Consider the following 452,745-nt stretch of genomic DNA (forward strand, 5'->3'; position numbering starts at 1 on the left):
GGTCTTTTTGCATCACTGCTGGCTGATTGTTTCATAGGTCTGAACAGAGACCTTTCCCTCTTAAAAGGTAGTCCTAAGGACCCAGTTACACTGCTTGAACTCTCTGAACAGTCTGTGTGATTTTTAACTGATTTTTTTCCCCCAAGTTTAATACATACATCTGTGTTTATGTATAAACACTGAAAAAAATTAAACTGAAATAGTCTTTTAATACAGCTGAAATGTAAGGTAAACACAGAAGATAGAGATATGGGGCCAAAGTAGCAGCACAGAAGGTTACCTTATTAGTGGTGGTTTGTAGCTGCCCTGAGAGTTGGGTGTAGATTACCAATCTGTATCTTAATCTCCCTTCTTTACAGAGAGAAAGAGTAGCCTGTCTCACGTCTATATTTGGTGCAGAGTGCATACTCCACTGTGCTAACACACCACATCAGGAAGGAATTTCAAATGCTCCCAAGGAATTTAGCAACCAAAGTCCTGTTGGCTTTCCTTACATGCATGGGCAAGGGAACATAGTAATCCTGTGTAATAAACTGTTCTCTTTCTGCTGCTGCTGCTGGAGCCTGAACCACGGACTAATGAACCCTCTAATGTCTCTTCACCCTCCTGACAGAGCTGAATACCCTCCATCTCTGGAGCCACCATCTCTGTTGACAACCTTTCAGCTGGGCTGACTCGTGCTTGTGCCACCTGTGAGCTGCTGAAACGGCTTCACTTTTGCATTCACCAGGGTAGAGCTCCACAGCATTTGTTTTGGACAACACCCAGTGAGACAGAAATGTTGAGCTTCTCCAGGGGTGCTGATGGGGTAAGTCTGTTCTCCAGCTGATGCTGTGGAAACTGGAGAGCCTCCCTGCCATTTCTGCAGTAAGCTTAAGAGGATGTACTGATGTCTTCACCTGGGACGTGAGAGAAAATAAGACATGATCCCTTTGCAATTCACACTTGTGAATTGTTTTCTGTTTAGTTTGATTTTTTTCCACCCCATTCAAAAGTTTAAATTTTCACTGCCTGTATTTTGCCATTATATTTACACTCAAACAGTCATAAGGTCACTTCTTTATGTCTTTTCTCTAGCTGTCGCTTTAAGGAAAGGTGTAAATCCAACTTGTATTTTTTATTGTCTGTGACAGCAAAATCAAACTTGCTAAAAAATATGATAGCAAGTAACTAACGTGTTTCAATCTGGAGAAATCTGTTCAGATAGCTTGACTTTGAGATACAGCTGTTAATCACTCAGAGCTGTCAATGGCTTCAGAATTATTGCTGGGGTCTGTGTTCTCCTCTCTCTTCCTTTCCTCCTTCTATCCTCTTCCTCCAATTTATTGTTGTATGAAGGTTATCTGCAAGTAAAGAATCTGAAGAATTTATTTTTTTGCATGGAGTTAGGTTTAACAAGGAGAGGAACTTCTGTCTGAAAGCACTAATGTGTTAATCCATTCTCAGAACAAGAAATTTGTTTTTCTGTCGGGGTTCTTAAGTGGAGAATCTAACACTTCCGTTTTTGATGCTGCCCATCTTGAATCATGTGCTAAGATAATAAGATATGAAGAAAGCAGATTAAATGAGCATATTAATGCCAAGATTAGTTGTTGTTTATTATTATTTATTATTATTCATTTCTGTATTTCTGAAAACAGGGTGGTTATACCCTTTTCTAGAATTCAAGTGTAATGAATAAAAGTGTAAGCAGTCCCTATGTGCTGTATACCTCTTTATCTTGTATATAAGACTAGTAAAGAACTGGAAGACAGTTTTTTAAATAACAGATGCTAGAAAGAATGGTGTTTGTTTATATAACACTAGAATCTGGAGTTCTAAATTTAAAGGTTATATGAGCTTTCTTAAAATTAATGTGGAGGCTGAAGTGACATTTAACCCTAGTTAAATTTGCTGGATCTGTTCTATCATTCAATAAATAATAGAGATTTAGGTACTATTTATTATTTACATGTTCTAAGTACAAATAGCATTGTACCTTTGTTGAAATCTTCTAAGATCCATAAAGAGAGATACAAGGAAAAGAAAGCTTCAGGATGAAAGAGCCAAACATGATAAATTGATGACTAGTGGACTGAAATGTTTCAGCTGTCATTGCTCCCCATGTCTGTTTACTGGATGGGTTTTTTTAAATGTTGTTGTCCTTGGAAGCAAACAGAGATTTTTGCTCTTACCGTTGCACAGTGTTAAGCTGTTTGCTGGTTTTTTGATCTCTGATACACTGCTAGTTTTACTGTTAGCAGTGTTGCTTTATTTTCTTTCACACAGATGTTCAGTCTGACAGGGAGAACTTTCCTTTTAGTATTTTCTCTGCTTTGTGTGATGGTGCTTTTTGGGTAGCTTTTTCTTTCTGATTTCTTAGTATGATATGAAGTGTCTTTAGGACAGGTGATGAAGGAGAAAGAGTAAAAAGGTTTTTGTTAGGATGATTCACAGAAAGAGTGGAATATACAAGAATATAGTTCTTGACTATATTTTGATGTTTTAAAATAAAATTAATCTCGAACTATTGTTTCAGGAACCGAGCTACAACATGGACTATAGTGTATTCTTGAAACTTTTTGCTGGAGAGCAGCAGGTTGCCTTTTACCCCTTGGGCATTTTTTCACAGCTGTTTCCTAGCCCTTTACTGGGACTTCAGTGTTTTTTCTTTCCCTGACGGCAAGGACAGGACAAGCTCCTTTTGGGGCCAGTAGGGTCCTGGGATGCTTTAGAGCCACCTTTTCCTAAGTCCCTGTGCTCTCAGCTGACAGGGAAATGCCTTCTGCCTGTGCTGCAGCTCTTACCTACCTGAATCCATGCCATTTACTCTGGCTGGCCTTTTCCCTCCCTCTTGCCCTGCTCACAGCTCCTGTCCTGGCTCCAGAACTTGCAGCAGTGACCCCTCACTGTGTGGGTGCCTGCTGCTCCTGGGTGTCTGGCTTTGAGTCTGACAGACTTCCCCATCTCGGGGCTCTGCTGGAGCTGGGCAGTAGCTTGTGCTGGTCCTTGCCATGGATGCAGGAAGCTGGTTTGTGCCCAGCCACTGTTTGTCCCGTCCCTCTGGCCCTCAGTACAAGAGGAATGTCATGGCAAGGGCCATGATTCCCTTCTGTGTTTTGTCAACCTTCTCTCCAGGGCAGCTCTCTGCAAGAAAACCTCTTTCCATCTCAGTTCTCAGAAAGAGATGATATCCCAAGTTACGGCTCCCGAGGGCCATCCATGACCTCTGGGAGGAGGCACCTCTGTTTCCTGCCTTTGTCTCCAGACTGCTGCCAGGATGGTTTTTATCATTCTTGGTTTGGGGTTTTAGGAATACTGGGCAAGAATTTCAACCAGTTTGTCACCCTAGAAACTTATTCAACCAGTGTAGGGTAAAAAGGAGCCTCTTGCAGGAGGAAAACCTACCTTTTGTTCAATCTCACCCTTGATGTGACCTCCATGGCTGTTTTATGAGCTTGGGAGACTTTCAAGACTTCTTGCTTTCATGCCCTCATTCCTGATGACACCTGAAAATGGTCCCTACTCAAAAGGTAAGACCATAGGAAGCAGTAAAAAGCAACAAGCATGGTCTTGGAGAGGACTGATGTCTTTGTTCCTGATTCAGGTGGGGCTGTGGAAGCAGTGTTTATTGGAAGCACCTTTTTGAAGCCTCATGAAGCCCAGAAGTCTGAGGGATGCTTCCTTCCCTTCTTTGCTGGGTACACCTGTTCTCCCAGGTGTGAGACAGGGAAGAAAGAGGAGACCCACTACATTTACAAACCAGTCAAAGAGGACCCTGTGTCTTTGAGGCTGCAGGGAGTGAACTTTGTCTCTCCCAGAGACATTTCCATAGTGCTCAAAAACTCTCAACAGAAAAAACTTATCTCCAAGAAACTCAGACCCTTTTTCTATATATCATTATCAAAACTGTGATCAGCACACTTTGTTTGCTACACATGATAAAAACCTGTGGGGTTGGACACCCTATGTGTTGAAAATGAAGTGGATTTTATCATATTTACCTCTCACATCCTTTTTACATACAGTCTTTCAGATAATACATGACATTAATTACACTAGAGAGACTTGATATTTTTTTCTGTTTTCCTGAGATTGTTTCCTTTGTTCCTTTGTTCAGTTTTGTTGTTTCCTATGGACAGCTGGTGAATGTTCCTTTCTTCTTGTCATTCTTACTCTCTTCTTTCACACAGCAGTAGCAAAGCGAAAATATTTCTCTCTCCTGACACAAATAGCCTGCCTTTTTCTGGCTGCTACCGGGATTTTTGTTTGTTTCAGACACAGGAACAGACAGATAAGTAAACAAGACAGAGAAAGGCATGCTTGTTAAATTTTGTTCCCTTGGACACAGCTGAAACTGCTCAGCATGCAATGCCAAAATCCTCATTTTTTTCTCCCAGGGTTATCTTCTAAGGTATGTCTTTGTCATAAGCAGAGGTGGTTGAATAAACATCCTTACACAAATTCACAAAGTTTTTGGGTGATAATCAGTTACAGATAGCTATCACATCTTGGTTCTTTGATAACTTTTTTCTGTCACTACACTGATGTTTCCCTGTCTCTATCTTCTATGCTTAGCATAGAAGATAAATAAATACAATATCCATGCATTTGTTATAAGATGTTCTTTTCTCATTTGTTGCCAAATTTGCTTATAGTCAACTTCTTGAGTGTGGCATTTTTCCCTTATTTCCAGCTGTCAGCACTATGAAAAATGATACCTCATTTAACTTGAGTGAAAAACAGCTCTTATGTCTGGCTACCCCAGGGAGATGATGGATTGGCCCAACTTGTGCCATGAAAAAATAATCTTAGAATGCTCTTCTGAGAGAACAAAAACTCGAGGACATAATACCAAAATTGGTTTGTAACTCCTTTTGTAAGAGGAAAAAGAGGTTTGGCTGTTTTTCCCTAATTAGTTTTTCCAACAGCCAAGTGCTGTTTGTCCTCCAAGTGAAGTCTTGCCTGCAGGGTAAAAATCCAAAGTTGCTTGTCATCTGGAAGGTTTTTTTTTGAAAGCCGGAGTATTTAGCAGGTTTTGTAGAATGGATCTACCTTCCATTCAAACCAACATAGGGCTCTCTTATGTTTCAGTTTTGAAGTTTTCTTTAGGACTCCTGTCTCCCAGGTTTTGTGTTGGGATTAAATATCCAATTTTTGTTCTGCTGTACTTATTACAGGAATTCATACAAGTCCCAAGGAAATCTGTCTAATATTTCAGTGCCAGGGTCCCTGGGCCTCTTACAGATGTTACAAAGGTGTTTCCTGAAACTGTGTGATATTTGTTCCTTGGTTGGCAGCTTGAGGGTTCATGGCTGTGTTTTGGCACAAGGGATGGATTTTGCTTTGCCAAGCCCATTTTGTTCAGCACAAACCACAATAAAGTAACTTCTTCATATCCTGTTTGAAACTCATGGTTTGAAGGTGGTGCTCGGATTAAGATTACAGTCTGCCAGTAATTGGAGGGGGGAGGAATGAGCAAACAAAAAGAAAAATCCCACCTTGACACATAAATTTAAATTCCCTGTAAGTACCTTAACTTTCTTCTAATCCTAACAATTTTAGAATTTGCTTCCAGGTCTTGGTTCTATTGCAGGTATGCATGTTCTTGTATGTAATTAGAAATCTCGTTTATATAAAAACGTATTTATATGTTACATATTTTTAAGCAAACCAAACAAGCAATGCTTAAGGGAGACTTATGCATGTAGTTTCTTGGGTGGAATTGTTTTTCCAGAGTGACCTGCAAGCCTAAACACCGGTGTCACTTTCTCAGCTGTTCTGTGGAAGGAAACCCAGCAGCTGCTGTCCCAGAGTGTGGGCTACTTGTGGCATGCTCTGGACTAATGGAAATAAAATTAATATGTCAAACCAATATTGCAATCTAAACGTGTCTAACAATTCCCCACACTGAATAAAAAACTTAAGCAGTTTTTAAGCAGCTATTAGAGAGGTCTTCTTTACTCTCATTTAGAACAAAATGAAGACTCTAGAAACAATTTAAGATCAAATTGAAAAGCAGGTAAATTCTCTTAATCTTAGGAATAAAATATTCCTTAAGAATTCAAGGTACTTGGTTTCTTTCTCTGATTGTTATGGGCACTACACCTAATTATTTTTGGATTGAAAATTCCCTGTTTTGATTTAGCATTTAACTTATATACACATTCTCATCCTGTTTAAAGACTGATTCAGAGGAAGAATCATGTTGAACATATATATTCAGTAACTAGTATGTGAGAAAGTATTTTACTGGTATAATGTGAAAATGCAGATTTGATGTTTACATGTTTGAAACCTCATAGCACTGGGTTTGTCAGTATAGAATCAACGGTAATACTTTTTCTAGCTGTTTTAATTTGTGAACTTTTTTTGTTTCGGTTAGCTGGTGTCAGGTGATGCCCATGGAAGAAGCCCTTCACACTTCAGATGGTGACAAAAAAGAACAGGCAGCTTAATGCTACCAAACTAGGGGTGTGTCACATCTCTCTCAAGAATGATAAACTCAATGGAGTCGTCTATTTTTAACCTCCTGTTCTTTCCTTTTGGCAGACTAATCAGTGTTAGCTGAGCCGTTTCGCTGAATGAACCCAAGCCACTCTGGAGCTTGCTGAAATGAGCCGCGGGCCCTGGGGGAGCGTGTCCTGTGTGCTTTGATGTGTGCAGCCCCACGGTGAAACACCATGGCAGAGGGGGCCAGCTCGGAGCAGAAGCCTTCTACAACAACAGTCAGCTCAGTTGCTGTGCAGGCTGGGGATGCCAGTATTGTTATAGCTGTGCTCAAGGTAAGGCAGCAACTGCTGGCGTGTCTGCTCCTGTCTTTGTGCTGCTCTGTGACTAACACTCCTTCTAAACGCTCTGGGCAAATGAGTGGTTAGCATAAAATCATATGGCAAGGCCACTTGATTAGTCAATATCTAATAGACTTTCTTGCTTCTGTTCACAATTACTCCTGGTGGGTTTTGGGTTGTTGGTGGTTTTTTTTCAAAAAGGATAAGTAGATTGGTCAAAATATGTAGGATCTTAGAGGGAAGGAATTCCTCTTACTCTGCCTAAAAAGAGTTAAATAAAGAGTGGCATAAAAATGTGTTTAAAGCATGATGATTGTAGTTAAGCCTCCTTGAGTTATTTTAACCTGTACTCAGCAATAACTTTACAAAATAGGTGGCTCTACCAACTCCACAGAGGAGATATTTTCTGGGGAAAAAAAGTCTAAATTTAATACTGAGTAGTTATTTTTGAAAGCTGTGAATCCACAGTCCCACGTGTTTCAGTAAAGCCCTTGTGTGCATACTGTGGTGCTTATAAGCACCGAAAGGCCTGTTTTGTGAGCTGGAACTCACACCTTCAGTTGGCATAAAATTCGGCATTGGAAGTAAATCTGGATGCTAGTAATGAATCCCAGCTGGAATTTATTGGCAGTTTGATTCTTCATTCTCCAGGCATCCTGGAAAACATGCTAGCCTCAGCCATTAGAGTGTGTTTGTAATGCAGAGTAGGTGACAACTCAACTCATTATCACCTTAATTCAGGTGATTATTCAGGATGGCTTACCTCAGTTGTGGGAAGGTTTTTTTCGAGGTCAGTTTTCACCCTTCCTGTGAGGTGGTGTGCTGCTTCAGGGGGGTAATTTCATTGCAAGGACACTCAAGCTGAGGGTGAAGTAATTTATTTTTCCTCTCTGTGCTGTGGCACCATGCTAGCTCCCCGTGCTTCGACAGCTTCGGTCCTTCTCAGCATCCTTTGCTTCCTGTTCCAAATGTTAAGTGTCCCTACTGCTGCTCCTGCAATGTCTGGTTCCATATATTCAGTATAGAGGTACAGTGGACCTATGTGGTAGAAATAAGAGCTGAGGCCATGGTTTTTGCATCTGCTGTAATGTATTTGTTACTTCTGCCTGCCCCATTCGCCCACCAAATTCACTGAATTATCTATGTCATCTTCAGCTGAAAAGGGAGATGAGTCAGAGAAAAATTTTTGGCTCATTGTAATAATTTTACTCTTCATGGGCAAAATCGATATTGGAGCACCTTCTAGACTACACTAGTGGGATTTTGTTACCTGTTTCAAATGAAGTTTATACTGTATTCTCTGTGACTTCATTGTGTGTGTGTGGTCCCTGTGAGAAAATATGTGTGGGCTGAGAATGTGTGTGAGTAAAGAAATGAAGGAAACCTTGTGTTTTCTGAAGGCTGTAATTGTTTGCTTATTACAGTGTGGAAAATGGGTGAAGCTTCAGCTAGCAGAATCAACACCAAATATATTAGAAATTGGCAGCAATCAAGATGAGACTAAAAAACTACTTCAAGATCATGAATTCCTCCTATCCAAGCTGAAGGTAAGATGTCATAAGACCACAAAAAAATCCCTCAAGTCATTACAGTTCAGGCACAACAGCTGGTGTAGCTGCCTGTGCCTCCTATTGCTCTGTGGTGTTTAGGTTAAACTTCACATGGAGAAAATTATGTTCAGCCTTTGACAGTGTATCAGATCTTTGATGGTCCTTGTGGGTTCCTTCCAATTCAGGATATTCTATAATTCTCTGGAAATTCTTACACACTCTGAGTTCTTACACACTGATGACAGGAAGAAGCTGATTATTTTTCTCCTAATTTTCAAAAAGAAATATTAAAGAGTGAAAAAAAAAGACCAATGTAATTCCCATCTTTATAAGAAAAACAAAATTTCAAATAACATTTTATTATGAAGTCAAATCTGATCAGAAAATTTATTATGCATAAATTGTTAAAGAATGCTTGTCATCCAAATTAAAAACAGATACTCATTATATCATGTTTTATGCCTGTGGTCCTTGCAAAATTTGGCATTGATTAATGAATATTCTATAAAAGAATTAAGTTCAGAATGACTACTTTTTCTTCAAAAATATGAGCTGTGATAATAAGGGACTGCAATGTTGTTATAATTCATCCTGGCTGTGCATTTTTCAGCCATGACCATTTGTGACTTACAGTGAGCTGTTAACACTTGTCAGTAATTACAGTCTTAAATCACTAATCCACTCGTAAAAAGTTTTTCCAAGATTGATTCTCAGTTTTTGAAATATTGTTTAGAGTGATTCTTCTCCACTTAACATTTAATAATTAATTATGCCTTAGCTATGTGAAGGTTGGTAAGAGGCAGTTTGAGTTGTTTCCCCATTTCTTTTTTACTGTTGTAAGAAAAAATAAAAAGGGAAATAAATCCTGACAGTTACCCATACTTGATATGCATATGCTTAACTTTGCTGATTAGACTAACCCAATTCAAAATTAAACTTTTGTGCAGGTCAGGTAAAAATTCTTGAATGAGTAATGATTCAATCATGAAACTAGTTCTGCTTAAGGCAAGAGTTAGATGATTCATACTGAATACATCTTGGGAATCAGTAGGGATGAACCTATGGACTTTTAGAAGATAATTTATGGAATAGTTGTCCATTCTGGCATTATCCTATGTTCTTCTGTAAACTTGTTCTAGACTTTAATCACTCCCTTTGCTTTTTAACTTCATTATTCTCATCCCAGTATATTTATTGCAAGTTATAATCAAAATATTCAGGCCAAATTCTTTTGTCAGTTTAATATGTTGAAGATTCACAGGTGTAAGTAAGGACAAAATCTGGCACAATGATCAGTTTACAGTACTTCTGGTGCTTCAGGAAAAGGAATGTAATCTAGCTCAGTATTTCAGGGAACAGATTTTGACTGAGCAATGCTAACAGGGTTAAAAAACCCCAAACAAACAGTTTGACACTTAGTAAGGCAGATGGTACTTGAAACAGTAATTGGAATAGACTTGTGGAAAGAGAAAACAGTAATTTCTAGAACACTTTAAAAGTTTTTTTAATGTTCAGAATTATAGTGAAAAAATTGATGTGTTCCAAAATATTTTGCTTTGATAGAATATATTCTAGCATATTCATTACTGATTTACATTTGTTCCATTACATTTAGGAATTGAGGACACCCAACTACTTAAACAAAAAGCAGAATACAACTTTTGAAAAGGGCCCCACTTCAAGTGTTTACAGATTAGGAAACAGATGTGTTGTTATTAATAGAGTTGAAAAATAAATGTTGAACAAGAAAAATTAAAACTGAGACCAAAAAGAGAACATGTATACAATGTTTAGATCCAGCTAAAATTCCCCTCAGTAAACTCACCTAATATGTTCTGATTCTAAGCTAATATATTCTGTTTCTGTTTTGCTAAATCAGACCATATCAGCAGCACCAGTTTTGTTGAAACCACGAACTTCTGTGATTCCATCCAAGTCTCTTTCTCAATATCTGCCTCATCCTTCTTTAGGTAACTTTGAGCAGGTTTATATGTGCTGGAAATATGTATATGTACATTTGGATATCTCATTCTTCACAATTTAAAAAGAAAAATGAGAAGAATCAAACCTGAGACAAAACTTGCAGAAGGTAAAATTATCTAGATTGCACTTGACATGGACATTTCTCTGCCATTCTCCTGTTGTTTCCAACAGTAACACCACCTGGAGATAACATGATTTCTTAGAGCTTGGCTCTCTCAATATTAAAACCCACCGGATCATCTGAAAAAAAAAAAAAAAAGAACAAGACCGTGTATGTGTCCATAACAATGTTAAAATTCCCAATAAGGCATTTTTGGTTTGCATCCAAAGTTCTGGTTTTTATCATGAGAGAGACTGTGGCAGAACAGCCACAAAACTGAAGTGAATCTAGACCACAAACTTAAGTTTAAAACCATAATTGTTATCAATTTGGCTCATGAACCTGAGGATTGCTCCTAATTATTTTATTTACTTTAATTCAGAGAGCATAAATTGTAAAATAGAAATTTATATGCCAATAGCCAAGAGAAATAAATTAGAAAATTACAATCTTCAAAAAGCACTAATGTAATACACTCATTTTTTGCATTTGCTATCTTTTAAATAAGTCAGTTATTTCAAGCAAAAATATTTTCAAAGTGCTTATTTGTCAGTAATTTTGTTATGGAAGAAATTATTTGTTAATATTTTCTGAATTATTGGCAGTTAGTTGCTGAGGTGCCCAACAGTGTAATTAGCAGCAAAGTTCAACTGCACTTTTATCAAACTAGAGCTGATTCTTGCAAGTGGTTTGAACAAAAAAAAAAAAATGGAAAAGGTAAAATGTAATAAATACCTTTCTTTCAGTGTTAGTTCAGCTCACTCATCAATTTCAATATGTATATCAACAAAATTCCCACCAAAATAGTATTTGTCTCAAAGCAGCTTTATGACTATTTTCTGGGCTTCAAATTAACAACTGTGTTGTATAATGTCAGCGCTGCCTTTTAGCACTAACTAAAGGTTAATTTTAGCAGCATCTCAGTGCTAAGAGAATGGGAGGGTAGTTTACACCTCTGGAAATTCCAAGTTATGTAGTCAGTGTTCAGCAGCTCAGGAAAGGCAAAGGATAATTTGCTCCTCTCATTCCTTGCTCTTTTAACAGAAGGAAAAGTACCCAAATCATGGACTGGGAACAAATGAATACAGAAGCTATGCTATCCAACACAACATATAAAACACTCTGCTGGTTTTGCCACAATCTCAGAGGCAAGTGTGCTCTGAGGAGGAGTGGGGGAGAGGAGTGGCTGCACAGCAGCTGCCTCAGCAGGCAGGGAGAATTCCTGCTGCAGCCTGGGATTGCATCCAGCCAGGATCCCTTCAGTGCATCTGAACCTGAGCACTGCTCCCTCCAACCTACCAGTGCTCTGCTCTTGGTATGGTAGAATTAGACATATCACAGATATTTAATAGAAACTGGTCTGGTTTTTTTAGAGCAATGCTCTTCTGACATGGTTTTACTGACAGCAACAGAAGTTGCATGTTTGCACCTTTTTGACTGCATGCTGGGCATTCCTGGTATTGTCAAGCTTCATTCCAGATTCTCAGAGTCCAAAGAGAACTCTTCTATTTTTTTCTTTTTGTGTTCACAGGCAATGAAACATGTGGTTCCAAAAGTGTTTGAAATAATTTAAGTCTTTACTGGAAAGCTCTGTTAATTTTACTCGATAAAAATCTCATTAAAATTCAGGTTTCCTTGAAATATTTTGTTTTCCATAAGTTATTTTTTTTGATGGAAATATGCATTTTTCCTCATACTGAGTTGGCTTCTAGATCAAGAGACACAAGTTGGAAAAAAGGAAATACCAACCGGATATTAGCAAAAAAAGTTTGACCGTGAAAATAAATTCATTCTAGAACAGATTGTGCAGAAAAGTTCTGGAATTTCCATTGTTAGGGATATTTAAGACTTCATGGGTTAAGTCCTTGAGAAACTAGAGAAAGGGGTTAGACAGATGATCTGAAGAGTCCTGTCCAAATTATTCCTCGACTCTGTGTTGATAAAAGGTTTATATTTCAAAGAGAAAAAGTAGAAAACCACTAATATCAGTCTACCTCACTTAAAAATAAACTATTCACATATGTAGTATATAGAAACTAACATAGTTGAGGATAATTTTATTAAAAAGTTCACAGTAACTAGTGGCTTTGACAGTTGTGGAAAACATCATTTTAAACTCATGGCAATGAAACCTTAATATCACACTGACTATCTTAGGTATTTGAACTATTTCTCAAAAAAAAAAGAAGAGTAGTTTCCTGTAAAATATTTCTCTCTTTTTTTTTATTAGTCCATCTTCTCAAAATGTAACTTTTTCTGTTGCTGAGGAAACAGACAACATGACAACTCTTGTGATGCTATATTAGGTTTTCTGTAGCATTACAGGAGCTCTTATTTGAAGGCAATAAAATACACACCCATTTTAAATGAGTGAACCATATTCAATCCATGATAAAGGAAAAATTAAGTTTGCATTTGAAAGCTCCCATTAATCAGTTCTAAATACTAAAAGACATGAACAGTTTCATAATTCTTTTATTTTCTTGTTACTTTATGCATACTAGTTTTGTATTTCATTAAATGCAGCAGTTTGCTTTTCTTTAAGCTTCTAATTTTCTTTGGTTGGATTTGAAGTCATCTCATAGTAACTGAATTTTAAAAGATGCAGGAAGCATCACTGATAACTTTTGATAACTATTCCAGTTTTTTCTGTGTCTTAGGGATTAGCTGTGCCTCACAGCTAATCAATTACTAGAAAACAGAGCCTACTTGTCAGGGATAAATGGCAATTAACAACCTGTTCAGAAAAAAGGCTTCTAAAAGAAGAAAATCTACTTTTGGTTCCTATACCATTTGTGAGCATTCATCTTGCATAGTTAGGAAAGATTTAACATTTGAAATGTATTTTAAATATGTTGAAGTTGATGTAATATTAGGATAAAAGCACACCTAGTTTTATTTCAAAATATAGAATAGTCAGCTCTTTAAAAAGCTAGTCTTTGCCAAGAAATTCCACGTGGAACTACCTCAGATGTCATCTGGTTTTCTACAGTGTATTCAGAACAGCTGTGAATGTGGTCTGATCATTTTGGTAAAATTAACTTTCTAGTGACAAGTAGTTTGGGTGTAAAGTCCTAAGAGTATTTTACCTCTTTTATTTTCATGTCAGCATTGTCATGACTATCATGCTTCTCAATAATTGATATTAAGATGTTGAGTTAGTAAAGTGACTACCAATATCTCATATACTCATTTAATTCCTGCCACATTTGTTACAGAGCCAGTCTAGAATGTTAATTATATCTCATGTTGGATAATTAATGAATGCCACTACTTTTACAGAGTTGTTCTGCATGTAACAATTTTATGCCTCATCAGGAAAAAAATATCATAAAGGCTTCTCTTAGAGTGCTTCATTTTATCAACTTTTTATCCAGTAGTTTATAAATGGCCGTTTAAATTGCCTAATAAAAATTTCTTTTCACATTACATATTCATGTGGTAGCACCTCTAATAACAGAAAAAAAGTGACACTTTATTAATTCATGCTCATGATAAAACCCAAGATGGGGGTTGGGAAGAGCACAGAACAAATGTTAATTTTTCTGACACACTAAAGATTTGTAACATAAGCTGGAAATGGGCCAGCAGTTCTTGTGGTGAGATTAATAAAAGGAATTAAACAAGGAAGAATTATTTTGACAATAGGGCATTATTATTTGGTGGCTAGCTTGAGCAATGCAGCAAGCTGAACTTGAAACCTTACATAACTTAGGTGTGGTTTTTTGGAGAATATGTGCTTATGTTTAAACCACTCTTGTCTGGATTACATTGTAATGATCAGAAATTTATGAGCAAATTACCTCACAAACTTCTAAAACTTCTAATGTCCTGTAATGGAATATGATGACATATGAAAGAGGAATCAAAATATCTGCACTGCGACCACTTCCAGGAAGACAGATCTTTGTTTATGGAGATGCAAAAACACTGGAATGTAAACATTAGAGATAACATGATAAATTCTCTTAACTCTGGTTTGTATGTGAATTTTATAAAACTATTGCCTCTCAAGAGCAGATGAAATTCAGAATCTTGCTATAAAACATGCATAAATAGCTACACTCCTCTCACTAGGAACTGGAAATAAAGCAGGAGGAGGAGGTTTGTGGCTCCTGTACAGACCCACTGTAAAAATCTCCCACCAGTATCAACACAGTGTTTTGCATTTTGTGTACAGATTTCTTACGTTTGGTTTGGTTTGTTATATTTCCTTCTCAGGCTTTGGAAGACAAGGTATGGGACCTGCTGCATGAAGCAGACAAGGTTGCAGAGGAGAACAAAGAAAAGAGTCAGGTTTATGATGCCATGGCAGAGACCCTTGGGGATGCATGGGATGCCCTCATTGTTATGTTAGAGAAGAGACAGGCACTTCTGGAACTTACTTCAGTGTTCTTTGAAAACGCTCTGGAGGTTTGTATTTAAATCAAATACCTGTTAATTTGAAGCCACCCTCATCTTACAGGTACTCTGACCACTGTAACTTTAATGTGTTTGATGTTGTTCTTTGTATTCCTAAGGGTTGAGGCAAACAAGAAAATTAAAATCTTGGGATTTTAAGGAAGGCATCCTTCCTTTCCGCCTTTCAGATAGTACAGGATGAAGCTGAACAAAAAAAATGTAGACTTGAAGAAACATTTTAGTCACAATTTCTCCCAAATTTGTACTTGACAGAAAATACCAGTGAAAAGTGGAACTGGACCAAACCCTAAAATATATATTTCAGTGGCTATGGAAATCTTTCATTCCTTATGATTAAAATTATTTGGCCTTGAAAGAACTTATTCTCAGTGCTTCACTGGTGCACACTGATGATTGATCACTAAAGGTTTTACACCAGCAAACATTAGTCTAATTTGACAGACCTTCACCTGAGACGCTGATGTACAGATGGAAACAAAAGAACAACTGTGTGATGGCTGTTTACCCATTTCTCTCTTATCCTAATTCACTGATACACACAGGGAGCTAAAGGAGAGAGGGATTCCACACCCTGCAGGTTTGTGCCCACTCTGTGTAGCCTCATGATCAACTGTCCCCATATCCTGGAACTGAAAGAGTTTAATAATTCTCCCTGATAATTTCGTTTCTATAGTATGCCAGTGCTACCTATAAGTAGCAGAAGCAATTGTGGGATTGCTAACTGTCCTAAGAAGTCCAAGATCAACAATCTACTCATTATTGTGTCCTGATAAAGTGTATTATACAAAGAAATTAGATTTGGCATAAGGTTTTGTAGAAAAGATGATTCACAAAGTGACAAAATGTAATTACAGATTGTATCCACTAAAATCCTTCTATCAGTACCTTATAGAAAAAAACAACTCAGAAGGTGCATAGAGGCCACAAAACATCTGGATCTGGCAGTCACTAAAAATACCCTTCTCCAAGAATTTAGAAATTCTCATGAACTTTCCCAATAACACAGAGATTATGATGTAGTTATACAAAATAAAATTATAGTCTGCTTCTCCCTATCTTTTGTTTCTTAATACAGTTTGCTGTTAAAATTGACCAAGTTGAAGATTTCCTGAAAAATGCTCAAGAGTTTGACAATATTGATTCTTTGAGAGAACTTCTTCTGCAACAAGAGCATCATACAAAAGGTAAAAACAGTACTCCACTCCTGATAGCATGTGATTGTGCACTGACTTCTTGAGGGAGTAATTTTATTCTTTCTGTGCATATTTAAAAAAAAAAATCTCATAACAAATACACAAATGTTCTATTTGGAAAAATATAATTGTGAGATAGATTTTAAGAGGCTTGCTGAAAGATGTGAAACTCCTGGTTTCAAGCTAGCCCTTCTATCTCCCCTTTGACAACTTTTTTGCATGCACCTTTGCCCATAAAGTTTCTTCCACATCAATTTTTTTCTTTATTCAAGCTTCTGTGTGAAGCGCTTTCTACCATATTGTGGCACATTTAATTCAAAAAGAGAAAAAAATTTGGAACTAATCTCATTGTGTGACTACTTCAGACACCTTTGCAATTCCATATGGTTCTGCATTTTTTATAAGTCTTAAGACTCCATCTTTGTAATTTTAATCAAATTTTGCTATGATTCCTAACACTTTGCAGAATATCAATTACACTTTAATATTCACTAGTGGAGCACTAGCTAAAATTTTTTTAGCTACCTTGAACACCAGGTATTCTTCCTGGGAGGCTGAATAGAGAATCAAACTTAGATAACTCTAATATGGGTTTTGGGTCTTCAAAATTGATCTTCATGGGAACAAAGTGCTCACTGCATACCAGTTTAAACTTGAAGTACCTGGCAGCAATTTACTGTTGAAAAGGTGGTCTATAACTGTAAGGATCAGATTAAATTATTTGCCAGAGAAAGACTGCTTTGATGGCAATAAGCCTTCCCTCAGATGGAGGAAAGTGACTTCAATTTATTGACTTCTTATTCTACCTCAACCACATAAAATTTTGAAAGCTGATATTGAGCTAATTGATAAAAAACAGTACTTCCTGCAAGAAGGATGCTGTCTACCCACTCCAAAGAAAGGTGGCTGAAAATACAACCCTGACCCAGTATTGACTCTACCAGCATGTGATAAGTAGTTCACCATAAATGCTTATCAATCTGGAACTTTAAAAGAAAAAAAAAAAAGACACAAATGCACTTCAAAATAGAATAAAAAGGTGAAAACCTATGAATTATATTTGTTTACCCATTTCTATGTGTGTTCAGTTTTGGATGGACTGAAATGAAACATTTCTAATTCAAACACTTTTCTGGAAGGCAAGAAGTAAAATGGACAGGCTTGTTGCAGTGAGCTCATGGAAACTAATTTCTCCTGTCAGCCCTTGGTGACTGAAGAACTAGAGGCCTCCCATTCTGCTTCTTCCCTAAGTGCTCTATGTGAAAAAAAGGGATTTAGGGTGCTTTGCCTGGAATTACCACTACAAGTACTCAGCTGGGAAGATCAAAGTTTCAGGAGGGTTGCTTCTTGTTTTTTTATAGGAAGCTCCTGGCAAATATTCCTTTCTTTATACTTTTTTTCATGTCTACCTTGCATTGGCTTGTCTCCCTTTCTTCCTCATTCCGTGCTTTAAAAATTTCCCTTTTAATTTGAAAGATTTAGAAATATTGATCATTGTCTATTCAATACATTTTGAACTATATGACTTTAAGGAGGTGGAACAAAGACATGTCACTTATAGATCACTGGAGTAGTCCACTGAATTTTAACCCTGAATGTGCCTAGGTAAAGACTACAGAAAGAAGGTAAGACTTCCTGATACCCTTGACTTATTTATAACAGCCCCCAGGCATGAGAACTCTTTTTTTCCCAATGCCTGTGAAGGAGGTAAAGACCTAAACTTAGCTTGCATCACTGGTGAAAAACTGCAGAGGGTACTGACCCACACGGGAAATAGGATATAAAATTCCACTTCAGCTTACCCACCAGTTGGGAAACCATCAAAAAGAACTTAGTTTTGAGAAAGTAATGACACTTCTGGCTTTTCTTTTGACATCTCTCAGTACACCCTTACATGTGTGTATATGTGTGTATATGTTTGTGTATACTATACTGTTGTACCTTTGTAGGCTTACATAAGAGCTGTCCAAATTGAAATATCTTAGTGTATATATATCTTCTAAAGTAAGCACTCATGTTCATGCAATGCATGAAGATATGCTGTGCTCATGTATTCAAATAGATAGTTTGAGAGATGCTTGAGTAACATTTGAAATATGGTACTAGAATCACAAAGCACTCTGGGGTTTTTTCCCTGATGAAATTCTGTTCTTACAGAGCTTTTGGAGAAGTCACTTGCTCTTTTAAACAAAAGCCAAGACCTAACTCAATTCATAGAAGAATTCAAATGTGAGGGGCCAAATGCAAATCCAGAGTTGATTCAAGGAGCCCACAGCAGCTGCTTGAAGATTGACAATCTCCTCGAGATGCTGCAGGACAGGAGAAGGCAACTGGACAAATTCCTTAGACATCAGCGCCAAGGGCTGGAGCAGGTTCTGCAAATCTGTTTGTGGCACCAACAAGAGAACCAGGTAAGGCATATCATATCATATCAATGGAAATCACAGTATAAAAAACAACCTAGCAACTGTTTTACAGTACAAACAGCAAAGGAGCTTAAATATATTTATTAGGCCAATATTTCTGGGCCACTTTTGTTTGAGGAAATCCCAACTTTTGAATGTTTGACTGATGTTAATGGGAGTTAAGGGGATACAGAGAAAGCAGAGTACTGAAGACATGCTCTGCTTTTTAGAATCTCAGAGTAGCTTTTTGCTCTTTGTGTTGCTTCTGTTTTGCTAGGCACTGCTGTGTAGTCTGGAGGATACACAATCTGTGTGTTGTTTATTCCTTATTACCAGGTTATGAAACACTGAAAATGAAACGTCTCCCTTTGATCTCTAACTGGAATGTGATGATCTGATAGTCATGATTGTAACATGTTTCTTTTTCAGAATTTTCAATGTGTGAAAGTATATTGATTTCACATAGCTTCCTTTATGGAAGTGTCAGCATCATAATTTCTGATATCTCTTCCATTAATGAAAATCAAAGGGAGATTGGTCTATTTTATGCATAATTAATTATATTAGGAAGAAGAAAGCAATTAATCCAGTCATTAATTATTGTAAATCAAAGATAAAATCTGATTCTTGAAAAATAGGAGTGATTTTAAATTTCAACCAATCAAGGAAAACCACTGTCATTTTCAAACAGCTGTGTTAACCGTGTCTCCTTTCCCATCCCTTCAGCAAAATCACTGAAAATTAAATTCTGTGGGTTTCTTGCTTATAAAGCAAGTTAAGAATTCTCATCCATGCCTTCAGAGCTAAGGTAGCACAATGAAATCACTCAGAGGTATTAGCTGTAGTGGAAGCCAACTGATTAAACTCGCTGTAATGGAAATGAATATTGCCAAGTGGTAAAGGGGTGAACACTTTGTATAACAGAGTTAAAAAATTACTTCTTCCTCTGCCTAACACTACAGAAATATTGGTTTGTTTTGCTAAATAGATAAATGATAAAAACTCCCCTAATTTACAAGGAAATTTTTATTTCCCTTTTAGCACAGTTTTTATTGTCCACTCCATTTATTTGTATTTTGATGAACCCATAGTAAATGTTCTGTGAAAATGTGCTTCCAGGGAAAATGTTTCAGTCAGTAAGTACACATCTGGAGGATATGCTCAAGAAATGAAGGCTTAGTATTAAAATAATTTCCTTGCTTCCCTAGTTCTGTTGGACTCATAATGTGAACATTTTTGATGTATAACTGAAAATATTTCCAACACAATTTAAAGGATTTATAATTTCTTATATTTGCTTAAATGTACGAAAAATTGCATGATTATACATGAGCAGGTAAAATAACAACAACAACAAAAAAAGTCTCTAGTAGGCTATTAAAATCTGTAGTACCTAGAGTACAGAAATTCTGCCTATGATCTAAGTATAGTGGTGATTTTCCAGATGGAAAGATTGGAGGAAGTCCTCTTGATACCAATAACTAATTCACGATGTGATTTTAAAATGTGGAGCTTCACTCAGGAATTCTTGCCATGTGTTGCTTAGAAAGAAAGTGAGAAGTGCCTACTATGAATCAAGCAGATATAAATGCAAGTAATTCTGTGGAGTTTAGATATAATTATATACTGCATATGTGTGCTGCATATACTTGCTGAAGAAGTCAGTAAGATGTAATAAATCTCTAAATCTACATAAGATTATTCCACACAATAGTATCCCATTATCTTTACTGGGTTTTTCAAGCCAGGGATGGAGAGGTTCTATTAGGTGAGAAGTACTCAGATTTGTAGTATTTTATTGTATGCAAATATTTCAGTTACTGTGTGTCAAGGGAGAATGTACAATATCTTTATGGTATCAAAAACATGCATTTATTCTGTGCATGACTGTAACTTGATTCTTTTTCTACTGTGTTAATTTGCAATCTGGTCATACTTGATGAATACATTTTTGTCTGTTTTGTCATATAGGTACACACTATGTGCTTGCTTTGGCATTAATCCTTCTGTATTTGTCATAAAACAAATGCAAACGTTTAAATAAAAACATGAACATTAGGAGTGATAAATCAAAGGAATGGAAATGTGAGCTTTTTTTTTAAATTAAACTGCCTTGTACATATTTTTGAAAATGGACAATAACTTCTTAAACTTCTCACTGAGTTCTTCTTATTATTTAATTAGGTAACATCTTGGTATAAGAAAAACATCAGAGATTACTTTCAGAAGCAAAACTTAGGTTCATCACTATTGGAAAATGAAGAGTTACTTCAGGAACTCGAAGAAATGGAAGTCAAAGTGAAAGTAAGAAATACCATAATTGGTTGGTGAAGCAACTTTAAAAATGAGCAGCAATACATGAACCTGGACATTGAACAAGCATGTATAGGAGACATTTTCTATACATACATGAGATATATATCTCTATATGTCTAAATTATTTTAGTAATTTTACTGCTTTTAATGCAAGGCCTCCATGTTTCTCAGATTTTTTTCATTTAAAATTTTAAAAGCTACCCATAAGTTAAAAGAAGAATAACCCTTGATGTTGTTTAGTTGATTTTTCAATTTAGTGAACAAGTTCCACACTGGTAATTTACATGTAAAATCTGTGGTAAAAAATAAAGAAAAGGAATTTTATTAGAATATTAACAAATTTTAATGCTTATAAAGAACAAAACCCCAGCCATTTCTACCATAATTTATTGTCAGTGAACTGAGTACGTGATTGGAAGAGGTATTTGCCCATTTATTTCTTGTGATTAAAAGCAATTGAAAATGCTGCTTTCATAGTTAATATCCGTTTTCCAGAGAATAAATATGTTACCACCACTCATAAAAGCAAGATGAGATTAAAAAAAGTATTGCTATAAGAAGAAAAGATCTTAGTATGAAATAAATTGCCTATATTTAGAACCTTTTTTAGGTAACTAAATTGTGCTGTCATCACAGCAATGGTCAGGACCATTCCTTTGGATATAATTTTCATGCAATTGAATTTGGATAACCCAGATGACCAGGGAGACCTTTTTCATCCAGAAACTATTCCAATAGAAGTAAATGCCTTTAAAAAGGTTATTGTGTTGATAGTAAGAGGCGTCTGATTTTTCTCAGATCAGTTTCCTTGTAAGCTTTGTAGTTCAATGTCACATTTGCCTGTTTGCATAATTAACAGTTAACTGCTTCAAGGCTGTTATGTAAACACAATACAATAATATTTCTAATGCTTCTCCAAGCAGCATGTCAGAAAATACTTTTTTTATTTTGGTTAAAGAAAGATAAGCATGTGAAGATAAATTCTTCTGAGCAGACTTTTGGCACAAGAAAAAGAGATAAATCAGTAAATGAGTATACGCTGTAGAATGTTTTCAGAGAGAGAGACACCCACAACAATAGGTATTCTAAAGCTTTGCTGAATTTTAACCAAATAATCATTTATCTTCCCCACATTTCATTTTCACAGGCTATTCTTGTAATTTGCTGTCTGAATTAGAAATTAGGGTGTAAGTGCAGAAAGGAAAACAATATGCATTTTCATTTTGTATAATAATCCTTTTCATGGTTGAGTATCTAGAAACTAATAATAATAACACTTACTGCAATTTCACCTAATACTTCTTCTTCTCCCATACATTATGAAATAGATCATTCATATCATTTTAATTAATTGCCTTTTTTAATGAGGTCATTTAAAAGTGTTTAGCATTAAATATTTGTTACACATCTGTGTGAATTATGATTCAGAGCATCTTATCTTTAGCCTTCTGCGTTTCTTGCTACCAGCATGTTCTACCAGAGGGAAATGAAATTCTTGAAGGGGATATTACTGAGCATGTTGGTTTTGCTTATGATGTGCAGAAGAGTGGCAAGGTTGAAACAACATACTGAAAATATAATTGAGAAAGCTGTGAGTTATGGGCATTAGTTTTTGCAGCAGTGAACTGCAGATGTTAAAAGCAGAATAAAGGAGGACCCTCTTCTAAAGTAATGTAAATAAATATTTTCAAGCAACATTTCATAAGTGTGTTGTAACTCAGAGCAAAATGTTTGTGTGTGTGCAGAGCAAGAGTAATTGTTCTTGCAGGGAATAAGAAAGTGGAAATTTCCAATGTCTGAACTGTTTCACATAATGTTGTTTACTTACATGTATTGTTGCATTAGGTTGAACAAGAGAAATGGTTTCTAAAATGGTTTAGAGGCCAGCCTAAGAGAAATTTACAGGCTTAGCATCTGATTTATGGGATTGGGCTGAGAGGAGAAAGGAGAATGATTCATTATTATTATTATTATTATTATGTTCTCAAGCTGGTATCTTATGTTGAACTTCACCTTGCTAAGAGGTAAAACCTCTTAAAACATTCTCACTAGTTTGTAAAATTATCATGACCAAAACCAAGAAATCATAACTGGGGAAAAAAGCCTTCAATCCGCACAGACTTTAAAAGAACCCTCCTGCCCCCCACTCCTGGAAGGACTTTCCCAGCTCCCCCCAGCCCTGTCCACCAAGATTTGAGAGAAAAGGCAAATTTGGGAGCTCCTGTTTCAGTGAGGGTGTGCTGGCACTCATTACCTGCCTGCTCTTACATTTCTACGTGCCTTGGAGGTGCTTGACATGGTAAAGAAGAACTGCTAGCACCACTTTGTGGCCAAATAGTTTTTAACATATCTCAGCGATTTTCTGGAGGGAGACAGACTTTGAATCACTGCTTCCACTTTGTGCTTGTGGATTTTATCAGCTCACTGTTAAATATACTGCTACAGCCATTCAGTGAGCTTCCCAAAAGACACACCATAGGTAATTGTCATGGCAGCTCACAACCCCTTGTGGTTTTATTAGTGTCCACTACTTCTCCTGCAATTTGAGGGAATAATATGGTTATATTGGTAGTTATACTGCAGTGTAGTTCCTGAAGGTGAAAGCCTTTCAAATATTCACAAAGACTAAATGATCAATGTGCTGATGTATGCAATGAATCAATGACAGGCAGATTTGGGAGTCAGAAAAAGTTCAGTTGTGGACATTTTTGCATATGAGAGAATAAGCTAATTTATCACACATTCTAAAAAAATTACATACTTTTATGTTTCATTGACTTATGGTTTAAATGCTGCTTTATCTAATATATAGGTCATGATCTGAAGTCAAATATATGTGCTTCAAAGTTTTCTAAGCTTAAGCCTATAATATTCCAGTGAAAAAACTTTTATACAGCTTCCCATGTTTTAATTCAAAGCCCAAAAGTGTTTTTATATAGACAAGAAAAGTCAATTTATCCCACAATAATTATTTAATAACAAGGTAGATTTTTAGGTATTTTTGCATTTTTCCCCCAGACTTGTGCTGAATATTTTAGAAACCAGAAGATCTTGAAGAGTTTTAATTAAAGCTACAATATTTTTAATTCATCAGTTTTAACACTCTTGAAAAATGCCTGTTTAATCAAGGAACATAGAAAAGACTCATTTTCCTTGCCAAATGGAATAGTGAAAGTGAGCTTTTAAAAGATGTACTAGTGTGAGGAAAAGAATAGTGGCAAGAGTTAAGGAGGCACATTCAACACGTCTTTAATAAGTCAGAGCAATTCACAAGCATCTCCTGATAAATTGAAAAGTCAATGTAATAGTAGGCTGTGTGTTTCTTTCAAGGAAAATGAGTAAGAAATATGTTAGTGCTGACTGGCAGAATGTTATGAATTTAGGATGTTGAAGTCTGAAGAACAGAAGAAGCTAACTAAGATTTTTCCACAGAGTTTTTATGTTGATGGAAAGCCTAGGCTTCTTATGTGTGTGTAGAAATATTTCCTTATAAATAGAAAGCTGAAAATGAAGTTGTTGCTAGCTGTTTTATAGAAAATTGAACCAAGTTTGAGAAATGTTTAAACAGGATAGCAAATTAGTCTAGCCAAATGTAATACCCTCAGAGAGTGTGTAAGGTTGTAATGTTTGTGGAATGTTTTAAAATATAAATTACAATAATAAATTAGGGTTTTGAGCTTGTGTGAAAATTTAGAGAAGGTCCTTGCCTCAATATAAACAAGGCAGAGTTTAATATCTGCTTTTAGATCACCTAAAAGCTGCTGTTGGGATCTAGTACTAAACAAATTTATGAATTTTGTTACAATTAAATACTCTTACAGGGAATAATTTCTTGTAAGTTGAGTCATTTTCTTATAATCAGACTTGCCTGCTGCAATTATAATTTAAATATATAATACACTGGAACAATTTAGAGCTTTTGTCTTTCCGTATTTGCTTCTAAGCTATTTATGAACAGTTTTCTTTCCACCTGTTAATATATGTGCATGTTTCATTTTTGCATAAATACTATTTTTTAATTATGATACAAGTAAAAAATAATAGCAAAACGAAGATTCACATATTCAGCTGCATTTTCTTTGCCATTTTTTTGTGGTGAATTTTTATTAATTCCAGTTAAAAGCCCTCAACTTCAGGGTTGTTTTCTAATTATCATAAATATCTATATGTTTAAATGGAAGTAAAAATACTGTTAAAATCTGACCATGCAATTCATACCAGTAATTCCAGCTGCAAGTATTGGAAGATGACAATGTTCTGGTGCTGATATAATTGGAAATCAAGTCACTTAAGCTGTGTGTATGGGGACACCTCATTACTAATGTTTTCCCCCCCAAGATAAATTTGTCAGGTAAAAAGTAACAAACACAGCACAGCAGATTGTGATTTATTATCTCTAAAATCCTCACTCTTGGTTAATATTGCTTAGGATAGAGAGAGAGAGGATTTTATGAGAGGGGAATTGTGCATTAAATAATAGCCTGCAGGGTTTCACTTAATTAAAAGTACAGGCTGAAGATTATCACATCCAGATGTCAGTAATGGTCATTATTGTAATTTGAAAAAGAAATTAAAAAATAGATTTTACTATAGCTGTTTATCAGTAATAGGAAAAAATAAGTGTTTTTATTGTGCTCAGGATTCATATATTGATTTCAGTAGGAAGCTGAGAGTACCTAATTCAAGTCCTCAAGATATTTGGGGGATTTTTTTTTTTTGAATGTTTTCTTGAGAAAGTGAGTGATTTCTTTGCAGGATATTCTAAACCAGCAGAATTTTAAGAAGCATAGAAGGAAATACAGTGGGCAGGACTTGGCCTTCAGGTGCTTGTCTGGGGAAGAGATGAACTTGAAAAATCTCCGAGGAGGTTTTTCCTCCAGGTTCCCTTGTGGAAGGAAACAAGAGTCAAAATGAGTGAGAAAATTTGCATCTTTGTAGACATACAATGGAGGTATATTGAAGCACAACCAGAACACAAAAAATAAAATAAAGATAGGTCTGTTGAAATATGTGGAATTAGTGTTCTTACTAAAGCCCTTAAAATCTGATTGAAACATTTTAAGGATATGGAATTTTTTTATGCTTTTAAAAAAATGGGTAATACTATGAGAAAAGTTAAAAGCAAAAGTAGATTTAATATGAAAAAAGCTAAATAAAGCATTAATGTAGACCTGTAGATTTTTACTGTTGCTTAGGTTTTCCATGGCAGAAAAGTGAGTGTTCACCACAGTAGAGAAATGACATCCCAAGAGTTGATGTATGTTTGGGTCACTACAGTCGAAGCACAAGTCAGTTCAGTATGGACAGTTGAAAAAAGAAAGAGGAGCTAAATAGGCAATCAGTTCTAATTAAATAAATGTGCTTGCAAGTGATACAATGTAGACCAAAATCCTATATGCAAACTTGTACTTATTCAACAGAATCCATTTTAAAGCATCTTAGTTTTAAAGTGCCTGGCTCAATTGTCAGAAATGTTTGACTCTATGGCTTGAAATTCTTAAGTGTGATCTTCCTTCCTTTCCTTCTGTCACTGCCAATAAAAAGGTTCATGATCACATAAGGCAGAGATATTTTGGAGTGGACTCATGATTTTGTGTAGGAAATTAGGGAAACAGCACAATGGAGAATACCAAGGATGATGGCACAACCTGCTGCAAGGGAGGGTCATGTGATTGAAGTGATTACCAGACATCTCTCAGCAGAAATTCTCTCACTGCCAGCAGCTATTCTTTAGGCAATATTTTAATTTGTTCTTGATTAAATAGGTGGGCTGAAGGGCTGTTTGCCATGTCAGTGTGGTCTTACCAGGAGGTTTCTTTGCCACTGCTTATAAGTGGCATTTATCTTATCCCTAAAACCATGAATTGCTGGGACACCCCTCCTAGTAGCAATACTGCTTTAAATCATGATAGTTTTCATGTCTATAACAATACATGTTTTCCAATGCTTATATTATTACCATGCAGATTATTACTTTTCTAGATGCAATTGACTAAAGTGGAATTTTTCCCACTAGGAATGGAATTACACTGTGGAACAATTGGAAGGTGAAGCATTTAGGATCTTGCTTTCAGAGGACTACACAGAAAAAGAACATCTAAAACTTTCAAATCAGAAAATCTGTCTGTTGCAAGAAGAAGTGTGCTTCCATATGGAAGAAAGGAAAGCCCTGCTGCAAGAGGCCAATGACTTTTTTCATGCTGCCAGCAAGGTTGGTAAGAAGCCAAGTCTGTAATAATAACCTGACAATAAAAGTACTGGTGTGCTCTTGGAGGCTGGTGGATATGAGATTATGCCAACATTAGACTAAACAATTTGAAGTAGAAAATTAGAAATCCAATTACCCTTTTTATATGACTTTTTCCCTCAAACTTCTATCCAAAATGGCAAATCCATTCAAAAACATATTCTCTTTTCTCTTTTCTTTAAGTGTATTGATTGCTTGGTTTCAAAATAAAGTATTTGAGAAATATTTATTTGTCAAATTTGGGCTTTAACCTTTTTTTCTGTTAACACCAGAAACAATGTCTATACTTGCAGTGGTCTCCACAGGGGCTAATTATAATCAGTATTATTAATAAAGCAACCTTTTTTCCAAAATCTTTGTTAGAAGACTATTTAGAAAAGTTTCTATTTGAGGGTGTCCAAAGACCAAAGAGTCGTCTTGTACTTTTTTTTGAAGTGTATTTTTTTCATATCATTTATAGAAGTTTTAAAAAGAGATAATTTCCAAGGGTAGTTCTAACAACAGAAATATTGATAAGATATGCTTCTCTTTTTTCTTCAGGTACTTGATGGTCTTGAAAGTATTGAGAATTACCATAAAATCTCTATTTCAGAAGGCTTACATTTACCTATATTGACACTGAAGTACAAGGAATTGCAGGAAGCAATTAAAGGTTGTACAGCAACTACCATGCAAAAGGGACGAACTTTAGTTAATAAAGCAGATTCTCACAGGTATTAACATAAGTTTCTGATGAAACTAGAGTAATGAAGAAACTTATTTTGAACATGTCAGTTTTACAAAAATTCTTAAGATGAATATAAATTTAAGTAGAAAACACCTTGATGTGTGGGGAGAGGGGCTTAATATCAAAACTTCAGTTCTTAATTGTATGAGGTAACTTCTCTACAATCTCAAGTGGACTGCCTCAAGAATTCAGGTTCTGCATTGCTTCCCTGATATTATGGTTTAAGTTATAAGGCAAACCACTGTTTTGTAAATTGGTGGGATTTTTTTCTCCCATAAAAACAACACCCTTAAGGAAAGGTTGACTTAGAATGTATATGACATTCTTTTTCAGCTACTGTAAAAATACTGAAATATTTTAGAGTCCAAAGAAAACTTTTTTTTTAAAAGTAGAACTGGTATGCCATATATTTTCTCTTTTACGCTCTTCCATTTGTCATTTTAGTTTTTAGATAATATAGCCAGAATAAAAAGCAAAATGAGCAAAAAATGAGAAATACATGAAAGTTCTACTTTTCCATTTTAGCTCTTGGGTGGCAGGAATTCAGAAAATGATGGAATATGTTCAAAAAAAAGTAGATCAATTAATCAGCCAGTGTCCAGATTATGAAGAACTTACTTTGAAGAAACAACAATGGACTGCCTCACTTGAAGATCATCTGGATAAGGTAAATCATAGATTCATAGAATGGTTTGGGTTGAAAGGGACCTTAAAGAACATCCCATTCCAATCCCTCTGCCATGGGCAAGGACACCTTCCATTAGATATTGTGGCACAAAGCCCCATCCAGCCTGGCCTCGGGTGCTTCTAGGGACAGGGCAGCCTGTGCCAGTGTCTTACCGCCCTCACAGTGGAGGATTCCTCCTTGTGTCTAATCTAGACCTACCTTGTTCCACTTTGAAGCCATTATCCCTTGTTCTGTCACTCCAGGTCACTGTCGAGTTTTCTTAGAGGCCCCTTTATGTACTGCAAGAGACTCCTATAAAGTCTTCCCAAAGTCTTCTGCTCTCCAGGTGAACAACCCCAGCTCTCAGCCTGCCACCGTAGGAGAGGTGCTCCAGCACACTGATCATCTTTGTGATGATTGTTACCATCATCATAGCACATCTTCTTAATGCATTCATGAACAGTGCATTGTATTTCCATAATTTAGCTACAGTGAATATTGAAGTTGAATCAAATAATAGCAAGTTCTTTAGAGAGAGCATAGTTGTAGTCAGGATGCTGAATGCTCTTATCAACACAAAGGAACAGAAAGCTGTTGTGAAAAATTGAGCCATTTCCACAAGAGCATTTACCAGTGATGGTCAATTAAGCATGGATTTGCTTGGATAATTAACTATTACAATTTGTTCTTTTGGAAAATGAGTGAGCAATCAGTCCTGTGACCTGTAAGCAGGTTTCTTATACTGCTTCTGTCTTCTGTTTTGTGTGGCTGAAGGTGAAAATAAAAGTGGGGCAAAATTGAGGGTTAATAAGTACAGTGACTGAACCATAGCAAATTTTCAGTAAATCTGAAGGAAACTAGATTCTATTCACTATAGATATTCCTTTTGTTAATTAAGGTATTGATGCATCAAGGACATGACAGCCTTCTTTAAACAGTTGGATGTCATCTAGTACTACAGACCTTTTAAATGACTTGTCAGAGATGGAATAGACAAATGGCTCCTAAATAAGTTTCCATCTGTAAATTCAGATAAAAAAATAGTCTTTTAGCAAGGTTCATATGAAGGAAACCAGGAGTGTAGACCAGAAAAGTAAATCAAAGTTAATGACTGAATAATTAAGTCTGCAATCTGATATTTTTTATTTGCATGGTGTTTATAATGAACCATTCTCAATCAAGTGTGAATTCAATTTGCTGCAAATTGGCCCTTTTCCATTTTTACACATATTCGGTTTGTGTACAGAAATGATGTCACTATCGTGTTGTGAATCTTTACCTAAAAGTTAAATTATGAAGGCAATTTTTACTTAAAATATAGATCTCAGTTTGAACATAAGGTTTCAATCTACCGTTTGTTCTAATCACTTTGTTCCCAGCCTTACATTAGAGAACATTGTGTCATAACACAATTATTCATTGCAGTGAAAGGGGCTTATTGATATATTGCTACCAAGCAGTGCACTTTTCATCCCAGCTCTCTAAATCAAAGTGTCCCAAAGAATCAGGTGCTAAATCAGGTGCCTCAGCCTCATATAATAAAGTTTGAACCTCAATTAGCAGTTCTTAAGAAAAATGTTAGATGCAAATTCACGTCTAATAATAACTATGTCTGTTGTTTCTGGCATCATCTGCCTGTGCTCTTCATAATCTGTTTTGTTATCATAGTGCATGCATAATATCTTAGTGACAGTGGAAGGGAATTCTGTATGTGTATCTGCACAAAAATAGGTCTCCTGCCTTGTCAGAGAAACTTTAAATGTTCTTTCAGAAAAAAAAAGCCTGGAACAGAATCAAAATATTTCTGCCAGGGCTATAATAGCAAGATTATAATGCAGTTGTGCCATATTGAAATCACAGGCCTCAGATATTTATGGTAAAGGAAAGCACAAGAAGGGGTTTTGATCAGGCCTGTTGAAGAAATAGTAGAGTTTTCCTCATCTGTATTTTAATTCCTGTCTTTCTCTGACTACACATGATATTGAAGCACAAGTTTTTACCTTTTCTTCATTTCTTGTCTCCATCTCACCATTTGGAGTTGAGGGGGGTGTGTTAGCAGCTGTGTGGTATTTGCCAGTTGGGTTTGTTTCTGGGCGTGATGTCATGGTTTAATTTACACACAAACAGACAAGCGTTACCTCTTTTTTTTCTATAAAAAGTGATATTTTATACTGGTGTTATGATGTCTACTTATGTAAATTAACCATGTGAATAATACTTTCAAATAAAGGTGTCACAATCAATTAAGAAACTCGCCCCACTGCTCGCAGTTGGTATGGAGATTGGCTCGTATTTGTGTGAGTCAGAAAGAGTTTTGAACAAACACCTTGAACTGGCTAAACAAACAAAGGTAAAAAAAAACTTCTAATAATGTTAAGTGCTTTTAGAAACAAATGCTTCCTGTATGTGATTCTAAATGACGTGAGAGGCTGAGAGTTTGTTGTAAAGAAAATAGGTCTATGGTTTGTTTTAGAACTAGTTAATGAACAAAACCACAGATAACATTACAGTCCTTAAATCATTGTTTTTCTTCGCTGTCTTTATCTCACTGTGTTGTTTGTTACTGCCTCAGGATCCTCATACCAACTTTAGATAGGAGGACTCTTCAAATGTGGATTGCTACTCCTAAGTGAGGCACCAGGTTTAAAAACTGTCCAGACAGCCAGAGTCAGAGAAAAACCTTCTTGTGGTTTATTGTGCCAAATACAAGGGATGAGCTGGTAAAAAAGAAAGAAGTAGCTCCCATTTAGAGAGACTGTGAGGGGGGCAGTGAAGAGATGCCCTGGTGGTGTTGGGAGTGCAGCTTTAAGTCACATCCAGGGCTTTTCCCAGCCTCACAGCAGCCCTGCAGTGTCTGAAAGTGGGTTAGAACCACTTGAATACCTTCCATAGCCCTGGCATAGGCCCATATTTCAGCAGAAGCTGAACAGCATGCCAGTGTGTATTTTAAGAGTATCCTATGTATTTTCAATGTTTAAAATTCCATTACCCCTGCAGAGTTCTTTTTTGTTTCAGGCAACAGTTTATGAGGTCCAAGGGATGGATCTGTACAGTACCCATGGAAATAAAATTAACTTTAAAACAATTCTGGAGAGCACGTAGTTACAATATTAAAATCTCAGTAGATAAGCAAGAACATCTTTTTGTTCCCCAAGACTTTATAATAGTTTTAAGTGTCTTTTCTGCAAAATTTTTACGATTGGGTACTACTTTTGTTTGTTGCAGTGTCTACTTTGCCCTGACAGATATATATGTTCTTATAATTATACACCCCCTCTATTCTTTCTGGGGACTGTGATATGTTAGCTTTCAAAATAGCTCTTGTAATAACTACACCTATCATTTTTAGGAAAGAAATTGATATTTCTCTCATTTAATCTCCTTTGTGGACTCTTCTTCAAACAAGTAATTAAATTATGTATAAGAAAACAATCTTAATGAAAATTAACAATGTGATGTCGATATTCACAAGTCCTTTCCAATCATTACACATACCTCTTTTTCTCTGCTTCTACCTTCAAAGGAAACTTCTTGTGAACTGAAAGCAGCAGAGGGAATCATCAAAAATATGGAAGAGTTGGAACCTGAGCAGGTGGCAGTTTTTTCTAACAGAGCTGACTTTCTGAATAAAGAACTGAAAAAGATTGAAAAAAATATTAGTTCAAAGCTAGAAATACTAGAAACTTATGTGGCCTTTTTGCAGTCAGCTGTAGAGGTATGGATTACTTATTTATTCTCTGACTAGACTATAAAAATTTTACAATTAAAAATTTGCTTCAATTGTAGGAAGGATTGTAATTGATTAGAATTTTCTCCTCTGCACATGTGCACTCTCATTATATGCATGCTCAAAATGCTTCCATATAGGTATTCTGAATATTAAATTTACTGATTTGCTTAATAAAACTTTAAAAAATGTCCTGTGATGTCTTCATAGAGATCTTTGTTGCTGTCTTACACTACTTCCACTGACATGCTAATTCATATGATTTGATTTAAAAATGAAATTAAAACCAAATTTAACTGAAATAATCATCAATTCCATACCAACATAGTTTTGGTAGCTGTGTTAATGGTGTCCAGGGCAGTTAATTTTCATTTTGATTTGAATTCCATTTTAAGATTCTATAATATGGTAGCTGTTCTTTAATATTTAGAAAAAAATTGAGGATGGAATGGAATCTATCAGATAAGATTAGCCATAGGATATATTTATTGCAAGATAAACTACAAATAAAATTGTATTACATTACTTCTGATTGTTGTTAACTTCAGTTACTTTATATTAAGCAGATCAGTGAAAATCAGTGCATTGATATACTGGTGCATAAAATCCATGTAATGATATGTGACAGAAATTGAACTAATTGCTGCCACCTGTCTGTTTTCCATCTAGTGCTTGGCAAGTTATTTAAAGCTATTTTATTTTTTGGTGTTTGTAAATATTATAGGGACTCATAGATTTTAAAATTAAGAAAATATTCAGAGGGTGCTATTCAAATCTATCATATCTCTGTAACTCTGATTATAGAACCTCAAGTTTTGATTTGTTTTATGATCTCTACTTAATGTCTTTCTATAGGTGAATGATGATATTAATAATCTGAAGGAATTCTATAATTCAAAACCACTACCAACAAACAGAGAGACTGAAAATAAAATTGCAATAGAGTCAGCTAATACTCAGTGGCAAAAGACTATAAAGAAGACTTTTTCTACCCAAGACATGGGTTGCTATTTTCTTAATTTAGTAAATGTGGTGAGTATAATCTGATAAACCATATTGATTATTTTATACTTGCCTGTGATGAGGACCAATCGTAGTTCTATGCCTGATGGATTGTGTATTTAGTTTTAAAGGAGCTAATGCTGATATACTTCAAATATACCAGCATATGCTGATATATTCTTTTCCAAACAAGAAAGTATTTGAGTCCTTATGGTAATATAAAAAGTTTTGTGGTTAGCAATGACAGAGCCCTTAATGACCCAGTCCATGCAGACAAATGTACTACATGCTCAGATTTGTTTTTTCCTGTTGGAAAGCAGCATTGCACAAGTACAATATTAAGTTTATTTTACTTCCACTAAGAAGCAGGGAGTCTTTACTGACTGAGTGTATGAATTCTTCTAAAGAAATGGATGTTAAAGCTACTTCCTTGCAGATGATCTTTCGCAGTGTCTTTACTTTCTGTCCAACAGCTGCACTACCCGGGCATCCCTCTTTAATTTTCCAACAACACTTCATGAGGTGATCGTTTGAGATGTGCAATCATTCCCTAAGCTACACCTCCTAAAGTAATCCAAACTAATGAGGGCAGCCTGAATACCCAGCTCTTCTTTCTGCTTTTATAGGACAGAGAGCTGGGAACTGGGGAGCAGTTACACATTCAGCTGGGAAGGGGGAGGTGGGGTTGGTAACCTACAGCAGGATGCAAGGTGAATTGGAAAAACCAGCTGAGGGAGGGAAAGGGCTCAGGTGTTAGTGTGGCTCAGGGTGTGTGTCCCTGCTGGGTGCACCCAAAGGTAAGACAGAGTTATGGCAAAGTCACTTAAAATCTTGACACATCTTCAGACATTATCTCACTTGGATATATCTTGTCACCATATTTTCTATTACTCTGTTCCCATGATGTTCCCAGATTGTAGCTTTTAAATATCTGGAAGATGTGGATCACACTAGTAATTTACAAAAACAACTTCTCTTAGGAAAAAAAGAATATATATAACTAAACGGGAAAACCAGACATGGCATTACCCAGTTTTCTGGTATTTCTCATAGAGATTCTACTGAAAAGAGGAAAAAAAAATCAAATATTCAAATACTAAACACTTTAGCTCTCCTGTGCTTCAGTGCTGCTTTGTATATCAACATAAAGGGGTGGTGAGTGGTCTTTTCTTCACCTATGTTTTCCAATTGCTATTTATTCCCCAAAAGGCCATTTTGGTTAGTTTTGCTTAGTCAGAAATAATTTTATTTTGTCTGAGTGTGAAACAGACATCAGATGGCAATAATTCAGTCACTACCTGTCTGTTCTATGTTTAAACTCCAGCTTTATATATGTCCTCAGTTTACAAATTCTGTTGACCTGTGCCTATTTCTAGACAATATTAAGGGAAAAGCGTATTTAAAGGTAATAAATTTTTTTTTAAGCTACACTAGAATAGTTGAGGTTTTACTAAACTTTGTTTAAAATTATGCGGTTTTGATTGTATGTTTTAAAAACGTGTGGAAAAATAATGTGTCTGTTTATTTGCCAGGTAAATGAACGTTTAATATTAGAAGTAGAAAAATCAATAAAAGTAACAGAAGATATCATCATTAATCTGAATAAAGAAAGGAAAGAGCTGACTGATCTTTGGGCAATCTGGAATTTTAAAATCACTCAAGTAAAACCCATCAAGCAACAGTGCCAGATATTTAAAGAACAACTAAAAATAGTAAGTACAATAGCTAGGAAGAAAGCAACCACGGCAAATATTTCTAGATTGTTATTAGTGTGTCTGTGATTCTCTCAACAGCTATTACAGGTACTAGTTAATAAAGAGTGATGACCAGTGAGATACAATTCTCTGTTCTGCCAGCCTTCAGGAACCATGAAATGTTTTTGATCATTTTCCATTACTCAAATACATACAAGTCCAAATCTCCACTTTGAATTCTAAGTTTTAATGACGTTTAATCAAAGCAGTGATTTTTAAATTCTTTTTAAAAGCACCATTATTTTGAGACTGAACTGTTGCTAAACCAAACTGTGTCCTAATAGTTACTAAACTGAAGTCCAACCAGGTTTATACAGAAAGAGGGTTGAATTCTTCTTGGCATGGGGAGAGTGTGCAGTGCTCCTTAAAAGAAGCCCTAGCTAGGCTAGTAGCAGAACCAGAAACACCAGCTAGGCTTGTAGCTGCTGTATCTCTGGTGCAACTCAGCAGCACATCTGTAATCACAGAAACAGTGTGGCTGTGGCTCCTGCAGTCTTGTCTGAGTCGCTTTTTTCATGCTGTCTTAGAGATATCCTATCACCCTTGTCACTCAGCCAGAGAGGCTTTACTGGCAGCACTTGGGTGCCTGCTTTGGTGGAGGTTTTTGTTACAAATTTAGGTTTGACTTTACATTTGGGGTTTTGTTAATTTATTGCAGTTAGAAATGCTGAACTTTCGGATTCTCTTTTAGACTACCCGTGGATTAGAGATTCTTCAAGAGGCCCTCCAGCTTGCAGTGCCAGTTGACCTTGGAAGTGACCTTTTAATTGTTTTGGAGCTACAGAAAAAGCTGAACCAAATGAAGCCACACTATGAGGTGAGAAACCAAGCTAGTGGAGTGAGGGGTGTGCCAAAAGCTCTTTTTGGTCCCATAAAGATTCACATCCTCATTGACACAGACACTCTGTCTGGGGTTGAAGTGTTTTATGTTTTACATCAGTTTTCCAGGAGGAAGTGTTTGTGTGTGTTTATAAGGTGGGGGCAAACACATTTTGCCTTCAGTGCCCAGAGGATGTCTTGTGCAGTGTTAGCTGTGTATTCAAGTGACACACAAGCACTGGGGTGGTGCAAGTACAAGGAGAGCATCAGCTCCATGCTTTTCAATTTAAAGCAGGTCAGAGGCTGACCAGCTCATCGTAGTGACCTTTCTACTTCTGTGAATACTCTCTCTGAGTTTGAGCAATTCACTCTGCCATTGCCTTTTAATTATGTTTGACTTGTTTTCATGCAAGGCTTGGGTGATAGCTGAGATTTGTGCCTACCAAAAAGTACAGAATGTAGTGTTTTAAAGTGCAGGGCACTGATTTCTTACCATTGTTAGGCAGTTATTTCATCAAATGTAAGGGAAAAATTGCGATTATGTTTGTGTAAATTGAGTAACTTCTCTGATTTTTGTTAGCAATTGAATGCTGAGCTTGAGTACCTGATAAAACTATTGGAATTGCCAAGCCTGAAAGGATTTCCTGTGAAAGAGAATTCTGAGAGAATAAGTGAGCTTATTCATTTCCATCAAACAGTAAAGGATGCAATAATAGAATATGATGAGATTTTCAGCAAGACAGTCAAATTCCATCACATTAAAAAAGAAGTGAGTATAACGTTTTAAAATATACATTCTTCCCATTGTAGTTAAACTCTCTTTGGTTTTGGTTCCTGTTGCTTTTCTTTCTTTTTCCCATAAGATTAATCAGCTTGATGATCAGAATTAAAATCTTGAATCTAAAACTGCCTAAGTAGGTAGAATTTAAAACTCAGATCTAAACCCAATTTTAATTATTTAAACCCAAGGGTAAGGAAAAAATTTAGGTTATTTTAAACAGATGCTGATTTTCATTTCTGTATATTTCAGCTGGAATGTCTATCAAAATCAGGAGAACTGGATATTCCTGAAATATGTGGGGACCCTGAAAATGTGCACGAGGCTAAAGCCTACCTTGTGAATTCCCAGGAGAAACATGCCCATATTAGACAGCTATATACTCTACTTATTACCCAGGGAGTGGATATCTTGTCTGCAGTGCAGCAACCTGTGAGTATAAGTAGAAAGACTTATGAAATCAAGGATAAATACGAAAGATTATTGGACTCATCTGGCTGAATTTTAGATGTACAAATATATATTACTACTCAGAAAAATACAGAGAGAGCTTTAAGGTAATTAATTTTAAAATATGTTTTGTGAAGTTCAAGGCCCTGATGGCAATTTCTTGAATCTCTACATTGCAATTCTTTGTAAAGGTTACTTTGCAGATTTATTCTCCTATAAAGGATAACAGAACAAAATTAAAAATGCGGTGACGATGTTATCAGTGGATTCAAGACTGATTGGCATGACAGGATGGATATAATTTTAGAAAGGAATTGTTGTTTATTCAGGGAAAAATTTTCATTGCTCTGTATTCATTCACTTACTAAGAAAGCAAGACTTTCCTTATGACTTGGCTAGATTATTCCTATTGGCAGTCTGCTCTTCAGACACCATCAATTGATGGATGGCAGAAAGGAGCTATTCTCCAGCTGGCAAAGGACTGGAGAAGGCCACTCCCTCTTTGCTCAGAGAAGACACCATGTTCAGCTTGTGACTTTGACCCAAAACTACTCCCCAAACTACCAATGAGGGAAACTTATATATCCTTGCTCTCCTTCCAGTGGAGATTTAATAGTTTACTCTAGCCCATTGTGGCTGACTTGGCACATTCTGCCTCAATGATTTACATTTTGGATTGGTTAAGTCAATGCATTTCCTGAGACTGATAAATTTCTTTGTCTCTTTCCTCATTAGAATTGCTTGAATGTTTCTGTAAAGAATCTGAAGCAAGAACTTGCCAGATTTGAATGTGATAGCATAAACTGGAGCTCCAGAGCTGAAAAGTATGAGGAAGAACTGTCACAGTATTTCCAACACTGCACCACTCAAGAAGATATAAATGAGGTAAATGGGGTGAATCCCAACACATTGAATGACTGTTGAAAGAGCTGTTGTGTTCTATAATATACATTACTGTTTACCATTCCCCTAAATGCCTCATATTTGTGCAGAAAAACAGACTTTCATTTTAGCAGCAACCTTGGATTTACACAGCAGCAACAGTAATCCATGGTTCATGGCTCTGCTGTTCAGAATTCCATCAAGCTGTTGGGCTGGCAATAAAATGCTTTCACTGTACCAAGAGGACTGGAAATAGAGCAGCTATATTTTATTTGGCTTTCAGCTCTGTTAGCTTCATCTGAAACATGAGTCTTCATATTTTTTTCTTATGAAGCTAAAGTTTCAAACAAAAGTAGGATTTGTACATATTGTGGTTGTCAGGGCATTGGAAAGAACATTCAGTATTTCAGTGAAAAGTTCAAAATAATCTAGTACTAACATTTTTTCAGAAACAAAAGATATAATACTTGAAAAACTGCTAGGAGGAAAGGAAATGTTCATTGGCACAAGGGATTAGAATTTAGCATTATGGAATATAGGTTAGGAATGATTACTCAGGTAATATGATTATCAATGTAACAGCTTGGTAGGCCAAATACAAATGAATTCACAGATTAGCAAGCTACATTGATTAGATGTCTCCACAAAAATTAATTTAGCAATAACTTTTCAAAGAGCTGACTTTCCCAGGGTGATTCATTAAAACAAGAGGCTTATGGGCTCTATACTTGATGTTCTGTAGATTGTACTTCTCTGCATCTGTGAAGTACAGAAGGTGGATTCTGAGCTGGAAGGATTTCACATTGATGTTCCCTGTAGCATGAAGCATATGTAATAAAAATATAGGACACTGAAAGTTATATATTCATATTTTTATCTTTTGCTAAGAAAATCCACACCTAAGTAAAGACAGACTGTATTTTCTGAAAATTACCAAAGAAGAGATGACTGAGATTTTTCTCTATTTTTAATGAGAAAATTATAGTTGGGGTTTTCTTTTCTTTTAAAAAGTATTTGGTTACTCACCATATACCCTATATGGCAAAATGTATCTTTTGTCTTCTGATGGTTATTGCATACTCTCTGTAAAATAACTGCGTAGCAATTACTGTGTTCACTATAGGGGCTTTTTAGTTTATTTTTCTCTTTCAGTTGGGAAAGCTATGGTGATTGGTTAAATTAAAACCTGTCATCCCCAAATCTAATTCAGTCTTGTACATAAACTAACTGAAAAACACTAATTTGGCATGTGGATGCATTTTTCTTAAGGTTCCTTTTGTATTATAAGTTAGCATAGAAGATTAAGGTATTCCCTAAACAAATATTTGGCTAATGTACCTGTTATATTTAAAATGGCATTAATATACTACTTTTTTTTTTTTTTTTTTTTTTTTTTTTTTTTTTTTTTTTTTGTTAAGTATTTTTAAGTAATTCTGTTTAGGCATCAATAAATCAGACACCAGACTACTTCAAGAATATTATTTATGAGTATTAACTTCAGTATTTTAAATTCTGTCATTTTTATCATCTGGAATTGAATATTGCTAGTATGTAACAGACCTGTCTAAGTGAACAATTTATTTACTATCTACTGTGTCTAAGCAAATAAATATTTCATGTGCCAGCAGCAAGCAGCAGCTGTTCCTGGCCGTCACATAGTAAACAGCCAACCAGATAATTTAGAAATGATTTACCAGTTTACAGAGCAAACTTTAAAGCTGACTGAAAATATTTGGGATTCCACTGTAAATACTTACATTAATTTATGTTTGATGTGATTAATTTAAGTGTGTAAATACACCATGTGAATTAAGGCTTAGGACTCAGTGGTGTTTGAAAAGACCCTTAGAGGACATAGCAAGTTCCCTGTGTTTGTACCATACTGGTGCTTCTACAAGAAACAAGGAAACACTGAAATTTATAGACAAGAATACATTGCATGAGTTTTGAAACAGTCTTGGAGAGAAAAGTAAAATACATAACTTTTCTGTGCCTTCTCTAATTTAAAGAGAACTTGAAAAGGCAAAAATAAGTATTTATGTCCTCAACATCTTTGAGAAATATAGGGAAAGCTCATCTTTGGGATCTGTATTTGGAAGCTGGGGCCTCTTGTTTCACGAGGCAGTTCGGGGAGCAGCCCTCACCTCCACTGTGTTACACTGCAGCATTTGTGAGCTCAGCCTTGGCTACACTGATATAGGAATGCTGCACTGGATCTGTTCCGGGGTTATAAGTGACACAGTTAATCACACATGATGGCTTTTGTGATGAAAAAGCCTTTTCTTTAAATGATCACTTTAAAAATAACATTTATGCATGTCCGTGTAAAACTTGCAACAAAGGAGAAACACATGCTGAGGCAGGTTCACAGCTCTTCCCAGTCATCTCATCACCATGTCATTATTCATACAATTATGGAAAGATATGACTGGAAATATGGATTTTAACCATAAATGGTAATGAGCTATCTTTATTCACAGGTCAATAGGAACTGGTATGTAGCCACATTTATCACCTTGTAATTTATTCTAATTGTTGCCCCAGGAATAAAGTTTTCATTAATGACTTGAACAGCATCTTTTTTCCCCCCACTTTTTGACTGTTTCTTAATCTTTGTGACTTTGAAAATCTGTTTTCAGCAACGTGCTTTTATGGGGTGTTTTGATTATTGATGCTATGAAAAGTTTTATATATGAATAGAAAGGGGAAGGTGAGGAATTAACAACATTGAAGTTCCTTCTAGAGTGGCTCACACAGTAACCAAAGCATTTACTAGAATTGTACTGTTAACAAAAGAAAATGCTTAAAGCATTTTATAACTTGATTTTTAAATTTATTTTGTGGTCCTGTGATAAATTTAAGCAATTGTTACTTAAACTCCTCTCCTCCACTATCATTCTCCACCCATGACAGGGCAACTATAGTTAGGAACAGCTGCCTGATTAAAGACTATAACACAATAGACAAGGTACAAAGTTCCATTAAAGCAGTGGGCTGAAGTCACTGAAACATATTTGGATGCATAGTCCTTTCAGTATTTCTCATTTAATCTTGCAAAACTTAAATATATTTAGATTTCCAAAAAATTGGAAGTCACACACTGTCCTTGGTACAATTGCTGATGATAAAAGGAGTCGTGCAAATGCAGTGTGATGTACAAGTCAGAGCTGAATCTGGTTTTTCCACTGAGGCTAAAAGAGAAGAGTGACAGCAGCTGCAGACCTTTGACACACAAGCCATCATATCTGAAACAAGGAGATCTAATTTCACATACTGCTATGAGGAGAGCCTCTGGTCTTATAAATTATCACTACTAGTCTGTATGTGCACAAGCCAATGAAATAAAATAAACTCTTGTTCATCTTTTCTTTCCCACAAACTTGAAGCAGCAAGTAAGACTCTTGTGTTCTGAATTAAAAAAATACTCTTCTGCAGAAATGATTATATTAACAGAGGGCTTTTAGATAGACTTTATTATTCTGTGTACTTGGGTGGGATAAAGAACTTAAACTAATTGGAGATCACAGGGCCAATGATAGCATTCCCTTCCTTTCCATTACATTGAGTGAACACCATCTGTTTATACACTGCTGAAATAGTGTGGCAACATCCCACTAGATGAAATGAAAATGAAAAATATATCCCTCGATGGATTAACATTAGTATATTATAATAATAATAGTGATTGATTGTTAGTTATTCCAATAACAGTAGCTGCAAACTAAGCCTTCATTACTCCCTGGATTCTTTGGCAGGAAGGAGGAGGGGTCAGGGTGAAGTCTGTAGGATTTTTTAATATTAAAAAAGCCTCAAATACATGTTTAGATATCCAATTGTGGATCTGACCCGAACTTGTTAACACTAATTAAGTACGTTCTTTTCATTTGTGTGTCTGGAGTAACAGATCCTAAAGCATTAGAACCTCTGCATTGCTTTATGTCAGTGTCTTTAAATAAATATATTTTTGCACAATTTATTCATAATTATTGTTATTAAACCTTATCCTAAAAGCAAAATATTATCTAGCTAAAGGATCTGAAATTCTTAAAATCAATATTTTGGTCATTTTTATATTCTTCCATTTCAGTTTTAGGAATTAATTACAAATAATTTGAAAATGTGATCATGGAATGGCAAGGTAATTAAAACAGGACTGATTCTAAGCAGGTTTTATGCTTGTCTGATTCTTGTATCTCTTGCTTAAAGAAATTAAAAAGTAACAGTAAGATCTGAAAGGAGTTTTTCAAGTTGTAAAAAGTTGAATAACTTTCAGAGAAAAAATATAAGGGAAAACTATGTTTAAAAATTTCATAGGCCTTTAAAAAAAGGAGTTTTAGAACAAATTTAATATAACTAGATTTAATAGTAGGTAGCTGGTATGGGTTCATCTGAAAAGTCTTGAAAGGCATGAATTCTTCACAATTGGACCTACTAGTTTATTTTAATTTATATTACTGTAAGAATAATTTTCCCTGATGGTTGTTGCACCAAGTCAGTGCTGAGTGGTAAGAAAGCATTCTCACACAGTACACCTGGCAGTAACTGGGCGAGGCTTTCTGTACCTTTTTAGTGCTGCCACACTCGGAGCACAGCTATTGGAAAGCCAGGTGGTCACACAGGCTGCACCTTGATCCTGCAGAGAGCTGCATTCCTCTTTGTATGCTGTGGGTAATTGGACTAAGGGGTTTGGACTTGCACAGTGTGCAAAATTAAGCCCATGTGTAACTTCTTTTCAGAAGCAGGACTTTTGAAAAAGGGATGAGGAATGGGACATTTACATGGCTGTCATTTCTACTAAATGGACCAAAGTGTGTGAAGGGCATCTACCTCTAATTAAAAGCAGTAGAAGCTCCTGGATAGGATTTTTTCGTAGATTGTCTAAGCAATAATCTCATCCTTGTTCCAACACTTACATTGCCCCAGTTATTCTGGAAACGGTATTTTTCATTCAGAATGCAAAAAATGTTGATTTAGCAAGATTATGAGTTTCCATTACCGTAAAGAAATTCTGAGGAACTTAGGATGCTTTATGAGATGGCATAGTATTACTAATTTCTGTATTAAATTTTCAGTGCTTAAATTGTCCATTATACAGCTCTTGAAAAACCAAGACTGATGTGTGCTGTTTTATTTTTTTTTACTAACAAATGTGTTTACACTGTTGCAGCTCAGAGAATCATTTAAGGATCTCAAAAAGAAATTCAACAATTTGAAGTTTAACTATATGAAGAAAACTGAAAAAGCTCGAAATATGAAAGTACTTAAAATACAGATTCAGCAAGTTGATACATATGCAGAGAAGCTACAGGTAATAGAAAATGTAGGCTCAGTAAAGGCTTCACCAGTTGAATTACTTGGCCTATGCCAAACACATCACAGGAGATTGGCACATCACAAAAGTTATTGTGCACTTCTCTCTTACTTTTCTCATTTTAACCTCTCTGTCTGTCATTGACTGAGACATTTTTCACTGTTCCTGTTATTCTGCCACTTACTTCAGTGAAATGATATTAACTCAATTCCTGACTTCACTCCTTGAATCCGCCATAATTTTTATGTTTAATCTTTTTTTCTTCTTGACTCTATTGTGTGACCTAGTCTGTCTACTCCTCAAAGAAACCCAAAATAATCTCTCTTGTCTTTCTGAGTTCATCATATAATATGAGCTTTTTTCTTCAGAGCCTTTGGCTGTATTCATTGCCTGGAGTTGATCATGATCATTTGCACCTTAGAACCCTGTTAGCCTCACCCATTTTTTGCATTCACCAGAAACTCTTCCTTCAATGGCCTTTTTAGTTGCAAGTCATGCATGACCATGTTTTATTACTACATATATTTGTTTGGTTTTAAGCTGAAAAAAGTTATTACCTTAAAATTATACCTTTAATAAATATAATTTATATCAATTTTAATCAGGTTTGCAGACTCCCTCCAGTTTCCTTTGATTTTTTTAAAGAATGGCTTGTAATTTTTAAAACAGGACAAGAAATATGTTTGTATGGTTTTCCTCTGCTTTTTTATATTAAATTTCTGAAAATAGAAACATTTTGTTGTGGTATTTAACATTAACATGTAAAAGATATAATCTGTCTTTTAAACAGATTCTTAAAAAGAAGATGGATAACTTAGAGAAGAAAGTCATTGACCCTTTTGCAAACGAACCTAATGCTAAAGTTCAAATTCTCTTGGGCTCAATCAGTGACTTACAGAAACAGCTGAATGATTTTAACATGGTTGTGGAAGATTACAAACAAAATCTGGATCTCATGGAGCATCTGCAACAGATGATGAAAGAGGTACTAGTAAACCTGACATCCCCTCTGTGGCTGTAAGAGTGATCCAGGACAGGCACAGATAAGAGTGCTTTAACTGCCTCAAGGTTAATCTGTACTTACCAAAAGTAATAAATTGGTAAAAAAGTGGGGTTTTTTTGTTTTTTTTTAATTGCTTCTTTCTAAATTTGTGGTGAAAGGGGGAAATAAATATGCAGTGTAACCATATTCATGCCCCCTCCATATGACCATATGACTTTCACAGTCATTCAGCATGTCTATGATCATACTTATGGGCTCATTTTTGCTAAGTAAGCTTTGAAAAAACACAGAACGTGCCACAAAGTCCTCTTTGGTAGTCGTCAAATTATGAGAGGCAGGTTGTCACAGTACCCACTGTGGTTTGCATAATGATGGAACTGAAATGTAAAAATGCTCAGTTCCCTAAGAGAAGAATACATTTTTTTTAGTAGACTAAATTTTTAAATATATCTATAATTTTTTTCCTGAAGTCGTTCTTGTTGGACACTTCCATAACTTTATTTTAATGTGTCTGAGGACTGTCTCATGCATTGTCTTTTTTAAAAAAAGAGTTTGTGAAGTATTGTAACAGTATTTTCCCTCTTGCTGTATTGTGCTGGTGCTCTTTGCTCTTGCCATGGGGCAAGCTCACTCTGGTTATCATTGTTTATTTTTAGAAATAACATTGTTCTTATCTCCAAAGGGATAAGTGTGTCACAAATTCCCTTAATAATGAATCACAATACTAAAGTTTTGTTTAAGAGATGTTTTCCATGTCCAGTGACCTGATCAATGTGTTCTTGCATATACCATTAGCAAAGCAATTTGTTAATATTTGTTGAACATTTACATTTTCAAACTCGCCACTTGCTTAACAGAAATAAATTATTTCCTAAAGCTATTTTTTTTAAACTCGGTGTAAAGAATCACCTTTTCTCAAAACTTTTCCTTCAGCAAACAGGCCCAGTCTTAAATGTTGATTTCAACAGTGGCTAGAAATGGTGATTTTTAGCCACTTCCTGTAAAGATGCAGTACTTATGGCTGTGAGTGAGCACCAGATTGTGTCCTGCTCTGAGTATTGTTAACCCAGGATGTTTGGTATGGGTACGTTCTAAAGCCCATTCTCGTCAGTAGAAAGATTCCTGGTGACTTCAGTGGTTGCTGAGACTAAAAACCCTGTCGGCTAGTATGTTAAATTTAAAGAACCCTTCTGCCCTTACACAGCTTTAACAGAGGCCATAACATGAAGATTTTGAAATTAGTCAATTGATACACAAGGGGGGAAGAAGTCAGAAATAAAACATGCTTTTGCAGAACCATTAAGTTATAATCTCACCATGCTTGTAAGATGAGCACGAGCCTAGTGTTTAATGAAAATGTAACAGCCATTAATGCTTGAAGCACCATTAGTAAGGAAGAAATGTTTTTCAGGTTAAATTTAAGTCAGGTTTAACGCCTACTGTATGCCACTGATCATGGAAAGTCTAAGAATAATCCAGTCTATTCTGCAACAGCTTGAACTGCAGATAATAATTCATTATAATGCAGATTTTTTTATCCCTCAGTGTCAATTTTGGTTTGAAGATGTGAGTGCAACAGTGATTAGAGTTGGCAACTACTCTGCAGAATGCAAAACAAGAGAAGCAATAGAGACTCTCTACAAGCAATTCAATAAGTTTATTGAACCTTCAGTGCCTCAACAAGAAGAAAAAATTCAGCAGATTATGGACCTTGCTAGACAGTTATATGGTGAGGAGATACCTGGTAATGTACTGTGGGGACAAAATGCAGTAACTTGGGATAGAAGTAAGCAGACTCCTGGATTTGTTCATGTAGGAAGAAAATCCAGTGAATTTTAATAAATAAATGTTGCTTTAAAGTATTGATTGGAAGAGGTGAAGGAGTTCAGAACAAATATTTACAAAAAGTAAAAATATGAAAGTACTCAGTAGTCTGGTATTTACTTAGTTTTCTGTATACAGCCTGAGTTCACCTTGAAATCAAAATGTCCTTCCAATATTCATGAGCTTGAAGTTAAGATTTCATGGCTTAAGCTCTCATAACAGGCAAGCCTTTGAAGCCACAGGATATTATAATGATATACATCAGTGCTGAATTAATTTTTTACATTATAACTGTGAATAACTGATAGGATTTGATTGCCAAATTTTTATTAGCAAATAATGTAGACTGCTATCTAGATACTGTATTTGCAGCTATATTGATTTGGAACATTGTTGACAAAAAAAAATGCAAGTCAAAACAATTTGTATTTTTCTGCTTTTTTTCCCCCTGCTTGTAATTTTTATATATCTTTTAAAATTATTTTGTCCAAAGACAAGGTGACAATCCAAACATGCAGGGATTTTTTGTAGCCTATCAATTCAAGTAGTAAAGCTTAAAAAATTTCAACAGTCAAACTGGGCTTTTAAATTCCTCTTCACTTAGTGGAAAGAATATTTAGAGAGCACAGATACTTTCTTTTGTCTTCTCTCTCCTTTTTTATTTTTATTAAGCCTTCTCAGTATTTCAAACATGCCTATCTGCAGGAAAGGAGTTGACAGAATGGATTTTTGACAACAGCTGATTAGGAACACCAGGAGAAAGAAGTTGCTTGCTGTCTTTTAAGCCATTACATGGGAAATATCTTCTCCATCCTGCCTTTGTTTTGTATTTCTTATAGCAGGGATCTAAGTGCCTCCTAGCTGTATAATGTGACAACGAGTCTAGGGGACACTTTATGAGGTCAGCATCTTTTAAAGCAGTATTACTAACCAGAGAGAAGACCTACAAAAACTATGAGGACTCATCTCAAGTAAGCTAGTATGAGCTGGGAAAGCACATGACTGTGAATGACAGAATTCCTACAGCAAACCAAAGCACAGGAAAATGTGTTTATTGTAGTACCTTGGGGTACAAAATTACACAGGTTGCTGCGTGTCTGTTTGAGGCATTCTGTTCTACTTTCATTTTGCCTTTGTAGGTATTGAAGAAGGAAAGAAGTATGTTGAAAAAACTGTATTAAAGTATGAAGAAATCATGAATTCTGTTGATGGGTTGTGTAGATCTCTGAGAGAACTTAAGGAGATAAAGGTATTTTTTAAACTCGAGAATATATTGCACCTGCATCGACTTATTGTGTTTAGTGCTTACGGTAGCATGAATTACTTCTTAATTGTTCCCTTTTCTGTTACTTTAGGTAATGATTGTAATGAATCAATGAAGTGCTACTTGTTTGAGCACTAAATATTTCTTCTAAGCTTCTTTTTCTTTGCTTCTTTCTTAACTGTTACTTCTTTCAAGAAACATATAGGAGAAAATGTCAATTTTTTTTTTACTAACTAGACAAATATTTTTCCATACTTCTTCCTTTGATATTGTAATATAGATAACTGCCAGAGCTACGAAATGCCAACCAACCTCACTTGGCTCCCTCTTGGAAAAGACATCCTGAAAAACAAGTTGTGTTAAAGCCAAAGTAATTTGAGTTAGAAAAGCCTTGCTTTTACATAAATATTTAAGAGAACAGCATTTTTAGTGTCATGTTCTGATAAACTGCTGTATGTGTAATTAAATGTAACACATGAACTGAGGAGGAATTATGGAAGACAGGTGATAGTGGCAGATAATTAAGACTGTCTACTCCACCCCCCTTTATTCTCAAAGTAACATCTGAAAAATCTCCTCCATGCAGCAGCAGCTGATGAGTTAATTCTTCTATGAAGGTGGAAAAATTAAGGTGCCTAAATATCCTGCTTTTGTTGGTACTGAATGTTATGCTTTTCTTTGATGGAATTATACTATAAAATTGACAAACATACAAACTGTCCATTAATACAATTTAAAGCAGTAAGAGATGCCAAAAGTATAAATGAATTCCAAAGGTCATTAGGTGAATGGAAAGAAGGCTTTATCTTGCACTGTGACCATCTAGAAACCTCGACATAAATGCCCATTCTCCTCCCCATTCGTGTATTTCATAAACATTATTGTGTGCAGAACATTAGTCCCAGGTTCTGCTAGAAGAGGACTTGAACCTTTCATCTTTTCTAGAGCAACATTGGATTATCTTTGCAAGACAAGTGGAATTTCAAACTAATTTTACTACCTTATTTTGACTAATTTCCATAAAATCATTGAATTTTTCTTAAGATATAATTCTGCAACTATTTGGAATGGAAAGGGTTTTTTTTTTACTTTATGTGGTATTCTGAGATTTAAAAACTAAAATTCTTGTTGAACATTTCCAGAATATATCAATAGTCAATGTATCTTATGAAGAATAAATAACTCAGCAAACTATACACAGACATGTGCCATCTGTATGGAATGCCATGACTATAAATTGAGTTTCACTTCCTGTTATTTTTAAAGCATGACAAATTAAGGGGAAATGTATTGTATAATCTTTCCTAATTTTACATGGCTGCTGATTTTCTGAAGTGCAAAATTAAAGACTACTTTTTCTTCCTAAAAGAAAAAAAATGGACTGAAAAGATCACATGGAATTTGTTACTTTTTTAGTGCTAGAATGGTAAATTAATAATGCAGCACTTTCTTATAAGAAACTTATTTAAGACTATAACTTTGGCTGGGCAGCTAAAGATATGGAAGACACAAAACTGTAACTATAAAGCTTTGGCTTTCTTTATCTTGTGTCACTATTATGTTCTTTGAAATCTGTAGAATTCTTCCCTGACAGTTTTGAAAGATTTATCAAGTCTCCCCATGTTATGCTATGTTTTATGCTTAGACACATACTTTCCACCTTTTAAAAAAATTTGATTATAGGGACTTACAAATGTTTCTTTCCTCCCTAGATCTGTTTTCCTGCAATCCTGATCTTTTTTCTGAATTTGTTGTTAATTCTCTTTTTTCTTATAAGAGTGATATTTAATCCTTTATTCTCCCTTACTCAGCCTGTGTATAAATTGGTTAATATTCCTCAGATTCTTGATTAGCCCCTGGAATTCTTCAGTCTTACATACTGAAGAATTATAGTCTTCCACAGTTTCCCCTACTCAGAAAAGATCCTGTCAGCTTCAAAAAATGTCATTGCTTGTCCTAGAATGAATTAATTGGGGTTTGCAGCATTTTTTTTTTTTTGCCATAAAAAATTTACACCTGTGCTGATGCAGATTTTCACTTTGGTATTTTCTCTGTTGTACAGAGCACAAGTTTCTGTGTAGCTAACAATTCCTATCTGCTACTGTGTACAAACTTATTTTATTTTCTCTTCACATGGCAGAAAGTGGATTTTTCTGAAGAGTTGATTACTGTTGAAAAAGAAGAAAGAAATGGTCAAGAGGCATGTGAGAGTGTTAAAGAAGTGGAGCAAAAGCAGCAGGTTAGTTCATTTAATGGAGTTTTTTAATAGCTAGAACTCATAAAAGGCTCTGGGCATTGCTAGAAAGGTCTGTTTTTCAGTCTTACAGCCTCCATTGGGATGGGTGTTATCAGTGTAGTCTTGGTCAATTGTTTGTTTAGTTATTTTCAGTTATCCCTTTCCCTTCTATCCAATCCACATATTCTTCCCTATGACTTTTTAGCATTTTTACATGTATATGTTCACATGCCTGTATATCTATTTTTTTTTTCTAAAAACTATTCCTTTCCTAACCTTTTACCAATTTTCCTTTGGTCCTATTGCTACAGTATTCTTAATGTGACTCAATTCCCTTTGTGACCATTCCTTCTTCTTGAAAAAACTTCTTGAACACTCTCTTTTAAAAATAAAACTTAAGGGAATATAGGAAGCAATAGGGGAGACTACTGATAGTATTCCCAGAGCCCTAGAGTTCCTATGATGCCTAGATACAAGTTAGGAAAATATTTGATTTATAAGTAATATTCAATGCGATAAGCATAGCTCAGAATTTGAACTAAATAATGGTGGAAATGACGACTATTTGTTGAATCATTAAGGTCTTAATCAAGAAAAAATTGGGATTTTAAAACATTTTATTTTCAGATGGCACCAGGTGAATTGCTTACAAATTCAGAAAGCGTTGCTGAGAAGAGAAGAAATACTCTGTCTCCTACAGACACTAAACAAGTATGTATTGTTCATATCAATTTACATTTAATCAGATTGATGGGCATCATTGGGTACTCTCAAGGGAATTCTACTTAATTTGCTGCGTATCAAAAGTGAGGACTGTTGTTATATCGGTAAACTTTGATTATATTCTCATTTTGCAGTATTACCCAGAACCTGACAAAATAAGCACATCGATTCAGTTAAAAAACAGTGAGAATAACAGGAAACAGAGAAACAATGATGGAACACAACTGAAGCTGTCTGTAGTTCAGTAGGACATCATGTCAAATATAATTTGCCGTAATATTGGTACAACACTATAGAAGAAATAACAAAACTCATCATCAAATAATCGTCTTTATCCTCATCTCAGAACACTTAAATTCCACTTCAGTTGCCAAGGTTCTCTGCATCAGAGATCATAAATAATCCATTGTAGGGATTGCATCCAAGCTGAGGACAATTCACAAAAGAGAAGACAAGACTGAGTATGCATTTTGAAGGATAAAAATCCAAACAAACATCTTTTATTCATGGACATACAATAAAAGAATATAAAAGTTTCCAAATAATCAATGAATAAATGAAATCTTAGAAATACAAAGTAAACCTATGTTTTATAAGATTAATTACTTTAGCTTAAAGAATATTTTGAAGGCTTGGGATCCTGGATGTAAATGTAAATAATTTGCTATGTAAAATAGTCTGATGAATTGGAGTGGGTGGTAATATATTTAAGTCCTTAGAAAGGTAAGATCCTTTGGTAACAGATTTAGAGACCTAAAAATTCCATTTTGCAAGCTGCTAACATAGACAAATGCTGCAAGATATTAAACAGCGATGTTTTGTAAAAATTCAACTAATATAATTGTCTTCAGTTCAATACAAAATGTCCTGCAATCTGCTGATGACCCAAAATTAAGCCTAATTAATTTTCTTACCTCCATTCCAAGTCATTGGGAGTTTCAGCATTGACGGGGAGCCCAGATTTTTCTCAAAATGTTGTGACTGTTCCAAGGAGAGTCCCTCAGGAGAATCACCTCAGCAGATGTCCATAGCTGTATTTTGCTAAGCCACAACTTTGTCAGTCCTCATCAGGCTGAGTCTCAGCTGCCAAGGAGAGAAGTCAAGGGTATGCAGAGCAGCAAATATCATATGAGGATTGTGGCAACTATGATGCCTCTACCCTTTTCATCACTCCATACTTCATGTAAAGAAGTACCAGGTTCATCTCAGTAGAGCTTCGTATATGGGCCAGCAGTCTCTAATTTCGTCTCTACTTCTGCAAGCTGCTTTCCCAGTACTAATTTTCTTCAAATATAGCTCTCTTAAAAGTGTGCTAGACCACCTTGTGGCACATTGACCCTCCTGCTTTTTTGCTGCCATGCTGCCAAAGTCTATTTGGCAGCTTTCTCACTCGCAGCTCACCTGTCATTCTTTCCCACAGCATTTTCCCCAGGGTCTTCTTCCATCTCTTCAGGGGTCAGAGTTCATCAGGTGATGCTTGTGAGAAACACTTTTATAGTAAAACTTCATCTTACAACTGAACTGAATTGTTTAGTAAACTCCCAACCTTCTTCCAGTCATTTTTTTCATAGATCTGGCATGAATCACATTATTTTGAAATAACAAATGTAATAACTTGGAAAAGCCTCTATATTAAAATTAACATGTCTAAAGGACGAGGGTACATATGAGGTTCTATTCTGTTTTTTTTTAAATTTTTGCACTAATTCTTAGATTGATTTTAGAGAAGTAAAGCAAACAGAAAACCAAAACAAATATACCACCACACTCTTGTACTGAATACCTCCAAAGAGACCTGCTTTGGAAAGCAATGAAATTCAGTGTTTCACCAAATTTATTTGAGTGGGAAGTTTATAGGTGATAGGAACACAGCTTAGTAGATTACATATTTGTGTATAGAACTCAGCAATGACAGAGTAACTTAAGAAAACATTATGCATGCCTTTGCACAAATGAAATCAATCTGAATGTGTGATTACATTCATATATTGTAAAAATCAAGAGGCAGAGAAATAATTAGCAAAGCAGGTAATGTCTTTGGTGCTTTGTGATTAAAATTAATGAACTTATGCCTCACCCAATTCTCTTTGAAACATGATGAGAGAGATTTGTTTTTTCCTGGATCCAAGTTAACATAAAAATAATTTTTGCATTGCTTCTCTTTTAATATCTGGGAGGATTCTGTAACTGGCAAAAATAAAAAAATTAAGGAAATATAAAATGCTTGGAAAATGTTATAGAGGTGTTGGCTTAATTATTTAATTCTTGAGCATGATTGACAACTCTCTTTCTCAAAGAAACAAGTCCATTAACTTGGCTGTTAATTTATTTTTATTGATATGTAACTGTGTCCCATTTAGATGTAATTAGGCCACCTACTCCTCCTCCTCCACCTTCCTCTTGAAAATGCTTATATAAACAGAAGCTACAGGAAATCCACAGGTTGCCCTTTGTTTATAGTAAGGTGCTTTTTGTTTCATTGTTACTGCTGTAAAAAATGCTTACACATAATTATAATAATATTTTCTAGAATCTATTTGAGTTTGAAATTCCAGTGAGCTGCTGCAACATTTTCTGACAGACTGTCTTTCGTCCCATTTCTTTCTGCCCTTCAGAATACTTCAAGCTTAATTAGAAGAAATATTGTTGCTAGATTTTGCCTGACAAGGGGATGTATTAAATGATAACTCATTCTTTGTTTTTCTCTTTCTTCTTTCCTTTCTCTTCTTTCCCCTCCTAGTTCGAGGAGAGGAATATATTGGCTGATATTTCAGTTATCTGTCCAGCTGGTGAGGATCTTGTTTCACAGGATACAGAGCAGTCATCTTCAGCCAAAGAGGATAGTTTACAGAGTGAATTCCTGGCAGAAGAAACACCCTCCGGAGATGAATATGAGTGTATATCACCTGATGATATGTCTTTGCCACCGCTTTCTGAGACACCAGAATCCAACCTCTTGCATTCTGAAACAGAGCTAGAAGAGCAGTGCTGTTGTAGTTCTCATAGTCTGCATGTCAGTTCCTATAGCTTGCAAATGCAGAAAACCACTAGAACAGTAAAACTGATGGAAACATCTGACCTCTTAACAAATTCTGCTTCTGCTGATGCTACAAATAATAGAATGGAAAGCCCATCAGATCACTTTGGAAAGTTTTGTGTCTCTTTAACAGATTCTGGTCCAAAAGTCAGAGCACTATCTCCTTTGACTTGTAGCTCACAAGGAATATCTGAAACTAGCACTGCTTCCTGCCCTATAAAAGCCAAACCAGTACATAGCATGACGAGTGAAATGTGCAAAACAAATTTACAGCACCTTGAGCTTCATAAAAGCATGGCAGAAGTGCAAGAAAAGTTGCATGCCTTGAATAACTGTACTAAACCCCAGGACAGGCTGCATGGTTTGCCTGATGCATTCTCAGGTTTCGTGTTTCAATCAGACGCCACCAGAAGCTGTCAGAGGCAGATGGTTACCCGAGAAGAGATTAAAAGTTCTTCAGAAAAGAACAGCATGGCCAGCCTAACTGGACAGGCGCCTAACTTCTCCCAGCTTCTGTCTAACAAAACCGTCCTGGAAGGGTCTCCAGTAACTTTGGAAGTAGAAGTAACGGGATTCCCTGAGCCTACACTGACATGGTGGGTAGCTTGCAATGAGAAGTAGTAAATATACCTAGTAGGGAGCCACCACAAACCTCTTATAACCAAATCGATTAATCTGTAGGCTAGAATAAATGGCTTGTATCCTTTCTACTCCACACTTCTGCATGATTTCCACCTTTCAGAATTGTTTTCAGCAATTAACTAACTGGAAATAATCTGTGCCAAATTTCATGAATGAGAGTATCAAACTAGTGCAAACATATCCAATGTTTTTAAGCAAAAGCATCATATAGTTTTCATATTCTGGAATATGGCATTCAACTTGGTCAATGCCTTGTTAAAATCATTGCACGCTTCAGATTTACCATAAAAAAAAATTCACCTGCATTTTCCCAGGCTCTGGGCACTATGTATGGACAGACACATAGATGTGCATGCACACTGAAATATTTATATAGTCACTATATAGATGAGGACATTCACATTTATATATATGTGAAATTCAGGTTTCAAAAGTGAGGCTACAGGTTAAAAAAATCCACCCAAATATCTACACTAAGGGAATCAATTTTTTATCATATATTGGTGTGCATGGTCTATCTCTTTCTTAATTGCCATGTGTCTATTTGGATTACTTTATACTGGATTGAGGAGAAATACAGATGATGTAATATAAACATCTCAACCCTAAAAATTCCCTGCCAAAGGGATCAGAGACTAAAAGAGGGGCAGGATTTCAAGATTTTTTTTCATAGTTCTATATGTTGTGGCATGTATCCCTCCAATTTTACCTCATTTGTCTTTTCTCCACTTATTCCATTAGTCTTTCAAAATGGAGGCCTTTCTTTTAATGTATTAAAATTAAATATGCCTCTTACTGGAAAAAGATGATGTTAATATTATTATTACACATTAAAAAGAATTAAACTGAAGTTTTTCTTAAACTGAAATTTTTTCAGTGGCACTGAGAAAAATACTGGACACTGCAACCTTGGTGCTATACTCTGTTGGTATCAATAAAGTTACCTTGTTTTAAATACCAGTATTGTACAGATTAAGGAGTATTATTGGTGAAACAAAATATTCATTTTATTGTAAGAAAACATTAATTTAGCTCAAAAATATATACACTATTGATAGATGGTCTTTCAAAAAGATAGCATTCAACTGGAATAATTTTGCAAATTAGAAATTCATGAAAACAGAAAAAAAAAGTTTTTTAATTAAAAATTCACCAATAACATGTATTTTGTACTGGAGTATATATCTCTTTGGATATACACATGGAAAAATATTTTCATGTTTGTGTTAGGTTAAATGTAGCCTGTGCTGAAACATCATGGGGCAAGGAGAGACAGAATTTTTCTCTAATTTCCATTTTTAAATCAGGAGTCAACACCAACACAGGGTGCCAGATCCTCAAGTGTTAGAATATGACACCAGCTCGCTGAAGTAGCTCCTGATGCATTGTTCTATCCTGCCTGATGGTGGGAGCTAAGTCAGTGTTCAGTGGGCTGGGATGGAGGAAGGCTCTTGGCTATCTTTTATACTGAAAATACAAGTTTAGAAAGTTTGTTTGTTGTTCCTTTAGAACCCATTCAAATCTGGATGTGGACTCACTCAAGTCCTTATTAGCAAAAATGTCTCAGCCCAAACCTGAGGGCCCAGGCCCCCATGTTACCTCTCTAATCCTGCAGTGAGAGAGCTGTGGCTTGTCTGTTGAAAACCATTTTCAGAACCACATTTGCTACTGTTAAGAATGTATTATCCAGTAATTTGCATCATTTAACTGTTTGTGCATATTGACAGAGTAAGTTTAAAGCTGAGAAATGAGAGCACAGCACTTCTCTATCTCTTGCTGTTACTGTGGTGTTACAGAGATTGTCTGAATTTGCAAAGTTCTGTGTGGCATGCAGTGATAAAACTCTGACTTGAAAACTGACTCTCTGCTTCAGGTACAAGAAGGGCCAGAAACTGACTGCAGATGAGCACTTAAAGCTTTTACAAAAGGAGACAAAGCATACTTTGTTCATTCAGAAGGTGTGTGATAAAGATGCTGGCCTCTATGTTGTTCGGGCTAAAAATTTGAACGGCACTATCTCCTCAAGTGCCATACTTCGTGTGCAAGGTAACAGGCCACCTATTGCGAGAATAGACTGGATAATGCTGTGTGTCATCTATATTAGTGTATCACTAATGTACTGGCTATTCACAAAATAAGTACAATATTGACTGCACCAGACTTAATTATCACATGTTGAATTTATTTTCTTACACTATATTTTCACAATATGTATCAAATCACTTTTTATGGGAAAATGGATATATTGCTTGTTTCTTTATTGCTAGTATCATGTGTTTATTCTACTTTCTCATAGTAATGTTGAGACAAACATTTACTAAGATTTTTCTACAATCTGAGGCTGAATTTTGCTTTCTAAAAATGTAGACATTCCAAAGCATTGAAAACAATTTTAATAGTTGTAGGTTTTAGGTGTCAATATCGAACCGGGTAGAGTGCTCAGATCGCTGTATATTTTGGGATATGTCTTCTTTTGGGATGGGGTATGGAAGGCATTGGAATATTTTTTAAACACAGAATGTATTTTATCCAGCCATATGTTTGCTCGTATTCATACAAAAAATTACTTTTAAGACAAAGCTTCTTAGTAAAGGTATCACACCATTCATGATTGAACTAACATAGATCAGATTTAAGTATGTCTCTAGCCCAGCACATAGTCTCCACAAAGGAAAGCTGCAGTAGTTCTGATATAGTTGTGATTGTGCTACAGAACTGACCCAGAACCATCAGGATTTGTGTAAGTGGAATCTAGCACACAATAGAACAAATGTTTACAAAATGAAACATTCCAGCATTCCACTGTGCTCAAATAGATGTCTGTGATACTTTCTCTGCCTTCTTACAAAGTTAAAGAAACAAATATTTCTAATAATCCTCTAAATTGTTGGAATAAAACAAAAAGTTAATAATTTATGAAGTGAGCATTTGTGCACGTTGAAAATTTTTACCAGACTGATTTCAAACAGAATCAACCAAATTGGGGAAATTTCCAAAAGTGTATTCAAATTTAAAATAAAAGTCAGTCAAACAGAATTTCTTTTAACTTCAAAACAGTAAATACAAGTCAATACTTTGTTCACCTACAGTTTGTATTTCCTTCTTGACAAGGACAACCACAAATGTATCTTTTTATTAAAGTTCTAATTTGTTTAACTATTACATAACAATGCTATAACTGTGCCAGTGGAAGATTCAATTTATAAATCCTCAAATATACCTTCATTCTTTAGTCTCAGTATTTGTTGTATTTATACAGTAAAAAGAGCTGACAAACATCTATATGATTTTTCCTGCTTCTTTTGATTATCAGCTTTATGTTACAATTGCATTGCTGTGGAAAAATTTTAAAGAGGAAATATTTACCTCCTCTTGCATAATTTGCTGGAATGAAGTAAACCTTTTACTGTGTAGCATGCTATGAAAAGAAAATATGTTGTAATTGCAGAGGGTCAGGTATTTTGGCCCAGTGACTGCAACTTTTAAAAAATTCCTGTAACTTTGAAAAAGGAGAAGTTCTCATGATATAACCTCACAGCTGTGAGAGGGAGCAGGAGGAGGAAGTGGTGAACAGATGGGGGAACACAGTAAGTTGTAATTAACTTGATATTATCCTTAATGAACCACTTTCTAAGTTCAGTCATCTCCCAAAAATGTAGATTCATAAGAATTTTCTCAGGTATCAATTTCACCTGTTTTCCTGCAGTGTATTTTCCGTTTCACAATAAAGATAATTTAGATCTTAATAAATCACTGTAGATGTATATAATAGCTTTGTTTGTTTGTTTGTTAAAATTTCCCTGTGAGAATTTGAACATTTCTGTGAATTTGAGGTAAACAAAAGTTGATTTTGTGACTGTGGTTTTGCATCTACTTTCAATCAGGGACACACAGTTTCTAATGGGTGTATGGATATCAGCCACAATTTTAATTGCTGCAAGAAACAAGATTTCAGAAAGAGCGATTAGAGATACTGGATTCACAGCAGGACTCTGAAAATCTCATGGTTTTAATGTTTTGCTTTGTAAACAAAGACATAATCAACATTGCTTACTGCTGTGCTGGCAGTCTGGATTTAAATACCCTTTATTTAAGGACTCAAATGAGTCCTTAAAAAAATTGGTGGAAAATTCCAGCTGTGTTCTGTTTAGATAATCTAAAAAAAAAAAAAAAAAAGGAAAAAAATGAGTGACGGTGATGCAGTCTTATGATGCACTAGTATTTCTTTGAAGGAAAAAAACATTCTGTTGCAGCAATAATATTAACATAATGCTTCCCACTCTCATGGGATTTTTTAATAGTTTGCACTATGCATGCTTTACTTTCTCCTTCTTTTAACCATATTGTAGAGCAGGGAATACATCTGGGTGTTTTGTATTGTTCTAGTTCTTTCTTGGTTTACAACGTTGATTTCCCCTCATTGCAGTCACAGTTTTGAGCCTATAGTTAGTTCAAGATCCCAAAAGGTTTATGTCTTCCCAATGGCTCCCTCATAGAGAAGATTTGAGCCTCAGTCCCACCATCCTTACAAGAAAGACATTAGGCACATAACTCACCTACACTCCCTTCCTCCTTCCCTGTATGCAGAAACCCTGTAAGAAATTGGTGAAAGATATTGCCTGACTACAAGATGTGGAGTCGTGTGAGGGGTTGTTTACACAAGGTACCTAAATTTGGAGGGGGAAAGGAATTAATTATTTTAATTTTTCAAGAGAAGCAGCCTGTCTGAGGTCACAGGTTTGAGTAGGCAGAGGGAGGATGAGACATTACCCAGACTGGATCAGATGTGGCTGGAGCTGCAGTGGAGAAGGTGAGTTCCTCTCAAGTGATTGGTAAGGTATGCTTACTTCTGCACCCATCTCTGGAGACTTTTCTAGGGTAAAGGAGTAATTTTTGTGTGTGTATCTGTGGTCCAGAGGAACTGTCTTGAAAAATTACAGCCAAGACTTTAAAGAGGTTACACACGGAATTCAAGGAGTCTGGAGCTCTATATTATGGGTATTTCAGAACAATTGGGTCATGAGACCCACGTAATAATCCTAATAAAGGAATCCTTCTGTTATGTTAGGAGCTCGACTGAGACAAAATCTCAAAACAATAAAGTGCAGTGTTGATTTAGTGTAATGCTGAACAAATCCAAAGTCTCTAAGCAGTGTGGTGGGAATCTGCCTAGCCTAAATTCATAAAGACAGGGGAAGTTCATAAAATTGCTAATACCACATTTCAAGACACCAGAGACTGGAAATTACATGCCTAGAGTAAATAGATTAACTTTGAAGAAATTTAATTTAAAAACTGGCTGTTAAAACTAAATTGGCTTGACCTGCACACCTGTGTGAGAGAAACTTTAGGCAGGGGTGAAGCTGTGTAATAGATGAAGGTGAACTTTTCTCCTGCAGTTTTTGCATTGCTCCAGGTTGATGATTTTTCTGTGCTTGTTCACCAAGTTTTCACCGTAACTGGTTCCTACAAATAACTCATGGAATATTTAATAGTTAAGAAAATTATCTTCTGAAGCTGTACGAGTGGTATTTCAGTACCAATGGCTACCTGAGTATTTTTTCCCACAGTGGAGGAATGGATCTGTTCTTTCTAACCTTTGTGGATATGGACATCACAGGATGTCCAGCCACGAAATAATTTGCAATTAGCAAGTTGTCTTTTGAGTTTTTATGATATCATGGCAAAACCATTGGTGAAATATAACCATCCATTCTATTTTGAAGGTTGCTGTCAGATGATAAAATCTTCTTTTACAGCAGACTTTGTTGAGGTCAAGCCTGTGCCTGAAAGAGTTGTAGGAAGTGTGGAAGTGTCACTTCGTGATTTTATTTGCACATACTTTTCCCTTTGCTCTCTAGAAACTGAACATTACAGTTTTTATGTTCTGCTGCCTTACTGATATAAAGTCAAGATGTTGTCTGATCATTATCACTGTCACTATTCCACTCAGATTTTTTTATTTTTTCATGGTAAAAGCCTTTCTGGTATGGGATTATGAGATACAATACGACTTCACAAGATAATCCAAACTGCTCAAGTAATGGAATCCAGCCAAAATTATCCCAAGGAGTGGCTGAAGCCCACTTAATGTTTTCCAAAGGAATACAAGCTAATCATGTTCTGTTTGTGACCTATTGCTAACTGCCTGCAAAGAGTAGGCAGGGGTGTAAACTTGATTCTCTTGTGTGAAGTGAAGCTGGAGATCTCAAATTTCTGGGCTTCAGGTGCATGCAATGCAATGGGGTGGCAGCTTGCACATGCTAACCTTCAACAGCCAAGAACTGAGATGTTTGGGCTGCTCTTGCTGGCTGACACGGAGGTCACAGAAGGTTAGCACAAATATGGGAGAGTAAAACTCACATTCTTCTGCTTTGCATTGGCACCTCAGCCCTACAGAACATAGGAAGAATAGAAAAGCAGCTAAACTTGAAAGCTTATTGCAACTAAGAGCACACCTGAGGATGAATTTTTAATACAGTGGCCAAAATGTCTGCCTCGTGATGCCAGCAGGCCTACACTTGGCAAAAATAGCCTTTGGCTCAATAAATTAGGGTTTAGAAGCTGATGGGCACCTGTGTGAGATAAGCTGATTTTTGCTTCCTAACAGCATAAAGAAAAAATTTTCATCCTTAAACAGTGGAGTAATGGTGGCATGGAAGTTCCAAACTTTGTCATTTAACTCACATTTCAGTAACTTTCTATTTCAGAGAAGGCCAGTGATAACTTTTGTTAAATATTTTGGAAATGTGGCATAATTTACACTAAAGAGTAAAAAAGGACATATTCTTTATGTGATAGTTCAAAAAAAGTTCATTTTTATTGTAGGATGTCTTTGTATGTTTTTCTTGTGTTAGTATCTTCTACTTTATATTTCCTGTGGCAAGAATACTTAATCTGAATTCTGAGCTTGTCTTCTCTTTTTACTGTAACTTTGTAGGTGGAATATAAGTGGGACCTCAGGTGGTAGTACAGTGATTCAATAAATCCAGCTTTACAGCTCATTAAATTACAAGTCACAGAAAACAATGCTTTTATTCACTACAAACTGATGCTGATGATCAAAATTTCTTCAATTTTGGTGGGTTAATTTGTATTGATCAGTCCTTGCAGTGGTTCAGGTGTCATCTGTCCTTCCACAGTTGGCATGAGGCTAGCACAAAATCAATCTCATGTGCTTTGGGCATTGCAATAGAAAAGCAATTACTTGCCTGTCCTGCATCTGAACCAAATTTGTGCTGGATGATGTGGAGTACATGATTTCAGTATTAATGATCGCCAATATAATGATGTGGTCGAAGTTGTAGAGAGGTCTCATTCTGCCTCTCGTATTTGTTGCAAATATAAATTTTTAAAATCTTTTCCATAATTTTTTTAAACTAAAATAATGGGGGGAGGGGAGAGGAAGTGAAGAAAGTGTGATGTACAAAAATGCACTAAATGATAAAATTTGCTCTCATGACTTTGTCACTTTCAATTTGTGTGGAATAATTAATCTTCTGCCTTCACTGAAACAATAATTCACACAGACTTGCCTAATATCTTACCAAACAACATGATTCTTTAGCACTTCCATGGAACTAATACCACTATGCTGATGCATGAAATTCTTGGGTGCTTATTATCTATGTTTTTTAACAAATGTTATATTAGATAGATAAACGAAATATGCCAACTGTCTTGCAAACAAGTTATCCTGAGTTCCAGGTATCTGTAAAGGCTCTCTATGTCTTTCAGTGTGATGAACTTTATGAGAACAGATTATTTTCTTCAGTTGCTTTAGTTGTGTCTTTTAAAGCACAGTGAATACTGATCTAATTAATTTTTTTTAGCACAAGGAAAGCAGCCAAACTTCATACAAAAGTTTGGACACAGAACACTGCAAGAAGGAGAAGATTTAATCCTGCATTGCACTATACATGGGAAGCCCAAACCACATGTCTACTGGACAAAGGATGATATCCAAGTGGTATCTGGAGATATCAGTGTATGTTCTAATGTTCTTGAAATTTTTCTTGGGAGAACGGTAATTTTTATTGCTTTATGCTACTAATTTTCCCTTATTTACATTCTCTCATTTTACAGATTGAGAAATTAGGAGATACCTATTACCTTTTAAAAAGAAATGTAGTCCTTGCTGATACTGGGAGATATATCTGTGTGGCCAGCAATGAAGTTGGAAAGGCACACTGTTCTGCTTTCGTGACAGTGATAGGTGATTTGTCCTGCCAGCTGCATGCTTTCTGGCACCCTCTTGCCTTATTACATGAGCAACGTGTTTCCACTAATGTACATATTTTGTTTCAGGGAAAAATAACCCCCCCAAAACATCCAGTCTAACTCAGCCTAAACCAGAATGTGAAGATGGGTATTTTTCAGAAGAGGTGAATGTCACCACAACAGAGCTAGTACAAGCCCAGGACACACCATGTGTGAGAGAGGGAAGGCCAGTGGATAAATGTACTCCAGTAAGGTAACTTACATCTTACTCCATGCTACAACTTGTGCTACTGCAACTGTAAGGACCTAAATTTACAAAACTCACATTAAACACTCTTCCTAATCTATGAGTTCTAGGGCAATGTATGTTATGTGCATAATATGTAACTCCCTTTTTCACTTAATTCTTCATCAGAAAATATAATTTTTAGATCAAAGAACTTGTAATACGTTAGAAAATTGAGCCTATGCAAGGTATTTTTGTTTAGTGAAATATTTTTTGATATCTAGGCATCTTAATCTAGATATTAATATAAGATTGAAGATTTTAAAACACAAAGTATTCCAGAAGTTCAAATTGATGGAGCTACATGAAGTTTCATGAACAGAATATATAAGCAAGGTTTTCTACTAGGCAAGTCTTATTCTGAAGAATAAGTAGCAATCGTAATAATGTCATTGTTCATTAAGCAATTAAAGATAACAATACTTCCCACTGTGCAATTTCATATTAAATAAATGAGCTACATGAAGTCACTAATGCCTGTGACTTTTAGCACAGGATGAATTTAGCCTCTGATAAAAAAGAAAAAGCATTTTTGCCTTTAAATTTCTGAGGATTCTCTATCTAGATGTAGTGTAGCTTGTAAACATTAAGGAAAGTTTTTGCATGTGTTGATTCAAAAGCTTTGTCCTTTTCCTTGTGAGCTGCCTGTGTACTTTGCCTCATGGCCAGCTGAGGAAGCATTGATCCCATATATTTTGTTCAGGGCTTTTTTCCGTATTGCTGTGATATGGCAGGTATTCCTAAGTAAAAAATGACATGGAAGATCATCATAATTTTACTTAAGTCAAATAGAGATTTAAGTATGATTAAAACATGTAGACCACACGGAAAATTTAGATTTATCCTAATTTTTTCTATTATCTTCTTTTGTTTATAGCTAAACTGTCTTCTGGGCAGTAAGATGAGATTTAGAATATTTTATGTTTTCTCTATAATCACTGTTTATTTGATCTCCAATCTTTTATTTTCACAAGACCACAAAAAACTGTCTATGCCACCATTAAAAATATGGGCAATATTAATTGAACTTTTTAAAACAGGTTTAAAGAGAAACTCTGGTTTCAAGGAGTGCATCTTGAACTTGAGAGGCTGCAAGAGATGAACTTCAATTTGAGACATGGTCCTCTTCTTCTGCCTGATACAGTGGAACAGAAGATGGACTGAAATGCAAGATACCTGATTCCTGAGCATGTTTGTGTTGTTTGCTGTGTCCATTAGTAGATCTTGACCATGGGTGAGGAGCAGATGAATCTTGGGTGCTATCCAATAAATATCTAGATTCCAATTTGTATTTTGTTTCTTGGCAAATAAATCATTATTAAAATTCACCCGTGCACAGCATTTATTAGACAGTGATTTCTAGTTTATTTTGAGTTTGCTCTAGATTGTTGGACAAACCTAAGAGAAGGTGATGATGGAGAAAATAAACATTCTCCTTCAAAATTGCAGATCTCCTTGGTGATTCACTAGTACCCATGCTTGTATTCTTCTACAAATTCCATCAGTGGTATTAATTCCCTTAATAGGTTTTCCTACTAGCAACTATAGAGAATTAGGATTTAAAACAAAATTATCTTATAACTACAGAATTCTTCAGTTTATTAAATAGAGTGTTGTTATATTTCTAACAATTTTGAGACATTTTTCGGTGGATAGCCACCAAAAGTAGTGGTTACTAATATTAGCAAACCTTGTCTAATGACTGCATAGTAGCAGGAATGTCTTCAGGGAAGAGAAAGTCTCTCTGAGTCAGCAAAATGAAGTCTTCCACTGCAATGCTTTTGCTTTCAGGGCTAGATTTGTGTGACAATACAGACCATTTCCAGTTGGTGCCTGCCATTGCAGTTCAAAGGAGTGGACTATGAAGTGGTACTAGTGCTAGCCACAAAGCACATTTTTAGATTAGCCAAGGACTCTTCAATAGTAGAATTCCTTAGGAACCACAGTGTCTATTCAGGGTTTTTTAATACCCTGAACTAGAATTGAATCTTCTGGATTGTAGGCCAGCCATTAGCATGATGAATATTTGTCTCCATGTCTTGAATTCATAGTTTAAGTGTGTTTTTCAATTTATTGCAAAGCTTCTTGTAGAGAAAGACAAGACTTTTGTAGTATCATCCATTTGCAGCATTGAAAAAGGTAGCTCAGGAAAAGCTGCATTTTGGATGGCTGTTTGGTTGCCACAACAGTAAACAAAACAGTCACCCTTGCAAATAACAGTTCTGGAGCTTGATCTGTCTGATTTAGATTTTCAAAGTCCTACCCTTGAAAATTTTGTGACGATTCACACTTCTCAGACTTCTGCTTCAGTGCACTCTCAATGGCTTGGCCAACACCACAGATACACTCAGATTCCACGTGTACTGTGCAATTCCCTGTCATCCAACATTGTCATTCTGTATATGCACATTGATTAGACCTACTCTGGTTTTGCATGCCACTGAAATGCACTCACACTTCTCAGAGGGACCAGATAGGGATTTAAGCAGTGCAGCATTTTTGTGTTTCGTCCAAGTAGATGTCATCTGTGCAAAATTGGCACTGAAATAACATATTTAGAAATTGCTTAAATTGTAATATTAAAACACTTGTCGTTTTTCTCCATCAAGATGCAGGCTGGATAGCAGAAACTTAAATTTATCTCCAAGTTAAAGTACATGCAGAGAGAGGAAATGAGCTGGGAAAAAAATATCATGTACATGTCTTCACCTGATCACATAAATCACTTGCTTGACGTTATGGAAAAGTCAGTGGCATCCTGCCTACAGAAGAGTCACAAGGCTATGTATATGTGCACATAAATATAGTAGCTGCAGACTGAGGTGCTTGCTCTGCATATTTACCCTGTATCTCTCACAGATTTTTCCAAAATGGAATGAAGACAACTGCCAAACATCTTATGGATTCCATGAAATTACCTTTCCCAACTAAGCCCCTCATTTGCAGGTGTTATTTAGATTCAGAGATGTCACAGAAAATACTGTGCTTCTAGCTGTACTCACAGAGGACTGAAAATGTACATATCAGATGTCCATCCCCTTCTTCCCCCCAAATTATAAACCCTCTAAAATTAATGTTCTTTTCTCAGCTGGAACCTTTTAGTGTGGCATATATGATTTCCTATTTAGAAATTCATTCTATGAAAATGGAAGTGTAGAATTCAGTGCTTGCTGGTCTTGGATGCTCATCAAATTTCAAGTATTGGGTTCATTTTGCTTTCCTTCAATTGTTGGACAATGAGAAAAAATTTAATATTTGAGGGTTTTTTCCCTCTTGATTCACAAAACATAACTAAGGAAAAATAAGTGTCAATGTTTCTTTAAATAATACATGGGGCAAACCAGAAATCTGCATATCTGCTCTTGCTTACCGTTTTCTTACAAAATAGCATAAAATAGTGCTCATAAATAAATAAAAATCTATCAACCTTCTTTTGCCAATAAGTAATGCAGCTATTGCTCCAAGTGTTCCCAGAGAATGAATCCATTATGAAAAAAGGTAAGTGTGTTTATTTCTTTTTATTTTACATCATTCATAGTTGTCCATAGATTTATTAAAAGGTTTCCAAACGTGATGAAAAAAAAGAAATATTTATATAGAATGTTAAGGACTGTCTCAATGTTAGATAAAACTTGTCCCCGGTACAATAATGTTAATTACTGTTTTATGGAAGGAAATGGAATACTTAATAAGTATATTCTTTACTCAGGGGGCAGGTTTTGTTAGTAGGGCCTGCTCTCTAAAGTGAAGTGCTGAGAAGGTAAATATTTTTCTTTCTTCCTTGTTGCACATACATAACTATTTGAGGATGATACATAAAGAAATAATATACAAGATGTCAAAAGTGACATCTGTAAATCTCCTTCTACTTTGAAAGCAACCGTGTCTTCTTCAGTAACAATTTTTTGCAAGCAGGTTTTAGTTTGTATTGAAAAAGGTTGATGTATCTTGCATATTCAATTACAGTGGCTCAAATAAGAGTCATAAGCACCTGAAAAGGCAGCAGCCTTTCAAAAGCCAGCTGCAGCAGAAAAATGTGGATATTCTTGTGCATATAATTCAATTAATAGCCTGTATGTATGGTTCTAAAGTTTTTGTTATAAAGTGCTGTTTGTAGTATTAGTAGGGAAAGAGAAGTTGATAAGGGTGGTGGAAATGTTTTGATTTGATTTGAAGTCAGGTTGTTAGTGGTTTAACAGTTTAGAATTGTTTAGTTATTTCTAAGTTTAAAGAAAGTGGGTGGGAGAAGAGAAAGCTTTTCTAAGGTACGCTTGGAAAACTGGAAATTCAACAAGAATATATTATATAAATATACTTTGGGTTCTGTTTTGTTGGCTCTATAAGGACATAGAAGAGCATTTTGCCAGTGAAAAGTTTTATGTGAAGTTTTATTTCATGACTCTCTTGGTTCGCATAGTTGATCGGAGGAGAAAATAAAACAAAAATAGTAAATGAAAGGAGATATGATAACTATTGTATAGGAATGAACAGAAGTAAGATGTTAGGGAGACAGCAAAAATGGAAGGAGAGAAGAAAATGGGAATGGTACTACTTCTTTTTACACAGTTTGCAAATTGGCATTTGCAGATAGACTAAGGGACCAGGAAAGAAAGCAGAATTTATGTGATATTGACTGTGCAGCTACTACAGAGTACACTGGTAGTACAACACTAGTAGTGTTTGACAAATAATGAACAAAAGTAAAGAATTGTGAACTTTTAAAAAAAGTATTAGGAAATTCCTCTCAAAAAAGCACAGTGAAAACCTGCTTAGATGGCACTTTGAAATTTTAAGCATTCAAGGAAAAAATGAACTTTGTCTTTAAGCTCTGACTAGCTTCTTCAGGTTTTAAGGCGTCTTCATGTAGGCCTATAAAAGCAGCTCCACCGATCAAGTCATTAGGATTATTACAATTAATCAAAGTGAATCACACAGAGAGATTGCAGGTGTCCACACCACAATGTTCCATTGTGTTAAATATCACCTGCTACTCTTTAAATGTGTTGTACAATGTACTACATGTATGAAACATTGGCAATACAGAGTTTATACTTCAGTAGCAGACTGCAGCAGATGTTGAAATTTTCATAACTATCCCCAATTTAAATGTCTTTCTGACAAAAAGTCTTTTTGATTTTTTTTGATGCTGGAGCAAAGAAATAATGTCATTTTTGCCAGCAGTGTCTTAGTTATGCAATAAGACTGAAGTCATCCTTCGGATTTTTCTTGTGAGTACACTATGTGACACTAAACATGTAGAAATCATGTGATATCAATGTGACAGAAATCATGTAGGATAAATAATTCATACTTCCTTGAGGACATACAATAATTATTCCACTGTTCTGAAATTTCATTTCTGTACTTAAAGTAAAAAATTGAGAAGGTACAAACTTTTTTTTGGAATGGAAACAGATGATTAAAAACAAATGTAAAAGTTAAAAAAAAGAAAGAAACTATTTTTTTAAATGCAATATATTTGTATTTGAATGTGGGAATTTTTTTCCCTTGTAACTATTATCAAGTCATTGTCGACTTGATGGAAATAGAAACATGAAATTCTGACCATCTCAAAACTTAGAGTGACTTAGGTTTTCTATTTCTGTCATTTAAAAATTATCATATGTTCATAAACTTTTTAATTTTTATTTGATTTAGACATCATCATTAAGCTGGCTACATTTTTTAAGTTTGCAAATACTAGCCTGTGTTTTTCTTCAACTTTGATTTTTCAGTTAAGTTTTTTATTTAAGCGTTTAACTACAGAGAAAAACAACTATCTGCTAATTTAGCAGGTCTCTGTTTGGAAATGGAAATTTTATACCCTTTACACAAGTTTCTTGGGACATTTTATGTCTTTTAACACAAGCTAGCTTGAGCTCCCCCTCATTGCATAGAGCTGCAATAGCGTTTCAGCCACTGTGAGAGTTGAGGCAGCACCAGGGTAGAGACTGTTCCTCCAGTCTGTGGTGCTGTTGATACTGCTGCATGCCAAGAGCAGCCATGAAGTTGCCACCTTATGGGATGGATAAATTCAGGAGCAGATCAAATTTCTGAAGTTATTTTATGAGATGGCAGCAATATGTCATTTCTTACTTCTTTCAGATCTGCAAACTATAACATTAGGACTCCCTTGCAGGAATCATAGCAGTGAAACTCACTCACTCTCTCTCTCCTGGGCATTTTCTGCCTTGCTTGCTGGAGGTTTCCTTCAGGTTGATTTCAAACACAAGTGCAGGTGATAGCACAAAACTCCAATCAGTGTTTACTTATCTGGGTGTTCTCAGGGAGATCCTTTTAGACGTGAAATTGGTAACCACAGACTGGAGTCCTCCTTTGGCCAAACCAGCTAAGCACATGCTTGATTCTAAGCAAGCAATTTTAGGTAGTCCTATGTGCCAGTTATGTGCTTAAAGAGTCTGCTAGATAGGCAGGAATAGAAACAGGGAGATGATGTGGTGTGATAAAACAGCTCCCAGTTCCAGCCATAAACAAGACTAGTCTTCTAACTCAGATGTCTGTTTCAGGCACAACTAGCTGTGTAGTGACAAAGCTGGGCTAGCAGAAGGTCACAACCCAACACACTGTTCCATGGTCTGAGGTCTGCACAAGGCCCACACAGGTCTAGAAAAAAGCTGTTAGACTTAAAATCTTTCTTAAAAATAGCAATATTTGTCTGTGTCAATTTACTTTCACAAAATTTTTGTTTCTGCACCTTGGATGCTACTGTTTGTTCTGCTTAACTGCTTGGAACATCCAACAGAAAAATTGTGAAGGAAACAAAAACGACCCTAGAGCACCAAACCTATATATTACCAAACACAATTTTAGAATTCAAAGTTACAGGAAAAAAATAGTTTAAACAGTGTATTCCAATAGTGTGCAGCCACTTGTCTGAGCTCAGCTTACTTATTTAGTCTAGTGATTGACATATGCATTTGGTGTGGCTTCTTGGATATTTTATAATGAAAGAAAATAAGACTGAATCTCACTGCTATGATGACTTCTGACTTGTCCATATGCCCTGCAAAAATGCTTTTTATTGTTTTCTTTGTCTTGTGATTATGATTTAGGAAATTTGCAATGTAAACTGCACTTGGTAAACTAAACCGAATGGTAAATCAAAAGCTTTGGAAGGGCTGAGGTTTCCTCAGTGAATCCCTTTTGTGCCTCCAGAATTAGCATTGTCAGTCAAAACCAACAGGTGGTGTATGGTTACAGGGAGTGAATCCCCTCTCACAAGACACTTTCTTTCAGGAAGCCAATCAGGACTGGCACTGACATGATGAGGCAGACCTGTCAGCAGAGCTGGGGTATATAAAGCCAAACAACTATGTTAGCACTTCTGAGCAGTCGTGCATTCCCCGCCTCGCCTCGGGTGTAGGGATTGCAAAAAAACAAAACTACACTGTCAAGACTGTGTAGTTTTGTTTTTATGATTAGAGGCTCTTCAATTCTCATGCTGGGATTGTCTAAAAAAATCTTACTCTGGATAAGGACGTCGTTCAAGAAGATTTCGTTGGGCTTAGCCCACTCTTGCGGGCACTTTGAGAGATCAGGTTAGTAGCATGTTTCTGTGGTGTAATAAGTGTTTTACCAGTCATTAATAATTCTGATACAATTTATTATTTATAAGTTTTCTCACCGGGGGTTATAGATTTCAGGGTATGGACATGAAACACTTAAATTCTCTGTCAAGGTTATAGCCTTAATTTCTGGAATGAGCTTTGATAACTCTCAGCAAAAAAAAAGATTTTTCCAGTGTATTTTATTGCTAAAGACTACATAAATTAAGATTTTAAAAGTGCATGGAAACATGTGCTTAACTTAAAAACTCCTTTTTGTTGGGAGTGTTCAAGGTTATGCTGCTGAGAGATAAACTGAGAAGCTCCAAGAATAGCTCTGATAAAATGCACATGGTATCAGCTAAGCGCTGATGACTTTTTAAGGGAAACAACTGCTCAGGTATCAGTTACACGGCAGCTCTGGAACACTTGTCTGCTGTCATTCATGGCTGCAAAGGTTATTTCTGGAACATGACATTTTAGATGCATACTTTCAATTCTAATTATACAAGAAGCCTTATAAGATCAGATCTTCATCACCAGAACTTGCTTGGACAATGAAATATAGAAACTTTGCTGGAACTCAGTTATTTCTGATGTCTTCTGGAAACTACGTGTATATATGAGCTTTCATAATGTTTAATTGTATTGTAAAATTATTTCCATTTATTTTAGCTGAGCTTCAAAACATAGTCATAACTGAACCTGAAAATCTCAATACAATATCCAGTTCTGCCCTTATGCTCTTATTGCATGCATGCATCACGCCCTGATTTCTATGAAGGAACCCATGTAATGAGGAATTTTCACCCCTGTGAGAGGCAGAATAAATTTGACTCATAGTCAAAAGAAACTTCACTTTCTCATCTTCAGTTTAAGCTTGGGACTGTCACAAAATCAGGCACAAAAGTCAAAGTAAATGGAAGTAAATATGTGAGTAAGATAGGCTTGTAATATTTGGGGCTAACCCCTGCTTGTTGAGACCAGATATGCTCTCAGGGGAATTTTTAACGAGAAAAATGTAACTTTAATGGATGTATGATAATATTAAGGTAATAGATACCTTTTTAAAAACTGCACAATTCAACATTGGTAAATAAATAGGTCCTGCAAATATAAAATCTCAACACACAAGCTTTTCTAGTGGCAGTGTGTTATTTCAAAGTAGGATCTTGTGGCATAGCAAGAGAAAGCAAACTTTCTTTCAGATTTCACATGGCTTTGCAGTTGTTCAAGCCATCAGTGTCAGTGGCTACTTTATATCCTAGCTCACATTTCGAAGGTGGCTGTCTTTCCATATTCAAAATTCCACTGAGATACCCTCTAAGAAAGAGAATTTTATCTGCATCTTTAATGCCAATATGCTTCTGTAAAGTGAAATTATTCACTACTTACAGAGTGCTTTTAAAATAGTCTCTTGGCATTTTTTGCATTATTGCATTATGAATGCCATATCTATTATTATTATTGTTATTATTATTTTTGTTACTAATTTATTAATAATATATTATTGGCATTATTAACCTAAATTCTTTGCAGATGTTCACATTTCTTTCAACTGCTTCTCGGTGACCTAGTTGTCTTGTCATTGCAGAATGCAAATATTTTGCACCAGCAAAATATTTTTTAAAATTATACACGGAAATTTTTTTTCCTGCCAGATAAAAAAGTTAATAGACAAAGAGAAGCAGTGTGAATGACCTGTGGAAGGTCACACAGTGAGACAAATTTTGTCTCCTGCTGCATACCTGCAATGCCAAAGCACAGCCCCACTAAATAAAATGGTTTCCATCCAATTCAGCCAAGAATGCTCCAAGAGTAATTTGGTATACAACTTTGTCAAAACCCACAGTCTTTTCATTTCACCAGGTAGTTCTGATTTAAAGCTGAGAAGAGTAAATTGTTCAGAGAATAATTACAAATATTCTTACAAATATTCTTCAAATATTCTTGCAAGAAGGGTGTGGATATAATAACATTTTCACCATTGATATCTAATTATGGGGTTTTTTTGCTTGCAGAGTGCCTGTAAAGATGACGACGAAAGCACCAACATTTACACAGCCGTTACAAAGTGTTGTGGCACTGGAGGGTAGTGCCGCAACCTTTGAGGCTCATATTAGTGGTAAGGCTTTGATTCATCCTTCCAAGATTTGTTATTGTTCATCACGAATTTCTTTTCTAATGTTTATGCTAAGAAAAATGGTAACGCTTTTCATAGATCATAATCTGAGGGCTGAAATATGGATATATATCCATATCACACACTGCTGAACAGCACCCTTAAATGTATATGCATAAAAATACATACTGTACTAATAAGGGAACTTCATGTGGCTGCAGAAAGAATAATCTTATTTGGACGATGACTGGGTAAAATCAGAAGTCAGGGTGCAAAAAGCAGGGTTTAAGCTAGTTCTTCCAAGACCTTTTGTTAAACTTTACCTAAGCTTTACTTCTGCTTTCTTTGCCCTTAAGTTTTCTTAATTCCAGAGTTCTAGGAGGGGGATTAAAAGCACAAAATCTAGACCCAACTGGTCACTGAAGAGGGTAGAAAGCCCTAGTATGCTAAATAATAGATGTGTCTGGTGGTACAAGGCTGGATTAATATAATTTACATGACGTTAGCATAAGGCTGGATTAATACAATTTAAGCTGCCTATGCAATTTAAAGATGCCACACAATTTAAAGGATGCTTGATTTCTCCAATCTACATGCTACTCAAACACCCTGTCTTGTGCAGAACGCCATGCAAACCCCCAAGATAACATTACCAGAGACCCAACACCCTGTTCTAAGAGTGTCTCTGACCTCGGCCGGGACTAAGGAGAAGTGACATGTGTTCCTGCTGGGGGAATTATATTGTCTTACAGGCATTAGCAATGTGATGATCCACATACCATAAAGCACTAGTCAGATGCTCTGTGACAGGTGCAAACACATGATCTGTGCAACTATAAAGATCTCTGACATCTATGGTCCATGTATTTCATCCCTTGGTCCCTTTTGCATAACACTGACTCACACAAGGTGTTTGAACATGTCCTGCAGTCTCCATCTGTGACATTTTTTCGTGCCACGTTCTATTATTGGGCTCATATTCTTCAGTTAATTGCCCTGATTGTCTCTTCTTGCTTCTACACTGTAAATTTTCTGTGAAAAGTTTTTCTGCTTTTACAATACTTATTATGAATACTTTAAAATTTCATCAGAAAAAGTTAGGATGCTAGTATTATTATTTGATGTGTGATTTTGGCTAATATTATTTGTGTGATAGTATGGAATACTTGGGAGGGGAACTTGATTTCTTACTAAGTGAAGATGCAGCAATATTTCTAATAGCATATGCCATATTTGCATGTTAGTCTCAAATAGCTTGTGAGTCAACCTCTTATTAGGTTTTTTTCATGTTGTGAGATTCTGGTATATCTTTCCTGTGCTAAAAATATCCTCCAGGTTTGAAAGATCTGACAGTGGCTTGGCATTTAGTTTTTCTACAGCATAAATAACAGAGAAGGATTTATGCTATAACTAATTGCATAAATAAAGGACTACAGAGCTTTATCCTGCTGAAATATCTACCCTTTCTATGTCATTAATTATTGAGCATTTAAAAATCGGAATTTTTCTCTATCTCTAATAACACTGGTCTATTATATACAAGTCAAGTATTAATACAGAGCTACAGTTCAAATGTGAAGAGCTCAGTTAATCTAAGGGTATCAAGAAGAGCTTAGCAACCATCTGAGATGCAATTTTGCTGTGTGTAAACTAGAACAAATGAATCGTGCTGCTGTATTAGACTGTGAATTAAGTGTCCCATTACAAAGGGTTGATATCAGACGAATATACCCAGCGTGTAAGAGAAAGCACAGAACACACAAACCCTGTTATTAAAAGCAGCAAATGCCAGAGCAGCCAGGACACTGTCACAGGGGGAGTCCTTCTGGGTCACCAGTGACTGAGGAGTCATGAGACAAGAAAGTCAGAAGTGTTGCTGGCATTAGAACTGTGCCAAGCTCATGTCTCCACAGTACTGATCAAGTTTGAATTTTTTCATAAGGAATTAACCTGTGCACAGCTTACCTTTTTTTGAACTGATATTTTCAGGTATTACCCAGTGCAAGACAGCCTTTATATAATGCTTATTTTTGAAAGCAGCACACAGATCATACCAAGTTTGCAGTCCCTCTCACATCATTGTCAGGAGAATCTTACTTAATTCAATTACTTAGGTGGTGAATTTGAGGCACTTCAGGTCAATTTTCTTCTTTTTGAATTTGAGGCACTTCAGGACAATTTTCTTGTTTTTGACATTAAAGCTCCAAAAACCTCAAGGAGAGTTTTAAAATGAAAAAATAATTAACAGTTGAATCATAGTATATTTGGGACATGTAAAAGTAAGCCCCTACTCCATATAGAACAGGCGCATATATCTATAATCTGAGTTAGATCTTACCTAGCTCTGTGATCTGGGACTAGCAGAGTGCTACTAAATTTGTGGAGATGAGTTTTTAATATAAACTTGGGCTCAGATTTCTAAAATGGTTTTTAACTTTGGATCTCTTGTACATAGCAGTTTGAGGCATCAAAATAGATTCCATTTTAAAAGTGCAAGCGTTTTTCAACCTACCACAGCAACTCCCATTTTTGCTAATCATCATATAATACCATCGCAAGAAAACAGAACTTTTGACAGTGCTTCAAGAAATTTACTACTGAGGACACGTTTTGGGGGGTTACCTAGCTTAAAACATTTTTAAACTCATTTTCACAAATACTGAAGACACACAGCTCTGAATGAAATCACTGGGGTCTGCTGTATATAAGTTTATGATGGTAAGGCCCAAGTTGCCCTACATCAATAGCACAAAATTGAGTTGCACTGTCCCATCAGGACTGTTCGGTAACTTCCATCTATGAAATTAACAACGCTTAAATGTTCTTTTACCCTTTTGATTTTGAATCCTCCCTAAAACTATCCACATTCTCTTTCTGTGTGTGGGTTTCTGTTTTGTATTTCTCAAAGTATCAGTGCTTTACTGTGAGTAAGATTTTAAACCTTCCTAACCAAGTGTGATGGGACTGCAGTCAACCACTGAAAGCTTCAATCTACATGTCAACTTCTCTTTCTTTTTAGTCTCACACAGTCATTTCCCTGGCACATTAAATTCCCTAATAATTTATTCATTTTGAAGGAAGGATACTCTAGAAAGGAAGCAGAATTCTGTGCACCTGGGGTTTTCCAAACTACAGAATTAGAACTGGGAAAATAAATTCATCTGTAAAGGCAGTCTCAGATCTCATTCCTGAACCCCCAAGCAGTGCAACTGGTGACTTGAGTGAAGATACACATGAAGTGATTTTGTGAGGATTTTAATTTTGAAAAAATTATGTTCTAGGACTAGAAAAAAGACTTTGAGCTGGAACCATCTCCTTAAAATACCTGTTCTTCTTATGTGGTTCATATAAGAATTTTACTTGTTCATTGAATGGATTTAAGTTGCTCAATAAATTTGGCTGAGTAGAACACTGAGAAGAAAGTTTCCACAGGGAATCTAACATCACCATTTAAAACCATGTCAGCTGTCAGTAAAATTGAAATTTTTCTGACCCAAAGACTTGCTCATGACCCTGACAAAAAAGAATAATATATTTGAACAACAGTTGATTACAGATGGCTGCTGTTGATCAAACTCAAAGAATTCCAGAAAAAGAAATGAAAACCCCCAAAACTGTTAGCATTTGATTTTAATATCTACAGCAGTCACTTTTACTGTCACTTCATTTTCTAAAGCCATAGTAGTGTTAGAATATATGCTTCATTTAGCTGGATTATCTTTAGGTTATCTCCGGATTATTGGACTGGATAAATATCCTAACAATAAGCAATCCTACTTAGATACTAGCAAATACATTTTAAAAATACCTCACATGAATTACTTCATCATCCTCATTATTTTCATGAACTTCTATTTCTTAATAAAATTGCTGAACACTAGAGTCATCTCATTATTCAAATTATTTACTAAACACAGGAGCCAGTGCAGCTGCCCTAATGCTCTGTGCATTTTAGAGACCTTTCTGAAAACAAATTCCTTTGTCACTGTGCCACTGGGCATATATCTGTGCCTATGGCATTATGCTCCACCATAACTGTGTGTACATGAGCGTGCATTCTGGTAATTTTTTATGTCTGGCGTTTCATAATGTCTTAATCTCCATTTGTCTTCCTTTTCCTGCAGGTTTCCCAGTTCCTGAGGTGAACTGGTATCGGGATGGCCAGGTTCTCTCTGCTGCAACTCTGCCCGGTGTGCAGATCTCGTTTAGTGATGGCCGCGCTAGACTGGTGATCCCCACCGTGACAGAAGCCAGCAGCGGGAGATACACTGTGCAAGCCACCAATGGATCTGGGCAAGCGACTAGTACTGCTGAGCTGCTTGTCACAGGTACACAGCAGCCAAGAGAGGCTCCTCTGCCTGCTAGCAGTGTGAGGGAGTGATGGAAGAGTGACACATGATGAAATAGTTCAGATTTCAAGAACATGAAAAACAGAAAAATAGCAAACCACATTGCTTTTCCTAAAGCATTCTAGAATTCAGCATGTGTTCTCACCAGTATGTCTAACAGTGTCCTTTAAATTTTAACTGTATAATCTTGATCTCACAAACTATTATTCATGATTGCAAGCTCCTAGCTCAGCCCTTATATATGTAGCTCCTTATGGTCTGTCATGCTGGCTACATTGAAATTGCCCATAAAAGAAAGGGTGAAGTTCTGCAGGATGGAGCCATTAATGATATCTAATGGTATCCATGATATTTAACAGAATAAGTCACATATAGGGCCATACCAAAATACTATGCTTAATGCCTATGGTTACAAACAATGTATCTGTAATTCTAGAAATATTTTCAATCATAGGAGTAATCAGAAATAATATTATGAATGTTTCAGAAGGTACTATCATCTGTCAGCAGCATGTGAAGAAGAAATAGATCCCATGTCCTTCTAGTAATGAAAGTATCTAGGACCTGCCCTTCTTTTTAACGGATACTATTGTTTTTTTCTATTTACTTCTTCAATAAAAATGCAGCTGGAACAGCACCACCAAACTTCTCACAACGACTACAGAGCATGACTGCAAGACAGGGAAGTCAAGTTCGACTTGACGTGAGAGTGACTGGAATCCCTACACCTGTGGTGAAGTTCTATCGGGATGGAGTAGAAATTAAAAGTTCCCCCGATTTTAAAATTTTACAAGAAGGAGACCTTTACAGCTTAATAATTGCAGAAGCATATCCTGAAGACTCCGGCACCTATTCCGTAAATGCCACAAATAGTGTGGGACGTGCTACTTCAACAGCTGAATTGCTAATTCAAGGTAACAGAGCTGAAGTTGGAGGCCATGAAAATCAGAGCATTAATGGTAGTGGTGCAATATGCACCACTTCATTGCAGTTATAGCAACAAGTTAATTTATAACTTCTTTCTCAAGAGTTATTAACTTGTTGTGAAAAAAACCAAAGACGTGTCTCTGATGAAATTTGCCAAAGATTTTTGTCTGCAATTTGATGGGTCTTCTTTAAATGGAGGATACAGTTGATGGAAAAAGTGTGGGATACCTTGAGTTGTTCTCATTTTGGTCTGTAAATCTCTCAAAGTTTTATTTGTAAACTGGCTTTGATAGACTAGATATATTACAGTGCGTAACTGTACATAGTGTTGTGAAGGAGGCTGGTAGGGGGTGAAGACAGTTCTTAGAGAATTGCAGCAGGGAATCATGCTACCCAGAGCAGTCGTGCTTGGGTTTCACCTCAGTCAGGCTTAGAAATTCTGTAATAATCATTTTAGATCCAGGTCTGATATGAAGAATCTACAATGAATGTATTTTGTTTTGCTTTGAGGTTTTTTTCTAATGACTAGGTAATGCAGTTATATTGTTTCAACTGTTTTCACAATTATCTGTCTGTAGATATTGAAGGCAAAACAGATGGTTGCTTAATTACTTTTCTGTTGAATATATATATAAAATTTTACATAATTTGAGTTGACCATTCATTCATTTCTCTGTGTATTGATTGTTGCCATATGCAATTCTTCTTCTTTATTTCAAAAGGCGAGGAAGAAGCCGTTCCTGCTAAAAAGACAAAGACAATTGTTTCGACTGCTCAGATTTCACAAACAAGACAAGCCAGAATTGAAAAGGTATAATTTTCAAAAACAAAGCAGGTGTGGCTAAAATGTGGAGGTTTACTTCTACAGCACCTCACCCTTGTTTTCTTTTCCTTGATTTTCATTGCAGAAGACTGAAGCCCACTTTGATGCCAGATCACTTACAAGTGTTGAAATGATTATAGAAGGTGCAACTACCCAACAGCTCCCACACAAGGCACCTCCACGAATGCCTCCCAGACCTACATCAAAATCACCAACCCCGACAACTGCTGCAAAAGCACAAATGGCACGGCAGCAATCACCATCTCCCGTTAGACAATCACCATCACCTGTAAGACATGTCAGAGCACCAACACCTTCACCAGTAAGGTAAAATCACTGTTCTTTCAGGCAATGTTGCTTTTGTAATCACTTTTGCATATAGAAGTAATGCTGTAGAATGAAAGCATAGTGTAAAATGCATCGATTCATTAGTGATTGGGTTTATTCTGATGGTGACCTGTAATGTGCTATAGAAAGTGTGGGTTGCCTGTGTAGACTTCTATGCCCCTGCTGTATAAAATCCCATTTGATTGCTCTACATAGAGCCAAAGTAGCACTCACAGCTCCATTTCATGACAAAATAAAAAAAAAAAGTAGAGCAGATGGCCCTTGATTATTTGACATGAACAGAGAAAAGAGCAATGACACTGATGAGAGGCAAACAGAATGAAAGGATATGTAAAAAAAAAAAAACCTGAGCTCATGTTCCATGTATGTGCTGGTAATAATTCCAGAAATAATATTTTGAAGGTAGGCAAGCTAAATGCGGTTAGGGAAAAATGAAGTTTATCCCTGCCGTATAGAGATTCTAGAGAGGGAAAGTGAGTGATTTGAAAAGCAAGGCTGGTGATCTGGGAGGCCCCATGAGGTCTGTGCTGAGGGGCAGGTAAGGCAAAGAGTGTTTTGAAAGTCCTGCAGTTTCAGTGTCCTGAAGCACCAGCATCACTCCAAGCTAAATGCTCAGGAGAGCCCATTTAAGTTGCCAGAACTGGGTGTGCTGGTGAATTCTCCCCCCCGATAATAAATTGCAAGGACAGGAGTAAATGGATCGATAGCTACTAGCATTAACTAACTAAATATATGAAAAAAAATTCAATAGCGACATCTAGAGCACATATAGAACTGGAAATTTGTTCTCCTTTGCTAGTCAGATCCCTTTTAGACATACAATGCATTAGAAACAACTAAATCTAAAAATTAATATGATGCTGCTGCCCCCTACTGCTGCTGTTTGTTAATGTTCTCTGGGAAATACAGCACAAAAAATTCCACTCAAAGAAATTCTAAGTTAGAAACCCCATTTAAGAATTTTAGAAAATGCTTTAAAACTATCTGCTAGGACTAGGACTGAATTTTTGGAATATCAAAATTTAGAAACTAGCACTTTCCAAGTGGATATGAATTATTGTGTCAGAGATCTGTAAATATAAGTGTGGGGAAAAAATGTTAGGCACTGATAATAAATTTGCCTGGATTATGGATACATGTAGGGGTGACACATGAAAATAAGATGTCATACAGGAGTAAATCCAGTTGTTTTGCTAGGTGGTTGCCACGTGATATTTTTATAAAGATTGGTTACAATTACCATTTTGTCTCCCTACAGACTGGGCCATGAATGTGTTATGTAGTATTTACATCCTGTGAGCCTTTTGCATTATTCCTGTTAAAAAAATTAGGATAGAGCAAATGCAAAATTATGATGTATTTTTATATTTCAAATATATTTGGTTGACTGAAATTTCTTTTGCCACTTGTTCTTATTTGTTTTTGAAAACTAAGCTACTACAAAGACACGTTCAAGTTACGAGAATGACAACAGTTAGGCATAATGCTAGAAAAACAAGTTAGTGCAATTTACAAGTAGAACCTCTCAAAAACCTCAAAGTCAAACTACACATTACTGGAGATCCCCTATATGGGGAGTGAGTTCAAGTTCAGGCTGCAGTTTATACAGTTATCACTCCGTGGCAGTAAATTAATGATATTGATACTCTATTTTTTTAATAGGTCAGTTTCTCCTGCTGGGAGAATCTCCACATCACCTATTAGACCAGTGAAATCTCCATCTCCAATCCGTAAACCACACGTAGTGACAACAGCTGGGGCTGATGTCCTTCCTCCTTGGAAGCAGGAAGGATATGCTGCAACCATGGAAGCCCAGATGAAGGAAACAAGAGTATCCACAAGCACTACCCAAGTGACTGAAGAAAGATGGGAGGGGACATACGGGGTCCAAGAACAAGTTACTGTGACTGGTGCTGCTGCTGGCGAGGTAGCCGCTGGTGCTAGAGAGGTAAAGCCTGTTTTTTGGAAAAAACACTGAGTTTGCTTTGTGTAGGGTCTCACCACTGATGGATAGATCTGCTAAATGGAATCTGAGATGCTATGTGTAAAACCATGTGTGCATCTGCTATTGAGAGAGTTGTGCTGCAGATACGGAAATGCTTCTTTGCAACATTCTGTCTTTGTACTTGTTTTGTGCTTCTTCTGCTTGTATGCAAAATATGAAAAAAATGTCTTTTGATGTGACTAATATAGGTGAGAAAGGACAGTGAAAAAACAGCAGCCATTGCTACAGTTGTTGCTGCTGTGGATCAAGCCATGGTGAGAGAACCAGCTCCAGGTGTTTCAGAGCAAACTGCTAAAAGGACAGCAATGACTGCAGTCCACGTTCAGCCTGTTCATGAGCAGGTAGAAATAGAGCACAGACATTCTATGATTTCCCTTTATCCCTTCATCCAACACGCAAACAAGGCATGGTTCACTGTGAGGAATTAACAAGATATTACCCAGTGCCCAGCAAAAGCATGCATACTCAACTAGAACACCTGGACTGTAAAGGAATGCTCAGGTTCACTTACACCACTGCGTTCCATCGTAACAGGAATGAACTAATTGCTCTTTTTAAGTTTAAGGATGCTTTTGCTGAACGTGATCCTCTATTCTTTCTTCTCCTTTATTCTCTAACATTCTTCTTACAATGATGAAATTTTTTCTCTAATATCTTTTATAATTTCCCCACTAGGAATAATATAATTCTCCCTTAGTATTTTTCCTTTACTTGAATTCCTCTCTTATTTTTCCTTCTCCTCTTATTTTGATGATCAATTTTTAAAAATTAATTCTGAGGCTTTGGTTTTTTTTTGTTTGTTGCTACAAAAATCAGATGAAAAAGGAGGCAATGGTAGTAGTTACCAGTGATAAAGCCACCAAACAAACAGTGATATCGAGAACTAGAGAAGGAATTGTAACTTCACAAGAACAAAGACACATCTCTCCTGAAAAGGTGAATACAGATTGTACCTGAGATTGTTATGCCCTACCTTGTTCAAAAATCTGGTATCTCTTACAAAAGACAAGCCTATGAAGAAGACAAATGTGATACTGTTATTATTTGTCCCTTTTATAGATGTTCAGTCTTCCAGTTTACAGTGCTGTCATTTTCTTGTCTCTTCTCTGTGTTTACTGTCTTTCTCTTCTTACTGTCTTTCTCTTCTTATTTCACTTCCATTAGTTATACCTAAGAATGTGATAGACAAAGTTGCAAAACAGTAACCTAGACAAACCTCTCTTTTTTTCATATATTAAACAGCAATTTACTAGATAGTATTCTTGATCACTTAAAGAATTGACTTGTAGAAATTAGCTCTTAAATTTTGTTGGGGGCCGGGGCGGGGGGGAAGGTTGTTCTGATATTGTCTCTAAGCTTGCCATTTGTAGCCTGCTTTGTCTGTTGGCAGCACAAGGGGTCAGAAAAAAGGAGGAAAAACTCATTCTGCATTGAAATCACTTTTGAAAATACCAATGAGTGATTTGAATTCAGATTATTTTAACATGTGTTTTATCAGAAAAATGTGATTTAATATAAGATGAGCTTTTATAGCCAATGTTACATTTGCATTATAGTAGAGATGCTTGAGGAAGAAAGTGTAACCACTCTTTAAAGCACTGACAAACAGAAATCTACTTGGGCATTAATCTGAACTTGGCATTTGAAGTCTTGCCAAATTAAAGTTTCATAAAACTTATTTTTAATATTTTAAGCTTTCTCTAAGTGTTTATAATGCAGGACAGTTTTTCTCTGAGCCAATTTTTTTAGTACTGCTTCCAGTAGCACACCAAGCATTTTTGCAATGTTTTATTATTTTTATGTTAAATGTTTTATACAAAGTCCGTTCATGTTGTTATTGTTGTTCCCAGAGTAAATGATTTCAAAACACAGAATGTGACATCTTTGCTCACTTTAATTTCCATGCTCTTTTCCATGCTCTTTTCCAAATACATTGAAAATCACATGTATTTTAAAATAAGAAGTTCTTTATTTGTAAATATCCAGGTGAGAAAAGAACCAGAGAAAGCTCCAGTACCAACAGTAATAATTGCCACAGACAAAGCCAAAGAACAGGAAAGAATAACAAGAGCTAGAGAAGAAATATCTACCAGACATGAGCAAGTGCACATTTCTCATGAACAGGTAAATAAATGTTGCAATCTTTAGTTCATAGAGATATTCTGGTTTATACCATCTGTCAAATAACTTTACTGTCCTTCTTTATGGAGAGATGATTAATAAACAAAAACTTTGTGAAACAAGGTATTCCAGACAAAATCTCTGCAGGTCCAGTTCTACTGACCTCCACAGGAGTGCAGCTGCCCTTCTTACAGATCCTTCAAGCATTAGGGCTTTTATTGCCACAGTACACAGAATTTCATCTGATGCTTAATGATGAATTTATCTCTGAAGGTAGATTTCTGAATATCAATTTTAAAGGTTCTTTTTCATATGTAGTGTGGAGCTTGATTTAATGAACTTCATATTTGTGTGAGGATTGAATACATCTGTTAGACCATATTGTGGGACCACTCAGCTGATGGGGTTAGCAATAATACTAATTTCTATGCAAACAGTTCCTACAAAACATAATGATGTATTACAAACTAGAAAGTACAAAGCTTTTCTCTCATTCAAATAAAAATTAATGAAATATATTAATGACTTTGCATGAACTTCTCTCAGCATATAAGACAGTCTATAACTTGGGTACAAAGGTATTACTCCAGTTCTGAAGTCATGTTTCTTTCTTCTTGATATACATTTAGAAACATTATCCTGCTTTCCAAAAAAGTTGTGTAATCTTAAAAACAGGTATAATCAATTACTATTATTTTTCTTTACCATAAAAAATAGATAAGAAGGGAAGATATGAAACCTTCTGTACCTAAGGTAGTAATTACTACTGATAAACCTAAAGCACCGGTCATAATATCGAAAAGTAAAGAAAGAGTTGCCACCAAACAAGAACAAGTGAGCATAACACGTGAAAAGGTGAATAGCACTGTTATAACCATATTTGGGTTTTATCCTTTTTTCTTTCCTCAAAAAAGACTAACTATACATTTCCAGCTCATTTTTTCTAAGATTATTCCACTTACAAACTTTTAGACCTATTGCTAATTAGACTAAATTATTTCATCTTGATCTTCCTCTCTTGTTTTCATTAATGGGATGCTCATAATTATCTTCTGTCTGATGTTTGGAATGGACTGACTGACTCCTGAAAGGCATTTTAACTTTTTTTTTTTTTTAATCATTACTTTTATTTAAATAGATGCAAGGGTATAACAATACTTATCACTATATATGTAACACAGAGATGTGTGCAGTGCAGAAAGATCTAACCCTTCATTCTCCTTCCCTGTTCCCATTTCAAAATGTTTTCTCATTGTTCAAATATCTTTCAAGACTGAATGTAACTGAAACTTTTATTTCTGCTATAAAAACTAGATTAAAAAGGAAGCTGAGAAAACTACTGTAGTTCCAAAAATAGTTGCCACCACTGAAACCAAAGCACCAGTCACAATGTCCAGAACTGGAGAAGAAATTACAGCCAATGCACTGTTACAATTCAGTTTATCTGTAAACCATACATTTTAAGACCTACTTTGGTACAACAGAATGCTCTCAGGTTAATTCCTGAAAATATACCCATTCAGTGGGATGACTGTCAAATAACAGAGTCAATATGATTAAGTTTCTAGTGCTGAAGAGGTTTATATCCCACCCTGCTAGGAAATGTCACGCTTTAGGCTAAGGTCTGATTTCTCCCTGACAGTCTCCTCTCTATCAGTGGCTTTTAAGTAACCTTTACTTGTTCAAATTTCTGACTCTGCAATCTTTTTTTCTACTTGACAATTCCTTGTAACCTTCATGGTTGTCAGATGAAACAACTTATCTTTATTGAGGTTTGAATTGTCCTTTGCACAATACAAACTTCAACATCCATTCACATCTGTCCAGTTTGTTACTTATGACCATCAGACACTTGTTGGCACTACTTTGTTCCAGTAGGATTCCCACAGTAAGAAAGATCTACAATACAGGAACTCTTACATGTGGAAAAATAACATAGTAGACAACAGCTGTTATTTAAAATCTATCTACCTACAGCGTAGTACATTCATAAAATACTTTTATAAAATACAAGTAAATGAGCGAAGCATATATAACTCACTCAGAGGAGTCAGACTGCTAGGTGAGTTCAGTCCCTTGTTATATGATGCAAATTTAGGGCCAAATTCAAGCCAGTATAAAAAAAATATTTTTAAAACAACAGTAATACTGAATAAGAGGTCCCTGTTACCTAAACACTAATAAGAAAACAAAATCTCTGTAAATGATCACATTTTGGTCTCACCTAAGTAATTTTAGTTTAAGCTGGTAATGGTTTTAAAATCAGTATGAAATTATCTGTTAGGGGTTCTTTTCCCTTTTACAAGGCATATATATCATACACTCTTTTGCTACATCCAGATCAGTTATGAGAATAATAATAAACAGTAGTAGTCACTGTTATCGACTCTTGGCTGACTGGGCAGAAGTTTGGACCCTAATAACACAGAATTTGATAGTATTTATGAGTTATTAGGAACAAATAGAAAGCATTATTTCCAAATTGTCAGACATGTCAGTCTCCTTTCTTTTGTAAAATCCTTTAAAATAGATCAGCACTTATATCTGAATTAACAGATATACCTTATGAAAAATTTTTTATGGGTCTGTTTCTTAATAAATACATTCCCATCAGATGCTAGATGCATTTTTTACATCTACAAGAGTTATATGGAGCTGAAGAGCATACTTTATGTGCACATTTACATTCCTGCACACTCTTAGACAAGTGAACACAAATGGCTGTAAAGTACTAAAATTGAGCTTGCAGACAAATATTGATATGTATAAAACACAGAAGCACAGATATATTCTGAAAGTGCAGAGATAGCACTTAGAGAATGTATTTGCGTTTGAATTTACTGATTCTTAAGTGTATTTACAGGTGCATACTTTCAATCTTTTCATCATGACTTTTGCATAATCATATAACCTCTCTTTGAAATACACTGAAAATTATAACTGTCATATATACAAATTTTCAATATAATGACGTGTATAAATTCTGCTGATGTTATTTGTAGACTCAAGCTGGAAAAAAGGCTGAAGCTGTAGCTACAGTCGTTGCAGCAGTTGATCAGGCCCGTGTTCGATCACCCTGGCAACCAGAACAAGTAGATGAAACTTATGTAAAGGAGAAAACTTTGGAATATGGTTATAAAGAGCACACTGTAACAGACCGTGGTCCTGAGGCCCCAGCAGAACGTCATGTTGTCACTAAAGAAGTCAAAACAGTCTACGTTCCTCCTGAGAAACATATCTCAGCTCCTGAAAAGCAGGAAGTTCATATATCAAAAGAGGTCAGATTCTTTTTTTTACATTACGTTATTTTCCAGAAACTATGTCCCAGTGAAATCTGTTTCAGTTTAAAGAACAGCATCACTTTCAACAACTTTTTTCCTTACTTTTGTAGATAAAAAGAACAACAGAACTTGAGAAAACAATTCATGTTGAACCTCCGCGACCTCGCACAGCAAGTCCTCACTTCACGGTCTCCAGAGTTGCTGTTCCTAAACCAGATCATACGTATGAGGTAAGCTGAGGATGTATCCAAGAGGAGCAGCATGCTCATTTTCAATAGCCAGTAGGTCACCCATTCAATTTGGCTTTTTCTCCCACACTCCAGTGTGGTGCTTCCCCAAGAAGAAGAGTTGTATGCTCCTTGCAGTTATTTTTGTTGGCTTGTTTGACTAATAAAGAACACTGCTGTAAACAGACAAATGAATTGCTAAAATACAATTGGTTGTTATTATTTCTTATTTAAATAATCTTATAAAATGTTTGAGGACGCAGCTTCAGTGCTTAATAACATATAGCAAAATTGTAGATATTTGTAATGCAAGTTTTATTTTTTAAAGAGCAGAAGTATCCCTCTTTAATCTTATTATGTGCATCAGTTCACTCACACACTGCTTTTTTCTTCCTTGCTAATTAATACATGCTAAGCTAATTTTCTAAATAGAAAAAATCCAGACTGACTGCATAATATGATACCATTATTCTTCCATTCTTCTGTTGGACTCCTTCACATAATATTAAAATTTTCCAGTTAATTAATTTTCTCATTCAAGCATACTTTTTCTCTTCACCTGGAATTTAAAAAATATTTTCTCCTAAACATATTTAAACACTGTTGTACATATTTTTAAAATATTTATGTATTTAAAAAGTTATTCCACCTATAATAAGATTTTGAAATATCTTCAGTTATTCTAATCATTGGAAGTTATATGATGAGTAGTATTCTTTATTGCAGTATTAGACTGAACTAATGGAAATCTAAGGCTTCAAGTGAAGAAATGGAGAGAACCTTTCTTGTGCTGTGCTTAAAAGCTTCTTGGACATTTAAAGATCAAATTCTAAAGTGAAAAAGAAAATATTTATACATTAGATCGAAAATGATACAAGGATATTATATCTGGTATTTACTACTGTAATCTAAAACTACTACTCTGTTTTTTACATATAGCTTTTGCAGTGTCAAAACCAAGTAACTGAGGAAGAAACTGCTGCATGTGCAATCTGCTCAAGAAATGCACTCTCTCCTTTGAAAACAAAGCAATGACAAAGCTGTAACTCTTCTTCTGTTCCCTAGGTTTCAATAGCTGGATCTGCCATGGCTACTCTGGAGAAAGAGTTATCAGCTACTTCTGCCGCACAAAAGATCACCAAACCCGTGAAACCACCTCAGCTAAAGCCTCATGAAGTCAGGATAAAAGCAGAGCCAGCTGCCCCTCCACAGTTTCCCTTTGCAGAGGCGGCTGAGACATATAAGAGTCGCTATGATGTTGAGACTAAAAAGGAGACGAGCATTAAAAGTGAAGCGGTGAGGACAGAACACTTGATGTTGCATAAAGAAGGTGAAGCAAAGGTATGTTTCTAAACAACCTTCTTTCATCTTAAAAATATGGAATAGCCTCACTTTTTTGCTGTCTTCTTATGACAATTTTCCACTTCCAAAGCATTCTGTTGCCTTTTATTTTTAATTTGTTTTACACAAATTCTTGTAAGGACCTAATATTTACTTATGACCTGCAAAGAGTTCACATTACCTAATTTGTTTTCTTATTTAAATTATTCTATGTCCTTGACTTTGTTTATTATTGTCCTCTAAACAACCTAGGTGACAGAAACTGCCAGAGTTCCTGTGCCTGCAGAAATCCCTGCTACTCCACCCACCTTAGTCTCAGTAAGTAATTTGTATGCAGTGTAGGGGAGTTACACTAGGTTTTCACCCATCCTGTTTTCTAATTTTTATCAGTGAATACTTAACCATTAAAAATTGGCTTTATTTAATATTTTTAACTTTATATTAGGTTTACTCAGCCATATAATTTATCTCTGATACAAAGTCTTCTTGGTGTCTTTTATGGTAGTGATTCTTCACATTTATGTCACATAGTAGGTTGATCTATCTGCATAAATGTGAACCTACCTTTTCATTTTCTTGAAAACAGCAATGTTCAGAGACCCTAAAAGCCAATTTCATATACTTCCCTTTGGAAAATGCCTTTTTTTTCTACACACCTACATTGCTTCACAGAACACTGTTTTGAACTAGACACTAAATTTTCAATTAAAATGGGTTTTAGATATTTAAGTATCTGTTTAGCATTGAAAATGTTTACTGACTGTGATACTAATTTTTTGTCATGCAGGGCCTCAAAAATAAGACTGTGACTGAAGGTGAGTCTGTCACTCTGGAGTGCCAAATATCTGGTCACCCTCAGCCTACAGTGACGTGGTACAGGGAAGACTACAAAATTGAGAGCTCAATGGACTTCCAGATCACTTTCAAAGCAGGACTTGCTCGCCTTGTGATTCGTGAAGCCTTTGCAGAGGACAGTGGAAGATTTACCTGCACTGCTACCAATAAGGCTGGGAGTGTCAGCACTTCTTGCCACTTACATGTGAAAGGTAAGTATATTTATAGAATCATGGAATTGTTAAAGTTGGAAAAGACCTTTAAGAGCATTGATTTCAACCATTAACCCAAAACTGCCAAGTCCACTGCTAAACTGTGTCACTAGGTACCATATCTACACATATTTTAAATACCTCCAGGGTGGAGAAGATATTTAAAAGGTGGAGAAGATATTTAAAAGTCAGTCCCAGATGACTCATGGGCAACCTGTTCCAATGCTTGATAACCCTTGACAGCCTTTTTAACAAAAAAAATTTCCTAATATTCAAACTAAACCTCCCTTGGTGTAACTCAAGGACAGTCCCTCTTTTCACTGTAGGAAGCTAATAATTTTGTTAACTGTTTATTACTGGTAATGTATCTTGGACATTTCAATCACATGGCTTCAGCTGTGTTCCAGGTATTTATTAGGTAAAAGGGCTGTAAGAATGAAGAAAAGGCCAATAATGGGCCGATATTAGGAGACTCTTAACTTGATTCCCAGTGGAATGAACTAGCTCTCTGAACCGACTAACTACTTAGTCTTATTGTAGTCTTATTACTTATGTCAACTAAACTCATTGCTTAAGGCCTATTAAGGTATTTTAAAGTTCACTATATCAAATTTGCCTTCTAGTTACTGAAGAAACTGAGACTCGAGAAACCATTTCTGAGAAGGCTGTTACAGAAGAGAAACGGTGAGGTTATTTTTCTAAACAGACTCCTCCTATTGCAGTCATTACATTCTTGCATTCTGTTTTATAAGAGCTTCAGACGTCAACTCACTTATCTGCACTGAAATCTAATTTCAGCTATGTGGAGACAAAGGACATTGTAATGGAAGATGTCTCTGCTGCAGCAGAGGAAGTATCGGGAGAACCCGTACCTCCTTTCTTCATAAGAAAACCCATGGTGCATAAATTAATTGAAGGTGGGAGCATTATTTTTGAATGCCAAGTAGGGGGCAACCCAAAGCCACATGTGTACTGGAAAAAAGGCGGAGTTCCTCTAACGACTGGCTACAGGTACTTTGAATGCAATGCCCAAAATCCATCTTAACGAAATTTTTATGCATATTTAATTGGCAATGTCAGAATTTGATTCTCTCACTTATGCTGAGCCAAATAACACCCTGATTTCTGTGAAAGAAATTATTTTTTATGTAAAAATTATAGACTCATGTCTTAATCTGTGACTTTAAAAATTTGTTAAATTTTAAATGTAAAAATTCAAAAGTCTATAGACTTTATATACACTTATAAAGAAATCAGGAAGAAGTTTTGTATTTATTTTACTCTGTGCAATATTTGCATTCTTTCTATGTAAGTCTTGTCTATAGAAAGCAACATATTTTCTAGCTGAGAAAAAATATTAATTTTGTAGCATTCTTGAAATGATCATGTTATGATGACCCATATAAGGACAAACTGTGTGAACACAGAATATACCATTATAATGTGTCTGACAATTAGACCTCTGATATTTCAGTACTGGTCTTCGGGTCCTATTTATTTGGTGACAACAAAAAGAAAGCTAACCAGTACTCTAGTTTCAGCATGGTTATTTTTTACATGCTGCTCTGTATGCTCATTCATTCAGTGAGAATTGCCCGCAAATTTTCTCTCTTTGTACCTTGTATAAGTTAGGAGTTCATCTCACTGTATCTAAAAGCAAATAATCTAAAAAGTTTGTCCAGAATTATAGAGATTTTTTACTTTTATCTTTTCTATAGATACAAAGTGAGTTACAAAAAAGAAACAGGGGAATGCAAACTTGAAATTTCCATGACTTTTGCCGACGATGCCGGAGAATACACTATTGTTGTTCGTAATAATCTTGGAGAAGCTTCTGCAACGGTCTCCTTACTAGAAGAAGGTACATTTTAGATTAAGGAAATGGGAACAATATTTCTTAAAATTAACTTCAAAATGGGAAAAAATATTTTAAATTGTGCTGCAAATTCTTTGCAGATAGTTTATTCAGTTCAAGAAACATAAAGGGAGATCTGGTGACTCTGTTTCTGTAAGACATCATATCTGTCACCAGGCCCCTGTAGGACTTTATTCTTTGCTGGAATGTGTAGCTATAGGAACCTTCATCTGTTGACATGCCATGTTCATGAAAAGATAAGACATTCAGACAGGGATGTAGGAAAAGAAAGTTAATTAATTAATATGTTATAGGAAAAGAAGCTAGTTTAATTTTTTTATTTGTCCTGTAAAAATGTACAAAAATTTTCAGGAGACAGAGTCATGGTGAAGAAATTGTAAAATAATCTTTGGAGATGCTTCCACTTTGAAAACTAGGACACCTAAATAGTACAGGAAGATTTCTACCTGTTTATAAAGCTCATCTTAATACATCAGTCTTTGCATTTTGTTGCTGATTGTATTTATTGGCTCAACAGATAGAAAATCTGCTTGAATCACCAAAAGCAGTAGAATAAGTTTGTACTTGTTTTCTCCATTCAATCCAGTGAAAACAAAAAATTTATAAAAATTAATCTGTTCTGAATTCTTAGCTGATTACGAAGCCTACATAAAATCGCAACAAGAAATGATGTACCAAACTCAAGCAACTGCATACGTACAGGAACCTAAAGTGGCTGAGGTAGCCCCTCCCATTTCCTATGGTGACTTTGAAAAAGAGTATGAGAAAGAACAAGCTCTAATTAGGAAGAAAATGGCAAAAGATACAGTGATGGTCAGAACTTTTGTAGAAGATGAGGTATGTCTATCCCTCCATAATAATTCTGGGTACCGACATTTTACCATACAAATAATTTACTTGCAAAGTCATTATTTTACACAGAAAACTAATGGTCTTGCTTTTCTGTATAGGAATTCCATATTTCTTCTTTCGAAGAAAGACTTATCAAGGAAATTGAACTCAGAATTATTAAGACTACCTTACATGAACTTCTCGAAGAAGATGGAGAGGAGATGATGGTTGATATTTCTGAATCTGAAGCTGTAGAAGCAGGATTCGATTTAAGATTAAAGAATTACAGAGCCTTTGAAGGGACAGGAGTTACCTTCCATTGCAAGACATCTGGATATCCATTGCCAAAGGTACTCCAAATCTGTATAATTCTTTTGTTTTTTGTAAGTCATTTGATGCTCTACTTGAAAAAAATCCCTTAATATCTCATTGTCAGACATTCTTCATTCTGCGTAGGAAACAGCAACTCTCAAAAGAAATCCAGTCTTCTGGTTTGAAATCAAGCTGAATTTTCCTTTTGTCCCTTAAGAGAATAGCGTTAGGTTGGTTAGCCAGTTCAAAGGTAGGCTGGATTTACCAGTTAAGTTGGTTTTGATTCTGAGTATCTCTGAAGTGGCCCAGACCTGTAGGGAGCACAGTACCAGTCCAGTCTAGGTTACTTTGCTCTCCATCAAAATGGGGTTTATATCTGTTTCTAGCTCCAAAACTCATGTTTCAGGTTGCTAAGTAAACATCTTACACTAGTCTCCCCTATTTAAAATAAAAATGTTAATGTTTAACACATGTATGTGGGCTGTGATTTTTTTCAGCTGAAAAATAGCAAGTTGTAGTGTCTTTGATGTATAAATCATTACTGGATCTTTGTCTTTAGGAAAGTTCACAAAGCAGTCTACTGTTTCTTTCCATGCAGGTGGCATGGTACAAGGATGGCAAACGTATAAGGCATGGAGAGCGCTACCACATGGAACTTCTGCAAGATGGCAGCGCCACTCTGCGTTTGCCTGTTGTTTTACCTGAAGATGAAGGAATTTATACTGTCTTTGCCAGTAATATGAAAGGAAATGCCATTTGCTCAGCAAAACTCTATGTTGAGCCAGTTGCACCTACAGCAACTCCAGGTTATATGCCAGGACCTGAAGTTATGAGAAGATACAGGTAGGTACACAGTAATATAATTTTACGAGGCTTCAATCTGCTATGATAGTCCAAAAGCTCATTACATAGCAGTTAAAAAAGCTTAAGCTATTGCAGTTTGTGTACCTCTAGAAAAGTTCTAAATGCTGTTTTCATTATTCATATGGAAAAGTATATATTTTTGTCTGGTTTTCCCTTTTAATGAGCAATGCAGTTCCCAGAGTACAATCATTAACATGCATCTCCAGCCACAGTATCAGATTTACAAGCTCAATAACCATATTTATTTGTTAAAGTACTCGTGTTTTTGAAAAAATATCTTCTGCACTTGGAGTTTTACTGTAGTGTGCAAGTATTTTTTCCTGCCCTTGAAATAGCTGTATTTCTATGACAGAAAAAATTAAGCATTTCCATGTCCTGTGTTCAGTCTCCATACAAATACACATCCATGCACAAAAATACGCAGGATTGCACTAGCCTATTTTTATCTGTGCACTATCCAAAACCCAAAAATTTCCTTGGCCATAGAATATCCTAACACTACTCAGGTCTACAAGCTCCTGTAAAAAACCTAAAGAAAATTGACTACAAATAAAATTTTTTTTCCCAATTTCTCACATAGATAAATTGGCCAGGCTTTAAAATAAATTATGAGAAAGGCAAAGATTGAAATTTGTTTGTCATGTCAGTCCTCTGCTATATGACATTTGCATACATATCTGTTTTATCTTTTCCTTCCAGGTCTATCTCTCCACGGTCTCCAAGCCGGTCTCCTGCCCGCAGTTCCCCTTCCCGTTCTCCTGCCCGGAGATTAGAAGAAACTGATGAAGGGCAACTAGAGAGACTATATAAGCCAGTTTTTGTGCTGAAACCAACATCATTTAAATGTTCACAGGGGCAGACAGCAAGATTTGACTTAAAAGTTGTTGGCAGACCTATGCCAGAGACATACTGGTTCCATAATGGTACATCAGCCTCATTTTCATCAAGAAATAATATTTTAAAAAGTCTTTTATATCTCATTGAGAACTGTTTTGATTGCAACTGTTTTCTTTTCCTATGTACCTGCAGGTCAACAAGTGATTAATGACTACACTCATAAAATAGTGATTAAAGAAGATGGCACCCAGTCATTGATCATTGTTCCTGCAATGCCTGAAGACTCTGGAGAATGGGCTGTCATTGCTCAGAACAGGGCAGGCAAAGCTTCAGTCTCAATGACACTGACTGTAGAAGGTATCTTCTGTGCATATTATTTTTAGCAGTTTGATGAGTGTTTCGTACTTAAAACCATGGCTGTGTCATTTCCTTTATGATAACTGACATTTACTCTTTCAGCCAAGGAAGACCTAGTCAGACCACACTTTGTGGAAAGATTGAGAAATGTCAGTGTGAAGGAAGGCTCTAGACTGGAGATGGCAGTGAAAGCTACTGGTAACCCTAATCCTGACATTGTATGGCTCAAGAACAGTGACATCATTGTGCCTCATAAATACCCCAAAATAAAGTAAGGATTTTTATTATATTTAAATCTAGTTACATTAAAATTTTATATTATTATTTTATTTTATTTAAAATACTTTATAGAAGTTAAGTAGTAAATAACCACCATCCTGCAAAATGCTCCCTACAGTTTCACAGAAGGGATTCACTAGGGGCTTTTGCATCGCAGCAAGGATTACAGATATGAAATACCTTGTCGAATTAGTTCTATTTTTTCCAGGCTGTGTTTTCATACAGTTTCTATTCTGCAAAGCCATCACAGAGATTTAGTGAACTTTTTTCTGTCTCTGATTTTAAAGACTTGTGGCAAAATTGTCACAGAATTTAAGACTAGTTTTTATTGTTCTTCTCTGTTTGATTCTTAGGCACTGCACTCCCAGACAAGAATAAACATAAATAAAATGTCTAGGAACTCCAGAGTTTTGCCTTTGGAGCTTTGAACTAATTTGGAAGAAAGGCAAAAATGAATGACAAAGAAGGGAAAAATGTTAATTTTTTTTCTTCCATATTTCAGGATTGAGGGAACCAAAGGGGCAGCTGCCCTTAAAATTGAATCTACTGCCAGGCAAGATGCTGCATGGTATACTGCTACTGCTATCAATAAAGCTGGGCGGGACACTACCCGCTGCAAAGTAAATGTTGAAGTTGAACACACAGAACCTGAACCAGAAAGAAAATTAATAATTCCAAAAGGAACTTACAAAGCCAAGGAAATTGCAGCACCAGAGTTAGAACCTCTCCATCTGCGTTATGGTCAAGAGCAATGGGAGGAAGGAGATCTCTATGACAAAGAAAAGCAACAGAAACCATTTTTTAAGAAAAAGCTCACATCTTTAAGGCTCAAACAATTTGGACCAGCACACTTTGAATGCAGGCTTACACCCATTGGTGACCCAACCATGGTGGTGGAGTGGTTGCACGATGGCAAACCCTTGGAAGCAGCTAACAGACTCCGCATGATCAATGAGTTTGGGTACTGTAGCCTGGACTATGGGGTAGCCTATTCCAGAGACAGTGGAGTGATTACTTGCAGAGCCACTAACAAATATGGAACAGATCATACATCTGCTACTCTGATCGTGAAGGATGAGAAAAGTCTTGTGGAAGAATCCCAGCTGCCAGAAGGCAGAAGGGGACTCCAGCGAATTGAAGAGTTAGAAAGAATGGCCCACGAGGGTGCTCTACCTGCTGTTGCACTGGACCAAAAGGAAAAGCAAAAACCAGAAATCGTTTTGGTTCCTGAACCTGCAAGAGTCCTTGAAGGTGAAACAGCACGATTCCGCTGCCGTGTGACTGGCTATCCTATGCCCAAGGTCAACTGGTACCTCAATGGACAGCTCATCCGTAAAAGCAAAAGGTTCAGACTTCGTTATGATGGAATCTACTACCTGGATATTGTGGACTGCAAATCATATGACACAGGAGAGGTGAGAGTCACTGCAGAGAATCCAGAAGGCTTTATTGAACATAAGGTGAAACTTGAGATCCAGCAGAGGGAAGACTTCAGGTCTATTCTTCGTCGTGCTCCTGAACCCAAACATGAACCTGCAGTTACAGAACCTGGGAAACTTCTCTTTGAGGTACAGAAGGTAGACAAACCTTCAGAAGCCACAACCAAAGAAGTGGTGAAGCTGAAAAGGGCTGAAAGAATCACTCATGAAAAGCTTTCAGAGGAATCTGAAGAGCTGCGTAGCAAATTCAAGCGCAGGACAGAAGAGGGCTACTATGAAGCCATTACAGCTGTGGAACTTAAATCTCGCAAAAAAGATGAATCATATGAAGAAATGTTAAAAAAGACAAAAGAAGAACTTCTTCACTGGACCAAAGAGATCCCAGAGGAAGAGAAGAAAGCACCTCCTCCTGAAGGCAAAATCACCATTCCAACATTCAAGCCAGAGAAGGTGGAGCTTAGCCCAAGCATGGAGGCTCCCAAGATACTTGAACGAATTCAAAGCCAGACTGTAGCCCAAGGAACAGATGTACACTTCCGTGTGAGAGTGGTGGGAAAACCCGATCCTGAATGCCAATGGTTCAAAAATGGTGTTCAGATTGAAAGGACTGATCGTGTGTACTGGTACTGGCCTGAAGATAACGTTTGTGAATTAGTTATCAGAGATGTGACTTCTGATGATTCTGCCAGCATCATGGTGAAAGCAGTCAATATAGCTGGTGAAACTTCTAGCCATGCTTTCCTATTAGTACAAGGTAATTTCAATTCTTTCACTCATCCTACTGCTCATCACAGTGTGTTAAGTCTGTTTGGTCAGTGCACTGTTGATTGTTTTATATTGTTTTGCAGCCAAGCAGCTAATCAGCTTCACCCAGAAATTACAAGATGTTGTTGCTAAAGCAAGAGACTCCATGGCAACATTTGAGTGTGAAACATCAGAGCCCTTTGTCAAAGTGAAATGGTTTAAGGATGGAATTGAGATTCATTCTGGAGACAAGTACAGGATGCACTCAGACAGAAAGGCTCACTTCCTTTCTGTATTAACAATTGATATGTCTGATGCTGATGACTACAGCTGTGCACTGGTTGAAGATGAATCTGTAAAAACCACTGCCAAGCTTACTGTTGAAGGTAAGAAGCATACACCTCAGTCCCATGCTATACTGTTAAAGAAAAATCAGCTTCAGAAAGAAATAAAATTATTTAAACAGGCATCTAACACCGTAAGAAATTTCGGGCTGCTTTCATACTTTTGGAATCCAGTATGGAAATTTAGAGATGTATTTATGTAAAATGGTTACACTCTACATACATATACTTATTTATTTATTTATTCCCTTAGGCTCATTTAATAACGTTTTTTTTTCTTCAGGACTCTCTAATCAAGCTGATTCACAAATGTAATTATTTGCCTTTAGGTGCTGCAGTTGAGTTTGTTAAAGAACTTGAGGATGTTGAAGTGCCAGAATCCTTCTCAGGTGAACTTGAATGTGAAGTTTTCCCAGAAGACGTGGAGGGGAAATGGTATCATGGTGATGTTGAGCTCACTTCTAGTCTTAAATATGTGATTGCGTCCCGCCGTGGTCGCCAGATCCTCACTATTAAAGACGTTAATAAAGATGATCAAGGAGAGTACAGTTATGTTGTTGACGGAAAAAGGACTCAATGCAAACTGAAGATGAAGCGTAAGCATTTTTTTATATTGTCTATATATCATAGATTTTCTATATTATAGCATGTATTATAGCTATGTCATTGTATCCCATAATGCTTTAATGTTCAATATTCTGCATCTTATAAGTATTACTTAACTTCTTTTAATTCCACAGCTCGTCCCATGGCAATTCTTCAAGGACTTACTGATCAAAAAGTCTGTGAGGGAGATATCGTGCAACTTGAAGTCAAAGTCTCCCTAGAAAATGCAGAAGGTGTCTGGATGAAAGATGGCCAAGAAATTCAATCAAGTGACCGTATTCACATTGTGCTGGATAAACAATCACATATGTTGCTCATAGAAGATGCCACAAAAGAAGACAGTGGAACTTACTCTTTCAGCGTTCCTGATCTTGAGCTGTCAACCACTGGACAGATCACAGTGTACAGTAAGTCACTATGATGATTTTGAAGGTGTGTTTGATTTTTGCCTCCTTTAGGATTAAGGCAGTTTTTCTCATGATGAATATTTTTGTGACTTGGCAGGTGTGGAAATAGTGGTGCCTCTAAAAGATGTTCATGTAGTTGAAGGGACAAAAGCCATCCTCGAATGCAAAGTTTCAGCACCTGATGTGTCCTCCTCAAAATGGTACCTAAATGACAATCAAATAAAGACTGATGAACGTGTGCAAGCTGTATGTAAAGGCACTAAACAGAGGCTAGTGCTGACCAGAACTCATGCATCAGATGCAGGACGCTATAAACTAATGGTTGGTAAAGTGGAAACAAGCTGCAATGTCACAGTTGAAGGTTGGTGTCTTTTATGATGCACAGTTCTTTGTGAAATACTTTCTTTGAAAATAAAACTAGTGCAAGCAACTAATAAATTCATAATTTATTCTTTTTATAGAAATTGAGATCATTAGAGGTCTTCATGACATCACCTGCACTGAAACACAGAATGTGTCCTTTGAGGTCGAGCTCTCCCATTCAGGGATTGATGTAATTTGGCATTTCAAAGGCCAACCCATAAAGGCTGGTCCTAAATATAAAATTGAAGCACATGGCAAAATATATAAATTGACAGTGGTGAAGATGATGAAAGATGATGAAGGAGAATATGTCTTTTATGCTGGAGACAAGAAAACATCTGGGAAGCTTGTAGTAGCAGGTTAGTAGGGTTAAAGTCCAAGGTTTTTATTTCACTGTGATTTAGAATGTACCCAATGGACTCGTGCCGTTCCAGTGGGAGTTTGTCTTTAATTTATCCTCTTTTTTATGTTTTCCTTGCCTTTCCTCTCATCTTTTGTGATTAGTATAATTTAAATTTTCAAATCTTTTAAGTGTTAATATATTTTGCTAGGTCAGAACCACAGTATGAAACTGTATTACTGTTTTTGATGTAATTAATGTGAAAAGGAGGGGGTTTTGTCCTCTGTGTTCTCAGTATACCTGTGCCAATGATAAGAGAGAGCAACTAGGAGCAAAATAAGAAACATATTTTTGTAATGTTCAGGTCATATTCTGTTCCTGATTTTTCACAGAGCTCAGAATGACTATAGGCATGCTGCAAATTAGGGCAAAGAATTCCAGCATCTACTTTTTGTTTCTGTATGAAGGGAAGCTGAGCAGCAGCACAACACAAGAACGTGCTTTTTCTTCCCAACAGGCGGTGCCATTTCAAAGCCTCTCAGTGACCTGACTGTGGCCGAGTCCCAGCCAGCTGTTTTTGAATGTGAGGTGGCAAATCCTGAATCAGAGGGCCAGTGGCTACAAAATGGTAGACCATTAACCACAACAGACCAGTACCGTGCTGAATCTGATGGTGTAAAGAGAAGGCTTGTTATCCCTGCCACAAAAATGGAGGATATGGGTGAATACAGCTATGAAATAGCAAGCTCAAAGACATCTGCCAAACTGAAGGTCGAAGGTCAGCATTTTTTATAACTAACTGATGTCTTTGAGACTTATTCCAGCATCATTCACTGTATCTTGGATCAACCTTTAAGACACATGCAAAATGAAATAAATCAAATTAAAAAACCCCAAACAAACAAAACCCTGAGCCTATCCAACAACAAGAACAACAAGAAAAACTAAACAAACAAATGCCCAACCAACCAACCAGACAAATAAAACCCCCAAAACCCCAGAAACCAAACATTTCTCATGGATGCTACGAGTAAAGCTTCTTTGCTGCGTTCCCAGTACACAACTTTGCTGGAAACTGTATAAATTACTATATGCATAAATTGAAGCACCACCATTCAGTTTTATTAAAATTATTATATTTACTACAGGCTTTAATTTTGTTCTGTATTGTCAAGGCTTTTTTTCTATTTTCTTCCTTTTTTTCCCCTAGCTGTTAAGATAAAGAAAACACTAAAGAACTTGACTGTGACAGAATCACAGGAGGCAGTTTTCAGTGTAGAACTGACCCATCCTGATGTGAAAGGTGCTCTATGGATTAAAAACGGTGTTGAACTTGAATCAAGTGACAAATACGAAATTACAGTGAAAGGAACTGTTCACACATTGAGGATCAAACACTGTGTTGTCACCGATGAATCTGTTTACAGCTTTAAACTTGGAAAAATAGGAGCAAATGCCAGGCTTCACGTGGAAAGTAAGTCATTCTGGTTTGAATATTTGCTGTAATGTGTGTTTTGAAATTCAAACCATACACAGTGCTGAATATTGCTAATTTTTTTCCTCAAGCTGTCAAGATCATCAAAAAGCCAAAGGATGTGACTGCTTTGGAAAATGCTGTTGTCTCATTTGAACTGAGTGTTTCCCATGATACTGTACCAGTCCGGTGGTTCCATAAAAATATTGAGCTTAAACAAAGTGATAAATACAAGATGATCTCTCAAAGGAAAGTTCACAAGCTTATGCTGCATAACATATCTCCTGATGATGCTGGGGAATACACAGCTCTTGTTGGACAAATTGAGTGCAAAGCAAAACTGTTTGTGGAAAGTAAGTATTGCTAGTTTGTAAGGAAGTAGTTATAGGAATTGTTACACCAACACTGAGCCACTTGACGTGACACTTCATAGCCTGTTACCCCTGTTTTTTTGCAGTCCTCCAAACATACTAACTTTTAGAAAACTGTCTCCTGTCTTTTTTCCCCTCCTTTTAGGCATACACATCACAAAGACCATGAAAAATATTGAGATCCCTGAGACCAAAACTGCCTCTTTTGAATGTGAAGTTTCTCATTTCAATGTGCCTGCTGTCTGGCTAAAAAATGGTGTGGAGATTGAAATGAGTGAAAAGTTCAAAATAGTTGTCCAGGGGAAACTCCATCAGCTCAATATCATGAACACAAGCAGTGAAGATTCTGCAGAATACACATTTGTCTGTGGAAATGACAGAGTCAGCGCAACCCTGACTGTAAAACGTATGTAAAAATTAAATTAACCAGAATAATTTACAGTTACCAGTAACAAGTTTGAGTTAACACATGGACTTAATGAAATTCTGACATGACTATCAGACTGTAGAGGTGTTTTTTAACAACACTTAATAGCCTCAATACCATTCTTTAAAGAGATTTAGAAGTGGTGAACTAGAATGTCAGATCCTGTGTTCTTCTGTTTAGGCCAACACACCTAAATGCTAGGTCACTGTAGGAGACTGAATTTGGATTCCCACATCATTCAGTAGTTGTGAGACATTTAATTGTAATACTGATTCTGAACACAAAACGTAGATTTTAATATTTCCACAATTGTCTTAAAGAAGTTGAAGCATCTCTAACCTGGTTAACATACATTTAAAATAAAGTAAAACAGACTGGAAGAAAGCAAACCATGTCCATTCCTTTCCTTTTAGCCATCCTAATTACATCCATGCTGAAAGACATCAATGCGGAAGAGAAAGACACAATAACATTTGAAGTTACTGTTAATTATGAAGGCATCTCATATAAATGGCTGAAGAATGGTGTAGAAATAAAATCAACTGATAAATGCCAGATACGAACCAAGAAGCTTACACACTCCCTCTCCATAAGGAATGTGCATTTTGGTGATGCAGCAGAATATACTTTTGTTGCTGGAAAAGCAGCTTCATCAGCCACTTTATATGTGGAAGGTATTTGCTCTCTTGATTTGTATATTTAGTGATTTCTAGTGACTTAAGGAACATCACAGCACTCATTCTACTTTTTTCTGCCCTAGCTCGTCACATTGAGTTTAGGAAGCATATTAAAGACATCAAAGTGGTGGAGAAGAAGAGGGCTATTTTTGAATGTGAAGTTTCAGAACCTGATATTCAGGTCCAGTGGATGAAGGATGGGCAAGAACTCCAGATTGGTGATAGGTAAATTATTGCTTCTACACCATATTAACTTTAGGTATTTTCCCCCAGGAAATATCTAGCTCACTTTCTTTTCTGATGTGCTCAGGATGAAAATTCAGAGAGAGAAATATGTCCATCGTCTCATCATTGCTTCCACAAAGATGTCTGATGCTGGTCAGTACACTGTAGTAGCAGGTGGAAACACATCCAGTGCCAATTTGATAGTGGAAGGTCGTGACATTCGTATCAGAACTACCCAAAAAGATATTCAGGTAAGGCCTATATGGATTAATAAATATTTCATAGCTTTGTCACTCAAAGAATAATGCAAGGGAAGAGCAACAATATCTAACCAGCAAGAGCCATAGCACAAAAATCTGTAAGCATAAGGTCAGAACCTTCATCTAGGAAACTGGAAAGTGAGACCAGAGGAAAAATCAATATTACTTCTATTATTTATTCTACTTTTTCAAAGGTCATTGAGAGACAAAGAGCTGAAATTGAATTTGAAGTCAATGAAGAGGACGTTGAACCACAGTGGTACAAGGATGGTATTGAGATCAACTTCCAATATGAGGAAAGATACAAGTATGTGGTGGAAAGGAGAGTTCATCGAATGAGCATCTTTGAAACCACTTACTCCGACGCTGGGGAATATACTTTTGTTGCAGGACGGAACAGGAGTTCTGTTATTCTTTATGTGAATGGTATGTGGCCCCACAACCAATGTTTTGACTGCATTTATTACACAGTAGTTTTCTGATTTTTATGTGGCTTCTCTGGAATTCTAACTCTTGAAAGAAAAAAAAATTCAAAGAGATAATTTGGAGCACTACCAAATTCTTCATGTACATAGATGTTTATTGCCCTACTGAAGCACCTGGCTAGTGGATGAAAATACCATAGCAATTCTTTTCCCATGGTATTTACATAGACCATAAAATTCTTGAGTCTAAATAAAACTACTTTGTTCATATGGACAGATATGCCTTTCCAGAGTGATCAACGAAACAATTTTTGGACACATTTTGCCAGAAACACTTACACCAACACAGCTAATAATATTAAGGCACTTGCTGCTAAATCATTCCCCCATATCAAGAAAAAGGGCAGATTTTCATGGACACAAAAGATTAGGAATAATAAGGGGGTTTGTTTTGTTTGTTTGATTCTTTGAAAATAGTTTTCAATCACTAATAATATCAATAATGAGATTTCTCTCTCTTTCCTTCTTTTTCCTATCCCTCTTTGCCACCTTGCTTACCCCTAATTTTCAGCTCCAGAGCCACCCCAGATTGTTCGGGAGCTAGAGCCAACCACTGTGGAGTCTGGCAAACCTGCCCGCTTTTGTGCTATTGTATCAGGCAAACCCCAGCCCAAAATTTCCTGGTACAAAGATGATCAACAGCTTTCTCCAGGTTTCAAGTGCAAATTTCTTCATGATGCACAAGAATATACTCTATTGCTGATTGAAACTTTCCCTGAAGATGAAGCAGTGTACACCTGCGAAGCAAAAAATGACTACGGAGTAGCCACAACTTCAGCTTCACTTTCAGTTGAAAGTGAGTTTCTCATGCTCATAAATTTCATTTCTGGAACGAAATTTTCATTCTTCATCTTTAAAAATCACTTTCTTCTCTTTTTCTTTAGTTCCAGAAGTTGTCTCTCCCGAGCTAGAAATGCCAGTGTATCCACCTGCTGTTGTAATACCACTACGTGATACTGTTACATCTGAGGGACATTCTGCTTGTTTTCAGTGCAGAGTTACTGGAACAGGTGGGTTTCATGAAATCCTGTACATCTTTCCATCTCTCAAAATTTTTCATCTTGATCTCGGAAGAAAATTCAGCAATACATGTGGTTGCATAAGTCTTCCCCCAGAAGTACAGATATTTCATACACACACGGAGCCAACTGTTACTGACAAGTTTCAGTTAAGCACGTCAAGGGTTGCATCAAGCATGGAAGTTTTAAAAGTCATAAACTTTAAAGTCATAAACATATTAAGTGTTTCTAAAAAGAAGATCTGTTTCTTATAATTTATGTTTGGAAGCTTCTCAGCATTTGAAATGCCAACTGATATTGGAAGACTCTGTCAGTGAGCAAAAATGTAGAGTTTAATGGGAGAAAATCAGTATTTCTAATACTGAAAATTGTGTCAAATGAACATGACAAAATTTCTGAAGACACACACTGCCAGGTCCTTAATGACACTGACTGAAACTGCGACTCAATCTTTCTCCTATTTCTAAGTATCACTCTGCAAACACTAAACGATGGTTACTTTCTTTATCCTAGCATAAAAAGTGTTTGCTAATTGTCCTTTTAAGTGTAGATTTTACATAAATAAGTTTTCTTTTAATTTAGATACATAGAATGCCACTGTGCAATTAAAATATCCTTTTCTTTAACACACAGTCAAATAAAGCTACTTTTCTCCACTTAGCAAATGGCCTTGAGTATGACTACTGATAAAATATTCACATAGTAAACTGCAGAGGAAGGATCTAGTTCACAACCCAAAGAATTTAAAATAAATTCAAGATAAACGAAACTCCAAATTTAAAAATAATCCTGAGTGACAGCTCAATAAAAATTAACAGAAATTGGTTATACAGATATATATGCAAACATATATCATTTGCATTACCATCCCTTGAATGAAAACTCCAGTTTTGGTTGTTTTGGGTTTTCTTTAAAGGCTTTTCAGCAAATCTGATTCTGTTTTAGAAGTGCTGCTAAAACTCAGAAAATACATGATGAAAATACTGGCCCACCCTTTGTGCAATGCATGCTAGTGTAACTTTTTTTAATAGAACTGTAGTTATGTGAACATGAAAGCTGCATTTACAGCAGAGAATAAAAGGATTCTTTCATCTAGGTCACCCATTGTAGAGTCATTTAGGTGGGAAAAGACCTCAAAGATCATCAGGTCCGAGTGTTAACCCAGAACTGCCAAGTCCAGAAATAAAACATGTCCCTAATTGCCACATATAAATGGCTTTTAAATACCTCTGGCAAATGGGACTCTACCACTTCACCGGGCAGCCTATTCCAATGCTTGACAACCCTTGTAATGAGGAAATTTTTCCTACTGAAAATTTCCTTTACTGAATACTCTATCCAAATGGATTTTCATACCCCTCACTTGTGTTCTAAAAACAATTTATATTAGTTTAGGTAACACATGGTTGTAAGTACAGTTGTGTAATGGTACACATTGTGCAACTGGCTATTGAAAACACTTCTGATAACAGGAATAGCACACTATTTTAATAAACATATGATTCATGATGAAGTATAGTGACAGGTGGAGAGAAAAAGCTAAAGTCTGCTTCAATTCTCTCCTAAGTCCACAAGAATCTATACAAATAATACAACACTTTATATAGGAATATATAAACCTTTCTTGAAAACTATGACAAGTAATATTTGCAACAAAAAGAGGGAAGGTGCTGTGCTTAGCAGAAGAACATTCTGTTTTAATTTCTTAACCTGACTAGCTCAAGCTAGATATTTTATAGCTTGTTTAATCATGCAACTGTCACAAAATCACTGTTTAAAAAATATACTTTCTCTGATTTTAGCAGTGCCAAAATATTTTTAAATTTTTACACTGGAAGAGTTAAGCAAGAATGATTTTTCACTCAATAATATATCAGCACCAGAATCCGTTTTCCCAAACAAATATTTCTAGTCCACAGATCAAAACCAAAAGCAACAAGTAGGTCACTTTCCACTTATCATACTTTACCAGAATAATACAAAGCACATTTAAATTTATATGTTTGAGTTTAATATTTTTGAAAGATATAAATATAAAAATAGTGTTTACTTGCTAGTATAATATCATAACTTACACCTTTTTTTTCTCTTTTGCCTGAGCAGATCTGAAAGTATCTTGGTACAGCAAAGAGAAGGAGATCAAGCCATCACGGTTTTTTAGAATGACTCAGTTTGAAGACACTTACCAGCTGGAGATTGCTGAAGCTTACCCAGAGGATGAAGGAATCTATACCTTTGTGGCGAGTAATTCTGTAGGCCAAGTGACCAGCACTGCTACCTTGAAGTTAGAAGGTACACTGCGCCATTAAAGAAATTGTCTTGTTCAGGTCACTTTCCAATAATCACCATAATATACACTGATATTTATATGTGAGTTATTGTCTGTCGTGTTGTCTTTTAACTCAATTAATTGCTGTCACTTACAATGTCCACAGTAAACATTTATGTCTCCAAAATACACGTCGTAAACAGAAAAATATATTTCAATATTTTTTCATGTTCCATGTCCTCTTTTCATTTACTCCAGTCTTAGAATCTGTCATGCACCAAAGATGGTAAAAACTTTTCTAATGGAAGTTTTTTGCTTACACATTCTTTGATTTGCCTTGTGAAGACAATCTAGTAGAAAGTTTTTGTATAAAATAATTTCCTTTGAAAGTTTTGAGAAACATCTCAAATAGAGGTATGTAACAGGTACTCGAGCAACTGAAAAGAAATACTTTACATTCACATGAATTGATGAAACATTGATCAAAGTTTTAGAGCAGAAATACTGTTTGGAGACTTTGCTGTTCTGTATTGTCCTTGATATTATTTAACCATAAATATTTTGTTTTCTTTTTGCAATAGATTTTATAAATGATGAATGAAAATAATTCATGCTGTTAAGTTGCAAGTTAGAAAAAAAATCTTGAATGAGAGAGAATATTCATTGTAGCGTAGGGTAAGAAATTAAAAGTTGGCATGCTTCTTTTCAGGATTTAAAAAGGTTGAAGAAGTTACATCAGAGTTCCCTTGGCATGTTTCTTCATCTGTTTCACTTAAGGAGGAATCTGTTGGCCAAAAGCCCACCTTTATCCAGCCTATTTCAAGCTGCAGGGTATGCAGCGGGGAATCAGTCAGATTTCAAGCTAGAGTCTCTGGCAGGCCCAAACCAAAAATCCAATGGTTTCATAATCAACAACTCATGTTGCCAAAAAAAGACTTAGTTTTCCACTTTGATGAGTCTACAGGCACAGCTATACTGATAATAGTAGATGCTTTCTTAGAGCATGCTGGCCAATACTCTTGCAAGGCAAGAAATAGTGCTGGAGAAACAACTTGTACAGCTACACTTACAGTGACTGCAGAAGGTAAAGCCCCATTTTTACTTCAAAGGGATTCAATTTGTTGCATACCACACTTTTATGCTGTTACTAATTTTTTCCTTGTTTCACATCTTTTCTTTCCCACCTAACTTTAATAGTACCTTCAGTAACCCAGCCACTCTCATTTCTTGTCTTTAAGCTGTAACATTTGGAAATTTTCAAGTTGGTATCTCAATATAGGTCAAAGAATAGAAACGCTTTAATGAAAGCATTCAGGATTTTAAAACAAGCAATTTAGTGATCCTTATAGCTGTGACTGAGGTATTTTGAACTATTCTGTAGGGGGAATAAAAAAAGATAAAAAAGAAAATACCTCCTTTAAAAGTGCCATAAGTTTCCAATACTAAAATGGACCACTTTAGTGAAAGAAGATGCAATCACCGAGTATCAACTGCATGACTAGCTTAGGCATCACTTGTCATTCATACATGTGAATGGATAACTTCTGTGTCAACAGAGTAGTACGTCTGGCATGCTGTGTCTTCAAATGAAGATCATTCATTTTCATCCTCCATGCTGTTTGATTGTGTTCAGAGTATGGCCCAGTAAAGTTCTTTAGATACTAATATTGTTGTTTTTGTTACTTGATTACACAGTGCAAGCCCTAGATAGGCAAAGTTCTGGGAAAGATGTAAAAGAGTCTATCCGGTCACAGGCTATATCAGAACTTCATGTTTCTCCTCTCACAAAGAAGAACTTTGAAACTTATCAAAAAGAATTTAAATCAGTACAACAACCATCACAGGAATTGCATGTACAGGTTTTTGAAAGTGTATCAGAAAGTCTGACCATGAAGGCTACATCAATTGAAGAAATTAAAGCCGTGCACACATCAGTCCTTTCTCAATCATCTCAGAGCACCAAAATCTCTATGATGACCTCTCAGGAAAAGAAAGATGTCCCTCCAAAGATTCTCTTGCAACTCAGAGACCTAACTGTGAAATGTGGTGACACTGCTCAGTTCGTATGTGCCTTAGAAAATGAATTCTATGAGTTTCTTTGGGCCCATGAAGGTGAAAAGATAGAATTATCTGAAAATTTGAAGATATCACAAAATGGAAATGTTCTTCTGCTCACAATCCTAAATGCCCAGCTGACAGACCAAGGACTGTACAGTTGTACTGTGTATAATGACTGTGGAGGGACAACAACTTCTGCAATACTAACAGTCAAAGGTGGTTATCTGACTTTTAACATTATCACTTACTTTTTGCAGCTTCATTATAACTGCCTCATATTAGCAGACATATAGCTCACTCATATTACCTTTATTTAATTGAGAAAGCTCTAGTAATAATGCTCTGGGGTTTTTCCTCCGCATTTACAGCTCTATTCACAAGTGACATGTCCAGCACTGGGAAGCTGGTACTGTAACTTTTTGCCTTTTCCCATGAAATCGGATGTCTCAGGCTTTTTATTCCTCATATCCTTTGTGACATGCAGTGAGATGTAAAGCAAAACAGTCTTGTAGGAATTTTTATATTAATTCCTGAAACAGGAGTTCAAGGAAGAAAAGAATGTCAGATGCAATTTTGAATTAGATACCAGGTAATTTCAAACTCCAGCATGTTTCCAACAAATTCAAGACTCCAGTTCCAAAGTTAGCAATATAAGTCAATGTACTTAAAAGGATTAATGGGTGCAAGTATTGTATTACTGTAAAAATGAACTGTCTTCTACCTTTCACTCTTCCTAATATCTAAGTATTTACTTTTTGATTGAACTTTCTACCTCTTCCTGACATCCATGTATTAAAATGTCAGTAGTGTTACCACTACTGAAGACCCAAAAATGTATTATCACCACAGGTGATAGTATTTCTGATGAGTTCAAAGGAATCAAGACCAGAAAACTAAGATGCATAATGAGAAAGGCATTGATCCTGTTGATTTGACTCTTAATTATTGACATTTCTTTCTTCACCATAGAGTTGTCAAAAGCACTTTACATAATCTTCTGCTGCTACTATCCAAATTAGGACTCCAAATTAGAAGCAAAGATGTGGTTTTTTTAGTGATTGGGGATCGAGACTTGGTCCCATGAAAGACCCACAGGCTTAACTGGTACCTAGAATTAGTCTAACAGGAATAGAGCTCTTAAATGTGCAATTACTCATGTTTAATAGCATTGTTTTAGCACTAATATATGGCATATTCTATCAATACTAATTACTGGGGTGTTCCCCCTTAAGTATAAGGATTTTTTTATTCCTGCAAAACATCTGACCTAATCCTTTTCCTAACTTTATTCTTACCCAGCAAAAGAAGCACAAGCCAAAGCAGTAACAAAAATTACTCTTGAATCAGATACTAAAAGCTTTAAAGCAGCCAAAGATTGTCAGTTTAAAGCATCTGAAGTTAAGCAAGAATCTTCAAAGAAAACCTCAAGCTTGTTTATATCTACATCCCAAAGACCACATGAAACTGAGAAGCAAAGAAACAGAGTGTACTATCCTGATGTTGTGCCATGTGAAGACGTCACAGAAACTGACGCCAAAGCACCAGAGTTTCTTGAAACTCTGCCTTCAGAAATCACTGTAAAAGGAGGAGATGATGTGTTTCTCTTTTGCATAATGAAAGGTGTGCCTACACCTTGCGTAGTCTGGCTGTGCAATCAGCTAATAGTTGAGGAGTCTGCACTGTGTTCCATAAAACACGATGGGCCACTGTGCAGTTTAAGATTGTTGAAAGTTGGTCAGGACCACGAGGGTATATACAAGTGCAGAATAGTTAACCCTGCAGGACAAGCCGAGTGCAGCACCCATCTGAAAGTGACAGGTTGGCAACTGCATGTTCCTTCCAAGTATCAATTCCTCGCGCATAGCATCATAATTGCATTCCACTATATTCATTCTCTAGGAGATGATAAAGAACAAGAAGTATCTCATTAGTCTGTGGATTGTTGAATGTTTTCTTCAGGGATTTACAGCATGATAAAGGCATGTTGTTTTAGAAACTTTCCCCCGTCCTGCAAAAAGAAAGCAAATCTTATAGAAAAATGTACATTGTAAACAAGTTTGAAAACATTTGATTACTCTATTCTCAAAATTTATCAAGTGTTTGAATTGTTTGGCATGCATTTATGTGTGTGTATGTACATGTGGATTTATGTCAATATGCGAAACAGATTGGACATTTTTACTATATGAAGTGTTGATTGGCACATTTAACGGCTATAGCTCAAAAATCTTTGTCTTTTTTATTCTAGCTCCTGAAAAAATTGTTCACGAGAAGCTGGAGGAAGAGGTTGAAATGGAAGTAAAAGGTACAATCACCAATGAGAATAATTAGTACCAGTAATTAGCAATGTTGTGAAAAGGTTTTTATCAGCTTCCATGTAGTGTCTGATGGGGAAAGACACACTTTACAGCATATTGGAACATGTTGCATGTTTGTTTTGATATGCAAAGGGTTACCTGTGTTATAAGGTTATTTAAGTTTTAAAATATGTTTAAAACTTCAAATCTATAATTGTGCAGCCATATTTTTAACTTTTACTTCAAGCTTTGCAGCTGTTCACAGAGCTCTTATATGTTCAATTTCCTTTTGAATGCATGGGATAGTTTACTTCAGAAGGAAGTTATACAAATCTTAATTGTATCACTTTCAAACAAATTAGCAGCCTAACATTAATGAGTTCAATGGACACTATTGGATGGGTAGATGAAATATACTAGAGAGCATTTGTTGTTTAGGTTATGTGAAAGCTACACATTCCCATTGTTTCCTTGCACCTTTTTTTTACATACATTAATTCATCATTATACATCTCTTACCCTGGCTTGCAGATAGCATACGTGGTTCATGTTGCTTGCTTTTTCCCCCCGTGCATAACACTGTGAAGTTAGTGGCTGTATTAGTTCGAATAAACGCCTTCTCATTTCATGTTACTTACTTTTTTAAAAAATATATATTTCAAACTATTTTTTTCAATTGTTTGAACATATCTACAAACAGAGGGCTCAGAAAGGGCGTTTATTCTACTGTCTGCAAGTCAGGTAAGATTTTCTTCTTTGCCACCCAAAGACACACAGCTTTTCCAGGCAACAAAAACATACACGCAGAAGAACATGTTATTTTGAAATTCTTTTTTTGCTTGTTCAAGAAGAAATTTCCACAGTCTGAAGAAAGAACAGACAACGAACGATTTTCGTGTCAATCTTTAAAACAGAGCAAGGCGTTGCGTTTATTCGAACAAATATGGTGAGTGAATTACTTTTTTTTCCTGGGTGTGTGATGAAATCTGTTGCATGCCCATTTTTTATTTCAATATATTGCTACTTTTTACAACCAGGTGGTAGGCAGAGCGTGACATGTTGTAACCCAGTCTCCTTCTCTTGCAGAGCGGTGCAGCGGGGTGGACTTCGAGGGACGCGGCACAGCGGCGGTGCTGGCTTGCCCCCAGAACCGTAAACCCATCTTCACACAGGGACTGAAGTGTCGGTCGGTCCTGGAGGGGGACCCCGCATTGTTCCGCTGCAAGCTGGTGGCGTGCCCAGCACCGCACATGGCCTGGTTCCACAACAACCGGCCCGTCGTGCAGGACTGCCGCAAGGTGATCCGCACCGAGAGCACGGAGCACTCGCACTGCGCCAGCCTGGAGCTGCGGGATGTGCGGGAACACGACGCCGGCAGCTACCGCGTGTTTGCCATCAACAGCGAGGGCTCGGCCGAGTCCACTGCCTCACTGCTGGTGGCGAGGAGAGGGGAGCGGCGGGGCTGGGGGCTCGCCGGGGAGGCGGAGTGGATGCGGCAGAGCTGGGAGTGCCTGCTGCAGCAGCGAAGGGAGGACCGGCTGCGGGTGGTGCTCCGCTGCACTGGCTCGCCCTTTGACAAGGCTGAGCCCGGGGACCTCTCAGCAGCGCGGGGCATGGTGAGAACCATCCGCTTCCAGAGCCTGCCGCTGGCAGGGCCGCGCCGCCCGGGGCTGGAGCGCGGTAGGGAGCACAGGGGCACGGTGGTTAACGCTGAGGAGCTGCTGGATGAGGAGATCCGCTGGAAGCTGCAGAAGCTGCGGGAAGCAAAGAGGGCAGCGCTAAAAAAGAAGCAGGAATCCCTCATGTCCGCACCCCAGGAGGGCCCTCCTGGGAAGCCCAGCCCACTTAAGGTGGCTTCCAAAATGGTTGTATCGAAGCCGCTCACAGTGCAGGTAGTGAAGCAATACTCCAGGCCGAAGGCCATGGGGGAGAGATGGCAGGTGCAAGGTGGGCTCCTGGAGCCCTGCCCACCCCTCTTTGTACAGGAAATCAAGCCCCAGGAAATTGTTGAGGGACAAAGATGCGTTTTCTCCTGCCTCTTCCACGGCCGCCCACAGCCCACCGTCACTTGGTACAACAACGACAAGCCCGTGGGGCGCATCCAGGGCACTGCTGTTCACACCACGGGGTGCTGCTCCACGCTGACCTTCCCATCTGTGCTCCCACAGCACGGTGGCACTGTCACCTGTGTCATCTTCAACCCGCTGGGCACAGTCAGCACCTCAGCTGGACTCCATGTGAGGCAGCGAATGCCAGCCTATAAGTACAAAAAGAAGGAAAAGGAGGAGATGAAAGTGGAGGAGAAGAAAGAGGAGGAGAAGGTGAAGAAGGAAGAAAGGGGGAAGGAGAAGAAGGAAGAGGAGAAAGTGAAGGAGGAAGAGGAATTTGGTCTGGCCTTTAAAGTAGAGAAAGGACTGCCAAGTGCAGTTCCAGACTCAGACTTGCTGTCATTGCCTGTGGAAATCAAAATCACTGCTCCCACTCCAACACCAGAGCAAGACATGGAGATGAGGGAGACTCCACGACTCTCTCCAGAGCAGGCTGCTTCCACCATAAAGCACAAATTTAAGTTTTCATTTGATGTGGGAAATGAACCACCCCAAATTGTGACAGAAGTCCCAGCACATATTCATTGCTGTGAAGGAGAGAAAGTGGTGTTGGAGTGTGCTGTGTCTGGGCAGCCCCCACCGGCTGTGAGCTGGTCCTTGAATGGCCAGAGCCTCTCTGCCAGTGAGAGGTTGAGGTTTGAAGAAGGCAAGAATGGCACATACCGCTTGCACCTTCTAGAGGTCTCTGTCACAGATGCTGGGCGATATTGTTGTGTGGCCACAAACGTTGCTGGAACAGCACAGACTGCCTCTGAGCTGACAGTGCAGCCCAGGGCAGCCAAGCTGTATAGCAAGGGTGGAGGCACTGAGGGACTGCCTGCCATGGACCATGTTCTGCACCTCCAAGGCCTCAGCATACGTGGGAAGGATGAAGAGGAACAAATTGCATGCCCCAAGGAGGAGGAAGCCCACATACCCTGGTCCATGAGGTTGTCTCAACCTCCTGGAGAGCAATTGGAAGATTGTGAGGAAACACCTCACATCAGGGAAAGTGAGATGGAGGAAACAATGGTGCTGGATATCACAGAAGTTTATGCAAGGCAAGAAATGGGCAGTACAGAAGAAAGGGTGAGTTATACAGATAGTATTTCTGAGATGAGGCAGCACAAGGAAAAAATTGTCTTGGAGGAACACGGTTTTGGAATTCATAACACTGAATTGCATGCTACCATATCCAGGGAAGGATGTGAACTGGTGGCCAAGGACTCAGGTCACTTTTCTGAGGAGCTGGAGCCTGAAGGAGGCAAGGTGCTACCACATACAGATACTCTGTCCTGGGACATTTTGAAGTCACCATTTATGGAAGTGCAAGAGCAAACATATGCCCCTGAGCAGTCTGCTCTGGCAGGGGAGTGTAAGGATTTGTCATTTATGAAAGTGCAAGGGCAAACATATGCCCCTGAACAGTCTGCTCTGGAAGAGGAGTGTAAGGATTTGTCATTTGTGGAAGGGCAAGGGCAAATACCTGCCTCTGAGCAGTCTGCTCTGGCAGGAGAGTGTAAGGATTTGTCATTTATGGAAGTGCAAGGGCAAATATCTGCCTCTGAGCAGTCTGCTCTGGCAGGAGAGTGTAAGGATTTGTCATTTATGGAAGTGCAAGTGCAAATACCTCCCTCTGAGCAGTCTGCTCTGGCAGGAGAGTGTAAGGATTTGTCATTTATGGAAGTGCAAGGGCAAATACCTGCCTCTGAGCAGTCTGCTCTGACAAGAGAAGGTAAGGATTTACCATTTATGGAAGTGCAAGAACAAACATATGCCTTTGAGCAGTCTACTCTGGTGAGGGAGTGTAAGGATTCGTTTATGGAAGTGCAAGGGCAAGCACATGCCCCTGAGCAGTCTGCTTTGGCAAGGGAGTATAAGGTTTCAGAATTTTTCATTCCTGTATCACCTGTGGTGCAAGATGGAAGTGATGTCTGCACTGAGTGTGATGCCCCTGCTTGGGAGACAGTGACTCCTGATGTGCCTCTTGCAGAAGAGCCAAGTGTGCCCCACCTGCCGGATCACATTGCAAGTACCCCCACAAAGGGGGAGGTTGGCTTTTATGAATTCTATGCAGGAGATCAGCAGGAGGAACAGGACAAGGAGGAAGAGAGATCAGTTGATATTGAACAGGGCATTAAAGCTGATGATAATCTTTGTAAAGAAGTGATTGATGATGGTGATGTCACACACTGGAAAACACAAAGTGACAGGCAAATGCTGCAAGAAATGGAGTCTGATGCACGTAGCCCTTCGTTGGATCTAATCCCCACTCCTCCTGACACAGAAGACTCAGGTCAGGGTTTTACTGAGGAAGCTGAAGTTCATACAGAAGAAGTGTGTTTCAGAGAGCAGCTGTTGCCATCTGAGCCTGACACCGAGATCACATTTGATCTGAAGAAATTTGCAGAGCCTTTCGCAGCTGCAGAGACTGTGTACACAGAACAGGCACAAACCCCCACAGCACTGGAAAGTGGGGAGGTCATCACTGGGATCATCTCCCCTGTGCACCAACGTGATGTGCTTGAGGAAGAGATGTCTCTGAGTGAGGAGCTGCGTCAGAGCTACAGGATGCAGCAGGAGGAGGTTGATGCCCACGAAGAGGAGCAGCCAAGAGAAATCACAACAGCTGATTTGCAGACTCCAGATGGAGACCTTGGCAGCATCATGATATCTGCTGGAGAGGGACATTCTGCTGAAGAAGTTCAGGAGTCAAAGATGAGTGTCTGTGGAAAGGACTCACTTCAGGAAAAAAATAATGAATTTCTAGTGGAGCCTGCACCAGATTTCCAAAGAGGAGTTCAGGAAACACATGTGTGGGAGAGTGGGGAACGACTGGAGACCACAGACTCCCAGAGTGACAGCTTCATTATGGACTTGAAAAAAGCTGCACATGAAAGGAAACCCCAGGCTGGGAATCAGGCTGAGGAAGATCGTGGTTCTGGGACAGAAAAGGTCTTTGAGCCAGGAATGAGCAGCTTCACTTGTGAGATGGAAAGCTCAGATTCCCCCGAGGAGATGCGCAAAGACATCCAACAGGAACCAAACACAACCAAGGGCTTCTCTTTTGGGAAATTCATACTTGGATTAGTAATGGATGATCCTGTGGCACAGAAGGAGCAAAGGAAGGAGTCTTGGGACAAGAAGAGGACTCCCACTGAGGAAGCCTCTGAGAATAGCCTGGATGGAGAAGAAACGTGGGAGGATACTTCTGCAGGTCCAGAGCCCAGTGCTGTTCAAATCTCAGAGCTGGAGCCTGATTTGTCCCTGGCCAATTATTTAAGATCCACTGGGATATATGAAACTCCAACTCTCAAAGGCACAGTTCAGAAGGAGCAGCAAGAAACTATAACTTCACTGGAGGTGGAGGAGGTTACCTTCAGCATGGTTTATGATTATTACAACAACCATCAGGAACTTGCCCGGCCCTTCTCTCCTGAGTCAGAAATGTCTATAGAGCTGGAGAGTGGGAGCAGAGAGGAGTCACCTGATTCAGACCGCTTCTACACACCTCCCTCTTCTGTGGAAATCTTTGAAACTGCTTCATCAGCATCCTACCACACGCCCCTCAGCACACCAGAGCGCTACTCCACACCGTCTGAGGGCTCGGAGTACAGCACACCACCGGAGCGCTACTCCACACCGTCCGAGGGCTCAGTGTACAGCATGGCCCTTGACCACTACTCCACACCTTTCGAGAGTTCAAAATGCAACACCCCCTCAGAGCAATATTTCACACCATTTGAGGGACCCTACTCTGCATCAGGGGACAGCACGCCACCAGAAAGGTACCGGACACCCACTGGGGAGTATATGGATGCCCTGACCATGCTCCCTCTCTGTGAGAGGAGGCATCAACCTCCTGACCAGCCCCAGGCAAACGGGTTTATGACCCCCTGTGAAGCCCTGGAGCCATCAGGCAGGGACATGCCACCAGCATTCCTCAAGGCATTGAGCAGTAGGAGGTTGTATGAGGGCAGCACACTGATGTTTATGGCTGAGGTGGTGGGTGTGCCCAAGCCAGGAGTGAAGTGGTATCATAATAAGTCTCTGCTGGAGCTGGGTGAGAGAGTGCAAATAGAGAAGGATGGGGACAAATATATTCTGGAAATCACTAATGTCCAGAAAGCCGATGAAGGACAGTATCTGTGCCATGCAGTGAACATTGTTGGAGAAGCTAAAAGTATTGCAGAGGTGGAAGTTTTGCCTGAAGATGGACGGTCATTGGCACTGCCACCCCCTGTCACCCACCAGCATGTTATACACTTCGACATGGAGCAAAACACATCTTCGAGGTCCCCTTCACCCCAGGAAATCCTCCTGGAAGTGGAGCTGGATGAAAATGAAGTGAAAGAGTTTGAGAAGCAGGTCAAAATCATAACCAGTCCTGAGTTTAGCCCAGACAAGAAGAGCATGGTGGTTTCCCTAGATGTACTTCCACTTGCCTTGCTAGAACAAGCTGCAGGCTTGGCAGCAGGGGAGAATGAGGATATAAAAATTGATTTCCAAGTTACTGAAATGCCTCCACGCTTTGCTGTGCCTATTACAGATATCAAGGTGACAGAAGGCGTGGATGCAGTTTTTGAGTGTGTTGTAACGGGTACTCCTGTCCCAGTAGTTCAGTGGTTCAGAGGTGACATGTGTGTGACACCTGGCACAGGGAAGTACGTTGTGAGTCAGAAGGAGGGACTTCACAGTCTGAAGGTCCAAACTGTAGGACCTTCTGATAGTGGCTTGTATCGCTGTCAGGCAATGAATAGGCTGGGAGAAGCAACGTGCAAAGGCTCCCTTGTGGTGGTGGCTCGGCAGGAAGCAAATGCAGTGAGCAGTGAGACAGTCACAGGCTGTGAAGCACACAGGTCCCAGAAGTGTGACTTGCTTTTGAGTAAGACTGTGAGCCCAGGTGATCAGTCGGAAATAGAGCTGGAATTTGAGTTTGAGCCACACAAAGATGACTCAGAAAAAGCGATCCAAGTGCTCGCAGTGACTCAACAAGAGCAGGGAGTGGAAGGGGAGAAGTGTGTCAACATTAGTTTTGATGTGTTCGCAGAGCCATCTGAAGAGGAACGGGTTGAGTTTCGGGCAGAGGACTCAGAGAGCTGCAGCTTTGAGTTCCAGGTCACAGAAGCTCCTCCCAGATTTGTGAGGCTCATTTCTGATTACAGTACATTTGTTGGTGCCTCAGTGTGCTTCCAGTGTCTTGTGACTGGTTCCCCCCGTCCAAGTGTCTGCTGGTACAAGGATGGGGTGTTGTTGGAAGGGGACAGGTACTGTGCACAGGAAGAGCAGAACGGTTTGCAGAGTCTTACCATTGAAAACCTGGTACAAAGTGACAGTGGGCAGTACAAATGTATAGCTACTAACAGGGCAGGAACTGCTGAGACTTGTGCTGTGTTAACATTATACTAAGATTTCCATAATTTATTTCAGAGTCCATCTTGAAATACTAAGTGTTTTTATGATGTTGTTCACTGCAGGTAAAAATGCAGCACTCATTTTAGGGGCATTGTTTTCATCTCTTTAAGGATGAAAACCACTCTGTGGGCATATTTGTGTTTCACTTAGATTTGCCTTCTTTGGGGAATTTAAGTGAAATTTAATCCGTGCATAGATTTTGTGCACACTTTCTGCACTGAGGGATATTTCAGGCTCCTTCTACGCTCCTTGCTCATACTTGTAAAGATATTTTAATTGATACTCATCTGCGTAGGACTAATTTTTTGTTGTTGTTTAATGTACAAATACCCGTGTGTTTGCAACAGTGCAATCACTATTGTTTTATGTAGGCTAGAAATCACTGAAAATGTAGACACTACCTTTTTCTTGTAGCCTAGAGGTATGGAACACTAACTTATGCTTGCTGTTTAGTTTCCGTATAGTTCTGTTAAATAACTCCTTAAATTGGTATTCTCCCTTCTCACAATGTTGTGTCAGAACATGATTCAAATCCTGTTTATGGTTTCTATTACTGCAAAATTCTTACATCTATGGGCCCCTTTCTATTGACTCATGGAATTTTTTAAGTCAATGAAATTATGCTGCTGCAAAGAAAAGCAGGGCAATGGGAAGAAAAATGAAAATTTTGCATTAGTAGAGACTGGACAGGATTTTCTTCTCTATTACCAAGTAATAATCATGGAAGCATATTTTGTACTGTATTTTTAGGAGTTAAAGGGAAAGGAGAAAGGGAGCATAATAATAACAAATCAATTCTGTTCTGTAAATTCATTGAAATAATTTTGGTTGTCCCTGTATTCCAGTGCCATTCATAAAATATGCATAGTAGGAAAAAAGTAAGATATTTTTATGCATTATTCTTGTTTCACATTAGAACCACACCTCTACATATTCCTTTTTTCTTTCTCTCTTTTTTTATTATTAATAGCAGTTAAGTGTGCTATATATCGAGATGACCAGAAATAAGGGGAATATATTCAGTTGTTGTGTGTGGCATTTTCTCAGCAAAGGAGATTTTTACATTAATGTTCTCAATGTGAATATATATTTTTATATTTAAAGTAATACTAATATTTAGGAGGAACAAGCAGTAGCTGACATAATTAAATGATAATTAAATCTAGCTTACATAAACAATGATAAATTGATTAAGAGAATCTGTTAAATGGAGGAAAGTTATTAATAAATATTTCTCAGAAACTAAATGACTCTCTAATGCATATACCAGCTTTCCAGTCACCTGTATGTCAAGGTGAGATCTTGAGTTCAAGATCCCTAATGAAAAATTAGTTTTACTTTGTTTACCTGTTAATGAGATTCTTCCAGTTATTTACAAATTGCTGTCAGTTGCCTTGCAAACAGCTTTAAGCAGAGTGGTGGTTTTAAACACAAAAACTATTGCTATAGCATGTTCGGTTATGTTCATACAATTTCTTATTTCCGAATTTGATGTGTCCTCACAGTGAGACCACCATGCCTCCAAAAATCTGTTATCTTCCAAGACTTTCCCATCACTTCTGATATAAATTTAAAGTCAGGAGTCGCCAAGTTCTAATGACCCAGTACCCAGGCAAAATGACTGAAGTGTTTAGGCTAATGCAAATGTGTCATTTCAGTGCCTTCTCAGTCATAACTTCTTGATAAATACTTAAGATTTGTATGTTAAAAGGCAGAGTTAATTGTGCTTTCTGATAGGTAATGGTGGTAGGAAAGAGAAGCATTACTGTCTGACCCCATGTTGTGCTGGGAAAGAATTACTCCATGATGTGTCCTTAATCCATTCCTTGTGTACCTGTGCAGCACTAACTGATTCCTTAGACAGCAGAGGTCCTTAGGGAGGTTGGCATGAATTGTCTGATGTTCTGTGTCACCTGTGACGTGAGGGGTCTTTTAGTTCCAAAGTCAGAGAGGTCAGAGGCCCTTTGATTAGGTCCTGTGCAGTTGTGAAGTGTGTTTATTTTGCATGTAAATCTGAATATTTTTAGCAGAAAGAGGCCTGTAACTTGGTTTTGGAGCCATAAGCCACACAGGTCCTAGTTCATATTCACATCTGAAATATGGCCAAGCATCTTTACCCATGTAGTGGTGTTTGTGGTTTATGTAAATTTATAAGTCTTGGTTTAAGTTTTGTACATTAGCCAGGAGCATCTGATTCACCTGAGCTAAAATTATTAAATCTGGAGTAATCCTAGGTTTGAATGAAGTTAGTCTGGGACAACTGGTATAGCTTGACTATCTCTTTTCAGAATTTTATGTTTTCATAGGAATCAAAAAGCTCACAATTTTATTTTCAGATTTAATGTTGTCTTCATTTCTACAAAACAAGTATCTTAAAAAAAGAATTAAATGTTTATTTGTCATCAATGTGTATTGAATGTTAACATGTATGGTTAATTTGTGAAATAAATATGAAATTATTTAAGTCCATTGCTTCTTGTACTTTATTCCTTTTACAAACATATCTAAAATATGAAAAAAGTATCTATATAGTTCTTCTCTCATAAATATCCAGGAACACCCAAAAGTGCGTTAATTTTTGCCACACTCTTGTGTAAAAAGCATTCTCCCGTGCTAACATGGGTTTCACTCTGCAATTTTGATTTTTTTTTATTTTATTGGCCCAATTCTGCCACCTATTCTCAAAATGCACAAATTATTACTGTTTTAACAAGGTTGGTAAGTAATGCTGAAGGACTGCTGTAATCTTTTTTTTTAGTTAAGCATTTCTTCTCTGCAGTTAATCATTGCATGCACTGTGCTATGTCATTTATATTACGGCATTTGTGGCAATACTAATAATTACTAAAACCACTGAGAAAGAATTGGGTGACAGAGTCTGTTCTTTTTTTGTATTTGTTGTTGGAGTGAAGCAAAAATTCTTATCTCTCAGTAAGTTTTGAAATTGAAGACACTGTAATTGAGAAGCTTATCAAGGTTCACCATTACAGTGCCCAGAGACATTAATCCACTCACACTTTTATTCCTTTTTAAAACTCTTTTATCTTTCCAGCATCAAATAGTCTGGGTCTTGACTGAGCAAACGACTCAGTGAGGACAACAGTATTTGATTTCCAAAAGTTTTCTTTGCATCATGCTTTTCATTAATTGTTCCATTCCTGGAAATTCCATATTTCACAGAGATGTTCTTGACCTCTGCTTCCTCTCATTTTTAAACTACTATTGGAGCTAAAGTTGTCCAATGCATATATCTATAATTTCACAAAGGTGAGAAAAGGAAAAAATCTTAAAAGTCTGTTCTCTTTTTCTCTGATGTTGTGGAAGTTTTAATATGCCACATCTTGAACACGGAGGAGTTCAAAAGCAGAGATTTAAATCAATTATATTAAATCAAGGGTTTAAATTTGTGATGCTTGTAATAATGATGCTGTAAACTTAAGGGTCTAATGACAAAACCAGGACAAAGCTGGTAAGGTAGAGGTAATCTTTTGGTGTGCTAGACAAAAGATAGAGTTTAAAGAGATGAACTATGCATCAGAAGAAAGGCTAGTGTGCTGAAAAGATTGTGGGTTTGTTGGTTGGTTTTAGGGGAGATTCAATACTAATTGTGGCATTCTGCTTTTTTTGTTAGTGTTTTGAATTACATCAGGGTCTTAGCGCTATTCTGCTGTACTTGTTTGCATAGGTTTACATACAAATATGTATGACACATACCACCTTAATTATATCTGTGAAATGCATCAATGTTGCCTGATACTTTCACAGTGCACGCTGGAGAGATATGCCTAACCCATACTGTGATGTCAGGTTTAAAGACACACCCATCCTGATCAAAATAGGAAATTCTTAACCAACCTGACAACACAGCATGTCTTACTCATTTTGGCAGGTGTGGCAGCAAGGGGACAACAGAAACCTCCTGTTCATTGCTGGCTGCTGTATAGTATTGAGAAAGCCTCCAGCTATAGAAAAATAGTTGCCCTAACACAGTGTATTGCTATCTACACGTGTTCTCATAAATATTCTAGTAAAACTAAACAATTTTTTTCCATACAGACATCACTAGGTCTCTTATTGCCTCTTCTGAGGAAGGAAGAAATGAAGGCTACAGCAGCGGCCTTCAGTTGCCTGATAGAGAGAAAACACTTGAATTTGAGCCTGGAAAACCAGTTTATTTCAGTAAAGCAAAGATGAAAATTGAGGAAGAGGGCAAAGCCCCTGTTTTCCTGAAACAGGTCTCAGATGTTGAAGTCTGGCAGGGAGATGTAGCTAGGCTCTCTGTTACGGTTACTGGCAGCCCCACACCCAAAATCCAGTGGTTTTTCAACAGTACGAAGCTAAGCCCATGCATGGACTGTAAGTTAGCATTTGCTGGCAGTGACCACAGCCTCATCCTCCCGTGTGCAGGTGCGCAGCATGAGGGTGAGTATACGTGCGTGGCCAGCAGCGCGCACGGTGAGACCAGCTGCAGCGCCCGGCTCCGTGTGCGCCGCAGGGAGCCGGGATTCCCCCGCTTTGCCAGGGAGCCGGACAGCGTGCGGTGTGCTCCGGGCTCCACGGCAGTCTTTGAGTACTCAGTGGTGGGGAAGCCGTGCCCCGACGTGCTGTGGTCCAAGGGGGGCGAGCAGCTCTTCTCTGATGCGCGTCGCTCCATGGCTCACCATCCCGACGGCTCGGGCTCTCTGACACTGTGGCACTGCGTGGAGGAGGACACTGGGCTCTACACGTGCAGGGCTGTGAGTGCCCTGGGTGAAGCTGCGTGCTCTGCTGAGCTCCTTGTGCTGCCCGAGGAGCGTGCTGTGTGCAGGCAGAGCCCAGCCTTGCAGCACTCTGCAGTGGCAGAGGACCAAAGCCCCCTTTTCTACGAGGAGGCTGGTGAGTTTCCTGCAGTGGAAGAAGCACTCAGTCTTGAGCCCATGAAGGAACCTTCAACCCTCCTTCAGCTCCAGATGAGCCAGGCAGTGTACATGCTGCCCAGGGAAGACGTCTTGCCTGGCCTGCCACCAACCTGTCTGGCATCACAGAGTGTTGAAGAGATGCTCACCCAGGTGGCCACAATACATGAGAGCAGTGGGATTCTGGCAGAGCCTCTGGAAACCCTCCCTGCTGGCCCCCAGGGTGTGGTGCCTGCAACAGTGATGGAGACACAGCTGTCTGGCTGTCTTGGCACTGCAGTTGCACAGATACTCATGCCTAAAGAGAAAATCATCCCCAAGGCAGCAGAGCAACTGGCTGCTCTGAAGACAGAGGCTTCCCAAACCCTTCTACAGGTGTCAAGTACCACTGAGAGCCATGCCATGGATGGTGACCAAATCCAGATCTTTGAGGGCTTTCAGGTAGCACGAGGTGAGCTGAAGGCTGAACCCAGATTTCTCTCTGAGTTGGCCTTCACTGGGGACCAAGCTGTCCCCCTGGAGAGCATTTCTCTCCTGGAAACAACAAAGGAAGATTTTGCTACAAGAATACATGAGGGAGAGGCTGTGAGATTTCCTTTGCTGCTGGAAGGAAACCAGTCCATGGAGGAAGAACATGCTGATCAGTGGCAGAGGGCAGAGAGGCAATCCCATGAAATCATGTACTCTCAGGAGCTCCAGCCAAGCCAAGTCCTCAATGGAGACAGTGAGTTCACTGCTCTGGTTCCCAAGAGCTGCAGCTTAGATACAAAGTCTCAAATCAGAAATGCACTGAAAGCCGCAGTGGTAAGTGAGAAAAACCTCTTGTTTTCAGAATGGCTGGCTGAGAAGGAAGATGTCAAAGTACAGGCAATAAACATCACCAAGGAGAGTACACATACCTTGTGCACATATATTGTGACCACAGGAGAATGCAGTCCCATAGAAATCCAAGTCTCCTTGGAAAAAGTCAACATTCAAACAGCTGACCAGACCACAGTCTTGAAGGAAGTTTTCTATTCCTTTCTTTGTGAAGATAAGTATCCCCTGACTGGTGAAAAATCCAAAGCATTCCCATTCTCTGCTAGTCCACTTCTCTCAGGAAAATCCCGTGATGAAATGTTGGAGTCGGAGCCCCAGCAGGCTGAGAGGACTATGGAGGCAGAAAAAGCACTGGAACACCCTTTGTCCACACAAGTAATCAACACTGTGAACAAGAACGGTCAAACCAAGGACGTGGGTGCAGCTGTAGCCACTGCTGATGTAGTGTCTGCAGACGTTCTTACTGAGACACCCACAGAAATACTGAAAAGAAAAGAGAAAAGGGAAGAAAAGTGTGAGGAAGAGGGCAGAGAGGGTCTGGAAACTAGAGCTGGAAAGCAAGAGGATGAGGTAGGCAAAGAAAGTTATCCCATCATACACAGCAAACTGGTTGACACTGTTGTGGAGGAAGAGGAGAGTGTCAGGCTGGTGTCTGTCATAACAAATGTCAGAGAGGTGAACTGGTACTTTGAGGGTAAACTGGTCTCTTCAGGCAACAAATTCAAGTGTTTGCAAGATCAGGACACGTACACACTAGTAATAAGCAAAGTGTGCTGGGAGATTCACCAAGGAGAGTACACCTGTGAGGCACTGAATCAAGCTGGAAAAAGAGCAACAGCAGCAAAACTCACAGTTGTTAAACGAGGTTGGATTATGGGGATAAAATAATCTTTTTAATGCACTGCTCTACTAATGAACCTCCCCTACTATGTGTATCTTGACAATATTAACACCATCATGCCACTAATCAGAGGGCCCCCTTTCTTTCTGGATTGGTGGTCTCCTTTTAGCACATTGCAAGGCCTCTCACTTCCATTACCCCAATCTTTGGTCAGAAACTTTGTTGTGTTATTGCACTAGCATGGTCAGGACAAAGCTGTACCTCAATACCAGCCATTTCTCCTATTCTTGCCTGAGAAGTGGACCTGCTCTTCCCATTTTTCTCACTGCTGCACCCTCTCTCACTCCTTAGAGTCATTGCACAAATTCACCACCATTTCTCCTTCACACCATAATTTCTCACAACTCCAGGATAGGTTACTATATATTTATATCCTATTGCTATTGTGCATTGCTATTTCACTTTGTTTTTCCAGTATCACCACTGTTTCCCGATGTCAATATGCACTGCAAGACTGTCTGTCCACTGAGTCTAGTACTGCTTTCATTTCTTACAGATATTTTTTCTTTTACAGTCACTTTATGTGAATTGCAAGTGTGTCACCTTTTTGGGTTTTTTTTTCAGTGAGTCAAACACTTAATTTCAGAATGTCAGCAGGCAGGGTTTTGAGTTACTCTCTGCTTCTAATTTCAGTTGCACCGATCCTGAGGAGAAGGCTTGAACCCTTGGAAGTGGCTGTAAATCACGTGGCCAAGTTTACCTGTGAGGTAGAGATGGCTCCCAATGTCAAGTTCCAGTGGTACAAAGCCGGACGAGAGATATATGATGGGGACAAATACTCCATTCGCACCTCCAACTACCTCTCCACACTGGAGATCCCAAGGCCTCAAGTTGTTGACTGTGGGGAATATAGCTGTAAGGCTTCCAACCAGCATGGCAGTGTAAGCTCTACAGCTGTTTTAACAGTAACTGGTAAGTACAGGCTTTCAAACACTTCTCCTTTTCCATAAAATATCTTGGTAAATTGTAACGCTTTCACAGCTACACTTGCACATGTTTATGGCGGGGCTCTTGGTTGCCATTACAATGCATAATCCAATACTAATTTTGGCAGGCACAAGCATAGAAAAGGAATAACTTTTGAGAATGCTGCTTTTAGGTGCTTTCTGTATGAAGAGAAGGGAATCAGTGTGAAAAAGTTTCAGAGGGAAAGAAAGAAGGGGGAAAGAGAGAAGGAAGAAACAGCATGGGAGTTCTTTGTGAATACATTCTTGAAGGTTTATTTAACTTCCAAATCACAAGAAACAATTTAAATCTGATTTCTTGGTGTAATAGTCATTATGTGATTATCCTAGCACCCTAAATTTATCCTGCAACTGTACGTGCGACGCAGGTTATGCTGATCTGCGTACCTGAACATCTTTGTGCCGTGGCCAAAGGGGAACTCTGTGACTGGGGAAATAGATCTTCTTAAACAAAAGAGGGTTTAACAGGTTCCAATTTGCAAACTTTTTGTCTATTGAGAGCTATACACTGGGGTTTTTTCTTAAAAGGAAAAAACAAAAAAAACCACCATCTTTTGGGTGTTTCTTGTATGATGACTTTTTTTACTCTGACTTTTCTCTTTCTGGGAGGAGTCCTTATGTGGTCTTTGCTAAGTGCTAGGTGCTAGAGACTAGAAAAAGGTGCATGAACAGTGAAATGCATGCAAAGTTGCCCATCTTGACAGAATGGTGCGCAAACGTCTCAGTCTTGGGGGAGGAATTTCTGGCTTTTTGTTTATTTTCCTTTAGTTTGTACATTGCTCCAGAGATTCAAAATGCTTTCAAGCTCTGGAGCAATAAGTAGACTGAAGAAGTACAAAACCAAAAACCAAAATTTATCATCTTTAACACCTCTTATCTCCTTCACTGCTATTTTCTTTTGCTTAAGAGTGTCCAGTGACAAACTGGCCTCTCTTGCTCTCTGTCCCTGGCAAATGTGGCTCTGTTCCTCAGCTCTTGATAACGTTGAACCCCTTTGTTTTGCAGAGGCATTTCCACCAACGTTTCTTACCAGACCTGAACCTATCACTACTTTTGTTGGCAAAAGTGCCAAGTTCCTGTGTACTGTCTCGGGCACTCCTGTCATCGACATCACCTGGCAGAAAGATGGAACAACTATTTCACCTTCAGACCACCATAAAATCTCCAAAGTGGAAAATAAACATGTTTTAGAGATTTCCCTTCTTACCGCTAGTGACAGGGGGGTTTACACTTGCAAAGCTTCCAACAAGTTTGGGGCTGATATTTGCCAGACTGAAATGGTCATTATAGACAAGCCCCACTTCATTAAAGATTTGCAGTCAGTACAGTCAGCAGTTAATAAAAAAATACGCCTTGAATGCCAGGTAGATGAAGACAGGAAAGTAACTGTAGGATGGACAAAGGATGGAAACAAAATCCCTCCAGGCAAAGATTATAAGATTTACTTTGAAGACAAAATAGCCTCGCTTGAGATTCCTCTGGCTAAGCTCAAGGACTCAGGCCACTATGTGTGTACTGCTTCAAATGAGGCAGGAAGCAGCTCCTCTTCTGCCAGCGTCACAATCAGAGGTAAGATAGCTCTATGTCCCCTTTACCTTTTGTCTTCTTGGGTTCCCCATTTCTTCTTTCACAGGCAAATGACTTCTTTGGGCTGAAATTACACTGTGAATTCTTCTCAGACCTGCCACCTGGTCCATTCCCCATAAAGTCTTTTCCCCTGCTGCCTTACAGTGCACCGTGTGTTACTTCAATATTTCTTTCACCAGAGAAAATCAAGAATTGCTCCTGCCTGCAGGGGAGAGATGGATGAAGAGGGAAACAAAACCACAGAAGCTGCAGCTCAGCAAAGATTATGCTGATCTCTTGTGGAGTTGTATTTTGTTCTTGCTCTGGGAAGCAATCTTTCAAAGCTTTGTATTTCAGCTTTCTTTCCTTTTTTACCATCTCCTCCTTTCTCTTCCCTTTTCTTCCCATTTTCAGAACCACCATCCTTTGTGAAGAAAGTCGATCCATCTTATTTACTGACTCCAGGTGACTCTGCACGCCTTCAATGCAAAATCAAAGGGTCTCCTGAAATCCAGGTTACTTGGTTCAAGAACAATAAGGAAATTCATGAAAGTAACACGCACAGGATGTCCTTTGTCAATTCTGTGGCTGTGTTAGATATTTTGGAAACGAAAGTTGATGACACTGGGACCTACTCATGTGAAGCTGTCAATGAGGTTGGAAGTGACAGTTGTACCAGCGAAGTGGTTGTCAAAGGTCTGTCCTTCTTACTGCTGCCAGTCACATTCTTCAGAAAAACTTTTCTTCTTATTTTTTTTTAATTATTTTTTCTGGCATGGTTGACTAATTCTTTCTTACTGCTTTTATAGAGCCTCCATCTTTCATCCGAACACTTGAACCTGCAGAGCTAGTGAAGGGAACAAACCCCATTCTTCAGTGTGAGGTTGCTGGCACTGGACCCTTTGAGATTAGCTGGTATAAAGACAAGAAACAGATTCGCAGTAGTAAAAAATACAGGTTGACCTCTCAGAAGGCTGTTATTTCTTTGGAGGTGTCCTCATTTAATAGTGCAGATGTCGGCGAATACGAGTGTGTGATAGCTAATGAAGTCGGGAAGTGCATGTGCAGTGCCACATACATCTTGAAAGGTCAGTGGGAGAGAGAAAACTCCTCTTACTGAAGGGATTGGAAAAAACCTCTTATTTCATAAAATGTCTTTTCTTTGGATTTGTGGGAGGCTGGGGAGATTGGGGAGAAAGAGTATCTTCTTCTCTTAAAATTCTGTGTTTGTCTTGAGTCTTATCTGGCATCAAACTATGACTTTGAAGAACATTGAAATTAATGGGCCATTAGCTCCCAGCTGGAGAAAGTAGTTCTCCAACTTGCCTTCTTTTTTGCTGAGGTGTGGCATGTACTGCACACACTGTCTTACAAAACTGTCTTTAAGTAGCAGATTTTATGTGATGATATAATAGTAGATGAGTATTTTTTTTCTTGTCTCTCTTCTTTGAACTAGAACCACCGTCTTTTGTTAAGAAAATTGAAAATGTGACAGCTCTGGCTGGAGATAGCGTTACCTTACAGGCCGTGGTGAAAGGGTCAGAGCCTATTTCTGTGATATGGATGAAAGGCAAAGACATTATTAAAGACGATAACAATGTGAGAGTGACATTTGATCACGGTCTAGCAACACTGCAAATTACAGGAGTCCAGCTGAGCTCTGGTGGCAAATACACCTGTGTGGCTGAGAATGATGCAGGAAGTCAGTCCTGCTTTGGTGAACTAGCAGTGAAAGGTCAGTGGAGAAGTGCTGTGATCCCTGCAGTCTCATACCTGAGAGGAGAAGAAATTTCTTTTTGTCCTTAACACCAGTTGTTTAATTCTGTTGTAGAACCTGCCAAAATAATTGAAAAAGCCGAAATTATCCAGGTTACAGCTGGGGAACCAGCTATTTTGGAGTACACTGTCACAGGCACTCCAGAGCTGAAAACCAAATGGTTCAAGGATGGAAAGCCACTACCTGCCAGCAAAAAATATAGGATCAGCTTCAAAAATAACATTGCCCAGCTCAAGTTTTATGCCACTGAAATGCAGGACAGTGGTGAATACACCTTTGAGATATCCAATGATGTGGGCATCAGCTCTTGTACTACCAGCTTCACTGTGCTAGGTTGGTACTGCCTCTTTGCAAAGAGCCCTGTTGCTGTGCTCTGTGCCCAACAGAGCCAGAAGCAGAAGAGCACTCCTGTTTTGCTCATGTGTTCCTTTCTGTCACTTTTTTCACTCTCAACAGATCGCACTCTCCCTCCCTTCTTTACTAAACCACTGAAGAATATTGACAGCGTCATTAATGCCTCCTGCCACCTAGACTGCAAAATTTCAGGCTCTCTTCCAATGACTGTCTCATGGTTTAAGCAGGATATTGAGATCACTCCAAGTGCCAAGTACACAGTACATTTTGCAGAAGGCTCAGCATCTTTGGAAATAAAACACCTAGCTGCAAGTGACGCTGGGGTCTACATTTGCAGAGCCACAAACTCTGCTGGTAGCAAAGAGACCAGTAGCACTTTGTTTATAAAAGGTTTGGCAATTTGCTTCGCTTTTCTTGGAATTTTGCTTACCTTGTGATAAGCTCTCTCTTACTCTTAACAATTTTTTCCTTTCAATGCAATCCAGAGCCACCCAGCTTCACTGTAGAACCAGAGTCTCAAGATGTATTGCCTGCATCAACTGTACATTTCAAAGGAATGTTTAAAGGCACAACACCACTGACAGTGAAATGGTTTAAAGGTGATACTGAGCTGGTGACAGGAGGAGCCTGCTACATAATGACAGAAGCATTAGCAAGTTACTTGGAGCTTTATGCAGTCAAACCAACTGACTCTGGAAAATACACTTGCAAAGTCTCCAATGTAGCTGGTTCAGTAACATGCAGTGCAAACTTATTTGTGAAAGGTTTGCGTTCTTACTCTTATTTAAAATTCTAGCTGCTGGATTAACACAGCAGCACTCTTTCCCATGTTCTTTGTCCTGAACACTCTTCTTAAATCCACAGAACCTGCTGCCTTCAAGGAGAAGCTAGAGCCAACTCATCTGGTAAAGAAAGGTGGATATGCTAAGCTGACCTGTGAAGTCACTGGTACTCCTGAGATTAAAATCACATGGTTCAAGGATGATAGAGAGCTAAAGGAGAGTGACAAATACAGGATATCTTTTACAAAATCTTTGGCAATACTCCATGTTTCAGAGGTTGATACTGAAGACAGCGGGGAATACATTTGCGAAGCCAAAAATGACGCTGGAAAAGATATCTGCAGTAGTGTTGTCACAGTCAAAGGTGTGTGTGATATCCAGTGACACAGTTTGTATCTTTTAACTTAGTATGGTGGTACCAGCTTCAAAAGTATGATTAATGCAAATTGCACTTTCTTTTTCGTACTGTAGAGTCACCTTATTTTAGCAAGGAGTTTCAATCCATGGAAGTCTTGAAGGATTCTGATGTGGTTTTGGAGTGTGAGGTGCTTGGCACGCCTCCTTTTGAAGTGTTTTGGGTGAAAGATGATAAACCCGTGCGGAGCAGTAAGAAGCATAGAATAAGCATTGAGAAATCCTTGATTAGCCTCCACGTTTTCAGGTTTGATGCTTCTGATGTTGGCGAGTATCAGTGTAGAGTAACAAACGATGTTGGGAGCTGCCTCTGCCGTTCAGAGGTCACGCTGAAAGGTTAGTGCAAGGTGCACAACACCACTAGCATGCTCTTATCCCAGTGTGGTTTCCATGCCACACTGTTACACCCCAGACTTGTACTTACATAATCACTTTCTTCCTGCCAGAGCCTCCTCAGTTTTTGAAGAAGATAGAAAACATTAGCTCCCTTCGAGGGGGAACAGTTGTGTTTCAAGCTGCTATTAAAGGTTCCTTGCCCATCACTGTGTCCTGGTTGAAAGACAATGATGAAGTGATTGAAGACAACAATATCAAAATGACCTTTGTGAACAATGTTGCCACTCTTATGGTGAGGTCTATTGAGCTGAAACATGATGGAAAATATTTCTGTCAGGCTAAAAACGAGGCAGGAATTCAGAGGTGTTCTGCTCTGCTGACTGTCAAAGGTTGGTCTTATCCTGATGGCTTGCAATGATCTGAGGTGGTTCCCTTGTGATTTTTACAGATGCACCTAACACTCTATCTCCTTGTTTACAACAGAACCTGCTACAGTTGTGGATAAGGCTGTGTCAATAGATGTGACTGAGGGAGACCCAGCAACCTTGCAGTGTAAATTTTCAGGAACGAAACCTATTACAGCTAAATGGTTCAAAGATGGCAAGGAACTGACACTGGGCCCAAAATATAAGATCAGTGTCACAGATACCGTCTCAGTCTTAAAGGTGCTTTATGCAGACAAGAAAGATAGTGGAGAATACATCTTTGAGGTTCAAAATGACGTTGGGAGCAGTAGCTGTTCTGCCAGCATTAATGTCCTAGGTGTGTATGGATTCTCTCTTATTATTGCTTTTGGATACAAAATCCTTTCTCCTGAGCTGACATCTTTTACAATCATGGTTGGATTTCATATTTTGTCTTTTTACTCTGTCTTGGCTAGATCTCATTATACCACCTAAATTCACCAAAAAACTCAAGAAAATGGACAGCATTAAGGGGTCTTTTGTCCACCTGGAGTGCATAGTGTCTGGTTCACATCCTATAAGTATCCAGTGGTACAAGGATGGCCAAGAAATAACAGCAAGTGAAAAGCACAAATACTCTTTCCATGATAATACTGCATTTCTGGAAATAAATAATCTGGAAGGCACAGACAGTGGCTCTTACACTTGTGAAGCAACAAATAAAGCAGGAAGCAACCAGTGCAGCGGGTTCCTAACAGTCAAAGGTTCGAGTTCCTACTTTGTCTTGTGTTAGGTCTCTCATTCATTATTTTAGATTTCTCTGTCTCAGAGTAATCCCCTTTCTTCCTTTTTGCATGTTACAGAACCGCCATATTTTGTGGAAAAACCCCAGTCTCAAGAGGTTGTGCCCAATGCTAGGGTTCAGTTCAAAGCGCTGGTGAAAGGGTCTACTCCTCTGCAGATAAAGTGGTTTAAAGACAGCCAGGAGCTCCTGTCTGGAGCCAGTCGATCTGTCTGGAAGGATGACACTTCTAGTGTTCTGGAGCTCTTCTCAGCTAGGACATCTGATTCTGGGAACTACACTTGTCAGATAAGCAATGATGTGGGCACTGCAACCTGCAAAGCAACTCTGTTTGTAAAAGGTGTGCAACCCAATCTTATATTTTTGGATTTTTTGTTCTGATTTTTCTGTGAAATTTTGATGGGAGTGGGAGGAAGCCTTTTAGCCTTTTTTTTTTCTTTTAATTATGGGGTTTTTAATTCCTACCTTGAATATTATAAAACCTCAACTTCTCTGTCCATCTTCTAGAGCCCCCCAGATTTATTCAGATGCCAACATCCATAGTAGCATTGCGTGAAGGACAGTCCACCACTTTTGAGTGCCAGGTAGTAGGCACGCCAGAGATCCACATTACATGGTACCTGGATGGGAATGAAGTGACTGACCAAGCGAAATATGCCACCTCCTTCATAGATGGTTTAGCCACTTTGAGAGTCACTCAAGCCAGAGTGGCAGATAGTGGGATTTATGTTTGTGAAGCCCACAATGATGCAGGTAGTGAGAGCTGCAGCGTCGAGCTGAAAGTAAAAGGTTGGTTTTGAACATCTTGTCATTTCTGCCACATATCTGGGGTGAGGAAGTAGGAGACACTTCTTCTCCCCTCAAAACTATTTAAGTTTACTATCTACTTTCCCCTCATTCTTTATAGAGCCTCCAACCTTTGTTCGGGAGTTGCGTCCCACCGAGGTAGTGAAGGGTTCAGAGGCCACACTAGAGTGTGAGGTGACTGGTACCCCTCCATTTGAGGTGAAGTGGCTGAAGAACAATAAGGAGATGTTCAGCAGCAAGAAATACGCCATCTCCACCAAAGAATCAGTATTTACTCTTACTGTGACTAACTGTGACGTCTCAGATGTTGGTGAATATCAGTGTATTATATCAAATGAAGGTGGGAGCTGTTCTTGCAGTACAAGACTCCGCTTAAAAGGTCAGTCCTCTAGGAAGCACACCTCAAACATTATATGCCCTAGCTAAAGTGTAGCAACTGGGATTACTTTATATGATCTCTCTTTCTCCTCTTCCCTTTCCACGACTTCTCTTCTGAACAACAAACAAAACTCTCAACACAGAACCACCATCCTTTGTCAAGAAGCTGGAGAACGTCACTAGCATTTTGAAAGGTGATGCATTCTTTCAGTGCGTCGTAGCAGGTGCTCAACCCCTATCTGTGTCATGGATAAAAGATGAGAAAATACTAGAAAATGATGAGCACCACCACATTACCTTTGAGAACAGCGTGGCAACACTGAAGCTTGCTAATGTTGACCTCAGCCACAGAGGGAGATACACCTGTCAGGCAAAGAATGAATCTGGCGTGGAGAAGTGCTTTGCTTTGCTTTTTGTACAAGGTGTGTACAAGGTGTAACCTTGATGAAAAGTCATGATGGAAAGTCTGTTCCCTATCTATGTAGCTAACTGCTGTAATTTTTATACTCTTTATACCTCAGAGCCTGCACAGATCGTAGAAAAGGCTAAATCACTTAAAGTCACGGAAAAAGACCCCGTGACTTTGGAGTGTACTGTGGCTGGGACACCAGAGCTCCGAATAAGATGGTACAAAGATGGCAAGCAGCTCCTGCCCAGTAGATACTACACAATGAGCTTTGAAAACAATGTGGCCAGTTTCAGGATTGAACCTGTATCAAAGGAGGATAGTGGTACATACAGTTTTAAGGTTGAAAATGACTTCGGAAGTAGCACCTGTGAAGCTGTTCTGACTGTGCTAGGTTTGTATTACCAATCCATCAGGGAGGGAATGAAAAATAATCTCTGTGAAAGATAAGCAAGAAGTTAACGAGTGTTTTTGCTATTTTTTGTGTTGGGCAGATCAATCAATTCCTCCTGTATTTATCAAAAAGCTAACCCAAAAGGATACCATTCTCGGATCTTCTATCCAAATGGAGTGCAAAGTCTCTGGGTCACTCCCCATTGTTGCAAAATGGTTTAAGGATGGAAAAGAGATAACTGACAGTGCAAAATATAGAAGCCTGTGCCATGAGAACACTATGTCACTCGAGATTGCTAACCTAGAGCTGGCAGACAGTGCAAATTACACATGCAGTGTCTCTAATGTTGCTGGAAATGATTCTTGCAGTGCTGTCCTGACTGTGAAAGGTTTGAAACTCTTTTACTACTTCTTACCTATGATAAATGCTGGGAAAAACACCTTAAATCTTATACTAACATAACACTCTTATACATCTTAATACTTACTGAAAACTTGGTCTCCATGCTTGCCTCACTGATTTTCTTCATTCTTAGACATTTCTGATGTAACTGTGTCTTTTTCTTAAAAACTGCAGAGCCACCAAGCTTCTTAGTAAAACCTGGAAGCCAGCAAGCCATACCAGATTCCACAGTGGAGTTTAAAGCCACACTGAAAGGAACACCACCCTTTACAGTAAAGTGGTTCAAAGAAGACTTAGAGCTTGTATCTGGTCCAACTTGTTTCATTGGGATTGAAGGTTCAACTGGGTTCTTAACCCTCTATTCAGTGGATTCTTCTAGGAGTGGGCACTACACCTGCCACGTTTCAAATGATGTTGGCAGTGACTCTTGCACTACAACACTGATGGTAACAGGTGTGCACTCTTTCTTGTTGTGTTGTTATCTTTTTGTCTCCTTCTTCTCTTTCCTTTTTGCCAAGCCCACCGTGGTGATCTCTGATATGCTGCCAAGTGGATTCCCTACCCTGTGTTTGTAACCCACAGCTGTTTGACTCTTTTTCCACCTATTTTCTCTCCAGTATTAATTCAGACATTCCTGACCCCACTTTTTTTGGTTTTTTAGAACCCCCCAAGTTTGCTAAGAAGCTAGAGGCAGCAAAAGTAGTCAAGCAGGGTGACTCAGCCCGGCTTGAGTGCAAAGTAAGTGGATCTCCAGAGATGAAAGTAGTGTGGTTCAGAAATGACCATGAAATTGTTGCCAGTGAAAAATTCCGGACATCATTCATTGACTCTGTGGCCGTGCTTGAAATGAATCATCTCAGTACTGATGAGAGCGGTGACTACATCTGTGAAGCTCACAACCCTGCCGGCAAGGCCAGCTGTAGCACCAAAGTCACAGTGAAAGGTTAGCTGTCCTCTTGTTCTCTGACTGCATCCTATTTTCCCCCTGTTGGTTGTATCCCTTAGAAATACACAGGAATATAAGGTTAATTTATTTCAGGACTGGCCTCTTCTTCATGTCATGTTTGTTTCTTGATGCCCCCTCATCTTCTCTGTCAGTGTCTAAACAAGAGAGGTGATCTTAATGCAGATGGGGCCTAAGCTAGTTTTTCCCCAGTTCTATATTTTTTAATATCCAAGACAGTTCATAGTGAGAATTGCTATATCAAGCAGCTGAAATACAAAGAGAAAGAAAAAACACAAACTGACTAGTGTAATTTTTACACCTTATATGGGAGATAACTATCAGCTAAATGAGACCTGTATGCTCTCTGCCAAAGGTCACCCCTCTGTTTACCTTTTCTAAAGGGGAGCTAAGGGCTTTTAATTCTCACCTTTGTGCAAGCTCATTTCATATCATGCCCAGAAAATGAGGGAAGTCTTGCCCATCCCGTAGATATTCTCAGCAGTCCTGTTTTCCAGAAGCTGTAGACTCTTTGTCAATCAAAGAGCTTCAGACTACCTTCTAAATATTCCTTTCTTCCCTTGTTAGAACCTCCTGTCTTTAGCAGAAAGCCTTCTCCAGTAGACATTGTCAAAGGATCTGAGGTTAGCCTGGAATGTGAGATTTCAGGAACACCTCCATTTGACGTTGCCTGGTACAAAGACAGGAGACAAATCCGCAGTAGTAAGAAGTACAAGGTTACAGCCAAAAACTACCACACAAGCGTTCGCATTCTTAATGTCGAAGCTGCAGATGTCGGTGAATATCAGTGCAAAGCACAGAACGACGTAGGAAGTGACACTTGTATTTGCACTGTGAAGCTGAAAGGTAATGTACTGGTACCTGCAGTGCTCCCAGGGGTGCTGCATTGCTCTTCTTTGCTGAAACACTGTATTTACTATAATTGCATATTTCTTCTTCAGAACCACCAAAATTCTTGACTAAAATAAACAGCATGACTGTTGTAGTTGGTGAACCAGTAGAGTTACAAGCAAGAGTGGAGGGCTCCCAGCCAATTTCTGTGCAGTGGCTTAAAGACAAAGAGGAAGTTATCAGAGAAAGTGAGATCACGAAGATAACATTTATGGAAAATATTGCAACTTTGCAATTTGTACGCACAGAGACAAGTAGTGCTGGAAAGTACACCTGTCAGATCAGAAATGATGCTGGAAGTCGCGAGTGTATGGCTACCTTAACTATTCTAGGTGGGTAAAAAGCACAAATTCATGGAAGTTTCTTTTTAAAGTTAGAAACTTGGCTATTTAGTATCAGCTGTATACTTTGCTTATGCCTCTGAGTTCAAAACAAACAAAATAGAGAATCCTTCTCCCTCCATCAAGCAGAAGTCGGGTTCCATATTTCCAGTTGTCCAGCAATAAGGTTGAGAGGAACTGCTCTGTATTTCTGCCATGTTTCCTGCTCATGCCTGCTCAGAGAGGGAGATTAAATTATTCTATATTTTAAATGAATATATACTTTTAAATTACTTAAAGTATTTTAAAATATTTTTACTTAATTTTGGAAAGCATCTGAAATTTGCAGTTTAGGGTAACAGAAAGGATGGGAAAAACAGCTGTAAAAAACTCCACACCCCAACAAATTGAAATTTCCTTAATATCAAACGTGTAAACCGCATCTCATTGTGCTATAATACTTACAGCTAATACTAATCAAACCCTGTTTTAACCATACATGTTACCCATCTCTTCTTCCAGAGCCTGCAGTCATTGTAGAGAAAGCAGAGCCAATGAAAGTTACTATAGGAGATGCCTGTACTTTGGAATGCAAAGTAGCAGGCACACCACAGCTTTCCACTGGGTGGTTCAAGGATGGCAAAGAACTGACCAGCAGCCAAAAATACAGAATCACTTTCATCAATAATGTATCTACACTTAAAATTATGGATGCAGAAAAGGAAGATGGTGGATTGTATACTTTTGCTGTGCAAAACGACGTGGGGAAAAGCAGTTGTACAGCATCGGTTGATGTCTTAGGTTGGTTGGGTAGCTTGTCTTCTATCTTTTGCAAAAGCTTTTGTTTGGCCATATTCTCTGTCTTTTCTTCCATTCCTTTACACATTTTCTCTCTAACCATGGATTTATTATGTTTTCTTATGCAGACCGAATAATTCCTCCTTCTTTCACAAGAAAACTAAAAGAAACCCCTTGTGTTCTGGGTTCCTCAGCACTGCTGGAATGTAAAGTGTCAGGCTCACCTCCTATTTCTGTTGCCTGGTTCCAAAATGGACTTAAGCTAGTCAGTGGAGAAAAACATCAAATCTCCTTTTCAGATAACCTATGTATTTTAGAAGTTAATTCACTGAGCCATTCAGATACAGGCACTTACACCTGCAAAGCTACCAACACGGCTGGCTCAGATGAATGCAGCGCTTTATTGACTGTACAAGGTGGGTATATGATGGTCAGGAAGCTCTCTGAGCTATTCTTTTCTCTTTCTCTCTTGAAATTATCTGCAGTCTTTTGTAAATATTCTTGGGGAAAATTATTGACAGAAAAATAAAGATTTTGCTCTTTTCTTTGTTTGGTGTGTAGAAATACCAGAGCTATGCTGCAGCAATTTCATATCTGTCTTTTTCTTTTGTTTATTTAGAGCCACCTTCTTTTGAGAGGACCCCAGAGCCTCTGGAAGTCCTGCCAGGCACAAGCATCACTTTCACATGTGTTGTCAGAGGAACCCCGCCTTTTAAGGTTAACTGGTTTAGAGGGTCCAATGAGCTTGTGCCAGGGGACAAATGCAATATCTACTTGGAGGAGTCCGTTGTGGAGCTTGAGTTATTTGATGTAACTCCTCCCCAAAGCGGAGAGTACACTTGTCTAGTGACTAATGATGCTGGCAGGGTAAATTGTACAACACACCTTACAGTAAAAGGTTTGTAAAGATGATGTCTCTTCATTTACCTTAAATTAGTGTTTCTTTTTCTCCATTTGGCACGTTGTGCTCAACATTTGTGACTTACCTTTCATTAGAGCCAGCTGTCTTTGTGAAGAAACTGAGTGATCAGTATGTGGAGCCTGGCAAGCCCATCATCCTAGAGGGCACTTACACAGGCAGCCTGCCCATCTCTGTGACATGGAAGAAGAATGGCCACACCATCGCACAGTCTCAGAAGTGTAGCATCACCACCACAGAGAAATCCTGCATCCTGGAAATACTTGACAGCACTAAAGAAGATGCAGGAGAATACACTTGCCATGTTGAAAATGAGGCAGGAAGAGATGTTTGTGAGGCTGTAGTCTCTACCCTAGGTGTGTGCTCCCTTTGCTTCATTACCTTGCCTTTTTTGAAGTGTATGCTTTCCAAAACCTGGCACACAATAAGCCTGTCTGATTGCTTCTCTTTTTTTAGAACCTCCCTACTTTGTTACACACTTGGAACCTCTTGAGGTGTCAGTTGGGTCTTACACAACATTGCAATGCCACGTTGCTGGAACACCTGAAATTACTGTGTCTTGGTACAAAGGTGATACAAAACTCAGGTCTACTCCTGAGTATAAAGTGTTCTTTAAAGACAATGTTGCTACACTTATTTTCAACAAAGTGGCTAGCAACGACAGTGGAGAATATATCTGCAAGGCAGAAAACAGCGTAGGAACTGCATCTACAAAGGCTCTCTTAACAGTCCAAGGTGATGATTTTATATTAGCTTGCTAAAATGCTTTTTCTCTTGCAAAACTGTACCAAATAAAAAAAAAAGTTGCTTCCTGGAGTGTATTTATCCTTTACTTGCTTTCTTCCAGAACGCAAACAACCACCTTCCTTTGCAAGAAAATTAAAGGACCTCGAGCACCCTGCTGGTTTACCCCTTAAGCTGATGTGCCGGCTCAATGGCTCAGAGCCCATTACTGTCACTTGGCACAAAGATGGTGTGCTGCTAAAGGATGACCACAATGTGCACACATCCTTTGTAGATAACGTTGCAGTGCTGCAACTGGTGCGAACTGAGATGAATCATACTGGGCAATACACCTGCACAGCCACCAATTCTGTGGGCACTGCCTCCTCAAGTGCTCGGCTCACAGTGGCAGGTGTGTTGGCTTATAAAACTTTTACTTGGATCATAGGTTCCTCCCTCTTATTTTATGCATGTAATGGTATCTGTGTGTTGAATTACCTTTTCTCTGAGGTATGAGTATTACATGGTTTTCTTGTGTTTCTAGAACCCAAGCAAGCACCTGTCTTCGACATCAAACCAGAATCTATTGATGTGCCTTTTGGAGAAACTGCTGATTTTGAATGTCACGTTACGGGAGCCCAGCCAATACACATAACGTGGTCCAAGGATGGTCGGGAGATCCGAACCGGAGGAAATTTCAATATTACATTCACAGCCAACACAGCTCACCTTCGAGTGCTCAGAGTGGGTAAAGGAGACTCTGGCCAATATACTTGCCAAGCCAGTAATGAAGCTGGGAAAGACTTCTGCTCAGCCCAACTCAGTGTCAAAGGTATTAAGTCACCTTTGTTTGTACATTTTCTTTTTCTTGGGTAAAGAGATCTCTTTGTCTTTGATCTTCTACCATTTCTACTTTAGAAATATATAGAAAGTAGCTTTCCAGACTGCAGACATTAATCATGTAATGACATTCTCCCATCATATTGTGTAACTGCAGAAGTCTTGTGTGCCTGCAAAATCTTCAAGCAGAAAGGTGTGGACCTGTTTGTAAGGAGAGTTGCACTCACATTACTTTTTACTTTAACAGTTAAACTATAGTCACTGTGGTAGTCACTCATAGCCATTGCTATATGGAAAATGATAGTAAATACAGCTCTACCTTGCATTTGTTGGCCTGCATAGGTGACTCTTTTGAATTTGCTAAAGATTTCAGTTGCAGTTCTGAATTTTTTATTTAATCTAGACTATAAATCACTTAATTTCTTCATGCAGAAATATACTTTAAAGATGTGTAAGCAAGTGAAACGATCCCTACCGTGTTTCTGTTGCTCCCAGGGAGGAAGGGCTTGTCAAATCTTTCCTGTCGCTGTGGGAACCCTGTTACTTGTTACCACTCAAAGGTAGCAGCAAAATTTCGATTGGGTGGAGAAACCATTCTTTGTGTATCTTTTACAGCTTCAACTGTCTGATGCAGCAGGGTCTAATGCTGGCAGAACATAGTTTTAGTTGTCTTTGCCTTCTTTTCTTCATCTTCTGTATCTCCTTGAAAGGAAACTCTGGTTGTGGATGCACACAACTTCTGTAACAATTTTATTTTTGTGCTGTGGTACTCTTGGGCCTCCCAGAATTCTTGCTCAGCACTGTAGATTTCACATGGCAAACAGGTATGTTGTCATTCTCTACATACTTATTCTGTTCTGTAGAACCTCCCAAGTTCATCAAGAAGCCTGAAGCTTTGCGGTTCGTGAAGCAGAGGGACACAGTTCAGCTTGAATGTAAAATCAGTGGCACACCGGAGATCAGAATTGTATGGTACAAAAATGATCAGGCACTCCAGGCAAGCGACAGGCTGCACATGTCCTTTGTAGACTCCGTGGCAACGCTGACCATCTTGGATGCCAGCGCTGAAGATGCTGGGGATTACATCTGTGAAGCCCACAACTCTGCTGGCACAGCCAGCTGCAGCACTTCAGTCACAGTGAAAGGTCAGCACATGGCTCCACACTCACCAGAATCCCTGGCTGCATATCCCACTGCTGCTGCAGCACTTGCTGGCTGCTGGGCCAGTATCTCTCCAGCTGCTCTTGCATTTATATGCTGCTGTGTTTAAGCAACAGAGATCAGGCAGGAAATAGTGGTGGGTGTTCAGCACTGTGCAGTCATTCCCTCGTTTCCTCATTTAAGTCAGTTGCAAGCTGAACAAGGCAAACTTGTCAGATCACAGCAGAAGCATGGACTACGTGGAACACCATGGTGAGGGAGCTGGGAATACTTTTCAGCCATTCCTCTGTCTCCTTTTTATTCACATGATACTGATGGGAATGAAATTTAAGACGGAAGAGGAGGCTGTGTAGCTGAGCTTCACTGACTGTAGCTTTCCTGACTAGAAAGAGCAGGGGAGAAAGATGGAATGTAAGATGGAATGTGACCCTAAAAGCAGGGAGAGCTTTTGGGGAAGGACACTGAGCACTGATTCCAGACAGGTGCAGAAGTATCACATTTTCTGCCCTTTGGATTCTGAGTGCTGGGATTTTTTAGATGTGAGGCCACATATTTAAATATGTGTTTACAATGTAAGCGTAGGCTCCCTTCCTGAATATGTTGCTTCCTGCTACTATCCAGAAACCCACCCAGAGAAGGAAGCTCACACATTATGATGTGATTCTTTTTTTATAGAGCCGCCTGTTTTTAGCAAGGTGCCAAGCCCTGTGGACACTCTTAAAGGCTCAGATGTTATCCTTCAGTGCGAGATAGCAGGGACCCCACCCTTTGAGGTGGCTTGGTTCAAGGACCGAAGGCAGGTCAGGAGCAGCAAGAAGTTCAAGGTGACAGCAAAGCACTCCGTTGCCAGTCTTCATATTCTCAATTTGGAATCTCAAGACACTGGAGAATATCAATGCAAAGCTATGAATGAGGTGGGAAGTGACACTTGCACCTGTCCAGTGAAATTCAAAGGTTTGTATGCTAGAGGATCAACATCACTGCCCTCTTTTCTTGATCTCCTGGCTGTCGCTCTTACAAGCAAGCATGTATGATTAACTGTCCTCTGCCTCCTTGTTTTTGCTATCAGAACCTCCACGGTTTGCCAAGAAGCTGAGTGACACTGCAATCTTCATCGGGGAGCCAACAGCCCTGCAGGCAGTAGTGGAAGGATCCCCACCAATTTCAGTTGTCTGGCTCAAGGATAAGGGTGAAGTTATTAGGGAGAGTGAAAATGTTCAAATGTGGTTTATGGACAACATTGCAACTCTTGAGATTGCCAGTGCAGACGGAACTGATGTTGGAAAGTACATCTGTCAGATCAAAAATGATGCTGGCATGCGGGAGTGCTCTGCCTTTTTACAGGTCCTAGGTGGGTATAGCCTACTCCACTATAGGTACTGTGTCTTAGCTTGCACAGCTGTCTCTACCAACCTTTGCCTTCTGCTTACACCCTGTGCTCACAAGGTTGTGGGTAGATTTCCCTGTGACACACAGACCCCTCCCTTCCTATTTCAGAACCAGCAGTCATCTTAGAGAAGACTGAGCCAATCACAGTAATGGCTGGCAATCCTTTTACGTTGGAGTGCAAAGTAGGAGGAACACCTGAGCTTATCACCAAGTGGTACAAAGATGGCAGAGAACTAAAGAGTGACCGCAAATACCAAATTACCTTTTTCAACAATATATCCACTTTGAAAGTCTTCTCTGCAGACAGGGGAGACAGGGGCTTGTATACTTTTGAGGTGCACAATGAAGTGGGGGACAGCAGCTGCACTTCTTCAGTTGATGTTTCAGGTCAGCTCTATGTCTTTATTGTTCACTCTTGTTTTTAAAGAAGGCTTTTATTTTTTTCCCCTTTTCTTTCCCTCAAAGAAACCTCAACACTTGTCTTCCTGTTCTTCTGCCCTGTCCTACTTAGATCGCCTTGTTCCTCCTTCATTCTCAAGAAAACTAAAGGAGACAAATGGGGTGCTGGGATCCTCTGTGCTGCTGGAGTGCAAAGTGTCTGGCACAGCTCCCATATCTGTGTCTTGGTTTCAAGATGGGAATGAGATTGTTAGTGGAGAAAAATATGAAATCTCATTCTTGGATAATGTTTGTGCTTTGAAGTTGAATGCCCTGGATGTCACAGATACAGGGTCATATACATGTGTGGCAGCCAACGTGGCTGGATCTGATGAATGCAGTGCCTTCTTGACTGTACAAGGTCAGTGGAAGGATACTGCCATGCCTTCAACAAAATTCTTCTTCCCTCTTCTCTTTTATTTCTCTGGCTTCCCATAGTTTCTTTTTCATGGTTTGTTTGGTTTGGGGTTTTTTCCCATAGTTTCTTTTATTTTTTCTTTTTGACTCAAACCTGCTCATTTTCCTCCCCAGAGAGACCCTCCTATTAACATCTTTCTCCCTCTTTCACTTCTTTGCATGATCCTTAGAACCACCTTCTTTTGTGAAGACACCTGATCCCCAGGAAGTTTTGCCTGGATCAAATGTGACATTCACCAGCTACATCAAGGGCAGTACTCCCTTCAAAGTGACCTGGTTCCGAGGCATCAGGGAGCTGGTGCCAGACAGCAACTGCTCCATCTCTCTCAATGAGTCTGTGGCACAGCTGCAGCTGTACAACGTGGAGCCAGGCCACAGCGGGGACTATGCCTGTGTGGTCACAAATGATGCTGGCAGTGCCTCATGTACAACACAGCTCTTTGTGAAAGGTGTGTTTGGGTGTGTGCATGAATGCACAGTTATCTTCATTCACTCCCTGCCTGCAGCTCTTCCACATCTGTCCCTCTTACTATTGATTTATACCTCCCCACAGAGCCTGCAGTCTTTGTGAAGAAATTAAGTGATTTCAGTGTGGAGCAGGGGAAGTCCATTGTGCTAGAAAGCAGCTACGTTGGCACCCCTCCCATCTCTGTCACCTGGAAAAGAAATGGCATGCCCATTTCTCAGTCTCAACGCTGCACTGTTACAACTACTGAAAAATCTGGCATTCTTGAAATCTTCAACAGCACAAAGAATGATGAAGGCGAATATACCTGTGAGGTGGCAAATGAGGCGGGTGGGGATGTTTGCCACAGCCTTGTATCTATCTTAGGTATTCATCACCCCTGGTCCCCCTAATGCACCCCAGTGAAGCTCTGCCTCTGCTCACAACGTTCTCTCCTTCCCTAGAACCACCTTATTTTGTCACGCACCTGGACCGTGTGGAGGTGAAGGTTGGCGAGCCCTTGACCTTAAAATGCCAGATTGGCGGTTCACCAGAAATCAAGGTGTCCTGGTACAAAGATGACACCAAGCTCAGATCAACACAGGCTTACAAAATGCACTTCAAGAACAATGTGGCCACACTGGCATTCTCTGCTGTAGAGGATAGCAACATTGGAGAATATATCTGCAAAGCAGAAAATAGCATCGGCTTTGCCACTTCCACAGCTTTGCTTGTTGTTAAAGGTGATGGGCCAAGAGCCACTCTTTTGTGGGGTATTTTATTGGAACTCTTTGTTGTCTACAGAAAGGGGGTTTTATTAATTTCAAAGATAATTAATTCTAGATTGTCTTCCTACTGATAGTGGTGATTATTATTGTTTTGCAGAGCGTCAACTTCCCCCTACGTTCACCAGAAAACTTAAAGATATTCAGGAGGTGGTTGGTGCCCCAGTGACATTTGACTGCCGCATAACTGGCTCAGAGCCTATCCAGGTGTCTTGGTACAAGGATGGGGTTCTCTTAAGCAACACTGATAATATGCAATCAGCCTTCTTAAATAATGTTGCGACTTTACAGATCTTAGAAACTAGTATGGATTACTGTGGCCAATATACTTGCTCAGCACAAAATGCTCTGGGGACTGCCTCTTCCAGTGCCAAACTTCTCCTTACAGGTTTGTAGATCACACTGTAATGAAAATTTTTTGTATGTCTTTGCTCTTTTACTTCTTCACCCTTTTCCCCACTCATTGTATGGTGGCCAGGGACAATGGGCATGGCGTGGTGAGGCAGGCTTGGTGGTGAGCTCTGCCATGCTTTCCTCTTTGCAGAACACCTACAACCTCCCTTCTTTGACATCAAGCCAGTATCTATCGATGTGGCATTAGGGGAAAGTGCAACCTTTAAGTGCCACGTGACTGGTTCTGCTCCCATGAGGATTACTTGGACCAGAGACAACAGAGAGATTCGTCCAGGTGGCAACTACAAAATGACACTGGTGGAAAACACAGCCAGCTTGACAGTCCTAAAAGTTGGTAAAGGGGATGCTGGACTCTACACATGTACTGCCAGCAATAGTGTTGGAAAGGATGCGTGTGCAGCTCAGCTGGCTGTCCAAGGTATTGCTGTGGGCTCTATGTTTATGAGCTTTTCTTTGCAAGGCAGACCCTTGGGAAACACAGTCCTGAATGCAGACATGTGTGCGACTAACAATCTTTACAAGAGGTTACTCTGAGATGTCTTATTTCACTTAAATGTTATTGTAATACTTAAATACTTACATTTCTTCTGCTTTGGCATAGGACATGATTTTTCTTCTCTTATCTTCCATTGAAACATTAACTCTCCCTTATTAATTTGTTGTGCCTTAATGAATGGTTCTGTTGGACAGCCACGTGTCTTTCTAAAGTCTTTCTCCAGCACTGACAGTCACTAGGTTGCCCAGGGGAGTGAAAGAAAACTGATAGAAATTCAGTTCACTTATGAGGCCTAAAAGTACTTTTACTGCATGTGTAGCTCCTGCAAATAGCTTTGCTCTTTCACAGATTGAAAACATTGAAAACTGCCCTTCTAAACAACAAAGCTGGGGAATCTGAAATCAGATTTGGTGACAAATATTCATTCCACCCAACACTTCACCTCTCCTTATAGTGTGTGGATCTAAAACTAAAATCTAAATTTATGAATGGCTCAGACTGTCTTGGTGCAAGTGACACATGTATATTAGTGCAATTTCCTCAATGTAGGTGGAAACATATTTATAGCTGTTCCGGATATTTCAATCTCACTGATTTTATAAAAGAAGAAATGTAACATACGCTGCTTAGATTATGCCTGAGTTAAAAGATCCCTGTTGCTTTTGCACTTTCTTTCCTCTTTTTTCTTTTTTTTTTTCTCTTTTTCTGTATGATTTTGGAGTGCAAAGAGGAGGGGGAGATATTTAAAGAGTAAATATTTTTACTCTCTAAGAAAAATAACACAGGAAACTGAGCTACTAGTAGCAAGGTTTTGAATTAATTATTAGTCAAATCTTTGATATATATCAAGTTTATTCCAGCTATAAGCATTTTTCTTGGTGGGGATGGAAAGAATATTAGACTGAATTACCTGGATTCAGTAATAAGTAGGTCTGCCGTATTTATAGTTTGCATTTTGTAGCTTACAAAATGCATTGAAAAAATGTAGCAAGAAATCAGACCTCTTTAAAAGATCTGAAGCTTCTTTCCTCCACAATAATTCTGTTTATTATTAATTATATAATTGCAAATAGCTTTATTTGAACAGAGTTACCATTTGCAAAATGATCCCAGCTGACCCTATTTATTTTTTTACTCTTCAAATCTTCATTCTTTGAAAACCTGAGGAGTTTTTTCAGTATTATTATTTTTTGATCCTGAGTTTGCTGACACTTTTTAGTGTCAGTATTCTTTATAATTTGTACAGTTTTCCCAGGGATGTCAAATTAGCGATATTGATTGTTTTCAAGCAATTCTGTAGAACTTGAAAGGGTGATCTCTTTGGGTGCATTGATTTTCATGCGTTTAATTTGAGCATATGATGTCTCACTTCTATGGCATGCAGCCTTTTGTTTGTAGAATTAAGATCTTTCTTTTAATTGACCTTGAAAACCTCACAGTTTTTCATTAACTTTCTCACTCTAGCATCTAATGTTCCCAATCTGTAGTTTTAATAATTGCTTTATGTTCTAGAACTGCTTTACATTCTAAATATATAACCTTACTAATGTGTATACCCTCATTTTTTGAAAGGAGTGGAATCAGAGTGTGACTACTCAGCAACTGTTAGTGTGCAGATAGATGGTCAACTCTTTCTCAAAGTGAAATCTGAGAGTAAATTGCTAAGGATCCAAGAGTCCTGATGTTAACAAATCATCATTTCTATTTTTAGAAACTCAGGAAGTTTTGTTTCTAACAACACAGGATGTTCTGCAACTGTCCCACAGGTTCATATAATCCACAATTAATTAGATATTCTTCCTACACTTTACAGACAGTCACACAAAGAGGGACTTCATCCTGTTTTACAGAGAGATTTGTTTGTTGTGCCCACATTACCACCTCTTGGTTTTACTGCTTATATCTTTGATCTGTGAGCATTCAGTCCTGTGATTCTAATCATCTAGATGGTATTTTTGATGAAAAGTATCAAACTTCCTCTCCTTTCTTCTCCTTATGGAACAAAATGTAGCCATCTGTTTTACTTTTCAATTGCAGGACATTTAACACCAATGTCTGTAATACCAGTCATCTCCTAATTCTCTTCAGCATGATTATTTCTAAGCTCTTTTGTTTGCTACTTAAGCTCCTTAACTTTTATTCTTGATGAGCAGCTTTATGTTCAGTTTGCATTAAATGTGTGAGGGGTTATAATGCAGATACATATATTGACTATATTAATTATTAATCACAGGATATAAAGCAATTGCTATAATACTAAACATAAATGCTTTTAATAATGTTTTTCTGCCAAACAGTTGGATTCTTGCATTTGCATCACACATTTTGTTTACTCATGTATAACAAGAGCATATTTTGTAAAGAAAACCACACATATCAACTAATCTGTAGTGAATACATACAAGGAGAGGTACAGTGGGTCAGTGGAATAAGGAGAAACTCATCGAAATGCACATAGAAAACTTATTTGCTTCTTAATCTGGATTTTGGACCAACTTGAGATAATAAAAAAAAATTCATAGCAATTGCAAAATCAGAATTTTTGCCTAAGTCCCTAAAGTTTACAGTTTCAGTTACATATTTCCCTGCTTATTCAAACATTTAGTGCAGTTTAAAGCATCATCTTCCCTTTTTGGCTTTCCAGAACCACCAAGGTTTATTAAGAAACTAGACTCCTCAAAACTTGTGAAACAGTTCGATTCCACAACGTATGAATGCAAAATAGGTGGATCTCCAGAAATCAAAGTCACCTGGTACAAGGGTGAAACTGAAATCCATCCCAGTGAAAAATACAGAATGTCCTTTGTGGATTCAGTGGCAGTCATTGAAATGCACAACCTCAGTGTTGAAGACAGTGGTGACTACACTTGTGAAGCTCAGAATCCAGCGGGTAGTGCAAGCACCAGTACTACACTGAGAGTAAAAGGTCAGAATCTCAGCTCTTTCCTTCCCTTCCTAACTGTAAGGGTCTTCCTTTAGGAAAAGCTCTTAAATATCACTTTCTTTTGTCAGAAATGCCAAAACCTGTCTTACTAGATGGCAAATCTCTTGTCTGTTTTTGATCTCTGTGGCAGATCTTTCTTATCTATTGTTTGTCTTTGCTGTTTAGTATCAGATGAGTTACTTGAATCTTCTGTTCTCTTTAATCTCTTTTGCTTAAATTGCACAAAGGATAACTCTTTTTTCTTTTTTCCAGCACCCCCCATTTTTACCAAGAAGCCTCATCCAGTCGAGACCTTGAAAGGGTCTGATATTCATCTGGAGTGTGAGCTTCAGGGCACTCCTCCATTCCAGATTTCATGGTACAAAGACAAACGAGAAATTCGGAGCAGCAAGAAGTATAAGGTCATGTCTGAGAACTACATAGCTAGTCTTCACATTCTCAGTGTGGATACTGCAGATGTTGGTGAATATCACTGTAAGGCTGTAAATGATGTGGGAAGTGACTCCTGTATTGGCTCTGTAACACTAAGAGGTTTGTACAAAGAGTGGCATCTTCTTGATATTTCGTTGTTCCTGCAATTCTTCTTTTTGTGCTCCTGGCGGGGTTCTTTACTCTTAAATATCTTCTCTTAAATAGCACCACCAACCTTTGTGAAGAAGCTGAGCGATCTCACTGTCGTAGTCGGGGAGTCGATTGAACTGCAGGCTGCAGTACAAGGATCACAGCCCATTTCTGTTCTGTGGTTAAAAGACAAAGGGGAAATCATCAGAGAAAGCGATAATCTTTGGATCTCCTACTCAGAAAACATTGCAACTATGCAGATTGGAAATGCAGAACCAGCCAATGCTGGGAAATACATTTGTCAGATAAAAAATGATGCTGGAGTTCAGGAATGCTTTGCCATGCTGAAAGTGCTAGGTTGGTAGAATGAAATAAAAACCACAACATGTTTTACGATGCTTAAAAATTTAAATTTAAATCATAATAATAGCTACTTCATTGTTCTAAATTTTTTCTGACTTGCATTTCATTGCAGAACCTGCAGTCATTGTAGAGAAGCCAGGCCCAGTCAAAGTTACAGCTGGAGACTCTTGTACTCTGGAATGCACAGTAGATGGCACACCAGAGCTTACTGCTAGGTGGTTTAAGGATGGTAATGAACTGTCCACTGACCATAAATATAAAATTAGTTTCTTCAACAAAGTATCTGGGCTTAAGATCCTCAATGCAACGCTAGAAGACAGTGGAGAATATACTTTTGAGGTGAAAAACAGTGTTGGTAAAAGCAGCTGCACAGCTTCAGTGCACGTTTCAGGTTAGTTGACTACTCTTTCTGAGTCACCTCTGATCCTTTAGTTCCTTTGCAAAGCTTTCAGATAGCAAAGTGCTGGTTGTGAATGACATCCTAAGAAAGTTGTATAATCTTAGGAGTAGTTGGCATGCCCCTTTGACAGGCATTAAGAATAGATGCCTACCTAAACTCTGAGGGGCAGGAATTATTGAAAGGACCTAGTTTCTTTAGTTTTAATCTACTTGTTGTCTTGGACAGCTGGTGCAATACTTTGGCTTATGAAAAAGAATGGCAAAAATAAAAGATGTTCCTCAAAGATTGTGAATGAAAGTTCCAGCATAACCTTAACCATTGACTGTTTTTCAAATACTTAGATGTGTTTTGTATATCGCCAAAGCAGATACAGCAAAAGAAAGGTCACTAATTTTATTATGCATGGAGAACACCCTGCGTTTTAAGAACCCTGTATGGTAATTTTCATTTTTATTTTTATTTTGAAAAAAATGCAGATCGTATTATACCTCCTTCTTTCACAAGAAAACTGAAAGAAACATATGGTCAGCTGGGTTCTTCTGCTGTACTGGAGTGCAAAGTTTATGGGTCACCACCCATTCAGGTTTCCTGGTTTCATGATGGACAAGAGATTACCAGTGGAGAGAAGTATCAGGCTACTCTTACAGACAATACCTGTTCTCTGAAAGTGAATGGACTTCAGGAGTCTGATATGGGAACTTATTTGTGCACAGCCACTAACGTAGCTGGGTCTGATGAATGCAGCGCATTTTTGAGTGTTAGAGGTCAGTATCAGAAGAAGCCAGAATCAGAGGGTCCAAATTTATTTTCAGAAATATTTCTTTTTTCCTTTGTTGAATATTTCTGATGACTGTGATCTTCAAAAGAAGTTCAAATGTACTTCTTCTCTGTCTGTTTTATTTGTATGCTTAGAACCACCATCTTTTGTGAAGAAACCCGAACCACTGGATGTTTTATCTGGGGCAAACGTAACCTTTACTAGTATTGTAAAAGGTTCCCCTCCACTGGAAGTTAAATGGTTCAGAGGCAGTATTGAGCTAGTACCTGGACCCAGATGCAATATGACCTTGCAAGATTCCCTTGCAGAACTGGAGCTGTTTGATGTAAATCCACTTGAGAGTGGAGACTACACCTGCCAGGTCTCCAATGAGGCAGGGAAAATTTCTTGCACAGCACATCTTTTTGTCAAAGGTTTGTCCACACTACTGCTTCTTATGCTTCTTAAAGATGATCTCTTGGCTTTATTTAATTTTTTTCTTCTTGTTGTTCATTATAGAACCAGCCAAATTTGTGAAGAAGGTGAACGATTTAAGTGTAGAGAAAGGGAAAAATTTAATATTGGAATGCACATATACGGGTACTCCACCAATTTCAGTGACATGGAAGAAAAATGGAGTGAAAATAATGCACTCTGAAAAGTGTAGCATCACCACTACAGACACATCTGCCATACTGGAAATCCCTAGCAGCAAACTAGAAGATCAGGGGCAATATTCTTGTCATATTGAAAATGATTCTGGGAAAGATACTTGTCATGGTACAATCACAATACTAGGTGCGTCAAGCCAGCATCACTTCAACAAGTATTGTTTGAAATACTAATGGTCATCATGCAATACCTTTTTATGCTAATGGCATGTCTTTGTCCTTCAGAACCACCTTACTTCATTACCCCCTTGGAGCCAGTGCAGGTGACTGTTGGGGATTCTGCATCCTTACAGTGCCAGGTTGCTGGAACACCAGAAATGATGGTGTCATGGTACAAAGGTGATACGAAGCTAAGAGGAACTGCTACTGTGAAAATGCACTTTAGGAACCAAATTGCTACTCTGGTTTTCAGCCAAGTAGACAGTAGTGACAGTGGGGAGTACATCTGCAAAGTAGAAAACTCTGTTGGGGAGGCTTCTTCATCATCTTTGCTTACAGTTCAAGGTGAATATTTCAGTTTTAAATATAGGCCTATTTTTCTTAAGTATGATTTGCTATTGTGAAAAACAACAACTGCCTCTTCTTCATAAAACACTTTACTGTTTCTTGATGTGTAAGATACCCTATGGCACTGTCTTCTCCTAACAAAAGCCGACCAGTAAAGCTAATTGAAATACAACACTTACTGACCACAGCTCTTCTGCAGTGTTACAAGCCTCTGTATCTTCCGTCTCTGTTCAGGATATTGCTTTGATTGTTTCCAATATTAGCAGTCCTTAAGCTCATTGGGTCTAAGAGAAAAAAATGAGACCTCTCTTCCTCCAACCATATGCACAGGGCTCTTTACAACAAGTTCAAAATAAATTATATGCTAAATAATATTTTAATTGGAAGTTATGAGCAAACATCCACCGTACTCTACAGCATATTATTCACTGATTATTGGTGAAGACAGCAAGAGGTGCATGTCTTCTGAAAGACTTCACTGTACAATACTTGTTCTGTTACAGAGCGTAAACTTCCTCCTTCTTTTACACGAAAACTAAGAGATGTTCACGAAACTGTTGGCTTACCAGTCGTGTTTGATTGTGGCATCGCTGGCTCAGAACCCATCGAAGTGTCTTGGTTCAAGGACGGCGTGCGTGTGAAAGAGGACTACAATGTTCACACGTCCTTTGTAGATAATGTAGCAACTCTCCAGATTTTGAAGACAGATAGGAGCCTTATTGGGCAATACACCTGCACAGCTGTCAATGCTATTGGGACTGCTTCTTCTAGTGGCAGGCTTGTCCTTACAGGTTGGTGGGCTGTGAAATATTTGATGGAAATGTCTTAAAACTGAGTTTTGCTTTATATATGGATTTAACATTGTACAAGAAATTCTTATTTCACACAGTTTTGAAGTAAATTGAGATTTTAAAGTGATGGTTTTTTATTTCTTTCACTCTTCAGAAGGGAAGACTCCTCCATTCTTTGACATCCCACTTGCACCTGTGGATGGCATTATTGGAGAAAGTGCTGATTTTGAGTGTCATGTTTCTGGAACACAGCCTATTAGAGTCACTTGGGCAAAAGATGGCCAAGAAATTAGAACAGGAAAGAACTATCAGATCAGTTATGTAGACAACACAGCCCATTTGACCATCTTGAGAGTTGACAGGGGAGATTCTGGAACATATACATGCTATGCTAGCAATGAAGTTGGAAAGGACTCTTGCACAGCTCAACTGGCTGTTAAAGGTACTGAATAGATAATACATTGTGTTTACATTTTTCTTCCTTCAGTTATAAAGGAAGGTGGACTTATTACTGCAAGATAACTTTGAGAAAACTTTTGAGATGCAGCCTAGGAGTACCTATCTGGAGATACCTGTGAATCTTTTAAGGGAATTAGGAAGGGTCACTGACAGCAATGAGAGGAGAAACAAAGCATTTTCTTTGGCTTACTTTCTCAATAGGCTCTGGCCTGTTTCTTTCTTAAGAACTTCACAAAACTCTTGGGGTTATTTAAATGGTGTATGACTTAAAACAATGGAAGAGAATTTTTTTTTCAAACAGGATAATACAGTAACAGTGACTGTAAGAGCAAGACAACTGCTGTTTACCTTAGCATAATTTCACTTTAAAAATATATCCAGTTTAAATGAGAGTAAATATCAATTCCCCAATGTTCAGATTTTTCTTGAAACATTGTTTTTAAGATTTTTTCATCTCAAGATAGATTCATAGAATTTATGTTCTTTTTTTACAGAAAGAAAAACTCCTCCTACTTTTACTAAGAAACTGTCCGAAGCAGTAGAAGAAACAGAAGGCAATGAACTAAAACTTGAGGGTCGTGTTTCTGGCTCTCAGCCTTTGACTGTTGCGTGGTACAAAAACAATCAGGAAGTTCATTCAAGTGCTCACTGTGAAATATCTTTCAAAAACAATGTCTTGCTTTTGCATATAAAGGCCGTAGAGCAATCAGATGCTGGTTTATATACCTGCAAAGTGTCCAATGAAGCAGGAAGTGTGTTGAGTACATCTTCAGTTGTTATCAGAGGTTGGTTGAAGTCTTTTTTTTCTTTGCTTCCCACTTTTCTCTGTTTTATTTAGCTGCAAATATATAGCTTCTCTATAATGAGCTGGTTTTTAAAACTTGAACAGCAGTGATTAATCCAGAGATGGACATAAACCACAAAGTCAGGAAATTCTTTTATTTTTGTGATTTTTTTTTCAAGGAGAAGCTTCTTTTTCACTATTTGTCATGAGCGACTTAAGGTGAACATTGAAATCTTTGTGAAATTTCTGTTGAATTTTTAATTATTCTCTTTCAGTGGAGTAACAGGGGGTTTGTGCAATGAAATCTAAGCTTAGGCAGTGTTGACACTGCATTATGGTAGCATGGCACTTCATTATAATAGTCTTGCATGAAATTGCAGGTTTATTTCTTTGATTACTTTCATATCGTTTTACAACCTAATGGTGCTTTAGTTCTCATATTATTTTTTGCATGTAAAGATTCTTGCTGAGGGGATAAAGATATTTTTTGCATGTTTATATAATAATGCTCTCTTGATATTTATTCTGTTTTATAATATTATGATTGACATTCTCAGACTTCTGTTTATCATCCTCCATTCCTTGCCATTGCCTCCTTAGGAGTCACATGTATCTCTCTCTCTCTCTTAAATTCTTGATCATGCTTTCCTGAGTATTCACTCAAGCATTTTCATATTCCAGAACCTAAAAAGCCTCCAGTTTTTGACCAGCCTCTTCAGCCAGCAGCAGCAGAGGAAGGTGATACCCTGCAGCTTAGCTGTCATGTCCAGGGATCGCAGCCAATCCGGATCCAGTGGCTGAAGGGAGGAAGAGAAATAAGAGCTTCAGACAAATGCAACTTCAGCTTTGCTAATGGAGTAGCTCTTCTAGAACTGGTTGCAGTTACCAAATCAGATTCAGGAGAATATGTATGCAAAGCTTCAAATGCAGCTGGCACTGATACTTGCAAATCTAAAGTGACAGTCAAAGGTACAGTAACATGAAGAGAATAAGGCATATGACGAAAATGTCAACCAAAACTCTATCCCACTCTTTTTTTTGTGGAACAAAATAAGTTAATAATCAAATAACAAGCAATTATTTACTTTTAGGTTTTTGTAAAACTGTAGAATCTGGTAAAACAGATTCTACAGATTATTTAGCAATAAATTATGTATCAATAGTGACATAAATGCTGAAAAATCAGTGACAAATCAATAGTACATTCCTTCCAAAGAGATTAAGAATTTATTTTCTAAATCTAAACACCAAATTGAGCATGTGGCCTTAGAGGCTAATTATTTTGAGACTATTACAGCTCTAGGACATTTTGACCTTTTAGCTGAAAGTAAATAGTGTCTAAACATGAGTCCTTCTGTGTAGTTCTTGCTTGATTTACCATAGTATAAAGAACACAAGAGCCCAGCAGAATGCATGAATTGTCTTTTCCACTACATGGTTAGCCACTAGGCTGAGGGACTAAGTCAAAGAAAAACAAGAGAATTTAACAGACCACTGATAAAAAACTGCAAGTAACTCTTAGGGCATAATATCCAGAAATAGCCTGAAAAGATAAAACATCACCAAAAAAAATTATCCATTTTAGAAAATGAGGATTTTTATTTGCATATCTGTCTATGAATTTGCATCCATGGACAGTATAAATGCCCTGATGATTGAAGTAAATGAACAGCACAGTATGGCCCATTGCGGACAGTTTCATCTGGAAAGTAAACTGCAAGTTGGTTAAAACAATATTTAAGTATTTTGCGTTTTTACCTTTTGCATAGTATTTTGTTCCATCTCAGAAATTAATTTATTTTTTACAATTCCTTCAGAAGCATCATCACCTATGAACATAAACAATTACATGAAACCATCTGTTATAACTCTCTGACTCTGTTTTTTTAGAAAAACCGTCAGCTGCTCCAGCAGCTAAGAAAGCAGAAGTGGAAGGCAAACTTTATTTTGTGTCAGAGCCTCAGAGTATCAAAGTCATGGAAAGTAAGAACTCTTTTCAAAACAGTAAAATGTCTTCTATTTGCCTACACCTTTTGTTTGAGATTATGTCCCTCTGTCATAAACAATTGGAAAGATTTAGCTTCCTCATTTGCATCTTTCTGCAGAGACCGTTGCAACATTCATTGCAAAAGTTGGAGGAGATCCAATTCCAAATGTTAAATGGATGAAGGGAAAATGGAGGCAACTCAACCAGGGAGGCCGCATTATAATCCAGCAGAGAGGAGATGAAGCCAAACTAGAAATAAAGGACACAATAAAAACTGATTCTGGCATGTACAAATGTGTAGCTTTTAACCAACATGGTGAAATTGAGAGGAGTGTAAACCTGCAAGTCGAAGAAAGAAAGAAAGAAGTTGTTGAAGGGGATCTCAGGGCAAAACTAAAAAGGTATATTGAAAGTTTTTATGGATTAATTTGCTATCAAAAAAGAAGAAACCTTTTTAATTATACATCTCAGAAGCAGATATAATTTTAAAATATTCATTAAATATGAATAATGGTTCTAAAACTTAAAGCACCTGACTAGACTAAGATAAAGGATTCTACTGCACAGGACAGCTCTGAGGTGATTCAGTATTTCACTAAACAGCTTTCTGGGAATGAAATGCTGTATAGCTAACTTCTGTTATTGATTTGCATAGCACTCCAACAAAAAGAAAAGAAGAGGAAGAGCAACCTATTGATATCTTGGAACTTCTCAAAAATGTAGATCCCAAAGAATATGAGAAATATGCTCGCATGTATGGAATCACAGATTTCCGTGGCCTTCTGCAAGCCTTTGAGTTACTAAAACAAACCCAAGCAGAAGAAAGCCATAGATTGGTAAGACACAGTGACTGCAGCATGGGCTCTCTTAGGAGTAATATGTTTCCCTTGAACAGATGTAGTGTCCACACTCTGAAGCTCTGAAGTTATAATGTGTGGCAGGAATTCCTGGTTCCTCTTTAGATCTTTTACTGGTAGTTGGCAATTTTTTGCATGCTCAAATGCAAGAAGAATAAATTGGCCTTCTGGCTAAGTAGGTTCTGTCTTCATAACTTGACTGCAATTGTTAGAATGGGAACATACACTGATTACAGTACAGTTACATAAAATTTGATGTAGGAGTGAATTCTGTGTTGGATAAGCATGACATCTTGACATTTAGTATCCTTTAATTTTTGAGTATATTCTGCATTTTTATAGGAAATTGAGCTCACAGAGAAAGCTCAAAGGGAAGATCAGGAGTTTGATGAGCTTGTAGCTTTTATTCAGCAACGACTGACACAAACAGAGGTAAAACATTTTTGGACTGATTTATGAAATAGTCAAACCTATAACAGGGAACTTGAAATTAACTTAAACTAATATTTTCCAGCCCATTACACTGATCAGAGACATTGAAAATCAGACGGTTTTAACAGATGAGGATGCTATCTTTGAATGTGAGATAAAGATTAACTATCCAGAAATTAAACTGTCATGGTACAAGGGAACCCAGAAACTGGACTCCAATGACAAATATGAAATTAGAATTGAAGGTGATCGCCACATACTGAGAATTAGAAATTGCCAGCCTGACGATCAAGGAAATTTCAGAATAGTGTGTGGACCCCACATTGCCAGTGCCAAGCTAACTGTGATTGGTAAGTGTATTTATGAAGTACATATTTGAATTATTTTACACTTTATTTATTCCACTCTCTGATCTCTGTTAAAATATATGTTTTAACGTGCTAATAGAACCTGCAGTTGAGCGGCATCTTCATGACACTACTTTCAAAGAAGGAAAAACCTGCATACTGACTTGTCAGTTCTCTATTCCAAATGCCAAGTCTCAGTGGTATAGAAATGGGAGACCCATTAAGATAGGAGGGAGATATTCAACACAAGTCTCTGACAAAGTGCACAAACTCATCATCAAGGATGTTAGAACGGAAGACGAGGGACAGTATACCTGCAAGCTTGACAGTCTAGAAACAACAGCAGATCTGGCCATTGAAGGTTTGTAAAGATACAGAATCTCTTTCTTACAATCGTGACAGTTTCTGGAGGTTTCATTAGCAGAAAAAAATGAAAGTAAGAAGGATTTCTGAAAGACAGATTCCAAAACTTGGAAACGGACTAAATAAGAAATTTTACTGTCCTTTCTCTTTGTACAACATGTGACATAGCCCACAAGCAACCTGAGTTGTACTAGTTTCTATTTTCTTTGGAACTCTTATATTTTCCTTGGACTTCTTCTTAATTATTCTCTATCTTTAATTTCCTTAATGACTTCTCTTACAAAATGCATCTGCACTGCAATCTTGTTAAAGTTGAACTCTTACGTCTTCTAATCTTCATTCTTATGCATAAAACTTCATAGAACATGGAATCTCTTTTTCTTACTCTACTTTTTCAGGATCTATTGCTATTATCTCATTACAATTTAGCTGTTTTGATGACAACAGTGAGAAGGATTCAGATACAGCAAATGCCATGGTGGTGCATAACAACTGATGTATTTTTTCTTTCTAAAAACAGCGGAACCAATTCAGTTCACCAAGAGCATACAGAACATCGTTGTGAGTGAACACCAGTCTGCAACCTTTGAGTGTGAGGTGTCATTTGATGATGCAGTTGTGACGTGGTATAAAGGCCCCACTGAACTGAGAGAGAGTCCCAAGTACAGCTTCAGAAGTGAGGGTCGCTGTCATTACATGACTATTCACAATGTTAATGCAGAAGATGAAGGTAAAAATGCATGAAACATTTGTGCCATTTTTTATGGGTTTTTTTTTTTGTCTGGTTTTAAATGATGAAGCATAAAAATATGAACATTCTTGGCTGCTGCAGGTGTGTATTCTGTAATTGCTCGGCTTGAACCAAGAGGAGAGGCAAGAAGCACTGCAGAGCTCTATCTCGTAACCAAAGGTTAGTAAATCTTCTAAATAAATTTGTGACCATAACCACGTGCAGATGTGTTTGTTTGAAACATGATTCTGGAAAAATCAATAGTCCTAAAAGAAATCTAATATTCCTTTGCAGAAATCAAACTGGAGTTGAAGCCACCAGGTAAAGTCCCCAAGCAAGACTGGCACAAGATCTTGTCTCTACTCTGTCATAAAATTGATGCATTGCTCTGCTTTTTTATTATTTTCAAATATTTTTTTCCTGGTTAGAGTAAGTATAGCCTATATCCTGAAAAAGTATTGCTCATCCACAGACATGTGGAACTATTATTCTCGTAAGTAGTGGCAATGACTACTGACATAAATCCACAATCAGTGACACTAATAGGGACTCTATATTCTCCCCTTTCTCTAAAATGCACAAGTTTATTTTTGTTTTGATTGCTAAGGAATAGAACAATGAAGATGTACCAAGTAATAGATAGGCTCTTTTCTGTGCAACTTAAAAAAAACAACCAAGGAGGCAAAATGGGTAAAAACCATCTCCTTATGATATGTAGGGATCTCCTTTTTTGAGTGTTCTTAAGAGCCTACTCCAAATGTTGCAAGAATTATTTAGAAATAAAACATAACATTGTATGGGCTGGCTGAACTGAAAGGCTAATACAATTATCTATTAATACAGTTATCTATTGGTTGGCTAGCTTATACTTGAGGAGCAAGCTACAATCCTTTTATGCTACAAAAAGAAAGATAAAAGCACCATCAACTGCTATTCTTGAGGAGACCACACCGAATTTTTTTTACTTGGTAGTATTTAGTAAGTCAATTAAACATTTTGATTTTCTAGATGTTCCTGATGCCAAGGTTGCAGTTCCACCTCAAAAACCAGCTGAAGGTAGGGTAACAAACCATACTTGTTCTGTATCTGCACTGAACCAGAAGGCCAGTGGGAACCTCAGAGAAAAACCTTAGCTCAGCAATAAGATCTAGTTAATTGTCACTGTGAACAAGACTTGACTTGGATCGACTTCTTGTGTAGAAGATGAAAAGTCTACATAGGTAGTGGAAGAAGTTAATTGAATGATCTTTAAAGAGTCCTTTCCATCCTGTTTTCCTCTCAGTCTGTTGTTCATTGGATCTTCCTTTTATTTCCATTTTCCTCTCTGATAGTTTTTTTTCTAATTTTCATCTCTTCTTTTTGCCACAAAAAAATATCTTTTGAACAAGCTATCTAAATTACTGCCTTTAAAAACATTCTTTTAAAGACATATATTTGATTTCATGTTTATGGTAAATGGTGTCTCCCTAGGCTCTGGTTTTGGACTACAGACTGCAAACAGTATTTATACTTCTGTTATGTCCAGTAGCTTACTATAAACGTCAGCAGTTTAAACATCTTGGGTTTATTTCCAGGATAATTTGGTAAATGCTTGCAGTGGCAGCAGGAAAGATTTAATATTTAAATGAATTACCATCAGTAAAGATAGGAGAGTGATGGCAGCAATGAAAATAAAGCTGAGGACATTCCAGGTTGAAATAAAGGTATACTGGAGAGTCCCACTCTAATTATATTTATTCAACTCCTGTAAACTCTCAGAGTAAGCACCATGTTTTCTTTTATTCTGCAGCTGCAATAAAATCCTATAATCGATTTTCTTAAACCAGGATTTTTCTTCATTTAATAAGAAATATCAAACTTAAATTTTGTTCTAAATATTTCATTTTTCCTACAAGCTGCCCCTATTCCCATTCTTCTGCCTCTTGTTCCACCTCCAGAGGAGAAAAAGCCAGGTAAAAGTCCTTACAGTATTTGACTACTATGTTCATGTTTCTTTATGACAGTTGATTTTGGATTTTTATTTGTTTGGCTTTTTAGGGGTTCTTAAGGTTTTTTAATTTTAATTTTTTTAATCTATTATTTTTAAGCAGAGAAAAAGGTTCCATTAAAGAAAGTCCCCCAAAAGGTGGTTAAAAAAGCTCCTGAAGAAGTCCCACCACCTAAAGGTAACTTTTTTCCTTTGTATGAAAACTTTTTTTTAAAAGAGTAAAATTACCTTTTGGAAACAAAGTGTTTTGTTTTAAAATAACTTGAATCTATCACAATGGTTTGATTTCTGGATTTATGTTTAAAACACACATTTAAAATCCAAGCTGACTGTGACTGCTTAAAAAATAGTCCCTTCTTTAAACCATCAGTGAGGGTGAAATAATTTCACTATATGTGAACATTCAATGTGCCTTGCAAATTTCATACTATGATATGAATAATCAATTTATTTATTTTAAGTTCCTGAGGTGCTCCCAGAGAAGCCCAAAGAGATCAAAATAACATCAATGGCAAGGAGAGAAGAGATACATGAGGAAAAGAAAATACAAGAAACGCCCAAAGAAATTTATGAAGAATGGGAAGAAGATTATGGTGAAGACCATGATTATTATGTCAAGGAAGAGGGCTATGATGAAGGGGAAGAGGAATGGGAAGAAGCTTATGAGAAAAGAGAAGTGACTTATGAAGAAAAAAGAATAATTCATGAAGAAGGTATTTGAATTAGCATGTCATTTTATTTCTTCTCTTTTCTGATAACACAATAATCACAAGGTATGGATGCAGATAGGAATGTATACATTAGAAATTCATTGCCAATGAACTTTGCAGGTCTTTAGAACCTAATATAGTTAGTAGTTAGGATATGTGTAATTTTTAGGGTTTTGGATATTTCTATCATTTTCATGTGCTCTAGATGAACTTGATTTACTTAAATGTTTCACACATTTACTGATTGATGTTAATGGCTGTATTTTGCAATTTCTTGCATGGTATAACTGTCTTGGGGATTAGTAACTTGTATGCCTCTAGGAACAAAATTTGGCTCTAATGAGAAAATATGAAACTTGGAAATAAGCAAAACATTTTACTTCAACAATTGAATCTCCAAAACTCTCTCTGTATCTTTAAAATTCATAAAATTATAATGGCATAACTAATACCTTTCTGTCTACAGAGCCTTTAGACAACATAATTTTTATCATTAAATGATGTTATTTTTTTTTAAGTGACTGAAGTTCCTAAGAAACCCGTGCCTGAGCGAAAACCACCAGCCATTATAGCTGAAAAGAAGGAAAAGAAGGAAGTAACTGTTCAAAAAGGTATGACTTTCTCACAAAACTAACAGGAACATGCAGATTAAAATCTGTCATGCATCTCCTTCAAGCTGAATGGTGCTGGTTCACATTTCCTTGGACAGAAGAAAATTCTCTTTATGTTGGACAGTGAGATGAGCAAGGGTCATGGCAACCCTTTCTCTTCTCCCACCTCATATTTGTGAGCTCTCTGCTCAAAGGTGGCTGAATCAGAACAAGAATTGATGGTAAAATCAAACTGAGCTTCAGTTATCCTTCCTTTTCCCTGTATATTAGCCTTGAGCACAAGTGTAACATTTAAGATATTAAATGCTGCCCTTCTGGAAAGTCTTTTCTACTTAGATCACTGCATATCTCTAGGGGCAGGGTGGGCCTTATTGCCACCACTGTTCACCACCAGTAAAAAATGCACTGAACAGAGCACAGCATGCACAAGGTTTATAACATCCTAAACAAAAAAATGGCCAGTTCTATCTGATTTGTATCCAGAAAACAATTTGTGAGATTACTTAAACAATAAATCTATCTGAATTACTTCCAGTTGTCAAGAAACCTGTCGATGAAAAAGTGGAGGTAACCACTCAGAGAGTTGCAGAAGTCAAAAAGGCTGAGGGTAAATACTGTTTAGTTATCTTAATGTCGTCTTTCCATGACTGTTGTGGCTTTCGTTACCTAGCTGATCTGCATATGCTTTCTCTTTACTTAATATGGTCTGATCAATTTTTCAGTGTTTGAAACATTTAATAAAAGCTTCTGCTGTATTCTTTAAAAAGAAGATTGAAAGCTTTTTAGGGGAAAATGCTAAATGCAAATATTAACTACCAATGCTTTAAGAAAGGAAGTGTACATAAAATTTCACAGGGTGAAGTGGTGTGTTTCACTCTAAGCTGAAGATGTGAAATCCCCATCTTGCTTAGATTTCTATTTTGACCCATCTACCAAGATGCCTTGGCTAATCTTTCATTATAAAATAAAGATGCACCCTTATTCTCATAGTAACTATTTCCTTTTGTGTAGCATTTCCCATTCTGCAGCAGGATTCTGTCAGGTGTAATTCAATAAGTATCAGGAAATTACCTGTGTGCTAAATGCCCTGAGTGCCTGTAGAACACAGCAATAAAAAGAAGCAAACACATTCCTTATGCTACTTTGCATGATTCCAAGAAGCCTGACTTACCTGCTGAGTTAGACTGTTTATCTTGTTGGTTGTATTATCAAGATCACCAATAGATAGGTGTATACTTATTTTGATCTCTTTGCTAAATGTTTGACTGAGTAACAAAATTCTAATGCCAACAGTAACCAAGAAAGTTCTGCCACCAAAACCTGCACCCATGGTCGTTGAGGAAAAAGTTATGAAAAAGGAAGGTACAGATGAGCATCTTTGAATTGCAGTTTACCCTTTTTTTCAGCACACAATGTATTTCTGTGCTTCTTTGGAATATGCGGGCCTCTTTGTATGTGTCTGGATCCATAGCAGTAGTGATGCTGTGACTACTCTCAGTGTTTAATTAGTATGTCTACCATGCTTTTGTTTTTTAGAAAGTCTGCTTTTAACATATTTGTGGAGAGCCTTTTGGTTCTTGTTTAAAGAGCCTATGGTCACACTGCAGTGTGACTTAGCTTCCTCTTCATCTATTCTGCTTGCTGGCCTATCCTTACATAATAAGCATAATTGTGTCCCCATGCCCAAAAATATCTTTGAAGAACAACCTTTAAAATTCTTCTGATGTACTATTTCCAAAAGCTTGTGCATGCATTTTGTTTCAAGTGTTTGGGTTAAAGGTGTCCGTGTCTTTAGTCTTTAACAAATACTAAATATTACACTTGTGTGCTTGTTCTGTGTTCAGTATTTTAGAATATGAATACTGACTGTCTAAATATGTCTAAGACTTTAATGTACAATACAGATAAAGATTTGATAAAAACTCACATGCTGACTACCACTAATGTGGATCTGGCATATGAAATACTAAAACAAAATCCTATCTTTAAAGTACCAACAGTAGAAACATGGACTGTTTCAGAAGAAAAGATGTCAGTTTCTGTCCACAGAGAAGAAGAGTATTCATATGATGTTACAGGTATGTACAAAACCAAAAGTCTGTGTACCCAAATCAAAACAATCTATCAATCCTGCTATACTTTCTTTTGATCTATTTTTATGTATGGCAAATTACATATTTAGACATATTGTACATTTGTCTTTCAGTATGCCTTGCTTTTTTTTGTCCATTGTTTATGCAGCTTTAGATTTATTTAGCTTCATAGATGGAAATATTTCAACTATTTTATCTTAATGTTGTTTAAATACTTTTCTTTGAAGAGCCAACAGAGCATGAAAAAACAGTTGAAGAAAGATTCTTTGAAGCTGTTTACCCAATTGAAGGTAGTTAGATTAAAGATGGGAGTCTAATAAATGTTTGTTTGCTTGTTTGTTTGTTTGTTTGTTTTAATTTGAATCAAAATTCATTGTGAGATTTGCACATACTTTCATTTTCTGGATTAATTTTTTTACATATTAACATATGTTTTAATATGATTGTGTACTATACACACATAATGGCTTCTTAAAGTTTTTCAGATTTACTATGGACATTGATATTTCCTATCTCAGCTATTAATATCTTTAAAATTCCTATTGTAGCACAAAGGGAGGTTGAGGAGGAGGAAGAAGTAATTTCTACAGAACTGGAGATCTCTCATGTTGAAGGTGAATAAAATCTTTCCATCAACATCTGTTCCATTTTTCTGAACATTCACGTTATCTCTCTGTAACACTGTTTACCAAAGGATAGCATAACAGAACTGAGATCTTTCAATTTCTCTATGGCTCTGCTCTCAAAGCTTCAAGCCTTACTGCATTTCTATCTTATCTTCTTCATGACTGCTTTAAAAAATTCCTTTAATAGCTTTTTGTGAGATGGGTTTGTTGTATCTCTTTGATAAAACAGAATAGTTTTTGACATTCAGTGCTTGCTTATACACCATGTTAAGAGTAGCTACTGTGGTTTATCAATTATTTTAACTGTCTCCTAAATGATCACCACCTATCTTTTAAAGTGCCTGAGATACCAAAGAGGCGTGTTCCAGAAGAAAGAAAGCCTATTCCTGTCCCTAAAACAGAAGCTCCATCAGCTAAAGGTATTTCTGCTGCTCTAGTAAAAAAGAAAGAAGCAAAGCTCAAACAAATTTTCTTTCTTTGTATTATTTTTCATGTTTTCTTGAATATATTTAGGAATTTGCTGTCTACGTGTCTGTTTTTTGCACTATCTCCGTATGCATTATTTGATTTTGCATTGTGTCTGTTGCACCACTTCAGTTTTTCAATTGTGCTATAATCTAGCTTACAGCTTGGATTTGTCTCAGCTTGGGCCCTTCTCTTTCTTCAGTTGTGTGGTTTTTGCAGGCAAGTGTAGAGTGTTTTTACTTCAAGAGGGTAAAATGAAAGGTGTTAGTGCAGTGATTTTAACATAGGAGTTTTATACTGTATCGTGTCTTTCCTGTATTGTCCGCATTTGTCCAAAAGGCTGTACAATTTATTGTGTTGGTTGCAGTGCTCAGCTCCTTGTGTTCATTGTATAAAACAATCTCAGATTACTCAAATCTAGTTTAGTGTTCCAAAAACTAAAGATCTCTTACTTTAACAATGTTTTCCAAAGTGCCTGAAGTCCCTAAGAAACCTGTTCCAGAAAAGAAAGTTGCTGTTGCTAAAAAGGAAGTGGCTCCCCCAGCAAAAGGTAAAACATCTTTTGAATGTGGGCTTTAACCAGTTCTGTGCTATTGTCCTCTTTTTCTAACTTCTCCTATGTTCTCAACACATATGATAAATGTAATCTTTGTGTTACGTGTGAATGTCTGTTCTCATCTAAGGCATTCAAAAGCCTTAGAAAGATTACTTAGATGAATTTTAGTACCTTTAGAATTTTTGAAGGGCCTAGAAAAACTGTGCCTGAAGAAAAAGTATGTGTTCCTTTTCCCAAAGGAGAACATCTGCATGCCAATGATACACTTACTGATGGAAAGCACAGTACTTGTTGAGTTTTTATTTTCTTGTTAGTCTGTATGTGAACATGTATGTGTTAGAATTTATATTCTATGTATAATTCTCTGTACATCCATGAGATTTTTTTAAATCTGGTAATATATTCGAGCAGCTCATTCTTCAGTTAAGAAATCAGTCTTAAAGCCTTTGATAGTCTTTCAGCAACTGATTTGATTTTGTTTTTTATCAAACGTATGTTGCTCTTGTGATTTATCTTTCTATGTTAAGTGTATGAATGTGTTATGTGGTGTGCCTTGTTATTCTTACAAATGGATTAATGAAATCTATAATACTCCAATAAATCTTTGACATTTAGAATTCAGTTATCTTATATTTTATGGTTTTTTAAGTGCCAGAGGTTCCTAAGAAAGCTCCCCCAGAGAAAAAGGTTGCTGTTCCAAAAAGAGAGGAAGCTCCAACACCTAAAGGTACACTTAAGAAAACAATGTTCTTTTCTTATTATCTTAAGCATCTTCTTTATGTCAAATTTTGGGTTTGATTGCTAAGTTAATCTGGTTTTACTGGTACTTATCTACGTTAACGTGTATCTTTTGTGTCAGTTTTGTCTATAGATGTGCTGTAGACTTATTCTTAAAATACTTGTTAATTTAGCTAATTATATTATAATTAATATCTTTGAAGTACCACAAGTACCTAAAAAAACAGCTCCAGAAGAAAAAATGCCATATATTCCTAAAGTAGAAACTCCCCCTGCAAAAGGTACAATATACTTTAATGTCATTTATTGTAATCTTTAGAACATTGCTTTTATCTCAATATGGTCAACTGTCATGTTTGTAAGCAAAACATGTCCATGTGTAATCGTTCTCAACAACACACTTCTCTTACATGATGCATGTGCCAGTTTTTACTTCAAATGTTCTAAAACAAATACTTTTTTAAAGTGCCTGCAGTTCCTAAGAAACCTGTCCCGAAAGAAAAAGTATCTCCTGCTGTGCCTAAAAAAATAGAGGCTCCTCCAGCTAAAGGTATGCTTTCCAGTAGAAAACAAGAATATCCTATTTCTCAGCTTCTGTCTTTACATTCTGTGCTGTTATTAGTTGTTGATTGGTGCTTTTCCTGTGAGTTCTGTTCTGATTTAGACAATGAATCATTACAATATGTTCTATCTCTTATGCAATACTTAAACAATATTCTTTCTAAATATTGAATCTCTGTTATATGTTATGTGCTCAGTACTCTTCTTTGGAAAGCTTTATTTAGCATTTCAAAACTATGTTTTCACAATAGAATTGGTAAAGCATACATTTAATATCATTATCTTTCAAAGTGCCTGAAGTGCATAAGAAAGCCACTTTTGAAGAAAGAGTACTTATTACAGAAGAAAGAATATCTGTTGCCATTCCAGAGGAAATCCCATCACCTGAAGGTACACTATAAATAGACAATAGTGAGAGATTTGTGCTGTGTCTGCAAGTCTGTTGTTCTATCAACATTTTTGGTGTATTTTGATCTTAATATTAGTTGTCTTGTATGACTTTTGTGTTGATCTTCAGGCAGTTAAAAGCCTCCTAAAGTGCCATTTACAATTTCAGACTTGAATGTCAGGATCCCAGAACATTGACAGGGATGGAAACTCTACTACTGAATACAATGATCTTCAGATCAGGGCTTCATAAATTTACAGTAGCAAATATAGATATATTGTTGATTTTAGAGTCCACAAATTAGGGCTGTAACCATCCATTTGTCTTACTCACTACAAAGCTCTCTGTAGCCCTGAAGATAAAATACTGCTTCCCTCTGCAGTGTTAGCTTCTCACCAGCTTTCAGTTCACATTCTCACTTTCAGGGAAGATTGAGATCAGTTGTTTTAAGTTAGTATAATTCCACATAATATCTGCTTCGAGATAACTGAAATCGGTATTTTGTCTGTTTTTATATTCCATTAATAACTACCCAGTCAACATAATTTGGATTTTCCTTTAAAAACCATAAATGGATTTTTAGAAGAAAATTTGGGACATCTATCTAAAATATGAATTTGCAAATACACATTCATATGGATACATGCAGTGTTAATTTCTGTTTGTCTCCTGCAAATAACCTTTTCTCAAGAACTAGTCGAGGTTTTACCTGGCATAGTCACCTTTTTAGATGAGTACATGCCAGGATTCCTTTCAGTTCTTGACCTATCAATCTCATTTTTTTCCTTTCCTCACTTTCTTACATTTGGATCAAGGAGAAATTTCTTTGACTTGAGAAATCAAGGATCTAATTCTTTGACTCTTTTTCCCCACTTGAGCTGTTCTGATGGGGAAATCTGGGGAGCTGAAGCATTCTAATGAACTGACAGTGTTTGACCAGTGAATGGTATTCAATACAACACACAAGAGGGAACCTGGGACATGGACAAACCCCAAAATTTAGAACAAATCATACATATATATATATATATATGTGCACAGCACTTTCTGGATTGTATGCATATCTGTCATTGTCATATAGAACTTCTAAGAATTGGTCTTCATCTTCTCTATCCATCAGTCTTTCCCTCTATCCATCCACCAAATTACTAAAACTAATAATTTTCCTTAAAGAACCAACAGTTGAAGAATGGTCTGAAGAAGAAAGAGAGGAAGTATCCTTTTCCATTCACAGAGAAGAGATTTCTGAAGGTACGACAGCAATTCAGAAACACTAGGGAAAAGCAAAAAAGTAATTTTTGGTCTATACCAAATAGACAGTTCGGATTAAATCTGCTTTATTCATAAGGAAAAAATTATTACTATATAAATACGTTTTGTAACTTATATATTTTAATTTTAATGTCTATGACTTCTATTGCTTGCTTTTGAAAAGTGGAGTAGCTAATCCTCTTTCAACACGGTGAAAATAATAAGTTATCTCTTTGATAGTGAGCTCTATCAGGACTTCTTTCTGTTTACAAAAATCCTCTGTTGGAAGTTCCACTTCCACCAGGTTGCTTGGATAAAGTAAATGTTCTTCCGAATATCACAATGTATTCGAGTTTCTCAGATAATTTTATTGTAAAATAACTATATTGTTTCCACCTGTGAGTTTATTGGTGGTCACATAATACTGTGAAGAAACACTGACTGGCTCAGTTTCTATGACTAGTAGCACCACAGATTTTTCCAGGCACATCTTCAGTCAAGGAATTTTCTCAGTATTTTGGGAAAGATTTCCCAAAAAAATTTCAACATTAGTGAGTTAGTGGACAGAGGAATGAGCATTTTCAAATTTCACACAAGTACTGTATGAGGGCTCAGTCTCTCTGTTCCATTTAAGTTGCTTGGAGTGTTTCCATTGGCCTCAGAGGAAGCAGGATGGCTTGAATGTAGATTTTGTCATCCCAGAGGAGTCTATAAATGAAGCACACTTGTTTATTTTTGTCTTGCATATATTTTATTGCTTACCAGGGCCATAAAGACAGTAATAAATGTCAAATACTTAAACTTAAGTATTTTTATATTTTACTCTTTTTAAAAGTGACTGAAGAAGAGTCTTACTACATAGAGGAGACGGTAACTGTTCCAAAAAGAGAGGAAGCCCCACCCACAAAAGGTATAAGTTCATTTCACTACAACATATGAGTTGTTTCATCATTCTTAACGTTATTCTGCCACTACATGTTTATGTCCATTTTTGGCATTTTTGTATGTGTTTGTGCTATAGTGATACTACTCTCTGTAAAACTATGTATTGTAATCTTTTAAAGTGCCTGAGAAGCACAGGAGAGTTGTCCCTGAGCCAAAAGTCCCAGCTGCTCCTAAGGAAGCTCCAGGAATTAAAGGTATAAGCCAGTTCCTCAACTGGTTGATGTGTCTTCAAAGGGATTATGTTTGTCTTACTGTGTGCTTGTACATGTTGGCATAGGTGGTGTCTTCTCACATGATGAATGCTGTCTCAAATTCCACCTTGTACTTTGAAAATTATTGTTTAACTTGGTAAAACACACTGTGTAGTAGGCAATTGCAAATATTACACTTTAATATTCTTTCTCATCTTCCTTCTCATCTTGCTCATTTTCCTAAAGTTCCTGAAGTTCATAAGAAAGCTGTTCCTAAAGAGAAAGTACCTGTTCCTGTGCCTAAAAAAATTGTGGCTCCACCAGCAAAAGGTATAATAGTGGTTTGTTCCTGTTGCAGAAAAAAAAAAAGCTTTTTTGCTGCATTCTATCTTTAACATCTATGCCTTGGTTGGGAAATGTATTGTTGATACAACATATATCTCCAGTATCAAATTTCTTCAACACTAAACATGTGTTCATGTCTGTTTGTATACAATGACACGTGTGACCTGTGCTGTCTTCATGAGATTTATGTTATTCTATGTTATTTATATGTTATTTCATCTTCTATCTTATACCTGTTGATGAAATCAAACGAATTTTCTAAAGTTACACAATCTTTTTTAAGAACCTGCAGAAGCATTGGTGCCCACTTTTGAGGCAGAATTTGAAGAACCTCCAACAACCAAAGGTAAACAGATTATTACCATGGAGATTTTTTAGTTTGGTCTTGCAGCATTTGTGTTTAGGCATTTTACTTAAATACACTTTTGTTTGTTACTATCTGTAACCTTTGTAGGGATCTCCACTTTCTTTTGACTCTACTCATTTTGGTGCTATGGATGTAAAGGATGATCTTCAGCAGTCTCTTATTTTTGTTGCTGTTGAAGTTCACTTAGCACTTTTTTTTTAACAATCAGAATAAGTAAAAGAAACATATGCTTGCATTTCAAATATTGTAATTGAATATTTTTGTACATTATTTTTAAGTGACTGAAGTGCACAGGAAAATTATCACAGAAGAAAAAGTTGCTGTTGCTAAAAAAGAAGTAGCTCCACCAAAGAAAGGTATATAAATTTTCAGAATTAGACAAGAGAAGTCTTGTTTCAAAACAGTGGTTTGTATTTATGTCTAGTTATCTAACACAGACTCTAATGTTCAGTGTTTGCTGTCTTTTTTTCTTATTTTTTTACTTGAAGAAGTGTCAAGTCTCTGATTTGTATTTTGTCATCTGCTTATGTTAATATACTGTGATTAATTTAGTATTTATTACAATAAACTTTTTTTTTTTAAAACTGCTAGCAGTGCCCAAGAAGCCTGTGCCAGAAGACAAAGTACCTGTTCCAATTTCACAGAAAGTGGCAGCTCCACCAGCTAAAGGTATACAAGTTCTGTTGGAAGTAGAGATGGCTTTTAAATATCAGTCATCCATATGTGCATCATACTCACAGTCTGCCTAGTTCATCAAATCTGTCTCTCCTGATTTGGTTATAAATGAAAAAGACCTTCATCTTTTCCTCTTCAAAATACTGTGACAGAGAATAGTCATGTACCCTCATTATTTGCATTTTTTAGCCACTATTTAATTTCATTGATCACTCTGGAGGCCTAAATGCTTGCAAAGCTGAGTGACAACATTTATTTAATGAAAAAAAAATTGAAAATTTGAAAAATAATCTATCAATGTTTGTAATACTGTCAATATTCAGTGAAGTGTTTCAAACTTACAAATATGTTCTGTGTTTCTGTGCTTTTCTTGTGTTTGATTTTGTTATGTACCCTGTGTGTGGTGTTCTGTGGTTTGAGTTTCTGAAGAGTTTAAAGACAAAGTATTTACCTCTTACTTTCATCTTCCTTCCATCTTACTTCATTATATGTGAATATTCTGTTCCATTTTCATTTGTTTTGGTCTATATATCTATTACTCTAATACTAGAGCTATTATTTTAATATACATTATTTGTATGTCTCATGTGATTGTTGTGTTTATTATATTTTCTTTAAATTAGTGTGTTATTTGCTCCCAATTGTTTGTCTATTATTCTTTCATGTGAATTTCAGAATGTGTGTGATTTCTTTTAGAAGCTAGTATTCTTATAATTACTATCTTTAAAGTGCCAGAAGCACAGAGGAAAACTACCAGAGAAGAAAGAATATCCATGGCTGTTCAAAAGAGAAAAGTGTCTCCACCACCAGAAGGTAGTCCTGCCCATGGGTTAATCTATGAACAGATTGTGCTCATGTAAGACTACCAGAGCTTTGGGCCTATTGGTCTGGCACATCTCCTGAGGTTCAAATTTAGAATTATGAATTATTTAAGTTGGACAAAACACTTAAGGTCATTGAATCCAACCATTAACCTTACACTACCAAGTCCATCACTTTGATCCACTGTAGTCCCAGAGGAACTTTTACAAAGTCTTTGAGAAATACTAGACACATTTTTCCCAATTACTCTGGGTGTGGGTGGTGTCAGGAAATAATAGTTATTTTTCTAAGAAACTCCAAATGGGATATTTATTTTTGTATATGATATTACACTAGAAAAGAATATTAATGTTAGACTCTGTCTTTGAAGTACCAACAGAAGAAGAACATTGGGCTATGTCAGAGGAAGTATCCGTTTCTCTCCATACAGAAAAGGAGATTTCATACACAGGTATGAAGACTAAAAAGAATCTGTGTCCGAAGTTACATCTTGTCGGCTAGTAAAAAAAACAGAGAATAAAAGAAAATTTTATGTCCTTTGCTATTGCCAGTTTATCAGGAAAGTGAAGCTTGCAGAATAACTCAGGACAGTATTTCATTCTCACAAAATGTTTAATTCTTTCCTCTTGGCTTACTGCTGTTCTCATAGTGAAAGCCAAATAATTTAATCAGGTCCTCCTTTTTAAATCTTGCCACTTGTCTGATCTTTGAGGAGAAACAGTAGACAGTTTTTGCTTTCATTTAAATTAACATGCTTTACTATTCTGAAAAACAGACAGACCTTACCTGTTCTGTAAAAGCAACTCCTCACCTAAATTTAAAGGTGAAAGAAAAAGTCTCACCTCTACTGTTACCTACGTGGCTGATACACTTAACACAATCCAATGTAATGGATCTGCCTGTTCAACAGTTCACAGCTTTTAAAGAAAATTTATCGCTTTTTCACTTTTGCAGACTATCAATTGATTTGTGAAAATGACCCACTTACTACTTTTAGACTTGATACAGTTGATAAACGACATTATCATACTCATATCATGAAAGATTAATACAGACAAATCAGTGTGAAGTGAAATTATCTATTTAGTCTCCAATGATGAGGGGACAAGCGTACTATGAGTATGCTCATAGCAACCTGAGCTTTCTGAAAGGCACCATGCACAATGCAGTTTTTTTTCAAATTCACCAAAGTACCAGTTTTAGTTTAAGATTTCAAATGCAGATGTACCTGGCATTTATAATTAAATATCAAGGAGGACTCTGCCAGAAAATACTTAGAGAGGTAATGAGTCTTCACATTGCCCAAAAATCACACCAAGCATCAAGACTTGTGGCAATCACTCATGTATGCTCACTGTAGCTTGTCATGAATAAATCTGTCACTGACAGAATGGATTCCATCTCTTAAGGTCTGAAAAAAATCTCAAACCTGTTAAGAAAATGCCACAGTTATTCTCTTGGCAAGTCTGCCAGATCCTAAGATGCCTAGATAATTTTCTGTGCAGTTTCCAGTTATATTGGTCAAAATTTTTCCAAGACACTTGCCTCAGAAGACAAGACCCACACACTTCTGTAAAAGAGAATATGCTGCTTAAATATAGCATTTTTTCCTGAAAAAATATTGAAAACTGAACATATCCACATCTTAATCTTTTGGAAATGCTCCTGCTTTTACAAGGAATGACTCCTTGCCATGTCAGAACAAACAAGTCACTTCATAAAGTAATTGACGGAAAAGGAAAAACACCTACCTCGCTGAGCAAGTCATTCTTTTGCTTTTAGTTAGACCAGAGCTCTTATCTATCATTAGTCACTCTCAAAGTTTTTCTCCACATATTCCTTCACTTTCATCTGGAGTTTCCTATCAAATCTTTTGTTGTCAGTGAATGAGGACTCCTGATCTCTTCCTGAGGTAGTGCAAAGTGCCACTGCTGTGGAGAGGAGCTGCTGCAGAGAACAGTGTTTATTGATTTTGTAATTGGATGGCTTTGGATTTTGAGTTCTGACCATCAGCAAACTTAACTTCACTGTTGGCAGCAGTGGATGAAGGAATCACATCAGCTGCTTATTTTGGTATCTTGAAAAGTTTGTTGTTTCTTGATTGAAAAGAAGCCTAATGACTTCTCTAGCTACATGTCCTGTGACAATAAGCACGCTTGTCTTTTACATGTCAGCCATGTGTTTGTAAGATATCTTTTTCTGTTTCTTGCCAAGAATACTTTTGCTTTTAAACAATTTACATCTAAAAATTCTTAAATGTAATTGTACTGTATCTTTTAAGTGCCTGATGTACCAGAGAGGGCTATCATTGAAGAAAGAGTACCAATTTATCCTCCTAAAAAAATGGCAAGACCACCAGCCAAAGGTACACTGGATATAGTAGTGAAATATGGTGTAAATGTTTTTTGTGTCTTGTATGTTCCATGTGTAGTGAGTACTGATTTGTTTTCTATGGAATGTTCTTCCTTTGGGTAATTCTTAGTTGCCAACGCCTTGTGATCCTTGTTATTAGCAAGATCTATGTGCTTAATTTTAAGGTTTTTTTAATTGGTATCTTTTTAAGTGCCCGAAGTACGCAAGACAGTTGTCCGAAAAGAAAAAGCGTACGTTGAAGTTCCTCAGTATGAAGAGGAAGAAGAGATTCCCAGGTATGAGGAAGAAGAGACCACCAGATATGAGAAGGAGGTAATCCATTACAAGGAGGAAGTTCGCCATTATGAAGAAGTTAGTCACTATGAGGAGGAAGTTCCTCAGTACGAAGAGGAAGAAGTTCCTCAATATGAAGAGGAAGAAGTTCCTCAATATGAAGAGGAAGAAGTTCCTCAGTATGAAGAGGAAGAAGTCATCCATTATAAAGAAGAAGCTGCTTATTATGAAGAGGAAGTTGCTGAATACGAGGAGGAAGAGCCACAGGTTCCTCAGTATGAAGAGAAGGCTCCTCTACCAGCTAGAGGTATACTTTAACTTTAGGGTTTGTGTGAGAAAAGTAGTAAATTTTCATTCTATGAAAATACCAAACTTTTGTTTTAAAGTGTTTCGGTGTACTTTACAGTGTGTGTTTTTGTAGATGTTTATTGATGATTATATAGTGCAGAAAACATGTGATGGCTGTATATCTATTCTTTACTACTATCTCCATAAATTCAAATGTTCCATGTCATACATGTTCATTCCTCTTTCAAAGGCATTCTGTATAACCCACTATAAAAATTTAACAGAACTTAATTTCATCCTCATCTGGGGTCCAATTTTGCTTTCAGACTGTGCTTGAAATACTTTAAAATGCTTATGTAAAGTCTGAAGTCATAGACAAAAAAATACATTTATCTAGAAAATAGCTTGGATACTTGAAAATGAGTGATTTAGGAACACAATTCACAATGAATTCTTTTCCGAAATCTTAGAAAGCCCTACAGTTGATGTTTATTTCTGTCTTGAAGGGAATAATATACTTTTGTGAAAAAGAAAAATTATCCATATTTAAATAATCTTAGTTGCAAGTTTTTTCCTTAGGACTAATTTTTATGGTATGGGTATACATTTTCGACATTGTTAGTACAGGATGAACATAATATTCATTACTTAGGAGAACTTGGTCATGCCAAGATCTTGGTAATAAAGCCTTTCTGCATCATAATATAAAGATACAGATCATGCACATCCAATTTTCCAAAATTACATAATCATCTAAGATTGTCATTTCCAGTCCTGATCCAAACCATTCTGTACTGCCATTTTCCCCTTAAAGAAGTTCAGAATTTCTTTTGACTACTTAATGTGTCAAAATTATATCTAACCTTGTTTGCAGTACAAATTTCATTATAAACATGAGAAAAGATGAGGCTGTACACTGCAAAAGCCAGGTTAATCCTGAACAGAAAGATTAGTGTTGGCTGAAATTTCCATTGAATTTCTCATAGTAGCTAAGTGTAATTCATATGTGCTCCAAACTTTCTTCAGTATGCTCGGAGCCAGTGGAATTATTCTCCTGTCATTGTAAAATTTATATGGACATTTCTGGGGTTTGGAGTACAAACAAAAGTTTAGATATGTTTTAGTTGAAACCTTTGCCTCACTGCAGTTAAAGGAAAAGTCTGTTGATTTCAGAAGAGTAAAGAGATTTTTTTTAAAAGCATTTCATTTACCATCAAATTGTGGTATAAACTGTTGGGTACTTATAATGGATAGATCTGTGCTTGAAGTAAGTCAGTTGATAAACTAGGTATGCTTGGGTTTTTTGCATGTAGAAACCTCTTGGAAATTTTTCAGGAAGAAAATGCAGTCAGCAATTTATATTTAATATATATAAAAGAATATGATCAGATGCAACCTATTACATGCCTGACAAGTACTGGGAACATGTATTTAATAGCTGGTTCAAAAAAGTCAGACTCTGACTTAATCTTCTGATCAGCAGAAAAGCCCTTGAAGTTGAAAACATTTTTATTGATGGGACCCATGGCTGAGCAGGGAGAATGGACATGACATAGCAGCTAATATGATGTGTTTGTTTTTGTGGGGGTTTTTTTGTCTTAGTGATAAAACCCTTTTAAATCATAACTGTTTGTTTGGAGTATGTGATGTTTGTTTGCACTTTATATTCCTGTTGTTATGGAATGAAATACCTAAAACATTAATGGTATCTTTCAAGTTCCTGAGGTTCCCAAGAAGCCTATTCCAGAGGAAAAGATATCTGTTCTGAAGAAAAAAGAACCTCCTCCAGCAAAAGGTATATATCATCTGTTTAAGTTAGAAGACATCCTCTGAATATGTAATTCACATTATTTTGAAGATGCCTTAATTGCTTATTACTTTTTTCTATTCTTTTTGGAGAGGGGTCTTCATATGAAATATTTGTGTTGCTGTCTTTTTTGTTTAATTTCTTTTTTGAGTAGCTTATGGTTTCTTTCTTTAACCAAAATCATGTTTTTGAAGTGCCCGAGGTGCCAAAGAAACCTGTACCTGAAAAGAAAGTCCTAGTGCCGAAGAAGGAAGTTCCCCCAGCTAAAGGTATATGCACTTGTAATTATCTGTGATGAGAAACATCTTCTAGCATTCGTTTATCTTCTCACTTGTGTTAAAAACTAGGATAAAAAAATAATTGTTGCTTTTAAGGACTGTGATTCTTTTTCTTTGTGTTTAATTGTTTTAGTGTGACTCGTCTGTATGTTTTAACACGTTGTTTTACATTTTCATGCCAAGCTCAATATTTAATAATATCTTGCTAAGTTCCAGAAGTGCCAAAGAAACCTGTGCCAGAAGAGAAGGTTCCTGTTCCTGTACCAAAAAAGAAGGATGTTCCACCAGCCAAAGGTATATGATTTGATATAGCCCTTGACTGAATGATTTATAAATAAACAAAAGCAAAAGTCAGTCTTTTTTTTATCACCTATGTGATGTAGAGTGAAGAAAGTTTTTTATTCTTGACAGTTCTTCTTTCTCATCCAATTTATTTTATAATATCAATGTTCTTTACCTTGTGGCTCAAAAATGAAATTCTTAAGCTACAATAATATTTTTTCAAGTGCCTGAAGTACCAAAGAAACTTGTGCCCGAAGAGAAGGTACATGTCCCAGTGCCTAAAAGAGTAGAAGAGCCTCCACCAGCCAAAGGTACACCATTTTTTGGTTCAACTGTGTGATTCTATGTTTGTTTCTTCATCTTTATACTTTCTACTGCCAGTAACAATCCCATTCTTCAGCCTAATGTGTTTGAACCACTCCCTGAGCTGTTTGATCAGGACGCTGTTGTGTCTATGTCTGTCAGTCATGGGGTCTGTACTTACTCTTTGAAAATGTCTTTGTGTTTTGTATTGTCTCTGTCTTTTGGATCTTATATATCTAAATCATTTTAAAGGACTTGCTGTTTCAAAAACAGATGATAAAAAATTTATCTAAACAGCCAGACTTCCCCCTTAGCATTACTACACCAGTTTGTCGTTCTGTAGTCTCTGTATATTTGTAAGTTTACATCTGTGCATAAATCTGTGGAAAAAATCAATGTTAACTTTCACACCTTACTACATTTTTACCATATTTGTGAAGTTATCTTAATATCAGATAAACAGTTATCTTTTTACTAGGTTTTGTATTACATTGAAAATTAATTCCCTAAAAAAAATGTCTTTAAAGTGCCTGAAGTGCCCAAGAAGGTTCCAGAAAAGGCAGTACCTGTCCCTGTACATAAAAAGCCAGAACCTCCACCAGCCAAAGGTATTGCTTCTTATAGCTGAACACGTGGATAATGCTTGTTCTTGTTTCTGTGTGTTTGTTGTTAGAATTTAACTGAAGTGTTGTAGCAGTGTGTGACAAATGTACTTGCTAATTCACAGTCTTTAGCTTCTGTGTAAGTTGTGTCTAAGCTTTCTACAATTAAAAACTATCTTTGAAGTGCCAGAAATACCAAGACGTCCCAGTGAAGGGGTACCTATTTTTGCTCCTGAAGAAGAGGAGGAAAAGGTTCCAGAGATGCCAGCAAGAGGTACTGCATTCCTTCTTGAAGATTATGAGAGCTTTGTTCAATTCATTAATAGATCTTCATCTCCAGTGATTGTTTTAAGCTTGATGTAATTAACCTTCTGGGAGGAGGTTTTTTTTTTTTCCTGGTCTTTGTGACTTTGTTCTGTCGTTTTAGTAGTTGTGATGTTCTAAAAGCAATTACCAATTTCTTATCAAAACAATATCTTTAAAGTGCCAGAAGTGCCCAAGAGAGCTGTCCCAGAAGAAAAAGTACCTGTTGCAGTTCCTAAAGTAAAGAAAATTCCACCAGCTAAAGGTATATCACATCGTGGTATATGCAGATAATTCCTCTCCCTCTTATTTTCACATTTCAGTGGAAACCTAATTTTAACATTCAATTTATACTCGTGTGAATTCAGGTCCTTGGTTATAGCACCCTGCTGCCTCCCTGTAGTAAGCAGTGCTAGGGCTCACACAGGGCTTTTCTATCTTGTTATTGACTGCAGCCAGCTGAGATTCAGGGCTTGAATCATGTGCTTGTTTCCACTTTAAGAGATTACTGGGAATTAAATAATTCCTTGTGATATTATCATCAGAAATAATTTTTAAAGTAATTTAAGTTTTCTTTAAACAAAATAGCTAAAATTAAATTTTATGGCCCTTTACCTGGAAATTCTTCAGTTTAGGGAGATAATTCTCATATGTGCCTTGAGAATAAGCTATATTCTCAAGGGTTTTAACTAAACTTATACAAAAATAACATCAACTTACTGATCATACTAATAACTAGATCCTATACCCTAAATGTGAATTCAAAATGGAGACAGACTATTGCAAAGGCCACTATTGGATGCCAAGCAGATTCTACCTCAGCAGCTGAGCATTTTAGGAAAAAAAAAAAGGAAAAAAAGAAAACAAAATAAGAAAAGCAGACACTGAAAAGTTTTTATGTAAAAAACCTTAATGCTAATAATCATATTTAAACTCTGGTTTGTAGCATATCTTGCTAATATTTTCTATTTGCAATGACACTGTGGAATTAAAAATTGGGCAAAATTGCTAATCCTCATATAATCCTTGTAACCCAGCTACACATTGCCATTTTCAGGGACTAAAAAATACCCAGTAGTTTCCCCTATTTTTATTTATAACGTTTCCTTAAAGTTGGTGTCTTTGTGGTTTATGTTATGGATTTTTCTTTGAGATGTTGTGAAAGTAAAACTCTTAAAATAATATCTTCAAAGTGCCTGAGGTTGCAAAGAAAGTTGTGTCTGAAGAAAAGGTTCCCATTTTTGTTCCTGAGGAAAAAGAGGAATTTACTCCAGAGGAAATTGTACCAGAAAAAGGTACATGATCTTTTCTTGCAAGTCACTCATGACATCTTTTGTGTTCATTAAAATCCGTCTCTATTTCTTGTTCAAAGTTTTATGTAACTCTTATATGTGTTTTGGGGGGAGTTTGTGGTCTTGTTCTATGTTTTTGTCTTGTTTCCATGTTCACGCTTTTACTGCTCCAAAAGCAATTTTAACACGTGTTTGCAAAATAATATCTTTAAAGAGCCAGAGATTCCTAAGAAACCTGTCCCAAAGGAAAAAACACCTATACCTCCACCTGAGAAATTAGAGCTTCCTCCAGCAAAAGGTGCATAAGTAAACAATGTGTTGTTACTCTCGTTCAGTGTCTCTGTTTAGTTATTCTCGTTCAGTGTCTCTGTTTAGTTTGTTTGTTATTTACATTAGCTTTGTGTCCCTGCTGCATTTCTGTATTGATATCTCAGAGTGCCTGTCAAACTCCTAGGAAAACAAGCTCTAAAATTATTTGAGCTGCTCAAGAAGTCTGTCCATGGGTGTAAAGTGTCTTTTGTTTAAATTTCTGTTTCATCTTTTAAAAATATATTCTGCAGATCAGTTCTTATTATGTCTCTTTGTACATCTTTTGTGTTCTCTTCCTTATACTACTGGTGGATGACATTCTTAAAATAAAATGTCTTTAAAGTGCCTGAGATGCCTAAGAAACCCATTCCTGAAGTGAAAGAACCTGTTCCTAAAAAGGTGCCAGCTCCATCAGCCAAAGGTACTGCAGATTGTAAATGCTGTTATGGTTAACTGATAATATTCTTGATCCAAGTTGAGTTTAGCAAGGGATACTTTAGTATTTCTGTCCTCTATTGTATTTGTCACTATACTATTTGTTTTGTTTGTAAGTTTCTGCTCTGTTGTTTGTAAACTTCTGGCTTTGTGTCCATTTAAAAATTGTGCAAAAGTACACTGAAGTTAGGTCTTATCTTTAAAGTACCCAAGGTGCCTAAGAAGGTTGCTCCTGAAGAGAAGGTGCTGGTTGCTCCTGCTGAAAAAGTGGAGGTTCCAGCTGCAAAAGGTATATGTCCTCCTTATAATTAATATTTATGCTAGGAATACCCTTCACCTTCTTTCTAACTTTTGTCTCTGTTGTACAAGAGTTTTGTCTGAATTTGTGTTAAAACTCTTCATTTCCAATGTTTGCATTGTTGAATCGTAAAACTCTGTTTCTTGTGCTTTTCTATTTACACTGCTCTAAGGTGATTTGGTGTTTTTTAATTACTAAACAAAATCTGTATCTTTAAAGTCACGGAGGTGCGTAAAAGAGCTGTGGCAGAAGAGAAAGTGCAAGCTGTTGTGCCCAAACCCAAAGAGCCAACACCAACCAAAGGTACAGATATATTTCTTCTTATTTCTAAAATCTTCTATAATATATATATTTTTTGAGAAGCATAGTTTTATGTATAATGTAACTTATGCTTGAGGTTATCATTCACATTCTCTGTTATTTGTCAATTATCCTGGCTAACTGTAAAAAAAAAAATTAAATCATTGTCAGGTAGTAACAATAATACTGTTTCTAAAGTGCCCGAAGTATCCAAGAAACTTGTACGGAAAGAAAAGGTCCCTGCTCCTGCACCTGTGGTGGAGAAGTATGAGTATGCCTATGAAGAATATGAGAAGTATGAGACATATGAAAGCATTGAAGAGTTTGAGAAGATTCAGGAAGCTGAAGAAATTGAGGCGTACGAAGAACCTGAAGAACCTGAGGGATATAAGAAATTTCTGGAACAGGAATATGAAGCAGAGGCTGAGGAAAAAGATGTCTATGAAAAGTATGAGTTTAAGGAGAAGGAAGAGATCTATGAGAAATATGAGGAGGTATATGAGGAGGCTTATGAGACCAAACCAGCTATAGGTAAATCAAGTGACGATTTCCTTGTTCTTATAGTGTGTTGAGTTTTCAGTTACTGCTTAAGCCTCCTTTGGGTTTTTATTTATATTTTGCCTTGTTTGTAGTCCTGTGTGTGTCTGTTGCTGGTAATGATAAATCAGTTCAGAGGTTGTCTCTGTCCTAGTCCTTCCTAAGGAATTCCCTTCAGTGTAAAACGGAGTCAGAGAGTTCCCTCTCTGACTGCCCAGGAGTGAAATAAGGGAGATATAACACAAGCAGAGAAAATGTTCATCTTCTGATGTAATTCAGCTTCAACTTGAATTACTTTTTATGCATTAATATTTAATTCTTTTGTCCAGTTTAGCTTGTTTGAGTTACAAAGGACTCATGTAGAGCGTTCCTTCCCATCATTTACATTTATGATCATAGGATCCCTCACACCAAACAGAAAGTGCATCTACAATGCACCAAAAAGATGTACATTGATATTTCTTATTTCATTACTCAAGAATTCTGAGATGACTGCTCACTTTTTTCTGCATAAATTATGAGATGGTTCCTCTACAAATGAGTGATTACTCTGCTTGCTGTCTTTATATCTGTTTCTTCCTAAGTAACTTATAATCCATAATGACATATTTTTTAAAGTGCCTGAGTTGCCCAAAAGACCTCTGCCAGAAGAAAAAGTACCTGCTCTTAAAAGAGAAGCTCCACCAGCTAAAGGTACATCATCCATCAGATAAATTTGAAAACACAGACTTCTGCATGAATCTCTGAATCCCCAAACCCAGTACTTTACCTATTCTGATTTGGCTGCTAGACTCTTAGCTTTCTTTTATAATACTATGAAAGACAGATTACTAAAAACCAAATTATTTCTTTAAGAAAACAAAAATCAAGCTAATTACTTCCTGGAGAAAAAGGGAATGAAGTTAGTATCTTAATTTAATTTATGCCATCACAACCTAAGTGGTATTTTAAAGCTAATCGTGGAAACTCTAGTTTCCTGCAGAATCCTAAAATACTAGAACTTTCTTTAACCTAATGATGTGCTGGAGTGTGTGCTATCTTAATAGGTATTCTCTGTATCAGCCTTTATGGAACAGAAGTGTCACAAATAGCAATTGACAGCGAGGGCTAGAGGAGTTACTGCACTAATCCAGAGTCCTGTAATTTTCTGTTCAGAGCACTAAATTTTCCAGAAATTCATTTTGTGCTAACTTTTGTAGTTATTTCTTATATGAATTGTCAGAATTAAATCAGTGGGAAAAAGTTGATTAGTTTGCTTGTTTGTTTTTACAGAAAAGCTTGGAGTTAGTTGATAGGAAATAGAAACCTTACTGTATTCCCAGTTACTATTAATTAGAGCTGATAGTACATGAAACCTAATTGTTAAGGCTTATCCCTATCCAAAATTTATCCAGCAGCAGCAGTGATTTTCTTTCACTGAATATTGAAACTCTAGCTGTGTTAGTCCTAGCAAAATAGTCCAGATAGGTGGCCTCTTTTTTATTACATGTATTTATGTATTTGAGAAATATTTTTGTGTTTTGCTAAGTTTTCTGACTCTTTGCATTGTTTTCTTTTTATTTAACTTCTATTCTTACGTAATACTCATACTGCAAACTTTCTTAAAAAAACTACCAATGTCTTTAAAGTGCCAGCAGTGCCGAAGAAACCTGTTCCAAAAGAAAAAGTACCACCTGCAATTCCTAAAAAGGAAGCGCCTCCACCAGCTAAAGGTATACTTCCTCTTCATTGTCCTTGTGAAACATAAACTCTGATTTCACTCTTTTGTCCTCATTATTTGTTGAGAAACGTGTGTGTATGTTTTATGTCCCCACAGGGGTTTTTTTTTCATCTGTTTTTCATTGCGTCTTTTTTGCCTGTTGGTTTCAAGTCATTTGTTGAAAACGTGTTAGAGTCACTTTAACAAATGTGTGTTCTGTCATTAACTTGCACATGAAAATAGTTCAGAAAGAAATAATATCTTTATTTCTACTGGAAAGGAATCTTCCAAGAATGTATTTTTTAATATGTTATCTTCTGTCTAATCTTCAAAATTAACATAAATGTTCTTTCAGGAAGGATTTAATTTTTTGATGTTTCAAGAATCTTCCTTGTTAGACTTGCTCTTCTTCTTTCTAACTTCTTTCAAGTAGCTTTGAAGGCCCTAAAAGTAAATTATATCTTAAAGGGCCAGATGATCTCAAAAGACCTGTCCCTGAAGAAAAGAAACCTACACGTACACCTGAAATAGAAGTTCCACCATTGAAAGGTAAAGGAGACTTTGATATGAGATTTTATGGAAAGGAAATCTTTGTGCCATTTTTCCCAGCTAACATCATTAAAAATTGTCATGTTCTTTACACCACTGCAAGTGTACCCAGTCTCTAAGTGGAGATTGAAATCTCATTGTTAAATCCCAAACTCTGGGGCAAACATTTCAGATATGTGCTAGACAGTAAATCACTGAATTATGAATGAAAACATGTTGAGAAGATATTGCTGCTTACACCACCAGTATCTAAAGCTCCAGTGCTTTTCTATTTATAATATAGTCGTGAATTTAGTTTAAACTGGGGTTTTGATACCAATACACAGGTTGTGATATTGGTGAAGAAGTAATAGGGCAAGAGCCAGTAATTTAAAGCTGTTCAAGCTGTTACACCAGAAGGAAGAGCATGGCAATGCAGTAAGGAAAGAAAATGGCTCTTTGTTGAGAGCTGAAACCATAAATTTCTTCATCGTTCCAAGAAGGCAGTTCTAGAACTTATCATATTTAATTAATTTAATTTTCAAGACCTCAAAACAACTTAGTTTTCTGGGTTTATTTCTGTTTGGGATAGTAAAAATTGAAAATTACTTTGAAGTTACTAAAAGAAAGCTAATATCTTTGAAGTTCCTGAGTTTCCTAAGAGAGCTGTCCTTGAAGAGAAAGTACCCACCATTATCCCTAGAGAAGAGGAGCCTCCTTTTTATGAAGGTACATCAATGACACATCTACCAAATAGTAAATTGCAGAGAATATATCAAGTCATGCTCTATATTGTTCCCTAAAATAGGAGATATTTTTAATTCTATTTAAAAGAAACCTATATCCATATATTTTAGACCATCTATGTCCACAAATTTAGATATAATTCATTATTATTAAAACTTTAAATTTAAAATGTTACATGAAATGTAAAAATGGAGCTTAGCATTTTAAAAATGCTATATTTTTTCCTCTAATAATGTGAAAAAGTTAATAAATAAGAGAGAAACTAAGTTTCTGATTCAGGAAGCACTTGAGTCACGCTGGAGCAAAGAAATGAACTTAAGTAGACTGGTTTAAGAGCCATCCTGAGCAACACCTAATTTTTGAGTTGCAATGGAGGTAGTTAACTCCAAATGAAGACATTCGAAATTCAGTTAAAAATTCTAATACACAGAACTCACAAACTAGAAAATAAAATTAAATATTTCTGTAAACATATGTTTTACTAATTGGGAATGGTAACTTCTAGCAGTAGGAAGTCAATAATCAGGCTGAAAAATGTTTAAATAACTTATGTTCAAACAGCTCTTTGTCCATATGCATTTCTGCATGTTTATATTTTGTCTTTCTACTTCTGTCTTGTAACTAATATTAAAATATGTAAAATAAACTAATATCTTTAAAGAACCTGAAGTTTATGAAGAAGTTCCAACGGAAGAAAAGATGCCTTTTATTACTCCTAGTGAACCAGAAGCTCCAGCAGCTAAAGGTAAACCAACTCTTCAAGCAATCTGTAAAGCAACACATTCCTACAAATTATTAATCTTCATCGTTCCATCTGTGTGCTAATCTTTTATTTTAGGTTTTCCTTCTAAGGTTTCATTATATGCTATGTGTCTGTCATTGCTTCTTTGCTACTTACACTTTGTGTATTATAATGTCCTTTAAAAAATGTAATATCTTTGAAGTATCTGCAGTGACAAAGAAAACTGTTCCACTTAAGAAAATACCTGTGGCTGTACCTGCAGAAGAAGCTCCTCCAGCTAAAGGTACATTACCTCCAAATTAACTCTCTAACCTCTTATGAAAGTGAGATACCAGCTTGCTTGTTTTCCTTAAACAACACAACTAGATGCTATAGACACTTTACAGTTATTTTTGCTTATTTATTTATTTGTTTGTTTGTTTTCTACAAGCAGTTGTTTAAACAGATTGATACATTCTGCATCAAGAATTTAAAATTTAGGAAGACTAAATTAGACACAGAAATTTAGTAGGCAGGCGATTCAGGGATTAGACAGGGATTAGTCATATTTTTTTCACTTCATGTCTCATGTTCTATTTCTCAAAATACTTTCCCTGATAACATATTGGAAAAATGTCTAAAAGGTTGTGAGAGAAGGTTATTTGCAAAAGGACTCTTTGCAGTCATATCAAGAGCTTAAAAAAAGGTCAGGATTAAGATATGACTTTAAATCAGGACAAAATAGAAAGCCACAAATTTTTTAATAGAAACATCATTTTGTAACACAATTCCAGAATTAGAGCTCTATACATGTTGGAAGCCTAATAATCAGTTAATTGGACTGGATTTTTGCCTTCCTTTTGTGGGTAATTTTTAAATTTCAGAAAATAAAACCTTTTTTAGTTCTGAAAGTCCTTGAACACACACGTACACATGTACACAAAAACATCCCACAAACGAACAAACAAAGACCCAAATATAAAAAAACCCTACTATCTTTTCAGACAAGAGCATATTCAGAACCATAAATACTAGGAGTTAAAAAAAATCAGATTCCAGAAGGTGAAGTTGTTGAATTTTATTCACATCTCAATACGATATATTTTTCCTATTGTTCTAGTCAATTTATTTTTTTACAAAACTGTATTACTTATTTCATAATGCAAATTTCTAAAATAAACCAATATTTTTAAGTTTCTGAAGTGCGAAAGAAAGCTGTCCACAAAGAAAAAATACTTCCTGCTGTACCTAAAGAAGAACCTTCACACTTGACAGGTATAAGAAATCTTAAGCATGATTTGAAGGATAAAAATATGTTTTCATATATAAATTATTTTGAGATTCTGTTTATCATGAACTAGAGTTTACTTAACAGCTTTGATTACTTGTAACAGTAAAAATTAATTTTAAAAATATCACCTGTAGTTGTTCTTAAAATTAAGTGCTACTTGAGATAAGTCCAAAGGGGAAAAAAATAAAGAAAAAGTGACAGAACTTGGATAGACAAGGCCTATCTCTGCACTCAAGGTAGTAGATCAGTTTAGGACACGTCACACATCTTTTTTCTGACAAACTGCAGAGATCAGGTCAGGGTAGAATATAAGGGGATTTTTCATCCCTTATTTGAAAGCATCCTAATTTCCACACAGATATAAAAAAGACCTATATCTTGTCAGAGAAGCTTGACTATTTAATTATATTTGTTATTTATCTAACATGGTCTTTTTTTCTGAAGATATCCTAAGTTAATTTAAGTGTTTGAACTAATATCTTTCAAGTACACGAAGTTTATGAGGAGATTCACATAGAAGAAGAAATTTCTACTGTTCATAGGAAAGAGGAGGCTCCAGCATCTAGAGGTATATGACTTCTTCATCACCTCTTCCTACAATTTGCTAAGTCTTAAACTCCGGGAAGATTAAATTATTCATTCTTGTGTTTTAGTCCTTGTTCAGCATAATTAATATTTGCATTAATTCTTTCGGTACCTTACTTCTATGAAAAACTTTAGATTTTTCATTACCTGTCTTTCTCTCACTAAATTGAACTAATATCTTTAAAGTGCCTGCAGCCATTAGGAAAGCTGTTCCAGAAGAAAAAGTACCTATTGCTATGCCTAAAAAACCAGAACCTACTCCTGTGCCTAAAAGACCAGAATCCCCACCGTCTAAAGGTACTTTGAGGGCCTGGTAGAACTGAGGTCTTTTGCTGATAAACATCTTTACTTTTTTACTGTTTCTTACATAGATTCTGATTTAATAGTCCATGGTCGACATGTCAGCTTTGTGGTGTTTATGTTGTATATGTCTTATTTTCTGTTTTCTGTTTCTCAAGTTGTGTTTAAGTCATAAAATCAAAATCAGTAAATAGCTTTCAGTGTCTGAATTGCCTTAAAAAAAGTATTCCTGAAGAAAAACTCTGCCTAAAAAGCCAGAAGCTTTCAAAGGTATAGGTCATCATGTTCCTTTATTCTTTTTCTACAAGTTTCTTCTGTCCTTTGTACTGTTGCTGTCAAAGCATTAAAAATTAGTTAAGTTTCCCTATTTATTCTATCCAAGAGTAACCCAGAAATTGTATCAGAAGCTAGTAAAAAGGACTAGAAATAATAAAACTCTAGCCATGTTAACATGCAGTGAGATTTACAGAACATTTTCACTTCATACAGTGAGTACAGCCTCGGAAATTTGATCATACTCTAGCAAGAAGTACATCCTATCCCTCTGTTTCACCTTGTTCATGTTAAACTTGGGGTCAATTGATTTCATTTTGAATGGAAATAGAATTTGCACAGAAACCAGCTGTTAAAATTCATTCAGGTATTTTAAAAGGCAGTCTGAACTAGCAGTTTGAGTGGCATTAAAAACTGCCAAGCCAATGGCAGCACAGCTTATCCCACCCCAGTCCTTATCACATAGTACTGCCAAGCATCAGTGAAGAACTGTTATGTGTGACATTTAAAAGGCATTTCATTGAAGTTCAACTTTTGCCATGACTTCTTTAGCTTCTTTTCATCTTTATGGGGAGCATAGTAAATCTAAAACTGCATGACAAAATATCCCAAGCAAAGTCACTTCCAACTTATTTTTTGCCAGAAGGGTAGAACCATGAAGACTTCTCAGAAGTTGTAGCTGTTATCAAAGCATCCTTATCCATCCACTTCTTTTGTGACATCCTTAAATATCTGTTTTGTCTTATGTCTCTGTATTGATTGTTTAATTTTTGTCATTTTTAACAGTTCACTAATATCTTTAAAGTGTACCAGGTACCTAAGAAATCAATAAATATTGTTATACCTAAAAATGCAAGACTAACACTACGTAAAGCTTATATGTCAATAATAGTCTTTTGGAGGAGGAGGAGATTTTTCTTTTGAGCATAAGAGTTTATAGCAAAACTCATTATCAAAATCCTATTAGTATGCAATATTGTACAACACTTTTTTGCATGACATATCTCTTTTTACATTTCTTTCTGATATGCTTCTTGTGATACTTTCTTCTTTACAATGTACATATTTTAAATGATTTCATTTTAAAAAATGAATGCTGTTTTCTTTAAAGTGCCAGAGGTGCCCAAGAAAATTCCAGAAGAGAAAGTGCCCACTGCTGTCCCTAAAAAACCAGAACCACCACCAGCCAAAGGTATGTTGCACTACCAAAAACTAAAATTGGGAAGAGGAAATGAAGCTCTATCTTGATTATGCAGATGAGTTACCTGATTGCTTGTTTGTGTTTTCCTGTTACTTTTACTTTCTGTGCCCATATAATTCTATATATGTTACTATGTTTAAAATTCTTCTCTTTTGAATCATAGCTGTAATCTGTACCAGTGTGTTAGAAAGGTTGATGTGGCTGAGCAGAAGTGAGATTGACACTTGATAATAGCAGAAATCTTAGGAGAAGAGGAGAAAAGAGGGTCTCTGTGATGTGAAATAGTCCTGACTGACAATGAAAAACTAGCCCCAAAGGAGAGCATAGAATGAGTGACAGAGATGTCTAATACAGAAGAAAAACTTGTGTGCATAGACAAAAAATTGATACCAAGAAGTCATCGCATCGTGTGACAAGGAATAAAAAAAGGACAATGTCCGTCAAAGAGAGATTTGGGAGATGTTTGAATAAAATGGGAAAATAATCTGATGTAGAAGAAGAAATTCCAGAAGGTGTTTCTGAGGTGTTTTCCTGAGACTTTACAGGGAAATAAAATAACTTCAAGACAATAAATAACTCAAATCAGAGGATTTATTAAGAACCTTGGCAATTTCTACTGAAAAGTTTTGAACATAACTGTAAAACTCTGTATAATAACTGAAAATAATCTCTTTCCTAAAGGGCCTGAAGGACCCAAGGAAGTAGATGTTGAACAAAAAAAATCAAAATTGCTATGCCTAAAACCTCATAAGTTATACCAGCTTAAGATACTTGACATTATGACAAAAGTGCAGAATAAAAAAAAATTCTTTTCTTGCTGTAACAATATAGAATACCATATTCAAGATTTCTGTTAGCATTTTCTTCTCTTGTCAAAGGTTTTTCGAGTGAGCAAATGTTTTGAGTGAAAAAATAGATCTTTCTGGTTGTTGTTTTCAGTCAGAGTGATCTGCTCTTATGCTTTAGTGTTGTTTATTAAATTCTAACAGTATAAAGTTATTGATATTTTTGGAGTGTCTTAGGTATCAAAGGAACTGGTCCCAGAAGAGGTTTCAGTTAAAGTATCAAAGAAATGAGAATGTCCAGAGACTAAAATAATTGTATGTAAGGAGAGAAAACCCCTTAATTTTCTAGGGTACCATTTTAATATCACGGTAATTTACTTTTACTCTTAATGTCTTATATTTTTGTTGTTTCATTTGTAGTTTTTGCATTTGCATCTGCCTCAGTAATGCAGCAGAGAGAATTTTCTCTAGGGAAAGGAGACATTACATATTCATATCCAAAACCACTCATTTCATAAATCACCCTCAGATTTACTTTTTCTTAATGTCTGAGCACTGCAGACATACATAAATAAAATTAACTGCATTTTTTTTAAGTGCCTGAGGTGCCCAAGAAAATGATTTCAGAAGAAAAAATACACATTGAAGCTCCTAAAAAACCAGAACCTCCACCACCCAAAGGTATATGTTCAATAATAATAAGACTGCACACAAATTTTAATCTGTTTGTCTAAATATTATCTTTCTTACATTTGTGTTAGCAGCTTTTTTTGTATACTTTATATAATATTTCTATAAGTGTTACAGACTGTGTGATCTTCTTCCTTTTTGAATAGCTCCCAGTAAGAGTGTCTACTAACAGTGTGTGTAAAGCAATATGGTGGGGGGAGAAAAACAACCAAATGGTTTATAAGGGTGGGCTTTTTTCTGAAGCTGTTAGGTATTTTTTATTATTATTATTTTGGATCTATTATTGTCTTTTAAATTCCTATTCTTCAAATTCCTGGAATTAAAACAAACAAATATCTTTAAAGAACCTGAGGTGCCGAAGAAAGTTGTTCCAGAAAAGAAAATACCCGTGCAAAAAATACCTGAACCTGTGGTTGTCCCAGAACCAGAGGCTGCACCTGAAGAACCAGAACTCCCACCAAAGGAAGGTAAATCTCAACACTAATAAAATAACAAAAGCAATGTTTTTCCTCTTTTCTCTAGTACTGTAATTATCCAAGCCTTCTGTTTCCTGAAATTCTAAATTATGCTTGTTCTATTTATCTACATATATGTGTGAAACAGACACACATGGTTATTTTTGAAAAAATAGTGGCAAATCTTGGATGTCTGAATTACCTGTATGTTATTCTTTCTATTATTTTACTTCCATTCTTCATATTATTTTTGCATATTCTTACTATTCTACCTGTTTGGGTTCATGAAAACCATCACAGCTAATAGCTTAAAATTTATAATAGAAGGAAGAAAAGTACCCATTCTAGTAGCTAAGAGCAGAAGTTATCAATTTAATTGAAAAGCCAGAAGCTCCACCAAGAAAAACTAGATGCCAGCACTGCTGTTTCTTGAAAGAATCTTCAGCTTATTGCCTCCAATGGAATTAATATCTTTTGTCTTGTCCATTCTGTTGACAATTATAGTGGCTTTTACTTATATCTTAAGTTGTATTATTAGTGCATGTGTGTATTTCCATATGGGTGCATGAGTTTTGTGAGGTGGAGTGTGTGTGTGTTTCTTGAGAGAAAAGCCAAAATGTTCTATACTCATCATTGAAAAGAGCAGCATAAATGACCAATACCCGTTATGTTTTAATATTTTCATTACAACTGTCTTTTTATGTTTTATGGTTGGCTTAATTTTGGTATGATTGTCAGTGCAGTTGTAAAATTTAGAACTAATATCTTTTATGTACATAAAGCAACCAAGACAACTTTGCCAGAAAAGAAAGTACCTGTTCCAGTTTCTCGAGAACCAAAGTCCATTGCAGGACACGCAAAACCAAAGCCTCAAGAAGTGGAACCACAAGAACCAGAAGTGGCTGGAGTGGCCCTAAAACTAAAGCCTGTAAAGGCAGCTCAAAAACTAGAGCATGTTGAAGAGCCTGAGACTGTTTTGACTCGCCAGAGATCAGAATCTATTGTTTTGACACACCAAAAATCAGTATCTATTGGGACACAAACAGGGCACATAAAAACAGAGCCTGAGAAACCAGAGTTCGTTCTGGTACCTGAGGAACCCAAGCTTGATGTGGCATCCCAAAAGCTGAAACATGATGTGAGGCTCCCAAAACAGAAGCCTGTTGTGGAGTCCCAAAAGCTAGCACATGTAGTGCTTGAGAAACAAGAGGTTTTTGTGGTAGCTGAGGAACCCAAGCCTGATGTAGAACCCCAAAAACTAAAACATGGCGTGATGCCCCCAAAACAGAAGCCTCTTGTGGAATCCCAAAAACTAGCACATGTAGTGGTTGAGAAGCAAGAATTTGTTGTGGTACCTGAGGAACCCAAGCCTGATGTAGAACCCCAAAAACTAAAATATGGTGTGATGCCCCCAAAACAGAAGCCTCTTGTGGAATCCCAAAAACTTGAACACGTTGTGGTGGTTGAGAAGCAAGAATTTGTTGTGGTACCTGAGGAACCCAAGCCTGATGTAGAACCCCAAAAACTAAAATATGGTGTGATGCCCCCAAAACAGAAGCCTCTTGTGGAATCCCAAAAACTTGAACACGTTGTGGTGGTTGAGAAGCAAGAATTTGTTGTGGTACCTGAGGAACCCAAGCCTGATGTAGAACCCCAAAAACTAAAATATGGTGTGATGCCCCCAAAACAGAAGCCTCTTGTGGAATCCCAAAAACTAGCACATGTAGTGGTTGAGAAGCAAGAATTTGTTGTGGTACCTGAGGAACCCAAGCCTGATGTAGAACCCCAAAAACTAAAATATGGTGTGATGCCCCCAGAACAAAAGCCAGCTCTGAAATCCCAGAAACCAGAACCATTTATGGCCCCTAAGGAATATGAGCTTATAGTAGTGTCTGAGGAGTCAGAGACAGTTGAATTAACTCAAAAATCAAAGCGTGTTGTAGTACCTCCCAAAACAAAACATTTTGTGCAGTCCCAAAAAACAGAGTTTGTAGCAGCTGAAGAAACAGAGTTTGCTACAGAGTTCCAGAAGTCAACGCCTACTGCAGTGTCCAGAAAATCAAAGCCTTTTGTGCCAGAACCTGTTATGGTGTCTGCAGAATCAGAAACCATTTCAGCACCCCAAAACCTAGAGCCTTCCACACCACATCGAAAACCAAAGCCTGAAGTGGCATCCAAAGAACCAGAGCAGGCTTTGGCAGCAGAGGAACCACCACCAGCCAAGCTGGCCGAAAAGGAAGAGCATGTTGCTGCTAAAAAGAGAGCAGCTGCACAGCCTAAAGGTATCTCTTGTGCATAGGATCTCTTTTCCTTCCCTTGAGTATGTTGTTTCACTGCTCATTTTAAAGCTTAATACACATAACTAATAGATACTAATATCTTCAAAGAACAAGTAATGACCAAAAAGCTGTCCCAAACAAGAAAATTTCTCTAGCTGTTCCCGAAAAACCAAAACCTACATCAGTCAAAGCTATGTGTTATCATGAATACATGACAATCACTCTGAATCTTCTTTTAAGTATTAATTTAACCTCTTCTTTCTGTCTGTCGTTTTTGATCTGTTTTAAATGATGCTTGCTAAACAAATCACACTGAGTATGAGTGTGTGCATAATTGTTACTTCAAAATGTGTCTGTTGTCCTCTGTGTTTCAGTCTCTGTATTTAATACTGAGTTTTATTGTAACTGTAAAATGAAATTTACTAATATCTTTGAAGTGCCTGAGATGGCTGAGAGGACTGCTCCAGAGAAGAAAGTGCCCCCTGCTCTGTCTAAAAAAACAGAAGCTTCACTTCCTAAAGGTACATGTCACCACTATTAACATCATAAGAAAGGGTGTTGTTTGCTTTTTAGGGTTATTTTAAATGAATCTCAGTTTAAATTGAACTTTCACTGTATACTCTGATATCAAAAATGTGGGAGAGATGTGCCAAATATGAATGGCTGTGCAGGGATGTGAAATGTTTCCTCAACTGAAACCATCTAAACGTTTGTTATACTGGATTCATGTCATATCAAGCAGATATGATAAACTCCTGTCTACCAAAAAAAAGCCAAAATCATATAGATGCAAGAGAAGGAGCTCATAAGTTGTTCACATTATTAGTAGGAATGGCTTCATACATGGTTTAGTGGGACTGGGCAGTGTTATATTTACAGTTAGATTTGATGATCCTAAATTTTTTTTCCAACCTAGTTGATTCTATGAGGAAAGACAAAATAGACAGAAACTAATGGTTTCAGCAGAGAGTAGCAGTTTTAGTACATAGAGCAAAATAATCACAATTATCTCTCTATATCTGTATAACAGAGCAGAATATTTTCTTTAAACTGTTAATTATAATTTGTCTATATATTGGTCATACATAACTATTTTCAACTATGGGATTTGCAAAGTTGTTTCTTTGTATGAATAGCATTGAAGAGCTGTAAAGTTAGTGCAAGCATGTAATAGAGTGAACCTTTAAATTATAATTTACAATTGAAGTACAAAAAAATTACTAAAGACCCACTAAACCAAAAACACTATACGTTGATGCAGTGATGCATAATTTCCTTTCCTTTAGAGCTACCAAGCTCTGGCCAGAGAAAATCTTCCCTCTGCCATCAGATTCTCTCCATCTCAAATACAATGACATTCCTCAAGTACCACCTCAAAGTGATGATATAATTATTCAAGTAATTGAAATTAATGTATGAGGAAATATTTATAAACAACATCTAGTGATTAGAAGGAATGCCAGGAGAGGACAGAGGGAAAATATGAGAAGTTAAAGAAGAGAGGAAACGTGCAAAGACAGAAAAAGAACAATGAAGCCAACTTGAAGGACAAAAATAGTAATAGTAAAGTGGCAAATAAAATTATGACAGTGACTGCCTAAACCAGCATAAACAGAGCAAAGTAGTCATGATTTATGAAACATGGCCAGTACACAAATACACTAGGATTGCACAAATAAATCTCTGATCATCTGTTACTAAGAAGCCAGATATATTTTCTACGTGTCTACCCTGACCAAGAAACAAAGACCACACACAGAGTTCCCATCTCCTGTGTGATGTGTTGGACACCCTGGTCATTCCACAGGTTGGAAGCAAAGCAGAGCTGATGACTGAATGAAACCACAGCACTTTCTCAAAAAAGATTGCTTGCATTTTCTACGGGTTGTCTTATTGTCACATAGCCATGTGCAGTGCCCACAAAACTAAAATACACTAATATCTTTGAAGTTCCCAAGGTGCCCAAGAAAGGTGCTCTGGAAGAGCCTACACCTGTAACTGTGCCCAAAAAGCCAGAACCCGCAGCAGTTCGAGGTACCTGTCACTGTGCATCAGTCCAAATGAGACTGTCCTTACTGTCGTACATGTTATTTCTGATGTCTGTTGTTGTTCTGTTCATTGGTGATTCCCTGAAATTCATCCAGTGTAGAAATTCTACCATTAGAATGGGAAAGAGCTTTCTAATTAAGATTTTTAATGTAAACTTCTGTCATTATAATTTTTCCAAGGATCTCAAGTACTATAATTTTTTTAATCAGAAATGTTTTTGTTTAACCAGTATGAACTGGCAAGCCTGTCCTATTGTGCAGTGGTAACTACCAGGCACAGTCATGATACTGCAATACTAAAAACAGGAAAAAAACACTACCAAAAAACTGATCACTTTAGTGAAAATAAACAGGAAAGACAGGTTTAATGGACTGTGAAGGAACTGAAGTTACTAGGGGAAAAGAAGTCCCAAAGTAAAAAGAGGAACGTACCTAGACAGGACAATAGTATTTTAAGACTTAGACATAAAGACTTACAGCCCAAATAACAAATAATCCAAAAATTTAATTAATACAATATTTAATCAAATGTGCAGTCAATCAGGACATACCTGTCTTCTGAACATAACTTCATAGGGACACAAGAAATTTGGTTCCTCAAATCTGCAATTGCATTGCACTGCACATAGTTACTGCATACAAGAGCACTGATCTGTAGTTGTGCATCACAGTTCTGCATCACACTTGCAGACTTGTTGTTGTGCACACTTACCATCACCAAATGCAATGTGTAATTAACAGGATTATGGAAGCACTGTAACCTAACTCAAAAGCCGCTCATATACGCTGCAAAAGAGTTGAAAAAATAGAAGAGAAATACAAGAGAGTGGTAATAATAATAAAGTAATAATGATGGGATTTCTGCTCCCTGCCCTGTTTGTGCCCGAGCTGCTGAATGCAAAGCTCCAGCAGATTCATGAGGAATGGTAACAGATAAGACCTGGGCTGAGCTTGCTCCCAGACAAAAGACTGATCCCAGCAGGGCTGAGAATGAAAGGCTCTCCTCTAAGGCAGGAAAGGCTGCTCAGTACCCAAATTCCCACCTCACCCTCAAGCCCATGCACAGCCAGCAGTTCTCTCTCAGAGCCTACCTGGCATCTGCTCTGTGCCTGTACCCTGGGGTCTGTGTGTGTGAGCCTGTGAGAGAGAGACGTTGATGCTGTGAGACCACTTTGGTTACGTTCATGAGTGCATCTCCAGTCTGCATTTCACTGTGCATCCTCGTGCTGTATGTACAAAACTGACTGCCACTAATATCTTTGAAGCACCCGAGGTGCCCCGGAAGGCTACTCGTGAGGAAAAAATACCCGTGCCCACTGCCAAAGCACCAGAGGTTCCAGCACCCAGAGGTACCTGTCTTCATGGATAACTTAACAAAGCACACCCTGAATCTTCTTCTCCTTCTTCTTGTCCTACCCTCTCCCGGCCTCTGTTGCCTGGCTGAGACTGCCAAGGCTGTGTGTGCTGGGACAAGGGTGCTGTGTGGTGTGTGAGCTTCGAGCTGCCTGCTGTGATGTCCTGTGTCTGTGTCACCCTGCTTGTTGTTCCTGCCTGCCACGTCTCCTCAACCATGTAAAATGAAATGCACTAATATCTTTGAAGTGCCTGAGATGCCTGAGGCTGAGGTCGTGGAAGAGGAAGAAGAGGTGGAAGCAGCAGAAGAGGTGGCAGCAGTAGCTGAGCCTGGAGAGCCAGACGTCTCTCCAGCTGAAGGTATAGGGTGGTGTTCTGAAGGAGCCTGCCATGCTCTCCACATTGCTGCAGTGCTCAGTGTTCTTTGCCCCCCTGCACTCTGTGGGGAGGAGTGAGAGCACCTTTTTGTCATTTTGTAACTCTGTGTCCCTGCACACTGCCCACAAGAGAGGGTGGGGTTTTCCCCCATCAATAATCCCATTCTTGGGCTCTTTGTAATGAGCCCACGTTGAGCAGGAGTGATTGGCTGAAGAGGACACCCTGGTAGTCTGTCAAGGGTTTACTTTCCTCCTTTCTTGCTTTGTCTTCTGCCTGTTTGCTGGCCTTAAGCTCAGTCAAGTAAACGGATCTAATTTCTTTAAAGTGCCTGAGGTGATTGAGGCGGAAGAGGTAGAAGAGGTGCCTGAGGTCGTTCCCCCAAAGCCTGTGGCTGTGCCCAAGAAACCTGTGGCTGTGCCCAAGAAACCAGAGCCTCCACAAGCTAAAGGTACATCTTCTGGAGAGAGGTGTTTTTATTTTACTGTAATGATTAATATTTTCATTTGTTATGCCTTCTTTTGTGTAAGATTTATTTGTTCTTGTATTGATTAATATTTTCATTTGTTATCCCTTCTTTTGTATAAGATTTGTTGTTTGTCCTTGACTCTTAACTTCTGCTGTCCCTATCTTTACACTTGACTAACCAACCAGTCACTAGAGGGACGTTACAGTGCTTAGAAATATCTAAACTCTTTCATTGAGTGTTATGATCTTTCCTACTAATTTAACTGTGAAATTAAGATGAAATAATATCTTTAAAGTGCTCAAGGTGCCCAAGAAAGCTGCCCCACAAGAAAAGACGCCCGTTGCAGCACCCAAACAACCAGAACTACCACCAGCCAAAGGTACAGGCCACTATAAGTATCATCATTTAAAAAAAAAAAAAAATGCTCTTCTGGAATTCAGTTTAACTAATTTTTTGATTGTGACCTATTGGAGAGAGGTGCCTAAGAAATACAAAGTGCAATGTGGAGTGTCAAAAACATGGCAGAAAAACTAGATTTCATTCCTTGAAAAATATCTCTAGCTTACTGAACTTTTAGTAAAGTTTAAGAATTAACATTTACTGACTGTTTAGTTTAAACAGAATAGCATGTTTTTCTGAAGAGCCTGAAAATAAGTCTTTTAAGTTTAAAGAACAAAAAATTGCATCCCTGAAATTTTTAATATATGAGAGCAGCAGAATAAGTTCTCTTAAACCTCTTTAAAAGTAATGTAATGCCAATGTACATGAGGAATTTTTGCTAGCAAAGGACTGGATATATCTAGTGATTATTAACACATTAATAGATCAAATAAGAGAAGAGAGAAGTAAAGTATATATATTTCTACAGTAGAATTTAAATGGAAGGAACTGTGGAACATAGAAATTTAAGAGGAGGTGTAAAGAATGGAAATAATTGATAGGGGAAAAAAAGGATGATGATGATAAATGAAATGCTATTTCTTAAAAAAAAAAAAAAGATAAAATAACAAAGTAGTCATGATTTATGAAACATGGCCAGTACACAAATACACTAGGATTGCACAAATAAATCTCTGATCATCTGTTACTAAGAAGCCAGATATATATTTTCTACATGTCCACCCTGACCAAGAAACAAAGACCACACACAGAGTTCCCATCTCCTGTGTGATGTGTTGGACACCCTGGTCATTCCACAGGTTGGAAGCAAAGCAGAGCTGATGACTGAATGAAACCACAGCACTTTCTCAAAAAAGATTGCTTGCATTTTCTACGGGTTGTCTTATTGTCACATAGCCATGTGCAGTGCCCACAAAACTAAAATACACTAATATCTTTGAAGTTCCCAAGGTGCCCAAGAAAGGTGCTCTGGAAGAGCCTACACCTGTAACTGTGCCCAAAAAGCCAGAACCCGCAGCAGTTCGAGGTACCTGTCACTGTGCATCAGTCCAAATGAGACTGTCCTTACTGTCGTACATGTTATTTCTGATGTCTGTTGTTGTTCTGTTCATTGGTGACTTCCTGAAACATCCACATTCTGTGCTGTGTATCAGTTAGGAATTTGAAAATGTTGTATTTTGTATAAACAACTCAAAATATATTTTGATTTTACTATATTGGTATCTTATTCTGAATAAGTAGATACCAGAACGCTGTATTTTAGCAATTAATCATGAGTTTTTCATATGGCTGCCCAAATTTATTATTTAAATAGACAAGTGTCTGCACAGCTTTTCTGGCAGACTCAGGTAGTGTATATAATAGACATAAATCTTTTGAAATGAAAATTCAGTTTTTCCTCAGCATTGCAAAAGTGCAGTAAGAAGTGGCAGCATAGAAAGTTTTAAAGAAACTGCTTACACTTTTAGGGTTTATAATAAAAAGGAATCATTATAAAATCCATTGCATTGTACAGGCTGTGGAAGCTGCAACAATGAAATGAAAATTGAAGCAAGACAGGTACTTAGGATAAGAAAATAAGTCAAAAAAAAGGAGAAAAGCAGAAGAATGGATGTACAGAAGGACGAAAATAGGGAAAAATGAGAAAATATCTCCTGTGTTCCTCATCCTGTCACTACCCAAACTGCTGAACACAAAGCTCCAGCAGATTCATGAGGAATGGTAACAGATAAGACCAGGGCTGAGCTTGCTCCCAGACAAAAGACTGATCCCAGCAGGGCTGAGAATGAAAGGCTCTCCTCTAAGGCAGGAAAGGCTGCTCAGTACCCAAATTCCCACCTCACCTTCAAGCCCATGCACAGCCAGCAGTTCTCTTTCAGAGCCTACCTGGCATCTGCTCTGTGCCTGTACCCTGGGGTCTGTGTGTGTGAGCCTGTGAGAGAGAGAGGTTGATGCTGTGAGACCACTTTGGTTACGTTCATGAGTGCATCTCCAGTCTGCATTTCACTGTGCATCCTCGTGCTGTATGTACAAAACTGACTGCCACTAATATCTTTGAAGCACCCGAGGTGCCCCGGAAGGCTACTCGTGAGGAAAAAATACCCGTGCCCACTGCCAAAGCACCAGAGGTTCCAGCACCCAGAGGTACCTGTCTTCATGGATAACTTAACAAAGCACACCCTGAATCTTCTTCTCCTTCTTCTTGTCCTATCCTCTCCCGGCCTCTGTTGCCTGGCTGAGACTGCCAAGGCTGTGTGTGCTGGGACAAGGGTGCTGTGTGGTGTGTGAGCTTCGAGCTGCCTGCTGTGATGTCCTGTGTCTGTGTCACCCTGCTTGTTGTTCCTGCCTGCCACGTCTCCTCAACCATGTAAAATGAAATGCACTAATATCTTTGAAGTGCCTGAGATGCCTGAGGCTGAGGTCGTGGAAGAGGAAGAAGAGGTGGAAGCAGCAGAAGAGGTGGCAGCAGTAGCTGAGCCTGGAGAGCCAGACGTCTCTCCAGCTGAAGGTATAGGGTGGTGTTCTGAAGGAGCCTGCCATGCTCTCCACATTGCTGCAGTGCTCAGTGTTCTTTGCCCCTCTGCACTCTGTGGGGAGGAGTGAGAGCACCTTTTTGTCATTTTGAATCTCTATGTGCATGACCTTAAGCTCAGTCAAGTAAAGGCATCTAATATCTTTAAAGTGCCTGAGGTGGAAGAGGCAGAAGAGGAGGTGCCAATGGTCATTCCTCAAAAGCCTGTGGCTGTGCCCAAGAAACCTGTGGCTGTACCCAAGAAACCTGTGGCTGTACCCAAGAAACCTGTGGCTGTACCCAAGAAACCAGAGCCTGTTGCTGCGCCAAAAGGACCAGAACCCATGCCTGTCCTTAGAAAACATAAAGTTCCTTCAGTTAAAGGTAGATACATCAGTGACTGAGCATCTCCCTATCTCTATACTCTGAATAACTTTCCCCTTATTTAACTGACATATGCATTGCCAAATGAATAATTTGCTGCTTAAATTTATTCTTCTTCATGTCTTATATTCCCTCCTCTTTTAGTCATTGCACTTTTCACTATTATGTGTATATATGTTTCTTATTATTCACAAAAATGAAAATTTACTAATATCTTTAAAGAAACTGAAGTGCAAGAGAGAACCATCCCAGAAGAGAAAGTGCCTCTTCCAACACCTAAAAAGTTACAATTAGAAAAGCCAGAGCTTCCTCCAACCAAAGGTACATATTGCCAGGAGGCATCTCCTTAGAAGAAATCTTTTCTGTGTTCTCTCTTTTCTTTGTTCATAACTGAGTCTATAAAATTTGTCAGTTGGCTCTAGCCTACCTTGAGAAAGACTGGAGCACAGTCTTTCATGGTTATGGCCACTGTGCTGTGATTCTGTGTGTGCTAGATGTCCTTGTCTTTTTATGTTTTATATGTACATGTATATACACAAAAATAAAAGAATCTTAATATTTTTTTTAAGTGTCTGAGGTACCCAAGAAACCTGTCTCAGAGGAGAAAGTACCTGTTGCTATTCCTAAAATGCCTGAATCACTACCAAGTGAAGGTTTGTGCCACCATAGATTTTACTCTAAGAACAATCCTTTATCCTGTTCTTCTGAGTATAAGCTTTAAAGTAGACATTTTCCTTTTACTCCCATTGTGATGTCTGTAAGTTGTTCACTTCATATTTTAGATTATTCTAGTCAATATTTCTTGTATCTGTTAGTATATCTCACTATTTGGAAGTAAAATATATGTTTCTGCACAGGATATGTCTATTTTTAAGATAATATTAAATTCCCACTAAATTGGAGTCTCTCAAAAGTTAGTATTTGTGTTGCTGTTATAATCTTAAATTAATTGAGAGCATTGACATTTTTATTCTTTCCTGTTTCAATGACTCATCCACAAATTTAATGTTTAGTTTTTATTGTATATATATAAAATTCTGTCCTTCACACAATCCTCACCCACGCTTAGAAAGAAATCAGTTTTCAAAATCTTGCATTACTGGAAAGGTAACAGATACTGAGTGACTACTTATCCTAATATGTATTTGTCTGTGTCTGTTGAAGTAGATTTGCTTTTAGTTATATCTGTATAATTGTTCACATGAAACAGTCTTATAATTGAAAACTTACACCGGTTGTCAATATTCTTTAAAGAATATGAAATCATAAAGGAGATTGAGACTGAAGAAGCAGAAGAAATTGCAGTTGTAGAAGTTGAAGAAGCTTTACCTGTTGAAGGTATACAAAGTTCTTCCCTAGAGGCTGTCACACATCTTTCATTATCATCATGTGCAGATTTTTCTTCCTCTCTCATTTTTCACACATGTGCCTGTGTGTTGTAGGTCACCTCTACATTGTAGATTCTATGATTCTTCCATTGTTGTTTTCTGGAAATTACTTCTGATCATTTAATTCTAAGTACAACCTGAAGATTATTTAAAATACTTTCATTTTGTTTCTTGTCCACAAGTGTCTTCCCATCATTTGGTTTTCTACCTTTGTTCTTGTGTTATTAACATGCTTTTTTAAGTCATCTTGGATGTTTGTATTGTGTGCATGCTTTGAAACAGTAACCTAAGGCTCTTTCATGCTCCCATTTAATTCAATTACATTTTTTCACTGCTTCACTGGAAATGGAAAATGGTGGTCTTTAGGTTTGTACATTACTCTTTACATAACTACCATAGTAGGAAATTTATTCTAAATCTACCTAATGTTATTTAAAGTGCCACAACCTGAAAAGAAGATCCCTGAAAAGCGAAAACCACCACCACCACCACCTGCTCCAACAGAAGATATTAAACTGGCAAAAGATCTACTTAAAGGTATAATCATCTCAAGGCATAAATAATGGTGGAAACTCAATCTTTTAAAATTATACTGATGAACCTTGAAAAGCATGCTTTTAGACTATAATTTTGTGTCTTTTTTTATTTCTTTTCTAATATACTATACTTTAATGGTGCGCCTCACTAATGCTCAATCCATCATGAATTTTTTATCAGAATTTATATGGATTCTTTTCAGTAGTTCCTGGAAAAAAACATTAAAACCATTTTAATCAAGTTAACACATTCTTCTATCCTTAACATAATTCTCTCTTTAACATATTCTTACCAATGAAAAGAATCCCCAGCAATAATTTGCTGGTGTTATATGAACACGGGTTTCAGATCAATTGTGCTTCCTACAGACCATCTGACTTTTTCAAAACAGTTAATCAGCAAGGATCTTAGCTTTGCAGCTTTTGTCCTTCTTTTCCATCAGTACTATTAATGAGGTGTTTGGATTTTTTAGAAAACTCCTTTCTTTTTGGAGTCTAATATGTGTTGTAAAATTCAATTAATTTTCTTTAAAGCTCCTGAGGCAAGGAAGAAAGCTGTGGCTGCAAAACCTGTTGAGCCTCCGAAATTGGAACCCCCACCTGCAAAAGGTACCTAGCTAATATAAGAATCTAGCTTAAAATAAACCTCTCATGAGCCCAAAGTTGTAGTTCTCAGTATCTTCTTGCTTTATTTGCTCAAATATACCAAAACACTTGTTGTCTATGTTTGATTATGCTCTGCATGCGTCCCCATCTTGGGCGTATATGTTTGTGTTATATTTATGTCCACTTTAATCACCCATCATGTGATGCAAGAGATAGAAACATAGAAGAGTGAAAGAGTTTTTATGAGTTTTATCACTTGTGTAGGTGCTCACTTTGGTTTTCTGCTTGGCTAGAAATAAAAAATAAAATACTCTTTACATGTATGCACCATTGTTCCAACATACTTAGTTTATTTTTTTTCTGAAATGTAACTTATTTTTGTGAGAAGACAATTTCTAGAGATGGGAATGAATAATATATTGAGCAAGCCATTTCACATGTATGCCTTCATATTATTCAAATGTACTGGAGTTTAAGATAAACTAAGAAGCAAAGCAGCAGTGGACATTATTTCTTAATGCTTTTCCAAGTTTAGAGATTAAAGTGGATCCTTATGAATATCACAGACAGGCAGCTCATCTGAATAGATATGTAACATAAGCCTAGTGAAGGAAAGTGAAAGGAAATAAAAATGTTACAATGATGATGATGATTCTTGAATACATAGCCTTTATAGTTTTCTCAAACCATACTTCTGTTGATTTGTATGAAAGCTTTTTCTTTATACATTAACTTAGATGACAGCTGTATGCAAATTACACAGAAAATATATTAAAACTATTGGCTTCAATAGCAACAGTTTTACCTTTGATTTTAATATTCAGTAGTGGACTAGTATTTGATTTGTGTGTTTGGACATGCTAGTTGTTGGTTAACTCCTACTGCTGTTATGAACCTGTAATAAAATCTGGAATAATATTCTTTTAAGTGCCTGGACTTGTAAAGAAACCTCGCAAAGTAATTCCTGAGCCTACTCCTCCACCAAAAGAAGAAGTTGTTTTGAAAAGAGGTACAGTAACTTGGCTCTGTTGTTAAAAACCCAGCATTTTAACAGCATATTCCCTTAAGTGAAATTGTTTCATGTGTGTGGTATGGAACAGTGCATGATCAAATAGTATCTGATTTCTATTTCTTGGGAAAAGCAGATGTCGTTGCAGAGAGGAGGGGGCTGTAGCCTGAAGGTCTCTCAGATGCAAAGGATCTGTAATGAAAACAGAGCAGAACAATGAAAATCTAGTTCCCTATCTTTCTGTGTTCCATTTTCCTTCTCTCTTTATACTAGAGTTGAGAGTCCTCCACTGCCCACGGCGTAAATGTTATTAAAGTTACACGTGTAGTCTCTGTATTCTCTTTTATGGCTTTCCCAGCAGTACTGCACAGATCACAGAACCCTGCGGTTTGCACGTCAGTCCCATTTCCTGCAGAGTCTGGGGCACTCTGAATCATTTCGTGCTCAACTGTTGCTTAGAAAAATGAAGCACTAATTCCAATTCTCTTTGAAATACCACAGAGAGATGATTCATACCTGTGTACCTTGTACCTTCAAATTTCAGACAACATAATAAAATACAATATTCCATTTTTCAGATTACAATGTCTCCATCTCCAAGATGGAGAACTGAGAAGACAAAACCAAGTAAAATCAATAGAATGGAAAACAGACATTATATAAACTTGAGCTCTCCAAATACTTGGGGATTTAGTATTGTTCTCTCACTGAAGTCAGTGGGAGTTTAATCATCTTTAACTACAGTTAATAATTCATGATTACATATAGCAAGTCATCATTTAAATAAGAGAACAAACCCATAAGATATAACAAGAAATTTTATTCTGACGTAGTTAACATTAAAACCTTTTCTCTCAGATAGGCTGCTCTTAATAAAAATGTATTTTTTCTTTAGATGACTTGAATTTTAAATGACTTTCAGAATAGTATCTTGAATAGTTACACAAATCTTCCATTTCTACTGAGCTATATATTTTATTTTCCTGTTTATGTATGGTTGGTGTTTTTAATCTTTGTCTTGTTCACTGTCTTATTCTTTTGCTTGCCTGTCCTTTAAAAACCGAGATTTCTTTTCTTTTGAAGTTCTTAAAAAGAAACCTGAAGAGGAAGAACCTAAACCAGAAAAAGAGCCTAAACCAGAAGTTAAACCTGTACCTACACCAGTAGAAAAAATTAAGAAACCTGAAGGTACTAGATTGCTATCAAATCTATTAATGAAATTATATATTTTCTTAAGTTGAGGAATGAAATCAATATCTTAAAAGATAGTTTGCATTGGCCTAATTGTGTGATTTAACTCTTAGCTGGAAGTACAGCCAAGTTTGACATTCACATTTGGGTCTGAATTCTGCATTTTAGTATTGTTTCTCAATCTTCATTGTGTATAGAAAAGTGCATTATAAATATTTTATATAATACTGATAAAAATATAACTACAGCAAAACAGTTAATCTAAGCATTCTTATAGATAACATTTTGCAAATATGTGTCCTTTTACCCATTTATAGTTTCTAATTTATTCAAATCTTACTCTAAGAAATATATATTCCTAAACCTTATGAACCTCTGAAACTGTTCACATGTAAAAACAATGAAAGCTGTTAATACACTTGAGGGTATTCTATATAGGGATTTAAGTTGTTTTAATATATCTTACAAAATAAAAATATTATTTTAAAGTCCCAGAAGTTCCTACGAAGAAAACTGAGATACCAACCATAAAAAAAGAGGAGAAACCTGTGCCTGAACCACCAAAAGGTACAAACGTGTGGTGCTCTTTTTCCTTTTTGCAGTAACTAAACAATATTCAGTGCTGAATATCATGCTATATTAACATAATGTATTACTGTCCTCCAGTCTGTCATGACTACTGTGTCCTCATTAACCATTTTGCAATCTTCTGTATTTCTTATTGTTTTTATTCTTCAATGCTTGAAAAAGTCATCTTTTATCCATTGTTTGCAATCTTGCTTTACAAGAGTTAAACTCAAGGTAATTTCTTGCTTTTTTGGCCAAATAAAATAGAGACTGATAAGCTCTGTCTTCATTTATCTCTCTCTGTGTTGTTCCTCCTAACTTCTAATGCTCAATGTGATTGCAAAAAATGTGAACTAACCTACTTGTAATTTCTGTGTTTGAAATGGCAGAAACTAAGCAAGCATCTGTCCCAGTTCCTGGGCCTGAGCCTAAACCTGCAGTAGGTAAGAATTCTTCAGAATTCTAGTGAAGCTTTTCTTGTGTGTCTAGTGTTTTCTGTTCTGGGATTTCTTGCTAAAAGGACATTCACAGAATCATAGAACACCGGGTTGGAAGGTGACTTCAAGGGTGATCTGGTCCAACCTTTCTTGGCAAAAGTGCAGTCTAGACAAGATGACTGAGCACCCTGTGCAGCTGAATATTAAAAGTGTCCACACAAAGGCCTTTAGGATTAACAAGACTAGAACTTTCCTACCATCTACAAAACATTTTAAAGATGATACTTAAAGTAAGACCTATTTAAACTTTTTTTTCCCCATGCAGCTCTAAAGCCTCCAAAACCAGCTGAAGAGCCAGCACCCACTGTTACTGCTCCAGTGACAGCTCCAGTTGTTGGGAAGAAAGCAGGTATTTATGTGTATTCTATGCTATTTAGAAGGTTTTTCTCTGACATACCTAAATACCTTCAGTATAAAAAATGGGAAGAGCTGTACAATAACTCATTCACTACAGGAAGATTTGAGGTCCTATTCAAGGATCTTGTTATTCTAGGTACTGTCACGTAATTTAAAACAAAAACATCTCGGTACTCTGGAGACCAATCTGTGCTCTTTTGTCTGGATGGTAATATGTGTGTCTTTATTTGTTGTCCTACTATGAAATTTGTGTATTCTGTTGTTTTCTTGATGTTCCTCATGTCCTGATATATGTTTTGTGAATTGTATCTTGTATTTCTTGTGCAGACACAGAGAAGTTACATGTTTCTAAGCAATTGTTGTGTTGTTTGGTTTCCTGCTTCTGATTTGTCATTGAAGCCCTAAGGAAAACTGACAATTATGTTGAAGAATTGAGTATTGCTGCTTTCATCTGCTATGCTTAGAACTCGGGAACAAAGCCTCCTGTGGAAAAAAAAAAAAGCTGTGATGGTTCCATTTCCTCTGAAACACTCTGAGCCCATGCTCCACCAGCAGAGTTGATGTCCATTCTGCTCACCCACCATTCATGTGGCAGCAGAGCTCAGATCTTGGGCATTTGAGAAATCATTAATGCCTCTTGGTCATTGATCTGGTGACGTAGCCTGCAGTGGCACAATTAATCTATTTTATGTCAGTGACCAGATAGCTGTCATTTTCTGCTGCTTTTAACCTACACTGGGTTTAAATTGGTGGGCTGACGAGACAGTGAGATACTAACACTGGTTCACTTACGTTTTCTGTTAATGTTTGCTGTTTGTACCTTTCTTTTGTGGTTGTGTTGTAAGTTTATGTTGTGTAGAGAGAAAGTGTTCTATGTTTATTTTATTTCAGGTATATCTGTAAAATTTGTCTTAAAATGTATTGTTCCTGAATCTTATTCTTATGGATTTTTACTCTCTAAATTACCTATGAAACCTTTGTAGCTGCAGAAAAGCCTGATGCACCATCTGTAATAAAGCATAGAGATAAAATGCCCTCAGTGGAAGAAGAAAAGCCTGAGACAATTGTGTTAAAGAAGATTTTGGTTGAAAAAAGCTTGCATGTAAAAGAGAAAGTAAGTCCTAAGGAGACAGTTCCAGCCATAGAGCCACTTGAGTATAAAATCTCACTGGAAAAGGCTGGTGGAATACTGAGTTCAGAGACAGACAAGCCGGAGAAAGTGTCTCTTAAATATTTTGTCCTGGCTTCTGAAGAAGAGGAACCAGAAATGGCACCTGTAGTTTCAGGAAAGACTACCCTTACAGGTGGGAAATTAGAAGCTGAAATGGATCGCATTACTTACACAAAGGAGGAGCTACCACTACCTGATGAAGAAATGAAATTGATTTCTATAACATCTGAACATGTGGAAAAAGATTCTGAAGAAGAAAAGGAGGATGAAATTAAATTGCTTGTTCATAGGGAAGATGCTACAGAGAAGGTCTCTGAAAAGTTTAGTGTTCTACATGAAGGAAAGATGCCCGACCATAAAAAAGAAGAAGAAATTGAATCAACTTGTGAACCTAAACCCAGAAAGCCATATCATCCCAGGGACCAGAAAGGACTTCTAGGAAAAGAAAAAAAATCCAAAAAAAGTTTACAACCTGAAAAAATTCACATTAAGGATAAAACTTCATTTGTACAGGATATCATAGAGGCAGACATAGCTGAAACTCCTCAGCTTAGAAATGAAAATGAGAGAGGAGGTTTTGCTCCAGAGAAGTCTGAAGTTCCACTTGGAGAATCTGTGAAGGGACATGACATAAAAAGTAAAATTCAGAGGATGAAGCAATCTCGTAGCACAGTACCTGAAATTCCTATAGATAAGATTCTTAACAAAGAAGCAAAGAGAATGGAAGAAATTCAAGATGATGAGAAAGACAAGAATCTGGATTTTACATCAGCAAAAGTACATTCCATAGACCTGTCTGAGGAGGCTCAGCCAGGATTGAGAAAAGATGTTGACCTAGAACATCCTATTGAAGGCGAGGAGGTTCCCAAAGAAAAGCCTCACACAATTTTTAAACCATCTGTTCTAAAGTCAGAAGGAGTAGAAATGAAAGCAAGAGAAAAATACCCTACAGAGAAAGTTCATTATGAGGAGGGTTTAGGACAATTGTTGACTGAGAAAGCACTCCTAAGTGATGAAAAAACAGGCAAGAAGATTATACCAGAGAAGGAAGAAAAAACTATCTTTAGCACCCACTTTAAAAAGGGCAAAATTCGACAGTCAGATGCCCCTGAAATTCTCCCTGTGGAAAAAGAACTTGATACAGTGATTACAGGAGGAATGGCAAGTGAGGTTTCCAGGGGAGAACATGAAAAGGGAGTCATATGTAAGTCAGTAAAAAAAGTTGCTATTCAGCCACCACAAAGTCAAGATGAACAACAAATTCAAGACGTTCATACCATTCAGGATGAACATAAAGATACTCTAGCTTACAAAAGCAGAAAAGATAAAATTGAAGAAAAGCAAGCTGCAGAAGGTATATCAGATGAAAAAAGATCACCTGAACATGATATTGGAAAAAGCACGTCAGGTATCATGAAAAAGGAGAAGGGAAAGCTCACAGATAAATTATTGTCAAGCAAAGGGATCCTTGCAAATGGAGAAGATACTTACTCCTCAAGCACAGGTAAGGTAATGACTTCCAAGAAAGCAGAAGGAGAGAAAGAATATCAGAAATCAGAACGTGCTCATCTGACTGAGCAGACCACTAGACTTTCAAGTGAAAATAAGAATTTGGATGCAGCTGGAGAACCATGTGAAATTCTGGATGTCCCAGCAAAGTCTCATGCAAAGAGAGGTGAGGAAGACTGATGCCACATTCTTCCATGAAGTGCTTGTACCATTTGCTTCAGGAGAGCACCACCTGCCATTGTGTTTTAGTAACACCATTTGCAACTCCATCAAGTCTGTCAGCTGGCTTTATTGGCATTCAGCCACTCTTCACGTGTTTGTCTTACCTGTCTGTACATATAGCTGTGTGATCACTGTTCATTGTCTTAGTCTTACACTTTTCAAAGACTTCATAAACCCTTCTGTGTGCCATTGTCTTCTCAGGAAAACTCACATTTTTTTCCTAGCATTTGTTTTTCCATCCATTACAATCAAATCTGTCCTGCATTTCATTCATGTCATTCTCCCATTAAAAGTATTTTTTATATTTCCTTTCACTAAAAGGTAACAAGAAGCCTCATAATATGGGTAATATTTTCAAAAGTCTGTGATGATTCATCACAGATTAGGTTACTGACAGAACATCTCTCACTTGTAAAAGTACCACATTTTTCTGAAACATATATTTAATTTACACAGCTTATAATTTTGTGGCATTCATTAGTAAAAGTGTGCAAGTTTAAAAAAAAACCCTCATATAATTTTAATAGGCACTTAAGCTATTTTGACAGACAGGTGGATATTGATCAAGGGCCTAATCTTAAATCCAGGGTCAAGGAATGACAAAATTTTGCAAATTAATGGGCGGGACAATGCATTAAGGAAATAGGAGCTTTTAAGCTGCCTGTTAGACTCTACTGCTGAATATGTGATTCCCACACTTCGGGGATATTGAACTTACTATTGAGATATAGACAGTATAATTTCTATAGAAATAGAGATATGTTTATATCCTTTCCTTCCCTTTTACATGTAGATAACTAAAAGAAAAAAAATTGATATGTAAAATAAATGCTTGTCTTAGTTTTAGTAAGTGTGTTTATTTAACTACATTCCTAATAATCTTGCTGTTCTACTTCAGAGGCCAAGCCACCAAAAGAAGAATCTCCAAAGGGTATCAGTCCAGTCAAAGGTAGGATATTACAAGCAGTACCTTGTCGTGGTTTAACTCCAGTTGGCAGTCAGGCCCCACACAGCAACTCACTCCCTCCCCTATGGTGGGAGGGAGGAAAGAATGAGAAGGGTAAAAGTGAGAACACTCATGGGTTGAGGAAAAGCAGAGCACACAAACAAAGCAAGGAATAAGGAATAAGGAATTCATTCACCACTTCCCAAGAGCAGGGATGTTTTCACCCATAAGCAGAACAGCAGGGTTCCATCCCTTGAAGGGCAAATGTCATAACTCTGAATGGCCCCCCTCTTCTTCTTTCCCCTGTTTTATATACTGAGCATAACACCATATGGTGTAGGATATCACTTTGGTCGGTTGGGATCAGATTTCCTGGCTGTATCTCTTCCCCATTTCTTGTGCACTCCCAGGCTTCTCAGTGGTGGGGCTGTATGAGAAGCAGAAAAGGCCTTGGCTCTGCAAGCACCTCTCAGCAATCACAAAAACATCTCTGTTATAAAGACTGCTTTCAACACAAATCCAAAACATAGCCCCATACTAGCTACTTAGAAGACTGTTAAATCTTGCCCCAACCAAAATTAACACAGCTTACAGTCAAAAGCAACTAATCAGGATTAGTTTATTAATTTCTGAATCTGAATTACAGCCAAGAAGACACCTTCACCAGCAGATGCAGAAAGAAGGAAACTCAGGCCAGGCAGTGGTGGTGAAAAACCTCCTGAAGAGCCTCCATTTACTTACCAACTCAAGGCTGTACCACTGAAGTTTGTCAAGGAGATGAAAGATATAGTGCTAAAAGAAGCTGAGTCTGTTGGGTCTTCTGCAATCTTTGAAGTCCTTATTTCACCATCCACTGCAATTACCAGCTGGATGAAAGATGGAAGTAACATCCGAGAGAGCCCAAAACACAAGTTTATTGCTGATGGCAAAGACAGGAAGCTGCATATTATTGATGTCCAGCTGTCTGATGCTGGTGAATATACTTGTGTATTACGACTGGGGAACAAAGAGAAGACTTCTACAGCCAAACTTATTGTTGAAGGTATTCCCTATTTCAAATTTATCAATAGGCTAGCTACTCCTCAAACTAGAACTGTTGCTTTGTAATTTTACAGTAGTTGGTGGATGCATCCTTCTGTTTCTCTCAATCACTACACATATTATATGAGGTATTTCTGCATCACGTGTTCTATATATAAAGGAGACAAATCAAAATAATTTGTTTCCCACAGAACTCCCAGTGCGGTTTGTGAAAACCCTTGAAGAAGAAGTGACTGTCATTAAAACCCAGCCACTGTACTTAACATGTGAGCTTAACAAAGAAAGAAATGTGGTCTGGAGAAAGGATGGTAAAATCATCAAAGCCAAGCCTGGAAAATTTGCTCTAGGTGTTATTGGTTTGTCACATTCCCTCACAGTCACTGATTCAGATGATGCTGATGCTGGCACTTACACTGTTACTGTGGAAGACTCTGAACTATCATGCTCATCTTGTGTTAAGGTAGTAGGTAAGCAACCAAAATCATGTTCTTTTTTCTCTCTAGGATATTTGGGCCACTTTAAAATTATGAAAATCTTTTCTCATTGTCTTACAGTATAAGTGGACTGAGAAAATTTTTACAGCTATTAAAAGCTTGTTGCGATACTAAATCTCTTAGTTATTCTTTTTCTTTTTTATGACATATATATTTGTAATAAAAGTCTGCTAAGCTGTTTTCTTGTGTAACTTTTTTGTCATGCAGAAGTTATAAGGGACTGGTTAGTAAAACCCATAAGAGACCAGCATGTTAAACCAAAAGGAACCGCCACTTTCAGCTGTGACATTGTCAAGGATACACCAAATATTAAATGGTTTAGAGGAGATGAGGAAATCCCTGCTGAACCCACTGACAAGACAGAAATCTTGAAAGAAGGAAATAAAATTTTCCTGAAAATCAAGAATGCTGGTCCTGCTGATGTTGGAGAATATGCAGTGGAAGTTGAAGGTCGCAGATATCCAGCTAAACTGACCCTTGGTGGTAAGGAAGCTGTTACTTGGATTATATTTAATCTCCTTGTAAGCCAATGTTGAAAAACATCTAAATAAACAAACGAAAAAGGTAACCTGAATTATTAAAAACCTCTACCAAAATTGATCTAAACATATATGTGTTCATTTGTGCATTGTAGAACGTGAAGTTCAGCTTCTGAAGCCATTAGAGGATGTTACAGTTTATGAGAAGGAAACAGCAAACTTTGATACAGAAATATCTGAAGAGGATATTCCTGGTGAATGGAAGCTGAAAGGAGAAATCCTGAGACCTTCACCTGTAAGCATCCTTGAATTTTACATTATTTATTTAAATTAAATAATGTGAACAGGTTCCTTGAATTTTATGTTAAGACATGTCATTGCTACTCAGTCCAGAATATACGATTAAAAATACTGTTTCTCTAAGCAAGGATTATATTTTTACAAAAGCTAAGTTTTGAAGGCCTTCATTTTCTTAAGGTATTACAGGACATAATTCAAGCAATAGTAGAAACAGCCTATATACGTTGTTGTAGGAATGATTCTGTGATTCTAAAGGAGTGTGGAATGCTGAAGAAATGTACTCCATATTTTAATTATTGAGTAAATATGTTAACTTTCCTTGAAAAGCAATTTCATTTTTCCTAACCCTTTATCACATATACAATGTTTATGAAAATCTCTTTATTAAAACACCTAGCAGCAAGGCATTTGCATTACACAGGTATTTGTATTTAACCAAGTCTGTTATCTCTCCAGACATGTGAAATCAAAGCTGAAGGAGGAAAACGCTTCCTAACCTTACACAAAGTCAAGTTAGATCAAGCTGGTGAAGTCCTTTACCAGGCCCTTAACGCTGTCACCACAGCCATCCTGACAGTAAAAGGTATGATGCCCCACAGAGTGTGACACCAGCTTGGGCAGAGTTCACATGGAGCACATTGCAAATGATGTGTTATCTTTTGCTTCCAGAAATCGAATTGGACTTTGCTGTGCCCCTAAAAGATGTCACTGTTCCTGAGAAGCGCCAAGCAAGGTTTGAGTGTGTCCTTACTAGAGAGGCCAATGTTATATGGTCTAAGGGCACTGATATACTCAAGATTGGAGAAAAGTTTGACATCATTGCAGATGGAAAGAAGCACATTCTTGTTATCAATGATTCACAGTTTGATGATGAGGGAGAATATACTGCTGAAGTTGATGGCAAGAAGAGCACAGCAAGACTGTTTGTGGAAGGCAAGCATTTTCTCCTGAACAAAAGAATTTTTTAAAAGGATAAAGAATATATCTTTCAGGACTACATTAACCTTTCTTTTCTGATTGTATCTATGTGTCTACATTACAGGTGTGAGGCTGAAGTTCATATCACCTCTACAGGATCAAACAGTGAAGGAGGGGGAAACCGCTCACTTTCAATTTGAGCTTTCTCATGAAGACATGCTCGTGAAATGGTTCAAAAATGACAAGAGACTTCACACAAGCAGAACAGTTTTAATTACTTCAGAAGGCAAAGTTCATAAACTAGAAATGAGAGAAGTAACACTTGATGATATCTCAGAAATAAAGGCTGTAGTCAAGGACATGAGCACACAAGCGAACCTGAAAGTCTTAGGTATATAATTTCAAACCTGCTATAGAATAAACATTAACCATTTTTATAAGTAGAAAGTGACAAAATACTGACATTTTAGTATATTTATGTAACTAATTTGTCTTATCACTATGGCTTTTGTAGAGGCTGATCCATATTTCACTGTGAAATTACAAGACTACAGTGCTGTAGAGAAAGATGATATTACTCTGGAGTGTGAACTTAGCAAAGATGTGCCAGTGAAATGGTACAAGGATGGTGAAGAACTAATAGCTTCCAACAGAATTTCCATAAAAACAGATGGCTTGCGCCGTATCCTGAAGATCAAGAAGGCTGCAGAGAGTGATAAAGGTGTTTATGAGTGTGACTGTGGAACTGACAAGACAAGTGCCAATATCAGCGTCGAGTGTAAGTAATCGTGTCTTCACTAAGGGGAAGTACCAAAACCTTTGTAAACCAATGTAGACAGGCAGACACTCTCTAGAGAGCAACATCAAAAATGTACCTGTGGAAAGCATGCTGTTATGATGAATGGCTGAAATATCTAGATTTAATGATATTGAAAGTGACAATATATTTGATGATATATGGATAGCTGTTACAGAGGCTGTGATGATCAGTTACTCTCTCTGTGCAGTTACCATCAGGAAAAAAGTCAGTTTCGTTCACTGTAATAGATACCTGGGTTAATTATTAGGAAAAATATTCTTAGTAAAAATAACTGAATTTTCAGAAATATTATAGAAGGAGGTTGTAGACTGCCAACTTGCTGCTTTTTAGGAATAGGTTCGATAAACACTTACTGATCATAGCATTTGAATGTCCAAAAGAAGAAAAGGGAGAGACTTAAGATGCTTTCCAGTATTATATTTCTATGGTATGCAATTTGTGAGTAAAGAGATGTTTTGATTTATTTTTTTTTAGCTCGCTTAATTAAAGTGGAGCGCCCACTGTATGGAGTGGAAGTATTTGTTGGTGAAACAGCACGCTTTGAAATTGAAATTTCTGAGCCTGATGTCCATCCTGTATGGAAGCTAAAGGGAGAAACCCTAACACCTTCACCTGTAAGGATTCTTCTTTATTTTTAGACTATAAATTCCAGTAGGAAAACATGATTAATAATAGTGTTTTCTTAGAATATTAATATTTGGAGTTGGGTGTGTGTTTCTTTATTACCAGGACTGTGAAATCATTGAAGATGGGAAAAAGCATATTCTTGTCCTTCATAACTGCAAACTTGATATGACTGGAGAAGTGTCTTTCCAAGCTGCCAATGCTAAGAGTGCTGCTAATCTGAAAGTGAAAGGTACAGTCTGCACTTGGCCAACAGTTCCATGTGTATTTCAGGGCCTGAGAACAAAACTAGTGTCAGAAAGCATGGTATGAACTGATCTGAAAGAGCTCTTCTTTGATTTCAGAACTGCCTCTTATCTTCATCACTCCGCTAAGTGATGTGAAGGTCTTTGAGAAGGATGAAGCTAAATTTGAATGTGAGGTGTCCAGAGAACCCAAGACTTTCCGCTGGTTGAAAGGAACAGAAGAGATCACTCCTGATGAAAAATTTGAAATTATTTCAGACGGAACAAAGCATTCTCTGATTATTAAATCTGTTGCCTTTGAGGATGAAGTAAAATACACATTTGAAGCTGAGGATAAAAGAACAAGTGCCAAGCTAATTATTGAAGGTTTGTTCAGCTTCATCTTTCTCAGAAAGTTTTGCATCATATACTTGCATAGTGTATATTGATAACATTATGTCATGTTACATTGCTGTAGGTATCCGCCTGAAATTCATCACTCCTCTCAAGGATGTAACAAAGAAGGAGCGAGAAACTGCAGAGTTCACTGTGGAGCTCTCCCATGAAAATATCACTGTGGTCTGGTTCAAGAATGACCAACGATTGCATACCAGCAAAGTGGTTTCAATGACAGACGATGGCAAATTCCATACACTCAAAATCAAAGATCTTACTATTGATGATACTTCTCAGATAAAAGTGGAAGCTATGGGCAAATCCTCTGAAGCTAAACTCACTGTTCTTGGTAAGAATACCCAAAAAAATTTACCTGATACATATTGTTGGAAGAGTTTTATTAATATAAAATAGCAATCAGAAAGTCTTGGGGTTGGCCTAAATCTAAATTATGATTTTGAAAATCTAACATTTTGAGTTTCTTCTTTGGGTCTCCTTTTGCCTATTCATGAAGGGTGATTACAATAATTTTAAAATTTCATGCAAAGTCGCAAAGTTAGTAAGTAAATACTTAAAACAGTGCTCTGAAACTTCTAGAGCATCAAAAAAAGTTGTCAAAAATATTAGTAATGCCCTGAATTGTTTCTAAGGTGTTTATTGGTTTCTTTTTTGTAACAGAACTGTGAAAAAGGACTATATTTAATCCTTCTTGCAGGATATAAATAGGAAATATGTTTTATGGTAGAAACTAGTTGTTCTAGACTTAAACTTCAGACTGAAATGCGTCTTAACTTTTGCTTGCAGAGGGAGACCCTTATTTCACTGGGAAGCTGCAGGATTACACTGCTGTGGAGAAAGATGAAGTAATCTTGCAATGTGAAATCAGCAAAGCAGATGCCCCGGTGAAATGGATGAAGGATGGCAATCCAATTACTGCATCAAAGAATGTTGTTATTAAGGCTGATGGTAAAAAGAGAATCCTTATTCTCAAGAAAGCTTTGAAGAAAGACATTGGACAGTACACTTGTGACTGTGGTACTGATCAAACTTCTGCTAAACTTGATATTGAAGGTATGATTCTTTTAATGAGCTGCTCTGTAGAGATCTTTTGGGATCTGCTAGAGACTGAGGGAATCAATCACATTTTTCTTCTCCAGACCGGGATATCGAGATTATACGACCACTGTACAGTGTGGAGGTGATTGAGACAGAGACTGCCCGTTTTGATATTGAAATCTCTGAGGAAGGTGTCCATGGCAATTGGAAGCTAAAAGGAGAGCCCCTGACTGAATCAGCTGTAAGCAAATATTTCGTGATAGTTTTATATGTGTGTCTCAACACTTTGTGGGCAGGTGGGGCATGAGGGAGAGGGTCACTGCAGAAACTAAATTTGATCTCTTTCTGCTTTCAGGAAGAGTCACTATATTAAAATAGTGAGGTTTTTAATTACTAATATTTTAAATGTAGTACAAATGTAATCCAAGATAGTTAAATAATAAATGATTTTTAATGTAAAATGGTACATTCTGCATTGCTAACAATATGTAACAGTCATCCAAAGTGCAAAGACCTTGTGGAATTCACTTAAATGTAACAGCATTTAAAAATGCAAACTTTGGATGGCATGCTTTTTCCTATGGGTTTTGAGTTATATTTAGTTTAAATAGATGTAGATCACATTTCCAAACTCTTTTTCATTTCTGTGACAGCTAAAATTGGTGTAAAATGGTATAGAAGTTAATCAAATATTCTAAGCTCCTTGCTGGAAGGATCTGGAAAATAAACAATACAATCACAATTGGCAATAATTTGGCTTCTGTGTAATGGCATAAATGTGAATGATACACGAAAATCAGAAGTTACATGAAAATCACTGTCTGGATAAAAGAAGGAAAGGTCTTCTCAAGGAAAGCTCACAGCACAGGCTTAGCAATTTCTGGTTCTCTTAGGGGAGCTAGGCTTCTGGCTGGTCTACATATATATTAATATATTGGCTATTCAGTCAGCACAGAAATGCGTTGCCTCTTGCCCCTACTTTCCAAGAGGAAGCTGACTGCCCTAAGGAGAGAGTTTGAAAGGAAGGGCCTATGAATGAGTTTTTATAAGGTATATTTCACATGGGCCTAAGAGTTCTGAATGGAGTAGAAGAAAACAGTTGCATGGTATGAGAAGCAGGGGCTCTTTCAGTGAGTATTACAAAAAACAATACTGAAAAAATTATTTCAATTCTGTTTTTGCAGGAATGTGAAATCAAGGAGGAAGGAAAAAAGCACTTCCTCACACTGTACAATGTACGCTTAGATCAAGCCGGTGGAGTAGATTTCCAAGCAGCAAATGCCAAGTCTGGTGCTCACCTTCGAGTGAAACGTAAGTGTCTTTTAAACTAAAATTAATTGATTAATTAAGTGAAAACATGGTACTCACTGCCTCTTTGGAATGGGTGGCAAATCTCTATACTGTATTGAACCCACAGCAATCCTTTCCAGAATAGCAATTCAGGGATTAGTTATTTTGTTAAGGAATGTCCTATATATTTTTTAAACTTATATATCATTTATTCATATAGGAGAAGTAAAATTAAGGAGATGGCTTTGAAGGCTGTTTCATGGTCTGGCATCATATATGCTGTTATGAAATCAAATATTGCAGGCAAAGGCTCTGCTGCATCCAAGTGTCACGTGAGCTGGAGAGGATAGGATAACAGTGATATCTGGGGATAGGGTTAAGAGCTTGATGGACAGGGACAGACTACATGGTTGAAGACCACTTGTTTCCCACTCCAATCCCAGCCCTCGCTATTTTGGAAACACATGCCTTATCTAGCAACAGGCATGCAAGGCTTGGCAAGGAGACAGATGCAGAGCAACTTTCCTGCTGACCTTGTTCAATTTAAAGAAACACGCTCTGCAAATAGGAAATTGTAGGTGACCAGCCCTCCCCTAAGAACCCAGGGTGGCCTCTTCTATTTAGGGAATTTAAAGAGCAGCATTGAGATGTCTGGCTCTCTTGAGGGAAGCCACCATGGAGATTAGTACATAAGGGCAGCAGCTCTCTCTTGGGTAGAAGTGACTAATCGAAAAATTATGTCTTCTCCTTACCAAGCTCGAGTAATTGGCTTGCTGAGACCACTCAAGGATGTAACAGTGACAGCTGGGGAATCAGCAACCTTCGATTGTGAACTTTCTTATGAGGGAATCCCAGTAGAATGGTTCCTGAAAGGAAAGAAACTGGAGCCCAGTGATCAGGTAAAGAAACTAAAATTTATTTCTTCTCAAGTTTCCTCCTCCTTCTTCTCTTTCAAGTCTCTTCCCCTTCTTTATTTCTTATTTATTCTCTGCCAGTTGAAGTACTTGGGCACAGCAATATTGTAGTACTGCTGTGTCAAATGCTAAATCATCTCTAAATCAGATACAATAATTTTCCCCAGAAATTCCAATATTCTGGGATACTACAATTATTTATCATACAAAGGAAAACTAAGGTTCCAAAATATCAATCATTACAACAGTGATTTTGTACCTGATTCTGTTGGAGATTGAGCCATAAGGATACTGAATAATTTTTGCTCAGATTAGCTGTGGTTACAGGGAGAGGATTTTGAAAGGTGCTATCAGGAAAAGCTTTTTTTTCTTCTGAATGCTGAGTTGCAGTCCAATTCAACATATAAGGGGATTAAGAGGATTCAAATTCCATTTCAGGCATTTGTTCTGGCTCTCCAGATAACTCTGGGCAGATTTGCTTGTCAAGCACTTCTCACTAGCTATTTTTAACCCTTCATCAAGTGCTGGCTCTTAATTCTGAGATCTGAGCAGCCTGGAATGCAGTCAGTTTAATGTTTAAAGTTAGTGGTAGGGGGAAATAAATAAAGAAACATAAATTAATACATTAAGACTAGGAAATGGGTATTACTGGTTGTAAGCCTTCATTTTGCATACTAGGCCTAAAAAAGTAATGCAAATTCAAAAAAAAGTTGGAAACCTAAGACAAAGTAAACTTTCAAGGCTTTGCATGACCTAGTGAAGTTTCCGAACCTGTAATAATGCTGCTAATAATACTTTAGAACAGATTGCTATTTCTTTTAAATACAATTTTAAACCTTTTTTTCAGGTTTTGGTAGATCTTTCTGAGCTTTAAGAAAAAACCCTAAAAAAAAACTATTTAATAAAATAAGTAGAATGTAGAAATAGGAAAATCAAAACAGATCATGATGATAACGGACCCTATTACAGTAATTAAGGACATATAAACAAAGTTGGAACTCAACAGATGAGTCATGAAATAAACCAAGATAATTATTTTTGAGTTTCAGCATAAAAATGTGAAAAGCTATTGATCAGTGCAGTGGATTGATAGTTGACTGCCTGGCAAGGAAAATGTCATATGTTCGGTATTCTGTATAATGGAATATTATTTTGGGCTATTCTGTCCAAGCTGTCATTTTAATTACATGAAAAAAAAATCAGATTTATTAGTTTACATATACAGTCAAAATTGTCATTTGAACAGTTGAAGCTTTATCAAGATGAAATTGAGAGTAAACCATATATTTACTCAATGAATCACTTTCTACCCCTTTGAAATAGCCTCTTGAAACACATTTACAGCTGTCTTTAAGAATCAATCTAATTGTACAAGTGTTTCATTTTAGCTGTTGCTAATTCAAACAATTTTATTACCTCTGTGGCTGGCATTTAGCTGAACATTTATAACCTTTATTCATTGAAGTGGATTTTTTTGTTTACTGTGTTTGCAAAGTGGTATCTGAAATAGGTCACCACAGAAATTAGTCTTTTAGGCAGATTTTTTTACCAAATTTTTATAATAGAAAGTCAAATTGGCATTTCCAGAGAAGTGTATGTGGGGGGTGTCAAACCTCTATAGCTGCAAACGTTTTTCTTTACATGTAGCCAGCAGTAATGCCAACTTTTCCCATAAATCTACTTATTTTTTGTATTTATTGATACCTGTTCAAAATAGACTTCATCTCAAGTCAGCCCCAAAATGCTCAAAGCTTTGAGGATTGAGCTATATCTAGTATATAAGAAAAGAGTTGTCAAAATTTCATGTGAAAGTGGACAACTAAACTCCACAAATCATAAATAGCATGATATTTCATGAAATATATCTTAAATATTTGTTGTAGATGTTCACAAAGGGTTTTTTTTTTTTTGTATTTTGTAAGGTTGTGACCCGTGCTGAAGGGAGAGTTCACACACTAATTCTTAGAGACGTCAAGTTAACAGATGCAGGAGAGGTATCACTGACAGCAAAAGATTTCAGAACTCAAGCAAATCTTTTCGTGAAAGGTAAGTCAGTCATTTTAATTAAACCATAATCAGCATTAATGGCCCATTCATTATTCATCCTGGAAGAGGAAGCTAATACACAGTATTTATCAAGTGGCTGGGATCATATATACAATATTCAGTTGGTAGATAAGTTCCCTGATTAAAAAAGCCTCCTACTTAAAATCTTTGCACTTCTCAGATGAGCAGAACAAGGGGAAAACACTGGAAATGGGTCAAATCTGGGAGATGAACCAGTTCTTTAAGACTTCCAGGGCTTTGCTGCAAACTTGAACATTCAATTGGCCTCAAGAGGCTCTAAGAACACCAGCCTTTGTGGCTCCCAGTGGCTTTTTCTGTTCTTTTGAATAACCTGTGAATAACCTGTGAGAGCACAACTGGACCATCACTCAAGGGACAATATAACATTGTCTGTATACCCTCTTGTACTGCTTGCTGTGCTATCATTAAGAAGTAAAAGAACTGCACACACTGATCCAGTAATTCAAGAAAAAATTGAAAAGAAAACCCTAAGAATTCTCTAAGATCACAGTATAACTTTAGAGTCACTGAGATTACATGGGCATTTTTCAGCTAAAGAAATTGATTTGCAAGGCTTTGTGATGATTTTTTTATTAAAAACCCCATGGACAAGGATACAATTGTCTAAATTTACAGTAGGCTGAAAATGAGGAAATTACCTGAATTAACAAAAAATATCTCTGTATTAAAAATAAAAAATATTTTAAGAAGCCTTCAGTAGGGACATCTAAGTGCCTTTTTGATTATTCAGCCAAGGAAGATTAATAAACATCATGGGACAGTTCTGTACAAGCAGAAGACTGGCTATATTTTAGATCTTTTCTATCAAAAATGTATCTGTTTCTTTTAGAACCCCCAGTTGAATTTACTAAACCACTTGAAGACCAGACTGTTGAAGAGGAAGCCACTGCAGTACTGGAATGTGAAGTTTCCAAGGAAAATGCAAAAGTTAAATGGTTCAAAAATGGAGAAGAAATTCACAAATCGAAGAAGTATGATATCATTTCTGATGGCAGGGTCAGAAAACTCATCATCCGTGGCTGCACACTGGACGATGCAAAAACATATACCTGTGATGCTAAGGATTTTAAGACATCATGTTTTCTCAATGTGGAGCGTGAGTAATTCACAGTTTTCTACAAAATGTCTAGGTGCTGTAAAGGCAATGTACTGTTGCCTGTGACTGGCAGTATATCAATGTTGGTAATTTTTTACTTCTCTAGCGTAGACTTGCCTCTACTAAAAATTTTCTATTCTCTTACAGCTATTCGTCTCGACTTCCTGAAACCCCTGACTGACCTTGAGGTTAAAGAAAAAGAATCTGCTCGGTTTGAATGTGAAATTTCTCGTCCAAATGTCAAGGTCTGTAGTGATACTTTTTAATCTCAGTAACTCCTTCAGCTAGAGGGGAAAATTTTGTTATATTGCTATAAAAGAACACACTGAAATCTATAATGATCATGTCAATAACCATGTTGATTTGTTCTGAAACAGGTGAAGTGGTTCAAGGATGGCATGGAAATTAGAAAAGGCAAAAAGTATGACATAATTTCTAAAGGTGCAGAACACATTCTTGTCATCAGTAAATGTGTCTTTGATGATGAAGCTGAATATTCCTGTGAAGCAAAAACAGCTCGGACTTCTGGCCTACTTACAGTGATAGGTAAACACAGCGTTTTAGAATCTGTAAACAACAAAAAATGTGAGAGTGGGGTTTTTTTATGGCAGGCTTTAATCATCTTTCCAAATTACTTTTGCAGAGGAAGAGGCTGTTTTCACAAAAAATCTTCCTGATCTTGAAGTAAATGAAAGTGACACTGTAAAATTGATCTGTGAAGTTTCAAAGCCTAATGCTGAAGTTACTTGGCTTAAAGGAGATGAAGAGGTGCCTGATGGTGGTAGATTTGAACACATTTCTGATGGTAGAAAGAGAATTCTTGTTATACATAATGCTCATCCTGATGATGCTGCCAAATACACTTGCAAGCTCCCAAGCTCTAGTACTACAGGAAAACTTACTGTACATGGTAAGAGTGCTACTTTGGTGGGCTTATAGCCTGGTAAAAAAAAAATTAAAACATTAAAAAATCAGAAATAATACACAATTTGGTTTATTCCATTTGCAAGTAAAAAATAATATATATATCTACAAAAATGTTTCCTTTCAGAACTTGCAGCAGAATTTCTTACCAGACCACAAAACCTTGAGGTGCTTGAAGGAGAAAAAGCTGAATTTGTCTGTTCGGTATCCAAAGAAGCCATTACAGTACAGTGGCTGAGGGGTGACACAGTCCTGGAGCCTGGTGATAAGTACGACATCATTTCAGATGGCAAAAAGAGAGCACTTGTGGTTAAAGACTCTGTTCTAGGAGATACAGGAATGTATTCTGTCACGGTTGGTGAAGCTAAAGCTACAGCACACTTAGGAGTGATTGGTAAGCTTTGTTTTATCAATGTGTAGGTTCTTGTTTTGTTGCATTCTGTGTACTACATGATGTCCTATTTCTTCTGTTTTCTCAATTTCAGAAAAACTCAAGATTATAACTCCTCTTAAGGACCAAGAAGTTAATGAGTGTCAAGAAATTATCTTCAACTGTGAAGTCAATAAAGAAGGTGCCAAAGAGAAGTGGTACAAAAATGACGAGGCAATATTTGATAGTGCAAAGTACATTATTGTTCAGAAGGGTGTAGTCTACACTCTCAGAATCAGAGATGCAGAGCTGAAAGATCAAGCTACCTATACCATCTCACTGACAAACCAGAGAGGTGAACACGTTAAAAGCTCTGCCACCTTAAAAGTATTAGGTAAATAACCTGTACTACTTTAAAATTGTTTCATCATTTATATTTAATTTCCTATGAGCATGTGAAAATGTTTGCTTTTTTGTCACAACAGAGGAGGATCTCAGAATTGTTGAGCCCCTTGAAGACATTGAGACCACGGAAAAGAAAACGGTCACATTCTGGTGCAAAGTCAATCGCCTTAATGCAACTCTCAAGTGGACAAAGAATGGAGAAGAGATCACATTTGACAGGCGCATTTTGTACAAAATCGATAAATTCAAGCACTCATTGATCATTAAAGACTGTGGATTTGTAGATGAAGGTGAATACACTGTTACTGCTGGACAAGACAAATCAGTTGCAGAGCTGCTCATCACAGAAGCACCAGCAGACTTCACTGAACATCTTCAGGACCAGACTGTCACTGAATTTGATGATGCTGTCTTTACATGCCAGCTTTCCAAAGAGAAAGTCAGCGTAAAATGGTACAGAAATGGAAGAGAAATCAAAGAAGGCAAAAAGTATGTACATTTTATTGTACGTCCGAATGTGCTAAACATGCTTGTTTTGCTTTGTTGCTTTGTCTGGAAACTAAAAATACTGCTGATTTTTCTCCCCTATAAAGATACCAGTTTGAAAAGGATGGAAATCTGCACAGATTAATCATAAAAGACTGCAGACTAGATGATGAGTGTGAATATTCCTGTGGAGTGGATGACAGGAGATCTAGGGCAAGACTTTTTGTTGAAGGTATGTGTAAAAATGGATGGGATTTATTTCTACATTATTTAATAATAGTACAAACAATAATCAATTAACACCAAATAAATTAACATTTATTGCAGAAATCCCTGTTGAGATTATTCGACCACCACAAGATATTTATGAAGCTCCTGGTGCAGATGTCATCTTCATGGCTGAATTGAACAAAGATGGTGTGGAGGTCAAGTGGTTGAGAAATAACATGATTATCATCCAAGGTGACAAACATCAGATGATGAGTGAAGGAAAGGTCCACAGGCTGCAGGTGTGTGACATAAAGCCCCGTGACCAAGGGGAATACAGATTTATCGCCAAAGATAAGGAAGCTAGAGCTAAACTTGAATTAGCTGGTAAGTTCCTTGCTTTGTGCTTCTTTTATAAAATCTTAGATTAGTGAATTTAGTTTAACTAAATTGATTTTTGCTCTTTCAAAGAGTTGAACTAAAATGAATACACATCAGTCTGAGAAAAGTGTTAAACCATTTGAAGTTTGTTTAACACGTCTGTTAAACTATATGAATATGAATTTAAACAACAAATACTTTTTGTTGTACCGTGCTGATCCAGCTGTTGAGGAAAACACATCACTTTTCAATGTGTATATACCAAAGAGCAAGATATAAGCTCAAAAGAGCTTTAAGCTTTTAATTAAGTCACTAAAAAAAAAAAAGAAAATTATTTGGCCTACTTATTTAAGTCATATTAGACATATAATTCCTATTTTGTCTATTTTACAGAATAATTAAATTAGTTTTTGAAAAGCAACTCTTTCTTTCCTCATTTTATAGGAGGACACAGTACATACCAACCAGCCTGTATTTCTTTTTCTGGAGTTGTCCAACAAGTATATGAAGGATTTCTTTAGTGTTTACACAGCAGCTCCTTTTTACTTTTCTGTGTTTTGTTTCAGTCTTTGCTGACTGCATATCAACTTATTTATCTATATATATACAAGTACTGACTTAGTACTGACTTTTCACATTTTTCTTTCATAGCTGCACCTAAAATCAAGACTGGTGATCAAAACCTTGTGGTTGATGTTGGGAAACCTTTAACAATGACTGTCCCATATGATGCCTACCCAAAAGCAGAAGCTGAATGGTTGAAAGCAGGGGAAAGTCTGCCCACAACAACTGTTGATACAACACCTGACTGCACTACCTTCAAAATTTATGAAGCAAAGAAATCAGACAAGGGAAGGTACAAGGTTGTGCTTCGAAACAAACATGGCCAGGCAGAAGCATTCATCAACGTAGAGGTCATTGGTAAGTACTCGTATTATTAAAACCTTTTTTACCATTATTTCACTGAGTAAAAACCCTTTATTGAGGGGGGACCCCTCTGCTTCCCCTCATGGGAAAGCTGTAGACAATATTGAGGTCTCCCCTCAGATTCATCTTCTGTAGCCAGAGGGGAGAAAATAGATGCAATGCCCTGAAGTATTGTCATATCTTTAACAGATGTTCCAGGTCCAGTTAGAAACTTGGAAGTCACTGAAACTTATGATGGTGAAGTTGGTCTCGCATGGCAAGAACCAGAAAGTGATGGTGGAAGTAAAATCTTAGGGTATGTCGTTGAGAGACGTGACATCAAGCGTAAGACCTGGATTGTGGCCACAGACCATGCTGAAAATTGTGAATACACTGTTACTGGACTTCAGAAAGGAGGAGTTGAGTACCTCTTCCGTGTTAGTGCACGCAATAGAGTGGGCACTGGTGAGCCAGTGGAAACAGACACACCTGTGGAAGCTAAGAGCAAATTTGGTGAGCAGAAGTTACAAAAAACTCAGTGTTTGATGGCTATGTAAAAAAGGCAGGAAAAACCTACATACCTTCTCTTTCCTTTTTCCTCCTAAAATAAAATGCAGATGTTCCTGGTCCTCCTCAAAATGTAGAAGTTACAGATGTGAACAGGTTTGGAGCCACACTTACCTGGGAACCACCTGAGGATGATGGAGGATCCCCAATTACTGGCTACGTTATTGAGCTGCGTAACAGAGCTACCATCAGATGGGAGCCAACTATGACCACAGGAGCTGATGAACTGTCAGCTGTCCTGACTGATGTTGTGGAAAATGAAGAATATTTCTTCAGAGTAAGAGCTCAAAACATGGTTGGAGTTGGCAAACCAAGTCCTGCTACACGTGCAGTAAAAATCATGGACCCAATTGGTGAGTATGCAAAGTATGTATAATTGTGATTGCATTATGAGACAGGAGCATTTTGGATGCTATACATGCAGGAAAGTTCCATTGATGAATATGTGTGCTGCAAATACTGTATGCAGTTAGATTTTTCTGCTTCTATCCTTCAAACATAGCAGGAGTACCTTGCTACCACTTGGTTTAGTGAGAACTGCAAGTATTTTTTCTCTGAAGTTAGGATGCAGCCCTCAATTTAAAAAATCAGTTTAGAAAAAGCTATGCAAAGTCTTTAAAAAACATACTGTAAGATAGAAACCAGTAATTCACAGAACCATGCTCCTTTATCAGTTGTACAAATCAATTTGTCTCAATTTTTTTTCAGAGAGACCAAGTCCTCCCATTAACCTTGAGCATTCAGATCAAACTAAGTCATCAGTTCAGCTCACATGGGAACCCCCTCTCGAAGATGGAGGAAGTCCAATCTTAGGCTACATTATTGAAAGGCGAGAGGAAGGAACAGACAAGTGGATTCGTTGTAACCCAAAACTAGTACCTGCTCTAACTTTTAAGGTACAGTGTTCTCTTCATCAATAGGTAAAATTGTGTAGATCATCTTTAATATGAGGTAGTAAATGATTGTTTGTGCATTTTAGGTGACTGGATTGAAACAAGGATCCAGTTATTACTACAGAGTGTCAGCAGAAAATGCAGCTGGTGTGTCTGACCCAGCAGAGGCTATTGGGCCATTAACTGCCGATGATACTTTTGGTAAGCCACATGCTATTTTCTAAAAACAATTAATCACATAAGGCACACAATTGAAGTGCATCTGGTGGGTAATATTTTTCACCAGAAAACTGGCACACCTTAGACATTTCTCCTCCATTATGAATTTTGCGGATAATTTATCTGTACTATGAGATAGAGGCCTGTTAGGTTGCCTGAGGAGCAAGGCATGACCTTTTGTCTCCTGACCTACCTTTGTGGAAAGTGAGAGGTAACAGAAGGAAAGAAAGGCAGAGAAGATCCCTAAAAGAGATAAATTAAAGAATGCAAAGTTTTTACATTAAAGGGTAAATTAGATAATTAAATTTCATACTTGGTAATACTAATCTCCCTTACCATCTCACATATTTTTGAAAAACAAAATATTTAGCCAGAAGAGGTAGGGAGTCATAAGACAAAGCTAGGTCTAGACAGGCTGAGATAGTCAGAACCAGTTTTTCAACAGAGGTATCATTAGCCATGTTCATAACATCTCAAAAATAATTTATTGAATTCACTTTCCATTTTTTCCAGTTGCACCTACAATGGACCTAAGTGCATTTAAGGATGGGCTGGAAGTTATTGTCCCAGAGCCAATCAAGATCCGTGTTCCCATCACTGGGTACCCTGTGCCAACTGCCACATGGTCTTTTGGGGACCAAGTCTTAGAAGAGGGTGATCGTGTGAAAATGAAGACCACTGCCTCCTTTGCAGAACTTGTAATTACTCCGAGTGAGCGCCCAGACAAGGGAATTTATTACTTAACATTAGAAAATCCTGTGTCATCTGTTTCAGGAGAAATCAATGTTAATGTCATTGGTAAGTGAACATGTATATATTTTAGCAATAACATTCCATATTTGTCTTGCTAAAATCTAATTAGGTTAATAATGTGTAATATCACAATATCCAGCCAAGTATATTAAAATATAACTAAAAACTAGAAATCCCTCCTCAAAAAAATCTCTTTTCTTGGTTTCAGTATGTAACTTTGCTGTTTAAAGAGGAATGACTTAATACTAAGTCTTCTGATAGATACATTACATAGAGATCATCTATCAAACGCCATTTAGAAAATAATGCAATTTCTGTGACTTCTAGCTTGTCCAAGTGCACCAAAAGAACTCAATGTTTTAGAAGTACTCAGGAGTACAGTGCAGCTCGCTTGGGAACCTCCAGAAGATGATGGTGGGAGTCCAGTTACAGGCTATATAATTGAAAAACGTGAAGTAAGCCGGAAAACGTGGAGCAAAGTAAGTTCATTCTTTCTCATTTAAATTCCTATTGCTATATTATTTTCACATGTGCTGCTGAGTTTTGTGCCTTATTTTTGTAATCACTCTTTGGAAAAACACATTGGAACCTTTCTTCTCTTTAGGTCATGGATCATATTGTTGACCAAGAGTTCACTGTGCCTGACCTCGTTCAAGGGAAAGAATATTTATTTAGAGTTTTTGCATGCAATAAATGTGGCCCTGGAGAACCTGCATATATTGATGAACCTGTAAATATGTCAATACCAGCAAGTAAGCATATTTGAAATTTTGCTGATTTTCTTCAAAATAAGATATAAAAATAATATATCTTCCTTAGACTGGTTTCTAAGCCCCCATATGTTTTTAATTTTCAATAGCGGTGCCTGACCCACCAGAAAATGTTAAATGGAGAAATCCAACATCAAAAGGAATCTTCCTAACATGGGAGCCTCCCAAATATGATGGTGGTGCACGCATTAAGGGTTATCTGGTAGAAAAATCCCAACGTGGCACAGACAAGTGGGAGGCATGTGGAGAGCCTGTTATTGAAACAAAGTAAGTAAATCAACACAGTAGATATACCCTCTTAACTAATTGTGCCATCCTCACCGCTCTAAATATTTGATTTTTTTTTTTTTTTTGGCAGAATGGAAGTAACAAAGCTCAAGGAAGGAGAGTGGTATGCTTATCGGGTTAAGGCTTTGAACAGAATGGGAGCGAGCAGGCCAAGTAAGCCAACAGATGATATTCAGGCCATTGATGCAAAAGGTAACACTTCACTTGCTAAATTGCCATAGCTGCTTTATTTTCACCAGTCTCTGAAATACTATTTCTCTAACAACGTTTTCATTCTCTCCTAAATCAGAGGCTCCAGAAATTTTCTTAGATGTGAAGCTTCTTGCTGGACTTACTGTGAAAGCTGGAACTAAAATTGAGCTGCCAGCTAAAGTAACTGGAAAGCCTGAGCCCCGGATTACTTGGACCAAGGCTGACAAAATTTTGAGACCTGACAACAGAATCACCATTGAAAGCCAGCCTGATCATTCTACAGTGACTATTACAGACAGCAAGAGAAGTGACAGTGGAACCTACATTATAGAAGCTGTAAATTCCAGTGGACGTGCTACTGCTGTAGTTGAAGTTAATGTTCTTGGTATGCATGTACTTTATGTTATTTATATAAATCATTAGTAATGTACCAAGGTATGCAAGCTGAAGATTAACATTCACATCTTGTTCTCAACAGATAAACCTGGTCCACCAGCTGCATTTGATGTATCAGAAATCACAAACGAATCCTGCCTTCTAACCTGGAATCCTCCACGAGATGATGGGGGTTCTAAAATTACCAACTACGTCCTTGAGAAAAGAGCTACAGACAGTGAAATATGGGACAAGTTGTCATCAACTATCAAAGATACAAAATTCAGAGCTACCAATTTAACTCCTCATAAAGAATATGTGTTTCGAGTCAGTGCTGAAAACATGTATGGTATTGGGGAGCCAGCACAGTGTAGCCCCATCATTGCCAAGTATTCATTTGGTTAGTTAATGAAATTTAATGATAAAATATTACAGTATTTTAACAGGAAGGGGGCAAAATAAACCCTTTCTGATGGATTTTGTTTTTGTTTAATCTGTAATTTATACAGATCCACCAGGCCCTCCAACAGGTCTCAAGCCTACAGAGGTCACTAAAGATTCAGTCACTTTAACATGGAATGAACCAGATGAAGATGGTGGCAGCCCCATAACTGGCTACTGGGTTGAAAGATATGATCCTGAGCAGGATAAATGGATAAAATGCAACAAAATGCCAGTGAAAGATACAACATTCAAGTAAGACTGTAGACAGTTTGGGGTGAAATAGGTCACAGAGACATAAAAATGGAACAGTAGCTTTTAAAATAAGTTTTATATTGGTCTTATATTTTCCTACGTTCCATAAGTTTTGATTCAACTACCCCTGGTGGCTTACTTTTTAAATTAGTTTTAACGAGGGGTATCTTTACAGAATAATTACTAATCTTTTTTTTTCTTTCAAATGTTATGCTTAATAATTTCTGTGCTTATTCATAAGATATTCTAAAATGGCAGACATGGTCATCTCAAGTATTAATTTACCAAAATCCTTAGTTTTTTTTCTCCTGATACTCTTATTAACTAAAACCCATGGAACATGCAAAAATACAAGATGTTTCTCAAAACATTCATTTCTGTCGTGGTGCACCATTTTAGTGTTGACAATGTGTTGACATCATTAGTAGTAATTTGGGTATTTTCAGATTTACTGAGTAATCTGTAGTATGAAGAGTGGAGAGAATAGTGTTTTAGAAATCATTAATGCATAGGTTTGGTTTAATCAAATTTAATTTTTATTTCCAGAGTTAAAGGTCTTACAAATAAGAAGAAATATAAGTTCCGTGTCTTGGCAGAGAATCTTGCAGGACCTGGAAAACCAAGCAGGGAAACAGAGCCAATCTTAGTGAAAGATCCAATCGGTACAATAAACACTTTTTTTAATGGTTTAATTTATCAACAACAATAAAAATTGTTTTCAGTTACATAATTAATATTGGACTCTTGTCTAGATCCACCATGGCCTCCTGGAAAGCCAACTGTGAAAGATATTGGCAAGACATTCCTTACCCTGAACTGGACAAAGCCAGAACATGATGGAGGGGCAAAAATTGAATCTTACGTCATTGAGCTGTTAAAGACTGGAACAGATGAATGGGTGAGAGTGGCTGAAGGAGTTCCCACAACTGAACACTTCCTCAAAGATCTTATGGAGAAACAAGAATATTCATTCCGTGTAAGAGCTGTGAACAAGGCTGGTGAGAGTGAGCCCAGTGAACCCAGTGACCCAGTGCTGTGCAAGGAGAGGCTCTGTGAGTACTGTTTCACAATGTGCTGCTACTGCAAATACACTGTCTCTGACTTTTAAAAAGCCCCATGTCTGCCTGACTCTGTAGGTACTAAATGAACTCTTGGGAGGCTTATGAAATACTAAAATCTTCCCTGCTTCAGTTCAGGAAATGCAGTTCTAACAGTTTTGATGTATTCCCTGTCTTCCAAGATCTTTCATGGGACTTGCAACATCCTGGCTTACCTTTTTTTTTTCCTATTTTGCAGATCCTCCTTCACCACCTCGATGGCTTGAAGTTATTAATATTACTAAAAATACAGCAGATCTTAAATGGACAGTACCAGAAAAAGATGGAGGTTCCCCAATTACCAATTACATTGTTGAGAAAAGAGATGTAAGGCGGAAAGGTTGGCAGACAGTTGATACAACAGTGAAAGATACCAAGTACACAGTGAGCCCATTGACTGAAGGCTCACTGTATGTGTTCCGTGTGGCTGCTGAAAATGCCATTGGACAGAGTGACTACTGTGAAATTGAAGATTCAGTGCTTGCTAAAGATACTTTCAGTAAGTTTTGATTTGCTTACTGAGTGATTAGTAGTTCACAGGTCATGAATTCACAGTCTCCTAATGTGTGCCTTTTTTTTTTTTTTTTTTTTAACCTTAGCAACCCCTGGGCCTCCATATGCCCTTACAATAGTTGAAGTGAAAAAAGGCCATGTTGATTTGAAATGGGAACCACCTAAGAATGATGGTGGCAGACCAATTCAAAGGTAAGGTCATTTTAAGTTTGTATAGTCTCCTGTAGATAAATGTCTTTTAGATGAAGATTAAGATGTTTCTCTCAAAATATTTAAATTTAAAATTGGCACATTTTATATGAAAAATATGTGGACGGATGCAAGAGAAGCCATGTGGTCAAAGCAATGAAGGGCTTGATTTTAAAATGTAGAAATGATGCAAATAAAATACCTAATGTTCATGAACAGTGAATGTGTGTCAACATCCTCACAACAGCATATCATAATAAGGAACTGCATAAAAAATATAAAATAATACGACCAAAGTCCACATATTCTCCAGTTCCTGCAAAATAGTCGCCACTTAAAATCATCTAGCAAGTAATATGGTTGTATTTTCCTTCTGCCTTAGTTTGTCATTCAAGCTGTGAACACTCAGCTAAAATGAAGACTTACCTCTTTTCTGTTCATCTTCTTCTTTATAACACGTTTCAAAGAGACTGTTTTCTCCTTCCCAATCACAGAAAGCACATCTTAAACCAACAGACAACTACAGAGATCTGCAAGTTACTCAGTTTGCATTACTTTGCCATTGCCTGTCCTAAGCAGAATTTTCACAGCCAAGTAATAGTATTTACAAATATTCTCAATGGACTGATCACTGAAATCCAAACTAGCAAAGATGCAAGTATAGCTTGGAGGTTATTTTGCCTCTGCAGCTCTCTACAACCTGAGAACACAGTTCAATTCAGTTCAGTTCTAAAAAGTTCAAGAATTGGCTTTCAGACCTTAGCCTGTCAGTGATGTCAGCCCTATTAGGCACTGAAACCTACTAGGACTAAGTGACTAATGTGTGAAGAAAAGTTCATTGAAGCTATTATCCATGATTCTCTTTACTTTTCCACTGTCTAAACTATTCTACTCTCTTTTCATCTGTTTTCTTGAACAAGAAGTCTGAAGTGCTCCTAAATCAAGTGCCTCATAACATTTTCCCTAATCTCTTCAGATATGTTATTGAAAAGAAAGAAAAGCTAGCTACTCGCTGGGTGAAAGCTGGGAAGACAGCTGGTCCAGACTGCAATTTCAGAGTGACAGATGTCATTGAAGGTACAGATGTACAGTTCCAGGTTCGTGCAGAAAATGAAGCTGGATGTGGTCATCCCAGTGAACCAACTGACCTCGTCCATATTGAAGATCCAACAAGTAAGTAGGATAATACAGTGTATGAATTTTAGAAGTAGTGTAGTGTTCTGGGAGGAAAATAACACAATACTTTTCCATTTCTGCAGGCCCTCCTTCACCTCCTCAGGATCTACATGTCACAGATGCAGGCCGAAAGCACATTTGCATTGCATGGAAACCTCCTGCAAAGAATGGTGGAAGTCCTATTATTGGGTACAATGTTGAGATGTGTGAAGCAGGAACAGAAAAATGGATGCGAATCAATTCTCGTCCAATTAAAGATCTAAAATGTAAAGTGGACGAGGGTGTTGTTCCAGACAAAGAGTACGTGCTGAGAGTCAGAGCTGTCAATGCTGTTGGAGCTAGTGAGCCATCAGACATCTCAGAAAAAGTTGTTGCCAAGGACCCAGACTGTAAGAATCGATTCTTTTGTTTGTTTGTTTGATTGTTTGTTTTAGATCTGCATAACTTAAAAAAAGTGGTATTTGGCAACTTTCTAATAACTTTATGCTTACTTTTGCAGGTAACCCAACCATTGATCTGCAAACTCGTGACATCGTTGTTGTTAAAGGACAGAAACTAAGCATCCCTATACCATTCAGAGCTGTTCCATCCCCAACTATAACATGGCACAAAGATGGCAAAGAGTTGAAAGCTGGTGACAGAACAACAATGAAGAGTGACTACACCTCTGCATTGCTCGAAGTGATAGACAGTGTTCATGCTGATGCTGGTGTTTATACTATCACACTGGAGAACAAGTTGGCATCAACAACTGGTTCAGTCAATGTCAAAGTCATAGGTAACTATGTTCTTTCATTCTGAGAAATATACTTATCTTCACTTGGGCCCTGCAACTGACAGAAGAAAGAACTAGAACTATTTGCCTTTTTCTGCCAGGCAGGCAAATCACTTCAACTCAGATATATGTAGATTGCCATGTAGGCACGATGTTATGAAGTCCCATGAAAAAACACTTTACCTCAAGTTGTTCTAACTATTCAGTGACTGCTCAAAGCCCAATTATTTTGAATAGTTGGCATATAAATATTAAAATATTTTAAGAATTCTGACTGTTTTTCACCTTTGGGAACATAATTTCATGTAGATGCTGTGTAGTCCACATTTGTGGTCTTTGCTTTCTGCAAAGCAAAGAAATGAAATATAATTTCATATTTATAAGAATACATTTTCACATCTATTTAGTTAACTAATTTTTTCATTCTTATTTAAAACAGGTCCACCTGGACAGTGTAAGGACATTAAGGCAAGCGAAGTAACTAAGAATTCTTGCAAAGTATCCTGGGAGCCTCCAGACTTTGATGGTGGTACTCCTATTTTGCACTATGTTCTGGAACGCAGGGAAGCAGGTCGTAAAACATACATCCCAGTCATGTCTGGTGAAAATAAGCTTTCATGGCAAGTCAAAGATCTTATTCCAAACTGTGAATATTACTTCCGTGTTAAAGCTGTCAATAAGATTGGAGGAGGTGATTATATTGAACTAAGAAACCCGATCATTGCAGAAGACCCAAAACGTAAGTTTGTCTTTTTACTAAATAATCTAAAAAATTGAATTTTAAATAAAATCTTCATACTCTCTTTTCTCATATGACCCCTCTTTTTATCTACTCTTTCGTAGAGCCCCCAGATCCACCTGTCGACCTTGAAATCCATAATCCAACATCAAAATCTGTAACCCTTACATGGAAACCACCCCTGTTTGATGGTGGAAGCAAGATTATGGGCTATATAATAGAAAAGCTTGCTAAAGGCAAAGAGAGGTGGGAGAGATGCAATGACTATCTGGTACCCTTGCTGACTTACACAGTGAAAGGCCTTGAGGAAGGAAAGGAGTATCAGTTCCGTGTTCGTGCTGAGAATGCTGCTGGCATCAGTGAGCCTTCTCGGATTACTCCTTTTGTGAAAGCTGTGGATCCTATTGGTATGAATTGCTCATTAGATATTTGTATTAATTGCCATATATCCTCAAACATATTGAAAGATCCTACATTCCATTTCTCATTCATTGTTATTACAGAGGCTCCAAAAGTCTTCCTTGCTGCAAACCTACAGTCTGGCCTTGAGGTGAAGAGAGGTGATGAGATCATACTTGAGGCACATATTTCAGGGTCACCCTATCCCTCTATCACTTGGCTGAGGAATGATGAAGTTGTCAGACCAGAGGATATCAAAAAGAGAGTAACTGCACCTAGAAGGAAGAAGGGTGAAGCTGAAGAAGAGAAACCTTTCCAGCTTTCACTGCCAGAACGTATGAGTGTTGACAACCACAAGGAAGGAGAGTCCATACTATCAGTTCGTGACTCCATTAGAGCTGACCATGGCACATTTACTATTAAAGTGGAAAATGATCATGGAGTTGCAAAAGCCTCATGTGAAGTCAATGTGTTGGGTATGTAAAGAATGTCCTCAAAACACCTAGTTGTTCAGAGTATTAGGTAAAATGTGCAGAAGTTGAGTACTCATCACTTTTCTTGGTTTACTAACAGATACACCTGGGCCACCAGTCAACTTTGTATTTGAAGATTTGAGGAAAAATTCTGTCATTTGCAAGTGGGAGCCTCCCCTTGATGATGGTGGAAGCGAAATCCTAAACTACGTACTGGAAAAGAAAGACAATACAAAAGCTGAAATGGGTTGGGTCACTGTCAGTTCAACACTCAGACATTGCAAATTCCATGTAACAAAATTGATTGAAGGAAAAGAATATCTATTCCGTGTATTTGCTGAAAATAGAGTTGGAGCAGGACCACCATGTGTTTCAAAACCAATGACAGCTAAAGATCCTTTCTGTAAGTTTTAATTTTGAAAAACAACCTTTTCAGAAAACAAAGCATGAAACTATAACAGGTTGTTAGAATACTCAGCTTTATCTATGTGGATGTTTCTCAGAAGAAACCTGAGCTTTGTGATAATTATGTCACATTTTAAACCACTCCAATACAAGGAACTATCAAAAATATTCTAATTTCAATAGTGAACACATAAGAGCAGCGATCACTGTCATAAAACTTTACCCTTAAAACACTTAACATCTGAATAGTGACATTCTTTGTTCTTCACAGGCTAATATTCTTACCAAAAGAGAGAACCATTGCAAATTTGCTTACTCATCGCTGTTAGGAATCAAAAGTTCTGAGAGAACAGAAAAACTATTAATTAAATTTAGCGATTTTTTGTATCTTAGTTCTCTCTTAGCTTTGAGTGAGCTCTGAAGAGACAGCAATGATGGCAAATGATGACACTTTTTTTTTTTCAGCTCCACCAGACGCACCTAATAAGCCTGATGTGGAAGATGTAACCAGCAACAGTATGCTGGTTAAGTGGAATGAACCAAAGGATAATGGCAGCCCTATCATAGGATACTGGATTGAAAAACGTGAAATCAATAGTACTCATTGGGCCCGGGTCAACAGGAACCTTGTGAATTCTCTGGAAATAAAAGCAGAAGGACTGTTGGAAGGTTTAACTTACATCTTTAGAGTGTGTGCTGAAAATGCAGCTGGCCCTGGTAAATTTAGTCCACCATCAGATCCAAAAACTGCACAGGACCCAATAAGTAAGTGGCTTAGCAGACAGTTGACAAGACAGGATTCATAGCCTTTATCTTTGATTTACACATATTTGCTTACTTATTTATTTATAGTGCCACCTGGTCCACCAATTCCAAGAATTGCTGACACATGTGCAACTTCCATCGAGCTAGAATGGCAACCTCCTGTGTATAATGGTGGTGGAGAAATCACTGGTTACCATGTGTACAAACAACTGATGGGAGTAAATGAGTGGTCACGCTGTACAGCAAAGCCCATTAAGGTCCTGCATTTTACTGTTGGAGAGGTCAGGGAAGGTGCAGACTACAAACTCCGTGTTACTGCACTCAATGCAGCTGGTGAAGGCCCACCTGGGGAAACTGAACCTGCAACAGTTGCAGAACCTAAAGGTATTGCAGTTATAGTATTTTTGAGAACTGTCCAGCTGCTTAGAAGGTGGGTTTGAATCCCTCCCTTCAACTAATGAACTGTTTCTCTTTCTTCCACAGAGCCTCCCACTGTTGAGCTGGATGTTTCTGTGAAGGCAGGCATTCAGGTCATGGCTGGGCAGACTATTAAAATTCCTGCTACTGTGACAGGGCGTCCTGCTCCCACCATTGTATGGGCTGTAGAGGAGGGTGAATTAGACAAAGAACGAGTTGTTATTGAAAATGTTGGCACAAAGTCTGAGTTAACCATTAAGAATGCATTGAGGAAAGACCATGGAAGATACGTAATTACTGCTACCAATAGCAGTGGTTCAAAATCTGCAGGAACCAGAGTAGAAGTATTTGGTAAGAAAAATTATTTTCTCAAATTAAATAAGTTTTTCTTTTGGTCAGTATGGACTTTACCTTATTTGTTTGGTTTTGTTTTTCAGATGTTCCCGGACCAGTCCTTGACCTAAAGCCAGTGGTCACAAACAGAAAGATGTGCTTGCTTAACTGGTCTGATCCTGAAGATGATGGTGGCAGTGATATCATAGGCTTCATTGTTGAAAGGAAGGATGCCAAAATGCATACATGGAGACTGGCTGTGGACACAGATAGATCTAAATGTGATATTACAGGTCTAATTGAAGGACAGGAATATAAATTCCGTGTTAGTGCCAAGAACAAATTTGGTACTGGTCCACCTGTTGAAATAGGACCCATTCTTGCAGTTGATCCATTAGGTAAGATGACTCATTTTACAGGGTTTTTAAAAAGAAAAAAAAATAATATCAGATTAATTAGACAATATTTTTCTCTTCTATACAGAAAGTGTGTTTATTTTTCAACTACATGGATAGGCATCTGTCTTAGCTTCATTACTTCAGTCAGATTTCTGAATCAGTACTCTGAATCTAATGTAGTTCTCTACTTAGCAATATACTGGTGCCTACTGAGATACTACTTATTACCTTTTTATCCACCTACATGAGAAACTTTATACAAGCCATAATCATACTCAGATTCTTTACATGCAAAAATCATGGTTTTAAAAGGCCAGAGCTACTGCATTCTTATGATTTAAAATTCTCTGATGTTTTAATTTTTTCTTATTGTAATTTATCTGTGTTAATAGGTCCTCCAACAGCACCTGAGAGGTTCATGTACACAGAGAGGACAAAGTCATCCATTACACTTGATTGGAAGCCTCCACGTAGTGATGGTGGTAGTCCCATCTTAGGATATATTGTAGAGAAGAGGAGACATGATTCAAAAGATTATGAAAGAGTTAATGCAAGGCTCTGTCCAAAAACTTCTCTTCTCGTTGAAAAACTCGATGAACTTCATATGTATGAATTTCGTGTGAAAGCTGTCAATGAGATTGGAGAAAGTGAGCCATCACTGCCCCTCAATGTAGTTATACAAGATGATGAAGGTATTTCAGCTTTAAAAATATCCATACAAATATATTTAGAACACTTCAAGGCACTTTCTCTGTTTCATCTCCATTTCACTCTGCTGCTTTCCTTCTTTTCAGTGCCTCCAACTGTTACACTGCGTTTGGCTGTGAGAGGAGATACTATCAAAGTCAAGGCAGGAGAACCAGTTAGCATTCCTGCTGATGTAACAGGCCTGCCAATGCCGAAGATTGAATGGGACAAGAATGAAGTTTTAATTGACCAAACATCCAGTGCACTTAAGATAAGCAAGGAAGAAGTATCTAGAACTGAGGCAAAAACTGAACTTAGCCTGCCTGCAGCAGTGAGGGACGATAAAGGCACTTACACTGTGAGAGCTACCAATCGTCTTGGCACTGCATTTCGCAACGTGCACGTCGAAGTGTATGGTAAGGATGCAACATTTTAATAAAATGACAGCTAATAAAATGCCTTTGCATTTTTTTAATGTAGTTCCATGCTCTGTTGCTTTCATACAGATCGTCCTTCTCCACCAAGAAATCTTGCTGTCTCTGATATTAAAGCAGAATCATGCTATTTGACATGGGATGCACCTCTTGATAATGGTGGTAGTGAAATTACCCATTACATTATTGAAAAACGTGATGCTAGTAAGAAGAAATCTGAGTGGGAAGAAGTCTCCAAAGGCGTTGTTGAGAGAAGATTTGGGGTAAGTTTTAAAATATCTTTATTACATATTTTAGTATGCATAAAAAATAACAATATTATGTATTTAATGGAAACTGCTACTTGCATTGGTGCCTGTGCTCATGCTCCATTTAGTCTCCAGAATTATTGAATGAATGTTTCCCATCCATATATCTGTGTTATTCCTCATGTGACAAAACAAAAGAAATTGTTCACTTTTGCTACTTAACCTCAGCCGAGCTAGGGAGAAGACCCCTTCCTTTTCATTTTCCAGAATTATTCATTTTTTTACCAACTGCTAGAACAAACATAATGACATTTTTATTTATATTCAGTCCTACGCACATAAAATAAGAATATCCTTAGGACATTGTATAGAACTATGGATTACATAAATGTAGGTATGTCAGTCAAAATGGAATTTAAAATGAAAACTCCTGCTTAACTCCAAACAAGTTGATTCTGAAAGTAGGCAAGTATTGATTTTAATCCTCTTTTTCAGGTATGGAATCTTGCAACAAATGAAAAATACCAATTTAGGGTTCGGGCTGTAAACAAATACGGAATAAGTGATGAATGCCTCTCAGAAAAAGTTGTTATTAAGGATCCCTATGGTCTTCCTGGACCTCCTGGGAAGCCAAAAATTTTGGATCGCACCAGATCATCTATGCTGGTGACTTGGGAGCCTCCTTTGGACAATGGTGGCAGCCCAATAACTGGCTATTGGTTGGAGAAGAGAGAGGTGGGAGGTGTCTACTGGGCACGTGTCAACAGGGCTCCAGTAACAAAACCATCAGTAAAAGGTCTAGAGCACAATGTGCTTCGTTTGGCTGAAGGTGTTGAATACCAGTTTAGAGTCATGGCTGAAAACCTTGCTGGAATTGGCCCTCCCAGTGAACCATCAGATCCAGCTTTGGCAGCAGATCCCATATGTAAGTATATAATTTGTATGCCTGTGTTAGAGGACTGTATCACAGAACAAAATATGTGTTACTATTACTTCTTTTTAATTTATTAATGAAAATTATTAACAATGAAGTATTAATTTACTAATGTTAATCAGTCTTTGTTTGCATTAAGCCTAAGAGAATATATTGACACAAAGTTTCCTGATTTTAAAATTCTAAAAATAAGCTTTAATTTTAATTTTTTACCTCTTTGTGTACTTAACACTGTGATAACACCAATATAGGCATTGCCAAATAAACTTTAGTTGAGAATCATATTTTTATATTATTGTTTAACTTTACTATTAAACAGTTCAATCTTTATGCCTTGTACCTTAAGTATACCTTGCTAATATTGTGCATATTCTAGCATTTACTCTATATACAGGTAAAAAAAATGAAAATATTTGCATTCTTCTAGAAACTATCTAGAGAAATATAGGAAGGCACTAACACTCAGGTAATTTTTACTTCCTCTTGTTTTACCAGTTGTGCCTGGTCCACCATCTTGCCCAGAGGTCAAAGACAAAACCAAATCATCTGTAGCACTTGCATGGAAGCCTCCTCAAAAGGATGGAGGCAGTCCTATAAAAGGATATATTGTTGAAATGCAAGATGAAGGTAGTACTGACTGGAAGAAGGTGAATGAAGGAGACAAACTCTTCCCTACTTGTGAATGTGTTATTCCCAACTTGAAAGAACTCAGAAAATACCGATTTAGGGTGAAAGCTGTAAATGCTGCTGGAGAATCAGAACCAAGTCCTGCAACATCAGAGATACCTGTCCAAGATATTCTAGGTAAGAGTTCTGATAACTGATTTAGGTATTTGTATCTAAATGCCACTTACTGCTATGAATGTTCAAAAAGTATGCCAAGCAAGTTGAAGTCAAAACAGAATAAACAATTAGACGAGAAAGCAGCAAAACACTAACATATTTTTGAGAGTGTCATGATGTCCATTGCCAGGGAATTCTCCATTGGGAAACTGATAAGCATCTGCAGACATACTAATGAAATGCTGTTTATTTTATGAAGAATTTACAGTTTTTCTATTTGTATATTTCCCATTTTTTGGACGCCCAACCTTTCTCACATGAACATGCATTCCACATGTTTATGGGGGATTTCAGCTCAATGATGATGGAATTTTACTTTCAGTAGCTCTTAAAATTTATATATTTAAATATTTTGCAGAGGAACCAGAAATCTTCCTTGATCTTGGAGCACAGGATTTGCTCTCTTGTCGTGCTGGCACAACAATTAAAATCCCAGCTGTCATCAAAGGTCGTCCTGTTCCAAAAACATTTTGGGAGTATGAAGGAAAAGCAAAAACAGCAGCAAAGGTTAGTAAAAGTAATTGTTTTTTTTTTCCTACACCTGTTTCTAGACATTTAAGTGTATTCTCTTTTACATTTATATTATTTCTCTTCATTTATAGGAGGGAGGTCATAATGTACCTGAAGAAGCTCAGGTAAAGCAAGCAATTTTTTAACCTTAGTGTTGTTGCATTTTTGAAACATAAATATTCAAAGTTGATCTATAACTTCTCTTTCCTCCTGTAATACACAGGTGGAAGCAACTGAGACACGTTCGGAGATTATCATCCCCGAGTGCAACAGAAGTCACTCTGGACGATACAGTATTACAGCAAAGAACAAAGCAGGACAAAAGACAGTGCATGTCAGAGTCAATGTGCTTGGTATGGCTTGCATATATTGAAGTATCCAAATATTAGGGTTTAGTCTTATTTTTCTACATACTTATGTAAAATTCTGTCTGTTGTGCTTTTATCTTAACAGATGTCCCTGGTCCACCAAAAGACCTAAAAGTAAGTGATATCACAAGAGGAAGCTGTAAACTTTCATGGAAGATGCCAGATGATGATGGTGGAGATAGAATCAGAGGCTATGTTATAGAGAAGAGAAATATTGATGGGAAGGCCTGGACTAAAGTCAATCCAAACTGTGGCAGTACTTCCTTTGTGGTGCCTGATCTCATAAATGGCCAAGAGTATTTCTTCCGAGTACGTGCAGAAAACCGTTTTGGAGTTGGTCCTCCTGCTGAAACCATCCAGCGGACCACAGCCAGGGATCCAATCCGTAAGTAAAATTAAAGTCAAACAAATCTTTTGAAACCACATGGTAATGTATAGTGGATTTATTCACTGTTTTGTTTTTGTTGTGAAGATCCTCCTGATCCACCTATTAAACTGAGGATTGGCCTTGTAACCAAGAACACCGTGAGCCTGACATGGAAACCACCAAAGAATGATGGTGGAGCTCCTGTTACACATTATAATGTCGAATGTCTTCGCTGGGATCGTACTGGAGAAGTGAAAGAGTCTTGGAAGCAGTGCAACAGACGTGATGTGGAAGAAACAAAGTTTACTGTTGAGGATCTTGTAGAAGGTGGAGAATACGAATTCAGAGTCAAAGCTGTAAATATAGCAGGTCCTAGCAGACCTTCAGCCACTGTTGGCCCACTTGTTGTCAAAGACCAGACATGTAAGTACTGATACTAGTAAATACAAATTCCATTTTAAAATTATGAAGTATTTTTGTATGCTATGTTTTCAACATTTTCTTGTAGGTCCACCATCTATCGAGCTCAAAGAATTTATGGAAGTTGAAGAAGGAACAGATGTTAAAATTGTGGCCAAGATAAAGGGTGTACCCTTCCCCACATTAACATGGCTAAAAGCTCCTCCAAAGAAACCAGATGACAAATCACCAGTGGTGTACGATCAACATGTGAACAAGATCGTTGATGAAAATACTTGCACTTTATTGATCCAACAGTCTCGCAGAAATGATACAGGCTTATATACTATAACAGCTGAAAATAACCTGGGAACTGCTTCAAAGGAGATGCGGCTCAATGTTCTGGGTACAAATCAAAAACTCTTACAATTACATTAATTGACAGCATTTGTTTGATACTTGATTAATTCTTCTTCCTTAAAATGTGTCTTTTAGGTCGTCCTGGACCTCCAGTAGGACCTATTAAATTTGAATCCATTTTGGCCGATAAAATGACAATTTCATGGCTTCCTCCATTGGATGATGGTGGTTCTAAGATTACAAACTATGTTATAGAGAAAAAAGAAGCAAATAGGAAGACATGGGTGACTGTTACTAATGAGCCTAAGGAATGCATATTCACTGTTCCCAAGCTGATGGAAGGCCATGAATATGTGTTCCGCATTATGGCACAAAACAAATATGGCATTGGAGAACCTTTGGATAGTGAGCCAGAAACAGCACGAAACCTTTTCAGTAAGTAGAAATAAGCTTTCGAGTTATGTCAGGTTTTTCCATATGCTGGTATGTGTACAGCATCTGTTAAATGCCACTACTGTTTTCTCTCTTCACTAAGTTTTCTAGAATGGCTTGAAGAGTTTTCGCAGTAATACTTGGTTCTTAAAAGCATGTGTAGTGTTTAAAGTGTTTCACTTCTGTATATTAAAATATAATCTCAATATTTTTAAGGCTTAAATAAACAAGTAAGTGTTATTCTATTCTATTGTATTTGAGACATTATTAACCTCAGAGACCAGAAAGAATCAATTTCCTACCTTCAGTTTTGAAAGATAAATTAGACAGAATAGCTCAGACATAGGGGGAATGTTATGCTGGCAAGAGAAAATTGTTCTTAAAACAGCAAGTGTTAGGCTGGGCACTAAAATGAGGTAGTGATCCCAGAAAGGCTAGAAAAAAAATTTTTTTGGACAATTTTTATTTGGAGGAAAGGTATTTCATTGTTCACAGAATTATATGTACCTGAATAAGGGTGAGGAACTGAATGAGGAAAGCAATCTTGTGCATATGGCTAACTACCTAGAGCAATGATGACCATGTGAGTGCTTAGCTTTTCTGCACTCCAGCTATTTCCACGTATCTTTAGCATATTTTTTTACAAACTATGTGTGATTTTTTTTCCCTCAGCTGTCCCTGGGCCTCCTGACAAGCCAACAGTTAGCAGTATAACACGTGACTCAATGACAGTAAACTGGGAAGAACCAGAACATGATGGTGGCTCTCCTATTACTGGTTACTGGTTGGAGCGCAAAGAGACCACTGGGAAGAGATGGACCAGGGTGAACCGAGATCCTATCAAGCCCATGGCACTGGGGGTTTCATACAAAGTTACAGGCCTTATTGAGGGCTCTGAATATCAGTTCCGTGTTTCAGCTATCAATGCGGCTGGCGTTGGCCCACCAAGCATGCCATCTGATCCAGCGCTTGCTAGAGATCCTATTGGTAAATATTTTAAATTATTTTTTTCTAAATTTGAAAATATTAAAATAAGAACATATAATACATTGTTTTGCTGTATAATGATATTTTTCAGCGCCACCTGGCCCTCCTATACCAAAAGTTACTGATTGGACAAAGTCTTCTGTAGACTTGGAGTGGACTCCACCAGTAAAGGATGGTGGTTCTAGAGTCACTGGCTACATTGTGGAGTTTAAAGAGGAAGGAAAGGAAGAATGGGAACGGGTAGGAAAATCATTACAGAATCTGCACTTCTTCTCTCTGTGTCTAATATGAGTTGCTCCAGAAAAAAAAATCTTTAAAATTTTTTGCTATTCAAGTTGTTTTCTAAAAGTTTGCACCATAATTATCTTCATATGTTTAAAATATAAGACCTCAGTATGAAGTTAACTTTGCAATTACCAGATATAGAATTTTATAATTTTAATTTAAAGATGTTGGAAAATATGTAGGTAATATGTGATTAAAAAACCCAAAAAACCACAGAAAACCAAGTTAGAACTGTCAGAAAGGTAACCCTCACTGATATCAGACAATGCCAAAGCTTTTACAACTACTATGTTTCTACATTTTCCTCATTTTTTTTCAATAGTGCATTACTGAAAATTTAACTGGTGCACACCTTGGCTATTTTTTATATCTCCATAAATATATGGGTTCATGTTAATTAAAACCTCCATTTCTTATACTGTTTCCAGGTAAAGAGACTTTATATTGGGTTTTGAAAAGAAAAGAACTGAATTCCCTTTTTTTTGTTGCTCTCACTTATGAGAGTTATGTGTCCAAAAATACATGTAATGCTTCTGAGATCAGACTATGGTAATTGCTAAATTGCTGAATTCTAGCAACCTTCTATGTTAGAAAAAAGACGAATCTTCAGCTTGTAGGTCCATGACATATATTTCTTTTAAAATTTCTGATTAATTCTGTGTGGGCTAGATCCATATATGCTTAATACTTTTGTGTGTTTGTAAATCTGAAATAATATCTAATGTAAGATTTGTTTCAAACTCTGCAAAGAAGTTGATGTTTGCTGATGTTGCAATGTTCTTTTCCAGGTAAAAGATAGAGAAATTAGAGGAACCAAGTTCGTTGTGACAGGATTAAAAGAAGGTTGTTTTTACAAATTTAGAGTTAGAGCAGTAAATGCTGCTGGCATCGGAGAGCCTGGAGAAGTTACAGACATTATTGAAATGAAGGACAGAATTGGTATTTATTATATTGATTTACATTTTTAGTACCTCTAACTTGAAGTAAGAAAAAGAAATAATTGACTTTTTTTTTCTCTTCCCTCAGTGGCTCCTGATATTAATTTGGATGCAAGTGTCAGGGACAGAATTGTTGTTCATGCTGGAGGAGTAATTCGGATCATAGCATATGTCTCAGGGAAACCACCTCCAACAGTGACTTGGAGCAGGGATGAGCAGGCTTTGCCAGAAGAAGCCAAAATTGAAGAAACAGCTATTAGTTCTTCTTTAGTCATCAGGAATTGCAAAAGGAGTCACCAGGGTTTATATACTCTTCTTGCTAAAAATGAAGGTGGTGAGAGGAAGAAGACAATTATTGTTGATGTGCTAGGTAAATAGAAGCTTCAGTGTTTGTGAACAAGTAAAATTTCATAAGATTCAATATGTTTGCTTCAATACTCTATTTATTTCTTTGCTTTCAGATGTGCCAGGCCCAGTTGGAATGCCACTCCTTACAGAGAATCTAACCAATGACTCTTGTAAATTGTCATGGTTTACTCCAGAAGATGATGGTGGTTCTCCTATTACCAACTATATAATTGAAAAACGTGAATCTGACCACAGAGCTTGGACTCCAGTGACCTACACAGTTACAAGACAGAATGCTACTATTCAGGGACTCATTCAAGGGAAAGCCTACTTTTTCCGAATTGCAGCAGAGAATATAATTGGCATGGGTCCTTTCACAGAAACAACAAAAGAGATTCTCATTAGAGATCCAATAAGTAAGAATATTTTTGGTTTGGATAACTGTCATATGAGAATAATACACAGGAAGATTCTGAATATGCAGAGAAATGAATCTACCTTATTTTTACTTTATTCACAGCTGTTCCTGACCGTCCAGAAGACCTGGAAGTAAAAGCAGTTACCAAGAACTCTGTTACGCTAACTTGGAACCCTCCAAAATATAATGGAGGCTCAGATATCACCATGTACGTTCTAGAGAGCCGTCTCATTGGAAAAGACAAATTCCACAAAGTTACAAAGGAGAAAATGCTTGATAGGAAATTCACTGTAGAAGGCTTGAAAGAGGGTGACACCTATGAGTTTCGTGTGAGTGCTTGCAATATTGTGGGGCAAGGCAAGCCATCATTTTGCACTAAACCAATCACATGCAAGGATGAAATTGGTATGTTTCTTTTTCACATTTCTTTTGAAAATAGTAATTACATTTACTGATACCTTACTTTTTCATATTAATATTGCTGACATTTGTGGGCATTGTGTATTTTAATATCGTCTTTCAGCTCCTCCCACACTTGACCTTGACTTTAGAGACAAGCTTATTGTCCGAGTTGGTGAAGCTTTCAGCTTGACTGGACGTTACTCAGGCAAACCTGCACCAAAGGTTACTTGGCTGAAGGATGATACTGTGGTGAAAGAAGATGACAGAATAAAGATCAAGACAACCCCTACAACTCTTTGTTTGGGGATACTAAAATCTGTCCGTGAAGACACAGGCAAATATTGTGTTACTGTAGAGAACAGCACAGGATCAAGAAAAGGATTTTGTCAAGTTAATGTCGTTGGTAGGTTTTACTGAACAGCAATATTGTCTGTGATTTTTAGTAGTGATTAGAATTCACTGAGTTTTATAAAATTTAAGTATTGAAACGTGTTCTTTATTACAATAATTTATTGCATTCTCAGTTATACTAATAGGCTATTTATTAATTTGAGCACATATTTAACTCTGAATTAGTTTATACAGCATGAATAATTGAGAGTCTCTACGTACATTTAGAGAATGCCAGCACTATAGAAAATGCTAATCACCAAATACATTATAAGCATTAAGGAAAAAATTCCAGTATGTCAAACATGTATTACTGAGGAATAACCCTGAAGTCTTGATTCCTGATTATAACTGTGATGTCAAGTTTCTAATTTTATACTATATTTACTGTATTGACACTGTATAATCTATGTTGTTTTCTGAAGTTCATTAAAAACATGGATATTCTTTATTTTTTCTTAAACAGATCGCCCATCACCTCCAGTAGGCCCAGTTATATTTGATGAAGTCTTTAAGGATCATATGGTAGTTTCCTGGAAACCTCCATTAGATGATGGAGGCAGTGAAATTACAAATTACATAATTGAGAAGAAAGATACACACAAAGACATGTGGATGCCAGTTACCTCTGCCACAGTGAAGACAACATGCAAAATTCCCAAGCTGCTTGAAGGAAGAGAATATCAAATTCGAATATATGCTGAAAATCTTTATGGCATAAGCGATCCTCTCATCTCTGATGAGATGAAAGCCAAGGACCGTTTCCGTAAGTTTTTAGTTTTCAATTTTATTTGGATACTCCAATCTTTATTCTGTTTGTGATGCTCATACACTCTTTTTTTTCTTCTCACCCCAGGCGTTCCTGATGCACCTGAGCAACCAATCATTAAGGATGTAACCAAAGACTCTGCAGTAGTGGTTTGGAACAAACCATATGATGGAGGCAAGCCAATAACAAACTACATTGTAGAAAAGAAGGAGACAATGGCTACAAGATGGGTCAAAGCTACGAAAGACCCAATTTTCCCTGGTACAAAGTTCAAAGTACCTGATCTCCTTGAAGGCTGTCAGTATGAATTCCGTGTTTCAGCAGAAAATGAAATTGGTGTTGGTGATCCTAGCCCACCATCAAAGCCAATTTTCGCTAGAGATCCAATTGGTAAAGTATCACATTTCACTGAATTTTCAATGCACTCAGTTTCAGTTAGAAAATTATTCTAATACTTTCTTTTCTTTCTCCCATTTCTTTGGTTTTTTTTGCTTTTTTAACAGCAAAACCAAGCCCACCTGTTAATCCAGAAGCAGTAGATAAAACTAAAAATTCAGTTGATTTATCTTGGCAACCACCACGCCATGATGGAAATGGCAAGATAATTGGCTATCTTATAGAATATCAGAAAGTTGGAGATGAAGATTGGAAACAGGCTAATCTTACAGCAGATTCTTGTCCTGAAACAAACTACAAAGTCACTGGTCTTACTGAGGGATTAACCTATAAATTCAGGGTCAAGGCAGTCAATGCAGCAGGCGAATCCGATCCAGCTCATGTTCCAGATCCGGTAGAAGTAAAGGACAGGCTTGGTGAGTTTAATAAAATCAGATGAGTTTACCTAAGAATAGACTTCTTTTTCCTCATTTTATAAAAACTTATATTTTTGTTTCCAGAACCTCCTGAGTTAATACTTGATGCTAATATGGCCCGAGAACAGCATGTAAAAGCTGGAGATACTCTGAGACTTAGTGCTGTTATTAAAGGTGTTCCATTCCCAAAAGTCACTTGGAAGAAAGAAGATCATGAGGTCTCACCCAAAGCTGATATTGAAGTTACAGGAGTTGGCAGTAAACTTGAAATCCGTAACACTGTCCATGAAGATGGTGGAATGTACTCCCTGACAGTTGAAAATCCAGCTGGTTCAAAGACTGTTTCAGTAAAAGTTGTGGTCTTAGGTAATCTTTCTGTGTTCCTTCTATACAACATCCTTTTACTCTAAATTGGAGATTAAGGAATAAAGGAATTTCTGGAAGATATCTGTAAACCAAGTTATAAAGCAAGTTATATTTGTATTTTTATGCAAATATAAAAAATAGAAAAAGGACTAAAAATTACATAAAATATAGTTTATCTTGAAATTTGCAAAGTTTTTTAAGAAATGCTTCAGTTACCAAATAAATAATCAATTATATTTTTCTCAATGTTAGATAAGCCTGGTCCACCCAGAAATCTGAAAGTCAGTGATGTTAGAAGCGACTCTTGCTATCTCACTTGGATGGAACCAGAAGATGATGGCGGCTCTGTGATTACCAACTATGTGGTGGAGAGGAAAGATGTAGCTTCTGCACAGTGGGTAGCCGTCTCATCATCCTCCAAGAAACGCAGTCATATGGCTAAATATCTGATGGAAGGCACTCAATATCTCTTCCGAGTTGCAGCTGAGAATCAGTATGGTAGAGGTCCATATGTGGAAACACTGAAGCCTATCAAAGCTATAGATCCACTGCGTAAGTGTTTTTTAGTTTATATGATTTGTTTTCTTCATATGGGATTTGGTAATTTTGAGGTTGTCCTGTTCGTATGAACATGATACACTGGTACCATAGATTTTTCATCCTAGTAATCATTTTGGTTTTGTATTTAAAAAGATCCTCCAGGGCCACCAAAGAATCTGCATCATGTAGATGTTGACAAGACTGAAGTTTCCCTCGTTTGGAATCGACCAGATCGTGATGGTGGTGCTGAGATAACTGGGTATTTGGTGGAATATCAAGAAGATGGTGCAGATGAATGGACAAAGTTCCAGACAGTCCCTATGCTAGACTGTGTTGTTACAGGCTTACAGAAAGGAAAAATATACAAATTCCGTGTGAGAGCTCAAAACATTGTTGGTCTTGGCCTTCCAGATACAACTATACCAATAGAGTGTCAAGAAAAACTAGGTAATTTTTGGTTTTTCATGTTTTTTCACTATTTTTTTCTCTTTTTCAATAAGCACTTGCCCTGAAAAATAATATCCATTTTTGTCTAATTTCAGTACCCCCATCTGTGGATTTAGATGTGAAGTTAATTGAAGGTCTCGTTGTTAAAGCTGGCACCACAGTGCGCCTTCCAGCAATTATGAGAGGTGTGCCAGTTCCCACAGCAAAATGGGTTACTGATGACACTGAAATTAAACCAGATGGCAAATACAAGATTGAGACTGACAATTACTCAACTGTGCTTACTATCAAAGACTGTGTAAGAAAAGATACGGGAGAATATCTACTCACAGTATCCAATGCAGCTGGCAGCAAAACTGTGGCACTGCATCTTACAGTTTTGGATGTTCCAGGCCCACCAACTGGTCCTATTAATATTCTTGAAGTAACACCAGAATATATGGTTATTTCTTGGCGCCCTCCTAAAGATGATGGTGGGAGTCCTATAATAAATTATATTGTTGAGAAGCGTCAATCAAAGAAAGAAACTTGGGGAGTGGTTAGCTCTGGAACAAGTCACACAAAAATTAAGGTTCCACGACTGCAGAAAGGCTGTGAATATATTTTCCGTGTTCGTGCAGAAAATAAGATAGGCATTGGTGCTCCCCTGGATTCAGAGCCAACAGTTGCTAAATACATGTTTGATCCACCATCCCCACCTGGTAAACCAACTGTTTATGATATTACAGAAAATGCTGCAACAGTGTCTTGGACCCTACCAAAATCTGATGGTGGAACTCCAATAACTGGTTATATACTTGAACGTCGGGAAGCATCTGGTAAATGGGTGCGTGTCAATAAGACACCTATACTTGATATGAAATACAGGGTCACCGGTCTTTTTGAAGGCAACACATATGAATTCAGAGTTTTTGCAGAAAACATGGTGGGCTTAAGTAAACCATCTCCAAGCTCTGATCCAATAAAAGCATCGCGTCCTATCACTCCTCCTGGACCACCTATAAATCCAAAGTTAAAAGACAAAACCAAAGAATCAGCTGATCTCGTGTGGACTAAGCCCCTCAAGGATGGTGGCAGTCCAATTTTGGGATACATTGTGGAATGTCAGAAAACTGGAACTACACAGTGGAATAGGATTAATAAGGATGAACTTATTAGACAGTGTGCTTTCAGAGTACCTGGATTAATAGAAGGAAATGAATATAAGTTCCGAATAAAAGCTGTCAACATTGTGGGAGAGGGAGAACCAAGAGAACTACCAGAAACTGTACTTGCAAAAGATATTCTTTCTCCTCCAGAAATAAGCCTAGATGTGACCTGTCGAGACTTAATTACTGTCCGAGTAGGTCAAACAATACGTATTACTGGTAAGGTGAAAGGCAGACCAGATCCTGAAATAACCTGGACTAAAGATGGCAAAGTACTAGTCCAAGAAAAGCGTGTTGAAATACTTCATGATCTACCTAATGTTGAACTGCAAGTGAAAGAAGCCAAAAGATCTGATCATGGCAAATATATAATAGCAGCTAAGAATAGCTGTGGACAGGCTCAAGCTTTTGCTGTTGTTAATGTACTTGACAGACCTGGACCATGTCAGAACCTGAAAATAAGCTATGTCACAAAAGACTCTTGTATGATCTCTTGGGAGAGTCCAGTGGATAATGGTGGCTCTGAAATTACAAATTACATAGTAGAATACCGTCAACCAAATCAGAGAGGATGGTCAATTGTCTCCTCTGATATTACTAAACGATTAGTAAAGGCAAATCTTGTCGAGAACCGTGAATACTTCTTCAGAGTTTGTGCAGAGAACAAAATAGGTCCAGGTCCTTGCATTGAGACCAAGACTCCTATCCTTGCTATCAATCCCATTGACAAGCCTGGAGAGCCAGAAAATCTTCACATTGCAGAGAAAGGAAAGACATTTGTATATCTGAAATGGAGAAGGCCAGATTATGATGGTGGAAGTCCCAATTTAAGTTACCATGTTGAGAGAAAACTGAAAGATTCAGATGAATGGGAAAGAGTTCACAAAGGCAGCATTAAGGAAACGCACTACATGGTAGATAAATGTGTGGAAAATAAAATTTACCAATTCCGAGTTCAAACTAAGAATGAGGCCGGTGAAAGTAACTGGGTAAAAACAGCTGAAGTTGTTGTGAAGGAAGATCTCCAGAAACCAGTTCTGGATTTGAAGTTAAGTGGGGTTCTAACTGTGAAAGCAGGTGACACAATTAGAATTGAGGCTGGAGTCAGAGGAAAACCACAGCCTGAAGTTGTATGGACAAAAGACAAAGATGCCACGGATCTCACCAGATCTCCAAGAGTCAGTATTGAAAACACTTCTGACACATCTAAGTTTGTCCTCACAAAATCAAGGCGTACTGATGGTGGGAAATATGTGATTACAGCAACTAATGCAGCTGGCAGCTTTGTAGCATATGCTACTGTTATTGTCTTGGACAAACCAGGTCCAGTACGAAACTTGAAAGTCACTGACATTTCAAGTGATAGATGTACTGTTACTTGGGATCCTCCAGAAGATGATGGTGGTTGTGAAATACAGAACTACATCCTGGAAAAATGTGAAAGCAAGCGTATGGTTTGGTCTACATACTCTTCCTCTGTCCTAACAAACTATGCCAAAGTGACACGCCTCATTGAAGGTAATGAATATATATTCAGAGTGCGTGCAGAGAATAAAATGGGCACTGGTCCACCAACAGAAACACATCCAATTATTGCAAAAACTAAATATGATAGACCTGGACGCCCTGACCCTCCAGATGTCACAAGAGTCAGCAAAGAAGAGATGACAGTAGTTTGGAATCCACCAGAATATGATGGTGGCAAATCAATTACAGGCTACATTTTAGAGAAGAAAGAGAAACGGTCACTAAGATGGGTTCCTGTTACTAAAACTCCAATCCCAGAGAGACGCAAGAAGGTTACTAATCTCTTCCCTGGTCATGAATACCAGTTCCGCGTCAGTGCTGAAAATGAAGTTGGACTTGGAGAACCAAGCTTGCCATCAAGACCTGTAATAGCCAAAGACCCAATAGGTAAAATACAATTGAATTTTTCTGTATTATTTTAATATTAACAGATTGCTAAACTGTACGATTGTGTTCTAATCTTTAATTTTTACTGTCTTGCAGAACCACCTGGTCCACCCACAAACTTGAGAGTGGTTGATAGCACAAAGACTTCCTTAACCCTTGGCTGGGGAAAACCAGTGTACGATGGTGGTGCTCCAATTATTGGATATGTTGTGGAAATGAGACCAAAAGTTGAGGGTGCTGATCCTGAAGCAGGATGGAAACGGTGTAATGTTGCTGCTCAAGTTATTCATACAGAATTCACAGCTACCAGCCTGGATGAGAAGCAGTTATATGAGTTCAGGGTTTCTGCCCAAAACCAGGTTGGCCTTGGCCGACCAGCAGAATTGAAAGAAGCTGTGTCTCCCAAAGAAATTCTTGGTGAGTTTTCCCATCCTTTTTTGGAGTGTTTACAACAACACTTTATTTGCTTTAGGCTTACTTTATTTCATGTGCAAAACTTTGCATTTTATTTCTTTGTCTTTCAGAACCTCCTGAGATTGAGCTGGATGCAAGCATGAGAAAGTTAGTCACAGTCAGAGCAGGGTGCCCTATTAGACTTTTTGCCATTGTGAGGGGTCGCCCAGCACCAAAAGTCACCTGGAGGAGAATGGGTATTGATAATGTCATTAGAAAAGGACAAGTTGATCTGGTTGACACTATGGCCTTCTGTGTCATTCCTGATTCAACACGTGATGACTCAGGCAAATATTCATTGACACTCGTTAATGCAGCTGGAGAAAAGGCTGTATTTGTGAACGTCAGAGTTCTGGGTAAGCAATGAGAGAAATACCTTAAGACAATTTTATAACTATTTTGGATGTTGCTTACAGGAATACTTATGACCCCCGGGTGCAACAGTTTTTGAGCATAACTCTATCACCTAACACTAACTCCCTCCATGTAGAAAGCTTTTGATCCCCTTTAATTTTAACTTATTAAAGAAGAAAATCCTCACATATGTTGAAATTTCTTCATAGATACTCCTGGACCTGTGTCAGACTTCAAGGTTTCAGATGTCACCAAGATGTCCTGCCATCTTTCATGGGCACCTCCAGAGAATGATGGGGGTAGCCCAGTGACTCATTACATCCTGCAGAAACGGGAGGCTGACAGGAAGACCTGGGCAACAGTCACAGCAGAACTAAAGAAAACTAGTTTCCAGATAGCAAACCTTGTGCCTGGAAATGAATATTACTTCAGAGTAACAGCAGTGAATGAATATGGGTCAGGTGTTCCAAGTGACATACCAAAACCTGTTCTAGCAACAGATCCTCTAAGTGAGTATGCCTTTATGTATGTTTTATGTTTGCCTCCACGGATATTTTCTGTTTGTTTTTCTCTTATTTTAGTCAGATTTTTGCATTTTTTGAGTTAGTGCTTCTAAACTGAACAATATTGCTAACTACTCAAGTATAAACATCAGTATTTCTGTGTCAGTTTTTTTTAATAATATGATCAATGAATATAATACCTTTGAAATCATTACACATTTTATATATATTGCCCTTGTTGAATATGTATGGATCACACCCAATATTCAAGAGTAAAAAAATCTTGGAAATTCAATATTTAATGTGTTTCTTTTTTCCCCCGAAAGGTGAACCTGATCCACCAAGAAAACTTGAAGTTACTGAAATTACAAAGAATAGTGCTACCTTAGGCTGGCTGCCACCACTGCGTGATGGAGGCTCTAAAATTGATGGATACATTGTTAGCTACAAAGAACATGATCAACCAGCAGATCGCTGGACAGAATATTCAGTCGTTAAAGATCTCTCCATTGTTGTAGCTGGTCTGAAAGAAGGAAAGAAGTACAACTTTAGAGTGGCAGCTAGAAATGCTGTAGGAGTAAGTTTGCCAATAGAAGCTACAGGAGAATATGAAATTAAAGAACAACTCAGTAAGTAACAATTTAAATACTACCTAATGTACTGCTTTAATAATTAAATGAGCGAGATATACAGGTTTTTGAGTCACAGAAAGACATTTGCTTTATGGAGTTACCTGGAGGATTATGGTTAACTGTACTGAATATTTTGACAGGTCAGAATAAAAAGAGAGTTGACCACTAATTCAGAATTATTAAATAATTTTTCAGGTATGGTTTTAGTTGGAACCAGAAGACAAGAATTAGGGAGAAATAATAAACACCTTCAGTGAAGTTTAAGTGAAAGAGAGAAAGTGTCAGACTGGTAGTTTGAGAGCTAAATGGGAAAGCTGGACCTGTTTTAATATAAGAGAAAATAAGTGGTTTATATTGTAAGATTGATTGAGAATATAAAACAAAATTCAGGGAGGACAGGTTGGCCTATTTAAAGTGGCAGGGTTCCTGAGGCACAGGAAAATGTCGGGTAAGGGCAAGATGAGTAGAATCTTCTTAATTTGGGACATGGGAAGAAAAAGAGAGAAAAGAGAGAGAGGAACAGGAAAATGTGCCGGTGGAAGGAAGTACATCAAACATGCTGCCAGGTTTCTTTTGGGAAAAAAAAAATGATTCTGTGCAAAAGAAGAAGTCGGAGAAAAATAATTCAAGTAGACAGAAAGATTGACTGTGCAAGCAGGTTTATCTCAGTAAGAACGAGATAGTTTCAGTTTTCTTCTCCTTGATGTTTCTTGTAGAAGGTCAGCAATAAGTGAGCAACAGGTTTCAGATGAAAAGGAATTATATTTCATCCATTAATAGTGCACAAATCTCTATATAAATATGTATGAAGGCAATCCAAATTCATAAATATTCTCTTATAAACTGTACAATAATGTAAAAGTAAAAGTGGAATGGATATTGCTACCTGCAGAAACTGAATTTGTCCATAAGTGGAACCTAAATTCGAGATTTTCTAGTCATTCATACAGGTGGTTCCACTTAAAAGAGAAGCAGAGAATTCTCACATAAAAAAATAAGAAAAAGTAAATTGATATGTCACAGAAGTTGAATTTATTTTCCTCTGTGTGATTTTCTTTTACAGTCCCACCTAAGATTCTGATGCCTGATCACGTTCACATTAAAGCTGGAAAGAAGTTGAGAATTGAAGCTCATGTATATGGGAAGCCTCAGCCAGTCTGTAAATGGCTGAAAGGAGATCAAGATGTGGTTACATCCAGTCGCCTTGCTGTGCATAAAGCAGAAAAGTCTTCTGTTCTTATCATTAAGGATGTGACTAGAAAAGATACTGATTTTTACACTCTTACTGCAGAAAACAGCTCTGGTACTGATAGTCAGAAAATCAAAGTGACAGTCATGGGTATGCTCCATTTGGTTGTTTTTCAGTCCAGCTTTAGACAAAGCTTGTTTTACTATATTCCAGTGATTGCCATTTTATTTCATCCCTTTTTTCTTAATATACTTTTTTCACGCAGATAAACCAGGTCCGCCACAGCCTCCATTTGATATTTCTGAAATAGACGCTGATGCCTGCACTCTTTCATGGCACATACCTCTTGAAGACGGTGGCAGCAACATTACAAACTACGTAGTTGAGAAATGTGATGTAAGCCGTGGAGACTGGGTAACAGCTTTATCTTCTGTCACAAAGACAAGCTGCAGAATTGGAAAACTGATTCCTGGGGAAGAGTATATGTTCCGTGTTCGTGCTGAAAATCGTTTTGGGATTTCTGAGCCACTTGCTTCTGACAAGATGATCGCAAGATACCCATTTGGTATGCCAGTTTTTGATAGCAGCATTCCTCTATTTAAGCTTTCTAGTAAGAAAACATACAACTGATGTCTATCTTTGTATTCCTTTCTAGATGTTCCCAGTGAACCAAAGAACGCACGTGTTACCAAGGTCAATAAGGACTGCATTTTTGTTGCTTGGGATAAACCAGATAGCGATGGAGGCAGTCCAATCACTGGTTATCTCATTGAGCGCAAAGAAAGGAACAGCTTACTGTGGGTGAAAGCTAATGACACAGCTGTGCGCTCCACAGAATACCCTTGTGTGGGCCTCATCGAAGGTCTTGAGTATACTTTCAGAATTTATGCATTGAACAGAGCTGGAGCAAGTAAACCCAGTAAACCAACCGAGTTTGTCACAGCAAGAGCACCAGTTGGTAAGCCGTTCATACCAATACTTTGCAACAGACTATTTTTTTTATTATAATTTTCAATATATCTGCAACTTACTATGATCTTTAGTTTGCCCTTCTGTTTATACTTTCGTGTTTTTATGACAACACTCTGATCGCACTGTCTAGGTATGCAGTAAATAAGATCCATTAATATTAAAGCCATTTTTAAATGTTTTTTGGAAAAATATACTATAATATGTTTTTATTTGCCATAGACCCCCCTGGAAAACCTGAAGTTATTGATGTCACTAAGAGTACTGCATCACTGGTATGGACAAGACCAAAGCATGATGGTGGTAGCAAACTTATTGGCTACTTTGTGGAAGCTTGCAAATTACCTGGTGATAAGTGGGAGCGGTGCAATACAACTCCATATCAAATACCTCAAGAAGAGTACACTGTGACTGGTTTGGAAGAAAATGCTCAGTACCAATTTAGAGCAATTGCCAAGACAGCAGTTAATATTAGCCGACCTTCAGAACCTTCTGATCCAGTGACCATTCATCCAGAAAATGGTAAGGAATATGAAAGCATTTGATACCGCTGCAAGGAGTCTGCATGTTGGGAACTAACACTCATGTGAAGAATGTGACATTTATCTCCTACTAAACTGATTAACTCTTGGACTCTTTCCTTTCAGTTCCTCCCAGAATAGAGTTGGATCTGTCCATGCAATCACAGCTTACCGTAAAAGCTGGAACTAATGTGCGTTTGGAGGCAAATGTGTATGGCAAGCCAATGCCAGCAATCACCTGGAAGAAAGAAGGAGAAGTTTTAAAGCCATCTGAAGGTGTTAAGATCACCACAAAGAGAAATCTTGCTACAGTTGAGTTGTTCAGTGTTAACAGGAAGCAAACAGGAGACTACACTATTACTGCTGAAAATGCAAGTGGATCAAAGTCAGCAACCATTAGGCTTAAAGTACTTGGTAAGCTAAAGACTGTGTAATAATAAATACATTTATAATTAAATGATATAGCAAGAGATAGAACTATAACCATGTGGTGTTAATTGTTTTAGATAAGCCTGGCCCACCAGCCTCTGTCAAAATCAAGCATATGTATGCAGATCGTGCAATGCTTTCTTGGGAGCCTCCTCTGGAAGATGGAGGTTCAGAAATTACTAACTACATTGTGGACAAGCGTGAAACAAGCAGACCTAACTGGGCCCAAGTCAGTGCCAATGTACCCATTACAAGCTGCACGGTGGAGAGACTAATAGAAGGACATGAGTATCAATTCCGGATTTGTGCTGAGAACAAGTATGGTGTTGGAGACCCCATCTTAACTGAACCAGCAGTTGCTAAGAACCCATATGGTAAGTGCTTTGTGGGATAATTTCATTAGTCACTGTGTTTTTGTCTATACTTACAAATGTAATGTAATTTTCAAATATATCTCCACAGATGTACCCGGACCTTGTGATCCACCAGTAATTAGCAATGTAACAAAAGACTTTATGACTGTTAGCTGGAAGCCACCAGCTAGTGATGGTGGATCCCCAATAACTGGTTATATACTTGAGAAGCGTGAAACAAAGGCCCTTAACTGGACAAAAGTAAACAGAAAACCTGTCATTGAAAGAACTGTTAAAGCTACTGGACTCCAAGAAGGAACAGAATATGAGTTCCGCGTGATAGCATTGAATAAGGCTGGACCTGGCAAGCCTAGCGCACCATCTAAAGCAGTGTATGCTCGTGATCCTCAATGTAAGCTAAATGTCTCAGATATTTTCCATTATTATTTCCAAATATTATCATGCAGCATTTGGTATGCTAACTTTATGTTGTTTTAATTCCCAGATCCTCCTGGCCCACCTGCTTTCCCGAAAGTGGTTGATACTACTCGTAATTCGATAAGCCTGTCATGGAGCAAACCAGCATATGATGGAGGAAGCCCTATAATTGGTTATCTAGTGGAATCAAAACGAGCTGACACAGACAACTGGGTCAGATGCAATCTACCCAAGAATTTACAGGCTACACAATTTGTGGTAACAGGGCTGATGGAAGATACAGAGTACCAGTTCCGTGTTTATGCGGTCAATAAGATTGGATACAGCGATCCAAGTGATGTTCCTGATAAACACACTGCCAAAGATATTTTAAGTATGTTCACTGAAACCAAATTTTCTTGTTGACTTTTGCTTCAATTTATGGGATGAGTTTCAAGACACACTTTGTCACAGGAACACACTTTGTCACAGGACACAGGCACAGATTCATTTGGAACATGTTTTTACTCAAAAAATGTGCTCTAACAGTGGCTAATTTGGAAGAAAACAGGACAGTTAGGAACCGAATTGAATTTGGTGTCTGCTTTTTATTTTATTTGTATGCTTTATAGTATTCTGCCTCCTACTGGATCTTCAAGATTTTTTTTCTTTTTCTAATCCTAAAATTAGAATTTTCAGATCAGATCTCTCATCTTTCTTAAAACTTTCAGTTGCCTTCATATCTTCTAAATAATTTGAAGCTAAAATTACAGTTCTGAGCAGCTATATGATACTCTGATTGTATGACACTTACTCCTTAAGAGACATGCTGGCTTTTGTATGCATTTTGCTGTACGTACAAAAGCATTGCTTCACAAAACTATCTTAGTTCAAGAAAAGCACTGGAGTCCAGGATGCTCTGAAACTCCCTTGAATTCTAGAGAAACTAAGAACCTTTCTAACAGAAATGGTGTAAAGGTGGGATGGGGGGGGGGAGGAGATTAAATTGGTTCAAGAAAAGGTGTATTTGCAAATTATCTTTAAACAGGAGTCAGGACACTTACTAACATCATCATAAGCATGAGAAGTTGGTTAGTCTAGTGAAATGACTAGTAAAAAAGAAGTTTTTGTCACAGTAACTTTTATGATCGTCTTAAAGATGATGCTTTAATTACATGGGGTTTTTTCTTAAATACACAGTTCCACCTGAAGGAGAACTTGATGCAGAACTAAGGAAAGTCCTTGTGTTGCGTGCTGGGGTCACAATGAGACTTTACGTGCCAGTAAGAGGACGTCCACCTCCTAAGATTTCATGGTCTAAAGTGGGTGCCAACCTAAGAGATAGACAAGGATTAGACATCAAGTCAACTGATTTTGATACCTTCCTGCGTTGTGAAAATGTCAATAAATATGATGCTGGAAAATACGTCCTCAGTCTGGAAAACAGCTGTGGCCAAAAGTCGTACACCATTGTGGTAAAAGTACTTGGTAAGTCTTAGTGCTTTCCCCATTATAATATATTTGTTAACTTCTTAACTGTTTTTTTAAATGTTGTTACTAAATCAAATATGGTGTTGTTGTGTTTATCCAGATACTCCAGGCCCACCCATTAACCTGATTGTAAAGGACGCATCTAAAGATTCTGCCTTCATTACATGGGAACCTCCTCTAGTAGATGGGGGCAGTCCAATCACAAATTATGTTGTTGAAAAACGTGATGCAGAAAGAAAATCATGGTCCACAGTAACAACAGAATGTCCAAAGACAAGCTACAGGATAACTAACCTAGAAGAAGGCAAATCTTACTTCTTCAGAGTTTTTGCTGAAAATGAATATGGTATTGGTGATCCTTGTGAAACTCGTGATGCTGTCAAAGCTTCTGGTAGGAAAAATGAATTATTTTCACCTATTTTTTTGGTTCAAATAATCTGTATTTTTAGCTTGAATAAAAACTTACTATGCTTTTCGTCCTTCTAGAAACACCTGGGCCGGTTGTGGATCTAAAAGCTTCAGCTGTAACAAAATCCTCATGCAATTTGGTGTGGAAGAAACCTATCAGTGATGGTGGGAGCCGTATTTCTGCATATGTTGTTGAGCTCCTGACTGGTGAAGATAAATGGCAAGAAGTCATGCGGGGAAAGAACCTCCATTTTTCAATGAGAGACTTAAAAGAAGGACAAGAATACACTTTTAGAGTGAGGGCCCAAAATGATGCTGGATATGGAACTCCATCAGAGATCACAATTGTAGCAAGAGATGATGTTGGTGAGAAGCAAGATCATTAATTCAATGCTTTACTTACCCAAATTATATTTTATGCATACTATCATTACCATGTATACATAGAAATAAGACACCTTTAAAACAGCATCTTAGTTTTACCAGAGAGTTTATGCATAGTGGAATAACTGGTTTCCTTCATTTTTTACAGCGGCACCTGAGCTTGACTTAAGAGATCTACCTGATTTGTGCTATACAGCTAAAGAGGGTAGCAACTTCCGTCTTAAAATCCCTATGAAAGGCAAGCCTGTCCCAACCGTAACTTGGAAGAAAGATGAAGACCAGGCAATTACTGAGAGTGGAAGAGTTGCATTTGAATCTACAGCAGTTAACACCACCCTTGTAGTACATGACTGCCAGAAAGCTGATGCAGGAAAATACACAATAACTCTGAAGAATGTTGCTGGCAGCAAGGAAGGCACTATTTTTGTGAAAGTTGTTGGCAAACCTGGCATACCAACAGGTCCAGTGAAATTTGAAGAAGTCACAGCTGATGCCATAACCTTAAAATGGGGCCCTCCGAAAGATGATGGTGGTTCAGAAATCACTAACTATGTTCTAGAGAAGAGAGATAATGTAAACAATAAGTGGGTGACTTGTGCCTCTGCAGTCCAGAAAACCACATTTAGAGTTACGAGACTTCATGAAGGAAATGAATATACATTCAGGATCAGGGCTGAAAATAAATATGGAGTAGGGGAAGGCCTTAAATCAGAACCTGTCATTGCAAAACATCCATTTGGTAAGTATCCATTGTAATTTTTGAAATCTAAAAAATTTATTTTAGAGACGATAATAATTTTTAACATTACTGCATTTTTAAAATATTGTTTAGATGTCCCAGATGCTCCACCGCCTCCCAATATTGTTGCTGTTCGGCATGAGTCTGTAGCTTTAACTTGGACTGATCCCAGAAGAACTGGAGGTTCACCAATCACAGGTACCTCCCCCAGAACCTCCCTAGTATTTCAGTTCTTAATAGTTCTTTCACTCTGTCAAAAGGTAAAATAAAAGTAGCAGGTGTTTATGCACTAAATTCAGTGATTGATTGATTGACTTATGAATTGACTGATTTCACTGGTTTATTTCCTATTGTAAAAAAAGAAATAACTCAAATGTTGGGAAAATACTAACTGATAAACAATCTTTGCTCAGAGCCAAAATATGTAAAGAAATAAACCCATATTCACCTGTATGTGACATTACAACATTAGCATTTTGCATTTACAAACACCTCCTCATTGCAATTACATAAATCCATCATGTATGTCCACATCCATTTCTTAACCTGGTGGTCAGTGCTCCTCTTGCATAATGCGTATTGCCCGTGCAATATGGGCAGTATGCTGTTTCACAATGCTGTGAGAAATTAAGATTTCTAGAACCATCCCCCATATTTTCATCTCATCATCTATCTTCTAGGTTATCACATCGAAGTTAAAGAAAGAAATAGTCTTTTGTGGAAGAGAGCAAATACAACGCCAATAAGAATGAAAGATTTCAGAGTGACAGGGTTAACTGAAGGTCTGGAATATGAATTCAGAGTGATGGCAATCAATATGGCTGGAGTAGGTAAACCAAGTCTTCCATCTGAACCAGTTGTGGCACTTGATCCTATTGGTAAGTCATCAAGAGAATAAAGAGGAAACATCTGATATTTGAATAAGCTTTTGTTTGACTGCTATTTATTATTTTTTTCTTCTAGATCCTCCTGGGAAACCTGAAGTTATCAATGTAACCAGGAACTCAGTAACACTCATTTGGACAGAACCAAAATATGATGGCGGACATAAATTAACTGGCTATATTGTTGAAAAGCGTGATTTACCCAAAAAGACTTGGATGAAAGCTAATCACGTGAATGTTCCAGACTGTGCGTTTACTGTAACTGACCTTACTGAAGGCTGCAAATATGAATTCAGAATTAGAGCAAAGAACACTGCTGGAGCTATCAGTCCTCCATCTGAATCCACAGGAACCATAATATGCAAGGACGAGTATGGTATGTAGATGGCATTGAAAAGGTAGAATTTCACTTGAATAATTATTATCAAATCTCTTTTGGTTCTTATCCCTGTGTTCTTGTTGTAACAATCAGTATTTTTTGTCTTTGTTTTCACAGAGGCACCAAGCATTGTTCTGGATCCTACTTTGAAGGAAGGTTTAACAGTAAAAGCAGGGGAAACCATCACACTGTCTGCTATTAGTATCCGTGGCAAACCACCTCCAACTTCAGCATGGTCAAAAGCTGGAAAAGATTTTAGACCTTCAGAGCTTGTTCACATTGAAACCAAACCAACTTCTTCTACTCTAAGTGTGAAATACGCTGCCAGAAAAGATTCTGGAGAATACACAATCACTGCAACCAATCCTTTTGGCACTAAGCAGGAGACTGTACATGTGAAAGTTTTAGATATTCCAGGACCTCCAGGGCCTATTGAGATCAGCAATGTTTCAGCAGAAAAAGCAACTCTTACATGGACACCTCCTGCAGAAGATGGTGGATCACCAGTAAAATCATATGTTCTTGAAAAGAGAGAAACTAGTCGACTTCTCTGGACATTGGTTGCTGAAAACATTGAGACCTGTAGGCATGTTGTCAGCAAGCTCATTCAAGGAAATGAATATGTTTTCCGTGTCTCAGCAGTAAATCAGTATGGCAAGGGGGAACCAGTACAATCAGAACCAGTTAAAATGGTGGATAGATTTGGTATGTAGAACAAGCTATGAGATTCTAGTGTGGTTTTATTAATTTCTAAAGACTTGATTTTTTGTTTAACTGTACTTTTTTCTTCCTGAACAGGTCCTCCCGGCCCTCCTGGAAAACCAGAAGTAACAAATGTGACTAAAAATACTGTCACAGTTACCTGGAAAAGGCCAGTCGATGATGGCGGAAGTGAAATCACAGGTTACCATGTGGAGCGAAGAGAAAAGAAGGGTTTAAGATGGGTGAGAGCAACAAAGAAACCAGTTTCAGATCTTAGATGCAAAGTAACTGGTCTTCTGGAAGGAAACGAATATGAATTCCGTGTCAGTGCAGAAAATAGAGCTGGAGTTGGACCACCAAGTGATACTTCAAACTCAGTCCTTTGCAAAGATGTTGCATGTCAGTATCATGCTTTTTCTTTTTGGGGATGGGTGGGATGGGTAGGAAGCACATTCAGAGGGCATAAAAATGACTTGTGCTGTAATGTAATGTTTTATTTTTTTTTTGCTTTTCAGACCCACCAGGTCCACCTGCAAATCCAAGAGTGACTGATACCACAAAGACAAGTGCATCTTTAGCCTGGGGCAAGCCTCACTATGATGGTGGTCTTGAAATCACTGGCTATATAGTAGAGCATCAAAAAGAAGGAGAAGATGAATGGGTGAAAGACACAATAGGGACTGCTTTAAGAATCACTCAGTTTGTTGTATCTCATCTGCAGACCGGGGCCAAGTACAATTTCAGAATCTCTGCCATGAATGCTGCAGGTGTCGGTGAACCAGCAATAATTCCAAGTGTGGAAATCGTTGACCGAGAAGAGATTCCTGACTTTGAACTGGATGCTGAGCTAAGAAGAACACTTGTTGTTAGGGCTGGATTAACTATTCGGATTTTTGTACCAATTAAAGGACGTCCAACTCCAGAAGTTACATGGACAAAAGATGATGTTTCACTCAAAGGACGTGCCAGTATTGAAAATACCGATTCTTTTACACTCTTGATTGTCACAGAGTGCACCAGATATGATGCAGGAAAATATGTAATGACTCTTGAAAATGCTGCTGGTAAGAAGACTGGCTTTGTAAATGTAAAAGTCCTGGATACTCCAGGTCCACCAATAAACCTTAAACCTAGAGAAATAACCAAAGACAGCATCACCCTCCAATGGGATATGCCTCTGGTAGATGGAGGTTCACGTATAACAAACTATATTGTTGAGAAACGGGAATCAACTCGAAAGGCATATTCAACAGTCACAACCAACTGCCAGAAGTGTTCCTTCAAGATTCCTAATTTGGCTGAGGGATGTGAATACTATTTCAGAGTACTGGCTGAAAATGAGTATGGTATTGGTGAACCAGCTGAAACTACAGAACCAGTAAAAGCTTCTGAGGCCCCAGCCCCACCTGAGAGCCTTAACATTATGGATGTAACACGGAACTCAGTTAGCCTAGCTTGGCCAAAACCAGAACACGATGGTGGCAGCAAGATCACTGGGTATGTAATCGAAGCACAGAGAAAAGGAACCAACCAGTGGGCACACATCACCACTGTAAAAACTCTGGACTGTGTAGTAAAGAATCTAACTGAAAATGAAGAATATACTTTCCAGGTTATGGCAGTTAACAGTGCGGGAAGAAGCGCCCCAAGGGAAAGCAGACCAGTTATTATCAAGGAGCAAACAATGCTACCAGAGTTTGACCTTCGTGCTATTTACCAGAAAACAGTCATTGCCAAAGCTGGTGACAACATCAAGATTGAAATCCCTGTTCTTGGTCGTCCAAGGCCTACTGTGACTTGGAAGAAAGAAGACCAGATACTTAAGCAAACACAAAGGGTAAATTATGAAAATACAGCAACTGCAACCATACTGACCATCAATGAATGTGTTCGAAGTGATAGTGGTCAATATCCACTGTCAGCTAAAAATATTGTTGGAGAAGTTAGTGAAGTCATCACAGTTCAGGTTCATGACATACCTGGACCACCTACTGGACCAATCAAATTTGAAGAAATTTCATGTGATTTCCTAACATTCTCATGGGAGCCTCCTTTGAATGATGGCGGTGTACCAATAAGTAACTACGTTGTAGAAATGCGTCAGACTGACAGTACCACATGGACTGAGTTGGCAACTACCGTGATACGTACTACCTTTAAAGCCACTCGTCTTACTACAGGAGTTGAATATCAGTTCCGCGTTAAAGCTCAAAACAGATATGGAGTTGGTCCAGCCATTACTTCAGAGTCTGTAGTTGCCAACTACCCATTTAAGGTACCTGGGCCTCCTGGCACTCCTCAGGTGATTGCAGTCACCAAAGAAACCATGACCATTAGCTGGAATGAGCCAGTTACTGATGGTGGAAGCCCAATATTGGGATATCACATTGAAAGGAAAGAGCGGAACAGCATTGTTTGGCAGACTGTAAGTAAGATGTTGGTGTCAGGAAATATCTTTAAATCAACTGGACTTACCGATGGCATTGCATATGAATTCCGTGTTATAGCAGAAAATCTGGCTGGGAAGAGTAAGCCAAGCAAGCCGTCTGAGCCTGTGTTTGCCCTGGACCCAATAGATCCACCCGGTAAGCCAATACCTCTGAACATTACAAGACATGCAGTTACACTCAAGTGGACTAAACCAGAATATAATGGAGGTTTTAAGATAACTGGCTACACCGTTGAAAAAAGAGACCTTCCTAATGGCCGTTGGCTGAAGGCTAATTTCAGCAATATACTAGAGACTGAGTTCACTGTAAGTGGTTTGACTGAAGATGCTGCCTATGAATTCCGTGTCATTGCTAGGAATGCTGGCGGAGCAGTTAGTCAGCCCTCAGAGCCATCAGATGCAATCACTTGTAGAGATGACATTGAAGCACCAAGGATAAAGGTGGATGCTAAATACAAGGACACCATAGTGCTGAAAGCAGGTGAAGTTTTCAGACTTGAGGCTGATGTTTCAGGTCGCCCTCCACCAACTATGACATGGACAAAGGGAGAAAAAGAACTTGAAGATACAGCAAAATTAGAAATAAAAATAGCAGATTTCTCTACCATTCTCACCAACAAAGATTCCTCAAGAAGAGATGGTGGTGCTTATACGCTTACTGCAACAAACCCTGGTGGCTTTGCCAAGCATATCTTCAATGTTAAAGTTCTTGATAGACCTGGTCCCCCAGAAGGGCCTTTGGCTGTGTCTGAAGTCACTGCAGAAAAATGTGTGCTGTCATGGCTACCCCCACTAGATGATGGAGGAGCAAAGATTGACCATTATGTGGTTGAAAAACGTGAAACAAGTAGATTGGCATGGACATCTGTAGGTGCAGAAGTTCCAGTGACTAAACTGAAGGTTACTAAACTGTTGAAGGGCAATGAGTACGTGTTCCGAGTTATGGCTGTTAACAAATACGGAGTTGGTGAGCCTCTGGAATCAGAGCCCGTTCTTGCAGTAAATCCATATGTTCCACCTGATCCACCTAAAACACCTGAAGTTACAGCAATTACAAAGGATTCTATGGTTGTCTGTTGGGGCCATCCCAATTCTGATGGTGGGAGCCCAATAACTAACTATATTGTGGAACGTCGAGACAAGACTGGTCTACGCTGGGTGAAATGTAACAAAAGGGTTGTTACTGACTTACGTTATAAAGTGTCTGGACTGACAGAAGGCCATGAATATGAATACAGAGTCATGGCGGAAAACGCTGCTGGTGTCAGTGAGCCGAGCCCAACAAGTCCATTCTATAAAGCCTGTGATACTGTATTTAAACCTGGTCCCCCAGGTAATCCTCGTGTTTTGGATAGCAGCAAGTCCTCTATTACAATAGCATGGAACAAACCAATATATGATGGTGGTTCAGAAATCACAGGTTACATGGTTGAGATTGCACTACCTGAAGAAGATGAGTGGAAGATAGTAACTCCACCAGCTGGTCTAAAGGCCACTTCTTTTACTATCACTGACTTGAAAGAAAATCAAGAGTATAAAATACGGATATATGCTATGAACTCTGAAGGTCTTGGGGAACCTGCTCTTGTTCCTGGCACTCCAAAAGCTGAAGAAAGAATGCTACCTCCAGAGATTGAACTTGATGCAGAACTACGTAAAGTTGTAACTATTAGAGCTTGCTGTACTCTGAGACTCTTTGTCCCAATTAAAGGAAGACCAGCACCTGAAGTAAAATGGACAAGAGAACATGGGGAATCATTGGATAGGGCAAGCATTGAATCAACAAGCTCTTATACTTTACTTATTGTTGAAAATGTAAATAGATTTGATAGTGGCAAATACATATTGACAATTGAAAACAGCTCAGGTAGTAAGACAGCATTTGTGAATGTCAGAGTTCTTGATACTCCAGGGGCACCTCAAGATTTGAAAATAAAGGAAGTTACAAAATCTTCAGTTACACTAACATGGGAGCCTCCTCTCATAGATGGTGGCTCTAAAATTAAAAATTACATCGTAGAAAAGCGTGAATCAACAAGAAAAGCTTATTCAACTGTTAATGCCAATTGCCACAAGACCAGCTGGAAAGTTGATTCACTGCAAGAAGGCTGCAACTACTACTTCAGAGTCCTAGCTGAAAATGAGTATGGAATAGGCCTTCCAGTTGAAACTTCAGAATCCATAAAAGTATCAGAAAGACCACTTCCACCAGGGAAAATAACTTTGTTGGATGTGACAAGAAATAGCGTAACCTTATCTTGGGAAAAGCCTGAACATGATGGTGGTAGCAGAATTCTGGGCTATATTGTAGAAATGCAAAGCAAAGGCAGTGAAAAGTGGTCAACCTGTGCTACAGTAAAAGTTACTGAAGCCACCATCACAGGATTGATCCAAGGTGAAGAATACACCTTCCGTGTTTCAGCTCAGAATGAGAAAGGTATCAGTGATCCTCGCCAGCTGGGTATACCAGTTGTTGCAAAAGATCTCGTGATCCCACCAGCTTTCAAACTGCTGTTTACCACCTTCAGTGTTCTAGCAGGAGAGGACTTAAAGGTTGATGTTCCTTTTGTTGGTAGACCCAAACCGGCAGTGTCTTGGCATAAAGACAATGTGGCATTGAAGCAGACTACAAGAGTAAATGCAGAAAGCGCAGAAAACAACACAGTGTTAACAATAAAAGAAGCATGCAAAGAAGATGTGGGAACATATTTAGTTAAACTTACAAACTCTGCTGGTGAAGCAACTGAGACACTAAATATTGTTGTCCTTGACAAACCAGGACCTCCAACTGGACCAGTAAAAGTAGATGAAGTAACAGCAGATAGTATTACCATATCCTGGGAACCACCCAAGTATGATGGTGGTAGCTCTATCAATAATTACATTGTAGAAAAAAGAGATACTTCCACCACCACTTGGCACATGGTGTCAGCTACTGTTGCAAGAACAACTATAAAAGCATGTCGCTTAAAGACTGGCTGTGAATATCAGTTCAGAATCGCAGCTGAGAACAGATACGGGAAGAGTACGTATCTCACCTCAGAGTCAATAATAGCCCAATATCCATTTAAAGTTCCTGGTCCACCTGGAACTCCTTTTGTAACAAATATCTCAAAAGACAGCATGGTGGTACAATGGCATGAACCAGTCAATGATGGCGGTAGCAGGATCATTGGTTATCACTTGGAGCGCAAAGAAAGAAACAGCATTCTGTGGGCTAAACTGAATAAAACACCTCTTCCAGATACCAAATTTAAGACAACTGGCCTTGAAGAAGGTCTTGAATATGAATTCAGAGTCTATGCAGAAAACATTGTGGGAATTGGAAAGGCAAGTAGAGCATCTGAATGCTATACTGCACGTGACCCATGTGACCCTCCAGGTCGTCCAGAACCTATAATTGTCACAAGAAGCTCAGTAACACTCCAGTGGAAGAAACCTATGTATGATGGTGGAAGTAAAATTACAGGCTATGTTGTTGAAAAGAAGGAATTACCTGATGGCCGTTGGATGAAAGCAAGCTTTACAAATGTCATTGATACTCAGTTTGAAGTAACTGGTCTAGTCGAAAACCAGAGATATGAGTTTCGTGTTATAGCACGAAATGCTGCAGGTGTTTTCAGTGAGCCATCTGAGAGTTCAGGGGCAATTACAGCAAGAGATGAAGTAGAACCACCTCAAATCAGTATGGATCCAAAATTCAGAGACACTATTGTAGTGCATGCTGGTGAGTCATTCAAGCTTGATGCTGATGTTCATGGAAAACCAATACCTTCCATTCAGTGGTTAAAAGGTGATCGTGAGCTGACAAGCACCGCTCATATGGAAATAAAAACTACTGATTTTGCAACAAGCCTCAGTGTGAAGGAAGCTACAAGAGTTGACAGTGGGCAATATGTACTACTGGCAAAGAATGTTGCAGGTGAAAAGAAGGTTCCTGTTAATGTCAAAGTTCTTGATAGACCTGGACCTCCAGAAGGACCTGTTGAGATTACAGGTGTTACAGCTGAAAAATGCATACTGTCATGGAAACCTCCACTACAGGATGGTGGTAGCGATATTTCACACTATGTCGTAGAAAAAAGGGAAACCAGTCGCTTGGTGTGGACTGTTGTTGACTCAAATGTGCAAACTCTGAATTGCAAAGTTACAAAACTTCTAGAAGGAAATGAGTATGTTTTCCGCATCATGGCAGTAAATAAATACGGCGTTGGTGAACCTCTTGAGTCAGACCCAGTAGTTGCAAAGAACCCATTTGTTGTGCCACTTCCTCCAAAGGCTCCAGAAGTCACAGCAGTTACCAAGGATTCTATGATAGTTGTATGGGAAAGACCAGCCTCGGATGGAGGCAGTGAAATCCTGGGCTACGTCCTTGAAAAAAGAGATAAGGAAGGTATTCGCTGGACAAGATGTAACAAACGCCTGATAAGTGAACTGCGATACAGAGTGACTGGTCTTATAGAAAACCATGATTATGAATACAGAGTTTCAGCTGAAAACGCTGCTGGTCTTAGTGAACCAAGTCCACCTTCTACTTACTACAAAGCGTGTGATCCTATTTACAAGCCAGGTCCACCCAATAATCCTAAAGTTACAGATGTTACAAGATCTTCAGTTTTTCTTTCATGGGGTAAACCTATATATGATGGTGGCTCTGAAATTCAGGGATACATTGTGGAAAAATGTGATGTAAGTGATGGTGAATGGGCAATTTGTACCCCTCCAACTGGAATTAAGAATACACACATGGAAGTAGAAAAATTAGTAGAAAAACATGAATACAAATTCCGCATATGTGCAGTTAATAAAGCAGGAGTTGGAGAGCATGCAGATGTTCCTGGTTCTGTTATTGTAGAAGAGAAGATGGAGCCACCAGACCTTGACCTAGACATGGAATTAAGGAAGATTGTAAATGTGAGAGCAGGAGGTTCCTTAAGACTGTTTGTTCCCATCAGAGGTCGTCCAACACCTGAAGTAAAATGGGGTAAAGTGGATGGTGACATCAGAGAAGCAGCTATTATTGATACCACTAGTAGCTTTACTTCCCTTGTTCTAGATAACGTTAACAGATTTGATAGCGGAAAGTATACTCTGACCTTGGAAAACAGCAGTGGAACAAAGTCTGCCTTTGTCAGTGTAAGAGTACTGGATACCCCAAGTGCACCTGTTAATTTACAAATCAGAGAGATCACTAAAGACTCTGTTTCACTTTCATGGGAGCCTCCTCTCTTGGATGGTGGAGCAAAAATAAAGAATTACATTATTGAAAAGCGTGAAGCAACAAGAAAGGCATATGCAGCTGTTGTAACAAACTGCCACAAGACTTCATGGAAAGTAGATCAACTTCAGGAGGGCTGCTATTACTTCTTCAGAATCTCTGCTGAGAATGAATATGGAATTGGCCTACCTGCAGAAACCAGTGACCCAATTAAAGTTGCTGAAGTTCCACAGCCTCCTGGGAAAATAACAGTGGATGATGTCACAAGAAACAGTGTCTCACTAAGCTGGACAAAACCTGAACATGATGGTGGTAGCAAAATCATACAATATATTGTTGAAATGCAAGCAAAGGGTAGTGAGAAGTGGTCGGAGTGTGCTCGTGTTAAAACACTTGAGGCAGTTGTTACTAATTTAACTCAAGGGGAAGAATATCTTTTTAGAGTAATGGCTGTAAATGAAAAGGGCAAGAGTGATCCTAGAGCACTTGCAGTTCCAATAGTCGCCAAAGACCTGGTGATTGAACCTGATGTAAGACCTGCTTTCCACAGTTACAGTGTTCAGGTGGGACAGGACCTGAAAGTAGAAATACCAATTGCAGGTCGACCTAAACCAACTGTTACCTGGGTTAAAGATGGCCAGCCATTAAGGCAGACAACAAGAGTCAATGTTAGCGATTCAACTGATCTCACTATATTGAGTATTAAGGAAACTAGCAAAGAAGACAGTGGCACTTATGAAATCACTGTGGCTAATGTTGTTGGGCAAAAGTCTGCCTCTGTTGAAATTATTACTCTAGACAAACCTGACCCGCCAGTCGGACCTGTGAAGTTTGATGAAATAAGTGCAGAAAGTATTACCCTGTCATGGAATCCCCCAGTGTACACAGGTGGCTGCCAAATCACCAACTATGTTGTTCACAAGAGAGATACAACGACAACTGTATGGGAAACAGTTTCGGCTACTGTTGCAAGAACTACACTGAAGGTGACTAAACTGAAAACTGGTTCGGAATACCAGTTCAGAATATTTGCTGAGAACAGGTATGGGCAGAGTTTTGCATTGGAATCTGCACCGGTTGTAGCACAGTATCCCTATAAGGAACCAGGACCTCCTGGCACACCATTTGTGACAACAGTTACAAAAGACTCCATGGTTGTACAGTGGCATGAACCAGTAAATGATGGTGGCAGTAAAGTGTTGGGTTACCATCTTGAGAGAAAGGAGAAAAACAGCATTCTATGGACTAAAGTAAACAAGACTATTATTCAGGACACAAGTTTTAAGACAAATAACCTTGAAGAAGGAATTGAATATGAGTTTCGAGTTTCTGCAGAAAATATTGTTGGTGTAGGCAGAACAAGTAAAGTTTCTGAATGCTATGTAGCTCGTGATCCATGTGATCCTCCCGGTCGCCCAGAACCTATAATAATAAAAAGAAGCTCTATTACTCTACAGTGGACCAAACCAGAATATGATGGTGGAAGTAAGGTTACTGGTTATATTGTAGAGAAACGTGACTTACCAGATGGTCGCTGGATGAAAGCGAGCTTCACAAATGTCATTGAAACTCAGTTCACCGTAACGGGACTTACTGAAGACCAAAGATATGAATTTAGAGTAATTGCAAAGAATGCTGCAGGTACAATAAGCAAACCTTCTGACAGTACAGGACCAATAACAGCAAGGGACGAAGTTGAACTTCCACGAATTTCAATGGATCCGAAGTACAAAGAAACTATTGTTGTAAATGCTGGTGAAACATTCAGACTTGAGGCTGATGTTCATGGAAAGCCACTACCGACCATTAAGTGGTACAAAGGAGATAAAGAGCTTGAGGACACTGCTAGGTATGAAATAAAGAACACAGATTTCAATGCATTAATAATTGTAAAAGATGCTATTAGAGTTGATGGTGGACAGTACATTCTAGAAGCCGCTAATGTTGCAGGAACAAAGACAGTAACAGTAAACGTTAAAGTCTTGGACAGGCCAGGACCTCCAGAGGGCCCAGTCCAAGTGACAGGAGTTACAGCTGAAAAATGTGCACTGGCATGGGGTCCTCCTCTTCATGATGGTGGCAGTGATATTTCTCATTACATTGTGGAGAAGAGAGAAACTAGCCGCCTGGCATGGACTGTGGTTGCTTCCGAAGTTTTACCTACAATGCTGAAAGTAACAAAACTCTTGGAAGGAAATGAATACATTTTCCGTATCATGGCAGTTAACAAATATGGAGTTGGTGAGCCATTAGAATCTGTGCCAGTAATGATGAGAAATCCATTTGTGGTTCCTGGACCACCAAAAGCCTTGGAAATCACCAACATAACAAAGGATTCTATGACTGTCTGCTGGACCAGACCAGATAGTGATGGAGGTAGTGAAATCGTAGGTTACATTGTAGAAAAGAGAGACCGAGCAGGCATCAGATGGATAAAATGCAATAAACGCCGCATTACAGATTTGCGATTAAGAGTTACAGGCTTAACAGAGGATCATGAATATGAATTCAGAGTTTCTGCTGAAAATGCTGCTGGAGTTGGTGAACCAAGCCAAGTTTCTCCCTACTTCAAAGCTTGTGACCCGATGTTCAAGCCTGGCCCACCTACAAATGCCCATGTTGTGGATACCACCAAAAGTTCAGTTACACTTGGTTGGAGTAAACCTATTTATGATGGTGGTTGTGAAATCCAGGGATACCTTGTTGAAATCTGTAAAGCAGATGAAGATGAATGGTCGCTTGTTACTCCACAGACAGGTATACGTGCCACTCGATTTGAGATCAAAAAGCTTACTGAACATCAAGAATACAAACTACGAGTGTGTGCTCTCAACAAGATTGGTGTGGGAGAGGCTGCATCAGTTCCTGGTACTGTTAAACCAGAAGACAAACTTGAAGCTCCAGAACTTGATATTGATTCAGAGCTAAGGAAAGGGATAGTGGTAAGAGCTGGTGGGTCTGCTAGGATTCACATACCATTCAGGGGACGACCAACACCTGATATCACATGGTCCCGAGAAGAAGGTGAATTCTCAGAAAAAGTTCAGATTGATAAAGGCACAAACTACACGCAACTTTCAATTGACAACTGTGATAGAAATGATGCTGGAAAGTATATTCTTAAGCTAGAGAACAGCAGTGGTTCTAAATCTGCATTTGTTACAGTGAAAGTCTTGGACACGCCAGGACCTCCACAAAACTTAGTGGTAAAGGATATAAAGAAGGATTCTGCTGTATTATCTTGGGAGCCACCAATTATTGACGGTGGTGCAAAGGTAAAGAACTACGTAATAGACAAGCGTGAGTCAACCAGGAAGGCATTTGCAAATGTAAGTGCTAAGTGTGCCAAGACAAGTTTTAAAGTTGAAAATCTTACAGAAGGAGCAATTTATTACTTCAGAGTTATGGCTGAAAATGAATATGGAATTGGTGTTCCAGTTGAAACCAGAGATGCTGTCAAAGCCTCAGAGCCACCTCTGCCTCCTGGGAAAGTAACACTCACTGATGTGACTCAGAGAAGTGCATCACTTACGTGGGAAAAACCTGAACATGATGGAGGTAGCAGAATTTTGGGATACCTTGTTGAAATGTTGCCTAAAGGAACAGAAAAATGGAGTGTTGTTAGTGAGACCAAAACATGTAATGCAGAGGTATCTGGTTTGAGTCCAGGACAGGAATATCAATTCCGTGTGATTGCCTACAATGAAAAAGGCAAAAGTGATCCCAGAGCACTTGGAATTCCTGTGATAGCTAAAGACTTGACTATTGAGCCAAGTTTCAAACTGATGTTTAATACATTTAGTGTACAAGCTGGAGAAGATCTGAAGGTAGAAGTACCATTTATAGGTAGGCCCAAACCTACTATTACTTGGACAAAAGATGAGCAGCCCCTGAAACAGACGACCAGATTAAATATTCAGAATACGTCAACATCAACTATTTTACATATTAAAGAAAGCAACAGGGAAGACTTTGGTAAATATACAGTAACAGCAACAAATGCAGCAGGTACAGCAACAGAGCACCTAAGCATAATTGTACTGGAAAAGCCTGGCCCACCACGAGGACCTGTCCGCTTTGATGAAATTAGTGCCGACTTTGTTGTTTTATCATGGGATCCACCTGATTATACTGGTGGCTGCCAGATAAGCAACTATATAGTAGAAAAGCGTGACACAAGCACTACCACATGGAACATTGTGTCAGCAACTGTTGCAAGAACAACCATCAAGGCAACAAGGCTTAAAACAGGTTCTGAATACCAGTTCAGGATTTCTGCTGAAAATAGATATGGAAAGAGTTCTCCTTTGGCTTCTAAATCAGTTGTTGTGCAATACCCCTACAAGGTGCCTGGACCACCTGGAACTCCATTTGTTACAGCAGCTTCCAAGGACCATATGATTGTACAATGGCATGAACCAGTTAATGATGGAGGAAGCAAAGTTCTTGGCTACCATCTTGAGCGTAAAGATAAGAACAGCATTCTTTGGACAAAACAGAACAAGTCACTTATTGTGGACACCAAATATAAAACAGATGGCCTTGAAGAAGGTCTTGAATATGAGTTCAGAGTTTCTGCTGAAAACATTGTTGGCATTGGCAAAGTCAGCAAAGTATCAGAACTTTATGTTGCCCGAGATCCTTGTGACCCACCTGGCCGTCCAGAGGCCATCGTTGTTACAAGAAGTAATATCACACTGAAGTGGAAAAAGCCAGAATATGATGGTGGAAGCAAAATAACTGGTTATATTGTAGAAAAGAAAGAACTGCCAGATGGTCGCTGGATGAAAGCCAGCTTTACAAATGTTTTAGAAACAGAATTTACAGTAAGTGGTCTTGTTGAAAACCAACGATATGAATTCAGAGTAATTGCAAGAAATGCAGCAGGTTGCTTGAGTGAACCATCTGAAAGTACAGGGCCTATTACTGCCAGAGATGAAATTGAAGCACCAGGAGCTTCAATGGATCCTAAATACAGAGATGTCATTGTTGTTCGTGCTGGAGAAACCTTTGTTCTTGAAGCTGATATCCATGGCAAACCTGTTCCTGACATTACATGGTCAAAAGATGGTAAAGACCTTGAAGAAACAACTGCAAGAATGGAAATTAAGTCTACCATTGAGAAAACAATTCTCACTGTCAAAGACTGTGTAAGAGTAGATGGAGGTCACTATACTCTTAATCTCAAAAATGTTGGTGGCACCAAATCTATACCAATCACTGTAAAAGTGCTTGACAGACCAGGACCTCCAGAAGGGCCTTTGAACGTTACAGGTGTCACTGCAGAAAAATGCTACTTGTCATGGTCTCCACCTTTACATGATGGTGGTTCTAGTATCTCACATTATATCATTGAGAAGAGAGAGACGAGTAGGCTTTCATGGACACAAGTAGCAACAGACGTACAGGCTCTTAACCACAAAGTAACCAAACTCCTTCCTGGCAATGAATATATTTTCCGTGTAATGGCAGTGAATAAATACGGAGTTGGAGAGCCCTTGGAATCTGAGCCAGTTGTGGCTCGTAATCCATACAAACCCCCTGGTCCTCCTTCAACACCTGAAGTTTCAGCAATCACAAAAGATTCTATGGTGGTAACATGGGGTCGCCCAGAAGATAATGGGGGAGCTGAAATTGAAGGTTACATACTTGAAAAACGAGACAAAGATGGTATCCGGTGGACCAAATGCAATAAGAAAAGGCTGACCGACTTGCGATTCAGAGTAACAGGTCTAACTGATGGGCATTTCTATGAATTTAGAGTGTCTGCTGAAAATGCTGCAGGGGTAGGGGAACCCAGTGAGCCATCCATTTTCTATCGTGCCTGTGATGTATTATATCCACCAGGTCCACCTAGCAATCCAAAGGTTACAGATACTTCCAGGTCATCAGTTTCCCTTGCCTGGAGTAAGCCCATTTATGATGGTGGTGCTCCTGTTAAAGGATATGTAGTAGAAGTAAAAGAAGCTGCTGCTGATGAATGGACTACCTGCACCCCACCAACAGGCCTACAAGCAAAACAGTTCACTGTGACAAAATTAAAAGAGAACCACGAGTATAACTTCCGCATCTGTGCCATCAACTCAGAAGGTGTAGGAGAGCCTGCGACTATACCTGGTGCAGTCTTAGCAGAGGACAAGATTGAACCTCCTGAAATTGAACTTGATGCAGATCTCAGAAAAGTAGTCACTGTACGTGCCAGTGGTACTTTACGCCTGTTTGTCACCATCAAAGGAAGACCAGAACCTGAAGTTAAATGGGAGAAAGCAGAAGGAAAAATTAGTGAGCGAGCTCAGATTGAAGTCACCAGTTCCTACACAATGCTGGTCATTGACAATGTCAATAGATTTGATAGTGGTAGATATAATCTTACTTTAGAGAACAACAGTGGCAAAAAATCAGCTTTTGTTAATGTCAGAGTGCTTGATACACCTAGTGCACCTCTAAACCTGACAATCAGAGAAGTGAAAAAAGATTTTGTAACTTTAGCCTGGGAAGCACCGCTTATTGATGGCGGAGCTAAAATTACCAACTATGTAGTTGAAAAGCGAGAATCCACGAGAAAGGCATATGCCACGGTTACAAGCAACTGTACTAAGAATTCCTTCAAGATTACTCAACTACAAGAAGGATGTAGTTATTACTTCCGTGTTTTAGCTGTTAATGAGTATGGGGCTGGTTTGCCAGCAGAAACTGCTGATCCAGTTAAGGTGTCTGAGCCACCTTCTCCACCTCCAAAGGTCATTCTTGTTGACGTGACTCGCAATTCTGCTTCACTTAAATGGGAAAAGCCAGAGAGTGATGGTGGTAGTAAAATTACTGGTTATATAGTAGAAATGCAGACTAAAGGAAGTGTAAAATGGAGTGCTTGTACACAGGTGAAAACACTGGAAGCAACAATAACAGGTTTAAGTATGGGAGAAGAGTACAGTTTCAGGGTTATTGCTGTTAATGAAAAAGGAAAAAGTGATCCAAGAGAACTTGGTGTCCCAGTCATTGCAAAAGATATTGAAATCCAGCCATCTGTTGAGCTCCTTTTTAACACATTCACGGTGAAAGCTGGAGATGATCTTAAGATTGACATTCCATTCAGAGGGCGACCTCTTCCAACTGTTAGCTGGCAGAAGGATGGAAATCCCTTAAAACAGACAACCAGGGTAAATGTTCAGACATCAAAGACTTTAACTTCACTGTCGATCAAGGAAGCTACAAATGAAGATCTGGGACATTATGAATTGCATCTTTCAAATACTGCTGGATCAACAACAGTTTCTCTAACTGTAGTTGTCCTTGACAGACCAGGACCACCAACTGATGTTAAAATTGATGAGGTTAGTGCTGATAGTGTAACTCTGTCTTGGAAACCTCCAGCATATGATGGTGGATGTCATATTAGCAATTACATTGTGGAGAAGAGAGATACTACCACAACAACATGGGAGGTTGTATCTGCAGCAGTTGCAAGAACATCAATTAAAGTATCTCGACTCGTCACTGGATCTGAATATCAGTTCCGTGTTTGTGCAGAAAACCGCTATGGGAAAAGCACTTATACTAATTCTCCTTCTGTTGTGGCAGAGTATCCATTTAAGCCTCCAGGTCCACCTGGAACACCTCGTGTGGCACATGCAACTAAATCTTTCATGATTGTAACTTGGCAGGTACCAGTTAATGATGGAGGTAGTGTAGTTCTAGGATACCACTTGGAACATAAAGAAAGAAGCAGCATTCTTTGGACAAAAGTCAACAAGAGCCTCATAACTGATACACAAATGAAAGTTACAGGTCTTGATGAAGGACTGATGTATGAATATCGTGTATATGCAGAAAACATTGCTGGAATAGGCAAATGCAGCAAAGCATGTGAACCAGTTGCTGCAAGAGATCCATGTGATCCTCCTGGTCAACCAGAAGTTACTAATATTACAAGAACATCTGTCTCATTGAAGTGGACTAAACCAGAATACGATGGTGGAGCTAAAGTAACAGGATATATTATTGAACGCCGAGAACTACCAGATGGTCGTTGGCTAAAATGTAATTTTACTAATGTGCAAGAAACATACTTTGATGTAGGTGGACTTACAGAAGACCAACGTTATGAATTCCATGTTATTGCAAAGAATGCTGCTGGACTCTTTAGTCAGCCATCTGAATCAACTGGACCTGTGACTGTGAAAGATGATATAGAGGCTCCAAGAATTATGATGGATGCCAAATTCAGGGATACTGTAGTTGTGAAAGCTGGAGAAGTGTTTAAAGTCAATGCTGATGTTGCAGGACGGCCAATACCAGTGATTTCATGGACAAAGGATGGCAAGGAGCTCGAAGGAAAAGCTCGAGTTGAAATCATCTCAACAGATTACACTACTGCAATAACCATTAAGGACTGTATCCGAGGTGATTCAGGACAGTATGTACTAACATTACAGAATGTTGCAGGAACAAAATCTTTGACAATTAATTGCAAAGTACTTGATAGACCTGGTCCACCTGCAGGTCCATTAGAAATAAATGGTCTTACTGCTGAAAAGTGCCATCTATCATGGGGACCCCCTCAAGAAAACGGTGGTGCAGATATTGATCATTATATTGTGGAAAAACGTGAGACCAGCAGAATTGCATGGACACTTTGTGAAGGAGAGCTTAAAACAACATCTTGTAAAGTGACAAAATTACTGAAGGGTAATGAGTATATTTTCAGAGTGATGGGAGTTAACAAATACGGTGTTGGTGAGCCTCTAGAAAGTGTTGCTGTCAAAGCCCTTGACCCATTTACAATTCCAAGCCCACCTACATCTTTAGAGATCACCAGTGTGAGCAAAGATTCAATAACTCTGTGCTGGGCAAGACCTGAGTCTGATGGAGGCAATGAGATCTCTGGCTATGTAATTGAAAGGCGTGAGAAAACCAGCCTAAGATGGATTCGTGTAAACAAAAAGCCAGTTTATGATTTAAGAGTGAAATCATCAGGTCTGCGTGAGGGATGTGAATATGAATTCCGGGTTTATGCAGAAAATGCTGCTGGCCTCAGTCTCCCAAGTGAAACCACACCATTGATTAAGGCAGAAGATCCAATCTTCTTGCCATCACCCCCATCTAAACCTAAGATTATGGATTCTACAAGGTCAAATATCACAATTGGTTGGACAAAGCCACTGTTTGATGGAGGAGCTCCAGTAACAGGATACACAGTTGAATACAAGAAAACTGATGAAACTGACTGGACAACAGCTATTCAGAATTTAAGAGGCACAGAATATACTATAACTGGATTAACATCAGGCTCTGAGTATGTTTTTAGAGTGAAATCCATTAACAAAATGGGTGTCAGTGAACCAAGTGATGTCTCAGAACCTCAAGTGGCAAAAGAAAGAGAGGAAGAACCTGCCTTTGAAATTGACAGTGAAATGCGGAAGACTTTAATTGTAAAGGCTGGTGGATCATTCACAATGACTGTTCCTTTCAGAGGCAAACCAGTCCCAAATGTAACATGGAACAAACCAGACACTGATCTCCGTACACGTGCAAGCATTGACACTTCAAGTAATTGTACATCTCTTACTATTGAAAAAGCAACAAGAAATGATTCTGGAAAATACACATTAACACTGCAAAACATCCTGAACACTACCGCCTTGACTTTAATTGTCAAAGTTCTTGATACACCTGGTCCACCATCTAATATTGCAACAAAAGATGTAACTAAAGAATCTGCTGTGTTATCTTGGGATGTTCCTGAAAATGATGGTGGAGCACCTGTAAAGAACTATGTAATTGAAAAACGAGAAGCTAGCAAAAAGGCGTGGGTCACTGTGACAAACAACTGTCATCGCCTGTCCTACAAAGTGACTGGTTTGCAAGAAGGTGCCATTTACTACTTCCGTGTCTCTGGAGAAAATGAATATGGTGTTGGAGTGCCTTCTGAGACCAAAGAGGGAACAAAAATAACAGGTATGTTCTACTATGAAAAAAATTGTTAATACTTAAAATGATACGTGTTTTAAAGTGTTTACTTCAAAATAATGTCAAAAGCTTTAAATCTGCATACAGTAAAATAGATCTTTTCTGTAGGTATGTTTGTGGTTTTACAAATAAAAAGAGCTAATTTTTAATTAAAACTTAAATTAAATTAAATTTAAATTAATTTAAAAATTAATTAAAATTTATTTTTTAATTGAATTTTTAATTTTGCTTGGATTTTACTTAAAATTTTTCTAATATACAAATTGGTTTAAAAGTACATTTTCTTGATCCAGATTGTGTTCCTGTGTAATCGCTAATATAAAAAGTAAATATGTTTTATATTGTTTAACCTGTTGCACTTCTTTTCTCAGAAAAACCCAGCCCACCAGAAAAGCTAGGAGTAACAAATGTCACAAAGGACAGTGTTTCTCTTTCATGGCTAAAACCAGAACATGATGGTGGAAGCAGAATTGTTAGCTACCTCCTTGAAGCTCTTGAGAAAGGACAGCAAAAATGGGTTAAGTGTGCAGTTGTAAAGACAACTCATCATACTGTCCACGGTCTTAAGGAAAACGTTGACTATTTCTTCAGGGTGTCCGCAGAAAACCAAGCTGGTTTAAGTGATCCTAAGGAACTACTACTCCCTGTTACAGTTAAAGAACAATTAGGTATGCTTCCAGACAAAAGTCACATTCAAATACATTCATACTTTAAAAGATGGAACATTCTTTTAATGGTTTGAAAATGTTTTCTTTTTCAGAATCTCCTGAGATTGACATGAAGGGCTTCCCTCACAACACTGTATATGTTAGAGCAGGATCAAACCTAAAAGTTGAAATTCCAGTTTCTGGAAAACCAGTGCCAAAGGTGACATTGTCTAGAGATGGTGTTGCACTGAAACCTACCATAAGATTTCATACAGAAACCACTGCAGAAAGTCTCATCATTAACCTTAAAGAAAGTGTGGCTGCTGATGCTGGCAGATATGACATTACTGCTGCAAACTCAAGTGGCACCACAAAATCATTTGTTAATATTGTTGTGCTGGATAGACCCGGTCCTCCTGTTGGTCCTGTTGCCCTTAGCGATGTCACTGAAGAGAGTGTAACACTCAGATGGCAACCACCAGCTTATGATGGTGGAAGTCAGGTTACCAACTATATTGTACTGAAAAGAGAAACAAGTACTGCTGCTTGGTCTGAAGTGTCTGCCACTGTTGCCAGAACTGTTATCAAAGTTATGAGGCTCACAACAGGAGAAGAATATCAATTCCGCATCAAAGCTGAGAACCGCTTCGGCATCAGCGATCACATAGACTCGCAGTGTGTGGTTGTCAAGCTTCCTTACAGTGAGTAACATGCTTCTCATGGTATTCATTGATATTTTAATGCTCTGATGTTGAAAGCATAATTTTGTTAACAATCAATTCTTTTGATACTATCAGCTACCCCGGGCCCTCCTTCTACACCATGGGTCACCAACGTTACCCGAGAGAGTATTACTGTCGGATGGCATGAACCAGTCACTAATGGTGGCAGTGCTATCACTGGATATCATCTGGAAATGAAAGACAGGAATAGCATATTATGGCAGAAGGCTAACAAGACCCTTATTCGTACCACTCATTTCAAAGTCACCACGATCAGCGCTGGCCTTATCTATGAATTTAGAGTTTATGCAGAAAATGCAGCTGGCATTGGAAAAGCAAGTCGTCCTTCTGATCCAGTCCTTGCAATTGATGCTTGTGGTATGTATTCTCTATAAAATAATGAAGCCAAACTGTTTTATTTCCCCTGTGATAATCTTTTCTGTACAATAAGCAAATATTCAAAGCTGTTAATTAATGACAATACTCTTGTTTCCTTCTGCAGAACCACCAAGAAATGTTCGTGCCTCAGATATTTCCAAGACCTCTATCACTCTCTCCTGGCAGAAGCCAGCATTTGATGGTGGTAGCAAAATCACTGGATACATTGTAGAAAAACGTGATCTTCCAGATGGCAGATGGACAAAAGCTAGCTTCACCAATGTTATTGAGACTCAGTTCACAGTATCTGGCCTGACACAGAATTCCAAATATGAATTCCGGGTCTTTGCAAAGAATGCTGTTGGTTCCATTAGTAATCCCTCAGATGTTGTGGGTCCTATCACATGTGTTGATACATATGGTAAGTGTTTTGCAATGATAAAATGATATAATTCTGGTGTACTGGGACAATGGTCTTGTTTTGTAAATATCTTTTAAATATGGAAGGCTAGTTTACAGTGATTGATTCAAGAAGCATGCCTGACTGTGAGCATTTGCTCATGATTGCAAGGAACATTTTTGCCTGTATCTGCATTTTTGAAGTCTTCTGGTATCTTTAGTCTGAGCAAAAGAAGTCTGCCCATGGTCCAGGTGGTTATATTTATACATGTAATTGTCTTTTCTTCATAGGGATTAGCTCTAACTTACTCTAGGTTTATGATTTAAGTTACATATGCTCTCTTTACTTTGATCTGTATTTATCAAATACTTTTAACTATTAGATCAAATAAGATAGATTAAATTTGAGGATTTTATTAAATACAGGACTACATGTTAATAAACATGCTTCTAACTTGTTCTTGTTTTTTCTTAAGGTGCACCTGAAATCGATGTGCCACCAGAATATACAGAAGTGGTGAAATATAAAGCAGGAACTTCAGTTAAGCTAAAACTAGGCATCTCAGGCAAGCCTATACCCACAATTGAATGGTTCAAAAACGGCAGTGAGGTACTAACCAGTGCACTAGTGTCTTTTGAAAACACAACAGAATTTGCTTCTATACTCATCAAGGATGCAAATCGACTCGACAGTGGCACCTATGAATTAAAATTGAAGAATGCCATGGGTTCAGCATCAGCCCACATTAGAGTACAGATACTTGGTATGTCTTGAGATGCAACTGTATTTTACTATTAAACAATAATTCAGTAATGAATACTTAACATCTGCTTTCTTCTGCCTTCCACAGACAAGCCAGGACCCCCAGGTGGACCTATACAGTTTAAGACAGTCACTGCTGAAAAGATTACAATAATGTGGGACCCACCAGCAGATGATGGTGGTGCACCTATAACACACTATGTTGTTGAAAAGCGGGAAACAAGTCGGGTTGTATGGTCTTTGATTTCTGAAAAATTGGAGGGATGTATTGTAACTACAACCAAACTCATCAAAGGAAATGAATATGTGTTCCGTGTCCGTGGCGTGAACAAGTTTGGAATTGGTGATCCACTGGAATCTGAGCCTGTTATAGCCAAAAATTCATTCGGTAAGAAATAACTTCTATAAAATAACTTACACAACTGAATTGACTTGTGTGTTGTTTGTAAGCAGTACTGATTTACTGATATACAATTTTTTACTCAGTTACACCTGGACCACCTAGTACACCAGAAGTCACGAAGATAACCAAGAATGCTATGACTGTTGTCTGGAATAGGCCCACTGTTGATGGCGGCAGTGAAATATCAGGATATTTTCTGGAGAAACGTGACAAGAAGAGTCTGAGTTGGTTCAAGGTCTCTAAAGAAACCATTCGGGACACCAGACAGAAAGTAACAGGTCTGACTGAAAACAGCGAATATCATTTCCGAGTTTGTGCTGTCAATGCAGCTGGACCAGGTCCATTCTCTGAGGCTTCTGACTTCTACAAAGCTGCAGATCCTATTGGTAAGATTCAATGTCCATTTCTTCCAGTAGGTTAGAAATCAGTGGAAAATGAGTAGTTAGAGTGGGATTGTACCAACATAATCAAGGGCAGATTTTCTTCCTCTTTACAATTAATTGGATTCTGATTGGTGTTTTTTTTCCCCCGTAAACAAACTATCATTTACAGATAAGCCAGGCACACCAACAAAACTGAAAGTTGTGGATACAACCAAGACATCTGTTACTCTTGGCTGGATTAAACCTGCTTATGATGGAGGAAGTCCGATTACCCATTATGTGGTGGAGAAGAGAGAAGGTGAAGAGCAAGAATGGACTGTTGTCAGTACCAAGGGAGAAGTGAGAACAACTGAATATGTTGTATCCCACCTTCAGCCAAGTGTTAATTATTATTTCCGTGTATCTGCTATGAATTGTGCTGGACAAGGAGAGCCTATTGAAATGATGGAACCTGTTCAAGCTAAAGATATTCTTGGTACTGTATTTCTTTGTCATTTAACATTTTTCTGTGTGGTGATTTTTTATTGCAAGCCATTTCTTATTTTACATTCCAAGTATACATTATGAATTTTTTGTTGATTTCCACAGTGGCACCAGAGATTGATCTGGATGTTGCTCTTCGGACATCTATTGTTGCTAAAGCAGGTGAAGATGTGGAAATAATGATTCCATTCAAGGGAAGACCTCCTCCAACAGTCACATGGAGAAAGGGTGACAAGAATCTTGGGTCTGATGAAAGATATATCATCCAAAACACAGAATCATCTACACTACTTACTATTCCTCAAGTTACACGAAATGATACAGGAAAATATGTTCTTACAATTGAAAATGGAGTTGGAGAAGCAAAATCCTCATTTGTGAATGTAAAAGTACTTGACACACCTTCTGCATGCCAGAAGCTGCAGCTCAAGCATGTTTCTCGTGGCACAGTTACACTGGTATGGGAGCCACCTCTCATCAATGGTGGTTCTGAAATAACAAATTATGTTGTTGAAAAAAGAGATGCCACAAAGAGGGCCTGGTCAACTGTTACAACAAAGTGTTCTCATACCACCTTTAAACTGACTAACCTGTCAGAAAAGACTTCATTCTTTTTCCGTGTTCTTGCTGAAAATGAAATTGGACTAGGTGAACCTTGTGAAACATCTGAGCCAGTGAAAGCTGCAGACGTACCTGGACCTGTAAAAGACCTAGCCATGAAAGACTCTACAAAGAGTTCTGTTAAATTGCAGTGGAGCAAACCTGACTATGATGGTGGTAGCATTATATCAGACTATGTTATCGAAAAGAAACTTCAGGAAGAGAAAGAATGGACATACGCAGGCACAAGCAAGAGCTGTGAATTTGTAGCTGACAGACTTAAAGAGCTTTCTGTCATGGAATTCAGAGTCTTTGCTAAAAATGAAAAAGGCATGAGTGACTCTGTTACTGTTGGACCCATTACAGTCAAAGAACTTATAATAACACCTGAGGCTGACCTTTCTGATATTCCTGGAGGCCAGATTGCAGTGAGAATTGGACATAACCTGCACATTGAACTGCCCTATAAAGGTAAACCTAATCCATCAATGAGCTGGCTCAAGGACAACCTCCCTCTTAAAGAAACAGAACTTCTTCGTTTCAAGAAAACTGAAAACAAGATAAGTTTAAGTATCAAGAATGTGAAAAAGGAGCATGGTGGCAAATATACTTTAATTCTTGATAATGTAGTCTGCAGAAAGTCATTCACAATCACTGTAATCACTCTTGGTCCTCCATCTAGGCCAAAAGCACCTTTAAGAATAGATGAAATCAAAGCAGATAGTGTAGTTTTGTCATGGGACGCCCCTGATGACGACGGAGGAGGAGAAATTACTGGCTACAGTATTGAGAAGAGAGAAACATCACAGATGAACTGGAAGCTGGTGTGTTCAAGTGCTGCAAGAACAACCTTCAAAGTACCAAACCTTGTTAAAGATACTGAATATCAGTTCAGAGTTCGTGCAGAAAACAGATATGGAGTGAGCCCACCTCTTGTCTCAGCAGATGTTGTGGCAAAGCACCAGTTTAAACCTCCAGGTGCCCCAGGCAAGCCTGTTGTATACAACGTAACTGCTGATGGAATGACCATCTCTTGGGATGCTCCCGTTTATGATGGTGGTTCAGAGATTATGGGATACCATGTTGAAAAGAAGGAAAGAAACAGTATTTTGTGGCAGAAGGTTAATGTTGCATTAATATCTAACAGAGAATACAGGATTACTGGACTGCTTGAGGGCCTGGATTACCAGTTCCAAGTGTATGCTGAAAACGCTGCAGGTCTAAGCCGAGCTAGTGAGCCAAGCAAATTTACTTTGGCAGTCTCTCCAGTGGGTAAGTGAATGATTAATCACTCATCCAAGAAAATTCTGTTCCTGTAGATTATTGTGAGCAGTAATAAAAGTACATCTTCATTATTTTCCTTTCAGACCCACCTGGTACTCCTGATTACATTGATGTCACGAGGGAAACAATCACCCTGAAATGGACCCCCCCGCTGCGTGATGGAGGCAGTAAGATTGTGGCTTACAGCATTGAGAAGCGGCAAGGAAGCGCAGACCGTTGGCTCAGGTGTAACTTTACTGATGTCAGTGAATGCCAATACACAGTTACAGGGCTCAGTCCAGGTGACCGATATGAATTCAGAGTGCTTGCAAGAAATGCTGTTGGTACAATCAGCCCACCTTCACAGTCTTCAGGCTATATCATGACCAGAGATGAAAATGGTAAGAATTTTTTCACAATATGCTTCAATATTGAAGCCAGATAGACTTTCTAGCTTCACTGATGGGAAGTGGGAAGTTAAGGGGCAAATAACTTGTGACTGACGCCCTCCCAGTCAATTCAGAACATTTATGTTCATATTCCAAGGTGAGAAGGTCTAAATTAAAGACCCAAATCTGGCAGACATACATAATCAATTGCTGAAAAGCACTCTACATTTCTCTTGGATACGCAGCAGCAACAAAGTTGGAAGGAAAGCATGAACTGTAATATTCTGATGCACTGAATAATTTCAAAATTGAAATGTGCCTCAGGTCACGTAGCCTGAGCTTAACACCACATTTTAATACTGCCTTTCACATATATATATGGTGCACTTATGAATGCTCACAGGAAAAATAAGTTTATCATTCATATAATAACTGCTATTTAGAGAATATCTTTTTGTAAGTGAAATAATTTTATATATCACAGACTTTTATAATTAGTGCATTTAGAAGAGTATCGGAAAATATTTAGCTATATGGAGATTGATTTATATTTTCCTTTTTTAGTTGCTCCAACAATTGAATTTGGTGCTGAACACTTTGAAGGCCTTACTGTTAAAGCTGGAGAGAGCATTAGACTTAAAGCTCTAATCAAAGGACGTCCAGTACCTAAAGTGACGTGGTTTAAGGACGGTAAAGAGATTGATAAAATGATGAATATAGAAATAACTACAGCTATTGGACATAGTACAATCTTCATTAGAGATGCTGTCCGGGAACATCGTGGAGTATACACAGTAGAAGCCAAAAATGCATCAGGCACTAAACGAGAAGATATTACCATTAGAGTACAAGGTACTGCACCAAGCACTTTCAGCATGCTTTTTTAAAAATAGTATTTTATTCTACGTGCCAGCAAATTATAACTCTGAATCTTTAAAATTGCAGACACACCAGGAAAAGTTGGTGGACCAATACGATTCACAAACATCACCGGAGAAAAAGTCACATTATGGTGGGAGCCTCCAGCTAATGATGGTTGTGCTTCTGTTTCTCACTACATAATTGAAAAACGTGAAACCAGCAGGATTGCTTGGGCATTAGTTGAAGATAAATGTGAAGCTTGCAGCTATACAGCACTTAAATTAATTAAAGGCAATGAATATCAGTTCCGTGTCTCTGCAGTGAACAAATTTGGAGTTGGCAGACCATTGGAGTCTGATCCAGTTATTGCACAAATACCTTACAGTAAGTTTCCACCTCATTCTGCACAAATATCCATGGAGTTACCATCTTATCTTTCTAATGACATTTTTCCTTTCTTTAGCTCTCCCTGACGCACCAGGAACTCCAGAGCCTACCAACGTAACAGGAGACAGTATCACACTCACATGGGCAAGACCAGAGTCAGACGGTGGAAGTGAGATAAATGAGTACATTCTTGAAAGAAGAGAAAAGAAGAGCATGCGCTGGGTTAAAGTATCCAGTAAGAGGCCCATTACTGAGAACAGATACAGAGTAACTGGCCTTATTGAAGGCAATGAGTATGAGTTCCATGTCATGGCTGAAAACGCTGCAGGAGTTGGACCTCCAAGTGATGTTTCAAAACTGATTAAATGCAGAGAACCAGTCAGCCCACCAAGTGCTCCTAATGTTGTAAAGGTGACAGACACATCAAAGACTAGTGTAAGCTTAGAGTGGACAAAGCCAGTTTTTGATGGAGGCATGGAAATAATTGGGTACATCATTGAGATGTGCAAAGCTGATCTTGAAGCTTGGCAGAAAGTCAATGCAGAGACTGTTATTGCTACTAAATATACTGTTGTTGATTTGGAGGCAGGAGAACACTATAAATTCAGAGTTAGTGCTGTCAATGGTGCTGGCAGAGGAGAAAGTTGTGAAATTTCTGCTTCAGTCCAAACCGTGGACAGGCTTTCTGCACCTGAAATTGATATTGATGCAAACTTCAAGCAGACTCATATTGTAAGAGCAGGTGCAAGCATTCGTCTATTTATTGCCTTTTCTGGAAGGCCAGTTCCTACTGCAGTGTGGTCCAAAGCAGATGCTAATCTTAGTTTGCGTGCTGACATTCAAACAACTGATTCATTCAGCACATTGACTGTAGAGGAATGCAATAGAAATGATGCTGGCAAGTATGTCTTTACTGTGGAAAACAACAGTGGAAGCAAGTCTATTACATTTACTGTCAAGGTTTTGGACACACCTGGTCCACCAGGTCCTATTACATTTAAAGATGTGACTCGAACATCTATTACTTTAATGTGGGATGCTCCTGTTCTGGATGGAGGTTCTCGTATTCACCACTATGTTGTGGAAAAACGGGAAGCAAGTCGTCGTAGCTGGCAAGTAGTAAGTTCAAAGTGCACTCGACAAATCTTTAAGGTCACAGATCTAGCAGAAGGTATGCCATATTACTACCGAGTATCAGCAGAAAATGAATATGGTGTAGGTGAACCCTGTGAATTAACAGAACCAGTTGTGGCCACAGAAGAACCTGCTCCACCTAAGAGACTAGATATTGTTGATACAACCAAATCTTCTGTAGTTTTAGCCTGGCTTAAACCTGATCATGATGGTGGTAGCCGTATTACTGGATACCTTCTTGAAATGAGACAAAAAGGATCTGACTCCTGGACTGGAGCTGGACAAACCAAGCAACTTACTTTCACCGTTGAAGGCCTTGTGGAGAACACAGAATATGAGTTCCGGGTCAAGGCGAGGAATGATGCTGGCTACAGTGAGCCGAGAGAAGCTTTCTCTTCTGTTATTGTTAAGGAGCCACAGATTGAACCAACAGCAGATCTCAGTGACATAAGCAGACAGCTTATAACATGCAAGGCTGGAAGCACCTTCACTATTGATATACCAATCAGTGGGCGCCCAGCTCCCAAAGTGACATGGAAACTTGAGGAGATGAGGCTGAAGGAAACTGAAAGAGTGACCATCAAGACAACAAAAGACCGAACCACGCTGACTGTAAAAGACAGTATGAGAGGTGACTCTGGTAAATACTACCTTACACTTGAGAACACTGCTGGTGTGAAAACATTCACTGTCACAGTGGTAGTCATAGGACGGCCAGGTCCTGTCACTGGCCCAATTGAAATATCATCTGTATCTGCTGAGTCCTGTGTGTTGACCTGGAAAGAACCTGAAGATGATGGTGGCAGTGACATTACAAACTACATCGTAGAGAAACGTGAATCTGGCACAACAGCATGGCAGCTGGTGAATTCCAGTGTGAAACGCACACAGATCAAAGTCAGTCATCTCACAAAGTATCAAGAGTACAGTTTCCGAGTAAGCTCAGAAAATAGATTTGGTGTCAGCAAGCCAGTTGAATCAAAAACAGTAGTTGCTGAGCATCCATTTGGTAAGTGAAACACTTCTCAAAATTTATTCTTTTCTTCCGACTGAGGTATTTATAATTACTAACATTTTCCTCCCCGCCTTTTTCATATTTAGTCCCACCAAGCCCACCTTCAAGGCCAGAAGTCTATTCTGTGTCTGCAAGTGCCATGGCCATTCGCTGGGAAGAGCCCTATCATGATGGTGGCAGCAAAGTCATTGGATACTGGGTGGAAAAGAAGGAGCGCAACACCATCCTTTGGGTGAAGGAGAACAAAGTACCATGCTGTGACTGCAACTATAAAGTCACAGGGTTGGTCGAAGGCCTAGAATATCAATTCAGAACCTATGCTCTAAATGCTGCAGGTGTTAGCAAAGCTAGTGAAGCTTCCAGACCTGTAGTGGCTCAAAATCCAGTTGGTAAGTATTACTTCTAGAGTTATATTGTTACTTAAGCTAAAATAGGACTGCATTTCTCATTTTTTCTGCTTTGTTCCTCCAGATCCACCAGGAAGACCGGAAGTAACAGATGTCACCAGATCTACAGTGTCACTGAGCTGGTCACCTCCACTTTATGATGGTGGAAGCAAAATAATTGGATATATTATTGAACGCAAACCATATAACGAATCTGGTGATGGACGTTGGCTGAAATGCAATTATACCATTGTCTCAGAAAACTTTTTTACTGTGACAGCTCTTAGTGAAGATGAAGCCTATGAATTCCGTGTACTGGCAAAGAATGCTGCTGGTGTGATTAGCAAAGGATCTGAATCAACTGGTGCTGTCATTTGCAAAGATGAATACAGTAAGGAATATTTACTTGGAACAATTAAAACATAATGTTCTCTTTTTAGTACAGTCATGTAATTTTTTTTTCAAATCTCTTTTTCCAGCACCACCAAAGGCTGAACTTGATGCCAGACTGCAGGGAGAAGTTGTGAGCATTAGGGCTGGATCAGATCTTGTTCTTGATGCAGCCATTGGTGGAAAACCAGAACCAAAAGTCTTCTGGTCCAAAGGTGACAGGGAACTGGAGCTATGTGAAAAGATATCTCTGCAATACACCAGCAAACGAGCTATTGCAATTATCAAGTTCTGTGACAGAAGTGACAGTGGAAAATACACTCTAACAGTTAAAAATGCCAGCGGAATGAAACAAATTTCTGTTCTTGTCAAAGTGCTCGGTATGTATCCCGTGGTTGGTATTAATACTTAGTATACTGAAAAACCTTCATTCTTTTAAATAAGAATGAGATGCTTTTCCTTAGCCACTAGTAACAAGACTTATTTTGATTCCTATACAGATTCACCAGGTCCATGTGCAGGCAAAATCACAGTTAGCAGAGTAACAGAAGAGAAATGTACTCTGGCATGGAACATTCCTGAGGAAGATGGAGGTGCAGAAGTTACTCACTATATCGTAGAAAGGCGTGAAACCAGCAGACTTCACTGGGTTATTGTTGAGGCTGAATGCCAGACTTTATCAACTGTGGTAACAAAACTTATTAAAAATAATGAATACATTTTCCGTGTGAGAGGTGTCAACAAATATGGACCAGGTGTTCCACTTGAATCAGAACCTGTGATTGCCAGGAATGCATTCAGTGAGTGTTACTACCTTCCATTTGGCATCAGTATTTGTGCAATATTTCTCATGAATAAACAATGTGTTGAACAATCTTTTTTTTCCCCTCACCTTTTAAAAAAACAGCTATTCCAACACAGCCTGGTGCTCCTGAAGAAGTGACTGTTGGCAAGGAACATATCATTATTCAGTGGTCGAAACCAGAATCGGATGGTGGCAGTGAGATTAAGGACTATCTTGTGGACAAACGTGAAAGGAAAAGTCTGCGCTGGACACGAGTGAATAGAGATTTTACCATTTATGACACCAGACTGAAAGTCACTGGTCTCATGGAAGGGAGCCAATACCAATTCCGTGTCACTGCAGTGAACGCTGCTGGAAACAGTGAACCTAGTGAAGCATCACAATATATGTTATGTAAAGAACCATCATGTAAGTTTCTATATATAAAACATAATTTAATATTTATTTATAATAACACTTTAATGACATTTTAACTAAGAAACCCATAACTACTCGTAAACTCACTGAACTAGATAGTATTGCAATAACTTATAAACAGGTATAGTTCATCTTAAATGCATTTCCCAGAATTAGCTGTCTGGAAATTGATTTTGAATGTAAAATGTTTTCTGCACCAATATAAAATGCATTTTCTTCTTTTTCAAAGACACTCCTGCATCACCTTCAGTTCCAAGAGTTGTGGATACTACAATGCACAGCATAAGTTTAGCATGGTCAAAGCCCACGTATGATGGTGGTGCTGACCTCTTAGGCTATGTTCTTGAAATGAAAGAAGAAGGTAGTGAACAGTGGTATCGAGCACATACAACTGCCACTCTGAGGAATGCTGAGTTCACCGTGACTGGTCTTAAAACAAACCAGAAATATCAATTCCGAGTTGCTGCAACAAATGTGAATGGTATGAGTGAATTTAGCGAATCATCAGCAGAAATAGAACCTGTGGAAAGAATAGGTAATTTGAAAACCTAATGTATATTTTATGGAAACTATATTTTCCTTTAGGATTCCTCTGAGATTAACTAATTCCATATTTCTTATACCTTCCATCAGAAACACCTGAACTTGAGCTTGCTGATGATCTGAAGAAAACGGTTACAATCAGAGCTGGTGGTTCCCTGCGCTTGATGGTCTCTGTATCTGGCAGACCTACTCCTGTAATCACATGGAGCAAGCAGGGTGTTGACCTTGTAAGTCGAGGTATTATTGATACTACAGACAGCTACACTCTGCTTATTGTGGATAAAGTTAATCGGTATGACGCTGGAAAATACATCATTGAGGCTGAAAATCAATCAGGAAAAAAATCTGCAACTATTTCTGTGAAAGTATATGGTAAGTACTGCTACAATTGTATATGAGCATTACACCACTCCACATGCTCATTGCTCAGAAATAAGAGTCATTCATTTCCAAAGGAAGTTTGCATTTTAAATAATATGAGAATGCTTGAGAAGTCAGAGAAACAATCTAATCCGAAAAGAAATACATACTTTGTGGAGCTGTGCTAGTTTATAAATCAAATCCTAGCATTTTTGTTTTATGCAGAAGTAGTCATTGACTGTAAAATGAAAGGATTCAAAAGGGGAAAAAAAAATTTGTTTGTTTGTTTTAGATACACCTGGTCCACCACCTGCAGTAAGAGTTAAGGAAGTATCTAAAGATTCTGTGACACTTACTTGGGACATACCAGTCATTGATGGTGGAGCCCCTGTCAACAATTACATAATTGAGAAACGTGAAGCTTCCATGAGAGCTTACAAGACTGTCACTACCAAATGCAGCAAGACATTTTACAGAGTTTCTGGACTTCTGGAAGGAGCTCTGTATTATTTCAGAGTACTAGCAGAAAATATTTACGGCATTGGTGAAGGCTGTGAAACATCTGATGCAGTACTGGTATCTGATGTCCCCATGGTACCACAAAAACTCGAAGTGATTGACACCACTAAATCAACTGTTACCCTTGCTTGGGACAAACCTCTGCATGATGGTGGCAGCAGATTGACTGGCTATGTCATTGAGGCCAGCAAAGCTGGAACAGAAAGATGGTTGAAGGTAGTGACATTGAAGCCTACTGTCTACGAACATACCATTATCTCTCTCAATGAAGGTGAACAATACTTGTTCAGGGTCAGAGCACAGAATCAGAAGGGCGTGTCAGAACCACGGGAGATTGTCACAGCAGTGACTGTTCAAGACCGTAAAGGTAGGTATCTCGAATTTTATTGAAAACAATAGGGTCAAGCTTACACTAAACGAATGTGTTACTTATAAAACAGGTGTTTAAAATATTGATTATTTGCTTTCCTTAGTTCTACCAACAATTGACTTCGCTGGAATACCTCAGAAGACAATCCACATACCTGCTGGCAAGCCCATTGAATTAGCCATTCCAATTGAAGGACGACCACCTCCAACTGCATCTTGGTTCTTTGCTGGTTCTAAACTAAAAGAATCAGAACGCATCAAAACAGAGACTACTGCCAAAATGGCCAAATTAACTGTGCGTGAGACCACCATACATGACACTGGGGAGTATACACTTGAACTGAAGAACACAAGTGGAACAGTTACCGATACACTAAAGGTTATAATCCTTGGTAAGGATTCATCAAAATAATTGTCCATCACCTTCCTCGTTTCAACTTTTACGTGAGAAATATGATTCCTTTTTTACACCAGTTTTATAAGTTTCTTTTATCTTTTTTTCTTTTTCCCCTAGACAAGCCTGGACCACCTGTTGGACCTATCAGAATTGATGAAATTGATGCAAATTATGTAACCATCTCTTGGGAGCCTCCTGAGCTGGATGGTGGAGCTGCCCTTAGTGGGTATGTGGTAGAACAGCGTGATGCTCACCGTCCTGGATGGCTGCCAGTTTCAGAGTCTGTAACCAGGACAACATTTAAGTTCACCAGACTTGTTGAAGGTGCAGAATATGTGTTCCGTGTAGCTGCTACAAACCGCTTTGGAATTGGATCTTACCTGCAATCTGAAATTATAGAATGCAAGAGCAGAATCCGTAAGTCTGAATTTTTGTTCATTCTCTACCTTCAAAATTAAAAATATATATTTAAATGGGCTTATATGTCCACATGTATACTAGAATTTCCTAAATGTTGCTACTTCCTTTTGCCAGATAAAATTGTAAATTATGATGCACAGTAATCTTGTTATTTTCCAGAGGAAAAATGCCATCTGTAAATCTTTATAGATATTTTGCACAGAATGTGGATGGTAAACTTGGATTTTCTACTCAGGTCTACCTTCAGTCTTGAAAAATTGCTTTACTCCATTACAAAACCATTTGATTCAATTTGTAAATTACTTAGATACCTGCTAATAAAAGAGTTTGATAAGGCATTGTTATTCACAATATGTCACATACTACTAGTATGTGAAGTCATCTGATGCTTTCTTCACTAATTCCATGTCATGTTTTTACAGGTATTCCTGGTCCTCCTGGCACTCCAGAAGTGTTTGATATCTCTCGAGATGGCATGACATTGACTTGGTATCCTCCAGAAGATGATGGTGACTCACAGATTACTGGTTATATTGTGGAACGCAAAGAAGTTAGAGCAGATAGATGGATCCGTGTAAATAAGGTTCCAGTCACCATGACTCGTTACCGTTCCACTGGGTTGGTCGAAGGATTAGAATATGAACACCGGGTCACAGCAATCAATGCCAGAGGCACTGGGAAACCCAGCCGTCCTTCCAAGTCTGCTGTTGCCAGAGATCCAATTGGTAAGTCATTTCCTACAAAGATTAAACACATTATGGTAGAAGGGACTGACATTGTGGTAGAATTAATTCTAGTTTGGAAACTTTTCTGAATGTATTAACAAATGAGATTCTGACTGGAGAAAATGAAGATATTAGTGAAAATCTTTCATTCAAAGTTTTCCTTTTTAAATTCACTATAGACTTATTACAGATCATAAGCTGCAAGTTAGCATTTATTTAATCTTTCAAATATTCATAAAAACAAATCACACCTGCCTATCTGATTTTCTCTCCCAGCTCCTCCAGGTAAACCTCAGAATCCAAGAGTCACTGATACTACAAGAACATCTGTCTCCCTGGCTTGGAGTCCACCAGAAGATGAAGGTGGTTCTAAAGTTACTGGCTACTTAATTGAGATGCAGAAGGTTGATCAATTTGAATGGACCAAATGCAATACTACACCAACAAAGATTCGGGAATACACCTTGACACATCTTCCCCAGGGTGCAGAGTACAGATTCCGAGTGCTAGCCTGCAATGCTGGTGGGCCAGGAGAACCTGCTGAAGTGCCAGGAACAGTCAAAATAACAGAAATGCTTGGTAAGACATTTCAAGTCTTAGCTCTTGTTGAAAGCTGTCCTAAAAATAATTTTGCCTAAAGCAGGTATGACATCATCTGTAGAAGGACATAGCATGATATGTTATTTTTGTTTACAGAATATCCTGACTATGAACTTGATGAAAAATACCAAGAAGGTCTCATGGTGAGACAAGGAGGAGTAATCAGGCTTACAATACCCATTAAGGGTAAGCCCATCCCAGTATGCAAATGGACAAAAGAAGGACAGGACATCAGCAAGAGGGCCATGATTGCGACTTCTGAGACTCACACAGAACTTGTGATCAAAGATGCAGAAAGAGAAGACTCAGGCACCTATGATTTGGTACTTGAAAACAAGTGTGGCAAGAAAGCTGTGTACATTAAAGTCAGAGTGATTGGCATTCCAAACCCACCAGAAGGACCACTTGAGTATGATGATATACAAGCTCGTTCTGTCAGAGTAAGCTGGAGACCTCCCACAGATGATGGTGGTGCAGATATCCTGGGTTATATTGTTGAGAGAAGAGAAGTACCGAAGACTGCCTGGTACACTGTTGACTCTAGGGTGAAAGGGACATCACTAGTGGTGAAAGGACTCAAAGAAAACGTGGAATACCACTTCCGTGTTTCTGCTGAAAACCATTTCGGTATTAGCAAATCTCTCAAATCCGAAGAACCAGTAGTACCAAAGACACCTCTAAGTAAGTTTTCTTTTAGACTAAAAAAAAAAAAAAAAATGAATACATTATGATCTAAAAATGCAACAATATGTGCAGAAATTTTAATGCTATGTCACTGTTATTTCTATTTTTTTATTATTATAATTATTAACAGATCCGCCAGAGCCTCCAAACAACCCACCTGAAGTGCTTGATGTTACAAAGAGTTCTGTCAACTTGTCCTGGTCCAGACCTAAAGATGATGGTGGTTCTCGTGTAACTGGCTACTATATTGAACGTAAAGAGACATCTACAGAAAAATGGGTCCGGCATAATAAGACACAGATTACCACTACAATGTACACCGTCACAGGACTTGTTCCAGATGCTGAATATCAATTCCGTGTCATTGCTCAAAATGACATTGGTGAAAGTGAAGCAAGTCCTGCTTCTGAACCGGTTGTATGCAAGGATCCATTTGGTAAGATAATGTCTGCATTAACAGATCTTTTGAAGAGCAGTTTAATGACATTTAGAGAAAAATTTATTTTCTTACTTGTTTTAATTTTCAGACAAACCAAGCCAACCTGGAGAAATTGAGATCACTTCTATATTTAAGGACAGCATTACATTAGAATGGGAACGACCTGAAAGTGATGGTGGCAAAGAGATCCTTGGTTATTGGGTTGAATATCGCCAGTCTGGAGAAAGCACCTGGAAAAAATGCAATAAGGAACGCATCAAGGACAGGCAGTTTACAGTAGGAGGTTTACTAGAGGCCACAGAATATGAGTTCCGTGTTTTTGCAGAAAATCAGACTGGTCTCAGCAGGCCTCGAAGGACCGCTATGGCAGTGAAAACTAAATTAACATGTAAGCAAAAAATACATTGTCACATTTGCTGTGATATTGTTGTAATTTGTTGTGTCATAAGCCATCGTGCTGCATTTAACACTACCTATTTGTTTTACATGATATTTGCTAACATGACTGATATGCTGACAAAGGACAGTCTTTCAAGTATAAGGGGATCAAGTATAAATGAAAATTAATTTCCAGTAATATAGTAATAGAGGAAAACGTCACAGTAATCATCATTATTTTTTTTCTTATTTTCTTTGTCACAGCTGGAGAAGCACCTGCCATTAAAAAAGAAATGCAGGATGTTACAACTAAACTGGGTGAGGCAGCTCAGCTGACATGCCAGATTGTTGGGAGACCTTTGCCTGATATTAAATGGTACCGCTTCGGCAAAGAGCTGGTACAAAGCAGAAAATACAAAATGTCCTCTGATGGACGCAATCATACACTGACAGTAATGACAGATGAACAGGAGGACGAAGGTCTCTACACTTGCATGGCTACCAATGATGTTGGAGAAATTGAAACTAGTGGCAAGCTATTATTGCAGGCTCCTCCTCAGTTCCACCCTGGCTTCCCATTGAAAGAGAAATACTACGCAGGTGCAGGTGGCACCCTCCGCCTTCATGTTGTGTATATTGGCCGGCCAGTACCAGCAATAACTTGGTTCCATGGCAACAAACCTTTGAGAGGATCAGAAACTGTTACAATTGAGAACACAGAACAGTATACTCATCTTGCTATTAAGAATGTGCAGCACAAGACACATGCTGGGAAGTACAAAGTACAACTCAGTAACACATTTGGAACAGTTGACACTGTACTTAATGTGGAAATACAAGGTAATTAATTTTATTTTCAGTATTTTTGTGGAATATTTTCTCAAATATTGACTGGAAAAAGAAATAAAAATTTTGTGCTTTTTCTTGTACAGATAAACCAGATAAACCAGAAGGGCCAATTGTTATAGAGTCTATATTGAAGAATTCTGTGGTGATAAGCTGGAAACCACCAGCGGATGATGGAGGTGTTATGATAACCAATTACATCATAGAGAAACGTGAAGCCAAGGAAGGAGCAGAATGGCAACTTGTATCTTCAAGTATTTCAGGCACAACCTGTAGAATTGTTAACCTAACTGAAAATGCAGGCTATTATTTCCGTGTTTCTGCTCAGAATATGTACGGCATTAGTGAAGCACTGGAGGTCTCATCAGTAGTTTTTATAAAGCCTCCGTTTGGTAAGTAGAGCCCAAAATATCAATGTCTGTATGCTACCATGTTTTCGTTTAACCCCAGCCAGGAGCTCAGCCCCATGCAGCTGTTCACTCACTGCCCCACCAGTGGGACTGGGGAGACAATCAACAGGGTAAATGCTGGAAAGCTCTTGAGCTGAGATTAGGACAATTTCATAAAAAAAGCAAATGCTGTGTGCACCAGCAATGCAAAACAAGGAATTAATTCCCTGCTTCCCATGGGCAGACACGTGTTCAGCCATCTCCAGGAGAGCAGGCCCCCCATCACATGTAACTGTGGCTTGGGAAGACAAATGCCATCACTCCAAATGTCCCAGCCTTCCCCCATTTTATATACTGAGCATGGTGTCATATGGTCTGGAATATCCCTTTGGTCAGTTGGGCTCACCTGTCCTGGTTGTCTCCTTCCACCCTCCCATGCAGCCCCAGTTGCCTCACCAGCATGGCAGTACAAAAGGAAGAGGTGGCCTAGGCTCTGTGTAAGCTCTGCTCAGCAGTAACAAAAACATCTCTATGTTATCAACCCTGTGTTCAGAGCAAATCCAGAACATAGCCCCATATTAGCCATTGTGAAGGAAGTTAACTACCCCAGCCAAAACCAGCATACCCTGCAATTAATTAGTAAGGCAAACTCACTTCAGTTTTTGAACTTTGTTATTCTTTACAGAGAAACCAGGACAACCTGGCCAGCCAGTAGCAAGTGCTGTCACAAAGGATTCTTGCGTTGTCTCATGGAAGCCACCTGCAAGTGATGGTGGTGCAAAGATTAGAACTTACTATCTTGAGAAGCGTGAGAAAAAACAAAACAAGTGGATTTCTGTAACAACAGATGAAATTCGTGAAACAGTCTACTCTGTGAAAGATCTTATTGAAGGTCTTGAATATGAGTTCCGTGTCAAATGTGAAAATCTTGGTGGTGAAAGTGAGTGGAGTGAGGTATCCCAACCAGTCATTCCAAAATCTGATGTACCAATTAAAGCTCCACATTTCAAGGAAGAACTAAGAAATCTGAATGTGAAATTTCAAGCTAATGCCACATTTGTCTGCAAAGTCACTGGTCATCCTAAGCCAATTGTCAAGTGGTACAGACAGGGCAAAGAAATCATGCCAGATGGGGAAAAGATCAAGATACAGGAATTCAAGGGTGGATATTACCAGCTGGTCATCACAAATGTAACAGATGATGATGCCACAGTATATCAAGTTAGAGCTACCAACCAAGGAGGATCTGTGTCTGGCACTGCCTCTCTGGATGTTGAAGGTGAATGAAGGGTCTTGATAATCAAGACAAATTCATTTTAATTTTGAATATTTAGACTATTATTGATGCTCTTCTCACGTGCTTTTGGTTATGTGTTTTTTCTTCTTCTTTCTATTCCAGTTCCTGCAAAGATTCATTTGCCCAAAAACTTAGAAGGCATGGGAGCTGTTCATGCCCTCCGAGGGGAAGTGGTGAGCATCAAGATTCCATTCAGTGGCAAGCCGGCCCCTGTGATCACATGGCAGAAGGGACAAGATCTCATTGATACAAATGGACACTACCAAGTCATTGTTACGAGATCATTCACATCTCTTGTTTTCCCAAATGGTGTTGACAGAAAAGATGCAGGGTTTTATATTGTTTGTGCCAAAAACAGGTTTGGAATCGATCAAAAAACAGTTGAATTAGATGTGGCTGATGTGCCTGATCCACCAAGAGGTCTGAAGGTAACTGACGTTTCAAGGGATTCAGTCAACTTAACCTGGAGTGAACCAGCTACTGATGGTGGAAGCAGGATCATAAACTACATTATTGAAAAACGTGCCACAACAGCAGAGCGATGGATTCGTGTTGCACAAGCTCGTGATACACGATACACAGTGGTGAACCTGTTTGGCAAGACCACCTACCAGTTCCGTGTAATTGCAGAGAACAAGTTTGGCCAAAGTCAGCCTTCTGAACCTACTGATCCAATTGTAACAAAGGAAGATAAGACCAGAGTAATGAACTATGATGAAGAAGTTGATGAAACCAGAGAAATTACAGCAGTTAAAGCAGCTCACCATTCTACAAAGGAACTCTATGACAAATATATGATTGCAGAAGAGCTTGGACGTGGGCAGTTTGGCATTGCACACCGCTGTGTTGAGGCAGTTTCAAAGAAGACTTACCTAGCCAAATTTGTAAAAGTAAAGGGTGCTGACCAAGTTTTGGTAAAGAAAGAAATTTCCATCCTAAACATTGCTAGGCACCGAAATATCCTGTATCTTCATGAATCATTTGAGAGCCTAGAAGAATTGGTCATGATCTTTGAATTCATTTCCGGGGTTGACATCTTTGAAAGAATCAGCACAGCTTCATTTGAACTTAATGAAAGAGAAATAGTAAGTTACGTACGCCAGGTCTGTGACGCACTAGAATTTTTACATCGTCAAAGCATTGGACATTTTGATATTAAACCAGACAATATTATTTATTTGACAAGAAGAAGCTCTGTAATCAAAATTGTTGAATTTGGTCAAGCCAGACAGTTGAGGCCTGGAGATGGCTTTAGACTCCAGTTCACTTCTCCTGAATATTATGCACCTGAGGTACATCACCATGACTTGGTCAGCACAGCTACGGACATGTGGTCAGTTGGTGCTCTAACGTACATACTTCTCAGCGGCCTTAACCCTTTCATTGCTGAAACAAACCAACAAGTTATTGAAAATATTCTAAATGCTGAATACACCTTTGAGGATGAAGCATTCAAAGATATAAGCATTGAAGCCATGGACTTCATTGATCGCCTACTAGTAAAGGAAAGAAAATCTCGGATGACAGCTGCTGAAGCACTTAATCACGTGTGGCTAAAACAGCAAACGGAGAAGACCAGCACTAAATCCATTAAGACCTTGAGGCACAGGCGTTACTATCAAACTCTGGTAAAGAAGGAATGGAACACAGTTGTGTCAGTAGCCCGCATTTCCTGTGGAGGCGCAATTAGATCGCAGAAAGGCATAACGGTGGCTAGAGTTAAAGTTGCCCCAATAGACATTGGGCCTATTGCTGGGCAGATAAAGCATAATGTTGCAGAAGAAGGAGGCCATGCCAAATATGTATGTACGATTGAAAACTATGATGAGTCCACACAAGTCACATGGTACTTCGGTATGAGGCAATTAGAAACCAATGAGAAATATGAAATCAAATATGAAGATGGTGTGGCAACCATGTATGTCAAAGATGTTTCTAAATCAGATGATGGTACCTACAGATGCAAGGTAGTAAATGATTATGGTGAGGACAGCTCTTACGCAGAACTTTTTGTTAAAGGTGTGAGAGAAATTTCTGAGCACTACAGATGCAGAACTGTTAGAAAAGTGAAACGACGGGTTGATACTATGAGACTGTTAGAGCATCCCCCAGAATTTACTCTGCCTTTGTATAACCGCACTGCCTATGTTGGAGAAAATGTCAGGTTTGGAGTAACTATAACAGTTCACCCAGAACCTCGCTTAACATGGTACAAATCGGGCCAGAAAATCAAACCTGGAGATGATGATAAGAAGTATACTTTTGAATCAGACAAGGGTCTTTATCAACTTGTCATCCATAATGTCACTGAAGAGGATGATGCTGAATACAGTATTGTGGCACGCAATAAATTTGGTGAAGACAGCTGCAAAGCTAAGCTGACTGTGATTCCACATCCACCTCCAGCAGATGCCACACTCAGGCCAATGTTTAAAAGACTGTTGGCAAATGCTGAATGTCAAGAAGGCCAAAATGTCAGTTTTGAGATCAGGGTATCTGGTGTGCCAAAACCAACGCTGACATGGGAGAAAGATGGTCAACCTCTATCCTTTGGTCCCAACTTTGATATAATTCATGAAGGTTTAGATTATTATGCTTTGCATATCAGAGATACTTTGCCAGAAGACAGTGGCTACTACAGAGTTACTGCTACAAACAGTGCTGGATCTACGAGCTGTCAGGCTTATCTAAAAGTTGAACGCTTGAAATATGTCAAGCGTGAGTACAAGACAGAAGAGGAGCGGGAGAAGCATGTACAAAGGCAAATTGACAAGACCTTACGAATGGCAGAAATCCTTTCTGGGGTTGAAGCTGTTCCACTGACACAAACTGCACAAGAGGCTCTCAGAGAAGCTGCTATCTTATATAAACCAGCCGTTAGCTCAAAGACCGTTAAAGGTGAATATGAAATTCAGAAAGAAGAGAAGAAGGAGAAGGAGGAAAAGAGGCTTCGTATGCCATATGAGATCCCAGAGCCTCGCAAACACGTGCGCGCTGCTCTTGAGGAAGATCAGCATATTAAACACTTTGTGCCTCTGTCAGACATGAAGTGGTACAAGAAGCTACGAGACCAGTATGAAATGCCAGGAAAACTTGAGAGGACTGTTCAGAAACGCCAGAAACGCATACGTCTTTCCAGGTGGGAGCAATTCTATGTGATGCCACTGCCACGCATTTCTGATCAGTACAAGCCTAAATGGCGCATACCAAAGCTGACACAAGATGATCTTGAAATTGTGAGACCAGCACGCCGGCGTACCCCATCTCCAGAGTATGAGTATCACTACAGACCAAGAAGAAGATCGCTTGGCGACTTGTCTGATGAGGAATTGCTCATGCCAATAGATGACTACTTAGCCATGAAGAGAACTGAAGAGGAAAGACTGCGCCTTGAAGAAGAGCTGGAATTAGGCTTTTCTGCTTCCCCACCAAGTAGAAGCCCCCCCCGCTTTGAACTGTCTGCCCTTCGATATTCTACTGCAGGAGCACAGGTCAGTTCAGAGGAAGAGAGAAAAAGAGAGCTGAGGTACTCAAGCTATCACATTCCAACTAAAGCTGAGACCAGTGCAAGCTATGCAGAGCTTCGTCAGCGTCACGACAAGGCTGCCTACAGACCACCTAAACAAAAGCAAAGAATAATGGATGAGAGGGAGGATGAAGAATTGCTCCGGCCTGTTGGCACTGATCAGAGACTCTCTGAGTACAAGAGTGAGCTCAAATATATGGCAGAGGAAGAAAAGAGTAGACTCAGGAGAAGGAGGGAAAGAGAAATAACTGAGATCACATCAGAAGAAGAAGAAGAAATAGAAATGGTGCAATATGCTCACAGGGAATTCTCACCTCCCTCTAGATTACTAAGGAGAAGAAGATCCCTTTCTCCAACTTATATTGAGTTGATGCGTCCCGTATCTGAATTAATTCGACCTCGCTCACGGCCTCCTGAAGAAAGTGAGAGAAGATCCCCAACACCAGAGAGAACTCGACCACGCTCACCTAGCCCAGTCTCTAGTGAAAGATCTCTCTCCCGGTTTGAGAGGATGGCAAGATTTGATATATTTTCTAGATACGAGTCCATGAAATCTGCTCTGAAAACTCAAAAAACAATGGAAAGGAAATATGAAGTTCTGACTCAGCAGCCTTTCACCCTTGACCATGCTCCTCGCATTACCCTGAGGATGCGCTCACACCGGGTACCCTGTGGCCACAATACTAGGTTCATTCTAAATGTCCAGTCAAAACCAACTGCCGAAGTGAAGTGGTACCACAACGGTGTTGAGCTCCAAGAGAGCAGTAAGATACACTTTACCAATACAAGTGGTGTATTAACTCTGGAGATTCTCGACTGCCACATTGATGACAGTGGAACATACCGAGCTGTATGTACAAACTACAAAGGGGAATGCTCTGATTATGCAACACTAGATGTTACTGGAGGAGATTACACTACATACTCTTCCCAGAGGAGAGATGAAGAAGTACCAAGGAAAATTTTACCTGACTTGACAAAAACAGAGGCATATGCAATCTCCTCATTTAAGAAAGCATCTGCAACAGAAGCAAGTTCCTCAGTAAGAGAGGTCAAATCAGAAGTGTCATCAACAAGAGAATCACTTTTATCCTACGAACACTATGCTGCTTCTGAAGAAAAAGTCACTGCAGCTGAGAAAAAATCATTGGAAGAAAGGACTTCACACAAAGCATTTAAGAGCACTCTGCCAGCAACGATCCTTACAAAGCCACGGTCAATCACAGTTTCTGAAGGGGAGACTGCAAGATTTTCCTGTGATGTTGATGGTGAACCAGCACCAACAATAACATGGCTCCGTGCAGGTCAACCCATTGTTTCTTCAAGGCGCTTCCAAGTAACACGAACACAGTACAAATCTACCTTGGAAATTTCTTCCGTCCAGATATCAGATGAAGGAAGTTACACTGTTGTGGTGGAAAACTCTGAAGGAAGACAGGAAGCCCATTTCACTTTGAGCATTCAAAGAACAAGAATTCCTGAAAAAACAATTACATCACCTCCAAGGATCAAATCTCCTGAGCCTCGTGTAAAGTCACCAGAGCCAGTTAAGTCTCCTAAACGAGTGAAATCTCCTGAACCCATCAGCAGCCCCCCAAAAGCTAAGTCACCACCTGGAGAAAAAATGGTACCAGCAGAGAAAGTACAATTACCAGCTGCTTCTCCACCAAAGATAAAACAACATCTGAAAGTAGAAACTCTTGGAGACAAGGTAAAGTTATCCTGTGCAGTTGAAAGCAATGTTTTAAGTGTCAGAGAAGTGGCTTGGTATAAGGATGGTAAAAAACTGAAAGAAGACCATCATTTCAAGTTTCATTATGCAGCAGATGGCACTTATGAGCTCAAAATCCACGAGCTCATGGAATCTGATAAAGGAGAATACACCTGTGAAATTATTGGGGAAGGAGGTGTTTCAAAAACTAACTTCCAGTTTACTGGCCAAGTATTTAAAAATATCCATTCCCAGGTAAGAGGTGTATCTGAGTCTCATAAAACAGTTCAGAAAGAAGATGAGTTACTTATGGTTTCTACCCAGAAGAAATCAGTAGTGGCAGCTGAAGAGAAATCTGCAGTTCAAGAAGTCATTAAAAAGTCAGTTGTTACGGAAGATGTCAAACAACTGAAAGCAGAAATTACAGCTTCTTCAACTAAAATGACAATGTCCGAAGGGCAGAAAGTGACATTGAAAGCTAACATTCCTGGTGCCTCTGAAGTAAAATGGGTGCTGAATGGAATGGAACTGAGAAATTCAGATGATTACAGATACGGTGTTTCTGGAAGTGATCACACACTAACTATCAAAAAGGCCAGTAATAAGGATGAAGGTATACTCACTTGTGAGGGTAAAACTGATGAAGGCATTATTAAATGCCAGTATGTCATGACCCTTTCTAAAGAGCGCTCCAGTGAACCAGCATTCATCATGCAACCAAAGTCTCAAAACGTCAATGAAGGGCAAGACGTGTTGTTCACCTGTGAAGTTTCTGGGGAGCCTTCTCCTGAAGTTGAGTGGTTAAAGAATAATCAACCTGTAAGTAATCATTTAATACGTTTACTTGAAAAATTAGAATTCTTCATACAATTGATCTTAACAAAACCATTTTTGTTCCCCTCCTTAGATTGCAGTTTCATCGCACCTCAGAGTATCTCGCTCCAAAAATATATATTCTCTTGAGATTCGAAATGCAGCAGTGAGTGACACTGGAAAATACACAGTCAAGGCAAAAAATTATCACGGGCAGTGTTCGGCTACAGCATCTTTGACTGTACTCCGTAAGTTTGTTCTTTGCATTCTTGTGTTCAGAATAATCACAACTTTTTGCTGTGGTGTGTCTACTAAAATGACTTTATGATAAAATCTACTGACAGTGTTGACTTCAGTATTTTAAGAAGTTCATCTTTCTTTTGTACCTGAAAGATGTATATATACAGCCCTAAAACAGCATTAGAAATCTTTTTAACACCCACAGAATAGCACAGAAGTGCTTTATTACATCAACAGGTGCATGTTAAGAGAAAGCTATGAACATTTGTTCTAGGATGAGTATGTTAAGACCTTGGTGCTGGTAATAATTCTTTCCTCATTTACTAACAAAATCTGTTACAATAAAACAAAGTCATTCCATGGCTAAAAAATTTTATGGCAACTTAATTGAACTGGGTTTACTGTTTTATTGGCTATACCATATCCCCGTTCCTAGCATCAAGGTGTGGCTGTGATTTGCTTGCTTGACTGTGTTTGGGTTTAAAGCAAAGCTGCAGTGATTGATCTTTTCCATTGCCCTTTACAGCTACAGAACAATGAAGTGAAATACAGATTTTACTATTCTGTGTTTTTATGAACTTGAAAATGTTTCACAGCTTCTACAAATATTAACTGAACACACACATTTTATCAGTGTCTAATTCCAGTAATGGTTCTAATAAGAAATACTGTGTGATGACTTGTTTTCTCTTAAGTATGTATGTTTTTCCTTGGAGCTCATACATACTTTAAGTTTCATTGCGTATTTTTTAATTTCTGTATTACTGCTTGTGATTTGGATATCTTGAATCAAATGATTGTAGGCAAGTGTATACTCCACTGCAGTTTTCCATTGAAAGCAAAGTATGCTGTCTTCATTTCTGTAAAAATTAACCATACAGAACTGCATGACTTTGTTCGTTAATGTGATGTTGTTGCTTTTTCCTTCTATGTTTGCAATGCTCCTCAGCTCTAGTTGAAGAACCTCCGAAAGAGGTAGTATTGAAGACCAGTGGCGACGCAAGCATGCACGAAAGTTTTTCTTCTCAGTCCTTTCAAATGGCTTCTTCTAAACAAGAGGCTTCATTCAGCAGTTTCAGCAGTAGCAGCATGACTGAAATGAAATTTGAAAGCATGTCTGCCAAAAGCATGTCCTCCATGAAAGAATCCTTTGTAGAGATGAGCTCCAGCAGTATTATGGGGAAATCTAGCATGGCTCAACTGGAGAGTTCAACTAGTAAAATGCTTAAATCAGGTCTCAGAGGTGAGCATTACAATTATTGGTAGAGTTAGTGCTTCAGCTATCCTGAAGTAGTCCTCAGAGTAAAGCAGCTGCATGGCTTAGTGAAAACAGACTAACTTGGTATTTTTTCTCCTGTTTTCTAAAGGAGTACCACCCAAAATTGAAGCTCTCCCATCTGATATCAGCATTGAGGAAGGAAAAGTTCTCACACTATCCTGTGCCTTTTCGGGTGAACCTGCTCCTGAAATAACATGGTACTGCAGAGGGAGAAAAATTACCAGTCAGGACCAGCAAGGCAGATTCCATATTGAAACCAGTGAAGATCTAACCACCCTGATCATCATGGATGTCCAGAAGAACGACGGTGGACTTTATACGCTGAATTTAGGGAATGAATTTGGTACCGATTCTGCCACTGTGAATATAAATATCCGATCACCTTAGAGAGCTTAATATGTATTATTTACACTTGTATTTTTACAAGTGATTCATATATGGACTGAAATATCTGATATGTAAATATAAAAGAAAAATATTTTTTTACCTACCTGAACGAGACAAAGTCCAGATCTATACATTATGACTTATAGTCATTATTGACCTAAGAATTTAAAATGCTTTTTTCACTGACATGTACATACTGTATATAGCCGAAGTTAACGGTTATGAAGTTTTGTACCATTTATTTTATGACATTTTGAAACGTAACTTTTGGAACAGTTGGCAGGGGAAAGTTTCTTTGCAAACGACTACCCTGGTCAACATTTAACTAATTTTTGCGCCTCAACTCATTGTTGATGTCTAAGAATGCCTCAACAGGTAGAGAGGCTCCCTGTTGAAGATTACCTACACCTAAGACATGATACTGTGCACAGTATTTCATACGTGCACAAATATTTATGTTGAATCAGAAATGTAAGGCATTAGTGATGTTTGCAATTACCCTCCTGTAAGCATTGCTTTAATGTTTTACATTGGATCTGATTATGTCATAATTTTCATACCTGACTGACAATTTCTGGACAAAGTGCAAGCGGCCAGCACTTTGTTCACCCACTGTGTACTGTTTCTGACATATTGACTGCCTGAATAGCTTTTAAAAAAGTAACATCACCTGGCCATCCCGTTAATCAACAAAGCTATTTAGGTATTCAAGTGCAGCAGCAGTACCCCATCTCGGAGGTTCTTAGGGTGCAGTGATTGAGTTTGTGTGGTAGTATTAGACACCCAGTAGTCACTTCCAGGCAACTAAGCAATGAACCACAGTTTGAAAACAAACTGTTGCTACAACATCAAATACCAGCCTGCACTTCAATTTGCTTTAGTTCTCCTAATGTAGTAATAGAGCTTGGTAGCTGTTGAACCTCCTTGAGATAGAATTGTTCATTTGAAATAAAGCATGCTTTCTGCACCATAAAGTCTGTGACTCCTTCTTTACTTATTACACTGGTTTTACAGTTCCTGTACTACACTACAGAAAAAGGGTTGCTGAAACAAAAGATTAGGTAGAAACGCAATTCTTCAATGTAAACCAGGTACTTAACTGTTGACAATCCAGCCGTCTATCAGAAACAGCCTGTCCACCACCCACGCTTGGAAAATGTCACTTCAAAAAAAACTTTCTTCATAAGTTCTTCTTTGACAAAGGATAAATTCTAGCACATGCCTAAGCATTGTGCTGTTCTTATCCCTCTGTTATTTCCAGGCTTTCCTCTACAGCATCTTGTTTTTTTGGCAGCTGCAAGTAGTACAGACTGGTTGATCGTAATTGCCTGGACCAACAAGTTGTCACCTCCTGTGGGTGATTAATCAATTCTTCATCCCACATGTCAGCTGACATATCTGTCAGAGCAAAGCCTGTCTTCACATTTGGGGGTTGTGGGAGAGGTTGAGATGTGTTATCTATGAGGAAAAGAGTATCAAGGTTGGAGGAGCAAGTCTGCTTCTAGAATTCACTTTATAGAAAAAGCTTGAGAGCAAACACATTCACAGAAATGCAACACTTCAGGAGCTGTGAAATTCTCTGAAGTGGAGAAAGAGCATTAGCAAACATATGCTTCATTGTGACTCTCAGCATACCACTAATACTAAAAAACCCAAAAGATTCAAGTTCATCAGAAGCAACAAAGCAGATAGAATGTTTAAAAACCTATTCCAAAAAAACTCACTGTAGAACCTTTTTTTATTATTTCCTATAACCCTATATATTATCAACAACTATCCAAATTATGCAGGAAAGCTAAGAAATAGGGACAAAACAAGGACTGAGGTAAAAATAAGGATTTCAGAAGAGCTAAGCTCTGGGTCAGGCCAAAATCCCAACTTTTTCAAGTGATGGAAGCAGGAATTATAAATATGAAAGAGTTTAAGAGTTCATAGTATTTCATCCTTAGGGAGAAAAGTAAAAAAAGAATAAAAATTATGTTAAAAAGGCTGTGTATTTTAATCTTTAAGCCATTCAAAGAGGAAAAAAAAGCAACTCAAGAAAGCTTCTAATTCTAATTTCTTTAGATGTTTAAAAACACCCCAATCAACAAACTCAATACAAGACACAAAAATGCGTATGTACAGCCTTGTTTAGCTAACAGGTAATGTGTACACAGGCACATAATAAAACTAACACTAAAAACACACTAGATATTTCATCATCTCAGCAGAAAGAGATAGTGGTAAAACAGCGTCTGCAGATTGAACCATGGCCTCTTCTACACAAAGGGTACTGGAAACTCAATCTTATGTGGCCTCTACTGAGCCTCAAAACACCCAGTCAATGAAGAGGAAGCATGCTGGTGTGGCAGTGTAAGCAAGTTCATCCTGCCAGTACCTCTCTGGCCCAACTCTGCACAGCACTTAAGTAACTACTTCAGCAGATGAGTCATTCACATATCTAAAAATAGGATTTAAAACACTTAGGGGCTTTGCTGAAACACAGCTTGAATAGATAATGTTGCAGGCCAACCAGCTGAGCCAGTGTTTTTCCACAAGACTGCTAAGCAAATGCTAACCTAGAGTGACACTGCTGAAATCACAACCTAAAGCTTCGATTTCACAGAACACAGCCCCAAGAATAACATTTTTCAAGACAATAGCTTAAGCAGTCTCTGGATGAAAAGAAATAAACATTTTGAATTATTTACTTATTATAATCAGGTCAAATAATGGAATTTCTAACTATATAAGCTGACAGTTGCTCTCTTCAAAGATCAGATCTACTGTGCTACAGGACTGAGTTTAGAAAATTATCCCACCACTGATACGGTGTATGAAAGCATTTAGCATTCATGTTTCTTGAGTGCTGATGCATAAGGAAAAGCTTTTAAAGAAAGCTCTGTGAGCTGCTGTATAAATCCTACTACAGAGCTATGTATTTTCTACTAACATTTTACATGTGGCAGCCTGAGAAAAATAACTGTGATGGTGGAGAGCCACAGTAACAGTGTGAGATTAATTTTATTGCATTTTATCTGGTTTTCAGACATAGACGTTTCCTTTATTCAGGTATCACACCCTTCTGAAAGTTTCTAATTTACACCAACAGGAAAAGCAGCTACACTAGAATACTTAAAGCATATGGGTGGAACAAAACTCCTATAAAAGTTTATAATTTGCGAAAATAACTTTAACAAAAACAGATGTGATTTCAATTTTTACAGAATAAAATTTTTTGCAGAAGTAACCGCCGAAGTATTTCTATCCCAAAGATTGTTTTCTCTGAGGAAAAAAAGTTTAAAAAGTAAAGCTGAATTACTAAGTTGCAAAACATACAACCATTAATTTACAGTAATTTCAAAGCCCCTGAACATTGTAATCTCAGTATTCACAGCTCTCCAAATCACTGAGTGCCTTACCATTAATTCTTTATAATGGAAGCTGGTAATTTTTAAGCATTCTAATTATCTGATGTTAGAAACTTCAGAGATATAAATTTTCACCTAAATTTATGCCCCATGCTTATATTCTTTAAGTGATTAATGCTTTTTAGAAATTTGAGCTGGTTTCAGATTAATCTCTTCTCAAGAATGTGAGATCAAAACTAGAAGTACCAACTACCTATTCTGCTGAGGTTCAGCTCTCATTCTGCACTAGAAAGAATGATACAATCAGGCTCTCTTGATAGTATGTAATATGTAAGAGCAGCCAGGTATTTTTTAGTCTTACTATGTATGGATCATTGTGATTCAGCCAGATTAATTTTCAGAAATTATTTCTTCACCCCAGTTATCGTAAGTAGGACACCATATCATCTTCACTAATTTCACTGAAATACATTTTAGGATTTTTGGCACAGGTATCTATAACAAGGCTGATTTTATAGAAACATATCACACATATATACATAAAGCTGAAATGATGGCTCTGCAGACCTAGAAAAACCCAAAACTGAAACACTGAAGCAATCATGCAAATTTTGTGCTTGGATCTGATCACAGCAACTTTTGTCTTGTGGGCAGTATTTAAAATTATTACTTACTACTACATTCACTCTGGTTTTGCACAACGTGGAGTCCAGCCTCTTTTCTTCATAGCAGTTGAAAGCAGAAAAAAGTGTCTGTCATTGTGACATGTAATGAACACTGCAGAAGCTGTCAGAAACCTCAGGGAAACTTCAAAAAGCACCTCTGACAGCATATTATTCAAGACAACACTCTCACTGCAGTATGCAGTTTACTTCTCTGAATATCTTCTTTAATAATTATTTTTACAATTGTCGTGTCATACAGAATACATTAAAGCAAACATTCAGAAAAAAAATGTACAAGCATGTGTCTGGCTGATATGCATATGCCAGTTTGCATGAAAACTGACAGAACTGAGCACAAATGACAGCTCTGAGCTGGTATCCACAAACCCCTTTTACAAACCATTCAATTCCACTTGAACCTGACATAATGGTTTATAAACTTTATATATGGTTATATAAACTTTACATATGGTTTATAAATTTTATATAAAGCCAACAGCTCATATGTTTTTCCTCAACATTTGGACCTATTTTGATTTAGATAAATCAACATTCCAAAAATTTATAAGGAAAGCTCCCATTCCCATCTGTTCTTTCCTGCTTGCTTCAAATTATTTATATACACAAAAGGAAGACTACTTAAACCAAATTAAAGATCTGATTATAAAAACAGATTTTGGTATGTGCTTGAGTACAAAAAACCCTGTATATTTATTTAGCAATTGTGTAAATCAAGAATAGTAAATGGCTTGCTTCAAGTGCTCTACAGCTAAGACTTTATCGACCAAGTTCATCCCTAAACAAACACCCCAAAAATTCCCAAAAGCTTACAATGCTAACGTTAACAACCTTCTTGACCAAGGTGCTAGTAGGCACTATTATACTATATTACTCATTAATAATAAAGAGAGTCAGACTCTGACCTCACTTACAGTAAAATGCAAATTTACACTGATGTAACTGAGAGCAGAATCCATCTTCTGGTGTACACCACCCTCAAATGATATAAAGGAGTTGCAAAAACAGACGGTCTCTTTTGTATAAATATGTCATAAATAAAACATGTATAGATACAAATATTCATTACAACAGCAGCTTAGAACGGTCTAACATTTCAGCTCTTGTTTTTATCATACTTTGCTAAAAACACATCTTCAGTAAGCAGAGTAAATCTTAACAGCACTTATTAATTATTTGTGATGCTACACACCCCAGAAACAATTTATGCACATTTTGAAGCTTTTAGTAGATCTTTAGACCTTTAGTAGTGAAAGTAGGTAGAAATTTTTGATGCAAAAAAGAATAAATAAATAAAAACTATTAAATATCCCATGTTTGGTACAAATACTTCATATTAAGTTATTTTTATACATTTGTTTAGAAAAATACACTAAATATTTCTACTTTCATTGCCTAAAAATAAGGACTGGATAATGTATATCCTTGTGTTTTTAAAGGCGGCAATGTCAATTACCGTCAAGCTGCTGGAGCAGAGCCATTAGTGCCCATTCCCACAGCCCTTGCACTGGCAAAAAAAAGCCATTGTGGGGCTAATCACAGCTCCAGGTAGATGACCTGGTACAAATGACCAAGAGGCCCATGGCACAAGTTGCATTTTCTCCAAAAAAATGAAAACTTTTTGCTGAAGTTTATGATGCTCATTTACTAACGTATTGGTCAGACCTCCACACTTTTTTAAAAAGAGCTGCATTTACAAATGTGGATGCTTATCTTTTAAAGCCATCATTTGTTCCAAAAAATGCACATTCAAACTGTGAAATATTAGGAAAATACTCTTGCAAATAAACTATATAAAGATAAAATACACTTCAAAGATAGTATTTATGTTATTCTATAAAGTGCAGATAAATCCTTCTAAAAAGGGAAATAACTACTTCCTATAACAACAGTATAATTACAGCAGCTTTTGCATAGCATTATTTATAGAAAATTTAATACTTTCAGTTGCTTCAGGAGGAAAAGGATGAAAGAGTCTCTTCCAGTTCAGATCTTTCCTTTGACACTGATTTACTTTCTTCAGGAATGGTTGATGATACCAGATCTCCATTGACAACACTTCTAGAACAATGAGCAGATCCTATAAAGAGATCAATTAAGTATTTAATTTTCAATCCCCGGAAGTATCATCCAATCAGTCAATTATTGTATTTGCCAAGTATTTCCTATATAGAAGCAATCAGAAGAACTAGTCAAGTTAAAGTCTGCTTGAGTTATAATGGAGTCAAAATACCAGCAAGATTCAGTAGAAAAAAAACACAGAAGAACTGGCTACTAAATCAGCCCATCTCATCACAAGGGAGTAAATTCTTAACAATGATCTTTATTATTGGCAAGGCTGTGTGCCTTCAGAGCAGTGCTGTTCTCTACAAAAGGCAAGAAGCCACAGACATGAACCATCTTTCCACAACACACTGAGTGAAAACTACCCCTGCAACTCGCAGAAGTCAAGAAAAGAGAATTTCTTCTGTTACAATAAACAGGTGGCAAATAGCATTATTCCTCATCACTTACCAGATAATCATTTGTGTGAGAGTCTATTAGGACAAACATGCCTTAATTCTATCTTGCCAGTAGTCCCACTGATTTCAATAGAACTACTCCAGCTGCAAGATCATTTGTAATATGGATGGAAGCCAGCACAAGTCAAGCAGGTAACAAACTATACAAGTGCTCTGATTTATAATATAAGAATTTTACAAATTTACAAATAAAATGTTTTTCCTCATGTCGATATCAGTGCTAGAACAGATGCTCTAAAAAGGGAAATAAATTGTACTGAAAGATAAAAAGAAAACTCCCTCTCCTTCAAACTTACTCTGAGAATCTTCAGAAAGTGTATCACTGTAAGATTCTGTATCTGAGTATGTTCTTCTGCGCCGCTGAGAAAATCGGTGAAGAGATGAACCTGGTTCTTTTACAGAGTGATTAATCCTACAAAGGAAATGAAATCTATTAGTAAGCAAAATCTGTAACATCCCACACAAATTTTATACACTTTAAATGTGAAATAACTTTGGTTATTTCCAACCCACACAGATTTTATATACTTTAAATTTGAAATAACTTTGGTGCTTTTTACTATACTAGTCTAGTCTACTATAGCAGACTAAAAACAGCACAGTCAACAATGTTAATTTCAGAACTGCAAAGCCTGAAAGTGGAAATAAAAATGAGGGAAATAATTTGAGAATCTGAAATACTGACTGAAAAAGAATGTTAGCGTTTCAAGCTCTTACTTTCATGAACTTGTCAAAACAAGCCGCTTGTATAAAGCTTCTAGCATTATGAAATTTTGGTACTGTATTAAAAAGAGCAGCTGCCACAGATAGCTGATAATCTGCACCTTTTGTTTTCAAAATTAGATCAATTTATGATTTTGAATTTTTTTCCCAAGCAAACAATTCTTCTCACATTTTGTTTTCAACACTAGCAAGTTCAGGGAGGTCTTTTGAGATACAAGAAAAAAGCTTAAGAAACAGAAAATTACCTTTCTGAATAGCAAGGACCAGGATGGCTAATGGAACGCTTCATCTAGGGGGAAAAAAATTCCAAAGAACAAACAACACCAAAAATGTCACAAGCTACTCAGAAGAATGATATGGATATCAACATTATTTTTTACTTTATTTACAAAGAGAGATGGCAATATTTTTTTTTAATAAAAAGCAACCACTCTCAGTTAAAAATCTGATTTAACTATATGAAAACAGATGGATTGCCATCAATATTAGAAGTTTTAGAACATTCACACAGGAAATAATTCACTACAAAAAGATGCTACCTCCTATCTATGGAATTCATTCCCTCTTGCATCAAAGCTCCTTAAGGAGCCATTGTTAATTGCTATGATATACAGAAGTACCAAGATATTTTTCCTTTATCAAATGGAAGTTTACATTCTTCATTACACAACAAAGCCAAATTATGCCTCTTGATTCCTTTCTCTGCTATCACTGTCAAATCTACTGTCAAATCTCTGTGCATATCAAAGAAAGCTATTCTTTTAAATCGTAATGATCAGCTTTGTAAGTAAAGTGACTGAAGATAAAGAGATTAAAGATCCATATGGAAAGAAAGAGATTCCCACAACAAAATTGCACAATACAGATCATCTTGGAATACATATACAGAACTGAGAAAGCATTTGATTCTCCATACACTGTCTTTCCAAGGGAATTAATCAATAGTGAATAGTTATGTAAGTAACATCTTTATCATTATATATATTTTTCTTAAATAAGGGAATGATATATTAATACAAACATCTTGAATTACATACACGAACATATGATATGCTATCTCACTGAAGTGCTTCAAGTCACCAAGCACTTAAGGAGGAGGTGAAGTTATGTAATTTTTATGATCAGTGTACAGCTAGCACTCTAAAAAAAACAAACAGTTGAATGGAGGAAAAGTTAAACCTCATTCATTTATGATACCTCATTACAGGGCCTTGACATGTAGGATAAATTACTCTGATGATGTAAAGGCTAGCAAAAAAAGACTGAGAATAAAAAACTGATTTATATTTGGGACCAGTACTGACTTATAACACAATCAAGATTTCAAGTGTTGACATCATAGCACATAACAATAGCAAAGCATTCTGCCACTCCTCCCCCCAATCCGACCACCAGTATAACACTAAGATAATATTTCAAAATGTCTAAACCATTTGAATAGGTGATGGTGACACAGGAGAAACCAAGGGATCAGGGTGAGGCAGCTGGAACATTTCTGGTTTAAACTTGGCATTAGCAATCTTCACACATTCTTCAAGTGTTGTGATAAATGTATTACATGTGGCACTAAGCAAGGAAGAGGCTTCATTCATGTTCTGAAAATAAATGAAAGCACAAACATTAGCAAGAAAAAAATTAAAATATTTAAATACAACTTTCCTCCACTGCCTCTCCCAAACACACTAATTTCCCTCATTACCAAGAAATTACATTTCCCAGTTTTTAAATCAAATGTACACTTTACCATTAGGCAAATTTAAGAAAACAAATATGACAGCATTGCAATTTCTTTCTGACATTTGAGTTTCTTTAGGGTACCAGCCAACAATGCCTTACTGCAAAGCTTGTCTCAGAGTGACTAACTGGTATCAGAAGTTCATTCAGTGAAACAAATGAATAGCAGCAGAAAGTGTGAACAGTTTTACCACTCTAGAGCAAGGAGCTGCAGGTCTATTTCACCTCCCTAAGCTGAAAACCTGCTCTGTTGTGACTATGTCAACCCCTCTGCACTAAAGGACCAACAACATTGGTCACATGCTGCTCAAGAGTGAAAAGAATAAAGTCATTCATAATTTTCAGTCCTTCCATTCAAATGCAGGAATACATTCTAGTATTGCAGTTGTGCACATTCAGAGATGGATATCTACACTGCTTGTTTCCAATGCCTGGAACACTAGCTTTCACTGATAAAAAAAAAATGGAATATCCTCCCACATAAGGAAGTAAGAATGGACAAACTAAGATTGTTTCAACGACTTGAACAGAGATGAAAAACAAAGACAAGATATTGCATTGCTCAGATGATAGCCTGGCCTTTCAACCAAATGGCTCAGAAAGAAAACTGGTTCCTAACATCTGGCACAATTACAGTTAAACCATCCAGGTACTTTACACACAGAAAATCACTATTAGTACATCAACACACAAGCATTCAAAAACTGACATTAGGTTAAGTCTCCCAACAATGGGGAGATGAATAAGGTTTAAGACATCAACAGTAACTTGAGGTTTATTATATAGTGGAATGAAAAGAAATTCTAGAGTTGTGCACCTCAATGCTGGGAGGAGAGCGAGTCTCATCATGCTGAACAAATTCTTGTATTGTATGAACTTGCTGCATTAAAAGATCACAGTAGAGACGAAGTTCGGACATTTTGGTTTTTAGAGATTCATTGGTCTCGCTTATTTCTATGGAAAAAAATGGACATACCAATTTATTGCATGCAATGTACATACACGTAATTTTAAGCACTTTCATTTAAATATCAATTTAAAAATCCACTTAAACTTCCACTTAATTTTGAGGAAAACTGGATTCTGCAATGAATCAAGAATTATACTTGAAGCAGACAATACTTTTGAATAACTGATGCTAATTTAATTACTATTATGAAAAAGGCATATTATCAGGAAAAATAAAGTTGAAATCTTTCTTAGCTGCCATGTAATGTAGAAAAAATTACTGTATAAAACTTATGCAATCCACAAGAGTGGCTGCAAATGGTTAAGCCATTAAGCCATCCAAGAAAAATTATGGAAAAAAAATAGTTACTATAAACAGTTACTGTAACAGAGAAATGAAATGTCTTCACATCACCTACAAACAATATGTTTAGTCTAGTGACAACACCACCCTGCTGGTATTTCAGCTTCTTAAGATAAAAGAGGTCAATGCAGGTGACTTCTAACTCTAATACTGATGGGGAATTTACCATAGAGATTACTAGAAATAATTACAATTTTGTATTAAAAGACAATAATACTGACTTTGTACAACAGTATTTGCAGTATGATTATCTGAAGAAGTGATCTACTCTAAGTAACACACATACCTTTTTCTTTTTTTGTTCTTGTATCTGCTAAACAGGCTTTTGCACTCCCCAGTGCTACCAGCCATCTTTGCCTTTCAGCTGCATTAACTGCTTTCATATAGAAATGCTGCTCCCCTGGGATGATTAGCTCCATTCTTGTGTTGTCTGTTGCATGAACTTGTGATAGAAAAGAAAATTGAAATAATAAGAACCTCAACTCAGTAACAATCATTTATTAAATACTGCTCAAAGAGTTTTAAAATGCTTATGATAATTCCACAGTAGTACAGTAAATCACAATGCACCACTGCTAAGTAAGGAAAAGTCCAAAGCTGCTTAACCTTTCTCCCCCTTCACCAAAAGAACAAGGTAACAAGCAACTGGAGTGGTAGAATAAAAAAAAAAATTAAGACGTGATCCTCCCCTCTTAACATCACTGATTTCACCTGCACTAAAGAAACACTAACAAAAAGGAGTTAACACATGCAAAACTTGGTGGCCCATGTAAAATAATTTCCACTTTTTAATATCAAAGTACCCACATCACAAGCTGAGTCACCTGTGAGGACCTGGAAAAAAGTCATAGTTAACAGCAATGGGAAGCCAGAAAACACCTTGCTATTAGCTAAGGAAGCTGACCTACAGTTAGGAATACACTAAAGACTAAACTCTTACTTCGGAACAAACAGTACCCTTACTGTCTCAAACACACCCATCACCTGTGCATGTGCACAGCTGCTAACAGTGACAAAAGTAAAAATTACTCAGGAAACAAAAGACTAAACACTTCTGGTTTAAAAGAATCTCCACTTTTGGATCACTGCTGCTGCTCTTCTGGAAACCTGGCTTTCATGATTCAGTCTCCATCCCTACTCGTAAGAGGAAAAAGCAGTAGAACTAAACAGCTAGCTGACATAACTTCAAGCATGAACCACGTGCTCATAACTATTAGAAACAAAATGTAATAAATGGTGTGTTCTAAATCTCAAAACAGAACTCTACTCACATTCATTACTATTTGTGAACTGTGAAGCTGACACACTGGACTACAGGTAAACAAAAACAGAAGGAAAATTATGTGATGCAAAAATGTATGATTGGTGATCTTTTCTATTTTGATCACAGATAAAATTTTCTCAAGCAGAAATCTATTAATTCTTACCTTTTATTTCACACACAGCCATCTTTATACTTCCTTTGCTGCCTTTGCAAACATCATCCTGGGAATCATAGTATGACAATATCCCATTGTCTAAAACAAACCACCGAGGCTGCCAACCTAGAGAGATCAAAAATGTAAAACTTCAGTCTAATTCCTAAATCATAAGTCAAATTCACCTCTTTGGCTGTTAAAATTTTAAGAAAAAAGGCAAACATTAAATTGTTCTTGTAACACACCAGGAAGTAAACTATCTGTGCAGTCTGAAGACCAGAGCCACTCTATAACCAGTGTTATATGGATATTCCACTCCCGTTCCTTTTGAGTGCAAGATCAGCATTTTTCTTCTGTTTTCACTGTATTCCATTCTAGAGAAAAATTAAATTTTAATTTAGCCACCATGAAATCCTATTTTGAAGGTTGTTAAATTACATACCTCTGAAAAGCTATTCTCATTCAAGTATATTTTTCAGGCAGATTTTTCTAAGATTTTGCAAGATACAAATAAATGACAGATGCCACCAACTGCTATGCAATGTTCTCCTTCACCTACTGTATTTCAGTGAAAACTTTGTATTTCACAGTTACGTATTCATATTTTTTCCATTTCAACAAATAACATAGAACTAAAATATTCCAGTAGAGCATAACAATTGCAGTGGCCCATTATACTCTGGGTCAGCTGTACAATAGGAGCAGATTATCCCTCTATTTTACAACTTGACACCAAACTTTAACTTTCTGCTTGGTTTAGGGTTTGAAATGGCAAAAACTGTGTGGCCAAGCCCTCTAGGTATTTGGCAATATGACAGCATGGCCCAAGGTGCTTTCCAGTTGCCATCCCAGCAGAGGAAGCTGAGGCCATCCAGCAGCACTGTATTTTAACACAGAAGGCTAAATCAGGTAGCAGACTCAGAAATCAGATACCGGCTTCATACTATTCATAGCATTATAGAATCATTAAAGGTTGGAAAAGATCTCCAAGATCAACCAGCCCAATCTTTAACCAGTCACCACCTTGTCAACTAGACCAGAGCACTAAGGACCACATGCAGTTGTTTCTTAGACACCTCCAGGTGATTACCACCTCCCTGGGCAGCCTGTTCCAATGCAGCCCCTTCCATGAAGAATTTCCTCCTGATGCCCAGCCTGAACCTCCCATGGTGCTGCTTGAAGCCATTTCCTCTCATTCTGTCACTTGTTATTTGTAAGAAGAAGCTGAGCCTGACCTGGCTCCAACCTCAGGGAGTTGTAGAGTGATAAGGTCACCACCTCAGCCTCCTTTTCTCCAGGCTGAGCCCCCTCAGCTGGTACAGCTGGTTCTGGTATGACTCATTCTCTAGACCCTTAACCAGCTCCATTGCCCTTCTGTGGATACTCCAGCACCAGCATCATTACAGTTGTAACACTAATTCAAGAGGAGTAATAGCAGGCTGCATTAAATCACGTTACCATTCCATGAAAAAGAAATAGTAACATGTAACTGTGTATTGTTTATATTTTTGTTGTTTACTAGCTGTAACAGTAAGCACACGTGTCTTTTCAAATGCTGAGTGGTAACTAAAAAGCACCTCCACACTCAAATTTAAAAGCAGAATGTTAAAAACTACAAACTCTAAAGCATAAGAACTCACACAGGAAATGTTTTGAATGGTGTGTATACATCAATACTAATACCCAAAGAATATGCAGTTCAGAAGACTCTGTCTTGTAAAATGCAACTCAAAAAATGCAAGGATCTTTTTCTCTGCTACATTCTGTTGCAAGAGGTGGACTCTGTACTGTCCTTATCGCCTGTCAATGCCTGTCAAAACACTCTTATTCTGCTAAAAAGAGAACCTACATGAATGACTATTCCATCCTCACATTATTCTAGTATTGGGAAAAAACAGAAGCAAAGGATTTAAAAGGCCAAGTGCTTCACAGAAACAAGCCAAAAAACAAAAACACCTCTTGTATTTTGAAACTGGGCGGTATCCTACACTTGAGAAAATATTTAACATATTTGTACTTCATGAATTCTTATTTGAGGAGGAAAAAAAAAAAGGCAGCTGTATTTCTGGTTTGCTTTCAATTAAGGAAGAAACTAAATGTTTTCCGCAACACTTCAGCAACAATAACAACCTCCTTTGCTGCTTGGTGTCTAGCATTAATGACAAGTACTACAGCCTATTTTCAGCCACAAAAACAAATACTATACAGATAGTAGAGTAACAAGGCAGATGGTAATAAAATTTAAACATTTTGCTAACATTATAAGATGACTTTTTTTAAAAATGCTGCCCTCCTACATTCTGTAGATTGTAGGTAATTCCTGACACACTAATCTTGAAACGCAGAAGCAGATGCTCTCTGTTGGCCAGCGCAAGGCTTAGGAAGGGTTCTGAAGTTTGCTGGTTTCAGGACTACTGGCTTTCAGCAGAAGTCAGTTGCATGCTAACAGTCTGTTGTGTGTATAGCATTCACAGCTGCTGTTGAGTATTTGCCTATTAAATAACAGACTTAAAAGAGGAGCAAACACCGCAAGAGCTCATTGCCTTTATCCATTTATCTTTTGTTACAGCAACATTCCCAGTCATATAAGGTGAAAGTGACTTTCAAGTGAAAGTGACAACTTCAATTGTTTTGAAAACAATCTTGTGCTCATTCTTTCTCTCATAACCACAACGTTTCCTCTATGTGTTTTCTCTACAGTTATTGTGAAGAAGCGACAAAGACATCAAATACCTATTATATCACAACCGTTCCCTTTTACCAGAAGGACCATATCTGTGGACACATAATTGCTCTGAAAAATGCAATATTATGCTCTGTACGCTTCATTTCACAGCACATCCGTACAATCCTCAAAATGTGGCCCACATTTTATTATAATCCCTCAGAATCAAGTTTCACACCACTCCACACAACCTGCATATGCTGAAGCAGGATTCCACATATGAAGCGCCAAAGACCCAGAGGACAAAGAAGATACTGCCACAGCAGTGTAACAAGAGGCACGATTAAGCAGAGTATGTGACCCAACGCTGATGTGCTTGGGAGAGACAATTAGTCCTATCACAGTGTCAGAGGAGAAATGTTTCGCCTGGACACCACTGCCTGTCCGCTGCCTGCTCCAGAGAGAGATGCTGTCTCTACTACAGCAGAGGATCAGCCAAACAAAACCAGGCAAATGCTGGCATTTGGTGCACTTTTTGTCTGCAGCGCTTCCAAAAATGCATTTAATGAAACTGAAGTTCATCATGTGTTTTCCAGGTTGGGATACAGGAGCTCCCTGTTCTGCTGAGAGTCTCTGACTAACTCGGCCAGGCGCAATCCAGAGAGGAGCGAGAGGGGCTCGGCAGAAGGCCAGGGCCGGGCACAGCCCGCCCGTGGGGCTGCCGGGGGCCGTGGCTTCTCCCGGCTCCGGCCCGCACCGGGGAGAGCGGGGAGCGCTGGCGCTGCTCCGCCGGGCGCGTCCCCCGGCCCGGCCCCGAGCGCCTCCAGGCCACCGCCGCCCCAGGGCCGCCGCAGCGGCGATGCTCGGCCGCTCGCCGGGGCTCGCTCCGAGCACAAATGGCTCAGCCAACGCGTTACCGACAGCTGGGACCCCCCGAGGCACCGGCAGCAGCGGCGCATCACGGCCGAGACCGAGCCGAGCCCCAACCGCCGCCTCCCGGGCCCGGCTCCTCCCGCCTACCCGCTAGATAGTTGGTCCACTTGTACAGGACCCCCTCCATCGCTCAGAGCCCGGCGCCGGGCCGCATCCTCCTGCTCCGCCGCGGGGAACGGGCGGCCGCGGCCGCCGCGGGGATGGCGCTCCCCTGCCGGCCCCACCGCTGCCTCCCCCGCGCGGAGGCGGAGCCGCTCAGCTCAGGCGCGGCGGCCGCGGCGGCTCCGGCGGCGCCGCCCGCCCCGCGGGGCGCTCTGCATCCCCCATGCGCTCCCGGCCCCGCCACCCCGTGGCTGCTTCCGACGTCCCTTCCACTTCCTGAGCGGAGAGGGCGGCCCGAAGAACCGCCCGCCCCGCGGTCGCTGCCGGGGCCGGGCTCTTCCCCACGTCCGGCGCGACTGAGGCGGAGCGGCGGCGCTGGCTCGGCCCCCGCCCCTCGGCGCGGTGGGGACAGTGCCACGCCGGCGGCCGCCTGGGAGCGACATGGGCCGTGGGCTGAGCCTGCTTCTGCTGCCGCTGGCGCTGCTGGCGGCCCCGGCGCGGGCCGAGGGCGGCTCGCCGGCGGCGGCGGAGGAGGTTCAGATAGAGGTGCTGCACCTCCCCGAGGCCTGCAGCCCGAAGAGCAAGAAGGGCGACCTGCTGAACGCGCACTATGACGGATTCCTGGCCAGCGACGGATCCAAGTTTTACTGTAGGTGAGCCCCGTGGCACCGGGTCGGAGGAGGGCGGCGGGCGCTGCCCGGCGGAGTGCGTGACACGGCCGCTCCAGCGCCTGGATCAGAGGGGCTCGGGGCGCTCCCGGCGTGGGCACGGCTCGGGGCCCGCACTGGCCACATCAGCGACAGGAATTTCTCCCCGTCTCAACCTTTACTTTTCCTTAGCCGGGTGTTGAAGGGTGCAGAGTTTCCCTAGGATCAAGACGGGAGCGCAGATGCAAGTGATGGAAATCAAAGACCTTCGCCAGTGAAGGGGCCCGACAGGGACGAACTTCGACAGCCTGTAGCCCACTCCTCCCATGGAGACCCCCTTTGGCAGGGTGGAAAAAAACCTCCATCACGTTGATACTTGCCATGTTCTGTGCTGTAATATGTGCAGAAAAACTCGGGTTGGGAGGAGGAGCTCCTGATAGGAATGCACACTGACAATTTTAGGCAGAAACTTCCACATAGTTGGCACTGTGTAGTGCAGCCACATTATTACGCTAGTGGTTTGCAGCCTTTATTCCTCATCCCTGTGGCTGTTTCCCTTCTGATTCATTGTGCCGTCCATTTTACCGCAAAGTTATCGATTAGTCTTTTGCTTTTTCATTTTGCCCCATCCATCTATCCTCAAACAATAGCTTAGCTCATTATAAAATCTTGATCCATTCCCTCACTTGTGTAATTTAAGAAAAAAATCAGTATAGGATAGTTCCACATTTAACAGTACCATTTCATTTGCATTTCTTAGCCTGTTGAAGTGACCGACTGGTACATAGAGCGTTGCTCTCTGGATATTTTGCTCATTTATTGTTCAGTGTAGTGCCCATGCTGGGGATGCCTCATTCGAGCAGCAGCTGCCTCAAGCACTGGCTATCAGACCTGGCCCGAGTGGTAGGAGAGCACACAGTACTCACAGTACTGTAGCTGACATTGCCAGGTTCCCCCAACACACACCTGCACTCTCAGTCCCATCCCATCCTTCGGTGTTGTGAACTGCTGAAGACGTTTTCACTTTCTAGTGCTCCCCACATTCATTTCTCTTCTTGGTGACTTCTTGCAGTGGCACCTTGTTTCTGGCATGCAGTGTACATGATCAGGAAGATCGGATGTTTTTGTAAGAAGTTCAAAAACATAGAGGTTTTTTTTTTTCATTTCAAAAGTAGCTTTCCCCTTACATATATCAAAATTTGACCTTAAATTATAAATATGGCAGAAAAAGTATTTATACTTTGTATTCTTGCACTCTAAACATTTTTGTGTGCTAATAAATCTATGTTCTTACTGACTGCCATGAAAAGATATATTTATGTAAAAAAATGTTATATTAACGTTACTCATACACAATTTCTTTTTAATAGTCGGACGCAAAATGAAGGTCATCCAAAATGGTTTGTTCTGGGTGTTGGACAAGTCATAAAAGGTTTGGATATTGCTATGATGAATATGTGTCCTGGAGAAAAACGGAAAGTGACAATTCCTCCATCATTAGCATACGGACAGCAAGGATACGGTAAAAAAGAAGTTTTAATGCTAGACTTTGTCTTTCCTGTGTTTTTTACCCTTTCAAACATACAGCATTGTAAACGTCTGTAAGAACTGGTGCTCCCATTTGGAGGCAGTGCTGCTGTGCAGCCCCAGTCCTGCTCATTGCTACAGTTTTAGTCCTGACCACAGATCCACACCCAGGCCTTGCAGTTCCCTTTAGAATTTTGTACATGCCACCCAATGCATTTTCCCAAGTATTGCCATAGTGTGAAAAATTGGCAGCAAAAGGAAGATTTCCATGATCTATATCAACATGATTGTGTTTATCTATTAAATTCCAGTCACGTTTGATTTTTATTATTTGCTACCAGTTTAGCCTTTTAATGACAGCCTGCATCTTCTGAATAAAATGGAATATAATGCAGTGCAATTAATCTAAGAAATAATTTGCTTAAAATACTGCTTGCATTCTGAATAGTTAATGGGTCTCATTATCACATTACACAGTAATTGCAACAGGGCAATGCATGAAATCTGATTTGAATATAATTCAGTGTGCAAATTACTTTTAAAAAGTAACAATACAAGTTTTGTGCAGTGTTTCAGCATTCAAATGTAGATAAATTCAGCTCTGATATGAGTGTAGTAGTTTCTGTGAAAAGGTATCTCTTGCTCTATGATGTCAGAATTCAATGCATCAGTTTTGTCTTTAATATAATAATACAAAAAGGAAAAAGACTGATACAAATAAAAAATGTTCTTTAATACTAGTGTTAACTGTTGTTGCAGGTAGCACTTGAAGGAAGTAGTATTTTCCTACAGAACATCTGTCCTCTCTCTCAGCGTATTCCTGCATGCTGGGGAAGATGCCTGCCTAATCTTGAATTAGAAAAGATGCATGTGGCTTTCTAAGTCTTTACGTGTCTTTCCTTTGTTGGTATGTATATTTGTAAACGACTGGCACTGAATTCTAGAATTGTATCTTTCTTTTGTAAGTGGTATTTAAATCATGATTTATATTTAAATGTACTTAAAACTTCTACTTTTCTGAAGCCTGGAAGGTTAAAACCTTTTGAACTCTGAAATATTATTTTTACTATGGCTATTTTAGATGAGTAGTGTAATAGTTTTGTTTATCTTCTGTTTGCAAACAGTGTAGATTCTTTAGCTTTCCTTCAGTTTATGAAGGGTGGACACAAGCTCAGAATTTTGAGGTTACAATGTTATGCTCACTGGCTTTGGCAGCTTGCATGTTTGCACTTTAATTTTACACTGCATGCTTGCTTTATGCTCTTTTGGCACTATTTTTAGACTGCATTGGTTTGTTGCTGTTTCTTTTCACTTCCCTTTTTTGCCAGATGCATGATACGTGGACCTGTGTTTGTAGGCAGTGCTGGTTTTACATCAGGTAGCAGAAAATGCTTTTATCCAGGAACAAAGAAATCAAACAGTTGTTTTCTTAATTCAGAGGCTAGACAAAGTATTCCAGTAGTTTGAAGTTTCTGTGGGATTTTTTTGCAAGTCAGATGATTTACATTTTGTTGCTGCCTTTTGAGATGCACATTTTAAACACTATTTTATGGCAAATATAAAATACCTTTTACCATAGGTATAATTCATACAAAGTAGATAAAACATGATGTTGTCCGCTTGTTTCTTCAGCCAGAAAATGCATAGGAGCACTGATCTACTACTGTTACATTTGAAATCAGATTGGAGCTGTTTAATAGATACACATCTTAGAACCAGTCTCTAAATAAGCCCTGGCACATGACAGGATGTGAAAGAATGCAAACTTCAGAAGTACTTGTTTTTCATGATAACCATTCACCTAATCTCTGAAAGTTCCTGAATTGGTATGCAATACAGTTTTGTTTCAGGCCAGTACCTGATTAGCAGGTTTCTTCTGAAATCATTTATCTAACACAATCAAACAATCTTCCTGTCTAGACGTACAACATTTAAATTCAGTTTAATCTGAATATTAACACAGCCTTTTTTAATAAAAGAATGGTTTGCATGTGAATTTATCGTACATGTGATCTCTGCCCATAGTGTCTGATTCCTTAAATTCTGCTTTTTTTTTCCTTTTATTCATAGCACAGGGCAAGATTCCACCCAATGCAACACTGATCTTTGAGATTGAACTTTATGCAGTAAATAAGGGACCTCGTAGTGTTGAAGCATTTAATCAAATAGACAAAGACGGTGACAAGAAACTCTCTGAACTTGAGGTAATATGATGCAAATAATTTGAAACAAATAATTTATAAAACTATAGGTGTGGCTGCATCAGTTTTATCTTTACATGAGCTGCCTCTGCTGCAGCTGATCATGTAAGTTTTTGTGTGCTCACACAAACTACACTGTGCTGTAGTTTGCTGAAATTTGCTTTAATACATTAATAAATCTCACACTTTCTGTAGACAAACTGTAGATGTGTCTGCACTGGAATCGCAGTACATTACTTGTATACCCCCAGTGTCCTTGAAGACAGCTAGATTGAGTACTGCCAGAAAAGTTACAATGATTAGACCTTTTTCTTTTCTTCTAGATAAGCCAGTATTTGAAAGAAGAATTTGCAAGAGATGGGAAAAAACGTCATCCCTCCGCCCATGATGAAATCTTAGCTGATATATTTAAGAAAAATGACCATGATGGAGATGGCTTCATATCAGCAAAGGAGTACAATGTCTACCAGCACGATGAACTCTAAGTACTTCAAAAAATCTTTGGCTGTTTTCTGGACAGTGAATTCTAAATAATAATACTTTGTCACAGAATTTTTGTATTTTTTTTATAGTGGAATCTTTTTATATCTCTTAAGGTGACTGTAAAAAATCTTATTTTTAACATTCGGCTAATAAAATGTGTCAGATGTTTCAAAAGAAAAAAATAAAATTGCAGTACACCATGATCTAATATTTGTAGTTCTTAGAACATGTTCCAATCTACAATAGTGCTCAGTAGTGTCTCACTTGGTGGAATACTCATGAAAGTAATTATTTCTGTTCCATTGAGCACACAAAAGTTATAATAACCTTTGACATAGCTGGAATGTAACTGGTGAACACTTCTCAATCCCCTGTAAAATAAAAAGGGAAAACAGAATCCCAGGAATACAACTCTTCGACCCCTGCAGGCTCCTAGCCTAGCTTCTTGAGGAAAGGCCATTTGCAGCAATAAAATATAAACTTAAATATAAAAGGCCTTAAAATAGCTAAACTCTGGTTATGGAATGTTAAAATAAAAACAAAAATGTTTTTAAAATAACTAACCTCTTTGATGTAACACTAACGTAAAGAATTCGGTGCTGAAGGAAAAACAGCATTTTAAGTGAGCTTTTAAACTTTGACTTAGTAATAGTTATCAAAGTTTGCCAGTTTATTCAGCAGCACCAAGTTAAAAACCTACACTATCATAATTTAATTGAATGAGGTAGATGATTATGTGAGTTACTATGTATAAACACAAGTAATTACTTGGGCATCATTCTGGTTTTTCTCACTGGAAAAATGCGAAGAAGTAGCAATAGTTAATAGGCAGTACTTATATCTGCTAACTGTTCTGCTTGCGCCGAGCACATCATAACACTTGTGTAACATACTCCCTCTTCTCATGTAGAAAGCAAAAGCAATGGTGTTCATTTCAACATGTGATAATCAGATGTACACAGTGAAGGTGACAGCACAAATGAAAAAAAGCTTCCATACCTGGGTATTCCTTGAAATTATTTTAAAAGGTATAAAAAGTTTTTTTGCTCTGCCAGTGTCAAACAGTGTGGTGAGAAGTTTAACAGCGCCCTGTGCCACAGCCCAGTCCCAGCCCTGGACACAGCTCTCTGGTGTTCCAGTCCTCAACATTCTCCATTTCCTGAGGCTGGGATGCACCTGTTAAAGACCTTCACTCCTGAAGTCTTGTTAGAGTGAGCAGTTCCATTATTTTCGTAAGCTTCCAAAATATTTTCTGCTAAGCAGAAAGTCAAGAGCAGCTGTGACATAAAATCCAACTGCAGCAGGTGGACTGGCTGGTACTTTTTAATAATCTAAACAAACTTGATATACAGCAACAGCACCCTAATATGAAACTTCCATCCATAGTTCTGGTTGTTCCCTTTTGTAACTGAAACATTAGACTGAGCTAAGTTTTAGCATGTTTTTTAATCTGATACTTCAATTAAACATTCATGAGAACACTAAATTATTAACAAATATTCTCATTTAACCATCATATGCCAGTGTAGAGAAAGGCAACGTTTTGGGAGTCTAAAAACAAGTTTGTGTAAACAACTTTAAGTTCTAGCATATATTCTTAAATTATGAAAATACTATTTAAAATATGTTTTTCATTATCATGATAATGAGAAGGTTCTAGGAAAAACAGCAATGTGAGGGAATTAATGTGCATTTTAAAGTAGAGGTCATTGATGATGAAGCAAAGAATTTGAAGATAACAGCATAATAAAATGTTTTGCACTTTCACTGTTTTGAATTTCATAATTGGAGACAAATTTTTACTAACTCTGAAAAGCTTGTGGCACAGTTATGCCCATGGCTCTGACAACAGGCACTTACCCACGTCACTTACTTCATTCTCTTGTGCCAGAGGTCAAAACAGGGCACAGCATGCAGTCGTACGTACTTGTGTCCATTAAAAGAACATTCCAGGCATCCATAGACTGTCTCCCTTTTAGAACTTCCCATTCCACAAAGGACACAGGGGCCTTTGGGGATGTTGTTATTAAGTAAATTAATTCGGATATGAGAACCGTCTCTAAGATAGCTTGTAGAGAGATCAGTCATGCTTGCAGCTTTTTCATAATAATCTGCAAAAAGGTCCTCCAAGCAAGGATCAGAGTTAGCAACGATTTCCACTACTCCTTTATCTGAAAAAGAAGCAGTGATTTGCTATTACATTATGATCTGTTCTTTGAATAATGTCAGTTTATAGAAATAACAACTGATTCACAAAACTGTTCTAAACATGCCATATAGATTATTTCCCATCAAAAACCCTGTGTGATGAAAATTTTTCTTCAACTTCACTTAAGACACTGACAAAAGCCAGAATTTTTTGTTTATTACCTATGTAATTATATTTTTAGGAATATACCTAAGGGATAGACATGAGGCAGTCTTCTAAGAAATTGGTGCAAAGTCAAACCACAGCTATGTACTTCCCTGTTTCTATTTTTGCATTTCTAGTTTTATGTTCTAAACATTTTAAATTCACTTTTGTTTCCTGTTATTTATTAAAAAATCCCACTAATACTTAATATGTTTAGAAAACTCAGAAGACTCCTTGTTAACCTCCTAGAAGATTTCTGAGCATCCTGATGTGCCAGGTAGGAACTACCTACCTTTCCCTCTCTCTTCAGGGACTGACTAGATTGACTGAAGAACTTTTAGGCAGCTACAGCTCCTGAGATGTATCATACCCACTGAAAATTTATTCCCCTAGTGTGGACTAGAGCAGCACTGAAGGCTTGGTCCATAAAAGTCCTTTGATTGAGAATGGGATATATTGGAGAAAAGACACCTATATAGAGCAGCCTTTAGGACATGTTAACTGCTCAGCATTTATCTTCACACTCAGATCTGCAGATTTCCAAAGTACTTGGACCAAGGAGTGTTACAAGTTCTTGAAAGCTGCCTACAGGGATCCTCATTTTTGTTGGATGCTATATTCATATTAGAATGAAAAAAGAGGACTATGATGGTATGCTGTCCATGTCCCTGCCATGGGAACATAGTGCCTAAGGAGTATATTCAATTATTTCAGTTCATATTCTTTGGTATCTAAACTCACAGCTTTTGCCCTCAAACGTTACTATAACTTGTATAATATGAGCTGTAAATGGCAAACACATGAAAGAGGTTCAGTGTTAATTTAGCTGTCTAATTACTCAATACCAGTTTATCAACAATCATAAGTTTTAAGATCTTTAGAGTTTAACGAACAGATTCGTTATTTCTGAGAGACAGGTTCTCAAATGTAAATTTTAATAACTCTATAATAATTTTAATGCACTAGAAATTGAGAGGTATATTTTGCGTCAAAATTATTTTCTTTAAACATTTCTTTTGCACAGAAATTAAACAAAGATATGCTTTTAAATAAGACTTTGTATATAAATATCAAAAGTCATACTTCGATGAAACAAATTATTCTTTAATCTTCTTAATTTGGTCAGTGAAGATGATGCAGATTTCTCTCTTTCAAATCCTCCTTTTGCAATTGGAGTCACACAGAGTTCTGTAAAAATGAAAAGTTTTTAAAAGGACTAAATATAAAAGCCATAATTGCACAACAATTTAATATGCTTTCTAATCAATAAAGTTAACAGTGATGAAATTGAGCATTGTTAATGTTTTTAATGGCTAGTACAAGTCTGCACATAGTAACTGCCCACAGAATCAAGTAGCGCAGATTCAATGGGAATTTTTAACTGTTAGTGGTTTTCAATTAACATCCTCAGAGCCTGTTTTGCTTCATACACATATTTTATTCACGTTAAGGGGTCAGGACAGTCAGTATCATACCAATGGGAGCCCTGATCTGAAGTACAAACATTTCTGCAGTCTTACTTGAAAGTAGAAATGAAACATAGTAAGCAAGGCTGTGAGTTCTGTACTCACCACTTCCAATACTGAATCAACTATTAAAACTTTATTTTAAAATAAAAACGAGTATCATCTATGTTTCTATCCATAACTTGAAAGAAAAGCTTTAAAGTAAAATCTAAGATATGCAATTTTTAAATTTCTTTATAGCTGTTAAGAACTGCAATTATTTCCTCCTAAAGAGCTTTAGATATTTGTATGTGCAAATGATGTATCAGACTAAAATGAAAGCCCCAACAGAAAAAAAATGTTATTAGTTTAGAAGTTCTGTATACTTTTTTCTTTACTTGTATCTTTGAACTTGCCTATTTTATGCAAAACTGATCAGATAGTCTCAGCTGGTTCGTCACTAAGTGGAGCTTTTTGTTCCATGCCACCAAATAATTTAAAAAATATGAAGTCAAATTAACTTTTAAAAAATGCTCCTGCAGCAGATTATTTTCTGTGCCTGCCTTGTTTATCTTTTCAAGCACCGTTTCTGTCAGAATGTCAGAATACTTATGTGCATAAAATTAAAGCATCCTATTGTATGGGATGAGGGCTTATGTATATCAAGAGCAATAAAACAGTTTTTAGAGTTTTAAAAACTGAGATCATTATAAATAATAGCAGTAATGACAGTAATTCACATCACTTACCGAAATTACCATCCAAATGAATGTAGAGTTCAAATACACTAAAAGCAATAGTTGTATGTGCAGGAAAAACAATGGCTTTGTCCCGCCCTTTGTAATTCTGATCTTCAATTATGTGAAACTATAATTTAGGGAAGGGTCAAAAGAAAAAAAGTTACAAATTGAAATTAATAAATAAACATAATAGTAGCCTTAACTTCATATATTGGGAATTATAATGCCTGGGGAAAACTTTGAAATTGAAGATCAAGTTTCACAACCAATGAATTTTCTATTAACTACTTTGCATTTTAATAAATTTTGATATAGAGAGAGTAATTTGCATCACTTAACTGAAAATTATGTGAATTATTTATAAATAGTAGAAAGAGCAAAGTTAGAAGACTTGTATGTTTAATTATTCAAACACATTGAGGGGGAAGTGGGAGGAAGAGCATAAGACAGGGAGTAAGATACTGACCCCTCAAATAACAACCTGAAATTCCAATGTGTTACAGAACATGATCATAATAATGAAAGAAAGATTATATGTTCATTAGAAAGTCAAACTAAGGAGTAGTAGATTCCACATTTTTGTTGAAGCTTTACCCCAAGCAATGGCTCATTGTCTAGCCATCCTTTCATGCATTTCCCATCCCTCAGTCACATAAGCATTGTTAACAAAAGATCAACTTTTAAACCCACTTTACATCGGTACAATAATACTGATCTACTTCAGATTTTTTTTCTGAGCTTACATTATACAAATACAATGAAATCAAACCATAACATATATTAAAAGGAGCTTTTTATGCTTGATCATTTAAGTTACAGAACTTTGTCAAACATATTTACCCTCATAGTCTCTCCACGCATTCCAGTATGGACAGTTAACGAGCACTGCCTTGTGGTTCGAATACTTTCCATGACCACACACAAAACTTCCATCCTACTTTTTCTTGATTGATGGACTAGACAATGATCAAAGTTTATTTTTCTAAAATCAAGAGGGAGGCAGGAAGGAATTTCAGACATAATCAGCAGTTTACAAAGCAGCTAAGTAACTTTAAATCAGTAAATTAATCACCATAATGTCTGTTTCAGAGCAGTAAAACAACTGAACCAAGGAGATCTCTGGAAACTTCATATTGGTTTTCAGTGTTTGGGAACAGAAGAACTAAAAAACTCAAAGAAAGCTGGTATTGTATGAATGCTAGAGAGGAAATCTGGGATACCCTGGAAAATTCAAAACCTGTCCATCTGACTATGGTTTTAGTGCCATTAACATAATTTCTGAAACCTGAAGTTGGGTCATGTCATTCAAGCAGATTTTAAATTTTCAATACTATGGTATAACACAGATAAGAGTTTGGATGGACGCTTCCTTTTTGAATTTGTTTTGTTTTTTTCCTGAGACGTGCACTATAATTCAAAGACTTCAGAAAAATTATACAGTCTGTATTATACAGGTCATGTGTTTAATCCCAGTGATCCAACCTGATACCCTTGAAAATATCAGATGGTGACTGCAATTGATTGACTAAAAATGATCAAAAACTTACCACTTCAGACTTTCAACCTAACTGTATGAAATAGAATTATGGAAACAGAAATCAAAACACAGAATACAACCTTGTAGTAAGTTCTTTAAGTAATGTTGGTACTTCAACTTCGTGTTTGGTCACTATGCCAAATGAAGCTTTAAAGGCAACAGAATCTGATCCAGCTACATCAAAACCAACATCATTCATTATCTGATTTCCTCTTCTGCCATTAAGAGAAACATCTGATTTGTCTTCATAGTTGAGCAACTGGTAAGATGAGACACCTGAGTGAAAGAAGATAATCTTTGTGTGATGAAAAAAGTCTGAGCACAGTATTTTCACATAGCAGGAATAAGTGGTACCATTCCTACCATGCTTAATCATTATGATATGGAATTCAGAGCTACATTGGGCACTTGTGTATTGGTGTTACTACTGATGATTGATGGAAAGAGTACTTAGGAGTCCTGAGTTTGATTAGAACTATTTTCAGATTTCTGGGTTCATCATTATTCTCCTCAAGTACTTCTACCCGTAACTATGATGCTGATATGTATAAACTGCACATGTAGTGTGTTCTGGCTTTAATGACAGAGGCTCTGAAACCCAAAATGACTCAGTGGAGGCCTCACAGAATATTGAAACTAGGAATAAAATGAAAGCCACTGTATAAAAATTATTAGGGAATTCTGAGTTTTGGGTAGATGCCATACAAAGACCCTAATTTTTCTTCATTTTTGCAATACATGAATGAGACATGGGTGTGCCAGTAACATTAATTCTGCCCAGGGACTATCTCAGTTTATTTTGAAGGAAATCAACAGATTAATTCTGACTTGCTTGAAAGTTTGCATTCAATTATTGTACAATCAAAAGCATCTCTACAAAAATGGAAATGTATTTGATACTACAAAAATGTCTTTATAATATCAAATACATTTCCATTACACTAACAAAAAATACTAGAATTCATCGGTTACCAAATTAAAATGAACACAGGAATTAAATTTCCAAATACATCAAAGAATCTGGGGTTTGCTCCTTTTTTTGTTGTTTTTAATCCTTTGACGATATTAAGATAAACTGACATTATGAAGTCACCTACTATGAATCCTGTTTGTTTTTAGTTTTAAATCAGAAAGAAGGTTCATATATTTTTCATAACTCTAAAAGGATTGTAAATGCTTGTCTTTGTCACATAAAAAAGGAAATTCAATTAAAAACTTCTTTGCTTATATTAAAGGACAATACTTTCTGCGCATGACATTTAACCTTTACAGAAAAGACTAGTAAGGGTTTGTGAGACTTTTTAATGAGATTTTGCAACCTTTTTCTCAGACTTATTAATGAGATTTTAATTTTTTTTTTTTTTCATTCAGGACAAGCCAGCTGACTTCTCCTCAATGTAAGACACTGGATTAAAATTCTTCTTATCATGCTTGTGTCCTGAAATCCCCTCCTGTGGGATCAAGTGGTATTTCTGTCTTCCTGTACTCATAGTAGTTTGTCTTGGTAGAGTTTTTAACTGATGCATTTGTTGTGCAATTAATATCATAAATAATTTTGTCAAAATTGACATCTTTTCAAAAGAACACAAAGCAATGAAACTCTTTCAAGAAAACAGAGCATGTAGACACAAATTACTTTACAAAGGAATGTACAGGAACATACAGGCAATGCAGTTCAATTGTGCACCTCATAATTCTCACAGAGTCTCCTCAAAATATACATTATTGCATAGAAAAGGCAATTTAAAAATAGTTAAGCTCTTTAAATACACCCCAAAGATTGCAAAGATGGAAAAAGTCTTATGAAAATCCAATTATATAATTCAGGTGTAATAGATGTTTTCAAATGCTTCTGCCTGTGCAGAGCTCAGTTCAGCACCAGGGACTGCCAGTATGGAAGAGCCGCAGAACTGAGGCCATTCTTACACACTTAAAAGTGAGTATACAGAGAAAGGGGTACATTTCTAAACAAATTTTTATGTAGCAATTAATCAACATGCATAAGTACATCTGTCAGGAATTTGTGGTTTGTGAAAAAACAAGGCTTAACTGAATTTGTTTAATACTAGTTCAGAAAATATGAAGACTTTTTAGTATATATTATTTTATTTTTTTTACTCTTTTTCCAGGAAGTCCTTTTTTACCTTTTTTCTTACCATTTTGATTTGTACATTTCTTTTCTTTAATACTTATTACATGATTAAGCAAAAAAAATAATAGTTATTATCCATTTATTAAGGAAACACCATACTACCTGCACTGTTTAAACTGTTTACTATGCATTTACTAGAAAACATGCACTTTTCCACTTTGAAGAAAGATAAAAATCTTACCTGCAGAAATTTCCTTCTCTCCTTGAAGAATATCTTTTAATGTGAAAGGTGTTGAAGCAAATTTAGATTTTTTTGAAAGAGAACATTTTCTTTTTTTAATCACAAGGCTCAGAGGTTGGTATCTGTCAGCTTCACTGAGGCTGGGCACTGGAACTAATCTTCCTCCATCACCAACCTGTTTAACAAAGTTTTTAGTTGCAGCAGCAAACATATTATGACATTAGTAATGATAATAATAAAAAGCCCTGTATCAAGTGTAGCTTCCAGACATCGAGCTCATGTTCAGTTCTTTTTATATTGTTCTAGCAAACAAATTAATATGCTTTGAAAAAAAATCTGTCCAACTGCTTTTTTTGAGACTGAGTTATATTTCACTTTTAAAGAATCAACAGCATCTTAGCTACTAAACTTCCATGGTGTACTGCTTGAGACTTCTCTCAGAGACCTTCAGTTAAGGTCTCTAATTCTGCATGATGAATAATGAATTACCAGTGTAAACTGAGAGGGAAATGGTGCCCTGTTCTTGGCAGCTTATTGCCACTCTTTAAAATCAAAATTTACTGTCACAGAAAGGCAAAACTAACGTCCATAACCCCCAGCTTCCCCCTAGGAGTTTTTGATGTACTGCTGTTTGTTGGGTCCTTGCTGCAGCTGAGTTGTGGTGTTTTAGCAGCACCAGCAGAGCAGCCCAGCCGTGCTCTGGGAGGACACTGGAATTACTCTGATGAGCACTGGCAGGGAGCTCTGTGAGATGGTGTTGCCTTTCACAGCCCTGCACAGCCTGCCTGGGAGAGCTCAGCTGGGGACTGAGCGCTGTGCTGGGCTCCAGTGTGGGATCAGAGCAGGCTGGGGACAGGGGACACCACTGGGCTCTCGTCATTTAACTCCTATGGCTTAGCTGTCTGGGACCGAAGGGCTAGGCTTGAGCTGCATGCATTGAGCTCAGACTACTGAAAACCTCATTAAATTGTGAGAATTATGCAAAATGGAAAAACACTGTAGGAAGAAGTGACGGTATTGATAGAGGAATGAGGAACAACTCAAGGATCCAAGATATAAAGCATCAGTGTAAAAAGACAGATAATTATAAAGAAGACAGACAGTAGAGAGCACTGTGGGGGATCTGTGAGAGGCAGAAGGAGCTGACCCACCCTCATGTAAACAATTACTTGATTTTCTAATAAGATTGATGAACACAGAACTGGCTAAACCTTGCTGCACTTCTTCCAGACACTCCCTTTACAGTCACAGTAGGTAAAGCATCAGCCACAGGCTTGTAAAGTTACACTTCAGTAGGAATATTATCCCTGGTTGCCAGGTAACAATTGGTTTGATTGGCTTTTTTTTCTGAAGTAAGGTTTTCATGTTAAAGTATCTTGAGACTTTTTAATACATGACCACTTATTTACTAATTTATCATGTGTCAATACTTCCATAATATTTTTAAAGGTTCAGAGTATCAGGAAGTCTAACAAAATGGCAAAAAGAGGAGGGCATTACTTCAGCTATCTAAGATGAAAGGAAAGGCTGCTGGATCTTTTTGCTAACTCTAGAGGGTGCTGAAAAATCAAGTCAGCTTATATATAGACATTGAATTGAATTGAAAGCATGGGAAAGGCTGCAATTAAAACCCTGTACATATTTACTCAATCAAAACACATTAACAGAATTGAAAAGCTTTCAAAGGGAAGGAAAATCTAAGGGAACTCTAAAATGAAAATTGCCCGTTGATCCTTGGATTAGATTAATCCTGTATATATACGTTTGACAGGATTCTAGTTTTCCTACAAATTATTAAGATCAGCTGGCACTGTTTATTCAACATGCATTTGTATTTTTCTTACTCAGTATGTGGTCATAGATGATACTCAATCTGATCTAGCTCTAATTTTGATAATGAATAGTTTCATTTGATATGTTTATTTGTTATTCCTGTTACTCTAACACCCTATAATCCATCATAAATGCTTCAGCAGATGTTTGTGTTGTCCTTATGCCACAGATCAGAGATCAGGAGTCCAAGTACAGCAATATTTCCATGTTCTGAAAACATCCACTAATTTTACACATCCCAGTGATGAAACTGAAGGTATTTCCCTGCTCCTCCAGCACCAGACAATTTTGCACTTGGCACACAGGTGTACTTATGAACTTCCAGTGTTTCTGCAGCGCTGGCATGCTCTCATTTTGGGCAGCCAATAAACGAAAAACATCTAATTTCCATGTTCATAAGTTATGCCTGAGTCATCACTGGAATTAAACAATCTTTCCCTGTCTCGCGAAGTTGTGCAGATGAAAGTCCTTGCTCACATTTGCTCCCCGGGGAGGATCTGGGCTGAAATGTTCCACTTCCCTCAGCACAGAGCACATAAGGCACTGACAAGGCTCCCCTCTGCACCACGCACAACTTTCACAGACGAGCAAGGGGGCTTTTCCAGCCTCATTATCTTCTCCTGGAGAAGAGAGTTTATTTCTTACACAAGATGAGTTCTGTGTTTTCAGAATCAGTTTTAGCCATGGAATAGTAACATAGCAAATATAGCTATAAATAGGTGACAATATTTTATGCTTAAATACTGCATTTTTTTTCCTGACATCATAGTGATATGAACACGGAGATTTTTTAAGAGTAAAATCCAGAAGGCAATCCTGCATAATGCTGGAAGAGGCAGAATGTTTTTTGCAGTTAATAGATAATTCCATAATGATTTTTGTTTTAATATTAGATAGTTATCCTACATTATCCCTTGCAAGAATGTCGGTCACCTGTAATTATAAAGCATCTAAAGAGGCATTTATAAGGTGATCTAAGGTGATGCGAACTAGAGATTTGGCCAAGGAACTGAAAATGTGGAATTATTTCAATTATTTAAATCCAGAAATCTTAAACAATCTGTAATCCACTTGAACTGATCTGACAGTAATTTATTTCTTGTCACAGTCAACCATATCATAAGATTAGCATGATTAAGCAGTCAGTTGAAGGGAGAAAATAAATCTTAAGTGATAACTGACTGGATAAACTTAGTTGGCGTTTCACTTGATAGAATTAAACTCACAATCTACATCAAATTATGCTGGTAATTTGTTTAATATCTTCTTAGTGTACAAAAAATGCCATCAATTGCCAGATCTCCTGGTAACTGAACAGGATGTATCATGTAATTTCAAGTGCCTTTGAACTGTATTAAGTTTACCTACAGATCTTTGAAAAAGGACAAGTGCAAGAATCTATCATATAAAAAACAGCAAAAGAAAATGCTACTGAAAAAATTCTCACAAAATTCCATAACTTTCCATCACATGGCATGAGCATTTCCCTAGAAAGACGGGATATGTGCAATATAGACACTGTGATAAATCAGGAGGTAAGAAAAATAACATTTTATGTGACAAAATACGGTCCTTATTACATACACACTTTTTGGTTTTTTCCAACAACCTGAGTGGTTTTAACAGCATTTGACTTCTTTTTTGGATTTTTTTTGAGGTGGCATTCGTCTAGAGATTCTCATGTATGAGCAAACCAGCTGGTTTAATACTGTGACTTACATAATTTCAGAGCTCCTGAAATACACATTCTGGTGATAGTTTTATATGCTCTTCCACAGTCTTACCTTTCAGGTTCCAGACCTTTGTCCACGGACATACACATTGCTTAATCTATGTTTCATGTGTCCACCTCTAGTGTGAAAACCCCAGCTTTTGCTTCTTTGTAATTGCCCCAGTATGAATGGCACGTTTTCAATGGGCAGATGGACGTGTTAGCTGTGAAGCCTTTACTAAAAAGAAATGCAAAAGTAGCCCTCCAGGGACAGATTTGCCCAGATAGTATGTTTGCATTTACACTTACCACCTGTGAGAAGCAGGCACATTTTCCAGCTCTCAGTCTGGCAGCAGACAGCATCTTTTTCTCGCTAAGAAGATATTAAACAAATTAGCAGCATAATATGGTGTAAATTTTGGGTTCGATCTTTCCAATACCAGCTCAGTTTATCCAGTCAGTTAACACTTAAGATTTCTTTTCTCCCTTCAAATTCCAGCTTTCATTTGTTACATAATTACTGCATACAGCAAAGCTACTTTCGTCATGTAACATTATTAGCTTGCGAAGACAAATCTGGAAAAAAACAAGCCAGTGTGACCTAAAGTAGGTTTAACATTTCCTTTTCTTTAAAGGATGATGCCCAAATGGATAAATCTTTTTATTCAGCATATGTCAGTGGGTGTGCCTGTGTGAGAGGACAGCTTTGTGGGCTTGCCCATCCAAGTGTATGAGGATGTAGAACTGAAGATGCCACGATATCTGAAGAGAAGTTACAAAGCAAAGGATTTGTCTATGTTATAACTCACATTGTCCATGCTAAGCTGTCTGATGGGTGCTGGTACAGTTATATCTATATAAAACTTCCTTCAGTCATGGACATCTTGTTCCTTGCTGCTTCCCTTTAGGTTTTAAATTGAGCAGCAGGACTGCTTTTATTTTTGGCGTTGACATCAGATGTTCTGTGACACTGGGCAATTAACTTCTGTTTATGAAACTTACCGTGTGTGGCCGTGCTAATGTATCACTTCTCAGGGAAGGATACTGCAAGAGCTGATTATTACTATTACAAAGTACTCCCATATCTTTGGATACAGAATATTTATAAACAGACAAAATTAAATCAGTGTTTGCAGGGCATGCAAGAATTCAGCATCCTCTTTCATAATCACCTCTATGTTTATTCAGCCTGTTCCTTTCCATGCTACAAGAATATGTCTTCATCTGGTTTCCTAATTAATTCTTTTCACACATGTGGGCATAATGTAATAGACTTGAGTACTTTCCAGATACTAAACATTTTAACAGGCAGGTGACATAAAAAAATCTTGTCACCAATCATGAAAAGCAGCCTGATACTCTTGCTGACACTAGGTCAGCTGATCAGCATTTAAGTGAAGTCTAGTTGAACTGGAACTGAAAAATGGACGTGCTGTTGTGCTATATCTCTTGAATTTCTTTGACTGCTAAATGTAATGCAAGGCCCTTAGAAATAATCTACTTAAAGAGGGACTTAAAAGACAATTAACATCTTAAATTTTATCAGTTGAAAGAAATAACCCAACATCCTTACCAGAACTTGTAGTCCACCTGCAGTCCAACAAGTAACCTTTTGAGAATGTTTAATTATAATTTTTTACTCCACTGACTTGTCAAAAAACCCCTCAAGAAGCCTAGGATGGTTGTGAAATTTGAGCTAGCAATTAGTTTCTTTTCTTTACTGGAGAAAATGCAGCCAGACACTCATCAGTGGGAAAAGCAACTACATACTTGGTTTTGCTTTGGAGCTTACCCTTGTAATTACAAACATAATCTAATATAGTCTCATCAAAATGCATAAAGCATCTTCACAACAGATTAATGTCTTTAACATGCATTTATGCATACCTTTTTCTCCCTGAATTTTTATAATATACCATTATTAATATGCACTTGGGATATAGATTTGGGATATACAACCTATCTCTTTATCTACTCTAAGTTAAATCTTAGACATAGCTCTCAGAAATAAAAATTACAGGCTAAATATGAGACATTTTATTTGCTGCCCTTGAGTAAAATTAGACTCGCTACTCAATCAAGAGAGACTACTTCCTCAGCTACCCCTGATACTCTGGGTTTGAATGATATTTCAGTTTAGTTTCTTTTAACCTGATTTAGTAATAATTACTTACCTGAAAAATAACTTTCCATATTGCAGTGTTTTTTTAACATTTAAACCAACTTAAATATTTAGTAGGATCATGAGCACTTGAAGAACCACGCAGCTTGATATGTTGGCTGTGTAAAAATGCTATGTATCATCATATCAGAACAGATTTTTGTACCAGCAGTGAAACTTGGAACAGCTTTCTGTGGGCAACTCCTTTAGCTGAGTCAGGATGAAATCCTGTCAATAGCTTCCCACACTGTCTCACTTCACCACACCACAGCGCCTACATGTTTGTGGTCATGAAGAAGTATCACCTGTCTCTTGCTTAGATTAAATCTAAACATGTAATTTACTTTCATACCTAAAGTAATAGTTTTGATGCTAAATTAGGTGTCAGGTTGCTCATAATGCCTCTCAGGTCTCTTGTGCTCTGTTCTCAAAGGTTTGTTGTGTTGATTTTTTTTTTTTTTCATCAATGAAGTAATGACATAGAAATTTTCACATTTCACTCATGCACAGTTGTTCTGCTGAGTCACAGTCACACAAAGCATTCAGAGTAAAGGACAGATCTCACCTGGACAAAGCTGAAAGCAGAGCCGAGTTTCACTCGTGGAATGGTTTGACAGGGAGAAAGTTCCTGGCTGCCCTGCCTCAGAGCACGGGTTAGCATGAGGTGTGTACTCTGACACAGAACAGAAAGCATTGCCATTCATGAAAAATGTCTTATCCCTTCCTTTGCAATTGCTTTCCCTCAGGCAGCATTCCAGACTGTTTGAACATTTGTTCTTTTTACAATGCCAAGAAATAACAAACCTTAATTCCTCCTCCCAACCAAATTCTTATTTCTTATTATGCTTTCATTTTAAGGGCTGAACAGCTGAAAAGAACACATAATGGAAAAATCTCAAAATCCCACATACTGTTATTTTTCCAAGAGGCCAGAGACAGGGTGGGTGTCACGCAATTTTTTTTCTTTCATTCCCACTTTTTTCAAATCTATTAGAGAACATCAGGAACACTTTTTTCTACACCCTCTCTCAAAATTTGAGAAGCATACTGCAAGTTCCCTCTAATCACAAAGAATAAGCTGAAGTGGAAAAAAAAATAAATAAAAAAGAAGAAGGCTCTTATCAGCAGCAGTATGAAGATATAACCAGGAACTGCCAAAAAGAAAATTGCCTTCTTTGAGACTGCAGTTGGTAGCTCCTGACAGATTTAAAGAAATTGCACAGAGAACCACATGGGAAAAGTTTTATAAAAATATTCCTGCAACAGAAAAAGTTTAGAAAGGAAAAGCCCCTTTTGTCAGTGCTTTTTCTGCCACTATCACTCACCTCTTCAAAATCAATCTGTAAAATATATATTAAGAATTTAATGCTCAATAACCAATCTAACCATTTACAAATAGTTTATTCAAAAATCATTGCCTCAAGTGTTTCTTGTATTAATAAATCAGAACACAGATGACAGCAGTTTAAACAGTGTACATTGAGATTTATTAGAACAAGCACTAATAGCAGCAGTGTACAGAGTGATGGAGACAATGTACTGTATGCACTGAACAATAGTAATTATACAATTGCACTTCTTCAGAGATCTATTAGAAAATGCTTTTCAGTAAACAGTTTCCCAAATCTAGCATTGTTTGGATTTGCCTCTGAGGAAAAAAAAAATACAAAAAATATGCTTTATCTTTTTTTTCTTTTTTGGTAAGGCATTAGCAACATTCATTGGCAGGCTACACAAGTCATTTGTACATGCATTATCCAATTACATTGCAACAGGTAAAAGAGCATCATGTTTCCTCAAAAATTAGAATTGTGTGTATGTTTTGGACACAATATCCTGGAAAATCTGACTTCACCTGAAGGAAACAGATGACATCTTTTGTAACATTTTAGAGCACAACAAAAACTATAGCATAGCCAAATTCACTTTTTATTTCCTACCAGAAGCTGTAGGACCACCTTCAGTTGGAGTTGGTATTATGGGTGTCGTGTATATCAAATACATCACTGGAATAAAGTCTTTATTATCATTTCTTGTTTACTATTCCCCCCACTACCACCTCCCTGAATCATGTGGCCAAAGGATGCTCAACATTATAATTATTATTATAATGTAATCAACATTAACTACTGAATGAGCTTGGGTTTTATTGCATGAGAGGTAGTCAGTGTGAGGCCTCATCTGCTCTCTGGATTACTACAACAGTACGTTCAAAACCAACTTACAAGTGCAAAGACACAGAATAAGTGTTGCAGTTGCATTACATGAAAACTTAAGACTGTTTTATTACTGCTCTTTTCTGGCTAGGCTTAATCTCAGAAGTAGCCAGAGAACTCAAGATACCAGAAGAAAGCAATTCTATGTATGTGCTAAAGCCTAGACGGAGAGAGGCACTTTCTCACATTCATCCTTTTTCAGGCTAAGACTAAGAGTGTGCTCTTAGTCTGCCACCCCCTGCTCGATAAATCAGAAAGATTAGACTCCTTTTTTTGACTGGCATACAGAATTAGCAACCCTCAGCTCTGGGCTGGCACCATCATGGGGAAAGTATAGGGAAACAGGAACAGGGATTGCAAATATTCTTACAATTAAGCTTGCAGAATGAGACATAATATGATGAATGGTAATTGCTTTAGTGCATTATTCTTTATTCCAAATGTCATACCTAATTGAGATTTGCAGAGACATTAAGTTAACTTGTTTTTAAAATCTACAAGCTCCAGAATAAGGTTCCAAAATGCAAGAGAGTCAAAGGAAAGTGAAATATATTGCTCAGAGTGGTAAGCAGTCAAACCAACTGTATTTCACACATTTTATCTTCCACAACACAGCACACGTGTTCAAAATTAGGCTTGAGGGCAACTAGTTGAATACCTAGGCTTGACTGCACATTAAGCCTAGAGCTGAAATAGATTTGGGCAGCTAGATCATCCACTCACCTGGAAGCTCACTGGGTTCACCGGCGAGTGGAGTACCAAGAGCAGCTCAGCCTCTGCGTAGGTGCTCATTTGTTCAAGCATGTAGGAATCAGAAATCAAGTGCTACAAAACCTGGGGTAACCAGGTAAGCCAGTACATTATTTTCTTCGGAATGTCACTGTCAAGTGTTTTTTTTTAACTGAAGCATCTACGTCTTTTAAACTGATTTAAAATAGAACTGTTTGCAATGCCAATGCTAAGTACACATTGATGCCTGTGCAACATCAGAGTCCAAGCAGGTGGAGCAGGAAAAAATCTGATGTGTGTTGCTGATTAACTCCTGCAGTGAAATAGAAGCCTGTAGAATTGGAACACACAAATTACATCCTTTCTGTATTGCTCCTCAGCTGCTGAAGTTTACTAACCATAAGCAATAAAATTGCTTTTACAGGCATAATCAGCATATATTTGGAATCAGAATTAATAAGACTTGTGAATAGTCAAGAACAGATGAATTCATTTGCAGGAACTTAATCAAAAACAATTAACAATATTTTTTAAAATTTTAAATTACTGGATGTACTACAAAGGACCAAACTTATGCTTTTAAAAATTGCAATACTATAAGTAGCTTATATAATTTTCACTACAAATATCTGCAAATTAATTTTTTATATTTAGAGTTATTTAGCAATTATGGTATTGATTTTTTTTTCAGTATCCTATTCTTTATCATCTCATTATGGAAGTCCACAGCAAACTTTTGAGTGTAAAATTAGGAGTGCTGCATGTGAGGTTTAATACTGAAGTACTCAAAAAGCAATGCATTCTGCAACATTTGGGTAGCTAGGTGTACAAATGCTTCACACTGTCTTTCTTTCCATTAAGTAAATTTTTATATTGCTTTCAAACAATTGGGAAAAAAATTATCTGGTGCATCTAAGAACTCAGACCCTTTCTCATTACAGTCTGTTATTTCCCTTTAAAACAGACACTATCTACCCACTACTCAAAAGCAGTACTGGCTCTATATGTTATGCTTCTAAAAAGCAACTTTTTCCATTTAAATTCGTCTTAAAAACCACAAAGCAAGTTTCTGCTTGCCTTTGTACCTGACATAATAGCATAATCACAGCAGAAAGACTCTGAGCATCTCTTTTTACAAGTAAGCTGCCCAAAGAGGTATGCAAGGAATCACCAAATACGGTTTGATTTTTTTTCAGAATGAGCACATGGATACTGGCAATCAGCAAAGAATGCTCTTTTAGCTGCTCAGGTTCTGACATTTTGGCTTGCTAAGGAATTGGCACAGGGCAATCTACCACCTGAAAGGTTCTTAAAAGCAAAAAAGCTCAGTAAGGCAGTATGAAAATGACAACTAACCTAAACCTTACTCTTCTAATGGCATTCTCAGAATTTGAGCAAGGTAAAAATACTAACATTTACAACATTTCATACATGTGCGTGTGGGATCTAATCACACCCAGAAAAGCGTGACATTATTCCCAATTTATATTAGCTTTGTGCAAAAGTGAGAGAAAATACAGAATTCTTTGCTGTTGAAATACTGAGAAATCATACATCACCAGTTAATTATACAAAGAAAAGTAGATTGAGACCCAGAGAAGAGTCTTGCTACTAGTTGCAATAAATAAATTATACATAATATCCTAGTAGAGAACTGACATATTAATCTTTCTTAATACCACAGTAGTTTCATTTTATGATGTCTTTTCATGTGCTAAATAAAAGTATCCCTTCAGACAATCTAGCAGTAACAGATAAAGAACAGGCAGTTTGCTATGCAATTCAGGGCAAGAAAAATATTTCAGACACCAGATGCTGGCAGCTTGATTTCTTACCTATTTTACAGTAAATAACATAGACACAAAACCATGTACAAAGAAGAATCCCACCGGAAAAACCCACTGATATTTATTTTTGGCCTGAGGGTGAAATTTTAATGGTCCACCCTGAGAAGAGGCATGACATGAACACCACCCTTCATGTCTGCAGAATTCCAAACATGGTTTACTTTTTAAAACTCAATCTTCATGGGATTAATTCTTAGTGTGGAAAAAAATGTTTGAAAGTAAGTAGTCTAGAAATTATTAAAAAGGAACAAGAGCAGTGTCTTTGCTAATTAGAGAGAAAGCTTACTAAGGTAGAAGTTGTCATTTTGCATTTTTGCCTGCATACCAAAATACACTCATCAGCACTTATTTTTATGCTCAGTCAGGTTTTCTGTGAGACTCAGCAGAAAAGAAAATTTATTGTGATCTGAATTTGTTATACTGTATCTCAACTACTAAAGAATACCAGTAGTACGTATTTCAAAAATTAAATTATTTTCTAGCCTCAAATTGGAATGACAATTTTCAATGTTGACTTCAAGGTAGGGGATAAAGATTTTTTAATACATTTATTGAGATCCAATCACAAAATATTTTATAAAATATTAAGCAAACACAAGGATAAAAGAAGATCCCACGTGTATTTCTTCCACATAGCTAAGGAAGCTATCCTGAGTTTTCCTTTCCCTGGAAAATACTGAGGATAATGTTCCTTGTTCAGATGACTTTAACAAAGAAAGAGAGGGCATTCAGCACAGGACATTCTAGACAAGAAAACTGAGTTTGCAGTCCTGACTCGAGCACTGATTATTCTTGCTATTATTATTCTTGCTATATTATTATTCATGATAAAGCAACCCTTGGGACACAAGCACAATCCTAAAAAGAGATGTAATTTCAGAACAAGAGGTTGCACGTGTGACTACACCAACTGGCATCAGAAGCAAGTAGCTCAGGGAAGAACAGTTCTGATTGAGTATTTGCCACTGTGTTCTGCTCTTGTAGAGCACATAATTTTGATTCTCAGCGAATTTACCCACTTCAGAGTTTCTGAAGGAATTTCCTCACCTCTTCCCATTTTGCATGCCTAATGTTCTGGGCCAGCAACATTATACACTAGCATAAGATATCCTCTTTCATTAATGCAGACCACTAAAAGTAGCAGTCAATATGAAAATACATTTTAGTGTTTCACAGGAGACATCTGAATCATTGCTCCAGGAGTACCAATAAGTAGCTTTACCATACTTCAATGAATTATTCATAGGTCAGACAGAACATATTACACACTGCTAATTATATATTCAGACTATGTAGCTCTGTCTCTTGTTCACGTTACCAAGACATCTTCAGCCAAATGCTGGCTACAGTCATTTTTTTATTTCTAAAAGGAGTAAAAACTTCCCTTCACCTTCAGCATTAATTCTGAGCAAATGTCTCCAATCTTCCCTTTTTTCATGTTGTCATGGATCAGTGGAAAGAAAAATGGTATTAAGATAACCAGCCTGAAACAAATTCAGCAGCTCTGCTGATATTTTAATTTCAACAAGTCAGAAAATTTTCTGTTTTGTTACATCTCACATAGACAGAGCTTCTGTGACTAGTTTCACCATTCTGCATTGTTGTCTCACCCTTGCCTTTCTTTTCTGAGGTTTGACAGAGATTGCAAGGAAAGTTAAAAAAAATTTAAAAATTAGAGATCATGGGTTTATAAAGCCACAAAATTTGGCAACGGAGGAAGCTGGTATATAAAACACATAATACATCAATATTATTTTTTAAACTTGCATGAAACTGTATAAAAATCCTTTTATAAAGATACTTTTCAGTTTAATGCAAGAAATATATATAATTTATTCTAAAGGAAATGAATAAAGGTTTTACATATCCTAGTTCAAGAGTAAATAATGTATTTGCTTTTGTAAGTAGATTCCTTACAATATGTAATACAAAAATAAGATAAATTGCTGTAAATGTGCAATTTCTCTGACCTTACTCAGATTTGCAGCATTCTCCTGGGTACCAGTCACTGTTGTAATGGAGCTTATGGAGATACTTTCACCAGGAATAATCATACCTTTATTACAGTCTAAATTCTTCCATGGAAAAAAAAAAAAAGCAACCTTTCTTCATGAAAATACTGACTGCTATCCGAATTACCATAAAAGTAACCAGGAATGGTGAAGTATAAAATTATACTACTTTTTATACTAAATATACCTCGAAATTATCAATATATGCACTGAAGCGTAAATTCAAGTTTTACACAGTTTTGATGACTGTTACTTAATGACAGACAGAAAGAAAAAACAGGATAGTGTTTTTCAGCCCCAGTAGCTGCCAAGGTAAGTGGTTATTACAGAGCAAATTTCCTTAGGTTTCTCATGGGTCTGTATATCACAGAAGTTTACCAGTGAGGCCATTCCAGTGTTTCTGATATACTTTTGTCAATATTCTTATTTCCCCAGGTGGGCAAAACTCTCCAGCTTAACTCCTGCTAACATTTTAGCATATGAATACAAATATATTTTCAGATGGATTTAATCTGACGGACTCTCCTTTGTTTTAATTATGCAGCTCCATGATTACTAATGGCATCTGAAAATGTTCATTCCTCAGATTACAACTGCAGCCAACACGTGTAAAATAGCTATTGTTTATTGTTGCAGCAGACAACGTCTAAAATCCTGTAAAACAAGGAGAGCACACAAACCTTCCCTACACTAATATGCCTTTACTAGTGAGAGTAAGTTTTGCAAAACAGAGAATGGCTATATTGAGCCCTCTTAATTATTGTGCAATCGCAAATGAACCTCTCTTTATCTCCAGGGCATTTCTAAATATTCTGATTTTTTGAGGAGAAGCTCAGTGTAAGACTGCAATTAAGCTGGGCTCCACTGGTGAGAGGTGAGAAATCCCATTTCCTCCATGGGGAACAGAGGACATGGCCCAGATCCAAGGAGCTCACAGGTGCCCCTGGAGACAGGACCAGCACTGGCTCCTAGTTTGCCTTAAGGTTTGTGTAGTTTGTCTCCATAAAGCACTGGCAGTGCTCAGCAGGGAATGAAGGATAATGTCTTTCAACGCTGTGCCAACTGCAGCACTTGACACACGCCTGGCATGTGCTACTCACACAAAACCCACAGGCGCCCTCCAGGCTTATTCAGAGTCAGAAGTTCAAAAGGACAAGAAAGAAGGGTAACATTATTTGTATGATGAAAAGACTATTATAGTGGGAATTGCACTTTTAAAGCCAAATAAAACACAGTTTATTTCATGCAGCTTATATCTGTCTAAAATTAGAATGGGTACCTAGATGACTTTTTAATCACAGTGATACTTCATGAAAATCAACTCAAATCATCTTTTCCTTTGAGATAAAACATTCTTATATGCCAAAACTCTGCCATCTTGATAATCTAAAATAAGAATGAAGCTATTTAAATCTTTGTAAGACATTGCATTTGATGAAAATAGATACTATTACTCTATCATATCCAAAGTACCAGAACAAGGAAGAAATTAAGATACACTTTTTAAAGTATTAATAGAAAGTACAGCTCATTATTGTGAAACTAAAGCTTAAGTATTGTGTATTTTTATACAGAAATAAGTGTTTTGAGAAAACACAGAAGAAAAACATGTCTTTGAAGCGAAAGAACTTCTTAAATTGCATTAAAAGTTTTACACGTCAAATGATTTATAGTAATTTTCAACACTTACCAAGCGTATAGCAATTAAATCTACTGAGTTGGATAGCATTTTTCATGCCTTCCAAAAGGAAATACTGCCTGGATAAATGGAGTGAGTTGGGCTAAAAACTGTTTGATTGCCGGGCTTGAAGGGCACGCACTGATCAATGGTTTCTGCCCTGCTGGCAGCCAGCAAGGACAGCCCTGCAGGGGTCAGTTCTGTGGCCATGTCAAGCAACACCTCGCCAGTGACCTGGACAAGGATGTAAGACTACATTGATAACTGGCTCACAGATGACATCAAATTAGGAGGATGAGGTGGCATGCCAAATGGCAAAGCTTCAACCAGAAGGACACTGCTCAGCTCGAGAACTGGGCCAGGAAACACTTCATGAGGTTCAGTAGAAGTGAAAAGGTCTGGTCCTGGAGCCAAAAAATCCCACGTGCTGGGAAGTGATGTCTGAGCAGCAGCCCTGCCAAAAACCAGCAGGCATTTACAAAAGGTGCCAGGCTGCAAAACAGCCAGTGGTGCACTCTGTGCAGCATGGGATACTCAGTTCTGCACTACACGGGCACGGGATGGGGAAAACTCATCCCATCTCACTCAATGCTATGAAATGGCACAGGTTGACTGAAAATCGTAATTTGGATAGAAGCCCTTATACCTATCCACTTAAGAAACAGCACAAGATATTCCATTATATCTGCCAATGTTAGAGGAAAATGCAATAACAGATTTTGCACAGAATACAGAGAATGCTGCATTACAAGAAACTGCTTTATGGTACATCTGCTTGAACTTTTTCATTTCTGATATAGACTGAAAATATCTTATGTTGCATCATTTTATGTCTTTTCTACTTACTAATTAACTAATTTAACATCCACTTGGCTTAGAAAGTGCCTTCAGTAGAAAGATTTAGTGTATCACAGATCTTCTAGATTTTAAAAATGTTAGCATTATTTTTCTTTCAAGGAGTGTCAAATAAACAATTGTAAAAAACTATTCAGTGATAGCATTTTTAGTGCCCACCAAGTTTCAGTTTGCATTGCAAATAATGACATTCACAGAGCACTGCCAGAATGCTGTAAAACTAAAGATCACCTTTCTGTGTTTAATTAAAGACTTGAGGACATGCAGCTCTGTCTCCCAACTGTGCTTGCAGTCATACACACATAATACTTTCTAATATCATGGTGAACTGCACACAAAGACTGGAGCAAAAGATGGGCAAATGTCTAATAGGGTTGGTTTTAAAGAAAACTACATAGAATAATTAATTGCTATTTTACACATAATATGCCAGTTTGATTCTTAGTGTAATATTGTTAAAGCAAGTAGATGACCTTAACCAAATATGATTTTAAAAAGTAAATATGATATATTTCATTTTCTTATAATAACAGTTGCAGAACTAAAATAAGAATAAATCAGACTAGGTCTAACTAGGAAAGAAAAAGATAACATTCATTGAATAACTTAAATTTTTCTTTGGAAGAAATCCCAGTAATCTACACAGGGATTTTTATACCAAATTTTTATTAAAAATTCATGACCTTTCAGAAGTCACAAAAAGTCTACTTAATATTTCCTGTAGGTTTTCATAGTTCTTTCTGATAACAGAACTCTGTGAAGAAACTGGAACTGATTAGCAGCTAGTTGCCCTGCTAGTTACTTTGCTATACAATCAAGGGAGAAGTAAATTCATATTAAATAACCAAATTAATCCCAGTTGTAAAGGGATCTGACTCTGGAAAAGGAAGAAGCAGGCTGAGAGCTGGGGATGTGTGGTAATGCACTGACACCTGACCAAGCAGCTCTGCTAGCAGATCACATACCTATCTAGTAATTTTATTTTTGGTCTCAGGACTGGAATCAATCTTAAGAAGAAAAATTGTATATCATATATGGGCAGAAAGGAAGAGCAGAGCCTGTGCATGAAATCTAACCTCTCATTAGTGGCTGGATATATAACACATGCATAAATGGAAGACTAGATCATACCATGTGGAATGTAGCTCTTATAAAATACTGTCTTTTCTTTTATTAAGATCTGCCCTCCTACTGTTTAATGTTTCAGAGATTTTCAAATAGAAAGTGCCAAGTCTTCTCCCACTTATATAAACTGAGGCTTAGCAACACATAAGAGACTTTGTTTTTAATCAAAAAATATAGAACCACTTTATGAAAAAAAGTAAAGTATATTTTGCACAAAAGCTGTTTTGGCAACACACGTAGAAGTTGTTAGCTATAACACGTGGGAGCCTCTGCCATACTCTCAAACATAAATTTAGATAAGAAAAGTGGATGGGGAAAAAACAGAGCCAGGAAAATAAAGAGTGTGTGTGGCAGAAACCAGTTGCATTTACAGTACTATCCAGCTTCTGGAGAGGAGCCAGAGACCTTCCTATGAAATCTCTCTGTGCTTTTAACACTGTTGCAAAGCTTCAGGGATTTCTAATTGTATAAACAGTTATGGGAAAATGAGATTCACTGAGAGATCTATGTCCAGCCAGTACTAAATGTGACGACTGCATCTCAGCATCAGTCATTTAGAATATGAACTTTCTGGCTAGCAACTCATATGCATTTACCAAAATTGAAATTCAACCAGTAGCAGTTTCTTTTCAGTCTGATTATACAGTCAGCATCCCAAAGCTAAAGCATGTACAGTAGATCTCATACCTCTGAAATACAGTTAGATGTTTGGTTATCTTTTGATTCCAAATAATGCAGGTTTTTCAGTATTTATATTGTGATAAAATTCTAGAGCTTTAAAAATCTGCCCTTCACACAAGCCTAAGCATAGATATTTTAAAATTACTTAATGTACATCTTCATATTTTGTTAAGGCATGAACAATGGCATATGAATGGGAACAGCTTCCAGAAAAGCATATCTTTTTGACAAAGGCCAGTCCAAGCACATCACACCAAAGGACTAACCCGAAGCCAGAAATGACAGTGTTGTGACCCAAGAGTTTTTAACAAAAATAGTTGAAACAAAATGGATTTTTTTCTCTTTTTCTTTCTTTTTTTTTTTTTTTTTTTTTTTAATTTAAATTGTATTACTCTTAATGTCTGTTTAAAGCACCGGTTGCAGTTTTGCGCTTACCACCTTTTCCGAGTGACTTTGGATAACTCATCTGCTTCTTTATTTCTGAAATTTTTTCAGCATATGAAACTTTAAAAGGTTTCTGTTTCCTTCTTTTTTTTTTTTTTTTTCTTTTTTAGTTTTGATGGCTGCTGCAAAATTAGAAAGATCCAGAAGTCAGGGACCGGGTCTAATGCACTTCCAAAAGTCCATTATAAAGATGAATATAAATGCGTATGATATGGTTTTTCTGTAGACCCACAAACCACACTTAGCTATAAGAAACTTATTGTGCATAGTTAGTTTTTTTTCTTCAGAGTGATATGTTTACTAGGTCTACATTCTCAGTTTACCAGAGTACAGGAATGTCTACTTTACTAAAGCCAGGATCCTTTCGCAGTTCCCAGTAGGTTTCATTGGTAACCCAGGCTTCTCTTTGATTAGCGTCAATAACTTTTCTGTAGAAAGGGAAAAAATAAAAAAGAGAGAGAGATAAAGAGATGAAAAATGTTTTGACCATAAATATTGCTCTTATGCAATATAAAATCAAATTCCACACTTGTCTGATCTAACCCAAAATTAAAGGACACAAGAACAGTCAGAAATTTAAAAACAAAAATCAACCTCTACCTATATCAAAAGCAGAAGACAGAGAAAACAACCAAGCTGAAAATCTGCTATTTGATTTGTGTGAGCAGGTCTTACAGCCAGATAAAACCCCTTTGTCCACTACAGATCCTGATTATGTGAAGGGGATTATCCAATAGATAGAGCTTGCAGAATATAAGCCTTTAACTATCTATTTTTTTGTCTCTGCATTTTGCTTACATTATGCTACAACTCCATCAAGCACATTCAATCCTTTCACTTTTGATTCCCCATGTTAGACATGAGGCTACGTGGCATGACTATTCCTTGTTTCAGAAGAATGCTTAATTAAAAAACAGCCAACAAAAACCACCTTCATTCAAAAATAAATAAATTTTAAGTATATATATATATGCCTTTATATATAGAAGTTATAGATAATTATATATGTATGATGTTGCTGTTCAGGTCACATGGTATTACTTGTCTATGCAATGACTCAAAAAAAGCTCTAGTTAAATCTTAGATCCTAATACTATACTTCTAATTCCACTTCAGTAGGAAGGCTTGTATAGCTGAGGTGCATTATGAGAAAATGATCATTCAGTTATAAAGCTTAACTGTGTAGAAATTGCTTCAGAGAAGTATGTATCAGATATCTTATTATCTTTCTTAAAACTGCAACTTTCCACACTTTCATTATCAGTCTGTGTTGGTGGTAATTCTTGTATTACTTCATCCAGTTACATGATAGAAAACAGAGACTTACTGCTCAAACAGACTCACTTAAAAAATTTGGGTACGTATTCAATGCCATTTTCTTCCATGTACCGCCTCCGAGCCCTCTGGAGTTCCTCTATTCTTTGTTTCTCAGATGCTGCTGCTTCTATATTTCCTTCCTCCAGGAGCCTGTAGGAATAACAGCAGGCCCTATAGCAATCACACAGCGTCTAGTCCCAGGGATTTTCCAGCACCAATCGTCACAAAAGACAAGCAGAAGCCAAGTGTGCTGGTGTTGTACTTTCAGATCCAGCCTGAGATGTGACTCCCCAGCTATGTGCACCTGACACACAGCCTAAGGCACACGCTTTGTTCACCAGCTTCAGCATACCACAAACACTGCAGGACTATGAGCTGAGAATTTGGAGGGAATTAGTGTTGCTTCCATCCATAGCAGAAGTGCACAGCATTTCAGATCCTGTTTTTCAGTTTGTCATGAGGAATCTGCCCCAAGGCTGCACTATAGCTCTACAACATCAACAAGAAGCTTCCTAATTTCCCTCAGCTGGGTTAAGCAGAAATTTGAGTGCAATACTATCTTCTCTACTAGCAGAATTCTCCACAGCTTAATTCAGACTGCAGTGAAGATACAGACAAAACTCAAGACTCAGCCAAACTCAGCCTTGAGCCCACCAAATATTAAATGTATAAATAAACATTCTTGCCTTTGATCTGGCCTGAATCGTGCATCTGTTGCAGGAAGAAGATCTTTCAGTAAGGGATCTAATTCATTGAGCTCAATAGCAAACCTTGTGAATCCATAATAACGCTCATAATTGGTTGGCATGGAGCCTGAATACATAAGACAAAGAAAAAAAGCTTTTTAAGCTATTATTCTAAATACACAAGAGATTCCTTTATTTCTAAGCTTTTAACAGAAAATTACTTTTTATATTTTACTCTTACAATTAAAAAGCATCAGAAGCTATTCTCTAGATGAAACAAAATTCACTAAATATTAATATCAACTGTTTATCCAGCAGAGATTGCAATTGCATGTTAATAGATTCAAAACTTTTATGATCTTCCTTCCACTTTAAATAAAACCTAGGTTTTTCAAGATTTTCAAGTTAAAAACAGATTCCTGTTCCCCAGAAAGTGGACTTATCAAATGCCTGTCTAAAACCTAACCTTAACTGACCTTTAGAGTTCATTTTGGAACTTAGCACACACTCACAGACTGATTCACCATTACAAGGAGTTAGAACACACATCACAGAGAGCAGACTGCAAAGTAGGGTTCAAAATACCAAAACTACAAAGTAGGATTCTAAATTCTGAGAACAGTAATTCCTGGATAGTGCATGTATGAAAGATACAGGTACAAAGGATGACTAATTCAACCTCAGGCCTCTAACCAAGCAGGAAGTTGAAATCAGATCCTGAAAGTCCCAAGTGTTCACCACCTCTGAAGGTCAATCCTTTAGGCTTATAAAGCATTAAGACAACCAACTCAACAAACCCCTATTTGTTGAATTCAAAAAAGTTACCCTGTTCTCTGTAAGAAGGCAAACAGGCCATCCCAGAGGCCCAATTTTCTTCTTAATTTTATTTATTCTTCTGTTACACCAAGGTCCAGCACATCTGACCAGGAGTCAGACTGAGATGTAAAAGATTATGACCTTTAAAAACATTTCCATTTAGCATTATTATATACTCATGTAAACTGTTGTTTGTCTAGAGAGGATTTTAATTTCTCTAGTATTATTTTGTGTATTTAAAATGAAGGCTAAAACAGCTTCACACAGTTTAGGTTTACCCTACAACACCCTCCTTACCTGGCCTCCATATGCATTTGGCTGAAGGTGCAACCCCACAGTAGAGGCCTTCATGCCACTTTCCAAAAAGGCGGTGAACCACCTTCCCTTCTTGATCTATCACCACACCCTGGACCTCATTTACATTTGAATTCCAGTAGTTCACCTGCAAGTTTAACCAAGAGTTACTAGCTCACACTGCTTTTCCAACAACCCATTGTACCAATACACATAATTAATGGCACATGGTGCCAGCTGTCCAAATTCTGTGTTGGAACAGCTCACCTGGAATTAAGAATATCAAAATTGGAAAAATCATATGGTCCTAACGTGAACTGATTTAGTATAGGAGAAGCTCTGAATAATTTACAATGTGGTTTTGACATACAAGTATTTAAATTATCTGCACATCCGGGAACAACACTGTCACTCATTAACCCAAATCCCACACCATTCTGCAAAAATGGCCCTTTGCCTGTCACAGCCAGCAAACACTCCTCTTCCTACGTGAGGAGGGATTGAATGAATATACCTGTACTTGTATGGGAATCCTTTTGTGGGTGCTGAACACTACTGTGTACCAGCAGGGAAGATATTCAGCCAGTATTACTTGTTTTTTCCTGTTTCTCTTCTCTGTTTTGCTCTCCTTAGACACATTTAGCCCTTATACCTTCATCCAAGAGCCAGTTGTCCATTCTCAGATTATCCACCAAAACACAAATTTCAGATTTATGTTAACATCCCATTGCTAACACTTTTGCTAAAATGTTATGCTAAGCCCATTGCAATGGTATCAAAGTCTTTTGTTGCACTGTGAAGGCAAATTTATTTTTAGGGAAAATACGTGATAGTAACATAGCTATACAGATTTCTACTTTTATATATAGTCCTTGCCTGGATATTAAAATACTATGAACCAAAGCAGCAATACATAATATAAAGAGATAAAATACTGATCAACAAATTCTAGTAGAAGGAGAAGTAAAATGGCATGGTAGTGTAAAGAGAATTTGTGGTTTCATTTTTGTAATATAAAAAAAAAATTCATTTTTAATCAAAATCCAGCAACAGTACAGCACACAGCTATACAGCAATGGAACACGCTGATATCAAATGTTCAGTGGAATAGAATCATACTAATTGAAAGAGCATTCTCATTTGACAATTTACATTTTATGAATACTGATTAAAGAAATCAAAGATAAAATGTGAAATGTGGACTTCAGGAATAGTGAAGAAACAGTTTGATGTACCCTTAAATTACGCAGTTATATGAATATAAGATATATATTAGCATCTATATGTTACCTTGACAAAAGTGAGTTTACAAATACAAACACTGCTTTTTGTGTTTCTGATAGTTATCTCTCCGTAGTGCTCTATCCATCTCCTTCCACTAAGAATATTATGTATGCAAGTAGTGACTTTGTTCCAGACATAGTAATCTCCATACCTAAGAACAGATTAAGAAGCAGTTGGTAACATCTATTCATCATGATCATTACTGAAAAAAAGTAAAATATTGCTCCTTTATTATAAAAATATATTGCCCAAAAAACACCTGCACAGATGACAAAGTCCTGTGTCTGGGTACATCACTAATACTCCTTAGAGAAGCTCACCTAAGCTCCAGTGCAAAGAACTACAGAAAGGTGCTATAAACCACAAATAAACACATTACGAATCACTGAAGCCCTGCATGGCCTATTCACTGTCCTCAGAGCATGAAGTGCTTTGGCCACAATTCCTATAGGGGCAGGACAGTGACCCACAGATCAACACAAGGCTGAACCGAGACTATAAGAAGAAAATGTAATTAAATCACAAACAGAACAAAATAAATATGAAAAGCAGATCAAGCACACTGGCACATCATCCCTTTCCCTTTGTAACAACTTTCCAATCAGAACATCTCTAAATCAAACAAGAGAATAAAACCAGAGAATTATATTGTGGAAAGCACATTCTCCTTCAGAGTTTAGGGAAAGGCATGAAGACAGAAGACAAAACTGTTCCAGATTGCATTTACTTCAATTTCATGAGATGTATAAAGAGGTCAAGTGATGCTTTACTGTTAGAGGCAGGAAGAAAGGCTGGCTGCAATGTGCAGGAGCAAGAACACCACTGCAAAAACAGAGGACAGTTAAAGTTTCCACCCTTGAATACTCTTAGGATTTACAAGCTGCAACTAGTCTCAGTGGTAGTGAAGCTACTGCTCTGCCAACATCTTCATACAAAGTATGAAGAACATACTTTGATTTATCCAAAAGACCTTTCATTGCCTGGTTGTTCTGAGGGAACTCTCAGTGGCATTGAGAGCCTTAGGACAGCACCAGTTGCTGCCAGTCCTGCACAGCAGCCTTGCTCTGAATGGCTCATCACTGCTGTACATTTATATAAATCATGGGTTCTCTCTCCCAAAACATTTCTAACATTTCTATCTCCCTCTCACCATCACTTTCTAGAGTGTTTACTTTTCCTCCAAAGCCAAAAACAGATCTTCAGGATCAAAAATGTTTCTGTATCCCCACCTGACCACTAAGGAGAGATTAGAACTGGGCACCAACTCTCACCAGTACAATCCACATGATGTCTGCTTACCCCAACCCACCCACAAGGCAGCACAGACTAGACTGAACACAAGAGGAGAGAGGACAGTGGCTTACTTTGGAAGAGTCACATTCAAGGTTCCAACAGGCAGAATTTCCATTGATTTCCCCCAGAATTTGTTTTTCCACCTGATATCTGAATATAATAGTGAAATACTTAAAAAACTGCAATGACCAAGGTCTCCCCCTTGCACTGATGTGTGGCACCAGACCATCTGTGCTAGACTACCCAATGCAAAACAAGGCACTATACAGTATGAATTTTCCATGAAAATACTAAAGAAAAATAATACTAGAAAATTACATTAGGTCAGAAAAAATAAATGTCAGTTTAATTAAGAATCATGTCTGTGCTGCATGATTGTCAAATGTCTTGTGCAAACATTCAATGCAAAATAAAGGCATACATCAGTAGGTACAAGGAAAAAAAGTAATTTTTTCAGCTGTAAAAAGAACTGCTTGTGTTTGTAAGAAATAGTAATTTTATAGGCAAAAACTTTTTAAAAGGAAGAGTATAAACAGGCTGCAAGTGATAGGGGAAGTTGTAACAGGTTTGGTCACTCCTAATGAGAATTTGGAGTAAAATACATCAGATCATCAGTTTACAATGTCACTTCAAAATAATAAATATAGAAATTCTGAGCAAGTTCAAAATGCAAAGCTCAGCTTTTACAAAGTTTTTACTTGACAAGAAAAAAAGGAGTTATGCTTTTGAATTAAAAAGTATACCTTGCCAAAACACAAAGTTTTTCGATTCACAGTGACAGGCCGAAATGGGAGGATGGTGGCTAACCTGAAAAACAGTTTGGTTGAATTGAAAACATTAAATTTTCATTCCTAAGACAGTACAATTATTATTGCAATATGAAAATACTAAATAGCCCATGTTGCTATGAAAACAGATACAACTTAAGTGGTTGTACTTAAAACACTGTACTTAAAACAGTTCATTGTGATTACTATAAAAATGTATTCCTTCTAGCATTTAATGAAGTCCACTCATACTAGAAATATATATTTGCTTCTAAGAAAGCAAATCATTCTAAGTAGAAAGATAATTCTATAAAATAAAGAACAAAAGATATAAATCTAAACAGGAGTGTCTATCTAGAAACAAGCTTTACCTGCTCTGAGAAAAATCGAAATCCTTTGTCTTCTCTAATACATTCATAAGTTTCACCAAGCACTGGGTTAAATGGCTTGCTTCCTGCTCTAAAGTACGTAGAGGCATAGCCTGATGCTGCAAAGGCAGCTATGAGAACCTGTGAAAATACAGACCAGAGCATGAGAATAGGCAGACATTCCTGTGTATGAGCCACCACTATGTGGTACCACACAACTCACTCTGCTCAGAGTGACAACTGGATGAATGAAGCATGCCTGAGAGTGAAACCGTGCATCCCAGCCAGAACCAGTATAAACTTTATTTCTTCTGTTGGTATAATTTCTTTTTCTTCATGGCCTCATTTAGTCTTTCAACAGTCCTTTTAAAATGACAATCTTCATGTGACACAGATTTTCTGCCTTTGACCAGGTGTATCATTAGTGACCTAAAACAGACCCAGCTCTAGTCCTTCTTCCCATGAATAAATATTATTTACTAACTTCTAATTACAAAAGTACATACCATTTTCCTATGGGAACTATTTTATTTAGTGCCAAACATAAACAGCTCTCACTTAGGATGTCCTTAGTGCAGAGTTATCTCCAAATCTTCCACACATGTGCAGCCTTAACAGCCCCTTATCTATATGTACAACTACAATTTAATAATCTCTAAACCAGGCCTGAATGGGAATAATAAGTTAAGTGACATGCCATGGTTATTTAGTTTACAGGTCCCCTTTGCAGAGTTAAAAAAAAGAAAAAATCATATCAGCCAGTCAGAAGTCCGAACAAAACTTCAGAAAAAAAATACAGGGATAAAAATGAGTCAGCCATTGGCAATATGCTACCAGTGGGGCAAATCTTAACCACGTTCCCCTCTCCTCCTGCTAGTGAGGACACAGCCCTCATGTGAGGTTTCACGTGCTTTGTTTTCTTCCCACTCTGTAATGGGTGCTCCATTGTCTATTCATTTTGTATTATTCAGGAATGCAGCATCAACAAAATTAACACTGAACACTGCTTTCACAGGCTTTTCTTCAACAGTAAAAACCTTCATTCTTCTAAAACTCTTTTCAGATTAATTTCAACTTCCTTTTCAATACAACTCCAGAGAAGCAAAGGAGCTTACTATGCTTGTGATATAGAGAGCAATGGGAAAAAAAAAAAAAAAAAGGTTTCCACTACTTTTGGATGCTTATTGAAGATAGCAAAGTCCTGATCTTTCAGAGAACAGTGAACGAGCAGTAACATATTCACAGCATTGCTGCCACAAGCTTTGGGTATTCAGCTTTTTTCCAAGTAGTCCCACAGTAGTCTCACCTCAGATCAGGTGTGCAGTTTGCATTTTTAGGGGTGCTGCTTAAAAGTTTGGCTTGCATTCCCAAGTACTGCAGTAGACATCTCCCGTAGCAGAGAAGGGAAGAGAATCCACATTCCCAAGGAAGCTTTCAGTTGCACCATGGCATTGCCTTTCTGAATTGTCCCTACTACTTCAATACTGACCTTTCAAACTTTTCAGCAAAGGCAATCAGTCTCATTACAATCCTGCCCACTCCTTAAGAATCTTCTTTTGTGGGGAGAGAATGTCCTTTTGTGAGGGACAGAATCACAGAATACTCTGAGTTGGAAGGGACCTACCATGATAATCTCCTGAATCTTGTAAGAAAACAGAATGTGATAATGAAAAATTCAACTCCCTTTCTCGAGACTGGTTCAACTTCTTCAGTGTTTAGAACTCCTCATTCTCCTGCAGGCCCTGTGAACACGGCAGTTCAGGGACTTGGCTGAGCTATTCTGTAACAGCCAAAGGCAGCCTCTCTTCTCCCAGTTATCCACAGTGTTATCCACAGTGCTGCCAGCCCATAACAGGGAACAGCAGATATGTTCAGCAGCAACACTGCCAACTTTCCCTTACAGCCTTTCCCTGGGTCTTCTGAGGAAAAGGAGACAAGACAGATCAAGGCACCCTGAGAGCTGAGACAGGCTGCTGGCTATCAGTTAAAAAACCAAAACAGACTTACAGGGGAGCTGAAGTCAGGCTGCCCAGGCAAACTTTGTTCTGGTGTTTTGAAACATCTCTTTTAGAAATTGACTGAGAGGACATCTCTTTCATACCTATATTGATCATAAGGCAGCCACACACTTGCTTAAGTCTTGAAGGCTGCTGGATTTGATCACTGAAAGCCAGGAAAGGATGCTGCAGAGTTAGAAACTGCCAATGCCTACATGTACAGTCATAGAGCATGAGATCAGTCTTAAAGAAATGAGTTACAACTGCAGGACTTGGTTTGAGGCCAAGAGAATCCTGCAGCCTTGTTCAGATCAAACCTACCACCTGTAACTGCTCACAACACTTTTCTGACCCAGTGGGGACGTCTGTTGTCCGTGACCAGGAGGAGAAAGAGAGAACCCTGCATAGACCCCACTCATCAGCTCCCTTTTTAGCACAGACAGAAGTGCTTCACTAAATGCATTACCATGCGTTCATAAGGATCATCTGTTTCAGCCGCCTTATCCAAGAGTTCACTGTATTCCAGCTCTTCACAAAGATGTTGCAAGGTATTCAGAGGTTCATTTAGCTCAACTGGCATGGATACTTTGGAAAGATCTTTGCCAATGTTATTTCTCAAAATATTCCACAGATTGATGTTACTGGTGTCAGGGCTGGGAGCTGGGAGACAAGTCCTCCGTCCATTTCTGAATGCGCCTCCTGTTAGCTCACCATTAAGAACTGGGAAGGGAAAAAATTATTGTCATAAGAAAGCATCAGACTCAGAAAAACAGAGTTCTCCTTTCAACCAAATCACTGCCAGAACAAACAAGCCCAACTTCACTGTTTTCAGCTGAGTTGGTCTTGTATTGACATGCAGTAATTCTGGTACATGAACATAACCAATGTAATTTCCCAAAGTTTGAAACACAGTATACTTTGCCGAGAAATGTTGTCTGCAACACTGGTGTTGTCCTCAGATATATTGTCACTCACATCACTGATATAAGATTCATCATCAGAAGCCTAAAACATAAATAAAATATCCATTAACTCAAATACCTATAAAATATACTGACAAAACAGACAAAAATAGTTAAGTTTGAAACACAAATATTCAAAAAAATAATCTCTATCCAATCAAAACTATTAGCTAAAACAACTGGATGTTTCAAATAGTCCATAATTCTATTAGTGCCATTTTTGCACTGTCAAAACAAATGCTACGTTGTCCCCACATTTCTGAATTTCTTATTATCCAAATACAGACATGAGATTTGCAATATGTGGCTTGAAGTAAGATCAGAGATGAAGAAAAAAGTAACAACACAATGCGCTAGGGATGGGAGGTGAGAAGAGATAGTCAGATTTGTGCTTTTTATAAAGAACCAAACAATAAAACATGACTTATATTTCAGCAAACAAACTATGTAAGCATCGATCTATCATTTTGCAAAACAAGAATCTTATCAGCATTAAGAATATTTTTTTAAATTGTTTTATACAATTATTTTTCCACAAATATTAATTTTTTTCTATTTCTCTCATTACAGAGAATATATACTTATATACTAGATTTTTTTTTAAGAATATTTGAAAATCCAAATTTAATTGACTGCACAGTCAGCTGTAAGTGTCTATGCCATCCTTAGGTGGAATTGCCATAGCCCAGAAGGGACATGTACTGAACATAAGTTCCTGACACAACTAACTTTCAACTCACTTTTACACTTCAGGGAACTCCTGCAACTCTTGATGTGATCTCAGATTTGTTTATCTACACTTTATTCCTTCTGATACCTTTTTACTCTAAGTAGCATTACTAAAAAGGAAAAATTCACTAGTGGTAGCACTACCTAGCTGTGTCCAGCAGCACAGCTGCCACATGCTGTCACAGCCTACCTCGTTTTCTGAAGAGCTGGCAGACAGAAGCACTTCCTGTGCATCAAAGAACTCTGAAACTGATTCAGACATAGAGAGCCTGCTTTCATTAGAAACTTGCTGAGACAGTGGCAAACTGACATGAATTTGTTCACCCGTCTGAAAGTAAAGCACAGAAAAGTAAAAGCATTATTTCTAATATTAAAGAAATATGCATAGAAGGGGTAAATCACCTGAATAAGATTTCTATGCCGAATATAAGCACAGAGAGTAAAGACAGCATTTCAGTAGGATTTTGTGTGTACCCAATAGATGAGACTGAAGATGACAAAATAAAGTGTATTTTGAACAGTGAGACACATGTCTTCATTTGAGGCCTGCCCAGCATCTACTGCCAAGTCTTAGCAGCATGAAATTACAGATCTACATCTCTATGCAGAGAACTGATTTTGTGGACAATCGCTGTATTGTGTCAGACAAGTTCAGCCATGAATTTCAGATTAAATGACATCTGGTAACAACAAATTAAATCACTGGGAGCTAGCTTTGATAAAATTAAAATTTAATTATAAAATTCTATAAGGTCAGGGAGTTGTAAGTTACTTTGCAAATAAATGACCTTGTGAACCAGTTTAGTAACAGTGTTTGAAATGTTTGAATATTTAGGAGAATAGCTATAATATGTATTTTTATTGGCTTTTATTCTATGTTTATATTCCAAGTCTCATTTGCATTATGCCATTAACACTGACTCAATACTACTAAAGGGAATGAACCCTCTAAGTTTTATTATAAAGAAATGTAACAGCAAAGTCAAGGATTCAAAACTGTGCTATGTCGATGTCAGTAGTGCAGCAAGCTAAAATAGTGAAATATATCCTCCTCTTCCTGCTAGTGATGGGTGGAACACCAGATTTCAATGTTACCCTGCAGGCTATCACATTAAGAAAAATTAAGATGCTCTCTCTCTGCACCATTTTATGACAGTATCTTTTGCTGTGGAGGGAAACAGATCTCAGACTTAATCCCTTAATTTATATAGCATGTTTTTCCTGGGAGATAATACAGATGAAACTACTGAAGCCCTTTTAAACATGGTTAACTCTTCAGATTGGAACACAATCCCCATTAATCTTATTCCAGAACTCCTGCATATGGTTTTGCTGACATCTTAATTCTGTAGAATCATTCTACACAGTTACCTCAAAATGCACTAACAAAATATCCCAAAAAAGCATAAACAAGCCAAGAGGTCAAAACCCATTCCTTTTTCATTAGGATTTATAACATTGTAAATGGATTGTGATGCTTGATGAATTATAATGAAAACTCATTATAAGTTCATTTTACTGTAATCTTTACAGGAAGCGATCAAAACTTTGAGGTTTCACATAAACTAGAGGGACTTAAAAAAATACACATTCTCCTACCTGAAAAAGACCCTCACACAGCCATTACCTACATGCTGCAAGATTATAGATATATATAAAACAAGCAAGATAAATGAATGAGAGATCTGGAAACTTTGAAAAACTTCTTCAGTCAGGCATACTTCTACCAAGACAGTGATGAACAAATGAAAAAGAAACAGCTAACCAGCAAAAAATACAGAACAGAAGAGAAGGTCATTGCCCAGAACTTCACTGCACATTGCTGTGCTGTGACACCACTTCACTTCTGTCTGTTGCTAACCTCCAACATGCTGGATTCTTGGAAGAATTATTTAGACATTTTCAAAGAGCTAATAAACAAAAACTTTCTTGCTTATTGGAAGAAATAATTAGGAGACAAGACTATGTTAGTTGAAATGGCATATGCATAGAAAAAAAATAGTGGAAATGACAAATCAAAAACATTTTTGTAAAATGCAAGCAGAATGGTTGCCAAAGTGACCATACTAATTGTAATAGATTATAGTCCACAAATTGAGATTTGTCACAAGGAAAGCTCACTGTGATTAATACAAATGTTCGTAATCTGTTGACTAAGGAAAGCAAAACAAGAAAAACTAGATGTTGCAAAAATATTACTGCAGTGCTTGGTTCATGGACTAAACCTTTTGATTTTAACAGTACCACTCAAGATTCTCAATGTGAGGCCCTTTAGACACTTGCAAAATCAGGTCATTAAATAATTAATTGTTCTGTTGATTTGGCAAGAAACGAAGATACAAAATTGGCTAGCTACTGTGTGATACATTCAAATACAGTAAAACCTCACTAATTCCCACAGCCAACAATTAATATTCCAAAACTGGAGTCCTTCTCTGTTCCTCTAAAGAGACAAAGCTAAGCTCTTTCATGTCTGACATATAGAAAACAAGAGTAAAGTTTTATGGTAGGTAAGGAAATATAACCTGACTTTTTCTATGAATAAACATTTGCCAATCTGAAAAATTCAATAATTTTCAGGAATGTTTCAGCTATTTAGTGAGAATTAGCAAGGTTTGTTTGTACTCTAAATCATTAAAGGCCAAAGTCTTACCTCATCAGGACTAGGGATAATATTTACACTGACAACCTGATCACAAATTACAGATTCTGAATGTATTCTGTTCAAGCGACTCCTTAGTTCAGCATTCTGGTTGAGAGCCTTAAAATAAAAATTGCACATTTCATTTAAAATTAAAATGTAAACACTAAAAAAAAAAAAAAGTAAGGAAAAAGAAAAAGGAGGAAAAGGGGGGGAAAAACAAAAGAAGAAGAAAAAAAAGCTTCTTTCCAGCAATTTCCTAAAAAAATCACTGAACCTCCTTTCTTTCATTTATCAGGAGATACCTATTTTGAGATCCTCTCTAAGGTGATTTCATCTTTGGTTACTTTGCCTTCGCTGTTTTTCAGGAGCCGGGGGGGACAGATGTTCTCCTGCAATGTAACACTGGCACTCTACCTCAGCTCTTCAGAGAGCATTCACTCCCCATTTCCATGGTGCACACAACCCACCAGCACACCTGCCAAGGTGTGCTGGTGGGTTGTGTGCACCATGGAAATGGGGAGTGAATGCAGCAACAAAGAGTGAAACTGCAGAATAATACATGGGAACTACCCACCAAATGCCCAAAGAGGCAATTCTTGCTTTACAACTAACTATACAGCCTCTTCTGAGTCGAGGTTATCGGCACCCAGAGGCTGCAAACAGAAATTGCTTCATTTCCAGTAAAACAAGCATAATTGCTAGTATCATTGTCTAGCCACCCAGATCTATTTTGTAGATTTGCCTTTGTACTTATTTCAAACTACTGATCCACTACAGTATCACAAATACCAACAGAATTCAATTGGTGTCTGGTATCTGCTGATTTTTCTCCTATTTTAAAGTGCAACGTAGATCATAAATTTGGGTGCATATATATGTATTATCTGTTATTTGGAAAGACTAGAGTGCAAGATTCTGAAATCCAGAAGTATAATATGCTACATACCTAGAACATGACTGACTTAACATTAATATATCTCCAGCACTGAGGATTATAGAAAAGAAGAGCAGAGAGATATTTTGTTTCAGTAGAGAAGGATTGTTACAATGGAGTAAGAACCTTCTTCTATCTCCCCCTAGTGCAGACGGAGAATAGATTGCATGAATGTACTGAAACAAAGACCAAAGGAAAATAGGTAAACTTAAACTGTCACTAAACAGTTTAAATTACCCAATTTTGCTTTGTTCTGAAATGGTCTGGGCGTGTTCATAGTTGCCATCCCTCAGAGAGGGAAGGGAATGATTAACAGAAGTCTGACTGCAGCTTCTCCAACAGCTCAAACCTGGTCAAGAGACTGGACAAACCCAGTCTGTCAATTTTCACTTACTCTCCACTGAGACTGTGAACCAATATGTGCCAGTGACTTTTATATTATCATTGGAGGCCAGGACCAAGAAGAAAACATGATTCCCTGTGTCATGCAAGTTGCTAATAAATACCCACAGGTCTTAGACAAATTTGTGTCAATAACCAGAAATGGTTATCCTTATCTCTTGCCCCTAACCCTTTTTTATCACAATGCACAGAACCAATCTGCATAACATGATATGCATCTGTTTCTATAGCAAGGTTTGTGTTTAAACTTCTGCTCATACTTCTTGCAGATGCAGTCCTCCACACCAATCCAACAAATGCTGTTATGCTTCCTTGACAATTAATTTTAAAAACTGAGTTATTTTGCAACCTGAGGACTTATTGTTGCTAATTTCTTCATCCCCACTAAAGCAAATTATTTTTTTCCCCTTAGCTTAAGTGGGAGAGATGCTGGAGAGTTAACAGGTGTGTATCTGGAAATCCAATTTACCCGTGACTATATATTGCAACCCAGGATTGCTTTTGCATTTAGAGACACAGACATATAAAACAAATTTTACAATATATGGTCAAAATTTAAAACTTAATTACAAAAACAAGCATATTTCCTTGGCTGTGCTGGAACAGCTCCAAGAAAGACATCTAGCATTTTTGTAAAAACCTTTGATCTTTTTTCTTTGCTTTGGAAGACTGTAACAGATACATGCTTACACAAATTATGTCCTTCACCTCCACATGCACTGAGGTTAGATCTACATCATAACAGAATATGCCATAGTTCTGGTTGAGAACTTGGCTTTTCATTGGTTCCTTTTACCTCAGGAAATGGCCAAAATACCAAAAAAAATAGTGTATTGGGCAAGATAGATTTGCTTGAAATCAAATCAAGAACATACCTGAGAGAGGGACTGTCTGAGGTGAGCTATTTGAGCATTGTGGCCTGTAAGATCATGCTCTGAAACAATCTGCTTCAGCTTCTCCTTCTCTATAGCTATGCTGTTAAAGGCAGACTTCAATAGAGAATGCACTAAGCAAAAAGAAAAAAATAAAACAGGTGTTTTCTTGGCTACAGAAATCACATTGACATCTATTACAATATTTCAGAAGTAAAGACAGAGAGTGATACTTCCATCCCAGAGTTATGGACATTTGAAACAAGGGCCTGAACTTCAAGTAATCCATGCCAAATTAAGTCCAAACACTTACAGCTTGCGATTGTAATGTGCATACAGTACGTTCACACATACCTCATCTCAGCATATTCTTGGTGCTGAACATATGGAAAGGTGCATATTTAGAAAAAAACTGTGTTCAATGTGTGTTATTTTCTTCCAGGTTTTTATCTGTACTTTTCAGAGTAACAGAAACATCAATTCTGCTAGACTTAATATTGTATTAGTAACGAGGATTACTTGGTCATTAAACAGGTTTTGAATTTTTTAAGATGTCAGTCTCATATTTTTTTCCATGCTTGTTATATAACAGCAAAATGATAAGAAAACCTTTTTAAAATGGCATTTTTTAGTTTGTAGGACCATTCATTTACTGGCAGTAAAATTGCAATTCAAAAGTACTTTCATGTAATAAGCTCTTTTTCCATAGATTTCATTGACACAGAAAACATTGCACAAAAATGAATTCACAACATTTTGTGTAGCAGTTACATTCTCAATCATCTTTGGGGAGGAAAAAAAAGTTGGCAAATTCAGTCACTTACTTACAGAATGCAGGAAGCAGTTCAGAAGACTTGGAAAACAATTTCAGCGTTTACCTATCTATACATTTATGACATTCATGGAAAATATAAGAAGGATAATACATGTTGCCTTTATTTGAGGCACCTGAACAGCTAAAAACTCTTATACATTATAACCTGATGCAGATGAAAGCCCTGGCCACAACTGAGGGCAATAAAGAAACACAACAGAGAAGCACATTGCAGGAAAGGCTTGGCATCTCCAGCTACCTTTTTGTGCCATCAAGCAGAATTCTTCTTGAAGCTTCATGTACTCAGTAGAGCACTCCAGAGGGTCTGTCACATGGCTTGGAGGAGCCTGAAACTCAATGTCTGCACAGAGGTTGGGGTTGGATGAATGCAATCGAACAGGTGACATCGTAGCACTGAAAGGGACCTACAGCGAGAAACAGAGAAGAAATATTGTATAAGGTGTAACCAAGCTTTTGACTCTGTTGAAGCAAGACACAAATTTCTTCTGAAAAGACTTAGTTCACAATGTGAAGAACATGACAAAAGTGAACATGTAACTTCTTACTCTCCTAAATCTCAACACAGCTGATGCAGACTTCTCTTGAATCTTTTCACTGAAGTAGAAAAAGAAGGCCTAAATACACAGCTAACAGCTAAGGATGGAGTGCTTAAATTATAATATGTACAAAAAATGGATGATTTCCTAATGCTTAGAAGATTACTGGAAAATTGAACCATGAGACCTTCTCCTTTATATTTGGACTTTTGAGAGTAATTGTAGATGAGTCTGTTGTTGCAATACCAACATTTGGAGTATGCAAGTTCCTCCACAGATCTAGAAATAGGATATAATATTATCAGATATATCATTGAAGTTTTTCAAAACTACTCGCAAATCTTCAGTTGAAACTCATTGTACTGACAATTATGAAGAGGGAAGAAGCATAGTCTTTCTATTTTCTTTTTAACTAAACAAATAAAACAACCACAAAATAAAATCAAAACTCCACCTGATTTTCATTTAAAATTCATGAACCATAAATAAATGCAGAGAGATACATTTCAGTAAGATAGAGCGAAGAATCTAGTTTATTATCTTTCCACTTCTCTTTCTCCTCTACTTTTCAGGTACAATAATAAAAAAAAGTACATGCAAGACTTTCTAAGTTATATATACATGTATCATGTACTGAGCAGTTACCTATATGCTACATATGCACTGCATGGCTACCACTGCTACATATGGGATGCGTGTGTGAAGTATTTTGTATTTTACTTTAATGTTACCATTTACATTTATATGAAAATCAGGCCAAGAACACAATTTTCAATTGTAAATGCAACAGAAAGGCATGCAGAACTACATTTTGTTACTTGGATATTAAGCACTATTTAATGTATCAAACACTGTTTAGCACATCAAATCTAATTAATTTCATTAGATTTATCAAATGTGTAAATCAAGGATTTTCACACTGCAGCCCAATGTAATTATTCAAATATGAAAAATGGGGCCAAAATATAAAATGTCTCTTCCAAGGCATGATAAAGAGCAGCAGATAACATAAAAAGTCATATTACTAAGAATTTGTATCAACAGATGAGTTCTATACTGTCATCAGTGGTTGAACTTGATACTTTTTTATTTTATTAGATCAGAGAATAGTTTTATCAATTCCTTCCTGCAAAAGCTGACATCAATACACATTTTAGGTTTAGGTTCTGATTCTGCAATGAAATCCTCAAAATCCTACTGGATTTATTAATCATTCCACTCATGAGCTACTCTGTGAAATGTGTTTACTGCTCTGCTCTTTCTTGATTTACAGATACATATAGTACATTAAATAATAACTCTATGGTACCTATCTAATATAAACTTTATTCCTGCTCTCATGTATTTTGATTTTCAGCTATATCTATATAGTAAGTATTTTTTTACTGAGCCTCATTTTAGCCTCATATCAAGAAGAATTCCTTAACAGAAGATGTAGAATAAATTCCTTCTATTCATTCTGGGTATTTAACCCTTTATCTTCTTCACAAGTAACAGACTGCCTGTCTCAAGAGCCCAGCAACATTAGGTTAATAGACTACTGTGGCTAAACGTAGGTTAATTTCAAATTTCTTTTCCAAAACCTTTCCCCTTCTTAAACGGGAGAGCATGTTTCCAGAACTTTCTGACTGGGAGCATCACAAAGCTTCAATTGGTCCAGGAGGGCAGAGTAGGTATCTGCACTGTACTTGTGTGTATGGAGAACACACCCAACCCTCCAGACCATCCAGAAGGCAGGAAAGAAGCTGACACCAGCTATAATGGCAGAGTTTGAGGGAGAGTCCCCCCAGACCCACGTGGACTGGCAGAGCTGTAGGCAGGCTGCCCACATGTGCAGGGGGGCTCTTTAGTCACTCTCTGATGAATCAAGCTGAAGACATCTGCTTTAGATCCATCATTTCTGCCTCAAACCCCAGCTGGCCAGGCTGAAAAGAAATGTTTCTCCAATGAAGTTTATTGAAAGAATACTATTTTCAATTTTGCCCTAGAAACAGAATTTACATGTTCTACAAATATGTCACATTACTTGCAAGAAATACACATTCATATGACAGAGACAAGTAGCCTTGCTGAGTGCTTTAAATACAAGAACCAAAAATACTGAACTGTTGATTGACACGAACTCTCCTCATATGCATTTTTAAGAAAACTTTCCAAGCTACTTTCCATAACAGATGAAAAAACCCCATATTAAACAGCCATTTTCATTCTCTTGAATAATCAACAGTCCAGGAAACACTGCCAATATACTTCTCTTCCCCTTTTTCCTTTCACTGAAGTGCTTTCTCTCTGTATTAATTGTGACTTTATCCTGATTTTACTACCCATTCTCTTTTTGGTTGCTTTTTATTGTTGTTGTTTCGAAGATTTTTGAAAAAATATTTATCTTCTTGATCCATCGCTCTAGTTTTCTCCATAGACACTTCTAGACACAACCTCAGATGAACCTTGTCCCAACTTCCTGCTTTACACCAGAGGTGTTATACCCACTCATCCATCACCTTCTTCAGAATTACGTGTTCATGTAGGAACAGACTGTTCCTGGCCAAGTGGGTTGTAAGGAAAATCTTTCTGCTGTGCATTTAGCTAATTCTGTATCCCTCAGTCTATGCACACAATTCACTGTCTGGGAGGAACAACCATTTTGTGCATCCAGCCAGGAAGAACCGGCCGTGGCCACGAACACTGCAACAGCCACAGAGTCATTTTGGTGTCTAACTTTCCTTCCTCCTGCATTTTCTCCAGTTCCTCCAAGACCTCCCTCAACAGGTCCTCACTCCAGCTGCAGGTAACAACTCAGCAATTCCCTGCTCTCTTAGTGCCTTCCTACCCAGCTGCATTTGTCCACTGAAGCAGTCCCTAGGCAAGGAGGACAACCCTTGCCAAAGCTGTTCAGCTGCTGCTGAGCCTTCTGGTTAGAGCCTCCCACCAACACTGCTCAACCCTGTAACGTGGGAATCAGGCAGATTTCTGTTCTAGGCAGGCAGACCTGCACAGTCAAAACAGCAATCAATTACAGAGCACACATTCAGCATCAATTGATTGCAGAGGAATAAATTTAGATGAGTTAATTTTGAAGCTGGAGAAACACTGATATGTCTCATACTTTTTAAAGGAGCATAGCAATAACTGAGTTTGTGGTTCAGGTAGCAGGAGCTCAAGATAGGCTAAAGCAGAAACGATGTCAGATCTAGGGGATTTCAGCTTCAGCCTGGAACAGCAGACCCTGGAATGCTTCAGCCTGGTGAAGACATTCACTGCTCGGGCTAGATAAGGAGTTTGCATTTAAAGCTCACTTCAATCTTTGGCTGCACAGTCTTCCCTATCTAGCTGTTGTACTTATCTGTTGATGGATTAGAACAAATGTCTATATTGGGCCTTCTTAATGAATACTTTCGTGATAAAGCAGCAGCTGAAGATATCCTTTTGATGATAATACAATTTCACCAACACGACTTCCCACAACTAATTTCCATCTCCTGTGTTGATTTCATAGCTCCATATTTTCTGACAAAGATTTAGGGAATTAGCAATACTATGTACAGACACTGAGGTAGTAATATGACTTTTTGGGATTATGGAATGTAAGCAAAGTGCCTCAAATGAAAAGGTTAACCTTATACTACTTATAAAAATATCATAAAATTTTATAATTCCATGGTTATTTGTAACAAATCTCCTTAGTTCTATTGTCTTGCTATAACTGTCACATCATCTTTTAACAGAATTTGATCATTTTTTTCTGTTTTGTATTGTATGTCAAAGACTTATTGCGTGCAGGGCCCGAGTCTGTCACTTGCACTTACATAAAGGAGGAGGGACATGTACCATGTAAACAAGCTCAGACCCACATTTATGGAACACATTTGTGTTGGGCCTGACCACTTCTAATAAACTCAGCTGAAAGGAGGTAGCACGGACACCTCCAAAAAGTGCAAGAAACATTTTCATAAGCTTATTACACAACCAAGTTACACAGCTTCCCATCCTTAGAGCTATCCCTTGATTTTTAAATCCACTCACTGTTGTAGCCACTGCAGCTGCCAGTCTCTGCCGGCGTCGGGTTGTGCTGAACTGGCCCTTCGGTGCCGGCCCTTCCTGACAGTGAATGCAAGAAAAGAAGGAAGTAGAAAAAGAGAAGGGAAGGGGTGATGGGACACAGGAAGATGAAAGGTGATCAGAAAAGGGAGACGGAGAGTCTTTAAGTGGGTTTCCATTTTGTTAACTCTTATGGCCTACACATGTCGAGGACATAGCATGTGTTTTCAGCTGTGCATGCCAGAGACATAAAAAGCTGGATACTTCACTAAAATTATCTCCAGATGAGTTGGACTGCAGTGCACTCACTAAGGCTGCAAAAAAATCTATCAGCATTGCCATTCAGAGTCATAAGGCAATAATGGAATAAGAGAACAGAAAGGATGCTACAGCATGCCAGAAAATAAAACAAAAATCAAACTCCTTCTGAGGTCACTTGACCATCTAGAAGATGAATTCTGAAAGAGATCACTTTGCAATAGTGGAAGGACATAAACTGTGCTCACTGAAGATGCATGTGTCTCAATGGTAAAACTTTTCAGTGTGTATGTTATCTAGTGCAAAAATTCCTGTACGTGGCTCTGCCATTTCCACATCTATCTTGGAGCCTACTGAATCATTTTCTCCATACATCACCTTTTTTCATTCCACCTGCTTTTCCCGTACATTATTGAAGGCTTGGCATCCAAACCAAGGCAAAAACTCAGATAGAGCAGCACAAATAAAAACTAAGTATTTCAGCAACTGCTTCCTTTTCTGCATATCTAACTTGTGGCCTCATCCTGCTTAATTTAAATTTATTTTACTTGTAAGAAAATTTCTCATAGCACATTAAAGTCAAGCAATGAAGAGGAGCTCCACACCTGTCATAAAGTCATTCTATTTAATCTTTAATCAAAACACCATTATTTTGAAACCATTTTAAGATTTTTGAAGACTAGGAAATACACCTTTCTGATTTTAGAAAATAGTTCTCAATTCCTTCACATTTTTCTTCCCCGTATCTTCACCTATAGCCACTTCAGTATTTTTAGACCTATAAAACTGTATATTTTTACTTTTTCTGCAAGCAGCCTGATCATAATAAGGTGTAGATTGGATACATGGACACCATGTTGAAGAAAAGGATATTGTATTTCAATTATTAGCTGAACTGTCTTGCTTCTGTAACATTCCCAGTAGGGTTGTTACAGTGGAGAAAGGCCAAACACTTCACCCTCTGGCTGACTGATATTAGTGGCAATGCCACTGACAATTGGAAGGGTTGTCTAATGATCACAGTAAAAGACTTGTGGTGCAATATTTTATACCACTCTCGCATTAAAATGACATGTGCATAACCTCTGAAATACTGAGAACAAATGCTGTTAAAGCAGATCATATGTAAAATGTAAAGCTCTTTGTGCTCTACAGAAATATGCCTATCGTGTGACTAGAGTATGGAAGAATATTCTTATTTAAGTAATAGGGAAAAACCTATGTACAGAGATATGCACAAATTTATATATATATATATAAGATTATGAATGCAGGTGTGTATTATCAAAATATATAATGAATAACGAATAATGAGCTTTGCAGAACCCCACACTCCTCAACATGATAAAAAGTGAGGTCATAATCTGAGTTACCATAAAAATAAATACTTAAGGGAAAAAGGAGTAACTAGCCTGGGTCTGGTTTCAGTTCTGAGCTGAAAGCCTCAGTAAAGCAAGATGATTTTTCAGATTACTCCATAAAACACAGCTCTCTATTAAACTGTCCCCCCTGTGAAGTCTTGGAACTTTACAACTTTGAGCTTTTGTGGGAAACCAAAATATCACTGGTTCTTTATTGTTTTGCAGTAATTGGGTTTTTTCTTCCTTTGAAGCTGTCATGAGAATGATAACTTATCCTTTTACCCAAAGGAAAATAAACAACAACAAAAAAAGAAACCACAAAAAAACCCAAACAAAACAAAACAAACCACAGCCCACAACTCAGTTTTTGTCCAAAAGTATAGTTTGTAAAATGAATTAATATAGGTCACCTAACCTGTTTTTGCAGGCCATTTTAATAAGATTTTAAATAGGCTTTTTAAAAACAAAATGAACCTCCTTTACAAAAGTAATCTTTCCTAAGAAAAGCAATTAATGTATTATTCTTGATTAAAGGCTTGTAAATTAATCTGTTAATTCTAAACAATTTAGCAATAGTAAACACCCAAACCTGCAAAGATATAGAGACATACTATGCTCAGTTTACTTCGGGGAGTAACCCCACTCTAGTTACAGGGATTAGCTGTGTGAGCAAAGTCAACTGCACGCATCAATCTGGCACAATTAAGTGGTATATAATATATAAATGTCTAGGCAACAAATCAAGCAGCTTTACTTATAAGAAAAAGTATGTTTTAAATGCATTACACACCTAGCACTCATAGCACAAGAGTGTGTCAGCAGGAATCCAAGGAAAGCTATCTCATCACCAAATGAATGGTAACAAGTACAATACAGAACCTGGATGGGAGAATTCCCTCCTTGCCTCATACACACAGGATACTGAGCCAGCAGAAATCACACCCTTGTTCCCCATCACTCACAAAGCACACACCTTTACATAAAGCTCCCTAATTTTATGCTCTCCAGAAGGATGCTCTCAACATTCTGCTATCAGAATGTCTCTGAAAAAAATAGGTGCAAATACTCCAAATGGAATTAACAGTGAAACTAGCTTAAAGTTAGTTTGTTAATATTAGCATTATCCCCTAAAACTAATGAGATGTATGGAGGAATGAGGAAAGTAGTAGTACAAGAGAAATCATATTAGTACCAAATGTCAACCATTCAATAGCAAATTATGTGTAAGCACCATGAAACAATGATCACAAATCAGACAAAATGATTTTCAGCAGGAGATATCCTGATAAACAGTTCAGAAAGGCTTGAAGCACTCTTGAAAAAATGAGCAATAAGGAAGGCCAATGAAGTACACGGAATGTCTAACAGAAGAATAAAAATGGGAATTAGCTTAAAAAATGGTAGGCATCAGAGGAAATCCACATTTTAGTGGCAACCTAAGAAAATTAGGAATAACACAATGAGTTAGTGGGGCCATCTTCCTACAAACCACAGCTCTAGCACTCAGGAGACAGAACAGCCCTTGGAAGAATAAACTGAGTCCATCAAACTAGGCAAGATAATGGAGTAGCCATCGAGATATTCTTTGTCTTCCATACAATTTAGAACAATTTTATTGTTTCTGTTTCACTGCAAATTAATTTATAGATCAGTCAACAGTAACTTAATATTTTCTGTAACAAAATAAGCTTTATATTTGCAGCATGAAGCTTGCCATGAATCGATGCTGACCCAAGTTAGGCAGAGTTTATTATCAACCCAGAAGTGACAGATTCATGTAGAGCAGTGCCAGCCACACAAACTCTCTCAGGGGAACCTGCATACCAATCCTATTTGAAATTTTCAGGAGCTGAGGCCAAACCACAAACAGCAGTGTGAGTCAGGTGCCTGTGATGGAAGCCCAGGCCAGTGTTACTTTGGCAAAGCATAGGTAACACAGGAACAACTCATTATTTACTATGACCAACCATAAATCATCACAGATTGACTGCTTTAATAATTTTTGTGGATAGGACTTCTCTGAGGTTACTGTGGCATGGAAGAAGAACACATGTGACATGGAAGAAGTCACCACTGACTCTTCTAGGCACCAAGTACTTGCATGCATTTTCCTGATATTTTAATTTTCCTGTGTTATTCAGCACCAGGAAAATACTGTGATCCTTCAATTGCAGATAATAGGAAATTATATCAATCACAAAAATTCATTTGTTAATAAACCTTTTCAATCCCAACAGATTCTTTCTTGTTCCACCTATTGTGATTATCAAAGCATAATAGGTAAAAAGAAAAATCGACTACAAGAGCTGCAATGAGAAAGCTAATACAACTATCACTTCTTCCTTCCTTAAGATTATTGATCTTCAATGAAAACTCCTTAATGCACTATTGGGGACATATTAAAAGCTTTCGAAGTTTGTACTAATTTCAAGACATTTGAATGGATTAAAAGTTGCTGACATTTATTTACTCAGTAGCAGACATCACATTGGTGATTGTCAGCACCCTAAGCCAGTTGAATAGTCTTCATTATCAATTATTTAGTAATAGAAAACTTCAGCTTTTGGATCAAACCTCAGAATACACAACTGCTTCCAACAAAACACAAGGCAGCAATACATGCACATTATGCTTATTTCTGTGCTTTTACCTTTCAGTTCTAGGGAAGGATGGAGTAAATTCTTGCTTCACATAATTTACTTTTTGGCTATTTGATTTTTCCCATATTAGTCTTTTCCATAACAGAAGGCTTGTGAAAACACTTCTAATTGGTAAGTTAGTAAGACCTTTCCAAGTAAAGGTCTTGACAAAAACAATTGGTGTGTTTAGTATTTCATTCTGCTTTTAATTTTATGTCACTTGTTTAACTGCCCTTCTTCACAACTTTGATATGGAATAGCAGCATCCCCATATGGTGCGTGTATATTGAGTTTTGAATACCTTAATTAACTAATATTCAGATCCCCCTCCTTTCCCTAGATGGCAATGTTTTCATATGAATGAAAATTAAATCAGAACTTTTCTCACTATCTTCTCTAGGTTTTGAACAACAAACTGAGATTTAATTTACTTCATTAAAAATATGAAAGACAGCACATTGACTTCCTACTTTCAGCTAATATATCATTTCATGCTTAGAATTTAATCTAAAAGTATAGTGAAAAGTAAAACATAGTGCATTCAGTACCTGAAGTTGAATTTTTGCATCTTTGCTGACACTTTTTGTTCTCCATCGTCTGGTGACCCGCTTGTCTTTCTTTGAAATATCTACACAGTTAGCCTACATTACACAGATAGTTAAAAGCGACAAAGGGCTATTAAGTTGACACAAGCAACACAGACAATACAGCAAGTCAGTCAAGAATTGTAGCATTAGACAGGTACAAATTAGAAAGTGAGGAGAAGAATGCTGCTGCTGCTGGGGCCCAAAATTGGAGCAGTGATCAGCTGTAGCTCTCCATACACTTTTATAAGCATGTGGTAGAGTTAGCTCCTTTAGCAAAACTACTGGTCATGGCTATGTAATATTTAGGACATGATCTTGAAATCCTCATGGATTTCTGTTGTGGTACTACTTAGATATTTGTACAGACAAGAAGATTCAGTGAAAATAGAAGAAAGTATTTATGATTTAGGATCTGCCATTGCTTTCTGGTAAAAGAAAAACTCACCCTGAACTGGGAAACAGTCCAAAATTTGGGACCTTTGTACTATGCCCCCTTTCCTAGAGCATGCAACTTCATCTTTGAGGGTCTCTGGGTCTCCAGTCCTTAAAAAACTTAAAATGTTATCTTACTCAACACAACAAAAACTCCTTAAATACAACTTCAATTTATACCTGTGTTCTATTGAAACCGTCCTTAGTTTTGTTATGCAAACTACTTAATAATTTGATTTGTCCTATTTAACTCAAATACTAAATACGTCTTAATTACTTGTTTACACATGAAACAGAAGCAGTACTAACCAAGATTAAAATAAACATATAAGATAAGCTGTTCATCCAAGACTCACTATTACTTCAGAAAAACATTCTGAGTTAACAGACAATACCTCTATATTTTCCTTAACAGAAAGAACAAATATTTCACTGTAATGATTGATGTTCAAGCATATTTACCTGCATGTCTGTGAAATTTGGTGCTGACTGAGTTCTCTGTAGTATTTCTAAATTTTGAAGAAGTTTACTGAGTTCCACAAGGTTAGACTGACAATGAGCAAGATCTAACAGATATAAAATAAAAATACGTTAGGTGCTTCACTTCAGACTTTTTATTGCCGTTGTGTTCATTGTTAACACTTAATTGCATTATAAAAGTTAAGTGTCCAAAGCCCTTGTAGTAAGGCATCCAAGTAAAAGTTTTATTTTCAGAGATGTTGAACACTCACTATTTCCATAAGAGTCAGCAACAACTCTGGACCTCAAAAAGTGATCATATTTGAACAATGATATCCATTAAAATATCACAGATTATTGCAATAAATTTTAAAAGCCTTCCAAAACACATAGAGAGCAAAGTTCCCACCACCAGGTATAAGTTTCTAATTACCTGAAGAGCTACTACATGTTCATGTAAAGGTGTAACTTAACCCCTTTACTGACCTCTTTCTTATATCAACAAGAAGTTTTGCTGAAAGAATAAGGCATGAAAAGATAAAGTCTAACCTTCTGCACATCTGTCCATCTCTTCAGAGTCCTGCAACCAGGCTGCTACTTTACTCTGACCAGTAGTGCAGGTGACAGGAAGGCTGTTACTGCAAGGTATGGGAGGCTGCCAGGGGAAGTTATTTTGCTGCACCTAAAGCATAATAAAATGCTTTAATTTACTGTGGCTGTGTTGCCTTGTCAGTGTAATGACTATACTACCTCAGAATAGAAACCAAATTATGCACTGTGTTTCCAGTGAAATCTGTGACTTGTCTCAGTAGTTCCCAAAGACACAGATTTTTCAGAACAGCACGTTGGAGAACCAAACCAAGAACCTCACAAGTGGACTGTGCTTGGTACCAGTTAGGAAAGCTGTTGTTTAAGGGGAAGAACATAATCAGCAAACAGACATTTAGACTTGATGACAAAGGCTAGTGCAAGTTGTATGGGTGGTGAATACCTTGCAAGATGCCTACAGCAGCCCATTTTAATGAAGTAAGGCTAAATTAGACAGGATTTCAGCTGATTTCAGCTGTACACCCTCACAGCTTCTCACTGGCCATCGCTTCCCACAGTGGAAGCTCCTGCCTTGCTGGCATTACAAGAAGAGCCCACTGAAACAGCCCACGGGCAAGCCATGGGCTCTCGACCAAAGAACACTGCACACCTTTCCATCTGACACGTTGGCAGCTGGTGAAGACTCTGTAGTAGAGGCTGAGGGGAATATGTGGAAGCTGGCATCCCTGGGAGATCTCACAATCTCGTTCTGACGGTACAAGCGGTGGTGCCGTAGCTTTGAAACCCATGCATCAAATGAATCCTGTGATTTCACCTGGAGAAAAATTTACTATCAAGTAAGCATGCAAGATAATACTTTTCTGCACAAGATGTTACAATTTTATTTGTTTCTACTAGGATGCAAAAAACAGTGTGTATTTTTACTTTTTACCTTTAGGTGATAGATGTGTTCTTCAGTGTCAAGATCTATTCTACGAGCCTTTTTTTTAATAGACATGACTGATAAACCAACATCAATGCTCCCATGGACCTTTCCTTTCTGTATCTAAAATCAAAAAATCAGGGTACAAATTCAGAATTGTCATGCACTTTTTTAATATATTTAAGAGAAAATAATCTGGTACTGAAATTGCTTCCCATTTTATAAACATTTTAGCATAAAGCCATATTAAATAACAAAGCTGCACTCAGAATAACCACTTATAATATTTATAGTCAGAGAAAACTATCTCACAAGAAGTGCTGATACAAAGCCAACTCCAAAGTTTGAGTGTGTTAAGTGGTATAAGTGCACCAGTGCACAGGTACAGATAAGGGAGAGGCAGAGAAAATTAAACAATACTTGACACCTTGCTGCTACAACTTGATAGTTAATGGTATCAGATCTCACTAATTTACTGCTAACTTTTACATCTCTAGAATACATTGTTATCAATTCTTTGTCATGTCCACATATCTCAGAATAATCAGCTCTGGCTGACATAAAAATTGGAAAAGCAAAATACATGGTTGGGTTAATCTCTCAAGCAGCTTGATTCAAGAAACTATTTTAAGTAATTTAACTTATATTTCCATAGAAGTAAAAAAGGAAGAATTCTTGAAGACACAACCAAAATCTTCCATGATTTATCATTAAATTCATCAACAACTTTCATGTGTATACTTTCATAAATATGCCTAGAGTATGAGCAGGCTGAACTTCATTTGAAGTTTTAGTCTTCAGCTCTACTTACATCAATTGGTGACTTTGAATATTTCAAAATTCCATTATCCAGGACAAAAAACCTCTGAAATGATAAGAAAAAATCCAACAACATTCTTTCTTAATAAGCTGATGCAATTTAAACTGTGTACAACAATTCACCTGGAAAAGGATTGCCCGTAGCAGTTAAGGTGGTTGGAAGGAGAGGATAAATACAATATTAAATAATTTTCTTGCTTGTTTTTTGACAAAAATTATCTTCTAAACAAAAGAACCTAGATTCTCTTTTTTCAACATTATGTCTAGGTTTATCTTAACAAGCTTTGATAATGAAGGGTATTTTTTTTCTGTTTTCCAGTCAATGTAATAAACTGTGAGAAAGAGACTGTAGGACAAGATAATTATATCTGTTTCTTCATTTTGTTCCTGTTTTTCTTCCCACAAAATCTGGTCACATTTCAAATTAACAACCACCCTTCCCTTTCCAGAAACTGAGCAGTTTTTCCTAGTGCAAGATCTACATCTCAAGAGGAGGACCACTTGAGAGACCCTGATCTACCATCCAAAACTTTGTGCCTTATGGCAGACCTCTACTCAGTGAAGGACAGATGAGATTGTAACTCATGCTGAAGCCACCTTTTCTAGTGTTCAGCTAGGTAATACAGGTGTTAGTACCCAGCAACACCCCCAGGCCATGGGAGGGCTGATGTTTTAGGTGTCAGTGATACAGGGTGAGCCGCTGCATCTTCACTGACATGGTGACCAGGACTGGCCTGACCTGATGATGCCTGTGCTATTGCTACACCTTTATTTTGCTGAGCAGTTCTGACTTAGAGCAGAGGACAGAATCCCCTCTTCACATTGTATTTATCCCTAAATTAAAGCTGCCCTAGCTTGTCTGTACCAGATCACTCAAGCTGCTTTGCAGTCAGGTTAATGCAGACTTTGGCACTCAGCATAAAGACAAAGCCCAGCAAGAAACTGGACTTGAAATTACATTCACTAACTTGTGTTTATCATGACTAACTTAAAAACATGCAAAGTAATAGCAAATAATTCCTATTTTAGCCTGTAACCTAAAGCATTAATCTATGTTAAAAATCCAGAATACAACAAAATACTCTGCTTGATTGTCAAAGCTGCCATGACATGGGAAGGACGGACAATGGTTTCCTTAGGCAAACCTGCTAAATTAACACTATGAGCAGGTTCAGTAGTTAGACAGCAGAAAATCGCCCCCCAAAAGACGGTTCTAGAAATTATTAGTCACACAAAAGATGGTACCAATATCTCACACAGGGCAGGAAAACAGTGCTTTTCTCTACCCTAGCTGAAACCAGCATTTCTGGAAATACAACTTCTTGAACAAGATGTCAAAACAGCAGGAACATTTTGGGATTTTTTTTTACATAGGTATGATCACTAACAAACCTCACAAGAACACGATACTCATGTCATATTGCTCTGTCTCTCCAAGCTGCATACACAAAAGAAAATTGTCTTTCATCATCATTTCATTCCAAAGCACACTGCACTTCAGAGAATTACAAGTTCACCAAGTTGCATACATTATACCTGGTATGCTACTAAAAACATTCAGGACTGTCACACTATGACATGCAATGCTCAATTGCTAGCAGAACACTAACACAGCACATGCTGCAATTACTGTCTCTGAAGTTCCTCACTGGACTCTCAGCACAAAGTATTCTTATGGAAACTCCAAGATATCCAGGCCAACATTGAAAAAAAACCCAAATTTATGAACAAACCCAAAAGTTTCAAAATCTAAGTTCAGCATAGTTCCTAAGGTGAAATGTAAGGCAGAATAGAGAGGGATGCTAAAATGTGAAATACTGAATTACATTAAAAATTATCTACACAGGTAGCTGCTCTAAATTCATCTAGATCATCAGCAGTCATTGCCTTTACAGAACTGTGAAAGTTGGACTCCTCTTGTTCTCCTATAAATTAGTGCCTTACCAAAACAGACACTTAATCAGATAGCAACACATTAATATAATGCATTTTAAAAGTATGGGGGCAGTGGTTTATTCCATAAATTCTTATATAACTCATTAATTGATTTTTTTTGCAAGTCAGATTGATTTGTTGGGGGTGAGGGATTGGTGTGCTTTTTCATGTTTCAGCTGTGTCAGTTTGAAATCCATTAATCTGTCTACACTAAATTCAGATAGTGCCTAAGTATCTGGCTGCTGAAACTAGGAACTCTAGTTAAGTAAAAGAAAGCCAAAACATCTAATGTAAACAAGCACGCAGAAAAAAAGGGTGGTAGGTTTATGTATAACTTAGTACAACATCCAGAAAGAAGGGAGAAATTAGGAAAAAAGCTGTAATTTATACCAGTAGGGACTGCATTTGCACTCAGACCTAAGTAAGTCCCACAGTGTTTAGCAAGAAAAAGAACAAAGTTAGTGCCTTCCCAGAAAAAATACCATGCATAGTAAATTATTTCACTGTCTTTTGTGGTAAAATGCATTCTGTTGCAGAAAATTATCTACTAGACCTATTCTACTGTACTTTTGTACCCTCAGGTACAAAAATATGACTGAGCATCAATACCACACATCTTGTTGCTAAAAAAGAGAGTGGGAAATGCAATTATTGTGGTATGAAATAGAATTTATGAACACCAGATGTAAGGCTAACAAAAGGCAGAATCAAGCACGGAGATTTGTGTCCAAATCAACTAAACAGAATCAGGAGATTTGAGGTTGAGTTTTGGGGTGTTTGGAGGTTTTTCTAAATAGAGGTATCTTACAGCAAAAATGCATAGTGCCACTGCATGCCCACAATGAAGATTCAAATCAAGAAGACAAACAAAATTCAAGGACAAAGCTGAACAATTCTTCTGCCAGCAGACTTGAAGGGGAATGCTTTTTTGTATGAACACCTTGGATACATGGAAAAATCCCTCAGCTCTCTCTGCTGTGTAACATCAATGTAAACTCAATGCAACCTTAGAATACAGAGCTACACTTGGTTATAATATATGGGAAAGAACAAAAGGGTTACAAATTAAACTTCTAAAAACACAAGGCATCTGCAGTGTTATTCACAAATTCCATCTGGATTTATAATACAATCTTAGGCAGCAGAGACTGTGAATAGAGAGCCATGAACTGTGTCTGCAAATTAATTCTATACACAGGTGGAAGAAAAAGTCATACAGCAAAATTGTGGGTATTTATTTGACATTCTAATTTCGTCTAGACAAAAAAAATCCCAACTCATAAAATAAAGTAATAACATTCTGACTGGTTTATGAGACATTTACCTTGTGCCAACCTTTTAATGGCCATTTTCTCTTCTTCAGCATGAAACCTTCATGTTTATCTGGCTTCTGGACATTGGTCTGGCCTATTTTCAGACCCTCTATGATTTCCCAGCTGTCAGGTTCCTGGTGAAAAATCATGAAGACACATTGGTTAATTAATTTTGCACACACATGGTGAAAAATTGCACTTAAGAGTGGCACAAATTCTTCAATGCAAGACAAAGAGGAGGAGCCAGGCTTTTAAACCAACCTATTTAGGTACCAAACTACATGGTCACTGTATTGTGTCTAGCTGTATCTCACTTGAAACGACTAAATACAAATATTTTGGGATGTCTAACCCTTAGTAGGTAAGGTGTACAATAAGTGTCATTCGTGATATTTCTTGATCATAAATAAATTTAAATTTTCTGATCTTTTAAGTACAAGTTATATTTGTACTGGATGCCCCAGTTTTTCTTCCAAATCAGAAAAACTAGTAGAAGATGTTGCTTTATTGTTGCTTTTGAGTGTAGCTAGTGAAAATCTTCAAAGGCATTTTATGACAGAGTTTCACTTGCTAATTGAGTCTTCAGAAATCTGCAAAAGGATTTTTTTCCCTGCATTCATTTTCACTACATTATGAGAAATTTATAGGAAAGCAAACTAATTTTCTCTCTAGAGAAAAACACAGGAACAGTATCATTTGAGATACAATCAGTTGTTTGCCTTTCGTGGAGCCAATTAAAGCATATTTCTGGTATATAGCACTTTTTTTGCATGGTGACTGGTGCAGCTCAAGCCAGATTTACAATGTAACACAGTGAACAGGTAAAGAACAATATTTTTAAAGAGAAAAAGATGAAGTCATGTTTTCTCTTAGAGTGTATTTCTATACTCTTGCTACTATTGTAATTTTAAAAATTCTGCATCAATTTAAAAATCTCTTACTGCCAGATTGCTCAGACTATGTTTTACAAATTATACCTTACAAAGCCATAAACCTGCATTTTCTCAGCTGATCTGTCATAACTCCTAACAATTTTATGACAAGTTAACAAGAGAGGAAGGAGGTCATATAGCATTGAAACATTTAAGAGGAAAAAAAAATGTCTCCACATTTCCAACAAAATTGTTCAGAGCCAAGTGCTTTCAGTCTTTCATAGCACCTCCAAATAAATTACACAGCCCTGATAACATCAATATTACTATTATGAAAATGTAGTTACAAAATTAACAGAAAATTTCAAAACTAGAGTTTTCAAGAAGGTCTTGGTATTTTGAGAAGGATGGAAAGTGCTATCTCAAATAATAAATACTGCAGTAAATTTTAACAGAAATCTTTATTCACCTTAGTTTCCCCTGAATAACCATAAACTAACTATCCCATTGTCCATAAATCCCCGACTCAAAATGCACCTTTTTTTACTTCTCCATGTTTTGCTTCAATGTTCTATTTCCATTCTATACAATGGAAATATGTATTATTATTTTTTCCCTACAAGGAAGTACTTGGTACTTCAGGGGGACAAATTAAACTCTAAGTCCCCTGGGGCGAGCAGAGAGTCTCTGCATCTCTGCCAACTGATTCTTCAACGTATTGATTTCTCCTTTAGATGATCAGCTGCAGGCATAAGTCTTTTATCTACTAGATAACATCAGTATTGATTAATTCTCAGCTAGAAACCACACAATCTCATATAGCTATTCATTTAGACAAAAGGCCAGATACAGAGGGATAAAATGAGCAATTATTCAGTGCAGTGTGGATACTTGTCTCCTGCTGCATCAGTGCTACAAGCTGTTCTTAAAACCCTCCTAAAAAACCTAACTGTGCCTCATCCCACAGTTTTGGTGTGTTGAGATATGCCCAATAAAGGGCCATTATGAAGGAGAAACAAAAATGGGGGAAAAGCAGAGTGAAAGTGATACACTGGAAGAGTCTTCATCCAAGTTCTCAAGTACAGCAGCAGTATTTTAGGACTTGAGTGATTCCATAGGTATTCCATGAGAAACATCCTGTGCAGAGCAGCACAGCTGAGGGAAGGCACAGTTTTCAGTCCCTGGCTCTGCACATGCCCCCTGTATAGGGATTAAGGGAGCCACTACCAACTGCTTTCTCAAATTCTGACTGCAAAATATTTATTTTCTAAATAAAAAAGAATAAATAATTTCATTTTTCCCTGAATGAACAGAATACTTCCTTTCGAAATTGTTTTACCAGATGTTTCAGAACTTACAGATATTTAAATTCAGATTTTTCTTTTCCACCAAATATTCCACCACAGCACCTTCACTTTTCAGTAACAATCTTACCTTTGCATATGAAGCATCTTAAAATTAGGCTTTCTTTATGTGGAATTAGATTTGTTTGGAATCAGTTATTCCAAGACTGAGCAATTTACCCAGAAAGAAGTTGACTTCAAAACCCCACACACAAGGCTTCACCTTTTACGAGGGTGATGTCACCCTTGCACTTGCATCCTTTTCTCTGCCTCAGGAAAGAAAGTCTCAGCAAGAGCTTTTAAATTTCAAACTTCACACAAGGGATGTTATTAGGACATGTTTTTTAAACTAATATTTATTGGCAGCAATTTTAGATTTGGATATGATTTGTTCTGCTTTAATAGGAGAACTGAAGTATTTGACAAAATCATAGAATCATATCATATCCTGAGCTGGAGGGGCCCCACAGGGATCATCAAAGGCCCTTTTAGCCCCATATTCTGAGAAAGTAAAATTTGTTCCTGGGGCCATCAATGTGGGGAAAAAAAAAAAAGACAACAAACCAAAACAGTCCTTAATTTTGTTAATATAACATTTACTAAAGATTACTGGCTCTTCTCACACCTCAGTTATAGAACAATAAGCTCCAGGGCAGACTCACAATATACTCAATGGTAGAATCCTACAAAACAATCTGTCCCTGAAGCGTCAGTCAAACTACTCTGTAACTCTAGAGGGAAACTCACTGCCCAGACTCCATCCCAGGATTTTGCTTACCTTGGATAGAGAGAGATGATCACTTTCAAGGAACTGCTTGCTTAAAGAAGGGTCTGTGCTTCCTGAGGAAGCCTTTCGCTCCAAAATATGAACACTCTAAAAAAAAAAATTAAAGACAACATCATGGCTCAAAACATACAAAATACCACCCATCCATGGCTTAAATGAGCAAATGGTTTGCCTTCAGAGACAATATACTTCTCTTTCTTTATTACTGGGTTTTTAATTCATTACTCTGTTTGACCTAGAAATGATGGTGAACTAAAAAATGTCAGGAGAGACAAGTGATGCAGTTCTTACCTCTGTAGAGATTCAAAGTGATCCTAACCAGTCCTATCGTGTTTTCTGTTAATATACAAGACACTGAGTGCACATACCATGCACTCAGCACTGCCCTACATTCACTTCACAGAAGATATTACTGCCTTTAAAATATTCATTATCACTCCTTCGCATTTTGTTATTGGCTTCTCAGCTGAGATAAAGTAACACACTACAGGGATGCTTTTAAATAGATTACAGGTATTAACAAGTTACTTGCTGTGTCTCAGCTGATGGGCTTGCTGGTGAACATTCATGGAACACTATGATCTTAAACCATCACAGCTGGTTTTACATAAGACAATACTATAAAATTTTATATCTTCAAAACATTGTAATAAAAATTAAATACATAGTGTCACAACTAGTCCTGAAAAAACTGCTGTTCTTAAGAGACATCTAAACATGTCTTTCCATTTTCCAGAAATGTTTCACTCCTATTTTATAAAAGAAAAACATTATTGATACAAGAGAAAATGACCACAATCCTTATGCATGCATCTGCATCTCATTCTCTGGTGAAATTTTACTACAACTCATAGTACTATTTGGTAAGAATTCTACCACAACATGTCATTAGTATGTCTTTGGTATAAAATAAAACTACTTATTTTCCAGGACATGCAGCACAATGACAAACTTGCAATTGCAATTACCCTCTGAGAAGCATATGTTTTTCTCAACTGAAAATGCCAATTAAGTTTTGTTCCCAATTAAGTTTCTTTATATTGACTGAAGAAGAGATTACCCAGGTACCAGCAGAAGCAGAAACAATCAGGGACTATAAATGCACATACAAATGGCAGTGTAAATATTACCATTTATATAAATTATTAAATACATGAAGGGCCATAACCAAACTAAATGAAAATAAACATAGCTATTCATAGAAATGCATATACATAACACAGACCACATCTTGCTGCAGAGCAAGATACAGACCTTCATTGTTCTCTTTCAAGTTGCAACTGTGAATGAGAATAGGAGAATATGGGGAGTCTCTGTTTCCAGTGGAGATTAATAAGCATCCCTGCCACCATGAAACAATAATTAGCATTTAATTTTAGTTTCTTTAAATTAAATTTTACGGTGAAGAATGTGGAAAAGCAGCAGTATTATGTTACTCCAGGGACAGCTAGCAAAAACCTTTGTCATTTATGCTTTAAAAACTTCTGCTTTATCAAAGGACGTTCAACCTACTTATTTAGTCTAGTGTATTTTATTAGTCAGATGAAGAAAAAAATGTATATATGTAGCACAAGTGTCTATGTTACATATCAAATAATTTAATAAACTAATTTGAGCTGAGAAACACAAAGTTCCTAATGATAACGATAAGCCTTCTCACCGAATAAAGGAAATGCTACTTATGTACACAGGGTGATATCTTAACAATATACAAAAGAACCTAAATTTGTTCCTCCAAGGAAGATTAAAATGCCTCTTGATTAGCATAATCAGGATGAGTCCCAACTGTCTTGCCAGTTGTGTCTGGCAGGCAGGAATCCATCCATCCTGAGATGGAGCAAGGCCCAACACAGATGTTCTGAAGGTCTCATATGTAGCAGCTGGTGCAGTTTGTTGTTACATAACTGCAATTTCATTTTGTACCATATTTAGAGAGGAGTAGCCCAACAGCCCTTCGCTTGTCAGATTTCCAGTGACATTTTCAATTACATGATTTTCAGTCAGAAAGGTTTTGTGCCTTCTTTTTTGTCTAATTAGCCTTCAGTCATTACAGTTCCACTTCAGTTGAGAAATACATTATTAGCCTGCAGCACTTTAATGAATGCTGACTTATTCAACTATTTGTTTGAAAATTAGAAAATTAGCACCTTCTAAATAAAATTGCTTTCTTTACATTCCTTACTTCCAGGAGTGTTGGCTTGTTGTCTATATATGTTTGCTTTTCAATTCTCTTTACTCATGACCACAATAACATCGACACAAGATAATTTCTTTAGATTTGTGACACGTCTCAAGCATAATATAAAGAGACCTTACTTGATGCAAAACGTTTTCCATCAATGCACGTTATTTTTCTGCAAAATTACAACTAGAAATCACACAATTGCTTGACATGCTGAAAAGAAGTTAATTTTACAGTGAAAGAGCTTAGTCGTTCAGAATCAAAGAAATAAAAATTATTTAAATCTTGACATTATTGTCAAGGGGTTTTTTGTATATTAACCTGAAAAGCAGAGTTGGTAAAGAAGCAGGAAAAAAAGCTGATAAGAAGGAATAAAGAGACAGGTCAACACTGTTTCTGAGGTTTATTTATAATCAAACAAAGAAAAATTAATAATAATCCATTAAACTAGGCCCATCAATCAACACAGTATTCTTATTCCTCTCATCCCTAAACCCTAAAATACATTCAGGCAAAATCAATGTTGGCATTCCTTCATTCCAGACTCCTTTCGTATTTCAGGATCACCACACTGTAGCTGGTTTCTCTTGGAGGAAAACATCAGCATTAGGAAATTCTGTGTGCTCTTGAAAACTAATTCTAATAATTACACATTTAACTCAAATTACTATGTAATTACATTGCAAAATCTTGATTCTAACTACATTCCTTCCTTCATCTTTATGATTATCCACACATGCATTACTATGTGTCACACATTTGCCTCAAAATACCCCAGCAAACCAGTATATGGGGAACACAAATGTTTTTTTTTGCCCTACTTTTTTTTCCCCAAAAACATGAGGGAAAAGGAAATTGATGGAGAAAATAAAATAGCACTATGATGTTGCATCATATGCTCATCTTCTATGAAAGGAAAGAATGGAAAACATATTTTACAATATCCTTCCACGTATCTTGCCAACTTCTTTTCTCACTTTGTAATTCAATGACTCATACAGTTTGTTGTCCTGGTTTTGGCTGGGACAGAGTTCACTTCCTTCCAAGTAGTTGATGTAGTGCTGCATTTTGGATTTAGTGTGAGAACAATGTTGAAGGCACAGCAATGTTCTGGCTGTTGCTGAGTAGTTCTTGCCTAAATCAAGGACGTTTCACTTTCCCATACTTTGCCAATGAGGAGGTGCACGAGGAGCTGGCAGGGGCATGGCCAGGACAGGTGACCTGGACTGGTCCAAGGGATATTCCATATGTGTTCTGGGTTATTATTCCATGTCACAGAACACCAAGGACAGTGCATAAGCTGGGGGAGTTGGACATGAGGGGCGACCACTGCTGGGGGATGTGTGGGCCATGGTACTGAGCAGCACATGCCTCTCTTGGGTTTCATTTCTTTCTCTCTTGTACTTTCTTTCCATTACAGACATTATTATATTTTATCTCAATTATTAAACTGCTCTTAGCTCTTAGGTTTTCCCTTTTCTTTCCTCTGATTCTCCTCCCCATTCCACTGCCAGGGTTGGTCTTCATCAGACCAGAGGCTGAAGACCCTAACTTTTCTTTACTGGATCTTCCCTCCAATTAAAACCAGACATTAAACTGTTTTCACAGGAAAGGCAAGGAAAAAAAAGATATTTTGAGTAAGCAGAGACAGAATATCCAGTGAAAGACAAGTCTGACACTCATGCCCATCTGCAACACAGCAGAAGTAGTAGGGTAGACACAGACTTGACTGCACACACGCCAAGTTTTACAACCTTCTAAACAAGTTGTGACACATGCCAAGTTAATCTGCAATATCATTTGCAAAGGTTGTATTATTTTCAAGGTTATAACCTTGAAACTTGCTTTTTTTCTTAGGTTGCTTCTCAGCCAGCTCTGGCTTCCCTTCTCTTAATGTTGGAAGAAAGACAGATTCTTGAATATAATTGTGAGAGAAGAGTGAGTGCAAAGCAAAACAACCATATCTCATCAATGTATTTCTCCTTTCTATCTTCTAGCACAGATTTTTAATTTTTGTAAAGCCATCATGGTCCTATTCTTATCCTCAGTCTTTTCTATTGGCACTGCTCCATAGCTGTTCTTAGCAATCTCAGCATCAACCAACTGACAAAGGAACTTAACAATACTTTGTGAACAGCACACACAGTTAACTTTTTTTTTCTTCTTGCAACACATTCTCATCTTGTACAGAAATGTACTTAAGAGCAACATTTTCTCTTTGTAACCTTTTTACTGAAAGACAAGTATATATAAGATGCAGTTTTGTAGCACATGAATAATATCCAGGTATGTATGCCTACTTCTTTCCTGGGACATGCAAAATAAACCCTTCTTGTGTAACAGAAATGTCAAGGATTTGTTAGCTCAGGAGCTCTCTGTAAGGTACTTTTTGATAAATTCTGAAGACAAATAAGCTCTTGCTCTCATGAAGAGCTTCTTGGAGGGAATCATTAGCACAACTGGATAAAGCAGAAAAGAGCCATCTATCATTGTAACAGCAACCTTTCTTTTGCCAGAATGATGGTTTGGAACAAGCACCAAGTCACAGCCTGAGTGTTAGTGACAATCTTCTCCCTTTGCACTTATCTTAAGATAGCACAAACAGAGAAATTTACAGTGTCTGACAGAGAATTCAAATTTTAGCTAATGATACAAAGATTTTTTTTTATATGATTATTGAATAATCACAATTAAAAGGCTTGATATTTTATTAAATAGTCTCAGGCTACCAGTTCATTTTAATGATGCTGACAGGATTTGAAAAAAAAAAGGGAGGAAAATAAAATTACATATAGAAAAGAAAATCATTCCTTAATGTGTTAGTTTTTTTATGAATGAAAACATTCTACACATGAAAGGAAGTCAATGTTAATGCAAACAATAAATGAAAAAGCTGGACCTTGCTTTAAAAAGTGCACTGGTTCAGAAGAAAGACCTTTCTTCCTGTGACTCACTTCTTTCTGTAAGCTACTTACTTAGTCTGTCTCAATAGCCTTTAAACTTCAATTTATACAGTATAAAATATAGGAGATAGGAAGAAGAGAGCTTGAAAAAATTTTAATGCCATTTTTTTACATTAAATATTATTTTACTAGGGGAAAAAATAAGTTTTTATGTAATCACTTTATTTTCAATTCCAGGGTAAAGTATTTAATAAAACAGGAAGAGAATGTCAAAACAGCAAATAGCATTACTAATGCACACAGTTATCCTGTCTAATACATTTGTATATTTTGCGTGTGGATAATCCAAATCACACATGACTGTCTGGAAAACAGAAGCCTCTATATCATACCTGCCATCACCCTCCCTCTTCACCCTTGTGCCTTTCCTCTCCACTGAAGAAATGAAAACACAATCATGCTTCTCTTTCTTCTCCCCGATTTGTTTCCTAGAAAGCCTCAATGACACTTTAGAAGAGCTGCACTTTTTCCTTCCAAATTTGTTTGTGTGTGCATGTGTGTGTGTGTGTGTGTGTGTGTGTTGCACTTCAAGTTTTTGTATTCTCAAGGAAAGTGAGACATGCTTATGTAGGACATGTATGCATGAGGGAAAAAATGAGACAAGAGGAATGCAAAAGTGATCCTGTTCTGAAAATGCCACCTTAAATTATCTGTCATAATTTGTATGGGTAACTAAGCCTTTATGAGAGTGATTTCCCTGGTTTTGTAATAGAACATAGCTACAGGCACCATTTCTAATCAAACTGACATATTCTTAAAAAAAAAATCATTCTTTATAGCCTACATCTGAACTTCAGCATTCTCCATGCAACCTGTAAAGCACTCCTAGAGGCAGGATAACTCAGATAGCAATGCTTATGGAGCTCAAAGAACATGCACACACAGCCCGTGGGACAGCCTGGTATGAATGCTAGCACTGCTTCTCCTTGACTGCTCCAGGCTATTCTATTTCTTCCAAGCTTTAAGGCCAAGTCGTTCTCGGGAAGAAACAGCATCTCCACCTACTAATCCCCTGGTCTGTGCTCTGGATCTTGTCTCTAAACCACCATAGATTTGCCAAGGGCAGGAGCAGTCGTGATCCAAGCAGAGACACAGACTGCAGAGGCCCATCCCGTGCCCATGGACAGATGCACAGATGTACTTCTTCTGTTTGCTGTCTAGCTCTCAGGTAAATTCTAGGCAGAAAGACAGGCACAACATGAAGGACATCTGCTATGTGCCTGTAGGCTAGCTCCACACACACACACACACACACACACACACACACACACACACAGAGACAGCCTGATGCAGCCCGGGGTACTGGGGTCCTGGGCACGTGCTGCTGCCAGTGTGTGCCAGCAGGATTCCCACAAGGATTCCCAGCACTGGGGAATGTCTCATACTCTCAATGCACCCATCAGCATCACTGCTTGGGGGTCTGCCTCACCCCTGGGATCAATCTGTACCCATTCCCTCCAAGTCTCACTTGCAGGGCTCCTATCCCATCCCCAGACAAACCTGTAGCCCAGAGGGATTCACTTTGTAACTTTAGCCACCTTCTGATTGTGTCTAGAGTAGATGTTCGCTCAGCAATCTTATTTAAATGATAAAATTCTTACTGGTCTGAGATTTATGATTTCATTTTTAAAAAGTTCTATGGCATTGAACTGGACATAACATTCACATGAGTATTCTAGAGCTTGAAAAGTTACATTGCTTCAGACATTTTGTCACCCAATGCCTTCCAAACCTAAGGAACGTTTTCACACTCTATCAAAGGCACAAGAGAAAAAAATGTTGTAGAGTAGCAGCAACTAATCAATTTGAAGAATTATTGCGTGTTTTTGTCAACAATTTTGCCATTTTATTCTTTGGCTCCCTCAGAACATTTGCTTGCTCCAGTGAGTTGTTGCTTTTAAAGTACTCAACACTTCCTGCTCTAATCCGATTTCAATAGTTTTATGTGAAGAGAGTTAATTAGGAAAGCAAGCAGAAGAGAATTACATCACTGTAACAACAGTACTTGGCATTTAGTAGCCTCTTTAGTTTGAAACTCTCTGGGAGATTAATAATTATTATTATTAAAATAATTCTCACAAACTACTGCAAAGTAAAAAGGCTTCTAAAAGTCTGTGCTTTGCTGCAGAGCAGAGCTAGGAGTGTGGCTCAGTGTTCTCAGGTCTGTGCTTTGTCTACCAGACAAAACTGTCCGTCCTTGCCTTTCTTTCTTTTGAAGTCACAGAGACAGGAACAAGTGAAATGTACAGGTAACTAACAAGAATATTTTTCCCAGATGTCACATCAGGCTGACAGCCGTGAGCAAGCATGTAGGCTGCCACCCACTTAAAAGGTAAATAAATGTGCTCAGACATCTCTTCCACATGGAATACATTAGGTTATATCACACTGCAATCTTGTATGAGCAGCACTGTCTAAGCATCTACAAAATGCTGATACTCACCTTAGGAAACACCACTTTCAGGAGTCTACTTTGATAATTAAAACACAGTGGTTGTAAAAAGCTAAACAGGCATTTTCCAATGCAGACCTTTAGGCAAGACCAGAGCCTTGGAATCACACTCTGCTTTTAAATTACATGGCCAGGTAATCATCTTCAGCCCAAAGTCAGTCCTCTGTGAATCCCTTGTGTACACCTCTTCTATTAGTCAATACTGCTTGTACAGAAGGTAAAAAAAACCCAACCCAAAACAAACAAAAAGCTGTATTAAAACCTGAAAAGCATATCGCTGCTCTGGAAAATCTTTTTTCCTCTTCCTTTTGAAATATGAAATCTCTCCTGGTAGAAAGGTGACCACATAAGGCTAAATGCAACAGGACCAAACGTTTTTCTTCTTTTGAGATTGATGTGTAGGAAAAGGATTTGTTGAAAAAGCAAACCAATAAAGAAAAACACAAAAGGAGCTAGAGAACAGCTGATGACCTCTCCTCCATAAAAGACCAAAAAGCAGATTAAGACATTGGAAGATAACTCCTCACACTTCAAGTAGAAAACATTGCTACATCCATTTTTATGTCATATATTAACCAGCCTTTAGGTGGTAGTCAGAAAAGACAAAATCTCCCCTTTATTCACAGTTTCAATATTAATGCTCTCCTTCTGTATCACTCCCTCAGTTTAGCAGCCTGAGGTCAGGCTCCAATTTGCCAAACTACACATTATTAACCCTATGATGTATTTACTTCTTTCTTCTCAGCACAATATTACTACACACACATTGCAAAGAATATATAATGTATGTCTTACCAGCTGCATATTTAGTCAATAAATAAAATATAGAATATTCATAAAGAACTTACACCCATAAAACTGAATATACAACATATGATTCTATCATATTCAGCTGTACTTCTAAGAGTTGTTAGTTTTCCTCCATTTTGCTGTGCAGCAGTTTATAGCTAGCCTTTTCAGAGTTTCCTAAGGGTTGAAACACAAGAATCTGCCTTGTCAGTATGACCCACAAAAAAGGCCATCAGAATTGCACTTTTTATGCTACCTTTTGTATGAAGACTCTTATTGACAGTGGAAGTGACAGTTTTCATGCTTTGCAACTGTTCCACATCAGGAAAAACTGTTGCTGCTCCTTTTTGAAGTATTCCTTATTGAGAGTATCACAACTGCCTTGTTACCTTGTCCAACTCAGGGGTTAAACAAAACAGATGGTTTCTGGGCCTTTTACTGTCTAACCATCCAAATTAAACATGGTTTTAACGAAAATGAATGACAAAAATCTGCAATCAATTTTTAGTTATTGCTGACTTCATTAGTGTATTCATTTATCTATTACTTTGTCATGGAGCCTGCAAATTGGCAATGTCAAAGCTTTTGCTGACTGCTAATTCTCTTAGGTGATGTATATTGTACAAATAAAAAAGCTATATTAAAATGCCAGCATTATATACAGCACGACATTTTCCACTCGTCCTGAAATGATTTATCATAGTCTTGTTCACACCCATTCAGCCTCCTGCACCATAATTTATTGGGAAACTGTTCCATAATTGCTGGTATGACTTTGACAAGAATTATATGATGAGAAGGTTTCAATCATAAACCATCTAGAAGTATCCAGTGTTATCCTCATATATGACAATAAAAGCTACATTGGCACTTCATCCAGTCACATCACTTTCCATATTCATTTATATTACAAATTCGGAAGAGTTCTTTTCCACTAGGTAAAGTGGAAGAGTCCAAGGAGGCAGCAAGACAGAATTTTAAAGCCTTTTCAAAGCAAAATCCAACAGGCCCTGAACCAAAATCCCCTACTCCCTAGTTGTCATTGTGTTTGGGCAAAAGCCTATGAAAACCAAAACATGTAAAAATAATACCACAAGCAAGGAAAGAAACTAAAACTGCAGTTGTTTCAGTGGATGAAATGGATGTTTTGCAGTGTCTACAAGCACAGAGGAATTGTGCATGCTCCTTTCCCTGGGTACAGCACCACTGCAGCTCATGCCTCGTTGCACGCTGCAGCTCCGTTCCTTTCTGCAGGAGAAATTGCTCACCATTCACTGTCCTGCCTTTAACACTGAAAGAACTGAGGCAAAAAACAAACACCCCAGAGTAGCCCTTGCAGTGCACATTTACATGCCTAAGTACATGGTTTAACATCGTCACACTTTATGGGATCCTCTGGATGCATCACACCATCAACCTTTATGGCATTATTTAAAATCATGCTTCACGTTTCTGTGATCAAATACGGACTTAAAGTTAAGCATCCATTTCATTACGATGACAGGTATACCTTACTCTGTACCGTTGCTAGGGTAACAGATTTGTTAGCCACTAGATTTATAGTAAAATGCATTCCCAAGAGGATTTTGGTTTTATTATTTGTTTTAAATTCCTAGGTTCATGGTTGCGTCAAACTACGTAATAACAGAGAAAACTTAGAGAATATGCTCTTATCTGAGACCAGTAGCTCCTGTAAGTTTTGCATTTACCTTCTTTGAGCTTAAATGTGAGAGATAAATACACCGATGCTTTAAACAAATTATATCAAAATTCTTGCTCCAGATGGAACTAATGAAAAATTAAAAGGTTATATCCTAACCAAGATTTAACTAACAAATGCAGCTATCCAAAATCCTGTACACTGTGAAAAGGAAAACACTTATCACCTGTGAGAAAATACTTTTTGGATTTACTTAAGCATTGGAAATGATCAAAAAATTCCACACACATTTCCTGCCTGTTATTCAGCGTACATGAGAATTCTTCTCCTGATTTAACATTCAAAAAAAGTACCTTATGGTGAGACTATTTACATTCAAAGCTGTAGATTTTACAGTTTTAGTTAAAAATTCTTAGGTTTCAAAATTTTCTTAAGAGGTAAGGGAAGAAAATTCCTCAGCAGCAGCTGAGAAAATAGTATCAGAACTGCCATACAAGTAGCTGGGAAAATATTCCTAAGTCAATGATTTTTATTTGATTTTTTTTTTTAAGTTATTTGCCTCTTTTTCATTAATCAGAGTTTTAAAATACATTTCTGTTCTAATCAATTTTTCTGTATCAACCTTTGCATTTCTAAATTATATATGTAAGAACTTTTCTGAAATCTAGTAGATAGCTCTGATATTTTCTCAAGTGCTCCCACTGATATCGTGGCTATACTGTACACCCAGCCCTCAAAAAAAAACCCCATGGGAAAGCTCAAGTCATTTTGAGGGGAATTAATACAGTCTTCATCTCAAAGAGATTCTGGAGAATTACATCCACATAAACAAGAGTCTCTTAAAAATGGAAGTCTAACATAACTGGATTAGTACTCTATGAGGTAGTACAATAAGTGTTAATTTGTAGTGAAATAAATATTTTAAACATTAGGTGCTTAAAGAAAGGATGAACAATAGGGTATTTAAACTGAATTACCACTTTCTAAAATGATAATGCATCTCTGTTGTTGGATTTACAAAAGAGATTCACAGATGATACAAAGCAACTTTAAGCAACTGTAGGATCATGCTGCCAAAGAAACCACTTCCCAAAAGACTTCAGAGCATGTTTCCTACTTGAGCTTATATACTTCCATGAGATTATATACTTCCTGTTCCAGTGCTGTACATAGTGCCCATCTTGCTTCTAAGTCTTTTTCCTTAAGCCACTTAAGGAAATTGAAAAAGTAAATTCAAAAATCAACCATTTTTTTGCTACAGTGCTATCAGCTAATGCTATAAGCAAGCAAATCTAGAGCTAGCAAGAACTAAGAGCCACATTACAGAAATAAATGTATCATCCCACCAGATGGTACAAACAGCTAGAATATTTCCTTACCTGCCTCCTGTCTCTCTGAGATGATGATGAAGAGGAGGCACTTCTATGTGATGGAGTGGATGTTTTGTGAGCTGGAGATATACTCTTCTCCTCTGAACTCATCTTTGCAGCAAACTTGTATTAATGATCTTGTGCTCTTATCACTCATGGACAAAAAGGCAGGGGATAGTCTTCTGCATCCTTCTGTTTCACAATTTATGGATAGCCAAAGAGGAAGTCAGTCTCAGCCAAACTGCACCTTAATAAAGAAAAATGTGAGAGAAGCAGTGAATGAAGATACCCTCACTCCAAAGTAGCTCTGCAGCAAAGAAATCTGTTGACTATTTAATCCAACACATCTCCCAGTCTTTTACTCCCCTTCCCAACAACTACCCAGCACAAACACAAATGCATTGTTCTGCCTTCTCACAGAAGATGAAAGTGGTATTATTTCAAAAAACCCTAAGGAAAGGCTTAAGCAATTTACAGTAATTCTCAGGCAAAGTTTACAAACCCTTGATAAGGGGGCATTATCCTGCATAACATGACATTATCAAGTAACTCCTCAGGACTTCCCTTAGAGCACAGATACGACTGAACACCCCATTATAATCTGTACCTCATAAGAATCCTGCAGTTAGATTAAGAATTCTGCATTTTTTTAAAAAGCAGGTCCCTCTCTCAAGGGTGGTGCCTTCACCTGCAGCCTCCAAGGCTGTACTGAGGCAGGGGAGTGTGGGGCTGGGGGTTCATTTGGCTGCTGGCCAGGGCTCGCCCAGCCCCGTGCAGGGGGTGTTCCCTTGACTGTTTACTCAGCCACTGCTGGGTACATCACTGCTTTACAAATAGCAGAAAATTTCTCTCACTTCTCTCCACCCAAACCTTTAATTTCCACCCACAAACAGAAAAACAGATACTTAGAGCATCACAGAGGATATTTGTGTCAATAAATAGCCAAACACTACCTGCCAAACCCTATTAAAACGCTGCAAGTACATCATGACAGTTCAGGAACGGAGCTACACTTCTCCACGTTTAACAGATCACCGTGATCTTGCTTCAGCTGACTGATACAGTGTCTGCTCTTCCGTTAACCTTGGATAAAATTGTTCCCTGAATGAGATGTTAGCTTCAGGCAGATGACATATCTTCTCCCCTGCCCTCCTAATTTTGAAATAGTGCCCTTCCACATTCACTGTGCTGACAGCACACCAAGGGTCAGCACAGCACAGCTAGCTGCAGATGGGTGTGAAGAAAGGTGCTGTCCTGCACCATGTTAAATCAGAACAGGACAAAAATACATTAACTCTCAGACATGACTGCACACTCAAGAAATGATGCCATATTGAAGACAGAGCTCTAGCTTCTCCTGACACAATAGATATCCATGGAAGAGCACCATCCTGAGCCCAGATCCTCACATAGAGGCAGCTAAATAATTATCTACCTCAGCTTCTGAATACTGCACCCTAAGAAACTCCCTCCTGCTGGAGCTGAGATCTGTGACAGACACCTTTTCTGCTTGCCGTAGTAAGGGAGAGTGGAATGAATGCAGTTGATTAGTTACCAGTGCTTTTGAAGTATGAATATCATCCATATCTTATGAATGAGCTTCAATCTCCATCAAGGAGTCTCCCATAGAATTACAAATCCCACATATTATGCAGAGAGTCCACACAGCATCCCAGTGACATGAGTGGGAGGACATGGCTGTTCCAACAGCACAGGCTGCCCACATTCCCTGAACATCTTGGCAAATGCTGTATTCTTTTCAGGATGACAAGTTCCTGCTAGAAGATGGGTTATGCTGGAGCTGCCAAAGCCAGCTACAAGACAAGAGGTTGCAGGAAGAAAGAAACAAGCTGCACAGCACATTTGTTCCAGAACTTCAGAGAGAAAACCTAATGAAAATGAACCCAAAGAAAGGCTTTTCTTTCTATCCTAGCATACCAGGGGACTGCTGATCTAGTTTCACAGCATTTTCATATCCTACAAATGTATCAAAGAGGGATACCAACAGGGATATCTCAAGGTCTATGCAATTTTCATTTAAATCAAAAATCAAATTTAAAAAATCAGAACAAAATATAATCCTAGTTCACAGAGCTGTGAAGAACACTAGAGTTATTTAATAGGAAATCTGCAGTCACTTTCAGCTATGAGGTCATTGAATTTTTTTTTAGCAGAGTAGCCTTTGGCCAAATGAAAATCAAACCCTTTTTAAAACAGCTGATCTTCACTCAGTTGACTCAAGTGGAAAAATTTATATTTAGTAATAGCACAGAAGGACAGTGGTCTGGCACTTCAAGTGTGTTCTGAAGGCTCTCAGGAAGCAGGACATGTTTTTGTAAGAAGCAACCACAATGCTAACAAGCAGTACACAAGAAAAACAGTTCTGTAAATAGCTGCCAAGTTTGGGATTCTGTCAAGTATGGACTTTTTCTTTCGAAAGGTATCAAATAAAAGTAGTGGCTGACACTTGAGCCAAGCTCCACAATGGTTCTATTGCACTCTCCAAGCACTAAGAGCTGAACCTAACCAGCAACTTGTTAAACCACACTGACTTGTGACCACAACAAAAGAAAAAACGTCAAAAATACTGAACTACCCCCCTTTGCACTAAAAGAAGCAAACATTTCTTCTTGCCCTATTTCACAGCAAAAATAGCTTCAACACTAAACCACTATTACTTATGCATAGAAATTTCTGATTAAGAAACAGTGCAGTTCAGGGTTAAAAGTCAAAAAAAGACAACTGGAGTATTTCAGAAAACATGCCTTGTAAGCACTGCAAAAAAAAAAAAAAAAGCAAATTAGCAAGAGTTAGCACAGAGCTCTTTCTTATTGTTCTTGAACATTGCATTTGGATTCTTTCTATATTGCTAAGAGTCTCTCTTCCAATTTTGGCTTAAAATTTGAGCAATAGATCTTTTTTAGAGCATGTTAGAAGGAATAAATCTAGTGGAAGTGACATAAAGAGATGCCAGTCTCTCTGTAACTATGATTGAAACAAACAATTAGAAATCTAATTTTTGGCCAACAAACTGAATTTACCAAAATGAAAATTATGCTTTTGAAGCATTTTTCATGGCTTTTCCCATCAGTCACTGGCAATTTTGCTATTGATTTCACTGGGAACAGAAGCAAGTCCTATACCATGGTAGTATGTTTCTAGAGAGTAATAGAAAATCTAAAAACACATTCAAAAACGATGATGGTGGTGTTTGGGTGAGTGAGGGTGACCTCCTGGTAATTATGCATTTCTTCTGATACTGTTTCCTGACAAGTATAAGTATAAATTTTATTATCCCTTTACTTCACAGCAAATATATCTTCTACCTATAAGTATTTTAATCAATTTCATTGGAAATCAATCGGAAAAAAAAAAAAATTGCATAGGCAAGGGTAACAGCATTGGCTGCTGGTTATTAATTGCTGCATATCCAAGTAATATCAGCTTGCAGGCTGCATTTTGCACATACCAATTCAATCCCCCATGAGCTGCTCAGAACCACCTGTCAGTTCAGGACCATAAGTGGATTCAGCCTAGCAAATGTGACAGGGCATTGGCCTGCTTTAAAGTTGTTTTGCCATGAGTTCCCAAGGCAGGGGTTTCATTCATTCATTCATTGCTTCTAGCACACAAGAAGAGACAGACAGCTTATAATGCAAAAAGCAGACCCTGCAGAGAGATTCTGGCCATTCAGAAGGATCATGGGCCTGGCTGCGAGTTTTGTCCTTGACTTCTTTTGTTGCAATCTCAACTATTTTGAATTTCAAACATGATAATTATCTACTGGTTCTGCATTACATTGTCTTTTAAGTTATATACTTATTTTTTATGTAAAGTGATGTATAGAGAAAAGTAATATGCCCAAAGTCACAGAGAGAGCAAGTCTCAAAACATGCAGTGACACCTTTTTAACTCTGATGCATAAGGAAAAATACCCCGTGCCATGATTTTACATCCTCCAGGTGAGAGAAACACCTATACCTAATTCTTTTGATAAAGGAATGAAAAACTACCATGCAGGAACAACATAAAGAAATTATTTACTACACTAAAAATTTTTTATTGTACAGTTAAGAAATAATTTCTACTTTCTTAAATATTTGGAATTGAGTATCTCTTCTATAACTAAGAGACATCTTGCAGTTCTTCCCTACTATATATTTTTTAAAGCTAGAATTGAAGCCAAGGTATGGTTTTCTCAATGTCTTTGTGGTGGATCTCAATTGTTACAACTTGTCTGGGCCTGGGGGACAAAAAGCTACAGATTCTCTATTCTTCATCCTTTCTCTACTTCAACTCAGATTTGAATATTTTTTCCTATATTATTATAGTTATTTTTATCTCACTTATTCTCAGTTCATTAGTGGTGTGGTTTGGGACTTCTCCCCCACTCCCACCCTCTAGTTTCTTAAATCAAGCATTAAACAGATCTCAAAAAAATTTCATTCTTAATTTCTTTTCTGTCATCAAAGGGTTACTGTCTTTTTCTGTCCAAATAAACAAAGGAAAATGACACTTTATTTTTCATATCAGAAACCACTAATTTTTACACTAGAGATATTTTGCTTACCAAGAAGTCCTACTGTCTACGTATGAAACAAAATTATTTCAAATGCATTAAAATAAATGACCAATCCACTACCGAGCTGTGGAGTGTGATTATTTTTATATAATTAATTAATATTTTATTTTATATATTCACTATGTATTAAAATATTAAATTAGTTACAATATACATTATATATATTAAAATATTTAATTAGTATTACACTTAAATAGCTTGAAAAACAAGGAAGTGCTGAGAACTACTTAGCCATTTCTCATCACCTTTCCTCCTGGGTTACAATGTTTCCTTTACACCTTTTCAAATTATTTCCTGGAACTTTGTGTGTTGAACTGCTCAGTAGTATCAAAATACTGAAGGAGACACGGAATCTTCATAGAAAAATTCTTTATTCTTCATGCTCTTCAATGAATGAACTACATTGTATCTGAGGTTGTAGAGATTGTCATTATCTGAAATTTCATTTTAAATTTGAGTATTTTTTAGCTACTTGCTAAAATTTAAAAGAACAAAAGGGAGAGGAGTAATGAAATGGAGAAAGGCTCTTTTTACTGGGGAGAAAAAAACTGTTTTGAATCACATGAGACATTGCACCAGGGAGTAAACTGGGCAAACACTTGGATACACAAGGTGTATAAACCACACAAAATAATTGGGTGACACAGAGCAGAAAAGCAGCATGTGGAATTGAATACAAGCAAATTAAAGGCAGGAGTATTTGGCTATCGTGCTTTATAAGCCATCCCTGTATGGCAAATCCACTGACACCCATTAGGAAATCTCTGTCCTCTCCTACGATCAAAAAATGTTCCACCAAGCCTGGGCAAGTGCACCAACTGCAGTGTTTGTGAAAAAGCTATTAGCAGAAATGATGAAAAAGTACAGATATGTAAACTGTATCAATCCAGAGTTATGAATAAATGCATGTCATATAAAAGATAAAGTTTTCAATCAGTAACTCAAAATGAAGTCTGGACTCAAATAACAGACTTCTGTGATTAATGTTATGTTGCTTCTCACTCTGATTGAGTCTTTTCTGCAAGAGTGCCCTGAATACTTCAGTGTTTAATATCTCTTGTGGTACTGGAGTAATTTGAGAAGACAATTTAGAGCACAGAGATGAATCTTTTGACATAAATGAAACAAAAGTATGCAACTGTCACTGGCATTCATTCAAGGAAAACATTCAAAGTGATCGGGGGCTGCTTTTCCCTTGGGAAGGAAGAGGTTTTCTGTGGTGCTGTGTAACACAGGCATTCGATATTTGAGCACCCACTGAAGGCCAACCTTTGTTCTCACATAATGAGCAATATGTGACTGCCTCTCTCCCTCTTACTGCTGATCTTCCATGCAGGGAAATCGCAGCCACTCTTCTGTTACAGTACATGAATGTTGCAAACATAAAAATACAATGGAAATAAAACTTGTCAATGCAATAGCAACAATGTGGTGATTTAATAGACCACTCACTATTGGGAAATAAGCAGTTTGTTGTTTCTCTTTTTTGACAACAATCCCCTTACAGATATTATTTGAGAATCAGCCACGTTACCTTATCAAAGTATTAACTTCTTAAGAAAAGGTTTTCATCAATTCATTTTAAGTTTTATTTGGAGACCTGTGAGCAGTCACTGATTAAAAGATAGCAAAACAACACTCATGATTTATTTTGAGGTCCAATATTTATAAGTAAGAATAAATGAGGTGCTACAGGAAAAATGGGAAATCTAGATAGCACTAAATTATTTTTAAGGTAGAATATATTAGAATTCATATGACTGTATTACCATTGTTCTTTCCAGGTATTGTTAAGAACTGCATACTGAATGTTTGGATAACAAATGTACATGTCTATTCTCAGGCATTCATAACAACATTGGCATATGCAAAGTCTCAATCTGATATTATGTACAGCAATGCATACAGTGCCTAAATACTGCCATAAATCATTCTCTATCCCATATTCAAGATGCTCTAGATCCTGCCTGTAGCTAGGAAATTAGTTGCATGCAGCATTACCCTGGAAAGGAGCTCTGATACAGACCAAACTGCTGCACTTAGCACAATTTGCAATTTCTATGATCATAGAATCATGCAGGTTGGAAAATATCTTTAAGATCATGTCTAAAGACCTTTGACCCCATGCAATGCTACAGGCTTGGAAATAAGAGTCTGGAAGCCCAGTGGAAAAGGACCTGGGGGTGCTGGTCAGGAGCCAGCTGAACATGAGCCAGGGTGTGCCCAGGTGGCCAAGAAGGCCAGTGGCATCCTGGCCTGGATCAGGAGTAGAGTGCCAGCAGGATTGTCCTCGCTCTCAGCACTGGTCAGGCCACACCTCGAATCCTGTGTCCAGTTCTGGATCCTTCACCAAAACAAGGACATTGAGGCTGTCCAGGGAAGCAGTGGGGTCACCACCCCTGAAGGTGTTTAAAAGCCATGTAGCTGCAGTACTTGGTGACATGGTTTAGTGGTGACGTGGCAGTGTTAACTTGTGTTCTCATTCTATGATCTCACAGGTCTTTTCCAAATGTAATGATTCAGTGGTTCTGGGAAAGGCAAATTATGGATTCCCAATTGTCAGCAGCAGTGCTGATGGTCTGCCTGAGTGTTGACCAGCAGCCTCTCTGCTGCAGGGTGATCCAGGCTCATGCTCAGCCTTTCTCCTACAGTCACTTCACTGCTGCAGCAGAACTCTGCTATCTCCTGTTTGCTCACAAGGCTTGCTGTGTGGTTACAGGTGGGCACTCATCTCCTTCACCTCATTGATTGCTGTTTGCTAATTTAGCTAAATATATAACTAGATGTAGCAATGCAAGCACTAAACTCAACCGATAAACACCCCAAGGGTTTTTATGCCTTACTTCATAAGATGACAGACAAGAACAGCACTTACCTATTTTTACACGTGCAGTTTCCTGCAAACTCTCTCAAGATTAAATAGTTAATTGGCTAAGACACGTAATGTTTACGTCAATAAGAACAAAGTCTAAAGTATCACTATTCTTAATTAGGATACCACTTCTCCTTGACTGATTGATATTCAGTAATGCAGTGAAAGTAATGGAATAAAAAAAGTTTTTCACAGATGTCATGTTTTACAGCCCTACATTTCACAACCTCCTATGACAAGCATTTGTTGGAAGAATTATCAAGGAAATTAAAATAAATTAATATGATGTTTCCCAAAAGAGCAACCAAGTTTATTAAATGCAGTATTTTTTTAAAGTTCTTAGGCTTTGTTTTGATGCTCAGGTTAAGAAATGGTTTTGATTTTGTGGTTCTAGGGTGTTTTGCTTTGTTTGTTTTTTGAGGGAGGCAGTGTGCGGGTGAGAAAATCTTGTAGGTTTTTAGCTTTTAAGGTCTAATTCTGTATGTAATCCTACATCATACAGAGCATATTCCACAGGAGACTGCTGTACCAGCAAACATTGAGAAACTCTTATTTCATGTCATCCTTACCAGAACGTTGTGTGCCCCAACACTTGGTGTGATTTCTTTAACTCTGAGTTATATTTTTTCCCTGAGTGGTTAGTCCAAGCATGTCTCAATAATGCAAAGACTAAAAATAATATTAAGAAAATTACTTGCATGGACATGCATCTCTGTAAAATACACAATTATGACAGACTTCATCAAATAGATGGATGAGGTCAAAAAACAGATAATCAGATTCAGACAAGAAGAGGACAGCACAACATCTGTCTTTTCTATTTTCTGCTTGCCTACACAATTAAGCAGGGTTTCCTGCCCTTCCAGAGGCCCTGAAGCATTCATTGCAATTAGTGGAGTCCCAGTATGTCCAAACCTCCAGTTCAGATGACAATTTCAAAATAAACCCTCAATCCATTTGCAGCCTCTGAGGACTGCCTCAACAGCTGACATGATCCTAGGATTTTCATTAGGAAATCTTTGTTGTTCTGTGTTCCTCAGGCTATTACAGTAATAGAGCAGTATTGATCTGCAGGGCAAGGAAATGTTCTGCATAGCACAGAGTCAGCATTATCAGCCTCTGTCACACGCATTTGTAACAGACTGCTGAGAGCAGAGGGCTCAGTGCTACACGGATTCACAAATATACAAACACTAGTGTGCAGTGCATACCTGTTAAACATTAAACAGGAAAAACTAACTGGTGGACATTATCATCCTTTCTAGGCTAACCTAAATCGAGGACACTTAAAAAAAATAAAATCAAAGAAAAAGAATCTATGCTAAAATATCCCTTTTTTTAAACTGAAAATATTGGTGGGGAATTTTTCATTTCCTTACGGAATTTTTCAGAGAAACACATTTTTTTAAATAATAAAAAGCCAAAAATTTTAATCAAAACTCAGGAAGTGCTTTAAAAAATAAAATGTTTTTATGCATCCTGGCTTTTTTCCATTGGAAAAACCCTCACAATTTTCAGAAATCTCTTAAAATATATAAAATTCAGAAACCCCTTTTTTCCTTATTTTACCAATTATTTTTTTCTTTACTACTCAGCAACTCGGACAAAAGAAAAATAGATTAGAACCCTCATGACACTTTAGCAGCTTTTTAATAAAATCTCAACCAAACAGTGATTTAAAGCAAAGAAACTAATTTCCCTTATAAAAGAGCTATAAAATATTTTCACCAAAATTGTACTAATTTTCAGAGCACAGGAGCCTAAAAGTTTCTTGTGACCCTTGAAATCCATGTTGTCTGGCTGCATTTTCCTGCCCTTCGTTTATTAAGTTGAGTTATCTCTTGTTTCTCTGCATGCTTTATTTCCACTACCACAGAAACATTACGTTTTTGCTATATGTTTCAAAACTACCAAGTAAAATTTTGATTCACAGTAAATTAAGAGCTGCCTATTTTACTGATTTTGAACATTATCATCAAATGTTTGTAGGAAGGATGCAAAAAAAAAAAATCAGTGCTGTCTCCATATAAATGCAGTGAGTTTATGGGAACGAATAAAAGGCTAGAATTGATGGATTTTGGCGAGGTCATGGAGAACAGGGAGAGGAGACACAAACCCAGCAGATTAGTCAGAGCTCCACCAGCCAAGGTGTTTGGGGTGCTATGTGGAAGGTCACATCCAGGATCAAAAATCAGGATGCAATTTTATTCCTAGAAGTAATTAGCTTGACAAATAATAAGGAGATCACAGCTGCACAGGATAATATAGTTAATGGCTTATAGGTAATCTGGGAAATACTGAGAAGGAATAGGGAGGCTGCATTGCCTCTGTGACTGCTACTAAATCACTGTGTCCAGTTCTGCTGTCAGCATTTCAAAGACATTCACAAATGAGTTCAAGAGAGAACCATAAGCATGACCACAAGATTGAAAAGCATCACTACTAATAAAAGATTTATAGAGGTCAATCTATTTAGTTTGTCAAATAGAAGATTGAAGTGTCACTGCATGACAATCTATAGCCCACACATTGGGAGAGAAGGAATTTATTGTTAGAATTCTTCTCAAAGGTAAAACAAAATCTAAGCAGGAAAAAACAGAGATAAATATACGCAAGTTAGAAAGAAAGCACAGATTTATAATGGTGAAGATAATTAATATTGATAAAACATACTGAGGATTACAATGGGTATTCGTGTAGAGGTATGAGAAGACATTTTCAGATTCAGACTGGAATTTTCAAGGTCTAGGGTGTTTTTTTAATATATTCCAAAGCTCAATCATCACTGCTGATTTGGAAGAAGAAATTCATTCTGGGCAGCCTAATGACCCATTCCATGGCAAAAGTTCAGGTTAGAATGTAATGCAGCCTCTCCCTTTCCACAATTGAAACCAACCAAGAAAAAAACCAAAGCAACAAAAAAAGAGATAAAATAAAAGGAATCCATTTTTTTTTCTTAATTCTACCTCTGGTGCAGCCCAATTATCTTTCCACTTAAAGTTTTCCAATTTTATCCTCCTCTGTCACTAGGCATTTATTAAGTCTGATCTTTTGTATGGAACAATGTTAAATGTTCTTCAAGTGTAGAGAAAGATAGATTCTGATCATTGTTAATATTTGTTTTTCTTACGGACACATGTTTAAAAACTAACTTTTCATGGAAGAGCAGGAGCACACCATACAGTAATTCCTTTTATCTCCTTACTACACAAATTTCTCTGCACCTCACTCAGAGATCTTTTCATTAGAGAGACAGAAAAGAAAAATGGACAATTATTGTTCATGGCAACAAAAAATACCAAAAATGTTTTGAGCACTTGACAACTACATTAGTAATCACAGACATGGCTGAAAAGAGCCTGAGATGGAATAATCACTTTTGACATTTCTGCAAAGTCTAAGACATGTTGACTGAAATTAAGCTGAACATAGGAACAGGCAGTTGCTCCAAAGTAGTTTCCTGACAGAGCAAATCAGTGACAAAAACCACCCCCCCCCAAAAAAAAAAAAAAATCAGTTTCTGCTAATGTCCAGCTGGTTATCTCTTGACTCTCTGCCATGAAGGAAACACATAATACTTTCTGTCCTCACACTAGGTCCAGCACACATCAATTGCTAGATATGCTTAATTCTTCCTACCTTTGGAATACTAATAAATCAACATTCAGCTTCACTGACCAAAACCACAGCATACTCAAAAGTAACATTTATTTGTTATAGAAGAAACCCTCTACTTCTAACATTGCTAATAATTTCAGCTGAAATTACACCACACTGAATTGTCTTTTCCTGTGCACAAAGCATGATCTAATATGAGGACAGCAATGCCCTAAGGCACCTGGCACAGAAAGAAATATCTGAGTAGTTCTAGAATATTTTTATCATTGAAAAACTGCATATTTTACATCAGTAATTGATTTCCCAAACATATTAAAGACAGAAAATGACTGCTAATGTGTATTGATTTTTATACATACACAGGTTATAAAACCAGAATAGAACACTGGAGTCATTGCATTAAAAGGACCAAAGGAATTTTTGCAGCTTAGGTCCTGTTTGAAATAAACCATATAACATAGCAAATCATCCAGCTCCAATGCAAAAGCTTTCAGTGCTGTAAACTGACCACAAATCCAAAGAAGTTATTTCAAAAATGTGCAAATTATTTCTTCCTTAAATATGTCTAAACTCAAGTCTTAGCCAAGAGTCTGTCAAACTTTTGCCTACTATGCAGGAGAGATTTCTACAAATGCAAAATTTGTTAGAGCACAAATACACTGCTTTTACAATACTTTAGTCACCTAACTTCAGTTTTCTCAGGTTTCTAAAAGATTTTTAATAAGCTTGATGAAATTTAGAGAAGAATTGGCACAACTGAAGAATTGACAAACGTTTTCTAGTCAGATGTGCAGAAAGGCTTGTATTTAGCAAATGAAGAGAAGGGCTGAAAGCTTGCTTGAGACCAATGGCAACTCCCTTAGTTCCCAGAGCAGTTCTTGTTTTTACAATCTAGACATCAACATGATGATTAATCATGTTGGACACAGTAGCAAACATGGTGTGCTTCAACAGGATATTGGACAAAAAGTACAAAAATCTTTGGCCACAATTAACAGTTACACATCCATAAATTAGCAAACATGCCAACTGGCAAACAACCATCCTTCCCTCCTAACAGAAAACACTGCTATTCTCTTTGAGTATTACTCTGCTTACACTTCCCCATAATTTAGGGCAGCATACATACATTTTGGTGGCTTATAGAAAGCCCCAAGGTTAGTAACGCCCAGCTGAAAACCATGTTTCACCTGCCTAAAAACAATTTGCCTTTTAAACTTAAGTGATGATCATTATTACATAACCTGCAGTATTAGCATCACTGGCAAGACATGAAGGTAGTTTTCCTCTACTTGACACACAACAAACCACAATATGTGCAACAGCAGCCAAGGATAAGACTGAGATTCTCAGATGGAGCTGCACAGTTTGAGATAGGGTGTAAAAAGCTCGGTCAATCAATTGAGAAACGGGCTAATTTTACACAGGCTAGAGATGAGGACTGTTCAGTGCTAATGATCAACATTCACACCTGCCAGCCTTGATAGGTGCCTGTGAGATATTTGGTGCTTAAGAACCTTTCCATCTCCCAAATGCCACATAAATAACCCGTGATAACCAGCACAAAAGATTTGTAGGGATAACGGAGCAATAGAAACACAACTCCCTAACATGCCACTATATATTATTAACATCTTAACTTTTTACTACAGATTCTCTTTCCTCCCACTGTTCTTATCTTGCATCACCCCAAATTCTCATAATTACTCTGTGTTCATGCAAACCCATCCCCAAAGATAACGTCTCTGCCCCCACTGCAGTACTTTTCATTCTTCCTTTCCCTCATCCTGCAATCATGAAGCACAGACTACCTCCCTACCGACCCAGTTATTCCTTTATATTTCATGACCGTGTCAGGTCTCCTTTCCTCTTTCTTTGTTCATGTCCTCTCATAAATTGCAGACAATCATGATCCTTTGAATTTATCTTTCCATTTCTAACCCAAGCTCTATAGATGCCCCACTTTTTTATGTCACAGAGCACAGCCTAGAAGCTCAGCTCACAGCAAAAAATTCTTTAGAAAAAATTTTAAACATATTCTGTATTTTCAAGAACTTGCTTTTCATGGGTGAGGCCATGATTGCAGATTCTACTCGTAAGAAAAAAGAATAAACAAAAATAACGTTAAATTAGCATTTAAAGACCAAATGGCTGCTCCCTGCCACTCTGCAATAAACTAGTTTTTCCCTCTCTATGGGATTTAAAACACCACTCACATACAATATGCTATATTCAGCTCCAAATTTTTGAAACTTTGATTTAGCAGTTCATTAACCCAATATAAGAACTTTTCAAATCATGTAATATTTACCAGCCACTTATATATTTTTCATTCTGCCTATATTGGTATGAATGAAATAGGTTTTTAAAGCCCTTTAAAAGTGAATTTAATTTTTTTTTTAATGTTACCACACATAAAATAATTAATTGTTCTTCTATCTGTGAATGTCAGAATTTCATATTTTACATTTACAATAGCAAAAATCATTAGAAAGGTGCCTTCTCAGAGTATCAATGAGGTAGATTAAATGCAAAACCTGCAGCAAGCTCTCACACATGTCACAGAACTTGGAGGGTGAAAACCTAAAGTTTATTTTAAGGTGAGAGAAAAAACAAATGAATGGATTAGGAAAAATAAAAAGGATTGGTTCCTTCTTTTCCTGAGCAAGCACAAGTGCCCAGAGTGGGTCAGCTGCAAAGCAAACAGGAGGTTCAGTGGTGGAAGCAAGACTCAGCGTTGTGCTGGCTGCTGTGCATTAACGTCACCGCGAGCAGCGAACGCCACAGCTGAAGGAACAGCCAAGAGGCAAATCCAGCACCTGGCCAAAGGCAGTGACTCAGCTCAGTCAGGGCAGAGCAAGAGAAGGATGCAAAATCTGGCAGTCGACAGAATTGCTACTCCAGTGCAGAAAACTGCTGATGTTAACCAGGGCTGCTGAAAGAGGGTTTTTCTGCAGGCCTGACCATCTCCATGCTGGTCAGCTGGACAGGGAGGAGCACAAGTGCCACTGATGGCTTCCCACAAGCAGTGACCTTGTTTAATTCGTAAAGAAAATGGAAGGTTTCTTTCTCTAATACATTCAGTTAAAAGTAAGATCAATCAGGGATGAATTTAGATTTAAGGTCTGTCTGAATTAAAAATAACCAAAAACCTCAGGTCATCTAAAATAACATCTTGTCCTCTGATGCTTATGAACATCAATGACAGAACAGAAAGTCTTGACTGTTCCACTGTTCTGTGATTCCTGTTTTAGAAAGCAGCTGATGTTCATATGAATGGGGAGGTCTAAAGAGTCACAAAATAAATCAGTGGACTCCATGGGGTTTTTACTGACTCAGAAAATCTTTCGAGCAGGTGAGCTAACATGAGATTGGCCAAGAGTAACTAAACTACAATGCAGGTGACCTAAATCTGTTTCCTTTTCTGCTCATGGAGAGATGAACAGTGCAGGAACAATTCTGAAGAAGAGAAAAAAAAAAGAAAAAAAAAAGAAAAAAAAGAAAAAAAAAGGTACAACTAGTTTTGCCTTCTGGTAATTATTCAAAGTATGCTTTTTTTGGCTTTTTGGACTGTTGCAATGGAAGTACCATCATCCTTAATAAAAAAAAATGGTAATAGCAGTGGATAGTTAGTTATCATTATATATTATAAATTATAGAAATTGTGACTGTTGGAATATGGATTATGGCTAATTTTTCATAATGCAATTTTTATACACACACTTCTTACAGAAAAGAAAAAAAAAAAAAGCAGAAATGCACAAAAATACTTTCTAAATCTTGGAATATATCACCAAAGCCAAAAGTTGAAATAAAATATTTATTGACTTGTCTTCAGTTGTTTTTCTTCTCTGTATGGTAACTATGCAGAAAATTAGTATTTCAATGAAAGTGGTTTCTTCAAACAACCACACTGCCCTGAACAGAGGGGACTCTCTCCTCTCCTCATGTTCTGGCTGACACCATCAGTCCCAGATATGGCAGAAGTGTTGGGATTGTTTCACCACTATGTGTAAATTCCCAGATGATAGCACATAAAACAAATTTCTGTCAATCTGTTAATTGCTGTATCATTTTATCATATTTGAAATAGAAATCAAAATCAGATTCCTGTGTACTTTTAACTCAATTAAATTTAAGCAAAGCACAATTGTTTTCCAGCTAGGAAGCAGAGATCACTGCACTCAGTTTCCAAATCCCAGAGGACTGGAGGATTAAGTACCAGTATCAGATGTCAGCTGGGACTGTCACATCCTCACTTGCTTATGGTATCCCTGCATCACATGGCCATGCTGCACCGCTGTTTTCTGCACAGTATCATGGAAGTTATAATGAGGGTATGAAATATTCATCTCCTGAACAGACCAGTAATACTAAATTCTAATTTGTCCAATCTAAATTTAGTAAGCAAATAACTATGAATTGGATTTCTGCACTTAGATTGAGCAACTGCAAACAAACTATAACTGTAAATGCAATGAAGTCAGTATGACTTTGCAATATTTCGACTTTCCTGAGTAATTCCTGGCATTTGGGGCAGCCTGAAAAATATTTCAAAAGGTATAAAATTTTTAAGTAGTGGATAAAGCACCAAAGAAAATCACTGAATTAGCATGCACCAATTGTTTCAAACCATTGAGATTAAATATTTGCTGCACTATACACACAGGGTAGTTTGTACAATACCATCCAGAGACATGGCTGTATAAGAGCCAAGCACTCCCAGCACAGAGCCAGGCAGGTTGCAGCATTCTGCCTTAAAAAACAAACAAACAAATCGAATAGAATATGATTGCAACAGTTCTCAAGTTCACAGCAGTCCATGAGAAGCTTTTACAATCTGAAAGTATTAATAAGACTGTGTAAGGCAGTGGCTTCCTATAAACAATGTGAAGCATTTTCAGTTTGTGTTAATAGAGAAATGGAAAAAAAACCCTAAACAAACAGAAACACATAATTTTCTAATATCATACAGCAACTGCTGAAAATATGTCATTAAAAGAACGTTTTCCTGTTTATCCAGTATTCACACAAACCTGGTTTGAAATGACAAAAGTCACCAGTATTTGTGCTTCCACTGCTGCAATAAAATCCCACTAACAAGTTCACAAAGAGGTTCTGCATTGCACATATCTCGCTTTTCCTCTGGTACCTCTGCCTCAATCTTCCCCTAAGTTTCACAGCTGATAATGCAGGACATTGCACCCCACATTCAACCCTTGCTTTCTGGAATACTGCCTGGTACAGCTGCCCCATTTACTCTCCACTATCTATCTAGTTTGCACTGAAAAGCTACACACACCACGGCTAAACCAACATAGATACATGTGTTGTGCTACTATTATAGCAGCTATTTTACTAATAATTCAATAGTGACATTAATATATATCACAGGCCTCAATGGGACAAAAATTCTCTTAAGTATGACCAATTAAATTTTAAAAATCTGTGCAGCTAGTACATTCCAAAATAAAACTGATCAATACTTCAAACATCTCTGAAATGATTTATCCTTGACTGGAAAGGCCTTTGTAGGAACCTTCTACCTCAAAACTGGTATCTACAAATTTAGTTTCACTTTGAAGAAGCAGGGAGAAGACTTGTGGAATATTAACTGTATATGGATCCCTCACATCTGCATGTTTTCTAGAATAACAGTATCAAATTTCAGACGGGTATTTCCCTGACATAATATATTCCATAGATTAGAGATGATAGTGCTAATTGACTGTTTATAAATAAAGTCTGCCTGCTGCAGCACAGAGATGTAAAAACAGAATGTACAACAGAGTTCTCCACAAGGCAATGCTGAAGTGAACAAAATTTTGTTAGTGTTTGGTAAATTATAGCTGGATATGATTTTGCTGTGGCCTATTTAGGTCTTTTTAGAACTATTTTTGCCCGTTTTTTAAGTGTTGTACTTTACACAAGCAAAACCATTAACAGATTGTGTTTGTCAATGTGATCTGCAAAAACTTGTTTATTCTCACACTCTGCAATAAAATGCTGCCCTGCTTAAAATGCTGTTTGTGGTACAAGGTGTTAAGTTCTGCCTCCAGAGAACAGCACAGCAGGAGCTAACTCACAAGCCTGTATTTATAAAGAGGATAAGCCTGCTTTTCCAGACCATATTTTCATGCAGAGGTTTAAATAAAAATCCTGTTTCATTATTTATAATGATGATTTCTAACCTGTTATAATGAATCCAAAACGGAAGTCATAGAAAACTAAAGAGCTTTTATATTAATTAACAATGTAATCATATGCTGTTTTTTGCTTAAACAAGCTATTTCAGCCTGCAGTGGTTACCCATAGGAACCCATGATAGCCAAGTGCCAACACCATAATATTTGCCATACACTGCATTAATCCACATGCCAAAAAAACCAAAGGCAAAGGATGTCAAAGAAATCACAGAAATATTCATTTTACCTGCTAATGGTATCAGCTTCTTTTATCATATCTATTAGACAAAGACAACTCAAAAGCACAAAGAATTGGCATAGCAAAAGCATCTGCATGGTGAACTACTGTAGGAAAAGGAATCTGAGGTAAGTTTTCAATGGTCATCAATATTTTGGGAGAGAAAGCTTTCCATATAGAAATTTGAACCCAGCACTATCAAGGATGATAAACACTTGAGGAAAGGCAATTTATGATCAAAGCCAGAAATACCCACAGGATTAACATTGTGTTGAGGCCTCCTTTAGTTTTGGCATAGCAAAACTGAATGATGAAATGCTGACAGGACAGATCATGTTCTTGAGATGCTACTTCTAATACAGTCATCTTCCTAAATTGAGAAGGAAGCAGCAAAAACTAAAGCAGAAGCAAATAGAAATAAAAGCTCCCAGATAGAATGTTTGATGATTCTTTTTTTTTTGGTCCTCCTAAGATGAGGTAATGATGTCTTCAGCTGGACGGGAGACAAAAATACAATAAAAGGATTATCCAGCAACTTTAATGTAAGATTAAGACTGTAATATCCACAATTGCAACACAATATATCACAGAAGACAGTAAGAGAAGGATGCATTATAAACTATTTACACATTTTCTTTGGAATTTCATTCACACAAATAAAATTATTAACACACCCTGTCTTCTAAATGGGGAAGACGCATAAGATAGCACAAGTGAGAGAAACCTCAAGTAAAATATTCACATTTTCATTTTTCTGTGTGTATATAGCAAATATTCAGCTATCTCCCTTGACTTTAAAACATTAAGCAAAAGCAAATACCCAGTATATATGTAGAAGTCTAATATTGTTTCATTTTTTTTTTAATATTTGCACGTTTTCTCAAGTCCTTCAGGAAACTACATACACTTGTCCATCACAAATATCTTACTTTCTCCTTTTCCATCTCCTCATGCTCTGAGTACTTCACCAAACTGGGACTTCAGTAAGTCACTTTTCAAGGAAAAAAATCACTGATTTTTGAATGGCTTGTGACTGCTGGCAAAGTCAATAACAGGGAATGTAGAATGTAACTCTACCTTGCACAAAAAGGACAATGGCACTGATGTGGATGAGCTGCTTGAAAATCCCCATGAGAGGATTTGTTAGACAAGCAATAAGGCCTTTTTTTTTTTCTTTTACATCAAAAAGCTTTATATGGTCTATGCATCTGAGCAAAAGGGCTGTCACTCCATTTCTGCTGCCTCCTTTTTTTTTCCCCCACCACCATCTTTATACATTTGTGTGGCAACCATCATCTCACTATCCCAAGGGAAGTAACCTAAAAGTTAACAGTTTGAAGAATCTAGCTCAAAAAAGCCTATCATATATTGTACTTCATTAAGTGAACTACTGTTGGTTATACAAGGAGAACTTGTTTAAGAATAGTTCATTAAAGCATTCATTCAATTACTATATTGACAGTAGCTTTCATTAATTGGAGATAGATTTTCAAGGCTTTTCTTTATTTCTTCATTCATTAGACATATAAAATCATATTAAATGGAAATGCTACAGAATTTCTTATCCAGGTTTCCAGCATTTCTTTATTTTATTCTGTTGCAACTGTCATTCTTATTTCAAATCTTGTGTTTCTTTATAGATTGATTCTTTGCTCTTTGTCTAATCAGAAATGACTCATCACCTAATGAAAAATTCCAATAATGGTACATTCAATCAAATGGAATGGAGCCAAAGACTTGAGGTATGACTTTCTTGAAAAATCTTCCAAATATAAATATATTATCTATTCAATGTTCTACTGCATAAAATTAGGGGCAAAAACCAACCTGCTCACATTAAATGTTCTAGGTTCACACCATCATCTAAAACACTCCTATTTTTGTTACACAACATTGGGATAAGATTTTTACTTACAAATCAAATGGAAAATGTCACCTCAACTAATGTCATGTGAAAGTCTGCCACAAAAAGAAACTCCAATATAGGATCAGTTACCTGTACCTCTACAATTTTGAAGCTGAAAATAATGCAAGCCAAAAACACTCTCATAAAAGCTCTGATTCCTTATGCTGTCCTGAATGCAATAGACAATGATAAACATTATTTACAAATTATTCTTTACTATGAAGAAACTATAAACAGAATTTTCTAGGTAGTCCACAACTGTCAGTTCAATTCTCTCCTTGATCTAACTAACTGCTATGTACATTGTCCAGCACAATTTCTATTTAGCCATCACATGGACATACTTGAACATGCTGACAAGAGGAGTGGAAAGTGAGATGCCTGTCACTGACCAGCAGGGAGATTAGTCTCCTTTTTTTTGCTTGGAAACGATAAAGTGCAATGGTCACTTCCAGTAGAATAGTTTTAGTGAAATTGGGGAGCTCAAAGCAGCATATTAGAAAGAAGAGAACAAAGGAATTTGTCATCAGGTCCATACTCATCCTCTTCACACAGTTTACTGCAATTGAGTAACTAACTCACAGCTCCCCTAAAAGAAAAAGGCACCACCAAACCCACACCCCAAGATACGAACTACTACTCCAAGGGAAACAACAATTGCATGCAATTGCATTTCTCTCTGTGGATTACTAAACATGGGAACGTATTAAGATGTAAAACCAAAGTGACATCCTACAACTAAAAACCCGGACAGGAACAACACCTGCAGTTTGCAGTATTGTCCCTACAGGCCTCTATCTATTTAATGGCATTTTAATCACGTAGGAAGGTTGAACTAGCTCTCTTTGAACCATTTTTTCAATATAATAAGGGTAGTGGCTTGTGGATCTGCAAATATCCAAACAGTCCTTATCTATCATTTGGAAATATTATACAATATCATGCCAGGAAAAAAAATTTTCAAAAGCACTTACCATAGTTTTTTATTATGCTTGGAAAGAAAAATAAATAAGAGGCAGAAATTATAGGAATGTGGGATGTTTTTTAAAAGTTCCTATCTTTGTTTGGTTTAGCATATTTCCATATCTGCATAAACCCAGGATTCGATAATTTAATTTCTAAAAGGAATCTTAGTAATTTCCTATCTGGCAAAGCTGGCACACCCCTGCCAAATACAAGAGCAGTAATTCAAAACTTAGGAACGGTCAGAGCCCCCTGAGTCACATTAAAATCAAACCGACAGCAACCACATCTCACTCCAATAACAGTTAGTGGTCTACCATGCCAAAAAAGTTGCTGGTGTGACCCATGCAATCAGTAAAAGCTTTCCCAACACAAAAGCCACTGTGACTGCTGCCACTCTGCTTTGCCTCAGAGCCCCTGGAAAGAAGCCAGGACTCAAGAATACCACACTTCCATTACCCTCCCTCCTAAAAACTGTTAAGGTAAAAGAGCATTTATGACTCACTGCCTGTGCTCCACACTGCAGGTACCAGGGATATTCTGCAGTGTCCTAAACTCTACAGGCACACAGAAAAATTAAGAGTTTTAGTCACAGTGACATTAACCTAATTTGAAACATCTATGCTGGAATGCTTTAGACTTTTACTATTTGCGCATCTGGTGGGCTGAAAGCAACAAAAGCCAGTTATTACAGAAATACTTTAGCTCTTTACGTTAGAGCTAAAGTAAAAAATAATTATTAAAATTGCTAAAATCTCTAATAGATTTTAATTCTGTAATATGAAAAAATGCATCCTAATTCAGATTATTTAATAAATGCTTTAAAAGTGAAGTGTTCACAAAACTTCAGGAAAAGGGAAAAACAACAGCACACCTGTATTGGGGTCCTTCTGAACTACAAATGAAGGTTGCAATGTGCAGGAAGGTACAGAAACAAGACTGCTCTCCAGGAATAAACTAGCACCACGAGAAATGCCAGCACTTCCTGACCACCTACAAGCATCACCAGACAATTACTATATAATACTGTTTCTACACATGACAGCTGTCATCAGAGAAGTTTAGATTAATTATCTAAGAAGCATATTTCACACATCAGAGAAAGAAGCGGAGATGAATCCTAGATGCCTTCTTCAGAAAAAGACAATTCTAGTATATTTGGTGTACAAGCTCACCTTGGAAAATTGCAGCTAAAAAAAAAAAATTCTATGTATTAGTTTAGCGAGTTCAAGGATATTACATGTGTATGTATTTGTTACCAGTGAGGTTCATTGAAATCACCACTGTCATTTAAGGGGTCTCATTTCTTACTCCAAAAGATACATGGAAAAGACACAAATCCTCACCATGATCTACCACACAAAAGAAACAGTGGTTCCAAAGGAACATATCACATATAAAGCAAAGCCACCAAGGAGAAAATAATGCTGTGAAGTACTTATTCATTGGAAGAATCTGACACACTTATGAAGATTGAAGCTGCTGCAAAACTGCTACAAAGCTGCAGATGCTGCTTGCATTGCCTTTCTTGAACCAGAAAAGCCACTATGAGAGCCAGGACAAATAGAGCACATAATGACCAAATACATCATCTTTACATCTGCAATGCTACAAACCAAGTCTTTGAAGCCACATGGGAGACAAGGGTGAAGCAGCTCCAGGCTAAGGCAAAATACAAATCACTTAAAGAGCACCTTCACACTTGCCACACAAAAATCATTAAAGAAAAACCCCTCAGAATTATGAGCCAATTGCTGTATTATTACTTCTTTGGGAAAGTATTTTAGTCATAATTATTCAAGTACCAGAACAGAAAATCAAGTATTCTAAATATCATAAAAAATTGTTTTCTCTTAGTACAGATAATCAAATTACTGTTTCTCAAAAGCTCTTCACATGCTCATATTCACTGATCAACTGTATAGCATTATTCAGTCACTGCTGTTCAGAATTCAGAAAGACATGTGATATGTGACTATGAGCTCGTTGCTGGGGCATATACCTCCAAGTCACTGGGGCACCTCAAGACAATGGTGATAGGTTTGCTTTCTTGGTAGCATAAATCACGCTTTTATCTCTGGGATTTTTATACCATAGGATTCACTACGTTGGGAGTACTTCTGACTTCCGGCCACAGCAGGTATTTTTACAGCTCTTCAGGAATTATTGCCCACTGCAGAATTGCATGTGATGTGATTCAGTAACATGGGTGGTTGTGTTGTCTGCAAAATTCAGTCTCGTTACGCAGTGTGCAGCCACACAATAATGACACACTTGAGAGAGACAGAGCTGGCAAGCCTGGGTGCTCAGTGACATTCCACAAATCAAGCACACCAACTATCAAAACGTTTTGCAATTTGTACATTTTAGCAAACAAAGGAATTAGTATTTATTGACTACAAGTTGCATAGATCTTTTATCAATCAGTATTCTATCTTCTATTGGTTAACAATTCTCTCACTTTCTATACTAAGCAGTCCACAGTCTCACTTCTTTTGAGTGGGTGATTTTTTGGGTCGGTGATCCTAGAGTCGTGGTCCTGATCTCCCCCTGCTGGAAACACCTCTTACCCAGCCAGAGCTGACTCAGCACAGTTGTTGAGTTTGTTTTAGTAGTTTCTTCCCTATCTTGGGAGTTTTGCCAAATGTCCTTGTGGCTTGTAAATTCTGCATTCTTTGTGTCCACTACCCTTCTTCCCAAGCTTTGGTAACCCACTAGGATCACCGATGCATGTTAAGCCTTAAACCTTAACAAGGCAATTCTACCAACAAGTAATTTGTCTTTCTAACACCTAAACATCACTAAGAGCTTGTTGGCTGCTCTCTGTTTCATGCATCAAATCTCCCTTCCTGCTATTTCAACTTGAAAGTTTACAAAGATAAAACATCAAAGAACATCCTTTCTGAGGAAAATTTTACATATTCCACATTCGCAATAGTTTCTGCTGCTTCTGTCTTGTTGTGTTTCTAAACAGAATTGGTGTAAGCAGAGAGTAGAATTTTTGCAGATGATACAGTGCAGATCGATTAGATGATTGCAGGAATTATAAGTGGAGCTTTTTCTGTTGTCTCATGTAGCACACCAAACTAGACATCTATTGTCTCTTCCCTAGTCTGAAAAATTCCCTAACGCCTACAAAGGTGCAGTTCTGTTCTGAGTGTTCCCTGAAAAAAACGTTATTTGACTAATTCCAAATACAATCACTCATTATGTAGTGGTTAAAAAGTTTTAAGTGCCAGCCCTCGAAGCGCACCTTGAACCGCACTGCGCACAAAAGCTCTGCAGCCAGCGCTGAGCTCGCACCACTCAGTTATGGCATCCTAGTAAATCTTCTATCCCAATTTGTTCTGTATCTGCCACAGTAACAAACTCTTCAGAAAGAACAGGAATTTATCAGTGAAGTCGAGAGAGATGACTCATTAGCAGTGACCATGCACCAGCAGAGTTGAGTAAGATGGGAGAGGCTGACTGTAATCTCACTTGAGCATCCCAGTGACTCACCCAGCCACTCGACTTGCATATGACAAGGCACTCCAGCAGAGGAACACACTCAAATAAATAAATAAATCACACACAAATAAATTCATAAATAAGCCCATAGAGTCCCTTCCCAATCACATTAATAGCAGACATACAGAAAATGTATCCGGAATCTAATAAAAATAATAATACATAGACATCTCCTGGGAAATATGGGGTCAAGGAGAATGGAAAGTAAGATCACACAGGCTGCATGTAGAGGAGACAATGGAAGAGGGAAAAAAAGAGTTCTACAATTACAGAATCATCATTTTAGTTTTCAAAAGGAAACTATCATAAATGTATTGTTTAAACACCAGAAATTCTAGATATAGGACTTAGAATTTAATGAACAACCAGTAAAATGTACAAAGTACAACGTAATCTATTTTTGTATTAAAGAGTAAATAAACTATTTATATTTATATTTTTAGTCAAGAGAAAAAAATTATAAATTTTATGTGCACATATCATAAAAGAGATTTTGGTTCCAAGGCAGAGAGAAAAAAAAACCAAAAGAGTTTGGTAAAATTTATTCGATTCCCTCAATATTAGGGAAAATACCCTAGGTCTCTCTGCTTATTATTTATAACATTTATACAAAAATATGAAGAATTTTATCTGCAACGACACTTCAAAAATGTACTGTTCTTCATTTAAATTAATAAATAAAAATCTCTATTTATATAAATAGAGATGCTTTATCCTGAGGAGAGTGTACCCAAACATAATATTTTCATTTGATTTAGTTTTACCTTAGACATAAGAGTAATTTATATTTTTTAGCTAGATGGATCCTAAAATCAATCTCCTAAATTTGCATTTAGCCTTGATTTAGACTTGAAATGTAAATAAGCAACAATTCTCAATGGCAGACTCAAAGCTCTTACAAGAAACCTGCTCCAATTGCTACAGTGGGATGAGTATTTTATGTGCCTAGTCACTGCAATTGCTTCAAGCTTTATAAACAAGCTTTACAGGGCAAAAAAGGAACTCTAACCAAGTGCAGATTCTCTAATAGAAAAAGACAAGTCCTTTGAAGAGGGATGCTCTGAACTTAATTTCTAGATACAGGACAGGGAAACCTGTACAGGTACTTTTATGGAGTGGCATTATCATTTTCTGTCACTTTGTAAATGATATTAATATAGTAAGCTGATGGGGCAATCAGGAACTTCACCTTTTCTTCAGACCATCACAAGATAACATGAAGAGATGTTGGTGACATTATAATATAAAAAGGACATGAACAAAAGTGGACACCATGAAAGTAGAAAATAAATTCATGCCAACTATGAAGTTTTTTAGAGAAGAGAGATGAGCTTTGCTGTAGCTGGCATTAGAGCCCTGTGACATACAAGCCTCTGGACTCTGATTTCAGAATCCAATTCCACATGCACAAGTCCTTTGTCATTGTGACTGCCCACAGTAGCAGCTACATTAAATGCATCTGATAGAGAAGAGTACTACAGTGACCAGCAAAAAGGAGATTTTAATATATTAGAACACACCTCAATGTAACAGACTTCGTTGATTCCATCAAACCACGATACTGGAGAGGAAAAAATAAAAGCTTTAAAGATTACATCATCCATAATGAAATTACATAGCAGAAAAGCTGTTAAGTTAGAACAAAAATAGTCCTGGAAAAGGAATATATTTCTGTAAAAATTGAAGAAGCTAGCACCTAAGTGGCAGAATAAACTGACTCTTAAGGAGACCTCAGGTAGTTAAAATTCAAACACATACACTCCGCACACTGAAAGAAAATATTTCATAGAATTATAGATTGGTTTGGGATGGAAGGGACCCTAAAAATTGTCTAGTTTCAACATTCCTTATTTCCTATTTAGTTTGTTGTGCTATTCTCTTCCCATAGCTTAGCTTTTATTTCGAAAGTCTTCCATATAATTCTTTACCGGCTTAAAAAAAAGAGTCAAGTTCTAAACCTATGAATTGCTCTGAATTTATTATAAAGCTCAAAGAAAGCTGTGTCTGAACAGATGGAACAAATATTTCATACAGTACATGAGCGATCCAAAAATTCACAGGCTATATGTGTATAAAACAAGGAAAATTAGGTGGGTTAACAGCAGGGAAGTAGCTACAGCATCTCTGTGTGGTGTAGAGACGTGACTGTGAGCCCTTTGTCTGGACGGGTGCCAAGGCCTCCCCACAGTCATCCTAGCTGTAAATAGGTAGCTCTTCATTCAAGCTGAGAAGAAAAAAGGCAGACAGATGTGATACCAGCCATATTGCTCCCTTGTGAGCTGTTGGCTGCAAAATACAAGCGGGCCTTAACCACACAAGATCGATAAGCAACCTGCATCCAGAAGAGATCTTTGGTAGGTTTTGTTGTAGGGAAACATACCCAAGTATCAAAGCATCAATAAGTCTGTTGGTTTCTTTCTAATTAACAACACCACCAAAACCTGAAATATAGATTTTTCAGTAAAACGGATTTAACAAATCTCATCAGTTAATACAGTTTTAGTGTAAGAGCTATTACATGCTTTAAAAATATATATATTTGCCATTTTTACCCATTTATACTGCTCCTCCAGCATTGCCCATGTTTTCTCCCTCATTCCTTTTCTAAATGATTTTATTCTGCTTAAGTGCTTCTCCCACACTGACAATCTTTTCTGCCAGATTTTTTTCTACTGCTTTGTTCCTATATTCAGAATGCAGAGCATCCCCACTTCTCTTTCTGACAGGATTCCTTTCTTTGTTCACGTTGCCTTTTTTTTTTTCCTCTACTCCTCTGTTTACTCTGTGCCTTTGCTTATTTTCTACCACTTCAGCACAAGAGAGTCCAAGCAAAGATGAAAAACAAATGGGAAGCGAAACCATTCCTTTGCTAGTCCACTGCTCTGTGCATGGAAGTGTGCCATTTCTGGGACAACAGTCCAACTGGCATCACAGCCATCCCTGTGGCACTGGACAAGGATGTTATGTTGCTCAGGCAACCATTCCTAATTGTCTTTTGGGATGCTGAGCAAACAAGATGGATTTCTTTTGCTGGTTGGTCTGAAGGTCACAGTGGCGTGGTGGCACTGAGCACAGGTTACTGCCACAGCCAGTGAGGCACTGAAAGAAACACATCAGGCAGCCCTCCATGCAAAAACACATCAATCACACAGAAAACCCCATCTATTCTGCAGCCTCAGTCATGTAAAATAATGTGTACAACAGTTGTCATGCAAGACTACAACAACTACTATGCCAGAGACAATGTTATTCTAGACTCATGCTGAAAGCAAATCTGAATGTTTCTCCTGGCTTGAAAAATTAAACATAAAAAAGGCACTATTTATATATAACAGTATCCTACAAGAAACAGATTGTCAACAACGGTTTGGCAGGGCACCATGAATGTCTTTTAGAAACCAGGAAGAAAAATCTTCAGAAAGTAAATGTCTGCTGAAACAAATGACACAAGATTTAAGAGCAAGAGTGACTGCCTCAAAGTTCCTCCAGAGGGTTCATCTCAGTGTATGCATATTTTGCATCTTAAAAGAAACACACCATATGCCAGGACGACTTTTCTTAACTAGAAAAGTCTGCCTTATATTTTTGGAACAAGCAAGTTTTTCCTTGGGCATGTTTATTGACATGTTTCATAAACCTCAAATCCTTAACTGAAAAAAAGAACCTATTTTGGCTGCATGAAAAGCAGATTCTTTTTTAGTTCAGAGACTGAGAGGAGGAAGAAGGGAGTAAAAAAACATTCAAACGTCAAGACACACCAAAATATACATTTCATCAAAAATGTATTGAGATAAAATTTCAGTTTTTCAAGATTTTCTCTGTTTTTCCTTTTATGAAAAACAGATGTTAAACTTAACTGAAATTCAGTAATAAAGGCACAAAACAGAAACATTTTTCAGAGTTCAACAAACCAGTAAATAGCACTTCCTAAACCTATAGAGTCAAAAAATCCTCTTCTGTAGATTCCTGTACTGTCTCTCTATTTTTGGTGCCTCCCACAGATCCACCTGAACCTCTCTGGTTTTCCTTGGCCCTTTTCTTCCATGCAGAAACTTACATCCTATCCTCTAAGATTCTAGCAGAAGGATGGAAAATTACCCAAATTTCCACTTAATTGTGTTTACTCTGTTTTCACTTTGGTGTCTGCCCTGTACCAGGAGGTTTCTCCAGCCCATTACTGGATCCAAGGTCTCTCCTCCCCAAGTTTCTTCAAGCCTACACACACTGTAGCATGCTATAACCAGCACATACACATGCCAGATTTAAGGTCTAGGAAGAAACTGGCCCAGCTGGGGGGGAAATAGGTATTTTGAGCTCCCTGTGACACTTCCTAGTCCAACAGCAGGGGGAAAGGGCTGGCAAGGGCAGGGTGTTGTGCACCCTGCTCTGAGTTACTGCCATGGGCAGGACACCAGGCTCAGCAGACCTAATGACAGACATCCAGCCTGTGCTCATCTTTCATGGCTAGGGGAGGGAAAAAAAGGGAAAAGTATTTTTGAAGTCATTAGCTGTATTTTTCAAAGGATGCTGTCTTAACTATTTTTCCCCCATAGATAATCCCAGCTCCCAAGGCCTGGGAATAGCTCCCACTATACAGAATAAGAGCTATAACTGTAGAAATTTTGTACTTATTTATCCACAACTGGTCAGAAAGCTCTCATAAAGTGTTTGTTTAGCTAGATTTGCATGTACTTGCAACTATTTTTGGCAAAATAGCTTTCTTAGCCTCCATCATTTCTGCAGTGGGTGGCTCCTTCCATGTGTTTACATTTTCAGACATATTCCTCTATCCAAGGAAAGCACTCCAGCTCTCCAACACAAGCAAGCAGATTTTAACAGTGAAAACACTTGAACAAGACCATGTGAGAGGCCCACACCCCAGATAACTGACTACCAAGATGTTCTGCATCCCAAAACACAGCCACTAGTACTTTACACACCAACAAGGTCAACAATGTCCTATCAGTCAGGGGCTTTCAACTTCCACAAAACATATTCAGAGGAATTTTCAATTTCACAACGACACTTTAACATACACAATATAAACAGATGTGACAAAACATTGTTATTTAAGCCTGGAGGAAGAGCCAAGGGCAGTCATATTTCTCTGTTATAAATTATTATGCACTCTGAAACATTAATGAAACAAATGACATTGGTGGACTGTATTCAGAAGATAAATAACAGGAAAATTTAAGACTTGTCCTTACAACTACTTCTATTGAAGTACGTTAATTTTCTGAAGAACTGAGTGAGCAAATGATGAGTTACAACTTTACTTGCAGTAATTTGGTGTTACCAAGAAAAAAGGTAACTCTTGTGGTTTTTTTTCTATTTGCATTCTGTTTTCAATTATGAGCTGATTTTTGGACCACACTTTTCCTTGTACAGTATTTATGTGCAGACCTGGAAGTTTAATGCACATATAGTTCCTCATCTATCTCAGGAGGCTCAAGGAGGACACTGCTTGCATGTCTCAAGCTGCAGGACAGAAATATTAGAGACTCACAGGCTCTCGCTGCACTTGTGCATCCGTGATGATTGCCAATAAAACAAGCATTTTTAAAGGACTTGGTACTATATATACAAGCAGGAATACAGGGGAATGCAAAAAAAAATGCATACTGTAAGTTATCAAATTATTTTAAAAGGTCTTTTGTTCTCATCTCAAACAAACATTCAAAAAAATACACTAGCACCAAAATGAACAACATTCTCTAGACATTCTGTACATAGAGTCAAGAGAAACAGCATTTGTGGTCTCTTTTGCTTAGACTAAAGGGTGACCTAAATTAACACTGAGTTAAAGATAACAAAAAGGCCTCCAGAGTAAGCAGTTGAATATAAATCTGATTGTTTCAATTACTGTCATCATGATTTCTCAGAAGGAAGCAGCACAACCTTCACCTGCAATTCTGTTAGGACTGATTCTCAACCTGAAGAGGGGGCATTTAGTACTGCTGGGGGTGTACTCATGCTCAGGACAGGATACTAAAAATTTTCTTTCATGACGACATTCAACTTCATGCACGTAACATAAATCCCTCAGTTGCCAGGATTCCATCCACACCTCCAACTTTGCTGTTAACAACCACCATAAGATCTGTGATCTTGGCTGAGCTGAGATGTGCTGGCTGACACAAACTCCAGTCAAACAGAGTTCATTAAGTATTCCTCCTCCCTATGCTCACTGATTTTGACAAATCAGGGAGCACTGCTCCCACTCAGAGTTTCTTATTCCCATGAGGGATGCTGACAAATTTGGATTTTCCATAACAGGCTCAATAAAATATGGGCAGAATTCTAGTGATGAACTTGCATGAATAAAACTGGTGACCAAACTACAAATGTCCTCTTTTCTCTTTTCAGGAATGACACATTTATGAAACAGAAGATGTAGACACAACCACCAAAGCAGAAAAAGGAATAGAAGGGCTCACTTCATATTTTGCTGGCAATGAAAACATAAATATAGAATCACAGAATGGTTTAGGTAGAAAGGGACCTTAAAGATCATCTAGTTCCTACCCTCTGCCATGGGCTGGGACACCTTCCACTAGACCTGACAAAGCTGCTCAGAGCTCCATCCAAACCGGCTTTGAACACCTCCAGGGATGAAGCATCCACGGCTCCTCTGGGCAGCCTGTGCCAGTGCCTCACCACCCTCATAGTGAAGGATTTCTTCCTTATATCCAACCTTAACCCATCCTTTATCAGTTTAAAGCCATTACTCCTTGTCCTGCCAACACATCCTTGTAAAAGACTCCCTTTAGGTAATGACAGGTCCAATAAAGTCTCCTTGGTGCCTTCTCTTCTCCAGGCTGAACGAACCCAGCACAGGAGTTGTGCTCCAGCCCTCACTATTTGTGTCAGAGGTTCCAACCCGAGTCCTCAGGTTTTTCTGAACTTCTAATGCCATACAATTCCTGGTTTGAAGTTCAGCATCCCCTGTTTAAGCTTCCTGTTGCCTACTGATTTCTTAGTTACTGAAAAATCTCCTAATGTTATCTGGCAGCAACATCCAGGCATGAGAATAATCCTGCAAGCAATACTTTATGCAAGATTAATACCAAAAATATAAACAATGAAATGCTACTATATTAAAAACCATAAAAGATACCATAAAGATAGAAATAGAGATTAAATTTCTCCCTCTGCTCCATGTTACCATTCACAAATTATAAACTCAGATAAGGGCAACTCAGTATTTGTAAATTCACTAGAATAAGAAAACATTGATTCTGAGTCATCTATCACTTAGTGAAAATATATTGTGATATACATAAATGTTATCCCAAAAAGATTTTAATCACCAGTCATAATACTTTCATTATCATAAATAAGTATATCTTGAGAAAGTTGCACCAGAAAACTGAATTAGAGCGTGAAAGTTCTATTCAAAAGTGAGACTTAGTGTTTTTCCATTCAATCATTTCATTAATGTGTACATTGCCACAGAATGAACAGATACTGAACTTATCCCCTTTTCTTTTTTAAGGCACTTTAGGACAATGTCACACCTCAACACAGTACAGTATTTTCTTACCCCTGACATTTGCCCTATCTTTCAATTTCTATTGCAATTTCTTTTTCTTCTTTGAGAGGAGAAATCACTCCAGCTGTAAGGACAACTAATTTTCTTAAGTAACTCAGTTAATTTTTTCAACATTCTTCAGTCTTTCACAATAGCTTGTAAGTCAGCATTTTGCCAAGTATGTGTCAGCAACTTCAGCCAAAATGCCCGTAGCCATTTACACAGAAGAGAAACTCCCCTGCTGTATGCAATACCTGTTCCAAAATTAATCAACACCAGAAAATAGCAGTATAATAATTCTTGAAAGACTACCAAGCAAATACACTAAGGAAGTAAAAAGGACTTGTAATGTTAATTGCATTACTGCTACATAATGACATCTGACAAATATGTTTTGGGACATCTTCCCAACTATAAAAATTCTAAAAGGCAGCTTTAAAAGGAGGGGAGGAAAGCACTGTAGATATTCAGTTGGAAATTGCAGTGTTCTGGAAAGAAAATTTCAAATTAATCCTTATTTTCTTTGATTTTTAACAAGCATCCTAAAACAGGAAAATTGCGTCTATTTTAAAGAGCAGGGCTTTGCCCATGCATTCGGAAAACTTAAGAAGGTTCTTCTCCTTCTCTTTTTCACTCTCTATGGGCAGTGGTCTCCACTATTGTAGAATAGATGTCTATAGTAGAAGTTTAAAATCTACAGTCCATTCCCTTCAAATGTTTATGTTTTAGCCATTGAAATTATTTGTAAAATGCCCTTTTGTCTTAAAAATGTCTTATAATATTTTCATTTCTAAAAATTAAATGGGAGACCAGACCCTCCAAAGCACCAGTACTTAAAAATTGATAAATGTCAGTGACTACAAAGATAACATGAGCCAGCACATTTCCAAGTAAGAAAAAAATCTAACCCGTGATAGGGATCATTTTCAGTTTCCTACAAAGTTTAATTTCCTCAAATAAAACATTCACTCTCTTAGTTGAACAACAGCTTTCAAAAGGCACCACAGTTGCATCATTATTTGATTATTTAACTCGTAAGTACAAGCAATGGCTGGAAATGAGAATGACAAGCACTAAGTACACACTATAGAAAATAAAAAGATAAATTAAAACCAGCTGTCTGGGAGGAGCACAGAAGTCTGAGAAGACTGGAGCTTCACACTTCCCCATTTATCTTTTAATGGAAAAAATTTACATTAGCTGAAAAAGTATTGATTTTCTGTGCTGTTACCTGTGGGTACGTATAGATTTTAAATCCATTTTTGCAGCATACCAAAATTGCTTAAAAAGAAAAATTTCAAAGAGGTCTGCCTGAATTATTTTCTGGGTCCCACAACACATACAGACATTTATTTCTGTTCAGACTTGTCCTTCTAAATGAGAAACCTGCATTTGAAAGTTGCACTATTATGTTTAAATCTGTTTCAGCATGGTTGAGATGTATAACCCACCTTGACAGAAACACCAACCTAAAGTGCAAATATATTTCACTTGCTGCCATTAAGAAATGGCACCTTACACTGCTTCTAGGCATAAGAACTGGTAGGAAAATAACCGGTTTTCCTTGGTGTGCTTACACTGTGACTATCCAGGCCTTTTGTTCTCCAAGGTTTTTTTCCTTTTATACCCCCAGCCCCTGGCACTACCCCCAAGGATCTCCTGAGATCCCAAGGACCTGAGGAAAAGCTCACAGGCATGGATCATCACCAGCCTGGCCAAGGGGACAGGGCCAGCAGGAGCAGGGAGCCTGGGCACAGGTCTGGAATTCCAAGGGCAGTGAATTAACAGGTGGGGCCTGACCTGTGCAGGACAGACAATGATAAAGAGGGCAAGAGCTGTGGAAGATGTCTTAGTGCTGGAAAGCCAGAAGTGATGAACACACCCCTGGTGTATTTGGCTTTTAAAAAATTAGTTTCAAAACAAGTTTGTACTCATTACATTTCTTTATAAGAAACTAAATTTCACTTACAAACAGATTTAGCCAATGTTGGTGGTTTTCTCAGTGTTATATCACACAGCTATGACACATTTTTCATGGCAGACTACCCAAGAATAAGCCAAGAAAGCAGAACTATGTGTTCCTCAAGATATCTACAGCCTAAAGAGCAGGTTTTTTCTACTAGTTTTCAAAATGGGAATGCTGCCATAGATGTTGAAGTATAAAATCTCTGAAGCTGCCATAATCCTCACAAGCACGTTCAGTGTTTCTCAACACTGAGCTCAGCAGACAAAGCAGAACACAAAACAAAAACATAGTTTTTAAACCATGTTCATTACCTTTGAACTTATGCAATGGCATAAAAAAAATAAAACTTCTTTGTTATGAGATACTGCCCTTTTTCTAGAGAGAGCTATGGGCCTAATATACAACAAAACAGCCTCAATAGTTCTGGTTTACTGTACATAATGTCCTTTCACCTGATGTTAGCTAGCATATTTCTGTGAAAAAGGTGAAATACATGTTTATCAAGTTATTGTTATCATCTACCCACGTTTTACACGTTTCCTTACACGTTTACACGTTTCCTTACTCCATCTTTGAAACTATTTTTACTGATTTACTACAAAAAAGCGTGTGAAAAAGAATGAAGAAAATGTAGAAGATTCTAAAGTCAATGGATTTATACTTTACAAAAGAATTGTGTGTAACTTTAAAATAATTGAAATAGTCAATAACATATAGAATAGTAAAGAAATACAGCATAGGTTTATGACTGGAATTTGACAGCTTTATGCAAAATGATTGACCTAATATGCCCACAAAATTAAGAAAAAAGCATAAAAATCTGAAAACACTGAATAAATCTTTAGAAATGCTGAAGAACATTGAGGAGGAGATCTAATAATGAATATATCAGAAGGTAAATACCACAAGGTGGCAGGGAATAATAGTATCTCCATGCCTTTGCACCACAAGCTGGCAGCCAAGGGCCAGCTCAGCTCTGGGCTGGGCAGGCAGCAGGAATCAGAGCTGGAGGCAACAATCCATCCATGCATCCATCCATCCTTCTCTGCCCTGTGCACTGCTCTCCTACAGTGTGTTAACAGTTTGAGTAACATTCCAGCCATCAGAATGTGCACGTATCAGAGAGGACAAGTGGGTATTTGGATCTATAAAGGTCACAGAGCTGGGAGAAAAATAAGGCACTCAGGAAGGCACAAAACATGGGGAGAACTACGAGCAGCGATCTGTTACACAGCCTCTGCAGAACTGGTCCAGGCATCTCAGCTGGAAACCTGAAACCCAAGGGTGTTAACAAAAATATCACAGCTTTAGGAAAAGCCACATGATTACAGCGTGGCTGTCTCAGCCAAACCTACTCTTTGTAAATTAATGTTACATTGTTTTGGCCACAACACTATGAAAACCCGAAGAAATTGATGAATAGGAATTCATTAATTTTAAAGGTAAAAAATCTGACACACTGTCCTCTTCCTAATGTAGCTCAGAAAATTTAAATTTGTAGCAGGCAGATAGACACACAGAGCAGCTGTTATGGAAAGGGTAGGAGAAATGAACCCAAGCTGCCATGTCATTGCTACATGTCAGAGCATCTGCAGATCCAACCACAACCTTTGCAGCACCAGAAATGGAAATTAAAAAACGTATCATAGATTATTTCTGAAGCTTTTTCTTTCCCTTAAACTCACAGATACTGCACAACCATGTGGAGCTACTGGAGAGTCCTGTTGGTTGGTCAGCTGGGCTAATTCTAACCCTCAATCTGGGTTTGAGGCCTCTCCCAATAATCCTCCATCCACATCAAAAGAAAGAACAACTATTATTGTATTAATTAGAGACAGAAGCCACTCTCTTTATGAATTGTAAGCTCTTTCACAAAACAGTATTTATGATGACTGAGCAAGAGAGAGTTTGCAGCTACTAAAGAAAATACCTTGTTTGGGTTTTTAAAGATTATTTTGCATTGCAAATAATAATTGCTTGGCATTGCATGTGACTGAATTGCATACTGCAAACTGACCACGGGTTTTGTTATGTAGGCTACACTACCAATTATTAGGAGAACTGAGAAAAGCCTGCTCAGTGGAACAGCATATAATTTACATTTAGCTTTCCACAGCATATTTGCACACCCACACAATATAGGTCACAGCTAAGGAGAGTTAGAGAATTTTTTTCTTCCCTTCAGTCAGAAAATGTATTATTTTTGCCCATGATTACGTCACCCAAGGATATAACACCAAGCAGCAACTGTGACCTGCCTATACTTCCTAGAAGTTACACACAGAACAGAGTTATCAGGCACAAGTGAATGTGGAAAGACAACTTGTATTTTAACTGACAGGAAGAGGGGAGGAAAAGGAGATGGATTTTAGCATTCTTCAACCATAACACAGGAAGAAAAAGAATTTGTCTGGCTACAGACAGACTCATCCTCTGAGTGCTCTACAGCTCTATTTCATATCATTCCTACCCTTCTGGCTTTGGCAATCATCTTATGAAGCCTGTTCTCCAGAAACAGAGCAAACTCCAGAAACACAGACTTAAACAGAAAAGCAACACAATTACTTAACAGAGGGATATCTTTGTCACATTGGTGTCAGAGGGACTTCAAGATGACTCAACACCAACTGCTGCTGTTCCAGATCTCAGCAAGCTGTTTTATGTTGAAGCTTCCTCCTTTTAACTAAGTATCATTTCCACCTTCTCACCCAGCTAACCCACTCTACTCTAAAAGAAACATTTGTCACTAATCTAACCACTTCAGTTTCCCATTTTCAAGATGAAAGTCCCTTTATCTGGTCCATTTCTTGCCATTTCTGTAGCTCTTCATCAGTGATTCTGCCTTCCATTTCCCCTAGATCTATCAAGTGATAATACAGCTAACTGGCTCCCTAAATAACAACTTATAAAAGAAAATAAGTTGCTCTCCACCATTTTCCATGAAAATAAATTAAAGAAACTTTTATCCTGTGGCAAAAATCTCAACAATCATAATCTAAGAAGATGAGCCACAGTCTCTCTGGGTTAATTTCTCTCCCACTTCTCTTATAATGCTGCCATTTCTTTCCAATCAAGGTGGAATTTGATTTTCAAAGGCAGAAGGGAAGAAACAGTTAAAAGATCAAAAGGGTGCCAGACATCCCTGAGTAGGTCAGCTATAAAAATCCTAATAAAGTAGAAGTGGGAGCAAGGGTACACTTGCAGGCCCACTGCAGGTGCAGGTTGACTACACACAGGACAGACACAGTAAAGGCAGAGGTGAAGAAGAATCATCAGCCTGGAACCATTCCTGTAGGATCTAAACAGAAACTTCACTTGACCCAAATTCCATTTATCACCTTATCCATAATGGGTTTGTCACAGGGGAAGAGATTGGTGTGGCACCACGAATTGAGAGACACCACTGAATCATATAATCTGAATTTTAAAAAGTCATTTTATGTTACGCAGGATGAGTGTGGCATTTCTATCCCAGCTTGTCTACTCCATGATACAAAAAAAAAATCAAGATCCAGGTGACTCTGCCACAGGAGACCCTGAGGAACAGAGTGCTCCCTCCAGCTGCTCAGTGTGTCCCAGTCCTGACCAGTGGTCTGGACCTCACACCAAACTGTTCCCTCCCAAGTGGCAGAGGTCCATACATGGCCCTTGTCATGCTCCCCACACCTGGGGCTACTGCTTTAATTCCTTTCTCATTTATTTATTATTTAGCCCTCTCTCATTTAAACTGTGAGTATGAGCCATGAAAGTCTCACCAATTCCACTGCCCATATCTAAGGTCAATTAGCAGTCACCACCAAGGTTTCTGTAACTCTTTGGTCTCCCAAAGAGAGAGACCAAAGCAGTGCAAACATTTTACAGGAAGCAGGGAGTTAGGAACTGCTACAGAACAGAGTCCTTTTGTTGTTTTTCATTTTCCAGGATTGATCAGGTCAGCTGCTGCTGGGCAGAAGTAGCCAAGGCCGCCTCTGTCTGAGCAGGTAGGCTTCACTCACTGATAGCCCAGGTTTCACACAGACTCTTCCTTGGGCAACCTGAGCTTGTTCCATCTTCTGTTGAGAAATGTTTCAGTTCATCATCTGAAGAAGTGCATCACATTCCAAGATAAGGTTTCTTGAAATCGATCTTTAGATCATTCTTAGACAACTGTTACCTACTTTGGGTTGACTTGTTTTCTTAACAAGGCAATCCCAGACCTATGCCCTACTGTACAGATGTAAAGGATCCAACGGGACATTTTAACACCTCTGCATCCTTCACAATCATAACTCACTCCTTGAATTGGGAATAACATAGGCTCTAGAAAAGCCTCAGACCAAGAGAACAGCATTTGCATTACAGAGGGGACTACATTTGATACCACATAGAGATCTGTTAATCCAGTCTTTTAAGTAGAGAATCCAAAAGTGCCTTTGCATCTCTTAGAAACATGTAAATCAATAGGGACTAAGCATGATTTTTGTGATTTTCACAAATTTCATGAGAACTGAAAAGTTCTGATGGGTTTATGTAGTTTATAGGCTAGAAGCATTTCCATCTCTCAATTTCCACTGGAAAAAAAAAAGGAAAATGAAACTATTTTAATAGAGTTACAAACACAAGCAGTCAGATCACACTGTGAAAGATCATAACCAAGACTGCTATCTGCTAAATTCTGAGTAGATTCAACTTACCCACCTTATTCTCAGAATCTCAAAATAAGGGGGAAAAGATACATTGGAATGGGAGGAAGGTCCAAATTAAAAAAATGTGAAATAGCTGATTGAGGAACATAGAACCTTTTAAATATGTCAAGGGACTGGACTCTGTGAGAAATACAGACATCATCCTCCAGCAAAAAGACAGCAAGAAAGCCACTTTTCACAGAGGGAAATTGAGTTTTTGGTAGAAAACCTAATCTTCAAATCTAGCATGACACCTGCTAATTAAAATTCTTGCAATTCTATATTAAACCCACAATCAACTAGAGACTTCTTTTCTTTACACCTCAAACTAATGCATCCATTATCTCCTTTAAGAGAAGTGCTCTCAACTAGTATTAAAATATATTCACCTTAAAGGAACTGAAAAAAGAAAAGGAAATTATTTAACTCAGTTTCAAAATTCTCAGCTACAATAAGGCATTTCTAAGAATCACTCTAAAACTCTCCTAATTTAACCGAATTACAACTGCCATACATTCCAGATCCATCCTCTCACTCTTCTTCAATTTCCAACTTACACTTCCTACTCTTCCTTCAAAGCTTCTCTTTATAAAGGTATAGGTAACAAGTAACGACATACAATCTTCTTTGGCTTCTGAGTTGGTTATGGAGGGGCTCACACTGAAACCATTTAAGCAACCAGTCTGCAGATTTCTCCGAAAGACAAGCTTGGAAATTCACCATCTCCCTACCTGCTGCTACCACCCATAGCTGTAAATAGCTCTCAGCACAGACTGACACATTTCACTTGGATCCAGCTTTACAGCTATCTGTAAATTCCAAAGGATATATATATACATATACATGCCAGAAAAATAAAAATTCGGAGTTTCTGAGCACCATCTATTTTTCACTGTTAATAGAAAATTAACAATTTTCTGTGTTTCACCTATAATGACAAAACAAAATTACAGAATAATTTGGGTTGGAAGGACCCTTTAAGCATGACTTCGGCCAAATATCATTTAAAAAAAGGAAAAACAGCAACAAAACCCAACCCTGTTTTCTACTCATTTAACAATTGTCTCCAGTATTTTGGTACTATTCACTTTTTCCTTCCCATAATCTTAGCAAGTCTATGCAGTCCAGAAGTCTCCCTGAAAAACAGAAGTTTGAATGCCTATCTAGGGTAATTCTTGTGATATTCTCCCAGTTTCCATATTTCACATTTAGCTGTTCTCCCTTTCACTGGTTTATCAGCTGTCAGCACCAAAATGTTCTTCCATCCTTTTTGAAATCTTTTAAAAAGGAACAACCCCAAAAGAGGGACATTTACTAGAAACACCATTTACTAGGACATATACAGCACTGGCATTTAAAAAAAACCCAAATTTTAACTGCCTCCATGTCTGTATTCTAACTTACAAGGAATAGCTGACAGTTGTAGGTTTGTATTTACAGCTCAGAAAACCTTGGTATGGAGACAGTGAAATTAATTGCAAACATAATAACACCACTCATAGCATAAACTCTACTAACAGGGCCTAAGACAACAGCAACAGGATATGGGGTGATGGTTTTAAGCTAAAAGAGGGTAGATTCAGGCTAGATACAAGGAATAAGTTATTTTATTATGATGGTGACAAAACAATGGAACAATGAGGTGGTAGATACCCCATCCCTGGAAACATCCAGGCCAGGCTGGATGGGGCTCTGAGCACCTTGATGTAGCTGAAGAATGTCTCTCCTCATTGCAAGAGGTTGGACTAGCAGACCTGTCATGATTCCTTCCAACCCAAACCATTCTATGACTCTATAATTACATACATATTCCTTAATATTTCATAACATTACAACCAAAGTCAGCTCATGTTACCTGGGCCCTCATGATACAGCTTTATTTTCACTAGATTTGTGGCAGCTGGAGTTTCCTTTAAAGCCATAATTTAAATTTGCCAGAAATCCAACATCCCTCAAATGGCCTAAACACGTTTACTTTCATTCATGTACCATATCTGCTGCTGCTTCCTTCAACACCTACAATGTTGATATGGCAAATTCAACACACAAACACATACACACACACCCCCAAAAAAGTAAGTATTTACTTTAGTATTCCACTGTGAAGGATTTTTCTCAATCTCATTAAACTTAGCTTAAGAAAGAAACACAAGCCTGAAGGAAATGCTTGGAGAAATTCCTTTTTGAAGTCTAATTGCCTAGAGTAAGATTTCCCATGAAAATTATCAACAGAAACCACTGCCTTTTCCCAATGCAAGGACAGTCAAAAGCTTCAAAACCAGAAAACATTTAGTTACAAGGAAAAGAAAACAAAAAACCTCCCAGACTCCCAGAAATCTCTAGGAATTATTTGAATTGATCAGCGTTTTTAAAAAATATTAGAAAACACAGGAGTAATGTACAAGTATTTGCTACCCTATACAAAAGGCAGAGGGCTAATTAAACCATTAGGACAGGCTCATTTTTTACATACACACACATTAAAAATATAAAGACATATCTTCTGCAGCGAAGTGCTGGAAATTCCTTCCCCTATCCCACTGCAGTGACAGCAGCTTCTCCAGCGTGGCACAGGCACAGAGGGCTGACTAAAAGTCCCTTAAGTAATACAGCCCTACTGAGACAAACCCCATGGTAAAGAAGCATAAATTCTCAGGGAAAAACCCATACAGATATCACGTGTATTTGGAAAAACGAGAGCAAAATCATTCACCTCCATCATGCTAAGAAATCCATCGGTAGACTGTGGCTCAGCTGAAATGTACAGCACCAGGGGTACACACATACACAATCACACACCAGAGGACTAAAGGAAGAAGTGGTATGAGCACTCTGCTCTGTCTCCAGAATGGATGGAGAAAGAAGTGGCAAAGGAGAGCAGTCTCATGTCTCCCATCATTTGCAATAGAGCAGGAGGCCAGGGACTGCCCTACTACACAAGTCACAGAGCTTTAATTTTCCATAGCTATAATGCCCAAATGTTGCTCAGATGCACAGTACCTCTCACACCTGTGAGTAAAATTATGTTTTTGATGGCTGTATAAAAACACATTTGAGCACATAAATATATAGAGTACAGCCCTTCAATATTAGCACTTGGAAAAAAAACCCACACATGTTCCTACAAGTGTTCACATCACAGATATTTATGAATAAGCTCCCAGAATGAGCTAAGAGCAAAACATTTCTGGCAATAAGCAAGGCTGCAAGGCCCCTATAACAGTACAGCTCTAAGCTCTCTGGAGGATCTGGAAGTGCACTAGCAAATTAATGGGAAGTGGAAGAAGCATGCTTAATGAACTACAGTACAACAAAGGGCACCTCTTTCAGCCTTCAGTAGCAAGGGGAAATGTTTAGGGAGTCTTCAGCAACAAACCCTCCAATATTGTTTTCCAGATATACATCCTGCCATGTACTCAGAAAGAAAAGGTTGTTTAAATAGAAACCATTTACAGTTTTCAAATAATCAGTATCGTACACATCTCTGCTAATTTTTCTAAGGTGGACAGAAAAGATAGTCTCCTTGTGTAGTTTTTAAGCGATAAGAAAAGAAAACAGTATTTATAATATGTACATAAAAATGCTTCACTAAACATATAAGATCCATAACAACGACATCTGCTTAACCTCTAAAGGTCAAGGTCATGTCACTTACACCAAGATAAAAAAGTCTAATTATAGTGTCTACAGCTGTATGGGCAAAGGCTGGTTATTAGAAAAGAACTATTATAAACCAAACACAATTACACTGTAGAGAAACCATTAGATACTTGATGAGATTTTAATCTTTGAGCTGGTATCATTCTGCAAGTTAATCATCTAGAGAACAGAAAATCTGTTAGGAATGCAATTAAATGTACTAGTTCCATTAAAATTGAACAGATATAGTTAATTGTAGTCCTAAAATAGCAATTTCCTCACACCTTCACTAAGCAATTTTTTCATCTACTGAGTAATAGTCTATTTAAGGAACACTTTTCACTTAAACTCTCAAATAAGATTTGTGAATACTTTTGTTCTCTCACGCTACCCCATACAAGTTGCACTGACGTTTGCTATTCGACCTTGGCTTCCTAATTTACTCTGAGAAGTCCAGCAAGGTCTTTTGTTTCAGTTACTGTTAGTCCACGGAACCTGCATTGCCGAAGCTTTCGGGAAGAAAATCACCGATGTATCCTCCCAGCACACGACAGCAATTAGAAACTGACATGAAATGACGAGCCAACAGCAAAACTCACGTCATACAGTCATTTTAAGCATCAGCGCTTCTGGCAAACACATGATTTCCAAACATCAGTTTTAATGAATTCGTCTATCTTCAAAGTACTTGGAAGGGATTTGCAGCCTCGCTAGCAAATTGGGAATACAGGCCGTTCCTGCCTTTTTTGGAGAGAAACAGCATGAAAACAGAAAGGTATTCTAAGAGTGCATCAACTTGGCAATAGCTAATCTGCAACTGAACCTCACAGACCACACAGCTTATTGGAGCATTTTAAATTGCTCTGCAGGGAAGGGTGAAAAAATCACGACTTCGGGGAGCGCCAGGGAAGCCGGGGCTGACACCGGCGCATCTCTCTGCGCGGATGCCGTTACGTAACCCCGGCCCGGCCCGGCCCGGCCCGGCCCCCCCGGTCCGGATGCTCCGGCTGCGCCCCGGGGCCGCAGAGCCACGGCCGGGCCGGGCCACAGCCACAGCCACAGCCACAGCCCCGGGCCCACCGCGCCCCGGCCGCTCCCGCATCCCCGGCGGCACCGGCACCGCGCAGCGCCCGCCGAGCCCCGGCTCCGCCGCCGCCGGAGCCGGCACTCCCCGCACTCCCGTCCCGCCGCTCCGGCCCCGTACCCGCGCCCCCAGCGCCGCCGCTCAGCGCCCACCTCCTGGCCGGCATCCGCGGCGCATCCCCGCTGCGGCCCGGGAGGCTGCGCCCCGCCGCTCCCGCTCCCTCCCGCCGCAGCTCCCCGCCCGCCTGACGGAGGCAGGGAGGGAAGGGAGGGAAGGGAGGCAGGGAGGGGGCGGGCAGCAGCCGCCGCCGCAGCCCCGCCGCGCCGCCCCCCGCCCCCGCCCGCCGGCCAAGGTGCCCTCCCCGGCCGTACCCACCTGCGGCGGGCGGCCCGCACCTGCCCCCGCAGCGCCGCGGGCCCGGGCACAGGTACCGGGCACAGGTGCCGGGCCCGGGCTGAGGAGGGGCTGGCGGCGCAGGGATGCTCAGCCGAGAGCGGCTGCGGCCCTCTGCGCACAGCGGCGGGGCGGCGCCGGGCTGGGCACGGCACCGGCGCTGGGCACGGCACCGGGGCTCGGCACCGCACCTCGCCGTCCTCCCGCAGCCCCGGGTCGGGCTGCTGCCGGCGTGGCCGGAGAAACGGGGCAGCGGCGGGGACCGCGTAACGGGCTTCGGTCATGACATCAGGTCTGGAATTAAACGCGAAAGCACGTGGGCGACAGCGGGGCTGTGCTGGAGCGAGAGGCACCTCCGTGCCAGGGGCGGGAGGACGGTGTCAGACAAAGGGGTGCCGCCGAGGGACTGGGCTGTCAGCAGCAGCCTAAGGGCCTTTCCCCACCCAGGCTTGGTGACACAAGCACGACACCCAACCTTGCACCGTCACCCTCCCGCAGTGGTCACAGCTGATCAATCTTTGTCATCCGATAATGGGAGGTTGTAAAAACCGCATTACATGCGCCAGAAAGCTGCCGTAGAAATGACTCCTCTGATTCAATCTGTATTCGGTTTTTGGAGGTTGTTTTGTTTTGGTAGGTAGGTTGGTTTTTGGGGGAGGGGGAGGTGTTTTTTCTTTCCTGTAGATCCTCCATCACAGCTTTTACAACACCTTTGATAGCTTAAACACACCTTCGGAAAGGGAAGCTGGACTGTCTCGTGTAGAGAACACATGGAGTGGAACAGGTCACCCTGCTGTGGAGCAGACAGGTTGAGGACTCATCTGTCTGGTCAGTGCCTTGCCTCTGGTCCTTCTGCTTGGGCCTGGTCACTCCCTGTGCCCAGGGCTGGTGCACCTCCTGCCCTCCAGAGACGGCTCTGAGGCCTCTCTTAGCAAACTGTATCCCTATTATTTACATCCCCCACCTCAGCCCTGCTCCCTGGTTCACGGTAACAAGATTGGAAATAAATTTTGTCGTCCAAGAAAATCAATTGAAATCCCTGGAGAACTAGATGCCACCACCAAATTGCAGTAAAAGAACAGGGGGAAAAAGCACAAATACCTCTGAAAAAAAAGTAGATTTACAGCATTCTATGAATTATTGAACTTACACCATTCATTAGGCAAAGACAGGCTGTGTGATGCTGGTTTATGTTTTCCCTATTTGTCAAACTAGCAGTTCCAGATTTGGCAGTATCGTCGTGCAACAAAGGATCATTTTGGGCACTCTGGCATACAAAAGCCATAGTAATTTTCCTATTAAAGCAGAGACCTCCATAGAAGGATCCCTTGACATAGCATTTTTTGTGCAACTTCTCAGATAAGCTTCATTCTTTCAGCTGAACCTGCAAATCTCATTTTCAATGTGGTTGAATAAAGCTGGGAAATTCATTAAGTAACACCTCTTTTTTTTTTTTCCTTGTTGGTGTTCCGTTTCCAAGAGTTGGAGCAGGAAAAATATTAAGTGGAACTTCGGTGGGTGTCAGAGTAAGTTTTCATGTAAAATCCACAGAAATATTAATTATGAAGCCACACACATTATAGAATACATTCAAGATCAGATTATTAGAGTGCAATGCCTCTCCCGCAGTTAAGGTGAGAACAAGGCAATGTGCCAAAGCAATAGTACAGATATTATGTATCAGTAAATGGGGAGGACAGGAGGGTAGGAGAAAGAGAGAGAAAAATAGGGAAAATGAAGCAGGGGGAACCAGGAGGGAAGAGAATAACAGAGAGACATCACTATGATAGAAGGATATCACCGCCCATGGATCTTGTTACTCCTCTTCTGGTCTTCTCCACTGCGGGGGGTGCCATGAAATGTAGAGTTCAATGGGTTAATAAATTCAGGTGTCCAGAGGAACACCCAAGCACCTCCCCTCCGTGGGAAGGGATGCTTTACACTGTCTTTTGCAACACTGGATCTGTTGCAACATTGTGCTCTGAAGAAAAAGCATGCAGTAGAGTACCAAAGAGCATTTAAGAGTGTGTGATAACAAACAAATTAGGCAGAAGGAGACCTTGGGAGGCAGGCTTATAGCAGGCAGAAGCTGTGAAAGGAGAAAGGCAGGCACCCGCGGATGGACACTGGATGTGCCCCAGAGCAGTGGAGTGCCACAGGAGTGAAGAGGAATCATCTCCAGGAATCAGAAAGCACAGGTGCCATTAGGACCAGGATCCAGTAACCAGATCAACATCCCCCTTTTTTGACAGATACTGACCATCCAACACAACATTATTTGCTTTCCTCTTTGAGTCCTCCTTAGGGCTGAATTGCTTAGAATACTTCTAGATGAGCACTGTTGCACCTAAATAGCCTAAACTGACTTGTGTGATAACAGTTTCCTGATGATGCAAAATTACTCATGGTAGGCAAAATGAAAACTGCCTCTGAGCAGCTGTAGAAAGATCTGACAACAGCGAGCAATAGAGCAATGAGATGGTGGCTGAAAGTCTATGTCAATAACTAGAAACTAATGTAAACAGTAATGAAAATAACCCTAACTAAACTTACATAATAATGGGCCATAAATTAGCCTTTATTACTTTGAGTCATTGTGAGTAGTTTTCTGCAAACATTGGTTTGCTACTCAGCAGTAGTCCAAAAGGCAAACAATGTAGAAGTTGCTTCAAAAGCAGCAGAAAACAAAGCAGGAAAGCTCATTACAACCCTAGTAAATATATTTGCACTTGAATGCTGTGTACAGTTTCAGTTCCTTCATATGATAATGTGAAACTAGAAAATGCACGTGTGCAGCTGAAAAAATATATGCAGAGGTATGAGAAGTATGCATCTGTGGGAGGAGATAATTCCAGCTGAAGAGCAGACTGAGAAAGGATTGTCTTTTGATCTGTAAAACCCCCAATAAGACATAGGAGGCTGACAGGAAGTGATCACTTTTTATCACACAATACTTTGGGAAGATTCAGTAAATGATCAGGCAGAGGATTTAAAACAACAACTGGGAAAAACTTTTTCATACAGTGTAATTAAAACAGAGGGCTTGCTCCTATACTACACTATGAAGATGAAGAAACAGATGTTTTTAAGCTGGAGTTATACAAATGAATGAAGATGTAGGCAAAACAATTCCATTTGCAATTCCTGCTGAAAAGGTGTCTGCCCACTGCCTGTTAGGAGTTGGCCAGAAAGGACATTCTATCTGCCCGGTTTTCCCTGACATCAGTTTCTGAGCACTATAGAGAGCAGGACATCAGATTAAACGGACCTTTACAGTCCTGTAGAGCCATTCAAATGGTTTATTCTTTTCTTTCTGCACAGTTAGATGTGAGAAACCAGAGACAAGCAATATCTCTACATATGAAAGCATACTCCTGTTTTTCCCCCTCCTCCCTGGGAGTGAAATCAGTCTCTTAGTTCTTGATCTTTCCATTTGGGTGTTCTTCCATTCCCCTGAAGAGAATTTGGAAAAACTCTTTTTATTTTCTCAATATTTTGCTCTTCAGTTTCTGTAGTGATAGTCCATATGCACTGGTCTATTCATTTCAGCACCATTTTCTACTATCTTTTGTACAAGACTGGGGCACTACATAGCATGAGAAGCATAACATAAGATATGCATAGAATATACCAAAAATACTTTTCATATTCACAGATTATTAAAAAAAAAAAAAATCTAAACTATCTTGGAAGGAAAAAGGAAAATTATGTCTTCTCACTGAAGAAACTGGAAAGGGAAGTAAAAACACACAGAAATGATTTAAAACTGAAGTTACAGATAAACATCTTAGATAATCACAATTTACAAGAGTTCTATTGAGAATATCCCATTAAATGAAAGTAACCAGAAAAGCAAACATGAAACACAGTTGGCTTGAACTCCAAGAATCTCTGAAGACAAACATGATAAATTTGCTGGAGTGGTTCAATCACACACAAACAAACTATATGACAGATAGTACAGTTAACTATATCCACTCACAGATAAGGCAAACTTTGTTTCATACTTGGTTTCAGCAGTGGGTAGTAGTCCTATGGCTTTATTTTCAGCACAATGCACAGATTCTTTACTGCATAGACTGCAAAATCAAAGCAATTTAAACACTTTGAGCTATACATTTTAAACAACAGAGAAAAACATCTCGTGTTGGAAGTGTTGTAACTACAATCCCCATAACCCTGCTGGCTATTACCAGCCCTCTGCTTTCAATTCTAGTTTTCAAGCTTCAGTATTTAAAGGATTTTTTTTTTTCTAGAATAGCTTTAAAAGGGTCACAGTGGTACAGTTTCCTCTGCACTGCCTGAGAACTACCTAAATAATTTATTTTTCCAAAGCAACAGAGATTACCCAGCTTCAAAGAGTTACAGAGGGTCTCCAGGATAAAACTCCAAGAATGCTGTTATATATGGGCATTGAGGCTGTTTTTGTATCCTTGGCCTTTAAACAGGCAAAGGGTAAAACTTACTGTGGTACCTGTTTATGGATAACATGTCTAAAATTCTGGCCATCATTTTAAGTAGCTTAGTTGATATGTTACCATATAGAAGAAAGGCAGCACATTTTAATGTCCTCCAGCATTATTATAAGAAGTTTTTCAGAACAGAAGTGAATTTTGTGGACTTGATTAAAATTTAAAAATATCAGTGGGTCAAAACATGCACTGCATGTATTCACATGTCATTGCCTTTGATTTTGTTTTGCTGATTAAACATAACTTCACTCCTGCTATCCTTAGCTATAAGACATACTAGAAAGGGGATTTAGTGTGCCCAGTATGAGGATAATCAGCATTCTGATACTTAAATAACTTTCAGCCATCTTGCAATTTTATTTGTGAAGCTGCTTAAAATTTCAAGTTTAGAAAATATTTCCAGCATATATTTGCATTTCCAATAGTTTTGACGTCCACAGACTCTGCTCTATTTACGCTGCCCCGTTAAAATGTTATTTTAAAATGGCATCTGAAAACTTTACTCACTAGCACTTTCCAAGGGCAGAACTTGGTCAAAAGAGCTGGAAGAATTCCCAGGGAAACTTCTGTACTCCCAAGCTTAGGATTTATAAACACTTTCTCTAAATATAGGCTAGGGTCTGATCAGCAGTTAATTCTTTAGTCTAACAAAGTCCTGAAAATATTGTGTATTAGACACTGCATGTTAACATTGGATTTGGATATCCCACACTTTGTGTTGGATGAATCTCCACCTTCCCAAGGTCTGCAGAATTTCAAGAAACATTCCTGATAGAAGAATAAAGGTATGGGAGCAGGCAGATGTATACAGTTAAAGTAGATTAAATCAAAGTCTTATATAAATATTTAATTTATCACTAATTCATTTTATTTTGAAGAAAATTTACCACTATAACAGCAGTTCTAGTCTGACATTCTGTGAAAAACTTGATCAGAATATTTGATGAAGTTTTTAAAAAATGTTTAACAAATACAATTTAAGTTCAGGAAAGTGGTATAGTAAGAATATGATATGTTTTCCTGAACTGAAGCTGTCCACAATCACATGCTGTATTCACCTTCAACAGCTTCCCCTTCACATATTATTCCTTCTGTCTCTCACTTACTGCTACAGTAATTCAGAGTGGAGGTGCCTGGCATTGCAGAAATTAGAGGATCTCTCTGCAGACAGAGCAGAAAAAACATGGCAGTGCCCTGGGTCAGAAAAAGGACCACGAACAGGAAGAATGAGGAAGGATGCAAAGGAAATCCAATTGCACTGTGCATTGCAAACCTGGGCTCTGCCTCCATGTGAGCTTCTCTAGTAGAGGTTCATGCCACCAGAGAAAGGTCTCAGGAGCCCCAGGATGAGGGGAACTGCAACACTGACTCACAGATTTTATTCACGATGCACAGCCGTCTTGAGAATGGCCTTTTCTCACTTCATTATCAGAAATACCTTCATATAGACATTCAGGCAACATAAATAAATTAGTATCTTCCTGCAGTTACACAAACAAGGCTCCTCTGCTGACCAAGTGGTTATGGCTTAATAAGTGGATAAAATTATTTCTACGGGACATAATTTAGCATGATTTGTGAAATCTCTATTATCTCGTTTTCAAAGGTACAGAAGTTTTGTTCAACACCAACAGAAGCTATGGCTGATGAACACAGCTGGAATCTAAGTCACTTATAGGTAAGCACACTAAACTTGCCAACATTAAAGCACTGATGCTGCAAAACAACACCCCAAAAACCTCAGACAGTTTTGGTCAATTCACTCACCAGCATCAAAGGGAATTATGAGTGACACAGGTTTTTTTCCTAATGCTCATTCTCACAGCAGACCGATTTTACTTACCAATGAAAGGATCTAGAAAAGCAGCATGCCACTTATCAGCAGTGCTATGTAACAGGGAATGATGATATCATATCAAATCAAAAGTGTATGTACACAAATTGTTACTTAGCCAAAGAATGGAACATGAATGTTTTCAGGAAATACACTGGACTCTACGGAAAGCAATAATAATTTTATTCTAAGTATCTTCTAAAAACCTTTATCCAAATATAAAAATGACACTGTGAGAGTCACTTGATAGCCTGATTCAGCAGTGACTAAAAGGAAACACCTGAAAACAACACTACAAACAGTGTCTTGAACCCTTAGAAATGAAAATGGGAAGTTTTTTTTGAGCTCCAGCCCAATTCTGTTCAGTTGCAGACCTGACTGAACAAGCTGGCAAGGGAGTTCCACAGCCCAAAGCAGGACTGCATACAGAGCACTGATCTTCCATGCCCAGGGAATGCACTGTTCTCAGAGACATGTAGTAATAAAAACAAGATTGAGAACAATTAGAAAATGAGTTTAATTTTTAACATCACTTCAGGCTGTAGAGGGTATCTTCTAATGCTCTGTGTGTTGAATGCTCCCTCGAGCAACTGTTAGGACCATGCCAAAGATTCTTCCTTCCCATCTTGGATGGCCAATCATCACCAGTTAATTTTTGAGTGTTTACCCTCCTGAGGAATTTTTATATCCCCTAAAGACACAGGCATCCACCCCATTAAACTGAGGGTCTTGGCACAGGAGACTCATCAAGCAGCCAATTGTACCGTACAAATGAGACGTTGGGTTTTTTTCAGCTGCCTGTACAGGGAGTCTCAGCATTTCACCTGGCACTGTGCAGATCCACCACACCATACAGGTTCTGCAGCATATGTCACACCCTCTGCATGAGTGTGGTGTCTCTCCATGTCCACAGAACAGGACTGATGCTTTCTGAAAATACTGGACTCACTGCACACATTGACTGTACAGTTATGGCTGCAAAGGTGCTGCCTGACAGTTCTGGAGTTTGGGATTTATGGCAACCTGGTCAGAATTACTCTTGTGCAAATACAGAAAATTCCCAAATGCTACTTGAAATTGACAATGAAGGATGGGAAAAAAACAAAAGAAAACAACAAAACAAACCAACCAAATAAACAAGCAGAAAACCCAACACACCAACCCAAACTGAAACTTTTTCAGGGGAACACAAGAGAAATGGCAATCCTGTTTTTACAACCAACCTTCGGCCAGAGTCAGAGACAGGATCCAATTCTCCAGGCTCAACCATAAATCTGTTTTTTCATTAATTTTTATCAGCTACCCCAAACTAAGCAGGAATTTTACAGGCTGGTTAACCACGCAGCACTCATTCAATTCTGTTCCTTGTGCTGAATGAAACAACTGCACTTGGGGAAAAGAGCTGCTGGTGAACCATCAAGGACTGCTTTTTAACAGGAAGATGGAAGGAAAGAAAAGGTTTCTCAGGCAACCTTTACTCTGCAATTTGCTCCCATTTGAGCATTTCAATTCTAATATTCTTTAAATAAAAAGAAAAATTTGATTTCTTAAAATACATGGTTTGTTACTTTGAACTTCTGAACCAATTGATGAAGGGACCATATGGCAGATGCTGGGAAGGAGGAAGCACCCAAGGGCATGCTTCTCCTCTAGAGTGCATACAACTAGAATTCCTCAATTTTATCTGCATATCATATTTTAATAACCAGGATATTTCCAATTCAACAAGTAGTATACAGGAATACACAGAAAGGTAATGGCATTTGAAAACTATCCGTGCACAAACTTATTTGAACTATCTTCATTTACTCTCCATA

General features: G+C 37.8%; 7 protein-coding genes across 9 annotated transcripts; 4 read left to right on the forward strand and 3 right to left on the reverse strand.

Annotated features, from left to right (window-relative positions):
• Positions 1–716: 716 nt before the first annotated feature.
• Positions 717–63,740, forward strand: CCDC141 (coiled-coil domain containing 141). Its single transcript, XM_088167960.1, has 30 exons — positions 717–808; positions 6,532–6,764; positions 8,195–8,317; positions 14,625–14,816; positions 15,901–16,009; positions 18,176–18,429; positions 20,608–20,727; positions 26,756–26,950; positions 27,527–27,699; positions 28,239–28,380; positions 30,611–30,730; positions 31,904–32,095; positions 32,963–33,139; positions 34,642–34,821; positions 35,555–35,680; positions 36,263–36,451; positions 36,713–36,892; positions 37,646–37,795; positions 42,960–43,100; positions 43,894–44,088; positions 45,652–45,835; positions 47,070–47,179; positions 49,335–49,433; positions 50,058–50,141; positions 52,894–53,786; positions 55,706–55,878; positions 61,665–61,819; positions 61,918–62,047; positions 62,140–62,305; positions 63,379–63,740. Exons 2-30 carry the CDS (start codon positions 6,663–6,665, stop codon positions 63,500–63,502), a joined length of 5,178 nt encoding a protein of 1,725 aa, XP_088024086.1. The 5' UTR covers positions 717–808; positions 6,532–6,662; the 3' UTR covers positions 63,503–63,740.
• An 8,197-nt stretch (positions 63,741–71,937) lies between these two features.
• LOC106861576 (titin) lies at positions 71,938–309,973 on the forward strand. Its single transcript, XM_088167962.1, has 316 exons — positions 71,938–72,028; positions 76,150–76,353; positions 77,001–77,288; positions 78,024–78,112; positions 78,210–78,451; positions 80,135–80,420; positions 80,666–80,818; positions 81,294–81,413; positions 82,464–82,601; positions 83,316–83,453; positions 85,601–85,876; positions 85,990–86,109; positions 87,172–87,447; positions 87,700–87,765; positions 88,235–88,493; positions 89,117–89,177; positions 89,292–89,504; positions 90,212–90,354; positions 91,001–91,206; positions 91,320–91,550; positions 92,111–92,355; positions 93,076–93,299; positions 93,406–93,570; positions 93,673–93,841; positions 94,352–96,042; positions 96,137–96,418; positions 96,706–96,972; positions 97,117–97,389; positions 97,487–97,750; positions 97,851–98,111; positions 98,610–98,870; positions 99,303–99,566; positions 99,659–99,919; positions 100,083–100,343; positions 100,778–101,038; positions 101,125–101,266; positions 101,352–101,517; positions 101,721–101,952; positions 102,523–102,807; positions 102,896–103,021; positions 105,134–105,322; positions 106,995–107,573; positions 108,657–109,175; positions 109,606–109,662; positions 124,405–124,683; positions 125,742–126,305; positions 126,717–126,998; positions 127,112–127,390; positions 127,759–128,037; positions 128,134–128,412; positions 128,536–128,823; positions 128,919–129,197; positions 129,298–129,579; positions 129,687–129,965; positions 130,076–130,354; positions 130,449–130,727; positions 130,846–131,133; positions 131,233–131,511; positions 131,679–131,960; positions 132,079–132,357; positions 132,500–132,778; positions 132,878–133,156; positions 133,257–133,544; positions 133,733–134,011; positions 134,220–134,501; positions 135,090–135,368; positions 135,464–135,745; positions 136,256–136,534; positions 136,660–136,947; positions 137,151–137,429; positions 137,528–137,806; positions 137,907–138,185; positions 138,298–138,585; positions 138,718–139,005; positions 139,877–140,158; positions 140,850–141,128; positions 141,244–141,525; positions 141,672–141,950; positions 142,075–142,362; positions 142,589–142,867; positions 142,972–143,250; positions 143,328–143,606; positions 143,749–144,036; positions 144,193–144,480; positions 147,203–147,484; positions 147,755–148,033; positions 148,139–148,420; positions 148,539–148,817; positions 149,303–149,590; positions 149,739–150,017; positions 150,103–150,381; positions 150,480–150,758; positions 151,265–151,552; positions 151,707–151,994; positions 152,506–152,796; positions 153,477–153,764; positions 154,686–154,778; positions 154,901–155,183; positions 155,438–155,618; positions 155,982–156,071; positions 156,154–156,421; positions 156,519–156,779; positions 157,302–157,511; positions 157,614–157,691; positions 157,806–157,832; positions 158,520–158,567; positions 159,407–159,463; positions 159,599–159,676; positions 159,960–160,211; positions 160,727–160,819; positions 161,355–161,426; positions 162,113–162,181; positions 162,811–162,897; positions 163,140–163,202; positions 163,461–163,526; positions 163,877–163,957; positions 164,476–164,553; positions 165,209–165,286; positions 165,764–165,847; positions 166,150–166,248; positions 167,420–167,497; positions 168,333–168,407; positions 168,562–168,636; positions 168,880–168,963; positions 169,262–169,324; positions 169,624–169,701; positions 169,937–170,014; positions 170,756–170,833; positions 171,213–171,293; positions 173,124–173,207; positions 173,406–173,795; positions 175,494–175,571; positions 175,778–175,852; positions 176,072–176,155; positions 176,368–176,454; positions 176,974–177,054; positions 177,233–177,322; positions 177,533–177,616; positions 178,545–178,646; positions 178,858–178,941; positions 179,296–179,373; positions 179,593–179,676; positions 179,905–179,988; positions 180,184–180,516; positions 181,141–181,215; positions 182,151–182,234; positions 182,690–182,770; positions 183,395–183,478; positions 184,158–184,241; positions 184,450–184,521; positions 185,412–185,492; positions 185,996–186,076; positions 186,280–186,390; positions 187,778–187,858; positions 189,250–189,333; positions 189,687–189,809; positions 190,580–192,079; positions 192,514–192,597; positions 194,027–194,110; positions 195,390–195,473; positions 195,727–195,837; positions 196,181–196,303; positions 196,617–196,700; positions 197,664–197,747; positions 198,782–198,865; positions 199,119–199,229; positions 199,404–199,616; positions 199,839–199,937; positions 200,186–200,269; positions 200,871–200,954; positions 201,443–201,541; positions 202,075–202,149; positions 203,075–203,155; positions 204,239–204,343; positions 204,836–204,913; positions 205,303–205,356; positions 205,676–205,759; positions 206,751–208,613; positions 209,568–209,618; positions 210,262–210,657; positions 210,848–211,123; positions 211,358–211,633; positions 211,785–211,924; positions 212,386–212,512; positions 212,599–212,862; positions 212,972–213,238; positions 213,362–213,625; positions 214,142–214,281; positions 214,397–214,523; positions 214,636–214,902; positions 214,994–215,260; positions 215,716–215,982; positions 216,069–216,208; positions 217,152–217,278; positions 218,014–218,156; positions 220,094–220,217; positions 221,089–221,355; positions 221,503–221,600; positions 221,733–221,901; positions 221,999–222,265; positions 222,407–222,673; positions 222,765–223,043; positions 223,135–223,543; positions 223,648–223,772; positions 223,868–224,134; positions 224,780–225,049; positions 225,245–225,547; positions 225,652–225,954; positions 226,310–226,497; positions 226,581–226,695; positions 227,227–227,511; positions 227,794–227,945; positions 228,071–228,218; positions 228,326–228,503; positions 228,595–228,716; positions 228,814–229,101; positions 229,195–229,491; positions 229,601–229,787; positions 230,334–230,449; positions 230,540–230,839; positions 231,084–231,383; positions 231,484–231,589; positions 232,563–232,759; positions 232,846–233,151; positions 233,262–233,540; positions 233,977–234,276; positions 234,381–234,683; positions 234,780–235,151; positions 235,249–235,551; positions 236,019–236,318; positions 236,406–236,702; positions 236,802–237,086; positions 237,173–237,466; positions 237,859–238,158; positions 238,261–238,569; positions 238,660–238,850; positions 239,331–239,760; positions 240,265–240,573; positions 240,971–241,119; positions 241,215–241,247; positions 241,346–241,475; positions 241,576–241,875; positions 241,963–242,280; positions 242,366–242,662; positions 242,752–243,051; positions 243,721–244,035; positions 244,127–244,275; positions 245,109–245,259; positions 245,347–245,628; positions 245,720–246,022; positions 246,127–246,429; positions 246,548–246,829; positions 247,283–247,582; positions 247,673–247,975; positions 248,089–248,397; positions 248,482–248,763; positions 249,016–249,315; positions 249,457–249,750; positions 249,846–252,812; positions 252,909–253,229; positions 253,337–253,621; positions 253,829–254,128; positions 254,449–254,751; positions 255,818–256,093; positions 256,209–256,508; positions 256,599–256,901; positions 257,135–257,434; positions 257,560–257,847; positions 257,940–258,236; positions 258,325–258,627; positions 258,721–259,026; positions 259,833–260,120; positions 260,224–260,514; positions 260,610–260,897; positions 261,064–261,654; positions 261,748–261,852; positions 262,335–262,532; positions 262,618–262,914; positions 263,035–263,622; positions 263,716–264,018; positions 264,135–281,240; positions 281,624–281,920; positions 282,013–282,600; positions 282,697–282,999; positions 283,124–283,420; positions 283,875–284,162; positions 284,250–284,549; positions 284,648–284,950; positions 285,117–285,422; positions 285,536–287,302; positions 287,398–287,694; positions 288,247–288,534; positions 288,628–288,927; positions 289,007–291,073; positions 291,166–291,468; positions 291,551–291,856; positions 291,945–292,235; positions 292,356–292,655; positions 292,763–293,068; positions 293,307–293,612; positions 293,711–293,992; positions 294,273–294,866; positions 294,973–295,260; positions 295,383–295,682; positions 296,108–296,410; positions 296,687–296,989; positions 297,107–297,691; positions 297,825–298,130; positions 298,222–298,521; positions 298,776–299,351; positions 299,444–299,749; positions 300,432–301,025; positions 301,146–307,099; positions 307,188–307,341; positions 308,283–308,576; positions 308,701–309,973. The coding sequence occupies exons 1-316, from the start codon at positions 71,938–71,940 to the stop codon at positions 308,997–308,999; spliced, it is 104,205 nt and encodes a 34,734-aa protein (XP_088024088.1). The 3' UTR covers positions 309,000–309,973.
• LOC148223187 (uncharacterized) lies at positions 110,815–117,150 on the forward strand. Its single transcript, XM_088167963.1, has 2 exons — positions 110,815–113,172; positions 113,242–117,150. Exons 1-2 carry the CDS (start codon positions 110,905–110,907, stop codon positions 117,148–117,150), a joined length of 6,177 nt encoding a protein of 2,058 aa, XP_088024089.1. The 5' UTR covers positions 110,815–110,904.
• A 3,241-nt stretch (positions 309,974–313,214) lies between the features above and the next one.
• Positions 313,215–324,576, reverse strand: PLEKHA3 (pleckstrin homology domain containing A3). The gene is made up of 8 exons (XM_014890065.2): positions 324,430–324,576; positions 320,754–320,870; positions 319,613–319,768; positions 318,832–318,968; positions 317,711–317,875; positions 316,526–316,569; positions 315,854–315,969; positions 313,215–315,115 (listed from the first exon to the last, which is right to left on the reverse strand). Exons 1-8 carry the CDS (start codon positions 324,467–324,469, stop codon positions 314,988–314,990), a joined length of 903 nt encoding a protein of 300 aa, XP_014745551.1. The 5' UTR covers positions 324,470–324,576; the 3' UTR covers positions 313,215–314,987.
• Positions 324,577–324,811: 235 nt separating this feature from the next.
• On the forward strand, positions 324,812–329,505 carry FKBP7 (FKBP prolyl isomerase 7). Its single transcript, XM_014890066.2, has 4 exons — positions 324,812–325,097; positions 326,462–326,613; positions 328,689–328,822; positions 329,143–329,505. Exons 1-4 carry the CDS (start codon positions 324,886–324,888, stop codon positions 329,302–329,304), a joined length of 660 nt encoding a protein of 219 aa, XP_014745552.2. The 5' UTR covers positions 324,812–324,885; the 3' UTR covers positions 329,305–329,505.
• PJVK (pejvakin) lies at positions 328,688–343,038 on the reverse strand. The gene is made up of 6 exons (XM_014890064.2): positions 337,711–343,038; positions 335,458–335,653; positions 334,681–334,822; positions 333,850–333,967; positions 332,739–332,843; positions 328,688–331,473 (listed from the first exon to the last, which is right to left on the reverse strand). The coding sequence occupies exons 1-6, from the start codon at positions 337,919–337,921 to the stop codon at positions 331,172–331,174; spliced, it is 1,074 nt and encodes a 357-aa protein (XP_014745550.1). The 5' UTR covers positions 337,922–343,038; the 3' UTR covers positions 328,688–331,171.
• Positions 343,039–354,022: 10,984 nt separating this feature from the next.
• OSBPL6 (oxysterol binding protein like 6) lies at positions 354,023–444,449 on the reverse strand. 3 transcript variants are annotated; one of them, XM_014890060.2, is made up of 25 exons: positions 444,382–444,449; positions 401,478–401,715; positions 390,044–390,139; positions 387,062–387,184; positions 383,795–383,848; positions 382,993–383,106; positions 382,711–382,875; positions 382,062–382,194; positions 381,516–381,619; positions 380,583–380,675; positions 375,762–375,836; positions 371,441–371,606; positions 370,371–370,501; positions 368,169–368,276; positions 365,706–365,843; positions 364,742–364,829; positions 364,291–364,544; positions 361,831–361,968; positions 361,436–361,499; positions 360,764–360,842; positions 359,406–359,550; positions 358,119–358,263; positions 357,006–357,132; positions 356,347–356,469; positions 354,023–355,430 (listed from the first exon to the last, which is right to left on the reverse strand). In XM_014890060.2, the coding sequence occupies exons 2-25, from the start codon at positions 401,577–401,579 to the stop codon at positions 355,322–355,324; spliced, it is 2,874 nt and encodes a 957-aa protein (XP_014745546.1). In that variant the 5' UTR covers positions 401,580–401,715; positions 444,382–444,449; the 3' UTR covers positions 354,023–355,321. The 3 variants fall into 3 exon arrangements, with proteins under 3 accessions (XP_014745546.1, XP_088024090.1, XP_088024092.1); XM_088167964.1 differs by lacking the exon at positions 375,762–375,836; XM_088167966.1 differs by lacking the exons at positions 375,762–375,836; positions 380,583–380,675.
• Positions 444,450–452,745: the final 8,296 nt, after the last annotated feature.

This window comes from Sturnus vulgaris, chromosome 7, assembly GCF_052056855.1.
Source record: "Sturnus vulgaris isolate bStuVul1 chromosome 7, bStuVul1.hap1, whole genome shotgun sequence".
Lineage (NCBI taxonomy): Eukaryota > Metazoa > Chordata > Aves > Passeriformes > Sturnidae > Sturnus > Sturnus vulgaris.

Coding starts and splice junctions, on each gene's coding strand:
- CCDC141 (XM_088167960.1), top strand. CDS start 6,663: ATGGCAGAGGGGGCCAGCTCGGAGCAGAAGCCTTCTACAACAACAGTC. Junction 16,010..18,175: donor ACAAGAGCATCATACAAAAG/GTAAAAACAGTA, acceptor CTGTTCTTACAG/AGCTTTTGGAGAAGTCACTT. Junction 61,820..61,917: donor TGGTATCTGGAGATATCAGT/GTATGTTCTAAT, acceptor CTCATTTTACAG/ATTGAGAAATTAGGAGATAC.
- LOC106861576 (XM_088167962.1), top strand. CDS start 71,938: ATGACGACGAAAGCACCAACATTTACACAGCCGTTACAAAGTGTTGTG. Junction 170,015..170,755: donor GGCAGCTCCACCAGCTAAAG/GTATACAAGTTC, acceptor TTAAAGTGCCAG/AAGCACAGAGGAAAACTACC. Junction 177,617..178,544: donor GAAAATTCCACCAGCTAAAG/GTATATCACATC, acceptor ATATCTTCAAAG/TGCCTGAGGTTGCAAAGAAA.
- LOC148223187 (XM_088167963.1), top strand. CDS start 110,905: ATGGCCTGGTTCCACAACAACCGGCCCGTCGTGCAGGACTGCCGCAAG. Junction 113,173..113,241: donor CATATGCCCCTGAACAGTCT/GCTCTGGAAGAG, acceptor GCCTCTGAGCAG/TCTGCTCTGGCAGGAGAGTG.
- PLEKHA3 (XM_014890065.2), bottom strand. CDS start 324,469: ATGGAGGGGGTCCTGTACAAGTGGACCAACTATCTAGCGG. Junction 317,876..318,831: donor GCTCTCCTCCCAGCATTGAG/GTGCACAACTCT, acceptor ATTTATTTTCAG/AACATGAATGAAGCCTCTTC. Junction 316,570..317,710: donor CACCATCACCTATTCAAATG/GTTTAGACATTT, acceptor TTTTCCCCCTAG/ATGAAGCGTTCCATTAGCCA.
- FKBP7 (XM_014890066.2), top strand. CDS start 324,886: ATGGGCCGTGGGCTGAGCCTGCTTCTGCTGCCGCTGGCGCTGCTGGCG. Junction 325,098..326,461: donor GGATCCAAGTTTTACTGTAG/GTGAGCCCCGTG, acceptor TCTTTTTAATAG/TCGGACGCAAAATGAAGGTC. Junction 328,823..329,142: donor AGAAACTCTCTGAACTTGAG/GTAATATGATGC, acceptor CTTTTCTTCTAG/ATAAGCCAGTATTTGAAAGA.
- PJVK (XM_014890064.2), bottom strand. CDS start 337,921: ATGTTTGCTGCTGCAACTAAAAACTTTGTTAAACAGGTTGGTGATGGA. Junction 335,654..337,710: donor AGAGAAGGAAATTTCTGCAG/GTAAGATTTTTA, acceptor TCTTTCACTCAG/GTGTCTCATCTTACCAGTTG. Junction 333,968..334,680: donor TGCGTGGAGAGACTATGAGG/GTAAATATGTTT, acceptor CCTAAATTATAG/TTTCACATAATTGAAGATCA.
- OSBPL6 (XM_014890060.2), bottom strand. CDS start 401,579: ATGAGTTCAGAGGAGAAGAGTATATCTCCAGCTCACAAAACATCCACT. Junction 359,551..360,763: donor TTGAATGTGACTCTTCCAAA/GTAAGCCACTGT, acceptor ATCTGTTCTTAG/GTATGGAGATTACTATGTCT. Junction 356,470..357,005: donor CGATTCAGGCCAGATCAAAG/GCAAGAATGTTT, acceptor TTATTCCTACAG/GCTCCTGGAGGAAGGAAATA.